Genomic DNA, 546,694 nt, shown 5'->3' with positions numbered 1-546,694 from the left:
AAGCAGTGATGACAGCACAGTGGTAAAAAAACACTGAGCAGGCATGCAGTCAGGAACATATATGCATACTTGAAGTAGAAAAAGCCATTAAAAGTCTGAAATGTGAAAGGCAGGAGGAGTAGATGATATTCGACTAGAAATATTAAAGTATAAAAGTCTTATAGTGGCTGCACTACATATTTCAGAAGACCTGGGCAGAGAGACGAATTTGAGATGACAGGAGTAGAGCTCTCGTTGTACTTATATATAAAAAGGGAAATAAAACAATGAGAATTATAGAGGTATTTCATTACTGAGTGTTCTTGGTAAGATATATGCCAGTATACTTGAGAAACTGGTTGAGAAGGATTGTGCAAGAGAAGCGTGGTAAAGAACAAGCTGGATTTAGGCCAAATAGAGGCTGTCAAGATCAGATTTTCACTTTATAGCAGATAATGAGAAATAATGGGAATATAACAAAGATCTGTATTTGAGTTTTGGAAATCTGGAAAAAGGCATATGACAAGATAAAAAGGAAGAAACTATTCCAAATGCCGAAGTTATATGGCGTCAATGGGACATTAGATGAAGCAATATTTAGTCTTTATCTGAGTTGTTAGTCAAAATTTAGAATTGAAGTACAGGAAGGTGGTTTAATGTTAAATCTGTTGTCAGACAGTGATGTACAGTATCCCCTCTGCTATTCATTATCTACATTGATCACATTATGAAGGAAAGTGGTATTAAACCTAATATCGAAATTGGAGATGTCAAAGTCAGCTCTTCGCTTTAATTCGATGATTTTATACTTCTAAATAAATCCGCTACAAATCTGCAGGATTCCCTGACTAAATTCCATAGCTGTCTTAGGAGATATGGTATGAAGATCAGCATTAAAAAGACAAAGAAAATAGGTAGAAATATTGAAAATATCAACTGTATTTGGAATAAAGAACCTATAGAACAAGTATAACATTCCAGCTACTTAGGCACGATTTTCTGTGAAAATGGTAAATTAAATATGGAAATAGACAACAGAATCAACAAAGCTGGTATAGTAGAAAGTCAACTGAATAAATTTATATTGAATAAGAGAGAAATTAGTTAAAACACTAAATTATCTATATACAAGACAGTGTTCAAACCAGTTTCAACTTATGGATCTGAGAGCTGGGTCAGCAGCAAAACACTTGACCAAAAACTCCAGATATGAGCGTCCTGAGAAAGGTTAGGGGAATGAACCTAGGGTATCAATGGCAATATCACATTAAAAACGAGGATATTAGGAAAGAACTTGACATCAACATCCAGGAATGTGTTAGCAGAGATAGTCTCAGGTGAAATGGTCACTTAAACAGAATCGGAGAGGAAAGATTAGCAAAAAAAAAAAAAAGATGCCAGGAAAAATATCCAGAGGAAGATCAAGATATAGGTTGATTTATGCAGTAAAAAATGCCTAAAAAAACAGAAATAAGATCAGATAATGTTGGAGTCTTGACAGATAACAGATTGATTTGGAGAAAAATTGCAGATAAGTCAGTAATATTTTAAATTTTTCATGTAGTACAATTATATCCTGTTCACCCCTTGAGGGTACATGGCAGGAATTTGATGCTGAAGAATACCTCGACGAGCAGAGATAAGCAAGTTATTGTTCCTGTGTATCGGGCCATGATAAGACACCATCTTGATACTGTGCCCAGATCTGGTCACCTAGGTTTCTTCTTGATAGGGAGGAGGCTGAGAGAATCCAGAGACGAGTGACCAAGATGACAGCAGGTCTATGGAATTAACCTTATGAAAACAGGTTGAAGATTTGTGCGTTGCAGAAATAGGTTGATAGGCGAAAAAGGGAAGATATGATTGAGAAATTCAAATTGCTGAAGGGTTTCTATAGGATTAATTCGGAGGATATTTTTGAGAATAGGACTGGTGGCGGGATGAATAGGGGACGTCCATCGAAACTGGGCAAGAGTATTATTATTATGGGCAGCTCCAAGGAATCCTCAGACTCATCGAGGGAGAACCAAAATCATGGCAAGAACAACTATTCAATATTCACACAGCAGCTATCATATTTCTCCTTGAACTCATTTAGTCGTGGCACCCACAACAGATTCTGACAGCTTATTCCAATCATTTACCACTCTCCAAATAAAAAAAGCTAGCTCTAACACCCCAGCTAATCACACTCTTACCAAGCTTCCATGAATGGCCCCCTAGCCCTCCCACTACCAGTCCTATTCTTAAAAATATCTCCTGAATTGATCTTATAGAAACCCTTCATTAATTTCAATGTCTCAATCATATCACCCCTTTTCCACCTATTAACCAATTTCTTCTGCAACCCACAAATCTTCTACCTATTCTCATAAGGTTAATTCCATAGTACTGCTCTCTGGATCCTCTCCACCTCCTCCCCATCACGAAGAAACCCTTGCTCCCCCATATGTGGGCACAGTAGTTTAGATGGGGGTCTTATCAAGGCTCGATATAGAAGAACAATAACCTGTTTGTCTCTGCTTATTAGAGTGTCTTTCAGCAACCAAGTGATTGGATGAGCTGATTTTGCCACTTTTGCAATGTATCCAGTAAACTTGAAACTACCTATTCACCAACACTCCCAAATCCCTTGCCTCGTCAATCTCCTGGAGTATGGTTCCACAAATGTGATATACTGCTGCTTATCTTTTCATCCCAAAAATGCAAACCTTGCATTTTTCCACATTAAATTGACATCCATTTTACTTAGCCCAGTCCTCCAAACAATCCAAATCATCCTGCAAAATTTTGACATCTTGAGCATTCACTATTGCTCTACCTAACTTTGCATCATCTGCAAACAAATGCACAGTTCCTCTCAGATTCTTTCCGATATCGTTAATGAAAAAGTTAAACAGTAGCGGTCCAAGAACAGAACCCTGCAGCAAACCGCTTGTCAGAGGCGGTCTTTTGGACTCTACTCCTGAATAAGCCACTGATATCTCTCCATCAACCACCCTCCTATTCATCTCACTAACTATATACATTCTCATATGCTGCAGTTTGCTGATTAGAATTCCATATGGTATCCCATCAAAGGCTTTAGCAAGGTCCAGTAGAATCACTGTAAACCCGTTACACTTATCCAGTTCAGCCGTCCCTGTGTTATAGAACGTGAGCAAGTAACTGAGGCATGATCTACCCTTCACGAAACCATGCTGTCGCCCATCCATAAAGTATCCCATTTTCATCTATCAAATCTAGTATTTTCCTCTTGACTATTTTCTCCAAGACCTTGACAACGATTCCCGATATGCTGATCGGCCTGCAATTTTCCACACCAGTCTTGGAACTTCCTTTATGCAGTGGAACTATTTCCCCCCTCTTTCCACCCGCTTTGGACTTACCCATACCCGAGACTCAAATTAAACAAAATGGTCAAAAGGAACTGACAATTCTTTAGCCGCTTCTCGTATGACATGATCTTGTATACCATCCAATCCAGCAGATGAGTTGACATTGAGGTTTTGTAATAGACTATTCACCTCCACTTCACTTACCACACTTCCCGTATAAGCTATTTGTTCTTCCATTTCTGCAATGTCACCACATGGATGATATACTCTTGCAAAGTGCTCAGTCAGTAATTCTACTATATCAGCTGATTCGATTACGTCCCTACCATCAGCATTCTTCAAAATCAATCTGCCATATACATTTTTTCTTTTACTTGCAACATATTGAAAAAACTGTTTAGGATTCTCTTTAGCCTTCATGGCTAATGTTCTTTCAAAATCCGCTTTTGCTTTTCTTACCATTTGTTACCCTTCTGGCCTGGGCTTTATACCGTTCATGTGCTGCAGGTCACCTTTCTCCTTAAATTCCATCCACAGTTGTTTCTTTTTTTTTTTCAGCTGAAGCTTAATGGAGTTATTCATCCATTTAATCCCTACTTCATTTATAATTCGGACTCCAGGTATACAGTCAGCTATTGCCTCCTGCAAAATCTTCTTAACCACCTCCCATGCACTATCAACATCTAGCCCTTGCAGTTTTACATTCCATGGTGCCGAACCAGTCAAACTCCTAAGCTTGTCATACTTACCAGCTCGATAATTCCACATGTACCCTTTCTTAATTGTAAATTCCATGCCTTTAGCCACCTCCCAAGTGAAGACTCTATGATCACTCTCACCAATTGGTGAGAGTGTGGTCATATTCGTTACAGCCAAATCCTCAGATGAAATTACTAGGTCAAGCACTGACTCCTCCTATTTTCCATTACATGCTGTCGCAGATAGTTATCCCTTAATAACTGCATAAAATCCAATTCCTTCCTCCCGTGTGTCCTCTCCTTCCCCCAGTCAATGCTACCATAGTCGAAATCTCCCATAATAATTTACTCTCCTTCCACTCATTTCTTCTATTTGCTTATGCATACTATCTCCACCATCTTTTCCATCACCTAGTCTATGGCAGCCTCCACTTGTATATTATTCTGCTAGCCTCAATCTCATACCAAATGGCCTCAAATGTGCTCTTCTCTCTATCCTGCAATTCAACTTCTATTCTCCTTGGCTGCAGCTCAGCTATCATCAACAATACTCCTCCCCCCGTTTTATTCTCCCTGTCATTCCTGAACACACTATACCCCTCACATTCAATCTCACTAGCTATATCATCTTCAGTCAGCCATATTTCACTAATGCCAATAACCTGTGGTCTGGAAGTGCCGACCAAGGCCAAACATTCTTCCTTCTTGTTCCTAATACTCCTAGCCTAGCATTAGTATACATGAATTGCAGACCCCCTTTAGCCCCATCCCTACCTTGATACATTATATTAACTATCCCATTCAGATATGTTGTCCTTATTTGGTCGGACATATTATATTCATTCTTACACTCAACTGCCTCCCTAAGGTCTGTATATCTACCCCCCCCCTCCCTTTAATAAATCTAGTTTCCCTGATTCTGCACCTCCACTTCATTCAACACTTTTTAAAGTCTCCTTACACCAAATCCATTTAAATGCGAACCATCCATCTTATATAGATCCTTTTACCCATCGAACTCACTCCACACGTCCATAAATTCCACACTACTCATCATGTATAACCTATGCATAAAGTCATTTGCAATTATGGCCCTCCTAAACTCTTCACTGTTATACTCATACTGCGGAAATAGACTAATCATCCTGACTCTCTCTCTTTTCTGTTGCTACCTCAAACAATTCATTCAGGTCCTCTATCATTTCATCTCCTTTCATTCGTACCTGCCACCACTATAATTTCTTTCACCCTTTGCTTTTGCTCCCTAATAGATTCACTTAGGTCCTTAATGGTCGCACCAGGTTGGTACGATTTTGTCAAATTCTCTACTGTCAACACCTCGTAATAACGAATCCCCATACAGCACTCGCTCCTTCATTTTGTTGACGTTCACAATCATGCTCTTATTTTTCCTTTCATACCTTTTTTTAGTATAGGTACACTTGGTAGACATTTGTGCATACGCTCCAGCTGCCTCTTTGCTCTATGTATCGCTCCGCTCAACAGCGCGATCTCACTCATTACATCTATCTCATCTTTTTAATTATCTGTTAAACCATTAATCTGCTCTGTATTAATACCTTCATTCACGCCCTCACAGCTCTCTGGTACAACTCTCGCAATTTTTTACCATATCGCTATTTTCTACATTCTGAGATTTGACAAAAACATCCCACTCGCGTCCTGAAATACACTTTAATTCTTCATTTTCCACGCACATTTACTCCATTATCATCATCTAACCATACTCCAACCACTCTGCAACCACAAAGCATACATTTCACAGATAGTACACTGAATAATCTCCTTTATGTTACCATTATTACTCGCCGCCATTTTCCTTCTTACCGAAGCATGTGCGTGTTTCTATTGTATTTTATCAAATTAATAACTGAAACACCAAAAACAAACAGACACAAAGATACGAAAAGCAAACAAAACTACGTAATATTCCAGCAAAATTGTCAACAGTAACTTAAAATAACACTAATCCTATCAGCAGCTCTCAACAAACGCTACAGACCACGAGTCAATATCTATCCTTCAACCACCCTCCTATCCATCTCACTAACCCTATATCCATTCTCATATGCTGCAGTTTACCGATTAAAAATCCTTTGTTAGGATACCACATGGATACCACTTTAGCAAGGTTTATGTGAAGTATGGTTAGTAAGGGCATTAGAGCGGGGTTTTTTATTTTTAGAGTGGTGAATGAGTGAAATAAGCTGCCAGAGTCTGTTGTGGGTGCTATGACAGCAAATGACTTCTAGGCAATGTATGATAGATACTGTAAATGTTGAATAGTTGTGATGGACATGTTTAGGTCCTCCCTCGATGAATCGAAGGACTCCTTGGAGTCGTCCATAATAATAGCCGAGTTCAAAGCTTTCGATAAGTGGTTAAGATCAGCGACTCATCTAGCTAGGGCATTCCGAACGTGCTTAACAGGATTAAGTTCAGGAGTCTTGGCTGACCAGCGTAATGTATATAGGTGCAAAATCTCGCGAGAAATTAAATTTTTAACAGAAATTTCGCTAGAGATTTTATAATTGTTTTTGTCTGAGTTTCTTAAGAAAAAGTGTACTCAGTAAGATATAAAACGTAAAAGAATAATTTGCTGTTAGAATGCACTTGCACTTTAGACTTCTTGTTAAGAAGTTAATAATTAAGCCGGATAATGCCGAACAACCGAAATCGTAAGGTCAAGTGCCCAGCGATGACGTAGTTCTTTCGTTGCTTCCGGCTAATCAGGGAATACTCCTACTTAAAGGACGGAAAATAGAATAAAAAGGCAATGCCTCACGTGGTTCAAGGCTTTCTGGTCCTTAGCCAATGCATTATCTCGAAAATATTATATTAACGAGCCTGCGGGAATAGAATATAGTAACGTGCCCCGACTTGCATATAAAAGATATTGTATAGCGGTATTAACTTAACTTTTCTTATCTTCTCGCCCGGACTTTCAAACATAAAAAGATCAATTAAATGGCGCAGTCGTTACGAATAAATTTCTTAATTGACATTGTGCGATTGCTCAGGGACTTACAACACGAGATCTAACAAAAAATGGGGCAAGAATAAGTTTATTTTTTTAAAAATAAAACTTAAAACTTTCTTTTGTAAAAAGAAAGTAAAAATTTTGCAATGGCACAGCCTTCGGCAGGATAAAATCCACATAATAAAATTCAAGTGAAGTGGGATAGTTTTGGCTTAAGGAATAGGTAAAGTTTAGCTAGCAGCAATTTGAAGTTATATTAATTGTGATACTACTGACATAAGAATGGATGATGAGGATTTTTTTTTTTTTTTAGGATTTTAAATCCTGACCTTGTTATTCCATCGTTCTCTGGGGAGAATAATAACATTCATTCCTATTTTGGTTTTGTAGAGGAATTAAGAAAAATTGGAAGGTGGACGGACTTCCAGTTACTGATTCTCCTAAGAAACAAAACTGGTTGGTAAAAGCAAAGATTTTTTTTTTTAATGCTTCCCCTATTCTTAGAGACACCCTGGATATTCAAAGTTGAAGGATACTTTAATATCTCAGTATTCCAAAGTGAGGAACGTAAGTACCAATCTTTGGAAGTTACAGAAACACGGGAAAGGAAACAAAAGAAAGTGTTACAGACTTCTATAATAGATTACTACCTCTTGCAAGTAGTCTGAGTATTTCTGAGGAGGAAAAGCTGCATTTAGATTGGGCAGTTTTGCATCAATTTCGATTGGGATTAAGGGAAGAACTAAAAGAAACCGCATATAAAAAGAAAATAAAGAACATAGAAGCAGTCAGAGAGGAGAAGCTTGGTGATATACATCCTGTCTCTATCCCCAAACAAGTACACTCGAATTAAACAAGTAGGCGATTCCACCTGTAACTCAAAAATGGTTCTTGATATGCCGAAAGAAAAACCCCTGGAGAAGCGGAAGGAAAGGACATAGACCTAGAAAATAAGACTCATTAAGGTTGAGGGCAAAAAGAAATCGACTACCAAAGCTAAGTTAACTGATTCCTTTGACATGGAATCAGTAAGAGGGCTAATTAGAGCAGGAGAGAGGTTACATCTGCCAGTAATAGAGCGACTAGTCGCAATTGTTAAAGAATTAGGCGAGCTAAAAATGATGGGCCCCCAAATTTAATCCATGTCAGAAAAGGGGGGGGGGGAATAGTGAAGAGAAAGGCAGAAGAAAGCCACCTAATTACAACTAACAAGGTAGGATATTTAGCAAATAACTGCTTTATGAGTAGAAATTCACCCCCCCCCCCTAGAGGAATGAGATATGAATCGAATCTCATGCTTACTAGAAAAGGTGCTCAAAATGACCAGAGAAAACGGAAGGATTACATCAGAAAGAGACCTGATAGTTCTTCGAGTCATTCAAGGCTTGGTAGGAGGGACACCTTGTAATATCCTACTGGATCCCACCTCTCAGCTATAACCTGGTCGTTCTTCAAGAGAGAAAGTACCCATATCACAAATGACGTGATAGAGCTGAGAAATCCAATCAAGCTAACAGGCATCTCAAAAACTGATCTATCTACTCAGAGAAAGATAAAAATAGGCATTAAGCTACCCGAGTTTGATTTGAACGTTTCCCAAGAATTGTTAATTCTTCCTAAACCCTCTCGTCCGAGCGGTCAAATTATTTTGGGATTGGATTTTCTGCAGAAGTGAAAATTCTCCTGTGATTTCCGTAAAAGGAATATTTCACTGATGGGAGTTGAACGTAAAAAAATTGCGGCAGTAATCCTAGGTCTCAGGCAGAAAAGGAACCAAGCCAGACATATGAACAGACAAAGAAAGATAGACAAGTGAAGACTTGACTCGAATGACTCCGATAATCCTGTAGTAAACGGAAGTCTCGAAAAGGGAATAGTTACTGAAACATATGCGATTTCCAGTCTTGCACTGGCTGAGCCTGTTAAAAGGGAAGACAGTAACATAGTCTCAGCAGTGCTGAGACAGCCTATAGGGAGAGTCATAAACCTCATCGCCAAACCTGGGGTAAGCCCCATATTATAGAGGCTCAGAAGGGAGATCCTGAGTTGAGTATATGAGAAAATTAAGAGAGGTGATCATATTCCCAAGAACCGACTATTCCTCAAAACACTTTAACTAGATGACACTTCTCTTGTCAAGGAAGAGTCTTGGAAAAATTTGCAGAAAGGGTTCTTGTTCCGAGAGTCATGATTCCATGGGTAATTTACAAGTTCCATGATTTAAGCGGACATGAGGGATTTGATCAAACGTGGCATCAGATTAGTGAAAAATACACATGGAAATGAATGAAAAATGTCGTCGATTATGTGGCAACTTGTCAAATATGTCAACCTAAGTTTGAAAATTGAAATTTTAAGCACCAGTCAAGGTCATCTCCAGAGAACAAGGGAAGCAAAAACAAAAAAAATCCGAGTTTATTATCAGAAAAAAAAAAATCAGCTAACGCCTTTTTATTCCCGTATATACGGGAGTAGGCGAGGCCATTTAGCCCTATCTAACTTTTGGAGACTGAGTGGGCAGTTCAATCTCCACTGGTACCCAATCAGAGACAGATGGCCCAAGGCTATCACTAATTAAGCGGTACGCAGTGAAGAGAGACGGCTCAAATGTGCCGCCATCTCGTGGTCTCTAACCCTAACACAATATATTTAAATGTCTGAAATAATGTGGGTTCTACGGTCGATTTTCTTGAGTTTACAGGACGAAAAACCCGAGTTTCCGGGAGGAAAAACCTGCTTGCCCGTGCCAGAGATCGACTAACTCGGGAACCGGTCGAAAAAAGGCTTAGAAAAATTTCCTCTAGTCGCCGACTAGACTCAAAACCAAGACTTCCTTCGTGCGGCCTAGCGCGGTGGTGTACAAACGCCACATCCACTGAGCTACACAGGCTGGACGAGTTTATTTTTTATTTTTATTTTTTTTAGAGGAAAGGGTGGCCTTTGTAAAATCTCGCGAGAAATTAAAATTAAGAAATTTCGCTAGAGATTTTACAATTCTTTTTGTATGAATTTCTTAAGAAAAAATGTACTTAGTAAGATATAAGATGTAAAAGAATTTGCTGTTAGAATGCACCTGCACTTTAGACTTGTTAAGAGCTTAAGAATTTAGCCGGATTAGCGCCGAATACCACCGAAATCGTATGGTCAAGTGGCCAGCGATGACGTCAGTTCTGTCATTGCTTCTGGCTAATCAGGGAATACTCTTAAGGAAAATAGAATAAAAGGCAATGCAGCACGTGGTTCTAGGCTTTTGTCCTTAGCCAATGCATTATCCCGAAAATATTAACTAGCCTGCAAGGAATAGAATATAGTAGCGAGCCACTACTTGCATATAAAGATATTGTATAGAGGTATTAACTTTTGTCATCTTCTCGCCGACTTTCACATATAAAAAGATCAATTAAGTGGCGCAGTCGTTACGAATAAATAAATTTCTTGATTGACATTGTGCGATTACTCAGGGACTGTTACGTTAGATCGACTTACAACACGAGGTCTAACTAACAACAAAAAAAAAAGAGGGGGCAAGAATAAGTTCAAGTATGTACGCAGATAAATACTGATAAACGAAAGTAAAAATTTTACAACATTGTCTACATGAAAATATATATATATACACACACACAGGGTGTTCGGGATAAATTTGACATATTTATAATTAATTATATTTTTCCGTAAGTTACATGTATTAACACACACTTCTCTTCATTTAAAAGTTTGGAGCCTTCTTCATTCATATACAAGATGTCAGAAAGGATGGATAGCTGGAACCCACCTGAATCATGGAAGAGAATAACTTGTATCATGATGATTCGTGCCCGCCATCAAAATAAGGATATTACGACTGCTGCCCAATGCTCCCTGAATACAGTAAAAACAATCAGGCATGAACTAGAGACTTGCAATGGTGACTACGAGGATGTAGCAAGAAGAAAGATCCCTAGCAGACGATCTGATTGCGTTCGTACAGCAGAATTCCTCGCAAATCTGCAGGAACAGGTGTTGAAGAACCCTGGCATTGGAATTCGGGCTTTGTTCGTGGAGTTGCTAACTGTAGTCAAGCCCTGGATAACAAGGGTAGCCAATGGTAGGCCGTATGTATGGCAGCAGGATTCGGCCCCTTGCCACACCTCTGGGAAAAGTCAAAAATGGTTGTCTGAAAATTTCTACGACTTCACCAGTCCAAATGTTTGGCCTCCAAACTCCCCAGACCTTAACCCCATGGATTATTTTGTATGGGGCGCAGTTGAAAAAGACACCAATCGCACTTCCAGTAATACAAAAGCCCAGTTAATGGATAAAATTAAAACAGTTTTTGCGGCCCTTCCCAGGGAGACTGTAGCATCAGCTTGTTCGAGGTTCCGAAGCAGAATTGAAGCTGTGATCGATGCTAATGGTGGTTATTTTGAGTAAATCTTGTTGATAGTATTGTAATTAACTCTGCCTGTAATGTTTTTTTGTCAATTCATTAAATTTAATAGATACAAAGAAGATTTTCTTTTTCCTTACGAAACTGTCAAATTTATCCCGAACACCCTATATATATATATATATATATATATATATATATATATATATATATATATATATACATACACACACACACACACACAGGGTGTTCGGGGAATACAGAGGAATATAGGAGACTAGAACTCCGTCTCAATAAGGTGCAGCATGCATGGTTTTGCTAGGAAGCACATATATACATATTCGTGCATCCACCAGACTTTCTTTCCCAAACCACCAAGCTATTCTCACCATAAATGTTCCTTTCACGGATATTACATTAGAGGGATGATAACCGTGTCCTCGGTTCTTTCCAGATTACAGCACGCCTAGTGTCACTTTATAGAGCAAACCGCGACTCATCTGTAAGCAATACTCATGGGAGTATTAGTGTGATCGTTTGGGAAGTATCTCGTTGGGTGGACTCACCGATATGAATGTGCTTTCTCCTAGCAGGACCATGAATGCTGCTGCCGAATTATATAAAACGGTACCTCTCCTTAAGGCCACAACTTAACTTCGATGTATGGTATCCAACGCAAGTGTATATTGCTATTATTAAACAAGCCCTCATGGAGTCAAAGACTCATCTGGGATACATGACACATAATTTCGAAGAGCTGTTCATGCAATTTTAAAAAGTATGTTGAGAGCATAAGAGGAAACTGGAAAGTTCTGATAAACACCTACTAGAACAAAAATTATAATTTTTGTAACTGATATAACCACAAGAAAGAACATACGAAGATAAGAATATAAGTTACCTTATTGACTCGGTTTCTAATATGTTCTTTCCAGGTGTTTATCAGAGCTTTCCAGCCCCCCCCCCCCCCATAGTATAATCTTGATATATATCACAGTATAAAATGCACCAATATGTTGCGTTGTACATTGCCAAAAATGTTAATCACGTTGAACGTGCTTCTTTTTATTGAGAAGCGTCAATGTTGTGTTAATTTTATTTTTCAACGGGTCCTGTTATTATATTACAGCAATAAAATAAAAGCTCAAGAGTTATAGGATGATTGAGAATTAAAACAACTTCAAGTAATTTAAATGGTAATATTCACTGGCAACTTTCGCTGGACACCCGATACTAAAAGAATGAAACAAACATGCTATGTGTGTGTTTAAAATTATTAACCGACTTAAATACCGAGAAAAAATAAGAGAATTAATAAGGTTTCACCGGAAATGCCGACTTCGTCAGGTGAATAGAGTACAAGGGAGTAAACATCTTAAAAATATTTTACTTTAGAACAAATAGTAGTGTTTGAAATCGAGTCCGAGCATTAGTTCTGGTATGAAGCCAGTGGCGTAGCTAGCTTTTTGCCACCCTTCTCAAAAAAAAAAAACCCAGCATTTCTGACAATTTGATGCTTAGTCATCACTGGTCAGCGTTTTCGCCTCACCTCCCTTAACGCCATGAACTCCCAAACCCGCAGCAGTATGAGAGATTTGTTTAAATCTCGATTAGACCAGGGGTGGGCAATTTTTTTTTTTTTTTTTTTTTTTTTTTTTTTAGTGTGCATGCCGAACTCGCGAAATCTTTGATGCAAAATTTTCTCACGTGCCAACCGAAATTTTGGGGAACATTATTTGGAGTCTTAAGTATTGGTAAGACTTTTTAAAATAATCAAAAATCACACTAGAATGGTAAAAATCAAAGAATATTGTAAGAGTGATTATTGTAAGTCATGTAAGATTGAATGAATGTAAAAAATTCGTGACGGAATTTTTACTTAAAATTCCGTCTACCCCTGTTGATAGCGCGATTTTTTTTTTTTAATTTGCATTTAAGTGTAATTAAATATAAAGCCGCAATTTTTAACATCAGCAAGAGTAAACAATAATTCTGATTTTTTTTTTCCCATCAAGATCAGTCAGACATAAGTTTGAGTTTTTCCAATATATTGCAGTAGACAATTTCAATTGTTTTACTTGACTAAAGCACAATAAAAGAAAATTAAATGAAAAAATAATTTTATTACTTCTTAATCCCTTAAGAGTAATACATAAAAATTACAGATAAATTATTTTACCTACATAATATATTAAACAGAAATTAATCTTTACCATTTTTAACAGAAAATATCAAACTAGAGAAAGAAAAACAGTGGACATTAGGCATCAATGAGACTTCTGCTATTGCTGCATCACTAATGACTTAACCTGTAGAGATGCATGCGCTACTAATTTCATCTGTAAGGCTACTCCTGTTAGGAGACTTAAGTTCACTGAGAACGATGATTCACAAGAATATGTAGATGCAAAAATGCATAATGCTTTATCTTTCTTAATCATACCGAATTTTTCAGTCCAGTATTCTTTAAACTGTAACATCCTTTTCATTTGAATGTCGATGTTTCTTTGCTGGCGGTTATGACATTCTGCTCAATCTGTAAAGAGCAGGTAGAAAATATATAAATATGAAGAAAGCAATTAAATAATTGCTTTCTTCATAAAGCTTTTAACTTTCATGAAAATCGGATTATGGGGAATAAAAATGTGGACAGACAGACACTGACAAAAATTATAAATTGGACTCAGAAAATCTCATAATCCGATTTCACACATGCAAATGAAAGATGGGTACGCATGTAATCTAATCGCGTGCAGATAAAACTTCATAATCCTGAATATTGATAATACATTTCACATAGCTTTAAAAATAACTTTCTGTATTTACTCGAATATAACTCGCACCCCTGATTTCATTTTACGAAAAAATGAAATTGAAAAGTTTCGCGTATACCTCGCCCAGGAAAGAGAAAAAAAAAAAAAAAAATTTAAAAAACAAGTTTCATGGCGATAATAATATCAATAATGGGCACATCCCAAGTGCCGATATACGTATTACAAAACCAAAATTAATAATATACTAACAAACAATTTCTAAAAATATTCATAATTTTGAATATTTTTACAGTTGTGCATTCAAACCTTCAAAATGATGCATATACATGCAGAGGCGTGCCAGTAGTGTCCGGCGCCTGTGTGCAAACTTTAGTTGGCGCCCCTATCCCCCCCTCCAATAAAATTTTTTTTTTAAGTATTTCCTCCTCTTTGGTGCCTTTACTGTTTGTTGAAATTAAAGCAGAAAAGAAATGAAAATTCTTTTAAATTTAAGTGGGTGGATAAACAAGTGGCAACATCAGAGAATAACCTATTCTAGAATTTGTTTATAAACCACATATATATACAGGGGCGCGCCGGCCATACGGGCAATGCACACACGCCTTTCCCCCAGTAGTGACTGCAGACTAGGCTGATCATACATACTTTTTTCCATATTTCCCGGCCGCCCCGTCGTTTTAATAAAAATTAAAGTTTTTTTTTTCTCCCGTTTTTAATAAAAACTATAAATAGATTAAGTGGATATTAAATCCACTTAATTTGTATAATATTAATTATATTATACAAGTGGATTTAATTGGCGGCGAGTCTATTCCCGTTCGCTGGTCAAATTTCTATAGTCGGCTTTGAAATAATGTTGGATTTAATATCCGCTTAATTTATATAATTTTGTATTGCCGATGTGAAGCCTTTTGGCTCTTTATTTTAATAAAAAGTAATAATTATGGCATAATCATAAAGTATTAGTACATTTATGTATACGGTGTAGCATATGTATACGGTGTGGAAAAGGCATAGAGTGGCCAGACAGGAGATATGAGGAAGGGAGTGTCAGAAAAGTACGTGAGGTTGGTGAAGGAGATGTATGAGGGAGCGAAAACAGGTCGGGTCTAGTGTCGGCATGACAGAAGGGGGTCCCATTGTCGTAGGGCTTCATCAGGGATCAACTCCGAGCTGGTCATGGATGTACTAGTGGAGGAAGTCAAGATGGAGGCGCCAGGGAGCATGATGTTTGCCGATGATATTGTTCTCTGCGAATTATCCCAAGAGAAGCTTGAAAAGACCCTGGAAGAGTGGAGAAAGGTATTGGAGGAGAGAGAGGCATGAAAATTAACCGGGTAAAGACCGAATATATGTCAACGGGGAGTGACAAGGATATGATCATACGACTCCAGGGTGAAAGGTTAACTTCAGGGAAGAAATTCAAGTACCTTGAATCTGTCGTCGAGAGGAATGGTGACCTGGATGAGGAAATACAGCACCGAATAACATGCGGCTGGAGGAAGATGAGCGGGGGTCCTGTGCGACAAGAGAGCGAGTTGTAAGATGAAAGGAAATCTGTATAAGGTGGTGGTGAGGCCAGCAATGCTCCATAGTGCAGAGGCGTGGCCTATAACAAGGCACAGGAGAGGAAGATGGAGGTGACAGATGCAGATGTTGAGATGGATGAGTGGTGTGACAAAGGAGGACAGGGTAAGGAATGACTAGATCAGAGACGATCAAGGTGGGACCGATAGGTAAGAAGGTACAAGAAAGCAGGCTGAGGTGATTCGGTCATATAGAGAGAAGGAGTATGTTGGTAAACGAGTGGAGCATATGGAGGTGGAGGGAAGGAGGCAGGCCCAAACTCAGATGGAGGGATAAGGTGGCAGAGGATCTTAGGGATAAAGGATGGAGTTGGGAAGATGCCCTGGACTGGAGAATCTGGAAGAAGATTAAAGATGGGGACGCCGATCCCGTTTAACACAGGATAAGGCATAGCGAAAAAAGAAGTATACGGTGTAGCATGTTGACAAATATAAAAGTACGCATCTAAATTTGTTGTGAATCACAGGACTAATGCTACAATGTTGTAGTTTCCTCAGGCCAACATCATTAAATTAACTTGTGCTAATTTTCATTGACATTCCATTCTGATTGCCAAAAATTTAAATTTTTCAGTGTAAAATTATTGTATTATTAAATTAATTTTTATGATGTTGGTTTGATAAAAAACGGTAGTGAGAAAAACATTTATGCATTATAACCCACTATAGCAGTCAGCTGAGCAGGGGAAGTAGCAGAAGGATGTCAACTTGTCGGCGAAACGCTTACCGTCGAATATAACTCGCATCCCTGATTTCACTTTATGAAAATAAGACATTAAAAACGTTTTGGATATATACCTCGCACACAAAAAATGTTTCAACGTGTTCATGTCGAGGCGATAGTAACTCGCTCACCATGGTTAACAACACCATTATATACTGTAGATGCAAGAAGAGGAAAAAAAAAAGTTTTATTGTATCCCTGAATAGGGTACAGAGGCTTTTGCAGTCTGTGCAATATATTTCTCAAACTGTGCAATTAGTCTGGAATAAAAACGGCACTAACTAATGAATCACATGTCCCCTCTCACAGACGATGCTGTATGGACTCAGCAAAACCATGTTGCACCAGAAACACAGTATCTAACTAAAAACTGTCCAATTATATGAAGTGTTTGATTGCTTTTAAAATTCGATGTCATTATGACAGATCACAAAGGCCAACTTCAAATAAAATTCTACCACGAATTAAAAAATTCATATAATGCTTGTGTGCAGGGCCAGCGTTACCATTCAGGCAAACAAGAAACCGCCGAGGGTACAAAACTTGTAAAATTTCGCAAAATTTAAGGCAAGAAAAATTAAAAGTTTGATTTTCATATTATATTTTATATTACTAATAAAGCATGCAAAATAATTTATATTTAAAATTTCATTTTAAAAAATATCTAACTTGTGAAATAAGGGGCGCACTTATTTTGCCTAGGGCGCAAAATAACCTGCCACCGACAGTGATTGTACGAGTTTCCATGCCAGCTCAAACGCAAAATAAGCAGCAATAAAAATCAACCAAGGGTTGAAACTTTGTGTGAGTTGGCATAGAAACTCGTACAATCACTGTCGGTGGCAGGTTATTTTATATAATAGATCGGTTGCATGATCTATTGTTAACACCGCACCAATCATTGACGTCTTCATAGCTTCTCTTCTGTAAAAGAAAAATTTAACTTGTACGTACTGTAACAAAAAAGGTTGAAAACGTTGCACGTTTGATCACTAAAGCTGGCATACTCGTACAATACAGGCCTCGACAAATACGCTCGCTCATGGCGAGTAGCTGCAGACTGGACGAAACATTTTTTAAATAAAAATCTTGCTAAACAAATTTTATTTTGTTAGCAAAAAGCAGAAAAACACCAGAATGTAACAAAGATTCGTTCTAATAATAAATATGAAATTTAACAGATTACGTTTACCAAATAAATGTTCCTTTTATTGCTTTTCCTATTGTTTATTGGAATGGTTCACACATTTTATGTTCCCGATAAGTCACAATAGCAGTTTCAAGAAATGAAACTATTGACTTATCGGGACATTAAGAAATAACGGGGGATGGGAAAAGTTAATTACGTACATAATTACACACGAGCTACGATCGACACGATAACTACTTGTGAGCAATAATATAACATTAACTGTAACATGGTTTAATACTTGGTCAATTTCCCGCCCCCCTTCTGATGACTAGAAGGTTTAAAAAGAAACTTACGATTTATTGCACCAATCGTATCGTATCAATTAGTTATATATGGGTTGAGACAAACTTTTGAAATCTTTTACTAAATAAATAAAAAACCAGTTAATTATTCAGTTTATTTTCAAAAGGCAAAAACATTAACATTATAAAATATCAAGACATTTAGATTACATTAAATACATTTAATATTTTTATAATTACCACATTTTAGTACAAAAAGATTTTGAAAACAAAATATTTGGACATTAGTCTTGAATGAGATTTTACATTTCATGGTGTAAGAATCTGAAATACAGAGCCCACTTCAAAACTGTTTATTCAGGCATTGCCCATATTTACGGGATGGCGCAAATAGCAAGAATTAACTTCTTATTTAGCATAAAGTTAAATCCATATACACATCAATATCTTTTAATCAAAATTTTGATAGAAAAAACCAAAAAATTTCCTCCACATCAATAAGTAATGAAAATATAGATTTCACTGAAATTGGGAACAATTCATGAAGTCCAAGCCCGGCCATTATAATTAACAAATATATACACTCCTTGAATATTTCTGCACCGTCTAAAATACCCCTGGTATCAACTGATAACGAGAAATTTCACAATATTCTTTCCACGAGGTTCCATACCTCCTACGACATTTTGCTTCATCACGAAGACTCCGATGTACAAGAAGAATGGTTAGAAATGTAACATAGCTATAGGGAAGGAAACTACTAAAATGCGATGGGATACTCCACATGAATGCCAACAAGATTTCGAATATATAGTTCATGTGGCGACTAATAGCCCAGAATCCAGATGCCAATAAGACTGAAGTTTTCTTCTTTCCATCTTGATCTAAATAAGTGGCTCTGATCACCCGAGCAGGTTTTCCCCAAATCAAACACTTACCATCGGTCTGTCTTACCAGCTGACGTTGATAATCAACCCAGTAATTGAGGCCAATCATGGCTGTACCTATAGTAACTAAGGCCACAAACTCGACAACGGTGATTTTCGGAGCATTCTCCACCATGTAGAGGGAAGTCAAACCGTAGAAAATAGGTAAGAATGCAATGCATCCCCAACAGATGTAAAACCCTGAAAGAATAAAATAATGGCGTTTAAAACATTTGTGATTTAGTTTTCGAATCGAGCGTAGTTTTTAATCTACTTTCTAAATCAATAAAAGATGTTATTGTAAAAAGTCATTTTTTTTTTCCATGATATTATATAACTGGCTAAGATAATTTCCACAGAAGTCCAGTCCATTTTTGTTATGATCAGTTCAAATGAACTTGATTGGTTATCGCGTAGTGGTTACAGATCAGGACCGACGCATAGTATTTTTCTTTTGTGCAACTAATGTTCGGCGCCTTTCCAAAAAAAGTTTTTTTTTTTTTTTTTTTTTGAATAAAACGAAAAGGAACTACGGATTAGTCCTGCTTATACAAAATTTTAAGTTATATAAATTTTCAAAATAATATAAAATAGTAATATAAAGTTGAGATTTATTCAAATATTCTTTACATTAATTTTGCATTAATAAATAACTAAATTCATTTTGAAGATTCAACGAAAATAGATAAGATAATTTTACATGAATGTTTCGCATTGGACTCGAGAGTTCACCGATTATTTTGTATCGCTGACGCCGCCCTAACAGCCCGCTAATATAACAGGCTCGAATGTCGAGAAGAATGAGTTATCAGTAGTAAGCGGACTTTTAGGGCGGGACCACATGCATCCGATCCTATTAACATTAGGATACGGCCCTTACATGGAACTCAACAATTAATCATAAGTTGATTTATGATATCAAAAAAAATAACTATTTTAGGTATATTTTCGTATACCTAAAATAGGAATAAGTAATATTTTGTAAATTTTAATCAAAAATTAAAGTGATATAATCGGGTCCAGGATACAATTGCAGAATTTATTTGTTCGTTTCCGGGAAGATCTGAAGCGGCCCGAACGGAAGACTACGTACATTCATAATTACATGCACCATGCGTTGTTCGTTTAAACTCTTCTCATATTTTTTGAGATCTTTTAGGCGCCTGTGCGCCACCAGCCGGGCCTGCTACAGATAGTCAAGAAATGTAGGAAAACATTTCTCTAGGTGCTACCGAATAAACATTGCTTACTGTACGAAATAGTAATGCATGAAAACAGTATTGTAATTATCCTTAAGTTTAAGGATTAAAAATTTTGGTTAATTTTTTTCCTATAAATTATTTTTGGGCATACTTTGCCTGTGCCTCTGACGAGGACTTTCATTCTACTTCTTTCTACTTTTATGTTCCATGAAATTTCATCAAAACAGTTCAGTTCACGTGGCAGTTTTTCGAAAGACAAATCACTGAAGGGGGGGGGGGGAACCGCTAACTCCTTTTATTCCTCAAAAGGGAATAGAAAATTTTCAATGATTAAGGTCGTTCTTCTAAAGATCTAGCGTTCCTGGAAGGTACCACAAAAAATTTAATAAAATACATGAAACAGTACTAGTAAGTTTTGCAGTAGATAGTGTTGGCTTCTCTATAGATGTCATTTAATGACTCACTCCTCAAGAATAGGATTTGCGCTGTAATCTTTTCTTTTGGAGGCTGTCCTTTGGTGAGAATTAATTGAATTTGGAACACTTTTGAATACGTTTATTCAAAATTTGCACTAATGCAAGCCAAAGCATGGTATTGGCTAATGAAATTAGACGAACGTTTGGCTATTAAAATAGAACTGAAGCAAAGAGATATCCTTTCACCCATCCTATTGAACTCAGCTTTAGAAAAATGTATTCGAGAAACTAAAAAAGTAATAATGACCAGGTTAAAAAATGGAATATTTAAATTTATGTAAAAACAATCGGGGAGGGGTAATGACTAGTTTAGAGTTCAGTTCACCACGATAACCCGAAATTTACACATGCCACTTCGTAAGTCTTGGAATATTGATTACTAGAGATAATTAAATAATTAGTACAGAACTATAAGCTACGTGCCTTCAATAGCTCTTATCATTCATTACATTTATTATTATCTTCTAAGTTCTGCCAAGCAGAGTTAAAACAAAAAAGATGGAATCAGATTGTTTTATATGGAGCATAAACCTGGAACAAAACAGACCAAGATGCAAAAGCTTTGCAAGTAAAATCTTCAGAAAAGATTTTGGACCCATAAAAGAAACAGGCGAATGAACACAATAAAAAAAATTATTAATTCTATAGATTTCACTTCTACTTAATGAAGATAGTTTTCAGATGAGATGGATTGAACATATGGAAAGAATGGATGAGAGAATGATTATACAAGCTAAGTTGGAGCCTACAGGAGAAGCGACACGGAGGGAGACTGCCGCAAAATTGGAAGAATGGCATCTAATAAAGATTAGAGATCCGAATCCTAAGTTCGATCGGAAGATCTCAAGAGTGAAAGATGGCACTCGCAGCAAAGCACCTTAAATTCCGCAAACTAAGGAAAAAAGAAGCCTTTACATATTAAATAGCATAGCCGACAGGATTTTTAAAAATCTTATTTTGAATTAGTCAAGTTTCCGAAAATAATTTGCCATAGCTAATTTTATTAGCTAAAAACTTTAATACTTTTACAAATGCTTTTCATAACTTTAGTTGTGAAATCTTATGACGAGACGAGTTTTTTCCTGATACTGCAAATCATGATAAAAATCGTACGACATGATTTGAAGCAGCACTTGCTTGTTAAAGTCGGAACTTCAAGATAAAGCCCGTTATTTTCCAGACTTTGTAGCACGATAAAAAATGCTTTTATTAAGCAAAGAGATTATATTCTTTTATTTTTTCCTTTATATATTTTTAGTTTCATTTTATTTTTTTTATTGGTCAAGGAACATTTTTCGTGAAGGACTGAATCCCAAAATTTTCAAGAGTGTGTATTCTTATAGCTCAAAACTGACAGATTACGGCCCAGTACTAAAAAAAAAATAAATCTGTTAGTATGGTATGTCTCGTAGTAGTCATCATTCACGAGAATTCAGATTCTTTTAATTTTCTTATCCTGTTGATCTAGGGATCCCATTTTTTGGAAACAAAACACCGAGACCCAATAAATTTTGTAGAATTAAGAGAGAAATAAAATTTTATTCATTAACATTATGTATTTTAAAATAAATAAAATTAAATTTGAATTATTAATGTAGATAACAAATATTTATACATACGTCAAATAAATAGAATTCTAATAACACTTAAATCAAACATTAATAAGTATATGAAATATAAAGACATAGAATAAAGATATAAAACGAGAACTACAATGTAAACACAATAAAATATGAACACGAGCCTTATGCGTATTGTGTAGATGCATAATATCTGAAATTATATGAAAAATAAATTAATTTAAAAATAAAAGCAAATTTTTAATATATACCTCTTGTACATTCAGCTGGTCGTTGCCTGTCCCATTTTACTGCTATTATACTTGCAGAATCATTAAATATATTTGATTGAAGAATTGATTTTGCCCAAGAGTTGTCGATTCTTAGATACCATATTGAAAAACTCTGAACATGACATGTTTCTATAATGGGTTTTAACAAGCATGATAGATTTAACTGTCCAGTTGCGATTCCTTTCATTTGTCCATAACGAATTCATCAATGAAAAAAATTTCATTCAATAGAAGCATTTGATCCTGGTAAGGTCAAACAAAAACTTATAATCGAAACTATTTCACTATAAGTAATTTGTTCCTTTTTAAAATGATCAAAAATTTCTTTCCACCTATCCTCAAATTTACAAATGGCATTACTCCATTAATTTTATAATTAGTTGCGTACATTTTAACATGGCTGTACTGATTACCTCAGAAAACATTTCTGATTTTTTAAAAATCAGAAGATAAATGAAAGACTTATCACTGAAAAACGTATTCAGAATAGTTGGACATTTATCTTGAGGCAAGAAATAGGATACAAGCCCATCGTACATTTCAATAAAACGAATTAAACATGGCTGCAGTGAAAGCCATCACATTTTGCTGACTTAAAATAGTCTTGTATTCAGTTTCGACAAAATCACAAAAAGATTTCAAACTTCCGACTCTGACAGTGAAAGTGTTGGAAAACTTTACCCAAAATTGTTTGAATATCTATTGGTAAGATATCAGCAGCAGTTTGTACAGCATTATGTACAACGTGAGCTGCACAACCTACACTTATTAATTTTTTTTAATCTGTTTTGTAATTTAGTAAAAACATTAATTTTACCTTTCCTTTGTAATCCACCAAAATTGGTGTTGGTATTATCTGCTGAAATGCCTATCGTTTCATCAGTAATGTTATATTTTGGGGCAGGGCAGCATTTAAAATGTCATCACAAATTAGATCAGAAGTTTCTCCAGGAAGGCTAGAAAAATTCTAATTTCTGTTGAAATCCCTTTATCAAGTGAAATACCTCACATTGATAGGTACAATCTTAAGATCAATATGATTAGATGCATCTATGGATATGCAACAATATTTTACATTCCACAGATCTTCCAATATTTCACTTTACATGTAGTGATAAGACATTGGTAACAATAGCCTTGCACTTCGTTTGTGCACATGAAAATTTCTTCAAGAATTTTTTTTTTTTTTTTTTTTTTTTTTAAAATAGAGGACGTACAATCCATAGATTGTAAACTGTGGTTGTGTTTAACTGCATGAAGAACAAATGTAGCCTCTTGTGCAACCCACTCCATTTCTTGGCTACTACCTAACTTTTGATACCATATGACGTCATTTCATTGAAATGACACTCTTTTGGGCATTTTGTAACAAACGGTATAACTTTATTAATTTAAAAAATACAATATTCACAATTAATACGAGAATGCAAGAATACGAAATGAACAGTTCAAAACTAGGTTATATCACATACCCTGCAGTGATATAAAAACAATTTAGCTCCTGACGCGTGAAACTTAGTTCGCATAGCGTACGATATCCGACGGTCCGAAATGTTTCTCATTGGTTGAAAGAAAATGAACTATCGTGGCGCGTTAATATTCAAAAACATGTCGACCAATGAGAAACATTTCTGATCGTCGGATATCGTATGCTATGCGAACTAAGCTTGAGACAAAAGATTGCTAAAAATTTACGGCTGACCAGACGAACGAAATAGATGGCGTGGTTTCGATTAGTTAAACATACAGTTGGGCGATTGTCTCCCTCATTCTGACATTCTTTTCTCCAGCTGAATGAAATGCATGGAACTAAATCGTTTTCCCAAAATTTTAACATTCTGGTAATTCACCGAACTACAAAATAAATACGAGGTGGTATCAAAGTTTCGAGACCAGGTTTGTAACACGCCAACACAAGGCTGCACGCAGTCACAGGGAGCACCTACCTTCATAAGTCAGTGTGCCAAAAGACAGTCCTGTGTACATCGGGAGCTGTGCAACTGATGCTATTCTGACCACCTGCGTTACCACATCTGCGATTTCATCATGGACAGCAAGTTGAACAAAAGAGCAAACGTGAAATTCTGCATGAAACTGGGCAAATCTGCCACAGAGACGTTTGACATGATTCGGCAAGTTTACGGCGATGCTGCAATGAGTCGTTCGAGGTGTTTTGAGTGGCGCGCGTGCTTCAAGAGCAGAGGAATATCAATGGAAGACGATGAGAGATCAGGATGACCTTCATCGAGCTCAACCCTCAAATATGTAGAAACCATTCCGCAACTTGTGCATGAGGATCGTCTGAGAGAACACTCCACAACATTGCTGCCATTGTCGGTGTGTCATATGGAACAGTGCAGGTAATTCTCACATGTGATTTGAACATGCACCGTGTTGCTACCAAGTTCGTCCCCAGGCTGCTGACGCAGCAGCAGAAGGAACACCGCATCGAAGTCTGCCAAGAACTCCGTCAGCGTGCCATGGTTGACCTATCCTTCATGTCGAGGATCATTACCGGTGACGAAACCTGGGTGTACAGGTACGACCCTGAGATGAAGCAACAATCTTCACAATGGAAGAGCCCATCATCTCCACAACCGAAAAAGGCAAGGCAGGTCCGCAGCTCGACCGAGTGCATGCTCATCGTAGTTTGACATTTGCGGCATTGTGCATCGAGAATTCGTCCTCAGGGGCCAGACCGTAAATAGCGAGTTCTACTGGCAGATTTAAGCGTCTGAGGGAGGACATTCAGTGAATGTGACCAGATCTGTGGTGCGCGTAAAACTGGATGCTCCACGACGACCTGTCACCGAGCTCTCCTCACACGCGAGTTTCTCGCCATAAACAACATGATCTCACTTCTGCACCCACCCTACTCGCCAGATTTGGCTCCTGCAGACGTTGCCCTCTTCCCGAAGATGAAGATCCAGCTCAAAAGGTCACCGTTTTGACACCACTGCAGAGATCCAGCGCGAATCGCAGAAGGTGCTTGACATGCTTCGAAAAGAAGAAGACTTCCAGGACACATTCCAGAAGTGGAAAGAACACTGGGAGCACTGTATTGATATGCAAGTGGACTATTTTGAAGGTGATAGTGTGTAAACGTAGATAAATAAAATAATTTCTCATAAACAGCTAGTCTAGAAACTTTTTGATACCACCTTTTATGTCTCTGCTTTGTTTTGTAAACATACATTTTTAGAAGCACCCAAAAATATTACGACTTTTACTTATTCTTATAAAAATAAGATTTCTAATATTTTTATATTCTAAAAAATCCGGGACATATGGGATCCCTAAGTTAATCGGAATAAACTGGGTTTGCAGAAATTAAGGAACAAAAGGAAAAACCACGATAACTCGAACTATGAAATTTACGCGATTCGGTGAAGAGCAGCATGATATGAATGTGAAAGAACACTCAAAGTTTAATTCAGTAACAAATGGGTACAAGAAGACAATGTCAGAAATAAGGAATCAAAATGAGATTGTCGAAGTGCCCAATACGGAATGTGGTCGCCTCTCACAGTAACACATCGACATTCCATACCGTTTATGGTGGTCCAGGACCTGTTGGTAAAAACCATTGCTCCTGCAAAGGTCAGCTAAGTTACTCAAGGTTTTATGGAGATAAGCAGAGGAGAAATAATACTGCTACAGCATCACAGCCTCAATAAGATTAAGGTGGTCAGGAGACCTGGTTGGTCAGTTTATGCGTACGATATTCTTGAAAATATTTATCCACGAGCTCATCATTTCGATGAGCATCGTCGTCTTGTGGGATAAGTGTCTATCGCACTCACATACGGACAAACATAGGGACGATGTCCTGGACATCGTCCCTAAGTTGGAGCATTCATGGTTCGGCTACGAACCACATACCAACTTGAATGTTCACCCAACGATACTTGTTGAAACTAATCACACTACCTCCACCATTTATCCGTTTTAGTATTAGAGGGATGCTGCGTGATAAGTTTTATTTTATTTTTATTTTTTTAGAGAACCATATACATGCTATCATCCCATGTTATCAATGGGTGGACGCATCGACCTGCATGTGCTTCCTAGGGGAAACCATGAACACTGCAATTCAGATTATATCCTTGACTCTTATGTTCATTCGTATGCTGGTGCGATAGGGGAGGCATTTATCCTACAAGAATGTAATGCTTGTTCTCATCGAGCAAAGCTTGCGGGAAAATATCTTCAAGAGATTATCGTAAGTATGGACTGGTCAACCAGGTCATGTTATTCCTATTTAGCATATCTAGAATGCTTTAGGTAGATACTGCTGTTCATCTCCCTGTCCCCAAAATCTTGGAGAGACTAAGCACAGCTTTGCAGGAGCAATGCTTATTTACCTACTGAGCGCCTGGACACCATTACAAAATGTATGAAACATTGTGAGCTGTACCTTGAGGAATTTTGCCAATCATTTTGATCGTCTTCACGTACCCATTTGTTACTGAATTGAATAGTTACAATTTTTGTTGGTGTTCCTTTCACATGTTATTTCTTTCTTTTCACCGAATTGCATAAAACTTTTTGCATTTCTTCATGTAGAGTTCACATTTAGGTTTTTAGTGAAATTATTTGTACTTATCCTATTAATTTAATTTCCATCAAAGCGTTTCAGATATCGATTTAAGGAGGTTTTTTTTTTAAGCCTACTAAAGGCACAAACTTTTCAATCATACAAATTTTTGGTACCATACATCTGGATATGAATAAATTTTATTTAACATGTGAACATAGACTTTAAATCTTCAGTTTCACTTACCTGCTTTATCCAAAATAATATCCAAGCTGTTCATATATCCTTCTTCCCACCAGTAGAATTTGCAAATATAGATAGTTTGTAGTATTGCCGTAGCAGTCATTGCCCAGTTCCAACCAAATTTTTCTGTTTGAGCTTTCCAGCATATAAGTACTACTAACTGCCAACATAACATTCCAAAACGACAATTAGTCCACATTTTTAAGTCAAACTGACGACCTAAACGTGGATACAATTCAGTACCCCAATAAAAGTCAAATATAGGATTACCAGAAGATGTACTATCCCCCGGTGATGGTGCCAGTAATCTTTTAAGAAATAAGAATACACACACTATAACACCAAACACTACCAATGTTCCAGTAATAGTAACCATTTTTCTGTACACATACCACGCAGACATTTGACCTGGATAACAGAATAAAACACCAAACATCGTCATGGATAATATATAATACATAAATCCCGAGTCAGTGTATTCAGGACGGAATCCTGTTTTCGTTGGTGGTCCATGATACTTTTTTCCAGGAAGAAAAAAAATAGACATTGCTGCCCAAACAGCCACCGTAAGCACACATATCCATGACGTCAAATCTCCTGTTCCTGTTGTACTCCAAGCTTGCAACCAGAAGGAGTCGAAATTTTTGGAAACTTCGTTAAAGTTGCTTTTCTTTGCGACTACAAGAAAAGTGGTGCAGATAATAAAACATGGAGCAGAGAATATCAGAAACAAAGGAACGATGGTTTCTCTGATTACTATATCGTATAAGGTCTTTGACGAGTTTTCGTCGTCATTTGAGGATGCCATTTTCTCATTCCACTTTTACCTAGGGGAAAAAAAAAAGTAATCACATTTTATAATTACATGAATGTAGATAGAATGCTCAGGGAAGAAATCCGCCGATACTCTTTCAATTATGTTATGTATTGTTAACAATATTAACTAGTAAAAAATACAAAACATAACTGTCGCCAAAACGAGGTCATTTATCATCGCATTCTCTTGCATACGCCACCGAGATGTGTATTAAATGTACACTATATTTAACAAGATTTTAATAAACAAAGTAATTTGTTAAAGTATTTTATTCATGTTCATCCTCAGAATCATGAAGTTGGATACGAATACAAAAAGATGCGTCTAGATGGGAATCAGACCGATATGTTTCGAGGTAGTAGTATTTAACTGGAATGCATGTTCCTGAAGGGAGGAGGAGATTTTCCCTGTCGAGAAAAAATATATAAACAACTGCACATAGGCATTGTAACCTTAAATAATATTTACTCCAAAAGCGCTTCAATTGATGACAATACCGCCCAAGGAAAAGAAAGTTAATAACTGAAGAAAAATTATAATCACATATGTAGCACGATCCAAAAGGAATGTACACTATTTCGGAAGTTTATAGCAGTCTTCTTTGTGAACGAAGCTCTTCATATTAAGAATGAGTGATGTGGTATCAGTATAAAATATATCAATATAAAAAACATCAGTATAAAATGAAACATCCGTTTAGCTTGCAACTGTGAAACAACTTAATTATTGTCGAAGTGAGTTCACATTTGGGCAAACTAGGCGGTTGCCTAGTTTTCCCAAATGGTAGCGTCAAAAATTTCCATGCATCTTGGTGTTCCACAACTGAGAGTACGTAGAACGTTATATGAATAAAACGCCTATTTCTAACACATATCGTATGCTTACTACCTGAAACGGCAAATCATATTCAGAACAATGAATATTTTCGCTTGGACTTTTGACGAGAACAGACGTATTATTTTAGATGGAGCCTGATTAGATTTCATACAAGGTTTTAAGAATCTTACAATGCACTGGCGCTGACACAGTATGATTCCTACTATCTCCCCTCTGTATCAAAAATGCACGAGGTCTAATGGCGGTGTAGGTTCCACTCGAAACGAGGACCAGTGGTGGATTTATGGTATTTTAGGGGTAGAGATTTTCACTCTGTGACCAAGTGAGTTCTTGACACTCTTTCCCCTTTTAGTAGGGCATTACAAACTTGCTTTACTTACCTAGTAGACTTCCACGTGAGTCGTGAGCAGTGCTTCCCAAACTTATGGATGCCAAGGTCCCCCTTTGAAAAAATTAAATTATTTCACGGCTCCCACTGGGGAAAAAATCGTAATATAGCCAGTTATGTTCAATACAATTTATATTCAAAATTTTGCGTTTGTAATCTTTGTTTCTTAGCAATACCTTTGCAATTAAACTTGCATGAATAAGCATGTATTTACTAATATTCATTAATCGCCGAAATACTCAAGAAGCAAAATTTGTGAACCAACACCAATGTGCGATTTTTCCATTAAAAAAAAGAAAAATTAACTAAGTTTCTTTTAAGATTTTAAAAAATGTTAGTCTTAAAACATTTTAAATTTGTTTTCATTATTTCACAGCTCCCTCAACAAAACTTATGGTCCACAGTTTGGGAAGAGCTGGTCTACAGGACCTCATATACTATAAGCCTACAGGATTGCCAAAAACAAGCATAACTAACTGAATAAGAGGTATATCTACCAAGGCGCTCTTTATCCCGGTATGGGCATCACGGACGATATTGTTCAATCTTAGCAAAGAGCAATTGCTTGACCTGTTCAAAAAGATATTAAAAAAAGGTTTCATACAGAATTCCCGGGGATTTATAAACATATACGCCCAGCTCAATGATCAAGAAGGAGAGAACCTTCGACAGATCGACTCCCAGGGTGCACAGGCAACCAAAAGACTGAGGACCTCAAGATCTTATGGGAGAAGATCCAACACCACAAGCTTCAGAAGACAATAAAAAAGAAAGTTCCACCAGTGATTCTCCAAGACAAAGAAAAGTGGACAGTTTCAAGGACCCTTGGTGAACAAAACATCAACTTCTCCAGGGCCAAAAATACAGATGGAGTTAAGATTCATCCTGCTACTGTCTCAGATTATCGCAAAATGACAAAAATGCTGGACAATTCCAAATTGCCCTTCCACACCTTCGCACTAGCAAGCAAGAAAAATCTTAGTGGTCCTCAGAGGGGTTTCCAAGGAATCACAACAGATGAGATCACTGCCGACCTCATCAGTCAAGGACTTTCCCCAATCAAAGTTAGCAGAATGCCAAGATCTGACAAAAGGCCAATTCTGTTAGTACTAGTAAAAATCAGGCCACACGCAGAAAAGGATATACGAAGTGACATATCTGCAGGTCAAAATTACTGATCCTCTAAAGAAAAGGGCATCAGCAGGCCAATGCCATAGATGCCAAAAATTTGGGCATGCCCAAAATTTGTGCAGAGCCGCTTACAAATGTCTAAAATTTGATGAGGTCCTCTACAATTGTCACAACAGGCAGTTGTGACAATTGTAGAGGACCTCACCCTGCAAACTACAAGGGGTGCCTTTTCCACCTAAAAAATCGTGGATCAGCAAGAGTGAACCCTGCTCCTTCACATAAGGACACCACAAGCAACCAAGCAGGTTTCCCTCCTGTTCGAAATACCTCACCTTCAGTAGCACAGGATGGCACGCGATCTTCATCCATGACCAGAACATATGCCGAGGCGGCTGGAGCTGATTCCTTCAGATGAACAAGCAAGCTCCAACTTAGTTTTAAGTGCATCTCTTGCTACCATGCTGCAGGAATTCAGCAAAGCAAGCTCTTCACCATCTTCCAGAAAGATGGTATCTAGAAACCCAATCCATACTGACAGCACTATACAATGTATAAAAAAACTCAAACCAAAACTCACTCATGATAACGGTCTGCTAAACAAAATCTTTGAACTGCAAGAGTTCACTCACAGATACAATCTGTGGTGGGATTCAGCCGGTTTGGCAGAGACCCTATACCTCTTTTTTTTTTTTTAGAGTTCGGCGAACCGGTTGTTAAAATGGCACTTGTAATCAAGGTTCTCTTTACGGTGGACGCCTTGGCAGCCGCCCAATGTGGAAATCAAATTTACATTCCTTAGTCTTTTTTTTTATAAAGAAAAGATCTGCGCAGCGTATTCTATGCGCCTGTAGTAATGTTCATTCCGGCCATAGGTGAAAAAAAAAATTGACAGAACTATGCTTATAATATTTATTTCATAAAACTCGTTATATCTTTGATGAAATACATTTTTATTCCCTCGCGTTTGTTACTTCAGTAAACAAATAACGTAAAGAAAAAGTGCCAAACAACCAGGGTGTCACGCTGTCATTTGTTTCAGCTTTGTTATGCCCAAAATTCCCACGAGATACGAGTGCTGGTGTTCCCCGATTGGTAAAACCAATAGGAAGCTAGGACACAATGAACCAATAGAAATATAGATGAAGGGTTATCATATCGCCCATTCGGAAGCGGTAGAAAAACTTGATAAAAACGCAGTTTTTAATCACGACTTTCCCGTGACAAGCAGGTTTGCCATACACATTATTCTATCGTATTTAATCTGCATAGCCTATACCATTTATTAATTCAGCAGGAAATTTTCGTTTAGTATCGATAAAATGAAGAAATGTATGTTCTGACTGATGTTTATCAATAGTATAAGCACAGTGTTTTGTTTATAAAAAAGTTTATGATATGACCACACGTGGACAGAACCAGTAAAAATATAAGTAATCTCCGCTCCTGCTCTATAATATATTAAAATAAAACATTTAATTTTTTGCGGTAGCTTTAAAAAGGATGAAAAAGGCCACAAAGTTTAACAGATTTTTTTCAATAACAAACCAAAATCGGATTCCGTTGTATCAGTATTGGCCTTGGATGTACAAAACAGTCACAACCACTCCAACTTGAAGAAAGCAGCACATCAATTATTGAAAAAGAAAAACGATAACTGTTGTGAAAGTAGTTGATTTCATTACAAAGGAAATTAAAATTATTGAAAATATATGTTTGATTATTGACGAAGCTTCAACGATATCCTGCAAACCAGTTATACTTTTCTAAAAAAGTTGAGGATTCAGTTACATCAATTTTCGTTGAACTAGTCGAATTGAAAAAACACTATGCAGAGACAATATGTTCTTCAGTTATGGCAAGTTTAAATCATGTTGAGCTTACTAAGAACTACCTAGAAAAAAAAATTTAATAGCATTTTGCTCCGATGGTGCCATCGTTATGCTTGGGAGAAAATCTGGAGTGAGCGCTAGGATTGCAAGACAGTTTCCAAACATGTCACCGTTTAAACCATCGCCTCCATCTTGTTTTAGATGATTCGATAAAGGAAATAAAGCAAGTAAATCATTTTAAAATATGTATTGATAAGATATATACTATTTTTCATCAATCCAATAAGAACCAAATAGAACTTTCCAAAATATCCGAAAAACTTCGAATTCAAATTATAAAGATTGGGACCAAGATGGGCTGCGTGTAGTTTAAGGCCAACCCTAGCTGTGTGGTGCGCTTATCCAGCGCTACATCACTATTTTTATTCAAATAAAAATAGTAGTTAGGTATGGCTGTCCGTCTTGAAAATATATATTTTGAACTGATTTGGCATTGATGATCGATATTTTAAAAACGAAATTTCTTCTTTCAAAATGCACTGCAACCAAGAAATAGACATAAAGGCTGAAAAACTCGTGATAAGATCTATCAAAGCATTTTAAATGCTTGGAAAGGAAAAGGGTCCATACGAAAAAAAAAAAATTGATGAATTACTTCAGAAACCTTCAAAAATATAAAAATTTGTAGAAAATCATCGATTTCTCGGCAAAGACTTTTTAGAAAACATCGTAACGAATTTGAAAAAAAAAAAAAAAAAGACTAATGGATTGTGAACATTTAAAAGCAAGTTGTAGCCAATTTCAAGATGGGAATAAATTATAATTTCTCAATTTTTTGAAGCCAGATTACTGGAATATTGAAGTACTAGTTCCATGGAAAGCAGTTGAAGAACAATTGCTTGTATTTAATGACATTTTTAATTACCAAATTGATATTAATGATTATCGACATTTCGTGGAAAACGTTTTAAAAAATTCCCAGAATTATGCAATTCCTGGAAGTGTTCAAAATATTGTCGGAACAATTGCTGTAAGTTCAGCAGAAGCGGAAAGGGATTTTTCAAAAGACGAACATTATGTTCAGAGAAGAGAAGTCGCCTAACTGTTTCTAATATATCAAAACACAATGACTTACTCTAATCGGCCTACCTCTAAAAAGGAATGGGATCCTACTCCCACAGTGAAAAGATGGTTAACGATTAATCCCACAGCCATGATGCTCGGATAAAAGCGAAGAAAATTGCAAGTGAGGACGCCAATCAAGAAGCAATATGGAAATATCTTAAGTTTGTTTGTTGTCAGGTATTATTTAATATTTTTTCATTAACATTTTAAAAAACTTTCTTATAACATAATCTAGTTTTGTGTACCTCTTTTATAAGTATTAACTATATGAAATAATAAACTGCCTTTCGGTATATCGTTTTTTTAATACTTTAAACGGTCATTAGGGCAGCGAACCGGCTGTTAAATCATTTGAATCCCACCACTGGATACAATCCTGATAGTCTTAGTTAACGAAATGCACCTTAGGCCAGCTAATAGCACGAAATTACGGGGCTTCACGATGTATAAAACAGACTTACCGCCGGTGGAGGAGGCATACAGCCGTATACATAAAAAATTATTTAAGCCAGAACGTCCTGACCAACCCATAAACAGGTATTGAAGTTCATACTAACAATACCGTCAGCATCAAAATCTACGCCGCATACAACCCACCCGGCATCCCACTCTTGGCAGCGGATTTGGATTCCATTTTCGGCTCTACTGACTCCATTACTATGGCTGGAGACTAATGACAAGCATACAGCTTGGTTCAGCTCCACAATCTATGACAAAGGTCGTATTCTATACTATTACTCAACCCAAAACTCAGTTATAGCCGGACCTACAGAGTCCACTCATCACAGCCCAGCTGGAAGCTCAGATGTACTTTACATAGTCATCCTCAGAAACATTAGATACCAGTATCAGCTGGAAACATTAAATGAAGTCTTCTGACCACAACCCCATACTGCTTAAGCCCACTCCACTGCACTCGTTTATACCTTGGGACAAACTCTAGAATTCTCCCAGAGTACATTGGCCCAGCCCCTGTTATTCACAATAAAGAGGAGAAGACTTTGCTGTAAACAACCTAATCAGTCAAATCAATAAAGTCAGTCACCCAAACTACATTCTTTCACTCGAATCCCCGGAGAAATCATGGACCTAATCAGATTAAAACACAAAACCAGAAAAGAGGTACCATAATATAAGAGTCGCACAACTCTGAATAATTTAAATGGAGAAATCCGTGAAGCTCTGCAAAAACATCGAAACCAAAACAATAACCTAAACCCAGAGGACAACTATCCGGAAATTCTTGAGAACCCTCCGCACTAAAAGGGCAACTTATACCTCCCAATTCAGACTAAGGGAGTAGCCCACACTGACAAAAGAAAAAGCAGAAGCTCTAGTTGACACCTTGGAATCTCAATGTAACCCCTCTTATGAAAATCTGAACAATCTTATCAACAATATTCACTGCTGAGTCAAGCAGGTCTTAAGACAACAGAAGGATAACTCAGAACCTATCACACCCACTTCTCCAGCAGAAGTTACAAATATCATAACCCATTTGAACAACAAGGCTCCAGGTGTAGATGGAATCACAAACAGAATAATCAAACTACTCCCCAGAAAAGCCATTGCGCATCTGGTCAACATAATCAATGCCATCCTCACATGCAAGCATTTTCTCATAATTCTCATAACTTGGAAGATGGCGGATATCACGCCAATGAAAAAGATTGGAAAGAACTCAACTCGCTGAAAGCTACAGACATATCAGTCTTCTATCCAGCCTTGGAAAAGTCATCCTTACAAGACTTCAATCAGCAATGGATAAATTAGGTACTATTTCCAAACGAGCAGTTCGGATTAAAAAAAAAAAAAACCCGTAGCACTGTACAACAAATACACCGACTGGTCGAATATATCACAAAAGGTTTCAACTGGAATCTCCACACAGCTGTAGTCTTTATAGATGCTGCGAAGGCTTTTGATAAGGTGTGGTATCAGGGTCTTCTCTACAAACTCAATATACCAATTAATCTAGTAAAAATAATTGACATACCTCAGATGGATACATGCAGGTCAAAATAAATGAAACTGTATCAACCAGACGCAAGATACTAGCAGGTGTGCCGCAGGGCTTACTTCCTCCTTACTATTTTCTATCTACATAGCTGATACCTCAAAACCCAAGTTTTTGAATCACTGCATTATATGCAGATGATACTGCTTTATTAGCAAGATCTCTCAGCTCATATTTTGGAGTCTTCTAATTTGGAGTCTTCTGATAGACTAACTGGCTATCAGAAGACTCCAAAGCAGTATTCATACAATGGAGAAGTGCCTGATGGACTGGAGGATGCAAGCAAATCCCCAGAAGAGTTCAGCCATGCTGTTCTCCAAAAAGAAGGTCCAGACCAAGGAGAACATACACCTGCTAGGAGGCAAGATTCCATGGGAGACTCAAGTCAAATCCCGGCGTGATGCTAGACAAGAAAAAACTCAAATTCACGAGGCATAAAAAACACATAAGCTGGAAGACATCGAAAGTAATCGCGCAACTCTACCCATTGATCAACAGAAGAAGCAAACTGGATACAGGGAACAAACTACTCATACAGGATGGTAATACGCCCAGTCATCACTCACGCATCTCCTGCATGGAGCCATACTCGAAACAAACATTCGAAAACTGCAGAGGATACAGAATAAATGCCCGAGAATGACTCTACACGCCTCATTAGAAACTCCCAGATTCAAGGAGAAGTCAACAATTTCTACATCACATCCCTCCTTCATGATCCAGCAGAAGAGTTCTTCATCAAGACAAGCAATCATCCAAACCTGCTGATCAAGCAAGCTTCAGACTACAATGAAGCAGAATTCTACAAATACAAAAGACCCAAGTCAATTCTATGCTCAGCTGAACACAGCTAATCTCACTGCCCTTCCAGGGCAAGCTTAAAGCTCAATAACTCTCCACTCAAAAGAACTTCCCTCTCAGACAAAGGGGAATATGAAAAGCATATATGCTTCACCCATCAAACCAGTAACGTTCTATTTAGAACAATAAACTACAGAGGCTGCAAATTTTCTAAATAGCAAACTGCTAATCGCACGATACTCATAATGCTTCACTGCACTGTAAGCACTTTACCAGGTATATTTGCTTATTTTCTTTAACCAACCATTTTTAAAATAAACGACAGAGCTACAGCTTTGCAAGTCAGTTTTTTTTTTTTTTTTGGTATGTTCATCTGATCACAGTTTCGTGTACGATTTATTTCCAAATCATCCTTCCCTAGTGTTATTGTATTTGCGAGCAAATGTCACTGACAACCTATACGACATCAACTGTAATTCGATTTTATTAAACGTATTACAATCCTATATTACTCGCTTCTTTACTTTGCAAAAAGTTTTGCATATACCCATGTACTGTTTTGTTGAGCGTGTGCATGTTATTTGAAACGCAGCTGTTTAATTCAGCTGTAAATTGTACTACTTTCCTTATAGCTAAACAAGTCTCAGAGAAAATATGTCCGTGCTATTATCCGATTCGCTTCAGTTTGTACGAGTCAAATAGCAGTGAAATTCATTAAGGATATATATAGTAAACATAAATGCGCCCAGATTAAACTGAACGATTAACCAAAAGCGATAAAATTAAAAACTATTAGAATAACACGTAATCTTCGATGTCATTTTATCAAATGATAGGGATAAATGTAATGATAAATAATGAATTCTGGAACTTGATAAGAACACGTAACAAAACAGGCCGAGTACATCTGCGCATGCTTAAAAAAAACAAAGTTGTCATAGCATATAAAATGTTGAATATTCAAGATGCTAATTTTTTTTTTTGAAATTATGATTTAAATCAGTGCTTCTGGTATACCATTAATATGGCGTTATCCTGCTGACGTATAAATAATCATTACAGCATTGACAATGTAATGCGTGAAATGACAAAATGGAAATTAATGTTAAGAGATAAGGCGATTTGATTTTGGACAGTAGTAACGTAGTTGTGTCGGCTCGTTGGTGTCGTATTTAAACATGATTTCTTGAAACTTGAAGGCTGGATCTGTTTTTAAGGTTACGAATTCTACAAATGCATTGAAAACATTGGTATTGTTATATTTTCCCGGTCAATGCAAGCTACATGATCAGTCTGGATTTGTCCCTAATGGGAAATCCCATCTAGTCTCGAGCTTATTCTTATAATTCTATTGATCTTGCAGTATGACTGAAGCAGGATAAGCAAAAACGATCTTGTGGACTCCTAGATGGGAAGAAAAAAAAAAAAAAAAAAAAAAAAAAAATGCAGGAACTTGTGCATTATTTATTCGGAGGTTTATTTGAATCATTGAATCCTTTGAAAGGAATCAATGATTCAATCAAATACATCAAAAAGGAATCCCTTTGATATATATAAATTCAGTGGAAACTACACCCAAAATTATTATTATTATTATTATTGTTCCGGGAAACTCCAAGGAGTCGACAGACTCATCGAGGGAGGCCCTAACATCATGTCAAGAACAACTATTCAACATTCACACAGTATCTATCATACCTTGCCTTGAACTCATTCACGGTCGTAGCATCCACAACAGACTCTGGAAGCTTATTCCACTCATTTACCACTCTCCAAGTAAAGAACCTAGCTCTAACACCCTTGTCAACCACGCTCTTGCCCAGCTTCCATGCATGGCCCCTAGTCCTCCCACCACCAGTCATATTTTCAAAAATATCTTCTGGATCAATCTTATAAAAACCCTTCAGTAATTTGAATGTCTCAATCATATCACCCCTCCTTCGCCTATCGTCCAATTTCTGCAACCCACAAATCTTCAACCTATTCTCATAAGGTTCATTCCACAGACCTGCTATCATCTTGGTCACTCGTCTCTGGACCCTCTCCACTTCCTCCCCATCACGAAGAAACCCTGGTGCCCATAGCTGGGCACAGAAGTCCAGATGGGGTCTTATCAAGGCTTGATACAGAGGAACAACAACTTGTTCGTCTCTGCATGTTAAACTATTTTTCAGAAGCCAAGTGATTTGGTGAGCTGTTTTAGTTACTTTTGCAATGTGCCCCCTAAACTTCAACTCCCTATCCACCAACACTCCCAAATCCCTGGCCTCAATCTCCTGGAGTATGATTCCACCAATGCGATATACTGCTGCTATTCTTTTCACCCCAAAGTGCATAACCTTACACTTTGCCACATTAAATTGACATCCATTTTTCCTAGCCCAGTTCTCCAAACTATCCAAATCATCCTGTAAAATTTTGACATCTTGTGCACTCACAATTGCTCTACCCAACTTTGCATCATCAGCAAACAAGTGAACACTTCCTCTCAGATTCTTTCCAATATCATTGATGAACAAATTGAAAAGCAGTGGTCAAAGAACAGAGTCCTGTGGCACTCCACTAGTCACAAGACGTCTTTTAGACTCCACTCCTGAATAAACCACTCTTTGATATCTCTCCTTCAACCACCCTCTTATCCATCTCACCAACCCTATATCTATACCCATCTGCTCCAGTTTACTGATTAGGGTTCCATGTGGTATCCTATCAAAGGCCTTGGCAAGGTCCAGTAGTATCACTGTAAACCCATTACCCCTATCCAGTTCAGCCGTCACTGTATTATAAAACGTGAGCAAGTTACTGAGGCATGATCTACCCTTCACAAAACCATGTTGTCCCCCATACAATATCCCATTTTCATCTATCCAATCCTGTATTCTTTTCTTGACTAATTTCTCTAAGACCTTGACAATGATTCCTGATATGCTAATCGGTCGGTAATTTACCACAGCAGTCTTGGAACCACCTTTATGCAGTGGAACTATTTTCCCCTCTTTCCACCCGCTCGGGACTAACCCAGACCCAAATTAAACAAAATGGTCAAGGGTACTGACAATTCTTTAGCTGCTTCTCGTACAACACGAGCTGGTATACCATCCAATCCCACAGATGTATTGACATTGAGGTTATGCAATAGACTACTCACCTCCACTTCATTAACCACAATTCCCGTATAATCTACTGGTTTATTCGTTTCTGCAATGTCACCACCTGGATGATATACTTTTGCAAAGTGCTCACTCAGTAACTCAACTGATTCAGTTACCTCCCTACCATCAGCATTCTTTAAAATCAATCTGCCATGTACATTTTTCCTTTTACTGCTGCATTCTAATATTAAAATTAACTAAAGATTATTCCCGTAAGCTCTCTGGTCAAATTTCGTACGAAAAATCGTATAGACAAATCGTCCCTTCTGAACACACGCAATTTACAGACAAAAAATACTAGCTATGGTGGGTGTGGGCAGTAGATGACGTTGATTGGTAGTAGAGGTTCGGTATAGTAGTGGAGACCGAGCGTTATACAGTGGGTGTCCTCCCGCGAGGAGTCACGAATAATAATAACTTTCATAGTTTCTGCATTCGGTTTTGAAATAATGCTAGATTTAATATCCACTTGATTTATATAATCAAGATTTTTTATTCTGAACTTTTATTTTTATGTGACTACTAGTCATGAAAGGTTGGATCCTGTAGTATGCATTAGTACCAGAAATTCATTTTAAAAATTTTATAAATTTTTTTTTTTACATAGTCCAGAAACCCTGCTTTCAAGAGCAAATATGGAATGTTTTTCAAGCCACTTCAGACCTCCAAATATAAGCGGGGTGGGCCCACGGCGGGATTCGAATCTCAGCCTGTTGGTTGGAGAACGGATAAGCTAACCACTCAGCCAACCAATTCGGGAAAAAATGACTATTAATAATCTGTCATTAACAGAAAGAATGACAATTTCTGAATTTATTATTCAGAAAAGTAATAAAAAAAGTTGAAGAATGGGATAGGAAAGATTAGCAAAATAAGTGTTCTCTGCTAGGAAAAAAGACCAATATATAGGTGGAATGATATGGCAAAAGTGCCCTAGAAAATAGAGATAAGATCTGATAATGTTAGAGTCTTGACAGGTAGCAGACTGATTTGGAGGAAAATTGCAGATAGGAAGTTAGTAATGATGCAAGTTTTTACTGTAGTACTGTCCACCCCTTGAGGAAACATTTCAGGAATTTCATGATGCAATTAAAAAGTAATTTTTTTTTTAAATTAAGGCCACGGGGAATGTTTTTCATCGACTTCTGTACACCAAATCATCTTAGCTGTTTGGGATAGCAATTTAACGCAGTTATATAATTTTGTGGCCGATCCTCGGACGGTTACTTACATAGCAGTCTTACTACTGCTAAGTTTAAATAAAAAAAAAGAGTCTTGTTGCTCTTATCTTAACGATTGATAACAAGTTCTGTATTTATGATTTTTTAAATAAAAAAATGCAAAATCACTGAGAAATAGACTTGACATGAAGCAGCTTAATTCTAGTTAGATCAGAATTTATTACACTTAAGATTAAAGAGGCTTTTAATGAATATATTCAGGTCTTTCGCATAAAAAGATGCAAAAATAATCTAGTGAGTGCTAGCAATACGAGAAAATCAATATTGTGTTAATGATTCTCCAAAGAAGCAAATTTGAAACTGTTGACAGAACAGAACTCATCTGTCTAGTATAACATTTTCATTTTCAATAGTGTAGGAATTATAAATCTTTAGAATATTATTCTGAGCTTTAACTACTGCAAACTCTTATTTAAGAGAAATGCGAAAAATCAATGAAATATTTTTTTCTTAAATTGCATCTTTCATTAACGTAAATTCCTGGCAATTCAATGTAAACAGAACTCCACATTCACTGAGTATTATATCAAGAATTTCAGTAGAACATGCAGTAAAATACTAGGAAATCGGGTGGCAGTTAGTCCACCTAAGACAATGGCTATTTGATAATTTAAGACATCAAGGGAGGGCGGCACACAACTGGATTCTAAACACAATCGATTTCAAACACTGAAATGAGTAACAAGGAAATCGGCTAAAAACTACCAGAAGTTCCTCTAATCAAATGGTTTTCTGGCAGTCTAGCATTATGAAACTTTGTCGCACAATACCATTCAAATCCCCAGAAGTAAAAACTAAGAAACAAAACTTTTTTTTTTGTTTATTTAAACAAAAGTAAACTTAACAGCACTTGAAAGGAACATTAAGCCCTTCGATTGGAAAAGACCTGGGTTCGATTCTCGTGACGAGGGAGATCCTTACATGGGTTTTTTCAATTGAAGGTTAGTTAGCCGATCTCATACGGAGGTAGAGAAGTTCCCTCCAGGGAAACTGGTTTTTCATGCCGCGTACAGACAAATCGGCCTTTAAATATACGCAATTCAGACAAAAAAAAAAAAAGAAGTTTATGAGCGGTACATGCCATTGAAGGTCGTAGGAGAATTGAGTAGTGGATGTAGTGTCCTCCCGCGAGGAGTTCCTTGGACTCCCTGGAGGAATCACGTAATGAATAAAAATTAAGTATGAAAATTTATACTGTAGGGTCTTCTTGCTTCACTGGGATCTCTTTTCACGGTTTTCGCCTGAAAATTCATAGGAGTAAAAAAGGCTAGGGTTAATCTTGGATCACCCCTTTTTTTTTTTTTTTTTTTTTGTTGTGTGTACTCAGTTTTTCATTTCAGCCATCGATGAGATTGAAACTTTGCCAGCCGTTAATGACGTAAGAGCCTTAACAGTTCTGTTTTGTCTTCGATTTTTTTTTTTTTTCGTTTATGAAAAAAAAAAAGTACAAATAATTAAACTACTTCTCAGTAATTTAATGTGTGCGAGCATAAGTTGCCACGCGAAAAAATAATTCATTAACAATTCTATCTTTCAGAAAAAATAAAATCTTTCGTAGTTTTTAAATTAATCTTGACATGCTGTTGGTTATAACTGAAATATTCAGCAGTTCGTCGTCATAAACTGAATAAAAAGTAAGCTAAACCGTTGTGACAGCAATTGCAGGATTTTTTTTTTAATCAACTCGCAGAAGCACTCATTCAGCGATACCATCACGCGTACATGGACGGCCCAGTGAGCTCATAATGACTTAAGCAGTGACAGGTACTAAACATCTACTCGGCGTAGTTAAGTAATGTTGGAGATAATTAGTTTCAAATTACCGTCTAGAAAAGCACTATTGGTTAATTATCTGTAATTCAGTAGTTGCCAACTGTCATTAAAACGTCTGTCGAACTATTGTTCGAAGTATTTATTTTTATGCAGAAAAATTTATATCAGGAAAAGCGTAAAACTTCAGATTGAAGAGGCAAACCCTTTCATTAGACGAAAATTTCCATAACCCAAAGTAGTTTACGGGATTCTATAACTCTTTATTTTTCTTACCATGCAATTAGTGCAATTTTAAATATTTTTTTTTATTTTAATGCGGTTACCTATTTGGACCTTCTATTATTTTTGTTGAATATTCTGGTACGATTTATTACCAATCTTAAATATAATTAGGTCCATTAATAATCTATTGGCGCCATCTTAACTCATTTTATTCTTTCCTCATTGAGGTACAAATTTTATTAAATCTTTCCTTGTTAATTTTCATTCTAGTTTTTTTCCCTTTCATCGCTTGATTTACCCAGTTTATATCTGTAATTCGTGCTTTCTTCCACAAAATTAGTTGCACACTTAAGAGAAGTAAGGATAAAATAAAACAATTGTTTTATTCAGCAATTAAATTCGTCATTTAATTCTTTATAATGTAACTAACGTTTATTTTATCATCAAGTAACAAAATAAAAATCCGTTTTGCGAATTCAGAAAAATTACTTTAAATTAATTTTGTCAAGTTCTGGTTCCTGACTGATTAAGCAATCATTTCTGCACCATTCATAGAGTAGTAGAGGAATTCGCTGCGTCTTTGTAGTCACGGAAAAAGACTAAATTCATCGTCTTTTGTCCTGATTGCTTGTTCCAGAAACTTCTGCGTTCCAATGTTGTCTCCTCTTATGCATTACCTTTCCTTCAAAAATCATTCGAGAAATTGTGCCTAAGCTCGGGAGATATTCAATCAATCCAATTACCTCTTTTCCCTCCTACATTCCAAGTACTATTTAGTCTTTTATTTCGGCGGCGTATTTTCTTGGTCACTTTTTCGTCTATTTAATTTTCAGTATTCTTCACTAACATAACTTCAATGTTTCCATTCTTCTAATGCCTTGTTCTAAGAGAGGCTACGTTTCACTTGGCCTCTTAGAACATTGTGAATCTTTTTTGGTAACTCAAAAATGCATGTTAGAGGATCGAAGAGTAATGTTAAAGTTTCTTTGACCATTGCGATTGATGGCATGTCGTTTCGCTTAAGATTTTATATTTATCAAACACTGGATATTTAAAAACTTAGTTATTTTCACAAGAAAAACGTCCTAACATTATTGTAAGCTACATGGGTTAAGCGATATAGTCATGGCTAGGGTGCAACCTAAAATCCTAAGAAAAAAAGGTGCTGGTGCAGATGTCACTGTATGGTACAACTGGAAAAAATTTCATACAATATGGTGCAAAAACAGTACTGAATAACTCCAAAACATTGTTGTAGTAAAGGGATTTATTAACAAAAGAAAATGTTTACACCTGATATGTACATCCACAACTATCAGTGGAATCATGATCGAATAAAGCATTAATGATGCTACATTAATGATGCGAAAGTTCCGTCATCGGCTACATTGGGACATATCGTGTAATTTTATCCTTAGTTCAATGTTTGAAGGCGGGTCATGGTGGAATACCATTCCTTCAACACACCCGAAACAAAAAAGGCATTAAGCGATGCGAGATCAGGAGAACGTGAAGGGTACGAAAATTCTGTGAACTTCGAAATGACCCTCCCGAGGAAGTGTTCTGATAAATACGCTCGAGAACCATTTGACAGGTTGCTCAGTCCTGTTGGAATGAATGTTTTTTGCACGACACATCCTATACAAATACAGGGTGAATGGAACAACTCATTCTCGATTCTCAACCTCTTAAGCCAATAATGACGCTATTGCTTGGGGCACGCTTACGGAAACGAACAAACTACTCATAAACGTGTTTTAGGCTTGGACCATTTGCTCTACCCAACTCAGTATGAATGAAAATAATGCTGAACAATAAACGTTTTTTCTTCCAACGTCAACACCATTACTACAGCTAGATGTAATGGCGTAGACGGTACACGTGCTCTTCTATTAATGTGTATGCAGTCGAAGGGCATATCTCATACCGCGTGTACTGAAGGATTCAGTACTCTTTTCTCCCCACCATATCGTACTTGGGTTATTTTAATTATGGTAGCACATGCAAAACGGAAAACAAACCTGTGCTCCAGTTAAAGACGCCATGATGATCAGTTTTCAGATCACATTTCCAAAACTTAATACAGATATTGAAATAAAATGCGACGCTTTTAAAGATTTGTGATAACTACTATGTTCATATCAAATCATCCTGAAGTCTCGCGTGTACGATGTACTAACGAAGCAAGAACTCCAAGCAAAAACAACTCAAAATTACCGATATGAATTTAAGTTAGTAAAGCCTTCGTGAAATTTAATCAGTTCAAACTTTGGTTACGTTGGCTTAACCACAGTTTTTCCAAGTTAAAATAAAAAAAGGAATTTTGGCAGATGCAATTTTCCTTTCAAGTTCTTAATTCGGAGTTCAATTATAACTCAATTCTGAACAAGAATTTTTTTTCCAACCTTTAGGCTTTCCGACGGAAATGTTGGAAATTGACTTTTTAACTATCCATATCGTACATAAATGGAAAACTTCCAAAATTTGAAATGTCCTTAAATATAAATTATTTAAAGGCGACTCCGCTCCACGAAAAATTATAAACCAACAGTATATCAACGGCACTTAGGGTGAGATAATCACAGTAAGAACCGTTGGTGGTCTAACACCGGAGATGAAAAATCCTTTGCCCTTTTATAAGACACCCACAAAATATCCACGGCACGGTAGACTTAGGAGACTAGCACCCTACTGAAAGCGAAGAAGCTAACCACTCGTTTAACCAGGCTATGTTTCACTAGGATTGGATTGAATTTTGCTCACTAGGGAATAGTAAAAACTACTGTAACACATTAAAAAAGTAAAATCTGCGTGTGCGACCCATCCGAAAACAGTCGATAGTGAAGAATGTGGATTTAAGAATAATTGCTCTAATTTTTTTTATAGCTTAACTAAAATCATGATTTAGACAAAAATACTGTTGGTGGGGATGATGGGCAGTAGAAGGCATTGATGGTAGTTGTGTATAATAAGAGAATTAAGTAGTACGGGAGACGATTAGGTGTCACTTCCTTCCCCTCGCGAAGAGTCCTTGGAAGCGTCATGCAATTATTTCTAACATTGATGATCATATCTGAAGGGAATGGATTAAGGAAAGTTATCGCATTAATCGCTGTCAAGCACTCCAAGGCATGCTCGACAAAGCTATGTCTTATGAACACGTCTTGTCTAGCTGTAACTTAGCACATAAGTACAGTATCATTGTCCACTAACAATAGTATTAAAAAATACGCGCGAATTTATCAATATATATATATAAACATAAACTACTAGTTACATAAATCATTTGATGATTACTAATCAAACTTACATTTAGCACTAAGAAGGTGAAGGAAAGCGAATTAACCTTTTATTTATTTATTGGTTTTACAGAGAAAGAATGCTCAATTTCAAGGAGTAACTGATAGCAATTTGAGCTATTCACACAAATTATGTTCTTTCATAGTTTGGCATGCAGCGATTAATATTTCAGGAATATTACTCGTCTCTCTTAAATTTACAAACCGTATCACTTGAATGTGAATTCAAGTGATACGGTTTGTAAATTTAAGGATATAAAAATCAGCGAAATATGACGCCTTCGTGTGTAATATTTCTGCGGTTCGTTTTCTCATAAGCTTCTCCAATAAATTTGGATCGATAGAAGAAAATTACTTTTGATTTTTTTTTATTTTAAACCAAAACTTAAATCTGGAGAAATTACTAGAAGTAAACAAGTCTAGAATTCCATGTATCGCAAGATTTGCATGAAGTGTTAGCACTTTCCCACGGAACTGCTGAAACGGAGGTTAAGTTGGCTTCCCCCCCCCCCCCCGGCAGTTATTTACAAGTTATTTGACAGAGCATTAAAAAGAAATGAAGTGTTCACTCGTACATAGAAAGGTTTACACTGGTTAGCATTAATATAACAATAAACAAGAGAATGTCGATGATAATATGTAAAAGAAATAAAGTTAACACGCATGCACAAATAAGTATCATATTTGTAACTGTTTGGAGCGTCATAACAGAAATAAGCATTTCTTTGCGTTTTGTCTTATCATTTAATTTGAAAAACGTCTTATTAAAATTTTCCGTTGTCTCTCCGATTTTTTCCTTAAAAGTAAAAATAATTATCCGAGTTGAGAGACGCCTGCAAAATTATCTGCCGATATCTACACTCGAACACCTTTATTTAAAGATTAATATTATTATCTAGGGCTGAAATGAAAGTAGCCATTATTAATGTTGTTATTGGTAATGGGAATAAGTAAGATCGCAAGACGTACCACTTAATCTACTGGCGGGTTAGAAGTTAAGAAAAGAGAAAGAACTTGTTGATATTCACCGAAGATTATAAGCTATGGGAAATTCATTGAGTACTTTGTTTTATTAATTTCATATAATATGACCGAATTGGAATCAATTCTACTTATCAGTAGGATTGTCGAAGACACAGTATTTGTATTATTCAAAATAACGATTGGATCACACTCACCTAATAGCGATGATGGGCTTCCTTGAAATGTTCCGTTGCTACGGCTCTCTCTCCTCTTTAGTCGGCTTCTCGGTTGGAACAAACCAATATGGTAACGCTGCACGTTATATAGTTGCTATGACCTTGAGTGCACGAGTGAATATCCGTCGGTAAAGGTGCATTATGGGTCGCGTATCGGCTGATAATATGATCAAATTACTAGTGAACTCTTCACGATACACAATACAGATTCATTTTTTATTTATCTTCAACAAAGTTACGTCACATGCAAACATTTATGAGAAAGAATTCTTTTCGTGAATCAAGGTCTGCTATAAAAGCTCATTATTATGGATACGAAATGACTTGACAGTATCAAACCATTAGATCTTTCTAGTTTTAACACTTGGCTACAATCAGCTTTCGGATGGTATTAATTATAGAGTGACCATCATTCTATGATTCTTTGATGTCAGCTACAGGTGAGCGAATATTTCCAAGGAAGCTGGAAATTAGCATATTTCACCGCAATTAAGTAAAAGCGATAAAGATGCATATACGATTTTTTAAGTACAGAACATGTGATACTTTTACATTATGTTATTCACACACACGCACATAAAGAATGAATAGAATTAAATGAAATCAATGCATCTCCTAAACCAATTTAAAAACGTGAATCACGTGAACTTCGGTATTACTACACATATAAACTTGAAACTAAAAATCTCTGTAATCATTTTCTAGCCAAAAATTTGGCAAAAAAATTTAAAAAAAAGTTGTAGGGGGGGGAGAAGAAGAGAATCAACATACGCAACTATGTAATAATAATAATATAAAACAATATGGAAAGATGAGACTAACAATTCTATTCGTGGTCCCTTATTCTTGTTTGTGAGGGAATATTAACCTTTAACACCAACGATTCTTATACGCCAAAAACATTCGACTGTGAAATACTACACTAGCTGGTTCACAAAGAGTTCTTCACGGTGAGACAAGTTGACTGAGTGTATCCCATTTCCAACGAACGCATTGCAGGTTCGAATCCCGTCGTGGGTATGAATGCTTGTGGTTTGTCTTTAGGTGAGAGATGGATTTCATCGCTCAGTGTGAAGCCACTTAGAAGAAGCGAAGTGGTTTGAAAAAAAGTTCCATATTTGGAAATATGGAAACCATAGCAGGATTTCCGGATATTAAAAAAATACAAATGTATATATAAATGATTTAAAACATCCTTAGCTCAACCTTTCGTGAGTGAGAGCCACATAAAAAAAAAAAAGTTCCACTTTCTCTCCAGGAACTGTTACTGAAGCGGTTACTATCTTTCCATTTCTAGGGAGGTGACGAAGAGGATGAGTCGCCTTTGATTTGGTTCCTTGCGTCCTAGATGAGATTCAGACCCAGGCTAAACCTGGATCTGAATCTCATCTAGGACGCAAGGAACCTATAAGGACTTTTAAAGTGAGTCATTCAGTTGAACTTACGCAGATGGAAGGGTTTTTGACCCAGAAAACGAATAAAAACAAGTGAACATAATGCAGAATACACACTCACAATTGGTAGACATTATAAATTATGCAGATAGGATTACTCTCCCTGTTACAGAATTAATTAAGGTAATATGAAGCCACTACTTAGGCTAGTTGAGCCTAAACATACCAAAGAGAGGATAAAATACGATGAGAACAAGAAAAACTTACAACTCTTACAATTATCTAATAAATAAATATAAATATTAACCGCTAAACCTAAAATGTATGATCCTTTCGTATAAAACTGAAGTCAGGATCTGCCACTTAGAATGCGAATGATTGAACTCACGCAGTGGTGTAGCTAAACTTTTTGTCACCCGAGGCGGTCCCTGAGTTGGCCGCCCCTCTCAATACACACCAAAAATACTACAAAAATATAGACTGCTATATAGACTCAAAACAGTATAGGGAAATAAATTAAAATACTATGTTTATTTTTTAAGTAAAACTTTAATCCCAACATTTTAAAATGTTATAAGTTAAGGGGATAAAAATCCCTTATTGTTTTTCAGCCAGTAAGCGAAACTAAGATCGAAAACTACGATCTGTAACGTTTCATGCCGACGAACTGTCAGCGTATCCAAGCGTAAGTGACCACTTGGTAGTGCCACACTACGGCAACTCGTTGCAAAAGTGGAGCAAGTTCCCTCACTGTTCTTGATATTTTCTCATAATGTAAAACACACAGCTCTTAAGAGATGTAGTACTGTTTTACATTATGAGGAGAGGTCACTACCCAGACCGGTTTCAACCTTTTTCGAGGTCTCATCAGTGAGTAGCTAGACCTAGAATATCAGAGTTTAAGTGAAGAAAACTTACATAGTTTTGCTATACGATTGCGCGAAAGGTGTGTCACTATATTATATTATAACATAGTATAACTAAGATGAAAAGCCAAACGGCTATTTTTTTTTTTTTTTTTTTTTTAAATAGCCGTTTGGCTTTTCATCTTAGTTATACTATAAAAAATTTTAAAATATTATTTTTCTTGCTTTTCTGTTAGCAAAATCTTCTATGTCATTGGCGAAGTCTATTTCATAGTAATGTAGGTAATGCTTAATAAAGTTTATTTAGAAAAAACTCCTCTCACACTTAGCAAACCTTAGAGCAATTGTGATGAAAATTCGCAGTAGTATTATTATATTTGGAAATGAGTTCTCGAGACTGTATTGTAGAATTAACTGCAAAAGTTCAAAAAGGTTCGAAGTGCCGCCCAGGGTGGACTTCCCCCTCCGCCCCTTCCTAGCTACGCCTCTGAAAAAAAAAAAGAAGCCCGTATGAAGATTCTTATCGTCAGGACGAGAGTGGAACTTTGGTCTTTTCCAGTCGAAGGGAGCATTGTGCCATAGTTCTTTCAGTTGCGCTTCGGAAGCTTCAAATGTTAATGATTATATATAATTCAGCTTTCCTTGCATAAAATTATTTATTTATTTGTTTGTCATGCCTGTATAGTTACAAAGTCTACCTCCTACTACAGGGTGTTCGGGATAAATTTGACATATTTATAATTAATTATATTTTTCCGTAAGTTACATGTATTAACACACACTTCTCTTCATTTAAAAGTTTGGACCCTTCTTCATTCATATACAAGATGTCAGAAAGGATGGATAGCTGGAACCCACCTGAATCATGGAAGAGAATAACTTGTATCATGATGATTCGTGCCCGCCATCAAAATAAGGATATTACGACTGCTGCCCAATGCTCCCTGAATACAGTAAAAACAATCAGGCATGAACTAGAGACTTGCAATGGTGACTACGAGGATGTAACAAGAAGAAAGATCCCTAGCAGACGATCTGATTGCGTTCGTACAGCAGAATTCCTCGCAAATCTGCAGGAACAGGTGTTGAAGAACCCTGGCATTGGAATTCGGGCTTTGTTCGTGGAGTTGCTAACTGTAGTCAAGCCCTGGATAACAAGGGTAGCCAATGGTAGGCCGTATGTATGGCAGCAGGATTCGGCCCCTTGCCACACCTCTGGGAAAAGTCAAAAATGGTTGTCTGAAAATTTCTACGACTTCACCAGTCCAAATGTTTGGCCTCCAAACTCCCCAGACCTTAACCCCATGGATTATTTTGTATGGGGCGCAGTTGAAAAAGACACCAATCGCACTTCCAGTAATACAAAAGCCCAGTTAATGGATAAAATTAAAACAGTTTTTGCGGCCCTTCCCAGGGAGACTGTAGCATCAGCTTGTTCGAGGTTCCGAAGCAGAATTGAAGCTGTGATCGATGCTAATGGTGGTTATTAACTCTGCCTGTAATGTTTTTTTGTCAATTCATTAAATTTAATAGATACAAAGAAGATTTTCTTTTTCCTTACGAAACTGTCAAATTTATCCCTAACACCCTGTATATATAGTGGGATGTAGATACACGTCCATGTGGTTACACTGATGTGCTGACTATTGCCTGATAAACCGTGAAGTTGGAACTGATATCTTTTATATTCTTAGTTTGCAGGATTTCTTTGGCTTTTAGAAGGTGTCTACATATCAGAAATATAATAATCCATAAGTAGTTATATCTCTAGTTGCTGGACTCTATCTAAATTATGTTTGTAGAGTAAGGTAGCATCATAGTACATATCTGCATTATGTTGATTCATCTATAAAGAAATTTTGTGGATAGTTCAGTATGTAGATACACGTCCATGTATCTCCTAGGTAAGAAATCTTGCACGAACAGAAAATGCTGCATACTCTCTCTCCGGATTATTTCAATGATTTGTGTCATGATTTCACTGAGTGAAGGAATGTTTTAATTGCGTAACATGCACTGTAAATGGTTATGATTTTAAAGCTGGGGAATTAACAATAAAATTATATTTACATAATTAACTTCACCTAATGATCACGTATAGTTCACATGTATGTATTTGTTTACATCGATGGTCTGTTACAAATGAACAGATTATACACTGACCAAAGTCACTTACTGTGACTTTGGTCACAGTAAGTGACTTCCCTTATTGTGAACTACCCTTACTGTGAACAACGCCAGGCGCTCATGCTGCAGGGGAAAGTAAGGAAACCATTTCGCCGAGAAACCAAGGACGCAATTTATTGCGTCCTTGGTTTGTTTCGAATGTTTTCTGTGAGCAATTCTATATTAAAAGATTGTATTAATACGAGGATGGTCTGAAAAGTTCTCGGCCTAACAATGAAAAAACGAATTTATAAATTTCAAAATTATATATATATTTTTCCCAACATGATCTCCTTAAGATTAATACATTTATTCCAGTGATGCTCCAGCGCCATTATCCCGTCCCTGTAGTGGTCTCAGTCAGATCTGCAAAATATCCCTCTGCAGCTGCAATCACCTCTTGATTCGAAGAAAAACGCTGACCAGCAAGGAAGAGTTTTATTTTTGGGAAGAGACAGAAGTCAAAGGGAGCCAAATCTGGGGAATATGGTGGATGTTCCAACAATTCATAGTGCAGATCCCTTAATTTTCCCATTGCCAAAATACCTTTGTGAGCAGGTGAATTGGCCTGATGGAAGATGATTTTTTTCTTCTGCAAACCGGGTTTTTTCTCACGAATTTCTTCATCTAGTCTGGTTAAAAGATCGGAATAATATTCCGCGGTTATTGTTTAACCTTTTTCAACACAATTAATAAACAAAATGCTTTTAGCATCCCAAAACACCGATGCCATGACCTTTCCTGTTGATGAAACCGACTTTGTCTTCTTTGGCGCTAAACAACTGGCTTCTCTCCATTGTTTTGACTGCTGCTTGGATTCTCATGTGTAATGGCGAAACTAAGTCACATGCATAGTAAGAAATCGACGCGCAAAATCAATTTTGTTCTTTTTAAAATGCTCCAAGCACTGTTCAAAGATTTTCATGCAAGTGCGTTTTTGATCTGCTGTGAGCAAGCGCGGCAGGCCATCTTACACAAAGCTTTTTCATTTGCAATTCTTCATGCGAATTATATCCTACACGTTCTTTTGAAATGCTTATAGTCTCAGCAATTACACGCACTTTGACTCGCCGGTCATCCAATACCATATCGTGACTTGATCAATGATTTCTGGTGTTGTTACACTTTTTGGACGTCCTTCACGTGGATCATCTTCAAGGCTGGTACGGCCACGTTTAAACTCGGCAGGCCATTTCTTAATTGTCGAAAACGAAGGAGAAGGGTGCCCACAAACGTTTGTAAACTTCGAATGAATTTCTTTTTGCGTTAAACCTTCTTTTACAAAGAATTTTATAACCTCGCGATACTCAATTTTATCCATTTCAAGGGATACAAAGAACACTTTTGCTTCAGACAGCTGTATAAAACAAACTACTCGATAGAATGACTTGCATTTTCACATGGATGCTTATGACAGATGTACAAACTTAAAAAAAAAAAAAGAAATCGTGCCGATAGTGTTGTCATCTATGGTCGAGGCAGAGAACTTTTCAGACTATCCTCGTATATTAGTACCTAACTTGGACTTGAGAAATTACGGGGCCCTAGGAATCACGGATCTGGGGAATTTTAACTCTCGGCCACCTTATAGATTGACCTGACTGTATATATATATATATACCGTATTTTTCGCCTTATAAGACGCATGAAGTTTTGACAATAATATATATATATATACTGTATATATATATATATATATATATATATATATATATATATATATATATATATATATATATATATATATATATATATATATATATTTTTTTTTTTTAATTAAGGGGATATTAAATCCCACATTGTTTTAAAACCGAATAAGAAACTCAAAGATTGGAATCAGAGAGTCGCCGATACTTTTACAGTATAATAAACTGTAAAAGTATCGGCGACTACTAGCGTGAGCAAATGCACGTAGTCCAAGTATGTAGTACAACTCAGGCAGCTCGTAGCAAAGGTGGGAAAGTTCTGATCGCTATTCTTGGTATTTTCCATAATGTAAAAACACATTTCTTAGGAAATGTATGCTGTTATTACATTATGGTGGCAGGTCACTACCCAGACCGGTTTCAGCCTTATGAATAAGTAAAGCCGTCTCTAAAAATTCGGACGATCCCTAGGCCACTCAACTGTGGGCGAAAGACCGTCCATCTCAGCGTTGGCTCCACTCAGTGATGGCCTTCTACCCACCACCACCACCACCGAGCAGAACCGCTCATATTCCGAAGAAAAGCATTCACCGACAAAGCCCCTCACCGGAAAATACTTTCCCAGGAGACTCAAATTGTTCCCTTAAGACAAAAACCTTAAGAGAGTGAACTCATATTAGCAATCTCACTGGTTTCAGCCTTTTTTGAGGCTTCATCAGTGAGTAGCTAGACCAAATTAATGCCAAAGGGTATAGCGAAAAGAACTTAAATACTCTGCTATACGAGTTGTCAAAAAGGTGCGCCCATTAAGAGTTTCATGCATGAAACTCTCTGATTCAAATCTTTGAGTTTCTTATTCGGTTTTAAAACAATGTGGGATTTAATATCCCCTTAATTTCAATAATGTTTATATCGCCGAAATGAAGCCGATTGGCTCTTTATATTTACGGGTATATATATATATACCTTTGGAGTCAACAGTCTTGTTCGAGGGCACATCAAAAGTCAGAGGCACTTGATCCATACTAGCTATCTGAGAAAGTTTTGGCATTTTTTGTGTTGTTTCGTTTTTGTACGCATGCGTAAATCATTTCTCTTCATAAATCTAAAGCACCTTGATGGCAACCCTGTAAAATCGATGATATTTCTGTCTATTGTCAATAATTTAGCTCGTTGAATAATCATTTTTGTAGATACGAAGCAGCTCGATCTTCTTCGATCCATTATCCAAGTTTTTAATTCATTACAATTTCTGGTTAATTTCGCCGTTTTTTTTTTTTTTTTTTTGCGGAGATTTTGTTTTTTAGAATTTGCTTATATTAACTGCTGCACTTATTTCCTCCAAGTTTGTACCATTTTTATTGTAGGTGAAAGTCCAAAGTGCCACCCTGCTGCCATTCTTTTTTAGCATACTCAATCACACTACGCTTTAATGCCACTGTATAGCTATATCTGTCCTTCGTAGACTCCACGGGTTATAAAAATAATTAACGTATTTTTCCGTGTATGAGTCGATACTTTTTTCTAAAATTTTTAGACCAAAAATGGGGGATCGTCTTATACACGGGGGAAGGAGGGAGGATTACCGGTTGAGAGATCCATGGTTGCCGTGGCGAGAGTGCCAGTACCTTGTCTCCGCGAACAGACTTCCGCCAATCACTAGCCTTTGTTAACTCTGTCGATTGACGTCATTAACGGCCGATTCTGAATAAACCAATCAGAACTCTAAAAGCAATCATACTTCTGCAATTCGTTGGCAGGGTAAGTTAATGTATTAGCAATATTTTGATCAATAGCCTATAAAAATGTCCGAAAATAAAGAATGATGAAGAAAATGATATGCCCAGAACCGAGAGTGTTGCATAATTTCTTAGTATGTATCTTAAAAATATTACCTAATTACTAAATATTATTATTATTATTATTATTTGACACCTCCAGGGAGTTCTAAGACTCATCATGGGAGGGCACCTACTCTACAACTCTCTGTCTCCATTACTCAATCTCATCCACAAACCGCTTCATCTATACCAGTGCCATCTACTGTCCACCATCACCACTATTATTTTCACAGACAATCAAAAACATCCATGCCCATGGTGGGATTTGAACCAGCAGCCTTTTGTCTGGAGAGCAACTTTGAATATTTAAAAAAATATCAAATATGTTCTGTTTTATGTTTAAAATATTGATTTCTTAATTTTGGGTTCAAAAAAGTAAGATTCGTCTTATAGACGGAAAAATATCATCATCATCAAATTCCTGCCATGTACCCTCAAGGGGTGTACAGGATATGATAGTACTACATGAAAAAATTACATCATTATTAATTTCCTATTTACAATTTTCCTCCAAATCAGTCTGTTACTTGTCAAGACCCCAACATTATCAGATCTTATATTTCTATCGTCCAAAGCACTTTGTACAGGATCAATCCACCTATATCTTGGTCTTCCTCTAGGTCGTTTTACTGCCAACCTGGCAGAGAACACTTGTTTTGCTAATCTTTCCTCGCCCATTCTGTTTAAGTGACCATACCACCTGAGATTAGCTCTGCTAAAACATTCCTGGATGTTGACAATGTCAAGTTCTTTCCTAATATCCTCATTTTTAATATGATATTGCCATTGATGCTATCTGTTCACGCCTATGATCTTTCTCAGGACTCTCATATCTGTGGTCTCTAGTCTTTGGTCAAGTGTCTTACTTCTGACCCAGCTCTCAGATCCATAAGTTAAAACTGGTTTGAACACTGTCTTGTACACAGCTAATTTAGTGTTCCGACTAATTTCTCTCTTATTCCATATGAATTTATTCAATTGACTTCCCACCATACCAGCTTTGCTGATTCTGTTGTCTATTTCTATATTTAATTTACCATCTTCAGTAAAAATCGTGCCTAATTGGCTGAAATGTTTTACTTGTTCCACAGGTTCTCCATTCACAACACAGTTGACATTTTCAATGATTCTGCCTATTTTCATTGTCTTTGTCTTTTTATTGCTGACCTTCATACCATATCTATTACAACAGCTATTCAATTTAGTCAGAGAATCTTGCAGACTTGTAGCAGATTTATTTAGAAGTATAACATCATCTGCATAAAGCAAAGAGCTGACATTAACATCTCCAATTTTGATATCATGTTTAATACCACTTTGGTTCATAATGTGATCCATACAGATAATGAATAACAGAGGGGATAATGTACATCCTTGTCTCACACCAGATTTAACATTAAACCATCTACCTGTACTTCCTTCAATTCTAACTGCTGACTTACAACTCAAAAAAGACTAAGTATTGCTTGATATAAAGTCCTATTGACACCATATAACTGTAGCATATTGAATAGCTTCTCTCTAGACACCTTGTCATATGCCTTTTCCAGATCGACAAAACTTAAATACAGATCTTTGTTATATTCCCATGCTTTCTCGACTATTTGTCGTAAAGTGAAGATCTGATGCTGACAGCCTCTATTTGGCCTGAATCCAGCTTGTTCTTCACCAAGCTTTTCTTCCACAATTCTTCTCAACCGTTTCTCAAATATACTGGCATAGATCTTGCCAGGAACACTCAGTAGGGAAATACCTCTGTAATTCTCACATGCAGTTTTATTTCCCTTTTTATATACGAGTACTATGAGGGCTCTACTCCAGTCATCGGGAATTCGTTCTTCTGTCAATGCTTTATGAACTATGCAGTGCAGCCACTGTAAGACTCTTATACCACCATACTTCAGCATTTCTGGTCGAATATCATCTACTCCTGCTACCTTTACACATTTCAAGCCTTTGATGGCTTTTTCTACTTCAAGTATGGATATGTATTTCTGACTGCATGCCTGGTCAGTGTTTTTTACCACTGTGCTGTCGTCACTGCTTGTTTCATTTAGCAGTTTTTCAAAGTAATTACTCCATACTTCAAGGATATCTTTTTCTCCCGTTTTCATGTCACCTTTATCATCTCTAATTCCTTTTACAGCACTCTTTCCTCCATTCTTAAGCTTCTTAATATTTTGAAAGATGGCAAAATATTCTCCAGAATATTTTGCCACCTTCTTGATATTTATTTTCTATATTCTTGCCAAAGTCCTCCCATAACTTTTGTTTAGCTAGTTTTACACAGTGTTCAGCATTCTTGCATTTGTCTCTATATTCTCTAAGAGCACAAGCTGACTCATTTGACAGGAACTTTTGGTATGCTTTCTTCTTTTCCTTCACTGCCTCTTTAACTTCCCGTGTCCACCAGGGAGTTCTGATTTTTTTTATCCTTACAGATAACCTCACCACATGCCTCTCTGGCAGAATCAATCAATGTTTTCTTCAGAGTTTGCTACTGAATCTCCAAGGTTTGATTTCTGTTCTCAAACTCTCTCATTTTTTCTTCAATAATCTTTGTGTATTTTAGCCTACAGTTCCCATCTGAGAGTTGCTCAACTTTTATTCGCTTTAAAACTTTCTTAGATGTTCTTCTTTCCAATATGAAATTCAATTTTATCCTGCTCAAGACTAAATAGTGATCACTTCCAATTTCAAATCCTTTGTACACTCTGGTGTCCTGCACCAGGGAGAAAACATCACTATCAACAATAACATAGTCAATGAGACTTTTCTTATTCCTAGCCTCTTCTCTCCATGTGAATTTGTGCACATTTTTATGTTGGAACATGGTGTTAGTAATAGCCAGTCCATGTCCTAAGCAGAAATCCAACAGATATTTGCCATTATTATTAGCTTTGCTCTTTTCTCCAAATTTTCCCAAAATATTTTTGTGTCTCACGGTCATTTCCTACTCTGCTATTTAGATCCCCAACAAGGACTAACTTTTCCTTTTTCATTGTGTCAGTTGCTTTTTCTAAAGTCTCAAAAAATTCCTTCACTTCTACCTTAGTAGAACCTTCTGTGGGACCATAGGCACAAATAAGTCTCATTGTCCAGTTCCCCATTCTCATATTTGCCCAGATTACTCTACTTGAGACTGACTGCCATTCAAGAAGATTAGCCTCGTATTTTGTGTTGAATACTATGGCTACTCCTTCTTTTCCTTGATTGTCATTGTCTGAATATAACATTTTGTATTTATTGCTCAGAAAGATCTCACCAGTTTCGGTCTTTTTTGTTTCAGTCACCCCTATTATGTCGATCTGGTACTTATCTAATTCCTCAGCTAGCTCCATTTCTTTGCCATTCAGGCTTCTTACTTTGATAGTACCGATCTTTAACTCTGGTGATGTTGAGTTGGGATTTATTTTCAGATTTTCAGTTTAATTTCAGACGGAAAAATACGGTAAATATAATAATGTATTGATTATTAGCTAACGACCATGCAAATATTCAAACTGATCACGAATTACCGACAATGTACCGGTTTATAAGACGAATTCAGCTTATAGGACACATCCTAATTTTATCAGATAAATTTTAGGTACAAAAGAAGGCGTCTTACAAGGAGAAAAATACGGTATATTGGTCAGCTATCAACTGCTTTTATAGATGTGGAAGAAAGAAGATAATAAATGTCAATATAGTTGCTATTCTTTGTTTCTATCACCAGCATCTCACTATATTTAGAATTGCAGCAACCTGTCTATGCACAAAAGAGAGAGAAAGAGAGAGAGAGAGAGAGAGAGAGAGAGAGAGAGAGAGAGAGAGAGAGAGAGAGTTCCTCCAAAATGGCTCAGAGAAGTCACTAAAGAAACTTATTTTCCGATGAACTCCCATTTTAATTGGGAAGTTAATTTCAAAGGCACTGTCTTCTTACCCCACTTTGGCAACACATGAAGAAAATCACTCCAGTTATTACAATTGGTTAACATCAGAATGACCTTCAAACAAGTTAATACCTTATAAAGTTTCCCACGTTCCCCCTAAGCACAAGGGTCCCCCTCTACAAACACCCTGAACTATGCAGGATTCCTTATTCTGTCGTAAAAGTGTACGTAGGTCAAACTGGGAGAAGTTTCGAAATCCGTAAAAAAAAGAACATGTAGGCGATGTTGAAAACTAGAGAGAAGCAAGAAACGGAATGGTAGCACACATCTTCGAAGAACATCATATGGTAGATTGGCAAGCTTCCTCCATGTCTTACTTAGAAGATAATACTTTCGTCAGATTCTTCCGAGGTCACCTGCTCACACGGTTCACCAAACAGAAACCAAGAACTTATACTTCATGACATCTGGAAGGAATTAGTGTATGTAAGACGCGACCTTTCTTAAGCTGGAAATAATAAACACATGTGGAGTGTACACAACAATGTACAGACTGTGCATGATTTGCATAATGATACACTTGATTATACTGTAGATCCAGTATTTTTCAATTTATAGAAATAACGGCTGATAGAAATGCTTGAGTTTTTTTTTTTTTTTTTTTTTTTTTGTGTACGTGTGTTAAATATCTGTTGAAGAAAGATGCTTTCAGCCATAAAGAGACAGTGGAACACTTCGGAGATGCACAATGCATTGTCTTGCTGAAAGAGAATGGTCGGTTCCGTAGAAACGCCACCAATGAGAAACATTTCATTGCATTGCCGAGAATGCCAAACTTAGAATCGAGGCCAAACTAGGAAAAACAGGATCATAACATCCCTACCCACGTCCGAATTTCATAGTTGAGATTACGCCCTCTGGTAAGAGACGTTCACCGGGTATCTGTCACACCCACACCTGCCTATCTGCTCGTCGTTCTTGATTTGTCGCTCGATAACAACTTTCCAAGCTTCCATGTGCCACTATACACGCTCTTTTTATCACTGAAGATGACACTGCATTTTGGTTCGGGTAATGTGGGGCTTGCATGTTGCTGTCCTACCATGTTGTGAACTTCGGTTCTGAATTTTTTGTGCAGATTCGTGTTTCAGTCGATGCCCGAAACTCCGCATCCAAAGTGTCGGCCTGACGAATGGCAGTTTTTACATATCCTTTAGCAAGTTACGGTCACGTTCGGTGAGTGTGGTGGGTCGCGGGTAGCACTTGCAGTTGACTCCCTACGCTCCTATCTCAGTATGGTATCACTGACTGTTGAGCTAGGATGGCTCAATTTTTCAACAGTTTGTCTGCAACATGCATCATATCACAACGTTTCTTTTAAACTTTGTCAGTTACCTTCTCCCAGCCATTTCACCCAGATACAGTTGCACTGATTGGGAGCATCATATTGCTCTAATTTATACCGTGAACAAACACGGTAATCGTTAAATGGCACGATGCACCTTGCCCATGGGAGGGGGCGGGTGTCCGTTGATTTCCGTCCAATTAGTGTACTTAAAAATGTATATGAAACATGTTATAATTAGCAATCCCGCTGACAGTGAATCGGTACATCCTCTAACAGTAGTGATATTTATACACACTGGAATAGGATTTCAATGACAAGAATGGTGCTCCTGATTGAGGAAGGTCCCTCTCCAAATTTGCCCTTACAAGTGATACTAAAATAGTGCAAAGCAAGTTCATCTTGTAGTTTTTTGGTATGTTTCCTGCAGACAGAAACAAGTAGATTTATGATTCTCCAGAAATGCTCTGCCTATCATCGATGTTTTGATGGAATTCATGACATTTCCATTAGCGTTTACTCTATAATTTTAGCTTTGTAGATTTATCTGATTTACCCAGAGTTTTAGGGCTTTCTTTTTGTGTCTTTTTAATTTTGCGAAGCATGGATAGCCTATCTTCTTCCCAAGAAAAATGCCTATGACATTATTGTTTATATCTTTGACATTCATTTACTTCAATGAATACAGAATCATCTTCTTTGGAAGTGTCTGATTTTTATTTTATTATTATTTTTTTTTTTTTTGCGTGTGTTTATAGTGATCATGCTTATTATTATTTTCGGTTAACATGTTTACTTTTTTCAGGGTCATTTTATTTGTATCAGCAGTGATATCTATAACCGTTAATAACCGTTAACGATATTAATGACCCTCACAGAGAAGAGATGAGGACGTTCAGGTATGCTATAATTGTATGGTTAACGGACAGCCATATATGGATTTGTGCCCATTTTGATATTTTCTCTATTTCTAAAACTTCACAGTATAAGAGTACTTTACTCATGATGAGCTACTATTTTGCCCTCTGATGTTTTGCTTTTATAGTTTGTAAGATCTTTTTTAGTCCTTCCACTTCTGGCATACTGAGGAGTGGTATGGAAGTTCTCCCTAGCAGTTCATGCATTTAGGCTTTTAATATGGCAGGATTTATTATAATGTTCTCTACTGTCACATTACGCACAAGTGTGGGTATACCTATATTGCTGACATTTAAAGCATTCAATGGGTTAGATGTCAAACGTCAGATATTCAGCTTTGCAGAGTGTGAAGGCTCAGGGGATATTACTAAAGATATAGATAACATTTCTAGCCAATCAGCTTACCATCTCTGACATGCCAATTATAGCTATCACTGTTTGCTCTGAGTCCCGAAAACATTCCTCTGGAACTAGATGATTTTAGGTTGTAACCGCAATTGATATTTTTAATATGGATGTCAGTCAGAGGATGCGCTTTTAATGTAGTGTTTCTACAAGAACAATAATAATAAAACAATAATTTTGCTTTGTGAAATCCAACTAATCCCTCTAACCCTTTGAATAAAGAAATGCAACTATTTTTCTTAATGAATTAAGATACATATAAGCCTGAGGTTGATATTTTTGTTGTTGGCACATTTAATGAATAGTTCAGGGTTGTGAGAGTTCCTGTTACATTTGAAACGAAAGATCCATATTAAAAGTAATTTTAGATTCAGTGTTAGAGATCCTCCACCCACCCTCCTACCATTGAATCACAAATGAACGCCAACTATCCAGCAAATAATAAAGGTGCAACATTTATTGCAGAAAAGGAACACTAGCATCATCCCATGCGTTATATTAGATTCACTACAGATGAATCAATCAACATCAATCAACATGTAGGATTGTGTAGTGAGCAATATAGCTGAATGATCCTGCTCGGGCAATTTAGGACCATTTCTACTGCCAAAGCAACGCATACACACTACTCCCTTTTCATATATGTATTTACGAGTCACTGTATTAGAAACACAACAGAACTTTGGATTGCACTGATAGTGGTGGCGAATATAAAATTTAAAAACATCCACAGAAATGAAATGAAGAGAAAAGAGAATGGGTTGGATTATTTGAATTCAACACAGGGTTCTACAGTTGAAAGGAAAGTTGGTGTCACAGAGCTTTGATAGCAAAGAATATTACACTTATGTCAATTAAACAACACCCATTTCTCGGCTGGGTGGTGAGGAAAGAATTTAACAAGAGAGCGATGTCTTTTGCGAACAACATTAAAAGGTCTTTCATTCAGTATACTTTAACTATAAGCTTTGTCAAAAATACACATTTTAGAACTGCAACTCTGAATGTTTATGAACACATAAGTGGTCTGTTTACCTAAAAGCTCTAGCAATTTTCTTCATCTTAGTAAACTGACAGTTGTCATAAGGCAATAACAATTCTCTTTTGCCATAAATCCAGGAAACGCTCCTCTGAGTATCCTGCTATCAAATAATAGTTGTAAATCCATGGAAAATTGTATTTGTTTATCTTATAGTGGATTCTATGGCATTTTCACAGAAGACAGTACGTGTCATTCAAAATAAAATTATAGTGGATTCTATGGCATTTTCACAGAAGACAGTACGTGTCATTCAAAATAAAATTAACAAATATATAATTGACAACTGATTTCCCAGTAAAGATCTTGCATAGTGTCTTGAGTCGGTAACCCAATATCTATTATTTTCCAGGCTTTTTATTTATTTAATTTTATTTTTTACTGATCGCATACAGGAGAGATGACAAAAATTATAACAATACTGCCCTGTTGTCTGGGCAAGTGAAGGAATCTATTAAGTTTTCTAGGAAGGGAGCTGTATTCATTGAGAAAACCAGTATGGAGAAAGCTATTCCGAATAGGCAGATGAAATGAAGAATTTCATAAGTTGCTTTAATATGTTTGGAGTTACGCTGTGTTTGGATGTTGACTAGAAACTAGTGTTCCTACTTGTTAGAGGAAAACGGAGGAACGATAGTGGCCTGTTCGATGGAGTAGTGTTCATGATAGTATCTATAAAATAAAAAGTTATAATGCAGAAACAGTGCCTATAGGAAATGACTATATATATATATATATATATATATATATATATATACGGTATATAAATATTTTTAAAAATAGATTTAATGACTTTAAAACCGAGATTACTTATAAAGATTTAATAAGATTAATACAACTAGTTTCGGCTTATAATAGCCTTCATAAGGTATTCTTAAAGGAAGAGAATAGTAATAAACATTGAAGTATCTAAAAACTTGAAAATACAGGTAAAAAATCGCCACACATAATTGATACATAAAAAACGTATTTTTTCAAATTGTTCTAAAAGGCGTGCCATTGTTTATTGCAAGTATGCGTGCAGACTCACGTGAACGCCAATATTGAATAACTGCAGCATGGCTATCTGGCATGTTATAACTCAAATTGTTGTTTAAGTGGACAGGATTCAGAAGGATTTCCCTTGATTCTATAATTTTTCTCTCAAACTCATCATCAGAGCGAAAAATATTTTCTGATCTATCCCAGCAAACGGAGTGGCTTTGTTGATCATTAGGATTATTTGAAAAAAGAACATGACTGGATAACTCAGTTGCATGTGATCTTTTGTAAGAGATGTCTCTTTTAAGCTCTTCTGTACGTTGCTCAACAGATTTGTTAGTTTGTCCAAAATAAGGGATATTGCAATCGCACCATAATTTATATACACCTGGATATTTTAGGTTGTGATGAGGAGGCTTTGGATGGCTGATTAGAGAACGGATTTTTGGAAGGGTGGTGAAGAACGTCTTGATGTTATATATATATATTTTAAATGTATCACAACAAGCATATAATCACAGGTATATAAATATATGTATATATTTATATTCCGAAGTATTTTCAGGTCTGAGGCAACTCGTGGTAAAGGTGGAGTAAGCTCTGATCACTTTTCTTAGCATCTTCCATAATGCAAAGCACATCTCTTGAAGACATGTATGATGCTATGTATTAAGGGAAGGGCCACTACCCAGACCGGTTTCGACCTTTATTGAGGTCTCGTCAGTGGGAACGAGACCACCTTGTATATATAGGTAAAATTTATAAATTCTTCATTACTTCAACTTTGGCATCTCAGGGTCTGGCTCCCACTGACGATAAAATAAAACTCCCCAATAAAAGTCGAAACCAGTCTGGGTAGTGGCTCTTCCCTTAATGCATGGCATCATACATATTACTGAGGGAAAGTATATTGATTGAAATAAATGATTTGAATAATTATAATTAGCCTGTTTTTTTTTAATTATCTATCAAAAGTTCGGTTTCTTTTTGGACAGAGGGTGTATATGACTCGACTGTTTATGCCCGAAATATTTCTACAATGCTCTTCTAGAGTGGAAATCAAGATGTGCAGCTGCCATTATCTGGACAATAGTTAGTGATACGTAGTCCAGGTTAGTTTGGATTATTTTGTACAGCCAAAGCAACTAAGGACAGCGCATTTCTGAACCACGCTACCGGCCAAGACGTTTATAGACGTCAAGATTATCATGGATGCGAAGTGCAAATTTAAATTGTAATACCATTGATATTACATTGAAATATATGATGGATATGAAGCCTATGAGGATGCGCATTTGATCCATAATTGCCGGTAAGGTGGTTAAATGTGTTCTCGCGGGGGGAGAGAGGAAAAAAAAAAATGAGCTAACGCCTTTGATTCCCGTATAGGAAGTAGGTGAGGCCGTTTTAGCTTTTCCTAACTTTTGGAGACTGAGTCGATGAATTTGCAGAATGAACTGCACTAGTAGCCAATCAGTGAAGACACAGCTAACAAGTGACTCCTTCTCATGGTTCTTAACACAATATTTTTAATGTCTGAAAATAATGTGGGTTCGACGGTCGATTTTCTTGAGTTTACGGGACGAAAAATCCGTTTCCGGAAGAGAAAAAAAATCAGCCTTTTATTCCCATATAGGGAGTAGGCAAGGCCATTTGAACCCAAGTCTTCTTTTGTGCGGTTAAGCACAATGGAGCGCAAATGCCACTTTCACTGAGCTACAAAATTCTTGACGACACCCAGCAAAACATTTATCAAGGAAGCAATTATGAGTGAATTCTGAAACTGTAAAATGCATTTTCGCTGAGCTTGTTCATTCCTAGAAGCAATAACTCAATACTTTTTTCCCACTTCCCTCATTAAAATATGGTAATACTACCATTGTAGAATATGAGCAGTTGGACATGTGACAATTCTTACTTTCATCATCCTGTATTCATACTATCCCAGAGTTGTCTATTAAATGAGAAGAGGTTATAAAATAAAGTATTAATTTTTCTGAATTAACTGAAAGAGCCCCCCCCCCCAGTATATATGGAACATACTGTAATAAGGATTCCGACCGAGGTGAATGGTTATCGCTTCTATAGTGATAGTTACTCTGAATTTTCTTGTATCGAAAGTGATTATTAACAAGCACGGCGACCCACGTGCAGGTTTACCTCAAATTCTATTCTTATGAATATAATTATGATCACTGGGTTTTGGATATGTGATTTAGAGAAAGAAACAAACCTTTGTTTCCCCGACTTCATTTGCCGATGAAAGGAAAGCGATACGACACTATTGAAAACCAGTAACTACGACCCTCAACAGTATCTCAAAATCAGATATAAAACACACCTTTGTTTCTTTCTCAGAACCTTGCCATGAATATTTTTGCATTTTTGCAGCATTTAGTCATTCATTTCGCAGCCTTGATCCAATTTCTGAGCGCTTATTTTTTGCGTCTTCGTTTTTCTCCAATGTTTGTCATTTATATGTATGACATTTTTTTTTTTCCTGACTGACACCTAGGTGTCAATTTCATCCACACAAACATACAATATAGATCTAGATCCACCTGATGGATTTTTGTGAGTTTGCCATTGTTCCCTTTTAACGGCATCAGGAATGATGTACTGGTGATCCAATGCATGGTCAACCGAGGCTACATTAAATTAAATGATGTGCACGGTTCAAACTAAACCAAAATATGAAAAAAAAAAAAGAAAAAGAAAAAAAGTTATATAAATAAAACTAACGTTTTTTTATTACTTTTAGCCCTAACTTCTTGAAGATTTTGTGAGATCAAGCTATCAATACCTTCATGGAGATTATAGCAAATGTCTCATCTTCTTGACTAGCTTGTTGGTTAAAAACACATTTTTCTAGTGTGAAAAACTATTTGTTTGTGCTGATTGACTAACTCAAGAACAACAAAAGAAGGCCTAAAGTTACCCTAGTTGGCGACTACAATCGAACCCATGTCTTTATTAGGGTGGTCTAGAGCTATGGAACAAACACCATTTCTACAGGACTACACAGGCACAGTGTTCTTCGCAGAGCCGATGACATGGTTTATTCCCTTTTTCTCCACTTGACACTTCACCCTAAGTACAGAGGCATGATGTTGAATCCCAGAGACAACAGGAAATTAGATGCAGGAAAATTGGTGTAGAATACAGGAGAAATAATGAAGCCAGCATCTCCATTTACAAGCATGCACCCATAAACCGATAGATGAGGGCAAGAAGATTCTTAACATGTTGTAGATTTAATAATTCAGACACATAATAAGGCATTTGACAGATTGTTCAGATAACCAATTGGCGTACAAATAGGTTTAGATAATTGGCTAGTTGATTGAATATCTGAGAGATCAGAGCTCTGAATAAGACAGCAGTATATCAAGGAAGAGAAAGAAATCAATCAATTGGGTTCCGTTAGTCTTAATGCTAGGTCTATTACTGTTCTCTCTTCATGTGAATATTCTGAATGGATTGCATGGAAACATGCAGTTGTTTGCAAACAATGCTGCATGCAATAGCATTATACAAACAAAAAATTCTAGCGGTGGTGGGCAGTAGATGGCGTTGATTGGGCATAGGTCCTGTGTAGTAGTGGAGACGAAGAGTTGTACAGTAGGTGTCCTCCCGCGATGAGTCTTCGAGGTGTCACTAATAATAATTATTAGAAATGGTGCCAAGTTATTGGCTCTTCAGGATGCTGTAAAGGAAGCCATGGGCACTGTCGGTGCCAGGTTATTTTGCGCCCTAGACAAAGTTTACAAGTGCCCCTTATTTCATAAACTAAAATGTTTCTAATTGACATTAAACTAAATAAAATGGCCTTTCAGGTTAAATTAATAGGGCTTTTTTATTTTCTTTTTTAATTAATTTGAAAATTCTGTTATAATTAATTTACAAAAAAAAAGTTATAAAATACCGAAATTTAATATTTTAAAATGTTAAAGTAAAGTATGAATAAAGCATAGCTTGAAGTTTTGCGCCCTAGGCAGTTGCATAGTTCGACTAAATGGTAACGCCGGCCCTGGGGGGGGGGGGGGGCAACGTCACTTAATAGAAGGCTTAAACTTTTGGGGATTTAGAAATTAAAATTGTCTTTAATTCTCAGGATCCCATCTCCAACAAAGTGTCAAGTAATGTACTATACTATACTGGGGATTATGGTGAAGAGGGAGTTGAAAATCATGGACATTGCAAAATTAAGACTATCCAGCATACTACTGCAATGGTGAGGAGGATAGTGACCAGCTGAGGTAAGATGTGGTGGTTCTATTTTATAAAGCCTTGACATGACACTCTTCCTATCCTCGTGGTGGATAGGAAGAGGAGTGACATGATTAAGAGGAGCTACCAAACACGCTAGAGATTTTGTATTGTAAAGGACAAAAGTAAAGAAGGATCTATTCCAGTGTCCATTTGACAAGTTTCTCTCATTAATAACACTCCTCCTATCTACCAAATTAAATTTCTTCCATCTGTTCTCATAAAATGGAAATTGCAGAAGAATAAAAACCAGGATATTCGTTTGAAGAATGGTGGGTGTGCAAGTCAGAGTGAATTTAAAGTGTGGTACAGCTGACTTTGTGAGAGATATGAGCACCTAGTGATAATAAATAAGACCTTTTTTATAAAGTGATAATTTTATTGTCAAGATTTCACATTTTATATTATGTACAACTCGGAAATCTCGGTATAAAAATAAGACAGTTTGCGAAGATAATGGAATAAATATATTACATAAACAGCTTCATCTTTATACATAGTAATGTACTAAGCATATTCTTTAGAAAAGTTAAGATTTATTCTAAAAAAGAAAAAAGAAAAAAACAAAAACCATTATCATACAAATATTTATCTTTTAAAAATCCAACTAAATGCAATCTAGTCTGTGGAATTAGAATACATAATTACATTATAAAACAATCTGTAATACCAGAGGTGATATTTGCACATTCTTAGAATGGGCTCCATACAATTTCAGTGCCTTAAGCAAATTTCAAATTCAGGAATCCAGCGATACGTAAAGTGAGTAATCTATGTGATTTAAAAATTTAACTCTCTCTCTCTCTCATTTATGTGATTACTTTAGGAAATCAATTTGCTAGCTGGTTTTCTGCCTCTCAGCCAAACCTTGCAACTGATACCTTCAATCTATCTTCATAGGGAGTTCCACTGACTAGTAACCATCTTGCTCACTCATCTCTGGATCTTGAAATGCAGGTGACCAAATCTGTGTACAGTAGTCAAGATATAGTGTGGCTATATCACACCATGTAAAGAGGGATAAGAACATCCTATCTTGATTTGTCAATGTGTTCTTCAACATCCAAGTAACCGGTTGAGCTATTCTGCTAAATTCTGCAATGCTCTCCAAACTTCAAACTCTGATCACTACCACCTTTCCAATCCCTAGCTTCAGCAATCAGTACCATCAGTGTAACACACAGTATGTAGTATTTTCATCCCAGAGTGTGGTTTCCACGCTCTGGATACTCGCCACAGAATAAGATGGAAGAAAGCCACAGTAATACACCGCAGCAAGTTCAAGTATGAAAGACTATTCATGGAATCAGCCTCGGCCCTTAGGAACATGCCAAACCTCAACAAATTTGGATGCATGAGACTGCCCCAAATTTGGGAAACGTTTATCAGAACTTCAGCCCAAAGGCCAAGAACTACCAATATAGCCCACCAGGGGCACCATCAGGACTTTAGGAAAATGCTAGCTTCCTAGCTTTAGTCTCATTTGCTGTTATTAGTACTTGTGCGCACGTGTCTTAGTAGTAAGTTCCCAAGAAGATGGCAACGTGACGTTCGCCGAAATATCGGAAAGTATAAATTAAAGTTTATTTAATCTATGTTTCTAGTATACGCTGTCAATTCCTTAAATATTAGTTATCATGTTTAACCAGCGTATAAGCCTCTCAACAATATAAATTAAAGATATCAAGAAATTACATACTTGGTTTAATCCTTTAATCAAGTGAAAGCAAACAAGTTTGCACCTGAACTATTTTCAGGACTGGGGCAACTGGTGGTAAAGGACCTCACATCACTTGCCTTAGTATCCCATAATGCAAAGCACATATCCTTATGGGTATGTATAATGCTATGCATTATTGGAAAGGTCACTACCCAGACTGGTTTTGTCCTTTATTGAGGTCTCATCTCAGTGGGAGCCATTGAGATGAGAGAATTTCTTGGTATCTTTAATTTATGAATAAAGAATAAATTCACAGGACTGGTATTCAAAGTGATATAATTATGATCATTTATTGCAATGGTAACATAAGTTAGATAATAATAGGATAATTTCTGTTTTTTATATATGAAGTAAAAAGGTCTATCTTAATTTGGAAAGTTGCAGAGGATTTTTTCTAGCAAAACAAAACAAAGCACTGATTTAAAACTAAATATTCACTTCATATGTTCAACAAATAAATATAAACACAGGTTCGCTTATATAATATTAATGTGATCATAGATTAATAAGTATTAATCTGTGATCACATTAATACTTGTGTAGCCTCCTATTTTTGCTCTTCTGATCCTCTGTCTTATATAGCCCACAAGCAGAGAAATTCCAACACCAATGAGAAAGGCTGATATTACTGAACTAGCCAGGATCACTACAGACACTGCAATTATTGAAAACAATTAATATTAGAGCAAAAATTTAATATATATGTTCAACAATTTAGCTTAATAACTGTTTTTGACTATTGAAAATACTCAACTTTAGTTTCTAAAATTAAAATTTTAGGTCACACCAGTAAATGATAAAGAGTTGGCATGATTTACATACAATAATCATGGTCCAGTCAACTCATACTGCAGAGAAGTCTTTTTACAGTGAGTGAATTCATTGTACAGTTTTTACAATGAGAGCTGACTATGTAGATTTCAACATTGTGATAATTAAATTATGGACATATTACAACTGTTTTCAAAAATTAGGACTCTTTTGAAAGCAGGTATGCATGTATAAAACAGACCATTCCCAGATTGTAAATACAAAGGCTATTTAGCAGTAAATTCTTTCTTGGGCATCAGTACTTTATTGAAGAAGTCCTAAGGTTACAAAAACAGTATCTTATCTCCAAAGCAGAAGTTTGTGGTTTCCCTTTTCTCTATCTCCATCTGCTTCCACCCCCCGTCCCCATTCATGTAAGTGATTTAAATAAATTTTTTTTTAGAGTATAACAGACAGTGCAGGAAGGAGATTCAAGGGCAAACCACACAACTCAAGTAGAACAGCAGACAGCTATCAATGAAGCTGTTATTACATACCTGTAGAAGGTTTTTCCACTTGATTCTCTGATATATTATCTTCTTCAACCTAACCCAGCCTCAGGAAAGGACAAATTTCCTGATTTGGGATCACAGCAAATTAATGCAACTGGCATACCACTCCTCTGCTGCTACTCATCACCTAAAGCAAGTATTTATGCCTGCAGATTTGTGTGTTCACAGGGCCAGTATGATTATTTTGAAGGACAAAAAAAAAAAAAAAAAAAAAAAAAAAAAAAAAAAAAAAAAAAAAACCCGAGTTTCTGGGAGAAAAACCCTCCACTTCCATGAGGCCGACTAGCTCACTATGAAATGACCCAATAAATGTTTCTCCCCTCACCAATGGCATTTGAAACAGGGTCTTTCCAACCAAAGGGCTCATCTATACCATCTGAACTATAGAGGCTCCTGATATATTATATGTGACAAAATACATACAAAATAACTTCACAAATAGTCTGCTTGTACAAAGTAGATGACATTACATCAATTGCCTATTATCCCATAATGCAAAGCACACACACACCCTTTCAGACATGTATAATGCTTTGAATTATGGGAAGGGTCACTACTTACTGGTTTTGACCCTTGTTGAGGTCTCATCAGTAGGAATCAGACCTATAAGACATATAAGATAAGGTATCTCTCCTGGTGTGGCTTCCACTAATGAGACTTCAATAAAGGTTGAAACCAGTCTGGATTGTGATCGCCTTCCATAATGTATAACATTATATATGTCCAAAAGGAGATATATAATGTTATAACATTATGGATTGCCTATTGTGGGATAATAGACAATTCATGTGATGTCACCAACCACTATACACAAGTAGCCCAGTCATGAAGTTACTTTACATGCAAACTTTGTTTGCTTCCATTTGGATAAAGAATCAAACAAAAAATATAATTTTTTTGCAAACTTAGCATCTATGTACAAGTATACTAGTCATGAAGTTACTTCATACTTATGCTTACAGTATTGAATTAAAACAAGACTACAAAAGTGGTCAGAGTTAAAGATGTGACTGTTTTGCTGCCAGTTAATGAGAGGAATCATGTCATACTAATAAGGGAAGTAGCTAGGATACAGATCTCATAATTTTCAGCTTTGTATTTCAAAGCTGAAAATTATGAAAAACTCAGGAGAATACTAAGTTTACTCCCAAGGTATAATTAAGTTACTGAAAGGTAAGGTTATTAGCAGCAGCAGAACATTGTAAGTCTTGAAACAACGCTTATATGATTCTGCATATGAGTGTGTGTCAATAGAGTTCGAAGAACAAACAGGGTGGGAGTGAAATGGGTTACAAGTATTGTACAGAAAGCAGAGTTATAGTACGAAAAGAAATTGACTGTGTGCAGACAAAAGGCAATCCAAAAGAATTTTATCATTATGCTGCAAGTAAAAGAAAAAATGAATGTGGAGGAATACTAAATGTACTTTGTCTTGCCATAAATACTGTTACAACTAACACACACCCCAAAGCTTCCCACAGAATTGAGCAGGCCCAGTTCCATTAGTGGGGTTGTGTGCAGCCAACATTCATATATTTATCAGTAGAGAGAGATCTAGCTGTACAGGTTAACATGCGACAGGGAGATTATGAGAACTGTGTAGCTGTAATAGCACTTCAAGGTTGGAATGCAGCCACCTGTTATTTTCAAAATGCTTAAAACACTTGGGATCAGTAAAGTGTTTGTGTATCGGAATGGTAGCCATTATAATAACACTGAAGACATATCTGACAGTCAAAGAACAGGTCAACCACAGTGTGTTAGAATGCAACAGTTTGTGAGGGCATCACTCTGCCATAATCCTGTGAGAACATAGAAAGTGATGTTGTGAAAGATGAACATTTCACACAAAATAATGTCATGTGTGCTAACTGATGACCTGGGGATGCATCTTAACACAACAACTTATGTGGCATGATAAAATCAAAGGCACTTCTCCAGCAGTACACAAACAGCCATATCCTTTTCACAGATGAAAAGATTTTCACCACTGAAGTCATTTAACCACAAAACAAATGGATATATGCCCTGGATAGTCACACAGCGTGTGACATAGCACCCAGAATTCAGAGAGGTCGTCACCCCATATCAGTGATGGTTTGATAGTGGGGGTGACATATCAGACGCATCAAAGTTTTTGCAAGAAAGGGGCAAAACCTTCACCAAAGTGTATCAAGACATCATGCTGGAATGTGTGGTTGGCCCCTGAACAACACCTTATAGTGGACCTCCCAATTGGACTCAGCTCCTGCACATGAGGTAAGGATCGCACAGTGGTTGGAGGCAAATGTGTCCAACCACATATCATCTCATTGGCCATCTGGAAGTCCTAATCTGAATCTGTTGGACTTCAAATTGTAGGTGGAGCTTGAGAAGGCAAGAAACGACACTCCAGTATCACCAACCTGAAGGTGGATTTGGAGCAATCAGTGGCAGTAATTCTGTTGGATGTTGTGCATGCTACCATTGATATGTGGTCTTACAGACTTTGGGCATACGTGAAGGCAAAAGATGACATTTCAAACATTTAGTGCTGCTATATGCATGTTATACATGTGGTTTGTATGTGCTGAAAGATGTAAATGATTTACTGATAGATTAAAGGTTTATGAGTTGTTCAAGTTATAACAGTATTTATGGTTAGACTGTGTAGAGTACCCTTGTGTCAGAAGTAGATGTGATTGTTCATATAACGAGTGCTTCACTAAATTATATCAACCAGCAGTGCCGGATTACCAAATAGGCAGAGTAGGCACTGGTGTATGTGCCCCCCCCATGCCTTTTAGGGGCCCCACAACAACGGATCAAAATAATATTAATTTGATCTCGAAAGAAAATTACAATCAAGCTTTCTTAAATTATTTCCAAAAGATAGAAAAAATGAATCAACTCAAAGAAATGAAAACTTTACATTAATGTTATCCCACTAGAGTGCATGCATGAAAAACCACCAGAAATGAAGCTTTCTGTGAGCTTGTGTGTTGCAAGTTCCTGCAGACTCCAGTAGAATATTCATGAGTGGAAGCTTTGAGAACACCAATTATATATACCTGACATCTGCGTAAGTTAGTTAGCTTTTCTGAGTTATAATGAAATTCGATTAACTTCACCATCTAATTTCTATCACACAGAAATTAGACGGTGCAAAAGGTAGACTTCCAAGATATCCTGAAAGATTTCACCACAAAAAAATTGAGGAAAGTGAATGTTTAAAGTTTTCTTTGTTTATTAAAATTAAAAATTCCTTACTTTTTGTTTAATAATATTAATAATTGTTTTGTGTAATAAAATTGGTTTATTAAAATTGTTGGTCGGTAAAATTAAACAAATATTAGGAGATAATTTGCGAGGAGGCCTCCCGAGATTTCGACTGTCTAGGGGCCTCCACAGGGTTTAATCTGGCACTGTCAACTAGGCGTATGCAACATGGCATACAGGGCTATCAGTACAATGGATGAAGAGATAGAAGTGCATGAGCAGGAGATTCAAGAATTGTTGCATAACTAGGATAAGAATTTAGCAATAGGAAAAGAAGGAATATCAGCACCAATGTTAAACATGTTTGTATAATTTGAGTTTATCTCAGGAAAGATCCCACAGGAATGGAAAGAATCTATTATAATTCTGTTGTACAAAGGATGGTGCAAGAATTGATGTTTAACTGTCAGCCTACGAGTATCTCTGGAATGGTTTTGAAGATTTTAGAAGTTGGTGAGAACTTGCATATAGAAATAACTTAATAATAGGACGATATGAATCTGCTAGATTTAAGGTGATCAGTGGTATACTCCAGGGATGTGATCCTTGGATTGTTGTTGTGCAATTATTTGCTGATGAAAAGAAAGAAGGGCAATCAGGGATGCTAATGATGTACAGTACAGCAATCCCTCGATTTAGTGCACCTAATGCGTTCTTTAAAACAGGCACATTAATCGAATATAGTAAGTAACCTATGGGAAAATGTATAATTTGTTCCTCAGATTTCTTTTTTAACCCTTAATTTTTTTTTTATAAAAGAATTAGGGTATGTCTCAGGGTCTAGTTAAAGGAAAAACCATGAAGCTGAAAGACAATAAAACATATTCAGAATATAAATTTTATTATTCTACTTCTTAACAAAGAATTGAGCCAACGTAGTTTGGTGGGCATTTTGTTTCTTTTTTTCATACAACTGATGGTATGGCCCTATTGCCTCTTCTGCAAATTTTACTGTTTCTCTCTTCATCAGGGTCAGCCTCTAAGCATTGCTGCTTAAAAACTTCAACTGTATGAAAAATATTTTCAAATTGTTTCTGTGAAATCTCTTTTGGCTGACTATTAGTGGTTAAGTTTTCTTCATATTCTTCGAGATCTTCCCACTGTGCATCTAAATTTAGCAGGCCGGAATCACTCAATTCTTCAGAATGAGATTTAATTAACTCTTGGATGTCATCATTAAAGGGGAGAAATGAAGGATGCATGAATTAGTCGCCAACATGCGAAATCACGTGCTTTATAGATAAAATTTCCCAACTGTTATACAAGCAAAATAGTTACCACTTTAAAAACTACAATGATCATAAAAGAGAAGTTAATTTTCTGACGTGTAATAATAAACAACTCATCCCAGAAGCTGGATTGATTACCTTATTATCGGAATGGATTCTCCTTTTTGTGACATGCGCAGAAGTGTCTCGAATCTGTGGCTATACTATATTCTCGAATATACTATATTGTCGAAGGGTCTCGAATCTGTGGCCATACTATAGCAGATGACATACATTTTGGCGGTAAAAATTTGGAACATAGTATACATGGAAGAAGTATAGTATACCATTAAAAATAACTTCGTAAAATGTTTTAAATTGGTAACTAAATTATTTCATTCTAGTGAGCAATTTTTTAAAATAGTTCGCCATAAAAAAGAATAGACAGAAAATTTTTAAAATTTGTAACATTTATTTTTAAGATGTATATAGGTACACTAATCGAATTTGGGTATCGAAAAAAAAATGACACACTAATCGGGGTCACATTAATCGAGGGATTACTGTACTTACAGAACAATATGAAACAGGCTGGAATTGTTGGCAAAAGATAATAGCTGTCACATCATGAAAATTATGGACACAATTAGGGTGTTAGAGTAAAACTTTAGTTTAACATAAACCAAAATAAACACTCGAAGTTTCGACCTTCACATTAAAGTCATAATCTAGAGCAGTGTTTATCTCAAACTTTTTTCGACTACGGAACACTTCACAAATCCTGAAATTTTCAAGGAACACCTTGGTTATTTTGTAATGTATAAATTAATAATTAATTGGTAATTTAGCTGATTTTTATTATTAATCAATAATTAATTAAACACCATTAATTAATTAATTAATATAATAAAATCTAAATTAGAGGGAATGCAATCCTGTGAACAAATTGGATTTAGGAAGAATTACAATACTTTGCACCATATTCACACATTAAGACAGCTCATTGAAAAATCAATTGAATACAATAAATCTTTATGCCTGGCCTATATAGACTATGAAAAAGCATTTGATTCAGTTAAAACATTTGCAACACTACAAGCTCTCGAAACCCAGGGAACTGAGAAACCATATATTGAAACACTAAAACATATTTACAATAATGCAACTTCTGTAATTAAATTATATAAAAACAGTGAAAAGTTCCCAATACAAAAAGGCACCCGGCAAGGCAACACCATATCTCACAAATTATTTACAGCTGCACTAGAGGAAGTCTTTAGAAGCCTTGATTGGGAAACAAAAGGAATAAACATAAATGGAGAAAGGCTGCATCATCTGAAATTTGCAGATGATATTGTCCTGATAGCAGATAATGTTGAAGATCTGGAGGAAAGGCTAAATCACCTAAATGAAGCCTCCAGAGAAATTGGATTAAAAATAAATAGAGAAAAAACAAAACCATAGAACTATCAAAATTGAGAACCATGAAATAGAACAAGTTACTTCATATGTATATTTGGGCCAAATTGTTATCCTTTGAGGAGTGCCAAAGAAAAGAGATTGAACGAAGAATTCACCTTGGATGGATGGCTTATGAGAAAATGAGACATATTCAGAAGTAACATCCCTATGAGTCTAAAAAGGAAAGCTTTCGACCAGTGCATACTTCCTGTCCTAACATAAGGAGAAACATGAACTTTAACAGAAGCCCTAAACAAAAAACTCAGAACACAACATCGCATGGAAAGAAGTATGCTAAAAATAACATTAAGAGATAGGAACACAAATATCTGAATAAGATCTCAAACAGGTGTCATGGATATTGTAAAATACATTAAACAGGCTAAGTGGAGATGGGCTGGCCATATTGCCAGATGCAGTGACAGGAGATAGACTAGAAAAACAACAGAATGGAGACCAATGGATGGAGCAAGATAAAGAGGAAGACCAAGAAGAAGGTGGAGAGATGAACTGGAACAAATTGCAGGAGTGAGATGGATGGGAGAAGCAGAAAACCGAGTGATCTGGAAAATCAAGGGGGGGGGGGGGACCTTCGTCCAGCAGTGGACAGAACCAGAAGGTTGAAGAAGAAGAATTAAACATCAATTAAACCATCAATAAATTAATTTGTGCTGACAAATTCCAGAACTTCTCACAGAACACTGGTTAAAAACCACTGATCTAGAGTATACATATACATATATATATATATAAAAAAAAACACTACATCAAAGCTAGAGTCTTATTATTATCTATTAGGTTACAAAATTAAATTAAGCTGGAGAACAAAAAGTTTACAAAAAGGAAAAAAATTAATAAATAATAAATTAAAATAAAAGATTACTTATATAATTAAACATATAAATTACAACCAACTGGTATGGATAGTGGCCAATAACAGCTGAAAAATTGCTTAGTCCTAAAGTCAGAATTTGCTGGAAACTAAGTGGGCTGAATGTGTGCCATTCAAATTTTTGGGATTTTTATGCCACCATTATTGTTAAGATTAGGATGGTTAATCAAAATTTCACAGGCTTCTTAAAATTTCCCATTTCATAACAGGTTTTTGTATGATGTGAGAAACCTGCTTCACCAAACTTGTTAAATTTAATGCCTGTCTCTCTCGCTCTCTCTCTTTTTTTTTTTTAACAGATAGGGATTGTACGTCCAGTTTCCCCAATATAAGACAAGTTACAAGTGCGATAAACTCCAGGCTGTGCCAATGGGGGAGAGAGGATCCTTAGAGGAGTTGAATATGTTTTTTTTAATTTTAAAGGTGCTTTAAAAGTGGCATTAAGATTATAATGGTGTAGGATTCTATTATTTTTTTTTAACCCTCTAACGTATGGGACACTATGGTTTTACTGTAATCTATATTATTTTTTGATGAAGTTTTATGAAGAACTTTAGTGATAGTATTTTTGCTATAGCCATTATTTATAAATGTATTGTTAATAATTTTTAATTCTTGTTTAAGAGCTTGTTCATTAGAGCAAATTGTTATAGCTTTGTTTTTGAGGGTGTTAATGATTCCAAATTTTTGCGAAGGGTGGTGATATGAGTTAGCATGTATGTATTGGCCAGTATGTGTAGGTGTGCAGTAAACAGTGAAAGATAGACAGCCTGAGGGAAGACGTGCGACTAGTGTATCTAAGAAAGGGAGAGAGTTCTCATTTTCAATTTCAAATCCAAGCTGCGTGCATGGATTTGTAAAATGTACAAATTCACAGTATCATATTCCTATCCACCCATTCCTGAATTTTACCTTTAAACAACTTTTCCAATACTTTAACCACCACTCATACAATACTAATTGGTCTATACTTTGTTACCTGTTTTAGAGTCATCTTTGTGTAATGGAACTGTCTTAATGTCTTTCTACTCCCTTAGAACCTTGCAAGAACTGAGACTTATATTAAATTCAGAGGCATTGCCGGTTCTCTTACATATTCTAATAATACATGCTGTCCAATCCCACTGCTGTGTTCATATCGATATTTTTCAACATGCTGAACAACTTCAGTTCACATACCTCAATTCTCATATAAGACTCTATCATAGTGGCAACTGCACAATATCATCACCTCAATGACACATATGCTTGCAAAGTGATCATTTCATTTTTCTGTCCTTTCATAAAGTTATCCTTCCATAATCATTTTCCTCTTAGGCACTACATAGCAAAAAAAAACTTTAGGATTTCCTTTGGCCTGCTTGGCTAATTTTTTCTCATTATTCGATTTATATCTCCTTACCATACTGGTCACCTTTCTTGCCTGTACTTTTGTATTACTCATCATGAATATGTATGCTGATCACCTCTTTCTTCATATGTCCTCCACAATATTTTCTTTTTTACAGCAACTACTTTATATTACTCATCCATTTAACTCCCACTTGTTTTATCCTCCTGACCCTGGGCATGCAAACTGATATTGTTTCCCTTCAAACAATCCCTAACCACTTCCTTCGCATTAGTGACATTCTTTCTTTGCACTGTTCCAAGCTGCCTCCTCCTAAATTTGTCATAATCACCAGCTTTGCAACTCCACAAACCTTTTATTAACCAAGAATCCGGTGTGTTTAGCAACTTTCCAGGACAAGACTGCATGGTTCCTTTTCATGATTGGAGGTAGAGCGGCTATTGTGGTTTATGGACACATTTGATGCTATTACCGAATTCAGCATTCTGAAACCTCTAGTTCCCTCTTTTGTATGCTTTTTTTTTTTTTAAGGCAATTACCCTTAGTAGCTGTATAAATTCTGTTTTCATCTTGCCATGCACCCCTTCCTCCTAATTTATGTCCTCATAGTTGAAAGACCCCATAATTATTGTTTACCCTGCACTCAATTATGCTAATCTGCTAATGCATGGCATTCGCATCTTTCTGTGTGCACTCCTCTTCCCCTGCTATGATCTACAGCAGAACCAACAATATATGTTATATCCCGTTGGCTTCTGTCTCACATCAGATAACTTAAATCAACTATCTCCTTCAGATCTAAAATCTTCCTTAATTTTTGCTTTTGTTGAGTGAAGTTTTTCAGCTGCCATCAATAATAGCTCTCCTTATGTCCTTCCTAAAAATGCATCACTTTCATTCTATTCTTGTAACTCTATCAACTTCTGGCAACCAGGTTTCACCGATATCTATCATTTTTAGTCAAGTTCAGCTGATCAATGCCAAAAACTTCACTCCTTTTTTTTCCCCTGATAATTTTAACATTTGTGGACATGCACTTGAACATGCCTCTGGGCCCACAGTTACCCTTCATAATGTCATTATGTTATGAAACCATTCTGATTTGGAATCTGGGAAAATGTACCCTGCAGTTCACGATTATTTCTACACTGACACTCATTTGTCCCCCCCCCCCCCCCCAACAGCACCTGCAGTAACCTTCTGCACTTCCAAACTCTCATTGTACAACACTTTGTCCAACGATTTAACTCCAAACATTTCATCCATCAAATTTACTCAATTCATTCCATACATCTATCACCCACACAATTCCTCCTGTACAATCTTTTCACTGATTCATTAGCAATCATGGTCTTTCTCAACCCTATCATGCCAAGGCAGCAGACTCACAGTTTACCTTCTCACTCTTCTTTTAGCAAGACCAGTGTCTACTCATATCTCCTTATCATATCCCCTGTATCCTAATCTGTACCATAAATTTTCCTGAAATCAGTCATTATTTTATCATTTATACTTTTTCTTAAACTTTTTCACAATGCTTGCTTAATTTCACATAATTCATACGTTTTATTCTTACCCATTTAACTTGGTAATCTTTAAAACTATTTTAAGATTATCACTTCTTTTTAACATAGCACTGAACTTTTAATAAACTTTCAACTCATTTTCCCATATTCACTACATACCTTTAGGGGAATTAAATCCACCTGACATGTTGGTACAATCTTTTTCATCACTGTAATCACCACAATCATTTATTCCATTGCAGATCCATTTTTCTTGTAAACAAAGGCCATTATCACAGTTCCTGTGGGTCTTACAAGCTATGTAAGGAAAAAAAAAAAACATTTTAATTTTGTTTTTTTAAAAAAAGTGAATATACAAAGGAGAGTACAATAACTTATAAATCAAAAACAAAAATCAATATAAAAGAGAAGTACCAATTCAATATGCCTGTGAAGAGGAGATGAGAGGCTTCACTTGACATTTTCATACTTTTAAGCAAACCTGGTTATGCATTTTTATTTCCAATGAACATTAAATCAAACAGAACATTGTGAAAAATAAAGCTAAAAATGCAGAATGGACACTTATGTGTGTGTTTGAAATACAGATAACAGGGAGAAATGAGAGATGCAATTTTCATTATTTGTGCACATTTCTTTCTTTCTTTTTTTTTAATACTGATTCCATATGTGATAGGTTGAAGAACCTATAAGCACATACAGTGCTGTGTGGAGCGCAAGTGCAGATTGAGAAAGAAGTTTACTGCTATTTTTCTTGGAGAGTTGCAGGTTGTAATTTTTTGGAAATACTTCATGAGGAAGGCTGTTCGAGCAGACATAGGTTGATGGAATAAAAGAGGAAGAGGAGAAACAATTTTGGTGTGTTTACATTTGCAATGAAAAGTGATGCTGGGTAGCTGATGCTCTTGTTTTAACATGAGCAACAGAACGTGGAGGAATAATGGTTGCAAGTTCAGTGGAGCAGCGACCCTGGAAGTATCTATAGAACAGACAGATAACTGAATTAAGTGAGACAATTGAAGTAAGTGTGTAACTGAAGGATCATTTATGAACTGAACTTCTCTCTTTTCTTTTTTCTAGGAAGGTTTAAGTGCACCATCCACTCATTTTTTTCAATTCATTGTAACATGTAAGCAGTATTTTAAGGATAGGTAGATTTGGAATTTGTATAGAGTTGTTAGAAGTGTGTGTGTGTGGGAGGGGGGGGGATAAATAGAATCTTGATCAGCAGAGAATGCCTAGTTTTTTGATACTGAGAGAGCAATTGATGTGTTAAGTTTATGTCAAGAGAGGTTGAAGGTATATGTTATTGAAGCAGAGAAATCAATACTCTCTGATGATATGTGTGTTACTGAGGGTAAGGGTAAGATAAATGAGAGTACTATCATCAGCAAAACTGGAAAAAGGATTAGCAATGACCAAAAATAGGTCATTTATGTACAGGTGAAAAAAGATAGGTGATAGAACAGCTCTGATGCATTTCTGCATCAGTGGTGAAGCTTGAAGAGAAGGAGCCATCCACCATGACATGCAAAGAATAAACAGGGAGAAAGCTGGCTACCCAATTACAAAGTGTGGCAGGTAGACTGAAGGATGTCAATTTGCTTAGAAGACCTCAATGCCAGATGCAATCAAAATTTCTGGAAATGTCAACAGCATGTTTCTCTGAAGCTTTCCATGGCACATGTCTAGTGGTGGGCGATGTAGGTTGAGGTCAGTGGGACATCAATGGCAAAAACCATTAATGTTGCTCATTAACTAGTGGACCTTTAGGCAATGGAGAAGTTGACTACTAATGTTTTCTCCATTATTCTGGAGAGGATTGAGGTGATGTGGTGAATGGTTGATAGCAAATTTCTATCTCCCTTTATTGAAATAGGCTGGATACAGGACTGATTCCACACACTGGGATACGGTGTTAGCTAAGTATAGAAGATTGTATGGACAATATAAGATGTGTTAGCTCTGGAGCACAATGTTTGAGTACAAACAGAGAGAGATACCATCAGGGCTGGAAGCTAATGTCCAAGTTATTCAGTATTTTTCTTATGTCTTTTTTGCTGATAAACCACAGCAGGTTACTATGCTACGCCAAGTACTTCTTATCTACTATAATAAGAAGTACCTAACATGTAAGGTTAAGGAGGTGGTTGTGGCACTGTATAAAGCACTGGTCAGACCACATTTGGACAAATGTGCTCAGATTTGGTCACCTAATTTTCAATGTGCTGTTGAAACACTGGAGAGGGCCCAGAGTTGAATGCTGGCTGTGAAGAGAAGTTGAAGAAATGTGAATTGCAGAGTTTGGTGGATAGGAGGAAAAGGGGTAATGTGACGGAGGCATTTAAGTTAGTGAGAGGATTTTATGGGATTAATCCCATAAAATCCCAAATGTGATGAAGAAGGATGTGAGGAGTAGATTTTTTTTACATGGAGAATTGTGGGTAAATGGAATACATTACCAGAACATGCTGTTAATGTGGATAATTTTAAGGCAGATTATTCAATATTCTTCATCCTTATTTATCTTCTTTTCTCCTGGTCCAGTTTCTCATAACACATTCACGAGTTGTTGCAAAAAATGTTGTGTCCGCTGAACTATTTTTTTTTCTCCACAGAAATAAATACAATGGAAAAGAATAGGAAATAGAAATAAATAATAGGGCTTAGAGGCAACTACATTTTTGCAACAACCTATAAATATGCTATGAGAAAATGAACTGGGAGAAAAGAGGACTAAATATAGATGAAGAATATTTGAGAAATCTACAATTCTCCACTGATACTACTAATAGGAACATCACCAAAAATATCAGAACACATGATTATAGAATTAAATGAAGTTTAAAGATATGCCTAAGAATAAATATGCAAAAATAAAAAATAATGTATAGTGGAAATACTCCAGAAAGAACATAGAAATAAATCAAAAACAGACCTAAACAGTGAGGCTACTTAAATATCTTGGACAAATCATTACAAGTGACCATAAATTTGGTAATGAAATATCACTCAGAATAACAACATGATAAAAAAATTTTAACCTATAAAATGATATATTTAAAGGAAATTTACCAAACTGTTTTTTTTTTTTTAAAAAAAATTTACAACCAATATGTACTTCCAGCAATTCTGTGTGGTAGTGCAACTTGGAACCTTACTAAAAGACAGTTGGAGAGACTAAAAACAACACAGTATAACATGGAAAAGCCATTCTGGGAGAGTGATAAGCAGATAAGAAAACAAAGGTAATGGATATGGAGACAATAATATATGGCATTATGCCAGGATTAAGATGGGATGAAGAGAAAAAATAGAATGATTAAAAGGAAGAAACATGAAGAGGAATTCATCCAACAGTGGAGTAAAGAAAGCTGTCGATGATGATTGGAACAAGGGAAAATGTAGCAGTTGAAAAAGATGCATTTGACTTTGACAGGTAGAGGAGCATATGAGGTTTTGAATTCAAGTGAAATTTCTAATAAAGGATCAAATGAACTGACATGGCAGATAGAGATGTATGTGAGAAAGCAGTAGTAGAGGTGGGAAAGAAGAAGAGTGTCATATGGATAATATGGAAACAGTACAGTAAAAACAGGATTGCATAATGGCAGAATACAAAAAACAGAACTGGGTGAAAAAGGATATGATGATGTGCCACAAGAACAGAAGAGAAATGGAGAAAATAATGATGCTAGTCAGAATAAACAACTTGAAAGAGATAAGCTGGTACTTTTGTGCAGTGTAATGTTTGCAAAATGTACTCATTAGCTATTTCTGAATGGCTACTGATGGAGATTGAGATGCCCACTTAGTCTCTAAAAGCTAGACAGGGTTAAAAGGCCTCACCTACTCCCTATAAAGGAATAACAGGCATTAGCTTATTATTATTATTTTTAATAATAATAATATATGAGAGAAGATATGAATAAAGTTGTTGAATGAGACAAAAAAAAAAAAAAAAAGAATCAAGATTGAGTATTGCTTTTGGCAAGAAGGAAGAAAACCTTTCATTTGTGGGTCAGATATTAAAAAAATGATTCAATGTACAGACTGCACAAGAGGAAATGGTAGACTGTATGTGTTATATAGAAAGGATTTTGACTTGCAAGATGGATTATGCATGAATTTGGTGTTATGTGCTTGAAGAAAGAGTGAATGTAATTAGTCATGGAAATTAGGTATGAGAGAGTGGCTGCACGAGAGCAATAAGATAAGAGGTACATAGTGTGGGTGAGAGAGAGAGAGAGAGAGAGAGAATGAGCATGGAAGGGATAATCCCTGAGAATGGCCATACTATTTTAGTCACATAAGAAAAGCAATCACTGCAGCAGTGAGGTAAGGAATTTGGTTAATGGAATCAATTAAGACTGCTTACTTGAACCAGTCAGGTTTTAAGAGTTACTTGAATACATATTAGCCTCATTGTATTCAAGAAACATTAGCAATAAAAGTAATGAAGTTTTGCATTGGTTAATGAAATTAGACCAAAAATTATTGGCATTAGTGAGACTTGACTAAGAGAAGAGGATATCCTACATGAACAAAATGATAGATAGTGCTTTTTTTGGGGGGGGGGGGAATGGTATGCAGTGATATGGCATACCAGCACCTTCGTTAACAGTGACACATGACATATGGATGTGGTATTATTTTAATTTTAGCAAAGAATGTGTACCAGCACCTACTGTTTTACAAAATATTGCTGTGTGCATGTATATATATATATATAATCCTCAAGGGCTCACTCTAGTGAGTACAGGCACGGCGAACCTGAGGTACCTGAAGCTTGGCCACGCCTTACTTCATGTAATATACACCTGTTATATTATCTGTAGACTGGTCCCTACTCTTCTTTCCCTCTGTATTTCTTTTCACCTTGCTCCTTCCCCCAATGCTATTAGAGTATTCAAGGGCTAGGGGTGATTCTGTCCTATTTACCTATTTTTTCATCTCACGCACCTGCCCACCCCCAGTTAAAAATGGTGAAGACAAATCAGAACTCTATACCGCATCGGTCGTCGTGCGGGCTACCAAGGACCGCACTGGATGTTAGGCTTCCTGGACAGCCTATGACAAATGGGCTACAGGAGTAAGATCCACAGAACTTGAAAGTATTTACTAGGAAAAAGTGGAGCATGGCTGAAAATCAACAAGTCATGCAGTGCTTCTACAGTTCAAACCCATCAGTTAGGGGATTTCAGAAATGAATGTTCCAACTTTGGCTTGAACGACACCCAAATTCTGAAATTTCATTTGAAAGGCTGATGCAAGCAACGCAGCTTCATTATCAAACACAAGGTATTTAGTGAACTTGAGCTGGAAGCACTGAAACCTCAAGCTGTAAAAGGAGACCATACTGACCCTGAAGTGACCAAGAATATGAATGGAGCAGAACCAGATTCAAATGTGCAGAATGCTGAAAATTTTGAAAATATACAAATAGTTGAAAGGAAGCTATCAGATAAGGAACGAGAACTCGCAAGAGAAATTATCGAGCAAATGAACAGCAACCAGGAACGAGTTAGACTCCCAGTATTGAGACAAGTACCTCAACAAAAACTGAAGGAACTCCTACAAGAGGCCAATAAAGCTGTAAGGGATATTCCTACTGAAACAATTGGACAAATGAATCAACTTATGTGCTCAATAGCCTATGTCGTAAAATCTGAATTAGGATATAAGATTAGTGAGCCCAAAAGCAGCAAGGCTCAGGAACCAAAATGGAAGCATCAACTGGAGAATAAAATTCTTAAACTCAGAGCAGACGTGAGCAATTTGAAAAACCTTAAAAACACAAAAATCCAAAATAACCTCATAAAGAGATATAATACTGGAACACGACCTATTGATGAAGTACTAGAGGAAGTGAAGCAAAAAAATAGTTGCAGTTGCAGCTAAAATAGGAAGATATAATGCACACATTGAACAGTACAAGCAAAATTAGACGTTTTGAGACAAGTACCTCAACAAAAACTGAAGGAACTCCTACAAGAGGCCAATAAAGCTGTAAGGGATATTCCTACTGAAACAATTGGACAAATGAATCAACTTATGTGCTCAATAGCCTATGTCGTAAAATCTGAATTAGGATATAAGATTAGTGAGCCCAAAAGCAGCAAGGCTCAGGAACCAAAATGGAAGCATCAACTGGAGAATAAAATTCTTAAACTCAGAGCAGACGTGAGCAATTTGAAAAACCTTAAAAACACAAAAATCCAAAATAACCTCATAAAGAGATATAATACTGGAACACGACCTATTGATGAAGTACTAGAGGAAGTGAAGCAAAAAAATAGTTGCAGTTGCAGCTAAAATAGGAAGATATAATGCACACATTGAACAGTACAAGCAAAATTAGACGTTTTGCGCAAATTAGCACCAATTTTACAAGAAAATCGATTGCTGCAGGAACGATAACCTTAAAGAAAATATAAATATAAATACCAGAGACAAAGAAAATACACTTAAGTTTTGGAAAAACCTATGGGACAACCCTAAGAGGCACAATAACAAGGCAAAGTGGATTGAACGAATCTCAAGAATGAAAAATGGACCAACTGAAAATAACAATTGAAATGGTTCAAAAGCAAGCTAAAAATAAATAAAAATTGGTCAATACCCAGGAAAGATGAATTACATGGCTACTGGTTGAAATATCTAACAGGCTTACACAAAAGACTTGCTAACCAATTTTATGATGTTTTAGAAGGAAAAAGCAAAGAAGAGTGGCTAACAGCAAGGAAAACGTTTATGATCATAAAGGATAAAGAAAAAGGTCCAAATCCAGAAAACCTCCAACCAATAACCTGCCTGCCAACAACTTTTAAGCTACTCACAGGCATACTAGCTGATAATGTATACAGCTATCTTAAAGCAAATTCTCTTTTCCCAATTGAACAAAAAGGTAACAGCAAAAATTCAAGAGGCACAAAAGACCAATTGCTGATTGACAAAATGATTCTGAAAAATTGCAAATGTAGAAAAACCAACTTTCATATGGCTTGGATAGATTATAAAATGCACAGAACCATTCGGTATTAGCGAAAACGTACAAAAATTTTTGCAATCCAGCATGAAAAACTGGAAAACAACGTTGGTTCAAAATAGAGAAGAAATTGGAGAGGTAAACATAAAAAGGGGCATCTTTCATGGAGACTCATTATCTCTTCTATTGTTTATATTGTCATTGATCCCCTTAACTAGAATTTTAAATAAAACTGCTCATGGTTATCAAACTGCGCAAAAGAGTGCAAAGATATCTCACCTTTTATACATGGATGATCTGAAGTTGTATGCAAAATCAGAGAATGAACTCGGATCATTGCTTAACACTGTGCACATATTCAGTCAAGATATATCAATGGATTTTGACTTAGACGAATGTGCAATTGCTGGAATAACAAGAGGAAAGTGAAGATCTGAACGAAATCTAGCTGCTCAATGGTAAAATAATCAAGGCAATAAAATTCGAAGACAGCTACAAATATTTGGGAATTTTAGAAGCATCACAAATTCTGCACAATAAGATCAAAGAAAGAACTAGAGCAGAATACATAAGCCGATTAAGAAAACTCCTTAAGTCAATGCTTAATGCTGGAAATTTGATAAACGCAATTAATACCTGGGCCATACCTGTTCTGAGATATTCAGCAGGCATTGTTGAATGGACCCAGCTAGAGATGGAAGATTTAGACTGAAAAACTCAAAATGACAATGCACCATGCCCTCAATCCTCACAGTGACATTGATAGGTATATCTATCATGCAAAAAAAGGAGGTAGAGGATTATTACAAGTGAAGCAAGTTATTGAAGAAGAAAAACGAAGTTTAAATGATTATCTGCACCAAACAACGGAAAAATTTCTAATTGAAGTAAGGAAAGAGGGTTTATTTAAATCAATGGAGACAAAATTGGAATACAAAACCAACCAAGTAAAAGTGAGAACTGAAAGATGGAAAAATAAGGCATTGCATGGAAAATACCTTCACAGCATAGAGCACAGCAACTTGACCTGGCAATGGTTGAGAAATGGAGCTAAAGAAAGAAACAGAATCGGTAATTTTTGCAGCACAAGAACAGGCCATTAAAACCAATGTTATGAAGGCAAAAATACAAAAAAATTCAAGATGACAGTAAATGTAGATTGTGCAAAGAAAAGGAAGAAATGGTAACCACATTATAAGTGGATGCAGCAAAATCACACAAATTGAGTACCGTAAAAGGCATGATAACGTAGCTAAGATAATCCACTGGCATTTATGTAAAAAGTATGGGTTTAAAGTATCTAAAGGCTATTGGAAGCATAAAGTTCACCAGAAAGTGGTTGAGAATGAAAAAGCTAAAATACTCTGGGATTTCAAAATCCAGACTGACAAAAGCTTGGAATGTAATACACCCGATATCACAGTGGTTGAAAAAAGTGAAAACAAGGGTGTTATGTTTATCGAAATATCAGTACCAGGAGATAGTCGGATTGACGACAAAGAAAATGAAAGAAAAGTATTGTGATTTGCAAATCAAAGTTGAATGAATCTGGCAAAAGAAAACAAAAGTTGTTCCCATAATAATAGGTGCTTTAGGCACCATCCCTAAAAAACATCTAGAAGCACTCAAGTTGGATTAAAAATTGGGCAGTTGCAAAAGACCTCTTTGTTCGGCACAGCTTTCATTTTCAGAAAGTATTTCCACAACTTAGGCCCTTGGGTAGGGCTCGAATTAGTGGAATATAACCAGCCTTTTCTTAAGACTGAGGAAGAAATCAAGCTTTGATGAATATTATATATATATTGATATTAATATTCATGAGTTACCCAGGTCTTGCACTACCTGCAGGGTCAGCTAGACTTGCATTATGTGCAGACGCAAACTTGACTTATTTGTCTGTTTGCTTACTTGGGAATTGGAGTAAAACCAGGTTTAAAATAGCTTGGTATCTTTAATATACTATATACCCAAGGTAAAATACTTTCTACATACATACATACATATATATATACATACATATATATATATATATATATATATATATATAAATTGCTAGCTGCAGAAAGAGGACATGTCCAATTTTGCCAAGTTTCGAATGTTCCTGTCAAGTGAGAAAAAATGGATGTCTCATTTCAGTAGTTAGTGATTCATATATTGATCCTACACATGAGAGGTGAAAGAATCTATAAGCACATCAGTGCTGTGTGTGTGTGGCGGGGGAGGAAAGAAGTTTATTGACATTTTTGTTGAAGAACTGCAGGTTGTAGTTGTTTGGGATACTTCATGAGGAAGGCTGTTCCAGAAGACAAATATAAATGGAGTAAAAGAGGAAGAGAGAAGCTGGTTTTGTGTGTAGTTTCCCTGAAAAGGGACATTGAGCAGTGCTGCTGTTCTTGTTTTAACACTTTGTTAAAATTCTTCCACTTTGTTGAGAATGATGGTTGTGTTCATTCGTGTAGAACAGACACAATGCTGAAGCAGTGTGTCTATGAGATGGACATTGAAATGGACTGTAAAGAAGAAATCATCTATGAGCCAAACTGCTCTCCTGTGGACAGCAATGAGGTCTTAGTGGGGTTTTATGTGAACAGAATTCTAAGAATAAGAAAATTTGAGATTTGTATAAGTAGTAGCTGAGTGGAAATTTGTATAAATAGTAGCCATTAGGAAAAAGAAAGACGTCCTCTTAAACGATGACTTCTAAGGCTGGAATAGGCCATGCTAGGCCTAAATCCTTGATATGCATGATGATAGCTGAGTGGTTGAAATATAGCATCTTCAGTAGAAGAAAATGCCAAACTTTTTAGATGCCATGCTGATGTGATATCTTTATGCCAGGAGAGGCCTGTAGATCCAAGTAAATCCAAGCAAATATATCTGATAGTCTGGATCTGTGTATTGCTAAGGGTAAGGCAGGTGAAGCGAGATCCCTCTGGAGAGAGAGAAGGCAAAACCACATTTTGGTGACACTGAAGATGACCACATTATCCTCACCTCACAGAAGGTATGAAGATACTGCTAATAATATTATTATTATTACTACATCCTTCATAGAGTTTGCAGACTCGTCATTGGAGGTTCATTCAATTGACAACATATTTATCACACTAAATTTTAAAATCCTTAGCACTCCTTGCATTGACAACATTAATGTGTTACATTCACTGGCAATTCTCTATGTAAAAAATCTACTCCTCACACCCACCGTCACCACACTCTTACATAACTTCCAGGGATTGCCTCTGGTTCTTCCTCTTTTGCCTTTTACTCTTTCTATAATCCTCTCTGGACTAATTTGATAAAATCATATCACTAACTTAAATGCTTCTATATCACCTTTTCCCCTCCTATCCAACAAACTCTGCAATTCACATTTCTTCAACCTCTCTCCAAAGTCCTAATACTGTCTTAGTCACTCATCTCTGAACCCTCTCCAATGTTTCCACATCACATTGAAAACCAGGTGACCAAATCTGAGGACAACTGTCCAAGTGTGGTCTGAACAGTGCTTTATACAGTGGCATAACCACTTCCTTATCCCTACATGTTAGAGTACCATTAATAACTTAAATGCCTCTATATCACCTTTTTCCCTCCTATCCAACAAACTCTGCAATTCACATTTCTTCAACCTCTCTCTATAGCCAGCATTCCAAAGTCCTAATATTGTCTTAGTTTTCATCATCATCATCATCATCATGCATATCAAGGATTTAGGCCTAGCATGGCCTGTTCCAGCCTTAGAAGTCATTGTTGAATCATTTAAGAGGACGTCCTGGTTTTCTTTTCCCTAATGGCTTGTATTTTAAGGCTTGTTTTCGTAATCTTTCTGTTTTCATTCTTTGAACGTGTTCCATCCATTTATGTTAAAATTTTTTAATTTTTTCTATTACTGGTTCTTGGTTTAATTCTTTCATAATTTCTTCATTTCTTTTGTGATCAAATAGGGTATACTTTGCAGTTTTTCTCATAAACTTCATTTCTGCTGTTGTTAATCTTTGTTTGTCTTTTTGTTTTATTGTCCAGATTTCGCTTCCATACATTAAGACTGGCAGGGCTAACGTATTGTATACTTTTAGTCTGGTTTGTTTTTGAACTAGGTTTGGTTTAAATATAAAGTTAATTACACCTGTTATTTTTAAATATTTTGTGATTTTTACATTTATATCTTTTTCATTTTCATATGTGATCGTACATCCTAGGTAGTTAAATGAATTCACCTGTTCTATTTTAGTTCTTGCTGGATCTTGTCCTTTAAAGGCCATACTTTTTTGATTTTTCTGTTATTATACCATAATCTTTGGATATCTCATTTAGATCTAAAATAGCTTTCTGTAGTTTATCTTCAGAATTTGTAATTATTATTTGGTCGTCGGCAAAAGAGGAGAGTGTAAGTTTACTGTAGGAGAAAGTTTAATTCCTTGATGTAAATTTTTATTCCATTTTATTATTATTTCATTTAAGTAGATATTAAAAAGAGTTGCTGGGAGAGGACATCCCTGTCGGACCCCTTGGTTTATCTCTCGTATATGATAGCTCATGATTTAATCTTATTTGTATTTGATTATTTTCATATATACTCGTGATAGCTTTTAGGATATTATGTGGTATTTGTCTTTCTTTTAATATGTTAAATAATATATTTCTTTTAACTTTGTCAAATGCTTTTTTAAAGTCAATAAATGCAATATGTGTTTCTGTCTTAGTTTTATTAATATCATTATAATATAATTATTATATTAAATTAATATAATATTAGTTTTAGTAATATATTTATTTATCATAGTTCCACTATGATAAAATGGAATTTGATCATAGTGGAACTATGATGTGCAGTCTTTGCAACATGCTTTCTGAACTTCAGTCTACTGTCAACCATCACTCCCAAATCTCGAATCTCATCCACTTCCTACAGAACAGCACTATCAATTATAGTACCGAGGCTCATATTTTTTCACTCCAAAATGCAACACCATACACTTATTAATATTGACACTGCAACCCCACTCCTTTGTCCAAGTCAAAAGTCTATTCAAATCTTCCCAAAGGAAATTAACATCAATAGTGCAATTCATAATTCTCCCCAAATTTGCATCATTAGTAAACTGAAGATCTCCAGTCCACATATCTCATTTACAAACAAGTTAAACACAGGGGGCACAAAAACAGAACCCTTGGGGGTATGCCACTGGTTTACCCTTTTCTTTTGAAACTGCTCCATCATACACAACTTGCTGGGATCGTTCAGAGAGCCAATCTCTGATCCATCTAACCAATATACTATTTCCATTATCTGCAGCTTGTACACTAACTTATGTGGTATAGTTCACCCACCATTTGTAGGTCTCTCCTTGGCATTTTGCCAAGAATAGTTGATTCATGCTGAAGGGGAGAAAGAAATGAAGGATGTGTGAATTGGTCGCCAACATGCGAAATCACGTGCTTTCTTGTCTGTCGTTGTACTAGCACTAACTTGATTTTTGTTGTCGCTTTTTTTTTTTTTTTTGCATTTTTTTATTATTAATTTGTATGATGGATCCAGTACATTCAACAAGTTCTGTTGTTAAACGTTTCAATAGCTCTTGCAAAAGAATACTGAAAAATGAGCTGACATTCTGCGAAAAAGAATCGTCAGAAAGCTGTCTCCTTGTTCCCCTTTCTCGAGTCATAAAACGTGCCAGTGCAGGCATATCGGAGTCGACTGTTAAAAGAATTCGTAGGGAATCAAAAGGTGAAAGTAAGCCAAAATTTAAATCTTCTTAAAAAAACGCCAGAGAAAGAAAACTATTGAAACCGTAGCTTTGAATGATTTTGATGTAGATGTTATAAGAAGAACTATTCACGAAATTTACATGGTCGAGAAAAGAGTGCCAACTGTTAGGAAATTGATTCCTGTGCTTAAAGAAAAAATTAATTTTCCTTGGAAAAGAGAAACTTTAAGGAAAATAGTCATGAAATCGGATTTTGTTTTAAAAAGTCCCAGAAAATAAAAGAAAACTTATTATGGAGCGAAGTCTGTCTGTGTTCACTGGGCATCTACAGATGCCGTATGGTCACTCCGATGCTCGATGTTGTTCCGCACTAGGCCTCGCCATGTAGTCCTGTTGTTTGCCCTTCTGGCAGCCTCAACTCTCTGAAGATCAGTCACTCCACACACGCCATCCATCCATCTCATTGATGGTCTACCCCTGCCTCTTTTTCCAGGAACTTTACCTTCTATTACTGTTCTGAGAAGTCCTCCTTCCATCCTTGCTATGTGTCCAAAATATTTTAACTTTCTTCTGTCAATATCCTTAAGGAGCCTTAAAGCTCTATTAATCTTTTCTAACACCCATTCATTTGTATGCCTTTCAGTATAATATCCTCAACAGCCTTCTGTAACACCACATCTCAAAAGCAGATATCCATTTCTTATCTGACTTCTTTAGGTTCCAAGTCGCATCCATAAGTCGCTGTTGGAAAAACAACTGCATCTAAAATCCTCAACTTTGTTCCCATGGAGATAGATCCATCCTTCCAGATTTTAGACAGGTCTCTGACTGTTGTTTTAGCCATTCCTAACCTTTTTCTGACATCTTCTGAACAGCAATTCTTCACATTAATAATGGATCCCAGGTACTCAAACTTGCTGACTTCCTCAATTCTTTCTCCATTAAGATACATTTGTTTCTCAAGAGCTTCTCTGTTTGTTTTTCCTTTGAGAACCATGATCTTTGTCTTGCTAGAATTGAGTTGAAGTCCTCTGTTATTACTGATCTTGTTAACTTTGTCAAGAATTAGTCCTAGATCTTCCATGTCATTACAACGGAGTACTGTATCATCAGCATACCTCAGATTACTGATCAATCTACCTCCTATCAGGAGGTAGATTGATCAGTTTGATTGATCAGTAATCCAATGCTTCACACACGATGTCCTCTGTATATATACTAAACAAGTGAGGAGAAAGTAAACATCCTTGTCTAACTCCTTTTCCAACTTGAAGCCAGTCAGTCAATCCAACACCTGTTCTTACTGTGGCTTCTTGCTCCTTATACAAGTTGGCTATCAACCTGATAGTGTGTTGAGGAAAACCCAGTCTTTTCATTACTCCCCACAGTTTTACATGCTCAACACAGTCAAAAGCTTTAGAGTAGTCTAAGAAACACATTACCAGAGGGAGTCTGAATTCTTTATATTTTTCTATGATCTGTCTAAGGCAAAGGATCTGATCTCTGGTGCCCCTACCTTTCCTAAAACCTGCTTGTTCCTTGGGCATCTCTGCCTCAATTTTGTCCTCAATCCTATTTAGCATGATCTTTAATGAAATTTTGCTTGCATGAGATATCAAAGTAATAGTTCTATAATTCTTGCATGTCTTCATATCACCTTTCTTGTGTAGTGGTATGAAAACTGACTGCTTCCAGTCTCTAGGCCATGATCCTGTCTCCCATATCCTTGTAATCAATCTATGAAACACTCTTATCCTCCATCCCCTGTGGCCTTAATTAACTCTGCTGGGATTTCATCTGCACCTGGGACATTATTGCTGTTGAGCTGCTTAACTGCTCTTTCAACTTCATGCCTAAGTGAAGGAGGTTCCAAATCAAAATTTTCTTGGTGGGAGGACTCCACATTTTCTTTATCCACTCTGCTGTACAGTTCCTCACAGTATTCTTTCCATCTGTTTTTGATTTCCAGCTCTTCTGTTAGTAATGATCCATTCCTGTCTTTGATGACATTCAATTTAGGCTTGAACTTGTGCTTTAAGTCACGAACTAAATAAAACATCCTTTTATAATTATGCCTTCTCATCTGGAACTCTATTTCTTCACATTTATTAGTATAGAACTTTTCCTTATCTTGCTTGATGGCTCTTCTGATTTCTCTATGTAATCTCTTATATTCTTCTGTCCCTGTGTTACTTTGTTTTTCCAACTGCCTTCTTTTGATTAGTTCCCGTGTTGAATCTGATATCCATGGGTCTCTTGGTTTTCTTATTGGGCTGAGATACGTCTTCGCTGTAGCCTGTATTATCTTGACTCCTTCCCAAAGCATTTCTGGTGAGATTTCCTCATTGGTCTCCAAAAAATCATCCAGCCGAGTTGATGTTTCTTCTGTGAATCCACTAGGAATTACTCTAACATCCAAGCTAGTGGAATGTGCCTGACCTGGAAGTTTTCAGAGTCTTAGTCTTACTTTGGCTCTTACCAGCTGATGGTCTGTACCACAATCTGCTCCAGGACAAGTATGCACATCAGAGATGCTAGTCTTCCACTGCTGGAGAGCCAGGATGTAATCAATCCGGTGACTTGACCTATCAATGTTGGATGTCCAAGTATAGGTCCGCTGTGGATGTTTCTGGAAGCAGGTATTGGTAATAACTAATCTGTTAGCAAGGGCAAATTCCAACAGTCTTTCACCATGGGTGTTACGTTCACCCATGGTGAAAGAAAGGAAGGTACTGCTGCTAAAAAATATGGATGTAAGTTTAAAAGAGGCCTGTTAAATTCTTATCAATCACTCTAATCTTAACAATAATGATGGTTTAAAAATCCCAAGAATATAGATGGCCCATATTCTACCCACATAATCTTTAGTTTTAAGTGTTCGTTTTAAATTATAATTAGGACTATCAATCCAGGATCTTAGCCTTAAGATGGATGTTAAATTATTGATTAGGCCACCACTATTGCTGTATTAAAAGTATCAGTATGAATTTGATGTCGGTTCCTCCCCCCCCCTCCACTAGAGGTCAAGCCAGTAGAATAATAGTTGATCAAATTATTGTCATGCTGGCATACTGTTTGCAATTTAATATAGCTTGTCTCTCTCTCTCTCTCTATATATATGTGTGTGTGTACTCCAGATAATTACTTTAATATGAAGGTCGAAATGTCAGGAAATTAACGTAATTATTCTTAACACAGTTATAGTCTGCATAATTTTATAGAAATGAATCTCATGTCTGTATCATGATCTGTGATCAGCTGTTTTATTTCTAACTCAATTCTCATACCCATATATTAAAATTGGTTTGAACACTCTTATATGCTGATGTCTTGATCTTTTGAATGATTTCTCTCTCGTTTCCATATTAATTTATTCAACTGGCTTTTCATAGCTTTATGTGTGCTATTATTTATTTATTTCATTTGCAATCTTCACTAAAAACTATGCCTTATTCCACACCCTTAATTTCCAGGATGTGACTTCAGTACAGTAATCCAGATGTGGCTATATCAAGGCCTTATAAAAAGGAATGAAAACTTTCTTATCTCTATTTGTTAGCATGTTCTTGAATAACAAAGTAATCCTAACTTGACCACCTGAGTAATGGGCATTTGGAATTTCAACTATCTACCAACATCCCTAGATTTATTAATTTCCTGGAGTATAGTTCCATCAATGCAGTACATAGCTTGGAATCTTTTCATTGCAAATCACATAATAACTTTACATTTTTCTACATTACACTGGTATCCATTATCTTTTGCCTAACCTGCCAGCCTATTCAAATCATCCTGCTATATAATTAATTAATAATTATGCTATGCAATTTTGCATCATCAGCAAACAGCTGAATATTTCCTTTGAAATCATTCCATATATCATTTATGTACAAATTAACCATCATACCATCTTTGGTGTATATATATATATATATATATATATATATATATACATCCATAATTACATGGATGAGAAGTTTCCATTGAAGTAAATATAACCGTTGGATATTATTATGATTATGTGACACCTCCAGGGGGTCCAAAGACTCGAGGGAGAGTGTGTCAAAAGCATCGAACGACCGATCCCTTCCAACTACTAACCACGCTCAAACTTGCTTAACTTTTTGCATGAGCCATTAGTAGCAGAGGTTCCACCATTCGACAAACTTTGCTGGCAATATAGACATGATATGGATAAAAAGCATATTTTTTTATATATTTTATCTGTGCAGCCATTTGGGTGGATAAACAGAAGTATTCCAAGCACAGTACCTTGCAGTACACCACTAGTTACCTGCTTTTTCCTGGATTCTGTTGCAATCAAGATTAGCATATGTTCCTACATGTTACTCTTAGGTATCTGTCCAACAGCTAACCATATCGCCAATATCCATTCCAATTTGTGTAACCGAGTTACATGTGGTATTATGTCAAACGCTTTTGGAAAATAAAGCAGTACCATCATGGAGCCATTCACTTTATCCAACCCAACTGTGAATATTACAAAAAAGTGTAAATTATGAAGGCATGACCTACTCTTCCAAAAGCCATGTTTTCCCCCCACACAGATTATCATTCTTATACACCCATTCCTTATTTCCGTCTTTGATGAACTTTTTCAATACTTTTACCATCAATCTTGAGATATTGATTAGTCTGTAATTTGCTACTGCAGTCTCTCAGAGCCTCTTTTATACCAAGAAATTATTCTGTCCCTACCCTCCCCCTTCCACTCCCAGGACTGGACTTTACCTAGAATGTGAAAAGGAATAGCAATTCCTTTGTGCAATCTCATAATTAGAATATTTGCATTCTATGAAATTATGCAATATCAAAGTACTTTGAATGTATCAACTTCTATTCTGACATCAGTTCTTGTCACATCAGTACAAGTATCATCAATACAAGCAAAATAGTTACCACTTTAAAAACTACAATGATCATAAAAGAGAAGTTAATTTTCCAACATAATAATAAACAACTCATCCCAGAAGCCGGATTGATTACTCTATTATCAGAATGAATTCTCCTTTTTGTGACATGCTCAGAAGTGTCGAAGGGTCTCGAATCTGTGGGCATACTATAGCAGATGATATAAATTTTTGGCGGTAATATGCCATGAAAAATTACTTTGTAAAATGTTTAAAATTGGTAACTAAACTATTTCATTCTGGTGAGTGATTTTTTTAAAATAATTAGCCATAAAAATGTGTAGATAGAAAATTTTTAAAATCTGTAACATTTATTTTTAAGATGTATATAGGCGCACTAATCGAATTTGGGTATCGAAAAAAAAATGACACACTAATTGGGGGCGCATTAATTGAGGGATTACTGTATACCCATTCTTAATTGAAATTTCCACATTTCACAACCTCCAATGCCAATCCCCTAGCTGGAGACAATGTGGCCACCTTATGGACAGATCTTATGATCCTATGACCAGACAACATCCTCGAATCCCCAGGTCTCCTCCATTACATACTATTTCAAGTAATTATCTCTTAAGAAGACCTGACTGACCGTGGCACAATTCACACTTCTGACCATTTATTAGTTGAGAGACTTTAAGGTAACTTAGATAAGTATTAATGGTTTTTCTCCATTACTTTAGAAATAAATGGAGTGAGTGAGACTACACAGTAATTAGATGTCATATTTCTTAGGAATGGGTTGAATATGGGCAAATTTTCAGACTTTAGAAATCAGCACTAGACTTTTTGATATCCAGTCTGAACAAAATATTTGTGCTCACTTTCTTGCAAAAAAAGGACACCAAATGGTAGGACAACTCTCAAGATCATCTATGCAAAAATTAAAGGAAAAGAAAAAAGCAATGAGGCTTTCTGTGACAATGTACCATTCAGGAGTAAAAGTAGTGGGGGTAGTATAGTTACACAAAATTTACAAGCCAACACCAGTGGAAAAAAGACCAGAAAGTATGACTGCCATTTTGATACGATGCAAGTTTCCTGCTTTTAGACTTTCAATATCAGTTTTCGATGCATTGACAATTTGCTTTCAGTGACTGTGAGCTTTAGTATATAAAAAAAGAAATGTAGATTTTAGTGAAAGTCAATTGCAGTATGCCTAATTTTCTTTTTCCTGTATAGCTTTGGCACATTCTTAGAGAATGAAGCCATAGACAATTATTTAAAGCAGAATGGGGAATAAATATTTCCATAGCAAATAAATGCTTCGTTCTTGAAGCGTTCTATATACAAACTGGTAAAGGAAGGGGGGGGGTAGAAATCACTCAGTCCAAAGTAAGTTTGTTTGTATATTTTTCTTTTAAAATAAATAATCCTATTTAATTTTATTCTTGTAACGATGTTTGTATACTTGTACCATTAAGTATTAAATGGAACAATGTTCAGTGACACTTATCTTTGCAGCAAAATGAACACCCAGTATTTTTCAGAAGATTAGGTATTTGTATACCTTGTGTGTGTATGGAGGTGATGGAAGAAGAGAACTCTACTTGTAACACAGAGAAATAGTATTCCAACATGAATTTTAGACTACTGCTAGGTCACACAATATGTCACCTAGCAGTAGCTTAATTATTTAGCTCATACCATATGCTTGGTACTGAGTAATTATTACACAGCCAAATATTATGTGATTTGCTATGTATAATTTAAGCATTACTGAATAGCTACCTGACCGATGCAATGTTTAGATGAAAATTTAAAGTTCTAGCCACAACTGAAGGTTTAGCAACATAAAAAAAAAAGTCCTGACTTATGCTGAAAAGATACAATACTATTCTGAATACCTTTGGTCTTTATGAATTTGCTATTACAGGAGTTCACTTTATGTTGTTATTCTGCTTAATTTGATATAGTATATCAAACTTAGTAAACAGTAGTCATTCATATTTCACATTAGTGTAAGCAAACAATAAGAGTTTATATATATATATATATATATATATATGTTAAGAATACCAAGTAAATTTTTTAAACCTGGTTTTACTCCATTTCCCAAGTAAGCAAACAGACAAGTTTGCACCTGCAATTGATGCAAGTCTAACTGATCCTACAGATAGTGCAAGACCAGGGCAACTCGTGGTAAAGGTGGGGCAAGCTCCGATCACTAATCTTAATATTTACCCTTAATGCCAAAACACATCGCCAAGAAGGGGATGTATGATGTTTTGTATTAAAGGCAAGTGGCCCCTTGCCTTTAATACAAAACATCATACATCCCCTTCTTGGCGATGTGTTTTGGCATTAAGGGTAAATATTAAGATTAGTGATCGGAGCTTGCCCCACCTTTACCACGAGTTGCCCTGGTCTTGCACTATCTGTAGGATCAGTTAGACTTGCATCAATTGCAGGTGCAAACTTGACTTTTTGTCTGTTTGCTTATTTGGGAAATGGAGTAAAACCAGGTTTAAAAAATTTACTTGGTATTCTTAACATTTATTATACCCAAGGTAAAATACTTTCTACATATATAAAGTACCTTAATGACTCCTATAACATACTTCACTGCCTAGGAAGTGCTGCATTGTGGGAAAAGTGTAAATTGTGAAGTCAGCACTCATTACTAGTCATGAAGATACTTGAAGTGTAAACTTTATCGTATGCTAATGTTAAGGAAAATATATGAATGAATACTGATAAATTTCGATTCAGTATTGATCTTATTATCCAACATAAATATGTAATTCTGCCAGAATCTAGGTATTCTTTATTGTCTCTTAACTGCATTTTCTAGAATGAATGCAAATAACAAAAATAAGTACTGAGCCCTACCTTGTGCCTGTGAAGATATCACAAAACTGTGATTATTGTTCATGGAAGTGGAATTGTAAACAATCACCAGAGAATTATTCCTACTCAAAACGAATGGAGTGGAGAGATTTAATAATCTGTATCTCACTGATGGGCCATCATAAATATGAAGATTCCTGAAAAACCAATTAATTCATGGTAAAGGTAATGTGAACCAAATGTTTAAGTTATTAAATGTAAAATTTCATAATAAAAATATAGTGCAACCAAAAAGAAAGTATGCAATAAACTAAACAAACTATTGTGTTAGTAGTGCAAAAAATTTTTTTAACTGGCATGCAACCATACCAGGAATTTCGTTCCTAGTATAGTTGCATGCCATTATCCAAACTGAATTCTTTCTGCATTATAAGGCACTATTATTTGCATGTGAATTAGAAAAGAAATGGAAACTAGATAGATATTTATAGATATGTAAAATAAAATATGCATTTGGCATGCAACTGTACTAAGAATGAAATTCCTAGTATAGCTACTACAGCTAAGTGCATATTTCATTTTACATATGTGTAAATATCTAATTTCAATTTTTTTTTTCTAATTCACATGCAAATAATAGTGCCTTATAATGTCGAAACAATTCAGTTTGGATGAAAAATTCTTTATAATAAATTTAGTTTAATCCTTTATCCAAGTGTGAGCAAACAAAGTTTGCGCCTGGAAGTATCTTCAGGACTGGGGTAAGGTGGTGCAATACCTGGGCGACTCCTTGCAAAGGTGGAGCAAGCTACCAACACTCCTATCTCAGTATCTCCCATAATGCAAAACACATCTCCTTGCAGATATGTCTAATGTTATGCATTAAGGGAAGAGCCACTACCCAGACTAGTTTTGACCTTTATTGAGGTCTCTTCAGTGGGAGCCAGGCCCAAGTGGAGATACCAGTCAGAAGCATTAGCAAGGTCATCTCTACCTATAGGAGTTGCAAAATGGTGTGCCACCTTTTTAATAAATTACTCTGGATTTAGAGAAAGATGTTGAACGTTTGTTTTTCACTTGGTTAGAATATAATAAATTTAGTTTAATCCTTTATCCAAGTGTGAGCAAAAACTATGTGGATAAAAAAAAAAAAAAAAAAATTCTTTACTCTCATTGACAAAATTAGATTTTTTTCTGTCAGCAAATTATAATACCATCCATGTTTCAATTTGAATCCCTTCAAATGCCAATGCATTTGATATCCACTCTGGCAACATTCAGTGCACATGCTACTCTCCACAAACACAAAACTTTATCCTGAAACGCCAAGCTCTATAAAGCCAGATTCTCAACCTATTCACATAGTCAACATTTGACACTTAACAAGGAAAATGATATAAACTTTGGACGCACTTCATCAGCAATTCTCTATCATGTAGACATTCAGAAATTATCTGAAAAAAAAAAATCTTAATGTAGCATGATCAGTATTATATAATGGTACAAATCACTTATTCTACATCTACATCCTCAGTATGATATCCTGCTAAGAGGTCGCCCTCACTCTACCACTGAGCAGAAACAAATTTTTTGATAACAGCAAAACGTAATTGATGCACCACGGCAAGTCAGCTTGCAAGTCAGTTGTGACAAGTAGGCCTATACACCAGAGAAGGCCTGTAGTCTGCATCCCTTTATCCGCAGCACATCATAGAGCATGCTTTCAGTGGTGTTGTATCCATTAAAAATTGGACAAGACACCAATGGGCTAACATATTCTTTACAGATGAGTCATTTTGGTCTTTCCTCCGATTCTAGATGACACTTGATCTGGCATGAAAGTGGTGCAGTTTGGTTTACCATCGCAAGAATAAATTAAAGATGCCAAGAAATTATATTCTTGGTTTCATCCTTTATCCAAGTATAAGCAAACAAAGAGTTTGTGCATGACAGAGTAACTCATATATAGAGGCTAATGACTTCACATCATTTGCCTTAGTATTCCATAATACAATGCACATTCTTACAGACATGTATAATGCTATGCATTATGGGAAGGGCCACTACCCAAACCAGTTTTGACCTTATTGAGGTCTCATCAGTGGGAGCCAGACCCAGAAGTAATATCAAGATTGAAGTAACGTAGAAGTCATACTTCCATATACAAGTAGCCAAAGGTGTCACACTTCATTATTAAAATCCTCTGGATTAGAGACAGCAGGTTTGATATGTGATTGAGTGTATCACTCTCACTGCCTGTGGGAAGAGTGGAGAGGAGAAAGAAACTTACTTACACTACAGCAAAGTACCCTCAGCTGTAGTGACAAAACATGGCTGTAGCCACTTCAAGTCTCCTTTCCATAATGCATAGCATTATACATGTCCGTAAGGATATGTGCATGGCATTATGGGATACTAAGGCAATTTACATGAAGTCATTAGCTTCTATATAATCAGTTGCCCTTTCATGAAGTTACTTCATGTGCAAACTTTGTTTGCTTACACTTGGATAAAAGATGAAATCAAGAATGATTTCTTGGCAACTTTAATTTATAATATGACCAAGTGGAAAAACTTTCAACATCACAAGAATATTCTCGTCTGCATGGTTAGCCTAGTGGCTGTGCACTTCACAACCATATGCCTGAGGAAGGAGTGTCCTAGGTTCAATTCCTGTTGGTGACATGAGGAGCTGAAGGATCTTCCTCAGCCATAGCCAAGTTAGCTGGTCTTGGGCATGGACAGTAAGGTTTTTTCCCCAGTTTATCCTAGGGTTTTTCATTCCGCAAAGCAGGCAAACCGACCTTGAGAACTCAACACTACAGGACATACGATACACCAGGGTGTAGGGCTGACCATCTTATCCTGGGGCAATGAACGGTTTGAGGTCCGATGATTAATAAATTCTCGGCACCGTAAGGTAAAAGAGGGTAAAAGGAAGATGAAATGAAGAATAATCTCAAAAGAGATAGATAAGGCAGTGCTGAGGTCATGGTGTGGAGAGGCACTATGCTTAACGGATACACCGAGCTACAAGTGCTGGAAAAAGGAACTATGACTGGTGAACGATATTGTAACGAATTTCTTCAATGTCATATTTGATTGTTCTGTTGTGCTGTAGGAAAAGAATAACTTTTTATGGATGACAATGCCACACTACATCATACATGAGCACTGGATACCGAGAATATTAATCGAATCGAGTGGCCAGCATGCTGCCCAGATCTCAATCCCACAGAACATGTCTGGGATGCAATAGGGAGACACTAATATTACTGCTTGAAATTTCCCTCCTTCAGAACAAGAACAAGGCCTTATTCTTGTTCTGAAGGAGGAGGAGTGCCTCAAGAACTCCTGAATCACTTGGTGATAAGCATGGTATGACATTGTGAGAGCTGCATTGCAGTTCGGGTGGACATATTCCATACTGAAATGTCTCTCTGCATAGTTTTCTGTAACACTAATTTCTTAACTGCATCGTTAGGAAATTTATAACTTTTGCCAAAAACGTATTGCAATTTAATTTGTATGAAATTTATAATACATTTTTTGTGTAATATAATTTATTAGTATGCTGGCAACAAATTAACATTCACATTTGGTTGTGTATATGAAAATTTTTTCATATACAGGTAAAAATGTAGTTCATCCTTAGCTTTGACACCAGTGTATAAAATGGAACCAGATTACTGAAATAAGATCATCCTTTAACAAACTTCAGCTGTTCTCAACAGATTTCTATTATTATTAATTTAAAGTTTTATTCTATTTCAAAAGAAAAAGGAATGCATAATTGGCACAATAATAAACCATGGAGACTTAGTGAGATAATTTATTCTGTAGAATTTTTGTACAAGTATCAAGGGCATCATCAGTATAAAAATCAGACTAAACAAGCATACATACGTTACAAAGCGAAGAGTGAAGATTCAATAATGAGAATGTGTGAGCTACACACATTGACAGAGGCATTGCATGGTTGCAGGTGTTTTTCAGTCCCAACATTTTTTAAAACAAATTAAAATTATATTTATTAAAACCACTATTGTTTAAGGATGGGATGTATGTATACATCCATGGATAAGGATATCTTTAATCCATCATTTTTATTCAGACTGGGGCAATGAAGCCAATTTCTGAAACTACATAGACATAATACAGAGAAAATTAGGTGTTAAATCACCCTCCAGTTGGTGAGAGTAACCATGAAGTGATTACCTGGGTGGTTGCCAGCAGTGTGAGAACCTCTGTGAAAAAAAGGTATATGTGAAACTACAAGGCTGGTGATTATGAAGAGCTCAGGAGGCAGATGTAGCATGGAATGAGGAGTTATCTGGAAAAGAGATCAATGCAGCTTGGGGGATATTCAAGAACTATCTAGTAGAAGCAATGTCTAAATGTATTCCAAGGGTCAGAAAGTTAAATAAGGTTGGTGTAAATGGATGAATGATGAGAATTAAGCATGTGATATAGAGAAAAAAGGCTTTATGGAGGCAGCATAAGAGAAGTGGTAATAACTAATTCCATGAGGATTACAAAGACCAGGCAAGGAGGGTGATTTGGTTGGTAAGGGTAGCAAAAGTGAAGTTGATATGTAGCCACCAAAGAAAATAATGATTATGGAAGGGTGAAGCCAAAAAGAATCCTAGGGAGTTCTTTTGATACATAGCCAACAAAAAAATAAAGAATGATTATGGAAGGATGACATTAATTGGAGAAAATGGTATGTTTGTGTGTAAGTTTTGATAAATTTTAACTTTTTTTTATAATAGATTTGTGTATACTTTATGGTAGTAAATGATCAAAAAGACTAGTATCTACATATATTCTATGCATTCATGACAACCTAACTTTTTCTTAATGTTTTTGATATTTCTAGGCTACACGGTTTATCTATGGGTATTTTAAACTGTCGCAAATCTCAAAAAAATTCCCAATATATTAATTAAAAAAAATTCACATATAAGTGGAACCGTGCAGTTCAAACCCACATTCTTCGAGGGTCAACTGTACATTTCATTAGGGATAGTATAGTTACAATGTACACAATTTTAAGCACAAAAAAACATTCCCATCTAACTAATAAAATATTTAGTATGTTGGATGCCTTTGAAAATGACATCTTGGAAGAGGAGGTGACTAAGGCTATAAAACATCGAGAACAACAACAGTCCTGAAGATCACAACATAATAGGCGAGATGCTAAAATATGGGGGAGAATCAATTATAAAAGAAATGCATAAGCTGTGTAATGAAATATGGAGATCAGGGTATGCCCCCAAAGAGTGGAAAAATCCGGTCTTGATTGTTCTTCATAAAAAGGCAGTGCTTTAGAAAGCACCAATTACAGAACTATTGCATTAATGAGTCATCTTGGCAAAGTGCTGATGAAAATACTAACAGAACGCCTGAAGGGTCATATGGAGGCACATCTTCCTGATGAGCAAGCCAGATTTCGAAAAGATCGAAGTACAGTGCAACAAATACTCACACTAAGACTAATAGCAGAGAAAGCTCGAAGAAAGAACAAAACGATATATTGCTGTTTCGTGAACTTCCAAAAAGCATTTGATAATATTGACCAAAATATAACATGGGCTGTCTTGGAATACTATGGTGTGGACAATAAATTGATCCACCTGATGAAAGATATAAACAGCCAAGCACAAGCAAAAATCAGGATAGCAGGTGAGACTGGAGATTGGTTTGCCACTAGTCAAGGCACAAGACAAGGGGACCCAATATCACCAATTATCTTCATCACACATCTGGGAAGAACACTAGATAAGATTAAAGAAGAAGGTGGAGACATTTCAATAAATGGCATGAGAATAAACTACCTCTGCTTTGCAGATGACATCGTCCTGATTGAAGAAGATGCAGTAAGGCTGGAACAGACATTGCAAACACTATACACAGAAGGAAAAAAGATATGGACTAAATGTCAACTTTGAAAAAACTAAAACAATGATATTTGGACAACAGGAGTTACTGAAAAGAGTTACGATAGACAGATTTTAACTGAAAAATGTGGAACACTTCACATATCTTGGACCCCAAAAAAGAGATAAAAATTAGAACAGCCAGAGCAACACCTATTTCAAAAGCCATGGACAAAATATGGAAGAGCCAAGCCATAAAGATGCAAACTAAACTGCACATTATAGAAACCTATATCTTCAGCAGCATGCTCTATGGATGCAAGGCCTGGGTACTCCCTGAGATAATCTGAAAGGTGGATATTAGCATTTGAGAGGAAGTGCTACAGAAAGATCTTGAGAATAAGCTGGATACAAAAAGTGCAATGAGGAAATCTACAGATGAACACAACCAAAAGAAAACAATCAAAAGGAAACTACATCTCTTTGGCCATATATGTTGAAAGAACAATGAGAGGAAAATAAAAATGCTGCTGTTTGGGATGATTGAAGGAAAGAACAAGAAAGGAAGACCAAACAGAGAATGGGACGATGACATTGTCAAATGGTGCAGAAACTCTATACACAAACTGAGTCATCTTGCACAAAATAGACTGCAATGGAAGAATCATATCAAGATGGCATCGGACACCTATGGGCACTGGACCCATGGTTGTTGATGATGCCTTGTACATTTCACTCTTAGCATAAATGTCAGCAGATTAGATACATATTAATAGCAGACCTTAACTGTAAGTAGACTATTTCATATGACTGAATTATCTAAACTAAATCATTATATCAAACAAACTGAAATGGTTAACATACTTTAGTTCTATCTAAACAAGTCAAGATATACTGAGATCATGTTAACAACATATTACAAAAGTGAAACCAAAAATAGTCCTTACAATTTGCAAAGAAAAAAGTGTCGGGGTAACCAATGGACTTTTCAATGTGCATTGTATTAACAATATATTTCTAAATTAGTATTCTACTTCAAACCTGAAGTCTAGACCACAAACCACTGCATATGTATAGACCCAGAAAGTGCTGGGCATTTCCTTTCTGATATGGCTTACTGTGTCAGGAAATCAGAAGTTCTGATGAAATAGTCTGAGGTCAGCATAAGTGACTGAATTTCATTTAAAGAAAGATATATCTAAATATGAGAACAGATATGCAAAAAAAAACCTACGGATCTCTTGGTCCAGTCCAATTTATGTTAATTTGAATATTCCTTGCTTGAAGGTCAGAAGGCTTCAATATCCAAGCAAAAAAGCCTGATTGGTCAGAAACTTCAAAGGTTGCTTTATCGCTGCCGAGTTCCGCACCATTATCTAAAAGAATAAACAAAAAAGTATCAGTAATTAATAATTAAATGTGTGAATGAATGCATGCACATATTATATATTACATGTTCATGTAAGAGAGACTAAATGACAGGGCATTTAGGAAAAAACAAAATAGGAACAAAGGTTATTAAAGTTTTTGATGTGCTTATTTTTATTTTTTTTTTTTTGAATTCTTTCTGAGCAGAAGCTTCTGAGATGCCAAAGAGAATGGACCAAAGTTCAGGAGTGAGTATAGCGGAGGGTTCTGATTGTAATGAGCCAATGGTAGCGTTTGTCGTAGAGAGGCTGGAGAGAGTTGCGGCAATCTGCTCTCGTAATAGTGGCAGACTAGCACGTTTGTATATCCAGAGGGCTTTATTTGATTTTAAATCTAACACAGTTAGGAATAACTCTCGAGTTCCGACATCTTTTTAAAAAGGCCAACTGATTTAATTGTCTCAATCAGCGTAGTTTCGACTCACCATATTGTTTTGCTTTACGTGCTATTTCTTCACCATGAATGATCAGAATCCATGTGTTGAGGCTTAAGTGCTGTGAAGGATTCATGTTGGAAGTTTAATGGAATATTATCAGCACTGAGAAAGGATTAAAACAAATTTTAATGCTTCCAATATTTCGTCTCAGTCACAGAGACATCTTCAGGGATTTCTTCTTCATGTAGCTTCCTCAGTGAGAGGGTACAGCACCATGTCCTTTCAGTTCTCTCTGTTGGTGGCTTTCCTTTTTGTTTCTGCATAGCCATGTGATCCTATTCATGATCTTATATCTTCAAGCCATGTCCTTTGTTTTTTGCCTCTTGATCCTATTCCTATAATTTTTCCTTCTAAAACTGTTAGTGTCCTCTGTCCTGATGAACCTCTCAGTACATGTCCTGCCAATCTCATCTTTCTCTGGATCATTTCCTGTAATAAAGATCTATGTGTTCTCCTTCTCTGTAGGACATCTGTATTTGTCACATGTTCTGTTCATGAGATTTTCAGAGCTCTCCTATAGCACCACATTTCAAAGGCCACTATCTGTTGCCTTACTCTCTTCTTGAATATCCAGGTTTCACTTGTGAAAATTGGCCACACTAATGTTCTTATCATTCTTTTCTTTGTCTCGATACTCAGAACTTTTGAGCATATCTTTATTTTTCCAGAATGCATCTTTAGCTATGGCTGTTCTTGTTTTTATTTCTTTATCTTGCTTTCCATCTGCAGTAAAGTAGATGCCTAAATATTTGTATTCTGTTGTATGTTCAATTTTCATATTGTTTATAAATATTTCTGGCTCAGATCTGCTTTCTTTTGAGATTTTCATAAATTTGGTCCTTTTTGCATTTATATCTAATCCAAATTCTTTACCTTCTTCAATTAGTAGCTGCAGTAATTTGATTAATTGGTTTATGTTTTCTGCTATTAGAATGGTAACATTAGCATATCTAAGATTGTTCTATTTTATACCATTGATACTAATTCCTATTTTTTGTTTTTCAATCTTTTTCATCACTGTCTCACTATAGATATTAAATAGACTTGGTGAAATCTAACAAATAAGCTTAGGTGTTGATGGTTATTCATGACTTATTTTTCACGGTATTAACAACACCACAAACACTTTTATCAACAAAGATGTTTTATTAACGCGTTAATAAAACATCTTTGTTGATAAAAGTGTTTGTGGTGTTGTTAATACCGTGAAAAATAAGTCATGGAGATTTGGTGAAAGGATACAACTTTGTCTAACTCCTCTTTTTATTTTCACTACAGAAGTCTCAGCATTAAACAGCTGCATTTTCTGTTTGGTGTAAATCATTTTTATAATCTTAAGTACATGATCTTCTATGTCTAATTTATCTAATATATTGAACATTTTATTATGTTTTACCAGGTCAAAAGCCTTCTGAAAGTCCATGAAGCATATGTAAATGTTCCTATTTTTTTCAAGTGATCTTTCTATTAGTATTTTTAGTTCTAGGATAGCATTAATGGTTCCCATCCTCCATGCTCCAATAATAAATTCAAAAAAGACTGTTCGTGTGTGTTGTTACAAAAAGTATTTTGTAATCCCTGAAGATGTCTCTGTGATTGAGACGAAATATTGGAAGCATTAAAATTTGTTTTAATCCTTTCTCAGTGCTGATAATATTCCATGAAGCCTCGAACATCAATTCTTCACAGCATAAACCTCTATCACTTTATCCTTTAGTGCTATACACACAGAGCACTAAAGGATAAAGTGAAAGAGTTGATCATTTTGGATGGAATGAATAATTTGAAAGGAGAAAAGTATGGCATGAGGGAGGACAAAGAATTACTGGAAGTAGCAAAAGAAACGAGTGAAAGAATTAAGATAGCGAGTCTGTTGCCGTGGTATGACAGAGTAGAGCTAAAAAGGAGGGCCATAATTGTTAATGACTTGATGCATAGGTTATGCAGACGGAATAATATGGAGTTTTGAGGATGTGTGATGGTAAAAGAACTTATACAGGAAGGATGGTTTGCATCTGAATGGATTTGGTGTCCAGAGTTTGGAAAAAGTGTTCTTGAATGAAGTGGAAGTGGATGTGCAAAATCAGAGAAACTAGAGCTTTTAAGGAGAAAGCTATTGAGTGGATATATACAGACATCAATGAGGCAGTTGAGTGTAAGAATGTGTATAAAATGCCTACGTTAGCACCACTGGTAACAAACCAGAATGGATACAATGCATCAGGATAGCAGTGGGCCTAATGAGCTTTTGCACTTTATGTATGCTAATGTCAGGAATATTCAGAACAAGGGAGAGGAGATTTTGGCATTGGTTGGCCAAATATTATTAGCATTAGTGAGATATGGCTGACAGAAGATGATATAGTTAGTGGAATAGAATGTGAAGGGTATAGCGTTCAGGATAGAGAGAAAAGAATGGGGAAGGAAAAAGTGTTAATGATGATAGCAGATGAACTGCAACTAAAGAGAGTAGAAATTCAACTGCAGGGGGCCAGTGAAAATAGCACATTTGAGGCTATCTGGCATGAGAAAGAGGCCAGCAGAACAAAATATGCAGTTGAATGCTTCTATGGGATGGAAAGGATGATTGGGATAGTATGCATTGGCAAATAAGCACAACGAGTGGAGGAAGGCAATTATTATGGGAACATTGATTGGAAGGAGGAGAGGACACATGGGAGGAAGGAAATGGAATTTATGCAGTTACTAAGCAATAATTACCTGAGACAGCATGTGATGGAATATACTAGGGGTTTGAATGTGCTAGATCTAGTAAATGCATGTGAGAATTTGTCTATAACCAACATGACTACATTGCCACCAATGGGTGAGAGTGATCATATGATCTTGACCTGGGAGGTACTTAATGTGTGGAATTTTCAGTTACGAGGGAGATATGTGTGCGTGTGGAATTACAGGACTACTAAGTATGAAAACTTAGGAAATTGCTTGGATCAGTATGATGGTATATGAAACTACAAGGGTTGAAAGTAATACACTGCATACCTAGAATTCAGGAGAATAAATCAAGTAGAAGTTAAAGGGATGAACACCAACATTAAGCTGGAGTACAAAAAAATAAAAATTTGTGGAGAGAATTTCAAAGAGAAAAGATGACCTGCAGGCACTTGAGCAGTACAAAGCAAAGGTCAGAAGGGTAAGCAGTGTGGTAAGAATGGCAAAAGCAGAGTATGAAAGGAAATTAGCAGAGCAGGACAAAGATAATTCCAAACAGTTCTTTCAATATGCTGCAAGTAGAAGTAAGAATATTTATGACCGAAAAATTTTAATGAATGCCGATGGTAGGGAGGTAACTGAATCAGTCAAAATACTAGAATTACTAAGTGAACACTTTCCATCATCCAGGTGGAGATATTGCAATAATGAGAGAGAGGCAAAGAGATATATGAGAACTGAGATAAATGAAATGGAGGTGCATAGCATATTACAGAACCTTAATGTGAATACAACTATGGGATTACATGGTATACCAGCTTTAGTTTTATGTGAAAGTACTAGGGAATTGTCAGTGCCTTTGACCACATTATTTAAACTAAGTCTCAGTTAAACTACCCTTCTGGGCTAGTCCCAAAGGGGGGGAGGGCTGAAAAGAGGAGAAATTAGTTCCATTGCATCAAGGAGACTCCAAGACTGATGTAGCAAATTATTACTATTATTACGGGCAACTCCAGGGAGTCATTAGACTCATCGAGGGAGGCCCCAAATCATATTCATCACAACTATTCGACATTCATACAGTATCTATCATACCTCGCCTTAAACTCATTCACTGTCACAGCATCCACCACAGACTCAGGGAGCACATTCCACTCATTCACTACTCTAAAAGTAAAGAACCCAGCTCTAACACCTTTACTAACCACACTTTTGCCCAGTTTCCATGGATGTCCCCTAGTCTTCCCACAACCAGCCCTGTTCTCAAAAATATCTTCTGAATTAATTTTATAGAAACCCTTCAGTAATTTGAATGTCTCAATCATATCTCCCCTCCTCCGCCTATCAACCAATTTTTGCAACCCACAAATCCTCAACCTGTTCTCATACGGTTCATTCCACAGACCTGCTATCATCTTGGTCACTCACCTATGGATCCTCTCCACCTCCTCCCCATCAAGAAGAAACCTAGGTGAGCACAGTAGTCGAGATGGGGTCTTATCAAGGCTCGATACAGAGGAACAATAACCTGCTTGTCAACGTATTCTTCAGCAACCAAGTGATTTGATGAGCTGATTTGGCCACTTTTGCAATGTGTCCCCTAAATTTCAATTCCTTATCCACCAACACTCCTAAATCTCGTGCCTCATCAATTTCCTGGAGCACGGTTCCACCAATGCAGTAAACTGCCGCCAATCTTTTCACCCCAAAATGCATAACCTTACATTTTGCCACATTAAATTGACATCCATTCTCCTTAGCCCAGACCTCCAATCTATCCAAATCATCCTGCAAAATTTTGACGTCATCTGCATTCACTATTACCCTACCCAACTTCGCATCATCCGTAAACAAATGAACTGTTCCTCTCAGATCCTTTCCTATATCATTTATGAACAAATTAAACAGCAGTGGTCCAAGAACAGATCCTTGTGGCACACCACTAGTCACAGGCCGTCTTGTGGACTCTACTCCTGAGTAAACCACTCTCTGATATCTCTCCGTCAATCACCCTCCTATCCATCTCACCAACCCTATGTCCATTCCCATATGCTGCAATTTACTGAATAGAATTCCATGTGGTATCCTGTCAAAGGCCTTAGCAAGGTCCAGTAGAATCACTGTAAACCCATTATCCTTATCCAGTTCAGCCGTCACTGTGTTATAATACGTGAGCAAGTTACTAAGGCATGACCTACCCTTCACAAAACCATGCTGTCCCTAATACAGTATCCCATTTTCTTCTATCCAATCTTGTATTTTCCTCTTGACTATTTTCTCTAAGACCTTGATAATGATTCCTGTTATGCTGATTGGCCGGTAATTTTCAACAGCAGCCTTGGAACCACCTTTATGCAGCGGAACTATTTTCCCCTCTTTCCACCCCCTTGGGACTGACCCAGACCTGAGGCTCAAATTAAACAAAATGGTCAAGGGCACTGACAATTCTTTTGCCGCTTCACGTACGACACGAGCTGGTATACCATCCAATCCCACAGATGTATTGACATTGAGGTTCTGTAATAGACTAGTTACCTCTACTTCATTCATCACAATTCCAGTATAAGCTATTGGTTCTTCCATTCCTGCAAAGTCACCACCTGGATGATATACTCTTGCAAAGTGCTCGCTCAGTAATTCCACAATATCGACTGATTCAGTTACCTCCCTACCCTCAGCATTTTTTAAGATCATTCTACCATGAGCATTTTTCCTTTTACTTACAACATATTGAAAAAACTGTTTGGGATTCTCTTTAGCCTGCATGGCCAATTTCCTTTCGTAATCTGCTTTTGCTTTTCTTACCACCCTTGTTACCATCCTGGCCTGAGCTTTATACTGTTCCTGCGCCTGATGGTCACCCTTCTCCTTAAATTCCTTCCACTAGCTTAATAGTGTTATTCATCCATTTAACCCCTACTTGATTTATTATTCGGACTCTTGGTATACAGTCAACCATTGCCTCCTGCAAACAGTTCTTAACCACCTCCCATGCACTATCAACATCCAGCCCTTGCAGTTTTACATGCCATGGCATTGAGCCAAGCACACACCTAAGCTTGTCATACTTACCAGCCCGGTAATTCCACATGTACCCTGTCTTAATTGTAAATTCGACTCCTTTAGCCACCTCCCAAGTCATGACCTTATGGTCACTCTCACCAATTGGTGGCAACATGGTCATGTTCATTACAGCCACATTCTCAGTTGCAATTACTAGGTCCAGCACTCTCTGCCCCCTGGTATTTTCCAATACATGTTGCCGTAGATAGTTGTCCCTTAATAACCGCATAAAATCCAATTCCTTCCTCCCATGTGCTCTCTCCTCTTTCCAGTCAATGTTACCATAATTGAAATCACCCAAAATAATTACCCTCCTTCCACTCATTTCTTCTATTTGCTTATGCATACTACCCCCACCATCCACTCCATCACCCGGTCTATAGTAGCACCCAATTGTATATTTTGTTCTGCTAGATTCTATCTCACACCAAACAGCCTCAAATGTGCTTTTTTCACCATCCTGCAGTTCAACTTCTATACTCCTTGGCTGAAGCTCATCAGCTATCATCAATAACACTCCTCCTCCCTTTTTATTCACCCTGTTACTCCTGAACATGCTATACCTGTCGCATTCAATCCCACTAGCTTTATCATCTTCTGTCAGCCATGTTTCACTAATACCAACAACCTGTGGCCTGGAAGTGCCAACCATGGCCAAAAACTCTTCCTTCTTGTTCCTAATACTCCTGGCATTAGTGTACATGAATCGCAGAAGCCCATTTGTCCCATCCCTACTTTGATGACTTATACTAACTATCCCATTCTGATTTGTTGTCCGTCGTACTCGCTCGGGCATAATATACTCATTCATACACTTAACTGCTCCCCTAAAGTCTGCATATCTACCCCCCCCCTTAATAAATCTAGTTTCCCTGAATCTGTACATCCACTCTTCCACATCATTCATCAACACTCTTTCAAGTCTCCATACACCAACTCCATTCAAATGTAACCCATCCATCTTATATAAGTCCTTTCGCCCATCGAACTCATTCCACACATCCACAAATTCCACACCACTCTCCATGCATAACCCACGCATAAAGTCATTGGCGATTATGGCCCTCCTTCTAAACACTTCGCTGTCATACCGCGGTAAGATACTCACCATCCTAACTCTCTCACTCTTCTCTTTTGCTACCTCAAACAACTCCCTCACATCCATCATTTCCATTTTGTCCTCTTTCAAATCATTCGTTCCTTCCACGATTATCATCTCTTTCACCCTCTGTTTTTGCAGTCGAATAGATTCGCTGATGTCCTTTATGTTCGCACTCGGCTGGTACGACTTCGTTAAACTCTCAATTATTACGCCTCTTAATAGCGAATCCCCATACAGCACTCGCTCCTTCATTTTATTGACGTTTACGAACATTCTATTATTTGCCGTCACAGACTTCCGCCGGTTATTTGTCGGTATGTTCAACACACATTTTTCCATACGCTCCAGTTGTCTTTTAGCTCTGTGTATTGCACCATTCAAACGGGCAATTTCGCTACTCGCATTTATCTCACCATTTTCATTATCGATCAAATCATCCATTCTTTCTGTGTTTCTACCTTCATTTACACTTTCAGCAACGCTCTCACACCTCTATCTGGCACTACCACGCAATTCTCTAGCACACCGCCATTTTCTACATTCTGACTATCGTTAACGATATCACTCTCGACACACGAAACACGCTTGAAGTCCTCATTCTCTTTACACTTTCTACACATATTAGCTCCACTATCACTTTCTAACCAGACTCCCACCGCTCTTCGCAAGGCATACATCTCACAGACAGCACATTGCATAAATTCGTTTACATCAAAACTCTTAAACAAACACGCCGACCTGGCCGCCATTTTTTTTCTTTATCGGTGCCATGTGTACGCTATCTTTTCTTAAAAATAATAATTAAAATAACAGAAAACACGCAAAAATTGCACAGACACACCAAGAAACAAAAAGCAAACAATACTACTTAAAATTCTAGTAAAATATCTAATGTTAACACAAAATACTACTAATATTTTCAGGAGCTCTCGACAAGCCGACGATCTAATCAGTGCGACACCAAGCGGCGAAATTACTAACCAATCAGTATATCAGGAGTTGCTATCAAGATACTGGAGAATTCAGTCAAGTGTAAAACAGGAATGGATAGACAAAAACTGGGTTACAGATAGAAAAGGGGCGATATGATTGAGACATACAAATTACTGAAGGGATTTTACAAGATTAATACAGGGTAGAGGCGTAGCTAACAGGGGTGTCAGTCTGCCCTGGGCACTCTGAACCTTTTTTGAACTTTTGCAGTTAATTCTAAAATACAGTCTTGAGAATTCATTTCTAAATATTGCAATAATAGTGCAAATTTTCCTCACAATTGCTGTAAGTGCTGCTAGTTGCGAGACGAGTTTTTCTAAATAAAATTGATTAAGAATTACTTACATTAAATAGACTTTGGCAGTGTCATCGACAATTTTGCTAACAGAAAAGCAAGAAAAATAACATTTTAGAATGTTGAAATTAGTTTTACTTCAAAAATAAACGCAGTGTTTTAATTTATTTCCCTATATGTCGTTTTGACGTGTGTTGAGAGGGGTGGCAAAAGCTCTGGCTACACCACTGATACAGATGAAATTTTTCAGAACAGGTCTAGTGGTGGGAGAACTAGGGCCTATCCTTGGAAATTGAGCAAGAGTAGTTAGCAAGGGCATTGTTAGGACTAGGTTTTTTGCTTGGAGAGTAGTGAATGAGTTCAATGCAAAGTATGATAGATACTGCGCAAATGTTGGAAAACACTTGGCATGATGTTTAGGGTATCCCTTGATGAGTAAGGACTCCCTGGAGTAATATATATTACTCCAGGGAGTCCTTACTCCATAATAATAATATTGAAGTAAAAGAGACAGCTTCTCTCCCTTGCTCACATCCTTCATATACAACATTCAGAGATCAGTGCTTGTTGAACTTCTGTCCCTCTCAGTTTTATGAAAAATTTCTTCTGCAGTAATCCAGTACAAATCCTTCTCCAGCTTATGTTTTAATCATATCACCAAGCTCTGAATGAAAGCATTCTGTCAATCTATTTTCAAATCCAAATCTAGAGACCTGACATTACCTTAGTTTGTCTCTGAACTCTTTTGAAAATATTTTTTCTCTTCAAAAACCAGGTGATGAAATTTAACAAACATTCCACCTACCAATGTAATCCTCATCATCATAAACTATTGTGATGTCCTCATAATTCTAAATTTCAGGTCATAAGGTAAAATTACCTTCAGGTTCCTTATTTCCTTCAAATATATCTATTTATTGTGCATATAGAGTTCCTATCTTTCCTATCAATATTATTATTTTCTTGACCTCCATGGAGTCATCAGGCTCATTGTGGGAGGTCAGCACTAAAGTTTATTGTATGACTCCTCAGGCAATGCATTCCATGCACCTACCACTCTGTGCAAAAAAATTACTTCTTACCCTTTTACTCACTACCTCAATTTTCAACTTCTAGGGATAGTCCATTGTTCCCCTCATTCTACCATATGAAAAATCTCCCCAGTGTTGTTAATCCAATAACAATCCTTCAACAGCTTAAATGTCTCAATCTTATCCTCCCTCTCAAAGGGTATACCAAACTTTGCAGCATGTATACCCCCAGTCTCTTTCTTCCCCTCATAAATCAACACTGTATAGTCCTGATATCATTTTTGTTATCCATCTCTGTATTCTTTCCAAGGTTATTTCATTTCCTTCAAATCCTAGGAACCAGAGCTGAGCACAGAAATCCAGATGAGGTCTGAACAAAGCTTTATACAATGGAACCATCACCCTTTTATCTCTCATGGCCAATGTTCTCAATATTGCTGCAATTCTGAGATGTCTTCATAACCTTCAATGTGTCCCCTGAACTAAAAATTTCCATTTACAACACCCCAAGATCCCTTGATTCCTCTACTTCTTCAGTATAACTCCATCAAGTGAGTACAAAACATCCCATCTGTGGATTGCAGATTTCAAAACCTTATATTCAGTTGCATTACGAGGGTTGTTCGATAAGTCTGTGCAAAAACGAAGAAACCAATTTTTTTGGGACAAACATTTTTTATTTTTCAACAGTCTTCTTTGAGGTCTATACACTTAGTCCAACGATGCTCGAGTTTTTTGATCCCGTCCATATAGTATGATTTGTCCAACTCTTCAAAATAGGCAGTTGTTTCAGCAATCACCTCATCGTTTGATGAAAATCTCTTTCCTGCCAGTCATTTTTTTCATGTTTGGAAACAAAGTAGTCCAAGGGAGCCAAATCTGGAGGGGGGGAGGGGGAGGGAAGAGAAATGCAAAAGGACTTCGTAGCGTAAATCGAACAATTTTGCGGTCACAATTGCAGAAGAGTGAGAGGGTGTGTTGTCATGGTGAAATCTTCTTTTTCGTCAAGTGTGGTCGTTTTTCCTTTATTTCATTATTTAAACAATCCAGCAAAGATGCATAATACACTCCGGCAACTGTTTTGTCCTTTTCCCAAGAAGTCTATGAAGATTATGCCACGAGCATCCCAGATGGTAGCCATAACCTTTCCTGTTGAAGGAATGGTTTTCGCTTTCTTTGGTGCAGATTCCCTGTTTACAACCAGTTGTTTTGACTGTGCCTTTGTCTCAGGCAGGTAGTGATGAATCCTTGTTTAGTCCACTGTTACAAAAATGAAGCAAAAATACCTCTGGTTTCTGTTGAAACAGCTTCAAGCTGTCCTTGCAACAGTTCACACGTTGACAATTTTGATCTGGTGTGAGCAAATGCAGCACCCATCTTGCAGACAGTTTTCTCATATGTAAATGGTCATTTGAGATGCCCACAGCCTTAGCAATTTCAAGCATCTTCACTCTTCTATCATCCATCACCATATCATGGATTTTTTCAATAATTTCTGGAGAAGTGATCCCAACATGGCACGTGGTCATATGTGCTCATATGGCCACTTCAAAAGTTACTAAACGTTTATCAAGCTTAGCTTTGGTTTCCTGAGCCGTTTTGCCTTTCAAAAAGTAATGTTTAATTACTACAAGAAATTCTTTCTCATCCATTTTTCACAAATCATGGTACGTGATCGATTCAAATGAACAGCAAACACAGAGTAATAGATCTATCTGACTGAAACTTGTGTGATCCTCCAACAGTTGCCAGCAACTAAAAATAACCTCGACACGTACTGGTGGCACCATCTTTTAGACTTTGCACGGACTTATCAAACAGCCCTCGTAAACTGACTTCCCCCATTCATTTTCCTACCTTTCACCACATCTATCGTCTACTGAAACATGAAGAACACAAGTTCTTGAAGAAGCATTGATGTGAAGTGCTAGCCATTAATTATCTCCATTATGAGGTGTGATAATCCTTTGCACTGAGAAGAACACTTAAACCAAATGTTTTAGTAATCTGGTTACTCTTTTACAATAGAGTAATAAGAGTAGTGGATGAGGGTAAGGCATACATTGTCATTCTTTTTGGATTTTTCAAAGGCATTTTGACAGGCTACCACATGAATTAGTTTTTAAGTTGCAATATATGAGTTTGAATATTAGGTTATTGGCTTTCTGATAGATATCAGAATTGTATATGTAGGAGGAATATCAGGGTACAGAAAGGTTACAGGTAGAATTCCTTATGGTTCAGTAATGAGACTATTACTGTTCAATCTTTATATCAATGATACTGTCAACTGGACTACAAAGAGATATTCAGTTCTTTGCAGATGATGTTAAATTTTGGGAGGTTATTAGTAAATGTCAAAACATCAGCACTCTTATTTATAACCTTATAGTTGTCATTTGATGAAGAGAAATTTGTCATATGGAACAAGATCCCAATCTAATATGACTCGTGAAATAACTGGGTATTTTATTGGGTGCTATCAAGCATCCAGAAATGTCTTAAACATGATCTGCTTACCATGCTCTAATACAGTGTCACTAAAACTCAGTCTACTATTAATTGTCCAACCTCAGAATAATGTTCTTAAGGAGAGGGCATTTCACTTAAGAGATGGTTCCTTCTCTCTCAGTGTTCCAGCAAATTAACCTTCATCATCCAATTTTTTCTAAGCATGTAAAAGCACAAGCAGCTGCTATCAACATTCATATACTCAACTTTGAAGGTAATGAACTAGATCCTCCTCTTTCTTTCATTCCAACTGCCTCTGTTACTCAAAACAGTTTTTGCTGCAGTTTTCTCTAAGGATTACAACCTCCAGCTGTTCGAGAATTTTTTTCTCATAACCACCTTTCCATACACTACACTATGCACTTGTGCTATAAATATTATGACCACTCATGCGTGAAATTCATAGTTTAAAAACTGTCTTCCCCCAGAGAGCAACATTTTCCATACTGACTAATGATGAAATATTTAATGAATCAGATGTTTTCTGATTATAATTTTTCTTAACAAAGGATATAAGGTTTCTAAACTTTGTTGGGCAATTTGAAGATAATAAAATTTATTATCAGAGAGACTTTAAGTCAAAGCTAGAAATTCCCACCCATTACATATCCAGAAAACACAACAACACCCAATATCTTATAAGCAAGATGTTATCTATCTTATAAGCAAGATGTTATCTATGTGCACCACTACAGCAAGTCTTGAGCTCTGGCTCCTAGACCAGGGCTGTCCAAAACACAGCCTGCATGTGGCCCTCGGTGTGTTTTGTGCAGCCCACCTGTGGGTTTTGATTTTCACTAGTGAAAAAATAAAATAACAATTTGAACCAAATGTGTATTAGATATTTTAATTCTATTACTAATCAATAATCTCGATGTTGGCTATTTTATTTGGTGTTTTTATATCACTATATGCACACGTGTTTTTCAAATATTAGATGTGTCAAAGAAGCATTCTTACACTGTTTTGATCTAATGCTCATGCTCCGGGTGCTCATGGGAAATGTGAGCACGCGTTTAGTTTGTTCAGCTATCGAGTGTCGCTGCTGCTCACTAAATTATTAGATACGCATTGGATGCGGCCCTCGGATAATTTTTTTTTAATGTGGCTCTCGGATTACCTAAGGTTGGACAGCTCTGTCCTAGAGCATGAAAAACGAGACTTACAACAATACTGTTGATCCTTGCAGGCACATCCACTAGCCAAATGATAATGTCCTACCAAAGCAGGAGTGAAAGAAGTGTATGCATGCTACCAGATTTTCTTTTTCTCAATATTCATAAGATGCACCAAATGGCAGAACAGTGAATCCCATTATGGTCTGGAAAGATAGGAAAGTAAAAAAGATTGAGATGTAGAAGTCAGAATATGAGAAGAAAAGACGAGAAAAGCATTGCCACTATCCCACCATTGCTGTGGGATTGTTCCCCCCCCCAATGTTTAACAAAACTGAATGACAACAACAAATCTGGTATGAATATCAGCAATCAACAGATGACACTATGAAAATAGGCAGAAACCTAGTAAATGTGCTCTCAAATAGTGACTCTTCACAATTTTTAGTGAAGTTGGCAATTAAAATATAATATTTTTGAAATTATAAGAAAAGCTGGCACGGAGGAAGTCAGATGAATAAATTTGTAGAATAAGAGAGAAAATAGCCAAAACGCAAATGAACGGTGTGCAAGATAGAGTGTTCGAATTGACCTTAACTTATGGATCTCGGAGATGGAAAATACAGGTGAATGAAAATCACATATTTTAATACCAATATTTTCATGTCTTTAAGTTATCAACTGACTCTAATAATCATAATTTTTCCCTTCTCTCACATGCTAAAAATGAGAGAGATAGAGAGAGAGACTTACCTACAGCAACCACATGCAACCTGAATCCTCTACTGCCAATTAAAGGGCTTTTATTCATTTTTATAGAATGAGGTACAAAATGAATGCTGACACTGGTATTCAGTAGTAGATCATCTGGTAGCATTCCACTGAAACCACAAAATGTTTTTGCTGTTTGGTTGTTGCTGTAAATAATTATACACTGCTCAGATGAAAGCTGAAGATCTTCAAATGATAAGAAAATCATTTTCTGATAAGTGATATTCCACCAGCAGTCCGTAAATGAAGTAAAATAGTTAGGATAATTAGGGGAGGTGACAATCATTTTCTGAAATTTTTTTAATGTATATGTAGAGGAGCAACCTGCACAAAAGAGAATAAAATTAAGCACTAACATTTTAATACTGGAAACAATAAATTTTAAAACAAAACCACATGTATTCTGATCACATAAGAATATTTAATCTTTAAAATAGTAAGCTAAGTAGCATGGCACTAAATCATTATTCAAATGGCAAGGATAATTATCTCTTTTTACAGCAAGTGAGAGAGTTAGAAAAAGTCTTCATTTGATACCACATCTAACAACGGTAAACTATAATTAACAATGGAAACCTTTCTGAAGAATCAAACTATAATTATTATTATCCAAGTATTTCCATGGAGTCAGAAGATTCATCACAAAAGATCCATTACGAATATATAATAAATATGGTAATTTGGATTAGAGGATGGCTGATGGATAGATGACAAAGAATGGTTTATAGAGGAGTTGAGTCCAGGAGAAGTCAGGTGATCAGCGGTGCACCACAGGACTCGGTACTTGGTCCTCTGTAATTTAATTTGTACATTAATGATATAGGAAATTATTTAACAGGAAATACAGTTGACTCTCGAACGACAGGGGTTTGAACTGCATGGGTCCAATTATAAGAAGAAAAGATTTTGGAGATTTGCGGCAATTTGAAAAACTCACAGATGAACTGCATAGCTTAAAAATATCAAAAAAAATAAGAAAAAGTTAGGCAAGTCATGAATGCATAAAATATGTGCAGATACTAGTCTATTTTATATTTTACTATCATAAAATATACAAAAAAAATCTGCATAGCATCATTCGCAGTCAAGAACAATGTAAACAAAAGTAAAGATGCAATATTAAATCATAAATGCATAAAATTAATTGCTATTAATTAAATTTAATTAATGAATCAACATAAAAATAAAAAATTTTTAATGATTCATTCGTTAGTGTACAGGCTAGGCTGCCATAAAGCAATATATTGCTGCTTCATTATCAATGCATGAATCATTATACCTGTAAATAAACATGAATTTCTTTTTCACATTATCTTTTCATTTTTGATGTCTAGTGTTAGTAATATGTATCATATAAGACAGCACTGATGTAGGTACTGACAGACAGATGATTCATCTTGTAAACAGATGACGTAAACTTACAGTATCGATAAATACAGTATATAATATATATAACACACAAAATATGTGTTAACTGACTGTATGTTATTGGTAAGGCTTCCAGTCAACAGTAGGCTATTAGTAGTTAAGTTTTTGGGGAGTCAAAACTTATATGTGGATTTTTGACTGCGTGGGGAATCGGTACTTCTAACCCCCTCCTGTTGTTCAAGGGTCAACTGTATTCAGTTGCTTGCTGATGATACTAATCTGGGAAGAACAATGGCAAACTTAAATAGACTAGCAGTATGGGTAAAGGTTTCCAGTTTAATGAAAAATGCAGGAAGATGATGGCCTTCCTGCACCCTCTAAACATCACAGTTGCAGTTTAGAGGGCACAGGAAGTTATTCTTATATAAGGTTTAAATAAGGCTGCAGATGGACTACTGCATGCAGATCTAGACAATCAGATTCGATGGGGACAAAGAAGTGGTGGAGGAGAATCCAAAAGTGATGATTGTGGTAGGTATATGGGATGCTCCCTATGAGAATGGATTGATGGACATAGGCTTCAAAAACTAGCTGACAGGTGAAAAAGGGGAATCAACAAAAAATAATTAACATGAGTGACTCCTTGTTTTTTCCCTTCTTATGTACTGAAGAAAAAAAAAAAAAAAACAGTGTCAATGTCCCTCTAATTTTTTGCTGTGAGTGTGCGCAGAAATTTGCCTTCTTTTGAAAAGTATGTGCGCACCCATACGAGTCACCATACTAATCATTTAAGCAAAAAAGTTAAAAGATTTTAGTTCACTCTTTACCGTCTGGTGTCAATGGGATGTCAGCCAGGTCACCCCAACTCCCCACCATGTTCCCACACACAGCAGTAGCCTCCCCAGTAAACAGTCGGAAATTACGATTCACAAGCCTTGGGCAGGACTCCATCCGGGGACTTCACGCATGCGAGGCCAACACGATACCGATTGTACTAGATAGGATTCTGTGTATTATTACCATCACCAAGTAAGTTGTGTGACATCAATCATAGAGCTAACATAAATATTTTATATGTATTTAATATTGATCTGATTAGAAGTAAGAAATAAAGTAAAAAAAAAAAAAAGATAAAACACTAGTGACTGATTGCCTTTAATTAAATTTTCTAACTTTGCAAATAACTCTAAACATACATAACAAAATATTCCCATTACTAATTCTCACCTTGTTAAACATTCATAATAAGTCCGTTACTAATTCTCATCTTGTTTAGTTCTAGCTTCTATCTTTTTATTTTTTCTCTCTTCTGTCCACTCTTTATACACACTATCTAAATTAATTGAATTTCCATATAATTGGTAACTTTTCACTCTCATTAGCATATCCAAATGACATTCTCCTAAACGGTTTCTAAGTTGGTTTTTTATTTGATTCATTAGACTAAAACCTCGCTCACAGTCCGCACTAGATGCAAGGAAGGTTCCTCCAATATCCATCAACTTTGTCAAATCACAAAATTGCTCATTTTGAAGAGCAAATACAACCATTTGTGTAAAATTTGATATCATTTTGCATTTAATTTTTTCTTGTACAGAAAATTTGAAATCATTAAACTGACTAATTATTTCTGTAGTATCATCCAGAAAATCATGATATTTAAGACAAAGGACATTAACATTTTCACTACCAAATGAGAAATCACAATGTGAAATAGAGGAGATATCAAACACTGACCATTCTTGTATCTCATTCTCAGGGAATCTGTCCTCTAAATGTGCACACAAACAATTTATAAAATTTAACAGGGCCTAGTATCTACTAGTTCAGTCTCTTCTTGTTTAAGTAAAGCATTTACTCTGTCACTTCAGCAAGAGTCACCTTCTAAATACTGATTCCTGATTTTGTTAATCTTCCCTCTGGCAAAATGATGACTGTCTAGTGGTGTAAGGTTACTCCTTTGTAAGATTTTGCACAGGGAAGCCATTTCTTCAAAAACATCACTTTAAAATCACAAAAACATTAACAGCTACTTTGAATGTCACGTTAGTTCATTTATTGTAACAATAATTAACCATGGGATCATCTGATTTGTCTTTTTCACAAGATGTGATCAGTCCATCATAGTTTCTTATTATTGCCTGTAATGCAAAATGTCTGGATAGCCACCGCACTTCATTGAGTGGTCTGAAGGCAAGAGCTTCATTTTCAGACGCCTCAATAATTTCTTTAAATTCATGTCTTTTCACTGTGGAACGAGAAAAGAGTGTGTACACTGTTCTCATTAATGTATCAATATCTCCGATTAGTTTAATTTCCTTCCACGTATCACAGATCCTCATGGTGAGCTACACAAGATGTGGAACTTCTAATTTAAGTTTTGCAGCGACACCATTAACTTTGCCCAGCATCACTGCAGCTCCATCAGAGGTAAACATCACCATTTTTTGGAGATCAAGTTTCTTTTCTTGATAAAACTGTTTAATAACTAACACAATGGAGGAGGCATCACATGCCTGTAACTAAATTATCCACTAAAATATGTTTTATATTCATTACAATCTTTAGGTCTAAACTTAAAATAGAGAATGAGACATTTGTTAACAGTTATATCAGTGCTTTGATCAATGGTTAAGGTGTGGAAATTTGTAGATGCAATTTGCTCAAATATGTCATTTTCAACAATTAAATTGACTGTTTCTAGAAATTCAAACGCATAATTTTTGCTTCGCCAGCTGTCTCGGAGTTGAACATACTTTTCCATATATTCATTAATATGCTGAAAGTAAAGAGTTATTCATCTTAACAACTAATAAGACACTGTCAATAAGAACTTTAATCTGCTCTGGGTTTGATCATTTTCTCTCTCAGTCATCTGAACTTTCACGTAGCATACGCAGTACTCTTGTAGCTGGCAATGAACAATTTTGTTGCCGAAGTTTGTGTACACCATCAAGATGTATTTTACTTGTCAAATGGCATTTCAAAAAGTCCAACTTCCAAGTGACATCAAACTTCTTCCCATTAGCAAAATCCCCAGCAACCTTTGCATCAAGACAATAAATACAAACAACACCAATTGTAGCATCATACATAAATATTTCACGCAGCTGAATGTTTATCAACTCATGAGCTTTTGGCGTAGCAGTTTTCACTATTTCATCCAGCCATTCACTTTTAAAGCAGCTAGCAGTTCATTTTCGCTTCACACCTTTTGCTTCCTTTGAATTTGACATGGTGCATCAGTTTTTTGCAATTTTGTTATTTGAAGAATGTTTTTTTATTGTTTTTATAAATTTACAAATGTACACTATTCACTGAATAACTTGGCAAGGCAAAAGCTGAACCAACACTAAACATTGCCGAGGGCAACACAACAGCTAAAAGATATGCCTAGAGGCTAGATTTAATTAACTTGATTATATCTCAATGCATGTACACGAATGTTATTATTTAGTCTACTATTTTAAAATTCTTTTAAAAATTAGAGAATTTTGAAATGCTACAATATTTTTAATCGACTCTAATTTAAGTTTTTAAAAGTATTTAATTATTTTTATTAAAATTATGAAAACATTGTTTTAATTCGTCATGATCTTGAACTAATTTGATCAGCCAATCACGTTTGGGAATTTTCCATGAGTCAGGCCTGAGATGTAAACAAACCACACGCCATTCTATATGCTACTTAAAAATTACACATTTAAGCCACACCCCTTTCACTTTGCCATCAAATCGCTAACCTCAAATTTATAAGTTTTGTGCAACTTCGAGAATGTAATAAAAAATGCAAGGTTATAGGCTTGAGCGTTGCTGAGTTACCGTATTTTTTAAAGAATTCATAGGTTAATGTTTAGGTGGAACTTCTTTAATTAATAAATTTGAATTTCATCTTGAAAATCTAGTGTGCGCATATTTTTTGCTTTGTGAGCTAGTTGTAAAATGTGTGCGTGTACACAGCTTAGAGGGAACATTGGTGTCAATCCTATAAAACCTCTTTAATAACATGATAGAAGAATATATGTTATTAAAGAGGTTTTATAGGATTGACACTGAAGTTTCCCCCCCCCCCCCCCAGTACATTGCAAGAAGGGAGAAAACGAGAAGTCACTCATGAAAATTGTGTGGTTAGCGTGTTAGGACCAGATTTTTTGCCTTTAGGATGGCAAGTGGTTGGACGGGTTGCCAGTGTGTTTTGTGAGAGAATAAGTTTCAGGAGAGGTATGACAGGTATTGTGTGAATAATAGCTCTCATGTGATGAGTCTTCTGATTCCAGTGATACCTGTTTAATAATTATGATAATAATAATAATAAATAAAATGCAGGATAATCAAGAAAGTCATATTTAAAATCAACCTCCCCAACAGCAGATAAAATGTGTGACATATTTATTTTATTCATTTATTTATTTTTTTGTAACTGATGAATTGCATTGTTTATTATTTCTCATGTAAATTTTAAATACAGTATTAAAAAACGATAGCTTGTGAAAAATGTAAATTAATTGATCATATAATATAAAACTTATAAAAAATATTAAAATTCAAATAAACTGGAATCTCTCAGTATTAATTTTCATTCATTACCACCAAACCTCTATGGAGTTGTAAGACACTTTGCAGGAAGTCTTTCAAATACAATGCTCACTAGAATGCACCTGAAACTCATTTACTCTCTGCACTATGAAAAAACTACTTCTGTCTTAATTGCATAAAAGCCTCTCACTAACTTAAAGGTTCCAATCATTTCAGATCTCTCCTTTCATCAAGTGGTGTCTGCAGATGGCATCCCTCAATCTAACATTATACTCAACATTTCAAAGGCATGACTATCTTAGTCCTTCTTCTCGGGACACATTTCAAACTCTTCAAAAGCCAGATTTATCAAATTTTCACATAATAGTCATAATGCAGCCTAATCACAGCTTTGTATATAAAGCAACTAAAACTTTTATTTCAATATGTAAATATCCACCTCAATATTTTTACAATCCAGTGTATTGTGTTATCCTCACAATTCTCAAAATGCAGCCCTTAAATTTCATGTACATCATCTACATGTCTATTATTTCTGATCCATCTCCTTCAATACAACAAATCAATACACATAGGGTTTCTGAGTCTCAGCTATTTTTCTGTTCCTGGAACTATATAATTTTGCTCATGAAAGTTATTTTTAAATATACTTAAATTTTTAATTATTGTTTTTTCAATAATGATGATGATAATAATAAATAAATAAATAATAATGATGACACAAGGCAGAGTAAATTTTCAACTAAGATTTCACATTCAAATTTCTGCATCCATCTGTTGTTATAACTTGAGTATGTTTCCCAAATTTATTCCAGATTCTAGCAATTGCAAATCCACCATATTCTGAATATCAATTGACAAACATTTTTCTGGGTATATACAAATTAATCCAAAAACAAGTATAAAAAATGATAGATGATGCAGATGTAAACTGATCTATGAAAAAAAATCATAAAACAATTAAAAAACAACATTGTATAAATAAAAATAATGTAAATGATATATGGTAAAAGATATCTATATTTATTTATTTAGCATATGATGATACAAAGGCCATATGGCCCTATTTACAGGGAAGTATTACTTGCACCATCTCAATCCTCCCTAATTTTATCCAGGCTCGAAACCAGAATAACTGATGAATCAGGCCTATGGCTGGGTCTCAAGTATTCCTGATTGTAATCCATGTGTGTTCACAGGGCTGGGTTTGCCTGCTTGTGGGATGAAAAACCCCAGATAAACTGGGAAGGGAATCCTACTGTCCATGCTCAAGATGAGTTTAATTTGGCTATGGCTGAGGAACATCCTTGAGCTCCTCATGTCCTCAATGGGAATCGAACCTAGGACACCCTTTCCCCAGACATATTGTTGCAAAGCACATAGCCACTTGGAAAAGAAACATTTGTTGAGTGTGATAACAATATGCTTGAATGTATAGTATAGGGCTCAAGTAAATTGTGAATACAACTAAAATGATAACCACACTCATTCACATAAAATGAAGGCAGCCAATTAAAATATGACTGATGGTTAGTCCAGTATTACAAGAGTCAGACATAGGCATGCCATCACCCCCTGAATAGGAAGGAGTGTGTGAGATGACTATGACCTATGCAGAGGCCAAGCAAGAACAACTTCTGTTCAAACTCTGTGCAGATCAGACACTGCCATAATCCAATTTTAGGCTTAATTTGGTAGCACTTATTATTAGTCTCTATTTCAGTCATGTTACAATTTTAATGGAATAATTACAGAACAAGAAGAAATAATTAAACAGAAGATTTAATCATTTCAATATTCAATTCCTGTCACAGAGACATCTTCAGGAATACAATGTTAAAATTGTAATAACCTATACACAAAATTGATAAGTGGAAAAATGAAATTAGACCAAATGGAGACTCAAGTCTTATGAGGTCCTCTATGGGTGCTGTTAACTAGCCTGATACTAAAACATCTTTCAAATTTGTATTTACTCTGATGGAGTATGAGAGTTTTCTTCCATCTGATTCTATGCAAGATATCCAAGGTAAGGTGTGATAGACCTGACTGATGATAGTTGTGGTGGTGGATGCATTTTTTTGTGTTGTTCTAGGTAGATGTTAGCAGTCCCCCAGTCTGACCATAATATGATAAGTTGTAAGAACAAGAAACCTTGCAAATATCTGGAATAGAGAGGTGAGGAAGTGGATCCTTAGGGGAGCAGAGAAGGAAAGCCAGCTTGAAGTGAGGCGCCTAATATATTTTAATGCAAGTTGTATTGCATACAACTCAGTTGTAAAGTTGTTACATTTTAGTGTGATTTTTGTGCAGATATAATGCTGTTTGGAAAGATAGCAGAAGGTCCCACTAGGTTCTCTGATTTTGAACTGTTTGTGTAGATGGCACAAAATCAGAATATTCCCTTTTGTGTGCCTGAAAGATGCTGGAATATAATGAGATGGGTGGTATGCATGAATGCCATGGTGGCAGTGCATTAACTGGCATGTGTGCTCTGCTGTATAAAGAGAGAGAGCTGTGAAAAAGCTTTTATTTGCAAATCAAAGGGTTTTATTGTAGTCTGTTGAGTGTTATACAGATTCTCATAGAATGGGCAAAAATAGTTGGTCACATGGAGTAGTCTGGCAGGATTTTGTTTTCTTTGTGTTTAACAGAGACAGCTGTTGATGTTGAAGTGACAAAGGAGGTTGATGTTGAAGTGACAAAGGAGGTTCATTTGTCTCAAAGTACAAACTAGGAATAAGGGAAGTTAAAAGAACTTGGTACAACTGGGATTAATGTTCATCCTATTTAGAGTTCTGGGTCAGGATGAAGACCACATCTGCAGCAAAACTGCTTACAAACTGTCTTCTGCTGTGAAAATTTGAACCCATTTGCAAGAGATGTTCAATGGCTTACTCCAGCTTTCTTTCTATGACTCTCATATTGCATGAACGACATAAGATGGTAAAGTCATGCACATAGAAGGCATTACTTACTGTAGAAGGAAGTTGTTTTATAATCAAATTGACCTTGATTGCAAAACGCATGACACATAATACTGAGGCCTGTGGGATTCCTTCCTCTTGGGTATAGCTGGAAGAGAGAGCAGTTCCCACTCAGACTCTGAAGATTTGGTTAGATAGAAAGTTCTTTATAAAAAGAGGAAGATATGCCCTGAGACCAAAATCATGTAGTCCTTAAATATTACAAATCTCCGAGAAGAATTATGTGCTTTTTCCAATCAAAGAAACCTGATACTAGATAGTTGCATTTTAGGAAGCATCTCAAATGGATGCCTCTAGACAGACTGAATGATCAGTAGTAGAATGATATTTTCAGAAGCCAGATTATGTTCTAGAAAAAAGGTTATCTCTCTCCAGACACCATTAAAAGACAAGAGTTAACCATTTTTTCCATAACTGCACAACCATCCAATTGCAAATATTGTTATTTGGGGATTTTGGATCCTTCCCTGACCTAGGAAAGGCAATAATAATTGCGTTTTGTCAAGTATCTAGAAATATACTCTCAGAAAATTCTGTTGTAAAATTGCAACAGCTGATCTATGGGACAATGTCGACAGATGTTTTACCATCTCGTACTGGATGTTATATGGTTCAACAGTAGTGGGAGAGCATTTAAGCATTTCTTCTTTAGTAAATGGCCTGTTGTATTCTTCTGTGCACTTTGAAGAAAACAGAATTTATTGTTTTTCTTCTTTGCTTTTTTGAGCAAGGAACTTGGGGGGGGGGTGTCAAAAGATTTATCTTTTAGCAAAAATCCCAAGTGTGCTGGCAATTGATGCTGGCTTGGCAACTGTGTAACCATTATGTTCTGGGATGGAAAGCTGGTGGGTGGTGTATCTACCTTCATTTTCCAGATTTTATCTCACATTTCTTTGATGCTGGTAGATTTTGTTATTAAAGACTTATATTGGATCTAGGATTCCTTCTGGCTCTAATGATGGATCAGGCTGAAGCATTTTTAAAAGTAGTTAGGTTTGTTGTTGTAGAGTATCTGCAAAAGACACCCCAATCTTTCTGGGCTTCTTTAGCTGCTGTGCAATCATCATTCCACCATGGTTAGGAAAACACAGAAATTGACCAGATGTTTTAGAAATTGCAGTTGTGGCAGCTTGTCCAATACGCTCTGTTACATGATTCACTGCATTACCAATAGGAGAGGAGCTGACAGTCATACATGGGTTTCCATGCATGTTTTGCATTGCCTTGAATATATTTCACAATGCAAGAAAAATAGGGAGGTGGTAAAGAGAAAAAAAAAGGCTAGAAAACCCCTGCTCGGAGACTAAACACAGCATCAGCTACTTGAGTACTCCTATATGCAAGGTGGTGTCTAACATAGTGGTCTTCCATGGGGCAATGAACTCAACTACCCAAGAAATTCTGAAAATTGAATTCTCCTAACGAGGAAAAGGTGGGCCAATCGACTTGCTCAATTTTCCCACTGCTGAGCCCATGATGTTGTAAATAGTTGCTCATGCAGAAAAGTGGATATTGTTACAGATATTGGTAAAGTGGATGTAGTCAAAGTAATTTTTTTTTGTTAGGATTTATTGTTTGTTTGTTCTATATTTCTGGGAGTAAGATTTTGAGGAAGTTTTGACTCCCTCAAATGACACCAATTTTTTGTTGCATATTTTTCATGTTTTTAATCAGCTAATTGCCTTCCCCTACTATGTTGGTCATAGAAAGTATCTTTGATTTTAGCCACTGGTCTGGAATGGTTTCATTGAGTGCTGATGTAATTCAGCCATCCTCATACCCATTTTTTTTTTTTTTTGTAAGAGTTTCATATGGCATCCTGTCAAATACCATTGTAAAATACAATGGTATCATCAAGTAGCCATTTCTATCATAACAAATGAGTAATAACTAAGGCCTGATGGTAGGTTATGCCTTAGTAATTTAATCCCATTCACAGCCATACTATCCACCACAGGAACAAACTTTTCAAATATCTTTACCGCCACTTGGAAAAAACTAATTGATCTATATTTTGCTACTTGTCTTCACTCATTGCCTTTAGGCAACAGAAAACTATTTTACCCTCCTACTCACCTGAGACTTGACCAGAACTGAGCCATTAAGTTAAAACATCCTAGTCAGAAGCAATGCCAATTCTTTTGCATATTTTCATAATATGTAGACTGATATCACATTTAATCCCACAGCTGTATTTGCATTGAGAGTCTGCAATAAGACTCATTGAGTCTTCCTAAGCAATTTCCAATGTATCAACCTCTATTCCCACATCAGTTCCTTTCACATCTGTCACACATATCCTCATCCTGGATGAAAGACCATTGCAAAGTGGTCACTCAGAAACTCAAGTATTTCCTTTGACCTACTCAGCTAATTGCCTTCCCCTACCACGATGGTCATCCTTCTTGTCTATGTCTTGTACTGCTTGTGAGTATGCTGATCACTTTTCTTCTTTTACATACCCCAGAACAATTTTTACAGTTGCTGTTTAATGCAACTAACCATCCATCTAACTACTACCCGATTTGTTCACCAAATCCTATGTATGCAGTTTGATATTGCTTCCTTCAGATGCCGCTTAAGCATTCCCTCCTTCACACACAATCATACCAAATATTTTTCCTTTTCATATTCTAATGCCACAACAATGCATTCAATTGCCCATACGCTTGTCACCTTTCCTTTCATTTCACATGTACTCCTTAAATGAAAATTCAAAATGCCTGGCAACTTCCCAAGTCAAGAATCATTCTCTTCAAATGGAATGTTGCTACTTTGGTATGAATAGATCCTCTGACTGTCCCCATGGATTTTATTATCTAAGAGACTAGATTCTGTATTTCTTAGTTATTCACAACTCTTACTTGATGATATCCTCCCCAAACAGTTTCCTAGACTTTGCACTTTCATGTGAAAATTGCTTTCTTGAGTCACTTAACTCCAAATCTATTTAAGTGCAATCTACCAGCCTTATATAAAAGTTCTTCCACTCATCAAATTCAGTCTAAAGGCCCACAGACTGCACACTATTCCTCTTTCAACTACACACTGATTCGTTTATAGTCATGACTCTCCTCACCAACTCACCTCTAACATACCATGGCAGAAGATTCACAGTTTACTCTAACTCTTCTATTATTTTTCTTCCAACAACTCTTTAATATTTTCTCTCATACTACACTTAAAGTCATTAATGCCTGCCAAAACAAAGCATCCTCAAGTCCTCTCCACCATATGCTTTTTCAAGTAATTATCTCTAGATGAATATATACCTTTCCTTTCCACTGCATGTTCTTTCTTCCTTCCAATCTATTTCCACATAGCTGATGTTCCTCCTCTCATAATAAGTACTCAGCCCACACTTACTTTTTAATTTGCTACTGCATATCATCCACATTTCCCCCTCCACCTCACCAGTATCTAACTGTATATTTTGTCCTGTTAGCACCCATCTCACACTAGATAGCCTCAAATGCACTGTTTTAACACCTGTCCTCCTGCTGACCTACTCTTTTTTGGCTGCCATCCATCTGATATCATCCACAGTTGACTAAATCTAACTAGTGTCTATAACTTTTTTGAAAATGCACCAAAGTCAAAACTCCTCCCTCTTATTGCTGATATTATGGCATTAATATACATAAACCATAGCACCTACTTAGGTCTACAACTGCTTTTATACCTTGTACTGACTGTCAATTGAATTTCATTATCTAAAAAACAAGATTCTGCATTTTAGTTATTTCCTCTCTCACTTGATGGTATCCACCCTAATAGTTTCACAGACTTCACACTTCTATGCTCTTAGTAAAAAATGCTTTCCCAAGTCACCTAACTCCAAATCAATTTAAGTACAATCTATCAGTCTTATATAAGAGTCCTTCTACCCATCAAATTCAGTCCAAAAGGTCCACTAATTGCAAACTATTTCTCCTCACCACCTACTCATTTAGCATAGCCCTCCTCATTAACTCACATCTATCATACCATGGAAGAATACTCACAATCTTTACTCTCACTATTTTTTTTTTTGCTTCTTCCAATAACTCTTTCATATCTTCTCTTATACCACACTAAGTTATTAGTGCCTGCCAAAACAGTTAACTCACTGACTTTATGCCTTTGCATTCTGACAGTCTCACTGATATCATTAATTTTTGCACCAAGGAAACAAGATGTAGTCACACTCTTGTGGAATCACCTTAAAAAATACCCCCCCCCCCTCTTGCTTTTTATTCTTGCCTTGCACCTCTTTTTTTTTTTGGTACCAATCACATAGTTTCTTTCTTCAATCATTTGATCTCAAGCTGTCCTATGAAGAACTCCACTTTCTTTTATGAAGTCTGCTTCATTCTCCTGATCTTCCAAAACTGCACTTTCATTAACATCTTACAACATGTTTTAATCCCCTAACATCTCTGGGCACTCACTTTCAAAACATCTCCAACATATTCAACTTGGCAGTCTCACTTTCCTTCCACAAATTTTTTATCTTTTTAACAAATACACTTCACACATGCTTCAAACTAAATTTCTCATATTAATTTCCCCTAAAGAAGACTAGGGTTTTCTTAAAAACTAAACAACATGACACTTATCACATGCTCTTAAGAAACAAAAACTTAAAGTAACTCAAATACCATTAACTAAATTTAAAACAATGTTATCTTTCTGCTCTGTTCTAATCATCTGCTCTTCATACCACTATTACCCAAGTATTGTGACTGTGCTCTGAAGAGGCTGCTTCTCAACAAAATAAAAGCTACTTAATAAATACCTTATACTATTCTTGATGTTGTTTAATATAATCAAACATAAGATGCTTGTTGACCATGCTTTTGGACACCCATGTGAAGATACCCTGGAAGAAAGGCCCTCTACTGTAACCTCTAAGTACAAGAAGTTATTGCTAGAATCTGCCTCATTTTTAAGAAATTAACCAATTCTCAACAAAATTAGTTCCATGAAAATGTCCCAAATTTGGGAAGCACTCATCCTCCGAACTTTAGCCTCATTTACTCATTGTTAGCAAGTATATGCACATATCATACTGTACTGTGTGTTCTGATGATGGCAATTTGACTCTGCCAGAATATCGGAAATATTAATAATTAGTCTACATTGTAATTTCTTTAAAAAATACAGTGACAAACATAAGATGAACTGCTTTCATCCTCCATTCCATAAAAATGTCCAACCTCTATAGTCTTGGTTCTCCAATGAGTGTGGCAAGGCAGACCAAATGCAAAAATTCAGCAAATCACGACCAAATGAAGTAAATTAGCTTTAGTTTAAAGAGTGAGAACAGAATTAGAACATCAGAACCTTCTTCCCCCCCCCTAGGATTTGTAGTGCAGCTTTTGCCCTTTCATGCTCTCCCCCATTATAATAGTGACCAAAGATGGAAATTTCCTTGCCATCACCCAGTTTTTTATGTTCAAAAAAGACAAGCCTTATAAACTCAAGGAACTATACAAGCTCATCCAGAGCAGGCATTTACAAACATCCAAGAATTGAACCTGTGACCTGTTAGTTGGAGAGCAGGTGTGATATCAATTCAGCAAGCCGAGCTGTGTAAATTCTGGGCATAATCCATGGTAAGGTTTGGAGAAACTCATTTAGTCACTCTCGACATTTCACAGGCATCTGATGGTATCCTCATGAAAGACTATTTACTAAACTACCATTTTATGGTTTAGCTCCCAAACTTAGCACATGGATTTTCAATTTCCTCTCCAGTTGTTGCACTATGTATTTTCTTCAGTTTACATTCAGCCAATTCCAAGGAAAAGTGATAAAAGTCAAACTACTGGCCATCTACTCTCATTTCCATTCTCTTGAAAAGGTCATCACTAGCCAACTTCTACAGTGATAGAGGCCTAGCAGCTAATTAGTTGCCAGCATTATGGATTATGTCACTCTTGACCCCAGCTGATCTAGCATTCACTATCACTGCCCAATTCTGGACTTGGTTGTGGAGAGGTTAAGAGAAACTTACAGTTACTCTAAAAATTTCTAAAGCATTTAATCAGGTCTGGCATAGAGTTCTGCTCAGCAAACTAACCATCTACACTCTGCCTTCTACTTTTGCAAATGGGTCGCCAGATTCCTCTCATCAGATTTCTCCACCAATACAACAGTATCCCAAAGCTCTGTACTTTTACTCACGCTTTTTCTCTGGAAAATAAATGGTTCACTCACTGCTCTCAATGACTTCCCATGCTGATGACAGTATGGCCCACTCTTCATTCTCGTTTAACAAACCTTGTGATGCCCAATCATAGATAACCTAGACTTCAGCTACAGAAAAAAATAAATAAAAATAAAATAAAATCCTGTATAATTTCCCACAAAAAGAAATCTCACCACTTCCCCTTTCTTCTTATAATACCCAGATATCAAAACATGATCAGATTTCTCTTCTTCTTGCAAAAAAATTCTATACACTTTTCTATAAAACTCACCATAGTAGTCTGATGCTATTAAGAGGGAAATCATTAATTGAAGATCCCCCCCCCCACCTCTCTCTCTCTCTCAGATATTTAATTTTTGCATTATGCCACTTCTACAGCTATTTTCATAGTCAATACTCTGCTGAATTGGCTGCAATCCTCCCTCCACTTTCTTTCAAAACTGAAAAACAAGAGCATCTGCTGATGAATAACATTCACCATCCACCTACAAACTGTTCCTCTTCTTTCATTTCATTCATCCACCTCTGTTCTGTAGAAAAGCATCAATCACTCTACCTTCCCTGAAAATAGCAACCTGAAGCTATTTAAAAAAACATAAACAAATTTCTCGTTTCTTCCTATGCTATTACTCAAAATTAGCACTGATGAGCTATAGGTAGGTCTTACCTTTTGTTTGTGTCAGATTATACATACATACATACATATAATTAAATTAAAAAATATATATTTATTATTTGAGCACATGACTAGTTTCATCGTCTTAGAAAACTTCATCAGTTCATAACATGAAAGAGAAATACAAAAACATACATTACAAGAGAAACAACAGTTATAAATTAACTTGCAAATGCATTGCTGACATTTGAAGGTGTTCTAGATGCCACAGTGTTGTTGGACATGTTAATGCAGATATGAATGTCAAAGCTGGATAGCTGAAGAGTGACAATCAGTTAGGTTATGGCTAAAGTTAGTATTAAGATGGACAGGGGCTGAGGACAATTTCTGTTGATTCCATAACCCTTCTCTCTTGTTCATCATAGCATCTAAAAATGTTTTTTTTTTTTTTTTTTTTTTTTTTTTTTTTGTTCCAGATCATTGGATGAATGACAGAATCTTTATTGTTAGAGCAAGCAGAATTAAGGACATGATTAGTTAGTGTGCGTTGGCTCTAGTTCTGCAACATGTTCTTCCATATGCAACTCAATGCATTTCTCTGCCTGACCAAAATAGGGCACACTACAGTTGTACCAAAGATGATAAATCCTGGAAAGAACAATATTTTCAAACTACACCTTCACAACCAAAATTGCCATCAATAATTCAAGACTGAAATTAGTAACATTAACTTATTAAAGAAGAGTACATTCAGAAATCTTTCCATGATTATGCTTAATAGTGCATGGAAGATGATTAAGGGGCACTAGAGGAAGCAATATTAATTTGTACACCCAAGGTGAGGAGAATTAATCAGATAGAAGTTAAGTGGATGAGTAATATTATTAAGAATGAGCTGCAGAAAAGAAAAAGGTTATGTAAGGAGACAGGTGACCAGTAAACTCATGAACAGTACAAGGGTCAGGTAAGAAAGGTGAACAGCATGGTAAGGTAGCCAAATTCAGATTATGAGAAGAAATTAGTTGAGCAGTCCAAAGGAAATCCCAAAGAGTTCTTTCATTGTGTGGAAAGTAAGAGGAAGAATAACCTTAATGAATGCTGATGGTGACAAAAGCAGATAAAATTGTTGAGTTACTGAGTGATCACTTCACAAAGGTATATCATCCAAGTGAAGTTATTACTGTGACATATGTGAACAGAGACTGATGTAGGAAAAGAGTTGGATGAATTGGAGGTTCTTAGGATATTGCAGAATCTCAATGTAAATACAGTTGTGGGATTAGATGAGATATCAACTTGCATTTTGTAAGAAATTGGCATTTTAATTTAATTTAAGTCTCAGCTCTAGTAGAGTTCCAAGAGAGTGGAAAGAGAACAAAATAATTCCCTTGCATAAGGGAGGTTGTTCAAGACTGCAATGGTAAATTATAGAGGATTCAGAGGTGAGCAACCAAGATGGTGAATGGTCTGTGGAATGTTCCGTATGAAGATAGATTGAAGGTGTGTGAATTGCAGAAATTGATTGATAGGCAAAAAGAGTGGATATGATAGAAATATATTAGTGGTAAAAATTGGTCAAAAAGAGAATTCAGGAATGAACGGATAGGAATACGACTCTATGTGGATCAAAATGACTTTGTGAATGGGTGGTCATGCCTCAATAATTTCCTAACTTTTTATAATGGAGTGACAGCTGAGTTGGATAAGGGAAATAGCTATAAGATGATTCTGCTGGATTTTGCAATCTGAATACCACATCTTTCAGGATGATTTTAAAAGGCTATCGGTATGGGCAAAAAATAATGGGTACCAGTTTAATGTGGAGAAATCCAAAGTTATGCATTTTGAGATAAATAAATTACAAGCTGTGTACCATATTGATGGAATTGTACTCCAGAAAACAGATGAAGCTAGGGATTTAGGAGTGGTGGTAGACAGAGAGTTGAAGTTTAGAGGAGTTATTGCTAAGGTAATTCATAAGATTAGTTGGCTATTGAAGCACATGCTAACAAATAGATATGGAAGTTATTCCTCTTTATAAGGCACTGATACATCCACATCTACATTACTTAGCCCAGTTCTGGTCTCTTGGGGATGAGCAAGTGGTGGAGAGGATTCAAAGGTGAGCAACCAAGATGGCAAGTGGTTTGTGGAATGTTCCGTATGAGGATAGATTGAACAGAAATTGGTTGGTAGGTGAAAAGGAGGGGATATGATAAACATTTAAGTTACTTAAAGTTTTATAGGATTGATTCAGAGGAAATGTTTCAGCACTTGGTAAGAGGGAGTAGAACAAGTCATCCCTGGAAGTGGAGTAAAAGTGTGGTTAGCAGAGGTACAAGGGCTATATTTTTTGCTTGGAGAGTTGTGAATGAATGGAATAGATTGCTAGAGTCAGTTGTGAGTGTTTTCTCTGTTAATTGTTTTAAGGGGAGGTATGATAGATTGTGTGGATAGTTTGGGTCTCCTGCAATGAGATTATTATTATTATAACTCTATGAATCCCACACAACCTCCCGAGGAAGGAGAGATCAATGAATGTTTGAGAAATGTGGAAATGTTCATGATCAAAATGAAGTTACAAGACACGATTGCACAATAGAACTGTAGTTCTGCCAGTTTTAGACATTTCTTTACAAAACCAAAAACATGTATTTTTATGCAAAAAATCCTGAAAAAAAAACATTAATTTTGAGAGATTAATTGATATGAAAATTTGAAATATGAAATTAAGGTAAAGGTTAATTTGTAAATAGAATATTCTTCTTCTTTTTTTTTTTTTCCCCTGCATAAAGACAAAACAGATTAAAAAAAAAAATAGAAAACGTTTTTCTTACTAGGAATTGAAGAATAACTGCCCAGGAATACTATTTCATTTTCTAGCTGTGAAGAACATGGTTGTCTTTGAATTTCAAAATTTACTCCTAAAGATGCAGGAAAGTATAGTTCTGGAAGATACTTAAATGCAGAATGCATGGTTTTTAATGCCTCACTTTCAGTTAACTGAGAAATCTTCAAAATATCACCATCTTCTAAATTCATGTAAGATACATGAACATCAATAATATCTGAAAGTAGTATATTTTAAAATATTGTTAAGGAATAAATAAAGACACTGATAATGCTGACTGTATTAAGCAACATACAGGGTGCTCTTGAATGGTCTAGCAAAACTTAAGGGGCATGTCCTGTGTACCAAAAGGTTGTTCTTATGAAGGTCCCATGTACAATTATACAAACATGAATCTGGAATGCTTTCTTACCGAGTGAGAGTTCTTATTCCAATATATTTAGGCAAACACACGATAGTAGTAAAAAACCAAAAGCTACACTGCATTAAAGAAGGTTTGCTAACTATGAATTAGTGCGTGTTCTTTGTGTTATAGTCGTCATAACAGTGAAATGAACAGAATTCATTTCACTGTTATTCTTCATTCATCTGCTGATTCAACTAGGGAATGTGGATATGGCAATATACTCAAATGAGGATTTAGCAGATATTCACTTCATCTTGCAGCCAAGAATTTGTATCAGCAAGGATAACCAGTGATGGCATGAAAAATTAAAAATTTTTCATGCCATCACTGATTATCCTTGCTTAATTAATTAAAATTTTTAATCCATCCGATGTCATCTTAGGGAATGTGGACACTTTAAGCTTACTTTTGTGGAATGAGGACTCCAGACAAAGATGAAGTGATCTACACAGAAGTGAAGATATACCAGAATCAGTACAAGATAGTTAGTCAATGTTCCAGAGTAATGTTTCTCAGATGGTTATCTGGAGATCATTGCTGCTTATCTACTGTCTGCAGAACGTGTAGACCTCATCACAAGTGAATTTTCTTGTATGACTTTCACTCTACCTGGTTCTTGAAGTAGTGCATGTGCTATTTCCAGATGAGGCATAGTGTCCAGAAACAGAATTGTGAATTTCCATGATTAGCACTTGTGGACTGATGAAAATCTCACAGAAGTATCATCAACTTCATCATTTTGCTGACACTGCTGGTAACTTATTATTATTATTATTATTGTGACACCTCCAGGGAGTCCAAAGACTCATCGAGGGAGGGCACGTACTCTACAACTCTGTCTCCACCACCCAAATTCACCAACTACAATGAACCACAACTACACTAATGCCATCTACCACTAACCACCACCACCAGTATCTTCGCAGACAATCACAAATATCTATGCCCATGGTGGGATTCGAACCCACAGCCTTTTGGCTGGAGAGCAGATACCTTAACCACTCGACCAACCACAAAACCAAATTACAGGTTTTTATTTTTTTTTAAAAAAATCTGTCTGTTTTGTTGGATGATGCTCCATTAATGACCGAACAAAATATATACTTTATGCATGACAGAAGTGAGAATGATTATGCTTATATAATCATATTTATGCTGCTCACACTGGTAGATGTGAACTGATTGTATGGCCTCTGCACCATATCAGCTCACACAGTGACCTATTTCCATTGGATTTAGGTCAATATGTCAACTGATTTGCAGAGACATTTAAAATATTCATGTATTTATCTCCAGCATCAAGCATTGTCTTCACAAGCAACAATTCACATAGGCTGCACGATAGTTTGGAATACGTCAGGAATTTTTGTAAGTATTCAGGAGTTAACGCAATGATGCATTCAGACTCACTCACATCTGTACTGAAGGTGAGCACTTTGAACACTTCATACAAAACCAAGCATTTGAGGCCCACAAACTTTTTGTGATCTCTAATTTGTGTCTGTGTGCATTACACTTAATTTAATGCATCTATTTTTTTGTTCTTAGAGATGACAAAGTAAATGTTATGAAAGAAACAAAAAGGTTCATGCTAAAGAATGGCAGTGCAAAGTCCTCTCCTATGATAACCAACATTTCCTCAATATTTCAAAATAACTCATCAAAGAAGCATTCCTAGATCTGTATTTATATAAAAGATTTTCATACCTTTGGGTGGTACTTTCCTCTCAAAGTTTTGAAGACCTTTCAGGCACATTTTGCATAAAACAGTGATTACTAATTTCAATACTGACTAAAGTAGAAAAGTGACACAAATTACACCATCAAATATGATTTCTCTGAGAGCTACACAAATTTTTCAGAAATATAATGTTTAATTAAATATACTTTACATTATCTGTCTTTTCCATGTTTGTTATTAAATATCAGAGTTGACCTACCTGAGTGGTTAATATCACAGATTTGTATCCAGGATATTATTATTATTATAATGCGTGAGAGACAAAGAAAATTCAAAAATATATCTTTATTTACAAATAATTAATATTAGTGTAGATTTATGGTATTGCCTTAACAGTATGTGTAAACTGGTTAAATTTTGCAAGTACTAAATACAAATTTGCATTATAAACTTATCTCCTAAAGAGAAAAAAGGCCCACAAACTTAACAGAGTTAAAGACATTTAAGATCAAGTAAAATTTCTTGTTTTTTCATCAAGATCACAGGATTTGATGAGAATACACTAACAGTTAACATAAAACTTATAAAGTACAGTTTCTTCTGCTCTCAATAATAATAATCATCAGTTTCCTGATATATGTCCCCAAGGGGGTGTTCAGGTTACTATGACAGTGCTAAATGATTAAGTTTACATTATTATTAATCTCCTACCCACAATTTTCCAGCAAATTAGTCTATTACTTGTGAGCACTTCAACATTGTCATATCTAATTCTTCTAAGGAGTTCTGATTGAATCAATCCTCCTAGACCTTGGTCTTCCTCTGGGTCACTTTCTTGCCATTTTGGCATCAAACACCTGTTTTGCTAACCTTTCCTTATCCATTTTAAGTGGCCATACTACCTTAGTTTAGCTCTGCTTACACATTCTTGAACACTAATAGTGACAAGTTCCTTTCTAATATCTCCATTTTTAATATGATTCTACCATTGATGCCATCAGTTTGCCCCCCCCCCCCCATTTTTCTTGGAACATTAATATCTGTGATCTCTAGTCTTTGATCAGGTGCTTTATTTTTAATCAATTCAACCATAACTTAAAACTGGTTTAAACACTGTCTTGTATATTGCTAGCTCGATGCTCTAGCTAATTTCTTATTCCATATAAATTTATTCAGCTGGCAACCCACCATACCAGTTTTGCTTATTCTGTTGTCTATTTTTAGATTTAACCTGCCATCTTCACTAAAAACCTGTGCCTAAATAGCTGAAATATTTTACTTGTTCTATAGGATCTCCATTCAGCATGCATTTGAAGTTTTCTATGCTCCTGCCTATTTTCATAGTTTTGGTCTTTTTAATGCTGATTTTCGTGGCAAATTTATTAGAGCTGTTATTCAATTTAGTTAAAGAATCCTGAAGACTCCCACTAGATGTGTTTAGGAGTACATTCTACATGAAGCAAAGAACAAGCTTGACATGTCCAATTCTAATATCCCACCTTCTTTCATAATGTGATTCATATAGATGATGAATAACAGTGGAGATAAAGTGCATCCTTGTCTTATCTCTGATTTTACATCAAACCATCTTCCTGTATTTCCTTCAATTCTAACTGCTGTGACAACTTAAACTATATATTGCTCTGTATAATGTTCCATTCACCCCATATAATTGTAATGTTTTGAAAAGATTTTCTATGGACACCTTGTCGTATGCCTTTTTCAGATTGACTAAACTTAAGTACAGATCCTTGTAATATTCTCGTGATTTCTCAACTATTTGTCTTAAAGTGACAATCTGATCTCGACAACCTCTATTTGACATGAATCCAGCTTGTTCTCCAAGTTTCTCTTCTACAATCTTTCTCAACCTCTTTTCAAGTATTCTTGTATAAATCTTACCTGGAACAATTGGTAGAGAAATTCCTCTGTAATTCCCACATTCAGCTATTTTCCCTTTCTTATGGATGGGAACTATGAGAGCTCTGCTCCAATCATACGGAATTTGACCTTCTGATTCTACCCTCTAAATTCAGGACTCTAGATTCAGGCCCTCTAAATTATGCAGTGTGGCCACTGCAAAACTTTTATACCTCCATTCTTAAGCATTTCTGATAGAATATCATGTACTCCAACTGCCCTTCCACATCTTAAGTTTTTGATGGGTTTTTCTACCTCAAGCATTGAAAACATACTCCTCTTTGCATTCCTCTAGTAAGGAGTATATAGTAAGGTTCTGCCACTGCTTGGTGTTTAGCAGTCTTTCAAAGTAATTACTCCAGACATCTAGGATATCAATTTCTTCAGTTTTCATATCACCTTTATAATCTTTGATTGCTTTCAGTACTCTTTCTTCCATTTCTAAACTTCTTCAATAGTCTCCAGAATATTTTGCCACCTTCCTGATATTTATTTTCCATACTCTTAACACATGAGCAAGTTATGTGTAAAAGTAGCTAAATGAAAGCCTTCTCATGACTTTTGTTTAGCTACTTTTACATATAGTTTAGCTCACGTATATTATTCTCTGTATTCGTTTAGGATACCTGCTGACTTATTTGCTAGGAACTTTTGGCATGCTATTTTATTTTCCAGAATTGCTTCTTTTAACTTCTTGTATCTACCATGGTGTTCTTATTTTTCTATCCTTGTAGACAACTTTATCACATACCTCCCTAGCTGAATCAATCAATATCTTCTTCAGAGTTTGCCAACTAGACTAAGGTTTGGTTTTTGTTTTCAAACTGCTTCTAACATACCTGTAAAAGCTGCTCAACTTTAATTTTTTTTAAAAACTTTCTTACATACAGTTATTTTCAATATGATATCCATTTTTATCCTGCTTAGTACTAAGTAATGGTCATTTCCAATTTCAATATACTCTTGTATCTGAACCATGATTATGATATCACTATCAACAATGATATAGTCAATGAGGCTTTTCTTATTTCTTGTGTCTTCTCTCCATGTGAATTTGTGCACATCTTTATGTTGAAACATGGTGTTAGTAATGACTAGTCTGTGTCCTGAGCAGAAGTCCAGTAAATACTTCCTATTATTAGCTTTGCCCTTTTCTCTGCATTTTTCCAAAATGTTCCTAGATATCCAGAAGGATTCATTTCTTACTCTGCTGCTCAGGTCTCAAGGAGGGTGACTTGGTTGGTGAGAGTAGCTAAAGAGAGGTATGAACAGCAGTTAGCTAATGAAGCTAAAAAGAATCCTAGGGAGTTCTTTCGATATGTAGCCAGCAAAAGAAAGAATGATTATGGAAGGATGACATTGATTGGAGGAAATGGTATAAAGACAGCTGTTGCAGAATGTGTGGTGGAGATACTTAATGAGCAGTTCATAAAGATCTTTCAATCTTGTGAATGTGACTTCATGGAGAGATTAAGAGCAGTTGATGATGGGGAGGAGAGACTGACTGTAAGTGAGCAAGAGGTGTTTGGGGAGTTGAGTAAACTAGATGTAAATAAGGCTGTGGGACTTGATAATATATCACCGCGTATTCTGAAGGAATGTGCCAGAGAGTTGACACCTGCCTTGACATATTTTTTTAATACGAGTCTTGCACTCGGTCAAGTCCCTAAAGAGTGGAAGGAGGGCAAGATTGTGCCACTTCATAAAGGAGGTGATCGAACTCAAGCATCAAACTATAGGCCTATCTGTGTGTCAGGTGTTGTGGTTAAGTTGTTGGAGAAGCTTGTGAGAACTAGGATCCAGAGTTGGGTTGACAACAATGGTATAATCTTTGATGGACAGCATGGATTTGCTAAAGGGAGGTCGTGTTTTAGTAATCTACTTACTTATTACAATAAAGTGACTGCTTCCTTGGACAGAGGAGAAGGATACACAGTAATATACTTGGATTTCGCAAAAGCTTTTGATAGAGTACCTCATGATAAGTTGACAGTCAAACTAGAGCAGATGGGGTTGGATATTAGATTAGCGCATTGGATTGGAGACTGGCTATCTGATAGGTATCAACAAGTTGTGTATGGGGGTGCAATATCCAGGAAAAGGAAAGTCACTAGTGGAGTGCCTCAGGGATCTGTTTTAGGGCCATTACTATTTAACTTGTATATTAATGATATTGGCGAAGATTTGGATGGAGATATTCAGTTGTTTGCAGATGATGCAAAGTTGGGACGAACCATAAAGAGCAGTGAAGATGTTGTGGCCTTGCAAGAAGACTTGAATAAATTGAGTGATTGGGCAAGCAAATGGGGATGTGAGTTCAATGTTGCAAAATGTAAGGTTTTAAAATTTGGAAAACAAAGATGGGATGCAGAATTTATGCTTGGTGAGAATATATTGTTGGAAGTAGAGGAAATAAGAGATCTGGGGGTGATAGTGGATAAGGATCTAAAATTTAGAGGGCACATCGCCAAAATTGTGAAGACAACACAAAGACTTCTGGGAATGATGCGGGGGACACTGACGTGTAGAAGTAGGGGGATTCTTGTTCCATTGTATAGGGCTTTGATTAGGCCACACATGGACTATTGTGCCCAGATTTGGTCACCTGGTTTTCAGAAGGATGAAAAGATGTTGGAAAGGGTCCAAAGGCGACTGACTAAGGTAGTTTCTGACCTCTGGAATGTTGAGTATGAGGAAAGATTGAAAAGATGTAATTTGCAGAGTCTAGTGGAGAGAAGGAAGAGGGGAGATATGATAGAGACCTACAAGTTGGTAAGGGGTTGTTATAGGATCAATGGTGGAGAAGTTCTACAGAGAATAGTGGGAGATCAGGGGAGAACCAGAGGTCATCCCTGGAAACTGTATAAAGAGGGTGTGAGTAGGGGAGTGAGAGGCAGGTTTTTTTCGTGCAGAGTTGTGAGTGATTGGAATGCCTTGCCTGAGAGTGTGGTGTCTGCAAGGAGTTTGAATGTGTTTAAGACGCGGTATGATGAGATGTGTGTGTGAGATAAAAGGACCTCCTAGATGAGTCTTTGACTCCATGAGGTCTTGTTTAATAATAATAATAATAATAAAGACCACTTTCTCCATTTTCTTTATGTCAGCTGCCAGTTCTAATGACTCAAAACATTCTTCTTCCTTAGAAGAAACTTCTGTGGGACCAGAAGCACAAATAAGTTTCATTATTCATTTTCCCATTTTGAAGAGTGCCTATATAACTCTACTTGAAACTGCCTTCCAATCAAGAAGTTTATCATCATGTTTGGTGTTGAATGCCGTCACTTCTCTCAATAATGGCCATTAAAATATAATTGCTTAGATCATACCTGTTTTTCTTCTAATACAATAAAATAATTTGTGTACAACTTTTCTTAAGAAAGAATGTATTTCTTCTTTCATATCTTCTGCACAATATCAGTTCCTTTCCTATTTCCTTGAAATATAAAGATAATTTTAAAGTTATGTATTTTTTTTGGAAACTTCTTCCTTATCTTTAAAGATAAAAAGAATTAACCTCTTTCGGGTTTAGCACTCAAGTAGAACATTTTTGCTGCATAACATATGAAAAGGAACTGTCTGTTGCTTCGGGAGAAACTATACGTCATTTTTATCTATGCCACAACTTAGCTTCATATAAAAGAAATCCACCTCTTAATTTTGGGATAACTGTTTGTTTCCCTCATAATTCTCTTTTCCACCTTTCTGGCTTAAGAATTCCTTTAAACTCAAATAGGTAAAGTGGATATTAAATCCCACATTACTTCAAAGCCAAATGTTGTAGAAACTATGAAAGTTCGGTGAGTTTGAGAGCTTAGAGAATATACAGTCCTCGGCATCACTGAGTTGCCATAGCTTGGACTACTTAAAAGACATGAGGGCTGCCCAAGCGTCCATATATTTGCCTTGTATTAGTCCATTCGATAAAAGTTTCATAGGCCTGACAGCTGTTTCGAACTGGTTCGTTCTCTTGAGAGACTAGGCACTGTTTAAGTAAAGGGCTTTCTAAAAATTAGGTTATCCCCCAGACCACTCTAAATGAGTGACCAAAGGATCATCCAACTCAGCATAGTTCCAGTCAGTGACAGGCTCACCCTACCACTGAGAAGAACCACTCATATTCCAGGGAAAAGCACCTACCGACACAGCCCCTACTGGAAAATGCCAACCCCCCCCCCCCTCCCTCAGTGGGAGCCAGACTTGGAAGAAACCTTAAGAGAGCAAAAACTCTTGTTCAGTACTAAGGAAATCGAAATGTCAGAAAAATTTATTTTTCATAAGTGAAGTCTCAGCTGGTGTGTAAAAATAATTACTAAAGAAAGAGCCAAAAGGGTTCATTTCGGCAATGTAAAATTACATAGGCAAAGTGAATATTACATCCAACATTATTTCCAAGCTGAACCAATCAGTTCGAAACAGCTGTCAGGACAGTGAAACCTTTATCACATGGACTAATAAAAGGCGAATATATGGATGCTTGGGCAATGCTCATGTCTTTAAAGTAGTCCAAGCTAAGGCAACTCAAGGATGTGGAGGACTATTCTCATAAGCTCTCAGGTCAACTTACAGACCTTTCATAGTTTCAACAAACATTTGGCTTTGAAATAATGTTGGATTTAATATCAACTTTGCCTATGTAATTTTACATTGCAAAATGAAGCCTTTTGGCTCTTTCTTTAGTATTCAAAGCCTATTCCACCCCCTAAACCTCCAACTTTTAAGAACATAGTCTCTGTTCTAATCAACACAACAGCTGTTCTATTATTTTCTCAAACTCACTAATTCAATTTCATCTTTGGAAATACAATCTTCACTCAAGCACACTACTGTCTAATGTGGTAAGCAACATGGTAGTGAGATGAAAATCTCATGTTGTAAACAAGACCGAAGTTCTTCAACAGCATGAAAATGTCATCAGAAAGTTCAATATTTTCTTCTCTCAAGGTTATGTTACAGAAATAAAAAACTAAATTAGGGGCGAGTCCATTTTACAAATGAATATCACAATCAAACAGTTTGTGATGGGCCGTAAGTAATACAAAGATTTCTTATGTAAATATTTCTAATTACAAAAAATCATGCATTTTTTTTTTGCTATACATTTAGAAAATTTTACATACATGATAAATAATATAACCAAAAGTTATTCTTTCCTTTTTATTTATTTATTTAATCAAAAATCGGTCACTGCTAAAAAAAATAATGTAAGATAATCTGATATCACTAAATGGCAGATGTTTTATTTCAGAATGCATAATTCTCCTGTGCACATCAACAGATGTTCTATATTAGAAAATGACTTATTTTCTTGAGCACTGCTTTCTTAATAAGACTGCACATTCGTTTTGCTCCTATCTTATACATTCATCAGACTCTAGGGATGCATTCTAATATCGTAACATTTACATTTTTTTAATGCTTTCAATTAAACTGCCAATACCCTTTCTGTCTGGCAACTGATACCATGGGACTGAACCTAGTATTTTCCTCAGTTGTTCATAATTTCCTACTTTGCAGTTCAGCATGTAATCGTTTCTGAATGTAACATCCATAGTCACATCTCAGGTCAGTATAACATATCACTGTCACCCTCCTACCCTCTAATACTGACCTCAATTTCCTTCTGACATATTCTTGAGGAATTTGTCTCAACAGCTCAATAAATCCTGCTTCATTCTTCTCATGAAATTTCACTGTTACTCGGTCAAAGTTCATATAATTAAAGTCACCCAGGATTTGTTTAGTGGCATCATTTGACATTGCATTTTGCTATTACCATCAATTAATCCACCAGATCTCTGCAATAACCCATCACTATGTATTTGATCTTGTTAACCTCCATTTCACGCCAAACAGATTCAAACTCAATGATACATGGAAAATTGTTACTAGTAATGCAGCCATAGCTTTCTATCCTAAATGGACTCAAATCATCTGATATTAGTGGCATGCTCCCTCTTCTCCTATCCTTCCTAAAAATAATGTACCTTTACACTCACATACCAGTTAGTATATCTGCTTCTGAAAGCCAAGTCTCATTAACGCTTACAGTCTGAAGACTGATATATTCAGCAAGGCAACAAACTCTGCCAGAAGTATTTGGAAATTGTTCCAAATACTTCTGGCATTTGTGTGCAGCTATAAGTTACTCCAGGCTTTTTTTTGTATCCTCACTTCAGTAGTCTGTTATGTGTTGTTCATAGCTAGTGGGTTCAATCTAGAGATGTTAATGCCTGGCAAAACCAAATTCAGTATTCTTCATTACTCATGATTGAATAACAAACAGAACTTAAGGTTGAGTAATTTTAATGATATAGGTGAGAACACAGACTTATAAGAAAATAACTATTTATTAACTTATTGCTGATATTTTGCTGGTATTCTATCCAGCATCTTCAGAGCACAAAAACAGTTTGTCACAGTATGCAAGACAACAATCCAGTATAACAATGGGACTAGTTTGAACATCTGTAACATACAACACAAAGTCTAAAGTCTCGTTCAGTAATGAGGTTCTGATTAAGTGCTATCTATGTTGGAAAAAAAAAAAAAAAAAAAAAAAAAAAAAAAAAAAAAAAAAAGGTATTAATTAGCTCTTAAGATGACGACAGTCGCCCAAATCTTGGCAAATTTATGCAGCCATACTTGTTGAGGTTTGGAGTATGTTTCAAGGCTTCTGTTGATTCCAAAAACAATCTCTCTCTGACTTTTAATCGGTTTTTTTCACTGGTCCACATATTGTTCACTAATGAAAATACTCGTTCAAGTGGGGGCATTAGATCCAGGGAGACATAAGCAAAATTCAACAATTTTTAAAATGTTTTTAAAAGATGTGTTTATCTGTAAAATATTTAAAAATTTCAACCTATCTATGTTGGCAGGACTTGTCATTTTGTCGCCATTCTTCGATCTTTTCACTGGTGACATAACTTTTAATACATTAAACTTCAAATAGTTTACCATCATTTATATTTAAGTTCCAGTGACTGGAAATGAACAAAACGCTTTCCTCCATCTTTGCCCACAGTAGTAGGACAAATTTCTCATAGTAGGACTCATTCAAGTACTTCCATTTCCACTAAAGAGCTGTCCCAGTTATTTAAATCAATGCAGGAATGGTAAATTTACGAACTGCATCTATAAATATGTTGGCATCAATGTTTTGGGATTTTTCTAATTCTAAAATTATTAATTTTTTTTTTAGTATTTATAGGTAAAAACCCTTGATTGTTTTGTTCAATTAACTTTAGCTTCAATTCTTTTAAATGCATGGAAGCATCACACATGAAGATTTCTTGTGATTCAATTTTCAAAATATATTGTTGAAATGTTGAAGCTTGGCTATGAATAAAAAATAACTATGCCTCAGCTAACACACCATTAAAAAAGTATTTTAGAATTGTGGGACATTTTTCCAGTTCCAAAATGTACAATTTTAGTGACTTAATTAACGATTTTTAATATTCTCTCTAAAGCTGGTAGAAGAGTTAGGCATCACATTTTGCTTTATCCTGTAGATTTTCAATATAAAAAACTACTAGTTTTTTATATTGAAAATCTACATCATCAAAAAATTCTTTCAATTTTTCCACTCTGATTGTGTAGATGTAAAAATGTGAATAAATTTTTACTAATATCACTTCAATATCTACAGGAAGACAATCGGCACCAGTGCTTATGCAGTTATTGGAGATGTTGGCAGCACAATAACACCAATCAGTTTATTGTCACATAAATTTTGCATTTTAAAGAAAACAATGTTTTCCTTTTCTCTAGGAACCACAAAAGTTACAGTTGGTGTCGTCAGCACACAAAGCAAGTAATTTATCAGGTATTTGATATCTGTTTAGTAAATGCTTGATGCAAGCTATTAAATATCAGAATTTTTTCCAGGTATTCTTTAAATCTAAAACTTTTACTTTGACACCTTGAATAGGTGTCAAAGTAAAAGGCAAAAAATACATGACAAGAATTGGGCACAATTTAATATTTCCATGATTAGAACAGTACGAATAAATAGTAATATAATTTGCTTTATATAAATCAGTTTTAACTGAGGCAACAGAATATGGACTGAAAACATTACAAAACATTGCCAACAGGTGTACCACCTTATTATTGAATTACTCAGGATTTAGAGAAAGATGTTGGAAGTTTATAAAGGATTAAAATGAATTTATTATAGTCTAACCAAGTGAAAAATAAACTTCCAACATCTTTCTCTAAATCCAGAGTAATTCAATAATAAGGTGGCACACCTGTTGGCAACTCCTATAGGTAAATATGACCTCTCCTATTGCTTCTACCTTCGTATCTCCACATTTGGGTCTGACTCATCTGACGAGAACTCAATAAAGGTCGAAACCGGTCTTGATAGTGGCCCTTCCCTTAATGCATAGCAGTATACATGTCCGCAAAGAGATGTGCTTTGCATTATGGGAGATACTGAGACAAGGAGTGATGAGAGCTTGGTCCACCTTTGCTCAGAGTTGCACTACCTTACTTCAGTCCTGAAGATATTTTCAGGTGCAAACTTTGTTTGCTTACACTTGGATAAAGGATTAAACTGAATTTATTATAGTCTAACCAAGTGAAAAATAAACTTCCAATGTCAAAAAGACAGTTTCATGTTTCTATGGGCTGTGTGCCAATATTCAATTTACTAATTCAGTTTGCAAAATAAGAGACAAAATGGCCATTTTTAGAAAAAATAAAAAATTTAAAGGACAGAGCAGTGAATTAAAGAACTGTCCTCTTAAATCAAGGACATATGGTCAATGTGGATAAAGAAGAGATTCTATCCTTGGGTGAATGGATGAGAGTTGCCAATTTGACATACGGTTTAAATACAGAACATAGTTGATGTTTATTAAGCACTCCAGATATCTTTTCAGATGTGCCTTCAACTGATCTTGTGCATTTTGCTTTCATATTCTGTTGAATTCATCACCATAGTTGCATTCCCTTTGTCTACTTTGGTTATGACAATGTGGTTATTATTGTGTAGCTCTTTTAGAGCAATGATTTCCTTACGTGGGATATTATTTTGGGGAGGCCTAGAATGGATTAGAATGTTGGCCACATCTAAATGAATGCTACTGATTGTTGCTGGAGGCAGGTCATATATTCCCTGTTCAACAGAAGAAGGTGCCAAGAGAGCAAACCCCCCCCCCCTTTCGAGTTTTCACAATTCTACTCATCAGAATTCAAGGAGAACCGGCCTACAAGTCCAGAACTCAGGGGAATGGGGGTGCTGTGTGTGTGTGTGGGGGGGGGGGAACCCCTTTCAAGTCTTTAAAATCCGAGTCATCAGAATTGAAGGAGAACAGGTACCAGTCCAGAACATGGGGATTGGGCACCTACGGTGTCCCCTTGTCCTCTATTCCCGTAGGCAATAGAGGACATTTTAACAATAATGATGTCACCAATTTTAAGTATATCAAATTAAGAGTTTGTGGATTGTGACTTTCACTAACACATTGAGTCTGAGACTGGAAACTTGCTCACAAAATGTTGTTCATATGCACATGGGCCAGCAAAAATTAGAGGGAAAGGAAGAGTGAACCTGCTCATATGTTTTTTTTTTTTTTTTCTGAAAAACTAAAGGAGTCTAAGGAAAATATTAGCAAAATATTGTTCTTAAGCAGAGAGACAGAATGAATGAATGAATGTTGATTCACAGTAAGTTTGAAGATGGACACATTCTGTTTACTGGTAGCCAGTACACAGAACAGGGTCTATGAAAATATCTAAAAAGAGGTATAAAGTGGAAACATCTGTGCTGAAGTCAATCTGTGAAGGAAGGATACCTTCCTCTGGATAGCACAGCATTTTTTCAGGGAGATTTTTGGTGCACTCCAAATGTGAGAATAATATTCTCAGGTAGGTCAGAGTTTGAGTTTTATATGGTGCTAGAGTTGTACATGTGAAAAGTAATGTCTTGAGCAGAAAAAGGACGGTTTTTTTTAGAGGAAGAGGAGACGTGGATGTAATTATGTTTATATCAGAAAAGGCTCGAGATGTAAGTCAACCCAAACAGAGAGAGAGATCTGATTTTTTACAATGATCTCAATTTACCAAATGAGAGGATGGTTATGTGTAATCAATATTCCCTCTAATTTTTGTCAGCTCATGTGTGCATGAAAAACATTTGGCACACAAGTTTCCAGTCTCAGACTCAATGTTTGCAGTAGCTTGAGTTCAAATTAATACAAAAGTCACAAGCAACAAATTCTTAATTTAATATGCCTAAAATTGGTGACACCATCTTTATTAAAAGATCTTGTATGTTGCATGCTAATGCTAATTATAAAAGTAACCTAAATGCTTATTCCTTCAGCTATTTAAATACTGCACACACATGCAGTCTATAAACAAATTATGTCATGTTTGTCCAACCACTCAATTAAAAAACAAATTTGCAGTTCTTTTCTGCTTTAATTTCAACAGTGACATTTTGAGGGTTCAATGAAACTGCTAATATAATATTTCTCATATTAATGTTGCTTTTTTTTTTTTTTGCCTAGCTATAAATCTTTAAAATGGGGGGGGGGGGGTAATCTAGCTCGCCTCCTCGTGGTGCACTCTGGGTAACGCTAATTGAGCTAGAGCGATTTGGCAGCCAGTCTAACACTTAGTTCTCCTGGCTAAGGCATGCAGTCAAACAATACTGATTTTTCTAATTTTAGAAAAATTGATGTGAAATCAAGAAACACATGCTGAAAACGCAGACGACCTTAATAGAAGAGGAAAAATAACTGGTTATACTCTGATTGGTGCTACATACCACCAGAATTATGGCACTGCAACATATATCAAGGATGATATATACAAAATGCTTCTATCCTGAAAACAAGATGTGATAACGATACCCTCTTGTGAGTGTGAAAATTCACAACATAACAATAGTCAATGTCTATAAACCTCCTTTAACTTCATGGTCTATAGATGTGATACCTACTTATCAACATCCAACAGTATGGATTGGTGATTTTAATAGCCATCATGAAGAATGGAAGTACCGTGATAACAATGACTGCGGGACTACCCTGTTCAATGGGCAGAAATAAATAATATACACATTGTATTTGATGCCAAAGATAGAAACACCTTCAGATCATCAGCATGGCAAACATAGCCTAATCCAGACTTATGTTTTGTTTCAATAAACACAGAAGGGCAAACATTACCAGCAAAACGATATGTACTTTCTAACTTCCCACACAGTCAACATCAACCGGTGTTACTGGAAATTGGTATGATACTACCTATAGCAAGATCCTTTCCACGACCGCGTTGGAATTTTAAAAAAGCAAATTGGAGAAATTTTGTGAATGAATTGGATAAATGTGTTCGGTGGATACCTGCTAGAGTTGCAGAGTACAAGAGATTTGTAGGAGCAATCATATCAACTGCGAAAAAATATATCCCTAGAGGTTACAGAAAAGATTATGTCCCCGGATGGAACGAAGAGAGCGAACATCTCTACAGAGAGTTCCTGAAAAGTGAAGATCCTGAAATAGCAGATGAATTACTACATAGCCTGAACTCATCTCAAAAAACAAAATGGATTGATACGGTTGAAAACCTTGACTTCAAACGATCAAGTAGAAAAGCTTGGAATCTTCAACAACTATCCACAACTAATCTACCTAAAAGAAAAAGCACAATCATCTCCCCTGAGAAAATAGCTAATCAAATCGTTAATATATCAAGGGCACCTAGGGACCATGAACATACCAAGAAAGTTAAGAAAGAACTTAGAGCTTTAAAAATAAATGTCCCTGCTTTCTCACAATATGCCTCAATCTTCACTATAGATGAAGTAAAAGCCATCATAAAAGATATCAAAGCAGGCAAGGCCCCAGGCTTCGACGGTGTCCATCCTGAATTTCTGATTAATAGCGGGGCCAAATACTATAAAATGGCTCTGTGAATTCTTTTCTGATATATTATTGACTGGCCGACTACCTAGCCAGTTTAAGAAGTCAAAAATAGTTGCTATTCTTAAACCTGGAAAACCACCCCAGGAGGCAAAAAGTTAGACCTATTGCTTTATTGAGTTGCACCTATAAAATGTTAGAGCGCCTTCTGTACAACAGATTGTCCACACCAATTATGCAGCATGTTCCGATTGAGCAAGCTGGTTTTAGAAAAAAATGTGGTTGCTGTGACATAGAAGCTGGATTTCAGAAGCAAGAAAAAACATCAGCTGTCTTCTTGGACCTAACAGCAGCCTATGATACAGTATGGCATGAAGGTCTTATATACAAATTTCTTAGCATTGTCCCATGTAAACGGACTGCACACTTAATTTCCTCCATGCTCATTGAACGTTTCTTTCAAGTTATATTAGGAAATAAAATGTCCCGACAATGAAAACTTAATAATGGTCTTCCACAAGGGTCAGTATTGGCACCCTTACTTTATAACCTATACACATATGACTTGCCTGCTACCATCTCAAGCAAGTTCTGATATGCTGATGACACTGTAATTGCCATTCGACACAAAAACATGAGTCAGGTTGAAGACATACTTACAAAAGATCTGAAAACTATAGGTGAATATCATAAAAAATGGAGGCTCAAGCTCAATCCAGACAAAACAGAAGTATCAAGCTTTCACCTTAATAATCACGTGGCAGATGTCACTTTACATATCTTCTTTGAAGGATGTTTACTACGACACAATAAGTTTCCAAAGTACCTGGGCGTTACCCTGGACCGCATGCTCTCTTACATAAACATTTCTGCTAAGTTAAGAACCTGTAACAACATAATTCAAAAACTAATAGGCACGACACGGGGAGCAACAGCTGATAATCTGCGGATTCCTGCTCTTGGTCTAGTTTTCACTGTTGCCGAATATTGCTCACCAGTGTGGCTAAATAGCACACATGTTAAACTTGTTGATAGCCAACTAAATAATACAATGAGACTGATTTCTGACACAATTAAATCAAAGCCCACACACTGGCTTCCAGCTCTTAGTAACACTGTTCCACCGAATCTGCGCAGGATTAAGGCTCTCTTACAGGAGTATAAGAAAATCTTGGAGAACACAGCCCTACCAATACATTTAGATCTCCCAGACTTAAGTGTACGAAGATTGAGATCAAGACATCCACCACTACAATTAGCCCAACTACTACTACATTCTAACTTTGACTTGAAGCAAAAGTGGCAAGAACAGTGGGAGAGCCATACAGATGACATCACAAAATTTTCTCTCAATGAATTACAATAAAGTTTTGATGCTTGCTCACACTTCCCACGAAAATCCTGGACTCAGCGTAATAGAATACGAACTGGTCATGGTGTATGTGCAGACATGCTTTTTAAATGGGGTAAACAACCATCCCCACATTGTGATTGTGGAGCTCAGAGACAAACTGTGAACCATATTGTGACTCAGTGTTATCTCAGAGCATATTCAGGAGACAAACTGGACTTTTTAAGTGCTACACCTGAAGCTATGAACTATCTGACCAATATGGATGTAACCTTTTAATTTTATTGGATTTTAAAATGACTTTTGACTTTTAATTTTATATGTTATTAAAGTGTATTGTACTGCATGTTTTGATATTCATGCCATACGAATAAATAAATAAATAAATTTAAAATTAATTCACTTAAATCTGAATAGCTACAAAAATCCAACATCATTTACATGAGTTGATTGTACTGTTCAGAGGGTAGACATTATAAATACAAATATGCCTCTGCAACTTGCTGATGTTAGCATCCGTTCATCCAAACAACACAAAGCACATGTTATAAGTAACTAATTAGAATATATTAACTTGGAAAATGGGTTTGCATAATACTGGAGTGGATACAGTAGAGAAATTTTTGAATAAAATAAGTGGCAAGTAATAATTCATTTATATAGTACATTCAAAAATTATTGACTGTAAATTAGAAATTCTGAAAAAATTAGAAATTACTGTGGGTACAACACACTGTGGTAACAAGCATTCACCAGGCTGCCTCCACACCCATACCCTGCCATCAGACTGGAAACAGGTGAACCTTGATTCAGTGCTCCAGAGTACCTTTTTCCACTGGCCAATTGTCCAGTTTACACCCTATTTTCATCTGCCCACTAATAGTTTTGTCAGTAAATTGCATGTTTTCTCTGACTAATTTTTTCTGTACATGGGATTAAAAAAATTAGGTTTCCAAGGGAAAAAACACACTACTTGCTAGGAGATTGGCTAACTCACATTTAATTTAAAAAAAAAATGCAATCTCCTATCATTCTTTCAACTGTGCTATGGAGGAGTACTTTGCTACAGCAAAGCATTTACTGTAATTCATTCTGACTGATGAAGACAGAATTTGCAATTAATTCTAAAAAATGCATTAAAAAAGAAAATTGCAGGGAATAACAGTAAGCAAGTAATAGTAAATTCAGCACAGTTTAGTTAAGGTTAGTTTAGTTCTAAATGAGATTATTACAACAATTATTTTTTGTATGTTTTTCTAATTTTTTTTTTTTAATAAAAGAGAATAGACAACTGCATTTATTAATAATAGTAATAAAAAACAAACAAACAATAAAAAAGTAATACAGCTCACCTTTTGAATTTCTAGGAGAGATTGTCCAAGAACACACAGTATCACAAAAGCCAGATAAAGAGTAAGTATCATCAAGAGAACTGCTCACATGGTGACATCCTAAGAGTACAGTTATTACAGTTTAGAATACATACATACAAGCAGATATATCTCTAGATATACAGAATACAGACTGAAAGAATATCTATACATTCTATCCAAAGATTTATAGATTAATTTAATAACATATGTTTACTTACAAAATATTTTTAATACACAGATAATCCCAACTTATAAAAGGAAGTACTCTGGAAGTTGGCTTGGTGGAAGGGGAAATAATTTTCAACAACAGTTGTATTGCAAATTGGCTTATATTCCAAGAGCTAGAAATGTTATTTCACAGGAAGCAGAACATGATGATTAACATGTCAAACATCATTTGAAAATCTTTAAGGATAACTAAGCTAATAAAAAAAAAAGCAAGAAACAAAAATGTAGTTCACCTAACCTAATGCATATTTCTAAACTGTCCACAACTGATTCACTATAGAAAATCAGTCAATAAATAAATATTCCTGTAAGGACAAAAGGATAGTGAATTTTCTTTTAAATAACACAGAACTCTTTACTTGAGACTTTTTGATAGTTTGTTCTAGCAAGTGAGTTTGAAAAAACAAAGTGAAAGAAAAGTAATGAAAGAACTGGTTTAGAAACTGTCTTCAGCCCAAAATACACATCATAGCACTCAGAAACATTAAATTAACCACCATTAATGTCTATAGAATCAGTCTGCTGAAGTCAGCTTAACACCTGACCCAACTTTGCATCATCAGTGTTTAACTGGATATTTCCTTTCAAGACTATCTCCAATGTTGTCAAAAAATATAAATTAAACAGCAGAAGTCCAAGCACAGACCTCTCTGGTATCACACTTGTCATTCTCCCTTACTTACTTAGTATTCCTATATATCATTCTCTGATATATGTCATAGTTGTTCTACTCCAAGTCACAAACTTATTTTGCATGTTTTCCAGCACAACTAGTCCAAGTAGGACTAGTGTATAGCAATGCAGGTGTGTATATATATGTGTGTGTGTGTGTTCACTGTATATAACAGTTCTGAGATGAAAGTCGAAAAAGGGCTCACATCACCCCCCCCTTTTATATCCAATAAAACTCAGACATCCAAACATGCTCAGATTTCCCTTTTTTTGGACTGACCTATACCTCTGACCTTTCCTAGTACAAACACATTTTGACTACAGCTTCTGCAGCCACCAAAAAACTTACTTTTTCACACGAGACACTACTTCACACCTGCTAACTTTATATATAAATCCCAAATCCAGTCAACCAAGGAATATTGTTCCCATATTTGGAGTGTTGCTCCAACATCCTCACTAAGCTTGCTTAATTCTATCCAGAAGAGGGCAATTAGTTAACTAATGATCCCTCTCTCATATATGCACTTCAATCCACCACCCTCTCTCTCAAAGATGTTCAGTTTCTGCCTTGTGCTTTTACATACTTTCATGGATAATGCTCTGCTGAATTAGCCATTATTATTTCTCCACTTCCCTCCAAAATTATTAGAACAAGAACCACTGCTAACCAACATCTCTCTACAGTTCATCTTGAAAGTCACCGAACCAACTTCACTGGTTTCTCTTTCATTCCATCTACTTCTGTTTTTTGGAACAGTCTCCCCCCCCCAATACAACCTGCAGCTGTTCAAACGAAATGTGAACAGATTCCTCCTTTTTTTCTTATCCTCTCGCCCAGCATTAATTTGCTATAAATAGGCTATGGGTGTGTGTATGTATGTGTGTATATATATATATATTTTATATATATATAATTATATATAATTATATTTTATAATTATATATATAAAATCAACTTAAACTGCTTAAGTAATTCCTACACCTTACCCCAGCCTATGGTGATTACCCTTCCTTTCTCAGTCTCACTTCATTTGCAACAAATCAACATTTTCAAGGTCATCCTAACTACTTTTGATAACTCTTACATTCCCTACTAACTCACTTGTGTGGTTAAACTGTTTGATGAAACAGTTTAACCACTGTTTGATGAAATAGCAGTTTTTCCAATAATCTAACATCAAATCCATTCAGATAGAGACCTCAGAGATATGGATCTTCTGCCCATTATTTCAGATGTCCACATATTGTGCATTATGCTTTCTACAATGGGTGTACACTGACAATCACTGCTGCTTCTCTCAGCTAATCTGATGGCAAAAGGCTCTACTTTTTTTTCAAAAAATCTCTTGCAGCAAGTCTTCAATTCCTGCCATGTTGGTTTTTTTTCCAGCAGGTGATAATTGTTCATTGGATGGCAATGCCACTGTCCATCACAGAAGAATTGTTCAGTAGTGGTTCAGTGAGCATGACAGTGACTTTCACCATCTTCCCTGCCTTGGCATGGATCTGAAACTCAAAAATGTATGGGTCATGATAGAAAAACAGATCTGGGAGCAAAAATCCTCTTGCATGAAATACGAGCCAGTTAAAGGGCTGCCTGGTGCAATCCAACACAGCAGTAATTGAGTATAATGGTTGGCTGAGTGGTTAGCATATCCACTCTCCAGCCAGAAGTCTGCAGGTTCGAATCCTGACATGGGCATGGATGTTTGTGATTGTCTGTGAAAATACTAGTGGTGGTGGTCGGTGGTAGATGACGTTGGTGTAGATGATGATGGTAGTACAGTGGAGACAGATTTGTAGAATAGATGCCCTCCCTCGATAAGTCAAGTAATAATAATAATAACAGCAACAACAAAGATGATTAAACTTTTGCATACTATCTTAATAAACAACTCATATAGCTTTTTTTTTTGTTGTTGTTGAAAAATATTAATATATTAACATTAATGAAAATTTTAGAGATACAAATACTGCTCTGACTCAAAGAAGAGTGTGGCAAGATATTTTTGCTGTCAGATTGTGACCTTCCCTATTACTATGAAATGGCTAATTTTTTCCTGGACCTATGCAATTACCATAATTCATAAGACTGTGCTACCACCATCGGATTTCTAATTTTGGGGGGAATGAAAGGGGTAAGATTATGTGAAGGATTTTTACATTTTATTCATGCCTGCCATACAAGTGTTATGTTACATGAGGGAAGAAGTCATTTAACATCAACATCTCTAGAGCAAACAATAGTACTCACAATGAATATTCGTAGATAAAACTGAGAGTTGTTCTTCCTAATGGGATAAAATTCAGGGAATGTGAATGATGCCATGGCCATTCCACTGATCATCTACTTTTCCTTGAAAAAAATAATCACTTGATGGTAGTAATGAGGAAGAGTTTCAGCTGGTTGCAGAAATATGTTGCCATGGCTTCACTTCAGCTGTCTTTTTTTTCATCATAAATAGTTAAAACTTATACATGATTTTGAACTTTACATTAAGTATCAAGCATGAATGAAAAAACCTGATGTACTTCATGATTTAGCACATTAAATACTAACAAATTTGGTACAGTACAGTTTCACAACCATACAAATTTTTTAATGTTTAAAAACAAGTCACATGACAAGGCACAAATCATAAACGAATAATTACCTTTCTTTACTCCTTTAAAGTGACCATATAAATATGAATTCAAAATGTTTGTTGCTACAATCATTATTTTTGATCCTGATGATAAGACGAACCGATTAGAAATATTTCCTTCTAAAGTTTCTAGAAGAGGAGCTGATACAGAATAATCTTCATAGAACTTAATAGTACATGGTTTTGGACAAGACCCATTCATGATTTTAACCATTGCTTGTTGTGTATTATTCACAGCAATAAGATAAACCACTCGTTCATCATCTGCATGCATAGCAATATAGCCTTCATTTTCTAGATATCCTCCTTGCTCTAAAAACAGTAAACAGAAAATGCATTAATACTTTTGTTCATAACTTATGTACTGAAACATTTGATAATATTAACGAATTATTACTTTATTTTTTGAGGCAAGGGATTAAGTACCTGTTCATACAACAAATTATCTACTACAAGCATTTAGAAAAACGAACATTTTTATGATGCTCAAATCAATATCATCTTCTGGGTTACATATGGTAACAAGAATTGTTCACATGTACACACATGAGAGTGGTCTGAAAAGTTCTCGGCCTAACAATGAAAAAACGAATTTATTTCAAAATTATTTTTATTTTTCAACATAATCTCCATTAAGACTACATTTATTCCAGCAATGTTCCAGCACCATTATCCCATCCCTGTAGTGGTTCTCAGCAAGATCTGCAAAATACCTCTCTACAGCTACAAATACCTCTTGATTCGATGAAAAACTGCAAGGAAGAGTTTTAGTTTTGGGAAAAGATAGAAGTTAGAGGGAGACAAATCTGGTGATCCCTTAATTTTCCCATTGCCAAAAACTTTTGTGGGCAGGTGCATTGTCCTGATGAAAGATGATTTTTTTTCCTTCTGTAAAATGGGTCTTTTCTCATGAATTTTTTCATCTAGTCTGGTTAAAATACCAGAATATTACCTGGTTATTGTTTTACCCTCTTCATGATAATTAATAAACAAAGTGCCGTTAGCATCCCAAAACCCTGATGCCATGACCTTTCCTGCAGATGGAACCGACTTTGTCTTTTTTGGTGCTGAACAACTGGCTTCTGTCCACTTTTGATTGTTGTTTGGATTCTGGTGTGTACTGGTGAATCCAGTCTCATCCATAGTAATAAATTGATGCACAAAATCAGTTTTATTCTTGTTAAAATGCTCCAAGCACTGTTCAGAGATTTTCATGTGGGTGCATTTTTGATCTGCTGTGAGCAAGCATGGCACCCATTTTGCAAAAAAGCTTTTTCATGCAAAATATTGATCAATGATTTCTGGTGTTGTTATACTTTTTGGACGTCCTTCACATGGATCATCTTCAAGGCCACATTTAAACTCGGCAGCCCATTTCTTAATTGTCAAAAAAGAAGGAGAAGAGTGCCCATAAACTTTTATGAACTTTGAATGAATTTCTTTCCGTTAAACCTTCTTTTACAAAGAATTTTATAACCTCATGATACTCGATTTTATCCATTTCAAGGGATACAGACAACACTTTTGCTTCAGACAGCTGTATAAAACAAACTACTCGATAGAATGACTGGCAATTTTGCATGGATGCTTATGACAGATGTAAAAACTTAAAAAAAAAGAAATCGTGCCGATAGTGTTGCCATCTATGCTCGAGGCAGAGAACTTTTCAGACCACCCTCGTATTAATTAAGATGTATAAATCATCAGGCATAATCACATGTAAACGAAGGAGTGAGAAGCAGGTTTTATGCATGGAGAGTGATGAATGATTGTAATATGTTGCCTGAGATTGTGGGACTGCAGAGAATGTGAGTGTATTATGGCACAGTATGATGAGCTGTGCATGTGTGACAGAGGGACTTCCCATAATGGGTAACTCCATGGAGGTCAATGGTGATCATCACCAATTTCCTGATATATCCTAGGGTATGTATCAGGTACACACTACTATGATAGTACTATATGATTAAGTTTACATTATTACTAATCTTATGTCGACAATTTCCCTATTAGACCTGCTCACATGTTCTTGAATGCTAACAATCTCAAGTTCTTTCCAAACATCTTCGTTTTTAATATGATTATATGTTTCTTTTATTAACCCAACTCTCAGATCCATAACTTAAAGTGGTATGAACGATGCCTAATACAATGCTAGATTAGGGCTTTGGCTACTGTCTCTTATTCCATATAAATTTATTCAATTGTATCTCCACCATACCAGATTTGCTTATTCTGTTGTCTATTTCCATATGTAATTTACCATCTTTGCTAAAATTTGTGCCTAACTAACTGTTAGAGAATCTTGGAGACTTGCACTGGATGTGTTCAGGAGTACATCATCTGCATAAAGCAAAGTGCTAAGTTTGATATCTGATTCTAACAACAGGTTTAATATCACTTTCTTTCATAATGCAATCCATGTAGATGATGAATAAGAGTAAGACAATGTGAATCCTCGTCTTACACCTGATTATACATCAAACCATCTTCCTGTATTTTCTTCAATTCTGACTAGGTACTGCTCTGTATAATATTCCAATTACCCCATATAATTGTAGCATTCCGAAAAACTTTTTTCAGGAAACCTTGTTGTATGCCTTTTCCAGATCTACAAAACTTAAGTATAGATCCTTGTTATATTCCTGTGTTGACTCAACTACCTGTTATAAAGAGAAAATCTGATTTTGACAGTCCCTGTTTGTTCTGAACCCAGCTTGCTCTTCAAATTTCTCAGCCTCTTTTCGAGAATACTTGTATAAATCTTACCTGAAACACTTAGTAGAGAAATTCTTCTGCTTCTGTAATTCTCACATTTAGGTTTATTCTCTTTATTATAGATGGGTATTATGAGAGCTACACTCCAATCATCGGAAATTTGACCTTTTTTTCACCAGGTCCTCTGAATTAGCCTTTACACATTTCAGGCTTTCGATGACTATTTCAACCTCAAGTACTAATATATATATATATATATATATATATATATATATATATCAGTGGTGTCGCATGCCCATTTAGGTTGGGTGTGCTGTCGTGTGGCTTATGCAATGCATGCTACAAAATTCATGTCAATATAGCCTTATGATTGCATTTTTATTGATGTATGAAAGTTTTAAAAGTGCATAGCGCATTAGCACTCATCTTAATTGGTCCAATACAATTAATTGTAGGATAACTTTGAATACTTTAATTTATCAATATAATTTTAAATATGAAAAGCATAAAGGTCAAATGAACAATAGTTATGCTTCACATGCATACCAATTATTTGAGATGCACAAAGGGTTTATGCTTTGTGGTGCAATTAGATTATCATTGGCTACAAAAGAAAGACACGGATAATTTGAATTTTGATATGATTTTTAAATACAGTGATACAATACGCACAGAAATCGGAAAAAGTAATCACTTGGAATTATTCTTTTCCGGATTGAACCAAAGAAAAGCTGAAATAACTCATTTTACTTATTATACACAGGTTCCAACCTCATTTGACTATAATCATACAATTTGCAAAAGCTCTGGCAGAAAACGGGACATTCAGTACATCGTCAACACTGTTTCTCATCGTAAATATGGGCAAAAGTTATAAATTATTTATAAAAATTATAAATATATATTAAAAACTTGTCTATATTGGATCATAAACATGTCAGTTCACACTTCACACAGATAAAACAGATGAAACTCAGAAAACAAAAATAGCAACTCATGACAAATGACAACATTCAATTGGATTGCCTCACACAATAATCAAACACAGCCGTGAATGGTTCTGGGTGCTATTGTCTTGGTGCACACCATACATACCTCACCTCCTGGGCTGTTTTAAATCACTGGAACGCTCGCTAAGAATTTGACATACTGCACCATCTACACGTCTATTTAAAGGGCTCAAAGGTGTCTATATTTGTGACCACACACCCAGGCTATTAATGCAAATGTGATGCAATGTTTATGTGTCGAAAAGTGTACTCTTCATTAAGCATTAGTATATTGTGTTTAATTTTAAGAATCACATGAATCCAGGATATACATTAGGGGAGTCTTGAACAGGGATAAATGCAAAAATATAATATCGATGAAACTGGTATTTCATGGGTGTGCACTGCACGTCCAGAATATTCATCCCTGTATACATATATTTCTGCATGTTATTTACTCCTGTTCTGTCACTTCTTGTTTCATTTAATAGTTTTTTTAAAGCAATTCCAGACTTCATCATAAGCTTTTCACTAGCCTGCCTAACATTTATCTACTACACTGCTCAAAACAATTAGTGGATATTTTAGTTTCTGTTGGATAATTATAAATTTCTGCAAATAATTATAACTACGACAATCCCTCAATTAATGCACCTCCGATTAGTGTGCCTATATACATCTTAAAAATACACGCTACAGATTTTAAAAATTTTCGATCTATACATTATTTATGGCTAACTATTTTAAAAAATCACTCACCAGGATGAAATAATTTAGTTACTGATTTGAAACATTTTACAAAGTTATTTCGTAATGGCATACTACACTATTTCCATGTACACTATGTTCCATATTTACCGCCAAAATTTATGTCTGCTTTACATAGCATTTTGCTGATCATATCTTGTGCAATTGTTTTTTCTTACTTTTTTATTTTAAATTATTTTCCTAACCTTTAATCATGAGTAAAAGAATTAGTGAGCAAAAAATAGAAGTGAAAATGATTCAAAAAAGTCATCTGATCGGAATAAAAACTTGAAATAATAAAGTAAATGAACAAGGCAAGTCCAGAGCAAAGATAGGACAAGAACACAAAAATGGGTGAATCAACAGCTGAATACAAAGAGAAAGGTAAGGCTGCTTCAAGTTCATCATGCATGCACTCGAATGATCGAATTAGAGAGACTTCTTTTTACATGGATCGAAGATTGTAACCAAAAATGGATCTCGCTAAACACTGGCCTAATTAAATCAAAAGCATTTTCTCTTTGTAACCTGGAAAGAAAGGGCTATCAATGATGGAAAAGAAGAATTCCACATTAGTGCTGGGTGATTTGAGCATTTCAAAAAGAGAAATAGCGTACATAATGTTCTAATCACAGGTAAAGTTGAAAATGCAGATAAGGAGATATCCAGAGATTTTGAAGAAAATTGTGTAAGAAGGGAACTATTGTGATCAACATATATTTAATGTTGATGAAGCCGGCCTTTTTTTGGAAACAAATGCCTTCCAAGACTTTTCTAGCCAAATTAGAGAAATCTCAGCCTGGTTATAAAGTTGCAAAGTCGAATGAAATTACTGCTAGCAATATGCAAGCCATTTGGAAGCACATTCTTCCACATTGTGCAAATCATTTTAGAGGCTTTTCAAATGAATCTAAGTTAATTAAATCTCATTCTGAGAAGTTGAGTGATTCTGACCTGCTAAATTTAGATGCACAGTGGGAAGATCTCGAAGAATATGAAGAAAATTTAATCATTGACAAGCCCAAAGAGGTTTCACAGAAACAATTTGAAAATAGTTTTCGTACGATCGAAGCTTTTAAGCAGCAATGCTTAGTGGCTGACCCTGATGGAGAGAGAAGCAGTAAAATTTGCAGAAGTAGTAGAAGAGGCAATAGGGCCATACCGTCAGTTGTATGAAAAAAAAGAAACAGAATGCCTGCCAAACTAAGTTAGCTCAATTCTTTGTTAAGAAGCAGAATAATAAATTTATATTCTGAATATGTTTTATTGTCTTTCAGCTTCATGGTTTTCCTTTAACTAGGCCCTGAGACATACCCTAATTCTTTTATAAAAAAAATTAAGGGTCAAATAAGAAATCTGAGGAATGAATTATACATTTTCCCATAGGTTATTATATTCGATTAGTGCGTTTTCGATTAATGCACCTGTTTTAAAGAACACATTAATTGAGTGATTACTGTATTGGGCACTTTACACATGAATAAATATTTCTTACTTATGAATAGGGTGAAATTGATGAGATATTGTTTAAAAAAATTAATATTTATTACAAATTTGTAATAAATTTGTGGCTGCACTGTCTGTGTCGATAGTAGCCTCCCTGTTTGCTGCGGCAAGTTCCCTTCGAATCTGTGTTGCATTAATTGTTCGATTTCTTCTGGCAAGTAATGAAATTATAGAATGAAATAATTTTAACAAGAACAACAACAAGAATATCCCAAAACGCTTTTGTTAATTTTTAATAGGGCATTTGCTCTCAATTAACAGCAGTACATCTTGATTGCACGGACCGGATAGGATGATCAAATAGTTCTTGTGGGCTATTTCCCCACTCTTGTGTGAGAAGAGCAATTTTGAGCTCTTGAAGTGATCATGGTGGCACCAGTTGATCAGAAACACGCCTACCTAAAGTATCCCAGGCATGTTTGATTGCATTACAATCCAGTGAACAGGCAGGCCAGTCCATTCGTTCAATACCTTCTTCCTCAAACCACTCTTTTAACAAATTTGCATGGTGTGGACAAGCATTGTCATCCATAAAAATCAATTCTTGGCTAACTGCAGCAGCATATGGATGAACTATAGGTTCTAAAACTTCATCGCAATACCTTTCGGCTATTAAGCAATAATTTCTGATAAAATAGAGATCACTATGGCCACTTATACTTATTCCAGCCTATACCATCTAACTCTCACCTTGATGTTCGGGTCTTTCACAAACAAACTGTGGATTATATCTTGTTCAACTTTTACGGCATATCAATATAAATCGGTTATCTGGTTACAGACTGAATCTGGCCTCGTTACCAAAAAAAAGTACATGAGCCAAATCCTCAATTGTCCAATTGCGGCGTTCCTGTGCCCATATTCTTCAGGCTCTTTTGTGATTTGCAGTAAGTGGAATGCAAACCATTGGTCTTTAAGCATATAAACCTATGGCATGAACACAATTTCATACTGTCTGTGTCAATAGCAGCCTCCCTGTTTGCTGCGGCAAGTTCCCTTCGAATCTGTGTTGCATTAATTGTTCGATTTCTTCTGGCAAGTAATGACAATTACTGATAGTCTCTTGGAATTGTTGATGATGGGTGACCTTGTCAAATATTTCCCATCTCCAGAAAGCGATTCCAGAGTCGCAAAATTATGCTTTAAGATCACAACACGCTTGAGCGACAACTTGCTGTGTTCGTCTAGCTTCTAATCGGACCAATGGTTCTCCAAGTCATGGATTCTGGTATATCATGTTGCTCTGCCATTTTTAACAAAATAATGGGTGGTAGGTGACACAAGTTTACAACTGAAGTGATAATTATGCACTGTGGAAATGAGCACAACACGCTATGCTTTTATACTCCGCACATGCTAATATGGCTAAGACATGTTTCGATAAGTCTTAACATGATTTTTGTATGCAGTTGCATGTTCTACATTATTGTATATTCAGAATATAATAAATTTAGTTTAATCCTTCATCCAAGTGTAAGCAAACAAAGTTTGTGCCTGAAGTATTTTCAGGACTGAGGCAACTCGTGGTAAAGGTGGACCAAGCTCTCATCACTACTTGTCTTAGTATCTCACATAATGCAAAGCACATCTCCTTGCAGACATGCATAATGCTATGCATTAAGAGAAGGGCCACTACCCAGACTTTGTTTGCATACACTTGGATGAATATTATCTACTCTAGCTGAATTTCCACATTTCATACTTATGATTTTCTAACTCAAGTATTGTGCACACTTGATAGCATCATTTTAACTTAGCTTCATTTAATTATCTTTCAAATTAATTAGTTCAAACATGTAGAATATCTTTATCTTCAGTTTTCCTGTCATCATTATCATCTGATGCAACAGTATTCTTTCTTTCATTTCTAAGCTTTGTTTAATAGAATCTATAACATTTTCTACATTCTTACCAGTCTTCCCATGACTTTTGCTAAGATCTTTGCTTTAAATTTTTCTGTGTATTCTCTCAGAAGAATAATATTTATTGTCTCATGAAAAAGAAGAAACTTCCTAAGAAGTTTCTTCTTTTTCATGACTACCAACTTCTGGAATCCACCACTGAACTTTGTATCTTTGCAGACAATTTTACAGATGCCTCTTTAGCTAAATCAGTTTATTTCAGAATAAAAATGATATTCATTTTTTCCTGAATACCAAAATGGCATTCACTTTTCTCTTTCAAATCCACTGTATATTTTCATATCACAGTATGAAGTTATTACTATGAATAACAAATAATATAGTGAAGATATATTTCTTGTGTCTTTTCTTTGTCTGAATTTATGCACATCTTTATGATGGTGTTAATGATAAATAATCCATGTTCTAAACAGAAATATCCAGCAGGCACTTACCATTATTATTAGCTTTGCCCTTTTCTCTGAATTTTCTCCAGGTATTTCCATGTCAGGGATTCATTTCCTACTCTATTGTTTAGAACTCCAACTTTTCCTTTTACTTTACATAAGCTAACTTCTCTAATGTTTTGGAAAAATTCTTCCACTTTATCCTTAGAACCTTGTGTTGGACCATAGGTACAAATAAATCTCACTGTTCAATTTCCCATTTTGATGTTTGTACACATTACAAGTAATTACAATAGTAATGATAAAAATATTTTAAGAATTCATTGCTTGTTTTCCAATCTGCAAATGTAAAACTTCTGTGATTATAAAGCAGTTTTTCAAACACTTACGTCACAAAACTAGTTCAGGTTGTTTCCTTTGTGCTAGCATGTTTTTAATAATGTCAATTATAATTTTTATATAACATTTTTATATTCTGGTCAAACTATAATTTAAAAAGTGAGAAAGAATAAAAGCCTGTTACAATTAAAAAAGTAACTGCTCACTTTTGGTTAGTGGGAATATTAATTCATAATGCATAAAGGTTTTAAAATTACAGTTAAATAAAGAAAGAACTTGAAGAGAAGAATATATCAGAGGCACACAATGGGTAAAATCAAAAACAATAGGAGCAAATTAATATGTATAATTTGTGAAAGATATTTGCAGAGCAAATTATCTAAAAACAAAGTGGTTTGGCCATTTCAAAATCTAGTATAGCATTTTGTTTGCAGGGTGCTTAAGGTTCAAAGATGTATAACTGAGAGGAGACCTCCACATAGCCTTTAAAGGAATGCAGAGAATTGACCAGGGCTTCTGACCTAATGCTGTAAAACTTTATATGTAGCTTGGAAATACCAAAGCATTACATTGATTTTTACAGGTCAAGTCTCATGAGATTGTTACAAAAATAACCTTGTATGTCTCTATATATTTTATGCTAAATATTAATGTAAATAACCCTATGAGAATTGACTGTACTTACTGCTTTAAGAAAAATTTCTAGAATGTAAAAAACAAAGACAATGCTTTGCCAGTGGAATTTTGTATAATAGCTATGTATAAAGGCACAAGAAAGTTGTTTACGATTTAAGTGTATGAGAAAGTTGTTTGCGAGCTCTGCATATAAACACCTTCAAAGTTAGTGTCAAAGAGAGATCGGCAACATTCAGACAAGTTTTCGCTGCCTGACAAGATAGGATGGAAGGAGTGCACAGAGGAGAAGAAAGAACAGGTCGGTCTTAACAGAAGATCAAGGAGTTGTGCTGAATTTTTCGGGGGTTACAACCCTTCATGCAAGGTCCCAGAGAAAGTGAAATAAAAAAGGGACTGAGCCGAACATCGGGAGTTATCAGGGTCTGCAGTGAGTAGCAGAAAAGATGGCAGTTAGAGGCAGAAGTTCCCGAAGTAGGATCCAGAGGAGAAGAATGGAAATAACGAGAGAACAGCCGATGTAAATACCCGAGGCAGTGTCGGTCAGATGTCAACCGAAGCCAAAAGCCGCAGAGCGATCTTCAAGCCTGTATGCTGAAACTTCTTGGATGAGCTTTTCGAGTATCGGAAAATTGCAGTCCAAAGCCCGCCAATATTCTGACAAAACAACCCCTGAAGCAAGACTCTCCAGATGGAAGCCTGAGGCCCGAAATGAAAGGAGAAGCATAGGAACTTTAGTGCAGGACATTTGGATGACTGTGTGACACAGAGCCTCTGTAAGTTTGTTCCATATTTTATTGTACATTCCTTTTGAAATCTATGAGATATGTCATAGATGGACTGATAAGAAATAGTAATAAGAAGTGCCTATAAGAGAGTCCTCTGATTTGTTATTAATTGGAATATAATTTGTGAGATAACTTCGCATAGCTAGCTAACCTCGTTGAGAGTAAATTAGTTTCAACAATTTGATTTAATAAGCAGAGAAGTAATTATATTGTATAGTCATTTAGTATAGAAAAGGGAAAGTTTGTTTCTTTATGCTAAAAGTATAATAGATAGGTAGAGAGAGTAACCTCTCTATTGTTTAATTAATGCACTTTGTTATTAATGTAAATAAATGTGTTTTAATTATATGTCAATAGAGTGCTGCCTGAACTTTTATTTTACAATGCACTGTTCCTAAATAAACCAGTTCTGTAAGTGGGAAAGAACTAAGGCATCAAAAGTGCAGTTTAAATTATTATTATTATTGTTCCGGGAAACTCCAAGGAGTCGACAGACTCATCGAGGGAGGCCCTAACATCATGTCTGGAACAACTATTCAACATTCACACAGTATCTATCATATCTTGCCTTGAACTCATTCACGGTCGTAGCACCCACAACAGACTCTGGAAGCTTATTCCACTCATTCACCACACTCCAAGTAAAAAACCTAGCTCTAACACCCTTGTCAACCACACTCTTGCCCAGCTTCCATGCATGGCCCCTAGTCCTCCCACCACCAGTCATATTTTCAAAAATATCTTCTGGATCAATCATATAAAAACCCTTCAGTAATTTGAATGTCTCAATCATATCACCCCTCCTTTGCCTATCGTCCAATTTCTGCAACCCACAAATCCTCAACCTATTCTCATAAGGTTCATTCCACAAACCTGCTATCATCTTGGTCACTCGTCTCTGGACCCTCTCCACTTCCTCCCCATCAAGAAGAAACCCTGGTGCCCATAACTGGGCACAGAGGTCCAGATCGGGTCTTATCAAGGCTCGATACAGAGGAACAACAACTTGTTTGTCTCTGCATGTTAAAGTATTTTTCATAAGCCAAGTGATTTGGTGAGCTGTTTTAGTCACTTTTGCAATGTGCCCCCTAAACTTCAACTCCCTATCCACCAGCACTCCCAAATCCCTGGCCTCATCAATCTCCTGGAGTACAGTTCCACCAATGCGATATACTGCTGCTATTCTTTTCACCCCAAAGTGCATAACCTTACACTTTGCCACATTAAACTGACATCCATTTTTCCTAGCCCAGTTCTCCAAACTATCCAAATCATCCTGTAAAATTTTAACATCCTGTGCACTCACAATTGCTCTACCCAACTTTGCATCATCAGCAAACAAGTGAACACTTCCTCTCAAATCCTTTCCAATATCATTGATGAACAAATTGAAAAGCAGTGGTCCAAGAACAGAGCCCTGCGGCACTCCACTGGTCACAAGACGTCTTTTTGACTCCACTCCTGAATAAACCACTCTCTGGTATCTCTCCTTCAACCACCCTCCTATCCATCTTACCAACCCTATATCTATCCCCATCTGCTCCAGTTTACTGATTAGGGTTCCATGTGGTATCCTGTCAAAGGCCTTGGCTAGGTCCAGTAGTATCACTGGAAACCCATTACCCCTATCCAGTTCAGCCGTCACTGTGTAATAAAACGTGAGCAAGTTACTGAGGCATGATCTACCCTTCACAAAACCATGTTGTCCCCCATACAATATCCCATTTTCATCTATCCAATCCTGTATTCTTTTCTTGACTAATTTCTCTAAGACCTTGACAATGATTCCTGATATGCTAATTGGTCGGTAATTTACAACAGCAGTCTTGGAACCACCTTTATGCAGTGGAACTATTTTCCCCTCCTTCCACCCGCTCGGGACTAACCCAGACCCGAGACTCAAATTAAACAAAATGGTCAAGGGTACTGACAATTCTTTAGCTGCTTCTCGTACTACACGAGCTGGTATACCATCCAATCCCACAGATGTATTGACATTAAGGTTATGCAATATACTCACCTCCACTTCATTCACCACAATTCTCGTATAATCTACTGGTTTATTCGTTTCTGCAATGTCACCACCTGGATGATATAATCTTGCAAAGTGCTCACTCAGTAACTCAGCTATCTCAACTGATTCAGTTACCTCCCTACCATCGGCATTCTTTAAAATCATTCTGCCATCTACATTTTTCCTTTTACTTGCTACATATCTAAAAAACTGTTTGGGATTCTCGTTAGCCTGCATGGCCAATGTTCTTTCGTACTCCTTTTTTGCTTTTCTTACCACACTCGTCACCCTTCTGGCCTGCACTTTATACCGTTCGTGTGCCTGCTGGTCACCTTTCTCCTTAAATTCCCTCCATAGTTGTTTCTTTTTTTGCAGCTCAAGCTTAATGGTGTTATTCATCCATTTAACCGCTACTTGATTTATTATTCGGACTCTAGGTATACAGTCAGCCATTGCTTCATGCAAGCACTTCTTAACTACCTCCCATGCACTATCAACTTCTAGTCCTTGCAGTTGTACATGCCATGGCACTGAACCAATCAAACTCCTAAGCTTGTCATACTTTTCAGCCCGATAATTCCACATGTACCCTGTCTTAATTGAAAATTCTACACCTTTAGCCACCTCTCAAGTCAAGACCCTATGATCACTCTCACCGATTGGTGGCAATGTGGTCATATTTGTTACAGCCAAATCCTCAGATGTAATTACTAGGTCAAGCACTCTCTGACCCCTAGTATTTTCCATTACATGCTGTCGCAGATAGTTATCCCTTAATAACCACATAAAATCCAATTCCTTCCTCCCGTGTGTCCTCTCCTCACTCCAATCAATGCGGCCATAGTTGAAATCTCCCATAATAATCACCCTCCTTCCACTCATTTCTTCTAGTTGCTTGTGCATACTGTCACCACCATCTTTTCCATCACCTGGTCTATAGCAGCACCCAATTGTATATTTAGTTCTGCTAGCCATAATCTCACACCAAATGGCCTCAAATGTGCTCTTTTCTCTATCCTGCAATTCAACTTCTATTCTCCTTGGCTGTAGCTCATCAGCTATCATCAACAATACTCCTCCCCCCATTTTATTCTCTCTGTCATTCCTGAACATACTATACCCATCACATTCAATCCCACTAGCTATATCATCTACAGTCAGCCATGTTTCACTAATACCAATAACCTGTGGTCTGGAAGTGCCAACCATGGCCAAAAACTCTTCCTTCTTGTTCCTAATACTCCTAGTATTAGTGTACATGAATTTAAGACCCCCATTTGCCCCAGCCCTACCTTGATGCCTTATATTAACTATCCCACTCTGGTTTGTTGTTCTTATTTGCTCTAGCATATTATATTCATTCATACATTCAACTGCCTCCCTAAGAACTGTATATCTACTCCTCCCCCTTATCAAATCTAGTTTCCCTGAATTTGCACATCCACTACATTCAGCAACATTTTCTCAAGTCTTCTTACACCGTAACCATTCAAATGCAAGCCATCCATCTTATACAGATCCTTTCGCCCATCAAACTCACTCCACACGTCCACAAATTCCACACCACTCGTCATACATAACCCACGCATAAAGTCATTCGCAATTATGGCCCTCCTTTTAAGCATTTCACTGTCATACCGTGGCAAAAGACTAATCATTCTAACTCTCTCACTCTTTTCTTTTGCTACCTCAAACAATTCATTCAGGTCTTCTATCATTTCCATTTTATCTCCTTTCAAATCATTCGTACCTGCCACAACAATCATTTCTTTCACTCTTTCCTTTTGCTCTCTAATAGATTCAGTTACATCCTTTATGGTCGCACCAGGTTGGTACGATTTTGTCAAATCCTCTACTAACACACCTCGTACTAACGAGTCTCCATACAGCACTCTATCCTTCATTTTGTTCATGTTCACATTCATACGCCTATTTTTCCTGTCATACCTTTTATTATTGGTTGGTTCATTCAGTCGACTTTTGTTCATGCACTCTAGCTGCTGTTTTGCCCGTTCTATCGCACCATTCAACAACGCGATCTCACTCAATGCATCTATCTCATCTTTTTTATTCTCTGAGAAACCATTAATACTATCATTCACACTCTCATAATTCTCATGTACAACCTTGCCGTTTCTTGTCATATCGCTATTTTCTTCATTCTGAAGTTTGACAAAAATATCACACTCACGATCCGAAATACACTTCAATTCCTCATTCTCCCTACATTTTCTACACACATTCAATCCTTTATCATCATCTATCCACACTTCGACCACACTCCGCAAAGCGTACATTTCACAGCTAGTACACTGACTCATTTCTTTTAAACTACCGTTCTTTGATAAAGATGGCAAACCATCATTACTGGCCACCATTTTCCTTCATACAGCTGCCATAATTATTGCAACGTGTTTTATCAAATAATAAGTTATAACACACCAAAAACACACAAACAGACGCGCTGAAATACGCAAGGCAAACAAAACTACGCAATATTAAGTAAATTTTATCAACGATAACTGAAAATAATACTTATCTTATCAGGAGCTTGCATGAACACTACACACTACGATATAACCTCGAACCCAACCCCAAATAAGTACTTAAGAACCACGACTGCTTATGTAAACTTTATTGAAGGAATATATGCTAGTAAGAGAGAGAGATCTACCGGATGTATTACTGAGTATGCCGATATAGAAATATTGGTGGAGCACTCTTAACAAATAAATTTCCCAGTGTTCATAGGCATACGACTAGTAAATATGAAAGGTGGATAAACATAGTATGCAACAGAATATGCAAGAAAGGTTACGAAAGCAAAAGCACACAGCTAATTAGAATAAAGATATTACAATAGCCGGTAACCAAACAGGCTTACATTATAGGCAAATAACAGCCTTTGTTACATTAGACACATATCATTACAGTCTAATCCTCACTTTCTTGTGGTGCATCCTGTTAGGTATCTACCTGGATACTGAACAAATGAGGATGTGCTGGATTTTTGGGATTTAGACGACCAAATTGTATTCTATTGGCTTAAATCACAATGTAAAATGATATACATGAGAATTTCATGCCACATGGGGTATTGCCCGGTTAAACAAGACCCCCCCCCCCCGTTGTTTTTTGCCAGGGAAACAGAGTGAACAGTGAAAAGTCAGCTACTGGAACAAATGTGAAAATACACCCCAACTCAACATCACCAGAAGATCGGTACTATCAACATAAGAAGCCTGAATGGCAAAGAAATGGAAGTAGCAGAAGAATTGGATAAGTACTAGATTGACATGATAGGGATGATTGAAACAAAAAAGACAAAACTGGTGAGATCTTTCTAAGCAATAAATACAAAATGTTATATTCAGGCAATTACAATCTGCGAAAAGAAGGAGTAGCTATAGAATTGAACTCTAAATATGAGGCTAATCTTTTTGACTGGCAGGCAATATCAGAATGGGGAACTGGACAATGAGACTTGTTTGTGCCTATGGTTCCACAGAAGGTTCTACTAAAATAGAAGTAGGGGAATTTTTTTGAGGTTTTAGAGAAAGCAACTGATACAATGAAAAAGGAAAAGTTGGTCCTTGTTGGAGATCTAAATAGCAGAGTAGGAAATGATTGACAAACATACAGAAATATTTTGGGAGGGAAAATTTGGAGAAAAGCTAATAATCATTTGGAATGAATTGAGGAGCATAAGATTACACACCACACTGTTCACTTTATCTCTAACAGCACTAGATAAATCCAAATGAGCATCTTTGATGGAACAAGCTTAGAGCAACAGAAATCTCAACACTGATGGAGCTGACATTCTAATGAATTAAGGCTCTGTTGACAGTGCTAGGAGTTCTTGTCATTAGACAGATACCAAAGTAACTTGCTATAAAGCATGTACTCTATTTTATAACAGGAAATTTTCAAATATGAGGGTTAGATAATTGAGATATTAGTTTACTTACATGTATATCTTATCCGCTCACATCTTTTTATTCCCGTATATCGGGAGTAGGCGAGGCCATTTAGCCCTATCTAACTTTTGGAGACTGAGTGGGCAGTTCAATCTCCACTGGTACCCAGTCAGAGATAGCTGTCCCACGGCTATCACTAATTAAGCGGCACGCAGTGAAGAGAATGGCCCAACAAGTGCTGCCATCTCGCGGTTCCTAACCCTAACACAATATATTTAATTGTCTGAAATAGTGTGGGTTCTATGGTCAATTTTCTTGAGTTTCCGGGACAAAAAAACCCGCCTGCCCATGCCAGAGATCGATTAACCCGGGAACTGGTCGCAAAAAGGCGTAGAAAAATTTCTTCTAGTTGCCGACAAGACTCGAAATCAAGTCTTCCTTCGTGCGACCAAGCGCCGTGGTATGCAAACGCCACATCCACACTCCCCATTATTAAGTATATCTTAATAAAGTCTAAACGATAAAATATACTTACTGAATATTTTAACACCTGCTTTTAATGCAGTCTGTGATTTTGGATACTTCGACTCAAAAGATATCATCATTTGGTTGGAACTTGATCTTAAGTCCTGAGCTGAAAAAGTATCATTCAAAAATATTTATTTAAAGGAGATAATTAAATTAATTTTATTTTTTTAAATAAAGTCACTTTCACTACAGCAAATTTAGCAGAGATCAAACTGTCTGGACTCTTAGTTCGTTACAGTGAGAGTTAATGCTACAATAATGATGTCTACAGCGTCATCGTGAAAACTGATGCAATGATTGAAATTTATTACTGTTCAATATTATAGTCTGAGTGAAAGATTTTTTTTTTTCTCACCCAAGAAATTATTACATTCTGGGAATATATTGTAAAAGTGGACAGAACAGCACAAAGGATCACATGGATTGTTGAAATACATTTGTCACATTTGGTTCTATTCAGATTTGGTTACATGTGTGTGTGTGTACACAGAGAAGTGAAAATGGTTCAGAGGAAGACAAGAAAAATTTGGTTGATGGACAGAACAAAATAGGATATTGTTATGTACCCTATCCTGTATGTGCGTTGCATATTCTTTTACTATATTACCTTTATCTACTCTTGTTAGTTATGTATACCCTACTCATTCATACAAATTTTCCCTTTCTTTAAACAAGCTAAAATTTAGGCCGCTCTAAAGTTTAGTCACGTGTAACTTATTTAATGACTAGGGCTTTATCCAAGTATGGAACGCTGCCATTAATCTTATTCTCTGAGACAGTTCACCTGGTAAGTATTGACAAATTTATATTTTAACTGCGCCAGCCAATATTGAGGATAGACGAGACTCTTATCCAAGGTGGCTCTCTCAGAGTGATACACAGTAATAAACTTCTAATAATAAATAAACTAATTCCTGTTCTCTTTATCTTTGCATGCAGTCGTGGCTCTAAATATCAAATTATACTCGTCCCTCCCGCTAGGTTCGATGGTAATTTTATGAGTGGCTATTTGAATTCATATAACAAGCTGGACTCAGGCAACTGCCATGACATATATTTATTAAATCAAGAAATTATACATGAGAAAATATAAATGCATGGTTAACTATATTGTGTTGCTAGCAAGATCTCTATTTTAATATTAACATTACAATACATGAACAAATTACTTGGACCACTTCTATGTATAATTTAACAAACTTCTAGCTTATGTAGCCTATCCTTTATCACTCACATGGTCACTAGTTATATTTCACAATCATCTCTTATACAAATCCCTTCTAGGGAGACATTTCTCAAACAGGGACAGGTCAATGCTAAAATAGGGATAGTTCCTAAAGTTCTTTACAATAAGTCCATTACACAAAATATCCTAGAGAATTCGCACACAAATCTTCAACTGGAAATCAGAATATGACAATCTACATTACTGTTCCTGGAATGACTTTCAGTTCTTTCTTCAGCCTTGTCTGAACATTAAGGCTCCTTTAAGGTCTACAATTCTCCGAATTGGAAAGGCTATGTGCCGCTCAGGACTTTCACTAGTATCACAGGCACACATCTGTATTACCGTTGCACGATATAGCATAGCTATCCTGGTCTGAGGAAATAGCTAGCCCTAACTCGCATGCTACGGCAGATGACTCATAACTTCCACGGCCAGCCTAGAATCTTCTCTGCTGGCAGAGACCGAGAGCCAACGTCCGTGAAGTTAGGAAACAGGAACAAAGAGCCTCATGTGTGTGTGTGTGTGGGTGGTGGAGGGATTGGCGTTTATATTGCCTGCTTCAATCTCGGAGATTTGCGCACTTTGCCATGTTGTTTACCGTGCTCCTCCACGTGCGCATGGCGTGTTTTCCTAGAAAGCGTTCTAGCTTCCTTTTCGTATAACTTCACTTTCCCTCCGGCCATACGTTATTCTGGACGGCTAAAATGTGACCCTTGGACCTTAGCTTATACACTTTGCTTTCTTATAATACATGAAATGGGATACTTTAAATAAATTAATACCTTAAATAAATTTCTCTATTAGACTTCCTGCAAAGCAGGTTAAGTCTCACATATTTTTCATATTAAATATTTCTTCACTTCTATCTTAGTGTTAATTATACATTATAGACGGCGTTCATATATTACCCAGAGGCAAGCATATGTGCTTATTTTCCTGTTTGTCGGGAAACTCATGTTGAACTGTGATAAAATTGGAATTTCTAAGATGCATAATCTATCACAATTCAACAATATGACAGAAACATTACTAAAGGAATTTTACAGGATCATGCAAATGAAAATTTCTAATAGACAACAGGACGGGCAAGAAAAAAAAAACGGAATGACTTATGGAACACTTTGCTTCAAGAGTACTGAATGAGTAGAAAAGATTGCTAGGAGTTGCAAATGCACTGTCAGTAAATTAATTTTTTAAGGGGAGATATAATAGACATTGCATAAATAATGGCTAGTGTGTCTTAGAATCCATAGAGATGTTGAAATCATTATACATACATACATGTCAGTCCTTGACTTATGATGGGATTCCTTACCAATAACTGCATCATGAAGGCAGAAATCACTGTATACTATACAAACTATAAGAATGTGCCTGAATGCAAAAATATAGGTCTGCTTTGTTATATTTTTAAAGAATTTCACATTTCGTTTAAGTAAAATAATGCAATGTACAAATCACAAAAAAATGACTGCAATCTAATAAATAATGAAAAACATGAATGTATAATGCACACAAAGTATAAAGTTTTGCATATCAAATTGCTATAAGATGCTAGCCAATATGTGGTTATAGATTGATACCCAAATAATAACAAACATGGCTACCTTGCAGCAGTATGGAAGCTGATGTTATCAAAAGCAGATGGAGCAGCTGCCATTATACTTCATGACCAAATGTCTGCAGTGAAAAATTAACAGGAGTACAAGTGGTCATGTTGATATGTTTATTTTGAGGACAATCAGTGTGTGTGCGTGTCTTCATATATTACACTGTAATGTCAGACCAAAGAATTGTAGCATAACAGAAAAATAAATGATCAAGTGAGTAAAGTGTAAATTTAAAGTTGTACTTGTGAAATATTAGAAATGCTAGCAAAGGTGAGAAGCATAAACAATTCATCTATCTGTCTATTGATAGGACATCATCAGATGCTGCATGGCCACTCCATTATTTGGTGATATGCCACACCAATCTTTGCAAGGTGGTCCTGTTGTATTTTTTTTTATGTTGACTCAACACATGAAAGCTCACATGACCCATTATACTACAGTGTGGGCAAGTGATTAAGGAAAAAATGTTGATATGTTTCTAAAAGTATGGAAGTTTCTTAAAGGAAAAACAGTATAGGAGAGATTGTTCCAAAGAATAGAGGTGGATGGAATGTAGGGCAGCTGATGAGAAGTATTAGTTCAGTGCATATGAAGCTGACAGTGTATCAGTGTTGGCCAGTGGCTGCTCCAGCTCTTCTATGATTAGAAGAAAGTGGAGGAATGGTAGCAGCCAATTCAGAGGAGCAATGCCCACGAAAATACCTATACAACAGGCACAGCACTGAAACAGAACATCTATGATAAAAGTGATTGAAGGGTCATCATCTGTCAAGCAGATTACCCTCTTCTGAATATCATCAAGAATTCTTAGAGAGGTCTTGGGTGCTTTACCCCAAATGTGGGAACAGTACTCCAAAGTTGGACAGGTGTGAGACTTATAAAGTGTTAGAAGCTGGTGTTCTTTTCTGTTCTAATATTTAGAACAGAAAAAACACCAAGTTTTTTAGAGGCTATGTAAGTAATATGTTTGTGCCAGAATAAACTGGATGTGACAGTCAACCCAAAATGAGAAAATTGATCTTGAAAGGAAACTGAATATTATCAAAAATGAGAGGGCATGAGGTAGGATTTTTCTTGCAGGTAATAAGGCAGGCTTGAGTTTTTTTTTGGATTGAAATTTACAAGATACGTCCAGAAAGTAAGTTCCGATGGGCTGTCAAAAATATACTTACAAAAAACTTTATTGGAAATTAAAGAAGTGAACATCTTTCCCTACTTTTCTACATAATTTCCACCATTGTTCGGGCACTTATCATAACGGGGCACTAAAAGTTGTATACCTTCGTTGTAGAAGGTTGCCACCTGTGATGCAAACCACTTATTGACAGCTTCTTTGACCTCATCATCATCTTGAAACTGCCGGCCACCAAGGAAAGATTTCAGATGTTTGAACAGGTGAAAGTCACTTGGCACGAGGTCAGGACTATGGGGGATGGTGGAATTGTTCCTAGCCGAAGGTGGTGAGAAGTCGTCACTCATTGCATGTTCTTCATAAACCTCAATAATTTGTTGATGAATTTCAGCTGATTTAACGTTCCTCACATTCAAGAAACGTATGACTGACCTAATTTCAATGTGGCGGGCGATTCGATTTTCTTAGACATTATAAACACAGATCAAGAAGCGTACGCACTACGAGAATGTCTGAAAATGGCACCAACGCCTTGCTAACGAATCAACAAACTCAGCACACATGTGCACCATTGCGAATGCAGCACTGCAGTAAAAAATATTTAAAAATGGAACTTTCTGATACTTTCTGGACATCCCTCATACTAAGTTGTCTTCACTCCATTTCAGGATGTTGAGGAGGTCAGTGTTCAAGTCACTGATGGAAGATCTTGATGCATATAACATTAGGGTATGTACTGCAGGATTTATTGCATGAGGAAGAGGAATGAAGAGTACTGTCATTTGCATACTCCTGCATACCACTGACCTGGTCTCCCTCCAGGCATGACCTGGCAGGGTAAGCAGCAGGATTATTTGCCAGCTGATTGGGAAGTCTCCAACAAATGTGATACCATTGGGTTTAGTCCCATGCAATATTTGGCAACCCGCTTGCAGAAAACTATTTTACTGCTGTACCCTCAAATGGAGCAGAAACTGGCTCCCTAGTTGCAAATGATAATGGTATAATGAGTATGCCCAGAAAGGCCATCACTCTGCATGTGAGAAGAAAGGGAGGACAGAAACCAGGAGCCCTACTCTGGAGATGAAACATGGCAAAAGCCACTTCACACCTCAAAAGGAAAAAAAGGCAGGGTGGTGGTATTTCTCTGGGTGAATTGCATTCCTCTCAGTAGGGAAGATATGCTTTTCTTGAGGTTTCAACTCTTTGAAGATCAGTCACTCCAGATGCATCATCCAAGATCTACCCTTTTCTCTTTTTCCAGGAACTTTACCTTCTATTACTGTTTTGTTAGAAATCCTCCTTTCAATGTATCCAAAATATTTCAACTTTCTTCTGTCAATATCCTTAAGGAACGTTTAATGTTCTACTAATTATTTCTAGGACCCATACGTTTGTCTTTCAGTTAAACAGCCTCCTTCTGTAACACCACATCTCAAAAGCAGCAATCCTTTTCCCATCAGATTTCCTTAGGTTCCAGGTCTCACATCCATACGTCACTATTGGAAAAACAGCTACATCAGAATCCTCAACTTTGTTCCTGTGGAGAAGGACTTGTCTTAAAATGTGACATAATGAATCCAAGGTACTCAAACTTCCTGACTTCCTCAATTCATTTCTCCATTGAGGTTCACTTGTTTCTCAGGAGCTTCCCTGTCTGTGTTTCCTTTGAGAATCACAATCTCTCTCTAGGATTGAGCTGAAATCCTCTGTTCTTACTGAGCTCATTAACTTTGTCAAGGATTTGTCCCAGTTCTTCCTTGTCAATACAAAGGAGTATACTGTATCATCACATGCCTCAAATTACTGATCAATCTACCACCTACTCTAATTTCTGTCTTAAGCTCATCTAATGCCACATGCATGATGTCCTCAGCATAGATACTAAATAGGCAAGGAGAAAGTAGGCATCATTACCTAACTCGCTTGCCAACCTGAAGCCAATCAGTTAATTCAACACTCTTGCTCACTGTACAAGTTAGCTATCAACCAGATAATTTGTTAGGCAAAACCTATTATTTTCATTATTTCCCACAATTTCATATGCTGAACACAATTAAAAGCTTTGATCTGTGAAGCCCATTGATAACATTCTGTAATAAATAATTACAGAATGTTAATTTGGGAAAAGAATAGTAAGGTAAAGAATTGGTTCACTACCAGAGAGTAAGTATTAAATGTTGGCTGTAAATGTGTTTGACTTCTCAAATGGAAAGTTGTTTCAGAACACAATGCAACCCCCCCTTCTTCTCAATTTTGTAACTTGAATAGGATGCACAATTCGAAGATAATGTATATATATTGTAGTTAGAGTTTTTTTTTTTTTTTTTTTTTTTTATTGCTGAGCTTGATGATTATTATTATTATTGTATAGGCATCTCCATGGAGTCAAAAGACTCATCACAGGAGACACAAGCTATCCACACAGAATCTATCAAACCTCTCCTTGAATCCACTAACAGAAAAAGCACTCACAATCCATTCCATTCATTAACAATTCTCCAAGTGAAAAACTGAGTCCTCACCTCTGCTAACTACACTCTTACTCAACTGCCGGGGATGATGTCGTGTTCTGCCAACTCTAGCCAAATGCTGAAACATTTCCCCTGCACTATAATCCAACTTTCATAAAACCCTTTAAGTAACTTAAATGTTTCTATAATATCCCTTCTTTTTCACCTGTCAACCAACTTCTGCAACCCACAAATCCTCAATGTATATTCACATAAGGAGCATTCCATATACCATCACCATCTTGGTTACTTGCTTCTGGATCCTCTACTGCTTCCTCATACCCAAGAAACGTAGGTGACCAGACCTGAGAATAGTAATCCAGGTGTAAACGTATCAAGGCTTATAAAGAGGAATAACAATTTCCTTGTGTTTACTTGTTAGCATATACTTCAATAGACAAGTAATCATATGAACCTTGGCAACCTAAGCAATATATGCCCTCTAAACTTCAACTCCTACCACCTCCAAAATCCCTAGTTTTATCTATTTCCCAGAGTACAGTTCAATCAATGTGGTACACAGCTTGTAATCTATTTATTCCAAAATGACTAACTTTACATTTCTACACAAAACACTGACCCTTCAAAAAAGGGTCCACATGCAACAGAATTGTGCAATACACAGTTATATTCTATGACTAACTTGTAAACTTCACTGTGAAGATACAGTAAGTCCCCAACTAACATCGATTCAAGTTATGTGGATTCAAGGATAAGTGGCTGTGGTAGTTCGACTAAGACTAGCAACATCCTCTAATTATCCTGAGCTCATAGCAACCAATATGATTTTGTTGTTTCTACGTTAAGCACAAGTTGTGTCTTGTTAGCGAACCTATGTGGTACATACTCAAAACAATATATAAACCCTAAATATGTCTGAGAAACATAAAAGTGATGAGAATAAATACATGTATTCACAGTGATAAGAGAAGGGAACAAGTTCACAGACATTGTATGAGTTTATGAAATGAATGAACTGACTGTTAGAACTGTTGTTGGAAGTTTTTCCACTTGGTTATACTATCAATTAAAGATCCCAAGAAATTATATTCTTGGTTTAATCCTTTATCCAAGTGTAAGCAAACAAAGTTTGCACCTCAAGTATTGTCAGAACTGGGCAATTTATATAAAGAAGCTAATGATTTCACATCTTTATACGAGTTGCCCACTCCTGATAATACTTCAGGTGCAAACTTTGCTTATACTTGGATAAAGGATTAAATCAAGAATATAATTTTTGGGGATCTATAATTGACTGTTAGAACTATTATGAAAGATAAAGTTTGCATTATGCAGCACATGAAAAGTTCAGCCAATGCAATCCATGATAATTTCTAAGAAAAGAGGTACATGAAAGGAAGAAATGGAAAAATCATTGGTGATCTGGATTGAAGACATTAAACAACTGCCATTAAGTATGGAAAGATGATATGTAATTTAAATGTGCATTATATATATGTGTATATAACACATAAACACAACTAATACAAACAGTTGAAAGTTTTTTCCCCACTTGGTTAGACTATATAATCAATTTAGTTTAATCCTTTATCGAAGTGTAAGCAAATAAAGTTTGCACCTGAAGTATCTACAGGACTCAGGCAACTCGTGGTAAAGATGGACCAAGCAGTCATCACATCTTGTCTTAGTATCTCCTCTAATGCAAAGCACACCTCCTTGAGGACATGTATAATACTATGCATTAAGGGAAGGGCCACTACCTAGACTGGTTTAGACCTTTATTGAATGTTCAAGTAGAGGACAAACTCCAAAAACTCAGCATTGTTCCCCCCAGTAACAGACTCACCCTGCCACTGAGAAGAACTCTCAGCGTTGGCTCTACCCCATGGCAGGCTCACTCACCTCACCACCGTGCAGAGCCGCTCATATGTCATCTGAGAGGTAACAGCAACAGCCGTGCCTCAGTTAACTTCATGGGCTATAGCATTACCATTAATTACCCCCACCACCACCCAGGAACTGGGTGACAGCAACAACCAAACATCAGTTAAAACTACATGGGCTACAGCATTGCTATTCATCACCCAAACTTCCAACCGGTTTCGACCTTTATTGAGGTCTCATCAGTGGGAGCCAGATCCAGAGGTGGTGATACTAAAGGTGGAAGCAATGGAGAAGTCATTTACCTATACGAGTTGCCAAAAACTGTCCCACCTTATTATTAAATTACTCTGGATTTAGAGAAAGACATTGAAAGTTTTTTTCCACTTGGTTAGACTATAATAAATTTAGTTTAATCCTTTATCAAAATGCAAGCAAACAAAGTTTGCGCCTGGTTCAGGACTGAGGCAACTCGTGGTAAAGGTGGACCAAGCTGTCATCACTCCTTGTCTTTGGTCCACCTTTACCAGGAGTTGCCTCAGTCCTGAAGATACTTCAGGTGCAAACAGTATTACATATTCATTATGAATATGTAATACTGTTTCTATCCTACAATTACATACTTTTTTATATTTATATGCTCAATAGGATACTGAATATACTTTCATTTTTCTGTTTCCATTTCATAAGCTGACCCCGATTAGTTTTAATTATCCCTTGAAATGGACATATTTGTTATAAATATATCATATTTAAGCATAAATATGATGTTTCTTGTGCAGAAACAGCATATTTTATTGTGCAGAAACTCTAAGAATGAATTAACCACATGTCAAAGACATTTACTGTACCCAATTTTTTTTAGAATGATATGGCTAGTGGCTATACTTGGGAAAAACATGCGTACTAAAATAAAATAGCAATTTATTCAGTATCAGCTGATATTATCAGACCTAGTAAAACATTAAACACGATATAATAAGGTGGATAATGCATATAGCTGGAATTAGTTACTATAACAGAGAAAACAGGAAAGCATGATAATGAGATCACATTTTAACTTATTTTATTTATTCTGATTCCAAATGACAACTTTCACATTCAAGAAATAGGTATATAATTTTTTTAATAGAATTTTTAACATAATATATAAATGTGTGTGTAAACTAGAATAAGTTAGTATGGTGGGGAATCAGATGAATAAATTTAAACAGAATAACAGAAGCAGCTATCAAAACACAAAACTAGAATTATACAAGAGAATGTTTCAATGAGGGATCTGTAAGTTGGAGATTGATCAAAAACTACCACAAAAACAAGAGTTCAGAAAAATCAGGAGAGTGAACAGATGTCACTTTTGGCAGACTCGTTTCTTACTAATCATGCCAAGTCTTTCTAAAATTTATTAAAAATGATTTTAGAAAGGAACTTGACATCATTAAAAAGCAGTGAGCAGTGCTAATCTAAAGTGGTATGGGTACTTAAACAGAGCTGGAAGAGAAAAGGTTAGCAAAATGCATTTTGCACACCAGGAAGACATATATAAAGAATAAGATCTAAGTATAGCTATTAGCGCCTAAGAAGAGCAAAGTCTAAAAATTGACAATATTGGAGATCTGACAAGAACACAAATAATCTGGAAAAAAAACGAGGATTAGGGCTAGAAATAATACCAACTTAGTCATGTAGTACTATTTGTATACTGCCTTGATGATAGAGATATCATAAAAAAAAACATTTATTTTAGTTCAGGCATGATCAAGTGTCAAGATTTTATGTCAGCTCATAGAAAAGGGTCAATACATTGGCTTTATAATTTGACATTTATGAGTCTTATAAAGTGCAATAATAAGCTTCAAATTTCAATTTACATGACAAATTTGTGATTTAATGATCACATTTCACAGACAATGCAAAATCATTAATGTCAAACTTCCAAGGAGTCAAAAAAGTCATCATGGGAGATCAAACTGTGCTTTACACCCATTCATAGTTTCTGCACTCACCACACTCTCAGGCAATATATTCCACTTACCAATCACTCTCCATGAAAAGAGAACCTGCTTCTCTCTCTCCCCTGTTCATACCCTCCTTATACAGCTTCCATGGATGGGCATCTTAATCTGGCTGGAGGGGAGTTACGGAAATTCACAGATGACCTTTCTAGACAGACTCATTTATAAGCTGGATTTTTCAATTTAATTTTGATCTATTTCTTGTCTGTTACTTCAAAAGTTCACTAAGATGTGCATTGAAAATTTTCTTGTATCAAGATATTTTTCTTTCTGGTAAATCATTAAAAAAAATTTTTCCTATTTTCTTAGAGTCCATCATTATGTTTCCTCAGTAACCAGGATATGTGAATGCTGGAATTGATATAGGCTGTCTTTATACTCTTGGAGATGGTGTGTGTGTGTGTGGGGGGGGAATAATGCAGCTGGTCAGCTAGACTTGGCATGAAGGTTGGGAAGGATAATTAGTCAACTGTTTCACAATTGTTCCATAAAATAATATACTACTCACCAAAATCAATTCTGTTAAAAGTAAGAATTACTAACAGTCAGTCAAGCAGTTAACATTTCAGAAAGTTGCTGAATCACAATAAGAATAACACTGTTTAAGAAAATCCTCGATGTCTTGCATAGTTTTATGCTTTTATTTCAAAAATTTCTGAAGTGAAAACAAACTGTATAAATGATAATATAATCATCATAACACTAAATACAGGTATAGACCATATTGGTCTGTTCCAGTCTCATTATCCATCCAATATTCTTTTTTTTGAGGTCTACCCTGCCTTCTCTTTCCAATTGGCTTATATTTTAGTATTTGTTTAGGATGCCGGGTGTTGGCCATTCGGTTTACATGTTCATTCTATTTTTTTTTTTTTATAATTGTTTAGTTTTTCTTCTATCGATTTTGTTTTTAGTTCTTTTAAAATATCTTCGTTCCTTTTTTGATCTAATAATGTGTATTTTGCAGTTCTTCTCATAAATCTCATTTCACTTGTTTTTATTCTTGTTTATCTTGTTTGTTTATTGCCCAAATTCCACTGCCATATAATAATGTGGGCACTGCTAAAGTAGTGTATATTTTCAAGAGTGTTTCTTTTTGTACTATATTTGGGTTGACTGTTCTTTTATCAGGCCTATAACCTGTAAAAATTTTGAAGGTTTTAATTTTATGTCTTTTTCTCCTTCATTTGATATTTCACATCCAAAATAACAAAGTATTTATCTGTTCTATTATTTTATTATTAATAACTATTCCTTCTAACTGGAGTTTGTCTACAAAATGTCATTGTTTTAGTTTTATCTATGGAAATTTTCATGCCAAACTGTTCTACTATAATGTTTAAATTATATATTGCTCTTTGTAAATTGTCTTCCTTATCTGATATTATTACCTGATCATCTGCAAATAATAGCGTATTTATTTTGTTATTCCGGGAAATTTCTATACCTTGATTGTTTAAGGCGTTCCACTGTATTAATATTTCATTAATGTAAATATTGAAAAGTATTGGAGACAGAGATCCCTGTCTTATTCCTTGGTTTATAGATTGTTTTTCAGACAACTTTTCATTTATTTTTATTTCATTATCTTTATATATATTCAATATTGCATGTAGTAAAATATTAGGTATATTTATTCTTTGTAATATATCAAACAGTATACATCTTTTTACTTTGTCAAATAATAATATAACTAATGATTAAAGTATAGTTAGAATATAATTATGTATTCATTCCACTTACCTGTGCCAATATTGTCATCTTCCCATATTGCACTCCACAAAACCGAAGATAATTCAGATGCACCATTACGAATAACTACCTGATCCAACTGATCATTTAGCACCAAATGAGTGACCCTAATGCCTATTACTGTACCAGGTGGACTTGTAACAATCCAATTACAGTTTACTTCTGAATTCCCACTTACAACTGGAGATTCAAGGTTTTCAGATGTATGGTTATTGGAGAGTATAACATATCTGCTACAGGCTGTTTGAAGAAACAGATGATAATTACTGCAGATTATAAGAATATTATAATGATTAATAACAGACAAATGATTGGCAAAAATATAATATTATAATACAAGCATCTCTATAGTCTGAAGACTCATCATGGGAGGACTACACTGTTATTTTGCATAATACTTATGACAGTATATCACCAAATGTCTTGAAGGAATGCTCTATAACATATTTCAAGACTCATGTTAAATAGATGTACCAAAGGTGAATCCCAAAGTAATGGCAGGTGGGAAAAATTATTCCGCTTCACAAAGGAGGGAGGTGGGGGACTGAGGCTACAAATTATAGGCCAATCTGCGTGCCTGGGGTCGTTAAGGTGTTAGAGAAGTTGGTGAGAAATAGGATTCAGAAGTAGGTTGAAAATAGTAGTATTCTTTATGATGGTCAGCATGGGTTTGTTAGGGGAAGGTCATGTTTCAGCAATCTGCTTACATATTACAACAAGGTGACAAAAGACACTCCACTGATTGCCTGTTGGACAGGTATAAGCAGGTTGTGTATAGAGGAGGTATCCCAAAAGAGGAAGATCACTAGTGCAGTACCATAGGATCCGTTTTCGGACCATTACTGTTTAACTTGTACGTTAATGGCATTGGGACTGATTTAACTAGAAATGTGCAGCTGTTTGCGATGATGAAAAAGTTGAGAACTATGACAAGTAAAGTAGATATTGTGCCTTGCAGGAGGATCTGAAAAGATCTTGCTACCATCTTCCTCTCTAAATATCCTCACTCTGTACAGACCTTAATTTATTTCTCAATTTTAAAAATTCTTTTCTAATATCCTCACTTGTGTTTATATTCTTCATTTCTTTTCTTTTTTTTTTCTCCTTTCTACTATTCGATTGTCTTTTGAATATTCCTATACTTTAGTGCACTATGCTGTGCCATAAAGCACATGCTATTCTTGACATTCGCAACATTCTTATTACTTTCAAACCAGCATCATTCATATCAACATCGACTGCTTCTGTCACTTTCACAGTATCTCTCTCTGCTATCAGAAGAGCACTCATTCTTGTTACATTCTTGCTACTATAACCCTCGGTCACTGATACATCACCATGAACTCTGCATTTAAATCACACTTTGCACACCTTCTCCGTCCGCCTGTCTTACAAATCAATAACTTACCGACATAATCTAATGAATACATGTAGCACACCTCACATTTCATGAAACTATTAAAACTGTTCACATGGTATATTCCGGTAATTGGACCACTTTTTTTTTTTTTTTTTTTTTTTTTTTTAAATAAGCTATATAAAACACAATGAATTAATAAAAGACCCGACAAGTTTCGTAAGTCATTTGACTTGCAGCTTCAGGGCTAAAAGGTAACTGAAAGTTAAAACAACAAGAGACTAACAGTTTAAACTACTATACAGTTGTAGCCGTCTTGGGTTTAAACAATGCTGGATGATGCCACATTCTGTTGTCCATGTTCATAATCTCCGAGGTCTGACTGAGGTATATTTTTTTTTATTAAAGCTGACCAAACTTGGTGGAGAATTAATCCTTGATTTTTATTGCATTGTGTTGGTATTTTAAGCATATTTGCAGCTTCTTTAAATTTCCTTACATAACAGTTTTTCTCTATGTAATACATGTTTGTTTTCTGCCATAGTACATCGTGGCCAGTGGAAGTGGTACGGAAAGCTAGACCTCATTTTTGTTTCTATTTTGTACATCCTTTTGGTGTTCGTTCATGCAAATTTCCCCAGATCTTCCTGGCTGTCCTACATACCAGATGCCGCAAGAACAATAAATGTTATAAACACCTGTTTTTTATTTTTAAAGGATAATGAGGAGGTTTTGGGAGATGTAGAAATCTTGAAATTTTTTCCAGCATCAGAAAGGCTACTTCGATGTTATATTTGTTAAGTAATTTAGCCATCTTGTCTGTAACATTTTTGATATATGGAAGCGTGATAGCGTTTTTGAAATCTTGTTTCTGAGAGATGCTTGTAGGTGTGTGTGAGGATTTTTTTTGATAGTCTTGGTTTTGTAACCATTCTATTGAAGGATCTGTGTTAGATATTCTAATTCTTCGTTTCTCTGTTTTTCAGTGCTGGAAATGTTATACGCTCTGTCCCTTAGGGTTTTTATCATCATCATCATCAAATCCCTGCCATGTACCCTCAAGGGGTGTACAGGATATGATAGTACTACATGAAAAAAATTACATCATTACTAACTTCCTATCTACAATTTTCCTCCAAATCAGTCTGTTACTTATCAAGACTCCAACATTATCAGATCTTATATTTCTATCGTCTTAGGCACTTTGTACTGTATCAATCCACCTATATCTTGGTTCTTCCTATTATTATTATTATTATTATTACGGGTATCTCCATGGAGTCAGTAGACTCATCGCGGGAGACCCAAACTAGCAAAACAATATCTGTCATATCTCTTCTTGAATTCATTTACAGATGAAGAGCTCACAACAAAGTCAGGCAATGAATTCCACTCCTTCACCACCCTCCAGGCAAAAAACCTTGTTCTGACACCTTTGTTAACCACACTCTTCTTTAATTTCCAGAGATGACCTCTTGTTCTTCCATCACTATCACACAGCTGCAACATTTCCCCTGCATCAATCCTATAAAAACCTTTTAGTAATTTGAATGTTTCTATCATATCCCCTCTTCTTCGCCTATCAACCAACCTCTGCAATCCACAAGCTCTCAATCTATCAATGTAGGGAGCATTTTTTTATATCACTCACCAACTTGGTCACTCTTCTCTGAACCCTCTCCACAGCCTCCTCATCTCCAAGGAATCCAGGTGACCAGACCTGAGCACAGTAATCCAAATGTGGAAGTATCAATGCTTTATAAAGGGGAATAATAACCTCCTTATCTCTGGATGTCAGTGTGTTCCTCAACAACCAAGTAATCCTATGTGCAATCTTGGACACCTTAGCAATGTGTCCTCTGAACTTCATCTCCCTATCTACCAATACCCCTAAGTCCCTAGCCTCATCAATCTCTTGGAGTACCTTTCCATCGATGTTGGGGGGGGGGGTGGGGGGGGGGGGGGGTGGGGGGGGGGGGGGGTGGGGGGGGGGGGGGGTGGGGGGGGGGGGGGGTGGGGGGGGGGGGGGGTGGGGGGGGGGGGGGGTGGGGGGGGGGGGGGGTGGGGGGGGGGGGGGGTGGGGGGGGGGGGGGGTGGGGGGGGGGGGGGGTGGGGGGGGGGGGGGGTGGGGGGGGGGGGGGGTGGGGGGGGGGGGGGGTGGGGGGGGGGGGGGGTGGGGGGGGGGGGGGGTGGGGGGGGGGGGGGGTGGGGGGGGGGGGGGGTGGGGGGGGGGGGGGGTGGGGGGGGGGGGGGGTGGGGGGGGGGGGGGGTGGGGGGGGGGGGGGGTGGGGGGGGGGGGGGGTGGGGGGGGGGGGGGGTGGGGGGGGGGGGGGGTGGGGGGGGGGGGGGGTGGGGGGGGGGGGGGGTGGGGGGGGGGGGGGGTGGGGGGGGGGGGGGGTGGGGGGGGGGGGGGGTGGGGGGGGGGGGGGGTGGGGGGGGTTTTTCAAAGTAATTACTCCATACTTCAAGGGTATCTTTTTCTCCCGTTTTCATGTCACCTTTATCATCTCTATCTCCTTTTACAGCACTCTTTCCTCCATTCCTTAGCTTCTTCAACAACCTCCAGAATATTTTGCCACGTTCTTGATATTTATTTTCTATATTCTTGCCAAAGTCCTCCCATGACTTTTCTTTAGCTAGTTTTACACAGTGTTTAGTATTCTTGCATGTCTCTATTCTCTAAGAGCACAAGCTGACTTATTTGACAAGAACTTTTGATATGCTTTCTTCTTTTCCTTCACTGCCTCTTTAACTTCCTGTGTCCACCAGGGAGTTCTGATTTTTTTTTATCCTTGCAGACAACCTCACCACATGCTTCTCTGGCAGAATCAATCAATGTTTTCTTTAGAGTTTGCCACTGAATCTCCAAGGTTTGATTCCTGTTCTCAAACTCTTTAATTTTTTCTTCAATAATCTTTGTGTATTTTAGTCTACAGTTCACATCTGAGAGCTGCTCAACTTTTATTCGCTTTAAAACTTTCTTCCATGTTATTCTTTTCAATATGAAATTCAATTTTATCCTGCTCAAGAATAAATAGTGATCACTTCCAATTTCAAATCCTCTGTACACTCTGGTGTCCTGCACCAGGGAGAAAACATCACTATCAACAATAACATAGTCAATGAGACTTTTTCTTATTCCTTGCCTCTTCTCTCCATGTGAATTTGTGCACATTTTTATGTTGGAACATGGTGTTAGTAATAACCAGTCCATGTCCTGAGCAGAAATCCTACAGGTGTTTGCCATTATTATTAGCTTTTCTCTTTTCTCCAAATTTTCCCCAAATATTTTTGTATGACAATCATTTCCCACTCTGCTATTTAGATGTCCAACAAGGACCAACTTTTCCTTTTTCATTGTGTCAGTTGCTTTTTCTAAATCCTCAAAAAATTCCTCCATTTCTACCTTAGTAGAAAATTCTGTGGGACCATAAGCACAAATAAGTCTCATTGTCCAGTTCCCCATTCTCATATTTGCCCACATTACTCTACTTGAGACTGGCTGCCATTCAAGAAGATTAGCCTCGTATTTTGTGTTGAATACTATGGCTACTCCTTTTCCTTGATTGTCATTGCCTGAATATAACATTTTGTATTTATTGCTTGGAAAGATCTCACCAGTTTTTGTCTTTTGTGTTTCAGTCACCCCTCTAATGTCGATCTGGTACTTATCTAATTCCTCAGCTAGCTCCATTTCTTTGCAATTCAGGCTTCTTATATTGATAGTGCCGATCTTTAACTCTGGTGATGTTGAGTTGGAGTGTGCTTTCAGATTTGTTCCTGTAGCTGGCTTTTCGCTGTTCACCCTGGTTTCCTGGCAAAAACAATGGGGGCCTTGTTTAACCGGGCGACACCCCAGCCGGCATGAAATTTTGTCACGTTGTACCATCATTTTTTATTTTGGTTTAACCAATAAGAATACAATTTGGTCGGCTAAATCCCAAATTGCCAGCCAATCCTCGTTCGTTCAGTATCCAAGTAGATACCCAACAAGGTGCACCACGAGAAGGTGTGGATTGGACATTAGGTCAGAAGCCCTGGTCGGTTCTCTGCATTCTTTTAAAGGCTATGTGGAGGTCTCCTCTCAGTTATATAGCTTTGACCCTTAAGCACCCCTAGGGTTTTTATTATACCTATGTTTTGTGAAGGGTGGTGGTGTGCGGTCGCATTAAGAAATCTTCGTGTGTTGGTGGGTTTTCTATATATTGAGAAAGAAAGTTTATCATCCTTTTCATTGACTTCTAATAGAATGTCTAGAAAAGGCAGTTTTCTAAGTTCTTTTTGTTCTAAAGTAAATTTTATATTATTATGCAAATTATTTAGGTAATCTTTGAAAGCAATGAGTTCATCTGTTGTTCTTGGTCACATGATGAATATATCATCAACATAGCATAGCCATATTTTTGGTTTTTAATGATAATTGTTTAAAGCATTATTTTCAAAGTTTTCCATAAATAGGTTAGCTAAAGCCAGAGAGAGGGAAAAGCCCATAGCCAGTCCTTCTTTTTATCCCTAAAATTTGTCTTGAAACGTGAAAAAAGTATTATTTATATAATGTTTATAAAGATCTACGATGTCCAGAGGAAAAAGGTCTTCTAGGAGATTCACAGTTTCGTTTCTTGGAACATTTGTTAATAGGCTGATAGCATCCAAACTTGCTATAATAATAGGTATAATAAAAACCCTAAGGGACAGAGCGTATACCATTTCCAGCACAGAAAAATGAAGAATTAGAATATCTAACACAGATCTTTCAAGAGAATAGTTATGAAACCAAGACTATCAAAAAAATCCTCCACACTCTTCCTACAAGCATCTCTCAGAAACAAGATTTCAAAAACGCTATCACACTTCCATATATCAAAAATGTTACAGACAAGATGGCTAAATTACTTAACAAATATAACATCGAAGTAGCCTTTCTGCTGCTGGAAAAAATTTTGAGATTTCTACATCCCCCTCATTATCCTTAAAAAAAAAAAAAAAAAAAAAAAAAAAAAAAAAAAAAAAAAAAAAAAAACAGGCGTTTACAACATTTATTATTCTTACGGCATCTGCTACGTAGGACAGACAGGAAGATCTGGGGAAATTCACATGAATGAACACCAAAAGAATGTACAAAACAGAAGAGAATAAATTGTTGTTTTAACTTTCAGTTACCTTTTACCCCTGAAGATGTAAGTCAAATGACTTACGAAACTTGTCAGGTCTTTTATTAATTCACTGTGTTTTATATAGCTTAAAAAAAAAAAAAAAAAAAAAAAAAAAAAAAAAAAGTGGTCCAATTACCGGAATATACCATGTGAAGTTCTAAACCACAGAAACCTCCACTTACAATTAAAACTGTTTCATGCATAGACAAAGCCACCATCATCTTGCTTTCTATGCCAGTCAGTATAGCTCAATCTTAATTTAAAGATTTTATAGATAAACTTAAACAAGCATGCATTACAAACATTGCTAGCACACAACTTCTACAGCAACTTTTATACATAAAATTCACAATTAATACAACAAAAAGACTTATATGAAACCAGAGCATTCTTGCACAAAACCACCAACAAATTACCATATAATGGACCTAATGTTTGATAATTTCGTCACTGCAGTTGTGAATCGCATTCAATGCTATCACAGCCCCATTGTCATGCATGCCATTTAGGCTTGCATAACAGAGGTATCTCGTGCAATTGTATACTAACAGTACCCAAGTCTGCACACTCATTCTCAAACAGATTAGCGTTAATGATGGAACATTTTCTGCATAATAATTTCATCTATAATCACATTTACTTCTTCCCTCTGTGTAATATATATTCACTACTGTAATTCAGATATTTCCAGTGGCTGAATAACTGAACTTTTTCACTATGGTGCAGGAAAGTAACAAAAGTGCAATTTAGTTTACACTGATATGCAGATTTGTTTTGTTTACAAAAATCAGAATGCATTAGGATTCAGAATGAATGCCCTCAATTTTAGCTTAATGTGGTCACTGCAAGAAAATCAAATATGGGCATTTTTAAAAATTAAGTTTGTTATTCTGTAACAGGAAATTATAAATAAGTAATGTATTCACTCTTTGCAAGTAATTATTCAGCAAGCCAAGATAAACACATAAAACTTTAATGCTACTCACCTGAGGTTGTTGGTTTATAATTCAGCTGCAGTAACTGATTTGGAATTGAGGTATCCAATAATAATGTTATGACTAATGGAGATGGTCCAATAACACCAGGTGGAACATCTGAATACAGTTAAAAAAAATGGTAAAAATAGTGTTATAAATATATTAATTAATAAATAATACAATACAAAGATGAACTAAATTCATACATCACACTGAGTTAGACAGCTGACCTCCATCCAACCAATCGTCCTGTCTTCCACCCATCTCATTTCTCTTTTGATCTTAAGCAAGTAATTTTCTGCAGTTGATATTTAGTAGCAAAAATTGATAGGAAATATTTTGACTCTAACAAAATATAAATGAAGTTAAAAAGGGGAAAAAAAACTAAGGAAATAAAAAATAAAATAAATTTGCTAATGCCTCTTTATTCCCCAAAGGTAGCAGGCAGATCTACTTCAGCCATAACTAACTTCTGGAGGCAGCCATGTTTCAATCCTTCAGCCTTTACTGATGGTGAGCATTAGCTATGAATTAACTAAGGCCTTTCAAGAGAGAGTGCAACAAACAGTAGCAACCATGATGTGACTTTAAACCATAACACTCATATTATTATTCAGGCCTCCATGGAGTCAAAAGACTCATCGTGGGAGGTCCTTCCTAGCAAACACAAAGTCCATCATACCACTCCTTAAACTCATTGACTATTCATGCTGTCATCACCATCAGACAATGCATTCCATGGTTCAACCACCCTCCATGCAAAGAAACCACTCCTCACCCTCTTGCTCACAGCCTCCTTATGCAACTTCCATGGATGGCCCCGCTTGTCATCATTCCTTCCCGCTGTTCCACCAAGCGAAAGAACTCCTCAGTGTCAACCCTGTAACTAGCTCTCGTCTCAATCATATCACCTCTCCTTCAATCTACCAAACTCCGTAGTCCACATTCCTTCAGCCAATCCTCATAACTAACATCGCACAGTCCTGAAACCATCTTTGTTATCTGCTTCTGTACCCTTTCTACAGTTAATTTATTCCCTTCAAATCCTGGGGACCAAATTTGAGAACATTAGTCAAAGTGTGGTCTGACCAGGGTCTTATACAATGAAACGATAACTCATTTATCTCTGCAGATCAGTGTCCTAAGTATTGCAGCAATCCTCTGGGTTACCTTCACCACCTTTGCAATATGTTCCCTGAATTTCAGTTTTCTATCAATCATCACCCCCCCCCAGATCTAGTCTCCACCCCCCCCACTTCCTCCAGTACAACTCCTCCAATTGAGTATGCAGCCTCCCATTGAATCCCAAACTTCAAGACTTTACATTTTGCTGCATTAAACCAACATCCCCATCCATTTGCCCATCTGTCTAGTTTATTCAAACCCTCTTGCCAGGGCTCCACATCTGCGCTATTACTAATAACCCTTCCCAGCTTCACATCATCTGCAAACAACTGAATATCCCCCCCCCCCCACTTCCTCCAGTACAACTCCTCCAATTGAGTATGCAGCCTCCCATTGAATCCCAAACTTCAAGACTACATTTTGCTGCATTAAACCAACATCCCCATCCATTTGCCCATCTGTCTAGTTTATTCAAACCCTCTTGCCAGGGCTCCACATCTGCACTATTACTAATAACCCTTCCCAGCTTCACATCATCTGCAAACAACTGAATATCCCCCCCCCCCACAATTCATTGACAATGTCACTGATATAAAGGTTAAACAATACTGAGCACTATGGGACCCCACCTGTAACCTTTTGCCTCCTTGAGACTGCCCCACCATACACAACTCTGATACCTATCAGACAGCTAATCTTGAATCCAGTTGACTAACCTGACATCTAAACCCATGTGCTGCAACTTAAATATCTGTTTATCATGTGGCATCCTGTCAAATGCCTTTGCAAAAAAAAAAAAAAAAAAAAAAAAAAAAGCAGTATATACCTTTCCCTCGTCAACTGTTGTCACTTTATTATAAAAGGCAATCATATTACTAAAGCAAGAGCACCCCCTTAACAAATCCATGCCAACTTTTACAGATAACATTACCCTCATCTGTCCAATGCTATATATGGTCCCTCACTAATTTCTCCAAAATCTTAACAACTACTGATGAAACACAAACTGGCCTATAGCTAGACACATCCAGTCTGCTACCACCCTTATATAATAGCACTATCTTACCTTCCTTCCATTCCTTTGGTACCTTTCCCACAGCCAGACTTTCATTGAAAAGCCAGGTCAATGGAGTTATCAGTTCTTTACCACATTCTCTCAAAACCCTTGGCGAAATACAATCTAGTCCCACAGCTTTAATGACATCCAGGGCACTCAGTATTTGGAATGTGCTCTCCTCTTGCACCTCTAAACCTTGAACATGACCTATGCCACTAGTATTAAAACTTACTTCTCCAAGATGAAATACCCCAATACAGTGTTTATTGAACAACTCCACTATGTCCACTGCATCCATCACTCTATTCCCATTTTTATCACACAATATCATTCTTCCGCAATCATTTCTCCTCCTACTGGCCACATAGCTAAAAAATTCCCTAGGATTATCTTTGGATCTTAGTGACCAGTCTCTTCTCATATCCCAGTTTCGCCTTCCTTACCATATTAGTCCCTTTCCTGGCCTGAGTCTTATATTCTACATGCATCTGATCTCAACCCCTCTCCTTATAATTCTTCCATAACCTCTTTTCACCTGCAGTTACTGTTTGATATTGTTTGTCATCCACTTTACACCAAATTGTGTCCTCTTCTTCATTCATGGAATACTGCTTGCTACTATTTCTGCCAACAAATATTCCTTCACAATTTCCCAAGCACTAATGATATCCTGGCCTTCCAATTCTGACCCCCTATGGAACTGCCCCAAGTTGATATCTAAGAATATTATAATCACCTGCCTTATAATTCCACATATGTTCCCTTTTCTTTGATACTCTTGCATGTCTATTCATCTTCCAAGTCAAAACCACATGGTCACTCTCTCTCCAACATGGGGAAGAGATGTCATCTCAGTTATTATCAACTCTTCTGATGCTATGACCAAATCCAAAACTCTTGTTCCCTCTATTATATGTTGCCTAAGACATCTGTCCCTCAAGAATTCCAGAAATTCCATTCCCTTATTAATACATGCATTTTCCTCTTCCCAACTTATACTGCTGTAGTTAAAATCTCCCATAACAATCATTCTTCTTGCTCATGCAAAGCTCAACTGCTAAATATCTCCTGCTCCCCACCCTCTATGCTCCTCGACTTGTAGCAACATCCCACTAAATATCCTGTCTTGCCCACCTCTACCTCACACCATATGCTTTAAAAACAATTTTAGTGTCACTGCCTTCCAAAGCCTCCACTTTTAGAGAACATAAGTCATCACTTATCATAAGCAGTACTCCCAAACTGCGTTTTCCCTTCCTATCCTGCTGAAAAATGCTGTACCCTGCTACTTCTATTCCTGTTATTACATCATCTTCCGTCAAACACATCTCAGACATCCCAATAATCTTTGGCTGGGCTGATGCTATCAACACCACATTCATCTCTTTTATTCTGTATACTCCCGGCATTAGTATAAAGCATAAAAATGGCAATGCTTTTATCGTTATCCTGATGTCGTCCCCCTCTTCCCCAAGCACCTATTCTCACAAGAGGCCACCCCCTGCTACCATGCACCCTGGGAATTCCCTGCATTGATGCACCGACTTGTTCAGAAAACAGCAATCTCCAGATGCCTACATCCTTCCTCATGTATGCAGTCTCTCGCATAGTTCCTTTCTGTCCTCAAATGCCCTCCACGTATCCACATATTCCAATTTTTTCTTCTGACACATTCTGACTATTATGCTATTCATTATTACTGCTCTTCTGCTCAGCTCGTCATTATCATACCTGGGTAACACACTATCTTGCCTCTCTGCGTTTTCTTTTGTACAACCTTAAGCATGAATCTCAGATCTCTCGCCACCCAATTTACAGTGCCTCTCAAGTCATTCATGCCCACCATCACGATCATCTCATCCACGTAAAGCAGATGGCATAAATTTTGGTGGTAAATTTGGAACATAGTGTAGTATGCCATTAAAAAATAACTTTGTAAAATATTTCAAATCGGTAACTAAATTATTTCATCCTGGCGAGTGATTTTTTAAATGGTTAGCTATAAAAAATGTATACGGGTAACCCTCATATAACGCGGATGTTAAGTTCCATAGAAATGCCGCGTTATATAAATCGTATTATGCAAGACTCAGATTATATAGAAAAAGTAGGGTTAAGAAATCTTTTTTTTTTTAAATTATATAAACAACAATGATATACCCAACAAAAATATATTTTTTATTTAATTCTTGTAATTTGTGTAAGTTAAGAAAACATAAACTATGAAACAAATATATAGTATAAACTTATAAAATTACAAATTGCACATAAACATCATTGCACATAATAAAGTGCATATTTTAATCGTCATCACTGTCTTCAAAACGAACATTTTGTAGATGTTCTTTATTTACGAGTGGCCGGACGTAGTCATCACTTGGACATCATTTGTATAATTCTCAGTGCATACTTCGGCTGGTTTAGTTATCAAGAAGTCAATAATAAGACCTTGCTTACCACTATGCTGCAATTTTTTTATTAAGTTCATAATATGGAGCTAAACAAATGTCCAATTGTCTCATAAATTTTCCGCAGTGCTCCGTTGATGGATCATTATCCGTAAAATAGCTTCCTAACTTTCTTGCCAAGTCCAATCCTTCTGCTAATTTCTTTAAACTAATTTTTTAACGGATTCATCACAATCAGAATCTTCGGCAGAACTTTCCTCGCCATTTGGTTTGATGTCATCTATTGTACCAATTCCTCCTAATTTAAATTCATTTCCCCATCAATTAATTCACTAATTTTGTTTTCAACCATATCGCAAAAGCTTTCTATGTGGGCATTACTATAAAAATAATTTTTTTTATAAAAAAAGGCATTATATATTGTATGTAACTCATCAGAAAATAAAGTGCTCAGCACACTTATGATTATTAATGTGCTTTTCTGGCAGAAAACGAAAACAACTTTTAACTTTTAAAGACCACGGTATAGCAAATCCGCGTTGTAGAAGTACCGAGTTATACGAGGGTTACCTGTAGATCGAAAATTTTTAAAATCTCTAACATTTATTTTTAAGCGCACTAATCGAATTTGGATATCGAAAAGAAATGACGCACTAATCAAGGGATGGCTGTATTTATATTTGTTTTGGTGAGGTCAGATGGCCTTTTTCCAATGGATCCTGTGGCAGGCATACAAGGTTTGTCATGTCCTGAGTCAATATGGTGATGGTAGCAAATGTAGTATTGATGCTTTAAAAGTGTGATAGTGGTTGATTGCCTATCTGGCTATAGTAATGTAGAATTAATTAATGTAGTTAGATTTTTTTTTAATTAATAAAGGAGAGAAGTTAAAATATGAAGTTTAAATCTGTAATGACAAATAGAAAGAGAAAAAAACAAAGGAAATGTAATGACATTACCTAAAACCTTTTACAATGCTCACTTGAAATAGCTGGTACCACAGAACAGAAACAAGACAAAATTTCTGAAGATACAGAGAAATGAAGCAATCAAATAACCTACAGAATAAAATTGAATACACTGAATTGCGCAAAATGATCAGAAAATGTATCACATATCACAGAAGAAATAAGAAAATTCAATTGTAAATTCATACAACAAACAATTGAAAACAACCGTAGTCTCAAAAAAGCCAAACAGCAATAATAGATGGTTGTGGTAAAACTACAAGATGGGACCATAACCAGAGATAGATATGCTACAGCAAAAAGAATTGAAGAATTTTACTCAGTATTATATCAGGATGGTGAGCTAAATGGAGAAGAAGACAACTATGAAATAACTGAAGTGCCACAGATTCTATCAGAGGAAGTTATGTGGAGCATCCAAAGCTTGCAAAATTGAAAAGCTGAAGGTGAGGATGGAATTATAGCTGAACTTCTAAAAGCAGGTAAGGAAATAATCTTCGAAATCTTGGCAAAACTATTTACTCTATGTCTGAAGAAAAATAATGTATCAAGGACATAGAAGAAGACTATCCTAATTAATTATGATACATAAAAAAAAGGTGAAGTAGAAGACTTGACAAACCGATCCATCAATCTACTATCGGTGGTTTACAAGTCATGACTCATAGGTTTTTGTGCAATTGTAGACCAGCACAACCAAAAGAACAAACGGGCTTCTGTCCATTGTACTGAAATGGCGTTAGTACAATGGACCATATTCAAGTTGTACAACAGATTATTGAACATTGGTTACCATTATGTCTTGGTTGTATTGTTTATGAGAAAGCATTTGATTCAGTAAAAACTTGTGTAATACTTAAAGCATTACAAAACCAGCAAGTGCAGGAGCCATATGTCAGAACCACCAAATCAGCATACACCAATGCAACAGCAGCAATTCATTTCAATGGAAACATCTCTACTATGGAAATACAGAGAGATATAAGACAGGGTGACACAATATCTCCAAAATTATTCACAGCATGCCTAGAAGAAATATTCAAACTTCTTGATTGGGAAGAGAAAGGTCTGAAGATAAATGGAAGATATTTAAGCCATTTACGCTTTGCAGATGATATAATTATCTTTACTGTACACGAATTACAGACTTGTATCCATGAACTCCAAATTGCTAGCAAAACAGCTGGCCTAAAGAATACTGTTCAACAAGAAGTAATAAAAATCAATAATGATGAAAATAAACAAGTAGATCATTACATATACTTAGGACAATAGATATCAACGGAACAAAATATTGGATGAAATTAAAAGATGCATGATGCTCGAGTGGAAAGTATCTGGAAAATTACAGTCGATATTCAAAAGCCAACTACCATTATGCCTAAAGAGAAAAGTTTTTAACCAATGTGTTCTTCCTATATTGACATATGGCTGTGAAACATGGGAACTAAATACAAAGGAAATTCAAAAATTAAGAACAACACAATTTTGTATGGAAAGAAGTATGCTTGGTATCACAAGACTGAATAAAAAAAGAATACGTGGATAAGAAATCAAACCAAAGACACTGACATTATAGGAAAAGTGAAACATTTAAAATGGCCGTGGGTTGGGCATATTGCTTGAAGACAAGATCAGAGGTGGACAAAAGTACTGGATTGAATTCCACGAAAGGAAAAATGACCATGATGCCGACCTAAATCATGGTAATATTGATGATATCATCAGATTTGCAGGAGTGACATGGGGAAAGGAGAGCCATGGACAGATAGTTTTTGGAATATTGGAAAGGTTTTCCTCCAGCAGTGGATTAGCAATGACTGATGATGATGAATATGTTACACAATAATCAGTCAGACATTTTGTTTGGATCTTACTGTTTACGAGACCAGTAAATTTGATTCTTCGGGAGTCATGCGACTAGTAAGAGCATAAAGCAGAGAGAACCATCCTTGTCATGATTGACAGAAAACCAATGAGATAAAGGTAAAAATGGAACTTTCACATTTGAAGAGGAATGCCCAAAGTAAAATTAAAGAACTCTTGAAGTAAGATTGTTCATTAAAGAATTAATTGTGCTTATTCAATAGGGTTGAGAAGAAACTCCTTTCTGCTGTACTGTAATCAGCAGGTATTTAATATAAGTTGTGATGGCGAAATTCTTCAGCATTTACTAATAACATTACAGAATTTTTATTTATTTATTTAAAGAGTACAATGACAAGTGTGAGTGTCATTATGCTCTGATTCATCATGGATCTGTGATACTGCAGGGGAACATCCAAAGTACTTGAAGTTGAAGAATTATCTGAAGTAAGCCTACCACATTGACAGATTTTTTTTTTTTTTTTTGCTTGTGTTTTTAAAACATTTCTTCTTCTTCTTTTTAAGTTTTGGATGAGTCTCAATGCAGATAGTCTGTGTGTCGATTTTGTGGTCTACCAACTAGTCATTACATATTTGGTTTCCAGTCTTGTTTAACTGTTTTTTTTTTTTTTTTGGTACATATTATTAGCATGTTGATTCCATTCTGATGTTCTCTTTTTATATTCATGTGTTTATGGATTGTCACTGACATACTTCATAAATCTTTTCATTTTTTACTTTATCAATTTTTCTTTTCTTTATCTTTTCATTTACTTTATCAAGTTTCATTTAATATTTTTTTTCTTAATGTTTTCATTTTGCATGATGTATTTTTGATATTTCTATTACTGTTTCACGTGCCAACATCAATAATGGTCAGACTACTGATTTATACATTCTTACTTTTGCTAGTTCTCTATTTTTCCACATAGTTGTGCTTAAATATCCTGATGGTTTATTAGCCTTTAGGGATTGTTTTTTTAATCTTGTGTTATATTTTCACTGTTCACAGTTATTCTTAGTTATTTAAGATTTCATTACTTGAAATTTTTTTTTCTATTTAGATCTAATTTACATAAGAAAAGAACCAATCAGATGTAAATCTGATTGGTTCCTTTGCTGCAATTACCATAGTTTTGGATTTCTCTGTTGATATCTGCATTTTTAAACTGCTGCATATCTGTTGGAGCTTGAATAATAGTTTTTTGGGGGATCATCTTCATTTTATCCAATCAAATTTAAATTTTCTATTTTAATTTTTATTCCATGTAATTATTCTCTTTATTAAATTCTGTTATTTCATCCATGATTATGTTAAACAAACACAGACTTAAAAAGGATCACACAGTCTGATCCCTTTTCTTATTGGGACTTTCTGTGAATTTGTTTTCTGATTGATATCTTGTTACACATTCATTTTCTGTATAAATTAAAGATCCCAAGAAATTACATTCTTGGTTTAATCCTTTATCCAAGTGTAAGCAAACAAAGTTTGCACGTGAAGTATCATACTGGGCTGCTTGTATATAGAGGCTAATTACTTCACATCAATTGTCTTAGTATCCTACAATGAGTGATGGGCCTGTGTAACGTTCCCTATGAGGATAGACTGAGGAGGTATGGGTTGCAGAGTTTAGCTGACAGGTAGAGGAGAGGGGGACATGATAGAAACATAAGTTACTAAAGGGATTCTATAAGACTGACACACAAGAAATTTTTTAATACATGGTGAGCAGGGGGAAACAAGGGTTCACACTTAGAAGTTGTCTGAGAGTGTGGTTAGTAAGGATGCAGACTAGGTTCTTTACTTGGAGAGTGGTAAATGAGCGGAATGAATTGCCAGAGGTGGGTGTGAGCACCCCAAGAGTGAATAGGTTTAAGGAAATGTATGATAGGTATTGGGTTAATGGATAAAGTGGGTCTTTCGCAATGAGTTTTTTTTTTTACTCCATGGAGTACCCATATAAATAATAAATAATGCAAATCACCCCCCCCCCCCCATTTTGGATGTGAATAATATTATGTATTATGAGACGGACCACTGCCTAGACAGGTTTCAACATTTGTATAAGTCTTCTCAAAAAAACTAGGCGATCCTTCAGACCATTCTAACCTCAACGAGTGACCTAAGGGATTATTTTAACTCATTAACTTGATCACTCAAAGATACTTAGCAGTGGTTCCACTCAGTAACAGGTATACCCTCCCACCAAGCAGAACTGCTCATCTCCCAGAGAAAAGCATCCTCCAAAAGGTCCTGATACAAGTGATGTCAGTAGAAGCTATACCAAAGGCAAGCAACTGGAATGCAATGATTAAGACCACTTTAGCTCTAATTAAGTAAGGGCCTTCTCCAAAAACTAGGCTATCCTTCAGATTACTTGAACCTCAATGAGCATCGTGAAGGATCATATAACTCATTACAATCCACTAATCTCAGTTCCAATCAATGACAGGCAAAAACCCACCTCTAAGCCATGTATCAACTACACAAGCCACCAGCCAGAAATGGATATCTCCAAGGTAAAGGCATCCACTGAAGGGCCCCGAAAAAGTCCATGTCAGTAGAGGCCATACCACAGGCAGGCATCTAATTGCATGCATATCAGTTGATCCCCCAATCTGTGAAAAGTTGTTTAAGTGCAGACCTTCTCCAAAAACTAGGGCAATCCTTAGTCCCACAGAAGACTTCTACCTTAGTAGAGTCTTCTGTGGGACCATAGGCACAAATAAGTCTCATTGTCCAGTTCCCCATTCTCATATTTGCCCACATCACTCTACTTGAGACTGCCTGCCATTCAAGAAGATTAGCCTCGTATTTAGTGTTGAATACTATGGCTACTCCTTTTCCTTGATTGTCATTGCCTAAATATAACATTTTGTATTTACTGCTCAGAAAGAGCTCACCAGTTTTTGTCGTTTTTGTTTCAGTCATCCATATTATGTCGATCTGGTACTCAGCTAGCTCCATTTCTTTCCCATTCAGGCTTCTTATGTTAATAGTACCGATCTTTAACTCTGGTGATGTCGAGTTGGGGTGCATTTTCAGATTTGTACCAGTAGCTGAATTTTCATTGTTCGCCCTGGTTCCATGGCGAAAACAACAAGGGGCCTCGTTTAACCAGGCGCCGTCCCAGCCGACATGAAATTTTGTCATGTTGTACCATCATTTTGTATTTTGGTCTAAGCCCAATCATCAGATGAGTAAATTCACAAAACATACAAAGAATGGAAACTGATACTCTCAGGGATGATTTCTTTACATCTAATGAAATGAAATCAATATTAAGATCAATGGATACACCCTTGGAGGGGGATGGGATAACTAGCAATATACTCCTAAGAAGGTTTCAAGAATTTCCTCCAATTTATAACAACAGTTTACAATGAATGCCTCAAGAAAGGACAATTTCCATTATTATGAAAAGAATTGCCAAGTATCAGAAGAGACTCTGGCTGCAAATGCATATCATCTCTCCAAGTTTAACTATGCTACTACCAGAATATGGAAAATTAAGACATTATCTAAATAGATTCCATATTCTGAAATTGCCATTTTGCATCTATTGTCCATACTTTCAACAGGCTGTCGATCACTTACTCTATGACTGTCAGCTACTGGACTCCATCTGGATGCCTCTAATACAACACGTCACTTCAGAAGACAAGTGGGAATTATCAAATCAAAGACATCCAAAAAGCATTACTCAAAATTATTTAATTCTACCAACAGGATAAACTTCCAATTATTGTAATTTAATATAACTACTATTCATGATGTTTGGATTATATTAAGAATACAGAAATAAATATGAATCTTAACCTGCGAATACATGCATATAGATGTAAAAAGATAAATGTAAATATGAATACAAAAATATAAATCAGTTATTCAGAAGTTATATATCATATGAAAAAAAAAAACAAAAACAAAAAAAAAAAAAACATATACATGTCATGTTTCTCTCTCTCACAACTATCAAAATATACATACCATTACTGGTATTGCTTTGAAAAGAAGTCTCTGGTAAAATTATACTACTCTTTCCCATCAAATGAAATTTCTGAAATGAAACAAGTACATCCTGTGAAGAATGCAAGACCCAAGTGCAGTTAACAGTATCACTGCGACTCTTTCCATATAATGGAGATGTTATAACCCCAGATGTATTTAGGGCAGTAGGAAGTGTGGAACCACAACCTAATATTAAAAAAAAAACAAAAAAAAAACAGGATAATTTAAGATGTTATACACAGTACTGTAAAAGAAAACATTCTAAAGATGTTAATTTTAAAATGAAGTAAGCTAATGACATAAGTTTAAATAAAATACACAACTTAATGCTGCTTACCATTTTTGAAACAACCTGCCTTCAGATTAAATACCAAATAACCAGTTGAATTATAGTTTAAGAAATCCACTGTTCTTTTAGTGCAACAGACTTTGAAACTGAAAATCTTAATTGAAATATTTTCAAAATCCCAACTTGATTGGAGCTATAATCTGGGCATAAAATTTTGTCTAAATCACTATTTGCAACACATTAATTAAAAAGTGTGGTACAGGTAACCCTCGTATAATGCGGTACTTATACAATGCGGTCTACAAATTGTAGTAACCCTTGTCGAACGCAGTACTTATACAACGCGGTTTCGATATAAGACAGTCTACAAAGTGTAGTAACCCTTTATCTTCGTTAAATTTGTGTCTGCCTGTATCGTGCATGTAGCAAATTTATATTAGGGGAAATACCCTTTAGCACACATGTACGTCAATTGTTTACTGTATAATGTGCTTATTGTTGAAAACTGTCTTTGTTTTCTGCCAGGAAAGCGCATTCAAAATCATAAAGTATGTTAATCTCAAGGCAATTATTTTTTGGTGAGTTACATACAATATGTAATGCTTTTTTTTTATGTGAAAATTTTATTTTTATAGTAATGGCCACTTAGAACACTTTTGCAATATGGTTGAAAACGAAATTAGTGAATTAATTGATGAGGAAACAGATTTAAATGAGGAGAAACTGGTACAATTAATAGATGACTTTGAAATGAGGAAAGTTCTGTCGAAGATTCTGATTGAGATAAATCCATTAAAGAAATTAGCAGAAGGATCGAACTTGGTGAGAAAGTTATTTTACGGATAATGATCTCTCAACGGAGCACTCCAAAAAATTCACGAGACAACTGGATATTTGTTTAGCTCCGTATTATGAACTTAATAAAAAATTGCAGCATAGTGGTAAGCAAGGTCTTATTACTGACTTCTTGATAACTAAACCAGCCGAAGTATGCAATGAGAATTATGCAAATGATGTTCAAGAGATTTCAAGTGATGACGATGTCCGGCCACTCGTAAATAAAGAACATCTACGATATCTTAGCTTTGAAGACACTGATGACGATTAAAATATGCACTTTATTTTATTTGGCCTAAAACATTTATTCATTATGGGCAATGAAGTTTACCTACAATTTGTAATTTTTATAAGTTTATACTATGTATTTTGTTTCATAGTTTATATGTTTTGTAAACTTACATGAATTACCTGAATTAAATAAAAATATTTTTTTGTTGGATATGTCACTGTTTATATAATCTTTTAAAAAAAAAAAAAAACTATTTTGGAATACAACCCTACTTTTTCTATGTGATCTGAGATTTATATATCGCGGCATTTCTATGGAACCTAACATCTGCGTTATATGAGGGGGTTACCTGTATTTGAGAAAGATGATTTAATTACTGGTGGGAAGATTCAGATTCTTCCATTACGGAAGGATTTACATGATATTCATTTTACTGGCCAATTCAAAAAATCATTTCATAATTCTGTTCTACGCATGCTGAAAACTGTGTGCTTTATATTTAGCCACTTCAACTCAACTAATGCAAATCTATTACAAAGTTCACAAAATTTGTAAAAATAAAACCATTAAAAAAAAAAAAAGAGGCACACTAAATTACTAATTCTATACAATTCTATGAGCACTGAAAACAAATACAAGTTGATATAATCCTCTACAAACAGAGAAAAAAAAATACAGATTCAAAACTTTTCTTCATGTCTTGAAGTAGAAAAAAGTTATCCAAAAAGTCCTTTTAAAAGCTGATTCATTTTTTTTTTTAAATTTATGAAACATGAAGTAAAAATTAAAGTATTATTGTTTCCAGATCTCTGTGGGGTCCAAGTCATCATGGGTCAGATTCAACCTGCTGTGCACAACATTAACTGATTCAGTGATCAAATCCATTGCATGTGATTCATTACATAATACCTGAAGTAATTCAGAAACTCAAATTAATTTTCCTTGCTCCTAAAGTGCTCTCTCATTCCAGTTTGTATTTTCATCTATATTTCCCTCTACATTTTCAGATCCATAGCAACATTGCTAATTTAAGCACCTCTATAGTGAAATTGGAAAAAGCGATGGGACACTGTGCCCTTCAATTAGAGAAAAGACCCGAGTTCATTCTCATTGTGATGAGAAGAATCTTTATATGAGTTTTTTTTTTTTTTTTTTTTTTTTTTTTCCAGCTGATCTCATCTGGAGGTAGCAGGGTTTTTAAATTCCTGGACACTCAGGGTGTTCATTTCATATACCATGCAAGTCAGCCAGAGAGCACATGCAATTTACAGACAAAATACTATTAGCAGATGGCAGACAGTAGGTTGTATTAAGAAATAATGCCGTCCCATGATGATTCCCTTGGACTCTGGATCTATCAAGTAATAATCCCATCCTACTTCCTCCTCACACCATACTGCTTCAGGACCAGACTATTACTATCATCAAGCATACTTCACTTCTGTTCTTGCTCATAGAAAATAATATCTTTCCTCTATTTGATTTTTTCCCATCAGTACGTCATCTTCATTTGTTTTACTTATACTAATGATTTTCTGCCAAATCAACTTAATCAGAGCAACATTCTTTCCTCTTATTACTGATACTTCTGATATTCACATATAAAGCAGTAACTCATTTTTGGGTCTGTAATTAGTTTAATTTCTGCAACTTCTCCCTCCACCCTTTATCATTTTCTCCAGACCATTCTGTGTTCACATTGATATACTCATTACAAGCATTTACTACTTCTTCCAGTCTTCATGCTTCTTATACTGTCTATATCCACTATGACTGCTACCCACATTGTCCCCATCCATGCATCCAACATACCAATTCTAATTTCTTACATTCCTCAGGTTTCTCTCTTGTATCCTATTAATTTTATTCACTTGTTTACTGGTACTTGCTTCAGCACTCACACTTGTTTTTTTACTGTCAATTGTACTCTTTTGCTTACATTCTGCAAATTACATATAAAACATACCATGCTTCATATTCACTTAAGTACAGATCTTTATTATATTCTCATGATTTCTTGACTATTTGTCGTAAAATGAAGATCTGATTCTGACAGCCTCTATTTGGCCTGAATCCAGCTTGTTCTTCACCAAGCTTTTCTTCCACAATTCTTCTCAACCGTCTCTCAAGTATACTTGTATAAACCTTCCCAGGAACACTCAGTAGGGAAATACCTCTCACATTCGGTAATTCTCACATTCAGTTTTACTTCCTTTTTTTTTTTTTTTTACATAGTACCCATATATAAAAAGGGAAATAAAACTGAATGTGAGAATTACAGAGGTATTTCCCTACTGAGTGTTCCTGGTAAGATTTGTGCAAGTTAGTGAGTAACAAAATAATGGGCAACTAATTATGGAAGTAATGGGGGGAAGAAGGAAATAACACGTGAGTAAGGAGAATGAATTCCTTATAGACCTAAAGCAGCAGCACCTGGGACATAAACACTGGATTTAATAGATCATGTCATACAGTATGATAGATGTTACAATGCCATAATTGGGGAGAGTAATCAAGTGGTTAGGCAGATGAAAGTTTCACAGAACAAAAGAGATGTGTGGAATTACAAGCAGGGGGAGTGTTAAATTAAGGAAACAGATTGCTGATGTGGCTTGATCAATTGAGGGAGAGAGAAGCTGGAAGCACCTGAGACTTGTTCTGGAGTTGGTTACTTAGCAAACAGATTATATGCCAAAGGTTAGGATGATAAACAGAGTAGGTGTGAAATAGATAAAACATGGAATTATGCAGGGGTTGTGAGAAAGAGAATGTTAAGGAGGAGTATAAGAAAGTTGGAAAAGTGACTAGTGTAGTGAGGAAAGAAACATTGAGCCAATCTTCACGTAAATGGAGACTGCCTGACAGCAAAATCAAATACTAGGGAATTCTACAGTTATGTGGCTAATACAAGAAAGTGTGAATATAAAATTCATTGTTGATGGGGATGGAATAGAGGTTGCATATGCTGAATATAACAGTAGAAATTTTCAATGAGTATTTTATAGCGTATTTCATGCTAGGAGGGTTTCCTATTGAACAACGATAGGAAAATGGATAGAAGACTGACAGTTTAGAATTTTAAGTAAGCCTAATATTAGTAAGGCTGTGGGACTGGATGGGATATCACCACACATCTTAAGGGAATGTGCAAAAGCAATGCCTGACTTTGTTGTTCAACAAGTCTAGTAAATGAAAGAAAGGAAAACTGTGTCACTGCACAAGGGAGAATCTGATTCAGTGGTGCTCAACTATATGCCAGTATGCATATTAGAGATGCTGGTTAAACTAACTGACTATCCATCCTAATCCAATTTCAGTAGTAGTTTGTCATGTGATACTGCATGAAACATAGCAGGATGGGAATTGGTAGTGTGCACAGATGGCTGGAAGACAGGAACTAGCAAGTTGCATATGAGAGTGCAATGTCTTGAAAAAGAAAGGTAACAAGTGGGGCAACAAGGTTCTGTATTAAGATCACTGTTGTTTAATTTACATATCAATGACATAGTTTGAGGTTTGATAGGAGATATTCAATTGTCTGCTGATAATGATAAATTAGCAAGAGCTATGTCAGGAAGCTATAATATGATGATGTCCAAGAGGATTTTGAATGGGTTGGTACTTTGAGCCAAAGAATAGGAATGTCACTTCAACACTGATAAGTGTAAAGTAAAGAGATGAACTTTGGCAAAAGACACAATGGCAATGAGGTTTATCACACTGGAGGAACTTTGCTTCAGGAAGTGGAGGAGCTGAGGTATCTGGGGATATTGGCAGATAGATAACTGAAGTTCAGGAGAGACAATGCAAAACCCTGACAAGTAGCAATAAGTTGATAGCTCCAATGTATAAGGCACTAATCAGGGTACATAAAATAAGAGAGAGAACAGCAGATATGCTTTATAGCACATATTGCTATAATGAAATGAGCTATATTGAATCACAGAATAGTCCTTGTCTAACTCACATAGTACCAATGCTATTTTAAGTTCCCTATAACATTCACTATAATATTATATTCACTATAACAAACAGAAAAAGCTCAAAACTTCATGCCACTGAATATCCTAGTGAATGATGGAATATTGGTAGACAAAAGAAAGGATGAGAAATTGTGCACTGATGACAAACTACTGCCAGGAACTATGCACAAACAAAGTCCACAGTAAAAAGCAGGAAATATAATGAAGAAAATGCAGAAACTATATATTGACAACAGAACTTAAGATTGGTAAGAGCAACACACAAAATGAAAACATGAAAAAGTACAATTGCAAACAATAATGGGGAACATAAAGAAATAACTAGTGTGAAATTAAAAATATCAAAATGTCATATCGAAGCTCAAGTAATACCACTTGCTGATATCATAATGAACTAAACAGATGCAAACTGTGTATTATCATTAAAATCAAAAATTTATATCAAAAATTCCAAATTTGAAATTTTAACTGTTGGATAAAGAATCTTTCAAACAAAATGAGCTGCTGCCAACAGAAATTCATCCATTCTTTCATAGTTATACTGTAGTCAGCATTCAGTGAGCAGAAATTGTGGAGACAAACTCCCATATGTCAGAGCAATTACTTTACTTTTAATACTCAGATAAAATAATACTTTGTGTTTCAACTATTATATCAAAGTCATCATTAGGAATACACATACTGGGACACAAGTTACATCAAAATACACTTCAGTAAGCTACAGATAACTGCTCTGTTAACTGTATACCTTATCTTGACCTCTGGTGATGAAAAGAAAATAGGAAAAGAAAAATTAAAGTAAAATAAATAAAAATAATAATAATTAAATGCTTAAATAAGTGGAATTACATCAATTGCTAGTAATCGAGTTATTCTTAAATTCTGTTTATTGTCCAGATTTACTATTTTTGGTTTTTGAACTTCTGCCATACAGTTCTATTGTTGCTCTATTCTTGGATGCTATATGGGGTGCAGATAAGCCTTCCAATTGTTGGAACTGTTAACCCACAATTCTGCCAAGATTGAAATGATGGATCAGCATTTCACAAGCTTCTCTGAATTTTTCTTTCATACAAGTTTTGGTATAAAGTAAGGATTGATGCCTTTCCACATCAAATCTGTGGCATGTTAGAAGTGAGTGATCAGAAAGGCCTAATTACAATAATGAAGAAATTTAAGACGTCATTTGTATTTCTTTTCTTATGGGAATGCACATTGGATTTTGCATATCTGTGTGGGCAAGGTGTGGAAAGGATCATCAGAGGAACTGAGTAGGTTTTTTAATTTTCTGGATGGTTGGAATACTGCCTTAATATTGTATTTCAGTAGTCATCCCTTGACTTACTTCCTGGTTTCATTCCATCCAGCAGGACATAAGTCGATACATTAAATCAGAGTTATAGGGGTTAGGGACTTAATCATAATAACAATACTGTCATTTTAATTTTTAAACCTTATTATAAAACTGTACTGTGTGTTACTGCCACTATAAAACAGGAGAATAATCACCCAAATCTTCCTCCACAATCACAACCTCATTACCTTCCCTGTGTGAACGATCAGACTGTAGCTCTCCTGTTGCAACTTTTGTTTTTTTGATGAAAATCTCGAATGTGCTTTGCTTATTCCTCTTCTTCTTTTCATCATAAATTTGTTCATAGCAAGCACAAACGCATCATTTACTTTCGTTTCTATTATTAAGTAGCGTTCAACATTGGGGTCCATGTCTTTAACCATTATGAGATTGTTTGAGACTGTAAATTTTTTAATTACCTCTTCCTGTTTCTCTTTTCCTTTTCTCGTTTTTCCACTTCTGCAACAGTTGTTCCTCCAGTTCGACAAATTCTCCGTTGGTCAACTCTTCGGGGGATCTTTCTGTGAGTTGAATTATGTGTCATCATTCACTTTGAGATTCAGATTGTTTGCTAGGCCCACTATTACAAACTTCCAAAATCATTAGATTATTATCTATCTAATGATTACACAGTCCAACACAATTTTTGCTGACTTTTATATAAGACTTGTTTTTTTACTAATTTGGGTGCACTGATTTCAAATATCAAACCCATTTTTCTCTATTACATCAGGTTTTTCCTCTATGGCATTTTCTTTTTGCTAATTTGTAAGTTTTTGATATTTTTAAGGAGGCAGTACTATTTAGAGGATCAAAAAAAATCGATTTTTTAATATTATTTTCTGAAAGTATGTACTTTTAAAAATCTGTTCCTAACTTTTTATCAAGAAATTCGAAAAATTCCCAAAGATATAGCCAATTATTCAAAGCGGTGCGCAGATCAGAATCAGAGCGCTCTCGCTTGTTAGTAAACGAATTAATGCATTAAGAACCTGCAACGTGCCGTTGCAGGTTCTTAAAAAACCAGAGACTTTATTGAAACGTTATAAGCGCTCATCATACTTTCACGATCGATTAACGAATGACTGGTTTCGATCGTTCTTTGTCCGCTCTGATGCATATAGCATTAATTTGTTTTAGGCAATTGTCATCGCCTACTTTTCATCACCTAAATGTATTAGGTCGGTTATCAGCCTCTCTCGCATTCAAAGCGCCAGTACGTGCCGCTACAGGTTCTTGAGCATTTATTCGTTTACTAACAAGCGAGAGAGGTGAGCGCTCTGATTCTGATCTGCGCACCGCTTTGAATAATAGGCTATATCTTCAGGAATTTTTCGAATGTCTTGATAAAAAGTTAGGAACAGATTTTTAAAAGTACATACTTTTAGAAAATAATATTAAAAATTCGATTTTTTTTGATCCTCTAAATAGTACTACCTCCTAAAAACTATCAAAAACTTACAAATTAGCAAAAAGAAAATGCCATAGAGGAAAAACCTGACGTGATAGAGAAAAATGGATTTGATATTTGAAATCAGTGCACCCAAATTAGTAAAAAACAAGTGTCAGATCATAATCAGCAGAAAAAAATTTTTTTTTTGTTAGCCTGTGTTATCCTTTTTCCATATGCCACTCATACATTGAGAGGTCACTTCATTCCAAGATACAGCAATATTTTTAATAGCATGATAAATAGTGAATGTTTTCTAGAATTGCACGAGAGTCTGGTCATTTCCTTCAGTAACAGAAATTAATAAAATTTTTAAATCTACATTTTCTTTCGCATAATAGCTTTTTATTTCACTCGCATAACAGTTGATTAAGGCATCCTCAAACAATTTTCGAGTCATCCACGACGTCTTATTGCTCAGATAATGAACTGTGAGTATGCTTCCTAATGTTTTTGAAGATTCACGGATTCTCACTGTGCCATATCATAAATGGTTTCAGTTTATATCCAGCCACATTACCCATAACAGAATCGTAATACGGGTATTAAGAGCTTTGAAACTAGGTATAGATTTTCATTTTTGTGGATGAATGTCTGCTAGGGAATTTTTTCCCAAAACAAGGACATCTCATCCATATTAAATATTTGCTGTGGCAAGTAATTTTCCACCATAATAATTTTATCCAATTTTTCCACAAACTCCTTGGCAGCCTCCTCAGCACTTGCAGATTCCCATACATTTTCACATTATGCAGCACAAAACGCTGCTTGAATTTCATGAATCAACCAGAAGAAGCTTTGAATTCGTAGTCATAATAGGATTCAACTTTCTCTTTTAACATGTTAAAGAGACTTAGTGCCTTGGTGGTTATGGCCACAATGCTAAAAAGGGAATGTGCTTTTGGTTCCTGTCCTCTATCCATGATGCAAATAGCTTTTCCATATCACCGATAGGACCTTGTCGTTGTTTTGTCACTATCATCAATTCAATGGAACTAGATCCTTTCACAGCCTCTACGATTTTATCCTTATTTTTCAAAATGGTCGTCACTGTAGAATGAGATCATTTGAAGTCATGTGTGATTACATTGACGGGCTTACCAGCTTCATGTTGCTTTATAACTTGCAACTTCGTTTCAAGATCAATTGCTTGCCTCTTTTTCTGAGATTCTTCACTGGGATTTTTGATTGTGCGTGTAGGGGCTATATTGCACAAAACATTGCAAAATATTTAACGATAATGACACAAATAACCCATTTCTCAAACACAAATCAACAGAGGAACTGTTGAAGACACGTGCCTACTGCCGAGGGAGGTTCCAGCCGAAAACGCTGTTGCCACTGTGCATGCTTTACCTTATGCTCGCTTGCATCTTGTTCAAAAGTATAGCCAAAAATGTTATTTATTCCCTTATGGGATCACGGATGTATCTTCAAGAGGATGTAACTCGAACGGACATAAGTCGAGGGATGACTGTATTCTATTTTTTCCAAATGTAATTTTTTAGTAGCATTCTTTTGAAGGATTCTGTTAACTGTTTTTCTGCTGAAGCCATTTTTTTATAAATGTTTTGCTTATAATTTCATAGTCATTTTACAGAGCCTGCTCATCAGTGCAAATTGTCAGTGCTCTATTTTTCAGGGTGCTGATAAACTAGCTTTCGTGTTAGATGGTGGTATGAGTCTTGTATTAATCTTACGTAGGTAGGTTTACACTAGATCATGATAGGAAAACAGTCTAGGAGAAGACATGATGTGTTCAGAAAAGGAAGAGTTTCACTTTTCAGTTGTAGTAATAAACTGGATACATCTATGTTGTTTGTTCAGGTAGCTTAGTAATACGTAGGCTGTTCAATAAGTAATAAGACTAATTTTACTGTCACGAAACCACTCATCACAATATTAATTTCTTTGGAATAAAGAAATGTTGCTGTCTGTATTAACAAAAGAGGTTGATAGATGGCATACATGGGTTGATGTGCCAGAGTGTCACATGACCAAATGCAAGCTTGTTTCACCGCGCCTACGAGCAATTAAATTTTGTGTGCATTTGCAAAAATCAGCATCGGACAAGCTTAAGAAGTTGCTGCCTTCTTGTTCCAGTCTTTCTTTCCATTCTGTGCACACACATCCACTCGATGCTGCATTTGCTCCGGTGTCAAGAGTTTGGGAATCCATCAGGCGCAAACACGTTTCAGTCCCAAATGAGCGAACACTTCCCACAGAAATATTCAGGACACCATGCAGCTGGCGTACTGTAATTCTGCAATCCTCCTTGATGATAATCGCTTGATCATTGTCTCTGTGATGGACGCTGAAGGTCTTCCCTCACGTTCAAGATCTTCCACATTTTGCCTTCCTTCCTTAAAAGTTTTATGCCAGCGAAAAACACTTGCCCTCGACATTGCTTCATCGTGGAAAGCTTCGCGTATCATGTTAAAAGTGTCTGATGCCAAATTTTGCAAACACACACAAAATTTAATCGCATAACGCTGTTCCAAGGATGCTTCCATTTCGACAACTGGTCACGGTTCGTAGGCACGCCGAAACAAGCTTGCGTTTAGTCATGTGACACTCTGGCACATCAGAGGTTAATAGATGGCATATACGCCATCTATCAACCTCTTTTGTTAATATAGACAGCAACATTTCTTTATTCCAAAGAAATTAATATTGTGATGAGTGGTTTCGCGACAGTAAAATTAGTCTTATTACTTATTGAACAGCCCTCATGTGCCAACTGGCACAGAGAGCATGCTGCAGCTACTGAGCACACCTAGCAGCAGGTTTTGACAACAAACAAACTGCCACTTGCCTCAGTCTGCTATGAACATTAGCCATTTTGCTGAAGTGAGCACGTGCAAAAGCTGTTTGTCGGATTAGTGACAAAGTAACAATGAAATAGCTTGAAAAACAACGTGTGTTTGTGAAATTTTGCTGCAAACTTGGTAAAAATTTTACAGAGACATTTCAATCGCTTAACCAAGCATATGGGGAGGACTGTATGAGCCAAATGTAGTGCTATGTATGGTTTCAGAGTTTTAAAAGGGGCAAAACATTGGTTGGTGAAGATCCCAGGCCTGGACGACCTTCCACATCAACAGACGACAACCATGTCAATAGAGTTCATGCTGTGATTCGTGGAAATCGTCGTTTATCTGTAGGTAGGTTGTCTAATAAGTTGCTTATGAAGTGGACATCAACATAGGATCTTGCCATCAAATTTTGACTAAAAAACTTCAGATGACTCCCGTCAGTGCAAAATTTGTGCTGCATTTCCTGACTGATGATCAAAAAGAGATGGCAAAATATCAGACATCTGTTGTGCCCCATGCACCCTATTCTCTGCAGACTTTTTCCTGTTTCCCAAACTTAAAACCACTTTGGAAGGGTGTCGTTTCCAAACCATAGAGGAGATTCAGAAAATGCGATAAGAGAACTGTGTGCCATCACAGAAAGTGTGTTTCAAGAACCATTTCAACAATGGAAGAAATGTTAGGAACAGTGTATTGCCAGCAGAGAGGACTACTTTGAAGGGGGAGACAGTGCTTAAAATATTATAAAATGAGTAACAGTGTTTATAGGAAAAGTTTAATCTTTTTTTTGAACACGCCTTGTATTTACAGTTTGCTGATCATATGGTCAAATTGCAAATATATCATCATCATATCTGAGCCAAACTGAGTTTTATCATCATCTATTTCCTGACATAGTACACCCACACTTCATAGAACCAGGTCTGGCAGATTGCCAAGAATAGTCAATTCATACTGAAGGGGAGAAAGAAATAAAGGATGTACAAATTAGTCAATAACACATGAAATCACATGCTTTAGACGTAAAATTTTCCAACTGTTATACAAGCAAAATAGTTACCACTTTAAAAACATGATGTCCATAAAAGAAAAGATTATTTTCCGACATGTAATAATAAACAACTCATCCCACAAGACATATTGATTACCCTATTACCAGAATGGATTCTCCTTCTTCTAACATGCACAGAAGTGTCAAAGGGTCTAACATCTGTGGGCATACAGCATGTACCCCCAAGGGATGTTCAGGTTACTATGACAGCACTACATGATTAAGTTTACATTATTATTAATCTCCTATCAAAAAGTAATAGTAACAACTATTATTTGTTAGCACTCCAATATTGTCATATTTAAAGTTTTGTGCTTCTAAGGCACTTCTGACCAAATCAATTCACCCAAACTTTGGTCTTCCTGTGGGTCTCTTTCCTTCATCTTGGCATCAAACACCTGTTTTGATAACCTTTCCTCACCCATTCTATTTAAGTGGTCATACCACCTTAGATTAGTTCTACTGACACATTCTTGAATGCTAATACTGTCAAGTTCCTTTCTAATATCTTCATTTTTAATACGATTCTGCCATTGATGTCATCGGTTCACTCCCTTAATTTTTCTCATTTTAATCAGAACCCTCATATCTGTGGTCCCTACTCTTTGATCAAGTGCTTTATTTCTAACCAACTCATCTATAACTTAAAACTAATTTAAACACTGTCTTGTATATTGCTAGCTTGGTGCTCTAGCTAATTTCTTATCCCATATAAATTTATTCAGGTGACAACCCACCATACCAGTTTTGCTTATTCTGTTATCTATTTCCAGATTTAACTTGCGATCATCAAATAACTGAACTATTTTACTTGTTCTATAGGATCTCCATTCAATGCAGTTGAAGTTTTCTATGCTCCTGCCTATTTTCATAGTTTTGGTCTTTTTATTGCTGATTTTCATGGCAAATTTGTTACAGCTATTTATTCAATTTAGTTATAGAATCCTGGAGACTTCCACTAGATATGTTTAAGAGTACAACGTCTACATGAAACAAAGAGCTAAGTTTGACATGTCCAATTCTAATATCAGGTGTAATTCCACCACCTTTCATAATATAATCTATATAGATGATGAATAAGAGTGGAGATAATGTGTGTCCTCATCTTACATCAAACAATCTTCCTGTATTTCCTTCAATTCTAACTGTTGAGTGACAACTTAAATATAGGCTATGTACTGCTCTGTATAATGTTCCATTCACCCCATATAACTGTAGTGTTTTGAAAAGCTTTTATCTGGGCCTTAGTTTTAGTCTTGCTGAATCTAGACCTCATTACTTAGTCTTCCATATAGAAGTCAGCTTGGGACAAGGAAGGAAGGAAGTTGTGAGCCCACATTTTTTTTTTTTTTTTTTTTTTTTTTTGTAGGTAGAAATTATTTTGCTACATGAAATAACCAAAGCAATGTAAGCAGGCTATGATATCAGGTGAAAATTTTTTCTGTAGAAAAAGATCAATGTCACTGATTGAAACATTTGTTAAAGGGCAGTTACATGATGTTCTCAATTTTGTTTATGAGATGTGATTTTTAGGAGTAATTTTAGACATCTTTCAATGTAGTAAATAAAACCTAATTTGTTGACTAAGTTTAGGCCTTTTTGAAGAAGCAAGAATTCTCCACTGTTGAGGTTGCAGATAGATAGGTTGACAACTTAGCTGTTGCCTGCTCCTCAAGACAGCCTTTTAGGCTGTCTATCTAAATTTCTGTTGTCTTAGAAACTTTGATGCGAGTTTTTCTTTCTTTGTATACAAAATGTCTTACAAAGTGGTCTATAGATCATTTGGAGAACATTGCAAATATTGGGATTTATGCAGCTAGATTGCCGACTTAACTGTAAGATGTTTTGGATAATAGCCAGATTTTGCAGGCCTCCTTGATTTGTTCTCCCAAACAACCATTTCCATATGGGCATATCTATACACTATAAATTATTAACATCTAAGAATGTGTACATAGTACAACTAAGATGGTATGATCACTGGAACAGAAATGAAAGATTTGCAAAATACGTATCTAGAAGTCAAGTTAACAGACTAACAGAAACAGCAAATCAGAGACAAGAGACAGAGGGTGTTTCATATGACAAATTGAAAACACTGAAACATTTTTCAAATGAATTACTTTTGTAAATGATGATAAATATGTGAAAAAATAGAACATTTACAAAACAAACAATAACAAATTCATTAATCAACAGACAACTGGATTTTCCTGAAATTCAATTATGAACTTATCATTAAAATTCTTCACATATCATGAAAGTTACATTTTGATTGGTGCAAGTGAAAGTGAATATGGAAAATCAGTACACAGAGAAGGTCGTAAATGCTTTTCAAATACGGATGTTTTTTAAAACACAATTTCTTGAAAATTACAATGACAATTCTCATGCATTTTTCAATTTTCATAAGCATTATTTCATCCATTAAACATTTCTGTGCATGAAAACTAAGCATATACCTGCTGAGTTTTTAAACAGAAAAATATGCAACTGAATGGATGGTAAAATTTGGCAGAAAATAAAAATAATAACTCAAAGTTATAGATGATTTTATCTGACAGACCTTTATCTTTATTCATCCCAAAAGTTTTGAAAAAGTTTAATTAGATAAGTCATAATCATTGGGGATATCTATTGTTCAAACTCTGTTAAAGCCTAGTTTTTGGTTAGTATGTACAAGGCAGATCATTAAGGAAACAGTACCACTGTTTTGTCATTATAAGCTGTAAACAATTTTGCTTAATTTATGTCATTAAAAATGACCTCATGAAGCAAAAACAGACAACAAATTTCTAAGAATTCTAATTATGAAATTTCATAATTAGAATGCTTGCATGCAAAAACAGCTAATGAAACATGATCATTTTACAAAAGGCACTTAGAAAACATAAAGATCAAACTTAGTTGGATATTGTTAATTAAGACTGCTTTAGAAAACCACATCTAATCAAATAAAGAACAAACAAATAATAACCAATTTTGAAAGGAAAAAAAAAAGTTATGAAAGCAGTCATCTTAAGCATCAAACTGTCATAAGAGGGCAGGCTCAACAAAGATTTGCCCACTTGCATGTGGCAAGTATTTGCATATAAGATAAAATAAAATTCTAAACAAAATCAAAATATTTTTAACTTTAAGAAAACCCAGCAGACTATGCATCATACAAAGCACCTAATAACAAAAATGTAATAAATTACATTTTCCATGAAACTAACGTTGATTTAATTGTTCTTCCTATTCTAATTATTTATTGACTTTTCCTCCTTTGAATGGTTCTCGCATCAAGGAAATCTTCTCCAACCATGATAGAGCACCATTACTCACTCTGAGGAACATATATATACATATATATAAAAAAGTGGTCTTGGGCAAGTACATTTTGCATGAAGAGTAGGATTCTTCATAATTTGTCAATCCCTAGATATGCCAGAAAATGAAGATGAGCAATTTACAATATAATTTGCTTGAAGATAAAAAAATCTTAATTATTTACTAATCTGATGACCAGGAACATATATTTCAGGTGTGCTGCACACACCTGAAATATTCATGAAGAAATAATTTTTGAGCAGTTACTTATTGGAAATAAATAAGTCATGAACTGTTACAAATATCAAGAGATTCACAATGTGACTGAAAATCAGATAAGGCAAGCATTGCCATCGATACACCTATGTGCATTTTTAATGGCTAAAGACGAGTGGTGATTATGCAGCACACATGCTGTCACGTTTGTACTGACTGAAATTTATGTGGGAATCAAAGGCAAGAGGCTCATAACAGCACAGGTAGCTTGGGTTCTACTCAGTAGTGCTGCAGCCAAGAAGTGCAGTTGTGTTAGTTATTCCTTGTAGTTTCCTGTGAGATAACCGTTTTTTTTTTTTTTTTTTAATTTAACAACTGACAGTCAATTTTATCCTTCTCAACAACTTGAAACAGTGTTGAGGATATTTTGTTTACAGCTTTTTCAAACTGAAAATATAAGATCAAGTTAAAACTTTTAAAGATGATCAACCATATCCACCTCTTCAAACACTGCATCTCAAAAGTACTGAAGAGATGTATAAATAAAACAGTTTACTTAATAAAATAACTTTTTTTATATAAATGTAATGATTTCTTAACAGTACTGCCTTACCACAGCACACCCACTGGAATACCCAAAGTATTCCACAGTGGATGACACTGTTTATATGCTCAGTGGGTAAATTATATGTATGAATAAAAAATTAAAAAAAAATGAGAGTATAATTAAATTAAAAATCATTCATTTCTTGGGTGAAAGAAAAATCTTTTACTACGCTTATTCTTAAAAAAGTAACCTAACTTTGCAATTTTGGTACAACTAAACAATTTACTTTAAAAATGTTACCATATGAATATTCTGCATAAAAATGCCTTTCCCATTCAACACTTGTAGCTGTTTCCAGTATAATCCTCACGCTGCTTTCACCAGTAAGAACCGAAAAAGGATCTGAAAACAAGATTTTCAAAATATGAAATTAACATGAAAAACATTTTGAGTGATGAGAACAATTTTTCATATTAATTCATATTTTTGTTAAGGATAACATAAAATCAAAGGATTTTAATATTGGATATTAATACATAAGAAATATTATAGGAGAAACTTTTAGGAATAAAATGAGTTCAATTTCCCAGTTTAGTCATACAAGACTGTTTATATCTGAAAACAAACCCCAACAAAACATCACCAGAGTTAAAGATCGGTACTATCAACATAAGAAGCCTGAATGGCAAAGAAATGGAGCTAGCTGAGGAATTAGATGAGTACCAGATCGACATAATAGGGGTGACTGAAACAAAAAAGACAAAAACTGGTGAGATCTTTCTGAGCAATAAATACAAAATGTTATATTCAGGCAATGACAATCAAGGAAAAGAAGGAGTAGCCATAGTATTCAACACAAAATATGAGGCTAATCTTCTTGAATGGCAGTCAGTCTCAGTCTCAAGTAGAGTAATGTGGGCAAATACGAGAATGGGGAAGTGGACAATGAGACTTATTTGTGCCTATGGTCCAGAGAGGATTCTACTAAGGTAGAAGTGGAGTTGCTTTAGAGAAAGCAGCTGACACAATGAAAAAGGACAAGTTGGTCCTTGTTGGGGATCTAAATAGCAGAGTAGGAAATGATTGTGAGACATACAAAAATATTTTGGGAAAATTTGGAGAAAAGAGCAAAGCTAATAATAATGGCAAATATCTGTTGGATTTCTGCTCAGGACATGGACTGGTATTACTAACACCATGTTAAAACATAAAAATGTGCACAAATTCACATGGAGAGAAGAGGCTAGGAATAAGAAAAGTCTCATTGACTATGTTAATGTTGATAGTGATGTTTTCTCCCTGGTGCAGGACACCAGAGTGTACAGAGGATTTGAAATTGGAAGTGATCACTATTTAGTGTTGAGCAGGATAAAATTGAATTTCATATTGAAAATAATAACATGTAAGAAAGTTTTAAAGCGAATAAAAGTTGAGTAGCTCTCAGATGTGAACTGTAGACTAAAATACAGAAAGATTATTGAAAAGAAAATGAAAGAGTTTGAGAACAGGAATCAAACCTCGGAGATTCAGTGGCAAACTCTGAAGAAAACATTGATTGATTCTGCCAGAGAGGCATGTGGTGAGGTTGTGTGCAAGGATAAAAAAATCAGAACTCCCTGGTGGACACAGGAAGTTAAAGAGGCAGTGAAGGAAAAGAAGAAAGCACATAAAAAGTTCTGGCAAATAAGTCAGCTTTTACTCTTACAGAATACAGAGACAAATGTTTCTAGCTAAACAAAAGTCATGGGAGGACTTCGGCAAGAATATAGAAAATAAATATCAAGAAGGTGGCAAAATAATCTGGAGGTTGTTGAAGAAGATTAGGAATGGAGGAAAGAGTGCTGTAAAAGGAGTTAGAGATGATAAAGGTGACATGAAAACAGGAAAAAAAGATATCCTTGAAGTATGGAGTAATTACTTTGAAAAACTGCTAAATGAAACAAGCAGTGATGACAGCACAGTAGTAAAAAACACTGACCAGGCATGCAGTCAGGAATACATTCCATACTTGAAGTAGAAAAAGCCATCAAAGGCTTGAAATGTGGAAAGGCAGCAGGAGTAGATGATATTCAACACAAATGCTGAAGTATGGTGGTATAAGAGTCTTACAGTGGCTGCACTGCATAGTTCAGAAAGCCTGGACAGAGGGACGAATTCCTGATGATTGGAGTAGAGCTCTCATAGTACCCATATATAAAAAGGGAAATAAAACTGAATTTAAGAATTACAGAGGTATTTCCCTACTGAGTGTTCCTGGCAAGATCTATGCAAGTATACATGAGAAACGGTTGAGAAGAATTGTGGAAGAAAAGCTTGGTGAAGAACAAGCTGGATTCAGGCCAAATAGAGGCTGTCAGGATCAGATCTTCACTTTACGACAAATAGTCGAGAAAGCATGGGAATATAACAAAGATCTGGATTTAAGTTTTGTCGATTTGGAAAAGGCATATGACAAGGTGCCAAGAGAGAAGCTATTCAATACGCTGCAGTTATATGGTGTCAATGGGGCATTATATCAAGCAATACTTAGTCTTTATCTGAGTTGTAAGTCAGCAGTTAGAATTGAAGGAAGTACAGGAAGATGGCTTAATGTTAAATCTGGTGTGAGACAAGGATGTACATTATCCCCTCTGTTATTCATTATCTATATCGATCACATTATGAAGGAAAGTGGTATTAAACCTGATATTAAAATTGGGGATGTTAATGTCAGCTCTTTGCTTTATGTGGATGATGTTATACTTCTAAATAAATCCGCTACAAGTCTGCAAGATTCTCTGACTAAATTGAATAGCTGTTGTAATAGATATGGTATGAAGGTCAGCAATAAAAAGACAAAGACAATGAAAATAGGCAGAATCATTGAAAATGTCAACTGTGTTGTGAATGGAGAACCTCTGGAACAAGTAAAACATTTCAGCTCTTAGGCACAATTTTTACTGAAGATGGTAAATTAAATATAGAAATAGACAACAGAATCAGCAAAGCTGGTATGGTGGGAAGTCAATTGAATAAATTCATATGGAATAAGAGAGAAATTAGTCAGAACACTAAATTAGCTGATGCAAGACAGTGTTCAAACCAGTTTTAACTTATGGATCTGAGAGCTGGGTCAGAAGTAAAACACTTGACCAAAGACTAGAGACCGCAGATATGAGAGTCCTGAGAAAGATTAGAGGCGTGAACAGATGGCATCAATGGCAATATCATATTAAAAATGAGGATATTAGGAAAGAACTTGACATTGTCAGCATCCAGGAATGCATTAGCAGAGCTAATCTAAGGTGGTATGGTCACTTAAATAGAATGGGAGAGGAAAGATTAGCAAAACAAGTGTTCTCTGCCAGGTTGGCAGGAAAACGACCCAGAGGAAGACCAAGATATAGGTGGATTGATACGGTACAAAGTGCCTTAGACAATAGAAATATAAGATCTGATAATGTTGGAGTCTTGACAAGTAACAGACTGATTTGGAGGAAAATTGTAGATAGGAAGTTAGTAATGATGTAATTTTTTCATGTTGTACTGTCATATCCTGTACACCGCTTGAGGGTACATTGCAGGAATTTGATGATGATGACTGTTTATATAAGTAAAAGGATCAGTTACGGTTATTTTGAATAATGACAGAAGCAACTACACTAATGAGAGCATGTATTATATTTGTTAAATGCATGTGTTCCTCACTGTTGTCTGTTTTATGGGATGAAAAAAATCGTTTCCAGCGAGACAACTTTGCCATCTCTATAAGAAACTAGCTAACTCGACTTCAGCTGGAGGAAAAAAAAAAAAAAAAAAAAACTATTATAAAAATTACTCAATCCTGGATGGGGTCTGAACAAAGGAAGGGAATCATCATAGTGATCTACTCAGAGATTCAGTACATTCCTAGATGGAAGAGGAAAATGATCTTTAGTAGAACATTCATCAGTAGCACAAAGCAAAAGGCAACAACAAATGTGATCAGAATAAGGAAGACAAACCAGATTATAAGAGAAAACTACATGAGAAGGAATGAAGCAGAAGGATAAGTTTAATTACTGAGTAATCACCTTTGTGAGGATGTGTCATCCAGGTTGTGAAAGGGGGATGTGAGAATAGAGATAGACGAAATCGAGATGCTTTATATACTATACAATCTGAACGCAAGTACTACCGTGGGAATGGATAGAATATCAGCCTGTGTAATATGAGCAGGCGCAGCAGAACAACGTTCTTTTGCACTTTGGGATCGTACTGGACCTAAAGACAGTTCTGGTATAGTCACATAGTGTGAAGAGGACAAAATGGTTTTGTTACATAACAACTCCAGGACAGAGGTAGCAAGTTATAGATCAGGATCTAGCAGTAGTGATAGAAGCACAGTCAATCCTTCACCTATGATGTATGTGACTCATGACTATTCATACTTATGATGACCATTCCATTAACATGCTCCTCACCAAATACCACCTTACTTCTGCACCTCATGGACCACAGTATTATTGCTGTCTTTATGACAACTAAGAAATGCTGCTGAGAGAGAGAGAACTCTCAGTAGCAAGGAAATATCTTGTATTGTACAAAATAATCTAGATGCAGCATGGAGTGAGATGACCACATAATGTATGATTGGTGTTTGAAAGAAGCTACTGAAATATACATTCATACATTCCATGGATTCAACAAAGATAAAGCCATACAAGATATTGGTAACAGGATAGGTTGAGGACCAAAGAGTTGGAGTTTGATAATGAAGATACAGAGAAGTTGAAAGCTCTGGGAAAAGAGCTCACAAATAAGGAATTACAGAAAGCTGCAGAAAAAACATGAAGCCGACCCCGATAGTTCAGTTGGTGAAAATGGGTAGCCCATAATACTGCTGTACTTTGACACCACACAGAACTTTATGTAAAAGTGGAGTAAGTGGGAATGGTTATGAAGCTAGTGACAGGGATAAAAGACTGGCTGACGGGTAGACATCAAAGATTAGCATATAGCAGAGCAGAATCCAAGAGAAAGTAGGCAAAAAAAAGTTATAATTAAGATGAACTTCATGATTATATTAAATTTCATGAGCCAGTCTGGACTAACAGAACATGCTATGTCAACAAACACTGAATCCTTTGGAAAAAGACTAAGATCTTTCACAAAAAGCAGTTCTCTCTTAGAACATTATAAACAAAAGAAAGTTGTGACACTTTTCTTCACCAAACAAATATGAACAGAAATGAAATGAAGTTATCCCTCTTATGGGAAATAACTCTTCCTACATCCTGCCATGTTCATTAGTTTTTAAAGTACAATAATCTATTTCTTTTAAAATTATTCACTTAAGATCTTAATGTATTTTAGATCATGCCACAATGTCATTTGCATGTAGCACACAGCTTTACATTGAGTGCCTGATAATCTTTCTGCCTGTTTAATTTAAAATTCATACTGAGCATAGAGTGAAAATTTTATGACTTATGACGTTTTGGCTTATGTTTCTATCATATAAACTAATGAACTAAATACTACCCTTGTAGCATAAGGAATCATGTAGTTTGGACAGTTAAGATGGTATGTTGTTGTTGCAACAATTTGGGATTTGGTCTTAAATCAGGTTTGGATGTCTGTAGGTGATGGTGAGCATCATTTAAGTTAACACTAATGCCACAGATCTTGGTAAATTGGGTGCAGAAGAGATTTTTTTGTAAGGCTTTAAGCTGCCTTTTTTCTTTCTTTCTTGAGAGAGAGAAGTTAATTTTTTATATTAAGTTGAGCTTCTATTACGATGAAGAAAAGAAGAGCTGGGGAACATGTAATGAAAAGAGATATTCCTAGCCATGCTGCTCATACAGAAAGCATCTGATCTCCATGACATAATGTGGCTTTTCAAGGCCATTATGACAATTCCTTTTAATTAACTACCACAAGCACTGTATGCACAGGTAACCCTCGTATAACGCAGTTTCGATATAATGCGATCTACAAATTGTAGTAACCCTTATTCAACACGGTTTTGATATAACACTGTCTACAAACTGTAGTAATCCTTTATATTTTCATATATTTTTCCGCACGATTTTTAGGTCATGCGGAAAAATTTTTTTTAAGTCAAATTTTATGTTCGTTAAATTTGTGTCTGCCCGTATCGGGTATGTAGTTATAAGTAGTGAATTTATATTAGGGGAAATACACTTTAGCACGCATGTACATCAATTGTTTATTGTTGAAAATTGTCTTCGTTTTCTGCCAGGAAAGCTTATTAAAAATCATAAGTGTGTTAATCTCAAGCTGAGCACTATTTTCTGGTGAGTTACATACAATATATAATGTTTTTTTTTTTTTTTTTTTAAATGTAAAAATTTATTTTCATAGTAATGGCCACTTAGAGGACTTTTGCGATATAGTTGAAAATGAAATTAGTGAATTAAGTGAGGAAACAGATTTAAATGAGGAGAAACTGGTACAATTAATAGATGACGTCGAGCCAACTGGCGGGGAAAGTTCTGCCGAAGATTCTGATTGTGATGAAAACGTTAAAGAATTCAGTTTAAAGAAATTAGCAGAAGGATTGAACTTGGCAAGAAAGTTAAGAAGGTATTTTACGGATAATGATCCCTCAATGGAGTGCTCCGGAAAATTCACAAGACAATTGGCGATTTGTTTAGCTCCATATTATGAACTTAATTAAAATTTGCAGCATAGTGGTAAGCAAGGTCTTATTACTGACTCCTTGATAACTAAACCAGCCAAAGTATGCAATGAGAATTATGCAAATGATGTCCAAGGGATTTCAAGTGATGACAACGTCCTGCCACTTGTAAATAAAGAACATCTTCGAAATGTTAGTTTTGAAGACAGTGATTAAAGATTAAAATATGCACTTTATTTTGCCTAAAACATTTATGCATTACGTGAAATGAAGTTTACGTATAATTTGTAATTTTTATAAGTTTATATGTTTTCTTATCTTAGATAAATTATCTGAATGAAATAAAAATATATTTTTGTTGGATGTCACTGTTGTTTATATAATTAAAAAAAAAAAAAACTATTTCAGAACATAACTGTACTTTTTCTATGTGATCTAAGTCTCACATAACGCAATTTATATAACACAGCATTTCTATGGAATCTAACATCTGCGTTATTCAAGGGTTACCTGTATTCTTATTCTCTCTCCCATCATCTATGTGGATGACGATGATGAGGCTGAATGAACTCTTTCCACTAATGTCTGTCCCTGGAGAGTGCGAACAATTCTGTCCATTTTGGTGTTGCTTGTTGTGATTTGGTATTTCAGGTCCTCTTTTATTTTGTCTATCCATCTAATTCTGGGCTACCCTTTGGATCTTTTACCTTCCATCGTTGTATTCAGGGCTTTAGATGGTAATCTTTCTGTTCCCATTCTGGTCACATGGCCCATCGCAGTCTTCTTTCTTGGATTTTGTCTACTATTGTTATTTCTTGTTTTAGTCGTTTTCTTAGTCTATGCAGTAGAGATACTCCAAGTAATCTTCTTAGCCAACCCATTTCAGTAGTTAATAATTTTTTCTCTTCAGCCGTTTTGAGATTCCAGCAATTTATTTTCTATCAAAAGTTCGGTTTCTTTTTGGACAGAGAGTGTAAGATGAGTGTAATAATCAATTCTATGAGGATTATAAAGAACAGGCAAGGAGAGTGACTCCGTTGGTAAGGGTAGCAAAAGTGTAGTATGATCGGCAGTTAGCTAATGGAAAAGAAAAAAAAAAAAATCCGAGGAAGTTTTTTCGATATGTAACTAGTAAAAGCAAAAAAGAATTACTAATTATATGAAGAGCCAAAGGCTTCAATTTGGCAACGTGAAATTATTTAAGTTAAGGGATATTACATCCCATATTGTTTCATAGCCGAATATAAAACTATATAAAAGTTCGGCGAGTCGAAGTGTAAGCAAATACCTGGATAGTCCATATGGTAGTGCAACATAGGGCAACTCATTGCAAGGGTGGAGCAAGCTCCGATCACTGTTCTTGGTATTTTCTCATAATGTGAAACCCAGCTCCTAGGAGCTGTATTACTGTTCTACATTATGAGAGGTCACCACCCAGACCGGTTTCAACATTTATTGAGGTCTCATCAGTGAGTAGGTAGTTAATACCAAGTTGTAGCAAACAGAACAGAACATGCATACCCTACTATTAGAACTGCCAAGAAGGTTTCCTAATAAATTACTAATTATATGAAGAGCCAAAGGCTTCAATTCGGCGACATGAAATTATTTAAGTTAAGGGATATTACATCCCATATTTTTTCATAGCCGAATAAGAAACTCAAAGAGTTTCATGCCGAATCTAGAAACTATATAAAGTTTGGCGAGTCCAAGCGTAAGCAAATACCTGGATAGTCCATATGAGTTGCCCCATGTTGCACTACCATATGGACTATCCAGGTATTTGCTTATGCTTGGACTCGCCGAACTTTATATAGTTTCTATATTTGGCTATGAAACAATATGGGATGTAATATCCTTAACTTAAGCAAAAAAGAATTATTATGGTAGAATGGCACTGATGAGAAAATACTATAAAGACAGCTGCTGCTGAGGATATAGTTGACGTATTTAATTTAATGAGCAGTGGATGAGGAGGAGAGACTGATTGTCAGTGAGGAAGAGGTATATGGGAATTGAGCAAACTTGATGTTAATAAGGCTGTGGGGCTTGATGATATATCACTACATATTTTACAGAACTGTGCAGGGGAGCTGACATCTGCCTTGATATATTCGTTTATTATAAAATCATACACTGGGTCAAGTTCCAAAGGAGTGGAAGGAAGGAAAGATTGTGCCGCTTCAAAAGGGAGGTGACAGAACTCAAGCATTAAATTATAGGTCTATCCGTATGTCAGTTGTTGTGGTTACAGTGTTGGAGAGGCTAGTGAGAACCAGGATCCAGAATTGGGTTGACAACAATGGTATTATCATTGATGGACAGCATGGATTTGCTAAAGGGAGGTCATGTTTTAGTAATCTACTTATTACAATAAGGTGATTAATCTAGTGCACTGGATTGGAGATTGGTTATCTGATAGGAGTCAGTAAGTTCTGTATGAGGGAGCATTTTCCTGTAAGAAAGTCACTAGTGGTGTGCCTCAGATGTCTGTTTTAGGGTCATTGCTGTTTAACCTACATGTTAATGATATTGTGGAAGATTTCGATGGGGATATTCAGATGTTTGCAGATGATGCAAAGTTGGGATGAACTAAGAAGAGCAGAGTAGGTGTTCTGACTTTACAAGAAGACACCTTATTAGATTGAGTGAATGGTAATACCAGTTCAATGTTGCAAAATGTAAGGTTTTAAAATTTGAGAAACAAAGATGGGATGTAGAATTTACACTTGGTGGGATATATTGTTGGAGGTGGAGGAAATAAGAGATGGTGGATAAGGATCTAAAATTTAGAGGACACATTGCCAAAATTGTGAAGACACGACAAATTCTGGGAATGATGCAGAGGACACTGACTTGTAGAAGTAAGAAGATTCTGGTTCACTGTATAAGGCTTTGATTAGGCCAAATATGAACTACTGTGCACAGATTTGGTCACCTGCTTTTTCAAAAGAATGAAGATATGTTGGAAAGGGTCCACAGATGATCGACTAAGGTAGTTTCTGATCTTTGGAATGTTGAATATGATGTTGAGAAGATGCAATTTACAGTCTAGTGGATAGGAGGAAGAGGGGCGATATGATAGAGACATACAAGTTGATAAGGGATTACTACAGGATTAATGTCGAAGAGGTTTTCATAAAATGGTGGGGGATCGGGGAAGAACAAGAGGCCATCCCTGGAAGCTGAAGAAAAGGAAAGTGTGAGAAACAGGTTTTTTGCATGGCGAGTTGTGAATGATTGGAATGCACTGAGTGTAGTGTCTGCAGAGAATTTGAATGTGTTTAAGGCAAAGTATGATGAGCTGTGTGTATGACAAAGAGACCTCCTCTTTGACTCCATGGAGTCTTAGGATAACAATAATAATAATGCAATACACTGCATTTTCTTATGACATTTGGAATATGTTTTTCCAGAATGCATTCTGAAGCCTATTTTACAGAAAGATAGCAACATTTTAAACTTACCTTGCAAACCATGGAATGAAAAGAGTTGTATTTCAGACTTTTCGGGCAAAATGTACATGGAATCATCTTCAGAAAATGCAAAAGCATATACCATAAGAAATACTTCTTCTGTTTCATTCTCTGGTTGTGAAATATTATATCTGCATGTTTTTCCTGCTGATAAAGAATGATTTTTTGGTTGAATATGTCCAGTTGGTGTAACATGTTGCGTCCGACCACATGGTCTTCCAGCTATGAAAGTTAGTAATAAAAATAAAACACTTTTTTGTAATTATAATTATATTTAGAAAAAAGCAAGATTACATCATTACAGTGTGACTTTTTGAATATGTCTGTTTAATTTTTATTTCCATCCTTTAAAATTTTAAGGACCATCCATTTATCCATAGAAACATATTTTATCCATCTTATTTAGTGAATATAAATAATACAGAGCAAAAAAAAGGAAAAAAATTAAGAACTTTCAAATTCACTAAACCAACTTTGTTTCCTTATTTTACTCTTTCTACCTCAGTTCTTTGGAACAGAACCCCCACCTTTGCACAGGACTACAACTTACAGCTGTTCAAGGAGACACAAATTCCTTTTTCCCCTTTACTCTCTTGCCCACAGTGATGATGTGTTATGTTTTGCAAGCGGACCTGGTGACATCAAAAAATCAACTAAATGAAAAGAATATATATTCTGAGAATCAATACAAGAGGCAATCCAAAAGTAATCTCTCTAATGATGACATCTTCCCACCTAAAAGATGTATCAGTGAAATAAAACAATGAAGAAAACTAGCAAATACTTATCATGCACTATTTCTTAACATAATCTCCCCCCCCCCCCCCCACCAATACATTTTCTCCATCATCTAGCAAATTTTTCAATGTCATCATAGAAAGACTCATATTGTTTTAATTTTATTTTCTTTTTTTTTTTCTTCTTTAATATCACTTCTGATTTGACGAGTTCATTATTTTTAAAATGGATACCACTGAAACATGTCTCCACTTTGGGAAATAATAGAAGTTTGATGGCCAAGTCCAAGAGGTAAGGTGGGATGTTCCATGACTTTGCTCACTTAACTGACTATTAAAGAGATCAAATTGAAGTTATGAACATCTTCCCTGTGACCCAGACTTACCTTGTACTGGACTGCTCTGTTAATAAATTGTATTGGTTTAAAGAGACTTGAAAGTTGGATTTTTTTCAGCAAAGCTGCTTTTCTTGAATGTCTGGTTATATTTCAGAAGTTATATGCAACAAAATGATAACAACATGCTCTGTATTTGAGATAACTAATCAACTAGAATTTTCTTGTCATAACATAAAAATTAGAATACCATTATGTTTTGTTATTTAATATAACTGGAAATACCTTCAGGATAATATTAACAGGCAAGTAGGAAAAAATATTAAAACAAATGCAGAGAAAGTTAGTATAGACATTGCTATTATTTTTTCAGACATCTAATGGAGTCAAAAACTCATTGGAGGAGGCTCTCCCCAACCATTACACTATCTATCAATGACCTCCTTAAACCCAATTCATCAATGAAGCACTCCACCTCCTCTGGCAACCTATTAACCACCCTCCAATACATGCTTGCAGAGGTAACACCTTGTTCTCTCTCTTCCTGCCATGTATTGAAAAGTCTTATGCTTATCCCATAAAACCCCTTTAATAATAATTTACGTTTCTATATGTCCCCCCACCCCCTTTCTTGTCTATCAACTAGTCTTTGTAACCAACAGATCTTCAATATATAATCATAAGAAGCATTCCATAGACCTGTCACAATCTCTAGACACTCTCCACTTTCTTATCTGCAAAGAATCTAAATGACCAGATCAGTGCACAGTAGTTCATATGTGGCCTTATAAAGAAGAATAATAACTTCCCCATCCCAGGTTGTCAGTATGTTCAACATCGAAGTAAATTGATGTACTGTTTTGGCCAATTTTGCAATATGCCCTCTTAACTTCAATTCTCTGTAATCAGTGAGTCCACAAATCCATGGCCTTAATTTCCTACAGTCCAATTGTACTAATGTAGTATACACGGAACATTTAGCCATGTAAAAACTAGCAGCGGTTATCCTTTAACCATAATGACAGTATCATGCGGATCTCTACATCAGTTCCTCATCTTCATTAATTATTGCTTAATCCTAGCTTTGCATCACCAGCAATCCAATGAATATTTTCCTCTTTAGCCATTCTGGCTATCACTTATGCACAAATCAAACACGTGAGAGCCAACCACTGATCCCACCAAGTCACTTGTCTTCTCATGGATTAAATTCTCATATATGCCACTCTGATGGCAGTCCATTAGCCATCCTTTTATCCAAATTACCTTACACAAGGCACTGATGTGCTATAGGTTCTTGTTACTCACATGTGTGGGATAAATGGATAAAAAACAAAATCATCAGCTTCATATCCTTTCTTATTTGTACTAATTAATGAAGAAAGTTCCATGCGGTATCTAATTAAATGTCATTGCAAAGTCCAACAGTACCACTGTTTAACAACAATTTCCTTTATCCAACTCAAATGTCACTTCATTATCAAAAAGTGAGAATTAGTAAGTGAAGACCTACTGTTCACAAAACCACATTCTTTCCTATAGAATATCACATTTATGTCTACCCATTCCTGAATTTTTCTGTTTATTAGCTTCATCATCATTAATTTCCTGATATGTACCATCAAAGGGATTGTACAGGCTACTATAACAGTACTACATGATTCAGCATACATTATTACTAATCTCTGATCAACAATCCCTCCAAATTAGTCTTACTTGTCAACTCTCCAGTACTGTCATATCGAATATTTTGGTTTATTAAGGCACTTCTGACTGAATCAGTCTAGACCTCGGTCTTCCTCTTTTTTTTTTTTTTTTTTTTACATGCCATGTTATCATCAAACATCTGCTTGGCTAACCTTTCCTCTCTTCCATTGTTTAATTAGCACTGGTAACAATATCAAGTTCCTTCCTAATATCTTCATTTTTAATATGATTTTACCATTTATGCCATCTGTTCGCTCCCCTAATTTTTTTTTTTTTCAGAACTCTCATTTCTGTTGTCTCTAGTCTTTGGTGAAACGTTTTTCTAATCCAGCTCTCAGTTCCATAATTTAAAACTGGTTTGAACACTGTTTTGCATACTTCTAGTTTAGTGTTTTGGCTAATTTCCATCTTATTTTATATTTATTCAGCTGGCTCCTCACCATGTTGTCTATTTTCATATTTAACTTTCCACCTTCATTAAAAACTGTCTAAATAGTTGAAATATTTTACTTGTGTTACAGGTCTCCATTGAAATGGAACTAAAGTTTTCTAATATTCCTGCATATGATCTTTTTTTATTGCTGATTTTGATCCTAAATTTTTTATATCTATTATTCAATTGTAGTTAGAAAATCCTTCAGACTGGTACTACACATTTTTAGAAGTACAACATCAATATTTTGTTTTCTTTTGTGTAAAAAACTGCAGCTGAAACTATTGTTATGCTTCAGCAAGTCCTTAAGGACGATGCTTTAAGTAAACAAAATGCAGTTCTACAAGTGGTTTTCCTGGTTCAAAAATGGCATACGTCAGTTGAAGACCAACCAGGATCTGGCCAGCCTTCGACAAGCAGCAAATGATCGAAAAGGTTTGCCAGATAATCAATGAAAATTGTTGAAAGACCATTGAGCAAGTTACTGAAGAGAGAAATTTGTCCAAGTGTTTGTGCCAGCGAATTTTAACAGAAGATTTGCAAATGAAATGTGTATCCGCTAAATTTGTGCCTAGTTCGCTAAAATGTCGATGGAAAAAAAAAAAAAAAAAAACTGTGATTGCTTGCTGTGATTTGAGGAAGCAAGTTCTTAATGACCACAACTTTCTTTCAAAAATTGTGATGGGGATGAGTCTTGGTGCTACGGTTATGATCCAGAAACAAAACAAGCATCAAGAGAATGGAAACATGTAAATTCACAAAGAAGGCATGTCAAGACAATGTTAATTTGTTTTTTCATGTGATTGGAATTGTACACAAAGAATTTGTTCCTCCTGGACAAGACAGTAAACCAATATTTTTACCTCAATGTTTTGAGAAGACTGCGTGATTGTGTGTTACAAAAATGGCCAAAACTGTGGAGTAGCAGATTGGTTGTTGCAACACGACAATGCCCCAGTCCATATGGCCCTGTCTGTCCAACAGTTCTTGACGAAAAACAAGAACTCATGGAGAGAGATTGGATGAGTAGCGAGGATGGGGAGCAACCATGCTACTCATCCAATCTCTCTCCACGTGTTTTTTTTTTATTTTTATTTTATTATTATTCTCAAGGATAAAGAAAACCATGAAAGGGCAGCAATTTGTTGATGTGGACAAAGTGAAAGAAAAGTCAGTGGAGGCCATAAACAGTATTCCAGTTGAACAGTTTCATAACTGTTGAGGAACAAGTGCATTGACTCATGGAGAGTACTTTGAAGGAGACTAGAATATGGTATCATAAACTTCAAAAAAAATTTTCTTAAAAAATTTTATTCCAGATCTACAAATCTTAAGTTTATAGATCTGGAATAGGCCTTCTTAAGAATGCCTGCATAAATCTTATCTAGAATACTTAGTACTAAAATTCTTCTGTAATTCTCACATTCAGCTTTATTTCTCTTTTTATAGATAGAAACCAATTTGACAACCTGGCTTTATGAATTATGCAGTGTAGCTACTATAAAAGCTTTATTCCTTTCCCCATTTTTCTACCTAAAACACAGATATGCACTGAAATTTCACTGCCTGTTTCGTTTAAGTCTTTCTAAGAATATGTATCATCTTTCATTTCCTTTTACAGCACTCTTTCCATTTCTAAGCATTTCCAATGGTCTCTGGAATATTTTACCACCTTCCTGATATTTCTCTCCTAATTTTGTATAGTAACTTTTACATAGCTTAGCTCTTGCATTTATTATTCTTTGTAATCTTTTAGGGCGTCCATCAACTTATTTAGCTAGGAGTTTTCAGTATGCTATCTCCTTTTCCAGGACTGCTTCTTTAACATCTTGTGTCCATCATTGTTCTTAATTTTCTATCCTAGCAAACAACTTCCCCACATGTTCCCTAGCTAAATCAATCAACAGATTGATTCAGCTAGGAAGCAATCTCTGAATCAAACTTAAGAGTTTGTCATGAGAGTCAGGTTCTTGTTTTAGAACTGCTTCACTTTTTGCTGAATAATGTTTCTGTAGTTCAGTCTATAGTTTGGCTGTAAAAGCTGCTGAAATAAAATTTTTTTAAAAACTTTTTTAAATACTGTTCTCTTCAATGTGATATTCATTTTTATTCTACTTAAAGCTAAGAGATGACCACTCCCTATTTCAAATGCAATATATTTTCCAATACATTAAGCACTACAACTGAGATGATTTATCTTTAATTTTCTAAATGTGTTTTGGAACTTTCTTTATTCAATGGAAGTATTTTGTCCTCCATCCATTCCCTAAGGGATTTAGAAAAACTGAAGCTAAAATTAAACAGTTTTATCTAGATAAGAGAAAGAGCCAATTCATCTGATCACATTCCTCACATCTAATTCCATGCAGTTCTCGCAGAAAGGCTCTGCAATATATTCCCATTGATGGTACACCCTTGCAAAATGATCATTCAGTAACTCAACTATTTCCTTTGCTTCTGTTACCTACATATTATCAGATATTGTTCAAGTCATCATTCTACAGTCATTCTTTTTACTCATCACATAATAAAGGAAATCAAAGAGTTAGTTCTTATAATTAGCTTTGATCCTCTTTACTATTAAGGTCACTCTTTCTGTCTGTGTTCTGTATGGCTCAAAAGGTTTGCAAATCACTGTGTCACCTTTCTCTTTATATACTACCCACTACAACTTTCTTATTCTGCAACTCCTGCCTTAATTATGCTACTCATCTATTTAATTTCTACCCGATTTAACCTCCTGAATCTGGTATACACTCAGATACTGCTTTCTTTAAACATCTATTGCCCATCTTAATCTCTTTCCCATCCATATTGTTATGCCACAGTACTGCTTCAAACTATCTCCTCAGTTTTTCATAATCACCTGATTTTTATTTTCATGTATACTCCTTTGTAACTTCACAACTTTTGTCAATCTCTATATCTCAGGTCAAGACCACATGATCACTGTTTTCATTCAACAACAACTTCTGTCAATCTCTATCTCTCAGGTCAAGACCACATGATCACTGTTTTCATTCAGAGACAGTGTGGCTACCTTCATTACTACCAAACTTTCTGATACTAACAAAGATATGAACCTTAAGTGCTCTTCATTACATGCTGCCTCAGGTAATTATCTCTTAGCAGTTCTATAAATTTCATTTCCTTTTTTCTCTGTGATCATTCCACCTTCAAATCTGTCCCCACAATTGAGTTCACATAATAATTAGTAATTATTATTAACATCTGATTTCCATGGAGTCAGAGCCTCATTGTGGGTGGTACACATATCACCCACAAAGCTCATCCAACCATGCCTTAAACTGATTCAAAGTGCCTACTTTCACAACACACTCAAGCAATGCATTCAACTCACCTCCTCACTCTGCATGCAAAGAACTTGATCCCAACTTCTCTGTTCACACTCCCACTCTCCCATTTTGTGAAAAATTTCTTCCATGTCAACCTGATAATAGCTCCTGACTAACAAAGTCAGACAAACATAGTCTGACTGACTCAAATTATATCCTCCCTCTATTCACGAGCTTTGCAATGTACATTCTTTCAATTTGTCTTTGTGCTCCACATTCCGAAGACCACTGACCACTTTTGTGAATCCTCTTAACCAATCCTTTTGGTTAAGCAATACTGTGGCATTCCCTTTATCAGCTTTAATGATTATTATTTTCTTGTTTTTCTTTAATCATATTTAATCTTTAATAATAATCACCAAAGCTGATAAAGGGAACACCACAGTATTGCTTAACCAAAAGGATTACACAGGTAAGCTGAAAGCTCTATTGTTAGATCGGGCTACTTACCTCCCTATCGAGTACAATCCTACCAACTCACAAATTAGAACTCAACAGGCTCCTTAAGAAGGTCACTTTTTGGCCTGTGGAAATCATTAACAAATTAAAACCATTTAACCCCATACCCCCCCCCCCCCGTATTTATGGACTCCCAAAAATACATAAGGAAAATGTGCCATTACATCCCATAGTGGATGGCATTGATTCCCCCACATACAAACTAGCTAAACATTTGACCAAAGCTCTCTCACACTATACTGGCAACACACTTTCACACATAAAAAAAACTCAGCCCACTTCAAAGCCGGCATACAAAACCTTACACTCAAACACACTGACATAATGATCAGTTTTGATATCTCCTCCTTCTTCACAAATGTCCAACTCAAAGAATCCTTAGCGCTAATCCAAGCTAAATTTCCTCCTGATATCACAGCCCTATTTCAGTTTACAATGAACTCAGGCTATTTTGTTTGGCAAGGAAAATTCTACAAACAAATAGAGGGGACAGCCATGGGTTCTCCACTCTCCCCACCCTTGGCCAACTTTTATATGGAGACTTTGAAGAGAAAGCTTTAAACTCTGCCCCACAAAAACCAACCATTTGGCTTCGCTATGTTGATGATGTGTTCGTTATTTGGCCACATGGCTCCTATGCACTCCTCTCCTTCCTAACACACTTAAACAACCAGCACCCCAGAATCAAATTCACCCTGGTAGAAGAAAAAAACAACTGCCTTCCTTTCTTAGACACACTAGTCACCCGCCAGCCTGATGGAACTTTGGTTTTCTCAGTTTATAGAAAAGCCACCCATACAGGCAGATACATTCCCAACAATCCCACCACTCCTCCTCCTCGCAACAATATGGAATTATTAAGACACTACACAACAGGGCTAAACTTATCTGTTCAAATGACAATGCCCTAACCACATTCTCAACACTTCTTTCTTGAGCAATGGCTACCCCCCCCCCCAAAAAAAAATCCAAAAAATATTGAAACCAGTAAACCATAACCCCCTTCACAACAAGGATTACTCTAAATCCATCACCATACCCTATATCCGAGGCACCTCAGAAAAAATTACAAAAATCCTAAAAAAAAAACATGACTTAACTTCTTGTTACAGACCATATAAAAAATTGGCATCCCTTATCCGCTCTACTAAAGACTCCCCCCCCCCCCCCGACCTACCTGGTATATACCAGGTCCCTTGCAGCTGTAAGCTGTCCTACTTTGGCCAAACAGGCAGGACAGCAAATATCAGAATTTCAGAACACAAGGACTACATCCGGTTTCACCAATACAGCCACTCTGGTCTTGCTGACCATGCACTGGATACAGGTCATAGAAGACAGTGGAAGAAAGCCACGATAATACACCGTAGTAAATACAAATATGAAAGGCTTTTCATGGAATCAGCTTCAGCCCTAAGAAACAATCCAAATCTCAACAAATTTGGCTGCATGAGACTGTCTCAAATTTGGGAAACCTACATCAGAATACCTTCAGCCCAATCGCCCAAGAATACCAACATTGCCCGCTAGGGGCACCATCAGGACTTTAGGAGAAATAATAGCTTCCTCACTTACTGTTTGTTGTGCCTGTGTGCACGTGTCTTGTTCTTAAGTTTCTTGAAAATGGCAACGTGACGTTGCTGAAATATTGAAGTATATTAAAATTTATTTTAATGTATATCCTAGTTGACATTGTAATTTCCTTAAATTATTTAGTAAAAAATGCATAACCATCATCTAAGCCTTTCCACGAGAACAGCATGGAAAAGTTGGTTAAGGGCAAAATTCAGGACTGGAATACGATACTCTTTTGGGAACAGTATGGCTTTGTGAAAGGGAGGGGGGATCTTATCTTAGGAACTGACACTTTCTACAATAGTGACAGCTCAGTTGAATAAGACGAAATGACTATAACGTGATATTGCTACACTCTGCAAAGGACATTCAATAAGATAATACAAAGAATCCTATTACATATGTGGAGCAATGGGAATAGACTTAAAATTGGTGATATAGAGGAGAGTAGCTGATTGACATGAGTCAGGCATTAGAGAGCAGCATATGATGCAGATGAATTAAACAGCAGATGTGTGCTGTGCCATAGTGCACTTGGGCTACTGCTGTTTGATTTGTATATTAATGATATAGGAATGATTTCAGAACAATGGGAAATATTCCATTGCTTGCAAATGATCCTAACAGTGGGTGACAAATGGTTAACGAACATGATGTAGAAGTTCTGCACACTTATTTGAATAGAGTAATAGTATAGGTTACAACAATGTGGACAGAAGCTACCATGGATGATGGCTACCAGCTTAATGTGGAAAGTGTAAGGTTATGTACTTTGGGCTAAATAAGATTATATTGAGGTCTTGCTTTAGCAATCTGCTCGTGTTTTATAGCGAAAGAAGAGTTGGATAAGGAAAATGAATATATTATGACAATGATGGATTCTTCCAAAGCATTTCAACAGACTTCCAGGTTGTTATACGAACTCAAAAGGACAGGTATGCAAAATAAACTTGTGACATGGACTGGAGAGTGGCTGACCAACAGTTGACAGCAAGTGATGTATTATAATACGGAGTATATGAAAAGGAGAGTGAACAGCTGAGTACCACAGAGTTCTGTATTTTGGCCATGTGCTGTTTAACAGGTTTATTATATTAATGACAATAGGAGAGTCTTGCTTGTGATATTCAGTTATTTGCTGATACTGATAATGAGAAGTTAGGAAGAGTGATAAGAAACATAGCTGATAGAAAAGTTAGGTAGCACAGTGGTGTCAAACACAAGGCTCATGCTAATATTTGGCAAATATTTATTAAATTATTAAAAAAAATAATAATTTTAAAATTCATAATTTTTTTAACCTTAAGAATTTAATTTAGATTAGACATATTATAATATTAATGTACATATAATCAAACACAGCAGCAGCAGAAAGTACTTATTCTTATTATGTTTTGCCAAACCAGGCAGTTAATATAGTTTTATGTTTAATTTAAATATAGTTTTTTGTATAGTTTAATTTAGTTATATACGTGCAGAATTTACGATGTTTATTAAAATGTTACCTGGAACACTCAACAAGGAAATTCCTCTGCAATTTTCATATTCAGTTTTATTTCCCTTTTAAAAGATAGGACACTATGAAAGCTCCAGTGTAATAATTGAATTTGATTGTGTGAGCAGGCCATATGATTTATGCAATGGAGTTGCCTATTAAACTTATACCTCCATATTGGAGCATTTCTCGAATATCATCCATTCCAGCTGGATTTATGCATTTCAGGTTTGTGATGACATTTTTCACCTGAAGTAGTGATATATATTCCTAGTTGCATTCTTCTTGATTGTTTCCCACCACTTATCTCATTTAACAGTCCTTCAAATTAAATACTGCAGACATCTAGAATATCTATGTATCATTTTCTGTCACTCTGTTATCTCTGATTCCATTTACAGTACTCTTTCCAACATTTCTAAGCTTTTTTCAACAACCTCCAGAACATTTTTCTTCTATACTGTGATATTTTCCTCTATATTTTTACCTATCTTCTCATAACTCATGTTTACTAGCTTTCATACACTGCTTTGTTTATCACAATTTTCTGTACTCTTTCAGAGCACATGCAGATTTACTTGCTAGAAATGTTTGATATGATTTCTTCTTTTTCATGACTGCCTCCAATTTCCCGAGTCTTCCATGGATTTTTGAATTTTCTATCCTTTTAGGCAAATTCAGCAGCTAAATCAATGCTTCAAAAGATACCAAAACAAGTATTCTTTGCCAGGATGGAAGAAAAAAAGTCCCAGAGAAAGACCAAGATCTAGGTAGATTGATACAATAAAAAGTGACAAAGAAAACAGAAATATAAGATAATATTGGAATCTTAGATAACAGATTAATTTGGAAGAAAATTATTGATAGGAAGATAGTAATGATGTACTGTTTTCATGCAGTATTATCATAATATCCTGTATACCCTTGAGAGTATATGGTAGGAATTTGATGATGACAAACTGCAGAACTTTAAAACACAGACAACACTATGAATAAACTGAATAAAGAACAGTTCCATTTAATTTAGTACTTACAAGAGAGCTTATAAGGACTAAACAAATTCAATTCCATTTTATAGTGGAAATGACAAATTTATTTACATCTCTCTCTCACACACACACACATGTAGATTTAAACAAAAATAATAGAAACTTACAATTCTTAGCCATCATCTTCAAATTAGTTATCCGATTGACCCTTAAAATTTCTTTCTCAGCATTTGATGAGGCTAAAAAGAAATTATTACAATTAAGAAAAAAAATAGTAAGCTAAACTGAGTTCCTCTTCCATTCCATTTTGAAGTCAATAACAAATTTGTCTACATGTCATGTCATGCTCACACACATAATTATGTGTATTTTTTTTTTTTTTTTTTTAACAATAACAGAAACTTACAATTCTGTAAGTTACATTCTGAAGATGATGGCTAACATCATCTTCAAATTAGTTATCCAATTTCCCCTTAAAATTTCTTCTCCAGCATTTGATGAGGCTAAAAAAAATTATTACAATTAAGAAAAAAAATTAAGCTAAACTGAGTTCCTATTCCATTCTATTTCACAATTAATGACAAGTTTGTCTATGTCATGCCACTCACACAATTATGTGTACTTTTAACAATAACAGAAACTTACAATTCTTAGCCATCATCTTCAAATAAGTTATTTGATTGTCTCTTAATATTTCTTGATAATATTTATTATCACCATTCGAAGAGGCTAAAAACAACACACACACACACACACACACACACACACACACACACACACACACACACACACACACACACACACACACACACACACACACACACACACACTTTTGTAATTAATGACAAATTTGTCTACATGTCATGTCACTCACTCCCACACTAAATTATGTGTATTTTTTTTTAAACAAAAATAGAAACTTAAAATTCTTAGCCATCAACTTTAATTCAGTTATCTGATTGTTCCTTAAAATTTCTTTCTCAGCATTTGATGAAGCTAAAAAAAAATATCATTACAATTAAAAAAAAAAGTAAGCTAAACTGAGTTCCTATTCCATTCTATATCACACTGAATGACATATTTGTTCGTTTGCATGTCATGTCATTCTCTCTCACACACACACATGCTAAGTATGCTCGGATAAGTTCTTTTGATACTTATGTTTCCTTTTCCATCTTATTTGAATACCTTTTGTTAGTATGTCCTTTTTTAAATAATTTTTTAACTTACCGCTTACTTTGGCAATGTGATGTAGTAAATTGAGGACTTTTTTGAACTCAAATTCATCTTGTTCCACCATTTTAGCATTAATCAAAGTTGTAATATTATAATTTTCCAATTTAGCTGCTTAGCTTCTCTAAAGTACAAAATTTAAGAAAATGTACTTACAGTTTCGCTGCTTGTTCATAGAAGCGACATTTATGTTGAATTGAACGAGCTGTTCTTTGCAACCCATTGTATGAAAATGTTTCTCCCATTGTATGAAATTTTTCATACAATGGGAGAAAGGGGGATATAACAAGAGGACATCCCTGGAAGCTGTATAAAGAAGGTGTGAGCAGGGCAGCATAAGAAGGCTGTTCTTTGAATGGAGAGTGGTTAATCAGAAGTGCATTGCCTGACATTGCTGTGAATGCAGATATGATGAATAAGTTTAAAGTTTAATGGGATTCGTGTGTAACGGTGTTTGCCTTCCATGATAAGTCTTTTGACTCCATGGAGGTCTGATGTTAATAATGATAAAAACACAATGACCAGAATGCACTCCTAGTTGAAAAGTTCAAGGCTAATGAAATCACTCCATAATACCAACACTATCTTCACACAATCTCAACTGATCCTGATATGCTGCAAGAGTTGAGCTAGCCACATAAGCACTCAGACTGTTAGCTGAACTTAGTAACCCAAGAATAAATGTATAACAGTTTTCATCAGCTTAAAAAGGCCAACCATCTGCCTAAGGCATGTTTTGGCTAATGTGAACAACAAACTTTCCCCTGCAGTCAAGTTATTTAAATTTCTGCAAGAATTCAGACCACTTGTTTTCTGTTCATTTCCTTTTTGGTTTTCTTGGTCGTATTCTTCCTTTTAACTCTTTAGTTTCTGAAGAATCTGAGACATCTTTCAGTAGACATTCTATACACATACCAGAAACCTTTTTTCTTTTCTTTCATTCTTGATATTAGTGAAATAAGATAGTGCAATTCTTCTTTATCTTTGCGATTGCTTTTCATTTCCCTTCAGTCTATACTGTTTTATTTATTCTCATATGCTTTCAAAGTCTGTCAATCTTTGTTCTATCTTTTGTATGATAACCCAAGTATCTGTACCATAAAAACCTTTGCGGAGTGCCACTGAGATATACTTTAAAGCTCTTTGAAGAAATTGTATTTCTTCACATATTTGGAAGTTTGGTGATAATAGACCACCCTACACTAATTCTGTGTTTGATAGCTTCTTCATGATTTAATCTGTTTGTGACCAAACAAGTACTTAAATTGTTTATGCCTGTTCAGCTTATTTCCTTTCAATTCTAAGTCAAGTTCTTCATTTCTATCCTATTGCCATTGTTTTGATTTCATTAAAATATATTTGCATTACACAGTTCCTTGCAGTTTTAATCTAAGTTTTTCTTATTATCTTATTAAATAATACCATATCATCGGTATATTTTTTTTATTGTGTGAATTTTGTCCCATCAGTTATTCCCATTATTTTCTGGACAGACTTACCAATTCATCCATGGAAAGGTTAAACAAATATTGTGAAAGTGGACATTCCTGCATGGCACCTCTCTCAAGGTATTTCATAAGTTTCAACTACTTTATTTTTATTTATTTATTATTATTATTTTTTATTTTATTTTATTTTTTTACAGAAAATGAGGATGATAGAGTATTTTTAACCTCATTTTTGTTTTAAAATTTCAGAACAATTTATTTCTGCTTATAGTCAAATGCTTGCATGAAGTCTATAAACTCTCATCATTCAGATAACTGTAAAAGAGTATTAGACTGCATCAATTGTATATCACCCTCTCCTAAATCCCACTTAGCTCGGTCAACAGAAGTCACTTCACTGTTCTGAATGACTTCATATAATAGAAGCATAACAATGAACTGATGTTTATGGAAAAAATTGCTCACAAATGCTGGGGACAAACGTTTCAATCAAACTGTTACCTGTAGTGAAAAGTAGATCTGCTTCAACAATCTAAATACACCAAATCAATAAGATCTGAGTGTAGCAGCACTGCAGTGAAAAAGAAACTGGTTTCAAAATAAGGTCACATTGTGCATTTGGTGGAATTTTGAAGATGCAGGCTACTTTTAGCTAATGCTTATCCAAAAAGATGACACTTCAATAAACAAAGCAATAAAGATGCAAGAAAAATTCAAGGAGTTCGAACGTTTCAATCAAACTGTTACCTGCAGTGAAAAGTAGATCTGCTTCAACAATCTAAATACACCAAAATCAATAAAATCTGAGTGTAGCAGCACTGCAGTGAAAAAGAAACTGGTTTCAAAATAAGGTCACATTGTGCATTTGGTGGAATTTTGAAGGTGCAGGCTACTTTTAGCTGATGCTTATCCAAAAAGACGACACTTCAATAAACAAAGCAATAAAGATGCAAGAAAAATTCAAGGAGTTCGAAATCCTTCATTGCATTCCGCAGAGCAAACCTAACATTTATCTGCTAATCACTTGTTCCAATCAGCAGTTTACTTCTTTTTTTTGTCAATGTTGAATATGCCAGAATTTTTTTAGTTCCAAGTAATCTGATATTCTATCAAGAGGTTCAAAGTGCAGTGAATCAAGAAACAGAAAACATAATATATTTTACTTAGTACTTTTATTATGAATCCTCCTCCAAGTAGTCTGATGACTCATTGAGGAAGGACCCATTTAGACGATCATACTTAAATATGTATCATATTTAAGGCAGGGATAAGCTTCATAGAACAAGATGTGGAATTACAGAGCAGGGACTATGACAAATCAAGGAAATAGACTGGAAATTAAGGAAATATCAGCAGTGATGGACTTGGTTCCGAATCTGTTACTTATAACAATATCAGACGACATTCCTAAGGTTAAGAAGAAACACAAAGTAGGGAAGAAATGAATAAATATCATTCTGCAGGAGCCTTTGAGAAAGAGAATGTCATAGAATAGATATAAAGAACAGGATACTTCTCAGCAGCATGAGGAGAATACGGCGCAGGCTAGGAAGGTGAAGGCATATTGATGAAGGAGAAATTGGCACATGAAAGGAGACTAGTTAATGCACTAAAGCAAAACCTTAGAAAATTATGAATTTACGTCACTGGTAGAAGAGAGGGTGAACACAGAAAACCGACTATACTTGCTGGAGACAGAACTTGGGTCACATCTGCAGAAGATACAATGGAAATGGTCAATGAGCATTTTGTTAGTGTATTTCTGTGGGATTGGGAGAGGGATCAGGAGTAGTGCTGAATAACGATAAAATGAGGATAGAGTGATAGCTCAAAAAATGGGAAGTGCTTAGAATATTAAATAACAAAAGGAGAATGACAACAAGAACAGTCTCGGAAAAGTTGAAAGAAGGAAAAATTGTTCCAAGTGAGTTGCCACCTTGTGGCAACTTTTATAGGTAAAATTTATAAATTCTGCATTACTTCAACCTTGGCATCCCACTGACGGTCTGCCTCCCCACTGACGAGACCTCAATAAACGTCGAAACCGGTCTGGGGAGTGGCCCTTCCCTTAATGCATAGCATTATACATGTCTGCAAGGAGATATGCTTTGCATTATGGGAGATACTAAGACAAGGAGTGATGAGAGCTTGGTCCACCTTTGCAACGAGTTGCACCACCTTGCCTCAGTCCTGAAGATATTTTCAGGCGCAAACTTTGTTTGCTCACATTTGGATAAAGGATTAAACTAAATTTATTATAGCCTAACCAAGTGCAAAATAAACTTCCAACATCTTTCTCTAAATCCAGAGTAATTTAATAATAAGGTGGTACACCAGTTGGCAACTCATATAGGTAAATATGACCTCTCCATTACTTCTGCCATAGTGTCACCATCTCTAGGTCTGCCTCCCACTGATGAGACCTCAATAAAGGTCGAAACCAGTCTGGGTAGTGGCCCTTCCCTTAATGCATAACATTATACATGTCTGCAAGGAGATGTGCTTTGCATTATGGGAGATACTAAGACAAGGAGTGATGAGAGCTTGGTCCACCTTTGCAACGAGTTGCACCACCTTGCCTCAGTCCTGAAGATATTTTCAGATGCAAACTTTGTTTGCTCACACTTGGATAAAGGATTAAACTTAATTTATTATAGTCTAACCAAGTGCAAAATAAACTTCCAACATCTTACTACATCAAAGCTAGAGCCCTATTATTACCAATTAGGTTATAAAATTAAATTAAGTTGGAGAGCAACATGTTTACAAACAGGAAAAATTAATAAACAATAAATTAAAAAAAAATATATTACTTATATAAGTATACATATAAATTACAGTCAACTGGTATGGATAGTGGTCAATAAAAGCTGAAAAATTTCTAAAGTCAGGGTTTACTGGAAATGAAGTGGGCTGATTGTGTGCCATCCAAATTCTTGGGATTTTTATGCCACCATTATTGTGAAGATTGGGGTGGTTAATCAAAATTTCACAGGCTTCTTTAGATTTCCATTCATACCAGGTTTTTGTGTGATGTAATGAGCAGGTACTTTTCCAATCAATTTGGTGTAGGGTGTTAAGAGTGTGACCTAAGAGGTCTGCTTCACCAAAATGGTTAAATTTAATGTATCATTTGTGCTCTTTTTTTGCAGAAAAGGATTGTACATTCAGTTTCCCCAATATAAGGTAAGTTACAGGTGCAATAAACTCCAGGATGTACCAATGGGGGGAAGAGGATCCTTAAATGAGTTATGTTTTTTTTATGAATTTGTGTTTTTAATTTAAAGGTGGTTTAAAAGTGGCATTAAGCCTGTAATGTTTGATTCTATTAATTTTTTTTTCTGATAACCCTTTAATGTGTGGGATAGCTATGGTTTTACTGTAATCTATATTATTTTTTGATGAAGTTTTATGAATAGTATTTTTGCTATAGCCATTATTTATAAATGTATTGCTAATAATTTTTAATTCTTGTTTAAGGGCATGTTCATTAGAGCAAATTGTTATAGCTCTGTTTTTGAGGGTGTTAATGACTCCAAATTTTTGTAAAGGGTGATGGATATGAGTTAGCATGTACATATTGGCTGGCATGTGTAGGCTTGCGGTAAACAGTGAAGTTTTACTCTAGCATGGTAGTTGTTTCCATAATTTGCATAATGTGTCCTCTCATTGCATATTTCTCCACTTGCAAATTATTTGTTCTTGCCATAACAGTCATCTCTTTTACTTCTCCCTTCTGCAAACTAGCAGCTCCACTAACATCCTTGATCTTTCAACACATGAAAAACATGACTTTTGTCACATGCTCATGAAGTATACTTCTTATCAAATCTCCATACAATGCCTTCTCCTTATTTCCAGGTTCTCAGCTTTCATACTTTCCAAATTCACTTCTTCTTTATTCACTCTCCTGTATGCTGTACTGCATAACAATCATTTTTCCAGTCACTCTAGTTTCCTTTCTGTCCTGTAAAGAACGCAGTGTAAGCACCCTATTTCACTCATTGTCACTTCATCACCCACATTATCATTCACTACTTCTGTATTCATTAGAACACTTTTGCTATCTTTCCTTACATTGTTAATATTCATCACTTCATTTTCCCACTTACCACAACTCTCATTTCTTGCACTGTTATACGAAACATTTACGACAAACTCTCTCTCTCCATTCTTGCTTTTGTACCACAATCTATCCATTCTTTGCAATGAACATAAAACATACACTACATCGTACAAAATCCTTCATGCTAAACTGTGTACATGGAAAATGGAAGCCTTGACTGCCATTTTCCTTGTACTCATTGGTGCCATGTATAAATGATTTCTAAATATCCTGTTAAATTTCATAAACTAACATATTCACATACACACATGAACATTAGTCTAAAATAAGTAGGATTTTACCAAAAATAATTACTAAAAGTACTAATATTTGCTAAAATAAAAATTTATCCGTAGAACACGTGCAACACTGCCTCTCTGCTCAGTGCTATAATGTATATCAGTAGCATCCCTGATATACATCATCATCACACAAACAACTGAACATCTACTCAGGGTTTTTCTCATTATCATTAATGTATAGACTGAATTGCAGTAGATCAAAAACTGATCCATGAGGCACACCACTGGTCACCTTAAATATCTCAGGGCTAATGTTCCAAAACAAAGCATATTGAACTAGTGAAGTTTTTTTTAAAAAAAACAAACAAAACTTTTAGTCAATAGGCCACAATGAACAAGCAAAGTGTTCAATAATCATACTTAATGCAGCAATTGCTTCACAAATCCAAAGGGATAAAGGGCCACAGGTCCAATCAATCATTGTGCTAGAACAGTTAACCATGGTCTAGTTTCAACTGACATGAAAGTTTTTCCTTGTGTCCTACATCAAGTAGTAGTGCTCATTGTACTTACTGTTGTCACATTAGCATTGCATTACACCTAACCATTTAGCGAAGTATTGATTTTCTTTCAATTACTAAGTTAAACATAGTTCTGTTATGTGTTGCAAACACTGCTGATGTTAGTGGTTGGAATTGTCCCAATAGCAAGACAATTTTAGCTGTAAAGCTATTTTGCATTGAACCATTCTATCTCAGCTAATAGTGCATTTGCACTATGAGATTTTTCTTACACTTGCTAGTGGCCAACGCCATAGGATTTCTCTTCCTTCAGTCGTTCAACTTAGTCTTAATTTCAAATGCAGAGCTTTATTATTGGGTAGGTACAAATAGCTTAAATTTCTCCTAGTATAGGGAAGGAATAGAGGTGAAAAGGTATGAGGAGCTGAGAACAGTCAACGAAGTGTTAAAAGATTCTAGGGGTGAATAAAATCTACTCCTTCACACAATACAGTGTGGAAAATTACCTAGTCATAGAATCGAGAGACAAGCTATTAAAAGGTTTCTTGTATAGGAGAAACCTCATTATTATTATTATATTATATTATAATCCCAGACTATTAGGGAATCAAGGACTCATCGAGTGAGACCATAAATCACACAAACCAACTGTCATACCTTCTCTTATACTCATTCACGCTGGAAGCACTTGTTACTTCAACAGGCAAACAGTTCCATTTACTCACTGATCTGTGAGAAAAAAATCTAGTTCTCACCACTTTCTTAACAGCATACAAACATTACTTCCATGGATGTTCCTTGTCCTCTCCTCCACATTTCATACAATGAAAAATTCATCAGTTGATCAAGCACCCTTGCAAAAGTTTATAGACCTCTACATATCATCCCCTCTTTTCCTGTTTACCAGTGTTTACCCTTTCTGCAGCTTCTTTATCCTCTCTGCATCCAGTAGTCCCAAGTGCAGTCGTATCAAAGCCTTGTAAAGAGGGAAAATTACTTTCTTTTCCTTACGTGTCAATATTCTTTTCAACATCACAATTATTCGCTGAGTTGTACTTGCAATTTTTGCAATGTAACCTCTTCAATTCCCTATTTACAATAACTGCAAGATCCCTAGTCTCATCATTTCTTGTAACATAATCCTGCAATATAACAATGCTGTTGGTAATTGTCATACCAAATGGTATAATTTTACACTTACTAATGTTGCATTGAAGCCACTGTCATATGCCCACTGTTCCAGCTTACACAAATCATTCTGTAAGTACTGTATATCAGTAGCATCTCTGATTGCCATGCATCTGTACATCATCAAACCATTAAACATTTGCTCTCAAGGTTTTTCCCAAAATCATTAATGTATAGATTGAACGACAATGGTCCAAAGACTGATCCATGGGGCACACCACAACCATCATATACCACTTTCTGATACCTGTCCAATCCCATATTCTCCAGGTACTATGCAACCTTACAAGCAGATGTCTAAGCAGTATAACAGAATAATATCCATTCCCTTTATCCATCTCAGCTGCAACATTATAATAAACGTATGAGCATACTGCTGAAACATGACCTCCCTTTAGTAAACCCATTACTGCATGCAATCTCTCTAAAATCTTCACAATCACTCCAAAGACACTGACAGGTCAACACTTAAAGACAGGTTTTGCACCATACATATGAAAATGGAATTATCATATATTCTTTTCATTCCTGTGAAATCTTTCCTGCACTGAGACTCAAATTATACAAACATGTCAAGGACCTAGCCATTTCAGCTGAACATTCCTTTAGCATGTGCTGATATCCCATCTGAACCTACTGTTGAACTGTTGATATGGAGTTCTTGAACTTCATTCTTATGTACCTCTATCTCCTCGGCCAACATAGTGGTTGCATTGTGTACTATGTTACATACACCTGGTTGATAAATCCTAGCAAAGTGAGTACTCATTATTTGAACAATCTCATTTGCTTCTGACACAAGGCACCATCTGTATTTGCAGGATAGCAGTAAAAATCTTTTGGATTGCCTTGAGTCTGCATAGCCAAGTTCTTCTCATGCTGCAATTTAGTTTTCTGTACAATCTTAACTTTTCTGGTCTACACTTAATATATTTCATAAATCCTATTCTCACAATATTCCTTCTGCATTATCTCCTTATGGATCTCCTCCTTAATAAGATTGCACATCTATTTTGCTCTTACCTTTTTTCCCTTCAAATTCTAGAGACACGTTCAGATACCTCATTAAAGCACCTTTTAAGCTTCCCATGCACTGCTGATATTCTTCCATTCAATAATTGATACCAGTGAATTTAAAGATGGTATTCTCCTCTCCTGAGTTTGTCATAATTTTCAACTTTGTAGTTCAGCATGTGGCCTGTCTGAATTGGAATATCCATATAGTTAAGTACTTATCAGTATGGCACAGTATAGCATGATCACTATCCCCACTGGTGACAAAACATTCACATTCTTAACTGCAATTTCCTAATGCCAGTATCATATCTAACACTTTCAGCTCAAGTTCCTTCTTTCCCATGATGCTTCTGAAAGTTGCCTTGCAACAGCTCAATAAATTCTCCTTCATTCCTATGAAATTTCTCTTCTACCAAATCAATGTTTGGATAATTTAAGCCACTAATGATTACTTCCTTCATAACCATCAGGGTAATTTGGTGATGCATTACATCGTTCCCAGCAGCTGAACCACCATGTCTGTAGCAACGACATATTTCATCCTGTTAGCCTTGACTCCACGTCAAATAGCTTCCAACTCACTGCTACATTGGACATTGTTCCTATTATTGCTTTTATAACCTCATAACACCAATTATGGTAGGAAGCCAGGTGCAGACAGACAGAATTGAGAAGTTCACTATAGATTTCTGGAAGCCTGTGACCATCTTATGTCTTGGCCAAGTGGGGACACGTAAGTAACATCAAAAAGAGTTTTTCCACAGAAGATCTGAATTTGTACTCCAGGGAAATAACTTTTACAATGTGAGCCATAGCACAGATAATCTGCAACAACTGCTCCCAAGCCAGGTGCTTCAACATCAGACACACTTCCAGCTAGTGCCTGAAACTTTGCATGAAATGTGATGGCTACACCATTTTTCTATCTGCTCCTTAGGCACTTTCATGGAGCATGCAAGAGCAGCAGTTGAACTAGATTTACAGAAGTTGGTAGCAACTTAAGACAGAGAAGACTGTTATGCAAACAATTCTTGGAAAAGTAGAGGCAACAAAATGCACACCACCTGAGTCAACTGTAGCCCCCCATATAGATCCACAGTGGGTGAAGATGCTGTAACAGAGTACAAATCCATCTCTACAGATAACAATGTAAACAACTTGCAAACAAAAAGAAACAGTAGAAGAGGGAAAAATGACTGATACAAAAATAGGAAAAAACCACAGCAGTCAAGTGAAAAGAAGGACTGACTGAGTAGATATATGAAATGCAGAAGAAAATAAAAGCAAAGCAGATAATCTGTGACTCAATGAGTGAAATTTCTTCCTCAGAAGAATCTATGGAGCTCAAGACTCTTCCTACTATGGAAGACCCTATTAAAACAAAAAATCTGAAACTATTTGAGATCCTAGTTTTTTAACTATGAAGTTAAGACCAATAAGCACAAGTCTGAAATCCTAACAAGCTTGTGCATCAAGTTAGAAGCAAGTCTGCAAGGAGGAGGAGGCACACTGCTTCTCTGCATATGGGTAGAATACTTTATACAATGTTAAGCAACTTAAAGTTAAAGACTTCATCCAGGTATAACCTACTAAATGACACCTCTCCCTCTTCTACATTGCCTCTATCAATGTGAGAAGATTCCTAAATTCATCCAAACAGAAAGTATGGAAATTTATTATGATCTACATCAGTAGGCTTAAACCAGCCATGATGCAGGTAGAGGTTGGGCAAGGGGAAACAACCCATCCTTGTAAAACAATGCTTTCCTATGGAAATGAGGACCACAAAAAAAAACCTAACCCAAAATGACCATTGAGTGACATCCCCTAGCAGAATATCTTATGGAGCAACTAGGGAATTGAATAAAACAGAAAATTCAGACAACACTGAAGACTCTCTTGAGTCTTGTCCAAAACCAAGAGATACATACAAATCATTTGGAGCCAAAAAAAAAAAATAAAATAAATAATACGAATTGGATGTTAGAATGTGAGGAATACCTATGAAACACCAAAAGCAGTCAATATAGTCAAAGAAATGGTGAGATTTTTACAGAGTAGTTCACCATTGCTTTCTCCAACCCCCCCAATTTTATCTGGGCTCAGGACTAGCATATGGTAGGGACATATTTATGTATGTTCATGGGGTTGGTTTGCCTGTTCTGGGGGACGAAAAACCCAAGTTTCTGGGTGAAAAAACCCCCTACCTCCGTATGAGACCAGCTAACCCACCTTTAGTCAAAAGAGACCAGATAAAAGTTACTTACGTCATGAACGGGAATTGAACCCAGGTCTTTCTGCCCAAAAGGCTTCGTCTATACTGACTGAGCTACAGAGGATCTGATGCATAACAGCAAGATTAACTCAAGATTCTATGAAGTGACAATTATAAATGTATATCAACTAAGATGAAAAACAATATACCATGAAATATCAATTTTATAGTATATTACAAAAAAGTAATAGAGGACACTAATCCTAAAGATATAATGATAGTAATGGGATCTAAATGCTAAAATTGGAAATTATCATACAGATAGAGAAATGATAATGGGAAAAGAAGATATAGGAAATATAAATGAGAATGGAGAGATGTTACAGGATTTTTGCATGGTGAATGAATTAGTAACAGAATAATTTCTTTAAGCATAAAAATATACATAAAATAAACATGGAGAGCACCAGAATTGAAAACTTATAACCAAATTTATCATATAATGATATAAAGAAAATTGAGCGGATCTCTTTTAAATGTGAAATCAAAACGAGGGGCCAATGCTTATAGAAACTATTTGTTAGTAATTAGAGAAATTAAAATAAGATTAATGACAATAAAGAAAGTAATGGGGAAAAATAGAATGTATAACATAAACTAAAAACTATGCAGTAGAGATTAAAAATAGATATGAAGTTCTTACTCAGACCAAACAGAATGAACATGAAGAATCCAGAAGCAATGAAGAAATGTGGAGAGATATTAAATATATATACCATGAAGCTGTAGGAAAAAAAAGACAAAAAATGGATATCATCACACGCAAAACTTAAAATTGAAGAAAGAAACGAAATAAAGAAGAAAAAAATATATATAAGAATCACAATTGATTACACGAGAAATATAAATAAATACACAAATTAAGAAAAATGTAAGAAAAGATAAACATTTGTTATTTTTTCTTGCATTTTTTGCAAACCTACTAAACGAGGCAAAAATTGTAGCTAAAGGGGTGATACTAAAGCATTGTATAATATTATGACAACAATGACAGGCAAGAAAAGAAGAAGAGATGTTGTGATATAGTATTATATACAGACAAACAGGGAAATAAACAATAATAAAAAGAAAATAAAGATAGGGGAACACTTCAAAGTGATAATAAACCGAGAAAAACCTGAAAAATAAATTTCAAATACTACATAGAAAAGAAAAGAAAAGAAAAAAAATATTAAAAATAGACAACAAAGGGGAAAAAAAACCCAGCTGATTTCGATGGTATACCAAATGAACTATTAAAAGCAGATGGATTTAATGATAAATATACTCCACACATTTCTTAACCAAACATGGATGCAGGAAGAAATGCCAAATGAATGGGATATTGAATTACCGATAAAGAGAGATTTAACTGATTGTAGTAATTGGAGAGGGATAATATCATTATTAAACAAGTTGTTGTTGTTGTTGTCTTGTCCTTTGAAGAGTCTTAGATGTTTTCATGTGCTCTTTGTACTGCTTTGGCTATGTCTGTGATTTTGTTTGTATAGAGCTGTTGTTCAGGATTAGGATCTATTTCTTGCAATGCTGCTGTAATTGCTGGACAGGTAAAGATGTGAGTGGGTGTCAGTTCAGTATTGGGGCAGTTGTTGCAGTTTCTATATGTTCTCGTATCATCTGTATTGATCTTCATTCCTCTATAATGTCCTGTTCGTAGTCTTGCTATCGTGGTAGAGGTCCTTCTGTCAGCATTGATCTCGGGAATTTGATGTTGTATCACTGATTTCAATGGAATTAGTTTAGCTTTTGCTAGTGCATTGGCATCAGCAAGAGTTATCATATGAGTTTCTTGGTTGAGTTCTCTGGCCTCTTTTGCTAATTTATCAGCTGCTTCGTTGTGATCAATGCCTACATGAGCAGGAATCCATTGTAAAATGCAACTTTTACCTAAACACTTTAGATGATTTAAGAGTTTATGGGTGTCTTGTGTGAGCTTGGTATTGCCATTTTTGATTGCCTCCATAACTGATCTTGAGTCACTGTAAATTATAATTCCTTCAGATTGTTGAGATGATGATAAATTTAAGTAGGCTTCTAGTGCTTTATTTATTGCGTAGAGTTCGCTGGTAAAATTGGAAGTGATTCTCCCAGATCCAACTTTTATTGAAAGTTTTTCACCTTTCGGGAGTAGAAGGAGAACACCAGCGCCTCCATTAATCATACTGGTGTCTGATGATCCATCGGTATAACAAATAACCTGTTTGGAGGATGAAAGAAGGTTGATGGTATTTAGGCCTTTTTCTTTAAGCATTTCTTTTGGTTCTTTTTTTGTACAGAGTTTGGTAAGGTTTAGATTTATGGAGGTATTTGAAGGTAAAGGACTGGAAAATAGAGGTTCTTTGTTTATGTGGACATTTAGCTGATCAAGACCTATTTCTTTCCTGATAGTGTCATCATATTGTAAAGTTGATGATCTATGAAGTCTGCAAATTTGGTTCCAATGTTCATAAGTTTTTAGGGAGATATGATCACTTTGGTAGCTTCTGATATTATTTATGAATTTTATGGTGGCAAATTTTCGTCTGTCCTCCAGCAGGTCAAGCCCACATTCCTGTTGGGCTCTGATGTTGTTAGTGGATGAGACTGCACCAATGATAATCTTGGATGCTTTTGCTTGTATTTTGTCTAGTTTTTTCTTTACCGATGAGGCCGAAGGTGACCAGATAGGTGCTGCATATTCCATTATTGGCCTTATTAGTGTAGTGTAAGTAGTTTTGAGGATTTTTGGCTTTGCGCCCCAATTTGTTCCACAAAGCCTTTTCAGTATATTTAATTTTTTTAGAGCTCTGTTGGAAGTGTTAGAGATGTGTTGTGCAAAACGTAATTCCTGATCAAGCGTAATACCAAGGTATTTTGGATTTGTGACTTTTTCAATTAGCTTGTTATTGATCATGACTTTGGGATTGTAGGAATGTCTATTTTTCCTGTCTGTACTAAATGTACTTAGTTTTGTTTTGTCTGGGTTGATTTTGAGTTTGAGTTCGTCTGACCATTTTTCTAATCCTCTCATGGATTTGTTTAGAATTTCCTCTGATTCTTTGATTTTAGCACTAGTGTGCCAGATGGCTATATCATCTGCATAGCAAGTTACTTTTGTGTCTTCTGTAAGGTAGGGATGAATATTATTGACATATAGAAGGAACTGAGTACTGAGCCCTGGGGAACACCAGCCCAGGTTCTCTGCTCTTTTGATATTGCTGCATTGATTCTGACTTTGATCTTTCTTCCTCTGATGAAATCAGCAATCCAGATTAAAGCGTTTCCTCTAATTCCAATATCATGTATTGTTTGTATTAATTTTTTGATCCAAACACGATCGAAAGCAGCAGTCATATCAAGGAATATGGCAGTTGTCTTCTTTGTTGGTTTTTCCTGAAATGAGTCTATTATTGTTTGGCAGAAATGGAATAATTGATCTGTTGTCGAATGACGAGTTCTATAAGCAGTTTGGTAGTAGTTGATTTTCTTATTTTTTGTCAGCCAGTGCATAAGCCTGGAGTGTGATTATTAAACAAGTAAAATACTAATAAGAATAAAATTAGAAAGAATAATAATAATAATAAAAAGAAATATAACCAGAAGATAACAGAAATAAGCAAGATTTAGAGCAAACAGGTTATGTATAGATCAAATAGCATTACTCAGAATAATAATAGAAGAGTCAACAGAATGGTAGTCAAATCTCTGTCAACTTTGTTGATTTTGAAACAGCTTTCTGACAGAGAAGTAACATGGAAATTAATGTCATATTATAGCATACCATGTAAAATTATCAACATGGGTAAAAAATTTATGAAAAATATAAAATACAAATCATACCTAATGTAGAACTTCCAGAAAAGTTTGAAATAAAAACAGGTGTTAGAAAGGGCTGCGTTTTCTTTCTCTCTCCAACAATATTTCTTATTGTTGTAGACTGGGTTATGAGAAATAACATGAAAAATGCAAAAGGAATACAGTGGAATTTAATAGAACAGCTATGTGATCTGGATTTTACAGATGATATTTTTTTACTGGCACATACATAACATATGAAGGGGAAAAAAACAATAAAACTCAATGAAGAAACCTTGCCTGGAGAAAATGAAAACGAAAATAAATAACAAACAAAAAGAAGTCATAGTACTGGATTAGAAAAAGTGGAGAACTTGAATTATCTGGTATCAATAATAAATAAACAGAGAGGAGCAGAGGAAGATATAAAATCTAAGATACAGAGAGCACAGAGAATTTTAAGAGAATATTAGGGAAAATATGGAGATCAAAAGAAACAGGTTTAAAAAACAAAATCAGATTATTCAATAAATATTAAATCAGTTCTACTCTATGCATCATGGACAAAAACAATTTGGAAAAAAACCTGTAAAGCTTTGTAAATAAATATTTAAAAAGAATTCTGCAAATAAAATGGCCAGAAAATATATCCAATAAAGAATTATGACAAAAAACTACACAAAAACCAATAATGTATGATAACATCAATTAGAGACAATAGAGATGGATAGGGCATGTACTAAGAAAACCTAAAAAAGACAAAGTCCAACAGCATTAGAGTGGAATCTGCAAGAAAAAAGGAAGAGAGGTAGACCAAAGATGAGTTGGAAGAGCCTGGAAAGAATTGGAAGAGAAACACAAAATAGAGTCAGATGAAGATTCATAGTTGAGGCCCTATAATCGCAATAGAGTGAAGTACAACATTAAATACAACAGTAAGTACAACATCAGTACTATGCTCTTTCAAGAAGCACATTTCCATCAATTCAAGATCATGAAGGAAGGAAGCAAAAAAGTACCCTGTCAGGTAGTTTTGGTATGGTGTATTCTGCAAGCATCTGTGTGCTAATGCCAGCCCCTTCGGAGCTTTCCATAACATTCAGAGGAATGCAAAAGGGAGAATTCCTACCACAGACTGGAATTATTGGGCTGTAAAACTAAATTCATCAACATCTATGCCCTAACTTATGCAATTTAAAGACCTGTATTTTTATAGCTACTTTCTATGGTGCCTATATATCATCTTACCAGGAGACATCAACTGTGTGGCAAATTTGGATGAAGTGTGTTTGTGGGAGGAAATCCTAAAATAGGAACAGCTGATCGCAAGGATCTGGAAATTCATATTAAAAACACACCTTATAGATATTTGAAGAAATTAAAATCTCCACAGAATAAGCTACACCTGATAGCCTACAGTATTGGTACACAGTACACCATTTATACGTGTCACCTTCTCTTGTCCCCAGAGAAAGTAAGGTATTGCAAAAATGTTATATTTTATTCTTATTCCCTTAATATACATACTAGATAGAGCTAAAGTTTTTCCTTTGTTTTTAACTCACTAACACTGAATTGATGTCGCCCTCTTTTTCTGCCTTGCTTTAATTGTTATCGTACATATGGCCGGCTTTAATTCCGATTTCCGCCAGCCTATATGTCTACGACTTATTCAGTCCCTTACACTCTTCAGTCTTGTATTTGGTTGATAACAAATAGCTACTCAATCAAGAAATTTCAAGCCCATTGAAACTACTCTATCACTTGCCTTAAATAGTCTAACCACATATTATAGCAGTAACCAATTAAAACCAAACCCCCTTGAAAACCCAGACTGGCCTTTTCCACCTTAACAATAAGGAAGCTACAGATTTCTTGGGAAGGCTCTAATATAGAACATTCCTGGAACCCAGTCCACCTCAGTGTGACTTCGATCATACTTCTTCATATAAAACACACATAGAAAAAACAAAGGCAAAAGTGAATGTGAGAAACAATATACTAAGAATACTTACCTCCTCCAAATGGGGTGCAGACCCAAGCACACTGAGATCTTCTGCCTTGGCCCTTTGCTATTCTTCTGCTGAATATGCCTGCCCGGTATGGTCCAGATCCTGCCATGCTGAAAAACTTGACCTAGCATTGAATGAAACCTGCTGCTTAATTACAGGATGACTGAAACCAACCCCACTATTTGGCTGTACCACAGCGTCTCAAAGACTAAGATCACGACATAGCTTCCTAACTGTTGAATCACCTAAAAATCCTTCAGAGACAAGACTTCAACAATGGCTTGCACTATACCCGGAGAATAATACTGTTATTCCAACAGCTGAACATCTTCCATGTGGTGCCTACTTGGACTGGAATACTTAGAAAAGCCTCAACAGACTTTGAACAACAGGACGCTGCAAACAGAACCTCATCAAATGGGGCTACCACACTGGACCAGATAATTGTGAGTACGGGACGACCCAGTCCATGGAATACCTTCTTTCTTGTCCCCTTCTTCAATCACCTTGTACCAAAGAGGACTTTATATCCTACACAGAAAGAGTAGTTGATTGCGCAAGATACTGGAGGAACATCTGACCATATTTATTGTATATAACTTATGATTAGTTTCTTTTTCCTCATATTTTACTTATTAGTCCCAGTGTAATTCACCTACCAAATTTAAGCTGTTTTCATTTGTAATCTATCCTAATTTGTTGTAAATAATGTTGTACTATTTACTTACTACTGTACCCGTGTTTGGATATGAAATAAATAAAACTCTTCAGTCTGACAAAAAAATTTTTTTCGACTGTGCCAGCCAGACTGTGGTTCCGAGAGTGAGGGACTGAAATGTAGAATAACAACAATGCAGTGAATCATGACTAACTTTTTCTCGTTATCTTATTCAATACTCAGGTTAGTCATGGCAAATTCCTACTAACACCCAGGTTCATAATTTTTTTTGGAGATAGTACAATGACAAGAATCAGATCAGTGTATTGTTTACAAGTCATTTATTCTAACTAAGAAATGCATGTGCATTCGAAATAGCAATTAGTTATGGCTACACTTCCCTAGCTTTTCTGAATCCTGATTAAGAGCTATTATACAATTCAATACTATACACTATGCCAGGGATTCTCAACCTATGGTACACGTACCATTGGTGGTACGTGACCACTGCCTTATTGGTACATCTAATATCTTGAATTAAATATAGTGGTATGCCACTGGAAAAAGTTGACAACCCCTGCACTATGTTATTATACAATACAGTATTATACTCAATTAAGATAACTTATTGCATACCTTCTCATAGTTGCATATATCCATAGCACAAGAGTTTCAACTTAGCACAGCTACTCACAGATCTTCCTTTATAAACAGTCTTTTGTATTCAGTGAAAGTTCTGTCAGGATACCTCATTCTTCTGTCTTGATTATGACAGCTCAACTTCTCACTAGGATGTCTCAGCAATGCATTTAATCCTTATGGTGGCTTAATACAAATTACGAGTGATGTCCTCCCTTTCCATTTTTCTCTGTACCTGACGACTTTTCTAAAGCTCCAGTCATCGTTTCAGGGGCCACAGGTCGCTGAGAACACGGCAACTTATTTACTTCAGAACTCCTCAACTCTGAAAACACCCAGGAACCCCAATTCCTACTCTCCAGGTCGCTTAAATACGTTTTCTTTCTTTGTCTTTACTTCCGCATTTTTCCCGCTCATCCTCAGGTGTGTTGACATCACTTTTGTGTGCTTTTACTGAGGTCTTTGATGATTTTTAATGTTTGCAAGTCTCTACAACTTTTTCCTTCAGGGCTTTCCTTTTGTTCTTTATTAATCTAGGCAACTTTTTTGCTGACTCATTACTTTAACATAGAATAATTCTTTTCCTTTGTGTTGAACACAATTGTTTTACAGGTAATATCAAAATCATACATGTTATACATTATAACTAATTTTTCATATCTACTTTACATCAACTTTACATTATATCTTATGTATTATTCTGACTTAAGACTCTCGTAAAACGTAAATCTTTTAAGTATGGCACATTAATAGTAACATTTTCAACCATAAATTTACTGTCCTTGGAACTGGGACATGAGATAATTCAAATATTCCATTGAGTAGAACATGATTAAATGGAGTCAAGAACGTGCCTCACTTCATAGATCTAGAATTCAAGAACTCTACAAGAAGAGAGGCTGGACAACCAGCATCAGGGCACATAGTGCAAGAACATCATTTGCAGAAATGATGCAGAAATAGACACCAAAAGATAAAGGCAAGTGGAAGAAAGAAACTTGAACATCAGACTACACACTTGCTCAAAAGACAAACCTTCGGCTGTCATTTACAATAGGAAGTTTACAAAATTTCAATAGGAAAGAACCATCACCAGTAATGAAAGCAGTCAAGACAAGACCACCACACCTGGCATCCTTCAAACCTTCCAGAAGTAGTGCAAACAACTCCAACAAGATAACAGTTTACCCCAAGACTACTCTTCTTGAAGCATTGCTGCCCTGCGTGCATACATCCAAGAAGAACTAGTCTGACTTATTACTGCAGCCAAAGTTACATTGGCTTGTAAACAATGCTACACTGGAAAAACAGCTAGGCTAGATGGATTAGGAAGAATTCTAACAATACTACAATAGAAAACACTTAGGCAATTTACCAATACCATTAGCTAGCCAATCTCATAGTAAGTCACTAATCTGTTACTTCATTATATGTCTCAATTTAATTACCAACATGTCACTACAAAAAATAATAATATGGTAGTATATTTGGAAATCCAAATATACTACCATATTATTATTAAGAGAGATCCCCAGGGAGTAAGGGACTCTTTGAAGAAGGCTATAAACTACACGCACCAGCAGTCATACTTATTCTTGAATTCATTCACACTGCATGCACACACAACATCCAACGACAATCATTCCAATCACACACACACACACACACACACACACACACACACACACACACACACACACACACACACACACACACACACACACACACACAACCCTTTGAGAGAAAAATCTAGTCCCCCCTAGCGGAATTCATTCTCAGTTTCCAAGGATGCTGTCTTATCCTTTCCCCACCCTCCATAAAATGAAAAATTCCATTAATTGAAATCCTGTATGACCCTTTCAGAAGTTTGTAAGTCTCAATCATATCACCCCTCTTTCTCCTGTTTGCAGTTTACAAATTCTCAATCTGTCTACATAATCAGTATTCCACAATTCTAATATCATTTTTATTACTCTCCTTTGCACTGTATCAGAATCACAACAGAAACCAGAAAATATGTACATTTTCTTCGTGTAATGCATTTGTCACCCTGTTGTGATATGCCAGCAGAATGCTAAAAAGATAACTGCTTCTAAACAAATCCATGTGGATTAACATAGAATCTTGCTGTCATCAATTCAATTCTGAATCCTAGTACTACTCAAAAACCTAACAACATTACCAGATAAACAGACTGGCCTATAAGTTGAAGTCTTAGCTTTATTGTCTCCTTTAAAGTGGAACAACTTTAAACCATCCTACCTCCTTTGGGTCTATCCCAATTCCAAGGCTATTGTTAAACAAGAACATCAAAGCTGTTGTTAAATTTCCTGAAACATTCCCTAAATATCTGCACTATAAAGATAGTGTTACCCAATTCATTAAGTGTTGCAAAGTGTTGCAAAGACTGTACATTATACTGCTACTGTGATAAAAAGTACATTGACATGTAGGGATAAAGAGATAGTGGTGTCTATGTAACACAATGGTGAGACCACTCTTGGTGAAAACTGCTTAACCAAATTTGAGTATAATAGTCCATGTGTGGTCTCACCAATGTAGAAACACTAGAGAGGATCCAAATGCTTACGACTAAAATGATTTCAGGACTCTGGAGTATTGGTTATGCAGAGCAGTTGAGGGAATATAGATTACAGTCCGGTGGATAGGAGAAAAAAGAGAAGATATGATAGAGACCTTCAAGCTGGGTAAGGGATTTTACAAGATTAATACAGAAGGAATTATAGAGTGGATGGTAAGAACAAGAGGCCATCCTGGAAGTTGTACAAAGATGTGGTGAAGAAGGCTGGAAGGAGTAGATTTTAACATGAAGAGTTGTTGGTGAGTGGAATGTATTGTAAATGTAGGGAGTGTAAATGATTTTAAGGTTCATGTTGTTAATGGAGTGGGCCTTCAAAGATGGTCTACTCGACTCCATGGTGGTAAGTGTAATAATAACAATATATATTTAAATATATATTGCCTTATTATGCACCAGCAGTCTACTCATTCCAGGCTCGTGTTCTGTATGATATCATACTTATAAGGATTCAATACCTTGATCAATTTTTCATTAAATAATTTAACTGTATCTTCCACAGCAGTTATTCATCTACCATTTTCATCCAGTAATATCCTCCCATTATCACTGAGTGCTCACAAATTGAAATAACTCTAGGGCCTGAATTGCTAACTGCTGCTCAATTACAATACCATCTTTAAATAACCAATATTCTGTAGAAGTGAAAGGTTATAACTTAGTTTAAAAAAACTGAAATATAAATTTAAACGTTAAAAAACGTTTAATTTTCTTGACCAAAAAGCTCTGGAAAAACTTTTATTGGGATTATATTGATCAAGTGTATATAATAAACAACTAAGTTATACCAACTACTTTCACCAACTAAGTCTGTTGGCATCTTCAGGGTACATAACTGATGTAAGGCACTAAAAAGTAAAAAACTGTTACAAACTAAAATCAACCGATTCCAATTATATTAAACAAAGAACAGAGCGCGTACAATACATTCATAGAGTATGGATGATCTCACTTGTTGTTATTTAGGAACATTCTATAGTTGGCACTATAATTCAGTTCTGGTGAGTTGAAGGATCTGATAAGGGTCTTCCAGATCACGGGCAAGATTAGTCCTTGGTTCCTGTTAAGGTTTTGTGTACAGCGGGCAACTGTTGTGGCCTCCTTAAAAATTTGGGAGCGGAAGTCCTCCTCCATGTAAGGAATTGTGCTTCTATCCCACTCTATGGTATGGTTTGTTCTTGAGAAATGAAAAGCTAAACCCGATTTCTCTTCTCTGTTATTATTGACGTCACCTATGTTCTTTTTGCCTAATTTCAAGGCTACTTGAAGTTTAGCCGATGTAATTCAACCCACACGAGCGTGGTATGTTATAAACTCCAGCATATTTGGAGAAAGGATGACTATCTTTTGGAGATCTTAAGAATTGTATAATCGTTTCTGTGGGTTTAAAGGCCACTCTTATTTTATGTGGTCTAAGGAGTCTAGCAATCTTATTGGAAACTGTCCCTAAGTATGGAATGACGATGGTAGAAATATAACGTACATCATCTTGTTGTCTTTGTCGGGGTTCAGAGAAAAGTATCTTGTGGACGAGTCTTTGAGGAAATCCATTCATGATAAAGTTGGTGGATAACAGGGATAGTTCTTCAAACCTCACATCCATAATTCGGACACTTATATACGAAATTCGCAACATTTCGTTGAGAAACTGAACAACATCTCTATCTCCAATATGGATTTACTCGCCAGCCTGGATGTTACATCTCTATTCACTAACATCCCTGTGGAGGAAGTGATCAACATTTTAGGAAGTTTGCTCCCACAAGACATTACTTCTCTGTTCCGTCATTGTTTAACATCAAACTTTTTCTTATGGAATAAAACCATATATCAGCAATTGACTGGCCTTGCAATGCGTAGCCCCCTCTCACCATCTTGTACTGATCTCTTTATGGAGGATTTTGAAAGTAAAATCTTAACTCAAACAGACCCTAAACCCACAGTATGGTGGAGATACATGGATGATATCTTTATCGTTTGGAACCACACAAAAAAGGACCTGTTCGACTTTCTTAAGAAAATTAACTCTCTACACCACACAATCACTCTAGAACTTGAAGAAGATAACCAATTATCATTTCTGGACACTTTAATTAAGAAGCTTCCGAATGGTGGTATCAGCCTCTCAGTTTACCGCAAACCTACCAGTACAGGACGTTATTTACATTTCACTTCCTCACACCACATTTCTCAGAAACTTAGTATTGTACACATGTTGAAGAACTGTGCCTCTCTCCTTACAACAGATCAACAAGACCTCCAGGAAGAACTATCCCTGATATCCACCAACCTTATCATGAATGGATTTCCTCAAAGACTCGTCCACAAGATACTTTTCTCTGAACCCCGACAAAGACAACAAGATGATGTACGTTATATTTCTACCATCGTCATTCCATACTTAGGGACAGTTTCCAATAAGATTGCTAGACTCCTTAGATCACATAAAATAAGAGTGGCCTTTAAACCCACAGAAACGATTAGACAATTCTTAAGATCTCCAAAAGATAGCCATCCTTTCTCCAAATATGCTGGAGTTTATAACATACCACGCTCGTGGGGGTTGAATTACATCAGCCAAACTTCAAGTAGCCTTGAAATTAGGCAAAAAGAACATAGGTGACGTCAATAATAACAGAGAAGAGAAATCGGGTTTAGCTTTTCATTTCTCAAGAACAAACTATACCATAGAGTGGGATAGAAGCACAATTCCTTACATGGAGGAGGACTTCCGCTCCCAAATTTTTAAGGAGGCCACAACAGTTGCCCGCTGTACACAAAACCTTAACAGGAATCAAGGACTAATCTTACCTGTGATCTGGAAGACCCTTATCAGATGTCCTTCAACTCGCCAGAACTGAATTATAGTGCCAACTATAGAATGTTCCTAAATAACAACAAGTGAGATCATCCACGCTCTATGAATGTATTGTACGCGCTCTGTTCTTTGTTTAATATAATTGGAATCGGTTGATTTTAGTTTGTAACAGTTTTTTTACTTTTTAGTGCCTTACATCAGTTATGTACCTTGAAGATGCCAACAGACTTAGTTGGTGAAACTAGTTGGTATAACTTAGTTGTTTATTATATACACTTGATCAATATAATCCCAATAAAAGTTTTTCCATAAATTTAAACGTTTATATATATATATATATAGGTTGGATCATTCTTCCTGGTTTTTGATCCGCCATCTTGCTTTAACGTTGTTCTTATTAAAGTTAATTAATTGTATGTTGATTACTAATTCAAATATAGGGAAATTTCTATTATACTGCGCCACCCTATATTCAGATTAGTCTATGCAAAATAGTGTAATCAAATATTAATTAACTTTAGCAGTCTAATGTTTACATATAGGCCGAATTTTACATTTAACAATTTAGGTTCCTGCTAGGTCTGATAATTTTATGAACGGTGCAGTGGAAAAGAATCAGGCTAACAACAAATTGAAATCAATAAAACCAAACATTTAATGCAAGGTTATATAATATATACATAAGCATACTTTGGATACAAGATAACGCAAAAATAACTCAGTTCAACTACACATAACATTCACTTAACTTTTGGTATTAAACACTGAGCTTCAAAATCTAATTTCTCCTTAATAGGCAAAGATAGTTCTAAAGTTCTTTACCAATGAAATTCACAACAAATATTTTTACAATAGTATTCTTTATCTATCCCTCAGTCAGAAATCACATAGCTCAATCAAGAGATAGCAATCACTTTAAAGGAGGGAAGACTGTTAATCTTCTAGCTTTGGCTAAATTTAGCATAAACACCACAGTTAATGTTAGGATTTAACAGAAGGAGATAACTCTTATAATTCTGAAATATAATTTATTTTTTTTATAATTATATTTCAGAAAATGCTATTAAGTTGTACTTAATAGCATTTTCACTCTAAAATGCTATTAAGTACAACTGTTCTTACCGGAATAAATCTTTGCACATATTATTCACTGAGGCACACTTAAAACTTTAGTTAATTATCACACTGGAGCTACACATTTCAAAAGTAATCTTCTTTAAATTAACTTAATCTTTAATTTCAGCACATTACATAGGCAGACACACCTGCAACAGAAAATCTACTTATTCCCCATATACTAATTTACAATAGAATCAGCTTTCTACTAATCTTGATTGAAAGCTCTGGAATACAACATTAACTTCAGAATTACATATCAATATTCTGAGTTGTCAATTTACATTTCGATCCTTTGTAATCTGATCACAGTACTTAATTCTTTGTACTACAGCCTCTTATTTAACTCCATGCTGCCAATAAATTATTTCCCCCATCTCTATTGTACTGTTCTCAGTGCCATTACTGTGCTGAGTGCTCAAATTGTATCCAGTCCCTATTTCCAGTGCTGACTTTGCCGACCACCTGCTACTCACTCCTTCACTCCGTTTTCCCGCCAAAACTTGTTCTCACCATCTGGCTCATATCAATTCCATTTCACGTCCAAAACTCACGTGCTACTACGCTCGCACTTTCTACTTTTAACTCCATCTCCATGACAACAATTACAGCAGTACATAAGCATTACATAACGTTATACTTTTACATACAGAAACTAAATATAAGGATATTTTTCAATTCAAATAATATACAATTAAATATGATGAACACAAATTCTTCTACTATTAATATAGGAATAATTAAAATAATCTGAACGTTATTTTTACACAGAGTCCTTTTTATTATTAATACATATCCTAGATTAAATAATAAAAATTAAAAACTGAAAGGTAATTATATGAATAATAGTTTATAACAAGAGATTTACATTAAATAATATTTACAAGTGTAGCCTTTGATATGGTGGATTATGTTCGATTCTGAAAGGAGTATTAACAATTTTAATTTCTCTTCATTCAGAATCCAACAAATACCATCTTTAAATAACCAATATTCTGTAGAAGTGAAAGGTTATAACTTAGTCTAAAAAACTGAAATATTAATTTAAACGTTCATATATATTATATAAGAGCTATACTTTAAAAAAAAAACATCAACTCACTCATTTTAAGGACAACTTCTGAATTTCTTAACAGATCTTTCTCAACATCTGATGAACCTATAAGAACAATTTATATAACTGTTAGAATAAGTAACCACTATTTTCAAATAATTCACTATTTTATTCAACAGAGAAATATCAAAATCCAATATATAATGTGATATCCAAAAAACTTTGGAAATGAAATTTCAAGTTTTACAGCTAATGGTGGAACAGTGCTTCTTACAGAATCTTAAATATTCTTAACATTTTGCAGATCCACAAATCTTATTATTATAGAAACATGATACCAGAAAAATCATCATCAAATTCCTGACATGTACCCTCAAGGGGGTGTACAGGATATGATACTACTTCATGAAAAATTTACCTCATTACTAACTTCCTATCTACAATTTTCCTCCAAATCAATCTATTACTTGTCAAGACTCCAACATCATCACCAGATCTTATATTTTTATCGTCTAAGGCACTTTGTAAATTATCAATCCACCTATATCTTGGTCTTCCTCTGGGTCGTTTTCCTGCCAACCTGGCAGAGAACACTTGTTTTGATAATCTTTCCTCGCCCATTCTGTTCAAGAGACCATGCCACCTGAGATTAGCTCTGCTAATCATTCCTGGATGTTGACAATGTCAAGTTCTTTCCTAATATCCTCGTTTTTAATATGATATTGCCATTGATGCCATCTGTTCATGCCTCTAATCTTTCTCAGGACTTTCATATCTGCAGTCTCTAGTCTTTGAAGTGTTTTACTTCTGACCCAGCTCTCAGATCCATAAGTTAAAACTGGTTTGAACACTGTCTTGTATACAGCTAATTTAGTGTTCCGACTAATTTCTCTCTTATTCCATATGAATTTATTCAATTGACTTCCTACCATACCAGCTTTGTTGATTCTGTTGTCTATTTCTATATTTAATTTACCATCTTCACTAAAACTTGTGCCTAAGTAGATGAAATGTTTTACTTGTTCCACAGGTCCCCATTCAAAACATAGTTGACATTTTCAATGATTCTACCTATTTTCATTGTCTTTGTCTTTTTATTGCTGACCTTCATACCATATCTATTACAGCAACTATTCAATTTAGTCAGAGAATCTTGCAGACTTCTAGCAGATTTATTTAGAAGTATAACATCACCCGCATAAAGCAAAGAGCTCACATTAACATCTCCAATTCTGATATCATGTTTAATACCACTTTCCTCCATAATGTGATCCATACAGATAAAGAATAACAGAGGGGATAATGTAGATCCTTGTCTCACACCAGATTTAACATTAAACCATCTTCCTGTACTTCCTTCAATTCTAACTGCTGACTTGCAACTCAAATAAAGACTAAGTATTGTTTGATATAATGCCCATTGACACCATATAACTGTAGTGTACAGTCATACCCCGACTTCCGCGAATCCGGAGTTACGTGGTTTCTTATATGTACGTATTCCCGTCCCACCTCATGCCTCACCACTAGTCATATCTTTCCGGCACCGGCTGCATTCGCCAGTGTTGCACATGCTGTGAACAAGCACTGACGTGTTTCGCACGGTCTCCATTCATACATGATTTTTATAATCTACAAACCTTGTGATTGTTTAATGTTATGTTCTTGATAAAAATTTTATCACATAAAAAATAATAATGTCATCCAAAAGAAGCAAGTCCGATTCTTCTACTGCTGGCAAGAAAAGAAAAACATTGACTTTGGAAGCAAAACTCAACATCATTAAGGATTTTGAAGGTGGAATGAAAATTTGCGAGATAGCAAAGAAGTTTGATCTACAGGAATCCACAGTAAGACCAATCATAAAAGAAAGGTTTACAGATTTTGGAGGACATACATTCTAACGAGGAATGAATTGCAGCCACAAAGCAAGGAATAAAAAAATCATTAGCTTGCTATGAAGAAATTCTGTGTGACAAGAAAAAGACATCTTGCCGTCAGACAAATCTATTAGATTTTATGAAATCATCGACATAACTTTCTTTTTTTTATGTGCGAAAAACTACAATTATGATTATATTTCTTAAAAAATATAGGTGTTTTTGTAAGCCTTTGGTCCCAATTCTATGTTTGTATATATAGATTACATAAAAAATTATACCCAGAGTTATGCGAATTCGACTTACGCGCTTTTTGTTGGTCCCACCTACCGCGTAACTTCGGGGTATGACTGTATTGAATAGCTTCTCTCTTGGCACCTTGTCGTATGCTGCCTTTTCCAGATCGACAAAACTTAAATACAGATCTTTGTTATATTCCCATGCTTTCTCGACTATTTGTCGTAAAGTGAAGATCTGATCCTGACAGCCTCTATTTGGCCTGAATCCAGCTTGTTCTTCACCAAGCTTTTCTTCCACAATTCTTCTCAACCGTTTCTCAAGTATACTTGCATAGATCTTGCCAGGAACACTCAGTAGGGAAATACCTCTGTAATTCTCACATTCAGTTTTATTTCCCTTTTTATATATGGATACTATGAGAGCTCTACTCCAATCATCGGGAATTCGTCCCTCTGTCCAGGCTTTCTGAACTATGCAGTGCAGCCACTGTAAGACTTTTATACCACCATACTTCAGCATTTCTGGTCGAATATCATCTACTATGCTGCCTTTCCACATTTCAAGCCTTTGATGGCTTTTTCTACTTCAAGTATGGATATGTATTCCTGACTGTGTGCCTGTTGAGTGTTTTTTTACCAATGTGCTATCACTGCTTGTTTCATTTAGCAATTTTTCAAAGTAGTTACTCAGTACTTCAAGGATATCTTTTTCTCGCATTTTCATGTCACCTTTATCATCTCTAACTCTTTTTGCAGTACTCTTTCCTCCATTTATAAGCTTCTTCAACAACCTCCAGAATATCTTACCACCTTCTTGATATTTATTTTCTACGTTCTTGCCAAAGTCCTCCCATGACTTTTGTTTAGCTAGTTTTACACAGTTTTTAGCTTTCTTACATTTGTCTCTGTATTCTCTAAGAGCACCAGCTGACTTATTTGCCAGAAACTTTTGATATGCTTTCTTCTTTTCCTTCACTGCCACTTTAACTTCCTGTGTCCACCATAGAGTTCTGATTTTTCTATCTTTGCAGACAACCTCACCACATGCCTCTCAATCAAGAATTTCTTCAAGGTTTGCCACTGAATCTCCAAGGTTAGGTTTCAAACTCTTTCATTTTTTCTTCAATAATCTTTGTGTATTTTAGTCTACAGTTCACATCTGAAAGCTGCTCAACTTTTATTCGCTTTTAAAACTTTCGTACATGTCATTCTTTTCAATATGAAATTCAATTTTATCCTGATCAAGACTAAATAGTGATCACTTCCAATTTCAAATCCCCTGTACACTCTGGTGTCATGCACCAGGGAGAAAACATCACTATCAACAATAACATAGTCAATGAGACTTTTTCTTATTCCTTGCCTCTTCTCTCCATGTGAATTTGTGCACATTTGTATGTTGGAACACGGTGTTAGTAATAACCAGTCCATGTCCTGAGCAGAAATCCAACAGGTATTTGCCATTATTATTAGCTTTGTTCTTTTCTCCAAATTTTCCCAAAATAATTTTTGTATGTCTCAATCATTTCCAACTCTGCTATTTAGATCCCCAACAAGGACCAACTTATCATTTTTCATTGTGTCAGTAGCTTTCTCTAGAGCTTCAAAAAATTCCTCCACTTCTACCTTAGTAGAGCCTTCTGTAAGACCATAGGCACAAATAAGTCTCATTGTCCAGTTCCCCATTCTGATATTTGTCCAAATTATTTGTCCACTCTACTGGACACTGCCTGCCATTCAAGAATATTAGCTTCTTATTTAGTGTTGACTACTATGGCTATAAATTATATAACCATAGTATTTAACACTTTATATCTGTCATTATATTGGTTATATTTGTCATTGCCTGAATATAACATTTTGTATTTATTGCTCAGAAAGATCTCATCAGTTTTTGTCTTTTTTGTTTCAGTCACCCCTATTATTTCGATCTGGTACTTATCTAATTCCTCATCTAGTTCCATTTCTTTGTCATTCAGGCTTCTTATGTTGATAGTACCGATCTTTAACTCTGGTGATGTTAAGTTGGGGTGTGCTTTCAGATTTGTTCCAACAGACTTTTCGCTGTTTTCCCTGGTGAAAACAACAGGGGCCTTGTTTAACTGGGCGATGCCCCAGCCGGCATGAAATTTTGTCATGTTGTACCATCATTTTGTATTTTGATTTAAGCCAATAAGAATACAATTTGGTCAGCTAAATCCCAAATTGCCAGCTCATCCTCGTTCGTTCAGTATCCAGGTAGATACTCAACAGGGTGCACCACGAGAAGGTGAGGATTAGACATTAGGTCAGAAGCCCTGGTCTGTTCTCTGCATTCCTTTAAAGGCTATGTGGAGGTCTTTCAGTAATACAGTTTTGACCCTTAAGCACCCCTATCAGAAAAGTGAACAGTTTAAATATGGTACTGAAAACATGACTTCCCAAAAGAATCAAAGAAATTCTCTTGGAGAAAATGAAGCTTTGGAGTGATGAGATGGCAAATAATCACATCAAAGGAGATCATTTCAGTGTCTTATAAACAGATATCCTTAAGTTCCCTCCCCTCCACCTTGAAATAATGTTATTTTTAATGTAAAATCTAGTGCCTAGTAAAGTTCCTAAGTTGACCAGTGAGAAACTTAGAAAGGAGATATCCAGAGATGGTAGAACAAAAATACCATCAACTACTGAATGCACAGGATTATCTCTTTCTCTCTCTCTCTCTCTTTTTTTTTTTTTGTGCACTTTAGAGACCCTAAATGAATCAAGATGAGCTATAACTTAATAAATATATAACTTGTTGACTGTAGATGAATACCAGAATTACAGTTGGTCTAATAATTTGTTGTAGCCAATTTATCATTAACTCATGTTGAGTTCTCTATTGATTACAGCACAAGTGGGTGTCTCGCACAAAACATTATAAAATGTCACAAATATAGTGCCACAATACTGGTGTATGCTATGGAGTAAAGCCATAAACTCAGTGTTCTTCAGACATATAACAGTAACAACCCAGCACAGCCAATTAGATAAAGAAATCATTAGACCAAGTGCAATCTTGGGATTGGATACATCTACAGTTGACAAGTTATGTAATTATGATGTTGGAGTTCCACAAATTAATGATATACCTAAAGTGCACAATGGGGGATGGGGGATTCTCTTGGTACAATAGTTCACTGTAGTGCTTTCTCCATGTACCACCTTTTAAGGTTCTCTCTAGTCAACTTGAAACTTTACTAGTCAGTTCAGATCTTATATTATAAAAAAATAATTGATTTAAAAGAGAAAAAAAAATTATGGAAATTTGCTTGACCTTGAAATCATGATTTCTTTCAATGGAGTATCCTTATTCACAACATACCACTCCAAAAAAATCTTCAATTTCCTTTAGGAAATAATTTCACTTATTTATATTCATAAATAATCACCAATGCTCACTCTGAAAAATAAGTTGCAATGAAAAAATTAAGGACATTGCTATGGTGGTCTGATCTCTCCTGCATAAATAGACTACTTCATGAAAGATCTGGAAATTCAACTCTTCAGTACTTGCATCAGGTGTCACTTTGCAGACCTTTCTGCACTCTGGTCTCACTCTGAGGCTTAATTATTAGAGATTATAGATGAAATTAATTCCATCGTATCAATTTTACTACTGAAAAAGAATCAAAGAGTTGCTTTCTCTTGCTGGACACTAACTTATGGTTTCGAGTGGGCATTCAATTTTCTGCCTATGATAACCAAGATAAATCATATCCAACTATATTCCGTAATTTATCTATTTTATTCACTCTATAGGGTCTCAAAGGTTATCCACTAACTTGAATCCTGTGAAACGTCCCCCTTTTGAACTCAGCCAAATTTGTTTGATTAGTTGCTGCGCCAGCCAAAGTCTAAGGACAGAAATATCTTATCATAGAGAAGGTTCAGAGAGATTAAGTGTCATCAATAATATTAAATTAGATCAAGGAGCTGTGGATACCTTAGCTTTGCAGTCGTAGCCCTTTACTCTTAATTTTCTTTGGGTATTCCCCGCATGCATATGTTTGATATTTTATGAGTGGTGAAGTCAGTCAACATGCTAAGAACACACATATGCATAAATTAGAAAACATTTTATTTTACAACTAAAGATTACAAAGAAAAGCACAATGTCAATGGCAATACTAAGATAAAGAAATGGTTAGAATTTCAAGCATAACTCTTACTTTAAATATACAAATCATTGTTACATTAAAGAATCATTTATGCAAGTACTGCATTAATCACATATTATCTGGTGCATATTTGGCACAAAACATTTATTCAGGTTCTTAGATAACATAAGTTCTAGTATCAGTTCCATTACAATAACTGTGCAATCACACAATACTAGGATTCTCAGACAAACAGTCCAACGATATTTACAAGTGTCCCTGACTATTTTAAGTCAAAGTTCACTTCCCTTCAGAAAGGATCTAAATTTCTTCCATTCACAAATATCAAAACAATGTAATAAGAAATTCACAGTACTTATCTACACTGCACGGTCTGCACTGAGATCTTTTCAACTGTTGCTTCTAGTGGAATTTCGTTGTTGTTACAACACACTGCCACGTGGGAATCACATGCAAGGTACGAATCTGGCACTCGTCTTTGCTATCTAACATTGGCTTGCTCTTGCTGATGGCCCACGAATTGGATCTGCCGTTGTCTAGTGCATTGCCTTGCCGGAACTTATGCTAGTCAGCTATGGGAACGTAGAGACTCGACATCGCCATCTTAGCACGATGAGAAAGCCGGAAACAGAGAAATATACAGAGGGGGCGCTATTCAGACCTGCGCTGCCATATTTATTTCATTTCTCAGCGGCCTCTTTTCGACTTTGAATCTCATACACGGGAGTCCCCCCATTCATTCTGATTGGGTGACGTCATTCTGCCACCTTACGGAGTCTTGTATTTTTGGGAACACGTACCCCTGAACGTCTTCCACGAATTCTTCAGCTTCGGTCGTTGAGTCATAACTGTGGTATTCCTGCAACCTTTGACCTTTCATTGGCAGTGTGTTAACTGTCTTGCATGCACAGTTTTATTTCTAACGGTTCAGTTTTCACATATATTCGAAATACACTATTTCTATTACATTGTTTTAAATTGCATAAAAGCTCAGACTTAATACTTCGTCTTTTATCTTATTCTTTCCATGTCAACATGATATTGTTTTCTTGATAAATTTAAGTTTGACGGCTAAAAGGGCAAGTATGTTTATCCAGTTAAGCACATCCTGTATGGGTGACTCTTTTGTGAATAAGGTTTCCCATTCACGATCTAACAATATCATATGGAACAGTATACCATATACTACCTGTAGCCTTCTAGCAGATAGACTCAATATTGAGCAACCTGCATACAAAAAGAAGCTTCTGGTTCTGATATCCCACCAACTATGCTCAAGAGATATGTCCTTAAACACCTGTTCTACACTATTATACTCAGAGATAGCATCCACACTACAACATGGAAGCAAGACCATTTTCAGCAGGTTCTGAAATAAAAAAAAGAAAAAAAAAAAAGGAGACGAGTGTCTGGCATCAAAATAGACAGTACCTAGGCGAGGGCATGTTGCTCTCGCCTAGGTACTGTCTACAGTCATGGAGAATGTCATCAATCAGTTTACACACACCTGAAGGACTGTCAACTAATTGACACCAATATATGAAGTCTGCAGTCAAGATCCACAGCAGATCTCCCTGCTGACATCAGCCATCTTTAGACATATGCCACAAAAAGGTTTGAAGAAACCTATGGAGTTGCACACTTGATATTTCCAAGGCATTTATATAATTAATTTGACCACATTGCCACCAATCGGTGAGAGTGATCATAGGGTCTTGACTTGGGAGGTGGCTAAAGGTGTAGAATTTTCAATTAAGACAGGGTACATGTGGAATTATCGGGCTGGAAAGTATGACAGGCTTAGGAGTTTGATTGGTTCAGTGCCATGGCATGTACAACTGCAAGGACTAGAAGTCGATAGTGCATGGGAGGTAGTTAAGAAGTGTTTGTATGAAGCAATGGCTGACTGTATACCTAGAGTCCGAATAATAAATCCACTAGGGGTTAAATGGATGAATAACACCATTAAGCTTGAGCTGCAAAAAAAGAAACAACTATGGAGGGAATTTAAGGAGAAAGGTGACCGGCAGGCACACGAACGGTATAAAGTGCAGGCCAGAAGGGTAACGAGTGTGGTAAGAAAAGCAAAAAAGGATTACGAAAGAACATTGGCCATGCAGACTAAAGAGAATCCTAAACAGTTTTTTAGATATGTAGCAAGTAAAAGGAAAAATGTAGATGGCAGAATGATTTTAAAGAATGCCGATGGTAGGGAGGTAACTGAATCAGTTGATATAGTTGAGTTACTGAGTGAGCACTTTGCAAGAATATATCATCCAGGTGGTGACATTGCAGAAATGAATGTACCAGTAGATTATACAGGAATTGTGGTGAATGAAGTGGAGGTGAGTAGTCTATTGCACAACCTCAATGTCAATACATCTGTGGGATTGGATGGTATACCAGCTCGTGTTGTACGAGAAGCAGCTAAAGAATTGTCAGTACCCTTGACCATTTTGTTTAATTTGAGTCTCGGGTCTGGGTTAGTCCCGAGGGGGTGGAAAGAGGGGAAAATAGTTCCACTGCATAAAGGTGGTTCCAAGATTGCTGTTGTAAATTGCCGACTGATTAGCATATCAGGAATCATTGTCAAGGTCTTAGAGAAATTAGTCAAGAAAAGAATACAGGATTAGATAGATGAAAATGGGATATTGTATGGGGGGACAACATGGTTTTGTGAAGGGAAGATCATGCCTCAGTAATTTGCTCACGTTTTATAACACAGTGATGGCTGAACTGGATAGGGGTAATGGGTTTACAGTAATACTACTGGACCTTGCCAAGGCTTTTGATAGGATACCACATAGAACTCTATCAGTAAACTGGAGCAGATGGGGATAGATATAGGGTTGGTAAGATGGATAGGAGGGTGGTTGAAGGAGAGATACCAGAGAGTGGTTTATTCAGGAGTGGAGTCTAAAAGACGGCTTGTGACTAGTGGTGTGCCGCAGGGCTCTGTTCTTGGACCACTGCTTTTCAATTTGTTCATCAATGATATAGGAAAGGATTTGAGAGGAAGTGTTCACTTGTTTGCTGATGATGCAAAGCTGAGTAGAGCAATTGTGAGTGCACAGGATGTCAAAATTTTACAGGATGATTTGGATAGTTTGGAGGACTAGGCTAGGAAAAATGAATGTCAATTTAATGTGGCAAAGTGTAAGGTTATGCACTTTGGGGTGAAAAGAATAGCAGCAGTATATTGCATTGGTGGAACCGTACTCCAGGAGATTCATGAGGCCAGGGATTTGGAAGTGTTGGTGGATAGGGAATTGAAGTTTAGGGGGCACAATGCAAAAGTGACTAAAACAGCTCACCAAATCACTTGGCTTCTGAAAAATACTTTAACATGCAGAGACAAACAAGTTGTTGTTCCTCTGTATCGAGCCTTGATAAGACCCCCATTTAGACTACTGTGCCCAGTTATAGGCACCAGGGTTTCTTCGTGATGGGGAGGAAGTGGAGAGGATCCAGAGACGAGTGACCAAGATGATAGCAGGTCTGTGGAATGAACCTTATGAGAATAGGTTGAAGATTTGTGGGTTGCAGAAATTGGTCAATAGGCAAAGGAGGGGGTGATATGATTGAGACATTCAAATTACTGAAGGGTTTCTATAAGATTGATCCAGAAGATATTTTTGAAAATATGACTGGTGGTGGGAGGACTAGGGGCCATGAATAGAAGCTGGGCAAGAGCGTGGTTGATAAGAGTGTTAGAGCTAGGTTTTTTACTTGGAGAGTAATGAATGAGTGGAATAAGCTTCCAGAGTCTGTTGTGGGTGCTACGACCGTGAATGAGTTCAAGGCAAGGTATGACAGATACTGTCTGAATGTCGAATAGGTGTTCTTGACATGATGTTAGGACCTCCCTCGATGAGTCTGTCGACTCCTTGGAGTTGCCCGGAACAATAATAATAATAATAATTTTCTTTCTCTCTCTCTCACTCAGGCATTCAATGCATGTAATGGTGGAATGTGTTTGTATTTCCAATTTTCTTACTAATGGAGGTGTTCCTTACTGCTCTTATTTCATGTGCCCAGACTCTTCCTCACATACATAAAATTATCTCTCACTGACCCCAAATTCTATTCCTACCAGTCTCCAATTCGTAATCATTCAATACAATCTCCAAACCTTGCAGTGCTTAACCATCTTCAAACATAGGTATCTATATTATATATTATAGGTTTAGCAGACTTTTTTATTTTTGAAGTAAGTCTGTTTTCTTGTAAAAAGGAATCTTTTCTTAGTTAATGCTCAACTTAACAGTCCAAACCAGTGTCACTTAACCCTAGCCTTTCCTGGCAACACATCACTTCTACAGAATCTTTGCTTTCAAATAAACTTGACATCCTTTTTATGCTCAAGACATTACACTATATCTGCAATACTATTGATTGTATAAATCAAATTCCATCCAATCAAATTCATCGTATTTGGGGTGGTTCATCTAAAACCTCCCTAAAAATTCTTAATGTTGTTCAGAAGTGAACAACATTAATCTTAATCCTATTCGTCTTTCATACATCTCCATACTATTGAGGAGATCAAATAATTTTTTGCTTTATCCTTTTCCACACTGATTTGTTGTATGTTTTGCAGCCTCCCATGTGTGATGTATATAAATATAAATTTGGCTACCAATAGTTAAGGAAGTGGATACAATAATGTACAGCACATGTATGTTGTATTATTGTGGGAAAAGTAATGTCAATGAATTTCATGCCTATCTTGTTTAATTACACTTAGCTAACAATGAATTTCATTCAAGATGATAATTTTCATGAAATTATATGTCAGTCTTATAAAAAAAGTTCACTCTTTATCCTAGAAAACAATTCACAGAATGCTCACAGTTTCTGCATTTATGTTTGTTTTCTAAAGTACTGCATATATCAGAATGTTATACTCATAACTGCAGATCTGCTTCCTTTCAGAAAATAACTCATTAAAAACCAAATAAATAATTAAAAACAAATCACATATTGATTGAACTCTAATATGCAACTGAAACAATATTAATGTGAAAAACCAGTTATACAGCAACCCAGCTCCTGAATGAGCTCTGGGGAATAAATTTCATTTACAACTGCCAATAGCTATGGGCTACAGTTGCAGTGTATAGATAAGCCTACCTTAATTATCACTTGAACATCTGAATTATTCACTAACTGCATTAAAAAAAAAAAAAAAATGTAATGATGTCTGATTAGAATAAAACTTTCCCACATTTTAAATAATGTGAGGCAGTAGTTCCAATTTAAGTTCGGACAGTGAAGTAAGGTCTCAGCACTTTCATTAAACAAGAGTTCAAATTTATAGCAACACAGATGAAGTAAGCATGTTTTAGACCATAGAATATTGTGATCTGTATCTATTCTGTACTATGCCAAGCCAAACTTCTAATGTATTTCCTGTTCTAATGGAAGATTGGTGTTCTTGTATTTTCTTCTACTGAGCATCCAGTTTGTCTGAAGTAAGAATGATGGCACTCAGAAGAAACTTGGTAGACACCTGGCCCAATAATGAAAAAACATTACCTACTTTTTTATCCAATATAAACAATCTACATGCAAGAAATTTAATTCAATTTAGTATGGAAATAGAAAAAAACAAATTATCCTTTTTAGATATTCTTCTCCTCCACTCACCATCACACGATTTAATTATTCCATTTATTGAAAGTCAACTTTCACTGAAATGTTACATTGAACACCATTCTGCTCACCATCCCTCAGAGAAGACTGGAATTATAAAAACTTCAGAACAACATGCTCGTACCATATGTTCTACACCTCAATTACAGCTAGTGATATGTATTCTCAGAAAGGACCACACAACAGCATTTTAATTCCTATAATCCTAGCCCAAATAACAAAGAAACGTTATGTTTAGTCCCAATCCCAAAGGTTTCTGGCATCTCAGAACAATCCAAAATTCTTATGAAATGCAATTTATTGGCTACTTTCCTTCCTATCAACAAATTATAATTATTATCATTTAATCAATGATTAAATGTTCAAAGTTAAATGGTCTCCTTTGGCTTACCCAGGTGTCTACCAAATTCCTTGTGACTGTCACAATTCTTATATCGGACGAACTGGATGCTCAGAAGAAAAGAGAATACAAGAATACCAATCTTATATTGGCAATAGTAAATCGCTTGACACAGCATGTAATAGATCCAGGCCACAATATTCTATGGTCTGAAACAGGCTTATTTCATCAATGTTGGTATAAATTTGAATGTTTGTTTAAAGAAAGCAATGAAGCCTAACTTCACCATCCCAACTTAAATTGGAAGGACTGTCTCTCTCTCTAATATGGGAAAGTCTTATTCTAATCACACACTGTGATTAGAATAAGACTTTTTTTTTATCAAAAAAAAAAGGTGTTTTTTTTTTTTAAATAATAATACAGCTAATGATTAATTCATAATGCAATGTTCCATCAAGCAGCTCTTACTTTTTAATCAATCCATTGCTTGCATTCTACCTTGTAATTAACTATCATTGTCACTGACGATACCCTGTAATGTTCAGGTTGAAATATATGACTGATTAAATATTATTACTTATTTCCTTATGTTTTTTGTGTTAAATAAAGAAACCTCTCATTGCACAATTATCTCATAAAAAAACTATAGTGAATTTTCTTTATAAGAGCAAAGCAAGTAAGTTTGGTATAATGGTGATTGCAATAATCATAGTTGAATATATTGTCCATAGCTCAGTTATGGAAATTGTTTTAAAAAACAAAAAACAAAACAGTAGACCTATAAAACTCAAGGTGACCCATCATAATGTGCAAATGACAGATACCATGAATATAGATACCTACCTGATACAGAGACTTTTGCTGAAAAATTTACATCAACTTCCAAAAATGGGGTAGTAAATGATATCCAAATTATGTTACTTGTAGACTTGAAAAGCTTTTCTAATAGATAAAAAAAAAAAAAAAAAAAAAGATGAGTAACAATTAAAATTTCAATAGCAAAAATAGAGAAAAGGATGCCAACTATGTATTAAGTGAAAAGATAACCTAACCTATTCAGTTAATTAAATTAGTAGTCAATTCCCCATAATTATTACGTGACACCTGCAGGGAGTCCAAGGACCCGTGGGAGGGCACACAAATTATCATGAAGTGTGCCTACTTCGCTAAATACATCTCATCCTCTCCACTAATAACAGAAATACGAAAACTTTCACTATCCTATGCCAAGGAAATAAACAAATATATTTTTCCTTTAATTTATTTTTAAAATTATAAAATTCTAGCTTGTATTTTTTTAAAACTGTTCTTGTAATATCACTGAGGATGGTCTGCTATTTCCAGACCGAAATATTTGGTTAATTAAATATCTTTTTTGTGTTTACATGCATATATCATTCAGTCTTATGTCACAAGCATCCTTAAAACAGCAAATTATGGCCGTAGCTTTTCCAATCACTGATAGGACCTTGTCGTTGCTTCCTCACTATCGTTGAACTTGCAACTTCGTTTATGATCAATTGCTCACCTCTTTTTCTGTGATTCTTCACTAGGTTTCTTAACTGGGTGTGTAGGGGCCATGTTGCACAAAATATCACGAAATATTTTTAACAATAAATACACAAATAACCTATGTTTTAAACCAACAGAGAAATTGTTGAAGCCACATGCCGACTGAGGTTGCTGCTGAATGCGCTGGTGCCACTGCATTGTTGCTAAATAAAAACCTCTTTACACTTGCTTGTGTCTTGTTCGAAAGTACAGTCGAAAATGTTATTTATTCCATTTTGGGATCATGGATGTCTTCGAATGGACGTAAGTCGAGGGATAACTGTAGTCTAACATCCACAAAAGCCAGAAGTGGCTTTTGTGGATGTTAGACTCTAGATAGAACAGAAGATGGACAATAATATTTTGCACGTTAGATCTTTTCCTTGATTGGGAAAGCAATATATGGCCATATCTGATATAGCTTGCACAGATTTGGTTGCCTGTGTTTCTTGGGAATGTTAAAGTGATAGAAACTCAAGCCAATACATGACAGTATAATAGGAGAGGACAAGGAACTTGCATAAGGGTACAGCAAACAAGAGGTGTAAACACTACCTTTTGTTTGAAGAGTTGCAAATGAATGGAATGTTCCTTTCCATTCAGTCCTGCACTCATTATCATCAATAACAGTCTGAGACATCTGATTTTCCTGGATGTAGATATCCAGTATATTTTTTCTTTTTTCCTTGTCTTTATAAGATAGTTCTTTCTGTTTTGCTGATGAAGGGAATGCAAAAGATATGTATATTTCCAAACTGGATAACAGTGAAAAGGAGAGAAGTACCAAAGTTTTCTCAGGTGTTAAGGGTAAGAGAATCTGAAAGCTGTCATACTTTTGAATTTTTCTTCCAAAATCCCTTTGCCAAATGAGATCTTTCTTAGTCAATCTCCCCGTGACAGAGGACATGCGACCCAATGTGTTAGTCTTCTCTACCTGTCTCTGTCTTCAGCAATTCAAAATGCAGCTTTCAGCTTTACTTCAGTTAGAACAAGGATTTGATCTACAAATCTCTTATAGGGGCTACCTCTTCCTTTAGCTCCTGCCATCTTGTCCTGCATGAAGAGATTTTTAACGTTCTCTTCTTGAGATGAATCCAAAATTGAGGATTCACTCCACCATACTGGAGATTCATTTCGAGATTCTGATGCTCAGGTTGGTTCTTTTCTCTGTCCAAGGAACTCAGAAGTATCCTTCTCCAAGCCCACATTTCAAAAGTACTGATTTATTAATTGCCTTGCTCAGTGTCTAAATCATAAAGAAACAAAACCAAGGATCTAACAATTCTGATCCCTGTGTTTTTAGATATTTTTCTATCCTTCAAGATTTGCGAGCTAAGTCATCTTCCCATTAGAATTCATCTTCTTACTTCCACCACGTGACTCTCACTGGTAGAGAGCAATGAACCCAGAGAGATAAAATGATCAACTTTTCCTATCTCAATAAGCTGTTCTGAAGTGTTTCCATTGTGATTCCTATCAAAGATCATCAGCTTTGTTTTACTGATGTTAATTTTGATCAATGTCAAACTTTGCCATTCTATTCTTGAAAGGAGGTAATTTGTCATTTTCATTCTCTGTTATTAGTACTGTCCTCAGTATATTTTAAATTGTTAATTCTTGAAGCACCTATAAATATGCCTTATTATAACCATGCAGAGATCACGTGATCTCACCACAGAGATTGAAGAGTATAGAAGACAGAATACAACCTTGCTTTATTCTTTATTCTTTTCTTATAAACAGAACTAACCAACAGCAAGTTTTCAATTGTTAGAGCAGTTTGGTTTTTGTTATAAAGTTGACATGATAATTAAATAAAATGACAGAAAAAGCCATACTTAGAAACTGACGTGTGAAATAATGTCTAGTTTGTGCACTTGAAGGCTTTGGTGCAGTCAAAGCATAAGCAGGCAGGACTTGATTTCTCAATAAGAGGTTTAAGATTTGAGATGTGGTGCTTCTTCCCTTCATGAATCCAATTGATATTCTAAAGACATACAAATCTTCAGGTGATTATTAATTCTTTATTTGATTATACAGATTATATATGGTTTTACTTGCATTTGTTTATTATTACATATCTGATTAATGTTACTGTTCTACAAATTTCACATTTCTTGGTGCTTTTTTTTTCAATTTTTTTATGGATTGGTATAAAGATTGTCTCTTCAATCAGTCCATTGGCCAGACACCAGTAGCCCAAATCTGATTGCATGGTCTCAGCATTACTTCCCACCCCCCTCTCTGCCTATGATCTTTATCATTATTACATGACACCCCCAGGGAGTCCAAGAACTCATTGCGGGAGGGCACTCCATCTACTCTGCTTCACCAAATACATCTCATCCTCTCTACTATGACACTACTACCACCATCAACGCCATCCATCATACATCATCACCAACAATTTCTCTCTCTCTCTCTCTCTCTCTGAGAATGGAAGGTTCATTCGTGTTTCGGAGAATGACGAAGGTATCTTATTAACAAAAGTATCTAACATTTTATGTGAAGCATAGTTTCGCTTAATAAAGTCTTCATAACATGTTTATGAGGCTTTATGAATCTTGAAGCCTTCGCACTGCTTTCTTCATTGGAAAAAAAAAATGCTCAAATGAGCATGTATTTCCAAAGTTGACCAGTTTCGTCTAAGTTACATTTGTCTTGGTTAATAATTCTGATTATCAATTAAAAGTCTTTATTATGCTTGTGAAAGTTTGGCCTCTTCGCCAATAAGTTTTAAATGTAGAAGCCATGACAGTCATTCTATTTCTGAACCATATAACATTATGAATTAAATGTTTGGCTTCAGTATCAATTTTTAAAGCTACATGAATGAGTCATGCTTTTTCTTGAATCAGATGAATAAAAATGGGAATATTATCTTTATTCTGATGCTCAACCCATTAGTTTGTAACGGAGATGGTCAAACAGTGATTATGAAAAAAAGAGGAAGCCCCCACTGCTGCACATGAAGCTCATCAAATCATGCTCAATTTAAGTTCCTGCATTCACTCTCAGGCAATTATATTCAAACCTATCAACATTCCCTATGCAAAATCCTGATCATCATTCTCCCTCTCCCTATACACTGCCATCCTCCTTATAGTTCCCAAAGATGGCATCTTGTTCCACACATCTTCCCATTCTATAAAATGGGTCCTCCATTTCACAATCATATTCCCCTGCTCCTCTGATTCTCACTCTTTTTTTTTTTTTTTCCAACCGTGAAATAACATGGGCAGTTATAATACTCTGACTAAACTGTACATCATATATATTCACATATACCTCAAAGGATTGCATTAACTCCTTATTCTGGATGTTAGTATGTTAGTGTACAAGTGTGCATAGCAATCATCCTATTTTGGCAGGTTTAAAAAAAATCCATAACTACTGAGTAAAAATGGGAATATTATCTTTATTCTGATGCTCAACCCATTATTTTGTAATGGAAATGGTCAAACAATGATTATGAAAAAAAGAGGAAGCCCCTGCTGTTGCACATGAAGCTCATCAAATCATGCTTTAAACTCAATTTAAGTTCCTGCATTCACTCTCAGGCAAATCTCAGTTCCAAATACTGAGTACTCTAGATGTCAGTAAAGCTGTGGGACTGGATGGTATTTCACGAGTTTTGAGAGAATGTGCTAGGGAACTGACAGTGCCTTTGACCTGGCTTTTCAAAGAGACGGGAATGTATGTGGAATTATAAAGCAGGTGATTATAATAGTCTTAGGCGTCAACTTGGAGAAGTTTCGTGGAGGGAGGAATTGGAAGGTCGGGATATCATTAGTGCTTGGAAATTGTGAAGGAATATTTGTTTGGAGCAATGGTAAGCTGTATTCTACGAGTGAAGAAGAATACACAATTTGGAGCAAAGTGGATTAAACAGGAACTGCATGCAAAAAATAGGCTATGGAAGAGATATAAGGATACAGGTGAAGAGAAGATGTATGAAGAATATAAGACACAGACCAGGAGAGTGACTAGTATGGTAAGGAAGGCAAAACTGGAATATGAGAAAAGATTGGCCCTTAGATCCAAGGAAAATCCTAGGGAATTTTTTAGCTATGTGGCCAGTAGGAGGAGAAATGACTGTGGAAGAATGACATTGTGGGATAAAAATGGGAATAGAGTGACTGATGCAGAGGACATAATGAAATTGTTCAATGAACACTTTATTGGAATATTTCATCCTGGAGGAGTCTATTTGAATACTAGCGGGATAGGGCAGGCTCGAGGTTTAGAGGTGCAGGAGGGAGAGTGTGTTCCAAATACTGAGTACTGTGGACGTCAGTAAAGCTGTGGGATTGGATGGTATTTCACCATGAGTTTCGAGAGAATGTGCTAGGGAACTGACAGTGCCTTTGACCTGGCTTTTCAATGAAAGTCTGGCTGCAGGAAAGGTGCCCATGGAATGGAAGGAAGGTAAGATAGTGCCATTGCATAAGGGCGGTAGCAGACTGCAAGTGTCTAATTATAGGCCAGTTTGTGTGTCATCAGTAGTTAGTAAGATCTTGGAGAAAGTAGTGAGGGACCATATACAGCATTGGGCAGATGAGGGTAATGTTATCTGTGAGAGTCAACATGGATTTGTGAAGGGGCGCTCTTGTTTTAGCAATATGCTAGCCTTTTATAAAGTTACAAGAGCATTATATGAGGGAAAGGCATATACTGCCATTTTCCTAGACTTAGCAAAGGCATTTGACAGGGTGCCACATGATAAGCTGATATTCAAGTTGCAGTACATGGGTTTAAATGTTGGGTTAGTCAAATGGATTCAGGATTGGCTGTCCGATAGATATCAGAGAGTTGTGTATGGTGGAGCAATATCAAAAAGGCAGAAGGTTACAAGTGGGGTTCCACAGAGCTCAGTACTGGGACCTATATTGTTTAACCTTTATGTCAATGACATTGTCCGTGGATTGCAAGGGGATATTCAGTTGTTTGCAGATGATGCGAAGCTGGGAAGGGTCATTAGTAATAGTGCAGATGTGGTAGCCCTGCAAGAGGATTTGAATAAGCTAGATAGAGGCAAATGAATGGGGGTTTCAGTTTAATGCAGCAAAATGTAAGGTCTTGAGGTTTGGGACACGTCGATGGGATGCTGCATACTCTATGGGAGGAGTTAAACTGGAGGAAGTAGGGTAGACAAGAGATCTGGGGTTGGTGATTGATAGAAACCTGAAATTTAGAGGACATATTGCAAAGGTAGTGAAGGTAACACAGAGGATTGCTGCAATAATGAGAAGGATACTGACCTGCAGAGATAAAAGGGTTATCATTCCGTTGTATAAGACTCTGATCAGACCACACTTAGACTATTGTTCTCAGATGGAACTATGGAATGCATTGCCTGATAGAGTGGTGAGAGCAAGAACGGTCAATGTTTTTATGATATACTTTGTGTTTCCTAGGAGGGACATCCCTCGATGAGTCTTTTGACGGAGGCCTGAATAATAATAATACTATGGCAAATTCAGCATTGTTGAAATTATTGGATGCCTCTTTCCTGAAATATACAAACACAATAAGATGGAGTGAATATCTGAAAAAATAGCAGATACAGGTCAGCAATTCATGGATTGTACTGGGGATAAGGAATAAAAGAAATGTTTGGGAAAATAGTACTAAAAAATTTTATACACATACACACACAAAGCTTTTCATCAACTATCAATACCAAAAACTTTGATAGATTATACTTTTAAAACTTAATTTAATGCACTCTAAAAAGTACAGCAAAAATTTTCCAGTATGATATAAGTTAAGGGAATAAAATTCCCTTATTGTTTTTCAGCCAGTAAGCGAAACTAAGATCGAAAACTACGATCTGTAACGTTTCATGCTGACGAACTGTCAGCGTATCCAAGCGTAAGTGACCACTTGGTAGTGCCGCACCACGGCAACTCGTTGCAAAGGTGGAGCAAGCTCCCTCACTGTTCTTGATATTTTCTCATAATGTAAAACACACAGCTCTTAAGAGATGTAGTACTGTTTTACATTATGAGGAGAGGTCACTACCCAGACCGGTTTCAACCTTTTTTTGAGGTCTCATCAGTGAGTAGCTAGACCTAGAATATCAGAGTTTAAGTGAAGAAAACTTGCATATTTTTGCTATACGATTGCCCGAAAGGTGTGTCACTATATTATATTATAACATAGTATAACTAAGATGAAAAACCAAACGGCTATTTATTTCTGGCGAGGTTGATATAAGTTAAGGGGATAAAATTCCCTTATTGTTTTTCAGCCAGTAAGCGAAACTAAGATCGAAAACTATGATCTGTAAAGTTTCATGCCGACAAACTGTCAGCGTATCCAAGCATAAGTGACCACTTGGTAGTGCCACACCACGGCAACTTGTTGCAAAGATGGAGCAAGCATGCAAGTTTTATTCACTTAAACTCTGATATTCTAGGTCTAGCTACTCACTGATGAGACCTCAAAAAAGGTTGAAAGGGGTGTGAGTAGTGACCCCTCCTCATAATGTAAAACAGTACTACATCTCTTAAGAGCTGTGTGTTTTACGTTATGAGAAAATATCAAGAACAGCGAGGGAACTTGCTCCACCTTTGCAACGAGTTGCCGTGGTGTGCCACTACCAAGTGGTCACTTACGCTTGGATACGCTGACAGTTCGTCGGCATGAAACGTTACAGATCGTAGTTTTCGATCTTAGTTTCGCTTACTGGCTGAAAAACAATAAGGGAATTTTATCCCCTTAACTTATATTAACCTCGCCAGAAATAAATAGCCGTTTGGTTTTTCATCTTAATTTTCCAGTATGTTAGCATTTTTGGAGAGTATTTCAGTTACAACCCTTGAAATGCAAGTACAATGCTAAGAAAGAAAATTTTCCCGAATATTTTGGTAGGACTGTCAAATATTTAATCAACAGAAAATACCAAAGTGACAATTTATATTATACAAACTAACAGTCTACAGATATTTTAACAGTAAATCTTTATCAAAATACAAACTATTTATGACCATTAATAATTAAAACACAAATTCATTAAATGCATTTATTAATTCATGATTCTGATAGACAAAGAATTTAAAATGTTAACATTTTTCTCTACTAAATACTTGGGTGGGACTCCTTCCAGCACTCTGCATTTATTACTAACAGTTCTTTTTCTACCACCATTTTTAAGGTTAAAAAAGTATATAGACAGGTATCCCTCGATTAACGTGGTTAATTAATCCCTCGATGTTACTGCATACTTCAAAATCACGTTAATCAAATCTAATAATCAATGGTAAAAATTGCAATTCATCCATGATCGATTACTGCATTAATAATTCGTTTTATATGGTACTCTTTTAGGAAAGGTAAAAAATGAATGCAAAGTAAATGTTTAATAAATACTTGTATCTACATTATTTACTGCAATTTTTTTTATCCAAAAAAGTTATCAAGAGTGGTTTGAACAGGTTTAGTTTTTTCCTTATCGGCATAAATTCCTACAATAAAATAACTCTCCAGACCTCGGAAACAAGCAATAAAACAAAGAAAAAATACTGCAAATGTAATACATGATAGCACAAATTAAGTGGATATTGAATCCAACATTATTTCATAGTGGAATGTAGAAACTACAAGAGTTTCGTGCCAAATATATAGAAACTAAAAGTTTCGGCAGATGCAAGCATAAGCAACCTTATGGGCAACTCGTAGTAAAGGTGGAGCAAGCTGCAGATCACGTTCCTTAGTATTTTCCATAATGTAAAGCACATCTCCAAGAGGACATGAGGGTATGATAAATAGGCCTTTGGCTCTCTATTTCAGTAATACATGATGGTTTATTTATTTGCAGTTACAATCTAGAAATTATTGAACAAAGAATAAAAAACAACTAAACCATACTATACAGACATCGGAGGTCTTATCTCTCAGATACAATTTACTGTTAAATATCAAGCTATACACTGAATCGTGTAAGAATATTTATATTAAACATTTTGCATGTATCTGTCAGATTAGCTGCGAGCTCTGCAGGGTTAAAGGAGCGTTAATCAAAACTCTTGCCATGTACATCAAGGGATTGCCGCAATTAATTTTGCCGCGTTAATCAAATCCAGAGTTAAACAAAACCGCATTAAGCAAGGGATACCTGTGTGTGTGTGTGTGTGTGTGTGTGTGTGTGTGTGTGTGTGTATTAACTATGCATGTGGTCCGGTAACTATTTTTTCCACGAGCAAACTAGAGATTTGCCAGCCAAAAGCATAAATTACAATTCAAAAATGCATTTGTTTAAACTCTTACTATAACAAACCATTAAGATATTCAGCCACTATAAAAAATAGTTTTGACCAAAACCACAATACCATCAATAGTGTCTGAAGGAAATGTACTAAACAAACCAATATTCTTTTGATTCCTACAGATTTATGTAATATACAATTGTAGATCCAAGTAAAACAGAGATTAAGAGTTTAGCTTAAAACATACTGTAATCCACAGATGTTACCTTTAGTTTCAACCTCATTAAGAATACTGGCTTCCCACAATGTTTGGGAGTTAGAACTTCCACCATTGTTAATAGCTATTCTATCAAGTGATCCCTGAAATTTTAAGCTCGTAAACTGCAGTTCAAGTGTTGTTTGCTCTGGACCTCGAATAATCCACTGACACTGTAGTCTTGTATAACCTTTACTGTATACTTCTCCTATTGGTGGGGATGAGATTACTGCACTGTTTTTCGTTTTAGTCAGCAAAATAAATTCACTGCATACTAAAAAAGGAAAAAATATCTTTCAGCTATAATATATATATTCAATACAAAAACATGGATCTCAAAATCTTCAGAATATTCAAAATCAAAACACCATTCCACTAACAGAACTAATATCTCTTTATATCCATAAAGCACATAAAAATGTGTTGCATTTTCATTAATGATCAACTTAATATTTTATGGGGTTTGACAGAAATAGCATTTGAGACCCAGAGTATGATAAATATTTTACAAAAGAAATGCCGCACATCAACAGCACATTACAACATATCATATATTCAATTTTGCTTAAAGAGACTGAGCTTTTGCAATGTTAAAACACAGAATGAAAATTATATATTTGATGACATTAGAATGAATATGATTAAAACGATAATTTAAATTATAAGATTTAATTACTTAATACTAAGCAGGATAAAAATGATCATGTTGAAAAGAACAGTATGTAAAAAAGTTTTAAACAGAATTAAAGTTAACAGCTTTACAAGTAAGTTGTAGACTCAACTATACAAACAATATTGAAGAAAAAATGAAACAAATTGAAAACAAGAACCAAACACCTTTGAATCTCAGTGTCAAACTCTGAAGAAGACATAGATTTGGCTAAGTAGGTATGTGGAGAAGTTGCCTGTAAGGATAGAAAAATGAGAACCTCATTGTGGACACAAGAAATTAAAAAATCGGTTCTGGAAAAGAAGAAAGCATACCAAAAGTTCTTAGCAAATAAGTCAGCAGATGCCCTAAAAGAATACAAAAAGAGCTAAGCTATGCATAAAAGTAGCTAAACAAAAGTCATGGGAAGACTTGGATAAGAGTATGGGAAATAAATATCCGGAAGATGGCAAAATGCTCTGGAGGCTATTGAAAAAGGTTAGAAATTGAGGAAAGAGTAATTAAAAGGAATCAAAGATGATAAAGAAGACATGAGAAATGAAGATAAGGATATTCCAGATGTCTGGGGTAATTACTTTGAAAAACTGTTAAATGAAACAAGTAGTGACAGAACCGTAGTAGAAAATTTTCGAAAGAAATACAGACAGGACATATCAATACTTGAGGTAGAAAAAGTAGTCAAAAACTTGAAATGTAGAAAGGCAGCTGGAGTAGATGATATTCAACCAGAAATACTAAAGTATGAGGCATAAAAGTTTTGCAGTGGTTATACTGCATAATTCAGAGGATTTGGTAAGAAGGTCGAATTAGAGTAGAGCTATAATACTTCTCATTTATAAAAATGGGAATAAACCTGAATGCAAGAACTAATGAGGAATTTCTCTACTAAGCGTTCCAGGTAAGATTTATGCAAATATACTTGAAAAGAAGTTGAGAAAACCTCTTTTGGCCTTATTCAGGCCAAATAGAGGTTGCCAGGATCAGATTTTCAAATTATGACAAATAGCTGAGAAATCATGGAAATATGACAAGGATCTGTACTTGTTTTGTAAATCTGAATAAAGAATATGACAAGGTGACCAGAGAAAAGTTTTTCAAAACATTTCATTTATATGAAGTGAATGGAACATTATGCAGAGCAGTACATAGTCTATATTTAAGTTGTCACTCAGCATAGCATTGAAAGAAATACAGGATGAACTTGTTTGCTTATACCTGGATAAAGGATTAAACCAAGTATATAATTTCTTGGTATCTTTAATTTAAAGCAGTAAGACAAGGATGCACATTATGAAAGAAAGTGGCATTAAACCTGGTATTAGATATTAGAATTAGAGATATCAAACTTAGCTCTTTGATTTATGCAGATGATGTAATTCTAAACACTCAAGTGACTTTCCAGGATTCTGTAACTAAATTGAATGACAGCTATAACAAATTTGGCATGAAAATCAGCAACAAAAAGACCAAAACTATGAAAATAGCCAGGGGCATGGAAAATTTCCAACTGCATTCTTAATAGAGATCCTATAGAAGGAGTAAAATATATCAAACTTAGCTCTTTGATTTATGCAGATGATGTAATTCTAAACACTCAAGTGACTTTCCAGGATTCTGTAACTAAATTGAATGACAGCTATAACAAATTTGCCATGAAAATCAGCAACAAAAAGACCAAAACTATGAAAATAGCCAGAGCATGGAAAACTTCCAACTGCATTCTTAATAGAGATCCTACAGAAGGAGTAAAATATATCAGCAATGTAGGCACGGTGTTTAGTGAAGATGACAACAAAATAAGCAAATGGTGGACAGCCAGGTGAATCAATTTATATGGAATTAAGAGAGAAATTAACCAAAACAGTAAACTAGCAGTATACAAGACAATGTCCAAACCAGTTTTAAGTTATGAATTTGAGAGTTTGGTTAAAAATAAAGCACTTGATCATAGATTAGAGACCACAAATATGAGAATGCTTAGAAAAATTGGGAGCCTGAACAGATGGCATCAGTGGAAGAATCATATTAAAAATGAAGGCATTAGGAAGGAACTCGGCATTGTCTGCACAAGATTAGCCCTGTGAGCAGGGCTAATCTAAGGCAGTATGGTCACTTAAATAGAATGAGAGAGGAAAGGTTAGCAGAAACAAGTGTTTGATGCCAAGATGGCAGAAAAAAGACCCAGAGGAAGACCAAAGTCTCAGTATATTGATTCACCTAGAAAAACAAAATGTTAGATATGACAATATTGGAGTGCTGACATGTAAGACTGATTTGGAGGAAAATTGTTGATAGGATATTACTAATAATGTAAACTTAATCATGTGGTGATGTCATAGTAACATGCACCTTGAGGGTAGATAATCAGGAAACTGAAGATGAACTAAATCGAGTTTTTCCAAATCTTTAGGGATAAGAATCGATCAGGATGCTATAAAAACAAAAGACCCATCTAATATTGGCCTCTTGGCAATTAAACAAAATAAATTACTCTCCATTAACCTCTAACTTCCTGTTATCCTTGAATCAACTGAACTCCTCTTAATTCATAATCTTAACCATGCAGCAGCTGATAGTTTTGCACTGCATACCATCTGATAAGAATTCTTGAAACGACCAATACTACCATCATCTGCTTGCTTGTCCTGTATATTATTTATTTCCCTAATTTTTGCTGCTCCTTAGTCTTAATTCTTGGTTAAAAAAAAAAAAAAGTTTAGTTTTCAAAGCTTTCCTTTTCAAAAATTTGCATCCATTTGCTTTATCATTTTCCTGTTTTGTATCATTATCATCTATATTCTCTTAGTGCATGTTCTCAGCTCAATAAAATTTGGCTTCAAATATTTTGTCATCCTTGCTTTCCAAAAATATACAACTAGGTATGTCATTTAAAATTACTCTTCAGTATTAATTAAATTTTGTATTAATCCTTTTTTTTTTTTTTAAACTTAGCCTCTGGCATGAGGCAGCTTTATTACCTACTTAAGCTCTGCTATTTTTGTATTACAAATTACAAAAAATTCGAATTTACATTTGAATGAGTCATTTAGTGTTAAATAGGAGTGGGAGTCTAGAATTTGAGAAATAAATATGAAAAAAAAATCAGACTATTTAAAGAACCTATCTGAAAGATCCAAGTAATACTAACTATTTTTCCATTAAAAATAGTTTAAAAAATTTAAAAAATTAAAAAAAAATTTATTCTTATTATTTTTTTTATTTTTCATTGAGATTATTTTTATTTTATAATTAATATATTTTTTTTTTTAAATTTTTCATAGATAAAAAAATATGATTCCATCAATCAGCTTTACAAAATAAAGCCATCTTTTGGACTTGAATGCCATGAATTATAATGCAGGTGGCTTACAATAAACAACTAAACATGCTTGGAGTTTTATTTGTAACTGTTTTTTAACTCTGGTTCCCAAAGATCATCAGATAAATGTTTTTAAAACTGAGTTCTCAACATATTTAAAAGAGCTGGATTACAAGTATAATGGGATCACTGGCTAGATAAAAGGTGTCTAAAAACCTACAGGTTTTTAGAAACCTGTAGGATTTTAGACACCTTTCATTTCAGGATGGACATTCCTGATTCATGCTATTTGTGTGCACAGTACATCAAAATAACAAAGTTAAAAAAAAAAAGGTAGCAGATAGGCAACACACACGCGTGTGTGCGAAATTTTGCTATTAGAGTATTGCCTTGGATTTAAGGTAAACATTAAATCCAAGGAAAATCAGTTACCCTTGTAAATCTGATTTTTTTTAAGAAAAAGAACTTTATGTCCAATTTGTATCTTATATAGTATGGATATCCATCTTTTAAAAACAAAACTGAAGCATTCTTATCACCTATCATCAGATGAGATTGATACAAAAATGAAATTCCAAAAAAAAATTTTCTGATTGTTGCATCTCTTTAGTTAGACATATTCTTTTTTGAATGCATACTGGTTATAGCATCTGTCACCTAACCGGCACCAGCAGGTTACTTGACCTAACTCCTCTATCGGGAAAGGAGAATGATGGCAGCATGTTGACTCTAGCAGGCATACCCATAGCTATTGCTTCTAGTCTGATCATCAAGGGAAATAATCACTTTGCACAGTTCATGAAAATCAGATGAAATCATGAAAATAGTTTCACCATAAAAACACACCATGAAGATCTGCTTCCAGATATTGGTACGGTGCATTACACAGCAATCCCAGTGGCAGGGATTGGTGTGTAATTAAGGTACACATTTAAAATTAAGTGAAAAAAATAAAAAATAAAACTTATGCTTTCTGTTTTAAAACAGAATAATCTGGTAGTAGAATCTTGTTTATTTCTGTTAGCTTAGTGCAACTAAATGATTGTGAGGCTTTGTGGATTTGTTACTGAGTTTTTAATGAACATTAAAGTATGCCTTAAATGAAATAAAATGGCAGTACAAATAAGATCTGCATGCTGTGCAAAGATCAAATGTAATTAATGGTGTAGATTTTTTGAGAATGGTTTGACGTTATGAGTGCAACATGTATGTATGGCAAAATGTGGACAATGTCTTTGTAGCGAGTGTACAGAGATGAGAGAAGGTATGGGGCAATATTTTGTTAGATTACAAGTTATCAGAGAATGCAAAGCACTCTGATGGATTGAAAGCTAAATAAATGGGTGTGCAAAAAGGTACAAATTTTAAATTTGTACCTTTATGTATGTATGTAAAAAAAAAAAGCAAGTGAAACTGTGAGAGTGAAAGAATGCACATATGAAGCATTGAAAGTAAATGAGATTATGGAAGCTAAAGAAAGTAAGAAGGAGGAAATTCCAGCTAGAAAGTGAAAGAAAGGAGTAGCAGAATGAGAGGGAGCAAGATCATGGCAATGACAGAATGATATTGCCAGGATGAAAGATTTGAAGAATCAGTTGTCAGAATGTAAAATGAAATGAGAAATATGCACAATGATATTAGATGTTTGGTGGAAAGGAGAGTGTCAGGTGAAAGTTGCTAGGAAGAGATTTTTTTTTTTTTTTTTTTAAATGTTGGACCCATATATGAGAGGTTGACTGGTCAACCTATAGTACTTTAGTACTGTATATGAGTAGTGGGATGGGAAAGGAGGAACTTGTTAACATTCGATTTGAAAGCCTGTATATTGTATTCCTTGGGAAATACTTCAGGGGGAAGACTGTTCCACAGTACAACAGTAACAGGAAGGAGGAGGAAAAGAAACTTGTTCTGTGGGTTTCAAGGTGTACTGTGAAGGGATGTTGGGAGGTGGCTGTAAGTGTTCCAATGGGTTTAGTACAGAGTGAAGGATTTATTGATGTTGTTTCAGATGAGCATTTTCCATGAAAATATTTGTAGAATATACAAATTGCAGAGACTAAACATCTATGTGAAAGTGGGGAGAGTGAGTCGGTAAGAGACGGATCATTTATCAGTCTAATTGCTCTCCTCTGTATTGAGTCAAGCATTTTGAGGGAGCTTTTAGGAGCTCCACTCCAAATGTGAGAACAGGATTCAATAGCTGGGTGGATTTGCAATTTGTATAAGGTTAACAGCTGTTTTGAAGTGAAGTAACGTCTCAAGCGAAAGCCTAGTTTTTTGGAAGCCGAGGATGCAATGGATGTGATGTGTTTATGCCAGGAGAGGCCTGATGTCATGGTAATTCCGAGAAGAGAAATTTCATCTTGTCTGGGGATTTGAGTGTTATCAAAAATAATACTGGAGGAAAATGGTTCTTTTTTGTGGGAAATAAGACAGAACTAGGTTTTACTAGCGTTGAAGTTGGCGAGGTTATCTGAGCCCCGTCGGAGGATGTTTTGAAGGTCTGCGTTAAGGGAAGTTGTGATCGGTGTTCTGTGAGATGAAGTGAGTTGTGTAGGGTAAGGTTTGTCAAATGAAAGGGAGGAGTGCAATGTGCTGTCATCTGCAAAACTGTGTATTGGGTTGGAGGTCAACTGAAATAGGTCATTGATGTATAGAAGGAAGAGGGTCGGTGAGAGAACTGAACCTTGTGGGACCCCAGCATTAGTTAAATAGCAGGAGGATAGGGAGCCATATACTATTACACATAGTGTGCGTCCAGACAGGAAGTTGGTAATCCATCTGCAGAAGTCCTGAGACAGTCCAAATGATGGAAGTTTGCTTAGTAAGCCTTTGTGCCAGCCCGGTCAAAGGCTTTAGAGATATCGAGTGCAACTACTTGAATTCACCAAATTTTTCCATGGTATATGTCCAGAGATGGGTGATATATGAAAGCAGGTCATCTGTTAATGGGCATCGGCAGAATCCATACTGGTGGTCACTTAATAGCTGGGTACCTTCGAGGTAGAGTAGTAGTTGAGAATTGATGGTTTTCTCCATCACTTTAGATAGGATTGAGGTGAATGAGATAGGGTGGTAGTTAGATGGCAGCGATTTGTCTTCTTTTTTGGGAATGGGTTGAATATAGGCCAATTTCCAGGCTTTGGGCTATATACCAGTGGAGTAAGATAGTGTGTACAGACGGCATAGGACAGGAGTCAGTTCTGCTGCACAGACCTTAGGACAATTGGAGGAATGCCATCAGGGCCAGGGGCTTTTTTTTTGTGTCTAATTTTGACAACAGGTTTATGATCTGTTTCTGGCAAAAGGATACAGGGGGCATTGTATGTTGGGCAGTTGGAATGACTGGGGGGGGGGGACATTTGCCATTGTCGGTTATGTGTGCATTGCAGGCAAAGTGTGAAGCCAGGAGATTAGCTTTTTCTGTGGGCGATGTTGCAATTGAGCCATCTGGGTATAATAGGGGTGGGAGTAGTGTAGGGCAAAAGTTGCGACCAATTGTTTTGGCAAGAGACTAAAAGGCATGGGTGCTGCTAGGACAGGCTGCAAGTTTCCTGCTTTTTGCCCGTTCAAATTCTGTTTTGGAATCATTGATAATTTTTTTGCACCTGTTTTGGGCTTCAGTATAGGTACTGAAGGAGGATGGAGTTCTTCATTTGAGCCAGTTGTGGTATGCCTGGTTTTTCATTAGTACAGCCTTGGCACATCTTTTGGAGAACCAGGGTTTGGATAGGGGATAGCAGTTCAGAGTGGTGTGGGGAATGTATGTTATCATGCCAGTGAGGATGCATGTTGCTATAGGCTTTTGATATTGGTGAATACAGAGAGTGGTGATGAAGAAATGTATAGGCAACTTGAGTTAGTGAACAAGGGAATAAGAAAAATTAATTCATTATGTGACAACTCTTATGCAGTATGTAAAGGAAGGCAAATAAGGATTGAGAGTCTTAGATCTGATCATTTTATCAGAGGATGTGACTTTGACTGGGGTGTTGAATTACTCTCAAGATGGTGAAAGTGATCCCATAAGTGGTGGCTAACCATATGAAGACTTCTGTGAGAAAAGGATACATTTGGAATTACAAGGACTTTGATTATGAAAAGCTAAAGAGACAACTTGGAATGAGAAGTTAACCAATAAGGATAAATGCTGCTTGAGAACTGACCAAGATATTTAAGCATAAATGTGTGAATGTATTCCGAAGGTGAAAAGACCGAATAAGTCAGGTGGCAAATGGATATGGATGAATGAAGAGATCGAGCATGAACTCTGGAAGAAGGAGGCAGAAGCACATGATGATGATGACATCATTCAATTGCACAAAGATTATAACGAGCAGGCCAGGAAGGTTACTCAGCAAAGACAGCAAAAGTGCAGTTTAAGCAGAAATGAGCAAATCAGGCCAAGAAAAAATACTAGGGAATTTTTTTTTCAGTAGAAAGAAGGATGATTATGCTAGGATGGTAGATTGGTAACTGCTGCAAAGGACATACATAGTTAAGTCAGCAAGCAATTCATCAGGATGCTTCACACTGTGAAATCATGACAAGCCCAAGTGTAGAAGAAATGGCTCTTACTGGAGAGTGAGCAAGAGATATTCAAGGAGTTAAGTAACTCCTTAACAAGTCTAAAGGGAATTAGCATTAGCCTTGGCTTACCTTTCTTTCACTGCTTTGGGACTTGCACTGTTCCAAGATTTGTTTAACAAATCTTGGAACAGTGCAAGTCCCAAAGCAGTGAAAGAAAGGTAAAATTGTTTCTCTTCACAAACATGGTGATAAGATAGGGTACAAATTACAGGTTGATCTATATATCTGGAATTGTGATTAAGGTGTTGGACAGGTTAGTGAGAGCAATGATAGAGAAGTGGGTTGATAACAGCAGTATTTTCTGTGACTGTCAGGTGGTGAATGCACTTGACATGCATATACAGTGGCATAATTAGATTTTGCAAAGGCTTTTGATAGATTAGTAACTAAATTGAAGCAGATAGGACTGAATGCTATATTACTAATTAACTTATGATGCAAAAATGGGGAGAACAATGAGGAATAAGCAGATGTGTCCTTATAGGAGGAGTCGAACAGATTACATGAGTGGGCAGGTGAGTGGAACAGTCAGGTCAATGTTGCACAAATGTAAGATTCTGAAATTTGGTAAGCAATGATAGAATGCAAAGTATACACTTCAGGGAAACTTTTAAGAGATTGAGGAGATAAGAGATCTGGGAGTGGTGGACATGAATGAACCTGAAATTCAGGAGTTACACTGTACAAGCTGTGATGTAATTGCATTGGATTATGGCAATGATGCACAGGATCTTGATGTGCAGAAATAAAGAAGTTATAGCTTCATCATATAAGGCAATGATTGGAGTTCATATAGATTATTCTGCACAGATTTGGTCACCAGGTTTTCATGATGATGAGAATACATTAGAAAGCATTCAGAGAAAATTCACTGAGGTGGTAACTGATCTTAGTCATATGGGGTATGAAGACAGATTGAGTGAATATAATTTTCAAAGCCTTGTGAATAGGAGAAAGAGATATGATTGAGACATTTAAGTTTGAGTTGTTACAGAGTTAAAATAAAAGAAATTTATGATAGAATGGGAGGGGGAGAGAAGAACAAAAGGCCATCTCTGGCAACTGTATAAAGAGAGTGTCAGCAAGAGAGTAAGGAGCTGCAGTGGTTCACTCCTACTGTGTTTCTTCCTACCGTGAAAACTTAGACAGAAAAACTTAAACTTGCATGAAATAAATTTATTAGCTGTAAAATTTTCCTAAGTATGAAAGCCATCTCATAAGTACAATATTAACAATAGAACACTAAATAAATTAGAATAAAAGAATCAATTTAAAAAAAAAACTCCAGTACAGCATCAGTGGGATAACAGAGTCAGTGCATCAGATATAACAAGATAATTATCAGAAATCTGCATAAAATTGATATAATATTTCTCATAAAGGTGAAGGCCATCTGTTTAAGTTCTGTTGGTGCAGAAAGGTCTCACGGCTCTTCTTGTACAACCACTCTATAAAGGATCGATTTTTATGTAAAAGTTTAGTTTTCTTCTGAAGAATTATTTAATTGAGGTGACATGTTCTGCTTGGTAGTCAGACTGCTCAGGTTCAAGATACTGGAAATAAGAATTATGTTCTTCATGATGGATTGCTGCAGATCTACTAGACTGTCCAAAGTAAGAAAAACCAAATCACAGGAGCAAGGGATTTGATAGACACCTGGAAGGCTGAGTAGAGAAATTTTATCTTTAGGTGAAGAAAGAAAGGTAAAAAATCTTCCTGACATGATACTGCAATATCAAGAGATCTTAGAACTTTAGCAATAAATTCAGAAATTCCTTTAATATATGGGAGCGGAATCCAAGTGATATCTTCATGAGATCTACAGGTTTTCTAAAAACTGAAAATTATAAATTATCATTTGGTTAACAAAGAATTAAAATATATATAAATCAAGTGGATATTAAATCCAGCATTATTTCAAAGTTGAATGTAAAAAGCATGAAAGTTTCGTTAAAAAAAACTGACCAGAGCTTACAGGAATGCACTCACAAGTTGCCTTAGCACAAATCTTAGCACTTAGAAGACATGAGTGCTTGCCCAAACATCCATATATTTGCCTTCTAAAAAAAAAAAAAAAAAAAAAAAAAAAAAAAAAAAAAAAGAAAAAGATATATATATATATATATATCTAAAAAGGCTGTCTATATTTTCTCTCCTCTTCTAAGGTAAACTGAATTTTTGGGTGAGCATATTTATTTTTGAAAGAAATAGTTTCAAATCTGATGGTGGTGAACCTTTTCATATTGCAAATATATCATTCACATATCTGCAGGTTTAAGGAAGAGAAATGTCTTTAAGGAGAAAAAGATTACCCACAGCTGTGCTTTTAATCTGTTGATATAATTTGTCTTGTACACTAAAATAACCAGTAGATTACTAGAGTAGACTATGAAATTAAAAAGTGATATCTGGAGGAAAATCTTGTTTGTATCTACCAAAGGAAATTTGTAAAAAGAGATATTATATCAAGACTAAATAAAATATTTGAAGTTTCTAAATGAAAATTACAAACTTTTGTTTTAAAATTTAAGGAGTTCTTGATGTGAGAAGGAATTTTCCAACAAATGAAGATAACGAAGACAAGTATTTAGAAACTTTGTGTGGGGCAGCTGATGCAAACCGATCTGATGGCCTTTGGCTATTATCTTTATGGAAAATACTATTATATCAATTTTATTATGCAAATTTCTGATTATTATCTTTACAGAATTTATTGATCATCTGTTGTCCTACTCATTCTGTAGTGGCACTTTTTAAAACTGTGTCTTTTATTGTAATTTATTATGTGTTCCATTATTGTTATTGTACTGAAGATGCCTTTGATAATTAGATAAAATTTTTACAGCTGATAAATTTATTTTGCGTAAGTTTAAGTTACCATCTTTAATTTTTCAAAGAATGACAGCTTACATACCTAAAACTGAAGCAGTTTTCTTCCTGCCTGTTGTATGCTGACCTAAATGTAAACAGTATAAGCAGAGGATTGGGTTGATAAATACTGAATGAACGTAGTAGTTATCCTAAATGATAATGTTTTGGAAGCTCATATGATGCAAAGAGTTTTTTTTTTACCAGGATAAAGTAATCATTTTGCAGTTATTACTCACAGAGATTACTAAACATTAAGCAGATGTCCCAGGAAGTAAGATTTTTTTTAGTCTGCAAGTGTAATTAATACTAGTTTCTTCTTACTAAATGCAGAATAAACTGCTTAGTTTCCAAATTGTTCATGTTTTCATTTATGCAATTACAAAATATTTATTTAAGAACATCACACTGTGGCAAGGTGGTGCCTCTTATAAGAACAGCTTGAAAGAACTAATAGCATGCCAAACAACTGTAATTATATATATATATATATATATATATACATATAAATGTTTAAATGCCATAAAGAAACATACTCTCAGACACAGGAGTATAGAGTATTCTAATTTTCTGATTGAGAGTGGCAGTATTTAACTGAATGGAAACAGTGACTTCTTTTGAAGATACGATATCAGGATGATTATCATCTGGAAAAATAAAAAAAAGATGAGTATATAGTAAATCTTTATGATTTATTTGTCTAAGTAACCTAGCATAATGTGTAATGTTTTTTCAGAAAAAGTATATGGAATTAAAAAAAAGAGCTAATATTAACCGACTTAAATAGTTATTTATTTCCTCAACCCATAAGACTTATTCAATTTTAATTCATATGAATTCTATCCATGAAGATTTAATTCTATTGTAAAATTAGTAGCGTGAGCAGACTAATGGTTATATAATCTGAGAATCCTGCTCTGAAGACCAAACATAAATCCTTTCTTTTAATGTTACATGATGATCAACATCCATTTCGATAAAATTATGGAGACTACCATCTATTAAGAATAATTACTTTAATTTCTTGAAGTTTTGATCTTCGTATTAAGGTAATCATCTGGAGAATATATATATATATATATATATATATATATATATACACACACACACACACACACACCTACATTACAATTCATACAACATGCTGACGTGACACTAATTTGATCAAGCATTATTTAACTGGCCTGACCTCTAGTGAGTAAAAAACTTACATCAAAGATATATCCTATTTTTATAAGGCCAGAGAACAAATTCATAGCATCTTTTATATTTTTCATATAGCAATAATTCAACACAAGTGTTCATTGTATTAAGGGTAAGATCCTGCAGTACTACAGTCCTAATTATAATTTATAATGAACTCTTAGAACAAAAGAATAGGTGGATAATATGTACTATCCATATTCTTGGAATTTTTTTTCTATATAGAATATCCAGGACATGATCAGAAAGGCCAGATTTACCATAAATAATAAATATAAATGTGTCATTTATGTTCCTTTTCTGGATAGGATTTGTGCATCAAGTTTCATGGCTTAAATAAGCAGGAAGGTGGTTTTGGTTTAACACCAGGTACCAAAAATACTGAAGATTTTCAATGATATCTCATACTTCTTCACCAAGAAGATAATTATTTGAAACAGCATGTGGTGGAAAGTAGTTAGTGTTTAACAGTACTGAATCATATGGAGACAGCATAAAAAGATCTATAACCAAAGTAGCTACATTGCTTCTGGCAGCAATAATGCATTCAAAACATTAAAGAAATATTGGTAATAATTTCCAGTGTAGCAGTAAGTATAAGGCTATCTGGTGTGAAGAGGAGACTAACAGAATGAATGGTTGGGATTGCTACAGACATAGTGGTTAAGCTGCTAAGTAGGATAAAATGCATTGCCAATTTACTCACTGATAAGTAATCATTATGGGTGACTTAATTATTATAGGGTATCTCCATGGAGTGCAGAGACTCATCATGAGAGACCAAAAAACTATTATATCCACAAAACTTGTCATACCACTCCTTAAATTCATTCACTGTCAGGGAACTCAACTAATTCTGGTAATCCAGCTACTCATTCACCACTCCCATGCAAAAATCCAGTCCAAACACCCTTACTAACCACACTTGTACACAACTTCCATGGATGATCCCTTGTTCTCTGACTATTTGTAATATATTGAAAAATTTCCTTTGCATCAATTTTATAAAACCCTTTTGATATCTTATAAGTTTCTATCATATTCCTTCTTTTCTGCCTATCAGCTAAACTTTGTAACCCACACCCTTTCAACCTATCCTCATAGGCAGCATTCCACAGACATGTCACCAACTTAGTCACTTGTGTCTGATCTTCTCTACCATCTCCTAGTCCCCAAGAAACCCAAGTGACTAAATCTGTGCACAGTAGTCAAGATGCAGCTGAATCATAGTTATAAAGAGGGATAACTTCCTTATCTTTACTTGATAGTGGGTTTATCCACATCCAATAATCCTTTGAGCCATTTTACCAACTTTTGCAATAAGTCCTCTGAACTTCAATTCTCTGTCCACCATTATCCCAAGTATCTGGTCAAATTAATTTCTTGCAATCCAGTTCCATCAATATGAATTTTAACTGTTTGAATTTTTAACAAAATGAATTCAGATGACCCTTTATTTTTCTATTGGAGAGCATTTGTTATAGCAATTTTAGTGTCTTTTGCAGTTGATTATTTTAACTGTTTAACTGTTTTATACAGTAAGTAAACCTTTCTTCCACACAGTGTCATAAGCTGATGTTAGGTCTATGAAGGCAGTGCCTGTTTTTAAACCCTTCTGGTATCCAGCTTCTATATGGGTTGAAAGCTAGGATCTTGTTACCACAGCTTCTGCAAGGCCAAAACCCAGCCTGTTTACTAGATAAAATGGCTTCTAATTTTGGAGGAATTCTAGAGGATGATTCTTTCAAAAAGTCTATAAGAAATGCTGAGTAATGACACAGGAAGTAGTTATTAAGGTCATCAGTTGACTTACTGGATTTTGGCAGAGCTATTATCTTTGTTATCCCAAAATTTTGGGAGCTGTTCATCATTTAATATTATGGAGAAGAAATTAGATAGCCAGGATTTTGTTCTTGAGCCAAGGTGAGTAAGAAAGTCTGGAACGATGCCATCAATGCCAGGAGCTTTAAATGATTTAGCTAGAGTGCTGCATCATCAATCAATTTCATCTATAGTTACTGGATTGAAGTTTGCTGTAGATGTAGGACATAAGAAAACATTTTTTATAAAGATAGATCTCTGTTTTTGGCATCTGTGGAAATTTGGAGTTTAACTTTTTGTGCTAAGATTTTTGCAATACTGTTAGAGTTTACTTTTTCTTTAGTCCTGTTTGGAGTGTTAGTGCTTCCTAGACAATGAAGCAGTGCCTAAGCCTTGCAACTTGATCTGATAAGGTTGAGGTTGTTCATTTCTTCATGTCAGTGAGCTCTTCTACCATCCAAGGACCTTAAGAGGGCAGAAGTGTCGAGATAGTTCTGTTGTTCATACTCTACCAAAAGAGTACTACTTTCAGTTAACCAACAGGGTGCATACATTTTTATGAATCCTCTTGGAATATGTTCCTTGCCTGATGCTATGAGCAGTTCAATGAATCTTTCATAGTTATCAACCGTAAGTGAAATTATACTGATGTTGTTTTCATAATGAATTCAGTAAATATTAGCCAGTTTGCCTTCCTGAGATTCCATCAGGGATAAGTCCAACACAAATTAGGCAGAGGTCTGTGCTAGTTGCAAGGAGGAAGCAATACTTGATAGGTTTGAGGTGAGAGGGTTTTCTTCCATATCATTGGTGGTATAACAAACATCCTGGGTTGTCATCATTACTGTATTTCCATAGCCTACTTTGTGAGCTGAAATCTCCAAGGATAATGCCAGGATGGAATGGCTGAGTTAAGGAGAGGATTCTAATATACATTGTAGATTATGAAGTTATCCAGCCAGATACCAACAAAAAAACACTTTGTGATTGGTTCAGAGATCTGGAGATTCTTTCCAAGTTTGCTTTTGTGTAGATCGCCAGGCCATGTCTTTCATCAGGTTTATCAATGAGAAGAATGTACCCAGGAATGGTAACATTCCTTGTGGGGTGTGATTCAGTTTCTTGTAGGGCAACAATGTCTACTTCGTGCCTGGTAAGAATATTACTAATACGTCTGATTTTTATCTAGTGAATCCCTCAATATTGAACTGGAGGATGTTCGGGAAGATAAAAAGAATGAGTTGGATAAAGAGAATGCATCCACTGGTACTGCTAGACTTCGTTAAGGCAGTTGATAGGATACTTGTATAAATTGGAAAATACAGGATTGGAATATAAGCATTGGCTTGAATAAGTGGATGGCTGCCAGGTATCAGAAAGTGGTATACAGGGAGGGAAATTGACCAGATTTAACAGGACCAGTGGTATGCTCCCCAAAGATCAGTTCTTGGATGACTGTTGTTTCATCTATACAATGGTACCTTGGTTTGCGAGCTTAATTCGTTCCGGAAACGTGCTTGTAATCAAAAAGCACTTGTATATCAAAGCGAATTTCCCCATAAGAAATAATGGAAACTCAGATGATTCGTTCCAAAACTCAAAAATATTCATATAAAAAGGATTAATATGAAATACATATACCTTTGTATACCTTATATATGTATACCTTTTTATATTTTTATTATTTAAATGTAATATACATAATGTAATCAAATCTATTAATTACTGTACATTACAATTACATATTACAGTAGTAATTGTATTGGGTAGGATGACTTTTATTAACAAATGTAGATGAAATAGTTGGGTATTAACTGAGTGATCATTCTGCAAGGAACAATCAATCAGGCATAGATATTGCAAGATGTGACAGGAACCGATGTGGGAAGAGAGGCTGAATTGGAAGTACTTAGGGTAATGCAGAATCTCAATGCAAATATTGATTGATACATCACACACATGGGTTATCATCACCTCAACAGTGATGTTGCATTTAGTTTTTGAACCAGAATTTAAAAATGAAACTGGTATCATTTCAGCAAAATATGGAGTAAATAATGCACAAATTATTATTAATATTGATTTCATTTCATTAGATGTAAAGAAATCATCCCTGAGAGTATCAGTTTCTATTCTTTGTATGTTTTGTGAATTTACTCATCTGATGACTGGGCTTAGACCAAAATACAAAATGATGGTACAACATGACAAAATTTCATGTCGGCTGGGGTGTCGCCTGTTAAACAAGGCCCCTTGTTGTTTTCGCCAGGGAACCAGGGCGAACAGTGAAAATTCAGCAACTGGAACAAATCTGAAAACACACCCCAACTCAACATCACCAGAGTTAAAGATCGGTACTATCAACATAAGAAGCATGAATGGGAAAGAAATGGAGCTAGCCGAGTACCAGATCGACATAATATGGATGACTGAAATAAAAAAGACAAAAACTTGCGAGATCTTTATGAGCAGTAAATACAAAATGTTATATTTAGGCAATGAAAATCAAAGAAAAGAAGGAGTAGCCATAGTATTCAACACTAAATACGAGGCTAATCTTCTTGAATGGCAGGCAGTCTCAAGTAGAGTGATGTGGGCAAATATGAGAATGGGGAACTGGACAATGAGACTTATTCGTGCCTATAGTCCCACAGAAGACTTTACTAAGGTAGAAGTGGAGGAATTTTTTTGAGGCTTTAGAAAAAGCAACTGACACAATGAAAAAGGAAAAGTTGGTCCTTGTTGGGGATCTGAATAGCAGAGTAGGAAATGATTGAGACATACAAAAATATTTTGAGAAAATTTGGAGAAAAGAGCAAAGCTAATAATAATGGCAAATATCTGTTGGATTTCTGCTCAGGACATGGACTGGTTATTACTATCACCATGTTCCAACATAAAAATGTGCACAAATTCACATGGAGAGAAGAGGCAAGGAATAAGAAAAGTCTCATTGACTATGTTATTGTTGATAGTGATGTTTTCTTCCTTGTGCAGGACACCAGAGTTTACAGAGGATTTGAAATTGGAAGTGATCACTATTTAGTCTTGAACAGGATAAAATTGAATTTCATATTGAAAAGAATAACCTGTAAGAAAGTTTTAAAACGAATAAAAGTTGAACAGCTCTCAGATGTGAACTGTAGATGAAATTACACAAAGATTATTGAAGAAAAAATGAAAGAGTTTGAGAACAGAAACCAAGCTTTAGAGATTCAGTGGCAAGCCTTAAAGAAAACCTTGATCGATTCAGCCAGAGAGAGGCATGTGGTGAGGTTGTCTGCAAGGATAGAAAAATCAGAATTCCATGGTGGACACAGGAAGTTAAAGAGGCAGTGAAGGAAAAGAAGAAAGCATATCAAAAGTTCCTGGCAAATAAGTCAGCTTGTGTTCTTAGAGAATACAGAGACAAATGTAAGAAAGCTAAACACTGTGTAAAACTAGCTAAACAAAAGTCATGGGAGAACTTTGGCAAGAACATAGAAAATAAATATCAAGAATGTGGCAAAATATTTTGGAGGTTGTTGAAGAAGCTTAGAAATGGAGGAAAGAGTACTGTAAAAGGAGTTAGAGATGATAAAGGTGACATGAAAATGGGAGAAAAAGATATCCTTGAAGTATGGAGTAATTACATTTTTGAAAATTATGGAGAAAACTACCGTGTTTGAATAAAAACTTTAGTTTAAAATAACTAAAATCTACATTCGAAGTTTCGACATTCGAATGTAGGAAGACGTCATCTTCTGGAGCATACAACTATACACAGTAAACAAGCTATACTACAATCAAATTAGTTTGTTAAAGACACTGACCGACCGCTACAATTGTTGGCCTGACCTCTGGTGAAAAAATAAAAAATAAAATAAATAAATAAAATAAAAAAATTATACATCAACGCTAGAGTCCTATTATTAGTGTCATCTGTTGGTTGTAGAAATACATTGGGCGCAACCACAAGTATTTATCGATATACATATATTAACATCATGATTATATTTGTACATTCCAGCCAGTTGGTATGGAATGGTTTCTAATACTAGCTGAAGATTGGTTAGAGTCCTGACTTATGCTGGGTCTTATATATTAGGTAGGCTGAATGTGTGCAACGGATCCTTGCAATTTTCATGCCATCTTTGTTGTTGATATTTGGGTGGTTTATTAGGATTTCGCAGGCTTCCTTAAATTTCCTTTCGTACCAGGTTTTTGTGCGATGTAAAGAGCAGGTGCTTTTCCAGTTGATTTGGTGTAAGGTGTTAAGTGCATGGTCTGAGAGGCCTGCTTCACCATAATGGTTATATTTAATGCGTCTAATGTGTTCTTTCTTGCGTGTAAGGATTGTCCGTCCTGTTTCCCTAATGTACAGTAAGTTACAAGTGCAGCGAATGTAATAGACTTCAGGATGTGCTAATGGGAGGAGAGGATCCTTAGAGGAGTTGAATATGGTTTTAAGTTTAGTGGGTGGTTTAAAGGTGGCATTGTGGTTATAATGTTGTAGGATTCTGTTGATTTTTTCCGATAACCCTTTAATGTATGGGATGGCTATGGTTTTACTGTAATCTAGATTCATTTTTGTTGTTGTTTTATGGAGTCTTTTATTAATAGTTTTTATTATAGCCATTATTTATGAATGTGTCGCTGATGATTTTTAGTTCTTGTTTCAGGGCTTGCTGATTAGAGCAAATTGTTGTAGCTCTGTTTTTACGGGTGTTAATGACTCCATATTTTCGTGATGGGTGGTGGTATGAATTAGCTTGTATGTATTGGCCAGCGTGTGAGTGTGTCGGTTTTCGGTAGACCGTGAAGGATAGACTGCCTGAAGGAAGACGTGCGACTAGTGTGTCTAGGAACGGGAGCGAATTTTGGTTTTCGATTTCGATGGTAAATTGTATGCGTCCGTGTTGTTTGTTCAGGTGGCTAAGGAATGTGTTTAGCGTTTGTCGCCCGTGCGGCCAGATCGCAAGCACATGGTCAACGTATCTAAGCCAGACTGTCGGTCTTAGCGTGGCAGAATCAAGAGCCCTTTGCTCAAAGGTTTCCATGTAGAAGTTAGCGATTGGGGGGAGGGAAAGTGGTGAGCCTATGGCTGTACCTTCTTTTTGTAGGTAAAATTTGTTTTGTCACACGAAGTAACCGGACTGTAGTACTTGGGCAAAGAGGGCCATAATCCCGGGCGGAAATTTGTTCTGTAGTAGGAGAATTATGTCATTGATGGGGACATTAGTGAAAAGGGCAGAAACGTCGAAACTGACTAATAAGTAGTCTTTGTAGAGTGTTATGTTTTTAATTTTGTTTATAAAGTGTTGTGTGTTTTTTATGTGGGAAGGGGAATGACCTACCAACTCCTTGAGCGTTGTCGCTAATTTCTTGGCTAAGTGGTAATTGGGACTGTCTATTCCTTCCACGGCTGGTCGAAGGGGCACATTTTGTTTGTGTATTTTCGTGACCCCATATATTCTGGGGGGGGGGGGGGAATAGTGGGGTTTGAGTTTTTTTTAACCGTGTCTGGTAGCCAGGAAGTGACGGACTTGAGTAGTTTCTCTGTTTTATCCTTTTTGTTCGGTTATAATTTACCATTTTATATGTGTTGTTATCGGCTACTAGTTGATTCATTTGAAGTATGTATGTTCACCTGTCAAGGACAACAGTGCCATTGCCTTTATCCGCTTTCGTTATTATTATGTTTTATTTGGCTTTTAATGACTTAATTGCTGCTAATTCTGTTTTTGTGAGATTGTTCTCTATGGTTTTCTTAGTATTCAGGACATTGCTGGTTTCTAGTCGTATTTTATCTGCTATATTGTTAGGTAGGGACCTGATGCTTCTTTCAATGTGGTAGATAAAATTCAATTTGTTTACCTTTTTAGGTGCTATTGTGTAGTTAAGTCCTTTATTCAGTAGCGTAAGTTTGCCGTTGTTCAGGGTGTGGCTTGATAGGTTGATCACATGGTTTTTGCTTGCCAGTGGTTGGTCGCTCCTTGTCTCCCTTGTTTGTTGTTCATTGTCAGTGTTTATCGGGGAGGAAGTCTTCTGATTGGATGGGTTCCTGTGATTGGCCGCCATATTTTGCCATTGTTTCAAACTGTAGAATTTTGTCTCGAGTTTTTCTTTATTCTTTTCCAGGGTATATTTGGCTAAATTGTCAGTAATTCTTTCAAGTACTTGTAAAATGTCTGGATTAATATAGTTTGATAGTTAGGATTGTAATTTTGAAACCATATTTTGTGTTGTAGCTAGGTTTTGGTGGGCTATTTGAATCTGTTCTCTAAGCATTGCTTTTTCTGTGCAGTCATAAATACGGAGTGCCTCAGTGAACGTAAATTTCTTTTTTAGCCTGATGCAGATAGGAATAAGGTTATTGTCTCTGCATCTCTTTAAAAAGGCCAGCCAATTGATCAGGAGGGAAATACGAATCTTCAACTTACCATAGCGATTGCAGTGCTTGTGGGTATCATTTCCATGGATGATCTGAATCCTTTCTTTTAAGCTTACACGGTGAACCGAATGCATTTTTGAAAATTATGGAGACAACTACCGTGTTTGAATAAAAACTTTAGTTTAATATAACTAAAATCTACATTCGACGTTTCGACCTTTATGTCAAGGTCATCTTCTGGAGCATACAACTATACACAGAAAACAAGCTACACTACAATCAAACTGGTTTGTTAAAGACACTGACCAACCGCTACAACTGTTTTTTCACCAGAGGTCAGGCCGATAATTGTTGTAGAAATTGGTCAGTGTCTTTAACAAACCAGTTTGATTGTAGTGTAACTTGTTTTCTGTGTATAGTTGTATGCTCCAGAAGATGATCTTGACATAAAGGTCGAAATGTCGAATGTAGATTCTAGTTATATTAAACTAAAGTTTTTATTCAAACACGGTAGTTGTCACCATAATTTTCAAAAATGCATTCGGATCGCTGTGTAAGCTTAAAAGAAAGTATGGAGTTACTTTGAGAAATTGCTAAATGAAACAATCAGGGATAGCACAGTGGTAAAAAACACTCAACAGGCATACAGTCAGGAATACATATCCATACTTGAAGTAGAAAAACCCATCAAAGGCTTAAAATGTGGAAAGGCAGCAGGAGCAGATGATATTCGACCAGAAATGCTGAAGTATGGTGGTATAAAAGTCTTGCAGTGGCTGCACTGCATAGTTCAGAAGGCCTAGACAGAGGAATGAATTCCAGACGATTGGAGTAGAGCTCTCATAGTACCCATATATAAAAAGGGAAATAAAACTGAATGTGAGAATTACAGAGGTATTTCCCTACTGATTGTTCCTGGTAAAATATATGCAAGTATACTTGAGAAACGATTGAGAAGAATTATAGAAGAAAAGCTTGGTGAAGAACAAGCTGGATTCAGGCCAAATAGAGGCTGTCGGGATCAGATTTTCACTTTACGACAAATAGTCGAGAAATCAAGGGAATACAGCAAAGATCTTAAATCTGGTGTGAGACAAGGATGCACATTATGAAGGAAAGTGGTACTAACCTTATATCAAAATTGGAGATGTTAATGTCAGCTCTTTGCTTTATGCAGACGATGTTATACTTCTAAATAAATCTGCTACGAGTCTGCAAGATTCCTTGACTAAATTGAATAACTGTTGTAATAGATATGGTATGAAGGTCAGCAATAAAAAGACAAAGACAATGAAAATAGGCAGAATAGTTAAAAGTGTCAACTGCATTGTAAACTAAGAACCTGTGGAGCAAGTAAAACATTTCACCTACTTAGGCAAGATTTTTAGTGAAGATGGTAAATTAAATATGGAAATACACAACAGAATCAATAAAGCTGGTATAGTAGGAAGTCAATTGAATAAATTCATATGGAATAAGAGAGAAATTAGTCAAAATACTAAATTAGCTGCATACAAGACAGTGTTCAAACTAGTTTTAACTTATGGATCTGAGAGCTGGGTCAGAAGTAAAACACTTGACACTAGAGACCACAGATATGTGAATCCTGAGAAAGATTAGAGGGGTGAACAGATGGATTTAATGGCAATATCATATTAAAAACAAGGATATTAGGAAAGAACTTGACATTGTTAGCATCCAGGAATGCGTTAGCAGAGCTAATCTCAGGTGGTATGGTCATTTAAACAGAATAGGCGAGGCAAGATTGGCAAAACAAGTGTTCTCTGCCAGGTTGGCAGGAAAATGCCCCTGAGGAAGACCAAGATATAGGTGGATTGATACGGTACAAAGTGCCTTAGATGACAGAAATATAAGATCTGATAATATTGGAGTCTTGACAAGTAACAGACTGATCTGGAGGAAAATTGTAGATATAAAGTTAGTACTGATGTATATTTTTAATGTAGTACTATCATATCCTGTACACCTCTTGAGGGTACATGGCAGGAATTTGATCATGATGATGACGTGTTGTGCAATGTGGTGTGGTATGATCATTTAAAGTAATACAAAGTTTTAATCTATTCCTTTATCTATGATTTCATGTTCGTCTGCACGGTTAGCCTAGTGGCTGTGCGCTTTGCAACCATATGCTTGGGGAAGGATTATCCTAGGTTCGATTCCTGTCGGAGAATCGAAAAGTGAGGAACTGAAGGATCTTCCTCAGTTTTATCTGGGTTTTTCATCCCACAAAGCAGGCAAACTGGCCTTGAGAACTAAACACCACTGTGGACATAGGATACACTTGGGGCGTAGGGCTGACCACCTTATCCTGTGAACCGTTTTGGTCCAATGATTAATAAACCCTTGGCACTGCAAGGTAAGAGGGGGAAAGGAAAATGAATGAAAAATTTCATGTTCTGAGTATTTTTATTCTTAGACTGGATTTCTCATAGCTTTATGGTAGCTGTGAGAAATCTATACTTTTTATAGGTTATGTTCCTTTTCACCAACTTAGTCCACGTGTTTGTATTTCTAAACCTCAGAATGATATGTAAAAGATCAGCTGCTGTCAGCAACTGGTGTTTCACACATGATTTTGAAGTTTAATACATATTTCATTGCTTGTGCTTTTTCTGCTTCTGAATCCATACTGTTCATCAGGTATTATTTTAATGATCACATTGTGACATCTATCCAGTATTATGTAAGAAACACTTTCAGGATAATGCTCATTAAGCTAATTGTTCTGTATTCTTCACTTCTCTGCAAGTCTTTTCATTTGTGTGTGGGAGGGAAGGGGGGTGTCCTACGATTATCAATTATTAAGTAGATATCTTTATCCCTTAATTTTTTTAATGATTCATTTATAATAAAATCTGCACCTCATGTTTGATTTCTTATTTTGGTTATAATTGAAGGGCCATCTATTTCATTCTCATTTGCTTTTGGCCTTCTGTTATCTCAATATTAGTAACATACTTCGAGTATTAATTTACTGAAAAATTAATGATGTCAGTGCTGACCATGCATGATATTCTGATATTTTATGACTTAAATAGTTGAGTTCTTTGTCTTTATCATTCTTAACACCAGACCTCCATGGAGTCAAAAGATTCATCTGAGAGGCAAAACACATTACATATAAAGCCCATCAAAGAATGCTCTTTAACTTGCTCATTGTATCTGCATTCACCACAATGTCAAGCAACACATTCCATTCACCAACCACTCTCCATACAATGAACCTACTTCTTATGTCCTCACTCACACCCTTCTTATAAGTTCCCAGATATATTTCCCCTTGTTCTATCCTCATCTCCCATTCTAGGAAACATTTTTTCCACATTAACCCAGTAATAACCCTTTACCAAATTAAATGTCTCAATCATATCCCCTCTCTTCCATATATTCACAAGGCTTTGTAAACTACATTCCCTCAATCTGTCCTCATATCTCACATCCCCAAGTCCGGTTACGATCTCTAGTCTTACTAAGGCCGTAACTAGTTTTCATTGTACTAACTACCATGAAAACCAGGGGTCCAAATCTGTGCACAATAATCCATACAAGGCCTGATCAAAGCTTTTTCATTGAAATCAGAACCTCTTTAATCTGTGATGTCTTCGCAACCTGTGCAATGTGACCTCTGAAATTCAAATCCTTATCTATCACCACTCCAAGGTTTCTTATCTCCTCAACTTCCTCCAAAATTTCTCCATGAAGTGTATACTTTGCATCCTGATGTTGTCTACCAAATTTCAGAACCTTACACTTTGCAACATTGAATATCATCACTGTATATGTAAAGTGATGATATACAATGTACCATTGTAATAAGTTTAGTTTAATAACCTTTTCAAATTGGACCAATAGGAGGGGAATATATGGACGCTTGGGCATAGCGATCATCTCTTCTATTAGGTCTGGCTAGGGCAACTCTTAAATATTGGCGAATGTATATATTGGCGGTCAAATTTCATATGAAACTTTTATAGTTTCTATATTCAACTTTGAAATAATGCTGGATTTAATATCCACTTAATTTTTATAAATTTGCATAATCAAAGTGAAGCCTTTTGGCTCTTTATTTTAGTAAATAGTTTTATAGATATTAGATCTGCACACAAAAGGCCACAAGATCTATGACACATTAGTTCTGTATGTGGACAAGAGCGATAGAAGAAAGAAGGAATCTGTTCACATTTTGCTTTAATAGTTGAGGGTCGTAATCTTTGGCAAAGGCAGAGTGGGATGTGGGGGGGGAACTGTTCCAAAGGACAGAATGAAAGAGGAGGCAGTGAAGTTAGTTCAATGATTTTCAAGATGGACTGTAAATGGGTGTTAGCAGTGGCTCTTGTTTTAATGATTTCAGAGGAGAGTGGAGAAATAATAGTGGCCAATTCAACACAGAGCACTGCCCATGAAAGTATCTGCAGAAGAGACACAAGGCAGAAGCTGAATGTGTGCGAGAGGGATTAAAATGGGCGACTAAATTTTTCAGGAAATGACAACGTATAATAAAATATTAATTAAAAACTTTAATCAATACCTTCCAATATTTCGGCAATGTTACATCCATCTTCTGGGAACATAAAAGCATAACATGGGCATACAAGCACTAACAACGAGCAAATGAGGGGCTGAAGGCAGCAACTAGCGTTGCTCATAGAGTCCTAAGGGTGCCCCCCCGTCCCCCCCCCCTAGAGAGCTAAATTGAGTTGTCTTGGCTGTTGGATTGATGTTCTTAGGATGCAAGCTTTCAAAATTTGGGGCAGTCTCATGCACTCAAATTTGTTCAGGTTTGGAAATTGTATTTTTTAGAGCTGAGGCAAGAATAATGGAATTTGAGGACAACTTTGTTGTCCTCAAATTCCATTATTGAAATGTTGAGGGCAACCACATGAGTTTATCCAAATTCCTCCATGATCTGAGTATGGAAGTGGGTGGTGAAAGCTAGAAAATCAGCTGTAGATCACGAGTTGCAGAATCCACACTGCTTAGTTGATATGTCTCTAGGCAGTTCAAGAGCTGATCCTCTCCATAATTTTTTAGAGAGAACAGAAGTGAGAGCAATTGGACAGTTGTTCATTATAACTGACTTTTATCGCCTTCGAAAGATTATTTTTCACTTGGTTAGAGTATAATAAAATTAGTTTAATCCTTTATCCAAGTGTGAGCAAACAAAGTTTGCGCCTGAAAGTATCTTCAGGACTGGGGTAAGGTGGTACAACACCAGGGCAACTCGTTGCAAAGGTGGAGCAAGCTACCAACTGAAGAGACCTCAATAAAGGTCGAAACTAGTCTGGGTAGTGGCCCTTCCCTTAATGAAAAAACATTAGACATATTTCACAAAGGAGATGTGTTTTGCATTATAGGAGATACTGAGATAGGAGTGTTGGTGGCTTGCTCCACCTTTGCAACGAGTTGCCCTGGTGTTGTACCACCTTAACCCAGTCCTGAAGATACTTTCAGGCACAAACTTTGTTTGCTCACACTTGGATAAAGGATTAAACTAATTTTATTATATTATTTTATCACCTTCTTTGGGATGGGCTGGATGTGGACCGGTTTCCATGTTGTAAGGTAGATGCCAGTTGAAGAGGAAAGATTGAAGAGCAATACGGGATAGGTGTTAGTTCTGGGGCACAATTTTTTTTAACACAATAGGTGGGACATCATCAGGACTAGATGCCTTGTTTGTGTTCAGGTTATTGAGGATTCTTTTTGATGGGAGACAAGAAGGGAACCATTCTTAATGAAGTGGAGGGAACTTTGCCCAGGTCATCAATGCAGAAATTGGAAAAGGAAAGTAAGTTGGCCTTGTCTTTAGGTGAGCTAACTACAGTACCATCAGAATATGAGAGTGGTGGAAACCTGGGTGGGCAGAAGATGTGTTCAATGGCCTTGGCAAAGGAAAAGGAGCAACTGCCATTTGGGGTAGGAGGCGAGTTTGCAGCATTTGGCCCTTTCAAAGTCTGACTTGGACTTGGTGATGATTCTTCTGCAACTGTTGCAAGCTACAGGTAGAGTGGGCAGCTGAGTTTGTCTTGAGTCATTCATGGTAAGCAGAGTTTTTTTCTTTTACAGCACTGGCACTCTTTTTTGAGAACGAAGACTTAGATGGTAGCTGAAAATTTGGAGTAGAATAAGGGATGAAAGCATGTATTCCTGTGATGATGATCTCTGTTATTTGGATTGAGCAGGTGTTTGGATCAAAAGAACTGCAGCAGTAGGCAGACCATGGGTAGGAGGAAATGACACACATTGCCTAACCTTAAGGTTAGGCAATGTGTGTCATTTGTTTAAATGAAGAGCATATCAATGTTCATGATGAAGAGTGCAGTGGCCAGCCATGTGTAGTGACAGATGACTTGGTGGAAAGAGTAAACACTAAAATTAATTGTGGTTCCTTGCTGAAGATCAACAAGCAAATTTTTTTGACTGCCAGTGGCTGTTTGAATTCTTTTGGAGATGATGAATGGCACACTGCAATGATTGTTGTTTTGACTCCACGTTTGTGTACAGAATCCACGTTTGTCACCAGTCTTGGTATTAGAAAAAGTTCCTCTTCATTTTCATAAAGCTCCAAAAATTTTAGAGCCAATTTCACTTGTTCCTATTTATGCACATCAATCAGCATTTTAGGGAACCATCTCGCACACAATTTTTTATACTCCAGCTTTTCTGTCACAATTTCGTGAATGACTGAGTATAAAACTTTTGGGAATACAAAAGAAAGTTCCATAATTGTGAAAACATTCTCATGAATTTTCAATTTCACACTTTCCAACAAATTGTCTATCACTACATGGCTGGAAACTGGCTCTTCTTTAAACAAAACAATACCATTGCCTAACATTACTCTCATTATGTTAGGCTTGTAAACCTTACACAGCCACTGATAAATTTCTGTAGCATTATTCTTTTTGGCCAACGAAAACCATAGCACACCATGAACCTCACAACTGGCAGATTTTTTTTTATCATAGCACTCATAAGTTATCTGTAGAAAACAAACAATAACAGAGCAAAAGTAAAATGGTTAACTGCTGGCTAATGAGTCACCTATGCTACCACACATGTGAAACCCTTCTCCCATACCTTATTTGGTTGTAACTTCTGAACAGAACTTACTTTCTGGACATGCTTCATACAAAGAAAAGAAAACAGATACCAAAAAAATGATAGCATTAAGAGAAAAAAAAAGCCTCAAAGAACTATTGTTTTTAATTTCATGAGTTTAGTGAAGTACAAACAAAATAAATGTTTACAATATTAAACTGCAAGTTTTTTGTTTTTTTTTTCCCCCATGATACAGTACAAACGAGTTATTACTAATTACATGCTGGATCTGTGCAACTTAATTTACTGACAAATTAAATTCCATATAATTTTTGAAGCTGACAAAAGTTTATAAAAGAAAATTAGAACATACACTAGCGGCCAAAATTGTGGAAACAAACCTTTTGGAAAAAGTGCATTTCTGAGGTTTGATGGCTCATAACACCACTTTTTTTTTTGAGTAATACCATAAAATTATATATCAATGGAAAGATAATTTAATCAGGAATGTAATGCAATAACTTTTATGAAGGATTTTTTTATTAGAACAGCAGTTATAAAGAAGAAAATTGAAACACAGAAAAAAATGAGATATACAAAAATTTTCAATGTGAATTAATACTTAGTTGGGTAACCTTTAGTGTTAATTATGGCCTTACAATGCCTTCCCATGGAGTGAACCAAGTTTTTTAGTTCTGCAGCTGTTATAATGTGAAACCAAGATTGAATTATTGCTTGTATTAATTGGGTTTTATTGGTGGGTTGCTTCTGACTAACAAGTTTCTTTAGTCGGCTCCATAGATTTTCGATTGGGTTAAGGTCTGGGCTATTCCTAGGCCATTCCAGCAGTGGAATAAGATTATCCTGATACCACTTTTTGCACACAGCAGCAACATGACATGGAGCTGAATCCTGTTGAAATATTATTATTAATATGTAACACCTCTAGGGAGTCCAAAGACTCATCGAGGGAGGGCACCTACTCTACAACTCTGTCTCCACCAACCCCAACTATCGTCATCTACAACAACGCCATCTACCTCTGACCACCACGACTAGTATTTAAACAGACAATCACAAACATCCATGCCCACGGCAGGATTTGAGCCAGCAACCTTTTGGCTGGAGAGCAGATATGCTAACCACTCAGCCAACAAGCTGGCCTAAATATAAATGCTTCATTATCTTGGAAAAGATCACATGCAGAAGGCTTCAGTTTGGGCTCAAGTATTTTATTTATGTATTTTTGGGCATTTATATTCCCATTAATCATGCAAATTCTGCTCACACCTTTTGATGTCATACAACCCCAGATCATAACACTAGGTGGGTGTTTCAGGGTAGGTGTAATGCAATCAGGATGCAAATCTTCTCTTTACGTATTTAATGCCATCACTACCAAACAGGAAGATTTTGGTCTTATCACTCCAAATAACACTGTCCCATTGTTCAGCTGTTCAGTTAACACGAGTTTTAGCCCAGTTTAATCTTTTCAACCTTTGTTTGAGAGATAAAAATGGCTTTTTTCAGGAATTCTAGCATTTTGACCAAATTCCTGCAGTCTGTGCTAAACAGACCTTGCACTCAACTTCACATTGTATTGCACCATTTCGTCTTGTATACACCCAGATGATTTTCTTTTGTCACATAGGCACAGTCTCTCAATTCTTCTATCATCACTTATTGTTGTGCACCTTTTCCTGCCTTTATCAGTCTGGTTTTGTAGTGACTGAGTCTCTTTAACCTCTTCAAAAATTTAGAAATGCCACCTTTGGTTAAGTTTCCACCAATATTTCTTCTAATTTCTTCATAACTGTAGCCTTGTTCACTTAATAGTACTATTTTACATCGCTTTCTGGGTGACCAGTCAACTCTTTGCAACATTTCTTTAATTTTGTTACATTTTACAAGCTCAATAAATGAAAGAACACACAAAAAAATAAAAAATAAAAAAATAAAAATACAAAAAATATAAAATTAATAAAAAAATAACCTTAGTCTACTCATGGCACCAATGTATTATAGATTATCAATCTTTTTATGGGTAAGAAAAAAAGAGTAAGATATAAATAAAATAAAAACTCCTGCAATTCCCACTTGGTCTCATCTAGTCATGTATTTTGCTACAAACCTACTTATTCCTTTCACTCCACAGATAATTTGCTGCTTCTATTTGACAAACATTTCATAATTCCCACACACTGATGATTTTCCTTCTTTCAAAGTTTTTCTAACCATAGTATATCTCCTCTCTCATACTTCAAGTGTGATAACCAGAAGCCTTGTAATTTCAAATAAATCTCTTTCTTCTTGACTTCCATACAACTGCTCTAACCGAGTGGTTGCAGTCATGATATCCCATTCACAATCACATTCTTTAATACTTGACCATGCATAAAACTACTGATCTTTGAGTTTTCTCTCTGTTACATGCCATCTGAGATAAACTGTCCACTCAAGAACTTCAGAAATTCAGTTTCCCTTTTCCAGTTCTTATTTCCAACCTGTTAGTATCCTTGAAATCATCCACTTTACACTAGCTGATCTAATTTGCCCAAATACCTCACCATCACTATTTTTTCCCAGCTTATTGTCCTGCCCACTTCTATCTCCCATTCTTTAAAAAATAGCTATCATTTCCATCCTGGTTCTCCACTGTGAACACAAAAACAACCTTGCTTTTCCTGTGAGGATTGTATTCAACATTACTCAATCTAAGTGCATTCTGTGCAGTTCACTTTTAGCATTTATTTGCTGCAAATGTTACACAGAACATTGACCTACTTTCTGTATTTGTCACCATGGCAACAATATTCTTCCTTATAGCTGAGCTGCTTAAATTCAGTTAGCAATGTATGCATCTTTTCCTTCTTCCTCTTGTGCCTTATTCCATCTATTTGGGATTGGACTTTTACATGATGCGACTTTACATGCACAATCCCAACTGACCTGGGGGAGGGGGGATATTTTTTGTCTGTAGGAGTGTGTGTGTGTTCACAGAGCTGGTTTGCCTGTTCTGAGTGCCAAAAAAACCAGTTTCTGGGAGGGAAACCCTACACCATTATATGAGACTGGCTAACTCACCTTCAGTTGAAAGAGACCACATGAAGGTTCCTAACATCGTGGACAGGAATCGAGCCCAGGTCTTTCCGACCAAAGGGCTTTGTCTATATGACTGAGCTAAGGAGGTTCTTAATGTATGCATTTGCAATTAGCAAATAAAGCAATTTTGGAGAGTAGAGTTTGATATAACTTGTTGATATATGAAGTCTGATACAATTTTTGAATTGGCAGTTCACATTTAGCTAAAAACTGCATTGAAAGTGATTTTTTACTAGAGTTATACAGTAATTCCATTATAATGGAATTGGCTACATACTATCTAGCTGCTTTATTTAATAAAAACGAAAACAAAGAACAAATTAAATTTTATTAAATTAACTTTTCTTAAACTACTTACTAGAGTATTCTCCGTCCTGATTGTCACTTCCTGATATCAGCAATTTACTACTATTTAAAAAGAAATCTTCAAAGGCTAAATTTACTTTAGTTAAATGCAGTACAGGTTTCAGTGTCCATGTACAAGTAACACTATCAGAACGACCAGCAGCATAACTTGGAGAAATTAGCAGACCAGCAGATGACACTGGACTTGGAGTGAAAGTGCATTCTGGAAAATAAATATTAAACCATGCAAAAGCTTTAACAATATGAAACAGAAATAAAGGGGAAAAAATTGTCTTACTACACAAAATTCCATCAACAGAAAGTAGCTTACTGTGAGAAATTTTTAGGGTTATTTAGAGTTGTGCTGAGATCATTAGGTTCACATATGTCAATTTTTATCACCTATGTCAAATGCATTTCTTCATTGGCTAATTTGTCCATTTTCAATCAAAATCCTTGTATTCTTGATGGGAACTAACCCAAGCCTTATCTTACTAATCAAACTATAGAAGTCATTCTACTTAGATGTCACAGATGACGCCTTTAAAGTGAGGCAATAGCTTGTTTAATGCTAATATGGAAACAGTACAACTGTTTACATATAAAGCAAAAAAAAAAAAAAAAAAAATTTCATGGTAAAGCCATTTTAGTTTTGACTATTATTTAAACAGGCAATGAGAAAGCTTGTCTATGAAAAGCAATTAATTGTTTGTAGGTGATCTGACAACTTTGAATTTCAGTCACTTCCTGAAAAGGGCAATCAAGACAACTGAGGAAAGTATTTGGTCATAATCTCATACCAGTTCATGAATAGTAAAAACTGGCATGAAACATGGATTGAGAATGAACTGGTAAGAATTATACCAGACATGATTTTGATACTGAATAATTATACTCACATGTTGGACAACAATTTTAGCAATTCATCAAGGCATGTTACAAGTGTCTTAACCATTTCAGGTTACTAAAATACCAAGACAATGCATACTTGTGCAAGTTGCTTTAGTTTTTACTAAATGTAGATGCAGAATACAAATGCAACAGCAAAGTGGTGTGAAAACATCAAAATGAGATTTAAATTAAGGGGATATTAAATCCCACATTGTTTTAAAACCAAATAAGAAACTCAAAGATCGCCGAAATGAAGCCTATTGGCTCTTTATATTTAAGTATCAAAATGAGATTTGTTTTCAAATGCTCTCTGATGAGAACAAAACATGCATCATTATGAGTCACATCTGTATGTCACCACAGGTTGATCTGATTTTTGATACATGGGTGACAGTTTGCAGCATGTTTAACCTATAAGGCAAAATAAATATGTATTAAAGAAAAACAAGATGTGATTGTGGTTGTTTGGAATTATAGCTGAAGCAGCTAAGGCTATGAGGTGAGTGTATTACTAACTTATGTATGTTCTTCTGACAAGTACATTTGCAGGATGAAAAAAACCCAGAAAAAGCCTTGTCACTTCCATGAGATTAGCTAATTCATCTTTAGATTTTTTTCTTTTTTAACGGGATTTTGTATCCTACACAGGATTTAAATCCAGTGTTATACAGGGTGATCATAATTAGAGTATCTCTGTTCAAGGCTTTGTGGAGCACATCCAGTAACCCAAAGGCTGCAAAACTTTTCAGGAATACATTGTGCATCATGCAAAAGCAACTGAGAGAGAGAGAGGGGGGGGGGGGAGTTTCAAAATTCACTACCAGGAGGCATAAACATCAAATCCATGGAATTTGCATATCACACAACTCAAGAGGTGCCAGGAGGTTTTTAAAAGATGGATGTGGAATTTTTCCCTTCACTGCATCAAAACAACATGGAAGTGCCTTACACAACTGTCTACAAAATTCTATAGAAGATTTTGCATTTCTACTCATTCAAGATAATCCTGACACAGGAATTATCCACACAGGATTTTGAAAGTCAACTGACATTTGCTTCAGCATTCATTGCTCAAATGGAATTGGACTCTGAATGGCCATGGATGATTTTGTGGGGAAGATGGGGGCTCATTTTCACCTGAAAGGAGTTGTGAATACCCACAATTGCCAGGTATGGGATGCACAAAACCTGCATGCAATCCAACAAATTTCTTTGCATTCTCCCAAAGTCTGGTGCAGGTTTACAGCTTCGTTTATCATTGAACCATTCTTCTTTGAGAACATTCACCAGTCTTGTGACCTGCTCAGCTACTGCCGAGGGATATCGCGATATGATGAACAATTTTGTTGTGCCACAGCTACAGCAATGCATGTGTATGATGATGATTTATGGTTTTTAATGGCACAAGGACAGCAAAAGGTCATACTTGGCCATATCAAACGTTATAACAGTGCACAAGGTAAGACAATTACAAACATCCATGCCTGCAGCAGGATTTGAATCCCGCAACCTGTTGGTTGGAGGGTGGGTACACTAACCACTCTGCCATCCAGGTTTCCCTGTGCATGGATTCAGTCATTTTCATGCATGATGGAACCCCTTCCCACATCAGTCGATTCTTACAGGAAGTTCTTTGAATGTGCATTTCCCACTGCCTGGCCACTTTGTTCAGCAGATCTGACCCCCAATGACTTCTGGCTCTGGGGATTTCTGAAATACAGGGTTTATCAGAATCATCCTGATAACTTGCCTGTGATGAAAGACAGCATAATGCAGCATGTGTGCAACATCAGTCCTGAACCAACTGCATTATGCCACAGAGCACACATGAGATTAGCTCTGATAACACATTCCTGGATACTAATAATGTGAAGTTCTATCCTTGTTTTTAATATAATACTGCCATTGATGCCATTTGTTCACACCCCTAATCTTTCTTAAGACTCTCATATCTGAGGTCTCTAGTCTTTGGTCAAATGTTTTACTTCTAACCCAGCTCTCAGATACATAAGTTAAAATTGGTTTGAACATTGTCTTGTATACAGCTAATTTAGTGTTTTCACTAATTTCTTTCTTATTCCATATAAATTTATTCAGCTGACTTCCTACCATATCAGCTTTACTAATTCTGTTGTCTTCCATATTTCATTTACAATAATCACTAAAAATTGTGACTAAAATAGCTGAAATGTTTTACTTGTTCTATAGGTTCCCCATTCAGGATGCAGCTAATGTTTTCAATGTTTTTTTCTGCCTATTTTCATTGTCTTTTTAATGCTGATTTTCATACCAAATTTATTACAGTTATTCAACTTAGTCAGGGGAAATCTTGCGGAATTTATTTAGAAGTATAACATTATGCATAAAGTAAAGATTAACATCGCCAATTCTGACATCAGATTTAATACCACTTTCCTTCATAATGTGATTGATATAGATAATGAATAACAGTGTCGATGTTGAAAATGTGTACCTTCGTCATACACCTGATTTAACATCAAAACATCTTCCTGTATTTACTTCAATTCTAAACTGTTGACTTTCCTTTTACTGTACTTTTTCCTCAATCTCTAAGCTTTTTCAATAGCCTCCACAATATTTTGCCACTTTGTGATACTTATTTTCTATGTTCTTGCTGAAAATTCTCCCATGACTTGTGTTTAGCTAGTTTACAGTGCTTCGCTTTCTTACTTTGTTCTCTGTATTCTCTAAGAGTACAAGCTTGAATAAGAGCACTTGCCAGGAATTATCCATATGATCTCTCCTTTTCTTTGGCTGCCTTTTTAACTTCCTGAGTCCATCATGGAGTTCTGATTTTTCTATCCCTACAGACAACCTCACCAGCTGAATCAATTAATATTTTCATCTGGGTTAGTCACTGAAACTCAAAAGTTTGGTTTTTGTTTTCAATCTCTTTCATTTTTACTTCAATGATGTTTGTGTATTTGAGTCTACAATTCATCTTTGAAAGCTGCTCAATTTTGATTTGTTTTAAAACTTTTTGTGTAAGAAATTTTTAAATGAATAATCTAAGCATGTAAACACAAGAAAGATATTTAATTCTCCTATTCTGGACAAACTGGACATTCTCTTGAAAAAGAATCCAGGAACATCAATCCTCCATTCATCACAACAAACCTGAAAAATCTGGATTGGCTCAGCACGGGATTGAAATAACCACAACATCCTTTGGTCAAAAACTCGCCTCTTACATAGATCCTTATAAATTTGAACGTTTATTCAAAGAAAGTGTAGAGGCCTTACTCCATCGTCCTAACCTGAATCAGAATGATTGTACAGTGGTATCTCGCTGACCTGAACCCTCCAGTAATCCGAACTGCGGTTTGAAAGAAAAAAGTTATTTATTATGTATTATTATTTTGTGTACTATTATTTTAAATTAATAATTATTATTTTAACTATTATTATTTATTTTATTATTATTATGGTACAGTATTTTTTTCATACTATCGATTGTACGGTTATACTGGAGGACTAATTTGATTTGTGTATTCACGTTTGCTTTTTTTATACTGTACAGTAAGTACTGTATTTTCGGCATGAATCACAAATATACACAAAAAGAGGAAATTCAAAACGTGCATAATTTGGTTAAAAATATAAATCCAGATGTTGAAATTTCACATACAGATGTTGCAGAATGGATTACAGATAGAACCGAAAGTGAATTCGAAATCAAATCAGATGATGAAATTATAAATATGATGCTACAGAATGAATTAGAAGATGATGAAGATGAAGAACTCGAAGAAAAAAAAATAAAACAGGAAGAGGCAGCTGACAGTTTTAATGTGTATAGAATGGACTAAGCAGAATGATAAGCCATTGCACAAAATTTTGTTGCTAATGCAGCTCCAAGAAAAAGCATTCAAAAAACGTTTAGCTTCAAGAAGCAAAAGAAAATCAGAGACTTTTTTTGTGCTTTTTTGTGAAACGTTTTTGTGTTGTGTACAAGAAAGTGATATTTTTTATGTAAATTAAGTTACGTACTGAACTATGCAATTTTATTAAATCGGAATCCTCAACAATACAGGTATATACAAATTAAATTTTTTACTAAAATAAACTTGTGTACTGTATTATTATTATTTTTTTTTTGTTTTATATTACAGTACAGTAGCTTTTTCTATCAGTTAATTTATTTACAGAATTAAATTGTTATACCATTAGAATCCGATTATTTTTGTCTTAAATGCTATTATTACGGGTATCTCCATGGAGTCAGTAGACTCATCGTGGGAGACCGAAACTAGCAAAACAATATCTGTCATATCTCTTCTTGAATTCATTTACAGACAAAGAGCTCACAACTAAGTCAGGCAATGAATTTCACTCATTCACCACCCTCCAGGCAAAAAACCTTGTTCTGACACCTTTGCTAACCACACTCTTCTTTAATTTTCAGGGATGACCTCTTGTTTTTCCATCACTATCACATAGCTTAAACATTTCCCCTGCATCAATCCTATAAAAACCTTTCAGTAATTTAAATGTTTCTATCATATCCCCTCTTCTTCTTCGCCTATCAACAAATCTCTGCAATCCACACGCTCTCAATCTATCAATGTAGGGAGCATTTTTTACATGACTCACCAACTTGGCCAATCTTCTCTGAACCCTATCCACAGCCTCCTCATCTCCAAGTATTCCAGGTGACCAGACCTGAGCACAGTAATCCAAATGTGGAAGTATCAATGCTTTATAAATGGGAATGATAACCTCTTTATCTCTGGATGTCAGTGTGTTCCTCAACAACCAAGTAATCCTATGTGCAATCTTGGACACCTTAGCAATGTGTCCTCTGAACTTCATCTCCCTATCTACCAACACCCCTAAGTCCCTAGCCTCATCAATCTCTTGGAGTACCTTTCCATCAATGTAGTACACAGCTGGTAATCTTTTAATCCCAAAATGTTATTGTTGTCTCTTGGGGAGAAATTTGCTAATCTGAACGAGCACGGTTTTTATTAGTTTGGATTAGTGAGATACCACTGTATATCTATATCAAAAATCTGGGAAAGTCTAATCAGGATAACTCATTAATTCATATTAATTTTATGTTATTTAATATTATTAATTAATATCTTTATTTCAATCATGTCTCTGCTTAAAAATATTCCGTTTAATACTTAGTGATATAACATCACGTGGCGGCTTGATCTATTTTTAAATGATCTGTTGTTAGTATTCCACCTTGTATTTTTTTTTAAACTATTCTTGCAGTGCCACTGAAGATGGTCTGCTATTTCCAGACCGAAATATTTGGTTAATCAAATATCTTTCTTGTGTTTACGTGCTTATATTATTCAGTCTTTATGTCACAAGTATCCTTAAAACATCACTTTTTAAATTCTTAAAATGAATGTAAAGAAGCAGTTACATAAATCTAATACTTGCATGAAAATCAACTATAATGAAAAAAACAGTTAATATTATTTTAAAATATTATTTAATAGCTGAAATATATCTTAATATTTAAGTAAAAAATACTTACCATTAGCATTATACTGTGCTTCAAAATGTCTTGTCAATGACGACTTTCCAGTTTCCAAGACAAGCAAAACATTAAAAACTCCAGTTAAAATTGAAAATGGTCCTAATCCAATAATTAAAAATAAAAATGAAATTCAAAATTTGCACATTATACACTTAAAACCTTAGATTAAACAGAAAAGTATTATTAAAGTCCCTTAATAAATAAATAAATAAAGAGAATTTATAAATTAAAAAAAAACAGAATTGCCTACAGACACCAGTTTTATGCAGTATGATTCCTTAACTAGGATGGTTAGACCTCAATCTTTCATTTAATGTTACTAGCTCTGAAATAACGATATAATAAAATAAAATAAAATAAAAAATTGTCATAAAACAATACAGTTTGTTCGCTACATTCTTCATCATCAAATTCCTGATGTGTACCGTCAAGGGGTGTACAGAATATTATGATAGCACTACATGAAAACTTACATCATTACTAACTTCCTATCTACAATTTTCCTCCAAATCAGTCTGTTACTTGTCAAGACTCCAACATTATCAGATCTTATATTTCTGTCTTCTAATTTTCTTTTATTGTATCAATACATCTATATCTTGGTCTTCCTCTGGGTCGTTTTCCTGCCAACCTGGCAGAGAACACTTGTTTTGCTAATCTTTCCTCTCCCATTCTATTTAAGTGACCATACCACCTGAGATTAGCTCTGCTAACACATTCCTGGATGCTAGTAATGTCAAGTTCTTTCCTAGTATCCTCGTTTTCAATATGATATTGCCATTGATGCCATCTGTTCACGACCCTAATCTTTCTCAGGACTCTCATATCTGTGGTCTCTAGTCGTTGGTCAAATGTTTTATTTCTAACCCAGCTCTCAGATCCATTAATTAAAACTGGTTTGAACACTGTCTTGTATACAGCTAATTTAGTGTTTGAGTAATTTCTCTCTTATTCCACATAAATGTATTCAGTTGACTTCCAACCATACTGACATTGTTGACTCTGATGTCCATTTCAATATTTAATTTACCATATTCACAAAAAATTGCGATTAAATAGATGAAATGTTTTACTTGTTCTATAGGTTCTTCCATTCACGATGCAGTTGATATTTTCAATGTTACTGCCTATTTTCATTATCTTTGTTCTTGTTTCTGCTGATTTTCATATCAAATTTATTACAACAGTTATTCAATTTAGTCAGATAATCTTGCAGACTTGTAGCGGATTTATTTAAAAGTATAACATTAAATCCGCATAAAGCAAAGAGCTGACATTAACATCTCCAATTTTGATATCAGATAATATCACTCTACTTCATAATGTGATCCATATAGATAATGAATAATAGAGGGGATAATGTACATCCTTGCCTGACATCATCAAATTTAACATCAAACTATCTTCTTGTACTTCCTTCAATTCTAACTAGTGACTTACAAATCAAACGAAGACTAAGTACTGCTTGATATAATGCCCCACTGACACCACCTAACTGTAGTGTTGTCAACTGCTTGTCTCTTGGCACCTTGTCATATGCCTTTTGCAGGTCTACAAAACTTAAACACAGATCTTTGTTATATTCCCACGATTTCTCAACTATTTGTCGTAAAGTGAAAATCTGATCCTGACAGCCTCTATTTGGTCTGAACCAAGCTTGTTCTTCACAAAGCTTTTCTTCCACAATCTTTCTCAAATGTTTTTCAAGTACACTTGCATAAATCTTACCAGGAACACTCAGTAGGAAAATACCTCTGTAATTCTCATATTCAGTTTTATTTCCCTTTTTATGTTTATACTAGGAGAGCTCTACTCCAATCATCTGGAATTCATCCCTCTGTCCAGACCTTCTGAACTATGCAGTACAGCCACTGAAAGACTATTATACCTACATACTTGAGCATTTGAGCATTTCTGGTGGAATATCATCTATTCCTGTTGCCTTTTCACATTTCAGGTTTCTGATTGTCTTTTTACTGTTAATACTTCTTTCATTTAGCAATTTTTCAAAGTAATTACTCCATACATCAAGGATATCTTTTTCATCAGATTTCATGTCAAACTTTATCATCTCCAATTCCTTTTAAAACATTCTTTCCTCTATTCCTGAGCTTTTTCAGCAAGCCTCAGAATATCATGCCACCTTCTTGATATTAATTTTCCATGTTCTTACCAAAGTTTTCTCATGACTTTTGTTTAGCTAGTTTTACACACTGTTTCTGCATTCTCTAGACACAAGCTGACTTATTCACCAAGAACCTTTGTTAGGCTTTCTTCTTTTCTTTTACTGCCTCTTTAACTTCCTGTGTCCACCATGGAGTTTCGATTTTTCTATCCTTGCAGACAACCTCACATGTATGTCTAGCTGAATCAACATTTTCTTCAAGGCTTGCCACTGAATCTCCAAAGTTTGGTTCCTGTTCTCAAACTAATTTTTTCTTGAAAAAAAAATGAAGCATGTTTGTCTACAGTTCACATCTGAGACTAAATGGGGATCACTTTTCCAATTTCAAATCCTCTGTACACTCTAGTGTCCTGCAACACTGAGAAAGCATCACTATCAACAATAACAGTCAATGAGACTTTTCTTATTCCTTGCTCTTCTCTCCATGTGAATTTCTGCACATTTTTATGTTGGAACATAGTGTTAGTAATAAAACCAGTCCATGTCCTGAGCAGAAATCCAACAGGTATTTGCCATTATTATTAGCTTTGCTCTTTTCTCCAAATTTTCTCAAAATATTTCTGCATGTCTGATAATCATTTCTTACTCTGCTATTCAGACCTCCAACAAGGACCAACTTTTCCTTTTTCATTGTGTCAGCTGCTTTCTCTAAAGCAACTCCACTTCTACCTTAGTAGAATCCTCTCTGGGACCATAGCACAAATAAATCTCATTGTCCAGTTCCCCATTCTGATATTTGCCCACATCACTCTACTTGAGACTGCCTGCCATTCAAGAAGATTAGTCTCGTATTTAGTGTTGAATACTATGGCTACTCCTTCTTTTCTTTGATTGTCATTGCCTAAATATAACATTTTGTATTTATTGCTTAGAAAGATCACACCAGTTTTTGTGTTTTTTGTTTCAGTCACCCCTATTATGCCGATCTGGTACTTATCCAATTCTTCTGCCAGTTCCATTTCTTTGCAATTCAGGCTTCTTATGTTGATAGTACTGATCTTGAACTCTGGTGATGTTGAGTTGGGATTTGTTCGAGTAGCCGACTTTTCACTGTTGTTTTCACCCTAGTTCCCTGGCGAAAACAACGGGGTGGGGGGCTTGTTTAACCAGGTGATGCCACGGCCGGCCAGCATGAAATTGTGTCATGTTGTACCATCAGTTCATTTGTGCTTTAAGACAATAAGAATACAATTTGGTTGGCTAAATTCCAAACTGCCAGCCCATCCTCTTTCGTTCAGTATCCAGGTAGATACCTAACACGTTGCACCACGAAAAGGTGCTGAATGGACCTTAGGCCAGAAGCCGTGGTCCATTCAGCACCTATGTGGAGGTCACCTCTCGGTTATACAGCTTTGGCCCTTAAGCATCCCCACTACATTTTTTAATCTCTCAAAAGATTAAAAACAAAACTTGAATGTTCTGGTCATTTCTTAGGTTTGTCAAACAATAAACGTTGACTTACAAGTAATGTTTCAAGAATTTTGAATTGACTAGAGCCAAAGACTCAGATCCTTTAAAAGATGCTTCATAAAAGTTAAGGAAACAATCATGAAAATGATTCTAAGAAAGTAAATTTATTAATAGCATTCTTGCATAATAAATACATCACAGAATGTGTACTATTCTGTTTGCCATTAAAATAACCCAAGTGAATCAACAAATTTTGTGATCCTAATACCAAATTTCTTTAAATTCCAACAAACCAGGGGAAAATTTATTTCTAATCACTTATTCAATAAACATAATCCAATTATAGCAAAAAGAGAAAAAAAAAAATTGTCAAAAAATAAAAAATATAATGGGGAGGAGAGATACCAACAGTCTTGAATAGGAGAATGGTCAAAAACTAAACTAGATTAAAAATATAGCAGCAAACTAAATAGCTAAATATACATGACAGCAGCAGCAGAGGTCTTACTGTTTATATAGAGTATAGTTTGAAATTGTACTCTATGTAGAAAGTTTATTTTTCACTTTGTTAGACTATAATAAATTTAGATTAATCCTTTATACAAGTGTGAGAAAACAAAGTTTGCACCTGAAAATATCTTCAGGACTAGGGTAAGGTAGTACAACACCGGACAACTCATAGCAAAGGTGGACCAAGGTAACATCACTCCTATCTCAGTATCTCCCATAATGCAAAACACATCTCCTTACGGATATGTATAACGTTATGCATTAAGGGAAGGGCCACTACCAGACTAGTTTAAACCTTTATTGCAATCTCTTCAGTGGGAGCCAGGCCCAGAGGTGGAGATACCAGGCAGAAGCAATGGCAGGTCATCTTTACCTATAGGAGTTGACAAATGGTGTGCAGCCTTTTTATTAAATTACTCTGTATTTAGATAAAGATGTTGAAAGTTTATTTTGCACTTGGTTAGACTATAATAAATTTAGTTTTATCATTTATCCAAGTATGAGCAAACAAAGTTTGCGCGTGAAAATATCTTCAGGACAGGGGTAAGGTAGTACAACAATATTTTCAGGCACAAACTTTGTTTGCTCACACATGCCTGACATAATAGGCGTGTTTACGCCTATTATGTCAGTATATACTTTGAATGTTTTTATGATCCCTTGATCCATTGGTTGGATTAAGGAAGTGGTGTTAGGTGGGAGGAATAAAACCTCTATTTGGATGCAATGTTGTGAGGGCTTCGGCATCGTGTCCTGGAGCATTATCGAGAATTAGGAGAACTTTAAAGCACAGGTTTTGCTGTTCTAAGTAATGTTTGACTTCTTTAATGAATGAATTTTCAAACCAGTTATTAAAGAGGGTTTTTGTTACCGAAGCTTTTCTATTCCACTTCCACACAACAGGCAATTGCTCAAAATTTTTTTCCTGCAATGCACAAAGCGTTTTAGATCGATAAATAAGCAGAGGCTTGCACTTGAAGTCACCTGATGCATTTCAACAAAAAAGCAAAGTGAGTCTATCCTTAAAAGCTTTAAAACCTGGGGCAACCTTTTGTGTCTTTGTGATGTAGGTTCATTGTCCCATTGGCTTATAAAATAGGCCCGTCTATATCCATAATATCTTTAATGTCTAATGAATCCATAATATTATTTTCAATTGATATAATTGAAAAATCCGTTAGATGCTCTCCAAAAATTGTTGACCGCAAATAATTTTTTTATCAGTTTCAGTTTTGAAAAAAAACTTCTTTCCCCTAATGCTACGGATATTGGTAATGTTAAATAAATACGCATCACAATCGCAGTATTCAGAAACATGTCGGTATTTTTGTATATATAATTTAAAACATCCTGAGGAGCTGACTCTTTTTATAATAAAACATTGCAAAGTTTTTAATTACTCAAATAAAGTCATACCATCAATTATCGTGATTGTCGAAATCTTGATTGTCGCTCAGTTTTAAGTGCAAATCTTTACAATGTTTCATTAAATCTTCATCACTCCAATCTTTTAATTTGCTAATGTCTCTTATAACTTTAAATTCTTCGCTATGTTGTTTTAAGAGTATGAATCTTTCCATGACTGAAATTATTGTCGTGTCTAAAATCGCGAAGAAAAAAATTATTTTAAAATTTTGTTTAGGATCATGCATTGTCTCATCTGATGCTTTGTAACCAAACATTTTTGTTTTTGTTCTTTTGCGAATGTCTGGAAAAATAGGATCAATATTAAGATTGCTTGCTACTTCTTTTACAGTTCTAATAATATTTTCAAAATATTGGTCTGTTCGGCAAGTATTTAATTCTTGTATAACATAATCAAGATTTTCTGTAATTTTTCCTATATCAAATGTCGGATTCTGCATTATTTTGCTTGCAACATTTACGAGACTTAAGATTTCATACCAAACATGAACAGAGCAAATAAATTTAAACGAATAAATCTTTGAAATTAAGTTGTCTGCCTGAACTCTAGAATCGATATCTTTGGTTTCATCTTCTGTAATATTAAAAAGAGTCTAGTAAATTTCCTTGATATTATTTTTAAGTGGCTTTATTGCTTCTATTCTACTTTCCCACCTAGTAGCAGAAAGTGGTTTCAAATTTAAAACACTAATGTTTTTTTTAATATAGCCCAACATTACACAGATATTGAAAAATAATTATATAATTCCTGTATTACCCCCCAAAAATTTACAGTTTCACAGGATATCTTAGCTGCATCAATAACTACCAAATTTAATGAATGAGCAGCACACGGAATAAAAAAAGCCCTTGAATTTATTTCAAGGATTTTTTTCTGCAGTCCATTATGTTTGCCTAGCATATTTGAACGGTTATCATAAGCTTGGCTGCGTAAATCCGAAATGTTAATATTCAATAATTTTGAATAATTTTTTATAAATCGAAATAGATTTTTTTTCTGCAGTACATCGCATATTTGAATCGTTATCATAAGCTTGGCTGCGTAAATCCGAAATGTTAATATTCAATAATTTTGAATAATTTTTTATAAATTAAAATAGTCCTTGCCCAGTGGTATCTTCTACAGATTGAAAACCCAAAAAATGTTCACGAATTTCTGCTATATTTGTATCTTTATTTTGATTAACAAATCTAATAACAATAGATAATTGTTCTGTGTGGCTTATATCCAGAGTAGTGTCAAGAATTAATGAATAATATGTCGCTTCTTTAATCATTTCTAAAATTTTTTGTTTTTATAGCTTCAGAAATTATATGGATGATTTAATTTTGTATTTTATCACCTAAATAATGAGCAATGTTCCTTTTTTGTGATGTTTGGATGCGATGCAAGTGTTCTGCCATTATCGAATCGAATTTAGCGACAGTTTCTACTAACTTTAAAAAATTGCCATTATCATTTTCAAAAAGTTTTTGTGAAGAACCTCTAAAAGCTATACACTGTCTTGATAAATATTGTATTATGTAGATTAACCGTTCTATAACAGATTGCCGATATTTTTTCTCCGTTTCGTATAATCTTTGTTGTGTGCAATCAATAGTGCATTTCTTAATCAACGACATTTTAAGTTCGCTGCATTTTCAACAGTTTTTAATGTGCACGGAACTTATCTCGTGTATCTTTAGTATATGACTCAAATGTTGCCAATCATTACAACCGTATTCATTAGTAAGCTGGGAATTTTGACTACCAAATATTTTACAATAACAACAGAAAACCGAATTTCGCGATTCTGAATAAACTAGATAACTTCGTAAAAGTTTTTCTCCATTTGCTAAAGTTCAATAATAGTATGAATCGGAAAACTTGCAGCCAGATTCATCCTTGGGAAATTCTTTATTAACTACTTGATGAGGGCAATGCTCAACTAAACAATCGCTAACTTTCGTAGTTATATGATTCGGCCAAGTACCTGGATCATTAACATTAAAATTTGAAGTTTCGTGTTTCGCTGAATCGGAATCCAATATTTCTTCTGCTGCAACTTCTGTAGACAGTCCAGTTTCATTTTCGCATGTAACATTTGTTTCTTCATAGTTATCTTGTACAGCAGAGTATATAAGTTCTTTTCGTTATACCCTTTGGTATTAATCTGGTGTAGCTACTTACTGATGAAGCCTCAAAAAAAGGCTGAAACCGGTCTGGGTAGTGACCTCCTACCATAATGTAATAACAGCATACATTTCCTAGGAAGTGTGTTTTTACATTATGGAAAATACCAAAAAATAGCGATCAGAACTTTACTCACCTTTGCAACGAGTTGCCCTGTATTGTACTACGTACTAGGACTATTTACATTAGCTCACGCTAGTATTCGCCGATATTTTTATAGTTTACTATATTCGGCATGAAACTCTCTGATTCCAATCTCTGAGTTTCTTATTCGGTTTTAAAACAATGTGGGATTTAATATCCCCTTAATTGAAATAGCGTTTATATCACCGAAATGAAGCCTGTTGGCTCTTTATATTTAAGCAAAAAAAAACATGATTTATTTTTATTGGAACAAAATTTATAAGGATACTAATCATTTTTACTTAATATAAATAATTTATCATCAATGAGAGGAGTGAAATTGCTTATTTCTATATCTGCTATATTGCTCTCTTTTGTGTGTCTTATAAATCCAGTCTTTAACCAATGATCCATACTTAACAATTTGAAAGCTAAAAAAAATTACCATATTTACTCAACTATAACTCGCACTTTTTTCCCAAAATTAAAGCTAAAAAATCGTGCTGCGAGATATACGTGGGGATTTTCGAAAGTAAAGTTTTCAGGGGAAAAAAAAAAAAAAAAAAAAAAAAAAAAAACTGAAAATGGGTATGACTTATCAAGAATCTTCTATTCTCCATCACTTCTGTCCTCAAGAGCGGTTACCTTGTGTGCAATCAGTTATCTACCCAAATAGAGTCATCTTCTTCCCCATTATATCAAGCAAAAATTACCAGTAATTTAAGACTTGAGATACGTAATGAACAACCCTTGACAAATTACTAATGAGAAGTGAAAGATGTGCACGATTGTAGGCCAGTATAATAGAGAAAAAGCCACTATTAAGAAGTGCATATGATTGGTGCGGTATTAACAAAAGATCGAGCTACCCAAACAAAACAAGCTGACAATTGAATTGAAATGCTAATTCTCTTAAACCGATTTCCATAATATCTGAAATGCATTCACTATACATTTCTTAGTTTTAACACGTTCATGACGGGGTAGTGTCAAGCAAAACCATATGTTGCACCTGCTGTATATAGCAGTTTCTGTTGGAGGGAAGATATCATTCATTAGTTAGTGTTTGTATTCCGAGTTGTCTGTAATTGCACTATTTGTTGAGAAATATATATTAGTCTGCAAATGATGTCTGTGAACCTTATCCAGTGACATGAAAAACTAATTGGTTTTAGTGTTTCTGCAGTATAATGGCTGTTGGGGGATAGCGTATTGTTTATTGCAGGGAGCGAATTATTGCTCAAATGTGAAATTCGGGGAGATAGAAACCCGCAGTTTGAGTAGAAGAATTCATGCATAATATAATTTAATAGATATATATAGACTATAAAAGTTTATGAAATTCACATTGTATGTGATACTTTATGGGCCTTAAGTATCTAATAAGTGGGTTCAAAAATGTTTAGTTTTAGTATGTATGACTGTAATTTTTTTATTAATAAAATATAATAAGCAGATATTTAACTGTCAATGGGAAATGGCACCTTTTTATTTGTTAACTAAATGCAGTATTTATGTAAAATATCTTGTTGCCATAATATGGCTGAGCGAGCAACCTTATTAAGCAGCGGCGTGAGGCAGGCTGCCTCTATGCTACATCCTGTCGACGGTACTGGCCAAAGCACAGCGTAAGAATGAATTCGCGGTCTGTCTTAAACTAACAATTTCCACTAAAAATATAATAAACAATCGAAAATATTTCTAAAATTTTCGCTGAGTCGATGCTTACTCTGAAATAAAATCTGTGGTAATATTGATAATGTTTCACTTCAAACGATATATTTCAAGAATAAGAAAATTTATATTTTTTAAAATTATTTCCCGTGGTGAAATTGCGCCCCTATCTTCAAGCGCCGGCACGCAATCTGCACAACCGCACGGCTCGGCCCTGCCATCACTGCTTGTTTCATTCAGCAATGTTTCGAAGTAATTACTCCATACTTCAAGGATATCTTTTTCTCCTGTTTTCATGTTACTTTTATCATCTCTAATTCCTTTTACAGCACTCTTTCCTCCATTTCTAAGTTTCTTCAACAACCTCCAGAATATCTTACCACCTTCTTGATATTTATTTTCTATGTTCTTGCCAAAGTTCTCCCATCACTTTTGTTTAGCTACTTTTACACAGTGTTTAGCTTTCTTACATTTGTCTCTGTATTCTCTAAGAACACAAGCTGACTTATTTGCCAGGAACTTTTGATATGCTTTCTTCTTTTCCTTCACTGCCTCTTTAACTTCCTGTGTCCACCATGGAGTTCTGATTTTTCTATCCTTGCAGACTACCTCACCACATGCATCTCTGGCTGAATCAATCAGGGTTTTCTTCAACGCTACTGAATCTCCAAGGTTTGGTTCCGGTTCTCAAACTGTTTCATTTTTTCTTGAATAATCTTTGTGTATTTTAGTCTACAGTTCACATCTGAGAGCTGCTCAACTTTTATTCGCTTTAAAACTTTCTTACATGTTATTCTTTTCAATATGAAATTCTGGAGTTCTAAAATTTGGAGAAAAACCTTAATAGGAATTTAATAATGGTGTAATCTTTTATGTAATATTATCACAATAGCCTGTGCATATCATATATTTGATGAAGCTCCGATATAGAGGAGCAAGAGTTTTACGGTAGCTACACCACATAATTCAGATGATCTGGTTAGAAGATTGAATTCTAGTTAACTGGAGTAGAGCTGTCTCTCATTATATCATCATCATCAAATTCCTGCCATGTACCCTCAAGGGGTGTACAGGATATGATAGTACTACATGAAAAAAATTACATCATTATAAATTTCCTATCTACAATTTTCCTCCAAATCAGTCTGTTACTTGTCAACACTCCAACATTATCATATCTTATATTTCTATCGTCTAAAGCAGTTTGTACTGTATCAATCCACCTACATCTTGGTCTTCTTCTGGGTCGTTTTGCTGCCAACCTGGCAGAGAACACTTGTTTCGCTAATCTTTCCTCGCCCATTCTGTTTAAGTGACCATACCACCTGAGATTAGGTCTGTTAATGCATTCCTGGATGCTGACAATGTCAAGTTCTTTCCTCATATCCTCGTTTTTAATATGATACTGCCATTGATGCCATCTGCTCATGCCTATAATCTTTATCAGGACTCTCATATCTGTGGTCTCTAGTCTTTGGTCAAGTGTTTTACTTCTGACCCAGCTCTCAGATCCATAAGTTAAAACTAGTTTGAACACCGTCTTGTATACAGCTAATTTAGTGTTCCGACTAATTTCTCTCTTATTCCATATCTAGAATTTTTTCAACTGACTTCCCACCATACCAGCTTTGCTGATTTTGTTGTCTATTTCTATATTTAATTTATCATCTTCAGTAAAAATCATGCCTAAATAGCTGAAATGTTTTATTTGTTCCACAGGTTCTCCATTCACAACACAGTTGACATTTTCAATAATTCTGCCTATTTTCATTGTCTTTTTTATTGCTGACCTTCATACCATATCTATTACAACAGCTATTCAATTTAGTCAGAGAATCTTGTAGACTTGTAGCAGATTTATTTAGAAGTATAACATCATCCACATAAAGCAAAGAGCTGACATTAACATCTCCAATTTTGATATCATGTTTAATACCACTTTCCTTCATAATGTGATCCATATAGATAAAGAATAACAGAGGGGATAATGTACATCCTTGTCTCACACCAGATTTAACATTAAACCATCTTCCTGTACTTTCTTCAATTCTAACTGCTGACTTACAACTCAAATAAAGACTAAGTATTGCTTGATATAATGCCCCATTGACACCATATAACTGCAGCGTATTGAATAGCTTCTTTCTCAGCACCTTGTCATATGCCTTTTCCAGATCGACAAAACTTAAATACAGATCTTTGTTATATTCCCATGCTTTCTCGACATTTGTCGTAAAGTAAAGATCTGATCCTGACAGCCTCTATTTGGCCTGAATCCAGCTTGTTCTTCACCAAGCTTTTCTTCCACAATTCTTCTCAACCGTTTCTCAAGTATACTTGCATAGATCTTGCCAGGAACACTCAGTAGGGAAATACCTCTGTAATTCTCAGATGCAGTTTTATTTCCCTTTTTATATATGGGTACATTGAGAGCTCTACTCCAATCATCGGGAATTCGTCCCTTTGTCCAGGCTTTCTGAACTATGCAGTGCAGCCACTGTAAGACTCTTATACCACCATACTTCAGCATTTCTGGTCAAATATCATCTACTCCTGCTGCCTTTCCACATTTCAAGCCTTTGATGGCTTTTTCTACTTCAAGTATGGATATGTATTCCTGACTGCATGCCTGGTCACTGTTTTTTACCACTGTGCTGTCATCACTGCTTGTTTCATTTAGTAGTTTTTCAAAGTAATTACTCCATACTTCAAGGATATCTTTTTCTCCCGTTTTCATGTCACCTTTATCATCTCTAATTCCTTTTATAGCACTCTTTCCTCCATTCTTAAGCTTCTTCAACAACCTCCAGAATATTTTACCACCTTCTTGATATTTATTTTCTATGTTCTTGCTAAAGTTCTCCCATCAGTTTTGTTTAGCTAGTTTTACACAGTGTTTAGCTTTCTTACATTTGTCTCTGTATTCTCTAAGAACACAAGCTGACTTATTTGCCAGGAACTTTTGATATGCTTTCTTCTTTTCCTTCACTGCCTCTTTAACTTCCTGTGTGCACCATGGAGTTCTGATTTTTCTATCCTTGCAGACTACCTCACCACATGCATCTCTGGCTGAATCAATCAGGGTTTTCTTCAAGGCTACTGAATCTCCAAGGTTTGGTTCCGGTTCTCAAACTGTTTCATTTTTTCTTCAATAATCTGTGTATTTTAGTCTACAGCTCACATCTGAGAGCTTCTCAACTTTTATTCGCTTTAAAACTTTCTTACATGTTATTATTTTCAATATGAAATTCAATTTTATCCTGCTCAAGACTAAATAGTGATCACTTCCAATTTCAAATCCTCTGTACACTCTGGTGTCCTGCACCAGGGAGAAAACATCACTATCATCAATAACATAGTCAATGAGACTTTTCTTATTCCTAGCCTCTTCTCTCCATGTGAATTTGTGCACATTTTTATGTTGGAACATGGTGTTAGTAATAACCAGTCCATGTCCTGAGCAGAAAAACTCAACAGATATTTGCCATTATTATTAGCTTTGCTCTTTTCTCCAAATTTTCCTAAAATATTTTTGTATGTCTCACAATCATTTCCTACTCTGCTATTTAGATCCCCAAAAAGGACCAACTTTTCATTTTTCATTGTGTCAGTTGCTTTTTCTAAAACCTCAAAAAATTCCTCCACTTCTACCTTAGTAGAAACTTCTGTGGGACCATAGGCACAAATAAGTCTCATTGTCCAGTTCCCCATTCTCATATTTGCCCACATTACTCTACTTGAGACTGACTGCCATTCAAGAAGATTAGCCTCATATTTTGTGTTGAATACTATGGCAACTCCTTCTTTTCCTTGATTGTCATTGCCTGAATATAACATTTTGTATTTATTGCTCAGAAAGATCTCACCAGTTTTTGTCTTTTTTTGTTTCAGTCACCCCTATTATGTCAATCTGGTACTTATCTAATTCCTCAGCTATCTCCATTTCTTTGCCATTCAGGCTTCTTACGTTGATAGTACCGATCTTTAACTCTGGTGATGTTGAGTTGGGGTTTATTTTCAGATTTGTTCCAGTAGCTGACTTTTCGCTATTCGCCCTGGTTCCCTGGCGAAAACAACGGGGGCCTTGTTTAATCAGGTGACGCCCCAGCCAGCATGAAATTTTGTCATGTTGAACCATCATTCTATATTTTGGTTTAACCAATAAGAATACAATTTGGTTGGCTAAATCCCAAATTGCCAGCCCATCCTCGTCCGTTCAGTATCCAAGTAGATACCCAACAGGGTGCACCACGAGAAGGTGAGGATTGGACATTAGGTCAGAAGCCCTGGTCGGTTCTCCGCATTCCTTTAAAGGCTATGTGGAGGTCTCCTCTCAGTTATACAGCTTTGACCCTTAAGCACCCCCTCTCATTATATAAGGAAATTATATAAGGTTATATAATTATATTATATAATTCTCATTATATACTCATTATATAAGGAAATTAAACTGAAAAAAACTACAGGGGATAAGATTTATGCCAAGCATACTGGAGAAGAGGCAAACAGAACTGCAGAGGAGTGACTGATAAGTTGGAGTAAGACTAAATATGGGTTGTCAGAACTTGATTTTCACTAATACAAATAGATGAGAAATCATGGGAATATGAAAAAGATCCACACCAAAGTTCTGTATATCTGCAAAAGTCATATAATAAGAAGCAAAAAGTGTTCAAAATGCAACAATTATAAGTGATAAATGGAACCTTATACAATGCAATATAGAGCCTATATTTAAGTTTTATGTCAGCAGTTAGAACCAAAGAAAGTACTGGAAGATTGATGTAAAATCAGGTGCAAGAAAAGGTTGCACACACTTAATACTCTTTTATGTATATGACATTATGAAAGAAAGTGACCTGAACCTGATACCAAAAATTAGTTAACAACATTAGTTTTACTTTATGCAGATGTTATTGCTGCTAAACAAATCCAGTGCAAATCTGCTAAATTGCTAACTAAACTGAATATCTGCTGTCACAATTATGGCAAGAAAATCAGCAATGCAAAGACTAAACCATAGGTAGGAATGCAACAAAATTCAATTGCATTGGCAATAGAATAAGTAAAGCTGGCCATTCAAATTGATTAAATTTATACCGAATAAAAGAAACTAGCAGTATACAACTTGGTGTGCATACCAAGTTTAACTCACAAATGTAAGAGTTGGATTAGAAATAAAATTGTTGATCAATGCCTAGAGACCACAGATGTGAGTTCTGAGAAAAAATTAGCAGTGATCAACAGCAGAATCATATGAAAAATGACACCAAATGAACGATTTTATAAAAAAAGATGTTTATTAACTAATATAAGCCAGCGGTATCATATGATTCTGCTGTCAATGCCATCTGTTCACTGCTAGCCTATGCTCTCTAGGCATTGATCAACAATTTCATTTCTAATCCAACTCTTACATTTGCGAGTTAAACTTGGTTTGAACACCAAGTTGTATATTGCTAGTTTCTTTTATTCTGTATAAATTTAATCAATTTGAATGGCCAGGGTCAAAGCTGTATAACTGAGAGGAGACCTCCACATAGCCTTTAAAGGAATGCGGAGAACCGACCAGGGCTTCTGACCTAATGTCCAATCCTCACCTTCTCGTGGTGCACCCTGTTGGGTATCTACTTTGATACTGAACGAACGAGGATAGGCTGGCAATTTGGGATTTAGCCGACCAAATTGTATTCTTATTGGTTAAACCAAAATAAAAAATGATGGTACAACATGACAAAATTTCATGCCGGCTGGGGCGTCGCCCGGTTAAACAAGGCCCCCGTTGTTTTCGCCAGGGAACCAGGGCGAACAGCGAAAAGTCAGCTACTGGAACAAATCTGAAAACAAACCCCAACTCAACATCACCAGAGTTAAAGATCGGTACTATCAATGTAAGAAGCCTGAATAGCAAAGAAATGGAGCTAGCTGAGGAATTAGATAAGTACCAGATCGACATAATAGGGGTGACTGAAACAAAAAAGACCAAAACTGGTGAGATCTTTCTGATCAATAAATACAAAATGTTATATTCAGGCAATAACAATCAAGGAAAAGAAGGAGTAGCCATAGTATTCAACACAAAATACGAGGCTAATCTTCTTGAATGGCAGTCAGTCTCAAGTAGAGTGATGTGGGCAAATATGAGAATGGGGAACTGGACAATGAGACTTATTTGTGCCTATGGTCCCACAGAAGGTTCTACTAAGGTAGACGTGGAGGAATTTTTTGAGGCTTTAGAAAAAGCAACTGACACAATGAAAAAGGAAAAGTTGGTCCTTGTTGGGGATCTTAATAGTAGAGTAGGAAATGATTGTGAGACATACAAAAATATTTTGGGAAAATTTGGAGAAAAGAGCAAAGCTAATAATAATGGCAAATATCTGTTGGATTTCTGCTCAGGACATGGACTGGTTATTACTAACACCATGTTCCAACATAAAAATGTGCACAAATTCACATGGAGAGAAGAGGCTAGGAATAAGAAAAGTCTCATTGACTATGTTATTGTTGATAGTGATGTTTTCTCCCTGGTGCAGGACACCAGAGTGTACAGAGGATTTGAAATTGGAAGTGATCACTATTTAGTCTTGAGCAGGATAAAATTGAATTTCATATTGAAAAGAATAACATGTAAGAAAGTTTTAAAGCGAATAAAAGTTGAGCAGCTCTCAGATGTGAACTGTAGACTAAAATACAGAAATATTATTGAAAAGAAAATGAAAGAGTTTGAGAACAGGAATCAAACCTTGGAGATTCAGTGGCAAACTCTGAAGGAAACATTGATTGATTCTGCCAGAGAGGCATGTGGTGAGGTTGTGTGCAAAGATAAAAAAATCAGAACTCCCTGGTGGACACAGGAAGTTAAAGAGGCAGTGAAGGAAAAGAAGAAAGCATATCAAAAGTTCCTGACAAATAAGTCAGCTTTTACTCTTACAGAATACAGAGACAAATGTAAGAAAGCTAAACAGTGTGTAAAACTAGCTAAACAAAAGTCATGGGAGGACTTTGGCAAGAATATAGAAAATAAATATCAAGAAGGTGGCAAAATATTCTGGAGGTTGTTGAAGAAGCTTAGGAATGGAGGAAAGAGTGCTGTAAAAGGAATTAGAGATGATAAAGGTGAAATGAAAACAGGAGAAAAAGATATCCTTGAAGTATGGAGTAATTACTTTGAAAAACTGCTAAATGAAACAAGCAGTGATGACAGCACAGTAATAAAAAACACCGACCAGGCATGCAGTCAGGAATACATATCCATACTTGAAGTAGAAAAAGCCATCAAAGGCTTGAAATGTGGAAAGGCAGCAGGAGTAGATGATATTCGACCAGAAATGCTGAAGTATGGTGGTATAAGAGTCTTACAGTGGCTGCACTGCATAGTTCAGAAAGCCTGGACAGAGGGACGAATTCCCGATGATTGGAGTAGAGCTCTCATAGTACCCATGTATAAAAAGGGAAATAAAACTGAATGTGAGAATTACAGAGGTATTTCCCTACTGAGTGTTCCTGGCAAAATCTATGCAAGTATACTTGAGAAACGGTTGAGAAGAATTGTGGAAGAAAAGCTTGGTGAAGAACAAGCGGGATTCAGGCCAAATAGAGGCTGTCAGGATCAGATCTTCGCTTTACGACAAATAGTCGAGAAAGCATGGGAATATAACAAAGATCTGTATTTAAGTTTTGTCGATTTTGAAAAGGCATATGACAAGGTGCCAAGAGAGAAGCTATTCAATACGCTGCAGTTATATGGTGTCAATGGGGCATTATATCAAGCAATACTTAGTCTTATTTGAGTTGTGAGTCAGCAGTTAGAATTGAAGGAAGTACAGGAAGATGGTTTAATGTTAAATCTGGTGTGAGACAAGGATGTACATTATCTATATGGATCACATTATGAAGGAATGTGCTATTAAACCTGATATCAAAATTGGAGATGTTAATGTCAGCTCTTTGCTTTATGCGGATGATGTTATACTTCTAAATAAATCCGCTACAAGTCTGCAAGATTCTCTGACTAAATTGAATAGCTGTTGTAATAGATATGGTATGAAGGTCAGCAATAAAAAGACAAAGACAATGAAAATAGGCAGAATCATTGAAAATGTCAACTGTGTTGTGAATGGAGAACCTGTGGAACAAGTAAAACATTTCAGCTACTTAGGCACAATTTTTACTGAAGATGGTAAACTAAATATAGAAATTGACAACAGAATCAGCAAAGCTGGTATCGTGGGAAGTCAATTGAATAAATTCATATGGAATAAGAAAGAAATTAGTCAGAACACTAAATTAGCTGTATACAAGACTGTGTTCAAACCAATTTTAACTTATGGATCTGAGAGCTGGGTCAGAGGTAAAACACTTGACCAAAGACTAGAGACCGCAGATATGAGAGTCCTGAGAAAGATTAGAGGGGTGAACAGATGGCATCAATGGCAATATCATATTATAAATGAGGATATTAGGAAAGAACTTGACATTGTCAGCATCCAGGAATGCGTTAGCAGAGCTAATCTCAGATGGTATGGTCACTTAAATAGAATGGGAGAGGAAAGATTAGCAAAACAAGTGTTCTCTGCCAGGTTGGCAGGAAAACGACCCAGAGGAAGACCAAGATATAGGTGGATTGATACGGTTCAAAGTGCCTTAGACAATAGAAATATAAGATCTGATAATGTTGGAGTCTTGACAAGTAACAGACTGATTTGGAGGAAAATTGTAGATAGGAAGTTAGTAATGATGTAATTTTTTCATGTAGTACTGTCATATCCTGTACACCCCTTGAGGGTACATGGCAGGAATTTGATGATGATGATGATGATGATGATGATGAATGGCCAGCTTTACTTATTATAAAGCTGGCCCACAGTTGTATTGGATGTAGTGATCTTCCCCAGTTGTGTAAGCTGTCTGCAGAGATACCATGTCCTGTGCATATCCTATTTAAGTTTTTCCATAGATGACATGGAAGCTCAATCCCTTTCGGATTTTGGTTGGGACGGATATAACTGTTTAAGTCTGGTGGCGATTTTTCTTTCCAAGTTTCTAGCCATTTTGAATTAACGTTGACATTGCTATTTACTAGTTCTTCAGCTAGTATTAGTGGAGGCCTTCATGTATTTGGCAACAAGGGATTGCTTTTTTTTTTTTTTTTTTTTTTTTTTTTTTGTACTTTTACTAGAGCATCCTGTCTGCAGAGGCTCGATGGTGCAATATTGCTCAAAGTTGAAAGCCAGTAGAGGGGAGTAGATTTGACACAACCTGTTATTGTCCTCATCGCTGCATTTATTTGCATGCCAATTTGCTTGTTCTGAGGACTGTTTAGCCATACTGGTGAACAAAATACATTCTCCAGATGTCTTTTGAAAGATAGTGTTCTATCCAAAGTAGCACCCAGATATTTAGGGAAATCTTCGTGCCACAGCACCGTGTTGTTAAAGCTGACCTGAAGTTTTGCCAATTTGGTGTTTAGGTGAAAAGAGCTAACCTCAGTCTTATTGAGGTTTGGTGTTAGTCTCCATTTATGAAAGTATTCCCCAACACTTCAGAGCTCAAAAAATCAGGTCCTGACAACCATTTATAGTCTTACCTCAACTTATCAGTAGCTCTTCTGCAATTTTTCTTGCCTCTTCTCCAGTATGCTTGCATAAATCTTATCTTCTGTAATTCTTTCAGTTTAATTTTCTTATATAACGAGGGAGAGAGAGACAGCTCTACTCCAGTTATCTAGAATTCAACCTTCCAACCAGATCTTTTGAGTTGTGGTTTAGCCACTGTAAAACTCTTATTCCTCTATATCAGAACATCATGAAATATCTCATATGCACAGGATATTGTGCAAGTACTACATAAAAGATTACACCATTACTAAATAACAATTAATGATCTTCCAAATTTCACAACTCCAATACTGTCATATGTTTATGACAGGGAATCATATGAAAAATGAAGATACAAACTTGACATTGTTTCCATTCAAGAAAATCCTAATACACAAGTTCAGGTGTTGAATGTTATTGAGAACTTATTTTAACTGTATTATATTAACACCACCAAATTAACTATTTTATAAAATAAGATTTTTATTAACTAATATAAACCAGCAGATTCGCTGAATTTCAATCAGCATGTTATAGTTTATATGTGAAAATGATTATTAATACTTTGGCTATCTTTTTTGATGTATCTCTGACATAAGGAATAGAAATAGTAATGTTTTGTCTAAGAGGAGGGAGAAGTAACAGGGCTATGTAGTATTTTATCTATTTTATAGGAATTGTAGCCACTGGCCAAGAAAGCATGGCACAGATATTTAAATTATGTGGAAAGAGCTATATCATGAGAACGAATTGCTCTGGCTCTGTGACCAAACATGGCTTTCACACCACATTCAAATTGCATGTCAAATTTGCAACTCTGATCTACTCTCCTAAGGAGAAACTTCATCCTCTAGCACAACGTTTCCCAGATTTTTCCTAAGACGGAACACCTTGGTTATTTTGTAATGTATTAATAATTAATTATGGCATAATCATAAAGAGCATTAGTACACTTATATATACACAGTGTGACATGTTGACAAATATAAAATCTGCACTAATGAAATCTTGTAGCATATTGTAGTTTCCTCAGGCCAACTTCATCAAAACGTTCATTGCCGATATCGCGTGATGCGAGTTCTCACCTTTCGGTCGATCATGCATTATCGCGTGGACGTTGCTATCAAAATTAAAGAAAATTTGGCCACCACACGAGATTCCAATTTTCAGCTTGGCAATGAACGTGTTAAATTAATTTGTGCTGATTTTCATTGACATATCCCATTCTGATCACCAAAAATTTATATTATTATAATTACTTACAAGTGAATGCAGACTTTTTCTCCTGCGTGCTGGTAGTTTTTCCTCCTCCTTTTGTACATCCTGGAGATCACTTTGTAGGCTGGAGGTGGATGAATCACTATCTGTTACATCACAAACAACTTCAATAAGAAATTTCTTAACACCAAAATTAAACAAAGTCCCTTGTCTCTTATTCATATTAAAATTTAAATCTGTAGGCCTATTACTTTTAAAAAATCACGGCACTACGATTTCGAAACAAGCACTTTCACCTTATAATATGAACTTGCAAAGAAAGTATTCAGTACTATAGATTTGAGAACCGGATTCAGACTACCTTGATCTTCAATTTCAGTGGAAAAATTTTCTTTATACTTTCTCGCTGATTGGTCACTAACATTTGCAACACAGATATCATTTCGTTCAGTTTTGAGAACAGAGGATACGCTGCCCATTGTTGTAATCGGCTTGCAGGCAATTTTTATGACCAGTCATAAACAGCGGTATTCCCTTTCCTGAATGTTGAAAGATTTCGATGTGTGAAATTAATGATAATTCATGAATATTTCCATGTTTAAAAATATGTAGCTTGGTCACTAACATTTGCAACACAGATGTTATTTCATTCAGTTTTGAGAAAAGAGGATATGCCACCCATTGTTGTAATCAGCTTGCAGGCAATTTTCATGACTAGTCATAAACAGTGGTATTCTCTTTCCTGAATTACTTCCATGTTTAAAAATACATGGCTTGGTCATGGGCATCACGGAACACAATTTGGGAAACCCTGCACTAACATATCCTGAAGTGTATGAAGTTCCTTGTGACTGTGATTTGGCCTACAATGGGCAGACAGGAAGATCTGTTAACATCTGCATTGGAGAACACAAAAAATACATTTGCTATGTTATTATGGTAAGTCGGAACTGGAAGACATGCTTTGGACACTCCTTCATACAGGATTAGATGGAAGAAAACTAATGTGCTATTTAGAAGTCATTACAGATCAGAAAGATTATTTTTAGAGTCAGCTATGGCTATGAAGAATTCTTCTAACATGAATAAGTAAACAAGTATGGCTGCATTAATTTGCCAAAAATTTGGAAGACTTATCTTAAGATTGACTCCTATATAGCTGTAATAGTTTTTTTTTTTAGAACATTAGAGGGTGCCAAATTAGTAATTTAGATCTTTTGTCTGTTACAATTTGAATTGTTTCACTTACTCATTGTTGCATATAAACTGTAACATATTGATTGTATCCTGAAGATGCTAATTTGAAATTCAGTGAAATATGAGCCAGTTAATAAACATGTTTTTTTATAAAATGGTTCGTTTGGTGTTAATATCATTAAAATAACTTATGAAAAGCATTCAATAATTGCTAACAGAACTAATATAAGGTTGGATATATGTCACTTAAACAGAATGGAAATGTTAGCATAATAGGTGTCTGATTCCAAGATGGCAGGAAAAAAGATTTGGTCAAAGACCAAGATCTATGTGAAGTAATGCAGTCAGAAGTGCTGCAGAACACAGAAATATAAGAATGAAAATACTGGAGTCTTGACAAAGAGATTAATTTGGAGGAAAATTGTTGATAATGTTTATAATAATGTGAACCTAATCATGTAGTACTGTTACAGTATCCTGTTACCTCTTTAAAAGGTACATAAAGAATTTGATAGTATAGAATGAAGTCTGTTAGTATGGATTTACATCCTTCTCATTATCTATGAAATGAGGAATTTGTGCAAAAAAAATTGACATTCGTTTTATGATGTATTAAAAGATACTTCCCAACAAATCTAAGGGAGAGGGGTTTTTGGTTGCAAAATTCTGAGGTTAACCTTCAATGTTATCCCAGGGATTATCAAATTTGACATCCTGAAGCTAATAAAGCAATAACACAAAGATATATATCAAAATGTACTTTGGTTGTTACACCAAGTAAGTTTGACATTCATTTAAGTAATAATAGTGTATCAGTGATAACAGTATTCAGAATTTTGAATTTGACGTGTAACTCTAATCAAGAATATGTATAACTCGAGACCCCTGGGTACACATATCTAACAAATCACCTTCAATTGTAAAGTATATTTTATATAGTTGCTAATTTACTTACCCTGTTGTCCACGAAAAGAAGAAAATAACTGTTTCCCTTCTGAATAAAGGGTCAAGCTATCATCGTCAGCTAAATAAAATTCTTCAAAAATTAGAAATATTTCTTTTCCTCTAGCATTCTGAGGATCAACTTCCCACTTGCATTGCCTTCCACGTTCCATAGTTGTGTTTATTGGTTGCAAATGACCCACTGGCTTGGTGTGTTTCATGTGACCACATGCACTTTTACATTCTGAAAGTGAAATTAATAATTAAAATTGAAAACCAATAAACATTTGATGTGTATAGAATGATTAAAAATGCAATCCATTACACTATGATGGAAGCAATTTCTAAAAGGTTCTTGCTAGATCCTAGATGTTCAGGATCAGTATCCTAAGGATATATTTTATAGAAATAAGTTACTAAAACTTTAATTATGTAAAAATTATGGAGACAAAAACACATGCATAAGAGCAATTATGTTACTTACAACTAAGAAAATAACACTTGCCATTTCTACATCATGGTCATCATCAGAAATATATATGAACTAAACACAAACTACATTATAGTACACCTAATTAAACTATAGCATAACTACTATGTTAACATTTTACATTAGTCTGATTTCTGTTGAGGGAAAGAGTAAGACTTTTTATTAAAAAAATTAAGATTAAGGAAATAAAATAAAAACTAATAAAATTTATAATAGAATAAAAGTGATAAAAAATAAACATAAATTGGAACTACATCAATTGCTACTTCACAAATGCTATTATCTTTAGGTTATGTCACCTTGTTCATCTAATGTTCTATACCTGAATGTTATATGGGCTATACATGAAATTGCTAATTCATCATTCTTGTTGAAATTGGGATGATGAATTAGCATCTCCCAAGCTTTTTTGAATTTTCTTTCATACCAAGTTGTGGTGCAGTGTAGGAACTTGGTGTCTTTCCAATTAATTCTGTGAAGCATTTGGAGTGCATGATCGGAAAGGGCTGTTTTACTATAATGAAGGAATTTAAAGCGTCATTTGTGTTCATCTATTTCTTATTTGAATTGTGCATCCTATTTCCCCTATGTAGGATAAATTGCAGGTGTAATGGATTTTGTAAACCCCCTAGGTGGGCAAGATAGTGAAGGGATCTTTAGATGAGCTAAGTATGCTCGTTAAATTTTATGGGAGGTTTGAGTATTACCTTAATATTGCATTTATCCAGTATTCTCTTTTTATATTCCCTAATGTATAATATGACTATAGACTTTTTGTAATTTTTTTTTATTAATCTTTCTTAACATTATGGAGGATCCTGTGAACTTTTTTTGTTGTAATAATACTTCATAAAAGTTTGGCTTATAATTTTTTTTATTCATTCTTCAGCACCTGCTCATCAGAGCAAATTGTTAGAGATCTATGTTTGAGGATGCTGATAACCTCTAGTTTTTGTGCTGGATGGTGGGATGAGAGTATGTATTGGCCAGTAAGTGTGTGTGCATGATCTCATGCATGCACACAGGTTTACAGTAGCCCATGTAGGAAAGACAGCATGAGTGAAGATGTGTGAAAAGCATTCTCTAGAAAAGGATATGCTTGTCACACATCTAGATGCACTTCTTGAATGTCTTACTGTTTATCTTTCAATAGTGAAATGGATACTCGGGCATTGTTGTTGAGATATGCCAAAAGGCCAAATAGAGAAACAGTCAGTCAATGTAGCATAGCCATATTGTAGGTTTGAGTTTATAGAGTTTAGCACCACATTTTCAAAATGTTCAATGTAAAGACTGGCAGTGGGAGGGAAGCACATAGCCTTCAAGCCTTCAATGTGCTTGGACTTTTCCATGCCATGTAAAATAGCACAGTAAAAGAAAAAATCAACAAGCAAATTAAAGACATAGCTATGGGGCTGTCTTCTCCATGGCAATCTTTTCATGGAACATTTCAAAAACATGAAATTTAAGTATACACTGTTATTTACAAAAAAAAAAAATAAATAAATAAAATAAAAAAAAAATTATGAGTAACCAACATATATCTACCAGAATTGTTGATAGTGATATCTTCATGCTGGCTTAGGAGACAAACGTGTGCAAAAGATTTGAAACTGGAAGTGACCATTACTTAGCATTAAGCAGGATAAAAATGAATCACATTCATTTTTAGAAATAGAACGTTTTAAAAACAATTAATGTTGAGCAACTTATACAGGTAAACTGCAGGCTCAACTATACAAACATTATTGAAGAGAAAAAATAAAACAGACTGAAAACAGGAATCAAACCTTGGAGTCTCGGTGGCCAACTTTGACAAAGACATTGATTCATTCAGTTAGGGAGGTATGTGGTCAAGTTGCCTAGAAGGATAGAAAAATAAGAACCCCATGATGGACATAAGAAGATAAAAAATATTTCTGGAAAAGAAAAACCCTACCAAAAATTCACACACACACAAGTAAGAGCTAAGTTATGTGTAAAAGGCTAAACAAATCATGGGAGGACCTTCATAAGAACATAGAAAATAAAGATTAGGAAAAGTGGCAAAATATTCTAGAGGCTATTCAAAAAGCTTAGAAATGGAGGAAAGAGCACTGAAAAAGGAATTAAACATGATAAAGGTAACATAAAAACTGCAGATATTCTAGATGTCTGGAGTAATTACTTTGAAAGACTTAAATGCTACTAAGTGACAGAACCATACTAGAAAATTTTCAAGAATATTGCAAAGAAGAGTGCATTTAAATATTTAAGTACAAAAAGCCTCAGAAATTTGAAATGTGGAAAGGCAGCTGGAGTAGACAATATCTGACCAGAAATTATTCCTGGTCAGAAGATCAAATTCCCAATGACTGAAGTAGAGCTCTCACATAGTACCCATCAATAAAAAATAAATGTGAGAATTATAGAGGAATTTCTCTACTAAGTGTTCCAGATAAGATTTATGCAAGCATACATGAAAAGAGGTTCAGATAGATTATGGAAGAGAAACTTAGAGAAGAATAAGTTGAGTTCAGGTCAAATAGTTGAGAAATCTTGGGAAAAAATGACAAAGATCTGTAATTAAGTTTTGTCGATTTGGAAAAGACACGACAAGATGCCTAGAGAAAAGCTTTTCAAAACACTATAGTTATATGGAGTGAATGGAACATTATCCAGAGCAGTACATAGACTAGATTACAGCAGTTAGAATTGAAAGAATACAGGAAGATGGCATGATGTAAAATTAGAGTAAGACAAGGATGCACGTTATCTCCACTTTTATTTATCATCTATATAGATCAAGTTATGAAACAAAGTGGCATTAGCTCTTTGCTTTATTTATTTATGCAGATAATGTTGTAGTCCTAAACATATCTAGTGAAAGTCTCCAGGATTCACTAACTAAACTGAATAACAGCTGTAACAAATTTGGCATGAAAATCAGCGATAAAAAAATGAAACTATGAAAATGGGCAGGAGCATAGAAAATTTCAGATGCATTCTGAATGAAGATCCTATAGAACAAATAAAATATTTTAGCTATTTAGGCAGTGTTTAGTGAAGATGGAAAGTTAAATCTGGAAATAGACAACAGAATAAATTTATGTAGAATAAAAGAGAAGTTAGTCAAAACACCAAACTAGCAGTATACAAGACAATGTTCAAATCAGTTTTAAGTTATGGATCTGAGAGTTGAGTTAGAAATAAAACACTTGATCTCGAAATTATATAAATCAAATGGATATTAAGTCGAGCATTATTTCAAATGGCAAATGCAGAAACTATGAAAGTTTCGTATGAAATTTGACCAGAGAGTTTATGGGAATACACCCACCGGCATTTACGAGATGCCCTAGCACAGACCTTATAGAAAACATGATTGCTTGTCCAAGTGTCCATATATATTCGCCTTCTATTGGTCCCTTTTGATAAGATTTGACTGCCCTGACAGCTGTTTCAAACTGGTTGGTTCTCCTCAGAGTCGAGGCAGAAACCTTTAGAGCAAAAACTCTCGTTCAATACTGAGGAACTGAAAGTATCTGAGACGTGTATTTTTCGTAAGCAAACTCTCAGTTGGTGCAAAAAGTATTTACTAAAAGGTTTATTTAAAGTTTCTACCTGGTCTCTGAGGAGAACCAACCAGTTAGAAACAGCTGTTAGGCCAGTGAAACCTTGTCAAAATGGACCAATAGAAGGTGAATATAGGATGCTTGGGAAAGCACTCATGTTTTCTATAAGGTCCACACTAGGGAAACTCATATTTGCTGGTGAGTATTCCCGTAAGGTCTCAGTCAAATTTCGTATGAAACTTTCATAGTTTCTGCATTCGGCTTAGAAATAATGCTGGATTTAATATCCACTTGATTTATATCATTTTGCATCACCTTTTGGCTCTTTATTTTAGTAAAACACTTGATCAAAGACTAGATGTGAAAGTTCTGAGAAAAATTAACAGAATGAACCAATGACACAGCAGAATCATATTAAAAATGAAGATATTACAAAGGAACTTGACGTTGTTAGCATTCAAGATTGCAGGAAAGAGAACCAGAGGAAAACCAAAGTCTCAGTGGATTGATTCAGTTAGAACTGCTTTAGAAGCACAAAATATTAGATTTGACAATATTGGAGTGGTGACAAGTAATAAACTAATTTGGAAGAAAATTGTCGATAGCAGATTAATAATAATGTAAACTTAATCATGTAGTGCTGTCGACAGTTTTCTTCAAATTTAGTTTACAAATCAGGATAATTGATGATTTTGATGGTGCTAAACCAAAGAGAACTATAATTAAAGGTAATTTAAAGATACTGCAGGATGATTTGAAACAAACTCACAATATAAAAAAATGATCTGTGCCTACTAATTCAATTCACTTTGGAAAAAAATAAAAATAAAAATAAAGCTACAAGTTGTGCATTACATTGATGGAAATTATAGTTTAATTTCAGAAGAAATTTCAAAAAGTGGCAAAAATAGCAAAGCACATAACTTGAATATTAAAGAACATAGTGACAAGTAGCAATAAATAAATTGTACTTTATATAAGGTTCTGATACAACTGAGGTAATAAAGATTTAATGAAAAGAAAAGCCTTTTGAATTAAACAGAGGTTCAATGACTAATAATTGTCTCACTCAGACATCTTGGGGGATACAAAATGAGAAATATGTGCACACAAACAGAACAAGTGGAAGAAATAAGACTTAAAGCTTAAGAGGGGTGTCCTCTGTGGTCATTTGCAAGTGGCTTGGCTGTTGAGCAAAGGGTCTAAGAATTTCCCTATATCTTTAGAAATTTTACACAATAGTAAGGTTAGTTTGGTTCTGAAAGTCCACTGCCGATTCCTAAAAAAAAAACTAATGTTTATATTTTTTGCTGGTAGAATAGTCATTTATCCCTCCATCTGATTTCATTCTGCTAGAAATGACTGATCATAATTGAAGCAGAAGATGCATTTATTTCCTACCGTTTGAGAGTCTGCAGATCTTCCAGTTTGACCATAATAAGACAAGATGCACACACAAGGAAACTTGTGTATTCCTAAAACTCAAAGAGAGGCAAGATGGTCTTTCCTCAGCTATAGTGAACAGTAAGAGTGCTACCGTAATCTCATGAGAGGTAATGTGAGATCAGAGAAGGAAAATGGATTTTGTAACTTTTTTTTTTTTTTTTAGAATTGTATGTATGACAAATAAAGTTTTTAAGTTCTGCTGTCAGAGAATCATTGTTAGAACAAGGTTAATAGATCTGTTATCATCATCATCAAATTCCTGACACATACCTCAAGGGGTGTACAGGATATTATAATAGTATTACATGAAAAACTTACATCATAACTAACTTCCTCTTAACAATTTTCCTCACAATCATCTGTTATCTGTCAAAACTCCAACATTATCAGATCTTATATTTTCTGTCTTCTAAGGCACTTTTTACTGTATCAATCCAGCAATATCTTGGTCTTCCTCTGGGTTTTTCCAGCCAGCCATTACCAACAGTGGTAATGACATTAGCACTGATACCATCTATTCATGCCTATAATCTTTCTCAGGACTCTGATATCTGCAGTCTCTAGTCAAGTGCTTTATTTATAACCCAGCTGTCAGGATCCATAATTTAAAATTGGTTTGAACACTGTCTTGTATACAGCTAATTTAGTGTTTTGAATAATTTCTCTCTTATTCCATTTAAATTTATTCAGTTCACTTCCTACGATACCAGCTACGTTGATTCTGTTGTCTATTTCCATATTCAATTTATTATCTTCACTAAAAATCGTACTCTAATAGCAGTACGATTAGGAAAAAGAAAACCAGGACGTCCTCTTAAACGATGACTTCTAAGAGCGGAATAGGCCACGCTAGGCCTAAATCCTTGATATGCATGATGATGTGACGATTAAAAATCGTGCCTAAGAAGCTGAAATGTTTTACTTGTTCTGTAGGTTCTCGATTCACAATGCATTTGATATTTTCAATACTTCTGCCAATTTTCATTGTCTTTATATTTTTTAATTTGGTATGAAAATCAGCAATAGCAAGCTATTGCTGATTTTCATACCAAATTTATCACAACAGTTATTCAATTTAGTCAGGGAATCTTGCAAACTTGTACTGGATTTATTTAGAAGTATAACATTGTCCGCATAAAGCAAAGAGCTGACATTAACATCTCCAATTTTGATATCATGTTTAATACCACTTTCCTTCATAATGTGATCCATATAGATAATGAATAACAGAAGGGATAATGTGCATCCTTGTCTCACTCCAGATTTAACATTAAATCATCTTCCTGTACTTCCTTCAATTCTCACTGCTGACTTACAACTCAAATACAAACTAAGTATTGCTTGATATAATGCCCCGTTGACACCATACAAACTGTAGTGTTTTGAATAACTTCTCTCTTGGCACCTTGTCATGTGCCTTTTCCAGATCTACAAAACTTAAATATAGATCTTTGTTATATTCCTATGATTTCTTCACTATTTGTCGTAAAGTGAAAATCTGATCATGATAGTCTCTATTTCGCCTGAATCCAGCTTCCCTTACACCAGCGTTTCCCAAACTATGTTAAACATTTTTGAAAATTAGGAGCTTCTCACTTTGCATTTGAATTGCGCTATTAAGGCCAGCACATGCTGTCTGACAGCCACCAGCAGTTGTTGACACCTTTGAGCATGAGTGAAGTACAGAGGTATTTTTTCTAGGAAACGTGTGGTCATGTGCAAGGTCAATGCGATGAGATGTCACATTCTTGTGATGCGATACAGCCTGCTGCAGTGATAATGTGTGCTTAGCTTTACACTGAATACGAAACCGATGATACTCGACTCTAACCAAGGTGTTCCATTAAAATTTCAGGATTTGTGAAGTGTTCCATCGTAGGAAAAGTTTGAGAAACCCTGCCTTACACAATCCTTACCAGGAACACTCAGTAAGGAAATACTTCTAATTCTCACATTCAATTTTATTTCCCTTTTTATACAGGTAGTCCTCAACTTACAATTCACACTTAAGATGGCCAAAAATTTATTATTAAAAATTCTCTAATTTAACTTTGTCGCTAGCATATACACACATATATCGCATTGCTTTTGTATATGCATTGCAGCATCGCCATTATTCGACAAGCAAAGCCTATCACCAATATGCAATAGCCGCCGCTATGATTCACTCACTTCTAACTTATTACAGCCTTTGCACGTTAGTTGCTAATCAACGGTCGTAGTGTTCGTTTCTCTCGTCGCAATTTTTGTATTTCGTCATAACCCTATCATGTCCAGTAAGAAGTAATTTTTAATAAAGTAAGAAAACATTTACTGTAAAAGGATTAGCTGAAGTATTTACTAAACTAAATCAAGGATTTCAGCTACTTGAAAATATGGATCAAGACAACACGGATTGCGCTGCCAAAGTCAAAAAGCAGTCAGATGTTATTGTAAAATATATGAAAAAAACAAACAAAAAAAAAAAACAAACATTAACCAATTTTCTGATTAAAAAAGCTACTCCCAATCGCAAGAAATAACCATATAATCCAAATGAGTGACATTACTCACTTGTTTAATTAGACACCATTAATACGTTTTTTGTTTATGTTAACTAATATTTAAAGGAATTTCAAATTAAAGTAAGTGCACCATTTTTGATATGTAATTATGTATTTTTTTCTTAAATTTTTCTTTCTTAATTATGTATTTATGTAACAGAAATTAAACAAATCAACTTATTTTTAATTGGGGTCCTGGTCCAAAGGAGGACATAAGAGTGGAATCCTGTCATAAGTCAAGGACTACCTGTATATAGGTACTAGGAAAGCTGTACTTCAATTATCTGGAATTTGTTGCTCTGTCCAGGCCTTCTGAGCTATGCAGTACAGCACAGCAACTGCAAGATCTTTATACCTCCATACTTGAGCATTTCTGGTGGAATATCATCTACTCCTGCTGACTTTCCACATTTCAGGCTTCTGATGTCTTTTTTCTACTTCAAGTATGGATATGTATTCTTGATTGCATGCATGGTCAGTGTTTTTTTACCACATACTGTTACCGCTGTTTCATTTAGCAAGTTTTCAAAGTAAAAACTCCATACATCAAGAATACCCTTTTCGCCAGTTTTGGTGTCACCATTCTGTAATTCCTTTTAAAACACTCTTTCCACAGTTTCTGAGCTTTTCCATAATATTTTGCAACCTTCTTGATATTTATTTCATGTGTTCTTGCCAGTCTTTCCATGACTTTTGTTTAGCTAGGTTTACACAGCATTTACCTTTCTTACATTTGTCTCTGTATTCTCTAAGAGCAGAAGCTAACTTATTCATCAGGAACTATCAATATGCTTTCTTCTTTTCCCTCACTGCCTCCAACTTCCTGTGTCTGAAATGGAGTACCTAAAGAGTTAGCTGGGTCTCATACACAAAACGTTTCCTACTGGAAACTGGTTTGCATCCTATGAAACAGAAATTCTGCTAGAGGAACACAAACTTACAGATACAGTGGAACCTCGGTTGTTGAACTTAATTCGTACCCTGTTCCTGAAGGCTGTTCGGAAACCGAATTGTTCGAAAACTGAAACCATTTTCCCATAAGAATTAATGTAAAATGGATTAATCTGTTCCCGAATCCCAGATGATTGTTTATTTAAACCTTTACAACAGTACTTAATGCATAAGATCGTATACAAACATAATGAAAATGCATAAAATCTTACAAAAAAAGAATAAACACAATAAATAGATAAAATGTAGACAAAAATTGATCGCCTCTTTATTTTTGAGTATTGTACAGATCGTTGATTTCGCCAAACTGAACTGCATAGCAAGATTCAAGACACGAATGCCATTTTCATGTTTGGATACGATTTCTTTTTTCATCTCTATCATGGTTCTAACAACTTTTCTTTGTGCTTTGCTGCTATCACTATTCCTCTACAGCCCCATGGTGTCTTAATTAATAATAATTTATTTAAAAAAAAAAAAAAAAAACAAAGAAAATCAAGAAAACTCACTCCAAATTCGAGCAGGTGTCTGCACTGAGCAAAGGCTGCCGCATTACTGATGCTTTCCCGCCTTACAGCTCAGCAAGTGGTTGCCGTTTGACTGTTCGGGAACCGGGGCGTTTTTTGTTCGGAAACAGAATTGTTCGAGAACAGAGGTGTTCGACAACCGAGGTTCCACTGTATAGCAAAACCAACAATGCAGACAGAATTAACCATCCTAACATAAGCAGCAATCTGGTATATAAAAAGCCAAGTTACTTGACTGACACAAGCCACTGAGTCTAACATAAAAGGAACATGGGAGGATGAAATGACAAAGAGAAATAACAAAATGATTGCCTTTTGAAGTTATCCAAGAGGATAATTTATTATATGGAGTTGTGAACGAATTCAGACAGATATAATAAGCACTGTGTGAATAATGGTTAGTATGGATCTCCAACAGTGAGTTTTCTAATTCCATGAAGTTGAGATGCCTATATGATGATCATTAATAATAATAATAAAAACTTTCTACAACCATCTCTGATCCAGAGAAATACACTCAGGTCTCTTTCTATGCGGTCTTCGAGTTATGTACCGTTGTACATAATGAACAGTATGTTGCATCACATTCTGGCTGGTGTAACGTGAGTAACATGTAAGTAGGAGTGTCCATGAAGTTTAATTTTGCATGTGAGTAAGTGTTTGTAAGTCTAAATTTTGTTAATTTTTATTTTAAAGATTTAATTTGGCACAATGGAGGAAAAAAAAGCACCAAAGAAAATCAATTTCTTTGGAAATGAAAATTGCAATTTTAGATCGCTTAGCAAAAGGAGAGGAATCTACGGTGATTGGTAAACATTTTAATTTAGGCGAATCTTCTATAAGAGCAATTAAAAAGAATGAAGTCTCAATAACAAAATCTGTCATTTCTGGCACAAAACTAAGTGCCAAATTATCATCATACTGGAGATGCTTTATTAGAAAAAACGGAATGGGCTCTCGTAATTTGGATTGAAAAATTAACTCAAAGAAGAATTCCTATAGGTGGTTATTTAATTAAACAAAAAGCTCTTCGATTTTATGAACAGATGAAACAATTGGAGCCATCTACTTCTGCTTCCCAGGCTGATAAAGAATTTTCGGCTAGCAAAGGATGGTTAAGCAGAATTTTAAAAAGGAATGCACTTCATAATATGAAGATTACAGGAGAGGTTGCAGCTAACTTCTTGAAAACTTTGGGCTGTTTCTTCATCTGCTGCTGCAATCTCGCCTGTAATCTTCATATTATGAAGTGCATTCCTTTTTAAAATTCCGTTACTGAAGATGGTGGATATTGTCCTGATCAAATGTTTAACGCTGACGAAACAGGATTATTTTGGAAGAAAATGCCTAGCTGAACTTGCATCGCAAAGTCTGAGAAAAAAACAAGTGGGTTTAAAGCAAGCAAAGATCGAGTAACGTTGTTGCTTTATAGCAATGCATCAGGGGATCGAATGTTGAACCCCCCCCCCATTCTAGTAAATCAATCTCTAAGACCACGTGCTTTAAAAAGGCAAAGATCTAAAACAGCTGCTGATACATTGGATGGCTAATACAAAAGGGCTGGATAACAACTGCTGTATTTACTGAATGGTTCAATAATTGCTTTGCACCAGAAGTGAAACATATACGAAGCAAAAAGCTCTTGATTTTAAAGTTTCATTAATTGCTGACAATGCACCATATCATCCACATTTAGAACATCCAAATGTGCAGGTAGTGTTTTTAGCACCCAACACAACCAGCATTATTCAGCCATTAGATTAAGGCATAATTGCTACTTTTAAAATATATTGTGTTAAGCACACTTTTCAATTTATACTGGATAAACTAGAAAAATGAAGAATTAACAGTAACTGACGTTTGGAAAAAATTTTCTATTTTGGACTGCTTAAATCATGTTGCATCTGCTATTGCTGAAATAAGACCACAAACTTTAAATGCCTGCTGGAAAGCAGCTTGGCCTGGATGTGTTGCAAACAGTGCAACCATTCAAACATCTACATTATCAGCTGAAATCATTACTTTGGCACATGAAATTGGTGGAGAAGGTTTTGATACATTTAGCCAGAATGATGTAGATGAATTGCTTGTGGATAATGCCTTAAATGACAATGATATTATTGGATATCAATTAACTTTAGATATCGTCGAAGATCCAAAAAACAATAGTGAAGCAGAAGAAAAACCTGTCCCCCTCACAGCAAACATAGTTCAAGAAGGTCGTGAACTGTGTAATAAATTGGAAAATCATTTTCTTGTTAATGACACAAATTCTGAATGAGCCTTTAAATTACAACGTTAGCTGAAGAACTGTATGTCTGGATATCGAGAGCTGTATAAAAAATTAGTAAAATCATCATAGAAAAGTTTAATCACTGATTCCATTGTCAGAAAGAAAAAAAAATCAGCACGGAATGAGGGCAAAGCTAATTCTTTTTGTGAAGAACACCATTGCCTTTACCATACAGATCTGATGTGCTGACTATCTCTTCTGGTGATGAAAGTGATTTTGCACCAGTTCGCAAACGTTGCCGAATATTGTCTAATAGCAACGATAATTCTGATGAAAAAATGTAAAAAAATTATTACTTTTCAATAAAATTAAATGAATAAAGCTTTAAAACTTAGGCATTCTTATTTTCCTGACTTATTAATGCAATTTTAGGTTTATTTTAATTCATTGCTTCGGTTTTATCCTGTTTTAGAAAATTATGGAACGTATCCCTAATTTTTCAACATAAGTTAGATCTTTTTTGTGTGATTTTTTATATGCAGTTTTCTGTGGAATGCATCTACTGCATAAAAAGAGACCTGACTGTATATTACTTCTGCATTAACTCTGGGTATCTCTTCTGGATCTGGCTCCTACTGATGAGACCGTCATAAAGGTCGAAACCAGTCTGGGTAGTGACTCCTTCCATAATGCATAGCAAATATACAATTCTGAAAGAAATGTTTTGCATTATGGAATATAAATGCAACTGACATGAAGTCATCAGCCTGTATATAGAAGTAACATATTTGTGAAGATACTTGACATGCAAACTGTTTGCTTACACTTGGATAAATGATTGTATATAAATACAAAAGTTATATACACACACACACACACACACACACTCACACAAAAATTTTACAATAATATATAACATAACACCTCCAGGGAGGCCAAGACTCAATGAGGGAGGGTATCTACTCTATAACTCTCCATCTCCACTAACCACAACTACCTTCATCATCTACACCAGTGTTTCTCAAAGTGTGGTACGTGTACCCCTGGGGGTACATGGAAATTTTTGGCTATTAATCATGAAAGCATGGAATCATTACCAAGAAAAAAATAATTAATTTAAAGGTATATATTTCTTAATAAATTATATATATATTGAGGAAAAAAATATATACATTAAGTTTTATTATGTATGAATTTTTCTACTCAAATTGCAAGTTACTAATGCCCCAACGTTCACGTCAGAGAGATAGTAAATAACTCCCTGTGGTAAACAACACACCCTCTGCAACAGCTACTGTACTGCAGATGCACAAAAAACTATTTATTTTATCATGTCCCTGAATAAGGTACAGAGACATTTGCAGGACGTGTACTATATTTCTCAACAAATAGTGCAATTAGAGACAACTGGGATGAAAATGGCACTAACTAATGAGTCACATGTCCCATCCCACAGAAACTGCTGTATAGACTCAAGCAAAACCATATGTTGCCAGCGCAACATATGGTTTTGTTTGACACCACTCCTGTCGTGAACATGTTAAAACTAAGAAATATATAGTGAATGTGTTTCAGATATACAATTCGGTTTTGTTGAAATGAGAGCCAACTCAACTGTTAGCTTGCTTTTGTCTTTAGATCACGCGATCTTTTGTTAATACCGCACTAATCATTGCCACGTCTTCATAGCTGCTCTATCTCTACTGGCCCATCACTGCTGTCCGTTTTGCTCTCTGCTTTCACTTCTCATTAGTCATTTGTGAAGTATTGTTCATTACGTATCTCAAGTCTTGTAAATTATTAGTAATTTTTGCTTGAAATAATGAGAAAGAAGATGACGTTATTTAGGTAAATGATTTCGATGATGCACACAAGGAAACCGCTCTTGAGGCCAGAAGTGGTGATGGCGAATAGGAGTTTCTTGGTAAGTCATACCCATTTTCAGTTGTTTTTTTTTTTTTGAAAATTTTATCCAATATAATCCCCACATATATCTTGCACCATGTTTTTTTTTGCTATAAGTTTGGGGGGAAAATGCGAGTAATATTTGAGTAAATACGGTAATTTTTTTAGCTTTCAAAGGTTAAAGACTGGATTTATAAAAGGCACAAAAGAAAGCAATATAGCAGATACAAGTAGCTGTAAGCAAAGAGAAAACGTTGATATTGTATCCCTCTCATTGATGATAAATTATTTAAATTAAGTAAAAATTTATAGTATCTTTATAAATATTATTTTAAAAATAAATCATATTTTTTGTTTACATGTACATCTAAATTCAAATAAAATAGACATTTACAATGAAATATACTTTATTTATTTATTATTATTATTTTGATAAGGGGTGTACTTGGAATTAATGAAAATTTAAGAAGGGGTATACGGATATCTGAAGTTTGAGAAACACTGATCTACACCAACGCCATCTACCACCACTAGTATTTTCACAGAAAAACATCCATGCCTACGGCAGGATTTGAACCTGCAGCCTTTTGGCTGGAGAGCGAATACGCCAACCACTCAGCCAAACAGGCCAGCAAAATATGTCATCAAATTCCTGCCATGTACCTTCAATGGGTGTACAGGATATGATAGTACTACATGAAAAAAATTACATCATCTATCTACAATTTTCCTCCAGATCAGTCTGTTACTTGTCAAGACTCCAATATTATCAGATCTTATATTTCTGTCATCTAAGGCACTTTGTACCATATCAATCCACCTATATCTTGGTTTTCCTCTGGTCATTTTCCTGCCAACCTGGCAGAGAACACTTGTTTTGCCAATCTTTCCTTGCCCATTCTGTTTACATGACCATACCACCTGAGATCAGCTCTGCTAATGCATTCCTGGATGCTGACAATATCAAGTTCTTTCCTAATATCCTCGTTTTTAATATGATATTGCCATTGATGCAATCTGTTCATGCCTCTAATCTTTCTCAGGACTCTCATATCTGCAGTCTCTAGTCTTTGGTCAAATGTTTTACTTCTGACCCAGCTCTCAGATCCATAAGTTAAAACCGGTTTGAACACTGTCTTGTATACAGCTAATTTAGTGTTTCAACTAAGTTCTCTCTTATTCAATATGAATTTATTCAATAACTGAGAGGAGACCTCCACATAGCCTTTAAAGGAATGCGGAGAACCGACCAGGGCTTCTGACGTAATGTCCAATCCTCACCTTCTCGTGGTGCACCCTGTTGGGTATCTACTTGGATACTGAATGGACGAGGATGGGCTGGCAATTTGGAATTTAGCTGACCAAATTGTATTCTTATTGGTTAAACCAAAATAAAAAATGGTACAACATGACAAAATTTCATGCCGGATGGGGCGTCGCCCGGTTAAACAAGGCCCCCGTTGTTTTCACCAGGGAACCAGGGCGAACAGCGAAAAGTCAGCTACTGGGACAAATCTGAAAACAAACCCCAACTCGACATCACCAGAGTTAAAGATCGGTACTATCAACGTAAGAAGCCTGAATGGCAAAGAAATGGAGCTAGTTGAGGAATTAGATAAGTACCAGATCGACATAATAGGGGTGACTTAAACAAAAAAGACCAAAACTGGTGAGATCTTTCTAAGCAATAAATACAAAATGTTATATTCAGGCAATGACAATCAAGGAAAAGAAGGAGTAGCCATAGTATTCAACACAAAATACGAGGCTAATCTTCTTGAATGGCAGTCAGTCTCAAGTAGAGTAATGTGGGCAAATATGAGAATGGGGAACTGGACAATGAGACTTATTTGTGCCTATGGTCCCACAGAAGGTTCTACAAAGGTAGAAGTGGAGGAATTTTTTGACGCGCTAGAAAAAGCAACTGACACAATGAAAAAGGAAAAGTTGGTCCTTGTTGGGGATCTAAATAGCAGAGTAGGAAATGATTGCGAGACACAAAAATATTTTGGGAAAATTTGGAGAAAAGAGCAAAGCTAATAATAATGGCAAATATCTGTTGGATTTCTGCTCAGGACATGGACTGGTTATTACTAACACCATGTTCCAACATAAAAATGTGCACAAATTCACATGGAGAGAAGAGGCTAGGAATAAGAAAATTCTCATTGACTATGTTATTGTTGATAGTGATGTCTTCTCCCTGGTGCAGGACACCAGAGTGTACAGAGGATTTGAAATTGGAAGTGATCACTAATTAGCTGTATACAAGACAGTGTTGAAACCAGTTTTAACTTATGGATCTGAGAGCTGGGTCAGAAGTAAAACACTTGACCAAAGACTTGAGACCGCAGATATGAGAGTCCTGAGAAAGATTAGAGGCGTGAACAGATGGCATCAATGGCAATATCATATTAAAAATGAGGATATTAGGAAAGAACTTGACATTGTCAGCATCCAGGAATGCATTAACAGAGCTAATCTCAGGTGGTATGGTCACTTAAATAGAATGGGAGAGGAAAGATTAGTAAAACAAGTGTTCTCTGCCAGGTTGGCAGGAAAACGACCCAGAGGAAGACCAACATATATAGGTGGATTGATACAGTACAAAGTGCCTTAGACGATAGAAATATAAGATCTGATAATGTTGGAGTCTTGACAAGTAACAGACTGATTTGGAGGAAAATTGTAGATAGGAAGTTAGTAATGATGTAATTTTTTCATGTAGTACTGTCATATACTGTACACCCCTTGAGGGTACATAGCAGGAATTTGATGATGATGATGATTTTCATTGTTTTTTTCATTTATTGCTGACCTTCATACCATATCTATTACAACAGTTATTCAATTTAGTCAGAGAATCTTGCACAGGCTTTATTTAGAAGTATAACATCATCTGCATAAAGCAAAGAGCTGACATTAACATCTTCAATTTTAATATCATGTTTAATACCACTTTCCTTCATAATGTGATCCATATAGATAATGAATAACAGAGGGGATAATGTATATCCTTGTCTCACACCAGATTTAACATTAAATCATCTTCCTGTACTTCCTTTAATTCTAACTGCTCACTTACAACTCAAATAAAGACTAAGTATTGCTTGATATAATGCCCCATTAATGCCATATAACCATAGCATATTTAATAGCTTCTCTCTTGGCACCATGTCATATACCTTTTCCAAATCGACAAAACTTAAATACAGATCTTTGTTATATTTCCATGCTTTCTCGACTATTTGTCGTAAAGTGAAGATCTGATCTTGACAGCCTCCATTTGGCCCGAATCCAGCTTGTTCTTCACCCAGCTTTTCTTCCAGAATTCTTCTCAACCTTTTCTCAAGTATACTAAATCTTACCAGGAACACTTAGTAGGGAGTGTTTTATTATTTTTTTTTAATTTTTTTTATTTCCCTTTTTATATATGAGTACTATGAGAGCTCTACTCCAATCATCTGGAATTTGCTCCTCTGTCCAGGCCTTCTGAACTATGCAGTGCAGCCATTGTAACACTTTTATACCACCATACTTCAGCATTTCTGGTCGAATATCATCTACTCCTGCTGCCTTTCCACATTTCAAGCCTTTGATGGCTTTTTCTACTTCAAGTATAGATATGTATTATTGACTGTATGCCTGGTCAGTGTTTTTTCACTACTGTGCTGTCATCACTGCTTGTTTCATTTAGCAATTTTTCGAAGTAATTACTCCATACTTCAAGGATATCTTTTTCTCCTGCTTTCATGTCGCCTTTATCTTCTCTAACTCCTTTTACAGCACTCTTTCCTCCACATCTAAGCTTCTTCAACAACCTCCAGAATATCTTACCACCTTTATTTTCTATGTTCTTGCCAAAGTCCTCACATGACTTTTGTTTAGCTAGTTTTACACAGTTTTTAGTATTCTCTAAGATCAAAAGTTCCTGGCAAATAAGTCAGCTTGTGCTCTTAGAGAATACTAAAAACTGTGTAAAACTAGCTAAACAAAAGTCATGTGAGGACTTTGCAGACAACTATACCACATGCCTCTCTAGCTGAATCAATCAGGGCTATCTTCAAGACTTGTCACTGAATCTCCAAGGTTTGATTCCTGTTCTCAAACTCTTTCATCTTTTCTTCAATAATCTTTGTGTATTTTAGTCTACACAATTCACATCTGAGAGCTGCTCAACTTTTATTCGCTTTAAAACTTTCTTACATGTTATTCTTTTTTGAAATTGGAAGTGATCACTTCCAATTTCAAATCCTCTGTACACTCTGGTGTCCTGCACCAGAGAGAAAACATCACTATCAACAATAACATAGTCAATGAGACTTTTCTTATTCCTTGCCTGTTCTCTCCATGTGAATTTGTGCACATTTTATGCTGGAACATGGTGTTAGTAATAACCAGTCCATGTCCTGAGCAGAAAAACCCAACAGATATTTGCCATTATTATTAGCTTTTCTCTTTTGTCCAAATTTTCCCAAAATATTTTTGTATGTCTCAATCATTTCCTACTCTGCTATTTAGATCCCCAACAAGGACAAACTTTTCCTTTTTCATTGTGTCAGTTGCTTTTTCTAAATCCTCAAAAAATTCCTCCACTTCTACCTTAGTAGAGCCTTCTGTGGGACCATAGGTACAAATAAGTCTCATTGTCCAGTTCCCCATTCTCATATTTGCTCACATTACTCTACTTGAGCCTGACTGCCATTAAAGAAGATTAGCCTCGTATTTTGTTTTGAATACTATGGCTACTCCTTTTCCTTGATTGTCATTGCCTGAATATAACATTTTGTATTTATTGCTCAGAAAGATCTCACCAGTTTTGGTCTTTTTTGTTTCAGTCACCCCTATTATGTCAATCTGGTACTTATCTAATTCCTCAGCTAGCTCCATTTCTTTGCCATTCAGGCTTTTTATGTTGATGGTACCGATCTTTAACTCTGGTGATGTTGAGTTGGGGGTGTGTTTTCAGATTTGTTCCAGTAGCTGACTTTTCACTGTTCGCCCTGGTTCCGTGGAGAAAACAACGGGGGCCTTGTTTAACTGGGCAACGCCCCAGCCGGCATGAAATTTTGTCGTGTTGTACCATCATTTTTTATTTTGGTTTAACCAATAAGAATACAATTTGGTCAGCTAAATCCCAAATTGCCAGCCCGTCCTCGTTCATTCAGTATCCAAGTAGATACTGAATAGGGTGCACCACGAGAAGGTGAGGATTGGACATTAGGTCAGAAGCCCTGGTCGGTTCTCTGCATTCCTTTAAAGGCTATGTGGAGGTCTCCTCTCAGTTATACAACTTTAACCCTTAAGCACCCCCATAATATAATTTTGGCAACTAATTTAAGGCTCATATAATCATTTCAAAACTTTCTAACAAAAAATACAAGAGTAATATATGACATATTACTCTTGTACATAAATTAATAACACAAAATACAAGAGTAATATATGTTTTTGTTTACCTGAATAATGCCAGATAACTATTAGCACAACTAAAAAGAGAAAACGAAGACATTAATTAGCAATGAAATATTATTTATCAAAAGCTTTGTACTATTTTATGAATGCAGATTACAAAGAGGATAGCATATATTGATTAGAACGTATTCATTTCAGAACCACCATTTAAAATCCAACATTAAAAAAAAGAAAGAATTATAATAACTGTACTTTCAAGGTCTAAACATATAGAAAGATCAACTCCGGTTACGATAACCCTACTTGTCATACATATTTATTATCCTCTGGAGTAGTGTTTTTCACACATTACACATTATGAGGGATACCCGTGTACCTCTCATAAGATATTAGTAACAATGGCCTATCCCTCTGAAAAAAAAAAAAAAAAGAAGTAATTTGAGAGAAGCCAATATTTCATTCAAACATGCATGCTTATATATATATATTTGAGTTTCTGTCTTATTTGAGTGAGCTCTATGCATGGTGAAGATGGCATTTTCAGGCAAATCTAGACTGCTCAGGCTCATAATATTTCATATAATATGTTCTTTAGACATATAAAAGCAGATCTTCCAATTTGTTAATATGATAAGCTACAAAAACAAAGAATCTGGTAAACACCTGAAAACCCAGGAGAATTCTTGCCTATACAAGATTAAAGAAAAGTGGAGATTGTTTCTGACAGGATGAAATGCAACAAAAATGTTCAGTGGTTTTAAGTTTTCCATGCCTTCAGAAATTCCCTGCACATAAGGGAGAGGAATATGAATTTCCTCTTGAGCAGAAGAGAACCAGTGATAATATTAGGCAACAGCTTGAAGAAATGCACGTAAACTGCTGCAAGGAAAGTATGTTAACTGCACATGAGAAATGGACTGTAAACACGATGTGCCATTAATAAAATCTGTAAAATCCTCATCTTTCAATATTTTACTCATATTTTCTCCTAACATGATTAAATTTCTACTTTGCTAAAATTTTCACATCTTCAATCCTAAAATTTACATCTTCTAAAATCCTACATGGATGCAATGCTTTCGTTGCTAATATTTATCTTGTCAGGTGTCCTTTCCCTCCAGGAGATGGACTACCATGAATCTCCATGACGTCCTATTCAGCACCTCTCTGTTGCATTCCTAGTATGAGAGATAGGTCCAATTGTTCTATATTTTTCATCCACTCCAGTCTTTGTCTTCCTATCCTTCTCTTTCCTCAAACAGTTCCTTCAAGAAGTGTCCTTTGTAGGCACTTGTGTCTAAGAATATGTCCAAAATAGCTGACTTTTCTCTTTTTAATTAATTTATTTATTTTTATTTTTTTTTTTTACCAGGCTTCTACTGTCACCTACCATCTCTAGTACCTCTTCATTTGTCTTTCCACAACATCTTCGTAATTCTTCTCAGCATCCACATTTCGAAAGCTTCCAGTTTTTTCACATTCAGACTGGAAAGTCATGTCTCTACTCCATATAGTAATGCAGACTATATGTAACATTTATAGATTCTTAGTCTTGTTTTCAGATTTAATTCTCTAGATCAGTAGACTTCATGTTTCTAAAGTTTGACCTTGCGATTTCAATCCTAATTTCATCTTCTGTCCTTCCATTCTCTGTGATCATGTGTCCGAGGTATGTGTATGTTTGAGCTTGGTCTAGTTTATTTCCTTTCATATTGATGTATATTTTTGGCATTTCTTTTTCTCAGGATTTTTGGATTCAGGATTTTTGTCTTTTTCAAGTTGAAATTGAGGCCATACTGCTCTGCTGTACTTCAGTTTCATCTATAAGAATCTTCAGGTCATATTTGTTAGCTAGAAGAACAGTGTCATCTGCATATATTAGGTTATTAATATTTCTGCCCCTTACAATGATTCCTTCGAGGTTACTAATTTTATTAAATATTTCTTCTGTGTATAGGGTAAAGAGAATCAAAGACACAGCCTTTTCTCAGACCTTTCTGAACTGGGAAATCTTCTGAGGTCTCTCCATTTATTCTTAAGGATGCAGTCTTTTCTGGTAAAGATTAGTTATTAGCCTAATGTCTTTTCTGCCCATGCCTATTTCTGAAAAGAATTTCAATTAATTACTCATGTTGAACATTGTCGAATACCTTGTGTAATCTATGAAACAAAAGATACACATTTTTTTGTTTTTCTAAATATCTTTCTATGATGGTTATGATGTTGAAAATATCTTCTCTCACATTTTCCTGAAGCCACTTTGTGTATAATTTATTTCTACATTTATTTTTCTTTTATTTCTTTCAAGAATAACATAAAAAGAACTTTTGATAATTGACTGATAAGACTAATTGTCCTGACCTTTTCACATCTTGTAGCTTTTGTTTTTTGGGGGAGTGGAATGAAAATTGAGTGGTTAATATCTTTGGATATAAATCCAGTCTCATATCTTATTGCATAATTTTGTGGAATTTCAGTCCTACATCTAGAGTCCCCCTAAACAATTCTGCCAAGATATTGTCTATTCCTACAGCTTTACGTGGTTTTAGTTTTCTGACAGCATTTTCAACTTCGCAAAGTAAAATCGATGGTCTTTCTAGATCTGTCTGTTTGGGAATATGTTTTTGTTGCTCATATAATTTCATTGTCTATTCAACCCATATTTCCATGATTTCTTTTTTATCTATTAGAATATGGTCTCTTGAATCTCTAATGAAACTTGCATGATTTACTTTATTTGTCCTGTTTATTTCTCTGATCCTTTCATGCATTTCTCTACTCCTCTGCTTTCAATGTCTGTACATTTATTCTTAATCCATTCCTTCTGGGCTTTCCTGTATTCCTATTTTATTTCTTTATTCATGCTTTTATGTAAAATTCAATGCAGTGTAAATTTTTATATTTTTTATTGTCACATCTAGAAAACTTGTAAAATTAATTTTTGTTTGTTAATGTAAATAGAATATAAAAAGCCTACTCGCTTGCACAAACAAAGAATGTCAAAGTGGTAAAGCCAAGGGCAATGCCTTTGCCATCGGAAGGTTATTTGATGTTAGTGCTCTGATTAAATTGTAAGAGAGCCCTTTTGTTTACAAATTCAGTCTTAGGCGACCTTCAAGGTCAGTGGAGAAAGAGGTGGCAAGAATCAAACATAAATTCAGCAGGCCGGTAAAACGGATTAAAGACATACGAAAGGGGAGAAAAGAGAAGTCGGCGGAAATTTTAGATCAAGAGAGTCTCACGAGGAAATATCTGGGGTTCCTAAACCTACATCCAGCGTTTGCGTGGGAAGCTACAGGGATTTCAATCCTTAACCCAAGGTTCCAGAAAAGACTGAATATAAGGCTTCAACCAAAGGGGTCGACAGTTTGGGCTAGAACAGAGAGAAGTCAAACGAGGTGGAGGTCAATCCATGGCAAATCATCCAGATCAAAAATGACGGTTACCAGAAGTGATTAACTACAGAGGGAGCAGCCGAGTCGGACCCGATCAGAGAAATCTTCATGTGCTCCGTACGCTGAATCCCCTTTGCCCGAAGCTCCAAGACGCCGGGAAATCGCGTTCCAGACCCGCCAATCATTCTGAATGAAATGCCAGTGCTCCGTAAACCTCTAAGGAAAGAACTCAAAACCCGAGACGGAAAAGGAAACTAAGGACTCAGAGATGAATAGAGACGAAGTGCAGTAAAGGCAAAAAGAATTCATGTAGTCAATTGTTGTATATTATTTTTGTATGTGATGTAAGGGAACTACCTTAATGGACTGCTAAGTTTAATGTGATAAGATAGTTATAGCCTGAAAATAATTAATGCAAATTTATGGTTGGAATTATTAAGTGTATGGATCAGAGCATAGCAAATTCCCAAGAAGTGATTTGGGCAAAATATTTAATTGTTAATTGTAAGGAATTCTAAGGCTTTATGCTGCATAATTATAGAAAATTACATAGGTGATGTAGTGACGTTCTCTTCTTCATGTTCGAATCCGCCATCTCGTTATAAGTCACTTTCATCAAAAAAAAAACAACTAATTGTAAATTGATCACCAATCCAAGGGTAGGGAAATTTCTATTATACCGCGCCACTCTATCCTTAGATTAGTCTATATAATATAGCAGGATCAATTCATAGTTAGTTAGCAGTCTCCTCATTTATTCTGGCCGAAGTATTTGTTTTCCACATGGGATTCCCGCAAGATTCGAATTTTTATGAACGGTGCAATAAAAAGGAATTCAGGCAAACACAATAATTAGATTAACAAAATAAAACATTTAATATAAGCTATATAACACATACATAAATTCTACTTCTAATTTTAAACAATAGAATCAAGTTAAACATTAGGTCAAGTCAATCACATTAGTTCAATCTTCCAAACCTTCACATACACTTTCTCAGTTTCTGAGTCACAAAGTTACTTCTTCTGGTTCCCATCTGCCATACGGCCGCGGGAGGGTAGTTATATGCTACCATTCTAGGGAAAGATGATTATGAGCAAGGTGGTTTCCCGTTGCCTTCCTTGCCGTAAGTATTTATGACTGTAACCTGTGTGTTCACGGGGCCGGTTTGCTTACTTGCGGGATGAAAAACCCCAGATAAACTGGCGGAAAAAACCCTGCTGCCCACGCCCAAGACCGGCTAACTTGGCTATGGCTGAGGAAGATCCTTAAGCTCCTCATGTCGTGGACGGGAATCGAACCTAGGATGCTCCTTCCCCAGGCATATGGTTGCGAAGCGCAAAGCCACTAGGCTAACCGCACGGGAAGTTACTTCACTTAATTAAATATAATAGAACTTCCTATCTAATCAGTTTCCAAGCATTTCTCAGCCATGCTATACGATTAAGAAACACCGCAGGCACTAATAGCTGTAAATATTTCTCAAGCAAATTTTATTTTCAATTCTCAATCTCGAAGAATTGCCACAGTTAAAGTTAGGTTAAACATAGCATAACTAACACTCCATTCTTCATGCATTGAAATAAATCAATATGACAGTCCTTACCAGAAATAGTTCTTAGTACATCAATTACGTTGTGAGTATACTTTCAAAATATATTTATTACACTTAAGAACACATCTATAAGACTTCTCCACAGTTATAACTAAAACACTATTAATCGCGCTTCACAACTCTAGATATCAACTGTAGGGTACTTTAATTATCCTTGTTACCACTCATTAACCAATTAAACACTGTGCAGTTCTCCTTAGGGCAAATTAGAAATAAGTCGCAATTCTAGACTAACTGGATTTATTCAGAATTCTTCACTGAACGTCCAGTTTTTTATATTATTCGATTACGGCATTAATTTCTTTTTATTATTACTGCTGACTTCACCTTCAGCTAACTATAAGATTCACTTCGTCTTTGCTCGCTTATAAATATTATCCCTTTTAACTTCTGCCCTTGAGAACCTTTCATTTACTTCCACCTCTCTAGTTTACATCCTTGCTTCTTTTTGCTTCAAAAATTCCCTCCCAACTCTCCTTGTTACCCTTTTATTTTTTTTTTCGTTATCCAAGCTCACACTCTGTTCCACTCGCACTCATGCATTTCCATGACAACAAATAAACGTAAACATTTTCGTTAATGTTACATAAGGCTACACCACTACATTGAGTTAATAAAAACACAATAAATAGAATATTAGAGCTACTTAATCAACTCTTTCATTTCGTATACAGATAACTATAATAATATTCACATTACAATATATATATATAAGTTACAATAAATTATACACATATTATTGTTTAATTAATTAATAGCTGATTAAATTCAGAATAAATACTTAAATAATAATTTTTAAATAAGGATTAATAAATAACTTTTATAGAAGTCATGATTAATATATAATAAACAATGTTAAATGTGAATGAAAAAACAAAATACACAACATAGTTTCATTCACAGTTTAACAGTGATTCTGTTCTAAATTAGTTTGCTTAAATAGGAGTCATAAATTATATTGCAGTAATGTTGTAAGATATGTTACATAATTGTGGAAGTATGCTGGAGAAGTTTGTCATATAGTGTGTAGCTTAAGTTAAAGATATAAGAAACAACACTTCCCTATTGCATGTATTGTATATAATGTGGAATTGCATATTTAACAAACATGCTTATTATTTATATTCAATGAGTACCGCCCTGATCTTTAATACGCAATGCACTATTTCGAAATAAACTCAATCCTGAGAGCAGGGAACTAAATGATAGTTAATTAAGATAAGGAACGCACAGAAAGCCACGACTGTAATTTGATTAAGAAAGGATTTTGTGTTTGATTAGGACCTACTGGAAGTACTGGTTGTTTTTATACCACAAGGAGGCCTGGTGGCGCAGCTTAACAAATAAATCTCTAGTGCTCTCAGGTATAAGAATATAGAGTCACGGAAGATAGAGTAAGAGATAGAACCAAGAATAGGAATCAAATAATACAGCATACAGCAGGTTTGTACAACTTTTTCCATCATCTTTAAGATTTTTTCATTTTTTCGAAGTTTATTATTTTACATTTGTGGAATTGCATTTTTAGCTGCTTTGTTAATGCTATTTTTCAATATTTGCCAGTTTGTGTTAATTTCTTCAATTGGTCTTCTATTTTGTGAGTTTTTGTTTGTGCTATCGTATTTTGGAACCTTTTGCTTATTGTTATATAGTCAATTTGGTTTTCTTATTCTAGAATGGCAGGAAAAAGTCAACTAAAGAGTGGGTGGACTGGTGCAGTTAAGTGACTTTGATGACAAACATACGATATGTTTATCATCAAGACAAAGTAAAGCCAGAGCAAATAATGGATTCATCTGGAAGAAAATTGATAAGAAGTAAATAAGTAATTAATGACTTAATTAGTAGTGAAATCGTTGTGTCCTGCAAGCCTCTTGAAAGTACACATCAGCAATTGATGATAATATCCATATAACTCTAGTGCTTTTTATCGTATGTCTTGCAAATTACATAAAGAATAAAATGTCAAAGTTAATAAATTTAAATTAAAGATACCAAGAAATTTTATTATTATTATTATTATGTGACACCTCTAGGGAGTCCAAAGACTCATCGAGGGAGGGCACCTGCTCTACAACTCTCTGTCTCCACCAATGCTCTACTGCCCCCACCACCATTAGTATTTTCAGACAATTACAAACATCCATGCCCACAGCGGGATTTGAACCCGCAACCTTTTTTTGACTGGAGAGCCGATACGCTAACCACTTGGTTAGCCAATATACTTGGTTTAATCCTTTATTCAAGTGTAAACAAACAAAGTTTGCACCTGAAGGACTGGAGCAACTAGTATATAGAAACTAATGACTTGCCATATCACTTGCCTTAGTATCCCATAATGCAAAGCACATCTCCTTATGGACATGTATGATGCTATGCATTATCGGAAGAGTCACTGCCCAGACTGGCTTCTACCTTTATTGAGGTCTCATCAGTGGGAGCCAGACCCAGAGATGATACTAAGGTTGAAGTAATGTAGAAGTCATATTTTCAAATGTGAGTAGCCGAAAGGTATCCCACCTTATAATTAAAATACTCTGGAATAGAGAAAGTTGTTGGAAGTTTTTCCACTTGGTTATACTATAAATTAAATATACCAGAAAATTATATACTTGGTTTAATCCTTTATCCCATAACGTATAGCATTATACATGTCTGCAAGGAGATGTGTTTTGCATTATGGGATGCTAAGGCAAGTGATGTGAAGTCATTAGCTTTTTTTATATGAGGTTACCCCAGTCCTAAAAATAGTTCAGGAGCAAACTTGTTTGCTTACACTTGGATAAAGGATTAATAAATTGTGAATAATTTTATTCAAAATAACCAAAAAAAAAAAAAAAAAAAAATTTTTTTATCCAACTTTTACCCATGAAGGTTAATTAACCTATAATACATTACCAAATAGTCAAACAACCCATCCATGGGTATTATAATTTCTGCACACTTTTCAGTCCTGCCAGAAGAAAGGCCGGCTTAAAACACAAGACACGTGTATTTAAATCTTTCATATCAGAAATTGGATACAAAAGAAAGATAACTGCCTCAGCAATCTGAATCACCACATGCAAATTATATCCAAACTTTACAAAACCACAAGGAAAAGAGAATATAGCAGAATCTGATTAAGGTCACATTAAACTGAAGTCTCTGCTGTTCCTCTGACCAATTCAGAAGTCATAACATACAAATAGCAATGTTTACAGATATTAAGCTTAGCATCCGATACATGCATCACGGCTTAATCTGCTTACAGTTGGCATATACTTTATTCCAGATAATTTAACTATTACTTAAATAACGGGCCAATAGTAATATTCAAATAATCTTGATATTCTAGAAAGCATTAATATGAGAATGAAGAATGTCAATTAAACCTTAGTGATAGAATAAAAAAATATTTATTTAATGTTTAGATAATCCTAAGCATTAAATTTTGCTGCGTTTTGCTGATTAAACATGAGGAAACTGCTTATTAAACTCAAAATGAATAAATGTTTTTGTAAAAATAATCAGATTTTAGGATTGCAAATCTTTTTACAATTGCTCCTGCACATTAGAACTTTACTGATTTTGGTTTTGTGACCATGTATGATTGACACTTGCCATGGGCTCTATTAGAAATTGATATATATATATATATATATATATATATATATATATATATATATATATATATATATATATATATATATATATATATATGTGTGGCGATTAGTTTTTACTCGGTTGTTATACATTTCAAAAAATAGATTTAATGACTCCAAGACAGAGATAACATATAAAGATTTTAATGATAAATACTACTAGTTTCGGCATATAGCAGCCTTCTTCAGGTATTTATAAAGGAAAGGAATACTAATAAACATTGAATTATTTAAATAAACAAACTGGAAATTACAGGTACAAATTGCCTCACATAATCGATACATAAAAACGTTGTATTTTTCAAGTTGTTCCAACTGGCGTGCCATTGTTTGTTGCAATTGTGCGTGCAAGTTCACGTGAACGCCAATATTGAATAACTGCAGCATGGCTATCTGGGATGTTATAACTTAAATTATTATTTAAGTGGACCGGGTTCAGTAGGATTTCCCTTGATTCTACGATTTTTCTTTCAAACTCATCTTCACAGCGAAAAATATTTTCTGATCTATTCCAGCATACAGAGTGGCTTTGTTGGTCATCATTAGGATTATTTGAAAAAAGAACATGACTGGATAATGCAGTTGCATGAGATCTTTTGTATGAGATATCTCTCTTATGCTCTTCTATGCGTTGTTCAATAGATTTGTTAGTTTGACCAAAGTATGGGATATTGCAATCACGCCACAATTTATATACTCCAGGGTACTTAAGGTTGTGATGAGTAGGTTTTGGATGGCTGATTAGAGAGCGGATTTTTGGAAGTGTGGTGAAGAAGGTCCTGATATTATATTTTTTAAGGACTTTAGCTATTTTCTTAGAGACTGTGCTAATGTATGGAATAGAGATGCTACCTTTAAAATTAATAGTCTCTGTTGTGCACTGCTTAGGAGGGTTCAGAAGAAGTTTCTTAATTGTTTTTTCAGAGTATCCATTTTGTTTAAAAATAAGAGTGAGGTGATTCATTTCTTTTTGTAGTTCATCTTGTTCATTTAAGAGAGAACGTGCTCTGTGTCCTAAGGTAGATATAATTCCAAGTTTTTGTGGTGGAAAATGATGAGAAAGATTATGCAGATATCTATTGGTATGCGTAGGTTTTCTGTACATAGAGATTTTTAATCTTTCAGAGTATCGTGTAAGCATAACATCCAAGAAAGGTAAAGAGTTATTATTTTCTATATCAGCAGTAAATTTTATATTAGGATGTTGGATGTTTAGATGACGAAGAAAATCTGTGAGAGCTGTGTGCCCGTGATTCCAAATAATGAATATATCATCAACATATCTTTTCCAAACTTTTGGTTTAAATGAGAAGGAAGATATGGCTTTCTTTTCAAAGTCTTCAAGGAAGATGTTAGCTAGCACTGGGGACAAAGGGTTGCCCATTGCCAGGCCTTGTTTTTGTTGGTAAATGGAGTCCTTATATCTGAAGTAACCAGAATGAATGCAATGCTTTAATAAAGTGAACATTTTTTTGGATAATTTATCCTGTAGTAATGTAAGTACCTCGTCCGTAGGAACGTTAGTAAATAAAGATATAATGTCCAAACTAGCTAGAATATCATTATCATCGATGGGAATATCTTTAATATGAGAAACAAAATCTGTGGTGTTTTTGATGAAAGATGAAGATTTATTGGAGAAACACTTGAGGTACTTTGCTAAATATTTTGAAAGTTTATATGTAGGTGAATCAATTCCTTCCACAATTGGGCGAAGAGGGATGTTTTCTTTATGAATTTTTGGAACTCCATAGATGCGTGGGATAAGAGGATGTAGAGGAGCGTAATGAGAGGCGAATATTATGAGGAAGTTCACTTGCAGTCTTTAACAAGTTGTTTGTACGGTTTTGTAATTCTCTTGTAGGATCTTCCTGAAGAATTGAATATATTGAACTATCTTCAAGTAATTGAAGCATTTTGTTGTGGTAATCTTCAGAGTTGAGGATGACCGTAGAGTTGCCTTTATCTGCAGGTAAAATAATAATGCTACTGTTCTGTTTTAGATTTTTTAGGGCTTTTCTTTCAGCCACTGAAATATTATCTGTTGGAGGTTTGGCATTATTTATAATAAAAATCGATTCAATACGAAGAAGTTTCGCCAAATGATTAGGAATGAGTGAACTTGCTTTTTCTATTTTTGTAAGAGGAGATTCTTTAGGGATAAATTTTGGTGAGGGAATAAAATTGAGACCTTTGCTAAGAATATTCGTTTCTGCATCCGTTAACATGAGAAGATTTGTTCACTACAACCTTTTCAGGATTAATACGGGCATCACTATGACCAGATCTGTTTTGTATCCTTATTAGATTATCAAATTTCTTGATAAAAGTGTATTTATTCTTGTTTTGTATTCGTGTGGCTTGTGCTTCACTGTTAATGATAAAATCATGTAAGTTAACATTATCCATAATTTCTTCAAGTTTTTGAAGAAATTATTAAAGATATTCCCATCGATGATAATGATATTCTAGCTAGTTTGGACATTATATCTTTATTTACTAACGTTCCTACGGACGAGGTACTTACATTACTACAGGATAAATTATCCAAAAAAATGTTCACTTTATTAAAGCATTGCATTCATTCTGGTTACTTCAGATATAAGGACTCCATTTACCAACAAAAACAAGGGCTGGCAATGGGCAACCCTTTGTCCCCAGTGCTAGCTAACATCTTCCTTGAAGACTTTGAAAAGAAAGCCATATCTTCCTTCTCATTTAAACCAAAAGTTTGGAAAAGATATGTTGATGATATATTCATTATTTGGAATCACGGGCACACAGCTCTCACAGATTTTCTTCGTCATCTAAACATCCAACATCCTAATATAAAATTTACTGCTGATATAGAAAATAATAACTCTTTACCTTTCTTGGATGTTATGCTTACACGATACTCTGAAAGATTAAAAATCTCTATGTACAGAAAACTTACGCATACCAATAGATATCTGCATAATCTTTCTCATCATTTTCCACCACAAAAACTTGGAATTATATCTACCTTAGGACACAGAGCACGTTCTCTCTTAAATGAACAAGATGAACTACAAAAAGAAATGAATCACCTCACTCTTATTTTTAAACAAAATGGATACTCTGAAAAAACAATTAAGAAACTTCTTCTGAACCCTCCTAAGCAGTGCACAACAGAGACTATTAATTTTAAAGGTAGCATCTCTATTCCATACATTAGCACAGTCTCTAAGAAAATAGCTAAAGTCCTTAAAAAATATAATATCAGGACCTTCTTCACCACACTTCCAAAAATCCGCTCTCTAATCAGCCATCCAAAACCTACTCATCACAACCTTAAGTACCCTGGAGTATATAAATTGTGGTGTGATTGCAATATCCCATACTTTGGTCAAACTAACAAATCTATTGAACAACGCATAGAAGAGCATAAGAGAGATATCTCATACAAAAGATCTCATGCAACTGCGTTATCCAGTCATGTTCTTTTTTCAAATAATCCTAATGATGACCAACAAAGCCACTCTGTATGCTGGAATAGATCAGAAAATATTTTTCGCTGTGAAGATGAGTTTGAAAGAAAAATCGTAGAATCAAGGGAAATTCTACTGAACCCGGTCCACTTAAATAATAATTTAAGTTATAACATCCCAGATAGCCATGCTGCAGTTATTCAATATTGGCGTTCACGTGAACTTGCACGCACAATTGCAACAAACAATGGCACGCCAGTTGGAACAACTTGAAAAATACAACGTTTTTATGTATCGATTATGTGAGGCAATTTGTACCTGTAATTTCCAGTTTGTTTATTTAAATAATTCAATGTTTATTAGTATTCCTTTCCTTTATAAATACCTGAAGGAGGCTGCTATATGCCGAAACTAGTAGTATTTATCATTAAAATCTTTATATGTTATCTCGGTCTTGGAGTCATTAAATCTATTTTTTGAAATATATATATATATATATATATATATATATATATATATATATGCACTATTTTTTTTTTTTTAGTATTTGGTCTCAACTAAATCATTTCCTGGATCCTAAAGGAATTAAGTAAATAGTCATTGCATCAATTGGATATACTCTTATAAATTTTCTTAGCACTACATAAGCATAGTAAGGTGCATCTGTAAAGATACATCAAATGCAAACACAATGAACAAAATAAATATTTTCTCCATACAGAAATACAATTTAAGTACATTATATAAGGTATAATGGAAATATCAGAAAGGTAGCAAATTAGCAGATTATCATCACATATATCTCACCTAGTAAGAGAATTTGAGATGACATTCTCTTTAGCATCATATCCTAGTTTATCTGTAAGACAAAGAAAACAATTTATCATTTTATGCTTATCATATCAAAAAAAATTATAAATAAAACATTCTCTCTTATGTATCATTACTGCTACTATTTCTTCCTATACAGTTTTACTAATAACACAACCTCCCACCTATAGTCAAACGCCTTAAACTATTTTTATGGTAATCCTATTTATGAGATTCAACCCAATGCATTAACCTCCTGGGATAATTAGGATAATACTAATTTGTATCCTTGATGGTGTACTGACTTCAAAAAATTGTAAACTGAAAAGTCTAATTGTATTAGAGATGCCATCAGGACCAAATGACTTTGTAGTGTTCAAGTTGATTAATATTCTTCTTATGTCTTTCTGCCAGAAGACATATGGTGATCAGTTGCTGGTATGGCAGGAGGTGATTTGCCTTTATTGTCTATGCAGGAGTTTGGGGAAAAGAGTGATGCCAGGAGATCAGCTTTATCTTTGGGTGATGTAACAGTGGTACCATCTGGATCGGAGTAAAGGTGAGCTGAAGTTGCATCCAATGGCTTTTGTAAGTGACCAACAGGCACGGCTAATGTTTGGTCAAGAGACGAGTTTTCTGTTAGTAGCTTTAATGACACTGGATTTGCTAATAGCTGATTTATCTTATTGCGTGCTTCTACACAGGCTGAATATCAAAGCTTGGGTTCTTGATGCAAAGTCACCTGCATCATTCAGTAAACTGAATTTTTTCTTCAATGCTTTCATAAATCTGTTGAACCCAGACTTGGAAAATGGGTGGAATGAGGAATTATTACCTTTGCGTCACTGAGGATGGTTTCTGTAACTTGCACAGTGCAGGTGTCTGGGCCAGAGCAGCAGAAGCAATAGTTAAGCCATAGGAAAGAAAAGTAGCAATTCCAGAGATCATCCCACTTTGTACCTTTGTGGTGCCAGAGGAAGGGCATTCTGTAAGACCAGAAACTTGCAATAGGTTGTGATCTGAGTTGCTGAGAGGAGAGGCAACTTCTACAGTGTACCTGAAAGTAGAACTAGTTTAAAAAAAGATCAAGGGTATTGGGAGAGTGAAGGGGATTATCTGAAATTTGGGTAGGTAGCTGTACAATTTGCATTAGATCATTGCTTACGCAAAATCTTTTGCATCCCATCTGCCTTGATCTGTAGTGTTGGAGAACGGAAAAGCCAGCTGGAGTTGTGGAAATTCATATAATTTAAGATGATGGCTTTGATGTTTGGAAATATATTGTAGATGGTTGAGAGAGGAAAGTGAAGAGGTGGTGGTTTTCAGAGTTTGGAAACCAGTATCAGATGAATGTTACTAAATGAGGCAAGGAACCCTTCAGTCAGAGAAGGTCAAAAGCAGGGAATTCGAAATTCAGCATTCTCTGGCAGGCAATGGTAGAACATACAAAGGCACAAGTGCCACATTGTGGCAAAATGAATTATGAAGAGTTGGGCATTGAAGTTGATGTAGCTGTAATTTGGGTTTCTGTTATGAGAAGGACATCTAGTCTGAATGCCTCTAAGCAGTGATTAACATAGTTTATGCTACAAATATTCATGAAATGGATGTGGAAATGATTTTTTTTTTTAGTGGTGATCCTGGAAAATTTGATATATTGTATTTACTTTGATTATTTAAATGAACTGGTTGTTGCTGGCGATTTATTATGTTCTCATTGTTACCATCATTGTTTGTCTGTTTCATTTTTTACTTTTGGTTTGTTATTAGATGAAAAGAAAGAGTAGAGACATGAAGTGGGGGAGGGGGGGGGATACACTCATGCGATTACATCCATATAGAAAGCAACCAGTCTCCTTACCATTCCATGCCCTAATAACCATTAAATGAACAGCCTCAGTACCAAACATCAAATGCCTTCAACACTCCTCAAACATTTTTTATGGCATCTGTCCAAAGGATGGGTAAAATAAGTAAGATCTGCCCTGGTGATTAACAATAGGAGAAATTATACTGGAAAATATTAATAGTTGAGACGTCACATGAGAGCATAAAAGTTGCGTTTAATAGTTTCTACATTCCTTCAAGAGGATCTAGAGAAATTGGAAATAACATCTGTTGCCTTTCTTAAGAAAGGGATGAACACGGGCCTAGCTACAGTTTTAGCATCTATCTTACAGCTTGGAGAGGACAAAAAAGGTAACATAGAACATGAGTCAGCTCCATAGCACAAAACTTCTAGACAATTCAGAAAGTATCTGGAGATTCTGTTAGCAGCCCTCTGCCAAAAGAACAGTTCCTATCACAGTGCTATCAGAAATTTGATAAATGTGGAAAATTCTTCTGATCTTTCCGATGAGAAATTAATTGGACAGAGAATGTTACATGTGACTGGCTTCTTCCATGGGTAAACCATCTCAGTATGAAAGTGGAGGAAAGTGTTACATCCTGAATGAAGAACTTTATTAAAGAAATAATTCATTCAGGATTTAACAAGTCAAAAAAATCAGATGAGAGAAAAAACTTGTACTGGAGCAGATGAACTAAAGTACTAACTGTAAATGGAAATAGAATTACCTCCTTTTACTAGAATTGTAATACCATGTAAAGAACTTCGTGTATAAAATTAGTATTATATGAAATGCATCATGTATACAACGAATGGGTAAATCAGATGTAAACAATAGTGTCCAAAGGGCATGGGTGGGCCTGAGGCATTGGCAATCTAAGAAAGCGACGAACATTTGGTTCCCGGAAGACGCTGCTATGATCTCGCGATGTGCCAAAGTTGCCGTGGTCGATGAAAGTAGCGGGCGGGAAAAGATCGCATAAAAAAAAAGTAAGAGGGCACTATTGTGGTAAGAACAGGGTGCAAAAAGGAGGGAAGTGAAGGGAGAATAAAAAGAGTTTGCACCCCTTTCTCAAGGCTTTTTTCGCCTGTTTTTCTGGATGATGATTTGATGTCTCTCATGGACTGGTGGTTCCAGATGGTGTTTCGTGGCGATAGTTCGATATTGGAGGGTGTGCCTTTCCCTTCGATGTTGGAATTTTCGCTGGTACGAAAGCGTGAGATGTCGGCATATGTCTTCACCCCTTCACTGAAAGTACCGACGGAATACTATCGTATACGTACATTATTAACCGGCAGCTAGAATTGAGGATGGCCCGAAACAGATCGAGAATAGACGAGGGAAACTGAGGACCTTAAGGACCCACCACGTGAACGCAGGCTTATGGCAGATTCGAAAAGTAATTCAAACAAAGAAGGACAGTTCCAACGGACCTGGACACCCTACCCCAAGAAATGGTAATGTACAGATTTTGTTGTATAACTATCCAGTCGGAAAAAGGAAAACATCGTTGTAGTGTATTAAATGAGTGTGGACAGTATTTAAGAACTTTAAGCAATTGTTTAGCAGTGGCTAATGTCCATAAGACAAATTGCTAGGAATGATTATAGATGATTGTGTCTAGTTTAATATGTAAGACTAACACAGTGGGTAGAATATTGATTAGAAGAGTATAATGTGTATATTATGTGTGTTTGTAGTGTATTAATCGAGTATGGACAGTATTTAAGAACTTTAAGTGATTATTTGGCAGTGGCTAATGTCCATGAGACAAATTGTTAGGAATGATTATAGATGATTGTGACTAGAAAAGTCACAATCAAGAAAAAAGGTCTGATTTAGCATGTCATTGAACTAATTGAAAGTGAGATTGGTCTAAGTATATATTATGTCTTTAGATTCCAATAAATGTTTTTTGTTCTTTTTATACCTGAGATTTGCCTGTGATATGAACCAAACCTACCACTCATTAATCTGAACCATAGCGGGGAGGAATTGAAAGAAAGGTATAACATGTTGTTATAGAGGTTACGACTGCAAACCAGAATTAATTTAGCCGCAGTAGAGCACTTAATTTATTCACCTATGTGCACCAAAGGTCTGAAAAAGTCTCCCTGAATAAGGAGTCCATTCTATTCTAAGATATTGGCTGGCACAGCATAAAAAAATAAATCTGTCAATATCTGAAGAGCAGATGGCCCCAGAAAGAAAATAGAGGATTCATTTCTTATAGCAAGGAATAACCTTTAACAGTCAAGGTAAACACGTGAGTAAAATTTGGAATCGGCCAGAGATATAGAATTTGCTTTCCTTATAGAATGAACACGTAAGAAATGATACAGATGTTAGAGTCAAGGAAATATCGTAAGTCTTGTAGTTAAAGTAGAGAGGTTAAAATCATAAGGTAAAGGAAGTAAAATATTATAGGAAGAGCAACGATATAAAATGGCACACACGGCGATACATAACAATGGTAGTGAGGCACACACACAAGATTGTAACAAAAGGCCTATAATTTCAGTAAGAGAATAAAAAACATGACTGTAATTTGGATGTCAAATTTCCTGCATTCGGCCTTTTCAGAAATCAGTTTTCAATCTGTTGATAAATTTGTTTCACATTAATGCTCAAGTTATTTCACACTTAACCATTAACAAAAAAAAAAAAAAAAAAAAGAAGAAGGAACATTGAGATTCTGATGAATGCTAATCGTGATATATTTGATTCTCCTCTTGTAAAACCTTGGCAAATGTGAAGTAGAATGGGAGAATGAATGTTTTTCATATCCATATGAATTGTTTCAGTGATGCATTTCAATGCAAATATTGGGAACAAAAAATAGAAAGTAATCTAAACAAACATAAAAATCAAAGATTGCCATTGGCATTCTTTAGAATAGCTATAAGAGTAGCTATGCAAGTGCTACTCCGTGAGAAAAGAAATTTACACTAAACTGTGGTCACTGCCTAGAAGAAAAACAACTGAAATAACTTTTTTAACACGCGCTTTCAAAACATGTTTTGAACCAACCAAAGTGGCCCTGCCTTAATGCTATGCATTAAGGAAGGGCCACTATCCACACCGGTTTCAATGTATTAAGTGCGGGGTTACCTCTCCAAAAATTCATGAGTTCTCCCAGATCATCCATCAATGAGTGACCCAAAGGATCAAAAACTCAGCGTTGTTCCCCTCAGTAACAGGCTCATCCCATCACTGAGAAGAACTCGCAGCATTTGGCCCTACCCAGTGTCAGGCTCACCCCACCACCAAGCAGAACAGCTCATATTTCATCTGAGGGGTAACAGCAACAGCCATGCCTCAGTTAACTTCAAGGGCTACAGCACTACCATCCATTACCCCTCTACCTGGGTAACAGCAACAGCCGAGCCTCAGTGAGAGCTATAGCCAGTGAAGTTTTAACTGAGGCCAACCCTCAGTTAGAACCCAAGTTTCCAACTGGTTTCGACCCTTAGGGATCTCGTCAGTGGGATCCAGACCCAGAGGTGGTGATACTAAAGGTGGAAGTAATGGAAGTCATATTCACCTATACAAGTTGTTGCCAAAGGGTGTCACACCCTATTATTAAAATTCTCTGCATTAGAGATATGCATATGGAAGTTTTTTTTCACTTGGCTATGCTACTAATATCCAAGCGAAATCCAAGTGTAAGCAAACAAAGTTTGCACCTGAAGTAATTCAGGTGCAAACTTTGTGTGGTAAAGGTGAAGAAGAAACCTAGGTGACCAAATCTGGGCACAGTAGTCGAGATGGGGTGTTATCAAGGCTCGATACAGAGGAACAATAACCTGCTTGTCAACGTATTCTTCAGCAACCAAGTGATATAATGAGCTGATTTGGTCACTTTTGCAATGTGCCCCCTAAACTTCAACTCCTTATCCACCAACACTCCTAAATCTCGTGCCTCATCAACGTGTGGTAAAGGTGGTATAAGTTCTCATCACTTGCCTTAGTATCTCCCATAATGCAAATCACACTCCTTGTGGACATGTATATGCTATGCATTAAGGGAAGGGTCACTACCCAGACTGGTTTCGACCTTTATTGAGGTGCTGTTTAAGTAAAGACCTCTCTAAAAATTAGGCGGGCCTCCCAGACCACTCCCTACAAGTGATCGAAGGACTGTCCAACTCAGCAGTGGCTCTACTCAGTGACAGGCTCACCCCACCCATCAAACAGAACCATAATCTCAGTGGTGGCTCCACTCAGAGACAGGCAAAAGTAATCACTTCTGCGCAAAAGCACATCAGTGGGAGCCAGACCCAGAGATGGTGATACTAAGATGGAAGTAATGGAGAGGTCATATTTACCTATATGAGTTGCCAAAGGGGTCACCACCTTTGGCAAATTGAAATAAGTAAATATGACCTCTATTACTTCCACCTTAGTATCACCACCTCCAGGTCTGGCTCCCACTGATGAGACCTCAATAAAGGTCGAAACCGGTCTGGGTAGTGGCTCTTCTCCTTAATGCATAGCATTATACATGTCTGCAAGGAGATGTGCTTTGCATTATGGGAGATACTAAGGAAAGTGATGAGAACTTATACCATCTTCACGAGTTGCCCCAGTCCTAAAAGTACTTTAGGTGCAAACTATGTTTGCTTATACTTGGATAAGGGATAAAACCCAATATATAATTAGTAGCACAGCTAAGTGAAAAAACTTCCATAAAAATAATAAATGGAGAATTCCTAAATTACATGATGTTCCTTTTAAGTCATGCTATTTGGCTGTTGTTGGAAAACCACAACCAAAAATTTAGATTTTACCCACTCTAGCTGCAAGGCTTGAGGGCCTTGCTCCGAAAACTCAGAAATGCATCAGTTCTTAAGCAGAAAAATCAGGATTATTCCTAAAGACATAACAACTAGAATCCAGCAAACATCTAACAATATAAAGATTAGTTCATCCTATTCTAAAGAAATTGGGACCAAATATATCCATGTTCATAGAAGTTTCAAACAAAATAACCATCTCTCAATGCCAATCACTGAAAATGAACTGATTCAAGCATTCACATGAAAAATAACTAAGCAGCAGGCTAGTATATACCCTGAGTTAAATTAACATCTTGGAAGTAACTCTCATGAGTGGCTTTTGCAGCTTTTCTGCAAAATTCTAGAAAGTGGGAACATCCCGGTGGAATTCCTCAGGAGCAAAGTTATAGCCATCCTAAAACCTGGCAAAGAGACTACTGATGCAGCAAACTATCGAGCAATATCTTTACTAAATATTCCCTATAAACTTTTTGAATGATTACTCTATTTACCCTTTGATTAATGCCATAGTACCAAATGAACAAGCTGGATTCAGATTCTCACAGCTGCTGTGACAGAGTACTTGCCCTCACTACATACAGAAGATGGTTTCCAAAAAGGCCTTAAAACCTCAGTAGGATTCATAGATCTGTCCAATGCATATAACACAGTGTGGGTGAATGTACTCATACTGAAATTTGTAACCCTAATCAGTAGCGGACCATCGCACAGGTGCAAGAAGCACGTGCTTGGGCTTCTGATTGTCAGGGGCTTCCGAAGAGATACATTTTGCAAACCTCAGGCACAGATACCATCTTCATCTAGACCAGGCGTGGCTTCATTCGATACGAGTGCCAATATATGATGAGTGGTAGGGTCACAGGCTGCACACTTTTAGACAGAACTTAAATAAAAATAAACTCTGCATTTTTTCAAGGCAATAGTTATATGTATTGAATTCCTATATTTGTTAAATCATTTTACTAGTGGCAGAACAATATAAAAAAATCTAAGTTGTTAAATTAAATTTAATTACATATTTCTGTTTTTTTTTTGCATGTAACACAACTTAATGAGAACACTGTGGGTGTTCATGTGTGGCAACAAGTTCATCAGAGTCGATTTTCAACGATGATGACGATATTCGTAACAAATCCTGAAGGTGGTCATCAGTCAGTCGGCTTCTTTGAGACGATTTAACCGCCCTCATAGTTAAGAAAGTGCATTCACATATGTGCTTCCAAACATAGATGCAATTCTCAACCTGAAATTACTCAATACAGGATATTTTTCCCTTGGTACCACTTTCCAAAAGTCACTGCCTATCTCCACCCATGACTGGAAAAGGGGGTCACTTTGAAGGTCACACAACTCCAATTGAATAGTGTCATGCTGCTCAGAAATATCACATTTCATTGGATTGTTAAGTAATGTCAGTTGTGGTTGCATGTCACTGAAGTCAGAAAATCTCTTACTGAATTGCTCCAAAAGTTGGTCTAACATTGGCACAGAAAACTTGAAGTCAATGTCATGGCTCCTCCATCAACTCCCTGTAAGAAGGGAAACGTACCAAGTTTCCTCTGACTAGGGTGAATTTAAAATCCTTCAACCGACTTCTTCACAGATCTTACGTTTCTTACTCGTAGTACACAGAGGCTGAAGTAACTGACCAGGGGTCATAAACTGCAACAATAACACTGTTAATTGTGAAACTGAAGAAGAGCAGGCAATGATGTGTTACTCTGGAGCACTCAGAAATCTACCACTCCCACTACTACAACCCGCACAGAGAAGCAGTAGATTTTATAAATTGAGTAATCTTTTTAAAGCAATTTTGATCTGCGTTGAGAATATAAATTGTTCCATCATCAGAAATAATGAATGTAACTAGCACATCAATCAGAAAATCTGCGGTCAGAATAACAGCTAAATTAATAATACATATAATTTAATATAGTTTTTATCCTGCCGCAGGCCTGCTGTTGGCCACCTATAATCTAGACAATTTGCCGTTCATCGAACGACAAATGGTGTAGTAAACGTTTTTGCTATTCAATAATAATCCAATAAAATTTCCTTTTCGACCATGAGAAAATATCTTCAGCAATAAATCATATTTAAAATTCTTTGTGCATTTATATACCTACTATCCAGTCAAATAATCACAGTTGATCTTTTGCAAACTGTGCGAATGAATAAAAAAAGTTCTTAACTGCTTGCATTTGGTGTGGTTGGTGTTTCAGTAAGTATTGTAAAAGAAATGTTATTATTATTACAGGCAACTCCAGGGAGTCCTTAGACTCATCGAGGGAGGTCCCAAATCATATTCATCACAACTATTCGACATTCATACAGATCATATCTCGCCTTAAAATCATTCACTGTCACAGCATCCACCACAGACTCTGGCAGCCCATTCCACTCATTCACCACTCTAAAAGTAAAGAACCCAGCTCTAACACTCTTACTAACCACACTTTTGCCCAGTTTCCATGGATGTTCCCGAGTCCTCCCACAACCAGCCCTGTTCTCAAAAATATCTTCTGAATTAATTTTATAGAAACCCTTCAGTAATTTGAATGTCTCAATCATATCTTCCCTCCTCTGCCTATCAACCAATTTCTGCAAATCACAAATCCTCAACCTGTTCTCATAAGGTTCATTCCACAGACCTGCTATCATCTTGGTCACTCGCCTCTGGATCCTCTCAATCTCCTCCCCATCAAGAAGAAACCTAGGTGACCGAATCTGGGCACAGTAGTCGAGATGGGGTGTTATCAATGCTCGATACAGAGGAACAATAACCTGCTTGTCAACGTATTCTTCAGCAACCAAGTGATATAATGAGCTGATTTGGTCACTTTTGCAATGTGCCCACTAAACTTCAACTCCTTATCCACCAAAACTCCTAAATCTCGTGCCTCACCAATTTCCTGGAGTACAGTTCCACCAATGTAGTAAACTGCTGCTAATCTTTTCACCCCAAAATGTATAACCTTACATTTTACCACATTAAATTGACATCCATTCTCTTTAGCCAGACCTCCAATCTATCCAAATCATCTTGCAAAATTTTGACATCATCTGCATTCACTACTGCCCTACCCAACTTTGCATCATTCACAAACAAATGAACTGTTCCTCTCAGATCCTTTCCTATATCATTAATGAACAAATTAAACAGCAGTGGTCCAAGAACAGATCCTTGTGGCACACCACTAGTCACAGGCCGTCTTGTGGATTCTACTCCTGAATAAACCACTCTCTGATATCTCTCCATCAACCACCCTCCTATCCATCTCGCCAACCCTATATCCATCCCCATATGCTGCAATTTACTGATTAGAATTCTATGTGGTATCCTGTCAAAAGGCCTTAGCAAGGTCCAGTAGAATCGCTGTAAATCCATTACCCTTATCCAGTTCAGCCGTCACTGTGTTATAATACGTAAGCAAGTTACTGAGGCATGACCTACCTTTCACAAAACCATGCTGTCCCCGATACAGTATCCCATTTTCATTTATCCAATCTTGTATTTTCCTCTTGGCTATTTTCTCCAAGACCTTGATAATGATTCCTATTATACTGATTGGCCGGTAATTTTCAACAGCAACCTTGGAAACACCTTTATGCAGCGGAACTATTTTCCCCTCTTTCCACTCCCTTGGGACTGACCCAGACCCGAGGCTCAAATTAAACAAAATGGTCAAGGGCACTAACAATTCTTTAGCCGCTTCACGTACGAGACAAGGTGGTATGCCATCCAATCCCACAGATGTATTTACATTGAGGTTCTGTAATAGACTAGTTATCTCCACTTCATTCATCACAATTCCAGTATAAGCTGTTGGTTCTTCCATTCCTGCAATGTCACCACCTGGATGATATACTCTTGCAAAGTGCTCGCTCAGTAATTCACACTATATTGACTGATTTCGTTACCTCCCTACCCTCAGCATTTTTTAAAATCATTCTGCCATGAACATTTTTCCTTTTACTTGCAACATATTGAAAAAACTTTAGCCTGCATGGCCAATTTTCTTTCTTAATCCGCTTTTGCGTTTCTTACTACCATTGTTACCATCCTGGTCTGAGCTTTATGCTGTTCCTGCGCCTGCTGGTCACCTTTCTCCTTAAATTCCTTCCACAATTGTTTCTTTTTTTGCAGCTCAAGCCTAATAGTATTATTCATCCATTTAACCCCTACTTGATTTATTATTTGGACTCTAGGTATACAGTCAGCCATTGCCTCCTGCAAACACTTCGTAACCACCTCCCATGCACTATCAACATCCAGTCATTGCAGTTTTACATGCCATGGCACTGAAGCAAGCACACTCCTAAGCTTGTCATACTTACCAGCCCGGTAATTCCACATGTACCCTGTCTTAGTTGTAAATTCCACTCCTTTAGCCACCTCCCAAGTCACGACCTTATGATCACTCTCACCAATTGGTGGCAACATGGTCATGTTCGTTACAACCACATTCTCATATGCAATTACTAGGTCAAGCACTCTCTGCCCTCTGGTATTTTCCACTACATGCTGTCGCAGATAGTTGTCCCATAATAACGGAATAAAATCCAATTCCTTCTTCCCATGTACCCTCTCCTCTTTCCAGTCAATGTTACCATAATTGAAATCACCCATAATAATTACCCTCCTTCCACTCATTTCTTCTATTTGCCTATGCATACTATCCCCACCATCTATTCCATCACCTGGTCTATAGCAGCACCCAATTGTATATTTTGTTCTGCTAGACTATCTCACACCAAACAGCCTCAAATGTGCTCTTTTCTCTATCCTGCAGTTCAGCTTCTATACTCCTTGGCTGCAACTCATCAGCTATCATCAATAACACTCCTCCCCCCCTTTTTATTCTCCCTGTCACTCCTGAACATGCTATACCCATCGCATTCAATCCCACTAGCTTTATCATCTTCTGTCAGCCATGTTTCACTAATACCAACAACCTGTGGCCTGGAAGTGCCAACCAAGGCCAAAAACTCTTCCTTCTTGTTCATAATACTCCTGGCATTAGTGTACATGAATTGCAGAAGCCCATTTGTCGCATCCCTACTTTGATGCCTTATACTAACTATCCATTCTTATTTGTTGTCCTTCCTACTCGCTCGGATATATTATACTTATTCATACACTCAACTGGCTCCCTAAAATCTGCATATCTACACCCCCTTAATAAATCTAGTTTCACTGAGTCTGTACATCCACTTCATTCATCAACACTTTTTCAAGCCTCCGTACACTGAATAAATTCAAATGTAACCCATCCATCTTATATAAATCTTTTCACCCATTAAACTCACTCCACACATCCACAAATTCCACACCACTCTGCATGCATAACCTATGCATAAAGTCAGTGGCAATTATGGCGCTCCTTCTAAACACTTCACTGTCATACTGCGGTAAAATACTCACCATCCGAACTCTCTCACTCTTCTTTTGCTACCTCAAGTAATTCCCTCACATCCTCAATCATTTCCATTTTGTCTTCTTTCAAATCATTTGTTCCTGCCACGATTATCATCTCTTTCACCCTCTGTTTTTGCACTCGAATTAGATTCGCTGACGTCCTTTATTTTCGCACCCGGCTGGTACGATTTTGTCAAACTCTCAACTAACACACCTCTTAATAGCGAATCTCCATACAGCACTCACTCCTTCATTTTATTGACGTTTACAAATATTCTATTATTTACCATAACAGACTTTCGCCGTTTATTAGTCGGTACATTCAACACACATTTTTCCATACGCTCCAGTTACCTTTTTGCTCTGAGTATCGCTCCGCTCAACCTTGCAATTTCGCTACTTGAAATGAGTGGAAGGAGGCTGATTATTATGGTGGATTTCTACTATGGTCGCATTGATTGGAGTGACGAGAGGACACACGGGAGGAAGGAATTGGATTTTATGCGGTTATTAAGGGATAACTATCTGCGACAGCATGTAATGGAAAATACTAGGGGTCAGAGAGTGCTTTACCTAGTAATTACATCTGAGGATTTAGCTGTAACAAATATGACCACATTGCCACCAATCGGTGAGAGTGATCATAGGGTCTTGACTTGAGAGGTGGCTAAAGGTGTTGAATTTTCAATTAACACAGGGTACATGTGGAATTATCGGGCTGGAAAGTATGACAAGCTTAGGAGTTAGATTGGTTCAGTGCCATGGCATGTACAACTGCAAGGACTAGAAGTTGATAGTGCATGGGAGGTAGTAAAGAAGTGCTTGCATGAAGCAATGACTGACTGTATACCAAGACTACGAATAATAAATGAAGTAGGGGTTAAATGGATGAATAACAGCATTAAGCTTGAGTTGCAAAAAAAGAAACAATTGTGGAAGGAATTTAAGGAGAAAGGTGGCCAGCAGGCACATGAACGATATAAAGCACAGGCAAGAAAAGCAAAAAAGAATTACGAAAGAACATTGGCCATGCAGGCTAAAGAGAATCCTAAGCAGTTTTTTAGATACGTAGCAAGTAAAATGAAAAATGTACATGGCAGAATGATTTTAAAGAATGCCGATGGTGGTAGGGAGGTAACTGAATCAGTTGAGATAGTTGAGTTACTGAGTGAGCACTTTGCAAGAATATATCATCCAGGTGGTGACATTGCAGAAACGAATAAACCAGTAGATTATACGGGAATTGTGGTGAATGAAGTGGAGGTGAGTAGTCTATTGCATAACCTCAATGTCAAAACATCTGTGGGATTGGATGGTATACCAGCTCGTGTTGTACGAGAAGCAGCTAAAGAATTGTCAGTACCCTTGACCATTTTGTTTAATTTGAGTCTCGGGTCTGGGTGGAAAGAGGGGAAAATAGTTCCACTCATAAAGGTGGTTCCAAGACTGCTGTTGTAAATTACCGACAGATTAGCATATCAGGAATCATTGTCAAGGTCTTAGAGAAATTAGTCAAGAAAAGAATACAGGATTTGATAGATGAAAATGGGATATTGTATGGGGGACAACATGGTTTTGTGAAGGGTAGATCATGCCTCAGCAACTTGCTCACGTTTTATAACACAGTGACGGCTGAACTGGATAGGGGTAATGGGTTTACAGTGATACTACTGGACCTTGCCAAGGCCTTTGATAGGATACCACATGGAACCCTAATCAGTAAACTGGAGCAGATGGGGATGGATATAGGGTTGGTGAGATGGATAGGAGGGTGGGTGAAGGAGAGATACCAGAGAGTGGTTTATTCAGGAGTGGACGTCTTGTGACTAGTGGAGTGCCGCAGGGCTCTGTTCTTGGACCACTGCTTTTCAATTTGTTCATCAATGATATTGGAAAGGATTTGAGAGGAAGTGTTCACTTGTTTGCTGATGATGCAAAGTTGGGTAGAGCAATTGTGAGTGCACAGGATGTCATAATTTTACAGGATGATTTGGATAGTTTGGAGGACTGGGCTAGGAAAAATGGATGTGAATTTAATGTGCCAAAGTGTAAGGTTATGCACTTTGGGGTGAAAAGAATAGCAGCAGTATATCACATTGGTGGAACCGTACTCCAGGAGATTGATGAGGCCAGGGATTTGGGAGTGTTGGTGGATAAGGAATTGAAGTTTAGGGGGCACATTGCAAAAGTGACTAAAACTGCTCACCAAATCACTTGGCTTCTGAAAAATACTTTAACATACAGAGACAAACAAGTTGTTGTTCCTCTGTATCAAGCCTTGATAAGACCCCATCTGGACATCTGTGCCCAGTTATGGGCACCAGGGTTTCTTCGTGATGGGGAGGAAGTGGAGAGGGTCCAGAGACGAGTGTCCAAGATGATAGCAGGTCTGTGGAATGAACCTTATGAGAATAGGTTGAGGATTTGTGGGTTGCAGAAATTGGACGATAGGCGAAGGAGGGGTGATATGATTGAAACATTCAAATTATTGAAGGGTTTTTATAAGATTGATCCAGATTATATTTTTGAAAATATGACTGGTGGTGTCAGGACTAGGGGCCATGCATGGAAGCTGGGCAAGAGCGTGGTTAACAAGGGTGTTAGAGCTAGGTTTTTTACTTGGAGAGTGGTGAATGAGTGGAATAAGATTCCAGAGTCTGTTGTGGGTGCTACGACCGTGAATGAGTTCAAGGCAAGGTATGATAGATACTGTGTGAATGTTGAATAGTTGTTCTTGACATGATGTTAGGGCCTCCCCTCGATGAGTCTGTCGACTCCTTGGAGTTTCCCGGAACAATAACAATAATAATAATGTTACTGTTGATAGTGATGTTTTCTCCCTGGTGCAGGACACCAGTGTAGAGGATTTAAAATTGGAAGTGATCATTTAGTCTTGAGCAGGATAAAACTGAATTTCATATTATTATTATTACCCAAGACCCCATGGAGTCAAAAAGTCATCTAGGAGGTCCTTTTTATCATACACACAGCTCATCATAGCATGCTTTAAACACATTGATTGTTCAAATTCTCTGCAGACACCACACTCTCAGGCAAGGCATTCCAATCATTCACAACTCTGCATGAAAAAAACCCGCTTCTCACTCCCCTACTCACACCCTCCTTATACAGTTTCCAGGGATGACCTCTAGTTCTCCCCTGATCTCCCACTATTTTCTGTAGAACCTCTCCAGCATTGATCCTATAACAACCCCTTACTAACTTATAGGTCTCTATCATATCTACCCTCTTCCTCCTGTTCATTAGACTCTGCAAGTTGCATCTTCTCAATCTTAGAAACTACCTTAGCCAGTCACTCAAGACCCTTTCCAACATCTCTTCGTCCTTTTGAAAACCAGGTGAGCAAATCTGGGCACAATAGCCCATGTGTGTGTCATAATCAAAGAGTAGGACACGTATACAATTGAACAAGAATCTTCCTACTTCTACAAGTCGGTGTCCTCTGCATCATTCCCAGAAACCTTTGTGCTGTCTTCACATTTTTGGCTATGTGTCCCCTAAATTTCAGATCCTTATCCATTATCATCCCCAGATCTCCTCCACATCTGACAATATATCCTCACCGAGCATAAATTCTGCATCTCATTTCTGTTTTCCAAAGTTTAAAACCTTACATTTTGCAACATTGAACTCACATCCCCATTCCCATGCCAATCACACAATTTATTCAAGTCTTCTTGTAAGGCCAATCTTCTATACTCTTCATGATTCGTCCCAACTTTGCATCATCTGCAAACAACTGAATATCTTTATCCAAATCTTCAGCAATATCATTAAACAGCAATGGCCCTAAAACAGATCCCTGAGACACCCCAGTAGTAACTTTTAACTTTCCTTTTCCTGGGTATCACTCCCCCATACACAACTTATTAATACCTATTAGATAGCGAGTCTCCAATCCAATGTACCAATCTAATATCCAACCACATCCACCCTAGTTTGGCACTATTCTATAATGAAAAGAAGAACATGTAAGAAAGTTTTAAAGTGAATGAAAGTTGAGCAGCTCTCAGTTGTGAACTGGAGACTATACAAAATATTTTCTTCAAGAAAAAATGAAAGAGTTTGACAACAGGAACCAAATCTTGGAGATTCAGTGCGAAGTCCTGAAGAAAACAGTGACTGATTCAACCAGAGAGGCATGTGGTGAGGTTGTCTGCAAGGATAGAAAAATCAGAACTACATGGTGGATACAGGAAGTTAAAGGGGCAGTGAAGGAAAAGAAGAAAGCATATCAAAAGTTATTGCAAGTAAGTCAGCTTGTGCTCTTAGATAATACAGAAACAAATGTAAGAAAGCTAAACACTGTGTAAAACTAGCTAAACAAGTTATGGGAACACTGTGGTAAGAACATATAAAATAAATATCAAGAAGGTGGCAAGATATTCTGGACGTTGTTGATGAAGCTCAGAAATGGAGGAAAGAGTGCTGTAAAAGGAGTTAGAGACGATAACAGTGACATGAAAATAGGAGAAAAAGATATATTCTTGATGTATAGAGTAAGTACTTTGAAAAATTGCTAAATGAAACAAGCAGTGACAGCACAGTGGTAAAAAACACTGACCAGGCATGCAATCAGGAATACATATCCATACATCAAATAGAAAAACATCAAAACCCTGAAATGTGGAAGGGCAGCAGAAGTAGATGATATTCAACCAGAAATATTCAAATATGGAAGTATAAAAGGTCTTACAGTGGCTGCACTGCAGTTCAGAAGGCCTGGACAGAAAGATGAATTCCAGATGATTGCAGTAGAGCTCTCGTAGTACCCATATATAAAAAGGGAAATAAAACTGAATGTGAGAATTACAGAGATATCTCATTACTGAGCTTTCCTGGTAAGATATATGCTAGTATACTTGAGAAACAATTGAGAAGGATTGTGGAAGAGAAACTTGGTGAAGAACAAGCTGGATTCAGGGCAAATGGAGGCTGTCAGGATCAGATTTTCACTTTACGACAGACAGTTGAGAAATCATGGGAATTAACAAAGATCTGCATTTAAGATTTGTAGATCTGGAAAAGGCATATGACAAGGTGTCAAGAGAGAAGCTATTTAAAACACTACAGTTATATGGTGTGAATGGGTCATTATATCAAGCAATACTTAATCTTTATTTGAGTTGTAAGTCAGCAGTTAGAATTGAAGGAGTACAGGAATGTGGTTTAATGTTAAATCTGTGTCAGAGAAGGATGTACATTATCTATAAGGCTCACATTATGAAGGAAAGGTGATATTAAACTTGATATCAAAATTGGAGATGTTCATCTCAGTTCTTTGCTTTATGTGGATGACGTTATACTTCTAAATAAATCCACTACAAGTCTGCAAGATTCCCTGAGTAAATTGAATAGCTATTGTAATAGATATGGTATGAAGGTTAGCATTGAAAAGACAATGAAATTAGGCAGAAACATTGAAAATATCAACTGCACTGTGAATATAGAACCTATAGAACAAGTAAAACATTTCAGCTATTTAGGCATGATTTTTAGTGAAGATGGTAAATTAAATATGAAAATAGACAACAGAATCAACAAAGCTGATATGGTAGGAAGTCAACTGAATAAATTCATATGGAATAAGAGAGAAATTAGTCGAAACATTAAATTAGCTATATACAAGACAGTGCTCAAACCAATTTTAACTTATGGATCTGAGAGCTGGGTCAGAAGTAAAACATCTCACCAAAGACTAGAGACTGCAGATATCAGTCCTGAGAAAGATTAGGGGTGTGAACAGATGGCATCAATGGCAATATCATATTAAAAACGAGGATATTAGGAAAGAACTTGACATTGTCAGCATCCAGGAATGCATTAGCAGAGCTAATCTCAAATGGCATGGTCACTTAAACAGAATGGCAGAGGAAAGATTAACAAAACAAGTATTCTTTGCTAGGTTGGCAGGAAAAAGACCTAGAGAAAGACCAAGATATAGGTGGAGTGATACAGCAAAAAGTGCCTTAGAAGACAGAAATATAAGATCTGATAATATTAGAATTTTCCTCCAAATCAGGTAACAGACTGATTTGGAGGAAAATTGTGGATAGGAAGTTAGTAATGATGTAAATTTTTCATATAATACTAGCAATCCTGTACACCCATCAAATTCCTGTATATACCAGGAATGTGATGATTCTAATGTTAAATCATCAAATCACAATTCTAATGTATGTGCATACTTGTTCTAATGTTCCAACACTTTAATAATTTTTATTGTAAATTTTACATAAATTTTCTGCAATAAATAAGATACACAGTAATTTTTCCTATTTTTTTTTTATTAATAAACAATTAATATTATATTTTGCATTTTATTTTAAACGCTACAATAAACAGTAATGAGTTATGATGATCATATCTGTGACCGCAAAAGGCTAAAAATAGATTTATTTTTAAGGAAACGATTGATTGATCCATTTTTTTTTTATTAAGTAATAAATTGATTTGATAGCATTACTTAGTATTTAGAACAAGGGGGGGGGGGCTCAAATCTAGGTTGTGCTTGAGGCTCTCTAAGTGCTTGATCCACCACTGACCATAATACAAGACTCAAAGATGATTAAGATTCTAAAGCACATGACATCAAAGTGCAAATGCAAGGTACAACTAAATGGTAAAAATAGCTCCATTAAAGTACTAAAAATGGACTATTACAGGGCTTTGCTAGCTCCATGCCTCTTTAATTTATACATTAGTAACATGTGACAAACCTCTCAAAACCTTGTGCACACAGACGAAACACCTGAAAGAGACCAAGACTACTCAGTCTGACCCTTGAAGTTCTGTACAACTATTACATCAAATGGCGTCTTTGCCCAAATCCCTCAAAGACTGAAGTTTTCACGTTTCATTTGAACAATCATCAAACTGATAATTTGCTGAAGGCTTCCTTTAGAGGGGAGACTTTGAAGCACAATCCCAACCCAAAATATCTTGGAGTCACCTTAGATTGCTCTTTAACCTTCAAGAAACACCTGGAAAATATCTGCCAAAAACTAAAAACCATGAATAATATCATCAGGAAGCTTGTGTGTGTGCATGTGTGTGTTCAGGCTGGGTGACTGAAGCCAACATTTTGAAAACTGCTACCCATGCCCTAGTGTACTCTTGTACAGAATTCTGTGCTCCACTGTGGTAATTGAGTCATCCTGTCAGCAAGGTTGACGTGCAACTTAAAGACACCATGAGAATCATCATGGGTTGCATAAAGTCTACACCTGTTGAATGGCTACCAACACTCTAACATCATACCACCAGCCAAAGGAGGATAACTGCTGATAACAGAGAGTGGATAAAATGAATCAGAAATAAGTTACCCATCCATGAGAACCTCCAAAATCTACCTATTCACTTAAAGTGTCCCACGACCCAATTTGAAAAAAATCAGCAACTAGATATATATTCTCCTGAAACTGAATGGAAGAATTGCTGGCTTACTTCAACAATAAAAAAATTAACACCTCATTACAGATCCCAACATAGAGATCCCTTTGACCTGTCCAGATGGCAATGGAGCACACTCAATTGCCTGAGGATAGGCCATGCCAGATGTGCTATCATGATGTACAATTAGGCTTGCATCAATCTCCAACATATGAATGTGGTGCTGACCAAAAATCCAATCATATTATTCAGGACTGCCCACTTCAGAGTTTTCATGCATAGTGATGGACCTGCTCCAGGCTACTCTAGACAGTCAATGGATTAGAGACAATCTGAACTTAAATTTGTGATTTTTAGCATATAGTTTTAGTGTATGTGTGTAGGTATATATATATATATATATATATATATATATATATATATATTTGTGCAACGCCTGCGGGATGTACGCTTTGCCGAGAGCGGCTGGAGTTTGGTTCGATAATGGTAGTGCTGGGAATGTGTGCCGAAAGTGAGGATTTGAAGTGTGTCTCAGGTCGCGAGATTGATGTCATTGATGAAAGCCAGAATGTGATAGAAAATAGATATATGTGATAGGAATTTGCGATGTAGTACCAAATAGCATTGAGAGCGGTGTCGAAAGTGAGAGTGAAAGTAAAAATACAGAGCGAGAGAATGATTTATCGGATAAAAAAAATGAAGAGTTAGTTGCAATGAGTGAGATCGTATGATTGTGTGGAGTGATACATGGGGCAAAACGGCAGCTGGAGCGATTGCAAAATTGTTTACCAAGCGCATCAGCTAATGAAAAGCAAATGTATGATAAGAAAAATAAGAGTTTGATCAGAAGTGTAAGAAAAATGAAGATGCAAGTGTTGTACATGGATTCATTAGTAAGAGGTGTAATAGATGAGAGTCTGTTAAAATCGTACTTACCGGGTGCGAAAATTAAGGATGTAAGCGAGTCTATAAGAGCGTGAAAGAAATGATAGTAGTGGTAGGAACGAATGATTTAAAAGGAGAAAAAATTGCTATGAGAGAGGACTTGAAGGAATTACTTGAGGCAGCAAAAGAAAAGAGTGAGAGAGTTAGGATAGCGAGTCTGTTGCTAAGGTATGACAGAAGAGTTGAGGAGGGGGGCGGGCCATAATTGCAAATAACTATGTGCAGGAGGAGTGGTGTGGATTTTGTGAACTTGTGGAGTGAGTTTGATGGGCGAAAGGATTCATACAAGATGGATGGTTTGCATCAGAATGGATTTGATGTGCGGAGACTGGAAAAAGTGTTGTTGAATGAAGTGAATGTGCAGAATCAGGGAAACAAGAATAATTGGGGGGGGGGGAGTAGATATGCATACTTCAGGGAGGAAGTTGAGTGTAAGAATGTGTATAATATGCCTGAGCTAGTAAGAAAGACAACAAATCGGAATGGGATAGTTAGTATAAGGCAAAAAGATAGGGGTGGGACTAATGGACTTCTGCATTTCATGTATGCTAATACCAGGAGTATTAGGAACAAGAAGAAAGAATTCTTGGCCTAGGTTGGCTCTTCCTGGTCACAGGCTATTGGCATTAGTGAAACATGGCTGACAGAAGATGATATAGCTACTGGGATAGAATGCGAGGGGGGTATAGTGTGTTCAGGAGGTACAGAGAGAATAAAATGGGGGAGGAGTGTTACTGATGATAGCTGATGAACTGCAGCTTAGGAGAATAAAAGCTGATCTGCAGGATAGAGAAAAGAGCACATTCGAGGCTATTTGGTGCGAGATTGAGATTAGCAGAACAAAATATACAGTTGGGTGCTGCTATAGACCAGGTGATGGAATAATGGTAGAAAAAGTATGCATAAACAAATAGAAGCAATGAGTAGAAGCAGGGTAATTATTATGGGAGTTTCAACTATGGTAACATTGATTGGAAGGAGGAGAAGACACATGGGAGGAAGGAATTGTATTTTATAAGGTTATTAAGGGATAACTATCTGTGACAGCATGTAATGGAAAATACTAGGGGTTCAAGAGTGCTTGACCTAGTAATTGCATCTGAGAATTTGTAAGGAATATGACCAGACCACGTTACTACCAATTGGTGAGAGTGATCATAGGGTCTTGACCTGGGAGGTGACTATATGTGTGGAATTACCAGGCTGGTAAGTATGACAAGCTTAGGAGATTGATTGGTTCAGTGCCATGGCATGTAAAACTGCAAGGGTTGGATGTTGATAATGCATGGGAGGTGGTTAAGAAGTGTTTGCAGGAGGCAATGGCTGAGTGTATACCTAGAGTCCAAATAATAAATCAAGTAGGGGTTAAATGGATGAATAACACTATTAAGCTTGAGCTGCAAAAAAAGAAACAATTGTGGAGGGAATTTAAGGAGAAAGGTGACCAGCAGGCGCAGGAATAGCATAAAGCTCAGGCCAGGATGGTAACAAGGGTAGTAAAAAAAGCAAAAGCGGATTAAGAAAGAAAATTGGCCATGCAGGCTAAAGAGAATCCCAAACAGTTTTTTCAATATGTTGCAAGTAAAAGGAAAAATGTTCATGGCAGAATGATTTTAAAAAATGCTGAGGGTAGGGAGGTAACCGAATCAGTCGATATAGTGGAATTACTGAGCGAGAATTTTTCAAGGGTATATCATCCAGGTGGTGACATTGCAGGAATGGAAGAACCAACAGCTTATACTGGAATTGTGATGAATGAAGTAGAGGTAACTAGTCTATTACAGAACCTCAATGTCAATGTATCTGTGGGATTGGATGGCATACCAGCTCGTGTCGTACGTGAAGCAGCTAAAGAATTGTCAGTGCCCTTGACCATTTTGTTTAACTTGGGTCTGGGTTAATTCCGAGGGGGTGTAAGGAGGGATAAATAGTTCCACTGCATAAAGGAGGCTCCAAGACTGCTGTTGCAAATTACCAGCCGATCAGCATATCTGGAGTCATCAAGGTTTTGGAGAAAGTAGTCAAGAGGAAAATACAAGAATTGATACATGAAAATGGGATACTGTATTAGGGACAGCATGGTTTTGTGAAGGGTAGATCATGCCTCAGTAACTTGCTCATGTTTTATAACACAGTGACGGCTGAATTGGATGAGGGTAATGGGTTTAGTGATTCTGCTGGACCATGCTAAGGCCTTTTGACAGGATACCACATGGAATTCTAATCAGTAAACTGCAGTATATGGGGATGGATATAGGGTTGGTGAGATGGATAGGAGGGTGGTTGATGGAGAGATATCAGAGATTGGTTTATTCAGGAGTAGAGTCCAAAAGACAGCCTGTGACTAATGGTGTACCGCTTAGTTCTGTTCTTGGACCACTGCTATTTTATTTGTTCATTAATGATATAGGAAAGGATCTGAGAGGAACTGTTCATTTGGAATGAATCTTATGAATGAATGTCTATGGAATGAATCTCATGAGAGCAGGTTGAAGATTTGTGGGTTGCAGAAATTGGTTGATAGGCAGAAAAGAGGTGATATGATTGAGACATTCAAATTACTGAAGGGTTTCTATAAGATTAATTCAGAGGATATTTTGGGAACATGACTGGTGGTATAGGGGCCATCCATGGAAACTGGGCAAGAGTGTTAGAGCTAGGATTTTTACTTGGAGAATGGTGAATGAGTGGAATAAGCAGCCAGAGTCTGTTGTGGGTGCCATGACTGTGAATGCATTCAAGGCAAAGTATGATAGATACCATGTGAATGTTGAATAGTTGCTCTTGAGATGATGTTAGGGCCTCCCTTGATGAGTGTAAGGATTCCTTAAAGTTGCCTGTAATAATAATAATATATACTAATGGGTCTTCCCTCCTGGTACCAGGGGGAAAGAGCCCCCTAGTATCAACTCATGTTGCATTAAATGCAACCTTGCTGTACAGAAAAATTGAGAGTGAATGTGTTTCAATTGAAAATTTTGGTATATTAACATGCACTCAAAACGCAAGGGGTATAGAAAATGTATGATGCTCCTTTTAAATAAACCTTCGCATTAGTAATTTTGATCAGTGTTTCCCTTAAAAGGTATTCATAGTATTGGATTTATGGTCGAAGCAACTATGGGTTTTGAGGCTACTATTCTTTTGACAAGTTTGCCTCTTTACAACATTTTTAAAAGGCTTGTCACCTCCATACGAGGTTCAGTAATTTAAAGTTTAAAGAGGACGCTGAGTTGGCCAACCTCAGAGTAGTAGTAGCAGAATTTTTCTCGCCCAAGCAATCAAAACGGCAAAATTTAAAAACAGAATACACAGCTCTCTGGTTAAACCCTTGGAATTTTTTTTTTCAACACGCAAACAACAGGCTTTCTATATTGGGGGGGGGGGGGGTTGAAAGTTTTAAATACTGGTTTCATAATGCTTCTGCATTCCTATGTGGCACCATTCTCCTCCTCCTGTTTTCCCGACCTTGCATGGCGTTCCAGGCACGTTCCTCAACTAGACTCTGAATGCGCAAAAAATGAATGTCTGTTGAATTGGAAAACCCTTGTAAGTCAAAATTTATTTGCAGCAATCAAACAAACTAACACAGAAGAAGGAAAAGATAAATAATATTAATAAAACAATAGGAAGGAGAGAAATCCAATGCTACATCCATCTTAACGCCACCATGATCGTATTGCGTTTTAACATTCAGAAGGAACATTAATTCTAAACAGTATATAAAGGTTTAAATATCTTGAAGATATTCCAGCCAACAACAGTCGACATCTCTTATGTGATTATTACAGCAGAGATACAGTAAACTCTTCACGCATTATAGTCGCTCTAACTTCCATTAGTAAACTTCTGAAACCGAAACCACTTTCACCAAAAGATGCAAAAGCCTTTCTTAATACAATAAAACTTATCGAAAAAACTGAATTAACTCCATTAATCAATTTGTTATAATTGATTTTCACATGGCATTTAATAATTATATGTAAAAACAGACTTGAATTAGATATACTTACCGAAGTGAAGATACAGGAAGTTTCACTGAAGAAGCACGTTGTCAACGCAAATATTACACCCGTGACTGAATACGATCAGAGCTGAACTGACCAATACCGGAGAGCAATTCCTGAAACCCAAATCAAAAGTTACCGTCGTCTAACACGTGACTGTAGAGTTCCGTATCGATAAGCAACCTACAGCATAGAAATACTATATGCGTAGCAGTTATCTCACTAAGGGAATTTCCCTTAGTTTTATTTTCTACACTTTGTGAGACTAATTACTCATTTCGTGTTTAAGAAATCTTGGTTTATCGTTCGAGTCAATGATAATTAATGTCTCGAGTAAAAAAAATAAAAATATTCAACTGCTTAATTTATCTGTTGATGGAAGTTGTTGAGCCAACTAAAACATTAAGTATAATATGTGAGAGTGAGTGAGTGAAAGTGTTCAAGATAATCACGACAGCATGGAAGATGCAAAGAACGACGAGGTATTGTAAGGACAGTAGGATTTTTTTTATCAGTCTTTTCAGCAGGACAGAATGCGTACTCAGACGATTTGGGAAACATATGACAAGCGATATAGTAATAAAATAATAACGAAATGAAACGGAAGAGAAAGGAAAGTAGGACGAGAGAGCATTGTATTGTAAGCGCATGATAAGAGGAGGGGAGGAGTGAGAGCATTGTATTGTAAGCGCATGATGAGAGGAGGAGGGGGGGGGAGTGAATGGTAAGAAAAGAAAAGAATAACTTAACTAAATTAGTAAAATTATTATTTTTATTATTAAGCTTACTTATCATGGAGCAGTTGTTATTTTATTTTTTGTTATATGTTTTCTTGGTTAAAAATATTTGAGTACAGCGGTTCATTTCAATTCTTTTCCAATAAGCACAGGCCATAAAAGTGATATGTTAAGGAAAGGGGAAAAGGAGTACGAGATAAAATTATCTGGGCTAGCCAAAGGTAGTCGAAAGAAATTCTTTCAGTATATGGCAAGTAAAAGAGAAAATGACTATGGTAGAATAATTTTGATGAACACTGGTGATAGGAAGACGACTGAAGCAGATGAAATACATGAATTACTAAGTGATCACTCCGCAAAGGTGTATTATCCAAGTAGAGATACTGCAGTAATACAAGGAGTGTTCAAACAAAAAAAAAAAAAGAACAAACTTTTGCAATAAAGACTTTATTGCGCATTTTACAACATTTTAAGCGCTGTCCCCTCTACTGGCGACACACCGTTCCCACCGTTTTCTTCCATTGTTGGAATGCTTCCTGGAACGCACTCTCTGTGATGGCGCGCAATTCTCTTATCGTATTTTCTTGAATCTCCTCTATGGTTTGGAAACGACGTCCTTTCAAAGTGATTTTAAGTTTTGAAAACAGGAAAAAATCTGCTGTGACTAAATTTGGAGAATAGGGTGGATGGGGAAGAACGGATGTCTGATGTTTTGCCATATAACTACACATGAGGAACGACGCATTATCGTGGTGCAACATCCAAGTCTGGTTTTCCAGCAATTCAGGCCTCTTCCTGTGCACAGCATACCTCAAACGTGCTAAAACTTCCTGGTACAACTCTTTGTTTACCATCTGACCACGTGGTACAAATTCATAATGGACAATGCCTTTCCAATAATAATAAAAAAAACACAACCAACATCACTTTGATCTTTGACCGGCTCATCCGTCCTTTTTTGGTCGAGGAAACCCTTTCCCCACCCACTGTGACAAGTGCATCTTGGTTTCAATGCCATAGCCATAAACCACGTTTCATCTCCTATTATGATATTCTTAAGAAAGTTTCCATTACCATTTGCATTGGCAAGCAGTTCATGACTAATTTCAAGATGGTTCTCTTTCTGATCGTCAGTCAACAAACGGGCACGAATTTTACGCTAACATGATACATGTAATGTTTTTCAGTCAAAATTTGAGGGCAAGATCCTATGCTGATGCCCACACCATCATCAACTTCTCGGACAGTTAAACGACGATTTCCACGAATCATAGCACGAGCTCTCTCGACATAGTCATCTTCTGTTTATGTGGAAGGTCGTCCACATAAACAGAAGGTCGACCTGGGCTCTTCGCCGACCGGCGTTCAACTCTTTTTAAAACGCTTAAACTACTCATACACTGCGTTCAGTTCATACAGTCCTCTCCGTATAAGCTTGGTTCCCAAAAAAAATCAGCTAACGCCTTTTTGTTCCCATATAGGGAGTCGGCGAGGCTGTTTTTTAGCCCTATATAACTTTTGGAGACTGAGTGGGCAGTTCAATCTCCACTGGTAGACAATCAGAGATAGCTAGCCCAAAGCTATCACTAATTAATCGGCATGCAGAGAAGAAAGCAGTTAGTAAGTACCGCCATCTGGTGGTCTCTAACCCTAACGCAACATTTTTAATGTCTGAAAATAGTGTGGGTTCGACAGCCGATTTTCTTCATTTTACGGGACAAAAAAACCCGAGTTTCAGGAAGGAAAAACCCGCTGGTTTGTGCCGTAACGAGTGCAACTAGGTTTGGGGCGCAAAATGTAAAAAATAAAAATAAACAAATAAATATAAAAGTCCGCTATTTTAGATTGTCGACAATACGCCTCTTTAGACGCACAAATTCTGCAACTCAATTTGAAGGAGTTAATAGTAAATTTTTAACATATTACATTTAGTAAATTTAACTTGCTACATTTAAAATTTTCAAACTTTTTGTCATTTTTGGTTTGGGGGCGTAAGTTAGACACTTGCCACAGGCGCTTCATACCCTCGTTACTGTACTGCTCGCACACACGTTATTCTTCGAGCTCTTTCATCGTCACTGATCCCACGACCAGCTTGTGGACATGCTCACTTCAGCAAATGCAACTCAGGACTAGTGCTCATAGCAGAATGGGCCAAATAACATTTTCTTGTCAAAACTTGTCGCTAGGTACGCTCAGTAGCCGCATCGCACTATTTAAAAAAGTTTGATTTTTTTTTTTTTTTGAACACGAGATGTGATAAGCACTAACATTGAAGCAGAGGTGTACACGATATTATTGAACCTTCACGTCAATACAGCTATGGGATATCAGCTGGCTGTTGCAAAATTGGAAGGTATGTTGCGCTTTTCGATTAAAAAACGCCAAGTTCCATTCTCGCCATGATGGAAGGAATCTTTATTTGGTTTTTTCAATTGAAGTTGCATTAGCCGATCTTATATGCAGGTTGCATGATTTTTTTCACCGAAAACTGGTTTCTCCTTCCGCATAGAAACAGGCTTTGAGAACACACGCAATTTACAGAATAAAGTTAGTGGTGGTGGGCACTACCATAAGGATATTATAATGGTAGTGATGAATTAAGTGTTGGAGATTAGATGCCCTCCCTTCATGAATCCTTAGAGATGTCACGTAATAATAATAATATTTCAAGAATGTTCTGGTGGGAGGGGTTACCAGTAGCACCTTTGACCAGATTGTTTAATTTGAGTCACAGTTGTGACAGAGTACCAAGAGAATGGACTGAGACATTCAAATTACTGAAGGGTTTTTACAAGATTAATTCAGAGGAAATTTTCAGAACAGACTTGATGTTGGGAGCATTAGGGGGCTATCCATGGAAACTGATAGAACTAGATTTTTTGCTTGGAGAGTAGTGAATGAGAGGAATAGGTTGTCAGAGTCTGTTGCCTTGAACTCATTGCCATGACTGTCAATAAGTTCAAGGCAAAGTAAGATAGATACTGCAGAAATGCTGGAAAGGGCTTGACATGATTTTTAGGTCATCCCTCGATGAGTCTAAGGCCTTCATGAAAATATTATTATTATAAAAAGAGTCAGCTAACGCCATTTTATTTCAGTATAGGGAATAGGCGAGGCAGCTTTAGCACTATCTAACTTTTGGAGACTGAGTAAACAGTTCAATCTCCACTGGTAGCCAATCAGAGATTGGCTGGTTGGTACCAGTGGAGTCTCTGATTGGTACCAGTGGAGATTGAACTGCCCACTCAGTCTCCAAAAGTTAGATAGGGCTAAATGGCCTCGCCTACTCCCCATATACGGGGAATAAAAAGGCGTTACATGTTAATTTAATGTTAATGCTATTATTTTAACGGTGTCTCCATGGAATCAAAAGACTCATCGCGGGAGGCCGGACATTGACACACTAACCATTATTGACACAATACCAGTCATACCTCTCCATAAATTCATTCACAGTTGAAGCATTCACAACCACCTCTGACAAAGCAATCCACCCATTCACAACCCTCCAAGAAAAAATCTAGTCCTAACACCCTTGTTAACCACACTCTTATACAATCTCCAGGGATGGCCCCTGGTTCTCTCACATCCTGCACTGGTCTTAAAAATATCATCAGTATCAATCCTGTAAAATCCCTTTAACAGTTTAAATACCTCTATCATATCTCCTCTCCTACGTCTATCAGATAGTTTTTGGAGCCAACAGATCATCAATCTATCCTCATGGGGAACATCCCACAGACCTGCAACAATCTTTGTAACCTGCCTCTGAATCCTCTCCACTACTTCCGAATCACCAAGAAATCCTGGCGACCAGATCTATGTACAATAGTCCAAATGTGGCCTTATTAATTCCTTATAGAGTGGAACAATAACTTCCGTATCCCTGCTTGTTAGTGTGTGTCTCAACAACCATGTAATTGATGTGATGTTTTGGCAATCTTTGCAATATGCCCTTTAAACTTAAGTCTCGGTCCACAATGACTCCCAAGTCTCTTGTCTCATCAACTTCCTGCAGTTCAGTTACGTCAATATAGTAAACCGCATGCGATGTCATCCTCCCGAAGTGCATCACCTTACACTTAGCCATGTTGAACTGACAGCCATTTACCTCAGTCCATACCGTTAGTCTATTTAAGTCATCCTGTAAAATATCCACATCATTTGAATTGATTATCGCTCTTCCTAATTTTGCGTCATAAGCAAACAAGTGGATATTTCCATTCAAGGTATTTCCAATATCATTGATGTGCAAATTAAACAATAGAGGACCAAGAACTGAGCCCTGAGGTACACCATTAGTCACTTGCCTTTTCCTGGACTCATATCCTCCGTAAACCACTCTTTAATATCTGTCCACCATCCATCCTTTAATCCAAATCACCATCTTCGGATCCATACCCATTTGCTCATTTATGTAACAGAGTTCCATGTGAAATCCTGTCAAAAGCCTTTTGCAAAGTCAAGCAGTATCACTGAGTAAGGATTTCCTTTATCCACCTCCACTGTTACTTTATTATAGAAAGTAAGAAAATTACTTAGGCAAGACCTACCCTTCACAAAACCATATTTCCCCTTATAAAGTATCATATTGCTGTCACCCAGTCCTAAATTCTAATTTTAACCAATTTCTCCAAAATCTTAACCACCACTCCAGATATACTGATTGGTCTATAATTTGCAACCTCAGTCTTAGAGCCTCCCTTGTACAATGGAACTATTTTCCCCTCTTTCCACTCTATTGGCACTTTACCAGAACTGAGGCCTAAATTAAACATTCTGGTTAGAGGAGTTGCTAATTCTCTTGCACATTCTCGTAACACATGGGCCGATATGCCATCTAACCCCAATGGCAATGTTAGCACTAAGGGTTCTTTAATATATTAAGCACCTCAATTTCATCTATCTCTATACTCTCATCAGTCAATGGCACATCTGACACTGCACTATCACTACGAAGATGGTACTGTTTTGCGAAATGATCACTAAGCAACTCAACTATTTGATTAACTTCAGTAATTTCCCTACCATCAATACTTTTTAAAGTAATCTTTCCATGGATATTCTTCCTTTTACTAGCTACATAGCGAAAGAACTCTTTAGGGTTTCTTTTGGATTCATCAGCTAGCTTCCTCTCATAATTAGCTTTGGCTTTCCATACAATACAGGTTACTTTCTTTGCCTGTACCTTATATTGCTCATTGGAACGATCATCACTTTTTTTCTTTATACGTCCTCCACAACCTTTTCTTTATCTGCAACTCCTGCTTAATAGTATTATTCATCCGTTTTACTTCTGCTTGATTTCTCCTTCTGACTTTGGGAATACAATCTGATACAGCTTTCTTCAAATATGCTTTGAGAATTTCCCATGCACCATCAACATCTCTCTCCTTGAATTTCTCGTGCCATAGTACAGCTGAAAGCTGACTTCTCAGCTTGCCTTGTAATTCCACATATACCCATTCTTAATAGAATATTCAGCACGTCTTTCAATCTCCCAGGTCAAGACCACATGATCGCTTTCCCCAAGTGGAGACATTGTAACTAACTTACTTACTGATATGTTCTCTGATGTTATGACCAGATCTAACACTCTAGAATCTCTTGTGCCTTCCATCACATGCTGTCTCAGGTAATTATCTCTTGACAACAGCATAAACTCCATTTCCTTTGTTCCTTGTGACCATTCCTTCCCCCAATCTATATCACCAAATTGATAACCTTAAATACCGTCATAATCTCTTATAATTTTCCGTCATTACTGAGATGATTTGCATGTTGGAAATGCACAAAAATATGAATATTTATATCAAATTCCCAAATTTACCAATTATTTTTTCAGATAAGATACCAATTATTTTTTCATAAGTGAGTTTAATATGTTCTTTAAACTAGAATTGAATATACTGTATGATGTATACATAACAGGGAAATATCTGTGTAATTTTCACAGAATGTTTCATCATTCACCTTATTTATCGAGCATATGAGTCTCCTTCTCAATCCTTTTGGAATTTTCTCTTTCTTTCAGTATGTCTGTGTAGCTGAGTTAAAGTACGTTTGCATCCTCCACGCTAGACCGCCCAAAAATAGACTTAAGTTCGTCTAGTTGCTAACTATAGGCCCTTTTTTTTTTTTTCATCTGTCTTCTGTCAGTTCCTACTTTAATCGATATCTGGCACGAGCAAGCGGTTTTTTTTTCGGAAACTCGGGTTTTTCGCTCTGTAAAACCAGATTTTTCCGATTAGTTCCGATTTTCTTACGGAACGAAAGAAAACCGTCTGTAGAATCTAAGGCTCTAAATAGATCTATTTAGAGCCTTAGTAGAACTCAAACAAACATATATGCTAGGGTTAGGTACCAAGAGATGGCAGCATATATTTGTCAGTGTCTTCATCATTTACTGCTTATAATTAGTGATAGTCTTGGGTCAGCTATCTCTGGTTGGCTATAGGTGGTGATCGAACTGCCCACTCATTCTCCAAAAGTAGGCTGACCATACGTACTGTATTTTTCATATTTCTCGGCCGTCCCGTCGTTTTAATTAAAATGCTAGTTTTGTCCGATTTTAATAAACACTATAAATACAGTATACTCTACGGTAATATTGGTCATTATTTGGAAACTATTATTCATAACCTATAATGGTTTATCAATATCATGGATATCAATAATTTGTATAACCATGGAGTCGCATTTTTCGATAATACTAAATATGGAATCTGCAGTGATTTATTCTGAGGAAATAATAATAAACAAAAACATGTTAGCAACACTTGTACATGTCAGACGAAGCATCTGTACTGCTGTAGCGTTCTCTGTTGTCGACTGTTTACCAATTGAGATTGAATCTTTTGCAGTAAAAGTATACAAATACTTCAACATATATACACAAGTCAGAGTTGAAGAACTAAAAAACTTTCGTGACTTTGCAAGAAACAATTACGCTAAATTGTTACAGCATGAAAATACAAGATTTTTGTCCTTGGGTCCATCAATTGACAGAATTATAAGCATTTTTGAAGGGATTCTTTCTCAAGAAAAATGCTTCTTATGTTGCGAAAATTGTTTGAAAATGCTTGTTTGAAATTGTGGTTGTCATTTGCAAGAGATCAAGTGTCTATTTCCCAAACATATATTAGCTTATTGAAAAAGATAATATTTCAACCACAGAAGTAGCAATGAACATTGAAAATCTTTTAAATTTAGAGTCCAGAAAAAAAGTGAGGTGTTTGTAACTACTTATGTCAAAAAATAAATGGAAATATTCGTAGATTCAGGAGAAATTAATGAGGCTAAGTTTTTTGAAGTAGTTGAGAATTTCTATGAAATCAGCTTAGAATATGTCAATAAGTGGTCGTGCAGTTTGCAAAACACTGAGAATTTCAAATGGGTGCTACTAAGGAAAACACCTGAATGGAAAGCAATACAGGACAGCCTGAACAAGGAACTCATTATACCCAGAAACAGAAGAAACTCTTGGATTCGTACAGTGGACACTCATAAAATCTATAATTGTGAAGCAGTTGGATATACGGAATAAAGAAAGCATTCCTGATAGATAGGTACAGATTTTTTTCTGAAAAGAGCGAAAAACGCCTACACTTTCAAGACTTTTGTAATATTTTTGTTTATTCTTTGTCTTCCAGAAAGTACAGAACCTGTTGAGAGAATATTTTCTGTTATGAACAGGATGTAGTCAAAGGAGAAATCTAAATTAAGCGTTGAGACAATGAGGGCTATGCTAGTCAAAATTGTCTCATGCAGTGGGAGAAGTTTCATGCTAAGGTGTTGAAAGAGAGAAATTTGCTGCGTAGGATCACTTTATCGGAGAAATATTCATGGAATGATCGTAGTGAAATATAGTCCCCCCCCCCTTACGTCTATCTAAATTTTTTGTATGGCTTTTGTCACTGAAGAATAGCGGTAAGCACAAAGTTTATGTAATAAAACTTTTTTTTTATCGTCTTTTTCATGAATACAGAATCTTACATAACCCCTGTCCCGTTTTGCCTCAAAGAAATGTGGTCACTCTAGTTGAAAGGCTTCGCCTACTTCCCATAAGGAAATAAAAAGTGTTAGCTGAGTTATTTGTATTTATATTTTATTTATTTTTTCTTCCATATGATTAAAACCATTTCTTAGATTTTGAGAATTCTTCTGAATTGTCACCTAGCTGGCCGAGTGGTTAGCATATCCATTCGGCCAAAAAGGCTTCGGGTTCGAATTTCGCCGTGGGCATGGATGTTTATGATTGCCTGTGAAAATACTAGTGGTGGCGGTAGTCGATGGCGTAGATGAAGATAGTTGTGTTGTGGAAATGGAGAGCTGTAGAGTAGGTGCACTCCCTCGATGAGCCTTTGGACTCCATGGAGGTGTTACGTAATAATAATAATTAAGCTTCTGTTTTGATGGCTGCTCTGCAGAATCATCCTAATAAATCGGAGTTGGTATCTGATTTTGAATTATAATGTTTTGATTTTTATTCAACAATTTATGGAAATATTCTCTCCATCTGTTTTTTTTTTTTTTTTTTGTTAACGTTTTCTTGTCCATCTATACATATACCTAGTTTTGGTTTATATTCTTTTATTACTTTAATTGTAATATATGCTTGTCTATGATTGCTAGTGATTTCATTTACATTCAACCTTGTGAAACTGAACAGCCAGATTCCTCTCTGGTATTTCATTATGTGTTAAGGTAGATTAGACGGTTTTTCTAGGTAATTTCATGCAGTATATAAATAACCTAGACTCACTGACTTCAGATAATAGCTATGATGATGATAGAAGACTCTACACTCCCTTCTAATTTGACAAACCTCTCTGTGCTAATTTTCAGAAGTCTCAAGATGCTCTTTGAAAAAAAAAAACAAAAAAAAGAGCTTAAATTCTTAACTTTTCATCATTCTTCAATGCGATCAAAATAACCTTGTGAACTTCAGCGCTAACAAAGCGTGATCAGGTTGCTCTTTTTGAACCAACCTTCATCTGCCAAACAAATCTATTACAATACAAAGACATTAAAAACTTTGCATAAATTTTCGAACTGCCCCAAAATGGAATACTGCTTATTTATTTGGGATCCTGCGCCAAGGACTCTCTATCATTGTTTTGTTCCGTTCAGAACAGGACAAAGAATTGATAACTGATAAAGTTTGTCACTTTCTCAGAGAATCGTAGGATCCTTTTTAATAGAAGTTCAATTTTTGCCTTATGGCTAATAATCTGCTGAATCGGCCTCCAACACTGTACGAACAAGTTTAGTTGCCATCAGCGTCTATTTACTGTCCCTTCCAAACTCCAAACTTATCGAACCAACTGCTCATCATCTTTCATTCCTCAACCTCTTTCTCTGAAACAGTCTTCCTTAGCATGATTCTCCGCCACAGGCATTACTAGGATTTAGGTTTTAAAAGAGGTATACCATGAGTAGACATATCGATACAAAATTAATAACGGAAAAAACTCACTTTTTGGAATTGTCATTTATTGTTCATTTTGAGCTTAATGTACTGAAGATACCTGTGACACACAGGCGAAAATTATACTACTAAATAATCTTTGTACGTGAGTTATTTCCGTTATTAATTTTGTATCGATTAGTAGGATTTATTATCATTCATTGTTGATCTGTACAAGTATAGCAACTGACAGAGGCTTAATTAAGTTGGAAATAAATAGGTACCGTATTTCTGGCGAACTCGAACGGTTAAGGCTGTGGATATTGCCTGCCAAGTTGGTTGACAGAGTGCTTAGCTTACCCCCTCTCTATCAAACATGCTTAGGGTTTGAATACCGCCCTGGGCATGTTTGTGATTCATTTCACGTAGCCGATGATATTCAATTAACATCCCTTACTCCTCTTACTGGAGGGCTAAGCTAATTTTGGAAATTAACGAAAGAGCAAAAAGTTATTTAGACTTATTTAGATATGTTCGACTTTTTTTTTTAAAGAAAGATATAGATCGAAGCAAGTACAAAAAAAAAAAAAAAAACAGATCTCGATCGGGTTTTGGTGACTGAGTGGGCATTTTAATCTCCACCGGCAAGCAATCAGAGATATCTGACCAAAGACTATCACTAATTATAAGTGGCCACCGATGAAGAGACTGGGAAACAAGTTCAGTTATTTCTTAGTATCTAACAGGATATGTTCTTGTCTGAAATAGTATGGATGCTACGTCGATTTGTCTGAGTTTACAGGACGATAAACTCGAGTATCTGGTTAAAAAAACCCTCTTGCCCGTGCCAGAGATCTACTAACTCTGGAATCGGTCGAAGAAACGAAATTCTTTTTAAAATAATTATAATACCGTATATAAACTACCGCGATATATTTTATTGGCGTAGAATTTTCGCCTAACTATCGTAAACATCTCCTCTACAAGAACACATAATGGCTACTAACATTAACAGACAATTCGAAAAAGTGCCACCTAAGTATTTAATGTAAGATAACTAAAAAGATCAGTAAATTTCGTAAATTTTTAAAAAACTATATGTATCTAGATAAAATAAAGTTAGGAAAGATTAGCTGATTTAAAAAGTACTTTCTCCCACAAAGGTGATAAACGTAGACCATCGGATCTGATTAAGTTAGGAGAGTGAAGTAAAGTTTCACGTTTCTTTTTAAAGCCGTTTCAGAGGAACCAACTTTTATGAAGAACTCTTGTCTTGTTTTCCAATGAACTCTATGTCTAGTGTTGATAGCATGCTCCGCAAGTCCAAACGAAAAGTCTGTCTTGATGCGGAGAAGAGACTGCAGTTCTAGGTGGCTTCTCATCTCCACATGAAACTCTTATATCTTTCTTCTACATGCCAGGCGAGATCTCCAACCATTCTTTCATCTCTCTATTGAATGTCATATTTTCTGTAGTAATGGTCGTTGTCTATAACTTTCTAATTAAGTAAGTTTTGCTTAAAGTGTTGCCCAGACTAGGTGACGGATGGGTGATGAATTTCTCCTTTTTGTTTCTTAAATAAAAATATTAGATGGCAGTAGTAAAGAAGTTCTTTGTCCTGTGTGCTCTCTGGAATACATGGTGTAGGTGTCAATGATCTTCATGCTGTGGGTATTGTTACATGTGCTAGAGGAAACGTCGATATGATATGAAATTATCCTTCTGTTGGAAGGACTGGTCAGATATATGTGTTCCAAGGTAACTGGGGTGGTTTGGAAATGACAAAGCTTCCTATTAGGTTTGGCTAGGGCAACTCGTAGTATGGCGGCGACCGTATTCCGTCAAGCTCTGTGGTCAATTTTAGCACAAAATTTTATAGTTTGTGTATTCGGCTTTGAAATCATTTTGGATTTAATATCCACTTAAGTCTTTTGGCTCTGTATTTTTAGTAAATAGCTTAAAAATAAAAAAAGCCAAAGGTAGATGGATTACAAACAAAGTACAGGAAAACCTCTCTTAACGCGAATTCCATAATGTGTGATTGAATAAAATGATAGTATTTTCCTCTTTAAGCGAGTGATTACTCAGCTAACTCGATTTTTTTACGATATGCGAAATTTTACGTTACAGAAATTTTTTTTGTCGCCAATCCGCAGGGATCGGAAAAACTGGAAGTCATTAAGAGAAATGAAAGTAATGCTATTAATACGATTGTGCGAGACCTGGGATACAGCAAGTATACAGTTTGGGCTATATTAAATAAGAGCAAAGAATACAAACAACAAGGAAAAGTTGCTACTGCATCTTTAAGCATGAAAATCACACGAAATAGAAGCCATTTAATGATTGAGATGGAATACATCTTAGCACAGGGAATATTCAATCAAAAGCTCTCAATATTTTTACCTCTTTGAAAGAGACCAAATTTCAAGAGGAATGTGAAAGCTTTACTGTGAGTTTTAAGAATCGATCTGGACTGCAGAACGTAAGAATAACTGGGGAATCTGCTTCTGCTGATGAAGATTCTGCGGCCAAGTTTCCTGAACAATTACAAGGCATAATTCAGGAAGGTGATTATCACGATGGGCAAATATTCAACGTTGATGAAATTGGTCTCTTTTGGAAAGGTATGGCAACAAAAACTTTCCTAGCTAAAACTGAAGTAACTCAACCAGGATACAAAGTATCCAAAGATCGTCTTACGCTTTTATTAGGAGACAATGCAGAAGGCGACTTTAAACCCAAGCCTATGTTAGTTTAGTGTACACAAAATCCAAGATGTAACATTATTGAAGAAATCAGCACAATTGGAAGCTAACTTGGATTTAATGAACTGGATAATGAAGATGTGAGATTGCTCGATTCCCATTTTCAGAACAGTTAAATGAGAATGAACTCCTTCAACTGGAAGAACAGCGTGCATATGAAAAAGATAGGCGTGCGAACAAAAAGAGATTGTTATTACTACTAAGAAGCAAACTGCAAAAGAAAAAAAAACTTGAGCTAGTTTTCAATCACATTGAGTATGCTAAGGAAATTTTGTTTGATGCTGATTCTTATATGGAACGAAGCATTGCCGAAATGTTGATCAAGAGATCGCCAGCTATTGCAAATTGCATGACAAGATGAAAATGTCGAGCACCTTTAAAACATCTTTACTTAATTTTTTTTTTGTAATTAAGTAGCTCAATCAAATGTTTAGACATTAAAAATTGAAGCAATTCATTTTTATTAACTTTGATGACTTTATTTTCTAATATAGCTTATACTGTATTTTTTTTCCAAATTTACACTAACTGATGGCGGGATTATAATTATTCCTATTGTTTATTACATTCGCTTAGCGCGCATTAATAATTGGATTAATTAATCTCGTTAAGCGAAATTTTTTGTAATAAAATGTCTACCACATAAAGCAATTCATGCATATTGTCGCAATCACCAACGCAATGCTCAGGCTCAACTACTTTTCAACTAGATGGAAAACTGCAGACATAATTTTAATCCATCAATCCAAGAAAAGATACAAAATCTCCTCAAAATTACCAGCTTCCTTTTCTGTCTCAGAAAGATATCTCAGATATCTGGAAAGGTTATTCTGACTAGACTACAAGAACCAGCCGCCATCAACAATATCATTCCATAAGCACAGTTTGGATTTAGACCATACCACTGCACGGTGCAACAGGTACAAAGAATCGTTGAATATAGCCCTCACGGATTCAACTGTAAGTAAACGGGTGCCATTTTTCCTCGACATAACCAAAGCTTTCGACAAAATATGGAACATCGGTCTTTATATAAACTACTAGCAGCAAAATGTCCAATAACATTTAATCTTTCTTATCAGTTCTTACCTAAAAAAACAAAAAATTCAGAGTTAGAACAAAGCATAAGATCTTCAGAACGCAAAATTATTGCAGGAGTTCCACAAGGCCCGTTATTTTCTCCATTATTGTTCGCCATTTATATGGCTGATATCCCCGTAATAATTTCCCAATATGCGCCTACTATGCAGATGGCAGCCATTCTGACCAGATGACTCAGCTCAGAATTAATAACCAAACGTCTACAAATTATAGCTAATGAACTAGAACTATGGTTCAAGAAATGGAGGATATATATATATATATATCCTCCATTTCTTGTGGAAAAATAAGTGCAGTAATTCTATTTACGAGAAGGGTAAAACCACTTCACAGCTCAGTTAGCATATTCGCCCACCGCCATTCCATGGAAAATAGCGACCAAATACAACTTCATAAAAAAAAAAAAAAAAAAAAACTACACTTCAATGCCCGTATAGCTCAGATATGCTCCAAAGCAAACACAGGCACAGCCCAAACTTACCCGCCAATCAACACGCAGCTGCCTAAGTATACATAATAAACTACTGATCTATAAATCAATACTCAGACCTATAATACCATGTAGATCACCAGCCTGGAGTCAGACAGCACCTTCTAATATCAAGAAAAAACTCCAAATAATACAAAACAAATCCCTAAGAATGTCATTTTATGCTCCGTGGTTCATTCGGAAATCACAATATATCGACCACCCTTAACCCCTTTCAACAAACTGCCATAAAATATTTCTCTCAAGCAGCTACCCATCCAAATCAACTGATAAGGACAGCAAAGGATACATGATACTGTGAAGCACAAACGTTGTAAAGCAATCTTACTGAACCAAAACTAATTATTAACCTTAGTGCCCATTTAGGTTGAGCTGTATGCTCAATAACCATCTTAAGACAGACAAAGGGAGTAAAAGCTTGGATTAAATAAACTTTCAAATCAAGCTTAGCTTGATTTGAAAGTTTATTTTTCACTTGGTTAGAGTATAATAAATTTAGTTTAATCCTTTATCCAAGTGTGAGCAAACAAAGTTTGTGCCTGAAAGTATCTTCAGGACTGGGGTAAGGTGGTACAACACCAGGACACCCCTTGCTGGTTGTATCTTCAGGACTGGGGTAAGGTGGTACAACATCAGGGCACCCCTTGCTGGTGTTGTACCACCTTACCCCAGTCCTGAAGATACTTTCAGGCACAAACTTTGTTTGCTCACACTTGGATAAAGGATTAAACTAAATTTATTATACTCTAACCAAGTGAAAAATAAACTTTCAACATCTTTCTTTAAATCCAGTGTAATTTATTAAAAAAGGGTGGCACACCATTTGGCAACTCCTATAGGTAGAGATGACCTGCTAATGCTTCTGCCTGGTATCTCCACTTGGGCCTGGCTCCCACCGAAGAGACCTCAATAAAGGTCGAAACTAGTCTGGGTTGTGGCCCTTCCCTTAATGCATAACATTACACATATCTGCCAGGAGATGTGTTTTGCATTATGGGAGATACTGAGATAGGAGTGTTGGTAGCTTGCTCCACCTTTGCAAGGAGTGCCCTGGTGTTGTACTTAGCTTGATTCTCCATCATATTAGTTTAGTCACACACACACACACACACACACACACACACACACACACACACACACACACACACACACACACACACACACACACACACACACACACACACACATATATATATATGTAGAAAGTTTTTTAACTTGGATATATTATGTATTCAAGATACCAAGTAAGTTTATATAAACGTGGTTTTTAATTCTATTTCCCAAGTAAGCAAACAGACAAGTAAGTTAAGTTTACGCCTGCACTAGTTAAGATGATAAGTTATATATATATATATATATAACTTATATATATATATATATATATGCACACACAAACAGAATTATACATATTATTGTTAACATATATATATAAAATCAGCTAACGCCTTTTTATTCCCGTATACGGGAGTAGGCGAGGCCATTTAGCCCTATCTAACTTTTGGAGACTGAGTGGGCAGTTCAATCTCCACTGGTACCAATCAGAGATAGATGGCCCAAGTCTATCACTAATTAAGCGGTACACAATGAAGAGAGACGGCTCAAATGTGCCGCCATCTCGTGGTCCCTATCCCTAACACAATATATTTTATGTCTGAAATAATGTGGATTCTACGGTCGATTTTCTTGAGTTTACGGGACGAAAAACCCGAGTTTCCGGGAGGAAAAACCCGCTTGCCCGTGCCAGAGATCGACTAACACACACACACACACACACACACACACACACACACACACACACACACACACACACACACACACACACATATATATATATGCACACACAAACAGAATTATACATGTTATTGCTAACTTCTTATTTTTATGTCACGTATATTGTTAAAATAGGAATTGTTATTAATTTTAAGTTTTGTTTTTATTATTTTTAAATCATACATGATTTTTCCCTATTCCTGCATAGATTGCATTGTTGCAGTCAGGCGTTAGATGGTTGTGATTTGTTTCTTGCTGAAGACTCGAGGAAAAGATTTTGGTTTTAGTGGATATGCTTTCTGACGTAGTATTCAGGATTATAGTACTCAAAATAACTTCGTATCGGGCATTTCCGAGGAAATTCTGGAAAAGCGCAGCAATTGAGAGTGCTTGATTAAGTTGAAAATAAAGATGTACACGAGTTATGCATGACTAATAGAACAGGTAGGGTAATGTATATTATTATTATTAGACACCTCCAGTGAGTCCAAAGACTCATCGAGGGAGAGTTTGCCGACAGCATCTAACGATTGGATCCCTTCTAACTACTAACCGCGCTCAAACTTACTTAACTGAGCCATTAGTAGCAGAGGTTCTACCCAGTGGCGCACCCAGAGGGGGGGAAGGGGCCCGGGTACCCCCCAAAGAAAAGGAAAAAACACTAGAAAAATTTCCAAAAATCTTTTCCTAATTCAAATTCATTTTTTTTTTATTTATGTTGTGTGCTACTTATGAATTAGCGATCACCGCAGATGCTCAGTTATAGGTCATGCGATATGTAGTGTGTATTCGCAAAACGTCTACTCAACTCGGTCCCCCCCAAAGGTTAAATCCTGAGCGCTCAGCCCCCTCCAAGATTAAATCCTGAGCGCTCAGCCCCCTCCAAGATTAAATCCTGAGTGCGCCACTGGCTTCTACCAATCGACCAACCTTTGCATTAATATTGAATTTAGCCGTGCCCTTTCAGACATTTACCTGAAGCTTAAGTTTCTTCCCTTCTATATAAATACACCACATGCAAATTCTGTATGAAGAATGCTGTTGTTTGCAACCAAAACACCAAGCATTTGCGCGCATGTATGTGTGGGAACGAGAGGAGTGTTTACCCACGTGTGAACGAGTAGTAAATACTGTCCTGGAAGGCATGTAAGTTAAGATTGTGCGTATGAGTGTAAGTATGATAAAGACATGATTGTTTGGAAGAGAAGAGAATCTGGAATGTGATGTTTTGAAATGCTATGATTTGGGGATTGCAAAAGAATGTTAGAGGAGTGTTTGTGTGCGAATGTCAATTTGACAATGAAGATATGTCAGAACGTGGATGAGTTGATAGCAGTTCGTCTATACGAATGATAACAGGATGTGAATTGGGTAGCCAAAGATTTGAGAGGGCAGTGTTTGAAATTATGCACTAGGAGACATTGTGAGAGTTGAAACAAACCGCAATAATGAGTGGTACCATTAACAATAAGAAGAAAAAAAACGTATTAACATTGGATTTGTAGACCTCAGTAAGAGACTGTACTAAAAGACAATAGCGGGAAGTATGAGTGAATAGGAAGAAAAACTCTCTCTAAATTAAAGATGCCAAGAAAACAAAGCAAACATAGTTTGTATGTTATGTATTTTCACAACTGGGCTATGAGGTTAATGATTTCACATCAATTGCCTTAGTATCCAGAGTATTTTAATAATAAGGTTACCTTTTCACTACTTCTATATGGGAAATATAGAAATATATATATATAGCTTCTGCATTATTTCAACCTTGGCATCTCGTCTGGGTCTGGCCCACACTGATGAGACTTCAATAAAGATCAAAACTGGTCTGGGTAGTGGCTGTTCCCATAATGCATAGCATTGTACATGTCTGAAAGGGAGTGTGTGCTTTGCATTATGAGATATTAAGGCAATTGATGTGAGCCTCTGTGTACAAGTAGCCCAGTTGAGAAAGCTACTTCGCACACAAACTTTATTGGTTTACATTCGGGTAAAGGATTAAACTAAGAATATAATTTCTTGGTATCTTTAATTTATACAATAACCGAGTGAAAAAGCTTTTTCTATAATTTGGAATTAAATTGTGAAGATTGTTGAATATCTGTGATGTGCTTTAACTGATTTAGAGAAGTAATAATAGATTTAGTTTAATCCTTTATCCCAGTGAGAGCAAACAAAGTTTGCGCCTGAAAATATCTTCAGGACTAAATATAGTGTTGTACTATCTTATCCAGTAAGTAGTGCAACACCAAGGTAACTCGTGGCAAAGGTGGAGCAAGCTACCAGGCACTTCTAACCCAGTATCTCCCATAATGCAAAACACATTTCCTATGTGGATATGTATACTGTTATGCATTAAAGGGATTGGCCATCTACCCAGACTAGTTTCGACCTTTATTGAGGTCTCTTCAGTGGGAGCCAGGCCCAGAGCTGAAGAGACCTCAATAAAGGTCGAAACTAGTCTGGGTAGATGGCCAATCCCTTTAATGCATAACAGTATACATATCCACATAGGAAATGTGTTTTGCATTATGGGAGATACTGGGTTAGAAGTGCCTGGTAGCTTGCTCCACCTTTGCCACGAGTTGCCTTGGTGTTGCACTACTTACTGGATAAGATAGTACAACACTATATTTAGTCCTGAAGATATTTTCAGGCGCAAACTTTGTTTGCTCTCACTGGGATAAAGGATTAAACTAAATCTATTATAGTCTAACCTAGTGATAAATAAATTTTCAACTGATTTAGGGAAGAGTAAGGAATTGCCAACATCAGTTCCTGATTGAACAGTTTGGAGCTAACTTTGTTTGTAAAATTAACTGAGATCTTGCCTTAGTAATTTACTCAGATTTTAACAATTTAGTGAAAGTTGAGTTGGATAATGAAATTACTACATTATTATATTACTAGATTTTGCAAATACTTTGATAAATTACTGCTTGGAATTTTGTTAAGCAAATTGGAGCAGATAAAGATGAATATGAAGTTTATGACACCAATAAGAAATTAGCTGATGAACAGACATCGAAGAATAGTATATGATGGGGTTGAATAAAGAAGACAGGTTATCATTGACATGTCACAAAGTTCTTTACTTGGACAGGGATTTGATAATTTTTATATTATGGATGAAGACATATCAGGGAGAGTGGATGTTGGAAGTAGTAGTACATATAAGGGGATGATCAGCATAGAAATAGAATTGATCAGGATGCAAGTGGGGTAGTTGAGACTGAGCAAATATAGGTGGTAAGCTATAATAAAGGTGATTGGGCAAGGGCAGGTGTGGTGGAAAATTACAGCCAAGTGACTTGGGTAGGTTATAGACCTTAAAGTGAACTGCTTTGTTTATTTACAAATGCCAGGAGCATCAGAAATAAGGGAGATAAAATTTTTTCATAGATTGAGTTTCTTCACCTTAAAATCATTGGAATAAATGAAACATGGTTGACTGAAGATGATATCCTAATGGGAATAGAAATGGAAGGGTATAGTGCTTTTTTGTAAGGGCTCTTCATGATAGCAGAGGAATTACGTCCACATAAGGTACACATGAAAGAGAGAAATACTCGCAATGGTTTTGAGGTAGTGTGGTATGAGGAGGAGGAGGAGATTGACAGGAATAGATATTTAATTGCATATTCTTTTAGACCAGGGAATGTGGAGGATGGGGATGAAGAAATGTATAAGCAACTTGGGTTAGAGAACATGGGAAGGGCGATTATTATGGTTGTTTTTAATTATGGTGGAATAGACTGAAATGAAGAGAGCATTTGGGAATGAGGAAAATGAATTTTTCAAGTTCTTGAGAGACATCTAGCTCAGGCAGTGTGTAAAGGAGGGTATGCGAGGACCAAAAGTTCTAGATCTGATCATTTCATCAGTAATAATTTGTGAGTGGGGTTTTGTACTTTCTTTCAGGTGATAAGAGTGATCAAGAAGTGATCACTTTTTATGTTGCTGCTACCCATGAAAGGTTGTTTTCAAACCTGTAGTACATTTTGTACTGTGAATGGGCTAGGGATTTTTTCCTCCTGTTTTTTTTATTTATTAATTATATATATATATATATATTTGTATTTTTCATTTATGTTATTTTATTTTTTTACATAATCTGGAAATGCTGCTCTAGAGACCAAACCTGGGACTTTTTCAAGGCACTTCAGTCCCCCAATAAGCAGGGAAGTGGTCTTACACTGGGTGATGAAATTCATCTTCCACCTAAAGACAATCACAAACATCGATACCCACGACTGGATTCGAACCTGCAGCATGTTGGTTGGAGAGTAGGTATGCTAACCACTTGGCCTACCAGGCTGCCATGGCTTGTGGCTAGCTATATGAAGTGACAAAAGGATATATGTGGAAGTACAAGTGATTATGACAAGCTTAGGAGATAGCTTGAAGTTACAGCATGGAATGAGGAGTTGAACAGTAAGGAAATAAATGCTGCTTGGGAACTGACAAAGAAATACATAACAGCATCAATGTGGGAATGTATTCCAAAGACCAAAAGGCTGAATAAGGTGAGTATTAAATGGATTAATGAGGGGATTAAGCACGAAATCTGGAAGAAGAAAAAGACACTTTGGCAGCAGTACAAGATGAATAATGGTAATAATAATTCTTGCATGATGAGTAAAAAAAGTAGGCCAGGAAAGTGACTCAGTTTGCAAAAATTTGGTAATGACAATAGAAATGCAGTACGAGCAAAAATTAGGAAATCAGGCCAAGAACCCTAAAATCCTCGTGAGTCTTTTTGAAAGGGACTTAGCAAGTAGAAAGAAGCATGATTATGGTAAGACGAAGTAGAAAGAGGAATGATTATTGTAAGATGATATTAATGGATGAACGTAGGACATTGGTAACTGATGCAGAGGACATAGTTGAGATATTCAGTGAGCATTTTACTTCAAAACCAGAAGCTCAGTTGTAGAGAATGAAATGAGAGAAGACTTAATTGTGAGCAAGCAAGAGATATATAAGGAGATAAGATTGATGTGATTAGGGCAATAGGACTTAATGACATATCACCAGGTGTCTTAAAGGAATGTTCCAAGAAAATAGCATCAGCCTTGGCCTATCAGTATAACATTGGTCTGACAATAGTACAAGTTCCAAAGCAGTGGAAAGGAAGCAAAATTGATCCACTCTACAAAGGTGGTGATAATGCTTAGGAATAAATTATAGGCCAGTCTGTATATATGGAGTTGTAGTTAAGGTATTGGAAAGGTTGGTGACAGATAGTATACAAAAGTGCATTGATAACAGTGATATTCTATGTGCTTGTCAGCAGTGGTTTGAGGGAGGGTTTGTTTTACTGACCTCCCTTTAGTTTAGTGACAAACTTGTGTTGTGGCAACTTATCAAGAGCCTTTGCAAAAATCTATATCACTGTGTATGCATCTCCTTTGTCCAATACATTCGTCACCTTGTTGTAGATGGAATTGGATGATAGACTAATGAGTTGGATAGGCAAATTGCTCTCAGATAAGTATCAGCAAGTTGTGTATAGGATGGCACTATCTCATAATAGGAAAGTCACTAGTAGCATGTCACAGAGGGCTCTATTGGAATTATTATTATTTAAATTGTATACTAATGATATTGGAATAAGTTTTAAGTGGTGGTATGGAAATATTTGCAGATGATGCAAAACTGGAGAGAGAGAGAGAGAGAGAGAGAGAGAGAGAGAGGGATGATGAATCAAGCAGAAGATGTGGCCTTACAGGGGAACTTGAATGGATTATTTGTGGGTAACAGTGTTCAGAACCTTACACTCTGCAGTTCACTGCTGCAGAGTGTAAGGTTCTGAAATTTGGTAGGGAACGATGACATGCAAAGTATGTACTTGGTGAGGAAATGAGTATACAAGAGACCTTCGAGTGGTGAAGGACAGTGATCTGAAGTTCACCACTCCAGTGTCTCTTGTATACTCAGTTCACATTGCACAAGTTTTGAAGTCATCACATGTGATAATGGCAGTGATTCACAGAACCATAACATTGCAGAAATAGAGGTTCTGGTTTCAATTGCACAAGGCCTTGATCAGGACTCATATAGATTATTGTGCACATTGGTTCCCTGGTTTTTGTGGTGATGAGGATATATATTGGGAAGGGTCCAGAAAAGACTAGGCTGGTAACTAGTCTTTGGGATGCAGGATATGAGGACAGGTCAATGGAATGCAGTTTCCAAAGCCTTGTGGATATCAGGAAGAGAATAACAGGAAGATTGAGATATTTAAGTTGATAAAGGATTGTTGCTGGGTTAATGTGAAAAAAATGTTTCATAGCATGGGAGAAGGAGGGGGGTAGAATAAGGGGAAATATAGTTCGACCACAGATGCACGACCCCCCTCAACACTTCTGCTCATGGTAGAAGGAGAATCCATTCTCCGATAATAGGGTAATCAATCCATCTTGTGGGACAAGTTTGTTTATTATTACACATCAGAAAATTAGCTTTTCTGTTATGAACATTTTAGTTTTTAAAGTGATAACTATTTTACTTGTATAACAGTTGGAAAATTTTACTTATAAAGCATGTGATTTCACGTGTTGGTGATGAATACGTACATTGCCTTATTCCTTTCTTCCCTTCAACACGATTTGACTCTTCTTGGCACTGTGCCAGCTAAACTTCTCTCTCAACTGTGGGCAGAATATATGTGGAAGCTGTACAAGGATGGGTGTGAGCAGGGGCATAAAGTACATGGAAAGTGGAATGCATTGCCTGACATCATGGTGAATTCAGATACATTGAATGAGTTTTTAAAGCAGTTTGATGGGCTTTGTGTATAACAGTGTTTGTCTCCCATGATGAGTCTTTTGACTCCGTGGGGGTTCTAGTGTTAATAATAATAATTAATGCTATAGGGAATGATTTATAATAAAATATCCAATTATTTGCTGAGTGTGCTAAAACTAGGAAGTCAATAAATAATAAAGGAGATATAGAAATTTTGCAGGATTATTTAAGTAGACTTGATGGTATTGACAAAGAATAATGGTTGCCAGTTTGTTGTGGTAGAGTGTAAGTTGGGATGCAAATAATATAAGCAGTATTATATATAGATGGAACTAGACAGCTGGAAATTTGACAGGAAAGAAGAGGAGGAAACAAGAATATGAGAGCAGACTGGTAGAACTTGTGAAGAAAAATCCCAATGAATTTTTTCTCAGTATGAGGATGAATGATGGTGGATGGAGAAAGTGATTGGGTGATTATGTAATTGATATGATAGAACTGTTTAATGATCATTTTAATCAAGGTATTTCATTCGGTATTTTTATTTCTAGAAGAGGGTGATGAGTTAAGGCTAATTAATATTAATCTCGTTTAATGAAATTCTTTCACCTAGGACAAAGAATATGTATTTCTTCAGTAGTAGTTAAGGTTTTGGGGAAAAAAAAAAATGGATTATGGCTTATATCTAAGAATTAGGTTGAGGGTATATCAGAAATATACAGTGATCTTTCTGGATTTGCTAAAGCGGGTGACATTGCCACATGACAAGTTGATATTTAAATTGCAGTGTATCATTTTAGATAATTGGTTAATGGGTATTGGATTAACAATTAGCTGTCTGATAGATACAAGAAAGAGAGAGATATATGTGAGGAGCATTATCCAGTAAGAAGAAAATAACAAATGGGATTCCACAATAACTTAGTTCTAGGAAAGTTGGCCATTGCTGTTTACTTTTTATGTTGATGATATTGTGGATGGATGAGGAATGATATAAGTTGTGTGCAGAAGAGTAGTTTTGATGTAGTGGCTCTTTAGGATGATTGAATATGTTAGATATTTGTGAGAATGAGTGGGGATGTCAGTTTCATATTCCATTTGTAAAATATTTAAGTTTGGGATTCATAGATAGAAGGAAGTGCATTCTGTTTGTAGAATACCAGAGGAGGCATGAGATCTTGAGTGTGATGGTTGTTAGGGAGTTGAAGTTCAGGAGATGCATAGGTGGTGATTGTTACAGTGGCAAGAACATTAATATGCAGAGATAAGATTGGTTGTTATTTATCTGATCACATCAAGACTACTGTGAAAATCTGGTCACATGGAATTAGCACATGAAGAAACTTAGGAGCGGGTATAATGTCTGATCAGAAAGATAATATTGGTACTTTGGAATGACAGTTGTGACAGCAGCTGAAGAAAGTGTAATCTATAGAGTTTAGGAGACAGGAGGAAAAGTGGTATGATTAACACATTGAAAAGTGCTTGCCAAATAGATTCTGGAGAAATTTTTCAAAAGAGAGCACAATATGGAGTGGAGCATTCTTGAGAGTTGTATAAAAAAACTTTTTTATCCCGACGTTTCGATCTTCACATCAAGATCATCATCTGGAGCGTACATAAATACACAGGACAAGCTGAGTTACATAATTAACTGTAAGCTAGAGAAACAATGATTTGATCACATGTTATTCTACTGGCATGACCTCTGGTGAAAAAAAAATATAAAATAATAAAAAAAAATAATAATAAAATAAAATAAAAAAAAAATAATAATAAAATAAAATAAAAAAAAAATTTTTACATCAAGCTAAATTCTATTTTTACAATGACAGGAATGAACATTCTTTTAGATGGTTTTCTTTCAGAAACAATTGATGTCCTATTTTTAGTATTACAATTCTTATTTTTGATTTACACTACTGGATTTTCTACAGTCCTGTTTATAATTGTTCTTGGTGAGGAAGGTCGAATATATACCTTCCATATGTTTGGGATTTTTAAACTATCATTGTTGTTCAGATTGGGGTGGTTGCTGATAATCTCACAGGCTTCCTTGAATTTCTGTTCATACCATGTTCTAGTGTGATGTAGACAGCTAGTGGTTTTCCAGTCAATTCTGTGTAAGGTATTCAGGGCACGGTTGTAAATATAATTATTATATTTAATGTGTTGTTTATGTTCTTTTTGTCTAATAGGAATAATGCGTCCTGTTTCTCCTATATATGGTATGTTGCAAGTACAGTAAATCCGGTATACTCCAGGGTGAGCTAGTGGAGGGAGTGGGTCTTTGGATGAGTTGAGTAAGCTTTTTAATTTTGCAGGAGGTTTAAAGGAGGCTTTGAGGTTGTACTTTTGTAGTACTCTGTTTATTTTGTCTGATATTCCTTTAATGTAGGGAATGGTTATAGTTTTACTGTAGTCTGGTTTGTCTATTTTTTTTCCACCAGAGGTCACGCCAGTAGAATAACATGTGATCAAATCATTGTTTCTCTAGCTTACAGTTAATGATGTAACTCAGCTTGTCCTGTATATTTATGTATGCTCCAGATGATGATCTTGATGTGAAGATCAAAACGTCGGGATAATAAAAAAAGTTTTTTTAACACGGTTGTAAATTCCATAAAATTTTTAAAATGAATGCTGATCACCGTGTAACCCTAAAAGAAAGGAGAGTTGTATAAGGGAGGGAAGTAAGTTTTTGTATGGAGAGTGGTGGGCACATGGCATGCATTGCTTTAGAAGTTTTTTATATATAGTAAAACCTATGCGGTATCCATAATTATAGAATGACACGTATACCACAGTAAATGACTTTATTATGTAAATATTTCATCTTATGTATCATAAGACACCATCAGTACAATTATCGAACAACAATAGGAATTGAATACATAAACAGTAGTGCATGATTAAATTGGAATCCCTCTATGTATACGGTTGCATGTTCCTGGATTAAAACTTCTGGGTTGCAATGAGTTGATATTTTTTTATAATTTTTGCAAAATGTTCAGAGATGTCTTTAATATATGTTATAAGAGCCCTGTGGGTTTCTTCTGATCTGGGTTGATTTGTAAGAGAGTGGTAAATTATGTTTTGGGTTGTTGTTGGATTACATCCATTTAGTAAGGCTATTTCTTTGATAATTTCCAATTCTTGTTTTCTACTTTTGAGAGAAATTTTTGCCATGCAATTATGAATTATCTACATGTCAACACAAGAAAAGTATTATTTAATATACTGCCAGATATTTCAGTTTGAAACTAACAAACTATCATCAGTGGCTTAACAGTAAACAGTTTTTTACTATGTAGAATACAAAGAATTGATTATTCAAAATTAGAACGAGCTGCATGATGTTAAATCACTAATCATGATATCATTTCACCGAAGAAAGATAAACATTCTTGTGCAGAATAAACTACATGTATAAATTTACAATAATATACAAAAAACTTAATTTATAATATCATACTAAAGATATCATTAGACACGTGTAGTATCTAGATGGTCTTTAAAAAAAAAAAAGAAAAGAATTTGTTATCCGAATCAAACTTTCCTACATTTTTGACAAGGAAAAGCAGTCATTCCTATTCAAGTTAGGGCAGTGGAGTAGGCCTTAGCACTCTTTTTAAATAGCCATTTGAATTTATATCGACATCTGTGTAGAAGGCATGTTTTAGACCAGAGAATGTTGTGGTTTGTCTCTGTTCCACGTTGCACCAATCCAGACTTAACGGATTTGTTGTGAAGAATATGAGATTGAAGTTTGTGTATTCTTTTTTCTATAGAACGTCTGGTTTGTCCAAAGTAAGAAAGATGGCAGTCACATGGAACTTGGTATACACCAGGAAGAGACATAGTTGAGTGTTTATCTTTAGATGAGGGGAAATAACTAGATAGTTTATTAATAGGAATATAAGTTGAGAGAGTTTATTTTTCACTTGGTTAGACTATAATAAGTTTAGTTTAATCCTTTATCCAAGTGTGAGCAAACAAAGTTTGTCCCTGAAAGTATCTTCAGGACTGGGGTAAGGTAGTGCAACACCAGGCAACTCGTTGCAAAGGTGGAGAAAGATCTCATCACTCCTATCTCAGTATCTCCCATAATGCAAAGCACATCTCCTTGCAGATATGTGTAATGCTATGCATTAAGGCAAGGGCCACTACCCATACCGGTTTCGACCTTTATTGAGGTCTCGTCAGTGGGAGTCAGGCCCAGTAGTGGAGATACAAAGGCAGAAGCAATGAGAGGTCATCCTAACCTATAGGAGTTGCCAAAGGGTGTGCAACCTTATTATTAAATTACTCCGGATTCAGAGAAAGATGTTGAGAGTTTATTTTTCACTTGGTTAGACTATAATAAGTTTAGTTTAATCCTTTATCCAAGTGTGAGTAAACAAAGTTTGTGCCTGAAAGTATCTTCAGGACTGGGGTAAGGTAGTGCAACACCAGGCAACTCGTTGCAAAGGTGGAGAAAGCTAGGTTGGATAGGTTAGGATGACCTCTCATTGCTTCTGCCTTTATATCTCCACTACTGTGCCTGGCTCCCACAGACGAGACCTCAATATAGGTCGAAACCGGTATGGGTAGTGACCCATGCCTTAATGCATAGCATTACACATATCCGCAAGGAGATGTGCTTTGCATTATGGGAGATACTGAGATAGGAGTGATGAGAGCTTTCTCCACCTTTGCAACGAGTTGCCTGGTGTTGCACTACCTTACCCAGTCCTGAAGATACTTTCAGGTGCAAACTTTGTTTGCTCACACTTGGATAAAGGATTAAACTAAACTTATTAAAGGAATATAAGTAGCTGTTAGATAATATATCTTCAAAATTCTTGAAATTGGTTCTGAAATTCTGGAGAAATATGGGCATGGAACTCGACATATTGATTCGTTGTTCTGTTGGTTTGGCTTGTAGGAGTCAAACAGATGTTGTGTAGTCCTTTCGTAAAAGCCATTTAATTTCATGTATTGTTTGATAGTAGAAAGTTCTTTCTGTTAATGATAGGAGGAAGTTGAACAATTAATTCTAGCTCGTTGAATTAAACATTTTATGATTTCTGTCTTTTGAGAAGGATGATGTGCGGATTGAGAATGTAACGTCTAGTAAAAGTGATTTTTCTGTAAACCGATGTTGTTAAATTACCGTGAGTGGTAAGTACTAGTATATCTTGCCCCCCTCCCCCTCTCTCTCTCTCTCACACACACACACACACACACATACAGTGACAAAAGTACGAGAAACGTTTGTCACTGTGTTTTAGGATTAAAAATCTAAAGATTGAAACCAGTGTGGGTACTGACCCTTTCAATAATGCATATTTGTATACATGTCTGAAGTGACTTGTGCTTTGCATTATGGAATACTAAGGCAGTTGATGCAATTTATAGTGTGTGGAAGTACAGTGTGTGATGCGTGCTAGAGATCAGAAGAAAGAGATGAAGAGAAAAATCAGAAGAGTGGTACTTAAGAGACAGCAGTGCTTGGCAGTGGAAACAGTAGTAGTGTGAGAGGGAAAGAGAGAACGGGAAAATGGGGGGGGAGCTTGGGTGGGCAGAGAGACATGGTATAGAGAGAGAGTGAATGTTGAAAGTGGCAGTGAATGTGTGTATGAAGATGGAGTATATTGCAATGTGGGTGGAGACTGAGCAGGTATATGTGTGTGGTAAGTGGTGATAAAGGTGATTTAGCAGAGATTTAGTGTGATTTAGGTGATTTAGTGTGAGAGGGGAAGAGAGAACAGGAAAATGGGGGGGGGGAGCTTGGGTGGGCAGGGAGACATGGTATAGAGAGAGAGTGAATGTTGAAAGTGGCAGTGAATGTGTGTATGAAGATGGAGTATATTGCAATGTGGGTGGAGACTGAGCAGGTATATGTGTGTGGTAAGTGGTGATAAAGGTGATTTAGCAGGTGTAGTGGAGAAATCACAACCAACATATGGCTTGGATAGGACTGGGTATAGACCTAAAAATGAACTATTGTGTTTGTTTACAAATGCCAGAAGTATTAGAAATAAAGGGGATGAAATGGTTTCAGTGATTGAGTATTTATTCACCCCCAAATCATTGGAATAAGTGAAACATGGTTTAATGAAGATGCTATCATAACAGGAATAGAAATGGAAGGGTACATTATTTTTCGTGAGGATAGAAAGGGCAGGAAGGGAGGAGGAGGAGTGCTGCATGATAGCAGGGGTATTAAGTCCACATAAGGTAGACATGAAAGGGGGAAATAGTGACAATGGTTATGAGGCAGTGTGGTGTAATGTGGAGGTTGAGAGGAAGACATATTTAGTTGGAAGGCCTGGGAATGTGGAAAGTGGTGATGAAGAAATGTATAAACAACATGGATTAGTGAACAAAGGAAGGATAATTATTATGGGTGATTTTAATCATGACAGTATAGATTGGAATGAAGAGATAGCATTTGGGAATAAGAAAATTGAATTTCTCGAGTTCTTGAGAGATAACTATCTCGGGCAGCATGTAAAGAAAGGCACGCGAGGATCAAGAGTTCTAGATCTTGTCATTTTATCAGAGGATGTATTGTTAGAGAGTTTTCGTATTTTCCTCCAGTTGGTGAAAGTGATCATGAAGTAATCACCTGTGTTGTGGCTAGTCATATGCAGGCCTTTGTGAGGAAAGGATATATGTGGAATTATAAGGCTGGTGATTATGACAAGCTTAGGAGACAACTTCAAGCTATAACATGGAACGAGGAGTTGAGCGGTAAGGAAATAAGTGCTGCATGGGAACTTACAAAGAAATACATAACAGCATCAATGTACAAATGTATCCCAAAGGCCAAAAGGCTGAATAAGGTAGGTGTAAAATCGATGAATGTGGAGCTTAAGCATGAAATCTGGGAAAAGAAAGTACTTTGGAAGAAGTAAAATATAAATAACGGTAATCAGTCACATGTAGAATATAAAGAACAAGCCAGGAGAGTGACTCAGTTAGTAAGGAAAACAAAAGTAGAGTATGAGCAGAAATTGGCAAATCAGGCTAAGGAAAAACCCTAGAGAGTTTTTTAGATGTGTGGCAAGTAGCTGGAACGTTGGCAAAAATGTTTACCGAGCGTACCAACTAATAAACGGCAAAAGTATGATAAGAAAAATAAGAGTATGATAGTGAGTGTAAACAAAATGAAAGAGCGAGTGTTGTATGGAGATTCTTTAGTAAGAGATGTGATAGATGAGAGTTTGACGAAATCGTACCAACCTGTTGTGAAAGTTAAGGATGTAAGCGAGTCGATTAGAATTCAAAAGTAGAGGGTGAAAGAATTGATAGTAGTAGTAGCAGGAAAGAATGATTTGAAAGGAGACAAAATGGCTATGAGAGAGGATTTGAAGGAATTACTTGAGGTAGCAAAAGAGAAGAGAGAGTTAGGATGGTGAGTCTGTTTCTGCGGTATAACAGTGAAGAGTATAGAAGGAGGGCCAAAATTGCTAATGACTTTATGTGCAGATTATGCAGGAGGAGTGGTATGGAATTTGTGGATGTGTGGACTGAATTCGATGGACGAAAGATTTATATAAGATGGATGGTTTACATTTGAATGGATTTGGTGTATGGAGACTTCAAAAGGCATTGTTGAATGAAGTAGATGTGTGGAATCAGGGAAACTAGAGTTATTAAGAGGGGGGTGGGAAGAAGTAGATATACAGACTTTAGTGTATATCTACTTCTTTGAGACAGTTGAGACAGTTGAGTGTATGAAAGTGTGTAATATGCCCGAGCGAGTACGAAGGACAACAAATCAGAATGGGATAGTTAGTACATCAAAATAGGGATGGGACAAATGGGCTTCTGCAATTCATGTATACTAATGCCAGAAGTATTAGGAACAAGTTATTGGCATTAGTGAAACATGGCTGACAGAAGATGATATAGCTAGTGAGATTGAATGTGAGGGGTATGGTGTGTTCAGGAGTGACAGGGAGAATAAAATGGGGGGAGGAGTGTTATTGATGATAGCTGATAAGCTGCAGCCAAGGAGAATAGAAGTGGAACTGCAGGATAGAGAAAATAGCACATTTGAGACTATCTGGTGTGAGATTGAGACTAGCAGAACAAAATATACAGTTGTGTGCTACTATAGACCAGGTGATGGAATAGATGGTGGAGATGGTATGCATAAGCAAATAGATGCAATGAGTGGAAGTAGGGTAATTATTATGGGGATTTCAACTATGGTAACATTGATTGGAAGGAGGAGAGGACACATGGGAGGAAGGAATTGGATTTTATGTGGTTATTAAGGGATAACTATCTGTGACAGCATGTAATGAAAAATACTAGAGGTCAGAGAGTGCTTGACCTAGTAACTGCTTCTGAGAATTTGGCTGTAACAAATATGACCATTTTGTCACCAATTGGTGAAAGTGATCATAGGGTCTTGACTTGGGAGGTGGCTAAAGGTGTGGAATTTACAATTAAGACAGGGTACATGTGGAATTATCGGGCTGGTAAGTATGACAAGCTTAGGAGTTTGATTGGTTCAGTGCCATGGCATGTAAAACTGCAAGGACTGGATGTTGATAGTTCATGGGAGGCAGTTAAGAAGTGTTTGTAGGAGGCAATGACTGACTGTATACCTAGAGTTTGAATAATAAATCAAGTAGGGGTTAAATGGATGAATAACACCATTAAGCTTGAGCTGCAAAAAAAGAAACAATTGTGGAGGGAATTTAAGGAGAAAGGTGACTGGCAGGCACATGAACGGTATAAAGCTCAGGCCAGAAGGTTAACGAGTGTGGTAAGAAAAGCAAAAGCAGATTATGAAAGAAGATTAGCCATGCAGGTTAAAGAGAATCCCAAACAGTTTTTTCGATATGTTGGAAGTAAAAGAAAAATTTTATGGCAGAATGATTTTAAAGAATGCCGATGGTAGGGAGGTAACCAAATCAGTTGATATAGTGGAATTACTGAGTGAGCACTTTGCAAGAGTATATCATCCAGGTGGCGACATTGCAGGAATGAATGAATGAACCAATATCTTATACGGGAATTGTGGTGAATGAAGTGGAGGTGAATAGTATATTACAAAACCTCAATGTCAATACGTCTGTGGGATTGGATGGTATACCTGCACGTGAAAATTGGCCATGCAGGCTAAAGAGAATCCCAAACAGTTTTTTTCAATATGTTGCAAGTAAAAGGAAAAATGTTCATGGCAGAATGATTTTAAAAAATGCTGAGGGCAGGGTGGTAACCGAATCAGTCGATATAGTGGAATTACTGAGTGAGCACTTTGCAAGAGTATATCATCCAGGTGGAATTGTGATGGATGAAGTAGAGGTAACTAGTCTATTACAGAACCTCAATGTCAATGCATCTGTGGGATTGGATGGCATACCAGCTCGTATCGTACATGAAGCAGCTAAAGAATTGTTAGTGTCCTTGACCATTTTGTTTAATTTGAGTCTCGGATCTGGGTTAGTCCCGAGGGGGTGGAAAAAGGGGAAAATAGTTCCACTGCATAAAGGACGTTTCAAGACTGCTGTTGTAAATTACTGACCGGTCAGCATATCAAGAATCGTTGTCAAGGTCTTGGAGAAAATAGTCGAGGAAAATACAGGATTGGATTGATGAAAATGGGATACTGTATGGGGGACAGCATGGTTTTATGAAGAGTAGATCATGCCTCAGTAACTTGCTCACGTTTTATAACACAGTGACGGCTGAACTGGATTAGGGTAATGGGTTTACAGTGATTCTACTGGACCTTGCTAAGGCCTTTGACAGTATACCACATGGAATTTTAATCAGTAAACTGCAGCATATGGGGATGGATATAGGGTTGGTGAGATGGATAGGAGGGTGGTTGATGGAGAGATATCAGAGATTGGTTTATTCAGGAGTAGAGTCCAAAAGACAGCCTGTGACTAGTGGTGTACCGCAGGGTTCTGTTCTTGGACCACTGCTGTTCAATTTGTTCATTAACGATATAGGAAAGGATCTGAGAGGAACTGTTCATTTATTTGCTGATGATGGAATAGTGAGTGCACAGGATGTCAAAATTTTGCAGGATGATTTGGATAGTTTGGAGGACTGGGCTAAGGAGAATGGATGTCAATTTAATGTGGCAAAATGTGAGGTTATGCATTTTGGGGTGAAAAGATTAGCAGCAGTATATCACATTGGTGGAACTGTACTCCAGGAGGTTGACAAGGCCAGGGATTTGGGAGTGTTGGTGGATAGGGAGTTGAAGTTTAGAAGGCACATTGCAAAAATGGCTAAATCAGCTCATCAAATCACTTGGTTGCTGAAGAATACTTTGACGAGCAGAGATAAGCAAGTAATTGTTCCTCTGTATTGAGTCTTGATAAGACTCCATCTTGATTGCTGTGCCCAGATCTGGTCATATAGAGATGGGGAGGAGGTTGAGAGGATCCAGAGGCAAGTGACCAAGATGATAGCAGGTCTATGGAATGAACCTTATGAGAGCAGGTTGAAGATTTATGGGTTGCAGAAATTGGTTGATAGGTATAAAAGGGGTGATATGATTGTGACATTGAAATTACTGAAGGGTTTCTATAAGATTAATTCAGAAGATATTTTTGAGAATAGGACTGGTGGTGGGATGACTACGGGCCATACATGGAAGCTGGGCAAGAGTGTAGTTAGCAAGGGTGTTAGAGCTAGGTTTTTTACTTGGAGAGTGGTGAATGAGTGGAATAAGAGCTGTCACAGTCTGTTGTGATTCCCAGTCTTTCTTATTCTGTTTATGCCATGTCAATCGGCTACCTTCCTTGCCTGTTTTCTCTTGTGGTCCTTTTTTTTTCATGTACTGCTTATGACATCCTCTTCCCCTTTCCTGCCAAAATCTGGTTTTAACTGGTTTAGTTTATATTCAACTGGCTTTGTGCATTCTATACAATAACACGTGCTAAGGCATGCGCTAGCTAAAAATAACATAATTTTTCATAGCAACCAATCAAGTGTTATATTAAGGAATTTCCTGGATACATTAAAATTGCACATGTTACAGTTTTGAACATTATATTAAAGGAATTAAATTCACAAAATAAATAGTATTTTAACACACAGCTTTTCATAACTGTAGTTTATTCCAAAATTGTATAAATAAATAAATATTGATTAACATAACTCGAAAGAAATTACATAAATAGCATATTATGAGCATGAGACTATTAGTTAAAAAAAAAAAAAAAATTTTGCTCAGGGAATGGTAGATTATGTTGGACTCTGAATGAATTATTAATAATTTCAATTTCTCTTCATTCGAATCCAACACAAGGGAGTGGAAGGAGGGTAAAATTGTTCCACTGCATAAAGGCAGTGATAAGACTGTAGCTACAGCCTTATAGGCCGATCTGTATATATCTGGAGTTGTGGTGAACTACTCAGCTCAGGATACAGAAATGGGTTGATAACAGCAGTAGAAATGCATATACAGTGGTGTACTTGAATTTTGCAAAGACTTTTGATAGACTGCCACATGACAAGCTCTTAAATAAATTGAAACAGGTGGGATTGGATAACAGACTTTTGTGTTGGATCAGTGACTGGCTGTCAGATAGGTATCAGAAAGTTGTTTATGGGGGTGCAGTATCTCGAAAGAGAAAGGTCAGTTTTGGGGCCATTGTTGTTGTTCAATTTGTATGATAATGATATTGGGTTGGGTTTAACTAGTGATATCCAGCTTTTTGGGGATGATGCAAAACTGGGGAGAGCAATGCACAGTCAAGCTGATGTTAATGCCCTACAAGAGGACTTGAATAGATTGCATGAATGGGCAGGTAAGTGGAACTGTCAGTTCAATGTTGCCAAGCGTAAGGTTTTGGGATATGGTAAGCAACGATGGGATGCAAAGTATACACTTACTTGGTGGGAAAACTTTAACAGAAGTAGAGGAGATGAGAGATCTAGGAGTGATGGTGGCTATAAATACCCGCAAGGATCTGAAATTCAGGGGCCACATTGTACAAGTTGTGAAGACATCACATCGAATAATGGCAATGATGCGGAGAACTCTGACATGCAGAAATAGAGAGGTTATGATTCAGTATAAGGCCTTAATCGGGCCTCATATGGATTATTGTGCACAGATTTGGTCACCAGGTTTTCATGGTGACGAGGATATGTTGGAAAGGGTACAGAGAAGATTCACAAAGGTAGTCAGTGGTATTTGCAATATGGAGTACGAGGACAGATTGAGAGAATGTAAGTTGCAGAGCCTCATGAATAGGAGGAAGAGGGGGGGGGGATATGATTGAGACATATAAGTTGGTTAGGGGTTGTTATCAGGTAGACATGGAAGAGATTTTTCATAGAATGGGAGAGGAGAGTAGAACAAGAGGCCATTGCTGGAAACTGTATGAGGATGGTGTGAGCAAAGGAGTGAGAAGCAGGTTCTTTGCATGGAGGGTGATTGGTGAGTGAAATGCATTGCCTGAGTGTGTTGTGGACACATTGAATCGGTTTAAGACGCGGCTGGATGAGCATTGTATGCAATAGTGAGTACCTCCCACAATGCATCTCTGACTCCATGTAGGTCAAATGTTGTTAATAATAATAATAATAATAATTTATGTGAAGCCAACAGCCTTTGTATATTTTTTATCTATGTGTATATATTATTATTATTACATGACACTTCCAGGGAGTCCAAGGACTCATCGAGGGAGGGCATCTATTCTACAACTCTCTGTCTCCACCAACCGCAACTACCATCATCATCTACACCAATGCCACCTACTGCCCATAACCACCACTAGATTTTCACAGATAATCACAAACATCCATGCTCATGACGGGATTCGAACCTGTAGCCTTTTGGCTGGAGAGTGGATATGCTAACCGCTCGGCTAAACAAGCTGGCATGTGTGTGTGTATATATATATACACACATGCATACATACAGGTTAGGTTGCATGTCAGCCAACTTCTCTATAGAGCACTATGTAATGGTACTAATTTTTATGGCTATTTTGCCTATTTGTTAGCGTACCCTTTTTATAATGTCATTGGATTTTTCCTCGGTTTTTAGGGCCAACTACCATACATCCAGAACACATACAAAGTACAAATACATTTTTAAACACACCAACTATAAGTTAATGTTTACACAAAACCAAAAATTGGCAACACTTCTAAAAACCTACAAAATCTCACACATACAAAGAAATACTAGAACACTACAATGTATTTTACAAATCTCCTTGCCAACAAGAATGTGATGCCACCTACAGATTCTTGTTGGCAAGACTACAGTAACACTTCCATGACTGCAACATACCAATTCCAGAATATTTAAACAATAAAAACCTAATAACGAAAAGAAAAACAGAATACAAAATACAGGAAAAACAGAAATAGCATTCCACACTCTTGAACAGAAGCATACTCCACAAATCGACAAAGCCATAATAATAGACATACAGGAAAATGAAACGATAGCCATAAAATGTGACAAAAACTCAATAAACATCCACCGCCCCTATATAATCTCGAAGAGCTCCAAAACATAAAAATTAGGTCACAACTCTGACCAATAGAAAACAACACAGATACACCCAAGACAAAACCACCAAGCCGACATGACATAACCTCCACTTTTCTCACAAGCTCCGAAGATGGTGCACTGTTGAAACGGCTCACCCCCTATTATTCCTACCCCTAATCTTGTTTCATCATAGTCTGTCCTCCTTTCCCCAAAAAATTTCTATCTTTCACCTTCTTCCCAAAGAATTCACCACCCACCCTTAAAACCTGTGTTTTAAACTTCACATACCTTGTGCCTAACCTTCAATTCTCCCACATCTCTCTATCTCAACAATTGCACTCCCCCCCTTCCTTTGAGTCATACTTCAGTAATATCACCATATGCTAGGTGCCGCTCAATAAGATGACAATTGGAAACATCCTATAATGGTATGTCCAAAATTATTCCTTCCTTATATTCTTCATATATCTATATCTTTAAAACATCAATAATGCCCTAAAAATTGAGTAAAACACCAATGATAAGGGGTACTCCTAAACAAAAATAGGCAAAATAGTCATAAAAATTAATATATATTTAGAAGAGTAACATGGAAATTTTCCAGAAATAATACCTATGTTATAGTACTTCAATTATCCAAACTCGCCATTCTGATAATTGAAGGGTCAGTAATACATATTGTGTGTGTTTATTTATTCTTCACATGAGAGGTACAAGAATTTGTAGCACATTGGTGGTGTGTGGGGTGCAGATAAGGATTCACAAGAAAAAATCTATTGATATTCTTCTTGAAGAGTTGGAGTTGTAATTGTTGGGAAACATGTTATGCAGATGGCTGCTCCAGAGGACAGAAGAAGATGGATAAACGAGAAAGAGGAGAAGCAGTTTGTTTTTGCAGTTTTACTGAAAAGGGATGTTGGACAGCTGGAGCTTTTGTTTTAACAGTTCCAGCAGAAAGCATAGGAACGATTTTGTTTAATGCAATGACCATAGAACTATCTGTAGAAGAAACAGAGCTGAAATAGAACATCTGTGAGATAGATATATACTATATTTTTTTACTATCATTTTTGAATGTAGATATATGTTGAAGTGAGTCTGTGAGAGATCATTTATGAGCCCAATTGCTTTCCTCTGAACAGCATCAAGAATTTTAGGGAGGTTTTTAGGTGCACAACCCCAGATGTGTGACCAGCATTCTAAAGATGGGTGGATTTGGCATTTGTATGGAATTACTAGCTGGATAGGTGTAAAATAACAATCTTGAATGGAAAAGCAACTAGTTTTTCAGAGAATGAGGAAGCTATTGATGTGTTTTTTTATGGCAGGAGAGGCTGGAGGCAAATCTCAGTCCAAGGAGATAGATGCGATTCTATCTGGTGATTTGCATATTACTCAAGGTAAGGGAAAGTGAGTTGGCATTACTTTTTTGAAAGTTCAGGACTGCATTGAAGGTGACTAGGTTATCTTTACCCCACTGAAGGATGGTATAGAGATCAGGATTTAATGCGTTGTTGTAGATGATCTCGAAGTTTAGGATATCTGAGAACTACATGGTTTGTTGAAAGAGTAAGATGAATGAGACAAGCTGTAGATAGAATTGGTGGTGATTGAGAGTAGGTCTTTTATGTATAGGTGTAAGAGGGTAGGTGATAGAATGGAGCCCTGAGGCACTCCTGTATATGTTGCAAAGCTTGAGGATGCCATCTGCCATGACATGCAGTGACTGGCTTTATTTTTGGGTGCTATAACAGTGGTATCATCTGGATGAAAGAGAGGGGAGTGCAGGTTGGCAGAAGTTGCATCCAGCAGCTTTTGAAAAGGACTAGTTGTGATGATGCTTTGTGCACAACTTTGTTTAACCAGAGAGAAAGCAGGCTATCCAATTACACAGAGTGGGAATGGCAGTTACAGCTGAAGGAAGAAGTTTGCTAAGCAGGCCTTGATGTGGAACACAATCAAAAGCCTTAGAAATGTCAAGGGCAATACTGCATTTTCCTCTGAACCTTTCCACAGCATGTGATTATTGGTGAGTGATGTAGGCTAAGAGATAAGAGATCTAGTTTGGCAGAATTCTGTACCAGTGTCAGTGATTAACTGGTTGGCCTCTAGGTGGTGGTGAAGTTGACTATTGATTACTTTCTCCATTAATTTGGAGAGGACAGGTTATAGATATTGGTTGTTAGCTGGGCAGTAGGCTGTATCTCTCTCTTTTTTTTTTTTTTTTTTTTGAGTAGTTTGGATATATGCTTGCTTCCGTGTGATGGAATAAGTGCCAGCTGAGTATAGAAGAGATGATAAATAACAGGTGTTAGCTCTTGAGCACAGTTTGAGTACAATTGGAGAGATGTCATTGGGACCAGAAGACTTAGTGTTCAGGTTATTTAGTACTCTTGTTATGCCTTTTTTTTTTTTTTTGCTGAAAAATGACAAGTAGCATATGGTGCTTTATTCCTAGCATGGAAAAAGGTGATTTGTTGCCTTTTATGTCTATTCAGGAGTTGGAGGTAAAGAGTGATACTAGGTGATCAGCTTTATCTTTGAGTGCTGTAACAGTGTGCCATCTGAATGAAAGAGAGGGAAGTGCTGGTTGGCAGAAGTTGTATTTGATGACGTTTGTAAGAGACCAGAAGGTAGGCTAGCTGTGAAGATACTTTGTGCACAAACAAACTTTACAAAAATTCAGATATTTGCAAATGTTATAATGCTGTTTGATGTTAAATCCTCTTTCAATGATTTAAATCTTTCTTGAAATGTAGTCCTCTATATTACACCTCTATTATCCATGTCTAGAATAATGGTTGATTGACACAAACCTGGGATTCAATGGCATGAGTTTTGAAGCCCACGCATCATATTGTCAGTATGATGAGGAAGGTCCAGAAATGATACAATATCGAGACACTCAGCTTGTTGGACAGGTAGAGGAGAAGAGATATCATTGAAACTTATAAGTTGGTGATGGAGTTTTACCAGATTAATATAGAAGGAAATTATTAATGAAATGGAGGGGAAGAGCAAGTCATAATCTTTGGAAGTTGTATAAGATTATTATTAATAGAACACGTAAGACCACAGTAATAACTTTTAATTAATAAAGGTACAGATATTTCATACAAACTGGAACCTATAGGTAGAATTTTGAAAAAGTATCACTTGATTCCCACGTATGTTCCTATTAAAAAAAAATTTCCTCTTTATTGCCTTCTACAAAGGATAAACTCTCATATCTATCTTTGGCTGGCGTTTACCAAATACCATGTGAATGCGCTGTTTCTTATTTTGGACAAACTGGCCGTTCTGTAGAAAAAACAATTAAGGAACATCAATATTATATTGAATATAACAAACCTCAGAAGTCTGGTCTAGCACAACACAGTATTAACACTACTCATAATATCCAGTGGGATGAAGCTATTCTCCTCCATAGATTCAGGTTCAAATATGAACACCTTTTTAAAGAAAGTTGTGAAGCTATTTTACACCGACTGAATTTAAATCGAATGATTGTTGCTCTCTCTCTCAAAGATCTGGGAGACTTTTATTTTATGTAATCAATAAAAAACCACTAAATATCATGGGTTATGTGTTGCACTTTCCACTGCACTTTCCACCTGGAAAGTGCAACACATAACCCATGAACACATAAACGCTTGGACTCGCCAAACTTTATACAGTTTCTATATTCAGCTGTGAAACAATATGGGATGTAATATCCCTTAATTTAAATAATAAAAAACCAATTATTTTAAACATTAATTATTATTTTTCTATCATTTCCTAGCACGCGGCAACAATTGTATTTTAATAGGTGATACTTGTATTCCATTCATATAACTGGTTGTGTGACACTGAAGATGTACTATTAGTTTTAGTATGAAATATCTGTACCTTTATTAATTAAAAGTTATTACTGTGGTCTTACGTGTTCTATTAATAATTATACTATGCCACATTAAATTAAAAAATTAAAAAATAAATTGTATAAGAGTATAATGAATAAGGGAAGTGAGAAGCAAATAGAGAAATAAGAGTATTAGGTAATGGAGTGCATCGTTATGAATGGAGGGTACAGTATTATCAGAATGCTGGCTGGTTGATTGATTTGAAACCTCCTATGTGTGTGTTAATACTAAAATCATGTGGCATTTCTATCATCTAAGTGAAAAAATGTATTAAAAATAATTCAGTCAGATAACTAGATTTTAATAGTTATCAAAAGATCTCAGATTGGCCGCATGTTATGCATTAGGAAAACATTTGCCAGCTGCATAAAATTTGGACTGAAAGGGAGGGATGCATGTTGGTTGAAAGAGTCTGACCACTGGCATACAACATTTATTGGGCCATATCTGGATTACATTGCAATAAAGTCTTGAAATTCTGGGACTGAAAAAAAAGAAAGAAAGAAAAAAAAAGCAGAAATAACATCAGAGATGAGGTATCACGATCAAAGAATGAGAATGTTGAGGAAATGTGAATACACCGGATTTGCAAATAGTAATGGTGTTATGATTGGCTCAGTGGATAGCATAGCAATTCTTATAAGCAGGATATGGATTTGAATCCCACTACTACAGGTGCATGTAAATGATAAGTGTATTAATAAATGATAAATGATATTAAAGTATAAGATAAATGATATTAAATCTTTAATATCTACATAAGGGGGAAACTTATTAACCTTAGTCCACTTGTGGTACTAGATGTAGTGTAGGTTTCCAACCTTTCATGGGTGGGATTCACATTAAAAAAGGATAAAGAATAACTAGATCATGATTGAAATTACCAATTATATATTTGATTTAATCCTTTATCCAAGTGTAAGCAAACAAAGTTTGCACCTGAAGTATTTTCAGGACTGGGGAAGCTCGTGGTAAAGGTGGAATAAATTCTGATCACTTACCTTAATATCATCCATAATGCAAAGCACATCTCCTTGTGGATATGTATAATGCTATGCAGTAAGGGAAGGACCACTACCTAGACCGGTTTCGACCTTGATTGAGGTCTCATCAGTGGGAGCCACACCCACAGGTGGTGATACTAAGGTGGAAGTAATGGAGAAGTCATATTTACTTATTTCGAGTTGCCAAAGGTCACACTTTATTATTAAAATTCTCTGGATTAGAGATAAGGTTATGGAAGTATTTTTGCTTAGCTATGCTAATAATTATATATTGTGTTTTTATTCTTTATCCAAGTGTAAGCAAACAAAGTTTGCACCTGAAGTATTTTCCTGGAGAATTTTAATAATAAGGTGTTGACACCTTTTGGCAACTGGTATATGGTGATATAACTTCTGCATTACTTCCACCTTAGTATCACCACCCTCTGGGTTTGGCTCCTACTGATGAGACTTCAATAAAGGTTGAAACCGGTCTGGGTAGTGGCCCTTCCCTTAATGCATAGCATTATACTATCCGCAAGGAGATGTGCTTTGCATTATGGGAGATATTAAGGTAAGTGATCAGAACTTATTCCACTTTAACCACGAGTTGTTCCATTCCTGAAAATACTTCAGGTGCAAACATTGTTTGCTTGCATTTGGATAAAGGATTAAATCAAATATAAAATTGGTAGCATAGCCAAGTGAAAAAAACTTCCATCAACATTGAAATTAGTTTAAGGCATATTTTATTTTCTTTTTATTATTATTATTTTTCCTTAATCAGTCTTACACATGAGATGTTGCAGAAACTTAGTACATTAGGCTAGGGTATGCAGGCGTAAGAGAGAAAGAACATGTTGATATTCTAAAATAAAGAGCCAAAAGGCTTCAGTTCGACGATACAAAAATTATAATAATTTTTATAATTTTTTAGATCCAGCATTATTTCGATGCTGAATGTAGAAACTGAAAGTTTTGTAAAAATAAGTTGACCAGAGTGCTTACAGGAATACACCAGCCGACATTTACGAGTGGTAAAGTTTCACTGGCCTGGCGGCTTAAGATTTCTGCCTAATCTCTGAAGAGAACCAACCAGTTCGAAACAGCTGCCAGGCCAGTGAAATCTTATCAGAAAATGGACCAAATTAGAAAACGAATATATGAATGAATGTGCAGTGCATGTTTTCTAAAGTGGTCTGCACTAAATGCCGGTGGATTTATTCCCGTAAGCTCTCTGATCAACTTATTTTTATGAAACTTTCATAGTTTCTACATTCGGCTTTGAAATAATGATGGATTTAATATCCACTTGATTTTTATAATGTTAATATTCTTTTTATATAGCTGAAGTGTTAGTTTGCAGTCCTTAGGTAACATTTGTTGAGGAAAATCAAGGCAAAGTCAGATTTCCTGTTGATGTAAGACTGGTGTTCTTATATTCTCTTTTCTCATGGGTATCAAATTGAAGGAACTGCCATGGGAAGTTCTCTCTCTCTCTCTCTCTCTTTTTCTTTCTTTCTTTCTTTCTTTCTTTCTTTCCGGCTTCTATTTGGAACATTTAGAAGACATTCATACACATTGAAGGAACTGCCATGGGAAGTCCACTCTCTCTCTCTTGCTCTTTCCAGCTTCTATTTGGAACATTTAGAAGACATTCATACACTTTCAGCCTTCATTTTGGGTTTGCTCTATAGACAATGTGTTTGCGATCTGGCCCTATAATGAAGAAACATTATCTACCTACCTTTTTATCTAACATAAATAATCTATGAATTAATTTTAGTATAGAAATTAATTTTACTAAAGAAATAGACAACAAATTATCCTTCTTGGATATCCTACTCCTCCGTTCATCATCATGTGAACGAATTTCTTTAGTTTATTGAAAATCTACTTTCGTTGGACATTGCATTCAGCAGCAATCTGCTCACCGATGAAGTAAGGTTGGAATTATCAAAGAAGATTGGAATTATCAAAACTTTATTATGACATGCTCACACTTTGGTGCACAAATTTCAAAAGTTTTACAGTAAGAACTTTTAAATATCAAACGATATATATGCAGCTCAGTGGCTTTTCAGAGCATACCATACAGTCTTTGATTCCTATAATCCTCACTCAAATAACAAGGAAACAGTACATAGAGTCCTTATCCCATGCATTTCTGGCATCTCAGAACAAATTTCTAGAATTCTTAAGTAGTATCATCCAGTGGCTACATTTATTCCTGTCAACAAGCTATCATCATGGTTTTCATCTTCTCAAAATAAACATTTCTTAATTGCCAAAAGGTGTCAACACCTTATTATTAATAAAATGCTCTTTATGGTATCCACCAAGTTCCTTCTGACTTTCACCTTTCTCACTTCTGACAAACTGGATGTTCAGGGAAAAGCTAATACATGAAATTGATGTACACATTTCAGACCACAATATCCTGTGGTCTGAAATGTGCTTACTCAATCATTGTCACTAGAAATTTGAATGTTTATTTAAATAACACATTGAAGCCTTACTTCATCGTCTGAACGTGAATCAGAACAACTGTCTCTCTCACTATCTGACATATGGGAGAGTCTTATTCTAATCACAGATCATTAAAGTTTTTTTTAAAATTAATAATACTGTATAATTAATAATTTTTATGTATAACGTCACATGGCTCTCACTGTTTCAAATCAATCCATTGTTCACGCTCTATTTTGTAATCGACTAATGTTGCCACTGATGGCCTTTCAGGCTGAATTTATATGGCCTTTGAATAAATATTATTTACTTCTTTCTTTGTGTTATTGTGTGAATTGAAGTAATCTGTCCATGGAAAAGGAGGATAGAAAGCATGATCATCTCATATTTGGCACTATGGTAATTCCAGAGGAAATGAAGCTGAGAATTACTCTTGATGCTGGTTTTTTATATATTCTGAAATTTTATTAGAAAATACTGTGCTTTTAAGCTGTGAGGTGTAATTTGTACATTGTTTATGAATCACGTCTTAAATTTATCGTAGCCATTTGTTCATTTTCTTTTTTTTAATTTCTAGAGATCTGTATTAGCTACAAAACAAAAAAATGCCTAGAAGCTCTAAAGTCAAGGCTGATAATAAAGGAAATGGATATAAAAAAGGAAAAACTGGGTCAAAGAATATTAATAGAAATGCAGAAATTTTCCCCATAAAGCATGAAATGATAATTGACAATTCTTATCCTAAGATAAAACAAGAAATGCTGACTGAGAAGAATACAGAAGCAGCTACATTTGACAAAAATAGTGAAGCATCATTTGTGGTAAACTCCACTGAAAATACTTTTACAAAACAAGAAGACTGTATAGAAAGCAAAGATGAGAAAACAGAAAGAAAAGTTAACCACAAGATATTAAGAAAGCGGAAAACCTCAAAATCCAAAGTTCTTGTTGGTGGGTGGGAAGGATCAGAATTAAAAAAGACAAACCAGGAAATGACTGTATCAGACATAGATCACAATACTAATGTAGTAAAAACAATAAAAGATAAAACAGTAAAAAGAGCTCTTACAAATGAACTCAGGAAAATTAACAAAAATCAAAGTTCTGTAATTAAGAAGAAAATAAGTAAAAATGAAGTTACAGCAAAAGAGAGTGACATTATGGATAATGAAATATTTCCCTTCCAGACAACTGAAGTAGAAATGAAAAGTGAGAATGTAGATTTAGTAGTAGGTAGAGTATTGAGAAGTAGGAAAGCAAAAGTAAAAGGCAATGAAAACATAGATAGTATAGTAATAAATGCTGAAGGTAGTAGAGAGAAGAATAAAACAATAAAATCTGATAGTTTATTAAAACCTAGTTCTTCATTGGTCATATTAAATGAATCAACTCTTAGGCCACTATCTACTGGTAAAAAATATATTGGAGCACATGTATCTATAAATGGTAAGTACTGATTTATCATCATTGCTTATAATTGACATTTTTAAGAAGTGACTAAATTTGGTATATGATGTTCATTAGACACTTCATATTAACCCTAGACAGACAAGCATATTGTAAACAAGATAACACTAAGTACATGATTTTCACCTAGTATCATCATTTCAATTGGAATCTAATTATTGTGCAGAATGTTATTATTATTTTTCTTGTTGTTCTATAATGAAGATGTCGCATTTTTAAATTGTTACCATCATAGGTAGTTTTGCAGTTTTATGTTTTGTATTAGGATATATTGTATTACTCGGTCTCTTCATGTCTGAGAACTTGTGACCGTAATCACAATGTCTCTCCATTTCTTTCTGTCTTTTGTTGCAGCAGTGGCCAACTCTAGAGTAAGTCCAGTGATCTTTTTAATCTGGTCCAACCATCTTAGTCTTATGTGTGGCTTTTACTTGTCCTTCCACTTTGCCCTGGATGATAATTTTTTCGAGGTCATTTTCACATCCTGAAATGTGACCGAAATATTTGAGAATTCTTTCATTTTCAATGTCACATAGCCAACTCTTGATTTTTAGTTGACTTATTATACTCCCATTAGCCCTTTTGTCCATCCAGGAGGTTCTCAATATCTTCCAGTACCACATCTCGAAGCTATTTATCTTGTCTGTATCTTTTTCGTCAAGGGTCCAAGATTCAGCACCATAAATGAAAATCGAAAACACCAAGCTATTGACCAGTCTTCATTTAGTGGTAATAGAAATGTTTCTGTCTTTCCATATTTTCTGCAATTGCACCATTGCTGATCTTGCCATGGTAATTCTTCTTTTAATTTCTGGTTTACATCTACTTTTGGTGCTTATTAGAGCTCTGAGGTAAATTAATTCATCCACCTTCTCAAAGTCAATGTTGAGGGTGAAATTGTCATTTTCATTTATGCCCAGGTATTTTGTTTTATCATATTTAATTCTTAAACCATATTTCAGGCTTTCTTATTCAACTCTTTTAATGAGGGACTCCAGTTCTCCTTTGCTGCTGGCAATTAGAATGGTATCATCAGCATAACGAAGATTATTTATCTTTTTGCCACCAACTGAGCAACCGCTGTTTGTACCTGTTAAGTGCCTTTCTCATAATTTATTGTATAGATCAGGGGAGAGTTTGCATCCTTGTCTTAACGTTGAACCACTGAGATGTTTTTCCATCCAGCTTCATCACAGCCTGATTCCTCTCGTAGTATTGTTTTAAAAGATGTGTCAAATGTTCTGGGATGCCTATTTTACTTTATTTTCCACAGGTCCTCCCACCTGACACAGTCAAATGCTTTGGCATAATCAATGAAGCACATATACAAGGGAATATTAAATTCTTGAGCACTTTTCAACCAAGTGGCTTAGATTAGAAATTTGATCTCTTGTTCCGCATCCTTTTCTAAAACCTGCCTGTTCTGCAGGAAGTTGTTGTTTCGACATATTAAGTCTTTCTTTAATAATATAGAATGTTTCTTTAATAATAAAATGTCTCTTTCTGAGATCAAGGCTATAGTTCTATAATTATTGCATTCGTTGACATTCTTTTTTGTGTAGGGTAAAAATGGATTTTACGCAATCATCAGGCCTGTCTCCCAGATTTTATTACAAATTTTTCTGATGATTTCGATTTCTATGGGTCCTAGACCACGTAAGACACACAGAAATCAGGAAGAAGTCTGGACTCACAGATATAATAAAAACAATCTACAACATCAAAAGAAAATGGGCAGGACATCTCGCCAGAATGAGAGCCAACAGATGGACAGTCAGAGTTACAAACTGATATCCAAGAGAGATACCAAAAGGAAACCTGGAAGACCAGCCTTAAGGTGGGAAGACCCAATGATTAAGAAAGTTGGAAGAAAATGAAGAAGAAAGACCTAAGACAGGAATAGCTGGACTCTTTACGACCTGCAGTCATGGAGAAATCCTGACTGAAACCGCAGGTCCATCAAAGTAATCGAGGTAAATGGGCCGTAGACATGCAAGAAGTTTATGGAAGTCTGGTGTTTTCTTTGTTGGATGATACTGAATTACCTTTGTATAGATTTCAGCAGTAGTTTTTCCATTTATTAAGGATGTCTGTTGGATCAGTAAGAATACGATTGTTGACATCTGCTAAACTTGAATGCTTTGGTTTAAATTTTCTATTCAGCCTTCAGCTTTATTTTGCTGAATAGGTCTTTTGTTTGATTTTGATTTGAATAATCTTCAGTTTCTCTGCATATTATTATTATTATTATTACGGGCAACTCCAAGGAGTCCATAGACTCATCGAGGGAGGCCCTAACGTCATGTCAAGAACAACTATTCGACATTCACACAGTATCTATCATACTTTGCTTTGAACTCATTTAGAGTCATGGCACCCACAACAGATTCTGGCAGCTTACTCCACTCATTCACCACTCTCCAAGTAAAAAACCTAGCTCTAACACCCTTGCCAAACACACTCTTACCTAGCTGCCATGTATGGCCCCTAGTCCTGCAACCACCAGTCCTATTCTTAAAAATATCTTCTGAATTAATCTTATAGAAACCCTTCAGTAATTTGAATGTCTCAATCATATCACCCCCTTTTCTGCCTATCAACCAATTTCTGCAACCCACAAATCTTCAACCTGCTGTCATAAAGTTCATTCCACAGACCTGCTATCATCTTGGTCACTCGTCTCTGGATCCTCTCCTCCTCCCCCCCCCCCATCAAGAAGAAACTCTGGCACCCATATCTGGGTACAATAGTCTAGATGGGGTCTTATCAAGGCTCGATACAGAGGAACAATAACCTGTTTGTCTCTGCTTGTTAAAGTATTTTTCAGCAACCAAGTGATTTGATGAACTGATTTAGCCATTTTTGCGATGTGCCTCCTAAACTTCAACTCCCTATCTACCAATACTCCCAAATCCCTGCCCTTGTCAATCTCCTGGAGTACAGTTCCACCAATGTGATATACTGCTGTTAATCTTTTCACCCCAAAATGCATAACTTTACATTTTGCCACATTAAATTAATATCCATTCTCCTTATCCCAGTCCTCCAAACTGTCCAACTCATCCTGCAAAATTTTGACATCCTGTGCACTCACTATTGCTCTACCCAACTTTGCATCATTGGCAAACAAATTAACAGTTCCTCTCAGATCCTTTCCTATATCGTTATGAACAAATTGAACAGTAGTGGTCCAAGAACAGAACCCTGTAGCACACCACTAGTCACGGGCCGTCTTTCAGACTCTACTCCTGAATAAACCATTCTCTGATATCTCCATCAATCACCCTCCTATCCATCTCGCCAACGCTATATCCATCCACATATGCTGCAGTTTTTTGATTAGAATTCCATGTGGTATACTATCAAAGGCCTTAGCAAGGTCCAGTTGAATCACTGTAAACCCATTACCCTTATCCAATTCAGCCGTCACTGTGTTATAAAACGTGAACAAGTTACTGAGGCATGATCTACCCTTCACAAATCCATGCTGTCCCCCATACATTATCCCATTTTTATCTATCCAATCCTGTATTTTCCTCTTGACTATTTTCTCCAAGACTTTGACAACGATTCCTGATATGCTGATCGGTCGGTAATTTACAACAGCAGTCTTGGAGCCTGAGCCTCCTTTATGCAGTGGAACTATTTTCTCCTCTTTCCACCCCCCTCGGGACTAACCCAGACCCCAGACTCAAATTAAACAAAATGGTCAAGGGTACTGACAATTCTTTAGCCGCTTCTCGTACGACACGAGCTGGTATACCATCCAATCCCACAGATGTATTGATGTTGAGGTTTTGTAATAGACTATTCACCTCCATTTCATTCACCACAATTCCTGTATAAGCTGTTGGTTCTTTCAATGTCATCACCTGGATGATATACCCTTGAAAAATTCTCGCTCAGTAATTCCACTATATCAGTTGATTTGGTTACCTCCCTACCATTGACATTGTTTAAAATCATTCTGCCGTATACATTTTTTCTTTTACTTGCAACATATTGAAAAAATTGTTTGGGATTCTTTTTAGCCTGCATGGCTAATGTTCTTTCATAATCTGCTTTTGCTTTTCTTACCACACTCAGTACCCTTCTGGCCTGTGCTTTATCCATTCATGTGCCTGTCGGTCACCTTTCTCCTTAAATTCCCTCCACAGTTGTTTCTTTTTTTGCAGCTCAAGCTTAATGGTATTATTCATCCATTTAACCCCTACTTGATTTATTATTTGGACTCTAGGTATACAGTCGGCCATTGCCTCCAGCAAACACTTCTTAACCACCTTCCATGCATTATCAACATCCAACCCTTGCAGTTTTACATGCCATGTATCTGAACCAATCAATCTCCTGAGCTTGTCATACTTACCAGCCCAATAATTCCACATGTACCCTGTCTTAATTGTAAATTCCACACCTTTAGCCACCTCCCAAGTCAAGACCCTATGATCACTCTCACCAATTGGTGGCAACATGGTCATATTGTTACAGCCAAATTTTCAGATGCAATTACTAGGTCAAGTATTCTCTGACCCCTAGTATTTTCCATTACATGCTGTAGCAGATAGTTATCCCTTACAGCCCTTATATGTTGTCGATAAAGTTGTTTTTATCTTAATACAAAGTTTTTTGATGAACTTGGATAACTCGCTATAGATCTGCCTATCATCTTCTTTTGAAAGGCCTTTTGTCTTTATTTCTTGACTTGTTTCAGAATTATCCAGGGTGTGTTGATTCTGGATTTTTTGGGCAATGTTGACTTTGCAGTTTCCAGTAATAAGAATTCTTCTGTGGTCATTTCATCAGTGTAATTCCTTAGTTCTAGAAATTTATTTTCCACTTTAATGCCTATGCCTCAGTAATTCCTGTGATATCTAATCTGGATGGATATGTTATGTTATTTGTTTTCAAACGTATTTTCATATCAGCAATGAGGAGTTGGTGATCATAGCCACAATCAGTTCTGGGAAATGCTTTAACATTTTTCATCATAGACTTCAATCTTTTGTTAATAAGGATATAATCACTTTGGTTCCTTGTTCTGTCTTCAGGTGTATAGTCTCCATTTATGTTGCTTAAAGAAGGTGTTAGTAAGCATAAGTTCTTTTTCTATACCAGTGTCAATCAGTCTTTCACCTCTTTCATTTTGGGTGCCCAGTCTGCAAGATCAAAGGACTGTCTTGTAGTCTTCCATCCTTTTTCCAACTTTTCCATTGAAATCATCCTTAATGATCAAAATTTATCTTTTTGGTATTTCATCTATGGCTAAATTCAGATCCCTGTAGAAGAGATCAATGGTTTCTTCATCTGCATTATTTGTAGGGGTGTAAATTTGTAAGAGTGTGATTGGTATTAGATTACAGTCAATCCTTAAAGAAATTATCCTATCATTGATAGAGTTGTAGCTCAACACTGATTTGCACATACATTTTTTAACAATTATTGCTACTCCATTTCTGCTTATAGAATCATGTCCAGCAAAATAAATGATATTACCTGGCTGTGATGTGTCCCTTGTTTTTCCAGTCTATTTCTACAATTCCTAGTATATCAATGTTTAGTCTTTGTAAATCTGATGATAGATCCTGCACTATGTCCAGTTTGCCTGTATGTAATAATTCTTGTGCATTCCAAATACCAGTACATGTAATTTTCCTTAATTTGTGCTTTTGATCATAATTGGATTGTGGCTGAGAAAAGTATCAGTTTTTTGAACATTATAGGTCAGTGGTGGTGAACCTTTTTATGTGCGCGTACCAAAAATCTACAAATTGAGTTGCTGATGTGCCGGCGCATGCCAAAAATTTACAAATCTATTTGCTGAACTACCAGGCGGTTTTTAATAGGGGAAAAATTAATAGAAAATTAATCTAACTTAATTAATTTATTTATTTATAAGTTTATAATATATACAGGAATACCTCGATTATCGCGGTTATTGTTGCCACGAAAAATACCACAATAATCGAATCCACGATAATCGGGATAAATAATGCGTGTAAAATGGGTGATCAATGCCAAGGATTTTTCAAATCTATTAATTAAATTTTATATATCAAGTAAAAAAGAAATGTGTTAAACGTGTAAAAAATGAAGATTTATTAAGAAAAACAAGATTATTCTTTAATCTTTATTTATATATAAGAAGTACATACAGTACATATAATTATTCTTTCTTGGATAAAAATTGGTGTAGAGTTGTCTGGTGGAATTTTTTTCTTTTTTTTTTTCTTCGTATAAAACTCGGTAGCAACGGATGGAATTTTCAATTTCCTGACGAACTTTCAGTGATCGTTCGAGATTAAGATTGCCATTCAAGATTTTTTCTTTAAAATTTTCAGCAATCCTAAACATTTCGTCCATTTCTTTGAGGGTAAATTCCTTCGGTGCCAAGTCAATTTGTTCGTCATTATCATCGATTTGAGCATTGTAAGCACGTTCTCTCTCGAGGTTAATTAGGTCTTCATCATCCAGCTCCTTATCATGTGACTGAAGCAGGTCCTGAACACTACCTTTTTCAGTTTCTTTTAGTCCTAGATCGAAGCCCTAGAGTTTGCAGCGTGGTCTAAAATATGGCGAACAGTTGATTCATTTAGACCGTACTCTCTTGCAATTTTCATCATCATCATGCGTATCAAGGATTTAGGCCTAGCATGGCCTGTTCCAGACTTAGAAGTCATCGTTGAATCGTTTAAGAGGACGTCCTGGTTTTCTTTTTCCTAATGGCTTGCAATTTTGGCTTTGGTTATGCCTGCTTCATACTTATTTACTATATGCAACTTATCTTCTAAGCTGATCACTCTACGTTTCTTCTTGATAGCTGTAGACTTGAAATCATCCTTGTTTCTTTTAGCATTCATTGTAGGGGTAAATAACAAGAGAAAAATATCCACATGTACTTCAGGCAAGGGCGGATAGTTACTGGTAAGTGGTGAGAAGGCGCTGTCGGAGAAAAACGAAGCGCTACAAGAGAGCGATACCTGGAGAGTGGTGACTCGAACTGGTTGCATATGTAGTGGGCTACATCTTGCGGCCGCGATAATTCGAATTTGGAGCACAATAATTGTAATTTTGGTATCAAATTATAAACCGCGATAAATCGAGAGTCGTGATAATCGAAGCCGCGATAATCGAGGTATTCCTGTATATTTATTTATAATATATATATATTTATTTATAATATTTTATTTTATCTATAATATTTATTTATAACATCCTAAACAAATACTGAAATATAAGCCAATTGGAAAGAGAAGACGGGTAGACCTCAAAAAAGGATATTGGATGGATAATGAGACTGGAACAGATCAATATGGTCAATATATATATATATATATATAAATTTATAATGTTATTCAGTGTAAAATTGATTATTGTATTATTAAATTGATTTTCATTATGTTGGTTTTAAAAAAAAACAGTAGTGAGAAAAATATTTATGCATTGTAACTCACCATCGAAGTTAGCTGAGCAAGAGAAGCAGCAGAAGTATGTCAACTTGTTGGCGAAACGCTTACCATATTTACTCAAAAATAACTTGCCCTCGCGTATAACTGGAACCCCTAATTTTACTTTACGAAAAAAGACATTTAAAAAGTGTTGCATATGTGCCTCGCACATGAAAAATGTTTAAACATTCACGTTGAGGCGATAATTAAACAACACGCCCTCCCCAACAGCCACTATACTGCAGATGCAAGAAAAACTAGTTTTATTATATCCCTGATTAAGATACAGAGGCTTTTGCAGTCTGTGTAATATATTTCTCAACAAATAGTGCAATTAGAGACAGCCGGAATAAAAACAGCACTAAGTAATAAATCACATGTTCCCTCTCACAGAAACTATGCTGTATAGACTTAAGCAAAACCATATGTTGCACTGGAAACATTGTATCTAACTAAAACTCTTGTCCAATTTTTCAATTACATGAAATAAGTGTTTTTTTTATTGCATTTGAAATTCTCGATGTCATTATGACAGATCACAAAGGCTAACTTCAAATAAAATTCTACCATGAATTGGAACATGCCATATAATGCGTGTGTGAGTTCTTCTGCCAGCTGAAATAAGCAGTAATAAAATTCAACCAAGGGTTGAAACTTTGTGTGAGTTGAGCCCACCGATAAAGAGAAGTTCCGTCAGAACGATAAACGACACGCCATCGTGAATGTGTTAAAACTAAGAAATATATAGTGAATGTTATGACAGTTTCACATGTTATGGAATTTGGTTGAAGAGAATTAGCATTTCAACTCAACAATTGTAGGTTGCCTTTGTCTTTGGGTCGTGCAACCTTTTGTTAATACCACACCAATCATATGCACATATTCATAGCTGCTCTCTGGTGTAAAACAAAATTTAACTTGTACGTATCGTAACAATTTAAAAAAAAAAGTTGAATAATTTATAAGCATATAAAAGGATATCACCTGTAAATCGTTGACGTGCCAGCAAAATTTTCGGATGTGCCACCTCTGGCACACTGCCATAGGTTCACTATCTATGTTATAGGTTATCAGTAGATGTCGAGATTTGGGGGTGCACATTCCTTTCTCCTCTGTGCCCAGAGGTACTACCTTGGTTTTGACAGGCTGGTAACCCACTTTCATCCACATTCTTCATTGTGGTTACGGTTGTCATCGGAGGATAGTAGAGTGGTTTCCCCTTGCCTTCTCTATGACAGAGCTGTTGCCACTAATGCTGATTCAGCCATGCCAAATAGCTAAATACTTAATTATTTCTTCCTGGTTGAAAACATACCAGCCTCATAAACATTCAAATAATTTTACAAGTTCATATAGCATAGTAATGCTACCAAATGAACAGGACTTAAATTTGTGTTTAATCTGAATTTCTGAATGTATCCCTAGTGTTCGAAGAATAAATAGGTTTGGAGTGAAATGAATATGCAACCTTATTAAGCAAGAGATGCACAAGAAGATGATGTGGAAAGAATATCGTGAGAATAAGAGTGAGTGTAATTACGAACTTTTGTGCAGAAAGCTAAATTGGAGTATGAAAAGAAATTGGCCCATGTAAGCTAAAAGCAATCCAGAAGAATTTTATTGTTATGCTGCAAACAAAAGAAAGAATTAATGCAAAAGAATAACAATAACACTGCATCACATTGTAGTGTCAGAACATAATTAGATTGTTCAGTTAATGAGTGCTCATTTTGCTAAGATAAATCAACCAGGTGTATTTAACATGGTGTACAGCTGTACCTCAGGGTTCATTCCTTGGACAATTATTGTTCAATCTATACATTAATGACATCAGGCAGGGTCTAACATCAGATGTGCAATTATTTGCTGATGATGCAAAGATAGGCAGGGATGCTGCTGATATTCAGCACTTACAAAAATGATTTGAATAGGCTGGAAATTTGGGCAAATAGTTGTCAGTTTAATGTTATCACACCAAAGTTATGCACTTTAGTGTGATGAGATTTCCAGTGGCATATTATATTAGTAGGGTTATGCTATAAGAAACTGAGGAGTCAAGGGATCTTGGAGTATTGGTGGATAGGAATTTGAAGTTCAAAGGTCACATAGCAAAAGTTGCAAATACAACTCAGAGGACAATTGTGATGTTGAAGCGAACCTTGACGTCCAAGGAAGTCATTTTGCCTCTTTATAAGGCTTTGATAAGATCACATCTGGATTATTGTTACAAATTTGGTCTCCTGGATTCCAAGGGGATAAAGAAGCTGTGGAAAGGGTGCAAAGAAGAGTTACAAAGATTATATCTAGATTATGGGATTTATATTATGAGGACAGATTGTGAATATGTGGATATTACAGACTCTGGTTAACAGGAGAAAGAGAGAGAGAGGTGATATGATAGAGGTCTATAAACTTTTGAATGGATGTTATAGGATATCATCTAATTAAATTTTTCATCATATGGAAGCTGAAGATAGAACACGGGGGTCATCCATGGAAGTTAAGTTTGTTCACAGTCAAGAAAGGGGCTAAGAGCTTATGTTTTTCTTTTACAGAGCAGTGAGTGAGTGGAATAGTTTGCCTTTAGGGGTAGTGAGTGCATCTAGTGTGAATGAATTTAAGGGAAGGTATGAAGTTGGTTTGGGTGATTGATAGCCTCCCTCGATGAATCCTTGACTCCCTGGGGGTCTCAGATAATAATAATAATATAAAAACAATGAATTAAAATTTTAGGTTTATAAACATGTAGTTAAAAATGCTAAATGGAGAATTAAAAATAAAAGTGATTTATAAACTTTTTCATGCGTAACTTTGAGTGTTTATCATCAAAGTGTTGCATTCTAGAGCTTACAGCTCTAGTTAAGACTGAAAGCTTATTGAATGCATGTTTTTTTTTTTTTTTGTTTGAAAAAAGATATTGTTAGTAATATTACTATTAGTAATATTTATAGTACCCAATATCCTGTGCATTCTTGGGGGTACATATTAGATATATGATAACAGTGATATTATTAATAGACCTCCATGTGTTAATTGATTCATTAGTGAGGTCTCACTCAACCAGCAACATTCATGAAACACAATTGTGGAACAGCAACTACACAGCAATGTGCTTCATAACATTGTACTAACTAGCATTAAATACCTGCATGGTATTTCATGCTTTGGTATTGCATAAAGCTAGAGTGAGAATGGAATGAACAGAAGTTGAGAAAACTCGATAGAGCTTTAGGAGTTAATGTCATCCTGTCGTGTGTGGTTTAATGAATTTTCTACTGAAATTAATTCTACTGCCTATTTAATAATAGCCTTGCAGATGGGAGGTCCAAAAGGACTAGAAGGAGGGTGAAAATATATTTCTGTATAAAAGATGGTGACAAAATTAAGATTTCAGATTACTGGCCATTCTGTATATCTGGAGTTATGGTTAAGGTTAGAGTAGCTGAGCACTAGGATCCAGGATTAGGGATAATGGTAAGATTCTCTCTCTGCTTCTCTCCCTCTCTAGGTCACTATGGGTTTGTTAAGAGGGAAAGCTTTTGTTTTGGCAGCATACTTAGATATTGTAATAGGATGATGGATGTACACTAGTACATCCATCATCCTATTTTTGTGGAAACCAAAAATGTGGCCAAAATTTGGAAACCTTTATGGTGTAATACCATAAAATTATATATCAATGGCAAGATAATTTAATCAAGAATGTAATGCAACAAAGTTTGTTCAGTTATCTGTATTCTATGAAAAGGTGTAGCCAAATAACCAGAAAAAAGAAACACAACTTGATTAGGTTGATACGAAGTAGCTTTCTTTCATTTGAATGTAGCCAATGAGCATGAGTGCTTAGAGCCAATCAGGTGTCATCTTGGTTTGGCAATGAGCCAATAAGGTCACAGTAGGAGTCAGCTATTGATGTCATGTATTGGAGCTGAGAGGAGGACATTTGTTCAGTGTGTTATGTGATTGCTATCAAGTGGTTGGGTTTTTTGTGTTCTTTCATTTATTGAGCTTGTAAAACGTAATAAAATTAAAGAAATGGCGCAAAGAGTTGACTGGTCACCCAGAAAGTGATGTAAAATAGTACTATTAAGTGAACAAGGCTACAGTTATGAAGAAATTAGAAGAAAAATTGGTGGAAACTTAACCAAAAGTGACATTTCTAAAATTTTGAAGAGGTATAAGGAGACTCAGTCACTACAAAACCAGACTGGTAAAGGCAGGAAAAGCTGCACAACAGCAAGTGATGATAGAAGAATTGAAAGACTGTGCCTATGTGACAGAAGAAAATCATCTGGGTGTATACGAGATGAAATGGCGCAATACAACGTGAAGTTGAGTGCAAGGACTGTTTGGCGCAGACTGCAGGAATGTGGTCATTTAGACCACATTTTCCATGAAAAAAGCCATTTTTATCTCTCACACAAATGTTGAAAAGATTAAACTGGGCTAAAACCTATGTTAACTGGACAGCAGAACAATGGGAGTGTTTCATTTGGAGTGATGAGACCAAAATCTCCCTGTTTGGTAGTGATGGCATAAAATATGCAAGGAGAAGAATTGGAGAAGATTTGCATCCTGATTGCATTACACCTACCGTGAAACACCCACTTAGTGTTATGATCTGGGGTTGTATGACATCAAAAGGTGTGGGCAGAATTTGTGTGATTAATGGGAATATAAATGCCCAAAAATACATAAATGAAATACTTGAGTCCAAACTGAAGCCTTCCATACGTGATCTTTTCCAAGATAATGAAGCATTTATATTTCAACAGGATTCAGCTCCATGTCATGTTGCTGCTGTGTGCAAGAAGTGGTTTCAAGATAATCACATTCCACTGTTGGAATGGCCTGGGAATAGCCCAGACCTTAACCCAATCGAAAATCCATGGAACCAACTAAAGAAACTTGTTGGTCAGAAGCAACCTACCAATAAAACTCAATTAATAGATGCAATAATTCAATCTTGGTTTCACATTATAACAGCTGCAGAACTAGAAAAACTTGGTTCACTCTATGGGAAGGCATTGTAAGGCCATAATTAACGCTAAAGGTTACCCAACTGAGTATTAACTCACATTGTGAGAATTTTTGTATATCTCATTTTTTCTATGTTTCACTTTTCTTCTTTATAACTGCTGTTCTAATAAAAAATCCATCATAAAAGTTATTGCATTACATTCCTGATTAAATTATCTTTTCATTGTTATATAATTTTATGATATTATTCCAAAAAAAAGTGCTGTTAAGAGTCATCAAACCTCAGAAATACACTTTTTCCAAAAGGTTTCCACAATTTTGGCCACTAGCGTATATAAAGTAGTTCACTGTTGAAATAAGTATAGTCAGCTTTCAGTATAACACAATGTTGCAAAGTCTTGACTAATGACCTGTAGTTACAGTTCTATGCCAAAAACAATTAACTATAACAAACTGTCCACTTGAAGAAATATGTATCTGTGATCCCTATTTATTTGACTCCAGCCAATTCAGTAGAAAGATTCAATGTTCGGCTAGCCAAAGCAGAAAAATTCCTCTTATCATGCATGCATAATATTAAACTCAGCCTGTTGAAATCAGCAGAAAAGCACCCCAAGCCTTTGTATGCAATCTTGTGTGATCACATACAAAGGCTTGTCGTTTGTTATACACACTTCCTTTGGTGTTTTTATTTTAGTTTATATTATGCAGTCTTAAAAGTTGTTTATTTTTTGAACTATTAAAATTTTTCTTAAAATATTAAAAAAAAAGAGTAGTTTTTTTTTTGGCCATGAATAATAAAAAAGCAATATTTATAAGTGTGTTATTTATATAATTCCACTTCAGTTTTTTCATGCTGGATACAAGTGACCTTCAGTAGTGTTTTTTGTTGGAATTTTTGTGTTTTGCTGCTTTTTTTTTTTTTTTTTTTTTGTTCCTATTGCTCTGCTTTCTGAAAATGGCATCCCTAAAGAAACATACATGTATGGCATGAAGATCGAGTTCTGCCCTGGATTTTTCCCTCTAGAAACATTGTGAGAATTGCTTCATGCATGCACAAAAACAAAAAGAAAGAAAGCATTAATGTATGGGAAAAGTATGTTGATAGGTTAGAGTGTTTCAAATTGGGAGCTAGCGTCAAGACCTTAGAAGAAGAGCTTATTGCATAGAGTTGGTGAAACTGAAAAGTGAAAGGAAGCATCTGGAAGATGAGATTAAACACCTTAAGAAGAGATTGGCAGATGCGAATGAGAAAGAGGAAATTAATATTACACAAAAAGAGTCAAAGGATAATCGTATATCACTCATTGTATCTTCCAGATGCTTCCTTTCACTTTTCAGTTTTCACCAACTCTTGCATAAGCTCTTCTTCTACGGTCTTGATGCTAGCTCCCAATTTGAAACACTCTAACCTATCAATACACTTTTCCCATACATTAATGCTTTCTTTCTTTTTATTTTTGTGCATGCATGAAGCAATTCTCACAATGTTTCTTGAGGGAAAAATTCAGGACAGAACTCTATCTTCATGCCACACATGTATGTTTCTTTAAGGATGCCATTTTCAGAAAGCAGAGCAATAGGAACAAAAAAAAAAAAAAGTAGCAAAACACAAATAAACAAACAAAAATTCCAACAAAAAATTGAAGTGGAATTATATAAATAATAGACTTCCAAATATTGCTTTTTTATTATTCATGGCCAAAAAAAACTGTACTCTTTTTTTAATATTTTAATAATAATTTTAATACTTTAAAATATAAACAACTTTTAAGACTGCATAATATAAACTGAAATAAAAACACCAAAGGAAGTGCAGATGGCTAATAAAGTATGTAAAATGCTTTCCTGGGGGAACATTGAAACAAATAACTACTGCTTTGCAGAGAAGGAAAGAGGCAGGCATCAGAGTTAATGACAGTAGTGGGCAGGAGGTAGAAAAAAAAAGGAAAGTTGATAAGAGACTTGAGGAAGTTGTTGCAGAATGTAAAGGATAATAGTGTTATTGGAAAAGTTGTTAGTGTGTTGCCCAGATATCACAATAGTGAATTATGAAGGAGAGCAGAGGTAATAAATAACAACATGGCTGAGTTATGTGAGGTAAAGCGAGATTCAATTTGTGATTCTGTGGAGTGAATTTCAAAGAAAGCTAGAATTGTTTTAAAATTAATGAACTGCATTTGAATGGGTTTGGTGTTGGGTATTTAGAAGGGCTATTGCTTGTGGAGAAGGCACAAAATCAAACTGTTAATGTATCTATTGATCAAAGGGTATTTGTAAAGCAGGATAGCACAACTAAACAAGTTGTACAACAGGAGGAAGATGGATAAAAGGTTGAAAATGTGGTTGCAGCAAGATAAGGTGATGGAATGCAGAAAGGTGAGGATGAAACAGATATGAATAGCAATCAGAGTCAGGATCAAGGAAATAGGAGTCGTCTGACCAGAAAGAGAGGTGGGGTATAGTGACTACAGTAGATAATGTTGTTGTTGATACAATGGCCTCAAAAACAGGAGAGGAGATTTTTATGTTTATATACAAATGTAAGGAGTATTTGAAATGAGAGAGCTGAGTTTGTTACATTGATTGGAGTCAATATTCCCAAAGGTAATTGTTATAAGTGAAAAGTGGTTGTTTGAGAATGATGTGATGTCATGAATAGAAATGTGAAAAGAGGAGGGAGAAGTGCTGTTAATGATTGCAGAGGAATTGTGTCCACAAAGTAAGTTGATAGTACATTTGCAGATTTTGAATCTTTGTGGTGTGAAGTTGAAATAAACAGGCTAGTACATCTGATAGGATGCTTTTACTGGCCAGGGAATGTAGAGAATACTGATTGTGAAATATTTAAGCGAATTGGTTGGGTATGTAAAAAGAAGGTGATCCTAATGGGTGACTTTAATTAGAGGAATATAGAATGGAAGGAGGAGATAGTGTATGAGAATAAGAAAGTGAGTATGTTGAATTTCTTCTGAATAAATATCTTAAGCAGCATATGGCTGAAGCAACTAGAGGCTTTAATGTTTTGGATTTGGTGATAACAAAATGCAGTTAATGAGGTAGTAACACTGCTGCCAGTTGGTAAGAGTGATCATGAGGTACTTGTTTGAGAAGTGGTGAAACAAGAAAAGCTTGCTGCCAAAAAAAATTGGACAAAGTCTGAGTCTCCAAAAGGAGAAGTGACATCTGTAGTATATTTGCGAAGAAAAGTGGTTAAGAAAAATTATTACGGATGTTGATAGAATGGTGAAGTTTATCTAGTATTTTGGTGAGTAGGTGAAAATTTTTTGTTAGATCATTGCTAAAAGCTGATGCTTTAACATCTTTTAATGCTTGATTGGAGGTAGTGATGGAAGAAGGGAAGGCAGTTGCAGACCTTGGAAGTCCCCAAATCGACCTATTTGGACTGCAGAAAATTGTGCCTCAGAAATAATATAGTTTGGGATTGTCCAAAGTTGGAGAGCAATAAAGATAACAAATGAATACTGCCAAATCTACTAAGGACTTTTCCACTCACAATATGGCAGAGTAAGTAGCAGGATTGTTCATTAACTGGTCAAGAAACTTTCTGATTTTTTGCTGTCAGTTTAGGTCTAGTGTATACTATCCATCTAGCATTCAGCCTATAGATACATATGTGCCCTTGAATGGCAGAAGTTATGGGTCTTCTATAGGGTGTTTTGTAAGCCCTCGAAGGGTATCACCTACATTGCATGTATAAAAGGAGAGAGGGAGCAGAAACTGGAGAGGTTTCTTAAAAACTCAACTGGCATCTACTCCAGGTTTCAAGTAAACAAGGTGATGGTGTTTCACAGGTTGTTAAAAGTCAACTAACCTTAAGGTCTAGTTAGCATTTATTCCACCTAGTAAAAGTATTTTTTCTATCGGAAAGGCTTGCCAAGAGTCCCACTTTTGGAAACGGGCTGCACTCCAAGAAAATTAGATTGGCTCAGCTGGGAGAGACTATATATTGCACATTTCAGCCCTTTAGTGGCCTCATTATACAAACTATGCTTGCTCTATAAAAAAAGTGGTCTTATAGATTCCTACTTTATGTGTGATCGTTTATTGCTTGCTTAAGTTTAATCCTTTATCCAAGTGTAAGTATTTTCAGAACTTGGGCAACTTATATATAGAAGCTAATAACTTCACATTACTTACTTGAGTATCCAGTAATTCAAAGCACATTTCCTTATGGACATGTATAATGCTATGCATTATCAGAAGGGTCACTACCTAGACCGGTTTTGACCTTTATTGAGGTCTCATCAGTGGGAGCAAGACCCAGAGTTGTCCAACAACTGTCTCTAATCCAGAGTATTTTAATAATATGGTGTGACATCTTTTGGCTACTCGTATATGAAAATATGACTTCTGCATTACTTCAACCATAGTATCACCTCTGGGTCTGGGTCGTATATGAAAATATGACTTCTGCATTACTTCAACCATAGTATCACTGGGTCTGGGTCTGGCTCTCACTGATGAGCCCTCAATAAAGGTTGAAACTGGTCTGGGTAGTGATCCTTCCGATAATGCATAGCATTATATATGTCCATAAGGAGATGTGCTTTGCATTATGGGATACTAAGGCAAGTGATGTGAAGTCATTAGTTTCTATATATATGAGTTGCCCCAGTCCTTCAGGTGCAAACTTTGAGTGCTTTCACTTGGATAAAGGATTAATCTAAGTATATAATTTCTTGGTATCTTTTAATTTATAATGCCTTTATAGGTAGATGCATGCAAAAAAAAGAAGAAAAAAAAAGAGTGTTTACGTAGTTTAGCAAGGATTGAGACCAGATTATTTTTTGCTTTAAGTGTAAAAAAAGTGGACTGAATTACTAGAGGCAGTTGTGCATTTTTAGTGAACGAGTAAGAGGTATGATTTATGTGAATAATGGTTAGTATGGACCTCCTGTGATGAGTTTTTGGATTATAGTGTAATAATAGTTCATCATTTTAACTGTTTAGCATGCTCTTTCCAACAAACGTATGTGTGTGTTTAATGTGCTTATTTACACTTTCTAACCTGAAGATATATATATGAAAAAAAAGTCTGTTTATTTTGACATTAGAAATATATAATCTAACTTATTTGAAATAATGAATGTGTAAACTGTGTGCTATTACTTGTTATTTATAAAGCCTGCTTGGTTACTGTGCCTTTGAAATACCATTATTCTAATATCTTTATCTTTATTCTTAATTAGGAGTGCACGCTTTTTATCTCGTAACCTTTCTTGCTTGCATATTGTGTTTATCTACCTTTCGCACTATGAGCCTTATGCGTATGGATACTAGAAATTTAATTTTTTTTTAAGGCTGCACCACTATTATCTTTTAATTGGCATAAAACTTAGTAATATGGCCGGTTGATTTCTCTCTCTCTCTTTCTCTAACACAAAATTCCTTCAGTAAAACTTTACACAAACAGTCGTGATCTATTTGCACTTAACTATATGGTTCGGCTATCTCACTTGGTTTGCATGTCACAAGTCCAATATTTTTTTTAGGAATAGTGCATTGTAAAATAAACAATCAGGCAGCACTCTATTGACATGTAATTAAAACACATTTACAATAAAGAGCCAAAAGGCTTTTTTTTTTAGCGACGTAAATTATTTAATTAAAGGGATAATAAATCCCTCATTATTTCAAAGCTGAATAAGAAAATTAAATAATTTACTTAAATTAAATAATAATTAAATTATTAATTAAATAATTTATGTCACCAAAAAAAAAAGCCTTTTGGCTGTAGAAAGTATTTTACCTTGGGTATAATAAATGTTAAAGATACCAAGCTATTTTAAACCTGGTTTTACTCCATTTCCCAAGTAAGCAAACAGACAAATAAGTCAAGTTTGCGTCTGCAAGTGTTGCGAGTCTAGCTGACCCTGCACGTAGTGTAAGACCAAGGCAACTCATGGTAAAAGTAGAATAAGTTCTGATCACTAATCTTAATATTTACCCTTAACGCAAAGCACATCTCCTGGAGGAGATGTATGATGCTTTGTATTAAAGGCAAGGGGCCACTACCCACATGGGTAGTGGTATCTTTAAGCTTTTTGGCTCTTTATTGTAGTAGTAATATATGGGTACACCTTTCTGGCAATTCGTATAGTAAAGTAGGTAAGCTCTGTTCACTAAAACCTCGGTATTATCCAGGTCTACCTACTCACTGATGAGACCTCAAAGGTCGAAACCGGTCTGGGTAGTGACCTTCCCTCATAATGGAAAACAGTAATGCATCTCCTAGGAGCTGCGTTTTACATTATGAGAAAATATTAAGGACGGTGATGAAAGCTTGCTCCACCTTTGCTTCGAGTTGCCCTAGTGTTGTACCACCAGGCGTTGGCTTACGTTTGGACTTGTCGGACGTTCTTCGACACGAAACTTTTAGATTTTGATCTTCAAGTTTCTTATTCGGTTTTGAAATAATGAGAGATTTATTATCCCCTTAATTAAATAAAACACATTTATTTACATTTAAATTAAAGTACATTAAATAAGCGATAGGGAGGTTACTCTTTTCTACCTATCCTTTATGCTTTTGGTATAAGGAAATAAACTTTCCCTTTTCAATATTAAATGACTATACAATATATATATTTGCTCTGTTACTTATCTTCTTAAAAAAATCAAATTGCTGAGACTAATTTACTCATAAAGAGATTAGCTAGCTATGGCAAGTTATCTTACAATATATATTCCAGTTAACAACAAATCAGAGAACTCTCTTATAGATATTTCTTATTACTATTTCTTATCAGTCCATCTATGACATATCTCCTAGATTACAAAAAGAATGTACATTAAAGGGTGGACACACTTACAGAGGCTCTTTGTCATGACACCTTCCACAAGTCCTGCATCAAAGTCTTTATGGATTTTTCTTGATCTCAGGCCTTGCTTCAGGGGGCATTTCATCGGATTATTAGCAGTTCTTGACTGCAATTTTCCTGGTACTCAAAAGCTCAGGCAAGAAGATTCAGCATACAGGCTTGAAGATCGTTTTGTGGCTTTTAGCTGTGGTTGACTTCCCAAATTTTTTCCTCTGCGTGGGTTTGCCATAAAGTCTGTTTCTCTCTTTGATAATAGCTCTTCGCCTTTCCTGCTTTGGCAGCTGGACCTCGGCTCTCCTTCTGTCAGCAACTGGACCTCGCCTCCTCTTGACTGCCTCTGGTTCTCTGCCAAAAACTGCCCCTAGTTCTCTGCCGGAAACTGTCCCTTGTGTTCGGTTCAGTCCTCTTTTATTTTCACCTTCTCGGGACCTTGCACTAAGGTTTGTAAATCCTGAAGAAATCGGCAGTTCTCCTTGATCCTTTTGTTAAGGCCAGCTCGTTCTTTCTACTCCTCTGTGCGCCCTTTTTTCTTGTCTTGTCGGGCAGCAGAAAAGTCTCTGAAACTAGCAGACCTCTTTGATTCTAGCTTTGAAACTGTTCATGCGCAGAGCTTACAAACAACTTTCTTGTGCTCTTATACATAGCTATTATACAAGGGTTCTGATGGCAAGATATTGCTTTTGTTTTTGATATTCTAGAAACTTTAGTTAAAACGGTAAATACAATCAATTCCCATAAGGTTATTTACATTAATAAAATACATAGAGACAAACAAGTTTAATTTTGTAACGTTCTCATGAGACTCTACCTCTGTAAAAATCAATGTAAAGCGCTTTGGTTTTTTTTAAGCTACATCGAGTTTTACAAATGTATTATTGGATGCATTCTGTTTTAACCATACTATTAAAAAAATGAATATTTGTTGTTCTTGGTGGTGAAGAACGTTTAGCTTTTCCATACTTGCTTGATTGCAAGAATGAGAGGAAGAAAAATGAATAATCTCTGTACAGAACTTAGTCATATGAGTTTGTGCTATCATTCATTTATTTATTTTTGTCGATTTTAAATGTGACATGCAATTAAATTCATCTTTCTTCCTCCCAGAACAGGCAAACCAGCCTCATGAACACATGCATCAACAGTCATAAAAATTGCCCCCCCCCCTTTCCCCCAACGCAAGATTCTGTGATAAGCCAGTTATGGTTTCCTACAGTCAGATATTCATAGCGGATCCTGCACCAAGTGGAATAAAAACGTTATAAAGAGGAAGAAGAATTAAACTCATCTTCTAAATAACTGTGGTAAATATATACACAGTGTGACTGTCAAAAGCATGATAGATTTTTTTTATTGATAGAATTGGGCAAAATAGTACATCATTTTAACCTAGCAAGTGCTCTTTCCAGCAACCATAAGTGTGTTGCAATTGCTTCATTAGTTTTTGTGTAAATGTTATTTGAGTGAGATGGCATTAGTGACTTTTGTCAAAAATTCGAAAATGGAATGAGTGGTATAGGATTTTATTTTAAAATCCTTGGAAACATTTAATGATTTTAAAACAGGGATGACTGCCTATCATATGCTCGAGTTTATAAGTAGTTTGCATGATTTTGCAATGGTAGGAATTTAATAGAAGATGATCCACAACAGATCATAAATTTGTTCCAGAGGACCAAACATTTAACAGTTGGTATACTATATTGGTGTCATGCAACATCTGAATCAACGCTTGAGACAAGTGGGGGGGGGGGGGGGAGTAGTACCATGCAAACAGCTGGCTGTTGCTGTATGACAATGTACCTGAACATTGTGTGTTCAGGTGCATTGTCACATTGTTTCTCACTTCCTCATCTGCTACAGGTGTTTGAACACTTGCCTTATTCACTGGATTTTTTTTTCCCCTGAAATTGAAAATGAAATTCAAAGGATGATAATGTGACTTACTGTTTACCACAGATGCAAGAACCCTGGTTGGCACATTGCCAAGAAGAGTCAATTCATGTTGAAGGGGAGAAAGGAATAAGACAATGTACGAATTCGTCACCAACATGTGAAATCATGTGCTTTATACGTAAAATTTTCCAACTGTTGTACAAGCAAAATAGTCACCACTTTAAATTTTTCATAAAATTTTCATGAAAGAAATTTTATGAAAATTTTTAATGAAAATTTTACTAGAATTTTGATAAAAGGAAAGCTAATTTTCTGACGTATAATAATAAACACTCATCCCACGAATCTAATTGATTACCCTTTTTTTTCCAAATGGATTTGCCTTCTTCTGCCATGTGCAGAAGTGTTGAGGGGTCTCGTGTCTTTGGTCAGACAGTAGTGGAGATTATCTAGAAGATTGTAACTGCTGAGCTCAATGCATCATGTGTTTAGATGTGCTTACCAGTGGTGTTTTTTTTTAAAAAATGTATGAATGATGTAAATTTTGTATTGAATTAGGAAGAGATTATATTAAAATGAGAATAAGTAATTCTTCTTTCTGTAGTTGATAATGATTTTTATATGAATTTTGTTCTTGTTATATAACTGGTAAACTATATTCTACAAAATCAGATTTTATTATTTCCCTTAAATAAAAGCATGCTCATTCTGATATGACATAAATGCAATTAGTAACCAAATAAAAAATACAATAAAAATAAACTAAAATAAATTGCAAATCAGATGTTTTATTATTTGCCCTAAATAAAAGCAATGCTTATCCATATTTAAATGTGAGCTAATAATACTACATATGCCCATGAGAACTGGTGGTGTATGCAAATTTTACACAAAGATGTGTACATAAGTACTCATCTTTGAAATTTTAATTTTCTTGACATGTTTAATAAGCTGAGTCATATTTTTATGCCCATTTTTAAGAATTAATTTCTTGACTAATACATATACATTTATAAAGCATTATAATTTTTCAATATTAAGAAAAAATGTTACTGTTTCAGGAGGCTTGCATAATGCAGTTATTAATGCAATTGATATTGGAGCTAAATCATTTGGTTTGTTTCTTCGATCCCAACGACAATGGTCCTGTAAACCACTTGCTGAAGAAGATGCTTGCAGATTTCGAGAAGCTTGTCAAAAGAATGGTTTTTCACCTCATTTGATATTACCACATGGCTCTTATCTGCTGAATTGTGGTTCTCCTAAAGAGGAGATACTCGAGAAAAGCAGAACAGCTTTAATAGATGAATTAAAAAGATGTGAAATGCTGGGACTAGCTATGTACAACTTTCATCCTGGTAAATCAAATGTTTTGTTTCTTTATAGGTTGGTTTTCATAAGTAACTTAAGAAATATTTATGAAAATTAACTAAAAAAAGTAAAATGTTACTTTCAGAATAGATCAAAATGAAATTTTTAATATAATGTGTATCAAGTGAAAATTGATATAATTCTACTAAGTGGTATTCTATTTCAAACCTTAGGTTTGTGTTGCTTCTTTAGTTTAAAAACAATATATAAGAAAGCTTTTTATTATTATTATCATTATCCCAAGACCTCATGGAGTCAAAGACTCATCTGGGAGGTCCTTTTATCATACACACACAACTCATCATACCGTGCCTTGAACACATTCAAACTCCTTGCAGACACCACACTCTCAGGCAAGGCATTCCAGTCATTTCAGATCCTCATCCACTATCACTCCCAGATCTCTTATTTCTTCCACCTCCAACAATATATCCTCACCAAGCATAAATTCTGCATCCCATCTTTGTTTTCCAAATTTTAAAACCTTGCATTTTGCAGCATCGAACTCACATCCCCATTTTCGTGCCCAATCACTCAATTTATTCAAGTCTTCTTGCAAGGCCACAACATCTTCACTACTCTTCATGATTCGTCCCAACTTGCATCATCTGCAAACAACTGAATATCTCCATCCAAATCTTCACCTATATCATTAATATACAAGTTAAACAGTAATGGTCCTAAAACAGACCCCTGAGGCACTCCACTAGTGACTTTCCTTTTTTTAGATATCACTCCCCCATACACAACTTGTTGATACCTATCAGATAGCCAGTCTCCAATCCAATGCACTAATCTAATATCCAACCCCATCTGCTCTAGTTTGACTGTCAACTTATCGTGAGGTACTCTATCAAAAGCCTTTGCAAAATCCAAGTATATTACTGTGTATCCTTCTCCTCTGTCCAAGAAAGCAGTCACTTTATTGTAATAAGTAAGTAGATTACTAAAACATGACCTCCCTTTAGCAAATCCATGCTGTCCATCAAAGTTAATACCATTGTTGTCAACCCAACTCTGGATCCTAGTTCTCATAAGCTTCTCCAACAACTTAACCACATAACACATAACAAACAGATAGGCTTATGATTTGATGCTTGAGTTCGATCACCTCCTTTATGAAATGGCACAATCTTGGCATAATGATTGGTGTATTTGCTGCATTAGCTCTACCCTTTTATATTGGAATTATCTTACTGTCATTCTGCTCATTAGGAATCATATGTATGTTGAGACTTGAGTTGAACTACCAGATCAGGAGCATTTTCTGTATTGCAATTTCCTTCAGCACCTGTGCTGATATTTCACCCCTTCTGATGCTGTATTCGAATTAAGCTCTTATAACAACTTTAATCTCTAGCTCATCCACTTTTCTCACTGTGTCTAGTGAGTTAATGGGTTTTTTTGGACTGTATGCTTTACCGAAGTGAACACTTTGCCACCCAGCTGTTTCTGTTGATCTGTTGCTTTCCTGCCATCTATGTTCACTAAGGATATTCTTTCACAGTCATTTGTCCTTTTACTTGCTACATATTGATAACTGTTGGATTTCCTTTTTTCCCCGTTTAGTTAAGTTCTTTTTGTAATCCAGTGATCTTTCTCACCATGGCCATCATTCTCCCAACCTGCTCTTTATATTTCTCCTGAACCTGGTCATTAACTCTTTTCATGATATCAGATTCACAACATTTTAATATATATATTTTTTTATGTTTAAGGCATATTCACCATTTAACTCATGCATTTTTTTTCTCCTAACTGGAGATGAAGTCAAGGCATTGCTTCCCTCAGATCCTTTGCATTCTTCTCATGTACTGCTGATTTCTTTGACATGCAGTTTCTTATGTAAAGGCACTACTTCAGAAACTTGCCACCTTGCAAGTTCAAGACTGCATGATTACTCTCACCAGTTGGAGACATAATTGGTCAACCCATTTATAGACAGATTATTATACATTGCTACCACATCTAATGTTCTTGTATTTTGAGTACCTTCAATTACAATGTTCAAGTTAATTATTCCTGAGTAGTTCTATAAATTTTCTTTACCTTAATTTGGATGTTTTCTCCTCCCACCAGTTCTAGTCTCCTTTGCATCTATAAGATTTATCTATCTGTGCAGTTTACATTCTTCAGATGATCCTGTATTGGCACACCGAATTGTGTATTTTTTAACCTGTTCGTCTTTCTTTCTCTTACACCAAATAGCCTTGAACCTGTTGCCTATGCTAATCATGCTACCACTATCATTGGAAATTTCCACTCTGGTTGGATATAAGTCTTCTGCAATCATTGGCATATGCCCTCTCAAATTGCACTGAACCCATCACATCCTTTGTCAGCCATCATAACAATATTTAAATTTTGAATGTTATCCAGTATTGTGTCCCAATTTATGATTATTATTCTAACAATTATCCTTACAAGTGAAATTCTACTTATCTTTATCCAACATTCATCTATGTACGAGATATTACCCAAAATACAAATATTTAAGCTATTTCTCCCCTTAGTGTCCCTAATATTTATATTATACTGTGCCTTTTAGGACATTTAGTTTGAGATATTAAATACAAAAACAAGGAGCTATTACCAAAATATGTCTGAATGTGAGACAATATTGCAGTCGTGACACTTTATCTCATAACTCATCTAAATAGTCTCCCCTCCCACGTGATTAGGTTCGTACGTTTTCAAGTGGTGCATTGGGCAGCAATTTCAGACAACTGTATTATCAATGAACAAAGGTTTATTAAACTCATTAGCATGGTACAATTCAATTTCTAATATATATATAACTCAATTCAATACTAAGAAAACATTTACAAAATAACATTAACTAATCACAAGTATTTGGCTAAGATCCTATATGGGTATTGTGATCATGCCGCCATAACAAATTCAACACATACAATCATATGTATAATCCCAGATCTAATTAACACCTTAGTTAACCCTATATTAGTCTGAATACGCTACATGCTGTAGCACATGGACATATGTGATCAACTCACTCTATTTAACTACCTAAAACTATGTAGATTAAACTATCCTTTCACTGTGCTAACACATAACTTTGACGTTTAAAACTTTCCTATGTTACAATACACATGCATAAATCTCACGACACTTGAATAGTTATATAATTAATATTAACAAGCATACTCTCATTACAATCAGTCATGTACTATAGTCCTAGTATAATTTTCCTTAGTCTCTTCAACTGTTCAGTAATAGAACAATGATTACAATTACCTACGGTTTCAATTAACATGAGATTTTTACAGCACCTTTTGACTTGGGTTTTCTATATTGGCCTCTACCGTTTTTCCGATTGTACTATCCTGGGATGAACTCCTCTATAATCTGTCACTCCTAAGTTCTTTTGGCATTAAACTGGGCATTTGCGATCTTAACTTTTCGTACTTCTTTACAGACTTCTATCTTTCGTTGTTGTCACAGAATGATGAAACACATAGACAATACCTTCTTTCCTTTAGCTGAATGGCATTCCTCGTTTCTTACCATAGGAATACGGAATCAAAATCCCGCTCACTTTTGTTCCCTTGTTGTGTCGGACGGAGATTAACTCCAACCCCGCCACTCAAGAAAACCGCATGAAAAACCTATACGAAAAAGCTCATGAAGAAACTATCTGGAAAAAAGCCTCATGGGGGGGTTCTACTCCTTTTATACCTTGACCCCTACCGGCACCTTCTTTAATTTCTTTTCTCTTCCCCTTACTGGATTCAACTTCACCGACCAATTAGGGTGTCATTTTTCTGCCAAACATCCTGTGATCAGCGAGCACGCGACTACGTCTCAATTCGGGAATTGAGACGTAGTCACGTGATAGGCTTTTGCTTTTTTGCTAGCTTCAAATTAATCCCCCTTCCAAAATTTTCTAAGAATTTACTTAATATTTTAATCTCTCATTTCAGGTGTTAAAACTTGCCCTCACATACAATTTCTTTTGACTAATCTTTTCCGTCTTACTTAGCTAATATTTTCATATCACAACTGTAATATATTCCTTCTTTTATTATTTAGTTCAACAAACACTTTTTGTTATATATTTTACTTGGATGCAAGAATATTTTTCTTTCTTTAAATAATTTATGTATTAGCTCTTATATAGGGGTTTTATTTTCTTTTCTTTTCATGTTACACCATGATAACTGAAAATTCCACATAGTGAAGGTATTAGAGTGTAACACCAGGGAACACAATATATCCAAATTAGCTGTGTATAAATACCATTTCACTAAACAAGTGTAGTAGGCAATTTAGTACATAGTTAGCAATATGAAAACTTAATTTAGTTATCTGAACAATTTGTGAATTTTATTTTAAATTAGGGACCTCTGCCAACATTATTATAATAACAAAACCAGTATTTATAGATATCCTAAAATTTATGTGCCATAGGTTCGTCATGTGGAGAAATTAGCAAAGATGAATGTATTATCAGAATTGCTGAAAGTATAAACCTTGCACATCAAGAAACCAAATATGTCATTACAGGTATGAATTTAGATTTATCATAATTGTAAATATATTTTTGATTATCTCTTGCACAGAAAAATATTGCATTTAATTATGGAAAGTGAAAATGAAAAGCGCATTAATTTTATTTTGATTTACAAATTCCCAAATTGAAATTAAAATATTCTCTACACTATTTTATGTTTTTAAAAATTTCACTTGATTTTTTTTCTCTAATCTATTAATTTTTACAGAAAAGTCAAAGGATTTTTTTTTGTGCATCTGTTATAAATAAGAAAGCAACTGAAGTTACTGAGCCTATAAAGAAATAAATGTATATAATCAAAAGCTGAGGACAGTAAATAACAAAAACTACATTACTTGGATTTACTTGTAGATTTGTAAAACTAAATTTACTTTTTAATGCATACAGTAATACATACTTTTGGTATGCATTACTGTCAACTGACTAACAGCTTCATCAGGAAGGTAAACATCTTAGAGATTATAGAAAAAAATTTTATGACTTCTATCCCCAGATTTTTGAAACTATTAGCATTAATAATATCAAGTTAGTCACATGCATCATTTTATATATCAAGCATATGATATTATTTGTTGTTGGCATAATGAAGGTCTGATAAGTTACATAAACACATAAGAAACTTCCAGATGTGATGAAGTACAAAGCCTTCATTCCTCTTTAAGGTGCAATGCAATTATATCACTTTCAAGGACTCCTTAAATATCCTTAAAAAGATGTTGTGTTTTACACAAGGCATCAAGGCAAATGACAAATCCATTTCGTAGTGGAGCGATGCCACTTTTATCTTTTGTTGCATGGGTGTTCTTTCTTATAGATTTCAAAACTTTTTCCAGTCTGTCTGATGTAAGCTTCACCACAAGCACATGGAATCTCTATACCATAAGGTGCTTTTCAAAATGAACACTTTTTTGGCAAATGTAGAAAATTCGATAGGATGCAAACAGGTTTAAAAGTAGTTCTAATATTGACTTAGTTTAGAAATTGCACAATAGGTCTTGAGATTCTGACATAGGGTAAGGAAATGCTATCATCATTTAACTTACATTAATTATTAATGTTAGCAATTCAAAAAACTGATGTCAGAAGTTCTCATTTTTTTTTAAACTATTCTCTAGTACATTTATCTTTGTAATGAAGTCATTAGTCAGCAGACAGTGAAACATAGAAATTTTGCTTTAGAATCTGTCTGAATAAATCCTGAAATTGTTTTTTGTTGCTTAAAATAAATGTATGTCTTAAATGATCATAGCTTTATTAAGCAGTTTCCTCTGAATCGCTATAGAAATGCTAATTTCTACAGCGATTCAGAGGATTGCAGATTCTAAGTAAAGTAAAATTTTTAACACTGAAATTAAATGCTGCAAAATTCATGTGATGTGCAAATTTTAAGTGTTTTAACTTATACATGATAGCATTTATTAGGTATATTCTGCTTATCTCTCCTTCAATACACATAGAACAATGATCTTTTCCAGGCAGATTTTATGAAATGTAGTAGATTGTTGCTAAATTCTGCCTTCTATCTCAATTTTGGTTTAAATTGGACATTTTAGAAGGAAATTAGGCAAAATGCTTCAAAATAATGCAAAGCAATTAAAATAAAAAGCCAAAAGGCTAGTTTTCTGGCAATTGAATAGATATTAAATGGATAAGAATCCTATATTGTTATATAGCCAGTAAGTGAAACTCAAGATCGAGAACTACGATAATGAATAGATATTAAATGGATAAGAATCCTATATTGTTATATAGCCAGTAAGTGAAACTCAAGATTTTTCAGCATTGAAACTCATAGATCATAGTTATCGATCTTGAGTTTCACTTACTGGCTATATAACAATATAGGATTCTTATCCATTTAATAATACAAAGCAGTAATTTTGCTCTGGTTGAATTATGTACATTTTGATATGTGCATAAGTACCCACTATATTTGTTGTGCCTGTCTATCCTTCCTTACACATATTACACCCATCCTGGTCTTTTGATCAAATTTCATCTTTTTTTGATGATCAAAAAAATCAAAAAAAGATCAAAAAAAAAATTTTGATCAAAATTTGATCAAAACTGAAGTTGCCTGGCCATCTCAGTTATTGATTTAAATTACACCATTTTAGGGACAAAATTAGACAGGATGTTTCAAAAAGTAGGCAATAATTATGTTCTGACTGGATGGATTTAAATAAAATTTAGTATTTAGTTTTGTATAAAAATTTGTCATTCAGTTATGTTTTAAATCAATTTGTATTGGTAACTTTAGACAAAATTCTGTAAAATGATACTTGATATTACTTTTTCATTTTACACAAATTATGGACTCTACAACCATGTTATAAATAACTATTTTAATTTCCTGACATTTAGACCTTCATATTAAGGTCATCTCGAGTACGCACACACACACACACACACACACACACACACACACACACACACACACACACACACACACACACACACATGTATATAGGGTGTCCCAAAATTCACGCAAGATTTAAATTTAGCACCATTTGTGCGATAAAGTGTTGCCAACGAGAAAAAAAAAAGACAGCTGACAGTTCAGGGTTATTAAAAATGGAGCGCTACACGAAAGAACAACGCATTTTCATTGTTGAGCAATATTTTAAAAATAATGAAGGTTTGGCATCTACAGTTCGCACAAAATATGGTCGGAATAGTGATTTAACTTCATCAACTGTGAAAAGATTAATTAAAAAATTCAAGGAAACTGGATTAATTAGTGATCTTATACACTCTGGCCGTCATTCAACAGAAAACATCGAAGCAGTTCATGAGAGTGTTGCTGAGAGTCCAGGAACATCAATTCGGCACCGTTGTCTTGAATTGGGCATTTCGAGAAGCTCTCTACAGCGTATTCTCACGAAAGATTTGCATCTTTATGCTTACAAAGTTCAATTGATTCAAGAACTGAAGCCTACTGACCACACACAGTGAAGAGAGTTCGTTGAATGGATTACGGAACAACAACAAGTGGATGCTTATTTTTCGAACAAAATCATCTTCAGTGATGAGGCTCATTTTCATCTTGATGGCTTCGTTAATCAACAAAATTGTCACATTTGGGGTTCAGAAAATCCATGAGTGATTGTTGAGAAACAAATGCATCCACAAGGTGTTGCTGTTTGGTGCGGATTTTGGGCTAGAGGCATCAACGGTCCATTCTTCTTCGAAAATGCGGCTGGTAAGGCAATAACAGTTAATGGTGCTCTCTATCGCCACATGCTAATCCAGTTTTTTTGTGCCTAAATTGCAAGATATGGATGTGGAGGACATGTGGTTTCAACAAGACGGTGCCACATGCCATACAGCCCGAGAAACAATTCAATTACTGCATGAGTCATTTCCTGGTCGTGTAATTTTCTGTTTTGTTAATCAGAATTGGCCGCCCGGATCATGTGACTTACCGCTGTTGGACTTTTTTCTTTAGGGTTTTTTGAAGTCTAAGGTTTATGCCAACAAGCCTACAACCACCCATGCCTTGAAGGAGGAAATTGAGCGCTGTATCAATGAAATTCAGCCACATTTATGCAAAACGGTCATGGAAAATTTCGACAAAAGAGTGCGTATGTGCCAGCAAAGCCGTGGAGGCCATTTTTTACCCGATATGCTATTCCATGCATAACCTTATACTGTATACTTTATGAATCGATAAGAAATTACAATTTTTAATTAAAAACCTGTGTTTTCTATCAAAATTACTTCTTGCATGAATTTTGGGACACCCTGTATATATATACACACACACACACACACACACACACACATATATACACACAGAGACAAGCTAAATTACATTTCACATAGTATGCTGAAGAGACAATGATTTGATCAATGGTTATTCTACTGGTCTGACTGCTAGTGAAAATAAAATAAAATTACAATAAATAAATGAAATAAAATAAATTAACTACATCAAAGCTATATTCTATTTAAGACAACATCGGAGAAACATTCTTTCATATAGATAGTTTTGTTACAGTAAAAATGATGTCTTAATTTAACATGACAATTGTTATATTAGATTTAGGATCCTGGATTACCTATCGTATTTAAAATTAACTCTTAGGGAAAAAGGTTAAGTGGGTAAAATATGTACCTTCTATGTGTTTGGGATATTTAGACCATTATTATTGTTCAGATTAGGGTGATTGATTAGAATCTCACAGGATTCTTAAATTTATGTTCATACCATATTTTGGTGTGATGTAAACATTTGCTTTTCCAGTCAATTCTATGTAAAGTGTTCAGGGCACAATCAGAAAGACCAGCTTGACCATAGTTATTATATTTAATGTGTTGTTTATGTTCATTTTTTCTGATAGGAATTGTGCATCCTGTTTCCTCTATATAGGGCAAATTACAGGTGCAATGATTATGGTATACTCCAGGGTGGGTCAGTTGAGGGAGTGGATCCTTTGATGAGCTGAGTAAGTTCTTTAATTTTGTAGGAGGTTTAAAGGTGGCTTTAAGGTTGTATTTTTGCAATATTCTGTTTATTTTGTCTGATATCCTTTAATGTATAGAATGGTTACAGTTTTATTGTAGTCTTGCTTATTTTTATTTTTAAGTGAGGTCTTGTACAGAATTTTGTTGATAGTATTTTGACTGTAATCATTTTTAGGAAGGTATTGCTGATAAATTTTAATTCATCTTTAAGTGCTTGTTCATTGGAGCAAATCTTCAAACCCCTGTTTTTTAGTGTATTAATGACCCCTAGTTTTTGTGTTGGGTGGTGGTAGGAGTTTTTGTGTATATATTGGCCAGTATGTATTGGTTTCCAGTAAACAGTGAAGGAAAGACTGCCAGAAGGAAGATGTGTGACAAGTGTATCTAGAAACGGAAGTGTGTGTTCTGCTTTTCAATCTCATTTGTGAATTGTATGCATTTGTGTTGTTTGTTTAGGTGGCTGAGTAAAGTGTCTGGTGGCCACGGGGCCAGATAGCGAAAACGTCGTCAACATATCTAAGCCAGACTTTGGGTTTTAAAGGAGAAGAATCTAGAGCATGCTGCTCAAAATGTTCCATGTAAAAGTTAGCAATAGCAGGTATAATGGTGAGCCCATGGCTGTGCTTTTTTTTTTTTTTTAGGAGTAGAAAGTGTTCTGCCACACAAAATAGCCCAAATATTGTGAATAGTACATGCACAAAAAGTGCTGTGATATCGGGAGGGAATTTGTCCTGTAATAGAAGGATTGTGTCATTGATTGGGACATTTGTGAAGAGGGCAGAGATGTCAAAACTGACTAATAAATCATCTTTATCCAGTGTGATATCTTTGATATTGTTTACAAAGTGTTGTGTGTTTTTAATATAGGAAGGGGAAATGACCTACCAACTCCTTGAGCGTTGATGCTAGTTTCTTGGCTAGGTGATAATTGGGTCTATCTATATAACCCTAGATTTGACCCATCTCAAAGAAATGAAATAAAAGCAGACATCAAGCCATTGTCCTTCAATACCTTGAAACCCACTAGTTAATCATTACTATCAATATGGATTCCATCACTCTTGATCCACTCCAGACCTACTTACAATCATTACCCATCCACAGATACATGCTATGGAAATGTTTGATGCAGCCCATGTAGTTGCTCTAGACTAGGGGTTCCCAAAGTATAGTACATATACCACAGGTGATGCACAAGCCGCGGCTTAGAGGTATGTGGTCAGTTGATAGAAAATATAACACATAATGTACAAAAATAAGAGAATGTTACAGGAAGTCAAAGTTCAAGTTATTTATTTTTAATGTCATTTATATGATGTCTATGAATGTCTGACAAAACACAAGCAATGAACGCACAAGGAAGTTGCCAGCCAATTCAAATGACTAACTCAAAACAATCTGACAATATTCTCTTAATGCAGATAAAACATATAATTTGGGAAAATTGATAATGAAGGCATTCTGCTACCAAAATCCTTGAACATGGAATACCAAAACAGTGGTCTAACATCCTACAAATGAGAGGAGTATTTTGTACCCTTAGCTCAAATTTCTGTTTTAACAGTATGTTCAATTCTCAGTATTTGTATGTAGAAATTGTTTGAATTTAGCACCACCTTTGAAACAATAACTAATTTCTTAGAATGTTCCCTATCAACGTAGCACGATTAAATCAGTGCAAGATTCATTCCACAAAAACAAATCACTTTCATTAATTCTTAACTCACTACATGAGCGCAATTGTGACAAGTAGGAAGTGTAATTTGTAATAAGTGTTATTTAGTTTATTTTTATTTTTAACAGCAGTAAGTAGGTTAAAAATTAACATCCCTGGGTTGAAAGCTATTAGTGATACATGAACTTAGTTCAGTGATGTAGAATAGTATGTGGTTGAAAATGTTTGAGAACTTCTGCTCTAGACATTTCCAAGAGCAGGTCTGCACAAATGACTAATTACCAAATTAGTGTCTTATAGCCTACCATCCTTTGCACTGCAATGCTGCGGTACATATCACAAATCTGCTGTGGATCTGTACTTTTTTGCCCATGCTCTTTCACCTATTCATAAATAATTTTTTGTCAAATAATCTTGAATTCTACCCACAGTTTTGCTGTTGACAGTACTCTTTATTCCTCATTTTCATTTGACAAACCTCTCAGTGCTCATATACCTGAAGCTACAAATGCCTTTCAAACGTTGCATGTCCAAATTAGTCATATTTACATGGAGGTAATAGGATGCTTTGCAGGGAAATGAAATAACTCCAGTTTTGATTCTACACTCAGAAAATATATGCATTTAAGTCAATACTGGACAAGAATATAGAAGCATAGTCTACTTGTGAAGGAACTTCATAACTAGGTTATACACAATTGTATATAGAGACTGTTGACTTCATATTAAATTGCATTGGTATCTAATGCAATTTAATATGAATTAATCCCATTTCTGCTTGGATATGTATATTTCCATGTGTTATGAGAACAATCGCTTATCAATCTGGTTTCAATAAAGGTTGCATTGGAAGCTAGACCAATGGACATACTGACAGCTAAATCAGTGGTAGAAATCATATTTCCATATACAAGTAGGAAAGTGGTTTATCATCATATTATACAGATATCTAACTTTGATTTAGCTCTCAATATTTCCATTACTTCATGTGCAAATTTCCATTTGCTCACACTTGGGTACAGGATTAAAACAAGAATAAAATTTCCTGTCAGGTTTAATTTACTTTCTAAGTTTAAAAATTTGCTACCATACAATGATGCATAGCAGTATTATCTTGCAATACCTAATACAGTATTATTATTACATAATACTGACATAATGGCATTTTCTGAAAAGCAGCAAAAAAGTCCTTTAAATATGCAAGCTCCACTGAGCTCCACAGGCTCTCTGCAATTGCACACCACAGTGCTTGACCGCAAGAAGAAAGACTTCTTGGTTTCGAATCTAGTTGGGGACTAGAAGAAATTTTTCTAAGCCTTTTTTCGGGCAAGCAGATTTTTTCTCCTGGAAACTCAAGAAAATCGACCGTAGAACCCACATTATTTCAGACATTAAATATATTGTGTTAGGGTTAGGGACCACGAGATGGTAGCACTTGTTAAGCAATCTCTCTTCACTGCTTGCTGCTTAATTAGTGATAGCCTTGGGTCAGCTATCTCTGATTGGGTACCAGTGGAGGTTGAACTGCCCACTCAGTCTCCAAAAGTTAGATAGGGCTAAAATGGCCTCGCCTGCTCCCTATATACAAGAATAAAAAGGTGTTAGCTGATTTTTAAAAAAAATTTTTTTTTTTATATGCAAGCTCATCAGTATCAAATATAGGTTAGATTCCTAACAAAGAGTAAGCTCTAATAGTAATCATCCTCTATCACTTAATATGAAGCCAAAGAAAATTCGTATTAGAAACACATTAATCTTCATGCTTCAAACATGCTCTGTTCAGTATGTCAGGACTTGCTCTTTGTTAGGGACCTAACCTGCCATATATGATACTAATACAAAGGATTTGTAACCAGCCAACAAGCTTTTAGCATTCTCAGTTTAAGTAGGGACAAAATTGCCCATTGTAAAATCATTTTAAACTGATTCTTGAGCATAAAATGAGTAGTTCTCTCTCTCTCTCTCTCTCTCTCTCTCTCCTTAAGTTAAAAATATTAAAAACTTGTGGGCTCTTTACCACTAATTTGCACTCTTCTAAGTTCATTATATTCTCAGATAAATGGCATATAACAGTATATTTAACTTTGGTATTTTGAAGGAATAGAAATTTACTTACAGTTATATGTACATGGTTTTTTTGCTGGGAATAATTTTTACCATATAAAGGGTGAAAACACTTCATGTTTCTCAAGAAATTATTCTGGATGAATTTTGACATTGGAAACAGACTAAGAAGAAGAAGAAAAAAATGGCATCACAATTTGGTTGTTACATTTAACAGTTTGTTTCTTAAATTTTGTACGGTTGGTAAACTGTAGGATGAAAAGACAAACCTTTATCAATTCAGCATCTCAAATTTGCATATATTCTGTTCTTATTTTTATTGTTCTCCAAAGTTATTTTTATCTTTCACAGGTTAGGCTAAGAAGTAGCCTCATTATATTTTTAAAAAATGCTAAAACGATCATGCCAAGAAATTTTCAATTTGATCTAAAATATCATTTACAGTTTTTTCTGAAACAAAGAATTTGTAATCTTAATTTCATATATAATGAGATTAAAAATAGTTACTTAGTGCAATATTTATGAATAGAGCATATTTGTTTCTAGTCATTTGTTTGAAACAAGCTCTCTTTCTGGTTAGATTTTTAATATCAAGAGTAACTGCAGTATTTACTTGTTGTGCAGTTTCTTTGTTTGCATTATACAACTTTCAGAAAATAACACTGGCTAATTGGTTATATATACAGTATTTATTTGACATTCATTGTGCTGACTTTTGAAACTTTCATATATCTTGGTGCATGAAACATGCACTGCTTGTCATTTTTAGTGATTTCTAGATGTCTAGAAATCTTCTCTAGATGAAGCTTTTTTTTTTCATGTGATTATAGAGTTCAGTGTCTTTTGAAGGGCATTACATGCATCATGATAGCTGAGTTTAATGTTTTTGTTACAGTGTACAGGAAAACCTCACTTAACACGATTAATTAATCCATCAATTAATGCGTTCTAAGTGAAATCACATTAAGCGAATAATAAACAATAGGAAGAATTATAATACATCCATCAGTTAGTGTAAATTTGAAAAAAAAATTACAGTATAAGCCATATTAGAGGAAAACATCAAAGTTAATAAAAATCAATTGCTTCAATTTTTATTTAATGTCTAAACATTTGATTGAGCTACTTTTTTTACAAAAAAATTAAGTAAAGATGTTTGAATGGTGCTAGACTTTTTCATCTTGTAATGCAAGTCGATCATCATAAAGCGATCTTGATAAAGTGATCATAGCTGGTGATCGCTTTATCAAGATTTTGGCAGACTTCAAAGCTTCGTTCCATATCAGGATCAGCATTCAAACAAAATTTCCTTAGCATACTCAATGTGATTGAAAACTAGCTCAAGTTCTTTTGCAGTTAGCTTCTTAGTTATAACATTCTCTTCTTGTTTGCACTCCTTATCTTTTTCTTCTTCATATGCATGCTGTTCTTCCAGTTGAAGGAGTTCATTCTCACTTAACTGTTCTGAATGGGAATCGAGCAATCTTGCATCTTCATTATCCAGTTCATTAAATCCAAGTTCGCTTCCAATTGTGCTGATTACTTCAATAATGTTACATCTTGGATTTTGTGTACGATAAACTAACATAGGCTTGGGTTTAAAGTTGCCTTCTGCATTGCCTCCTAATAAAAGCGTAAGACGATCTTTAGATACTTTGTATCCTGGTTGAGTTGCTTCAGTTTTAGCTAGGAAAGTTTTTGTTGGCATACCATTCCAAAAGAGACCAATTTCATTGACGTTGAATATTTGCCCATCGTGATAATCACCCTCCTGAATTATGCCTTGTAATTGTTCAGGAAACTTGGCCGCAGAATCTTTATCAGCAGTAGCAGATTCCCCAGTTATTCTTATGCTATGCAGCCCAGTTCGATTTTTAAAAAGGTCAAGTCATGCTAAACTCACAGTAAAGCTTTCACATTCCTCTTAAAATTTGGTCTCTTTCAAGGAGGTAAATATATTGATAGCTTTTGCCTGAATATTCCCTGTACTAAGCGGTATTCTTTTTTGGTTATAATCCTCAATCCAGAGTGATAGAAGACGCTCCATCGCGATCATTAAATAGCTTCTATTTCGGGTGATCTTCATGCTTAAAGAAGCAGTAGCAACTTTTCCTTGTTGTTTGTATTCTTTGCTCTTATTTAATATAGTCCAAACTGTAGACTCGCTGTATCCCAGGTCTCGCACAATCATTTTATTACCAGTGCCACTTTCATGGAATTTGTCATACATGCTGTTCGACCTCAGCACAGTACATATTATGTTTTCTCACTGAGATGTGGTTAATAATAAATTTGCTTTTTCAGGAAAAAATCACTGGTCCATTGTCATAAATTTTATAGTTGTGGAGAGTTGTAGTCAGCATTTGCTTTATTTAAAAACACATTTCAAAGCCGAAATATTTAAAAAAAAATAATAAATCATATTGGATTTAGTCGGTCCATGCTAAAGATTGAAGGTGCATTATATTGAAAACATATTATTTAAATAAAAAATAGATCATCACCATCATTTATTCATATATGAACAGGGAATGATATATATATATATATACAGAAATATTCATATAGCAAAAAACTCATGGAGTTAATGTCTATCAGATGAAAGTGAGCCAGATTGCACTGTTTTGTGCCAGTTGGTAAATGTCAGATAGTCCATGAGCCTCATCTTCAAAAAGAAGCTTTGCTTATATATTGCCAAAACCTGTTTCCCCTGGTCTTTCTTTCCCTCTGTGTTCATTAGTTGGCCTGTAGAGAACAAGAACACTTGAATGTAGGTGAAGGCGGATCTCTAAGTTGATGTCCCAACCACCTCAGCTGATTTTTTTTTAATTTGTTTATGTTAGGGGTCTTTGCTGGCTTTCTTCAAGAATAACAGTATTGGGAATGTGATCTTGCTATATATATATATCCTAGTAATGTTCAAAGCATGTTGTCCCAAAGCTATTGATGATATTAATTGCTTATTGAGTTATGATGTTCCATGTCTAGGCACCGTATGTAAAAATGACTCGATTGGTGGTTTTGTACACATGAATTTTGGTATTTGTGGTGATGAGATTGTATTTGCAGATATTAGTTAAATGGAATTGAACTTTTATGGAAGTGAGGAGCTTTGTGTTTTCTTTTCACTATGTTAGTTAGAGTATCGATGAATGTGATCATTTAGCTTATCATTTCCTTCTATTCTGTTCTTTTCTTTAGGACTTTAGTTTTACTGTTGTTCACTGCCAATCTGATTGATGCTGCATTCATACGTAAATTATCTAAGTAGTTTTGGGCAGTCTGAATGGTAATCAATCAGTACAACATCATCTACAAAATAGAGACTGATTATATGGGTTTGTCCTACTGAATCTTCAAGAATTGTTCCATACTTGTTTCCTGTGAATCTGAATACACAATCAAGGGTAATAATGAAAACATATAGTGCCAAAGAGTCTCCCTGGAGAACTCCAGTGGAAATAGGAAGGCTCTCAGTCGTCTCTCCATTAACCATTACCTTTGCATGATAGTTCTAGTATGGTTCTGCTATTGCTTTATTTTCAAGTGTACGGTGTAATAACTGAGAATTTGGAACATCCTTTGTCTGTTGATTGAATTGAAAGCCTTTTAGAAATCTATGAAAGAGCAAGTGATTAAAACCTTTCCTTAAGATTAAGGAAAGGTTTTAATCTCTTTCTAGCAAGCTTCTAAGGCAGTGGATATGTTCAACAGTGCTCTGTTTTTTCAGGAAACCTGCTTTATTTTTGAGAGTAGAAAAGGTGTTACATATGGTTCAGTTCACCTTAGAAGCATCCTGTTATAGATTTTCAGTGTGATTCCTCTGGAATTTTCTGCGTTGTTCAGATGACCTTTCTTGGGTATTCATATTATTAGGCCTTCTCTCCATTGGGATGGAATGTTGGATGTAGCTAGAGTGTATTACAGGTATTTAACAGTTGTTTCCAAAGCTCTTTTCCTCCATGTTTAATAATTTCTGCTATTATACCATCTAATTCAGATACTTTCTCATTCTTTTAGGTTTTAGTGCAGTTTCAAATTCTTGTATCATAAAATTGTTACATGTAAATGGAATCAAATATGCAGATGATCTCGTCCTTCTTGCAAGAACCCCAAATGAACTACAAAAGTTGATCAACAAGCTAAACGAAACCTGTAAAACAATAAAAACAAATAAATATACAAAAGACAAAAGTAATGAAAATAGGGAGGAATGGAACTATCATGTCAGCCACCCTAAACGGAGAACAAATAGAACAAGTAGACAACTTCATATACCTTGGATCAAAACTAACAGAAACAATAGATGAACTCAAAACAATCAAACACAGAATAGCGATAGGATGGACCAACATGGGAAAATTACAGAAAATCTGGAAAACAAACAAGATATCTAAGCAAGCCAAAATCAAATTATATGAAGCAATAATTATACCAACAGTCACCTATGGAGCAGAAGCGTGGAGTTAAAAAAAAAAAAAAAAAAAAAAAAGAGAGGAGAAAAAACTGCTGGCATTTGAAATGAAATGCTTAAGAAAAATACATAGAACAAGTTGGATAGAAAAGAAAACAAACATCACAGTCAGACAAGAACTATTGTATAAAAAGACAATAATAGAAAAAATTAGAAAACAACAACTGAGATAGTTTGGACACACTGTATGCATGGATGCAGACAGACTTCCTTACGTCCTAATCAATACTTTTCCAACTGAAAAAAGAAGACCCGGAAGACCAAGAATTACCTGGCTGAAATTAATAAAGAACATATAAGGAACTTTTTCAAACAGCAAGGAATAGAGAAGACTGGAAGATCCTGCTCGAGAGAAGACTCGACTCGTCTTAGACGGAAGAGAAGAAGTAAATGGAAAGTTCTTTATGGATTATTATTTCTGGGAAGGCATCTGTAGTGAAGTTAAATGATGAATTATTCAATAGTTTTGAATTTTTTTTTTTTTTTTTCATAGTGAGAGTTCTTCACTTTTATCTTCAGGTAGCGTGCCATTTTTAACTTTTATTCTTGGTCTTTTGGGCTTCCTCTCTTTGGTGCATAAGGAATACGCTAACAGGTACATTTCTCTGGTTTTATGAGTATTTTGATAGTGTTTCAATTTTTGACAGCCTGGATATGGTTTTCCTTGTCTTGTCAAAAAGACATGTACTTCATCATTTAGCTCTTTTAACTGAGTATGTAGATAGTGCATCCTCTGGTTCCTGTATTGCTGCTAAATGTCATTGCATTTCATTATCAGTTCTTCAGTGGTGTGTGTGTTACCCATTTCCTTTGAGGAGATGAAGTCTTGCCGACCAAAGTTTTTGCTGCTGCCTCATGGATGGAATGCACAATATGAGCAAAGCTCAGGGATGGTTCTTCAGGCATCGAGCATTTCATTAATTCCGTTCCAGTGATTTTTATTCTTGTTTTAGGTTTAAAAGCACCTGAGAGAGTGCTTTTAAACTCCCAATTTGGATGTTCCCAGGTTTGTGTGGAAATTTGTTCTGCAGCTAGAAGATATCGATTTTCATTTATTGTGCTGTGTACATAAAAGGCCCTATATTTTTTGTGATTGCTGAAACATCTTATCTTATTTATGCATTAAAATCTCCAACTATAATGTGGAGACTGTGTGTTGGGACAGTGTTGAAAAAGTTTGAGAAATGATTGTAGAAAGTATTCTTGGCATTTTCATTTGGTACAGGTTATTGTTGCTTTTGGGTTTGAGTTTTAAGTTATAGCCATTATTCTCAGAGATTTGGAGGCAGATGAGATGTGATTATAGATTCTTTTGTTGACTTGGATTCTGATCTCTCCATTGCTAGATTTGTCTCATGTATAGAAGTCTTTTTTTTTGCAATTTGATGTGACTTCATTCCATTCCAAATCTATTCTCCACCTATGTTCTTGGATGCAGACTGCATCAAGGTGTACTGACTCTGCTCTGGTGCAAAGTTCATGGAATTTTCCAGATTTCAAGAGGATACAGACATTACAAGTATATATGTTGAGTAAGTTTCTCCAGAGTTTTTGACGTTTTGAGTGTCTACCTGTTCCTGCTTAAGTTTGTGGGTTTCCTTGATGGCTTTCACCAACAGCTTCATAACTTCTCTTTGAGAAAATGGAGTGGATGTTGAACTACATGATTTTTCTGCATCTCTTATTCCTTTTGAAATCAGCAATAAATTCACATATCGGGTAATTGTTCCTAACACATTCTTCACCAGCTACATTAGCCTACTTGGGAGTATACCTAGCATTTCCCAGGAGGCACCAACTGGGAGGCATGACTTGTGTTTGATCCCCCACCCCAAATGGATAAAGGGTGAATATTAAAAATGAAATTATTAGTATTTTTAGTATTAGAAAAAAAAGAAAAGAAAAAAAACCAGCTTATTGTAAGTAGTTTGGAACAGAATTCTAGCTTCATTCACAGCCTATGAAACCTGCAACATTTGCATAACAATCATTAACAAGACCAAGTCTTGAGGGTCAAAGCTGTATAACTGAGAGGAGACCTCCACATAGCCTTTAAAGGAATGCGGAGAACCGACCAGGGCTTCTGACCTAATGTCCAATCCTCACCTTCTCGTGGTGCACCCTGTTGGGTATCTACTTTGATACTGAACGAACGAGGATGGGCTGGCAATTTGGGATTTAGCCGACCAAATTGTATTCTTATTGGTTAAACCAAAATAAAAAATGATGGTACAACATGACAAAATTTCATGCCGGCTGGGGCGTCGCCCGGTTAAACAAGGCCCCCGTTGTTTTCGCCAGGGAACCAGGGCGAACAGCGAAAAGTCAGCTACTGGAACAAATCTGAAAACAAACCCCAACTCAACATCACCAGAGTTAAAGATCGGTACTATCAACGTAAGAAGCCTGAATGGCAAAGAAATGGAGCTAGCTGAGGAATTAGATAAGTACCAGATCGACATAATAGGGGTGACTGAAACAAAAAAGACCAAAACTGGTGAGATCTTTCTGAGCAATAAATACAAAATGTTATATTCAGGCAATAACAATCAAGGAAAAGAAGGAGTAGCCATAGTATTCAACACAAAATACGAGGCTAATCTTCTTGAATGGCAGTCAGTCTCCAGTAGAGTAATGTGGGCAAATATGAGAATGGGTAACTGGACAATGAGACTTATTTGTGCCTATGGTCCCACAGAAGGTTCTACTAAGGTAGAAGTGGAGGAATTTTTTGAGGCTTTAGAAAAAGCAACTGACACAATGAAAAAGGAAAAGTTGGTCCTTGTTGGGGATCTAAATAGTAGAGTAGGAAATGATTGTGAGACATACAAAAATATTTTGGGAAAATTTGGAGAAAAGAGCAAAGCTAATAATAATGGCAAATATCTGTTGGATTTCTGCTCAGGACATGGACTGGTTATTACTAACACCATGTTCCAACATAAAAATGTGCACAAATTCACATGGAGAGAAGAGGCTAGGAATAAGAAAAGTCTCATTGACTATGTTATTGTTGATAGTGATGTTTTCTCCCTGGTGCAGGACACCAGAGTGTACAGAGGATTTGAAATTGGAAGTGATCACTATTTAGTCTTGAGCAGGATAAAATTGAATTTCATATTGAAAAGAATAACATGTAAGAAAGTTTTAAAGCGAATAAAAGTTGAGCAGCTTTCAGATGTAAACTGTAGACTAAAATACAGAAATATTATTGAAAAGAAAATGAAAGAGTTTGAGAACAGGAATCAAACCTTGGAGATTCAGTGGCAAACTCTGAAGGAAACATTGATTGATTCTGCCAGAGAGGCATGTGGTGAGGTTGTGTGCAAAGATAAAAAAATCAGAACGCCCTGGTGGACACAGGAAGTTAAAGAGGCAGTGAAGGAAAAGAAGAAAGCATATCAAAAGTTCCTGGCAAATAAGTCAGCTTTTACTCTTACAGAATACAGAGACAAATGTAAGAAAGCTAAACAGTGTGTAAAACTAGCTAAACAAAAGTCATGGGAGGACTTTGGCAAGAATATAGAAAATAAATATCAAGAAGGTGGCAAAATATTCTGGAGGTTGTTGAAGAAGCTTAGGAATGGAGGAAAGAGTGCTGTAAAAGGAATTAGAGATGATAAAGGTGAAATGAAAACAGGAGAAAACGATATCCTTGAAGTATGGAGTAATTACTTTGAAAATCTGCTAAATGAAACAAGCAGTGATGACAGCACAGTGATAAAAAACACTGACCAGGCATGCAGTCAGGAATACATATCCATACTTGAAGTAGAAAAAGCCATCAAAGGCTTGAAATGTGGAAAGGCAGCAGGAGTAGATGATATTCGACCAGAAATGCTGAAGTATGGTGGTATAAGAGTCTTACAGTGGCTGCACTGCATAGTTCAGAAAGCCTGGACAGAAGGACGAATTCCCGATGATTGGAGTAGAGCTCTCATAGTACCCATATATAAAAAGGGAAATAAAACTGAATGTGAGAATTACAGAGGTATTTCCCTACTGAGTGTTCCTGGCAAGATCTATGCAAGTATACTTGAGAAACGGTTGAGAAGAATTGTGGAAGAAAAGCTTGGTGAAGAACAAGCTGGATTCAGGCCAAATAGAGGCTGTCAGGATCAGATCTTCACTTTACGACAAATAGTCGAGAAAGCATGGGAATATAATAAAGATCTGTATTTAAGTTTTGTCGATTTGGAAAAGGCATATGATAAGGTGCCAAGAGAGAAGCTATTCAATATGCTGCAGTTATATGGTGTCAATGGGGCATTATATCAAGCAATACTTAGTCTTTATTTGAGTTGTGAGTCAGCAGTTAGAATTGAAGGAAGTACAGGAAGATGGTTTAATGTTAAATCTGGTGTGAGACAAGGATGTACATTATCCCCTCTGTTATTCATTATCTATATGGATCACATTATGAAGGAATGTGGTATTAAACCTGATATCAAAATTGGAGATGTTAATGTCAGCTCTTTGCTTTATGCGGATGATGTTATACTTCTAAATAAATCCGCTGCAAGTCTGCAAGATTCTCTGACTAAATTGAATAGCTGTTGTAATAGATATGGTATGAAGGTCAGCAATAAAAAGACAAAGACAATGAAAATAGGCAGAATCATTGAAAATGTCAACTGTGTTGTGAATGGAGAACCTGTGGAACAAGTAAAACATTTCAGCTACTTAGGCACAATTTTTACTGAAGATGGTAAACTAAATATAGAAATAGACAACAGAATCAGCAAAGCTGGTATTGTGGGAAGTCAATTGAATAAATTCATACGGAATAAGAAAGAAATTAGTCGGAACACTAAATTAGCTGTATACAAGACTGTGTTCAAACCAATTTTAACTTATGGATCTGAGAGCTGGGTCAGAAGTAAAACACTTGACCAAAGACTAGAGACCGCAGATATGAGAGTCCTGAGAAAGATTAGAGGCATGAACAGATGGCATCAATGGCAATATCATATTAAAAATGAGGATATTAGGAAAGAACTTGACATTGTCAGCATCCAGGAATGCGTTAGCAGAGCTAATCTCAGATGGTATGGTCACTTAAATAGAATGGGAGAGGAAAGATTAGCAAAACAAGTGTTCTCTGCCAGGTTGGCAGGAAAACGACCCAGAGGAAGACCAAGATATAGGTGGATTGATACGGTACAAAGTGCCTTAGACGATAGAAATATAAGATCTGATAATGTTGGAGTCTTGACAAGTAACAGACTGATTTGGAGGAAAATTGTAGATAGGAAGTTAGTAATGATGTAATTTTTTCATGTAGTACTGTCATATCCTGTACACCCCTTGAGGGTACATGGCAGGAATTTGATGATGATGATGATGAAGTCTGAGATAATTGTTGAAAACTCTCCCACCTGCACCAATGACAGTTATTCCTTTTGACACCTCCCAGACACCTAGGCACAACTTCTTTCCATTTGTGCTCCATCCTTTTCATTCAGATTGCAAAATATATGAGCAACTAATTAAAACTAAACAATAACAATGAATCTAAAAATTAATGGGCCTATGTTGCAGTGCAAAGCTTTTCATATGATGCTGATACATTTGAAATTGACACTCTTAGTTTTCTTTCTATATTTAACTGAAATCTATATTTTGTTTTTAAGGCAGCCACTGCGTTACATTGTCATTATGTTGTCATCGGTTATAAAATAGTTTCTAAAAAATTCTTCTTCAACATTGTTAAATGATTTTCAAAAGTTGCAAATAAAAAACTTTGATGTGTGTTGCTCTTCTGCCTTGTAGGTTTGATAAATTCATCTACATTTGCAAACATTTCTAATTTTTGTTGCTTTATCTTTTTGTTCTATAACTCTATTTTTTTACAAAAAGCATTAACTTTGTCACTCATCTCTAAGATATGTATTTTTTCCTTGGAGTTGCAGATTTAATATATTTAGCTTCCTGAATATGTCCACCAAGTAGCTCAATTTCATCATAAATAAGTGGTGTCTAAACTTCTCTGCTTCTTCGTGATTTTTCCTCTTCAAAGAAGATTGCTATTTTGTCTCTTAATTTGTAAACACATTGTAAACATTGTCCCTGTGATAACCATCTTGTCTTGCATGTTGACTAATTTTGAACTGTAATATATCAGAACACAGAAAGATAAATAAATAATTATTTATTGAATTATTGCATTATTTCGCTGGTGTTATAACCATCATCTCCAGAGCACAAGACACAGTTTATCACAGTACACGAGACTACAACAACAACAACATAGTGTAATAATGGGACTAGTTTGAAGAATTGTAGTAACAACACAAAGACTAAAGTCCTAATTAGGCACCCTCTATGTTAAAAACACAAACAAACAGAGAGAGAAAAAGCTGGTACTAGTTATGTCTTAAGACGACTGTCTACTAAATCTTAGGCAAATTTATACAGCCATATTTGTTAAGATTTGGAGTATGCTTCAAGGCTTCTGTTGCATCTAAGAACAATCTCTCTGACTTGTAAAAGCTTCTATGCAGTACTATTGTTTTCTTCCAGTTGATTCTGTGTGCAGGAGGGGGGGGTATCCAAAGCATGGTCTGCTAGGCCCTACTTGCCATAGCAATAGTGCCGGATGTATCTTTTATGTTCACTGATGCGGATGTCCACAGTTCTTACTGTTTGACTGTAGTAATCCCTTGGCAAATTTTGAGCGATCTTCAGCCACTCTAAACAGTCCCTCAGAGCTCATGCCAGTCCACTGTCTGATGTCTGCCAGCCAAGATTTTCTTCATCTTCCTTGTCCTCTTCTTCCATTTATCTTCCCCTTTATAAGCAATTGAAGTATTTTATATTTTTCATTACAAAGTAGGTGACCAAGATATGCAGTTTTCCTTCTTTTTATGGTATCTAAAATTTCACATGATTTCCCCATTTGTTCCAGTACCTCCTGATTGGACGTTTTTGCTGTTCCATGGGATTTTTAACATTTTGTCTGTATAACCACATCTCAAAGGCTTCAAGTTTTTTTTATTGATGTTATCTTTAAGGTCCAAGTTTTTGCACCGTACAGCAATATAGACCATACATAGCATTTAACCATGCGTACTCTAAGTTTAAGTTGCGGTTACACAGTGTTGATTTCATCAGGAGAAAATTTTTTCTTGCCATTTCAATTCTAACTTTTATTTCCATTTCTGGATTGCATTCTTCATTTAACCAGCATCCGAGATATGTAAACTTTGTCACTCTTTCTACTCGAATTTAGTTTTGACCATGAATTTAGTTTTGGTTATATTTATTTTTAATCCCATTTTTTCACTCTCGTCATTCACTAGTTCCAGAAGATTTTGAAGATCCTGAATATTGTCAGCCAGGAGAGCTGTGTCATCAGCATATCGGATGTTACTGATGATTTCACCATTTACATTAATCCCTTCCTCTCTTCCTTTTAAGATTTTTTGAAATATGGCTTCTGAGTATATGTTAAAAAGAAAAGAAGAGGTGACAGCACACATCCTTGCCTTACTCCTCATTTGATGTTAATGGGGTCTGTAATAATGTCATCAATGGTTCCAATTGGTTCCAATATAAGTTTTGAATGATCCTGATGTCTTTACCATCTAATCCAATTCTCTTTAATAGTGCAATCATTTTAGTATGTTGGACTTTATCAAATGCTTTCTCAAAGTCAATGAAGCAAATGAATACTTCCTTGTTTTGATCAATGCATTTTTGGAATAAGATTTGAGAGCAGAAAAGAGCCTCTCTCTTGTTCCCAAACTGTTTCTAAAACCAAATTGGGTATCACTGATGGTGTCTTCACATTTTCTGTATATTCTTTTTTGAATTATTTTCAGGAACATTTTGAGAAATGACTCATTAGGCTGATCATTCTATAGTCATTACAAGTTTTCACATTTGCTTTTTTAGGTAGCATGATGAAGATCGACTGTAACCAGTCTTGTGGGAATATGCCTGTATCATAGACCTTATTAAATAGCTTTACTAATATAGCAATGTTGTCACCTTCTAATAACTTTACTATTTCTGCTGGTATTCTATCAGGACCTAAGGCTTTACCATTTTTAGCTGAGTTCAGCGCACATTCTACCTCTGATCTTAGAATGCATGGACCGTCCATCTGTTCATAAGTATTTTCTGGGTTCTGTCTGTTATCAGAAAAGAGTTCTACATATTTCACCCATTCTTGTATTTTGTCATCTTTTTCTGATATTATTTCTCCCTTTTTGTTTCAACGGACACATAGTTGTTTTTTTTTAAATATACCTGGGGTTTCTTTCAGCTTTTTGTGTAGATTAAAACTGTCATGCTTTTCTTGTAGAATTTCAATTTCTCTACATTTCTCATTCATCCAGATTTCTTTTGCTTTTTTGATCTTGCCTTTAATTTTTTGAACTTCTTTATATTTTGTTGGACTGTGATTTTTATATAATCTGCGTTGATCCATGAGAGAAAGAATTTCGTCAGTTATCCAATCTTTCTTTTTTACTGCTCTACAGGACACAAGGAATTGGTACATTTCTCTATGAAGACAGATTTTAATTTGTCCCATGATTCATCAACTCTCATGATGTCATCATTCTTGATAAGTGCTATCTCTTGATTCAGATCTTGACTCAATTTGTTTCTTATCTCTGGATTTTTTTTTTAACTTTCCTAAATTAAACCTTTTTTGTTGATGTTTCTGAAGTATAGCTTTCAGTCTAATTTTTAACACTGTCACCAGTAGATTATGATCAGAAGCAATATCCGCACTAGGATAGGTTTTTGTGCTCTTTATGGAACTTCGAAATCGTTGATTAATTAGCAAGTAATCAATTTGGGTTCTGACTATATTTGTATTATTATCTTGTGGTGATCGCCAAGTATATAGCCTTCAGGATGGTAGCTTAAACCTTGTGTTTGTGACTATTAGCTCCTCTTCTTGGCAGAATTGAATAAGATGGTCTCCTCTCTCATTACATGTTCCCAGTCCATGTTCGCCAACTATATCTCCACTTCTACCTTTCCCAACTTCACCCATGACAATGTTAATATCATGTTTTTTTTTGTGTTTTTCATTAGTTCTTTTAATTGGTCATAAAATTCTTCGATCTCGGTATCACTCTTGTCAGCAGTATGGGCATAGACCTGTATAAGATTAATATCTACTGGTTGACCTTTTAGTTTTAATAACATCATCCTATCTGAGTAGGGGATGAAGCTCAACAGTGACTTATTGGCATCTTTGTTTAATATTATTCCAACTCCATTTTGATGGTTGTTTTCACTACTTCCAGAGTTATACATTGTCATGTCATTAACTTGAGTTTTGCCTGATCCTGGCCACCTAACTTCACTCATTCCTAAAATCTCAATTTCAAGTCTTTTCATTTCCTGAATAGCATTTCTTAGCTTACCTGCTTCGTACAGGGTTCTGACATTCCAAGTTCCTAGTTTTAGTGAACGCACCAATTTGAGCCCGGAGATTCTTCGCATCCCTGTCCCATTTAAGGGACGCCGAGAACTCGGGACCATTTGTGTAGATTTGCTCACCATGGTGGTTAATCTGGAGAGAATAGTGCAGTAGTTTCTCCATTTGCTTTCTGCTCTGCAGTATTACAGACGTACACAATAAACTGTATTGCCATCTGCAATTTTCTAATCACAAGCTTTACCGTCATCATGAAACTTCAACCTTGTGTCAGTACTGACAAAGCAGCTTCCCTTTGTCAGAGGATTGAATCCTCAGCAACAGGAAATGTGGCTTGGCACAGAATGGGATAGATAGATACAGACCATAATATCCTATGATCTGAAACATGCTTACTTTATCTGTATTGCTATAAATTTGGATGTTTATTTAAAGCCTTACTTCTGTCCGAAATTAATCAGAACAACTACTTCTCACTGTCTAAGATATGGCAGTCTTAGTCTCAAATATTTTAAAATAAAGTTAATAACTAATAATACAATGTATTACCGAGGAAACTTTTGCATTGTTTTATGTATGTCATTACACAGCTCTCACTGTTTCATTCAATTCATTGTTTGCATTGTAACCTTGTAATTATTTAATGTTGCCAATATATGATGGTGTAACATTCAGATTTATGGGTTTAAATGAATTTTATGTACTTATTTCCTTGTGTTTTTGTGTATTGAAGAAACAGATTTTTCAATGGGAAGAACAAAGAGAAGGAAGAAGGAAAAAAAAGAGTCTATCTGTGGAAGTTGTTTAAGATGTGTGAAAGTGAGCAGTAATTATTTTGCATGCAAAGATCATGGAATGCAGAATGCATTCCCTGCAAGAGAGAGAGTGCAGACAGAGAAAGCCTAAAGCAGCCACATTGCATGGCTCGTGATTCCATTGAGTTTGTTGTAGTTTTGGCATTACTGCCTGAGAAACTAAGGCCAGTGTATTATGTCTGTTAATTGCATATATTCTCCAGTTATGTTTTTCAAGATGAAAAATAAATCTCTTTATATAAAACTCTGTATGAGACCAGCCAAATTCACCTACAATTGAAAATTATTTAGAAGGGATCTTTGCATGCTAAACTATTGGAGGTTCTGTGATGTGAAGAAATGGAACACCTAAACAAATTCTTTTAATATTGTGATATGTTTTTATATATATTCATGGGAAAGCTTGCTTATCATAAACTTAAAACTTGCCTATTAACCACAGAAGAAAAATTGTTCATTCCCTTCACAATTTTGAAAATTTTCTCATCCTTACTATTTTTTGAAAAGACTTCTTTGTAATACAGTGCTCTCCTTGACTTTGTTTAGTGACACTCAGCTTGAAATAATGGTAGCTTTGATTAAAGGTATATTATTGTCCTTGCAAGTTAAAAATTAAATTAGACAGGTGGAATTTTCTTAAAACTATAACTATCTTCTAATTTTCCAGAGCTAATTTCCCAGGTAAAACTCTAGGGCTAGAGGATATCTGTGCTCTATGAGAATGGTATTTGCATCGATAATATCAAGCCATCTGAAGAAAGTCAGTTGTAAGTTTGATTTTAGTTGCCAATTAGAGGAACTTCTCCTAAGCCTTTCTTTGAACATTTCTTGAGTTAGTCCAGTGGTCGCCAAAGTGGTTGATATCGACCCCCCCCCAGGGGTCAATATAACATTGTTAGGGGTTGATTCGGGCTCAGGGGTTGATAGAAAAATATAAGACATCATTGTACAGGTAATATTTAATTTGGTTAACTTGGATTACCTCTATCCTGAATGACAACGCAATTAAGAGTGAATCATGGGAACAGTGACATGAATAGGACCTGTAAGATGGAGCAAGGTCATGAAAATAGTTAGAGGCCAATCAAGTAGGCCAAAATGACGTATTTATCAATAAACGGATGTTGGTGGCTCCTGCCCGGCCGGTGTGGCGGGAGCGAGATTGCAACATGTGCACGGTTCTTATTTACTTACACGTACTCAATCACAGTCTCATTTTTGCACATCGATATACAAGTGAGCATTAATGTTCTAAAATTCATCAACATACATATTATAATTCAATCGTTATTCATTCACGAACTAAACTTCTCTATGTTGAAGAGTTGAGCAGGACTGTTAGTAATACCAGCGATATTAATACCAATAGTTTATTAATATCACTAGTAATACGAGTGATATTACTAGTGATAGTAATAGTAGTAGTAATATAATAATATATACTATATTTTACATACAGTAAATACTGTAACTATAAAATAAACAATCTAAAAACTCACATAAGTGTCTTTTTTTGTTTGTCCTATTATAATTACATAATAGTAAAATAGAGGGGGTCGATAAAAAGTTAAGAAACTCTTGAAGGGGTCGATGGTCAAAGAAGTTTGGCGACCCCTGAGTTAGGCAATCTCTGGCACATGCAAGTAGGGTTTTCCCCTTCTGGAAACTTGGTTTATGACTCCACATTTCCGCAAAATTGACCACAGAACAAACGTTCTGTGGTCAGTTTTGGTAATACCGTATTTACTTGAACATAGCTCACCATTGCATATATCTTGCACCCCTGATTTTACTTTACAAAAAACAAAATTAAAAAGTTTTGCACATACCCTTGCACATGGAAAAAGTTTAAAACTTTAAAATATAGATAGTGAATGTTGTGGCAATTTCAGATATTTTGGAATCTGTTGAAGAGAATCAGCATTTCAACTCAACAATTGTCAGCTTGCCTTTGTTTTTGAGTCGTGTAATCTTCTGTTAATACCACACCAATCATATGCATAGAGATGGAAGCATCCAGTGTAAAGGAAATGAGAGCATTGACTTTACTTGAGTTTGGATTGCGCAGGGGTGGAGTGGTAAAAGAGTTCAACAAAAAGAGTGGATGGACTCTACAATAGTTCAAGATTGGATTGCTCATTGCACTACTGAAGATGTCTCTTCATGTTTGTTTGAGTAATATGGGACTTGCATATTGTAGTACTACCATGGAAACCTATGTTGTGAACCTCAGTTTCTAAATGTTTTTGTGCATTCGTGTTCCAGACAATGCCAGGAACTTGGCATTCAACATATTGGCTAATGAATTGCAGTTTTTACATATTATCCTTCGTAGCATCCTTTCCATGTTCGGTGAGTGTGGTGGATCGTCCACTGCAGGTGGCACTTACAGCTGACTCCCTGCACTACCTTTATGGTATAACTGATTGTTGACCTGGGAGGGCCCAATTTGTCACCAATTTGCTGAACAGACAGACCTGCAACATGGGACAAACAGCCAGGGGCCTTATTTCGATGCCTGGCTCTACTCGTGTAGGACAGTTTCCATGGATTCTTAGGACCTAAAATAGCAAAACAACTTTTGGATGTGAAGACCAGTGTGGCCATTATTCCTGGTGGTCTTATACATTGTCTACAGCCCTTGGATGTGTATTGGTCAACAAACCATTCAAGGATTACATATGAAAATTCTACATGTATGGATGGCATTCAGGGGCTACGACCTGACTGTGACAGGGAAGATTAAGAGACCATCATTAGAATGGTTGTGCAACTGGATTTTGAGAGCTTGTGACATGATTTCACCAGAAATAATTGCCAAAAGTTTTTTTAAACACCAGCATCTCTAATGCCCTGGATGGGAGCAAAGATGATGTCATTTGAATAGATGACCTTGACAATGCACATGAAGAAACTGCTCTTGAGATCAGAAGTAGCTATAACGAATAGGAGATTCTTGGTAAGTCATACCCATTTTCAATTTTTTTAAATCATGGTGATCTTATAATTCCAAAATGATAAAAAGACAAATAGTAATGAAACTGATTGTTTTAATTAAATTACAGAAACATTGTCTCTCATGATTCAAATTTGTGTGATGAAGGTAAGCGGCTGATCACATAAATAATGCTGATAATAAAAATTTAAATACATTCATTTTATAAATAATGTGAGCAATTATAAATTATAATGAATACTGAGCCATTTAATAATAAACGTCAATTTAATTTTTTCCTGAAAAACTTTAATTTCCAAAAATCCCCACATATCTTGCAGCACGATTTTTTAACTTTAATTTTCGGGAAAACATGCGAGTTATATTCGAGTAAATACGGTATACAAGTGTTAGAGTTTAGGGCTGTGAGGCAACAGTTGTGTGTGTGTGTGTGTGTGTGTGTGTGTGTGTGTGTCATTCTTTCTCTTCCCTGAAAAGCTTTGATTAATTGAGGATTTTGCTCAATATCACTTGAAGGTTCAGAAAGTTAGGGCTAAAGGAGTTCTGTCTACTCCTTCAGGAATAAAATGCACTAAAGGATTTATTTTCTTTCAATTTTGATTATAAAAAATATAATAATTTATTTATTTAGGAACACATAAACATTTCAGAAGATTTTCTGTGCTAATGAAAAAATTGACTATACCCTTGATTTAGTTGCTTAATGAGAATATTCCCACAGAGAAGGTCCCAGGGAGCAGAAAAAAAGCAAAATCATTTGTCCTAATTTCTAATCCACAGCTTCTTGTAATGTTCCATTAGTCTGTCCACTTGAATACTGAATCATTGAGGATGGAGTGACAATTTGAGAAGTACTTGGCCAAAAATGATGGCACAACATGATGAAATGTTGTCAGCTGGGGCATTGCCTAAAAGAACAGTTCCCTAAACAACCATATCAACATATGAATAGACTAGAAGTTTATAAAATCTATTGCAGTGCATTGTTTGTTACATTGGACATTAGGACATTCTGGAGAAATCTGTCAAAAAGAACATGTCAGATGTGGAGAAAAACGAGCGCATAAATCCAGATTGGCATTTTACACCACCAATGAAAACCATCAAGTCAATTGGCAAATCACCAAAATACTATATATATAATTTAATACTTAGGTATGCACATTTGAAGAGGCTAGTGAGAAGATACAATGTCTGCCCCAGCGTAATAAAAACCATGGCCTGATATTAAATTATCTTTGGGTGGCATACATAAGAGAACTATATGTGGATGAATTAGGTAACGAGACAATATTTTATATCCTGTAACAGTGACCCAAAAGTGAAGTTTACTTACCAGCAGTGGAACAGCTGCCAAAAGGAAAAGCTCCTGGAGCTGATGGTGTGTCAGCGAAATTATTGAGAGCAGCTGGGGATGAAGTAGGGAATATATTGACTGAAATTTGTCAACAGGTTTGGCAGAAAATATACTGGCCTAGAGATTGGAAAACATCAGTATTTGTCTCAATTCCCCAAAAAATCAAATTCCAGAGATTGTGAGAATTATAGAACCATCACACATGCAAGTAAAATTATGCTAAAAGTAATCTAACAAAGGTTGGACCATATGTGAATAGGGACATGCCACAAGAACAAGCAGGCTTTAGGAGAGGCAGAGTAACTAGAGACCAAATAGCAAACATGAAATGGGTTATGGAAAGAGCAAGAGAATTTCAAAAGGAAGTATTCATCTGTTTTATTGATTATAAGAAAGCTTTTAATTGTGTGGATCACAACAGACTGTGGATTGTTGGAAGTTTTTTCACTTGGCTATGCTACCAATTATATATTTGGTTTAATCATTTATCCAAGTGTAAGCAAACAGAGTTTGCACCTGAAGTATTTTCAGGACTGGGGGAAACTTGTGGCAAAGGTGATATAACTTCTTATCACTTGTCTTAGTATTCCATAATGCAAAGCACATCTCTTTGTGGACATGTATAATGCTATTCATTAAGGGAAGGGTCACTACCCAGACCAGTTTCGACCTTTATTGAGGTCTCATCAGTGAGAGCCAGACCCAGAGGTGGAAGTAATGGAGAAGTAATATTTCCATATACAAGTTGCCAAAAGGTGTCACACCTTATTATCAAAATTCTCTAGCAAGTGATGAGAAGTTATACCACCTTTGCCATGAGTTGCCCCAGTCCTGAAAATACTTTAGGCACAGACTCTGTTTACTTACACTTGGATAAAGGATTAAACCAAATATATAATTGGTAGACTGTGGATTGTAATGAGATCAATGGGAATTGCACATCTAATTCTCTTGATAAGAGAGCTGTATGACAACCAAGAAGCTTCAGTAAAAAACAGTCTTTGGAGAAACAGTGTTTGAATGGAAAAAGGGGTGTGGCAGGGTTTTATACTGTCACCCTACCTTTTTAATATTTATAGCGAATGTATTATGAGAATGGCTGATTTAGACAAAGATCCAGCTAGAATTAAGATTGGTGGTAGAAAAGTAGATAATTTAAGATATGCAGATGATATAACCCTCATAGCAGCAACTAAGGAAGATCTGGAGTGGTTGATTCTATTGGTTAAGACAGAAAGTAACAAAGCCAGGCTTAATTTAAACATCAGCAAAACAAAAGTGATATCTTCTGGCAATTTAAATAAATTTATAATAGAGGGAGATAAAATAGAAATTGTTGAAAGTTATGATTTACTAGAGCCCAGAATCAAAAATGATAGTAAACATGAAGATGAAATTAAAAGAAGGATAGTCATGGGAAAAATGATCAGGGTTCCAGGATTATATTATTATTATTATTATGTGACACCTCCAGAGAGTCTAAAGATTCATCGAGGGAGAGTGTGCCAACGCCATTGAACGATTGATCCCCTTCTAACTGCGCTCAAACTTGCTTAAGTTTTTGTGCGCGATTAATAGCAGAGGCTCTACCAATCGACCAACCTTCACTGGCTAAAGCGATGTTAAACCTGACAAAAATTATGAAAGATTGAGGTGTGAGTAACGCCATGAAAGTTAGAATTGTAAAAGCAATAGTATTTTGAGTAGTAGTGTATGGATACGAAAGCTAGATTATTAAGAAGAAAGACAGAAAGCGAATTGATTCATTTGAATTATGGGTGTGGAGGAGACTATTAAGAATCCCATGGACTGCAAGAATGACCAATAAGAAAGTTGAAAATATAAAGACAGATTACTTCTTGGAGATGATGATTGCTAAACAGAAGTTGATGTACTTTGGTCATATCATCATATTATGCAAGCTGATGAATAGTTTGGAGAAGGCAGTTATGTTGGGGAAAATTGAGGGAATTAGACAAGATGAAAGACCACAAAAGAGTTGGATGGGCAACATAAAAGAACTTACAAACTTGAACTTACAATTACTAAAAGAAAGGAAAAGAGGCTGAGTGGGATAAAGAGCCTTTCAAGACTTCCACCATGCTTTGAAGCACATCAAAATGTTGTGTGAAGTAGGAGGGAGATTATTTTAAACTCTGACGGTCATCTCCGTAAACTTTTTTTAGGTCTTGGTTAGGAAACCAAGAATGTAATTTCTTGCCATCTTTAACTTATAGTCCCATGCTTATATAGAAACACAGTATTAACTTCCCTACTGGCCAAGGCGGATGAAATAGTGAGACCAAATGGCACTTCTTATCCATGTTATTCTATGGGTGTTACAGAATCGTATCCAGATTCATCTATAGATGTCATGGCTGGTTGGGATGTTAAATAGAAGTGTCTAATTCAGTGGCTAGTATGTATATGTATACATATATTCAAAATATTCTTTTATAAGAAATGTAGCACATGCCTTTGAAAGTGAAATCTGTTTGTTTCTTGAAAGAATTAATTTAGATTTGTTATTGTTAATTAGCCTTTTTAAATCTAATAATTTAAAATACTGATTTTTTTTTTGTTAATAGTTGTTGAAAACATGAGTTGTCAAGGTCATACTATTGGTGGAGATTTCAGGGAGCTAAAGAGCATTATTGAAAAAGTGAAAGATAAATCACGAATAGGAATTTGTTTAGATACGTGTCATGCCTTTGCAGCTGGTAAGTGAAGTTTGTTTTTCTCTTTTGAATTGTAATTATGTTTGGTTGTATTTCATTTAACTTTTTGTTTCCAATTTCGGTAGTCAAGATGAGAAGCCACTGCTATGTCACTTGAAGGTTGGAAATTAACATTGGCTTCAATTAGTAAATCTTCCCCTTGTTAATAATACCTTCACATAAGGATTTATAAAAAAAAATGAAATCATTCTGTAGATACGAGATCTGTTATTAGGTTTTGCTGCAGAGTAGAAATATTATGTTCATTTATACAGTGTTGTTTATTTTTTATTGGTAATTATTAATTAGTTCATATTTACATTAAAGTGAAATTATTTAAAATTGTTGATTTTGTGTAAAAACTCAAGTGTGCCCATAGACATTAGTGTCATTGACTAATATATGAACCTCACTGTAATGAATACCATGCAACTCAAAGTGCTGCAAGGGGCCCAGTAAAGGAATTTCACTAAAGCAAATCCTCCACTGAAACAAATCTGCTATTAAGCAATATCAGATTACCATGCATTATTTTTTTTTTATCAGTGGCCAATTTAAATAAATAAAAAGGAAAAGATAACTTTTAATTGTATCATGTATGTAAACATTTCCTAAATGTATAATGAAAATGCATTATTTCATGTAATTGGAAATTTCCTTACTAATCTTACATATAAGAGAAATATTTGTATAGTTACAGCCTGTTGCAAACTATTTAATTGTGATATTTATTTTTAAAAGGATTCAGTTCACCTCTAATTTAGTAATTTTATTTCTGTAACAGAGAAAAAATATTGAATTTTCAGATGACATCTTCATGCCATTAAAGAAATTGTAGTCTTGTTTACAACAAGCAGTTATTTTGCTGGTATCTCACCACCACGTTATTTTAAATTATTTTATCTCCCCCCCCCCGAAGAAAAATAATTCACATACCTAGTGCCCTAGAGGGAGTATAATATTATTATTATTACTTGACACCTCCAGGGAGTCCAAAGACTCATCGAGGGAGGGCATCTATTCTACAACTCTCGATCTCCACCACCCACAATCCACCCTATGACTTATGACAATGTCTTGGATATTTTTCCTGATGAAGAAGAAATGATGGATACTGGCCATCCTCAATTCTCTAAAAATCAAAAATCCAAGGTTAATGAAAACAAAACTGCTCAAGAGATGATACCACCAAAAAGAAATAATGAAAACATTCGTACCATGGAATTGTTGTGGAGTCTGTAAACATCAATTGCATCATGATTCTCTTGCACAAGTATAAACTAGTATACTTCTGCCCACAGGAAAAGATACTAATACCAAGAGACAATCTGACTACAAAATATTAACATTATTCGTAAGGATAAGGGATGGACCTTCCCACAGAGGAGTCACCATCCTTGTGAGCAGCCATACCCCTTCCAGTGTCTCACTAATATAAACCTAGAAGCAGTTGCTATCCAATCCTGCCACAGATATCCTCAAGATGACCTTGATGATGTCATTATGCAGTTACCATCCCCTTTACTTTTAATGGGGGATTTAAATGGACAGAACACTGCGGGTAGTGCTTGAAAAACAGCAGAGGAAGAGTTGTTAAGCATATGCTTAACAACAATAATCTCTCCCTTCTAAACACAGGAAGCAACACCTTCCATCCTTCCTGAACATTCACTGTCATAGACTTAACTAGCTGCTTATCCTCCCTTTTACTGCTCTTCAAGTGGGAAACTGTAGAGAATTTATTTGGAAGTGGATCACTTTCCCATGATGTCCACTTTCCTGCATCATGGATCTATCATGGATATTATTATTATTTAAGAGAAATCTCCAGGTAGTGAGAAATTCATTGAGGAAAGCCATACTATTTTAATCAGCTGTTCATACCTGTTCTTGAATTCATTCATGCTAGTTGCACACAATATCCAACTGCAATCCATTCTAATCACACACACCACTATATGAGAGAAAAATCTAGCCCTGCACCACATTTTGGTTGTGTCTTTTCCCCATCCCTCCATAAAATGGAAAATTCCATCTACTAAAATTCTGAATAGTCCTTTCAGAAGTTGGTAAGTCTCAATACTCCTCTTTCTCCTGTTTTCCAGTATCTTCAGCCAACAAATTCTCAATATGTCTCCATAATCAGTATTCCACAATCCTATCATTTTTGACACTCTTTCCACTGTATCAAAATCATCAAGGAAACCAAGAGACCAGACATGCATGCAATAGTTGAAGTGAGGTCTTATCGAGTCCTTGTAAAGAGGCAAAATAACTTTTATCTTTACATGTCAAGGTTCATTTCAGCATTGCAATTATTCTCTGACTTGCATTTACAATTTTTGCTACATGACCATTGAACTTCCTGTCTATTAAAACTCCAAGATCCCTAGCCTGATTAGCTTCTTCTAGCATAATCCCACCAATATAATACAACACTGAATATCTAATCAAATAACTTTGCAAATACTACATATCATCAGCACTCCTGATTACCCAACCTATCTTTGCATCATCAGCATATAGCTGAATGCCACATGTCAAATCCTTCTCACTGTCATTAATATGTGCAGATTGCATAACAATGGACCAAAGACTGATCCATGAGGTACGCCACTGATTATCTTGAATCTTGTAGATTCACCCCCCCCCCCCACATACCACTTTTTTGATATCTGTCAGACAGCCATTCTTTTATCCATGCCAATAGTTTAGAATTGGATCCAATCCATATTCTCAAATTTATGGAGAATATAGATTGGATCCATGCTGTATTCTGTCAGAAGTCTTAGCAAAATCTAAAATTATCATGGTGTATCCATTCCACTTAGCTAACTCAATAGTAAAATTATTATAGAATGTGAGCAAGTTGCTAAAACATGACTTTCCCTTAGTAAACCCATGCTGTTCATTGCAAAATAGAGATTCTTTGTTAACCTATTTCTGAATGCAAACTATAACCAACTTTTCCAAAATCTTCATCACCACTCCTGAGATATTGATTGGTCGATAGTTGGATATGTCAGTCTTTGGACCACCCTTATGCAATGGGATTACCATACATGCTTTCCATTCCTATGGAATCATCCCTGTTCTGAGACTCAAATTATATAGTCTAGTCAAAGGAATACCAGTTCAGAACAATCTTTTAGCATCCGTGCTGATATTCCATCATTTCCTATTGTAGATTCTTATTTAGTTTGTGCAACAGCTCTAGTACTTCCTTCTCATACACATCAGTTTCCTCATGCTGTGAAGAGGTAGCAGTGAGTTCCATGTTGCATATACCATGCTGATAGTTTTAGCAAAATGGATGCTCATTAGTCTTTAATTGAAACCATCCTCTGATGCTATAATCAGATCTAACACTCTTTGACCACGAATTCCTTCTGTCACATGCTGCTTGAAGAAGTTGTCTTGCAGCAGCTCAATAAATTCAGTTTCATTCTTCTCATGTGATTTCACAGCTACCCAATCAATGTTCAGATAATTAATGTCTTCGTTATGATTACTCTTTTCACACCCATTGTATTTGTTTGAAAAGAGTAATCATTTCAAACAAGTCACTAGCAACACCCCCCACTACTGTATTTAATCTTGTTAGACTCTGCCTTACACCATATGGCTTCAAACTCACTACCACATGAAAAACTTACTAGTATTGCCATCATACCTTTCAACTCCAAATGAATTCAAGTAATCTGATCTCATTAGCAGCACAGTCCCTCCCCACCTATCCTGTCTCTCCTTCCTAAAAATACTGTACTCTTTGCACTCAATATCAGTTAGTGTGTCTGCTTCTGATAGCCAGGTCTCACTAATGCCTACAATATGAGTCCTAATATATTAACAATGGCAATAAACTCTACTTCTTTGTTTCTGATACTCCTAGCATTTGCATACAGACTTAAGTTACCTGCATGCTCCTTTGTATGCACTTGTATGTGGTCTACATGACAGTTCGACAATTTGCAGATCTCTGCTCTTATCTAGTTCCTTACTTATGCAGACATCTTTACGCATGCTTGATAAGTCCAAACTGGATAAACACAGAATCATTCTGTCTTCATAATGATTTTTATAATAATAACCCTTCTCATCATTAGCATAGTTATCTAATTGATACCCTTACACACGGATTCTCATTCCTTTCCCAAAAAAGAAGCAGAAAAACAACAAATTCAGTGTTCTTCAAATGGCACTGAAAAATATAAGTTGTTTATGAAAGAAGAAATGAAAGTTGTTTTGCTTAAATGCCATCCAAATGCTGTTGGACCAGATAATATCCATCAGAATTCAGTTTTCCTGACTCTGTGTTAATAATTTTTCAAGACTCCTGACACCAGCATATTAAGTGTAAGCCATCTCTCTTATACTAATTCAGTCTTTCTTCAAACTCACTCCACACTTCCAAAAATTCTTATCCATTCCTTTTACAGCCTACACATTGGATTGTTTGCCACCATAGTCCTGATTTGTAATTCATTTCCATGATATCTAGGTAATATGATGAGAAATTGATGAGAAATTGAGCAAGCTGTCTGGCTTACCTTCTCATCATTAAGCAAATTTGATTTTGCAGTCATCATTCATCAACAGTGCTGTGAATCATGTGACAGTATATTACACAAGCTGCCATGAGTTGGTTTCCACATTTTCTTATGCCATGAAGGAATGATGATTGCACACCAGTCAAACAAGCTCCAAAGAAAGTTTGGGATTTTTTTTTTTTTTGAAGGTACCACACAACAACAAACCTTATTGCTTTCAAACATGCCTGAGCTTGAACTAGATACATCTGGCATCAGAGTCAAATGGGATCTTGGATCCAGTATATATCCTCCACAAGAACAACCAGCACTAAAGAAGTATGGGACAAAATCTGGAAAATGAAGGGCAGGTATATTACTCACTGGCTGTCTATTCTTGATCACAATGGTTGCACAGTTGTTGATCAAACAGCGATTGCTGACACATGCAGGGACATTTCTGCTAAAACATCAGCATCTCCTCCCCCTTTCCCTAAGTTCCTTTCCCAAAAAAGAAGCAGGAAAATAACAAATTCAGTTTTCTTTGAATGGCACTGAAAAATATAACAAGTTGTTTATGAAAGAAGAAATGAAAGTTGTTTTGCTTAAATGCTATCCAACTGCTATTGGATTAGATAATATCCATTACAAGATGATAAAATATCTGTCACATGGATCAACTGTTTCACCTTTACAACAGAATTTTCTGTGAGAGCATATTTCCAGACACCTGGCAGAAGGCCATTATTATTGCCTTTTGTAAGCTAGGGAAGGATCCAAAATCCCCAAATAACTATTGTCCAATTTCTCTGACTAGCTGCTTGTGTAGGATCCGGGAAAAAATTGTTGAGTCTTGTCTTTTGTGGTTTCTGGAGAGAAAACTTTTTTCCCGGAACACAGTCTGTCAGGAGGAATCCATTAGAGAAGCCTTTCTAAAATAGGAGCATATATTTTACTGCTACAGAGAAAACCAATCTAGTATTGGTTTTCTTTGATAAGGAAAAAACATATAACACTGCTTGGAGATTTGAAATACTGAAAGACCTACATAATTTGGTCTTAGAAGCAGAAAAAAAACCAAATTCAGTTTTCTTCGAATGGCGATGAAGAATACAACAGATTGTTTATGAAAGAAGAAATGAAAGTTGCATTTGCTTAAATGCCATCCGACTGTTGTTGGACCAGATAATATCCATTACAAGATGGTAAAACATTTGTTATGAATCTTTCTTTCATCCATGGGTGCTTCCTCTTTTTTTTTATCAAGAACAAATCTGGTTAGACAAATCTTTTATCAAGATTTGTCTAACCAAATCTTTCAAGTCTGAGTGAGAAATTCTTTCTCCCAACCATGTAACCAAAAGGAGAGAGTCCCATAAGGCTCAGTGTTAAATGTCATACATTTTGCAATGAAGGTTAACTTAATAACAAAACAACTTCCTCTAAGAGTAAGTTATGCATTCTATGTGAATGACTTCACCATCTTCTGTCATTCATGTAATATGAGGGTAACAGAAAGACAGCTGCAGCAAGCCCATGATCATCTTTCAAAATGGGTGCTTATAAATCAGTTAAGATTTTTACAGCAGAAGACAGTTTGTGTGGACTTTTGCTGCAAACTTAGTGTTCTTCCTAACCAATAACTCCAACTAGGACAAACATTAATCCAGTTGCACTAGAAGTTGTGTTCTTGGGACTCATATTTGACATCCCCAGTTTTCTCCCTCACATACACCAGTTACATGACAAGTATTATAAAGCAATGAACATGCTACGCATTCTATTTCTTACTTTTTGGGGTGCTAACTGATGTTCCTTTCTTGGTTTGTACAGGGTCAGTGAGATCAAAACTTGATTATGGATTGCAAGTATATGTTTCTGCCACAGGAGTACTCTATGATGACTAGACCCCCATCACCATCAAGCCATCAGAATTGTAACTAGAGCATTTCAAACATCACCTATTCCAGTTGTTTCTGTTATATGCAACTAAAATAAAATCCTTGCGAGACCTGTTTTTTTGTCCATGATGGGAGAATCCCATCATCGACAAAAACCTTTGATTTGCAGATAAAAGCTTTCCTACAAGCTCTTGAGATTGTGGCAGATGCCCTGATGATACTAAACCTACTTTGGCAGTCATACATACATACCAGCATGTAGCTTTTCTTTTAGCATGCTGCCGAAATTTTCCACCTCTCCTGTTGTCTATTAGCAGCTCTTTGAAGCTCATAGAATTTGAATTCCGATTTTGTGTATGTCTGTCTAAATCTGCAAAAATCCTACTATGGTGTAATGACAACAGTTGAGCTGTGTGTGATAGAGCTTGCACTAAAATACCTCAGATTGCATTGCTACCAAAGGTGCATAATGTATTCAGACTCTCAAACTTCTCTTCAGGCAATAAAAAGTCTACAGCTACAAAAACATCCAGGGATTTCTTGAATCCAACATATCCTATTTCAATTATGGATACTACACTTAGATGTATGCTTCTATTGGATTCCAAGCCATGTTGGGATTAAGGGAAATGAAGCTGCAGATACTATTGCTAAATCAGCTCATTTCTCAAACATCCGCCATACATTGATTACTGGCAGATTATTAGGCACTGGCAGGCAGTCTGAAATTAACTTTATGGCAGTTTAGTTTGCACAGGGCTTGAACAGAAGTTGTACTTGCTCGGCTCCATATAGGCTATAGCCACCTTATGCCCTCCTTCCTGTTGAGGAGTAATAACATACCTGTGTGTGTCTTGTAATGCAGACTCACCATTAGTTGTATTTTAATCAACTAATGGTGAGTCTGCTTTTTAATCAACTAATGACTGCACTCATTTCATGAATGAGTGCAGTCATTATTTTAGCCATATTCACAATTTGTCTGAGCACTATACACTCATGGATTTTATCAAAGGTTCCAACAAATGTTTCTTTCATTTTTAAATTATTATGGACTTTGTTGAATAAAAAATGAAACAAATAAAAAACTTTTTTTTTTATTTGTTTTATGAACTTTTTACATTTTCTACACTTTTTACATTGGTTGTTTTACACCTGATTTTAATCCATTTATTTATATACTTGTTTTGTACATCATTCTCTTTACAACTATTTTTATATTCATAAAAAAACAGAATTTATTAGTTGTTACATAGATAAACAAATTACACCGAGTGGTTTCACTACCTAAATGAGAACTGGTGGCTTCTTCAGGGCTAGACTTCAGCTAGGCTTCTTCAGTCCTTGGTTTTTATTCAGTGGTCCTTGTGAATAGACAATTGCAACAGATTCTTCAGAAGTCTGGAATGAAATTTTTCTTCTAAATAAGGCATAGTTGAAAGGTTCCAATCAACTGCATAGTTGGTGTTAGAAGTATGACTGGTTAAACCAGACCTGTCTTTTCTTTTGGGTCAACATCTGAAACATGTTTCTTTTTTTCTCATCGTAAATCCATGGCTTGGCTGTCCTGTAGGCCAAACCACACCAGCATGGAATTCTGGTAGACAGAATAACTATCATTTTTCCAGAAATAACAATGTATATTAATTATAAAAACTTTAATTAATACTTTTCTTTATTTTGGCAATGTTACATTGCCATCATTGGGATCATAAAAACACTCATATGGGTATGCAGACATTAGCACTGGGCAAACAAGGCTGAAGAAAGGCAACCAAAGTCAGACCTAGAGTCCTAAACGGTGCCCCCGTAGCGGGCTGAATTGGCAATGTAACATTGGCGAAATATATTTATTCTTAATGATTGTACCAACTGTTCTGCGAAGTATGCCTAGCTTGCGGCATATGTCAGTTATATACATGCCTTCCTCACCAAGTTTGAGCTCTAACTTTTCTTGCAAATTGAGAAGCTTATGGCTTCTTTTAGCTTTATCACTACACTAGGGTGTCATTACAATCACAAATATGAGTATGAATACTATTATAAATATAGATATAAGAAACTCATTACATGCAACTTCTATATTGGATATTCTGGTTATTGCGAACCAAAGGGAGTTCGAAAATAAAATCCAACAACTGTTTTCCTGGAATAACCAATGAGAACAAAGAAATTAGAGAGTCTAGGGTTGTGTCCGGGGTGCTTAAGGGTCAAAGCTGTATAACTGAGAGGAGACCTCCACATAGCCTTTAAAGGAATGCGGAGAACCGACCAGGGCTTCTGACCTAATGTCCAATCCTCACCTTCTCGTGGTGCACCCTGTTGGGTATCTACTTTGATACTGAACGAACGGGGATGGGCTGGCAATTTGGGATTTAGCCGACCAAATTGTATTCTTATTGGTTAAACCAAAATAAAAAATGATGGTACAACATGACAAAATTTCATGCCGGCTGGGGCGTCGCCCGGTTAAACAAGGCCCCCGTTGTTTTCGCCAGGGAACCAGGGCGAACAGCGAAAAGTCAGCTACTGGAACAAATCTGAAAACAAACCCCAACTCAACATCACCAGAGTTAAAGATCGGTACTATCAACGTAAGAAGCCTAAATGGCAAAGAAATGGAGCTAGCTGAGGAATTAGATAAGTACCAGATCGACATAATAGGGGTGACTGAAACAAAAAAGACCAAAACTGGTGAGATCTTTCTGAGCAATAAATACAAAATGTTATATTCAGGCAATAACAATCAAGGAAAAGAAGGAGTAGCCATAGTATTCAACACAAAATACGAGGCTAATCTTCTTGAATGGCAGTCAGTCTCAAGTAGAGTAATGTGGGCAAATATGAGAATGGGGAACTGGACAATGAGACTTATTTGTGCCTATGGTCCCACAGAAGGTTCTACTAAGGTAGAAGTGGAGGAATTTTTTGAGGCTTTAGAAAAAGCAACTGACACAACGAAAAAGGAAAAGTTGGTCCTTGTTGGGGATCTAAATAGTAGAGTAGGAAATGATTGTGAGACATACAAAAATATTTTGGGAAAATTTGGAGAAAAGAGCAAAGCTAATAATAATGGCAAATATCTGTTGGATTTCTGCTCAGGACATGGACTGGTTATTACTAGCACCATGTTCCAACATAAAAATGTGCACAAATTCACATGGAGAGAAGAGGCTAGGAATAAGAAAAGTCTCATTGACTATGTTATTGTTGATAGTGATGTTTTCTCCCTGGTGCAGGACACCAGAGTGTACAGAGGATTTAAAATTGGAAGTGATCACTATTTAGTCTTGAGCAGGATAAAATTGAATTTCATATTGAAAAGAATAACATGTAAGAAAGTTTTAAAGCGAATAAAAGTTGAGCAGCTCTCAGATGTAAACTGTAGACTAAAATACAGAAATATTATTGAAAAGAAAATGAAAGAGTTTGAGAACAGGAATCAAACCTTGGAGATTCAGTGGCAAACTCTGAAGGAAACATTGATTGATTCTGCCAGAGAGGCATGTGGTGAGGTTGTGTGCAAAGATAAAAAAATCAGAACTCCCTGGTGGACACAGGAAGTTAAAGAGGCAGTGAAGGAAAAGAAGAAATCATATCAAAAGTTCCTGGCAAATAAGTCAGCTTTTACTCTTACAGAATACAGAGACAAATGTAAGAAAGCTAAACAGTGTGTAAAACTAGCTAAACAAAAGTCATGGGAGGACTTTGGCAAGAATATAGAAAATAAATATCAAGAAGGTGGCAAAATATTCTGGAGGTTGTTGAAGAAGCTTAGGAATGGAGGAAAGAGTGCTGTAAAAGGAATTAGAGATGATAAAGGTGAAATGAAAACAGGAGAAAAAGATATCCTTGAAGTATGGAGTAATTACTTTGAAAAACTGCTAAATGAAACAAGCAGTGATGACAGCACAGTGATAAAAAACACTGACCAGGCATGCTGTCAGGAATACATATCCATACTTGAAGTAGAAAAAGCCATCAAAGGCTTGAATTGTGGAAAGGCAGCAGGAGTAGATGATATTCGACCAGAAATGCTGAAGTATGGTGGTATAAGAGTCTTACAGTGGCTGCACTGCATGGTTCAGAAAGCCTGGACAGAGGGACGAATTCCCGATGATTGGAGCAGAGCTCTCATAGTACTCATATATAAAAAGGGAAATAAAACTGAATGTGAGAATTACAAAGGTATTTCCCTACTGAGTGTTCCTGGCAAGATCTATACAAGTGTACTTGAGAAACGGTTGAGAAGAATTGTGGAAGAAAAGCTTGGTGAAGAACAAGCTGGATTCAGGCCAAATAGAGGCTGTCAGGATCAGATCTTCACTTTACGACAAATAGTCGAGAAAGCATGGGAATATAACAAAGATCTGTATTTAAGTTTTGTCGATTTGGAAAAGGCATATGACAAGGTGCCAAGAGAGAAGCTATTCAATACGCTGCAGTTATATGGTGTCAATGGGGCATTATATCAAGCAATACTTAGTCTTTATTTGAGTTGTGAGTCAGCAGTTAGAATTGAAGGAAGTACAGGAAGATGGTTTAATGTTAAATCTGGTGTGAGACAAGGATGTACATTATCCCCTCTGTTATTCATTATCTATATGGATCACATTATGAAGGAATGTGGTATTAAACCTGATATCAAAATTGGAGATGTTAATGTCAGCTCTTTGCTTTATGCGGATGATGTTATACTTCTAAATAAATCCGCTACAAGTCTGCAAGATTCTCTGACTAAATTGAATAGCTGTTGTAATAGATATGGTATGAAGGTCAGCAATAAAAAGACAAAGACAATGAAAATAGGCAGAATCATTGAAAATGTCAACTGTGTTGTGAATGGAGAACCTGTGGAACAAGTAAAACATTTCAGCTACTTAGACACAATTTTTACTGAAGATGGTAAACTAAATATAGAAATAGACAACAGAATCAGCAAAGCTGGTATCGTGGGAAGTCAGTTGAATAAATTCATATGGAATAAGAAAGAAATTAGTTGGAACACTAAATTAGCTGTATACAAGACTGTGTTCAAACCAATTTTAACTTATGGATCTGAGAGCTGGGTCAGAAGTAAAACACTTGACTAAAGACTAGAGACCGCAGATATGAGAGTCCTGAGAAAGATTAGAGGCGTGAACAGATGGCAATCAATGGCAATATCATATTAAAAATGAGGATATTAGGAAAGAACTTGACATTGTCAGCATCCAGGAATGCGTTAGCAGAGCTAATCTCAGATGGTATGGTCACTTAAATAGAATGGGAAAGGAAAGATTAGCAAAACAAGTGTTCTCTGCCAGGTTGGCAGGAAAACGACCCAGAGGAAGACCAAGATATAGGTGGATTGATACGGTACAAAGTGCCTTAGACAATAGAAATATAAGATCTGATAATGTTGGAGTCTTGACAAGTAACAGACTGATTTGGAGGAAAATTGTAGATAGGAAGTTAGTAATGATGTAATTTTTTCATGTAGTACTGTCATATCCTGTACACCCCTTGAGGGTACATGGCAGGAATTTGATGATGATGATGATGAGGGTTGTGTCCTGAAAGCTGCTCTGTTCTTTAGTGTGTGTTGATTATGCCTAATTTTTGAGAAGGATGGTGAAGAGATGCATGAAGATAACATTTTGTATACAAAGGTTTATGATACACATCAAGAGTAATATTATTTTCAGGCTTTTTAGTGATAAGAACATCAAGGAAAGAGAGTTTTCCATCTTTCTCAAGTCCTAATGTAAATTTGATAGTAGGTTTGTAAGAGTTAACAGAATGTAGAAATTGTTTCAGGCTTGGAAGACCATGTTTCCAAATAATGATATAATCCACATATCTCTACCATACTGTTCGTTTTATGCTTGTTTCTCTTAGGACGGTCTTTTCAAAATTTTACATGAAAAGGTCAACTGCAGGAGGAGAGAAGGTGCTGCCCATGGCAAGCCCAAATTTTTTTTGTTTATAAAACATATTTTTGCACTGAAAAAAATTAGAACAAAGCCAATGTTCAAATAAGTCAGTAACATATGGTGGGAAAAGGTCCATAAGGAGATCTAATACATCATCAACAGGAACATCAAAGAGGGACACAACTTAGAGGGCGCCAAAAATAGGACTGTAGATCTTTTGTCTTTTGCAATTATATTGTTTCACTCACTCACTGTTGTATGTGTACAAGTGTGTTGTGCTCTGGTGATGCTGAGTTGAAAATCAGCAAAATATAAATGTTAATAAAACATCTCTTTTATAAAATTGTGTGGTGTTGTTAATACCGTGAAAACTAAGTCATGAATAGCCGTGAACACCTAAGCTTATCTGTTAGATAGAAGGACACAACGTCAAGACTTGCAAGGATGTCAGCCTATGATATGTCTAAACTAGATATTTTTGAACAAAATGGGAAGAATTTTTTATGTAAAATTCCGATGACCTTATATGTTTGTCCTAGTAGATTAGCTAGATGCTTAGATAAGGTATAAGCAGAAGAGTTCATGCCATCATAGGTCTCAGTGGATCATGAGGCTTGTGAATTTTTGGTGACCCATAAAGTCTGTGGAGGAGTCTGTGCAACCACTTCAGCTTTCATAACAGTTAGGGTTGGGACATTTTTAAGTAAATAATTAGTTTTGTCATGAGTTAACCAAGTAGAGTCATAATCCAGAACAGAGTAGTTTGGAAGAGTTAGAAAGCAGACTTGTAATTTTTTTTTTAATAATCTTTAGTTTCAAAGCCAAAATTTCTAAGAGATGCACTGCACACACACACACACAACTTCTATAAACACACTAAATGCAAGTCGATTGAGAGCAGAAGCATATGGAAGGTTGGTGAATTCCTTTTATCAGCTCTTAAGATTATGATGTTCCTGTTCTTTCTAAATGATAGTAAAGTTTTCCTTTTTAAGATGGAAATATTACATCTTGGGATAGACAGAGAAAGGAGCAATGTGACGGTTTTAAAAAATTTGGGAAAGCATTAAAAGAGAAAAATTGTTTTCTCAATTATTACAATTGTAATGATTTCTCAATCATTAAAGGTGAACTTGCTATCATTCACCCATTAGTAATCTGGCAAGTCACAATTTTTATATATATATATATATACTCAGTTAAATGTCTTTTTTTTTTCAAAAATAATCAGTTATAACTATTTCTGAATGATAAGTTATAACCATTAACTATCATACTAAGTTAGTATGATAAATTATTGATAAAAAGGGTGGTGAGTTATGTTACAGAGAGAGAGTTGTATACATATAATTGAAAACTATTGAAAAAGTCCCAGAGCATTGTTGCTGTTCTAAAAGAAATTTTTCATTTTTGAAAGGTTGTAAACAATCAAATATAATACCACTGAAAATTAAATGTATGTCATAAATAACTTTTATAGTCCTGTCTCGTTTCAGGATATGATCTCTCAAAAGAAGAAGGATTCCATAAGATGATGGATGATTTTGAATCAGTTATTGGTCTGACTTATCTCAAAGCAGTTCATATGAATGACTCAGCAGGTAATGAATTTAAATTTTGATTTTTCATGTTTATATAATATTCTTCCAAGCTAAATAATGTTTGGTTATACTAGGAATATCTATAAAGACTTCTGCCTATACTAAAAATATCTATAAAGACTTCTGTAATACATGATTTAGTGGAATAGTTCTGACATCATAATAAAGGATATTAACACAGTAATGAAATTAAACAATTGCTTTTAGTATGATGTCTTCCTCATTTCTAGTTCAGGTCTTCTGGATCAGATAAAAATGAATAAAAATACAAAAAAAAAAAAATTAAAATCAATCATATTAGGAAAAAAAAAATTCCTTAAATTTTGGAATAAGTTTTTTTATTTAATCTTAGTAAAAAGAAGCAATGTAAGTTTTAATTTTTTTTAGGTAAATACTGAATTCCTACCCACAAAGGTTTGTGAAACAATAAAACAGTAGGCAGTAGTGCTGTGTGCAGACTGAGGATTAGATAATCCAGAATTCCTTCTTGATCCCAAACATGGAACTGTTACTTTTACTTCAAGCCTCCAATAAATGGTGATGTGCTCACATCACATGATTAAATTCATTTTCCAAGTTCCTATTAAAAAAACATAATTCAAAATAGTTGTTTTATGCATTCTGAAAATATAGCTTTCCATACTTTCAAAATTCTTCCTACCAGATTTCAAAAATACGCACCAGAAATATGCATTTTTGGTAGGTATTTTTATGACACGGGAAATCTGTTTCATCAAAAGTAGGATTTATTAGCTTTTCTTTTTAAAAACAAATTACAAAAAGTAATGGAAAAGGTAGTACATAGAATAAGTTTTGCCTATTCGATAGTGAATAGATGAGGTAGCTTCCTGATCTCTAGTTCAGGTTTTCTGGACCAGATAAAAATGAATAAAAACACAAAAAAAATATTTAAAATCAATCAAATTAGGAAAAAATAAAAATCCTTTGCCCAGCCACAGTGTGAATGTACTATAGGTTTACAAATAAAGCTTTTGGGTGGGAGCCACATAAACATAAATAAATAAAACAGTATGAAAAGTGTTAAATTTAACACATCACTATAAATTTCCTGATATATAACTCACAGGATGTTCAAGCTGCTACTATATTATCATTAATCTCTTATCCACAATTTTCCTCCAGATTAGTCTATTACTTAGCAACACTTCAGTATTCATGTGACATTTCATGCTTCAAAGGCAGTTCTGACTGAGTCCATCCACCTAGATCTTGTTCTTCCTCTGGATATCTTTCCTGATACATCATTAAACAGCTGTTTTGCTAACCTTTCCTCACCCATTCTATTTAAGTGGGCATATAAATTTATCAGCTGGCTACCCTCTATACCAGTTTTGCTTATTTTGTTGTCCATTACCATATTTAACTTGCCATCTTCACTAAAAACTGTGCCTAAATAACTGAAATGTTTTATTCTGTAGGCTCTCTATTCAGAACACAGTTGATATGTTTAATGTTCCTGCCTATTTTCATAGTTTTGGTCTTTATTGATGATTTTCATGACAAATTTGTTACAGCTGTTATTCAATTTAGCGAATCTTGGAGACTAAACTAGATGTGTTTAGGAGTACAACATCATCTGCATAAAGCAATGAGCTAAGTTTGATATCTCTAATTCTAATATCAGGACTAATGCCACTTTATTTCATAATGTGATCCATATACATGAATATGGATGAGTGGAGATAATGTACACCCTTGTCTTACCCCTGATTTTAAATCAAAACATGTTTTTGTATTTCCTTCAATTCTGACTGCTGGCTGAAAACTTAAATATAGACTATTATTACTCTTCATAATGTTCCATTTACACCATATTTTCACCATCCATGTTAGTTAAGTTTGTTTGCAATCAAGAAAAGGGTAAGAGCTAGGTTTTTCTCTCCAGAGCAGCAAGAGAGTGGAATAGTTTGCCTTTAGGAATAGTGAGTGCATCTAGTGTGAATGAATTTATGGGAAGATATGACAGCTGGTTTGGGTGATTTATAGCTTCTCAATGAGTTCTTGCCTCCCTAGAGGTCTCAGTAAAAATAATAATATAATTGTAGCATTTTGAAAAGCTTTTCTCTGGGCATGTTGTCATATGCCTTTTTCAGATCTACAAAACTCGAGTATAATTCTTGAATAATCCTTGTCACATTCCCATGATTTCTCAACTATTTATTATAAAGTGAAAATCTGATCTTGATATCTGTTTGGTCTGAATCCAGCTTATTCTTCTCCAAGTTCTCTTTCACAATCAATCTCAACCTCTTTTGCAGTATTGCATAAATCTTACCTGGAACACTTAGTAGAAAAATTTCTCTGTAATTCTTACATTCAGCTTTATTCTCTTTTTTATAGATGGCAACTATTAGAGCTCTATTTCAATCTTCAATCTTTTATAGTGGCATAAAAGTTTTACAGTGCAGCCACTGTAAAACTTTTATGCCACCATACGTAAGCATTTCTGGTTGAATATCATCTACTCCAGCTGCCTTTCCCCATTTCAGATTTTTGATGGCTTTTTCTACCTCAAGTATTGATATGTACTCCTCTTTGTATTTTCCTTGAAAATGTTCTAGTATGGTTCTGTTACTGCTTGTTTCATTTAACAGTCTTTCAAAGTAATTACTCCAGACTTCCTTTTACAGTACTTTTTCCTCCATTTCAATAGCCTCCAGAACATTTTGCTGCCTTTCTGATGTTTATTTTCTATATGCTTGCCAAAATCTTCCCATGACTTTTGTTTAGCTACTTTTACACATAGCTTAGCTCTCTGTATTCTTTTAGGGCATCTGCTGACTTATTTTCTAGGAACTTTTGGTAGGCTTTCTTCTTTTCCAGAACTGTTTAACTTCTTGTGTCCATCATGAGATTGTTATTTTTCCCATCCTTACAATCAACTTCACTGCATACCTTCCTTTTGAATCAGCATGTTCTTTAGAGTATGTTACTGAGACCCCAAGGTTTGGTTCTTGTTTTCAAACTGCTTCCAATTTTCTTCAATAATGTTTGTATATTCAAGTCTATTACCTATAGAAGCTGTCAACTTTAATTCTTCTTAAAACTTTCTGACATGTGGTTCTTTTCAATGTAATATTCATTTTTATCCTGCTAGCACTAAGTAATCATCATTTCCAATTTGAAATCCCCTGTACACGAACCAACATGAAGATATCTCTATAAATAATGATGTAGTCAGTGAGGCTTTTCTAATTTCTTGTGTCTTCTCTCTATGTGAACTTGTGCACATCTTTATGTTGGAGCATGGTGTTAGTAATGACTAGACAATGTCCTGAGCAGAAATCCAGCAAATACTTAATCATTATTATTAGCTTTGCCTTTTCTCCAAATTTTTCCAAAACGTTCCTGTATGCCTGGTGGGATTCATTTCCCTCTCTGCCGTTTAGATCTCCAACAAGAACAACTTTATTCATATTCTTTGTCTGTTGCCTGTTCTAATGACTTGAAAAATTCTTCCACATCTTCCTTAAGAAGAATCTTCTGTGTGGACCATAGGCACAAATAAGTTTCATTGTCCATGCTTCCATTTTGAAGTTTTTCCCACATAATTCTACTTGAAACTGCCTTCCATTCAAGACGTTTATCTTCATGTTTGGTGTTGAATGCTATCACTACTGCTTCCTTTTGTTGATCATTATTTCCTGAATATAACATCCTTTACTTATTATTTAGTAAGATCTCACCTGTGTTTGTCTTCTTTGTTTCAGTAATGCCAATTATGTTCGCATCGTACTGCAAGTTTAATTTCCTTTCCATTAATACTCATTATATTGATGGTTCCTATATTCAGTTCTTCTGATATTAAGTTTCCTGTTCTTCTTCTTCTTCTTCTAGATGTTGAGTTGGAGTTTGTTTCAATTGCTGACTTTTCATTGTTTGCCCTCCCTGATGAAAATAGTGGAGACCAATTTTAATTGGGCAACACCCCAGTCGCCATGAAATCTGATCATGTTGTACCATCTTATGCATTTGCGGTTTAAGCCAATAGAGACTACAATTTTTAGTCAACTAACAAATTGCCAGCCCATTCTTGTTTGTTTAGTACCCAGTAGATACCTATTAATGGGGTCCACGATGTGAAGGTGAGGATTGGATATTAGGTCCGAAGCCTCAGTTGGTTCACTTCATTCCCGAAAGGTGATGTGAAGGTCTCCTTCTAATTATTTGGCTTTGATCCTTAAGCAACCCGTTAAATTTTGAGGTTAGAACAGTGGAACATACATTAGTGGCCAAAATTGTGGAAACCTTTTGGAAAAAGTGTATTTCTGAGGTTTGATGGCTCATAAAACCACTTTTTTTTTGGAGTAATACCATAAAATTATATATCAATGGAAAGATAATTTAATCAAGAATGTAATGCAATAACTTTTATGGAGGATTTTTTATTAGAACAGCAGTTATAAAGAAGAAAAGTGAAACACATAGAAAAAATGAGATATACAAAAATTCTCACAATGTGAGTTAATACTTAGTTGTGTAAACTTTAGTATTAATTACGGCCTTGCAACGCCTTCCCATGGAGTGAACCAAGTTTTTTTAGTTCTGCAGCTGTTATAATGTGAAATCAAGATTGAATTATTGCTTCTATTAATTGGGTTTTATTGGTGGGTTGCTTCTGACTAACAAGTTTCTTTAGTCGGCTCCATAGATTTTCGATTGGGTTAAGGTCTGGGCTATTCCCAGGCCATTCCAGCAGTGGAATATGATTATCCTTAAACCAATTTGCTGTTTTAAGGATACTTGTGACATAAGACTGAATGATAAATGCACGTAAACACAAGAAAGATATTTAATTAACCAGATATTTCGGTCTGGAAATAGCAGACCATCCTCAGTAGTATTACAAGTACAGTTATAAAAAATACAAGCTAGAATATTAACAATAGATCATTTAAAATAGAACAAGCTGCGTGATGTTATATCACTAAGTATGAAACGGAATATTTTGAAGTAGAGACATGATTAAAAAAAAAAAAATTAATGAGTAATCTTGATTAAACTTTCCCAAAATATTCCGTTTCATACTTAGTGATATAACATCACGCAGCTTGTTCTATTTTAAGCGATCTATTGTTAATATTCTAACTTGTATTTTTTATAACTGTTCTTGTAATACCACTGAGGATGGTCTGCTATTTCCAGACCAAAATATCTGGTTAATTAAATATCTTTCTTGTGTTTACGTGCATTTATCATTCATCCTGAAACCACTTTTTGCACACAGCAGCAACATGACATGGAGCTGAATCCTGTTGAAATATAAATGCTTCTTTATCTTGGAAAAGATCACGTATGGAAGGCTTCAGTTTGGACTCAAGTATTTCATTTATGTATTTTTGGGCATTTATATTCCCATTAATCACGCAAATTCTGCCCACACCTTTTGATGTCATACAACCCCAGATCATAACACTAAGTGGGTGTTTCACAGTAGGTGTAATGCAATCAGGATGCAAATCTTCTCCGATTCTTCTCCTTGCGTATTTTATGCCATCACTACCAAACGGAGATTTTGGTCTCATCACTCCAAATGAAACACTCCCATTGTTCTACTGTCCAGTTAAAATGAGTTTTAGCCCAGTTTAATCTTTTCAATGTTTGTTTGAGAAATAAAAATGGCTTTTTTTGTGGAATGTGGTCTAAATGTGACCACATTCCTGCAGTCTGCGCCGAACAGTCCTTGCACTCAACTTCACATTGTATTGTGCCATTTCATCTTGTATACATCCAGATGATTTTCTTCTGTCACATAGGTACAGTCTCAATTCTTCTATCATCACTTGCTGTTGTGCATCTTTTCCTGCCTTTACCAGTCTGGTTTTGTAGTGACTGAGTCTCCTTATACCTCTTCAAAAGTTTAGAAATGCCACCTTTAGTTAAGATTCCACCAATTTTTCTTCTAATTTCTTCATAAATGTAGCCTGGTTTACTTAATAGTACTATTAAGTAAACAAGTACTATTAACAATAGCAAAATAGTACTATTGTTAATAGTACTATTTTACATCACTTTCTGGGTGACCAGTCAACTCTTTGCAACATTTCTTTAAGTTTATTACGTTTTAGAAACTTACTAAATGAAACAACAAAAAAAACCCAACCAACTTGATAGCAATCACATAACACACTGACTAATGTTCTCCTCTCAGCTCCAATACATGACATCGATAGCTGAATCCTACTGTGACCTTATTGGCTCATTGCCAAAAGAAGATGACACCTGATTGGCTCTCTAAATACTCATTCTCATTTGCTACATTCAAATGAAGGAAAGCTACTTCATATCAACCTAAGCAAGTTGTGCTTCTTTTTTCTGGTTATTTGGCTATAACTTTTCATAGAATCAGATAATTGAACAAACTTTGTTGCATTACATTCTTGATTAAATTATCTTTCCATTCATATATAATTTTATGGTATTACACCAAAAAAAAAAGTGGTGTTATGAGCCATCAAACCTCAAAAATACTTTTTTGAGGTTTGATGAACACTTTTTCCAAAAGGTTTCCACAATTTGGCCACTAGTGTATATGTAACTTGTGTGTTCTTCCAACTGGCTGGTTAAACTGTTTTGAGGAGTGAACAACTTCACTTGAAAAGCCATGATAACGATTCATCAAGCTGTCCCAAAAAAATGGCATTCTCGTTGTCTGCACCATTTGTAATAATTTAGACTTCGCAATTTTTGTTATACTACATTCTGTATTCTATTTTTACGTTCTTCCACTCCCCTGCTTTGCCTTTGTTTTCCCTTTACTTAATTATTGTGAATGGTTGGCTGCCTTAAATATCGACTGCTGCCATCTATTTATCTATTTCTACTATATATCTTATTTCTCACACTCTATAGTCTAACAAATTTATTTGTTTAACAACTGCGCCAGTTACACTATATATTTAGTGTGAGATTATAAGATATTAAACCAAGGACAAAGCAGGTATTATTTATATTCACTGCTTTTATATATATATATATATCCTTACTTTAAACTAGTTGTGGCTTAAATATAAATAACATTTTAAACCTCTATCTTATGCAGGTTCAAATTTTTTAGGATAGTGCATAGACAATCAGTCCAATGTGTTGCTCACAAACCATTTAATCAAGTTAAAAAAGGAAATATTTACAGAATAATTTACATATACAAGTCCAATTCTCTTGCTATTTTCAGTTCTTCCTAATCTAACCTAATTCACAATCTAGCACAACATTAACTGCATATAAAGCATACCTTGTTTAAGCCTAATTCAACATTAATATACATTTAACTCACAAACATACACTTGGCATACATTCTTGTTCAGCACACAGTCTTTCACATTAGCCTTTTGTTCAGCACACAGTCTTTCACATTAGCCTTTTGTTCACACCTAAGTCTTCTTGTCTTTCTTTCTGCTTGCTGATTCGTTCCTGTTTTCCCGCTGAATTTCTTCCTTATTGGATTTGTCGACTATGCCTTGCCCTATAGGATCCTTAATATGGCAGTGATGTACAGCTCCTTCCTTTTGAGACAATCGATACAATAATTCTCACTTGATGGCAAAATCGGGCAGAAGACTTCAGAACCTACAATGTTTCTCTCTCAATTCCCGACAACAACCTAGCGTTATGGTGGATTCAGGTAAGAGAAGGGTTAGAAAATTCTAAGACAAATGATGCTTCTCTTTCAATTCCAGACAATGAATCTTGCGTGATGGGGGACTCAGGTAAGAGAAGACTTAGAAAATCCTAAAACAAAATTCCTTCCCAATGACTTGCCTTATATAGGCCCAGACTTTCCTTGTGCACATGCACGCGTCTCTCAAAAATGATCACGTATTGACCTTCAGACATGCAGACATCATTCTTTGCATGTCTTTGGAATTCTTTATCCATGGCGACCATAGTCACATATTTACCTTTGGACATAATTCTTTGTGCGTCTTTGGAAATTTTCATCTATGGCAATTCTCAGAATTCTTTACTAATCTAAGCATTAGACTTACTGATTTAAGATGACTTAATAGTCTTACATGATAACGTTATGCACCACATTATTTTAACAGTCTCACTTATATTATTGAAATTTCAAGAATACTACTGACAAAATTATTAATATATTTCTAGGTATATTCCTCTTTAAAAAACATGTAAAAACAAACATGTTAAGTTACAAAGTCGCATATCATGAGAGATTTTACAATATCAATCTCAAATATAATAGACTCAGGCCTTTGTTTTTTTTAAGTGAGTGTAAGAGGATCACTTCTGTTGATTATTTAACGTGAGATTTTCTTTTATTTTTGCATTCCATGTTGTGGTTTTTGGGAAATATGTGAAGCAAGAGCAGATTTATTTTTTTTTATGGGCAATGTCACTTAAATCTCAAACCTTCTACCTGTTTGACAAATGTGAGGAAGGCTGTGTGTGGACAAAGAATTTTATAAACTTGGTTGTTTTTGAAGCGAAGGGAGATTTGTTTTTTATAAATACAGTCATCCCTCGACTTACGTCCATTATCCTATAATGGAATAAATAACATTTTCAACTATACTTTCAAACAAGCCGCAAGCGAGCATAAAATAAAAAGGTTTTTATTTAGCAACAATGCAGTGGCAACAGTCCATTCAGCGGCATCCTCCCGCAGCAGCTGGCACGTGGCTTCATCAGTTGCTTTGTTAATTTTATGTTTAAAAAATAGGTTATTTATGTATTTATTGTTAAATATTTCACAATATTTTGTACAACATGGCCCCTACATGCCCAATTAAAAAACCTAGTGAAGAATCACAGATAAAGAGGTGAGCAGTTGATCTTGAAATGAGGTTGCAAGTTCAGTGATAGTGACGAAGCAACAACAAGGTCCTATCGTTGATCGGAAAAGCTACTTCCATCATGCATAGAGGACCTGAATCAAAAGCGCATACCTCTTAGCACTATGACCATAACCACTAAGTCTCTTCAACATGTCAAAGGAGAAAACAGGACCTGATTACAACTGCGAATTCAATGTTTCTTCTGGTTGATTCATGAGATTGAAGCAGCATTTTGCACTGTATAATGTGAAAATGTATGGTGAATCTGCAAGTTCTGATGAGAAGGCTGCCAAGCAGTTTGCGTTGAAATTGGTAAAATTATTACAGAGGAAAATTATTTGCCATAGCAAATATTTAACATGGATGAGACCTCCTTGTTTTGGAAAAAAAAATGCCTGAACAGACAAGTCATCCACAAAAGGCTAAAATCTATGCCTGGTTTCAAAGCTCTTAAAGACTGTGTTATGATTCTGTTAGGGGGTAATGTGGCTGGATATAAACCGAAACCTTTTGTGATATGGCACAGTGAGAATCCACGAGCCTTCAAAAACATTAGGAAGCATACTCTTCATTAGCGAAGGTATAAAAAGCTGTGGATGACTCAAAAATTGTTTGTGGATGCCTTAATCAACTGTAATGCAAGTGAAATGGAAAGCTATTGTGTGAAAGAAAATGTAGAATTTAAAATTGTATAATTTCTAGATAATGCTCCAGGTCATCCATCTTATATCCGTGATCTTCACCAAGTTCAAGGTCATGTTTCTCCCTCCAAACAGAACTTCATTGATCCAACCAGTGGATCAGGAAGTTCTTGTAGTGTTTAAGGCTTATTATCTATGGAGAACTTTTTCACAAGCCATTTCTGCTACTGAAGGAAATGACCAAATTCTCATGCAATTCTGGAAAGCATTCAATATTTATCATGCCATTAAAAATATTGCTGTGGCTTGGGACTTCTCAATGTATGAGTGGCATATGGAAAAAGACATTAAAAAGGTTTGTGTACGATTTTGGAAGTTTTGAAAAAAATGAAGACCTTTGTAAATTGAGTGAAGAAATAGTGGGCCTAGAAAACAATTTGAATCTTGAAGTGAATGATGACGACATCGTTCAACTCATAGAAAGTGTCCCCGAAGAGTCGACCAACAATGAATTGGTCAAACTAGAGAAATAACAGGTTGAAGAAGAGGAAGAATGAGAAAAGGAAGAGAAAAAAGAGAAACAAGGAGAGGTAGTTAAACAATTCACAGTGACGGAGGGTTTGGAGAAATGTTCTCTGCAGTTAGCAATGTTCTCAAAATGGCTGAAGACATGGATCCAAACCTTGAATGCTACTTATTAGTAGAAAGGAAAGTACATGATGCATTTGCTTGCTATAAACAAATTTATGATGAAAAGAAGAGGAATAAGCAAAGCATATTGGACATTTTCATCCAAAAAACAAAGATTACACCAGAAGAGCTGCAGCCTGGTTCTTCTTCACATAGGGAAGGTAATGAAGATGTGATTGTGGAGGAAGATTTGGATGATTATTCTGCTGTTTTATAGTGGCACACTGTAATGCACAGTACAGTTTTATAATAAGGTTTAAAAATTAAAATGACAGTATACTTATTATGATTAAGTCCATAACCCCTATAACTCTATTGATTTAACTGCCGGATGGAACGGAACTCTGCTGTAAGTCACAGGATGACTGTATTATGAGGGTATAGATAATTTGAATTGGGTGGTAAGCCACACTGATATTGTATGTTTGTACTGATGTAGCATTGCGATTCAAGTCTGCAATTAAGTACAGATACAGAGTCTTTATGTTGACTATCCAAGTTAGGATGCAGAAGTTTATTTTTAAACAGTAACTTGTGGACTTGATTTTTTGAATAATCATTGAGAATAAGAACTGCCACTCTTACTTTCTTTTGTCCTCATCTTTTATGATGTTTGTTCAGTCCATATATTCATTGGACATCATCACATGCCATATAGTCACTTTGCTCCTTGGTGATGTGCCACATCAGTTCTCACCAGGTGGTCCTGTTGTATGCTTTTATGGAGGCTTCAGCTCTGAAGATCAGTCATTCCAGACACGTCATCCATCCATCTCATTGACAGTCTGCTCCTTCCTCTTTTTCCAGGAACTGTTTTGAGAAGTCCTCCTTTCATCCTTTCAGAGTGTCCAAAGTATTTCAGCTTTGTTTTGTCAATATCTTTAAGGAGCCTTAAACTTCTCTTGATACTTTCTAGCACCCATCCATTTTGACTGCCTTTCAGTATGTAACATCCTCAACAACCTTCTGTAATTGCATCTCAAAAGCAGCTGTCCTTTTCCTATCAGACTTTAGGTTTCAAGTCTCGCATCCATAAGTCGCTGTTGGAAAAACAGCTGCATCCAGAATCCTCAACTTTGTTCCTGTGGAGACAGATCCATCCATCCATCCATTCAGATTTTAAACAAGTCTCTGACTGTTCTTTTAGCCATTCCTAATCTTCTTCTTCTGAACAGCACTTCTTCACATTAATAACTGATCCAGGTACTCAAACTTGCTGACAGAGCGGCATGGGAATGCTAGAAGAGGAGAAAATGGAAACAGTAGGAGAGATGGAATGAGAGAGAGGCATGGGAGTGCTAGAAGAGGAGAAACTGGAAACAGTAGGAGAGAGGGAATGAGAGAGAGGTATGGGAATGAAAGAAGAGGAGAAAATGGAAACAATAGGGGAGAGGGAATGGTAAGAGGTATAATGCATTAAGGTATACTTGTTTTTCAGTAGCTTCCTGTTTATATATTTCCCTTGAAAGCCATAATCTTTGTCTTGCTAGGATTGAGTTGAAGTCCTCTGTTCTTACTCGATCTCATTAACCTTGTTAAGGATTTGTCTTAGTTCTTCCTTGTCATTACAAAGGAGTACAGTATCATCAGCATATCAGTAATCTAAAATTACTGATATGCTGATGAATCCACCACCTATCCTAATTCCTGTGTTAAGCTCATAATTTTAGCATGTTTCTCACAACTCTCTTGCATAAATGTCCCAAGAAATTTTATGGAGAACCTTAATTTTCTTCCAAAAATAGCTCAGTGTCTGGTGGTGATAGCATGCTCTGGCTCATGGGATTTAACGTACCATACGTGTTCATCATGACTGCAGATCTACTTGTTTGGCCAAAATATAATAATCCACAATGGCAAGGAATTTTATACACACCATGGTGGGCTTAAGGCATAAGTTTATCTTTAGCTGAGCCTAAATATCTTGTTGATGAGATGGAAGGACACTTGTGGGCCAACAGATCTAAGTAGTTTGGTTATACCTTCTGAGGTGCCTTTAACATAGGAAATAATGGACCACCTCTGTATCACTATTGCAATGAGAGGCAGAGGGCAAGGAAACTATAATTATCTTGTTGACATAGGATTCTTTAAAGCTATTAGTAAGGAAGGTGGACTTGATGTGATTTATTTCTTGGGAGACAGCATTGCAGTGGACCATAGAGAGAGAGAGTGCTTGATGTACTAAAGTCTTTATGATGGTGTGAAAGAAGATGAATGAATATGTATGCAAGTTCAATATGTGTTTTCTTTCTGAATACTGAGAAATGAATGCTACCATCTGGTTGATGGAGAAATAGGAGATCCAAAAAGGCAATCCTGTTCTCTTCTAATATGAAGAGTACAGATCTACAAGAGTTTGTCAATAAGATCAACAGTTTTTACCATCATATTACTGGCCTAGTTAGAATATCTGTTCTCCAGCCAAAAGGCTGTGGGTTCAAATCCTGGCATGGGCATGTATGTTTGTGATTGTCTGTTAAAATACTAGTGGTGGTGATCAGCGGTAGATGGTGTTGGTATAGATGATGAAAATAATTGCGGTGTAGTTGGTGGAGAAGGAGAGTTGTGGAGTAGGTGCCCTCCCTCAACGAGTCTTTAGACTCCTTGGAGGTGTCATGTAATAATATCCAGTTAACTTTTTAGTTGGAAGAGAACAATTAGATTGCCTTTTTAGATCTCCTATTTCCTCTTTAAAGTATTTCATATCCACCTTCAAATCTTAGTGACGAGACAAGGCCACATAATTCCATGATCAGGGCCTCATACAATGAAACGCTACACCCATCTCTTGCTAGTCAGTGTCCTTCTTGGTGCTGCAGTAGTAATCTTGGATATCTTCAGTGCAGTGTGTCCTTAAACTTCAAATTCCTGCTGGCTTTGTTGGAAGTTTTTCCACTTGGTTATACTATAAATTAAAGATACCAAGAAATTACATACTTGGTTTAATCCTTTATCCAAGTGTCAGCAAAACAAATGGTTTTGCTTACACATCCAAATGGGAAAACTTTCAACAACTATCTCTAATCCAGAGTATTTTAATAATAAGGTGCGACACCTTTTGGCTATATTCATATATGAAAATATGACTTCTGCATTACTTCAACCTTAATATCACCTCTGGGTCTGGCTCCCGCTGATGAGACCTCAATAAAGGTCAAAACTGGTCTGGGTAGTGACCCTTCCCATAATGCATAACATTATGCATACTGCAACATTATGCTTATGGGATACTAAGGCAAGTGATGTGAAGTCGTTAGCTTCTATAAAGAGTTGTCCCAGTCCTGAAAATACTTCAGGTGCAAACTTTGTTTGCTTACACTTGGATAAAGGATTAAACCAAGTATATGATTTCTTGGTATCTTTAATTTATCCTGTTGGCTTTGCTTTTTCCTTCTATGGATCCCCAAGTTTAAAACCTTAACTTTATTTTTATGCTAAAGTAATATTCCCACTCATTCAGCCACCTTTCCAGCTTATTCAAATACTTTTGAAGAGCCACAACACAGGTACTATTAATAACTAGTGATCCTCTTCACATATCCACAAATGTTTCTTCTTTTTGAAACTGCTTCATTCTATACAATACTTTTACATCAGGCCAACTGCAAATCCACTCTAACAGCTGAACCCATTTGTTGCAACTTGTCTTGCAGCAAATTTTAAATGCATTTACAAAATTCAGAAAAATTGGAGAATATATACATTCTTCACATCTACTCCTCTTGTAACTTTATTATAAAATGGTTTTTAGATTAGGAGCACCTGTTACTTATGTTTGCTTGAATGAATGAGTGGCAATTTGTCAGTACAGAATACAGTTTTTGGTCTCAAATTGCCACCCATCCTTATTCATTTTGTATTCATGTTGTTATCCAATAATGGGGTGTACCACTAGATGATGAGAATTTGAACATTGGGTGAATGTCCAGGTTGGTTCTCCACATTCCTTATGGGTTATGTTGGAGGTCTACTTCCACTTATCTAGTTCTCTTCTGACTAATTTCTTTACAAAACACATCCAACTGATTTGAAGAGTGTGCATCTTGCTTCATCACTCCATGCCACAGCTTTCCATTACAGTACACCAGTAAGCTTGTCATGACTGCAGTACACAATCATGACAAGTTCTCAACATGAAAATCAAGCCTATGTTTTGTTTTGGGTGATGTTTGGCTTGTACACAGCAGTAATTCCATGGGAATGTGGGCCAAAAGTCCAGTACATGCTTTTGTTGTGGTGCAAAGTTGTACAATTATTAACACAGAACTTGTATTTCCAGATTCCCTGATTATTTAACATTTAGTCCACCCATGTGCTTAAAAAAAAAATTGCCATTTTATATGAGTAGGAGTCACATTAAAATATCACTCTGTAATTCAGAAAGTATGCCAACAAATTTTCAGAATCAGTATTGTTTTCTTGTACAGTAATGTAATTTTTTTTTTTTTCACTAATATAGGAAAGGTTGGTTGTCATCTTGACAGACATGAAAATATTGGTCGAGGTCATATTGGATTACGGGGGTTCCAGTTAATAATGTCTGATCCACGTTTTGATGATATTCCCCTTATTCTTGAAACCCCTGCAAATCTTGATGATGCAAAGGAAATTAATATCTTATATAAGATGTGTAAAAGTAATAATGTACCTTAATTTGCACACCATTATTAATGGATTGCTGCTGTATAAAAAACATACTCAAACTGTATATCTTGTATTGTTTTTATATTTTGTTTTAATAAAAACTTCAATTTTGCTTACTGATGAATTTTATGTTTACAGAGTTACAAAATTCCCATAATTCTTGGCTCAATATGAAACCATTTCAGCTATAGTTGGGAGAAGAGTGATTAATGTAACTGTCACCTCACTTCACTTTACTGTAATGTGTTAGCAATTGAAATCATATAAACCTAATTAAATCATCAAATTTCTGACATACTCTCAGGAGATGTACAAGATACTCTAATAGTGCTGCATAAAAAAAAATTTGTCATTACTAACTTCCTATTAGCAACTTTTCTCCACATTAATACGTTATCTGTCAAGACTCCAATATTATCAGATCTTATATTTCTGTCTTCTAATGCAGTTATTACTCTATCAATCCACATATTTTATTATTATTTGACCTCCATGGAGTCAGAGACTCATCATGGGAGGTACACACTATTGCACACAATGCTCATCCAACTGTTCTTAAAACTGTCTACATCCACAACATACTCAGGCAATGCATTCCACTCACTGTTTGGTCTTTTTCCTGCCATCCTAGTAAATGATTGAATTATAAAGTCAAGTAACTTGGAAACATATATGAGAAGCAGTTGCGTTATTACTCTTGTCCCCACTATATCTGAAATGGTTTTTTGTTTGCAATCACAACACCTGAGATTAGCTCTGCTAACACATTCCTGAATACCAGTGTCAAGTTCATCTCTTATATCCTCATTTTTAATATGATTCTGCCATTGATTCTATCTGTAGTCTCCAGTCTTTGATCAAGTTTTATTTCTAAGCCATCTTTTAGATCCATATGGATCTAAAAGATGGCTTAGAAATAATTGGTTGGCTGAATGGTTAGCGTATCCACTCTGCAGCCAAAAGGCTGTGGGTTCAAATCGCGTCGTGGGTATGGATGTTTGTGATTGTCTTTGAAAAATACTAGTGGTGGTGGACAGTAGATGGCATTGGTGTAGATGATGCAGTTCACTGTAGTTAGTGGACTGAATGGTGGAGATACTAGTGGTGGTGGATAGTAGATGGCGTTGGTGTAGATGATGCAGTTCGCTGTAGTTGGTGGACTGAATGGTGGAGACAGAGAGTTGTAGAGTAGGTACCCTCCCTCAATGAGTCTTTGGACTCCTTGGAGGTGTCAAGTAATAACAATAATAATATTATGTTAAAATAGGTTTGAGGGTGGTCTGAAAAGTTCTTGGCCTAACAATGAAAAAATGAATTTATAATTTCAAAATTATTTTTCAACATTATCTCCTTTAAGATTAATACATTTATTCCAGCAATGCTCCAGCACCATTATCCCATCCCTGTAATGGTTCTCGGTAATATCTGCAAAATACCCCTCTACAACTGCAATCACCTCTTGATTCGAAGAAAAATGCTGACCAGCAAAGAAGAGCTTTATTTTTGGGAAGAGAGAGAAGTCAGAGGGAGCCAAATCTAGGGAATAGAGTCGATGTTCCAACATTCATAGTGCAGATCCCTTAATTTTCCCATTGCCAAAACACCTTTGTGGGCATGTGCATTGTCCTAATGAAAGATGATTTTTTCTTCTGCAAACCAGTTCTTTTCTCATGAATGTTTGTCTAGTCTGGTTAAAAGATCAGAATAATATTCCCCAGTTATTGTTTTACCCTTTTCAAGATAATTAATAAAAAAAATGCCTTTAGCATCCCAAAACACTGATGCCTTTCCTGGTGATGGAACCGACTTTGTCTTCTTTGGTGCTAATCAACCAGCTTCTGGCGAATCCAAGTCTCATCCATAGTAATAAATTGACACACAAAATCAGTTTTATTCTTGTTAAAACACTCCAAGCACTGTTCAGAGATTTTCATGCAAGTGCAGCACCCATCTTGCACAAAGCTTTTTTTTTTTTTTTTGCAATTATTCATGCAAAATATATCCTGCACGTTTTTTTGAAATGCCTATATTCTCAGCAATTTCATGTACTTTGGTTTCTGGTGCTGTTATCAATGAAATCAATGATTTCTGGTGGGGTTATACTTTTTGGATGTTCTTCACGTGGATCATCTTCAAGGCTGGTACAGCCACATTTAAACTCAGCAGCCCATTTCTTAATTGTCGAAAATGAAGGAGAAAAGTAATCAAACTTTTATGAACTTCGAATGAATTTCTTTTGTCATTAAACCTTCTTTTACAAAGAATTTTATAATTTTGCTTCAGACATCTGTATAAAACAAACTATTTGATAGAATGACTTGCAATTTCACATGGATGCTTATGACAGATGTACCAACT

General features: G+C 35.8%; 3 protein-coding genes across 3 annotated transcripts; 1 reads left to right on the top strand and 2 right to left on the bottom strand.

Annotated features, from left to right (window-relative positions):
- Positions 1 to 18,046: 18,046 nt before the first annotated feature.
- LOC150098058 (uncharacterized) lies at positions 18,047 to 47,064 on the bottom strand. The gene is made up of 3 exons (XM_090406213.1): positions 46,950 to 47,064; positions 27,143 to 27,966; positions 18,047 to 19,030 (listed from the first exon to the last, which is right to left on the bottom strand). The coding sequence occupies exons 2-3, from the start codon at positions 27,945 to 27,947 to the stop codon at positions 18,510 to 18,512; spliced, it is 1,326 nt and encodes a 441-aa protein (XP_090262339.1). The 5' UTR covers positions 27,948 to 27,966; positions 46,950 to 47,064; the 3' UTR covers positions 18,047 to 18,509.
- Positions 47,065 to 68,073: 21,009 nt separating this feature from the next.
- On the bottom strand, positions 68,074 to 413,379 carry LOC150098057 (uncharacterized). Its single transcript, XM_090406364.1, has 25 exons — positions 413,278 to 413,379; positions 388,836 to 388,887; positions 375,969 to 375,998; positions 356,874 to 357,104; positions 334,402 to 334,503; positions 328,009 to 328,218; positions 308,623 to 308,733; positions 296,650 to 296,913; positions 287,466 to 287,564; positions 274,415 to 274,471; positions 247,835 to 247,906; positions 236,573 to 236,803; positions 226,784 to 226,885; positions 210,376 to 210,582; positions 198,967 to 199,074; positions 191,462 to 191,710; positions 179,383 to 179,481; positions 162,895 to 163,197; positions 159,317 to 159,415; positions 140,714 to 140,944; positions 122,159 to 122,500; positions 107,990 to 108,131; positions 100,916 to 101,070; positions 80,613 to 80,750; positions 68,074 to 70,090 (listed from the first exon to the last, which is right to left on the bottom strand). The coding sequence occupies exons 2-25, from the start codon at positions 388,873 to 388,875 to the stop codon at positions 69,948 to 69,950; spliced, it is 3,765 nt and encodes a 1,254-aa protein (XP_090262490.1). The 5' UTR covers positions 388,876 to 388,887; positions 413,278 to 413,379; the 3' UTR covers positions 68,074 to 69,947.
- Positions 413,380 to 429,797: 16,418 nt separating this feature from the next.
- LOC150098056 (uncharacterized) lies at positions 429,798 to 544,456 on the top strand. Its single transcript, XM_090406350.1, has 7 exons — positions 429,798 to 429,993; positions 457,714 to 458,582; positions 480,828 to 481,124; positions 485,566 to 485,661; positions 515,465 to 515,596; positions 529,435 to 529,539; positions 544,152 to 544,456. The coding sequence occupies exons 2-7, from the start codon at positions 457,742 to 457,744 to the stop codon at positions 544,343 to 544,345; spliced, it is 1,665 nt and encodes a 554-aa protein (XP_090262476.1). The 5' UTR covers positions 429,798 to 429,993; positions 457,714 to 457,741; the 3' UTR covers positions 544,346 to 544,456.
- The last annotated feature ends 2,238 nt before the right edge of the window (positions 544,457 to 546,694 follow it).

This window comes from Typopeltis vanoorti, chromosome 16 (assembly GCF_054136105.1).
Source record: "Typopeltis vanoorti isolate ZY-2024b chromosome 16, IOZ_Tvanoo_1.0, whole genome shotgun sequence".
NCBI classification, from domain to species: domain Eukaryota; kingdom Metazoa; phylum Arthropoda; class Arachnida; order Uropygi; family Thelyphonidae; genus Typopeltis; species Typopeltis vanoorti.
This window is presented reverse-complemented; position numbering and strand designations above follow the sequence as displayed.

Excerpts from the sequence above, each read along its gene's own strand:
- LOC150098058 (XM_090406213.1), bottom strand. The coding sequence starts at position 27,947 with ATGGCATCCTCAAATGACGACGAAAACTCGTCAAAGACCTTATACGAT. Across the intron at positions 19,031-27,142 it reads TATTATTTTGGATAAAGCAG|GGTTTTACATCTGTTGGGGA; the intron begins GTAAGTGAAACT and ends TTATTCTTTCAG.
- LOC150098057 (XM_090406364.1), bottom strand. The coding sequence starts at position 388,875 with ATGATGCTAAAGAGAATGTCATCTCAAATTCTCTTACTAG. Across the intron at positions 296,914-308,622 it reads CTATACTCCTGTGTCTGAGA|TATGCAGTGAATTTATTTTG; the intron begins GTATGTTTCTTT and ends TTCCTTTTTTAG. Across the intron at positions 159,416-162,894 it reads CTTTAAAGGAGTAAAGAAAG|GATGTCACCATGTGAGCAGT; the intron begins GTAATTATTCGT and ends CTGTACTCTTAG.
- LOC150098056 (XM_090406350.1), top strand. The coding sequence starts at position 457,742 with ATGCCTAGAAGCTCTAAAGTCAAGGCTGATAATAAAGGAAATGGATAT. Across the intron at positions 485,662-515,464 it reads AACCAAATATGTCATTACAG|TTGTTGAAAACATGAGTTGT; the intron begins GTATGAATTTAG and ends TTTTGTTAATAG. Across the intron at positions 529,540-544,151 it reads TCATATGAATGACTCAGCAG|GAAAGGTTGGTTGTCATCTT; the intron begins GTAATGAATTTA and ends TCACTAATATAG.